At 38.5% G+C, this 576,716-nt stretch overlaps 20 protein-coding genes and 2 long non-coding RNA genes across 42 annotated transcripts in view; 11 read left to right on the top strand and 11 right to left on the bottom strand.

Moving 5' to 3' along the window:
* The first annotated feature begins 769 nt into the window (after positions 1-769).
* On the top strand, positions 770-83,910 carry LOC139949048 (uncharacterized). 3 transcript variants are annotated; one of them, XM_071947448.1, is made up of 3 exons: positions 770-1,680; positions 71,095-71,330; positions 77,355-83,910. In XM_071947448.1, exons 1-3 carry the CDS (start codon positions 1,629-1,631, stop codon positions 77,583-77,585), a joined length of 519 nt encoding a protein of 172 aa, XP_071803549.1. In that variant the 5' UTR covers positions 770-1,628; the 3' UTR covers positions 77,586-83,910. The 3 variants fall into 3 exon arrangements, 2 of the variants coding, with proteins under 2 accessions (XP_071803549.1, XP_071803548.1); XR_011787509.1 differs by lacking the exon at positions 770-1,680 and having other exon boundaries at positions 70,694-71,330; positions 77,355-78,955; positions 81,009-83,910; XM_071947447.1 differs by lacking the exon at positions 770-1,680 and having other exon boundaries at positions 70,694-71,330.
* A 15,921-nt stretch (positions 83,911-99,831) lies between these two features.
* On the bottom strand, positions 99,832-111,499 carry LOC139949096 (potassium/sodium hyperpolarization-activated cyclic nucleotide-gated channel 3-like). 2 transcript variants are annotated; one of them, XM_071947499.1, is made up of 12 exons: positions 111,097-111,499; positions 110,557-110,803; positions 109,571-109,760; positions 108,925-109,076; positions 108,352-108,427; positions 108,082-108,231; positions 107,431-107,649; positions 106,916-107,062; positions 106,140-106,380; positions 102,765-102,860; positions 102,226-102,352; positions 99,833-101,803 (listed from the first exon to the last, which is right to left on the bottom strand). In XM_071947499.1, exons 1-12 carry the CDS (start codon positions 111,236-111,238, stop codon positions 101,767-101,769), a joined length of 1,824 nt encoding a protein of 607 aa, XP_071803600.1. In that variant the 5' UTR covers positions 111,239-111,499; the 3' UTR covers positions 99,833-101,766. The 2 variants fall into 2 exon arrangements, with proteins under 2 accessions (XP_071803601.1, XP_071803600.1); XM_071947500.1 differs by lacking the exon at positions 108,082-108,231 and having other exon boundaries at positions 99,832-101,803.
* Positions 111,500-114,859: 3,360 nt separating this feature from the next.
* On the top strand, positions 114,860-123,796 carry LOC139948619 (PAT complex subunit CCDC47-like). Its single transcript, XM_071946813.1, has 13 exons — positions 114,860-114,952; positions 115,739-115,998; positions 116,154-116,267; positions 116,545-116,672; positions 117,098-117,266; positions 117,509-117,574; positions 117,863-117,964; positions 118,365-118,472; positions 119,012-119,097; positions 119,339-119,397; positions 119,997-120,106; positions 120,528-120,695; positions 120,969-123,796. Exons 2-13 carry the CDS (start codon positions 115,744-115,746, stop codon positions 121,041-121,043), a joined length of 1,440 nt encoding a protein of 479 aa, XP_071802914.1. The 5' UTR covers positions 114,860-114,952; positions 115,739-115,743; the 3' UTR covers positions 121,044-123,796.
* Positions 123,797-135,579, bottom strand: LOC139948618 (organic cation transporter protein-like). The gene is made up of 9 exons (XM_071946812.1): positions 134,736-135,579; positions 132,345-132,575; positions 131,352-131,548; positions 129,989-130,318; positions 128,884-129,018; positions 128,124-128,209; positions 127,681-127,789; positions 127,362-127,434; positions 123,797-127,020 (listed from the first exon to the last, which is right to left on the bottom strand). The coding sequence occupies exons 1-9, from the start codon at positions 135,045-135,047 to the stop codon at positions 126,844-126,846; spliced, it is 1,650 nt and encodes a 549-aa protein (XP_071802913.1). The 5' UTR covers positions 135,048-135,579; the 3' UTR covers positions 123,797-126,843.
* Positions 135,580-139,260: 3,681 nt separating this feature from the next.
* LOC139948810 (ATP-binding cassette sub-family C member 9-like) lies at positions 139,261-164,305 on the top strand. 3 transcript variants are annotated; one of them, XM_071947147.1, is made up of 32 exons: positions 139,261-140,095; positions 141,188-141,788; positions 143,164-143,403; positions 143,700-143,888; positions 144,537-144,695; positions 145,476-145,631; positions 146,649-146,783; positions 147,222-147,384; positions 147,899-147,939; positions 148,475-148,720; positions 149,229-149,357; positions 150,335-150,413; positions 150,582-150,687; positions 151,787-151,885; positions 152,292-152,457; positions 153,310-153,447; positions 154,074-154,257; positions 154,746-154,951; positions 155,377-155,540; positions 155,720-155,789; positions 156,287-156,444; positions 156,931-157,023; positions 157,391-157,493; positions 158,179-158,292; positions 158,702-158,813; positions 159,145-159,272; positions 159,696-159,774; positions 160,027-160,135; positions 160,499-160,602; positions 161,233-161,366; positions 161,724-161,786; positions 162,298-164,305. In XM_071947147.1, the coding sequence occupies exons 2-32, from the start codon at positions 141,192-141,194 to the stop codon at positions 162,430-162,432; spliced, it is 4,599 nt and encodes a 1,532-aa protein (XP_071803248.1). In that variant the 5' UTR covers positions 139,261-140,095; positions 141,188-141,191; the 3' UTR covers positions 162,433-164,305. The 3 variants fall into 3 exon arrangements, with proteins under 3 accessions (XP_071803248.1, XP_071803247.1, XP_071803249.1); XM_071947146.1 differs by having other exon boundaries at positions 139,261-140,091; positions 162,298-164,304; XM_071947148.1 differs by having other exon boundaries at positions 139,263-139,404.
* Positions 164,306-164,502: 197 nt separating this feature from the next.
* Positions 164,503-170,070, bottom strand: LOC139949273 (NACHT, LRR and PYD domains-containing protein 1-like). 2 transcript variants are annotated; one of them, XM_071947670.1, is made up of 3 exons: positions 168,685-170,070; positions 167,965-168,244; positions 164,503-167,071 (listed from the first exon to the last, which is right to left on the bottom strand). In XM_071947670.1, the coding sequence occupies exons 2-3, from the start codon at positions 168,230-168,232 to the stop codon at positions 164,781-164,783; spliced, it is 2,559 nt and encodes an 852-aa protein (XP_071803771.1). In that variant the 5' UTR covers positions 168,233-168,244; positions 168,685-170,070; the 3' UTR covers positions 164,503-164,780. The 2 variants fall into 2 exon arrangements, with proteins under 2 accessions (XP_071803771.1, XP_071803770.1); XM_071947669.1 differs by having other exon boundaries at positions 167,965-168,816; positions 169,166-169,183.
* Positions 170,071-170,969: 899 nt separating this feature from the next.
* LOC139948953 (peroxisomal carnitine O-octanoyltransferase-like) lies at positions 170,970-271,605 on the top strand. Of its 4 annotated transcripts, none has more exons than XM_071947332.1 (11): positions 170,970-171,040; positions 261,542-261,666; positions 262,861-262,985; positions 263,345-263,526; positions 264,593-264,720; positions 265,045-265,358; positions 265,842-266,027; positions 266,644-267,012; positions 267,648-267,820; positions 268,925-269,044; positions 269,740-271,601. In XM_071947332.1, the coding sequence occupies exons 2-11, from the start codon at positions 261,552-261,554 to the stop codon at positions 269,861-269,863; spliced, it is 1,836 nt and encodes a 611-aa protein (XP_071803433.1). In that variant the 5' UTR covers positions 170,970-171,040; positions 261,542-261,551; the 3' UTR covers positions 269,864-271,601. The 4 variants fall into 4 exon arrangements, with proteins under 4 accessions (XP_071803433.1, XP_071803432.1, XP_071803431.1 ...); XM_071947331.1 differs by lacking the exons at positions 170,970-171,040; positions 268,925-269,044 and adding exons at positions 257,394-257,526; positions 269,124-269,243 and having other exon boundaries at positions 269,740-271,605; XM_071947330.1 differs by lacking the exon at positions 170,970-171,040 and adding an exon at positions 257,394-257,526 and having other exon boundaries at positions 269,740-271,602.
* LOC139949080 (uncharacterized) lies at positions 222,567-229,249 on the bottom strand. The gene is made up of 3 exons (XR_011787513.1): positions 229,190-229,249; positions 224,763-224,877; positions 222,567-223,499 (listed from the first exon to the last, which is right to left on the bottom strand). It is a non-coding gene; the product is annotated as an uncharacterized lncRNA (long non-coding RNA).
* LOC139948984 (uncharacterized) lies at positions 240,230-246,904 on the top strand. Its single transcript, XR_011787503.1, has 3 exons — positions 240,230-241,020; positions 242,817-242,999; positions 244,793-246,904. It is a non-coding gene; the product is annotated as an uncharacterized lncRNA (long non-coding RNA).
* On the bottom strand, positions 247,348-251,079 carry LOC139949208 (uncharacterized). The gene has a single exon (XM_071947603.1). It carries the CDS (start codon positions 251,077-251,079, stop codon positions 247,348-247,350), a length of 3,732 nt encoding a protein of 1,243 aa, XP_071803704.1.
* A 195-nt stretch (positions 271,606-271,800) lies between the features above and the next one.
* Positions 271,801-281,557, bottom strand: LOC139948950 (uncharacterized). 2 transcript variants are annotated; one of them, XM_071947327.1, is made up of 13 exons: positions 281,320-281,557; positions 279,782-279,915; positions 279,293-279,418; positions 278,710-278,893; positions 278,037-278,235; positions 277,176-277,318; positions 276,569-276,715; positions 275,586-275,744; positions 274,927-275,030; positions 273,959-274,401; positions 273,223-273,402; positions 272,758-272,867; positions 271,801-272,493 (listed from the first exon to the last, which is right to left on the bottom strand). In XM_071947327.1, exons 1-13 carry the CDS (start codon positions 281,347-281,349, stop codon positions 272,260-272,262), a joined length of 2,193 nt encoding a protein of 730 aa, XP_071803428.1. In that variant the 5' UTR covers positions 281,350-281,557; the 3' UTR covers positions 271,801-272,259. The 2 variants fall into 2 exon arrangements, with proteins under 2 accessions (XP_071803428.1, XP_071803427.1); XM_071947326.1 differs by having other exon boundaries at positions 273,223-273,408.
* A 1,491-nt stretch (positions 281,558-283,048) lies between these two features.
* Positions 283,049-289,465, bottom strand: LOC139948954 (protein SPMIP7-like). Its single transcript, XM_071947334.1, has 8 exons — positions 288,584-289,465; positions 287,524-287,618; positions 286,815-286,885; positions 286,399-286,540; positions 285,958-286,025; positions 285,144-285,287; positions 284,618-284,725; positions 283,049-284,138 (listed from the first exon to the last, which is right to left on the bottom strand). Exons 1-8 carry the CDS (start codon positions 289,158-289,160, stop codon positions 284,003-284,005), a joined length of 1,341 nt encoding a protein of 446 aa, XP_071803435.1. The 5' UTR covers positions 289,161-289,465; the 3' UTR covers positions 283,049-284,002.
* Positions 289,100-306,012, top strand: LOC139948951 (protein C-mannosyl-transferase DPY19L1-like). Of its 2 annotated transcripts, none has more exons than XM_071947329.1 (21): positions 289,100-289,115; positions 291,815-291,839; positions 294,052-294,139; positions 294,568-294,705; positions 295,126-295,246; positions 295,830-295,981; positions 296,754-296,845; positions 297,312-297,411; positions 298,152-298,229; positions 298,761-298,847; positions 299,226-299,285; positions 299,506-299,586; positions 300,521-300,622; positions 301,394-301,465; positions 301,847-301,944; positions 302,403-302,430; positions 302,672-302,791; positions 303,504-303,678; positions 303,837-303,936; positions 304,809-304,934; positions 305,356-306,012. In XM_071947329.1, the coding sequence occupies exons 3-21, from the start codon at positions 294,053-294,055 to the stop codon at positions 305,501-305,503; spliced, it is 1,965 nt and encodes a 654-aa protein (XP_071803430.1). In that variant the 5' UTR covers positions 289,100-289,115; positions 291,815-291,839; position 294,052; the 3' UTR covers positions 305,504-306,012. The 2 variants fall into 2 exon arrangements, with proteins under 2 accessions (XP_071803430.1, XP_071803429.1); XM_071947328.1 differs by lacking the exon at positions 289,100-289,115 and adding an exon at positions 289,818-290,004.
* Positions 306,013-307,996: 1,984 nt separating this feature from the next.
* LOC139948955 (oxidoreductase NAD-binding domain-containing protein 1-like) lies at positions 307,997-317,588 on the top strand. 4 transcript variants are annotated; one of them, XM_071947335.1, is made up of 7 exons: positions 307,997-308,201; positions 309,158-309,224; positions 310,183-310,289; positions 311,607-311,748; positions 314,607-314,852; positions 315,707-315,800; positions 316,369-317,588. In XM_071947335.1, the coding sequence occupies exons 1-7, from the start codon at positions 308,089-308,091 to the stop codon at positions 316,533-316,535; spliced, it is 936 nt and encodes a 311-aa protein (XP_071803436.1). In that variant the 5' UTR covers positions 307,997-308,088; the 3' UTR covers positions 316,536-317,588. The 4 variants fall into 4 exon arrangements, with proteins under 4 accessions (XP_071803436.1, XP_071803437.1, XP_071803439.1 ...); XM_071947336.1 differs by lacking the exon at positions 311,607-311,748 and adding an exon at positions 312,341-312,482; XM_071947338.1 differs by lacking the exon at positions 311,607-311,748 and adding an exon at positions 312,341-312,482 and having other exon boundaries at positions 314,745-314,852.
* A 602-nt stretch (positions 317,589-318,190) lies between these two features.
* LOC139948957 (uncharacterized) lies at positions 318,191-322,373 on the bottom strand. The gene is made up of 5 exons (XM_071947339.1): positions 322,236-322,373; positions 321,738-321,901; positions 321,383-321,442; positions 320,862-320,913; positions 318,191-320,048 (listed from the first exon to the last, which is right to left on the bottom strand). The coding sequence occupies exons 2-5, from the start codon at positions 321,889-321,891 to the stop codon at positions 319,898-319,900; spliced, it is 417 nt and encodes a 138-aa protein (XP_071803440.1). The 5' UTR covers positions 321,892-321,901; positions 322,236-322,373; the 3' UTR covers positions 318,191-319,897.
* Positions 322,374-338,492: 16,119 nt separating this feature from the next.
* Positions 338,493-374,691, top strand: LOC139949082 (rho GTPase-activating protein 15-like). 4 transcript variants are annotated; one of them, XM_071947487.1, is made up of 16 exons: positions 338,493-338,620; positions 341,010-341,170; positions 342,858-343,443; positions 344,310-344,546; positions 356,781-356,885; positions 358,571-358,651; positions 361,449-361,514; positions 365,269-365,448; positions 366,049-366,147; positions 366,502-366,594; positions 368,128-368,233; positions 368,963-369,088; positions 371,350-371,529; positions 372,673-372,810; positions 373,388-373,493; positions 374,096-374,691. In XM_071947487.1, exons 3-16 carry the CDS (start codon positions 342,889-342,891, stop codon positions 374,265-374,267), a joined length of 2,244 nt encoding a protein of 747 aa, XP_071803588.1. In that variant the 5' UTR covers positions 338,493-338,620; positions 341,010-341,170; positions 342,858-342,888; the 3' UTR covers positions 374,268-374,691. The 4 variants fall into 4 exon arrangements, with proteins under 4 accessions (XP_071803588.1, XP_071803586.1, XP_071803587.1 ...); XM_071947485.1 differs by lacking the exon at positions 361,449-361,514 and adding an exon at positions 361,746-361,880; XM_071947486.1 differs by lacking the exon at positions 361,449-361,514 and adding an exon at positions 361,746-361,880 and having other exon boundaries at positions 342,862-343,443.
* A 6,740-nt stretch (positions 374,692-381,431) lies between these two features.
* LOC139948674 (uncharacterized) lies at positions 381,432-389,513 on the bottom strand. Its single transcript, XM_071946912.1, has 8 exons — positions 389,082-389,513; positions 388,560-388,822; positions 387,712-387,924; positions 385,772-387,363; positions 385,180-385,293; positions 384,565-384,673; positions 384,162-384,262; positions 381,432-383,406 (listed from the first exon to the last, which is right to left on the bottom strand). Exons 1-8 carry the CDS (start codon positions 389,231-389,233, stop codon positions 383,275-383,277), a joined length of 2,676 nt encoding a protein of 891 aa, XP_071803013.1. The 5' UTR covers positions 389,234-389,513; the 3' UTR covers positions 381,432-383,274.
* A 172-nt stretch (positions 389,514-389,685) lies between these two features.
* Positions 389,686-399,136, top strand: LOC139948675 (ribosome biogenesis protein WDR12-like). Its single transcript, XM_071946913.1, has 12 exons — positions 389,686-389,853; positions 390,828-390,916; positions 391,211-391,418; positions 392,127-392,242; positions 392,601-392,755; positions 394,246-394,291; positions 395,022-395,101; positions 395,845-395,985; positions 396,163-396,268; positions 396,688-396,820; positions 397,530-397,602; positions 398,053-399,136. The coding sequence occupies exons 1-12, from the start codon at positions 389,759-389,761 to the stop codon at positions 398,128-398,130; spliced, it is 1,320 nt and encodes a 439-aa protein (XP_071803014.1). The 5' UTR covers positions 389,686-389,758; the 3' UTR covers positions 398,131-399,136.
* Positions 399,137-399,166: 30 nt separating this feature from the next.
* LOC139948676 (tRNA N(3)-cytidine methyltransferase METTL6-like) lies at positions 399,167-406,209 on the bottom strand. 2 transcript variants are annotated; one of them, XM_071946915.1, is made up of 6 exons: positions 406,081-406,209; positions 405,086-405,374; positions 404,167-404,310; positions 403,449-403,619; positions 402,920-403,061; positions 399,167-402,193 (listed from the first exon to the last, which is right to left on the bottom strand). In XM_071946915.1, exons 2-6 carry the CDS (start codon positions 405,368-405,370, stop codon positions 402,051-402,053), a joined length of 885 nt encoding a protein of 294 aa, XP_071803016.1. In that variant the 5' UTR covers positions 405,371-405,374; positions 406,081-406,209; the 3' UTR covers positions 399,167-402,050. The 2 variants fall into 2 exon arrangements, with proteins under 2 accessions (XP_071803016.1, XP_071803017.1); XM_071946916.1 differs by having other exon boundaries at positions 406,077-406,200.
* Positions 406,210-407,925: 1,716 nt separating this feature from the next.
* Positions 407,926-430,267, top strand: LOC139949209 (uncharacterized). Its single transcript, XM_071947604.1, has 14 exons — positions 407,926-407,944; positions 414,705-414,982; positions 415,918-415,960; positions 416,982-417,308; positions 419,320-419,646; positions 420,698-421,024; positions 421,330-421,662; positions 422,412-422,738; positions 423,045-423,377; positions 424,127-424,453; positions 426,126-426,452; positions 427,001-427,327; positions 428,231-428,557; positions 428,837-430,267. The coding sequence occupies exons 1-14, from the start codon at positions 407,926-407,928 to the stop codon at positions 429,163-429,165; spliced, it is 3,951 nt and encodes a 1,316-aa protein (XP_071803705.1). The 3' UTR covers positions 429,166-430,267.
* A 1,385-nt stretch (positions 430,268-431,652) lies between these two features.
* LOC139948743 (uncharacterized) lies at positions 431,653-440,676 on the top strand. Of its 2 annotated transcripts, none has more exons than XM_071947042.1 (8): positions 431,653-431,791; positions 432,559-432,973; positions 433,675-433,769; positions 434,766-434,902; positions 436,271-436,437; positions 436,998-437,252; positions 437,879-437,956; positions 438,437-440,676. In XM_071947042.1, the coding sequence occupies exons 2-8, from the start codon at positions 432,862-432,864 to the stop codon at positions 438,478-438,480; spliced, it is 888 nt and encodes a 295-aa protein (XP_071803143.1). In that variant the 5' UTR covers positions 431,653-431,791; positions 432,559-432,861; the 3' UTR covers positions 438,481-440,676. The 2 variants fall into 2 exon arrangements, with proteins under 2 accessions (XP_071803143.1, XP_071803144.1); XM_071947043.1 differs by having other exon boundaries at positions 432,565-432,973.
* Positions 440,677-440,996: 320 nt separating this feature from the next.
* The window catches only part of LOC139948742 (voltage-gated inwardly rectifying potassium channel KCNH6-like), a 158,740-nt gene continuing 23,020 nt past the window's right edge, over positions 440,997-576,716 (bottom strand). The window contains exons 3-14 of one of the 2 annotated variants that reach the window (XM_071947041.1): positions 532,378-532,587; positions 530,675-531,196; positions 527,948-528,126; positions 470,902-471,082; positions 467,573-467,844; positions 465,904-466,294; positions 463,462-463,661; positions 461,933-462,185; positions 461,371-461,564; positions 460,610-460,736; positions 459,705-459,956; positions 440,997-451,814 (exon numbers count right to left, since the gene is read on the bottom strand). In XM_071947041.1, the coding sequence (XP_071803142.1) occupies positions 450,913-451,814; positions 459,705-459,956; positions 460,610-460,736; positions 461,371-461,564; positions 461,933-462,185; positions 463,462-463,661; positions 465,904-466,294; positions 467,573-467,844; positions 470,902-471,082; positions 527,948-528,126; positions 530,675-531,196; positions 532,378-532,587 (3,683 nt within the window). In that variant the 3' untranslated portion in view covers positions 440,997-450,912. Of the gene's footprint in view, positions 451,815-459,668; positions 459,957-460,609; positions 460,737-461,370; positions 461,565-461,932; positions 462,186-463,461; positions 463,662-465,903; positions 466,295-467,572; positions 467,845-470,901; positions 471,083-527,947; positions 528,127-530,674; positions 531,197-532,377; positions 532,588-576,716 lie in introns of both variants that reach the window. The other variant, XM_071947040.1, reaches the window with a different exon arrangement.

Below are 576,716 nucleotides of genomic sequence, written 5' to 3' on the forward strand. Positions count from 1 at the left end.
TGTATCTGGTGAGGTGTGATGCTCGTCACCTCGGATTTATATGAAACAAAGCATTCTACAAAAACACATCATGTTATATTATTATAAGAACAGATGGTTGGAATCAACGTGCGAAATATTAATTTAATTAAACTTGGATCGATCAGATATTAAACCGTACAAAAAATGCTGTCAATACCTCATATCGCTTATCATGCAATGATCGTACAGTGGAGCTCTTGAAAGTACAAATAATAATAATAATCATTGTTTTCTTTGTTCAACCCAAAATCATTTAAAAATGTACCCAGTTTCCCTTGTGGTTTATTATTTGACACAAAATATTATAACTTATATAGCGCCTTAAACCTAAAAGAAACCCCAAAGCGCTTTACAATTAATAAATACTGGATTAAACAAATTTTGAAAAAGAGCTAAAACGGACAAGCAATTTAAACGTTCAATAAATAGAATAAACTAGTACAGAACCAAGTGAAACCTACAACAGCGAAACAGCTTAAAAACACACCAGGTCATATAATACAAGTACTTCTTGTACCGGTTGTGCCTTTTCCTGGCAGAGGGAGACCAACTTGATTTGAACTCGTTCAATTCGGTCACACACAACCCGGAAAGATGTCTGAACAATGCATGTCACAACACTAGTCAACACAGCATAACGTCGTTGAGCTGCTAGTGAAACGTGTGTCCAGAGCCACAAGGAAAATTGCACGCTTGACAGTCACTGAACTTGCACTTGCACTACATATGCATAGTCGAAACGCCGCGAGATCTCGTCAATTGATTGTGGATGCTCTTCATATTTTTAGACAACTGATTTGTGTGACTATTAGACTCATCAGGCAGACCGTGCAATTGGATAAATGACGGGGTTCGTTCGAGGTCTCACCTCCATTGGTTTGAGTAAGTGATTGCGCCGGTCGTGTGTTGGTTTACTACACAGTTTGCATGTGGTTGACGTAGAAAGCTCCCAGGCCCGAAGCAAGTGAGAGTGGCAGGGAACTTTACAGTGTGTGAAGGGGTCAGTGTGTGTCGTTGTATACGGTACATGTTCCGCATCGTTGCTAATGACAGCAAGGAGGGACAGGTACCTGTTAATGGATCCGTACCGATTGCCACATGTAGAGTAGTGTGAGTGCAGTACCTAAACCACTCTTGTCTACCGTTGTCAAACCAGAAATATTATATTATTGTAACAAAACAGGCTTTGCAGGGGGTTTATACTGCAACGGGGTTTACAATGCAGTCTTCGCTTCGTGAACCACTACTTCCTTTTTGATGATTTTACCTCGACATAAGGATGTCATACAAATGTAGCTACTTGTTTCTAAGTACCACTGTGAAATTAATGGAACTGTCAGCTGCAAAGTGAACGGGAGAATGAACGTCGTCAGAGACCCAGCTTGCTCAACCTTGGAATAACAAGCGCACTGTTTGAATTGGATCGTCACCCACACAACTTCTAGTGCTGTTAAACTCGTGGTGGTATGTTTTGAAGTGGAAAACCCATAGAGAAAAGCCATAGAGTTCTCTACCAGGAAGTAGTATACAGTTGGAGTCAAGTTTTGATACAGGAGTTGTCCCACGTTGTTGTAAAACCACAGGGGTTGTTCGCCGTGCCTAAAAGCATGGATCCCTTTGTATGCTACTACAAGTGGTTGTCGTTGTGTATCCTTCAAGGTGAGTCTATTAATTTATTTATCATTTCCCTCTCGACCAGTCTTTGAGGAGGTCAACTGGACACGTTTGGTAATTGCCAAAGATCAGTAATATCTCACTTGGTATATCCCAACATGCATACAATAACACATTTGTGAAAATTTGGACTTCATTGGTCATCAAAGTTGCAAGAGAATATTAAAGGTTAGACAAAAAATCTGTATGATTTTTAGATTCCTGGTATAAAAGGCTTTCAGCTCAGGCCTAAAATATTGTAATACTGAGTGAAAAATTCGCATTTAAAAACTACGTTGCTTCAGTGGGAGCCGCTCACATTTACAATTTTTTTAAACAGCTCTTTATTGCTCGTTTTATACCAAGTTAGTTTTTGAGCTAATTTTGTTGTTGTTGTAATTAACAATAGTGTCCAGTGCATTTAAAGAGACAACATCTTTTAAAAAACGGCAGCACAAAACGATTTAATAAGTATATAGTATTGTATACATTATTTTCGTCAAGTTTGATTATTGAAATTGAATCAATAATTTTTTAGTGAATTTTACTTGTCATGTGTTCGGTGAATAGATTGAGCATGACTTGACAACGTAAATATTATTTCTAAACATTTTTTTCCGCCTGTTTTGTTCTCCTGAAAAAGAGTTGTAAAATGAGACAAATCATGCTGTACCGGCCTTTGTATTAATTTGTTTAGCTTATTTATATAAACCCTGTCGAGGGGATGTTTACAGGTGTGTTTTGGGGGATTTGTTTGGTTGTCATTTGAAATAGTGACCCATCACTTCCTGAAAACTATGCTTTCACTTTACATGTAGGCCCTAATCAACGTCGGGTGATTTTTATAGGTTTTACGAAACTTATGCGTGAAATGTAAGGGGAATGTAGGTAATGATTAGGGATTTTTAGTGAATTGGTTATCACGAGTTACACTTGTGCCACGATCACACTTGGGGATGTAGCGTGGTGCGTGACACTTGATGTTGCGTGAGCAGGCCATAGTGCTTGAATCACGAAGCAAACGAGTAGCCACGTTCACAATGCGTCAATGCGTGAAGCAACGCTCGCTTTGCGTGAAACTGTGCAAAGATAAGTGTACTATATTCCATGTTGTCACACTCTCCATGAGTGAAGTTTGCGTTATTTTTTTTTCGTGTTGACATAACTGGCGTGAAACTATGCGTGTCAGTTGACAAACATGTTCGGCTGCGTGTCCGAATTGTAACGATGGTACTATTATTTCACGTGTATAGATCATTTGGCTCACAGATCAGTCTTTTGAGTAACCGACGGAGTCTCCCACCTTAGACACAAACTATCAACCCCAGTAACTGTGTTGGCCTTTGGAGAACATCTTACTCGACACCAAGGAGTTGCCTTTTAAAGGCAGTGGACACTATTGGTAATTGTCAAATAATAGCCTTCACAGTTGGTGTATCTCAACATATGCATAAAATAACAAACCTGTGCAAATTTGAGCTCAATCGGTCATCGAACTTGCGAGATAATAATTAAAGAAAAAAAACACCCTTGTCACACGAAGTTGTGTGCGTTTAGTTTAGATGGTTGATTTCGAGACCTCAAGGTCTCGAAATCATATTCGTGGAAAATTTCTCCTATCTCGAAAACTATGGCACTTCAGAGGGAGCCGTTTCTCACAATGTTTAGTACCATCAACCTCTTCCCATTACTAGTCACCAAGTAAGGTTTTATGATAATAATTATTTTGAGCAATTACCAATAGTGTCCACTGCCTTTAATGATTTTGTTATTATGTCATGTTTGTAGCGCATTACATCACGAGGTTCAATCCATAATTACTTCCCCAAATGAATGTTTAAAACAATTCCTGAGGTTAGACGAGAGTGGACACGTGCTCGTACGTTTCAAACCCAAAGGGCATGAATCTTTTGTCAGATTGAAACTTTAAGTTAAAAGTTATTGTACAGGATTGGTAGAGCTGACTTAAAAAGTCGCAATTGTCTCACGAGAGAGCCGTTTTTTGTCATCGCCGCGACGGAAACGTAATTAAGGACTTGTCCACAAGGGTGGTGTTATAGGGTAACCCCCACGGCGAATCTAGGTTTGTTTTGATTTCTCCATGTTGTGCAAGGTGAAGGGGGCATCTTGTGTACTGTGGTGTTGTGTAGGGCTGCTGTGTAAACCATTTGCTAAATGGGCTGATAGTATTGCACATGTTAAAAAGAGTATTTGGTGTTCGATATTGGGGCTTAGTGGTACCCCATACTGTGTATTTATTGTGTGTGCTTCGAATTCTGTTGATGAATTATTCTTGTATTTAGTTAATTAATGATAAATATTATAATTTTGGTTATTCTATTTTTTTGGGGGGGGGGGGGGGGTGGGTGGTCGGGGGTTCTTGTTTTCAAGAGGAAACAAGTGTGTTGAAATAATATGGGATATTGATTGTAATATTATTGTGTCTTTATTATTTTACTTTTAATGCTTTATTTATTTATTGTTTTATTTATTAATTTATTTATTTGTTTGTTTTTGGTGAGAGGTATCTTCTATACGATCTAGATAAAAGTAGCTTGTCTCTGTTCTTAGAAGACAACACAAATCGAAAAAGCTACAGGCCTGCTTACTGTCATCGTACGTTGATTGAATTGATTTAAACAACAATATGATAACGTACAAAAATGGTTTCCGAAGTCATATCGAATCAATATATATAGACTCCGTTCAAGACGTCAGCACAGTGTTGTTGTGCAGTATATCATCCGTAAACGAGCACCCAAAATAATTTTCTTGTTCCACTGAGCCGTGGCTGAACAAACTCTCAAGGGAGGTTACCAGTAATGATCACAGGAGTCGCATTTCAAGACAAGCGGGAAAAAGAAGAACCAATAATTATTTCTAGATGCAAATAAAACATGGGATTTCACAGGAAGTGAAATATCATCTATTTATGAGGTTCCTGGAAGAAGTGATCAGTGGCGATCAATTTCAAGTTTTTTTGTTTACCTACTCTGTTAATTGAATTTCAAGATCGCGTGTAATATGTACGGTGAGGTATTACAGTCACGTAGTTTAAGATGAGCTGCTTTCTGCACTCTTCCGTTGCCAGTGTCTTCATCATCTTTTTAGGCGTGTCATGGCATATCGGATAAGAGCACCGGATTCAAACGCTTGTGTTTTTGGTTAGCAGAGTGTGGGTTCGAGTCCCATTCGTGACACATGTGACACCTGTGTGCAAGACACTTATAACCACGAGTATGTGTTTCGTCCTTCGGATGGGACGTAAAGCTGTTGGACCCGTGTGTTGTGTACCGCACGTAGAATAACCCAGTGCAGTTATCGAAAAGAGAACTTGAGTTCGCCTCGGTGTTCATTCTTTGATTAGCAGCATATTGCGCCACAGCATCTTGTGAACCACAACTCGCTCCTGAAGCAGCTTTATGAAATTGATCCCTGGATCTAGTGTAAACAGGGTTATATATAGAGGCAACACCTTCATGGGTTTTAAGAAATTCACTCCCTGTAAATCAGTCTCGTCAAATAAAATTTACGATTGCTTTTTCGTTTGTACCATTGAAATATTGTTGACTCTCGTCAAAAAATGCTTGTTTCGTTTATCGTTTCCTTGTAATCTAACGCACTATTTTCCATCAAGGTCATGGCACCTTTCTATACCAAATAATCCGGTTGATCATTTTGACCCTATTGTTGACATCCTCTCCAACCCGTAATCCACTTTATCGGTTCCTGTTTCACCTTTCGAATCTTAAAGGTAGTGGACACTATTGGTAATTGTCAAAGACTAGCCTTCACAGTTGGTGTATCTCAACATATGCATAAAATAACAAACCTGTGAAAATTTGAGCTCAATCAGTCATCGAACTTACGAGATAATAATGAAAGTAAAAACATCCTTGTCACATGAAGTTGTGTGCGTTTAGATGGTTGATTTCGAGACCTCAAGTTCTAAATGTGAGGTCTCGAAATCAAATTCATTGAAAATTACTTCTTTCTCGAAAACTATGGCACTTCAGAGGGAGCTGTTTCTAACAATGTTTTATACCATCAGCCTCTCCCCATTACTCGTCACCAAACAAGATTTGATGCTAATTACCAATAGTGTCCACTGCATTTAATGTACAAGCAAACACAGTTCCTGTTTCACCTTAAAATTTTACTGTACAGGAAAGCATAGTTCCTGTTTCACATTTTCAAAACCTTCTATACTACAAAAGCAAACCGTAACATAATTATACGAGCCCGAATCCTTTTGTGCAAACAAGTAATATGTTAAACCTGCATGAATTTCGCTTGTAAAATAATTTATTCCCGAACCTTGGAGTTTCTAATTGTACAACCAAACCTCTTTGGACAAATCAGACAATTATATTATTCCTTTTAAATTCCGCTTCATGTTAATGTGTTGCCCTTTTGACGTATCGATTGTATTGATCTTTCCTCGGTGCTCTTCACTCAGACACCTTGCATGTATGTCTTAAAGAAAATTAATATCTGATTTTTTCCCTCACATACGAACTACAGAGCTATGCTCCGACAAGCACATAAACGGCATACAAGAACCATAGAGCAAGGAACACGTACATGTAGGTACATGCAAACAGGTTGCAACCGTGAATAAAAGAAAGATAATTTAAAGTCAGTGTGTACTTTTTAAAGGCACTGGACACTTTGGTAGCTAATAAAAATGTTATTAGCATAAAAACTTACTTGGTAACGAGAAATGGAGAGCTGTTGGATGTTTACAACTTTTTGAGAAACGGCTCCCTCTGACGTAAACTTAGTTTTGATAAGGGGGAATTGTTCACACAAATATTAAAATACTACAGGCATGCGAAGCCTTTTATTGGGCATCCGAAAGCATAAATTTATGTGCAACAAGGATTTTTTTCTTCAATTATTCTCTTGCAACCTTGATGACCAATTCGGTTTATATTAACTTACACAGTAATGTTATATCATGCATACGTTGGGATACACCAAGTGAGGATTATTATTTAATTTTTTGTTGGTCACATGTAAAATGTAATTATACAGTGAAGTGCATTTTTGGTTTTGCGTGACTAAAAACAAGTTTAAACATTGAAATAACCACTAAAATACATAGAGAACTATAAACATATATCTATAAACAGTTGATAATTACCAAAGAAGTTCAGTGCCTGTAGAGGCAGTGTGTACTTTTAGTAATTATACTCCACAAATTAATTACCAATTAGTTATTGACCTTGGTGAAGCGCACTGGGGAGCTGCTGGTTATTTTTAGAAGCGTATAGACGATGTGACCTCTGACGTCACACGAAAACCATAACATGATTCGCGCGCATACCGCCGGGCAAAACCTTTGTGTTTTGGCAGCCAGCTAGAAAGTGTACGCAATCTTACTACGACTACGCAACTCAGTGCCCGGCGAAACATGACGTATATAGTGTTTTGTCACCAGAGGGCGGTTTAAATGTAAACATTGGTCACATCGTCTACAGCCAGTAGTAAAAATAATCACAGCTTTACCTAGTCACTTAGAACGTCTATTTTAACGTAAGAACATTTGGGATTTCATCATAAAATAATGAACAGCCAGTATATCTTGTGGTTTATAACTCGATATTAGAAATAATTATCATTTCAACACTCGCATAAAAACATACTATAGGCCTACTGACGGTAATTATAACAAGATATATAGAAAGTGCAATCATATGTGCTGCAGCTTCTTCTTTTTGATGCCATCTCAGTCAGTCGATAGTTAATATAATTCTCATGTCAACACTCAGATAAAAAGACTATACTGACGACAGTTAGGAAAACAACAATATATATAGGAAATAAAAATAAAGGTTGTAGCTTCTCCTACATGTTGGTTGACGATGTAACGAGCTGTACTAATACCTCTGTAGTGGCGACATGGTTCGCTAAAGGTCTTTTACTCGATTTCAAATGCGTCTGACGGCAACCGTTATTGTTCATTTCTTAAACAATATCCCGCCATTAAAGATGAGTTAATTATAATTATGGGAAAGAGTCATCTAAGCTTTATGCTTCGCAAGTTTTGATACCTATGAAATTGTGCGTACTTAGTAGTTCATACCTCCTACAAATTTGAATGCAATACGAAAGTTGACGTCACAAATTCGCAATAAATAATTTGCATCAGTTGACATGTGTGCTAAAGTCCTGCGAAACGTCTTCTGCAAAAAAAAAAAAACAGCAGTGGACGTCAACATTCGTATCGCATTCGTATGAAGTATGAACCGGGCTTTGCTCCTTAGTTTTTTTTTTAATTTTTTACAACGACAGTTCAATATCTTTAAATTACACTTCGGGCACTGACACACAAAGTCAAACCACCGTGAAGAACACAATAAGCGCTTCCATGACGACTGAAATACATATAGGCCTACGTGTACACTGCAAAGCTGCATCGTGCATAAGGTTTAGGTCAATTACGCTTGTTCAGAGATAAATACATTTTGACCAGCAAGGTACGTCAACAGTGTAACATATGGAGAAATACGGCAATTTTTTAAATACAGTTTTACCATAACCCGAAAACAAACACCAACAATATCACTAGACACTGTTCCAAGATTGAGTCGCCCTTTAAGGCACAGTACATCTTTGTTTTTTTGTAGTCATTCGATAATTGTAATCCCGTAAAGGTATTGATACATTCGATACAAACCTGTGAATTCATTTCAAAAGCTCGCAACTTTGAGATACAGAGTGGTAACAGAAAGCACATCCGCATTGACTCCGAAGTAGAATGGTTCTGAGCATGCTTTATGCTATCGAAAGATGTTGTACTTTAACCAAGTAAGACTATAATATTGCCATTGACTTTAGGTAAGATTACCAAACGTATACCTTCCCTTTAAACCATTGGTTCATTATAGAGCTTCTTCAGAAATGTGACTGTACTAAACAATAATATAAATTCACAGAGGTAGGCCTATACATAAAGCAACCATAAATGAGTGTTAACGTGTCGAAACGTCGAGAATAAACCGCCGTGCCCCTAACGCTTACTACGGTGCAATAACGACAAGCCACTTATGTGGTTATTACTCGGGAGTGATTAGACTATAAGTAGCAAGAATACCAGTAGAAATATTCATAATAATTGCTTGGCAAGTTTGGAAGAACCAATCTAAATGGCAGTTATGAGTGATTGCAGATCATGATTATGATAAGGCCAAGTAAAAAAAGAAACATGTTTAGCGTCCCCGTCTCAGCAAAAACAATCTGAATGTCTTGTCTGAATGCCTCGACTAAATTGTTTCAGTTATGTTTTGTGTATTTCAGCAGTAGAAAAAACAATGGATATTTGACATTTTAACAACTAAAAAATAAAAAATAAAAAGCCCCTCTTCCTCTTTTTTTTGAAAAACCCGGACGTGAAACATGTTTTTGTTTTTTACTCGGCCTAATGATGATTAGAGCTATTATTACAGTTAGGAGATTGTAAAATGTATCCCCAATTAACCATGTATTCCTGACTTGTTTTAAAGGCACATGACAACATTGGTAATTACTCAAAATAAGTGTCTCGTGATTCGCTGTTTTTTGCCTGTATATAATAGGCTGTTTTCTACAACAGCCTCATGCTGCCGATCCTTTCTTGTACTTGGTTCATTCCTAGTTGGTTATTTGTTATTTGCTTTCACACTATATCAATTGTGTATGCTATGCGCCTTAAAGGCAGTGGACACTATCGGTAATTGTCAAAGACCAGTCTTCTCACTTGGTAAATTTCAACATATGCATAAAATAACAAACCTGTGAAAATATGAGCTCAATTGGTCGTTGAAGTTGCAAGATATGAATGAGAAAAAAAAACACCCATGTCACAAGACGTTGTGTGCTTCAGATGCTTGATTTCGAGACCCCAAATTCTAATTCTGAGGTCTCAAAATCAAATTTGAGGAAAATAACTTCTCTCTCGAAAACGACGTTACTTCAGAGAGCGCTTTTTCTCACAATGTTACTCGTCACCGAGTAGGGTTTTGTGCGAGCAGTTATTTTGAGTAATTACCAATAGTGTCCACTGCCTTTAATTGATTGTGTGACTTTTTGTATGTACTGATACATTATAATATTTAATTAGTGCCCAACAAGACAAACCCAATATTTGATTAGGTATGGTGCCTATCCATAAGTGAAACATTAACAAAATGAGATGAGAGACACATTTTTGTATCATCCCATGATCGCTTATTTCCAAAAAGAGTACGGAATAAACGTCATATTAATGTATTGATTACCCTGCCTTTGGACTTCTCTGTCATGGACTGCGATTCCACGTCTATCTGACGTACCTGATGGATCACCCGGCAGCGAACGCAGACCTCGAATCATTTGTCAAGTTTGACACAATGTCAATAGTGTTCAACGGACGCAGATATTTGTCCAGAAACCCCACAACAACATCACATGTAAAATGTTTTGAAGAAAGCAAAGCCGTCGTAGTATAGCAGAACTAATAACAAGCACGCACGGGTTTTCTATTTTTTTGAAAAGCAAACATCGTTGAATCGTGATGGGGCAATAGACTTTACTCAGGGGCGGACCTGGAAAGTCATTTTGCTGCGCGGGCTTAGAGTAATTTCCTTGGGGACTGGGCGGTCACCGATCAGGTTCAACATCAACAAAATAGTAGACTATGTTTATTATATATTTTTCACGAGGCACACGTACAACTAGCTTAATCTGCCACTATTGGGCCCGTGCAAAGTCATGCACCGGGAAGAACACTTTTAATCGCAACATTGGACCCATTCAGATAACCAAAAAGTCAAATAAGGTCATGTCCTGAACTTGATCTTTAAAGGCACTGTACACTGTGGTAATTGTCGAAGACCAGTGTTCTCACTTGGTGTATCCAAACATAAGCATAAAATATCAAGCCTGTAAAAATTTGGGCTCAATCGGTCATCAAAGTTGCGAGAAAATGACGAAAGAAAAAAACACCCTTGTTTGACCAAACGTGTACCTTCCCTTTAAAAAGAACATGTGGCTTGAGATTGGCTCTGTGGTTTACCCAAACTGCCTTTCACCTAACCTCGTTTGTTGTCAAATTTTAAAAAAGAATGGTATTGTGGGGACCATTGTTCCATTTTTAAAAATATCCTACAATGGCACTGATGTAAGCTCATACATACATATATCTATTCCATTGCTACATGTAAATTATAGCAGTTCATAAATATTCATTCACATTCATTCTTGTCATGGCACAAAACTTGATATACAAAAGGTATCAAAACCCCTTAAACGAGGAGGAGTTTCCTTGTTTCCAATTTGTTCAATTGAGCGTGTATTTTTGTCAGGAGTGCACTTTATCTTGAACCGTCGTTACAGGGACGCTTCGTCTTCTAGATTGCAGACCCCTAAGTGGAACGAAGCCATCCAGTACAAACTGACATGATGTTTACTCAATCGGACATGCGAAGACACTTTAAATGAAGAAGTAACGTGTGTAAACAATATTACATTAGCGCGAAACATGTACTTTCGAAAACTGCGTCCAAATGAATCGGGACGGAATTGATGGCTTCGGCTGTGTTTATGGTTGGATGAACTGCCACCTTCTTTAACTGCAGACAACGGTCATAGCTGTATTGTTGTGACACTTATATATTTCGTGTATATGAAACCAAAGATGCCTCCTAGGAACTAAACCACTGTAGCTCACAAGCCTGGGCAAACCTGTGAGCAAAAGTGGATGCTACGTGAACCGCAAACACAGGGGTTAACCCCTACTCTTCCACAATAAGTGTTCTTGGTTCTTATTTAACATTACACATTACGGCACTTCCAATCCGGATACACGGGACCGTTATGACTTAATGTCCCATCCGAAAGACAATATAATTATGGTTAAGGATCTTGCTCAAGTATACATTTGTCACGACCGGAAATCGAACCCACACTGTGCTGATCAGAAACACAAGAGCATGTGTACGGTGCTCTTAACTGCTAGACAACGTACGTATCCGTATTATATAGTCACTTGATTTTGAAGCGCTCTACGATTTCCCTAGTGTCTGTTTCAACAACAAAATACAAATTATTAAACCTCTTTAGTTATTGTGTGCAAAGCGGCAGAGTTGTGCGAATACATAATGAACGTTCTCTGTTATTTGCCATACATCTAAACGGGGCCTATATGCAAATATCCCGGTCACAATTCCGCAATATATTGTCAAAGCTGATAATGCCTAGGGCAATTTATTTCAACAAAATGATTAATACATCTCTCCTTTTTCTGTATGAGATAAGTCGGTTAATTGTGGGTTAAATTCGAAAGGCATTGTAAAGTCCCGTGTGTCCAATCTTAGTAATTATACCGCACAATAAAACCGGTTTGTCATTTCATTTGCCGACATTATTACTTTCTAAAAATAGGTTTCCGTTCTTTTTGCTCATGTCAGCTGCAAATATTTTATTTCTATTTTTGAATCAAGATAAAGTGCGACAATAGAATGATGAGCTATTCCTATTTTAACGGTGTTCTTACTCTTTAATCTTTTACTAAATATTTTATTTCATACTCTAAAAACAAATTAACGCACTAACTATAGGCGCCGTTCTCGCTCAAGATAATATTTATTACATGTATGCATTTTTTCCTCAGATCAGCTGAATTCCTCTTATATTCTCGTTTGTGCCTTTCATGTTCAACAAAATACACTGTATAAAACCATTTGAATTTTGTAATTTCAACTTGTTGGTGAAGTTACAGTTGCATTCCTGACATCACTAAGCTAAACAACCTTTGCTATTGTTCTGGGTCACACTTGTGGCTGCCGCCCATGAAGTTTGCCCTCTCCGCTATGGCGCTGCTGAGAGGCCTTACGGTTGGCCATTAGCATTTAAGCTTGGAAGCAGCAAAAATCATCACTTCCAACTCGTTTGAGGTTGTATCGTAATCGACGCCTACTTCAACATCTTTACCCACTCGGGCAAAGTGGTCGTGTGAGACATCCCTAGAAAATACTTGTATTTGAACAAGTTGGCGGCGACTATAGTCTTATCCGATTATCTCGTTGTAGCTTCGGGCTTTGTTTCACTTGAGAATTCTTGCACTTACTCAGACGTCCATTAACGCTAGGCAACAAGACTTTTGTGGAGAAAATCTTTGGCGATCTCTTAAAGGCACTGGACACGTTTATTTAAAATATATACATTAGCATAGAAACTTACTTGGTAACGAGTAATTGGGACAGGTAGATAGTATAAAACATTAGGAGAAACGGCTACCTCTTATAAGTAACGTAGTTTTCGAGAAAGAAGTAATTTTCCACGAATTTGATTTCGAGACCTCAGAGTTAGATATCGAGGTCTCGAAATCAAGCATCTGAAAGCACACAAGTACGTGTGACAAGGGTGTTTTTTCTTTCTATATTATCCTGCAGCTTTGACTACCTTTTGAGCTCAAATGGTGGTCTTTTACAATTACCAAACGTGTCCATGGACAGTCCCTTTAAAAGATATCTGCGATGTTTAATTTTTAGACTCCATGAGGAAATGGTTTTGATTTCAAACAATGGCTTTACTTTTCGAAATATAAAATGTGGGGCTAGGGGCAATTAGTTAACTTGATTAAGTTAAACATGTTTTTTAAGAGTTTTATCGTATTTGTATAATTTAGTTGTAATTTGTTATTCTTAAGTGAAATTGCCAAATAAATAATAATAGTAAGTAAAAAAATACACACATGATTGTAATACGTCACTTAAAGGTGTTTGGATATTGAAGTAAATAATGGCTGAAGAAAATGGCCGCTGGGTCACTCGACTCGATGGCGGTCAAATGTCAAGTTCATGAAGTGAAGGAGGACAACATGTCAGTTTTGTTACCTTGTTTATCAGAGTTTTGTGTTTTATCTTAATATATCTTTCTCCGGAAAATCTATAATTGAACATCATTTCAATACGGTCCTGGAAATTAAAGGCCACCAAATTAGTTGTCAGCGTCCCTCCTTAATATAGGTCCGTTATCCAGACGCTAGGCCAAGGACAAGAGTCAACATTCTCTTCAACTGCATGCCACTGTTACACGCAAACCACCTATTGTTCACATTGCTTAAAATCACATATAGGTTAAAGCTAATGATAATAATAATAGTAGTAGTCGGTTTTACATAGCGATCTACACACCGAAGAGCGTCCCAAAGCGCTTCCCAACAGTACTACCCCTTCCAAACACTATTATCCCTCGTCACTGAGCCATTTAAAATGGCTTGCGTTTTTGAGATATCGCCAAAAATCCGCAGAAGTCCACGCAGGAAATCAACCCCCATACTAAGCCATAATGCACAGTCTAAGAACGTAAGTGAAATAAACGACTCTTAGAATCACATTTTAGGGCATAAAGACTAACATTACTATCGGAAGCTGCTGTTTGTTTCTAACCAAATGTTGTTGTTGCCATATTCCTATTTAAAAATGACTACTAAATGTTTACGTACGTAGCCTAGGCTACCTTTAAGTGCCTCGAAGGAGTGATTTATGGTTTATGTTAATGTATCGGATATGACTAAACATGACTAGTTATTCGATAGACTCAAAAACATGATCAACATCTTTGCAACACAACCGAATCATGACAACGACCCCCCCCCCCCCCCCTCCCCGTCAACTGTCATCCACTTCAATCCATATACGATTTCCCCTCAAACTCTTAAATAATGCAAACACTTAAGCGTAATATGTCATTGTCTGAGCGGAAAGATCTGCCATCAATTTATAAGGCTGTCATGTTTTGGCATGCTGCGAAAACAACCTCTTAAAGCTTGACCATTTGTGTGTTACTTGACGAGCACGCCCTTCATATTATTATAAAAACCATTTTACAAATTGGTTGGTGGGGAAAATGTTGTGATCTTTATACGAGCGTTCGTGTGGAAAGAAAAAATGTGAACCATTACCTACGATTTGCTACTCCCTCGCGAGTGTTCTGTCCTTCAGGGAGGTCGCTCCCGTGTACGGATTAATATTGCACGCGTACTCGACTTTGTTTCAGCCTGTACTGTACATGCTTAAAAACATTGGGCGGCAAAATCGTGGATTTTTTTATTTTATTTGTTAAACCACTGTCTTGAATCTCAAGTGAAATATGTAAATTTGATGTAATTTCTCCCAAGGCATGGCAGGCCGTTGTGAGCGATAAGGAAACATTATCTCAACATTTCGTCAGAGTGCTGGTTTGTGCTTTATCTTTCAGAACGCCAAGTAGGCCTATACTTTTTTTTTTTCAAGGAAAAAAGTGAGACAACCCACAAGCAAATAATAAGGGGGAATGTAGTCATCTTTATACGCGTGTGTGTGTTGGAAAGAAAATGTGAACCACTGCCTACGAATTGCTCTACTCCCTGCGATTTGCTCTATGGTAAAATCGTGGCTGGATTTTTTTTTTAACCAACTCTCTTGAGTCTCAAGTGAAATATGTAAATTTGATGTAATTTCCCCCAAGGCATGGCAGGCCGTTGTGAGGGATTAGGAAACATGATCTCAACATTTCGTCAGAGTGCTGGTTTGTGCTTTATCTTTCGGAACGCCAAGTAGGCCTATACTTTTTTTTTCAAGGAAAAAAGTGAGACAACCCACAAGCAAATAATAAGGGGGAATGTACGTAGTCATCTTTATACGCGTGTGTGTGTTGGAAAGTAAATGTGAACCACTGCCTACGAATTGCTCTACTCCCTGCGATTTGCTCTATGGTAAAATCGTGGCTGGATTTTTTTTTTAACCAACTCTCTTGAGTCTCAAGTAAAATATGTAAATTTGATGTAATTTCCCCCTAGGCATGGCAGGCCGTTGTGAGGGATTAGGAAACATGATCTCAACATTTCGTCAGAGTTCTGATTTGTGCTTTATCTTTCGGAACGCCAAGTATACTTTTTTTCCATCAAGGAAAATGAAACAACCCAAGCAAATAAGTAGGAGGGAAAAAGTGAAAAGATTCTGAGAATTTGTTTCTAGTCCATCAGGACTATCGAATGCCCAGTGGGTTTATTCTCAGTCAAGACAAATTTGACGTTTGACAAAACGTGGCGTTGAAACTTAAATCCTGTATAATGTTTCTGCAGGGTGTATAATGTTTCTGCAGGGTTATACCCTGGGGACCTTAAAAAATCGTGCATGTATTCGAAGACACTCCAAACGTATAGTTAACTTGTCTAGAGTTTCTTAGGGTCCATGCGTACTTGTCCCGCATCAGGGGAATTTCTTCCCTTGTTCTTCAATGGCGACCAGTCGGCTTGAGTTTCCAGATTCTGTCTTCTCGTCTTGCGTCCAATTCAGAAACACGAGCTGCAGATTTTTGTCTTATTATCTGCCCCGTTGTTACAAACAGACAGCTTTAGGGGATAGAAAGTACTTGTGAAATTTGTTTCAGGGCAGATGTAGGAAACATGTATAGTACCACGCCCCCGGTGCATGTATCAAAAATGCTGAATAACTTCCATCTTATACAAAATTAGGCGGTGTTCGAATTGGCGGCTACAGCTGCGGCTACGGCTATATTATTTCCGCGTCATCGTGTGTTGAAGTATAGGACTTCCTTAGCAACACCCTTAGCAACAGTCGTAGCCGTTGCTGTAGCCACCAATTCCGATACGGCTTAGTTATTATTCCCGGGAGAGAAAAGCACTAACTCCCATGCATGGTTTGATTAGCAGCATGTGCGTCAACCCACCTTGTCAACTATCACATGGCGCTACATGTAAAAAGGAGTAGGTCTCATGATCCAAACGTAGTCACACACACCGCGCAGGAAAATACAGAATGTGCGCTTAGATTTAGAAACTTAAGGGTCTAATAAATGTTGTGTTATATTGTTGACACTATTTATATAGTAACGAATAACACAAAAGGTTGCTAGGTTTGGCAAAAATCTAGTTGGTTCCATGGTGACAGTAAACACAGTATTCATGGGAAATGGCGAACGTGCTAATATTCCAAATATAACCCAAATTTCTATTGTTGGTATCGTCACGCTCTAGATATCATTTCAAAATGCATCTTTTATTCTATTTCCCCTTACAAAAAAGCCCTATCTATAGGCGAAATAGAACTCTATTGGGGGTTAAATATGATTAAGAAAGTATTGTTATAGAATTTTCGTCATTTCTTTGATTCATATAGACGATGTGACCTGTGACACACATGTTTACAAAAGAGTCACAGAGCCTGGACTTCCTGCAGGCATTATGTATACACATCCCAACGGAATAAAACAAAAACATATATTTCACGGAGAGATTACCTTGTCTAATTCATATCAACTTTTCATGTGATGAAAAGGCCATATATTATATCAAAACTTGTTCTGCTTTTACTTTCATAACTCTTGGATTTATGTGTGGAAATTATGACACAAAATGTCACTTTTCCCATAGAATCTGTGTAGTATCTTGCCTGCCAGAATACTTAAATAATGCACAAGGTCACACTTATTGTCTTTAAGATTCATATAAATTAGATACATATAATATATTTTTTTTATGTAAAGATTGTACGTATGCCTTTCTATAAAATGACCGGTGTGGGTTTTTATGTGTTTTGTTGGGTTTACGATACTAGACGACGTATTAACCTTCCCCGCCGTACCTGCAAGCTTCGTTCCTAACCTTTGCCAGTCATTGTTCAGGTTACAGACATTCATCACAATGAACGAATCCGTTGGGGGTGCCATTTTTTTCTATAACTCGTAATGGTGTCACGCAGAGTAGTTGTTGTTGATCCAATTTCTAAAGCCTATAATATCTATTCAGTATTCAGACTGGTTTATTTGTTACATGTGTGGCACGGGTATGATATTGTTCCTATGCTATTTTTGATCTGATTTCTGATTTGTTTTGCATTTGAAAAGATCTGAAAAAATTGTGGATATTAAGTAGCGTGAAAAGTCTTTAAAGCTTACATCATGTGTACTTAACGGTTAAATATCATGTCTGGTGATGTCAGTATTGATGTGTGGACACACTATACAATTAGTTTCATAAATATATTTTAACATGTCTGTGTCGTTGGTTTGACTCAGAGGGGCCCTGTTGGTTATATTTTATTTCGGAAATATGCCACCTTAGTTGGCCTATTCGAGTTTCAGGTTTCGTTTGTTTGTTTGTTTGTTTGTTTGTTTGTTTGTTTGTTTGTTTGTTTGTTTGTGTGTTTGAATGTTTGAATGTTTGTTTGTTTGTTTGTTTGTTTGTTTGTTTGTTTGTTTGTTTGTTTGAATGATCTTCCAAACAAGGGAACTCGGCAAACCCCTACAAGGGATATAAACACCAAGCTGGCAACAGCAAATCTCTCTCACAAACATTGGTTTAACGTCTATGATAGCCTTGCTCAAGGCAGTCGAATTATTCACTCCGAAAAAAGACCGCCGTTGTATAAAACCCACCCGTATTCACTCTGCGTAACATCGCACGACACGGTGCCCCCGTACACTATCCGCATGCGGAGGCCGTCAGGCCGACAGCCTTGTAGGGTCTGTGTTGAAGCCACTGACCTCATTACTATAATAAGCGAAGAGTTCCCACGGTCAGTTCATTACCATAATGCCCGCGAAAGACGAGACATGTTTACATCACACACGAGCATGATAGCGGGGTCCAAAGGTCGTGATAAGGGAAGTGCGTGATTGGACGTCAAAATGAATAATTCATTTGCCTCACATCCTGTGTTGTCTGATAGGTCTGACGAACGATATACATATTCATGAGCTGCATACTAGCATATCCGAGAGCCCCCCCCCCCCCAATTTGTTCCACTAGTGGAATTTTTTCAATACAACAAATTAAACCCGGAAGATACAGACCCGACAAGGCTGTCGGCCTGACGGCCTCCGCATGCGGTTAGTGGTACGAGTGCGATGACTTTTGTGAACAGTATTCGTACGATCTGACAGTGTGTATACGGGTGGGTCATGCGGTGTGATCGCACGCACCACGAACAGGGTATACGGGTGGGTTTACAGCGGCGTCTTTTCGGAGCAAGTAATGCGACTGCCTTGAGCAAGGCTACGTCTATGATTATGTGATTGCACAAATCAAGTAATTGTGATTCTTTAACTAGACGACAATATTTATTCTAGTCATTGTGAAATCAGCGGTTAGCTGGTGGATTCGAACCCACAACCTTGTGATTGCAAGTCCTGCAGTCTATAACCACTTGACCATGCACGTCGACTATAGGTTTCAAGTTACATTGGTCACGTTCCAAGTGCCCCAAAACCTGGGTAAATTCTGACTCTGGGATTTTTAAGTAGGCGTAGAAAAGCCAGATCCATATGCAAGGCTTTGGTCCGGGAATCGAACAGGGGTCCACGGAGGGCTCGGAGGTAAAAAGTGTTCTTTAGTACACCGTACTGAAATGTCGGTGTCCCCGTCTTCACGGAGTGTCAGTGAATTGGTCCCAGCAGCCGATTTCACCAAACGCTAGGATTAATCCTAACTCGAGTTAGGACCAATAATTCATCCTACCTTATAGGATGGGTTCAATGCGTCCTACGTATTTAGAACGGAACTGAACCCGTCCCTAAGTCCTAAGATTAATCCTAAGTTAGGAAGAGTTTGGTGAAATCGACGGCAGGTGATCCATTACGGACTGCCAGTCCTTCTCTGGATTTCACCCCCATTCATTATGTATTGACCATTGTTCATTATTTGTCTGTCTGTCTGTATGTATGTATGAATGTATGATTTTTATGGATGGAAATAAATGAAACGAACAAACTGGTTCTTGTCATGGCACATGTCCCTGCTTTGCTTCGTCCGGGACGTTATCCTGTGAGGTGTGTAATGCACTCAAAAGGACCCAAACAGCTACCGTTAAAGCCATTGGACCCTTTCGGTAAACAGTATTGTCCAAGGCCCACACTTCGTGTATCACAACTTCTATATCAAATAACAAACCTGTGGAAATCTAGGCTCAATCGGACATCGGAGTCGGGAGAAAATAACGGGAAAACTTACTCCTGTTTTCGCGCGTTTCGCCGTGTCATGACATGTGTTTATAACAAATCCGTAATTCTCGTTAACGAGAATTTATATTGTTGTACCGTTTTCTCAAAAAGTAAAGCATTTCATGGACTAATATTTCAAGAGAAGTCTTTCACCATTACCTTCTGTAAACCCTGTAAATTATTTGTAAATCTGTGAACTTTTTTTTTTTTCTGTACCGAAAGGGTCCAATGGCTTTAAAGGATCGTGCTTGCCATGGTGTTTCTGGCATGTTTAGTAACAGATTACACCATATAAGTCCATCAATCAATCATTCAATACATAAATAATTTGTATAGCGCCTAAATAAAAGGGTTGCCCAAAGGCGCTGAAGGCACAGCTGCAGAAATGAATATGTCTTTGGTGGTAGGTTTTATATAGGCCTCCCGAAACACGTTCAGAAGTATCTTGAATGTGTTGAAGGGTGTTGTGTACATCACCTTGTAAGATGCTAAATAAACAAGTCCCATAATTCAAACACTTGTATATCTGTCTGTCAAATATGGATCACTTTAAAACGCCCGTATATTATGTACATGAAAGACCCGAGTAGGCTTGTACTTACTACCTGACTAGTCGCACCTCAAATAGTCGCGACTTGGACACTAGTCGCGACTACAAGATGCATCCAGCATGTTGTTTGCCACATGCGCAAAAGAGTAACATTCTTGCCGATGCTGATTGTTTTAATTTTGTTTTTTAGAAAATAAATTATGTCATTTTACCTATGTATTTGGAACAATTTTTTAAACATTGTAAAAATAATTTATATTGGATATTAAAGTCTCAGGAATCAGGACCAATAGGACCTGCCGTCGATTTCACAAAACTCTTCGTAACTTAAGACTAATCTTAGGACTTAGGACGAGTCCCAACCCTGCACTGTAGCATGCAGACCTTAATATTAATCCTAAGTTAGGACGAGTTACTCGTCCTAATTTGAGCTAAGACGAGTTCTTAATCTTTGTGAAATCGACGGCTGGGGTATAAACGAAAAAAAAAAAATATATATATATATATATAAAAAATAAATAAAAAAAATAGCAGTCTTTCTCGTTCGAGAAAGACCCTGCCTTAGGGTCAGAACGTCAGACCAATAACTATTTTTAGGATATAAGTTTAAGTAATCAAGACGATGGAACTGTAACACGTATGTTTATATAAGTAATATTTCAATTGTAAATATTATTGTGAATATAGTTTATTCTGATCGCCATTATTGATGTACCGTGACCTTTAACTTGCGTACATGGACAAGCTTACGTTCACGGTCATGTGTTTTCTGAGGGGTGTGATCGAATTTACACGGACATATTGATCTTCCTTTGTGTGTGTTATTTTAGCAAATGATCCCTTGGTGCTTCATACTCCCTTTTAAAAAGTATAAATAGATGAGAAATGTTTAGTCTTTACTCTTTTCTGATTCCACTTTTCAAGACAGGTTTTCTAAAATGCAGTCCAGACGTCTTTAACCATCCGTTGGGACTGGCCCACATAATTATAGTTGGGACTGGCTCAAATAGTTGGGACGATTCCCAAGTTGGGAAAGCATAATGTGGTGGAGAGATTTCGGTGTGTTTAACCTTGGAATCGCACTATTATGGTTTTATGCTAATTCTCCATGGGATATTTCCAGAGAGGCTATACCCGTGGTTATCGGAAATTGATGACACTCTTACTCGGTAAGAAGCACTGCAGCTGTTCATTACATTATAAGTATATCAAAGTACATATCTTGCTTTAAAGAATCGATGATTTCAGAAGTGTTAATTATTTCATTTATTTATTACTGTAGTGATTAGATGATTCCACAAGGGTATGTATACCCCAAAAAATGTATTTGCCATCACTGCTGTCTCAAACCGTAAAGTAACCGTTTTATGGCTGGGGATAATTAATCCAGACATTATTCACGCTATTAGAGTACATTATCAGTATAGTATGCATACAAAGTATCTGAAAATTTCCATTTGACTGAAGTAATTGAGATTGGGAAGCGTGATCCTGCAACTCCGAGTTGACATTAAACGATTAGAACACTGTTGAATGACCTCAGCTTGGAGAGGTCATCCGACCGATTAGTATTTCGTGTCACGCTGACTTGGCCTCGGTAACGACTACCCATCCACTTACCCCCCTCCTGCGATTGCAAAGGGAAATGCCTGAACATTAATTAATAGATTCACCTTCGAAAAAATTATCATCGTCCAGGGCTGTCTCTTTTCCGTTTATGAAGAAAGATAAATGTTTTGTTCAAAGGATTCTGTACCTGGCAAGTAGACACACACATGGTGATACCGCAAACAAAATATAAATTGATACCTCACCATGCCTCAAATACCATATTCTGTATAGGTTACTAACCATGAAGATAATCATATTTTCGAAGGTAATAATCATTTACGCAAACAAAGGGACAAATTAACAATATGGACATGGACATGACAAATAAGGGTTTTGAGTTTCGTACTTCCAGACCACGTTTTGCCACGACTACAATCTACACCTTAACGACTATTGGTCATTATCAAAGACCAGTCTTCTCACCTAGTTTATCTCAAAATATGCATAAAATAACAAACCTGTAAAAATTCGAGCTCAATTGGTCGTCGAAGTTGCGAGATAATAATGAAAGAAAAACACCCTTGTCACACCAAGTTGTGTGCTTTCTGATGCGGTATCTAATTCGGGAAACATTACCTCTTTTCTCAAAAACTTCGTTTTTTCAGAGTGAGCCTTTTTTCTACAAAGTTTTACACTATTAACAGCTCCCAATGACTCGTTAGCAAGTAAGATTTTATGCTAATCATCATTATTTTGAGTAATTACCAATAATGTACACTGCCTTTAATAATGTTTTGTATGTATCGGATCGAGCATCTGAATCATCGGATTGGCTTTTCTTCTCACGTCTTTACTCTATGGTCAGGTCAACCACCTTCTTAATTAGCCCAGGTTTGTGGCACTGGCGTCCTACCAGGGCTACTTCTCAATCAACTCTGCTGAAGGGTCTTTGGACTGCGTAACAAGCAAGGACATCTTTTTACCCTCAGTAGGGAATAATATACACAGTATACACTGTAATTTACAAAGTATACATGTCGATGTCAGGTGTTCATATGGTGGTCGGGGTGGCACACCATTCCCGACCACCGTAGTGATACCTCTTTGCCTCCCACATCTGATGGGATACCGGTTCGTGTCCCGCTTTTGGCGCGATTTGTTAGTTTTAAGTCCCGTTTGATTGTCTTTTTTTTTCTTTAACAATTTTGCTATTGTTCCTCTTATCTTGACTGAAAATTCCTTCCCTGTCTTCTCTCCATGTTTTGGGGGCTAGTAGACAAACATTGATTAGGTTTGCTTCTTTAAAAGTCCTTGGCTTCACAGCCTGAATTAATTAATGAATTAATTAATGGAATTATTGTAAAAATTCAATATTCAACAAGGACATGTTGGAAATATCAATCCGTATGGACTGTAAAAGGGGTAACCCTGTTCCAGCCCTACGATTAGGTGGCAACGGCCTCTGGAAGAACAACAATTGTAGCCCACACCTTGAAGTGGCCGACAGGCCTTGTGTGTCTGTCGACTTGCATATAAAACATAAAAAATAAATCCAATCTATAATATTATCAAAAATTTTCAGACAATTTCATTGTCAGTCTCGCCTGTATGTTATCAAGTTTGTTTAGTTTAACTAAATGGATATATCCAATCAATTTAGAGATACAATCCCCGTCCAAAAATAGCTTTTTACAACAAACCTCAAACGCATTAATATTATTCCTTTCTATGTGTGTGAAGAATTAAACTGCTGCTGACGTATATTTCTTTTTTTGACTGACAATGATCCGTAATCGCGCATTTGGTGATTCAGTTATAACGCAGACTAAAAGCACTGATGTGATAACATAATGTCAAAATCGTTCTGACAGGTTTAAGATAATGGCTCATACAAACAGTCGAGAATTCTTGTCACTCCAAACTGTCAATTATTAAAGGACAAACCGATTTCCCTCTGTATAGTATTGCCCGCGGCTCAGGTTCGCAGAAGCTCATAGTTATAACATTAGATCTGGAAGGATTTGGGGGAATTAGGGTAAACATGAAAATAAGCTGTTGATTGGCCTTAATAAGTACAGCTTGAATATTTCAGGGTTAAACCGTGAATGCTTGAAATATTAAAATTAATACACTCGGCCTTTGACGGGAAATTTATAGAAAACAGATTATGCAATTAATGAGGATTTAAGTTTGGCTGCATTGGCTGATCAGCCATCTGGCATACAACCTCCCAACATTTCGTTTGTTGTCAATTTAAATTCCAAAACACCATCATTTTGCTCTAGCGTTTTGATACCTTTTGTAGATTTAGTTTGGCCATGACATGAATCCCTGCTAACTATGAATACAAATGTATGTAGTATATTATTTACCTCTAGAAGTCTCAGCATCTTTAGTCGTCAAGTTTTGTTGGTGGAAAACAAGTGGAAATCACAGAGCAATGTTTTCAGGAGAGTTGCTTAAATCCGTAGTACTACTAAAATAATGTTCGTGAATTTTGTTTAATCATTTCTCAAACAATACAACACCCCAACAAGTTATATATTTTAGGGGAGTTTTTTACTGTCATTATCTTTAAACTGGGTGGGCTTTATGTAAATATGTGGAAGTTTTTGTGAGCTGTTTTCTATGAGCTGAATGAGGATCGGCTCATGCTAGAAAGGTTCTTTTGTTGAGCTGTTTTCTATGAGCTGAATGAGGATCAGCTCATGCTAGAAAGGTTCTTTTGTTGTTGATTAACACTGGCTTGGTGGTCGGGGCACCATACCAACGAAAAACATCAGGCTGCCATATCAATCGAGGATGTCATCGTCAGCCAAACGCCGTGCAGCAACCATGGTGTATAATGGCTGTTTTTTCGTAACGGGGGTTTTGGACTACCGGTGGAAATCCTGACTGGACTAGCTACAATCCAGTCTCCTTTAACATTTCCAGGAAGAATATGAAATAATCTATCTATGTATACTTTTTGGGGACTGTTGCCGACAATCATAACGGGAAAATTTGTCGTGTTTTTGTGACTTGTTTTCTTTCTTTTTAATGAATTTTTTACGTAAAAATTTCTCTTTTTAAAATTTGAGTTGCACCGAATTTTTTCATACAAAACGACAGATTTGCTCTTCATTTCAATTCACTGCTACATAATTTCTGTCAATACTATTCAGAAAAGGCCAAAAAAAAAAAAAAACTGAATTTCAGAAGCCCTATGGACTATTTAAATATTCAAACCGAGGTTACGCATGAAAAACCAAACGAATACGCTGCAGATAAAACCCGGATTTTAATCTTATTAACGCACGGGCTGCCGATTGACTGCAAATCTGTAAATTTGTTTTAATCAATTTTTTACTGGTCAAAGTTGAGTATAATGAATGTAAAAACACCCTTGTTCCACAAGTGTAAGGCAAGTGTAAAGCACTTCCACAAGTGCTTTTATGCTCACAACTATTTTGAGTATTTAACAATAGTGCCTAGTTCCTTTAAAAATAGACTTGATGGCCGGAAAAACGAGATTGCAAAACATTACAAAATGCTACTGCGGTTTTACTGAGTAGATTCAATTTAATCTCCATTGTTCTCTCCCTGCATGAATTGGGTCAGTATTATCAGCACAGCCTTGTTCATGTGGGAAGCAGCCTTGTAAAGGTTAAAGGAACACGTTTCCTTGGATCGGTCGAGTTGGTCTTTGAAAATCGTTTGTATTCGTTTGTTATAAAATGCATATGGGAAGAGAGATATTGTAAGAGTGGAAAACAATGATCCACACAAACATGCCTCGAAATTGCACGGTTTTCCTTTTACCTCTTCGACTTTACAGGGTCAGCCATTTATGGAAGCCAACTTTTTGACTCCCATAAATGGCCGACCGTGTAAGTTCGCAAAGGAAAAGGAAAACCACGCAATCTCGAGGAAAATTTGTGTGGATCATTGTGTTCTACTTTTAAAACATCTTTCCAACCATTTGCATTTTATAACAAACGGTTACATAACGCTTTTTATAGAACAACTCGTCCGATCCGGGGCCACGTCACACGAGGAAATTTAGGGGCAACCAGTTCCAGGCAATCTCCAAGAAGAATAGGCATTCCTATTTGAATGTTAACATTTTTCTTTTGTGGATCGTAAGACAATGTTTTAAAATTGACTCGTGTGCTACCAAAGTGGTCCTGTAACATGCACTGCAGTTGGTTGCCTCCAGGTTGGCTGTAAAAGTTGCCTTTTCCTTTAAAACATTCGGTTCGCGATGCGAATAGTCATGTATGTTCATCTCTGTGATTGCTTACATTGGATTGTATGTATCATCCATGTAGTCGAATATCGAACCAGTATTTTGGAGGTTTTCTTTAAAGGGTTTCCCATTGGTTTGTGGTGAAATATGTGAATAAGTAATAGCGGTTTTTTTTTCACATTAGACGAGGGTATCAAAATACGCAGAGTGTTCCAATGAGAGCCAAATGCTCATCAAAGTGACTCACCAGCTTCGTTGAGCTATTTGGGCTACAAAAACTAGTCCAGCAGATAAGCTTCACTAACAGAGAGTATTGTGCATTTGATTTTTTAACACTTTTCGCTAATTAGTTTTAACAACAACCATATAGGATTTGAGGCACTGCATGGTGAGGTATCAATATATATTTGGTTTGCGGTAACACCACCGTGTGTGTATCTTCTTGCCAGGTAAAGTTTGTTCTTAGAGAACTGTCTTGCATTTATTCTGCCGCGGAGTAGATAAAAGGGGGTTCGGGAGACTTCTTAGTTCTGAAAAGAACTGTCCTGCTTTTAACTATTACCAGGGCGGATGGTATAGCAAATAGACTGGACTACTACTTAGCGTAATTAACGGTACTGCCGCGGAGTCAGTTCTGAATTGGTCTCAACGTTTCAACCATCAAAACAAATTTGATATATGATTGTACATCACGTAAAGTCGGTATGCCTCTTTAAAAACTTACATTGGAAGGGTTTACACGGCCAGTGCAGCAAATAAACTCCAATGACGGATGGAATTGGGCATTTTATAACTTACAAGCATAGTAATTGTCCATGCTATAAAGGCTCATAAGATGTGGAGCCAACTCAGCTTTGACCTCGGGGACCGGTAAAGAGTCATCAGAGGTCATGTTCAGAGTGCCTCCACATTTTGACGCGACCCTCGAGTTTTTCTCGAAGGCCAACTAACAACACAACACACATGAACATGTTTAGAGGAGTCACATGCTTCTGTACTAGTGGCGCGATGCCAACAAATAAGAGAAACCCCCTTCATTTAAAGGGACTGGACACGTTTGGTAATTGTCAAAGACAAGTATTCACAATAATTGGCGATCCCAGCATATGCCTTTAACAAAAAGATTACTTGGATGAAAGAGGGAGGCTATACTAGTAATAACCCCAAAAATTAACGACCTTAAAAAATTACTTAGTAAAAAGTAATTACTTTTTAATGTGCATTTCTGTATTTTTTGTATCATATTTTGCTGCAATGTGATTTTAGCAATAAACCAATTAAGAAATTTTTTTTTGATAAGCGATTCTCCTCAAATGAAATTGGTTGGGGTTGGGGTCGGTCGTGACTAGTCTATATGCTATGTTTGTCATTTATTCCACCCTAAAGGCCAAACATGGAATAGTAAATTGCACAATTACTACTCGAGCGTGATCGAGTCAACATAATCAAAATTGCCCCATAAAAAATGAGCTTCGTGACTTGCATTAAATCATGTTCTATATTAAGTAAATAATTGTGTTTTATCCGCAGCAATTTAGGATCGTGATATATATTTTTTTTCTGGCTCGATCGCTGTCTCTTTCTCTCTCCGAACGCTAAATGCCAGGGCTAGGAATAACTGCAAATGTTATATGAAGCTTTCGTAAATTTGTAAATGTCGTAAATTTTGATATGTTATGTATCGATACATATAATTTTTAATATGTTATTTTTAACCCCAGTCAACTTGAATTTATGTGTGTAATTCACACGGGCCTTTGATAATATATTAATTGATATGTAGTGTCTTATAACATAGATTTTTGATATATGTTTTTATCTTTTGATATATATTTTTATTCCAACTTTTTGTAATGTATTTACACAGGCTTTTGATATTAGATTATAACTACTTTAAATATAACTCGCGTTTAAAAAGTTACGATCCAAGATTTGTAGTAAATCCATGAAGCAAAACGTTTTTTGAGGTTATAGTTTTAAAGGCAGTTGACACTATTAGTAACTACTCAAAATAATTATTAACATAAAGCCTTTCTTGGGGTAACGAGTAATAGGGAGAGGTTGATGATATAAAACATTGTGAGAAACGGCACCCTCTGAACTGATGTAGTTTTCGAGAAAGAAGTTATTTTCCACGAATTTGATTTCGACACCTCAGATTTATAATTTTGAGGTCTCGAAATCAACCATCTTAACGCACACAACTTCGTGTGACAAGGGTGTTTTTTCTTTCATTATACTCTCGCAACTTCAACGACCAATTGAGCTCAAATTTTCACAGGTTTGTTATTTTATGCATATGTTGAGATACACCAAGTGAGAAGACTGGTCTTTGACAATTACCAATAGTGTCCAGTGGCTTTAAAAATGCCCTGTGCAAATAGCTGTTAGACTTTCTGCGATATTTTGTAAGCAATTTCTAACTGAAGCTCGAGATTGTTCTAGTCTGCACTGATTTTTCATCATCATACATCCAAAATATCAAATATACACTACATCCCATATGAATAAAGTGCAAAACGGACGACAGTGCTAGCCTTTTGCGGTTCGCTTCGTGGAAATCCTTGAAGTAGATTGTGGTTCAAGCCCCCATCGATCGCTTATCCATTAGCCACATGCATAACGTAATTATTAACTCCCATTTTAGTTTGTATTACATTTCACCGTACATGTTTAAAGGGACTGGACACTGTTGGTAATTACCACCAAATAGTAAGCATACAAATTTACTTGGTAACGAGCAATTAAAAGCTGTTGATATATACAACATTTTGAGAAACAGCTCCCGGTGAAGAAAAAAACGTAGTTAGAGGACTTCAGCCTTGAAGCATTTTGTTAAACATTTGAAAGCGCATGAATTTAAAACAACAATGTGTTTTTTCTTTCAATATTCTCTTGCAACTTAGATGACCAATTGTATCACAACTTTCACAGATTTGTTATTTTGTGCATAATGTTTGGATACACCTAGTGAGAAAACTGGTCTTTGACAATATTCCCGAATGTTTCTGGTGCCTTTAAAATGACAGCGGTTGCCTATGGTTCGTTCCACCCATTATTCACCCAAGTACAATCAATTCGTTGAGGATATTATTTACCTACAGATGATCTGTGTCAAACTTGCCCGAAAGACGTATCGAAAAAAATACCACTCAATGCTTTGGTATGTGTTAATTAGCAATATGATCCTGTATGAATTTGCACCCTTTAAAAAGTGCACATTTTTTGTTCTAATACAACGAAGAGAAACACAAATTCCTAGGAACATCTATCATTCAATTTCCACAATTGTTTACAGAAAATACAGGACATTGCTTGCAACAGTGAACCTAGATCTTGGGGGAAGATTGTGAGTCGAGGGCCCCTACTGCTCATGCGCACAGTGGGTTGGAAAATTTGCTCTCTCTCGTATTAAGTTCACTTGACTATTAGTAGCGTGTTCTTTGCTATAAATGATTTGAAATGATAAAGACTAAATGGAAATTTTGCTAATTTTCCTTTTTGTAAGTCAATAATTACAGAGCAATACTTGTGCCAAAGAAATGCATTTATGCTTATGGTCGAATAATGTGCATGCTTTGCAACTGCGGTGTGCCTATCAGCTGTGTACTGTACTGCCTAACTGCACACCATAGCAACACAAGTCATAAGGAAGTAATGTATGTGATGAGTTGCCCACTTTAAAAGCTCTAAATAGGTTCTTTGATGCATGAGCGGATGACCATATTGCTCTCTTGTATCTTCACCTGACTCATGATCATCATAAATGCTGCGTTCATCTAGTGTAAGACTTAGCCCTCCTCATGTAAATGACATTCATTTCTATTTCGTGCAGTTCTGGTATCATGCTGTTCCTGCATAAACATTGATGTCATCTCTACATCTTCTTCTCTGTCAACCTCTTTTCCCTTTCCCTGTCCTTGGTTGCATTATTCTAGTTGTCCATCTATTGTCATTTCTCCGGGCAGTGTCCAGCCCATCTCAATTTAGCTTGTTTATTGTCATTATGATGTCTCTTACTCCAGTTTTATTTCTTCATCTACTCCTGTCTCTATTTGTTGAGATATGTAGCACCTTTACTGTCTAAGTTCTCAGAGCACAGCTCTTGTACAAAACACTACACTCATGTGAAAGCAGAGGTATCACCTCCCTCTTAAATCAAATTTAAAAGCTTTTGAAATCGGCTTTGATCTTGCACTTATAGAAAATCTTTAAACCACCTGTTCCCCCCCCCCAAAAAAAAAAAAAAAAATCCCGGTAGTTCCATTAAAGGAACACGTTGCCTTGGATCGGACGAGTTGGTCTATAAAAAGCGTTTGTAACCCTTTTTTATAAAATGCATATGATTGGAAAGATATTTTAAAAGTAGATTACAATAATCCACACAAGTTTGCCTCGAAATTGCATGGTTTTCCTTTTACTGTGCGAACTAACACGGTCGGCCATTTATGGGAGTCAAAAATTTGACTCCCATAAATGGCTGACTGTGTTAGTCGACGAGGTAAAAGGAAAACCGTGCAATTTCGAGGCATGTTTGTGTGGATCATTGTATTCCACTTTTACAACATCTTTCTACCCATATGCATTTTATAAAAAACGATTACAAACGCTGTTCAAAGACCAACTCGACAGATCCAAGGCAACGTGTTCCTTTAATTCTATTATGGCATCGCTTTTGATGTCTCGTTAGTGACATCTAATTCGATCGCCTTATTTTTTCCCCAGTAATGTCTCCTCTCCCCCGAGGTCCTTATAGTGCCTGCTCGACCCATGACAGCTATCACATGTCCACGGGGGGTTTAATGGCAAGAGTGAAACTCGAAATCGGGAAGCCCTTTTTCGGGGACTTTACTGTCAAAAGCTTTTAACCCTGAGGTTCAAAGATTTAAAAGAGGGAACTGATGCGACAGACGAAATTGAACTATCCTCTTCATTACTTGTTTCGGGGTGGAATGGCAAGATCCATAGCAAATATAATGTAACAATCCAAATTGCACCCATCAATTGTAACTTTAATGTGTATACTTTTAGGACCTTGTTACACAGGGTAGCTTTTACAGGCGACTTGGCGTCATCAAACTCCAGTGTATGTTACAAGAACACATGAGTCATTTTCCAAACAATAAGGCATGTTAATTTCATCTTTGAAAGGACAAGGCCATTTTCATTTTACAAAGGGCACTACCACTTGGGAATCTTAAAGTCTATCGGATATTTTGGAAGGGGCACTAAGGCCAGACCGGGGACAACGGAGGCCATGTAGATGAAAAATGTCTTCATGATCCCGAAAACAAAAATTTAATATAAAAATGTGAGTGCTTTTTATTCTTGGAGATGGCCTGGTATCGGTTGCTTGTGAATTTCATCGTATAACATGGCCCTGTTATGACGATTTTACTGACAAAATCTCGATTTTTTTCATGAAGAATTTTCTGTACAGGTCTTGTTGTAGTTTCCTTTTAAAGACGCAAACAAACACACATGCCATACTGTCCGCCTATACATTGAATTCGAAAGTACCGGTACTTTCTGTACACAGAGAAAAGAGTTCACCAAACCCCCAAACTCCTCTATGCCAAATACCTTCACAGGAGACGTATGGATGGAATGACAATTGACACATTTTTACCATTCAACACACAGCAAATTGGACCGCACGAGGACTACTCCGTCCTGGCCCAGGCCCCTCTCGTTCTCCTAACCGGGCGACGCCGCTTATAGCCCCATGGCCACTTCAGCTCCACCCTTCAGTGACCACACCGTGACGCGTGTACAGGGGTGTTTTTTCACGGTCAATTACCCACACACCCCTTCCAGTCGTGAAGTCAGATTATGTTTCGTTTATTGTCCTTTCGATTGTCCCTTGATCGGTTATAATGAACATTATCTGAAATAAGTTATTTGTTTGTGCTCCCCGAAACATTCTTCATATTCCGTATCGTGGCGTACTTTTTTATTTATTTGGACGTGTCAAATGCCTCCGTAAGTAGGTAACAGGTTTCAATATTATCCTGAACTATTTAAACTATTCCTATTCACCAGTGGATTACAACCAATAATTTGGCCGAAGTTTACATTGCTGTGACTGGGCCCCATAAAAATGTTGCTAAGCAAAGAAATGAGTCAAGCAATATTATTGTCTGCTTAACAACAGCTTAATGAACTTGGCCCTGGTTATGTATGTTAACTGCCATTCATGAGGCATCGTTGGTGTAGTGTAACAGTAAGAAAGTCATCTGTAAATCAAAACCACTTAATAATTATGTGTCTAAGGAAGAGTGGTTTCCCCTTTAACACTTCACATAAATCATGTTGACATTCTAAAAAAAAAACTTGCCGAAAGAGGTAATTGACAACGTAGGGCTCCATCCAATCTTTACTACAGTCAAAAACAGTTTTGCAACTAATATCATTTGATTATTATATGAGAGAGAAATTACGCTACTTCAGAGAGAGCCGTTTCTTACAATGTTTTGTAATATCAACAGCTCCCGTTGCTCGTTACCAAGCAAGTTGTTATGCCAACAATATCCTTTTAGTAATAACCAATAGTGTCCAGGGCCTTTAATAAATACTTTATCGAAGAAAACCAATCATTTGTGCCTTAAATAATAATTATCCCCAATTTTTACGAATTTATCTTTGTTGGTTTTGGAATTACATTTCATCTGCAAAAATAAAAAGTACACGTCATACGTTACTCAATGTTGACACAGTGCATTCCCGCAGTAAGAGGGAAAATTGTTAGTCCCAGACAGTCCTCCGAGGTGAATGAACGGCAAACCGTGACGGCATTGGCCAGCCGATAGATCCCTCCTTCATCTCCGGTGTTTCACCTGCCTTAGCAGCGGCTTGTCAGGCTCCCCCGGGGGTGAGGCTGGGCTTACTGTCCGCCCGTCTTGCGTTATTAGCCTCGGTCGCGGCTGTGGCACCTCGGGCGAGGAACGGATACTGTATACTATCGTCCAACCAAGGCAAGGCGTCTTGTCTTATTTGGTAACCCAAGTCCTTGATTCTATCTTACAGGACGGTGAAGATTCCTGTAGTTGTGTAGCGTAACTCTTACAGGTACTTGGGAATCACAGCACTATTTATTGTAAGGCATAGAGGGTTTTTTCATCTTAAAGGGTTTGGGTACTTTTTGTAGAACACATCACACATGCAGTGTCCACAGATTTACATCAAACAAATGTAAACTGGAGGATAAAAATAATTAAAAAGGGATTTTCTAGAGCTTAAAGGGAAAGGGAAATGTCAAACTCAATTTGTCTTATGTAATAATTTAAAAAGAAATTAAGAGTTGGGAAAAGGTAAGTTTCTTACTACACGTTGTAATGGTATAAATTGCTCTTGCTTTCGAGTTCCCTTCAATGCATGTTTTGTCAACCTCCCAAAACATCCGAAGACATCACTCTGAGGAAAATAAGTCTGTACGTATTTATCGGGGATAATTTGGTTCATTCCTGACCTTTTACGAGCAAAACTAAAAACATGACGTCATTGGATGTGAACAAATTATGTGTCTTTACATACCAAGGAGAAATTGTTCGTAATGTGGTGTACATTACTGGAAACATGAAACAAATACAAAGAGGAAAGCTGGAGATAACTGAATTGGAAGTTTCACGCCTTACGGCATTCAGATAAGAAATAAACACGTCAGATTTCCTCCACAATTACACTAACAAGAATATTGGCAATCGACGTCGTACAAAATTGTGCAACTTTAGCATATTCAGGGGGAAGGAAGTGAATGAATGGTCAGCAATGAGCAATCGGCACGCTCGTTCGATTTTCGTAAATTCTGTCATATATTGAGATTGCGGCTCAGTTGCACTGCGCTTTGCTTCACACCGTTCCTCCTCACGGTCGATGAGGTTCAAATCACTCAGGGCATACTACACAGCACGGCCGGGCGTGAGTTTCTACCCGAGGGTGCAACGAGAGCAGACTACAGTGCCGCTACAAAATCTAACAGCCGCTGGGGGAAACAGGCTAGAAATATTAAATTTCTGTAAATGTCAATTTCAAGCGTTCAGAGCACTGTAACGAACGAACGTCCCTTTGTGGTGAGCATTTCTCTCTTTTTGCACGGAATGCGTTAATAATGGATAATAACCGTATTGTCGAGGGAAATAAATTTTGACTCAAAAACAGATTCAGTTGTAGTCGTGTACGCAGTTACGTGATCAGCTTGCCTTCTATTTCCGCATGAACAATATGACAGCTGTCACTATCACATTGAGTCTTAAACAGGTGAACACAAAATTCAATTTAATAATCATTACCGTAATATAAAGTTATCATCAGTCTGTCTAACTAAGCCATTCACGCTAATGATGCACTACTGCTTGTGCGACGGTTCGAAAACAATACAATTAACCAATAATTAATTTCAGCTTTCAATTTAGACTAGACCTATCTGCCCATATCAATATATGGTTCAATTCTTGATGGTTATCAAAGTGTACTTTTGATGAGGCGACTGTCAAAAAACTAGAAAGAGTTTTGATATATGCCTGTCTTATCGTAAAACAAATTGATGAAAATAAAATGTATAGTTTTCGAAAATTAACAAACGTTTCAAGGCGACACAAAGGATATTTCACCTTTGAACCTAAGCTATTATTTTAAAAAGATTTAAAACTCATTCGATTTAATGTACCAGACTCAAACTTCTAATTTTCGTTGTTAACAGATAAGCACAACAAATGTAGCTATATAAGCACAACCAAAATTCGCTTACCAGAATACAGAATACCAGTCAAACCCTTACTATCATGTCACATACTGTGACTACCGCTGTCAAGTTATGTTTCTTAGTAGAAACTATTTAAGCAGCATCTTCTGCAAGCAACTGTGTGAAATGTTTCTCGTTGGAAGAGTGAAATCATAACATTTACCTGTGTGCAACCAAAATCATTAGACGAGACAATGTGGCCACTAAACACATATTGATGGTATTCTAGAAAAAAATCATATATATATAGAGCTGTTTGATAATGTATAAAATGCAAAGAAATTACATAAAAAAGCTTATGCCCAGTTTTTTGTCTAGATGAAACGGCTACATTTACGATACGTTTATTTTAGTTACTACAATCGTCGACTTGGTAAACTAGGGAATAACCCAAGTCTTTATCTCATAGGAACTCTTGTTTTTTCCCCGTGGACGTCTGAGATAAGTCGATTGGAGGATGCACGATCAGGCCTTCCGCTGCTTGTTGCTTGAAGGCTGACGTACATTTATATTTGTGTTTAACTCAGTCTCAAAACGGTACTGAGGTCAGTTTGGTCAGCTTTTCTTAGTACACATTGATTATTCACCATTTAAAAAGGCACCCCAATGGGTAAATACTGAATTATCGATGTTAACCATTTACATTACGGTACCAGGAGGCAATGTTCGTTTTTTAAAGATGTAAATTGGACTTCGGCTGCGAACGGTATTCTTGTAATCCCCTCTGAAATCTGATACTGAAAAGACTCAAATTTAAAAGGAATAATTCAGAAGATGTTAACCTGCGTTTCATCATCGGTCGTATATTGGTATTAAATATCAAAAAATATGTATTGAATACTTATCCAAGGTTTGAGGCTCTTTGAAGTATGGAATACAGAAAACGCAATTAGTGTGAACAGAAGAACACTGTATATAAATCCGTGTTGTGAAGTCTATTCACCACAAGTGGCAAATGCCACACATCCCGGCAAAAAGTAACTAATTATTAAATCTGGAGTACTCGTCCCTGCCAAGGACCGTCTCTGCTGTGTCCTTCTGGCCGGAGTTAAATTGAATTTAATTTAATTTGATACATAACTCCCGTACATTCTGTGCACGATTTCCCTGTGTTCCGGAAATTGCAGATTTTGTTGTACTCAAAAGATTGGATGGAAACGGATGTAAATTTTCTGAAGACTTACATGTCGACAGATAGGGAACAAAGATAAGAGGGACAAGGTTCGTCATTTTCTTGTTTATTGTTTCGATAAAATTAAAGCGTTTTTGTTGTTGCTAGTTCAGTGCTACTGTGCACTCTAAGTCACGAAGGTATACTACTCAGGTGGGATTCGAACCCTTGACTCGCATTCTTGATTAGAAACAAATTATGTACTTTTATACCAGGAAAAGCCTTCCGACCTTCTTCCAGACGCACCCATTTTAGATGATACCCTGTAAAGGCAGACATTGTATTGTTGTTATACATTAAAGCTAGGAATAGTCACAATGGTTACGTAGTCGTCAAAGTACTGCACTGCAAAAATGTGGGCGTTATATTTACACATCTTGTGTTGTCACACACACATGCCGAAGAAAATTGAACATCGGATAGGGTGTTACAAATTACACCAATGTAAAGGTTTTGCCAGATATAAGTGTTAATTACATTCTATGTTTTGTAAATTTGTAGGTATCTTTTTACGACAACACCCATGGTATGAGTTTTAACACCCAAGTTTGTGTAGTGTTGTAGCCACGTCCCCATCGCGTGGTTCCAGTCTCTCCTGGTAAGGTATAAAACATCCCCAATGGTGTATTACAGTGCGGTCAGGAAAGCTACAGTTCTGTGTTTTTTTTTTCAACCACACGTGTATGCACGTTGTCCAAGCGGTCTAACAACCCTTACAATCTTTAATTACTGTTATTCAATTCCCCGTTGACTAGAGCCCTTTTCCTGTACCCAATTTGCATTGACAAATGACTCTGGAGAGCAAGCCACATCATCTCTTCATCATTATCTTCCATCGATTCTTCCTCGACAGAGAAACTTACCTTTAACTGATTTTGATGTAAATCGCTTAAAGACAATGAACATGATTGGCAATTATCAAGAATGATACAGAATTCATTCCATTCCATCTGATTCATTAGTAGAATAACAATATTAATGGCTTCTTAGAAAGCAATCATACCCTCACTCAGTGACGCTCAAGGTGCTTTCAACGTTCAGTATTTTACTGCAATGTATTATGGAGCTTTTGAAGTATAGGTCAATTCCCTTACATATAGAACCATGTGGTGGTGTACAAGGTGCTGTGGTGCAGTATGCTGCAAATAAAACCAAGAAAACTGGGGCAGTCATGGTGCGTCAACATTAAGTATTTTCCTGCAATGCTTTGTGGAGCTACACCATGAACTATGAGATCAATTCCATACATAGAACCGTGTTATGGTTTACACGATTATGTGGTGGTGCAATAAGCAACCAACCAAACCAGGAACACTTGAACTCCATCACTTTTCGATACGTGCACTGGGCTCTTAACGGAAATTATTGTTCAACACAATACTTCTATTGAACATGAATTATGAAGCTCGTTAATACTGAAACATTTCTGGAAACAAAACTAAGGCAACATTAATAGACCGATCCATTAAGTCCCGCCCCATTGCGTATTGACCAATCGCAACGAAGGTTCGACCAAATAATAAGGTCCGACATTGGGCGCGTATGCTTAGCGCGCGGTCGACGAGTTGCAGAAAGGCATTGGAGAGGCTCACATTTTCTTGCTCACACGTGCGTCGTGGGCGGAGCCTAATGGATCGGTCTATTGTTGTAATTAAACCAAACGAACACGCGAATGTAAGTCACTTATGTCAGACTTCTCAGTGTGGAAAAACTCGTTTTAAATAGCTTCTTTCTGAAGACGAGCAGAGTAAACTGTTCGAAAAGTCGAGACTTTAGAGCCAACACTTTCACAGGAGAGAAGCTTCTTTCCGAAAGTTGACTATTTATTTATAGACAATTTCTTGCATACATCAGCAATGAACAAAGAAATTTTCGCAATGTCCTTGTTGTCACTGCTAATGCAGATCCACTTCGTTTTAGCCATAACCATTATTGATGCCGAGATGGTTGCTATGGCAACTATTGTTCAATGATGCGGGGATTGAGCAATTCGACCTCCCTTTTTCTTGCAGATTAAACAACATTTACATTTTTCGGTTTTTTTTATTTATTTTTGGTTATACATGTTTCCATGTAGTTTATATAGAATTAACTTACCCATTACGATACAACCGTGGAAGCGGAGGGTTCACCTTCAGGTGATTTGACCTTTCTGTTTCTATTTCGAATATCAAGTAATAAACCTAAAGAGAAACTAACTGGGTAAATCTTTTTAAAGATGTTGGGTCGATCAACACAAAAATAATGTCAAATTTTAATAATAAATTTGAGTTCTTTATTTGTTTGCTACAAGCGGATTCGTGACCGTTGCTAGCATCATAATTATAAAACAACACACCGAAAAATAAAAAATCTCTTATTGTAGATTTTCAATACCTAACTGCCCAGAAGTGTATAACCATTATTAATTTAATAACAATTATAAGTAAGCAGCATTCCATTAGTCCACGGTAATAGGTTGGCCTACGGAAAGTGCACTTTGTCAAAAATATGTCGCCTACTACCTAGCCTCTCTCATGTTCGTGTGGTTCACTCTTCAGGAAAAATAAGTAGGGGTTTCAGAAAACAGTAATTGCATTGATTTGGCTATTAACCGGCGTAATTTAATGGCAGACCCAGAAGGTCGGAGCTTCCTACTATAACAAACGGGTGGGGAATCTATTGCTTGCAATATTGATGGAGTGGAGTGATTTGCACGACCGCGGCAATTACCGTGTTATTAGACGGCCGTTATTTATGTTGTACTTTATCATGATAACTAAAACGAGGGAAAACACGAATAAAAGCAAAACCGCAAAATTCAAAATGGAATGAATTTTTGTCAATGTGTTTCTGTTTTTATACGTACGTAGGTGTGACTTCCACAATGTATCACATCGTCTAGGCTAACATTGGGTATTCATTGGTTCAGGCACCACACAAAGCCACATTGACCATACAGTCATAGACTAGCATTGGGTACAGTGTTTTCTGTACACTGCACAGCACACTGTCAAAAAGCACCAACCCCGTGTACGCTACCATTTTGCCACAAGGGTGTATTTTGTATAAACAGGCACCACACACAGGACCAGGGCCCAATTTCATGGCTCTGCTTACCGTAAGCACAGAATCGGCGCTTACGGAAGCAGGGAATTCTGTTAGCGGCGAATTTGGGCTTCTGCGCGTGCGTACTCCACGTTACTAGGTATTCTACGCTTACAAGGCTAGCGCAGAAATTCGGCGCTTGCATGTAAGCGGGGAATCGCGATCGTAAGCGCAGAATTCGGCGGTAAGCAGAGCCATGAAATTTGCCCAGCTACGCTAATTATGTAACAATATAAAAGCCATGTACCAAAATTGTATTCGAAAGTCACACAAGGTAGTTTACGGGTAACCGGATTCCAGACAATCATTAGGAAGAGAAAGCCACTGTTTCATGCAGATTCTGATTCAGTATGAATTTTTACGAATAATTCTTATTACTTATAATTTAAAAGTAATGCTTCATTCCAATAAAGAAGACAGACTTCGTTCGCTTCTCTATTTGACAGACGCGAGACGTGTACGGTCTGTTGTGTGGTTAATGATGCATGGACGTTGTGTCGTTATGACTTTCAAGTTATCTATTAATTAAGAGTTCTGGGCGTATTGTGCTAAAAAAAACTGTTGCTTCGTAAAAGGATTTAAATGGCCTTGTCTAGATTGTAACGTAGAGCAATAAAGAAAGCCAAAATGGTTAAAAATAACGTATCGACCACCTTTGTATTCCGCTTGATGGTCTGCATAACAATGGTACCGTTTGGGTGAGGCTTTTGTGTACGTGTAAATCTCTTTTGAGTAGTAGTTTTTCTTAAAAGTAACACTTTCATCCATAAGAGAACACACCACCCTTTTTGTAGTATGAAGTGCTATTCACACGACAGCAACTTAACTGTGTGGTCCCTTGCTCCGTTTATGCATGATTTTAAAGTGTAGCTATTGTCTTAAAAAGATTCTACAAGAAACGTTTGACACTAAACAAAATGTCGTCCTCTCACACGAGGTACATTTTGTAAAAATTGTATTACTAGGGTAAGATTTTAATGGCTTAAATTGCTTTCGAGTGTAAGGGACTTATGACGCCTAAAAGGTTTTGTTTCAGTAAAAAAATGTTCAGACAGAAGAAATAACCCCTGTAAAATGGTTTCGGTTTTACCTTTAACTGACAAGAAACACAGTTTTAAAAACGTCATGGAGTATATTCAACTCGTTCGAATCATCATCCGCAACTTTTTTTAACCGATGAGTTCAAACATGCTTTATGCACGGTGGCCTGGCATCGTTAACAGTCGCTTCAATCAAAGTAATATGTATAGAACGATATAACCATTATTGTTATACTCAAGGGAAATTAGCAGAGGGATACAGTGAAGTCAAGTGAAAGAAAGGAACGTTTTCGAAACGGAATAGATTTACAAGCGTGTGATAATAATCAGCCAGATTAATTCCGCAACGATTCTAATGACAGTGCTGCACTATAACTGAAATTGGGTTTTTTTCTGGATAACTGGATATTTTGTGTCTCCAGTCCTAATTGTGAAATTATTTTAAGGCAATTGAAGTTTTTGCGGATTATTTGTTTTGCTGCGTCTGTTGAAGGGCTAGGGTAACACCAAAATAGACCCAATGATGGTTAACATCTGAACGTTTTTCATCATAGTGATAGTACAAACATAAAATATATTGACCATACATCCCATCTTCAATCTGCGCATAATCGAATCACAAAGCTACATATTTAAACTGCGCACAGTTGAATCTAATTACACGAATGGGGTAACATTGTTAATAAGAGGATCAAAACAGATGTGATGAAATTCACCATCAGCAAAGCAGGAATTTTCAAATCAATCAATACACGTCAACGTTAACACCTGCTTATGAAGATTGAATGTCTTTGTATGGATTTATATAGTGGGGATTGTTATGGTTCAACTCGTTTCATCTAAAGCTTTTAGATACAGTCACAGCTATGACATTTCTAGTTGAACATTAACCATTGTTTCATAACGCCATGTTACAGAGGTTAACTTGTCAGGCAACTCGTATGCAACCGACTGCACAATACACACTTCGGCAGCAAATTAGATATTCGTTTAGCTATTCCCCAGGAAAATAATGGGAAAACTGAAACGTGAATGAATTCTGTGATTGGAGATTGTCTTGAACTGATTGCCTGTAAATTGCCCTGTGTGCCAAGGTCTTTTGACAAGGATGACAACTCAGTATTGCAGCAAGATGATGTTCTTCATAATGTAATACCGATTTCTTTCTTAAAGAGGAAGGGAACTCTTTAAGAGTCCTCATGTAAGTGAGGGAAACTGCAGATTTCTAGAGCTCACTGTCAATTGAAATTCTATTTCCTGGATCAAAAGTCGCAACATTTAAAACAAAAATTGGGGAACAGGTTCATGGGGATAGTACGATGATGTTTGGGTTCTTTTCTGACACTTCGGCAGCACATGGGACAATATTCTAGCTGTTACTAACCACTCCCCCAGGAAAATGATGAGAAAATCGAAATGTGAATGAATTGTAAGATTGGAGAGTGCCTGGAACTGTTGCCTGTAAAATGCCCTGTGTGAAATGGCCTTTAGAGACAAAAATGACAACTCAGTATTGCAGCAAGATGATGTTCTTCATAAAGTAATACCGATTTTTGATCTGAAAGAGGAAGGGAAATGTCAAGATCAATGTTTTTTCCCAGTGGATAGAGTCCTCATGTAAGTGGGGGAAACTACATAATATGTTTTAGCTCATGTTAAAATCGTGTAAATTTAAATTATATTCGATACCTTTCCTATAGGCAGAAATTTGTAATATTTGAAACATTTTGAGCAACAAGTTCATGGGGATAGGTACGATAATGTTTTCTGACACTTCGGCAGCACATGAGACATTCATCTAGCTGTAACTCACCAAATGATGAGAAAATCGAAATGTGAATGAATTGTAAGATTGGAGAGTGCCTGGAACTGATTGCCTGTAAATTGCCCTGTGTGACATGGCCTTAAGAGAAGGATGAGAACCCAATATTGCAGCAAGATGATGTTCTTCTTAATGTACTACCGATTTTTGATCTGAAAGAGGTTTCTCGATGTTCTCTTTTCTCCAAAGGATAGAATCCTCATTTGATTGGGGTAAAATTACACAATTTAAATACACATTTTAAGTACCCAAACCCATTAAACAAAACAACTACCTGGATTATGAAGTCCTGATAGTATAACTTGCGATGTACGAAACCACTCATCCCCATATGCCAGTTCCGCATCACATAATGCAACGTGAGAACAACAATTGCACAACAACCTCATGAGACATTTTGACATTTTACAGGCGGCATGGTTCCTCCATTGTCTCCGTCCATTACTAACAACTCAATACATCTCTCCTCTGACCATATGAAGGACTAATCCATACAAAATGATCACAATAAGATTTATTGTTACAATTCTTTTCATTGGAAATTGCAATTGTTGTGGTACAAGGACAACCTACTTTGTTCAGTCCATTTCAATTGAGCTAATTTATAATTTTGTTTTGTGACATTTTGTGCCGCCTATACATCTCTGTAGAAGCTTCAGTTTACTCTGACCAGGGAATCTAAAGTCTATTAGGATATAGGGAATTGTTGTTTTGCATGCCATGGGGCAGTTGTATAGGAATTGTCGTAAAGAAATTGTTCAGATTTTTACATGTGTTTTAAAGACAGACTAGTCTTATACTTTTAGAAAATATCCCAAAAGGAAATTGTGTAATTTTTACCCGAAAGTACTTTTGGTAATAAATGTAGGCATCCTGCGATTTTATTTCTTCTAAAGTACATGTGTTGATTATAAATAAATTGATTATGTAAAAAAAAAAATGAATATCCAAAGATCGCTCACAGACGACTATTATTGGAAGTGTGTATTGTGGCAGTTTGAGTACTGCTCTCACCAATTTATGGCTACTCTTATATTATACAATGGTTTTTATTTTCATGTTTATGTGTAACTGCTCATTTAGTCATAAACGGCCTCTCATAGATGCCCTCCAGAGGGCGACCTTTTCGAATCTTTGCTGCTTATTCGTGCGATCGTCGGATCACGATTAGGCAGGTGTGGATCAATATAAATTACAACATTTATAGTATTAACAAAACTGCTGCAGTTTTTTAAACAACTTTGCTTCGAAAAGGAAGAAAATGTTTAAGGACCCATTCTCTCTATAGGCTCTACGGTTCAATAGAAGATGTATATTATCTTGAAGACGGTCAGAGCGCACTGACCGAAACGTCGGGCAATACAATCGGCTCTTCTCAGAGCCACCACTATTCGCTACAGAGATGTTTACATTATGTCACTGCAAACCTAAGTTACTTTAGTGCAGTTGCTTTGTTACTATCCCGTTGTCGCTGTGCCGCAGGCGAGAGAATGATTTTATCTCGCTTGCTTCTAAAAGAGAAAAAACATTATATTTTGTAGAAAACGAATAGATTATTTGGCAGCGAGAAAGCAGGTCACGATTTCAAAAGAGATATTGTGTTGAAATAATATTTGAAAGGAATAGATGTAGATGTAGATGACTTACATGCGAGACGTCTGCATTGTGCTGTTTTGAAGAGATCTTACTCTAATAAAAACATCACCAATGACTAGAGATTAAAAGGGTTGGTATCGTTTAGTATTCACCCTCAATATTAATTGCAATAAAAACGTACCTGACAATAGCACAAAGCATTTTGTGAATTATCTTACTTTAGGGAAAAGTTACTGTCAGATACGCATATGTTTGTTAGATTGTGTATTTATCAGAATATTCTTCCTGCGTGGTTATCAGTTCTCCGGAGTGCTGATATCTCAGAAACGTGAAATGAAATTTTCATGATTAGTTCTATTGTATATCAATATTGAAATAGGATTGAATTAATCGAACAGTTGAAAACAAAGTATACTTTTCCTTTAAACCTTTGGCTGTGTCCTGTGCCCAGATAAGTCAAAAGGAATTTCACTCGACTGATGATTGCTTAATATTATCTCAATTGACCAACACAGAAAGAGAAATCAACAATACCCTGGAAACCTTAGCAAACCAGACGTGCATTGATATACTGTCCACCCCCCCCCCCCCCCCCCTTTAGCGGGCAGATCTTGTTTGCGGGATCTAGTTCCCCAATTCCAAAGCTTGCACTTCCATTGATACTGAAATTAGTTACCCGATTAAAGAACCAATCTTAAAAATAAGGGGGACAGTGTATTATATAATTTTTAAACATGTTCAATTTTGCCGGGTCATTACTTCGCGTACGTGCAGATGCACGAGCACCGCGGGTTTAGCCACTAGTAGAGTTTCATTATAACGGAATACTAACTCTTATTTCGTCTTCAGCTGATCCTCAGACAATCGGTGCAATAGAGTGCGTTTTATCGCATTAGACTACCCCCCTACTTCACCCCAAGCGCCCCTGTAACCATTTTAATCAACAGGATATTTCTCTGATGCCCTTTTGTCGAGTTTGATTTCGATCACATTCGCTTTGTGGCGATGAGATATTGCTCTTTCTTCTTTATCCTACTTTCTTCCCATACTTGAATCGTATTCTCTTTAATGGCTCGACATTGGGTTGTAAAAAGGGAAAATAACAGAGGAAAGACAAAACAGCAGTGTTGATACAAAGGGGGACAATTGTATAAGCTTCTTCGAGTCGTAAGTTGCCCGTTCCCCAAGGGATGGTTTACAGCAGAATTTCAAAAGATGCCAGTTTTTTTTGTATTGTAGGAATGCCATTTAGATTCCTGGATAGGAAGTGATTGGCTCGACGCAGGATTGTAAAAGTGAAAACAATATAGGAAAGACAAAGCAACAGTGTGGATACACTAGAGGGTGACAATTGTATAAGCTACTTCGTATCGTTAGTTGCCTGTTCCCCCAGGGCTGGTTTATAGCTGAATTTAAAAAGATGCCACTGTTTTTAATTTTAGGAATTGCATTTAGATTCCTGGATAGCAAGTGAATGGCTCGCACAGGATTGTAAAAGTGAAAACAACAGAGGAAAGACAAAGCAGCGGGTGCATGTGGATACAATAGAGGGTGACAATTGTATAAGCTACTTCCAATCGTTAGTTGCCCGTTTCCCAAGGGCTGGTTTACAAACAGCAGAATTTCAAAAGACGCCAATATTTTTTATTATAGGAATGCCATTTAGATTCCTGGATAGCAAATGAATGGCTCGACATTGGGTTGTGAAAGGGGAAAACAACGGAGGAAAGACACACCAGCAGTGTGGATACATTAGAGGGTGACAATTTAATTGTATAAGCTACTTCGGATGGTTAGTTGCCTGTACCCCTGGGGCTGGTTTACAGCAGAATTTCAAAAGATGCCACTCTATACTTGTATTATAGGAATGCCATTAAGATTACTGGATAGCAAATAAATGTACTCGGCAAAAGTGAGCAGGGAAATATTAATGTACGGAGCATATAGGCCTATATGGCTGGTCCCTTGCTTTTGCTTTTAGTGTTTGTTTTATTAAGGGGGCTACAGGTATTTGGTCGGTTTCGTGACCTAATATTTGCTATTTGTTAAACCTACAGACACACTAAGCATGTGTCAGCAAAGACACGCTACGTTTTAGGCTTCCTATGTTTTTGTATTAATATTACTTTGGTTTAAACATCAATAGACGTATACAATTACCACTTTTATGGTCCAGTAACCCATCCTTTCATACTAAACATCCTTTGTCTTCGCCCCTTCACTCCCATTGGTTCATAGCCACCAATATTGTTTCTGAAATAGAAACTTTGATTGGCCGTTATTTTCCCGCTTCTTTCTGGATCCTTTCCTTAATCCCTTTACCCTCTCTTTTTCTATAAATGGATATGTATTTGTTTGTACTTGTTTTATGCCTCTAAAGAAGGTCCGGATTGGATCGAAAGCTAAGGCCATCTACCCTATTCATTATATACATGTTGTATTAATCATATTGATAACAAAGCAGAACGACGCCACTGAAAACAAAACTATAATTGTCTATTCGAATAAAACGGATACAGTTCCCCATTTTGTCCAAATGTGGAAAATGTGAAGCAATTCGAAACCCCCTCGAGATAAGCGAGCAGACAACAGACAGCTTATGTTACGCACAATGTTTTACAAACAGATACTGTGCAGAATATGTTCTTGTAACCAGAGTTGAAAGATGTGTCTAGCAAATTTAAAAGTATGCCTTGTTTTTACCGTGGTATGATTCTTTCTCATGTTTGATTCATGTTCACGTTTGCTTCTCTCAACCCTTGAGTAAAAAAATAGGGGTGAGATGTTTATGAAAACAAACACGTTTATGTCAGGAATTATAAGTAATTTGATCGCATTGGAAAAAAAATACTGTCTGCCAAAACGTGTCTAAAGAACTTCATTGTATGGCGTATTGTTCCTATTGAAATTGTCTTTTATGTGTATTAGTCCCCTTAGTTTCCCAAGTCCATACACTGTGTGGACCTATTTTGAACTCATGTCCTACTTTTTGGTCTTCTTTATGGACTTGTTTCGCAGAAAGTAAAATGGAAAAAGCCATACACTCCTCTTATCATTCATCTTGATTGAAATAAATTTAATTACCCTCTGGTGGACAGTCTAGTACTCGTAAGTATGATGCACTTCCAGACACCATTATCTCCGAAATACCACGATGCACAAAAAGGAATACAAAAGTAGCATCGATGTACTGAAAAATACAACAAAGTACCAAAGGGGCTCGCTGCTTCCACAGCACTTTACGGACCCTCAAGGAAAGCGAAGCCCCGCAGTAATGGAACTGTTTTCCAAAGCATGGGCACTCATGTAGTTGAAGTGGGTTTTATTTCTACACACATTTTATTTTGTTTTCTTCTCTTGATGAAGCTAAATTGATTGGCACTTATCAAATGTAGTAGCCGGGATGTAGATGACAGCCCCGTGTAAGTTGCTGTCTTAAAGGCGCTGGACAATAATTGGTCATTACTCAAAATAATTGTCAGCAACAAAAACTTAATTAGTAATGAGCATAGCAAGCTTTTGATAGTAAAGAACATTGTGAGAAACGACTCCCTCTGAAGTAACATAGTTTTTGAGAAAGAGGACATTTTTCACTCACAATAACAAACGACTTCAGCTGAAGCCTTTTATTATGCATCTGAAAGCACAAAAAGTAACTTGCAACGAGGGTGTTTTTTTTTTCTTCAATATTCTCTTGAAAACTCGATAACCAATTGAGCCCAGATTTTCACAGGTTTGATATTCTATGCATTTTATGTTGGGATACACAAAGTAAAATACTGGTCTTTGACAATGACCGAACGTTTCCCGTGACTTTAATGTCGCCACATGTTCAATGTTCATACCGATGCTTTTCACCGATTCACCCGTCTGTCTTCTCTTGTCAGATGAGCATCCAACGGTCTCCATTTGTCTATTATCCCCGCCGAAATTCACACTTCGCTACTCTTCGTTTCCTTCCCCCTTTCTATTTGAATCATTTTCCGACCTCGTTCACATCACCGATTGTGTTGCCATCAATCTCTTGTGTCGTATCAGGCGTCTGTGTGGCTATAGTATGTTGCTGTAGCTCTGTGGCCGAGAGGTAGGATTCATACCGTATTGCGTTAAACGTAACAGCTTTGTAAAAGTTGTTCAGTCTGCTGTTTCTTTTATACATAGCAACCTTTAATCTATATGGCTGTACCACAATGTTGCAACTTAAAAAATAACTATTGGTAATTACTAAAAAACAATTATTATAACAAAACCTTACTTGGTAATGTGTATGGGGAGAGAGGTTGATAATATAAAACATTGTGAGAAACGGCTCCCTCTGAAGTTACAGAGTTTTCGAGAAAGAAGTAATTTTCAACGAATTTGACTTCGAGACCTCAGATTTAGAAATAGAGGTCTCGAAACCAAGCATCTGAAAGCACACAATGTTGTGTGAAAAGGTGTTTTTTCCTTCATTATTATCTCGCAACTTCGACACCGATTGAGGCCAAATTTTCACAGGTTTGTTATTTTATGCATATATATGTTCAGATACACCAACTGTTAAGACTGGTCTTTTGCAATTACCAATAGTGTCCAGTGTCTTTAAAGGGATTGGTTATGTTTTGTAAACAGTCTTTAAATTAAGGGCAATTGAATTTTTTGTTCAAAGCCTATACAGCAGCTAATAATAGTAAGCATTTTGAGAAAAAAATCATTTGGAGGTAAGGTGGTTGTGTAAAAAAAAAAAAAAAAATCTGAGAAGCATTGCCGTTAGTAATAATTTGTCAGTTTGTTTACTTTTTAAGGGGGTTATTCTTACTGTGTGGAAATATTATTCACTCCGGAATTTTGGCAATAACTAAAGAAAAAACGCTACCACCGTCTGAAATGAAATTTGTACAGGTTAATTTCATTTTGTACATCTGCATTTATATGGTATTAAAAACAATCGAACGGTTTCAAAAGCCAAGGGTAAACTTTGCTTTTAACCATGCGAGCTTAATTCTATCAAATTTAATACATTACTTATATCTATAGGTACCCAGCTGTAGCCAACAGTCAAAAAAACGCTTTATTTGCACAAATCAAAAACGAATGTTATGATCTTCATTAGGCTATTTTCTCTTCCGAGGCTCTGTAAGTATTAATCAATTAAAACAAACAATGTGAATTATGTATTTCATCTTGGGAGGCTAGTTGTTTATTAGTTCGTTTAAAAATGGTATGACCCCGAGGGATTTGTAAATAATAAAAAAATCTAACTTGGCACACAATCAGAGTATGTCATGAAATATATATTTAGCTACAGGGCCATCGCACATGGACAGCTGCCCTTTGATAGGTAGAACAACAAATCCAATTAATTTCAATATCTTCAGAACGACGGCTCATGCTTGTTATTCTATCTATGATTTTTTTCCCCAAAGTATAAATATGCAACTGCCCTGTGGCTATTATCTTTCTCAAAGATCATGTGCTTTTTAAGTCCGTGCTGGTATCACCAAATGCAGACATAACCAATGTGCACAAACAAGCGCCATCTTGAAAAATATACCGCAATGCATCTTTGGGAAACCGACTAGGGTTTCAGATAAATCAAGCTGTCAAGATGGACGTCATGGTGTGTAGTTTACATGTAACTGCGCTAGGTGTTATAGTCGTGTGTTGCATTGCTTTAAAATCCCTTCACCATGATGGTTACCAGTGTTGCTTTGACTCGTATTTTACCCAGAACCTTTTGCGCGCCGATCATGCGCATTTGGGACAGGATTATGAACTGTTCCCTCAAAATGTTTAACCCTTTCTGCCCCACTTATTTTCAACCTAGCCGGCTTAATCTAAAAGCTAATTGCTATTACACCCCTATGACGGTATTCGTAACGACGCACTAATGTATTATTTTTGCTTACCCCCTTTTCACTTCAACAACACCACGGTTCATCTGTTGTTAGTCCAAGCCCGACCGAAATAACACGGGGGTAATTTTATCCAAACAAACGGCAGGTTGCTGTAAGGCCGATAAGGCGTGAATGTCTTCAGTCTCCCGTGAACATTCATTTCTCTTTCTAGGCTTGCTACACTCTATATATCTGCCTCATCTGGCCGAATGCTCATTTTGGGTATCTTTAGAGACGTGGCCACTAGGGAACTTGTGTGTTGGATTAATGTGCACGGAATTGGAACTAACGCGATGTCCTGTGTGAATTTCGAGTTTTAAGTACAAAGGGTCAAAGGCAACAATTTAAACCCGCCACTAAGTTCTGTCCTCGACATTCTCTTCGACATGTTAAACGCGCCACTTATAAGCTCTCTTCGATAGTTGAACATTTTAAGAAACTACCGCCTGTTGACCTATTTTAAGAGACGTCATACGCGTCACATTATGCAGCCAAAATGCAGTGTGGTTGATGGCGTCATGTTTGTGTCAATATTCTGTTAATAGATCTTTATTTATTGATCAATTTTAAAAACCCTCGAGTTGCAGCTGGCCACACCAATAAGCATGGCACATGTTAAATGTTTCATTTTTTTCAAAGTGCATTGCCCTAGTGCATAGTTCTTGATATCCTTGACTGGCCATAGTCATTGATACCCTAAACTGGACTATTCCAGAAAGGGGTAAGTCGGTCAGGTCCCTAATTGCTTGTTTTCACTCACTTTACTTTAAGCACATGTCATTGTACAGACACAGACCTATCCAGCTACCTCTGATAAAGAGGAGCAATACAGATGTCTTGCTGACAGCCTGTGCTAAGTTCTGTGTTTTTCAACACTCCTCCCCCAGCCAGTCAAACCTATTTGCTAACTGTTGTGCCAGTAACTATCCGACCCCCCCCCCCCTGTGTTTGTGTAATTTCTGGGGTAACTGAAGATAATTTTAAGCGAATAAATAAATAAACAATATGGCGTTTATGAGCAACGGCTAAAAAAATGAGCAATCAACTCAAACAGTATGGATACTTCAGTATAGGTAAAGCTGGCACCTAAATCCGGCGGCAGCAGGTTCACTTCCCGCTCTCCACACTGCAAAAACGTTGGTTAAATCATTTGTTGGGCAAAGTAACTTCAACAATTATTGGTCGATAATTGCCCAACAAAACAAATAATTGGTCTTGTTGGGCAAACATTTTGTTTGCCCATTCTTTGTTTAAAAAGCGGAACAAAAGTTGGGCAAGTGTTGGGAAAATATTTCGTAATCTGAATTCATCATAACTGTTGGTTACACTTTTGCTTATTTATTGGGCAACTTTTTGGTAATCTCGATTGTTGGTTAAAATTATGCACATTAGTTGGTCAAAATCGTCCGATCATGCGTACTACGATTAAAGAGTTGCCAAAAAGTTGGGCATTAAACAGTAGAACAAAGATATTTTCCAACATGGCGAGTGGAGGAGTGGCTGTGACGAGCGGGGTTGTCCAGTGGATATAGATCCAATTTGAAGGTGAGTTTTTAACTAAATATGAAGTTGTGTTTTCTATTCAGTCGTACATATAGTCGTGACAATTGCAGAGCGAGCAACACATTGACACTACTGTGATAGTTTCAGTTTTATCATGCCATTATGTGCAACGCCGGTTGTGGCATGTATGCGTGGTTGTTGTGTTGCTTTGTGTATGAAATACATGCATGGAACTATCACTGCATTGCTTGCGCTGCAACTGTCACGACTGTGTACAACAACTGAACAGGAAACGAACTGTATTTAGTTAAAAACTAAACTTCCAAAGCATCTACAAACCACTGAGCACCCTCACGATTTTGAGAGAGATGCCAAGGTCACAACTCACCACCGTTTGCCATCGTGGAAAATATATTTTATATGCCTGGTTGTATGACGTATCACAGGAGAAACTGTAAATCAAAGGGTTAAATACATTAACCATTTGTTGGATAACACCGAAAATGGTTAAACATATTGACTAGATCGCCCAATAAGTGGGTATTGATAATTATTAAATACCCAGAAAATGGGTAAACAAAAAATTACCCAACTGTTGGTTACCAAAATATACCCAACTATTGATGATGAAATATTACCCAATTATTTGGCAATCAGAGCGCCCAACTTTGATGGGTAATACTTCGCCCAAAAGTTGGAGGAGTTCACTATTCGCCCTTAAATGGGTAAAAAGTTGGGCATTTTTTTACCCAATTTTTTTACAGTGCAGCTATTATATTTATGAGCTCAACAATCATTTGTATATTATAATACAAGAGCAACGTTGACATCAGTAAACGATGTAAAGTACAAACACCTGTATAAACATATGGCTGCCGGACGCTCCACAGTTGCGAATAACAAACTGTAATCTTAAACAATTCTGCATTATTTAGCAGACAAGAGACGATCTCTTAAAGGGTTTAGCACATTTTTCAAACACAAAACACATTGCCAAAGATTCACACTAAACTTACACAGTTTTAAGATAATAATAGTGAAAACTTCCCTTAAATTATTAGTTACTGAGGTGCTGTAATTTTTTAGAAGAGTAAAACAATGTCACTTATATAATTTTTGTCTCAGTTTTAGCACGTAAAAATGTATGAACCAGTTATGACATTTTACATGCTTAAATAGTTTTCGTTTTTATTTTATGATTTGTTTTACTAATTTCTCAAAAACTATAGCACCTCAAGATGTAGTATTTGAAAGGAAGCTTCAGAATATCATTATCTTCAACTCGTTTAATGTAAATCTACGGACATTTTGCAAAAGTACCCGAATCCTTTAAACACAAAATGTACTTTCCACTTGTCGACTGGGGACTACTGCGTCTCGAATGTGGGTCACGCAGTCGTTTGCATGTAGTTTCCACATGATGCACTTTTCCGTTATATACGCAAATATACAGCTTGTATATAAAATATACAGGTGGTATACAAAGTATACAGCTGGTATATTCATGAGTGTGTGGCTGTCCCCTCCCTCTAAACACTCAAATAAGGTTTCTCGGCTAGGTTATTCGCGCATGACACAATGACACAATTCATGTGAATAATGTGAATATGACTAAGTGCAGTCTGACATCCAACATTTTTAGTTATCGTCAATACAGAGTTCTCATTTTGCAGTCAGTAGGAGAGAAATATTTTATTACCCTTTTTCTCAGAATCGTTTGGTTCGCAACCAATGTAGATAAACAAATTTAATAAATGTTGCTATTTTTGTTTTTTGGTGTCTCCAAAACTGTGTCGGCAGGTGTGCCAGGACACTCTGTCCCCTGGATTTCGGTCCCCACATATTTTCGCGAAATGTAACTCCGGCAGGCAGAACTATTTGTGACACCGGCTTTGTAGGTAAACAAAAATCATTGTTACGTTATAACAACAATATATATTTGGTTTATATAGCGCCTAATCTAAAGCATCTTCATAATAACAGATGTGGATTCAATAAGTATGGTTGATATTGTCAAAGACAGAAATAAAGAACGCCCGTTTAGAAACATAGACAGTGACCTTTTAAATGACTTTTTTATACTTCTTGGCCAATACCTGAGTATTGCCAGTAAAGGATTTGAACTTCCTGTACAGTGCACACAGCTTCCGGATACAATGCATCGAACCAGTCATGCGTGTCTTCCCATGAGGCAATTCTGATTGGCTGTCACGTATACTGATTGTGTAAAGGTCGACCGCCCTCTAGGGTTGTTCTATAATGCAAGTATAATTGGCTACCTTTATATCTTTGGAATCTTTATTTGAATGACTCAAAAACACAATTACCCTTGGAGAGTAGAACTGTTGTTTTAGGCTACGCAGGCACAGCAACTCATGCGGTAAACTGTAATAAGCAACCGACGACGACGACTTACACACACAAAAACTACAGTGATCGATTCCCACAGCATTTATATAAGAACCCCTTCCTATACACACACAACCTTGTGCATTTTTTTTTTGGTCAGATTTAATAAAAGTGTTCAGCATTTTCTGAAATATACTCTCCATTGCTAGTTATCAAATAAGTTGTTATGCTAAAAATTATTTTTAGTGACTACCATAATAGTGTCAAGTGCCTTTAACGGTCATGTGCAGCCGGTAAGGCGAGAGTTGATTCTGGTCCGAAAGAGGAAATTGGCACGTTTAATTTCCACGAACTCTGATCAGCAAGATCACGAGCAGACTTTAAATGGACTGTTTAACAGATCGCAAATAATATACCCGTTGACGGAAAAGTGATTGGAAGCTGTTTTCAATCAATCAAATTAGATGAGAACACCCTTCATTAAACGATGGTGGTCATGAGTCAATATCATTCCTTTAATAATGATGGGAAAACTGAACCAGGAGGAAAGAAACAATGTTTCAACCTTTGTTTTCGCGCTTATTGCAGGTCGCTAACCTTTTCCGTAGTATAGAATTGCCATCCTCTAAAAGTTTCCGGATTTTTTTAAGGCTACCCTTTTTAAATCGATTTAGAAGAGCAAAATAAACTTTTAAAAGGCACTACGACAGTGGCTATTCTGATGTGGGCCTACAGACAAAATTGCACCCGGCGATAGTACCGTAGAGAAGTGCCTTGACGTCTCTCATCCTTAGCAATGCTAGGGGGTTCATTAAGATTCGCCGATGGCCCTAGACATTTGATATTTCAAGTCCTGTTGACATAGCAAACCAGAGAGCAGTTTCTGATTTCAACTAAGCGTGTCGCATGAAAAGGTAGATAGTGAATACTATTAATCATGGGTTGTTTGTGGTTTCCGGTTTAGGGGCGTGGCACAATACGCCCCCAACTTATAAAAAGGATACACCAAGGAGCTTTAATTCCAGAGACCCTTAAAGATATTCCTTAACACTGGACGGTATATCGTGTGTCCATCCGCGTCCTGTCAACCCCTCCTCTCTCTCTATGGGTGATAGTTTATTCTCCTGTTGTGTGCAGAGTGCAAATATCAAGAGTTTTTAACTGTTCGCTCGTTCTTTTCGGGATGGTTCTTTCACTCTTCAGCCCTTTTGCCCCGAGCAGATATTTGATGACAGCGTAAAATTCCGTAGCTCGCGAACCAAAAGAATCATATCAAACTAAAGTAAAGCCCAATATCGACCACAACCCACCAATGTTAATCATAGAAACGGAGATATGCAGTTATCAAGACGAATTGCTAACACTTACAGACCAAATTAGAATTCACTTTACAGACCAAAATCATTTTGTGTGTCAATCGACTTCTAAAAGTCGATGAAAATATGCCCCAAAAATCGCAAAATAAGCACGCATAAGTACATGGGGGAGTGCAACACTGTTATATAGTTCATGCATGCATTGATTTTCATCGTGGGTCGTTTAAGTAGTTTTGTTTGGTTGTCCCAGATTTTAAAACCAGATTTTGACTTGTCACACATTGCTTAAACACCCGCTCATAGGAACTGTTGTGACGTATAATTTAGCACACGACCCAAGAACTGACCTAGTGGCATTTGAGTCGAAAGCTCGGTGTTATGACTGTAAAATAATCGCCAAATTCATTAGTTGACCATTTTCATGAGCGTTCATAAAACCTGGCTGAACTTTGTTTGCTTTATGATTGAATTGGCTAAAGTTGCACCCTCAAAGGAAAACTTATGCTATTGAGGTTTGGTTGAATGGAAGGAAAGAACTGTATTCATAGCTTTATTTTTGTATGCCGGAAGCATATATTTGTTTTGAGTACAGAGAGGGTTTAAGTTCACAATCGCCATAGTGTCAAACTACGAATCCATCCTTAAAGATACAAAACCAAAACACAAAGTAAAACGCAAACCTTTCGCGAAGGTTTGCGTTTTGTTAACGAATTTCATTTTATTGAAAAAGCACGTACAGTTATAGTTGAATGTATAATGACCTACTGCAGTATTGAAGGCACCAATGACAATATTGTGATTTGTTAAATGTGTTCTTGAAATTGGAGTTGAGCAAACACAAACTGATTTACAGCGGGATTTGAACCTGTGACCTCAGGCTTGACCTGGGTCCAATTTCAAAGAGCTGCTATGCACAAAAATTTGCTTAGCATGAAATGTTTGCCTTGATAAAAACAGGATTTCCCAACCAAATTTCTATGTGATTTCCAAGATAACAATACAACAGCTGAATAAAAGTAACTAGGAAATGCAACCAAATGGAAAGTCGGTTGGTAACCCTGTTTTTACCAATGACGTTTCATGCTAAGCAAATTTTCGTGCTTAGCAGCTCTATGAAATTGGGCCCTGCTGGCGCTCTACGAACCGGAGCTCGCTGTCTTTGTTGGTGTATCCACTCAAAAGCCATTCTACCTATTACTATCGCAGGGTTCACATCCCAGTTGGGAAATGACAGGAGACCCATCAACACTTGAGACTTTTTATTTAAAGACACTGGACACCTTTGGTAATTGTCAATGACAAGTGTTCTCACTAGGTGTATCTCAACATACGCATAAAATAATGAACTTTTAGTCGGGCAGCAATTGGACATGCCCGCACGCCCTCTTCCGGGCATGTGACGCACTGGTACGGAAATTCAACAACAAACCATTACATTGCACATTGTTCCTCTTATGAGTTATACTCACTAAGGAACAGTTTGTAATTAAATTGCTTAAAAGGGTATTTGCAAGATGAATTGTGTTGAGGGCTAATAAAGTAAATAATGATATGTTATGATTTTTGTTTGCAAAAAGTATAGTTGCAGAGAAAACATCGTTATCATCAAATCGCATCTCTGCCGAGTGCACTACTTCTCCGCATGGGATAATCTAAAACTTTATTTCTAGTTTGCGTTCAAACGACATGACTGATGTGGCCCTGATGCTGTCAGAACATAACTGTAGCTGAAAAAGTTAATATTTGATGAATTACCATTGATGTATTTACATTCGTTGTTTACTTTGCTTATCAAAATGGTTCTGAAGTGGTAAAAAGTACATCTGAAGTCATTTGTGAAAGTCTGTTCAACTTTAAAATCCACACTTTTGTACTACGAATCTGCCGCAATGTCGTAGTACTTTTGAATGTGATTTTTTTCCTTTCTAAATTGATTCCAAATTGTAAATCCTGAAATTAAAATTCGCAGGTAAATTGTTGAGGATGGCAAGTCTAAAGTGCAGGGGAAAATGCTACCGGGACACGGCCTAATAACAGTACCACTTGGTTTTTGTATGCCCACGTGCACTTTTGAAAGCGACTCCTGCTCCCGCCGTTGGCTTCCCGTGGGATAGAAGATAAAACCCATTGAAGCCACCTATGGAGACATTTTGCTACTCCCCAAAAGTACAACAACGAACACAAAATGAATTTGTTCTGAAATTATCTTTTGTGTATTATAGCAATGCAATATCCAGCTTCGTGGAGTGGCGATATGCCACCCCAGCATCTTCAGTGCGACAGAACATCACTATTTTATTTAGTAAGTTTAATTATGGACTAATATTGTACAGACCAAACAAAATGTAATATCAAGTGAAGATAGCATTCCATTGTGCGTTTATTTATGTGTGTTTCCACACACATTTAATATAATAATTAGATTTGTATCTTGTGTTTTAGTATTTACATTTTGTACATGTCGGTTTTGCATACAGCTCTTTTGCCCTAAGGGAAAAAAATCGAGCATATATAATGCAATTAGAACATACTTTATACATCTATATTGAAAAGCGCACGCGATATGAATTGTATACACTAAAACGTGAGGGCACAAAAACGGGTCACTTTAACCAGAAATTGTGTCAAATCTTGGCAGCATTGAGGAGCAATATCTGGGTTAATTTGTTTCAAGTTTATGCATAAATCCACCTGGGATGTAGCTGTTGATTGAGAAACAGAAATTTAGAGCCTTTTTCCAGTAAATCGTGTTCGTTTTACATTAAAACTCCCAAGTGCGCATTAGTCCATTTGGGACAATAATGAAACTCTGCCAAACTGGCAATGCTTAAACTCAATACACTAGGAATGTACCAGGGGACAAGCTGCATAGCAATCACACAGTCTTCTTAAAGAGCCAATAAAGGATGATTTCCATATGTCAACTATTACCAAATAGACATCGCAGATACCGGTTAATAACCATTTTACTTTTAAAATTTGCATTTAGTAATAAATAACTCGAGTCAAAAATGCACCCAGCCGCGCGGCTTTTTCAGCCGAGAGTCAAAAACGGCTTATCTATTATAAGGACCCTGGACGCGAGTGAAGTTTTTCCCCTATTGGTTTTGAACACAGTTCTTCAGCTTTGGCATTTCCACACCAAATAGCCGCCACTGACGTCATGATTCCTTTGTCGCGCGGGTTTGTTTGACCCCACGTTTTTCAGCAATTTGGCTTGGAGCGTTCTGGAGAAAAACCCATTTTTACCATGTTTTAACGTGAGGAAAGAGACTCGATGTATTTTTTACGTTTCCTGGATGGACTGCAGCTGTTAGACAACTGTAATATACCTATATATTTGAGATCATCCTTTATTGGCTGTTTCATGGTCTAGAAGTTGTATTTTGCCTTTCTATGGGCGGATCCAGGAATGCTGGTTCGGATGAGGTCAGGTGTTTCACACAATATTACTACACCACAGATCTAGACTCGTTTGTGTACGAGTCAATGGGGAATTGTCTTGAAACAGCGGACCAGTCTATGTTGTAGAAAATCCAGTGGGTAAGCGACCTTTCCCTGGCCTCTCAAACGTTAGAATACGCCTCACAGGCGTATTCTCTACGAGGTCAGGGAAATTAACAATCATCGAAAATTGAAAAATAATACAGACGACCTTTATTATCCACCAGTTGCTAACTGGTAATATAATTTAAAGCACCAACCGTAAAACTGCAAATGGCGATGTTGTGTATATACATTAAATGTTGTCGGCTAAAAAAGATATGCCCACTGGATCTTTGTGTTTAGGGTCTGTGAAATTTATTGACAAATGCCCCACTGAAGATCCCATAAATGTAAACATTTTGTAGTTTCAATGATTGTTTAAAAAGGGTTCATGTTTGCCAGTCGTACAAATATTTTTGACTATTTTATGTGCAAAATGTGTGAAAACTGAATTATGCAGGAAGCCTTGCATAATCAGAATCTTGGTTTCACAATGCCTAGTCGGGCCGTAGCCACATATTGTTGACTGTTTTAACAGGCATACAGAACGAGAGACGTGTTTCTTGCAAACTCTGTCTGTGTCGAGAGACTTGAGCCACTTTGCGAACCACTCAGTTTGTGTGCTCGTCCAAGCCCAACAAACATCGGAAAGACATGCAGTCGCCTGATTACTTCTCGGGAGTGGGCAGGCGTGAAGCAGCATCAAGTAGCGGTTCACTTAAAGACACTGGACACTATTGGTAATTGTCAAAGACCAGGGCCCAATTTCATGGCTCTGCTTACCGGCGAATTCTGCACTTACGATCACGATTCCCCGCCTATACGTGCAAACGCCGAATTTTTGTGCTAGCCTTGTAAGCGTACAATACGCACGCGCATAAGCCAAATTCGCCGCTAACCCGTGAAATACGCTTGCTGTAAGCACAGAATCCCCTGATTCCTTCCGTAAGCGCCGATTCTGTGCGTACGGTAAGCAAAACCATGGGTGTTGTCATATATGATACTTAAAAAGAATCGAAATTAACGTCTTATAGGTGTTAAATTACACCAATGCAATTGTTTTTCCAGATCGAATAGTGTAGTATTTAACACCCTTGGTGTGTATTTGTATTCTCTCTGCGATATCTATACGGTATGATTCTAACACCCCAGTTTGTGTGTACCCTGCTTTCGATTTCACCAAACTCTTCCTAACTTAGAATTGATTTTAAAACTTAGGATGAGTCTCAACTCTGAACTGTAGCATGTAAACCTTTAGATTATTCCTAAGTTTTATGACGAGTCACTCATCATAACTCGAGATCCTCGCGGCTGGTCATCACATTGGCAGTCAGTTGGCGCAATGTGTCTTTACTTAACTCTGCAGTGCATTATCATCCAGACAAGTAGAATGTCCGAATCAAGGTTCTTCTAGAACTTCTCGCTTAAAGCAGGCATTCTGACAAATCTACATCACGCAAGTTTCTGAAATAGACCTGTAAATGGGTTTTCAGATGTTATTAGTATTTCTCACTAATATAGGCCCGACACTTCAACGGCTTAAAAAGCAAAGTACTATATGTGACAAAAGGTAATAAAACACGTCACGTTGCTTTATTAAGAAACGTTAAATGTGACTTATTAAGTGTTCTTCAAAATGCTTACTTCGTGTTTAATTTACCTCGTGTCTTTATGACATTTTTTTCAACCCACGTGTCCCCCTTAAACTTCCTTTTTGATTTGTATATGTACAGTATAAGTGTCAACAGTAAGGCCAGCAAAAAATATTGCTCGGAGGGGTGGCTTCAGTGTAACGAAATGTGACTTAACAAGCATTTCTTAAAGAAGTTTTAGCTCATTAAGAAATGACCGATTGTTGATGTTCCTGCCTGTAAGTTACAAATTGAGAATCCAGGCTACAAGAGGGACGACAACAAACGCGATTTCCTTGTATCAGTTGGGCTGGAACAACGAACAACGGTCTTAAAAATTGTGTCCCTGAGCAAGACACTTAAACCATAATTGCTTCACTCCGCCCAGGGGGGTAAATGGGTACATGTGAGATGGTTTTTTTGATTGGTTGTCCTTTCTCTATGGTTTAGCAGAGTAGCGCATATATTTGTAGCACATGTTGTATACTCCCAATGGAGCTAAGACGGTTTAAGGAATGCATTATATGGCCCTGTGACCAGGGGTAATAATGTTGAGGTGCTTTAAGAAGCCCTTCGGATATAAAAAGTGCGAAATAAAAACAGATTATCATTTATAGTTATTGATTATTAATTCGTAATGTTGTTCTTGGATCATGTCAAAATATTTGCGTTTTTCGTTCTTAAAATGGAAAACAAAAATTGTCATTGAGGGCCCGGTCCAGACCCGCATCGCACACGAGTGACTGAAAAACATCGTTCTTTCAACTGAAAACGAACTCAAGTCGTTTTCTACACGAGTTAGCGTGTGGTTATAATTAAGATGTACAGCGTGTGTCGATGTTAATTTGCTCCCCAGCCAGCCATTCGTCATTTTTTACAAATCTTAACTCAACCGAAAAGAGCGCCGTCGTGCCGGCCATTTAACATCCCAAAGCAAATGCTTAAATTTTCTGCCGCGACGACTCTCTAATAAATTACCCAAACCTTAAAAAAGACTCGTGACTATAAATTAACTCATGGCCTGGGGAATTTTGTTTCTTTCTTTCTCTTTCGAAAAACGAGGAATTAAAAAGAGGGTTGATTTCATTTGCTCGAGCGAGGTGACGATTTTTGATAGGCTGGTCACGACCGTTGGCCGTGAGTGAATCACCGACCGTACCAACGATGTGCCTCCTCGCTCAATTTGCCCGGCAGACATCTCTTCCTTCGTGAACCACTAAGAAATCAACATGAATCAATATTCATGTGTAAGAGTCGGGACACTCTTTTTCGGCCTTAATTGAGTAACAAGTCTTGGGTTTTTTTAAATGTGCCCCTACAGTATTTTGCTGCTGAACGCCAGCATAAATTACTGCTTAGGAAATTACAGGCGTTTCCAATAACTGAGATGTAAAGCTTTGAGTTTATAAATTTAAAGTTGCCGTAGATTTAAAATATTGACGAGAATGTACACACCAGTGAGACTATACTTTTTATTGCACCAATAAATCATCTTCTTTTAAAAACTAACTAACTAACTACTAACCGTCCCCCCCCCCCCCAAAAAAAAAAAAAAAAAAAAAAAAAAACGAAAAAACTAATTCCCTCACTTTACATTGTACCGGACCCCCCCCCAAAAAAAAAATAAATAAATAAATAAATAAATAAATAAATAAATAAATAAATAAATAAATAAATAAAAATATATGTATATATACATATATATATATTTCTCTCCCTATACAAAAATAGTCCAAGAGCAAATGCTTCTTGGAAATTGACAATATTAAATATTAGTTTGTGGCATTCTCATGTTGCGTGATAACCGACCCCAATCAAAAGCCAACATGTACTAATTTGTGCATTGGGTGACGGTGGCAATGTTCTTTGGATGTATAGTGACGACTTATGTCTGCACATGCATAGACTAGCAATTAGTCGAACATTGACGTAAATCATAACTGCTCCCCCTGGATGGGAAGAGCACCACAGTGGCACCTCATAAAATATACGGTTAATAATTACCGAGGAGCCATTTCTAAGATTGAAAAACACATGCAAATATACTTGTTATATTCTTCAGCAACACAAGCTCAGACAGTTAAAGGGTGCAACCATGTATTTTTTCCTTCAAGATTTAAGGCCTATAATGTTGAAGATGTAGGCTTTTCAAGACAGGAGCCGGAGGCAGTGTTGGGAACAGAGCCGTCAACCGTAGCAATAGCCAAATCCAAAATCACAGTTTAATCCAGAACAAGAGCCAAGCCAGGAATGAGAACGAGGCATTTTTAAAGTTTTGCCGGATCAAAGGCATCATCATTAGCTTGATCAGGAGTCGGATTTATAGTGCAATAGAAACAGCATACAAATAGGGCTCTTGGTGAAAGCAATGCAGCCGTCGATTTCACAAAACTCTTCCTAACTTAAGACTAATCTTAGAACTTGGGACGAGTCCCAACCCTGCACTGTAGCATGCAGACCTTAAGATTAATCCTAAGTTAGGAAGGGTTACTCGTCCTAACTCGAGATAAGACGAGTCCTAAACTCCTTGTGAAATCGACCCCCGGAGTATAAGAGTGCAAAAGACGGAGTTGGAAACTGCACTTGAGCCAGGGTTGCCGACTCGATTGGTTGTTACCAACCGTTGTTCATATTATGTTATATAACTCATTCTTAAACGATGGTTCTCTGCCTAAGCTAATGTACACTGCCAAAAAATGTTCCGTATAAAACACGAAACACATGATTAAGGTTTGCGTCAACCGTTTGGTACCAGATCCTCATATAGCTTCTCTTCAATATCGATCGTTACTTTCACATATGTGCTGCACGATCACGACACGACGGACTAGAGACTACAGACTAGATGAACCTTCTAACTATGGGAATTGTCGTCAGAATAATCCCGAAAGGAACTCCTCGAAAATGGTTTCCAATCGCCTTCCACCCTGAAAATTCTGATTGCGCATTTCCCAAAACAAATATTGACTGGGTATCAGGGGGAATACGGTGTAAACAGCGGGGTTATTGACAACACAGCCTATCACAATCACCCAGCTTCCGGATCTGTGCTACGCTCCACAGAGTGTCTTTATCAAGCATTCCACCCACGTCTGGCTGAAGCCTCATTCCAAAGACTGCGCGAATCAGATCATCCGTATGCAATTTTTTGTCTGCACACTAGAATTGCAATCCTCACAAATGTTCCTGATGGTTGTTTTTTTAAGGATTCCCTTTCTTAAATCGTTTTAGAAAAGAAAGTTTCATTACTGAAGAGCACAACGGCAGTGGAAACTTCTTAGTGCAGTAAAAATTTGTCGGCGCATCTGATTAAACATTCCCAGTTCCGGAAATATCCTGATCCATTTGTGTGTCAGCTTGACTCAGAAATGGGTCAGCCCCTCGGAACTCAGAACCCAATATTCTGACCCGGGAGTCTTTACAGTGTACGCATACCAACATGTCCACAACACATGTTTTATGGATAACACGCGCTCTGTATATTACACCATTAAAGCTCACATCCAAACACTTCGCGGAACTCTAACGCGATCTTCTTGACACCATTTCAACTCATGCAAGTCCCCTGCTAGTCCAAACACCTCTTACCCGCTTATAAAACACTAGGCTTTGGTGCTTGGAGCGTCGATCGTTTGCCGAGCGGTTTTCCCTTTCCGTTCCATGCATTATTGAAGGAAATACTTCGCCTTGATATCGCCTACCGCCACAGGTGAGGGACACTGAATTCATCATCCTGGATCTAAGGAAGGACGAGGAGCCGGATCAAGGAATCGATCGGCCCTGAACAAACAAATTTAACGATAATAAAATGGATTTTGTTTTCTGCCGGTGCGCGTTTGTGATTAAGCGTAATGTTAAGGTTGCTCTGGACTGTACTGTGTATTAGTATGCTTCTATAACCACATTTTATTTTTCGTTCATACCTTGCACACGAACGCGCGCAGCGCTGCTCCTAGTTATTATTGACATGTGCTTATACTGGGTGCCATGTTGCCTCGTCGATAGGCTTTTTTTTGTGCAAACAAGTCTTTGCACTTTTACTCGACGAGGACATAATTCCAGTGCTTGCACATTGTCGTCAATAATTTTTATAAAAATGATCATCAAATTGGTTTTCATCAATGCTCTCGTTCAAAGCAGTCTTTACAATTTGTGTTTCTAATTATAATATAAAAAAAGGGATGATAGCTGAAGATAATTAAAAACCACTGTAAAAATTCAAGTGTATTGTACTGGGTGGTGATTAATAAAAGTGGGAAAGCAACCTATTCACTGTTCTTTTGTGAGAACAAAATTAGCTTTCGCTAACTGCTTGGAAACTTAATAGTATAAAAGCAACAGATAGTTTATAGCCTGACGGTTCAACCCTATAGCAGAGTCTTTCTCTTGTGCTAAACTGAAAAGGGGACTTTTTAGGTCGTTATGGACTCATTGGCACTTCCAAGAGCCTGGCATATTTCTGTGTCAAAATGAGTCATTCATGGGTCAAATTGACACAGAATCGAAGTTGAAACCCCACATTGAACCAGTTTCCGTGTCAGCTTGACCTGGGAGAAATGTTTCTTTTTCTGTACAGCGAAATTGCCACTGTTGTAGTACTGTTCAATGGGAATTTCATACTCTAAATCGATTAAAAAATGGAACCCTTCAACAAAAATCAGGAGACAAATTTAGAAGGGCAATTCTATACTAAAGACAAAACATAGAAAGAAATGGGGCAGAACTCATGGGAGCCACTTTTACTTTTCGAGCTGTCCCTTATATTATATGGGTCTTCAAAAAGAGTGGTGGTTATTTCATTCTTTTAGAGGGGTTTCATTCCAGGACAGAGTGAAACATCACTCAAAAAGATGCAAACTTCAATCTAAAAGAGTGGAAGACCACTCGAAAAAGAGTTGTTCTTCATATGGCTCTTCAAATAGTGATTTTTTACTCTTTTACATTAAGAGATTAATCCGGGTCAATTCTGACCCTGGAGTTATTTCTAGTGTGTACAAGTCTCGTTGTTAACAACCTCGTTAACTATTAATGCCACACATTTGATAGTTGAAGGAAACTTAATTGGTTCTCAGCATGAATAGGGCCCCAAGTACAACAAACATCTAAGGCGGTGTTCGAATTGTTTGGCTTAGGCTGTGGCTTGACAGCTATAATGATTCCATACGTTAACGCCAATGGGAGGCCCAAAGCAACACCCTTATAGCAACAGCTGCAGCCGCAAATTAGGACACAGTCGAAAATGTTCCAATAAGTCAATGTTAAAGTGCGGGTCGCAACAGGGCCAACTACACTCGGGATGGCACTTCCAGAGCTTCGTACGCTCGAGTGTGTGATTCTACAAACTTCTGCAAAGAAGATACCTTTAAGGCTGTGTGTCATGTTTGTGCAGTCATCAGCAACATTCGCCGTATACGTATCGTTTCATGAATATTCGAATGCGACAACCAAGCACATAATACAGAATCTTTACAAACAAACTTAAATGTTTGCTGTGTCCATACGCTGCAAGGTGGATTGAATAATGTGACATGGTGTCAATTTTAACCCCCAGTTTAACCACAATTTTTTTGTACCATGTATATTTCTGGCTTCGTACAATAGTGTTTTTTATATACTCATATTGGAGGATACAACATCATAACTTTTATATGTAAATTATTGTATAGGTAAGTTACTATATGTTTACCCTCATGACATACTTTCGCAAGTGTGCTGATTCCGTTCACACAGCAGAATGTCACGCGGCACGTTTTATAATTTTCCGGTTGCTGCATTCACATGGTCACAGCCTCAGGGAAGAAATGCATGGTGGGTTTTTATTCTCTTTTTGGCGGGTGCAAAATTGGGTTATGAAAGTTGGCAGGGTCAGAGAGCCGCTGGGGAAACGTGCTTAATGCATTGTGAATGTGGTTTATTTCCCCAGAAATGATTTATCTTGTTTTTGTCACTAGAATCTTATACCAAAATTCCTCGCCAGTTAGTTTCAGCCCAATCAGATTGTTCAACGTTTTGATAAAGCTGGTTACAAGATACTTGCTATGGGTTAAAGACAGTGGACACTATTGGTAATTGTCAAAGACTAGTCTTCACAGATGGTGTATCTCAACATATGCATAAAATAACAAACCTAGGTGAAAAGCTGGTTAAATTATAGATAATAGTTTCCTTTACGGTGTAGCTGGTTGAAGTATATATTGCTATATTATGTGATATTAAACATTATCAAAAAGCTAAGATTCTTCATGTATCGGTGTGACTATAGTATTTTTAGTGTAAGTTCTCTGTACGCAAAATTAAAATATTCATGTTGTTTACATAATATTATGCCAATTAGTGTTACAGTTCATTTACTTTTAATATTTTCAAATCATGCACTCGAGCAAACTTCTTAACGAAAAATATATAATATATTAATGGTAAAAACGACCTGCAGTGATGATGCTTGCGTGAAATATTGCTTACTGTAGTAGAAATTTCAAGCAATAACAGCTCAATTTATCTGTACAGGCAATAAGTCATTTCATTATATTTAGTGCTTTTTTAATCGATCGTTGAGCGTGAGAGGGCAACATGTAACGAGGTTGAAATGACAAGGCGCTATTCTCTTGACAATTTACAATGGATTGGTGTCAAAGATATCTTTTAAATTATTGAAGATGTTTAATCGACACTGTTGTTATGCATAGGGTTCGGCTACTATTCGGAAGATATTCACTGGGTTGTGTGTATACTACATTATTTTCGCAAGGGTACGTTCATTTCAACCTCAATGACTTTGATATCGAAAATATGCGCTGCCGTCTCGAGAACAAGAAAACTCAAAAAAAGTTAAACATGTGGAGAAGAAATTTCTCACTAAATCTTTGGAAACTGAGAAAGACTTTAGACATTAAGCCCTTTTAATAGTCATCTGAAAGCACACGTAAATTGTGCAACAAGGTTTTTTTTTCCCTCATTCTCTTGCAACTTCGATGACCAATTGGGTCCAAATTTTTACAGACATGTTATTTCATGCATTTGTTAATATATACACAAAGTGAGACAACCGGTCTTTGACAATTACCAAAGGTGTCCAGTGCCTTTTACAGACAGTAGTAATACAAATATTAAAACTGATTCAGAGACTAGTTTAGATTTAAAAAAAAACTCATTCTAAATTTCACAATTTCGTGTGCCCGTGATTGCTTCAAAGTGTGAAAACTGAGCGGACACCCTGAATGAAAATTGACACAAGAAACCGTCTAATAATGCTTGCGAAAAAAGTGTCCATCTAAGCAATCAAAACAATCCCGCGGCAGAGAATTCTGCAGTGACAGCAAAGCTCGGCTTTGCGTCGCTCTCCCCACATACTGAAGCGAAGCAATTTTGTCGTCACTCCACAAACCGCCCGTGGGACCTAATTCAATAATGGCCCAAAAGACGCGAAATATTATTTCACCAAACAGGTTAGTGATCGATCACGTAAGACTATCGGTGCAATTTGCCTCTGTGCGGGTCCCCCGAGGATGGGGGCGATGTGTCCACTGCCGTCCCTCGGTTCCGTCCCGGTGTTGGACCGGGTGTGATTGTTATTTCTATAAAAGTAAAAAACTTTATATAAAAAAAACCCTGCATGAACTGCTTCTCTGCTCCGAGCACAGAGACATGACATTGACGCGGGGGTTTACGGGTTGTTGTCCGGTGTGATGACTACTTTAAAGGCACCAAACACTGTTGGTAATTGCTCAAAATGACCGTGAGCATAAAAACCTACTTTGTAACGAGCAATTGAAAGCTGTTAATAATAAAATACTGTGTGGTAAATGAGAAAGAGGTAGTTTCTCACTCAGTTGATATTAAAAGACTTCAGGCCAGAGGTGCAAAAACTGATTGTTTGTGCAAATGTTCGGATACACTAAATGAGAATACTGGTCTCCATTACTTAAGGTGTATAGTGCATTAAGAGTGAATGTAATAACGTCGGTTTTTATAACTAAGTGTTTTTATAATGTATGCATATTTATTTGGTTCGGAGATCTAATTTCTTACGGGCAATGATGTAAGCCTCCTCGTTGGTATGTTCAATGAGCCCCGAATGCCTAATAAACATTAGTCAAATTTAACTAAATAAGATAACAGTTTCACAAGCAAAACCGATTCACAGTTTCTTAAAATGTTCATCAAGAACCACAATTGTAACATAAACCATAAATTGAGACCGGTCGAGCAGTTTTCAAAAGTGTTTGTATAAACAGTAGGTTTAAGACATTTAGTTAGTGTATTGTGCTTTTTTATGTTTTCGTCATTAACTCTATGATTTTACATGTACCAGTCTTAAAACTAATTGTGAAGTGAAGTGTGATATGAAAAATATTGATCTTTAAAGACCGGGACGTACCTTTGCCACAAACCAACAACGAGTTATTCCTTTAACGGAGTGATATAACTCAACCCGCCTGCGCTATGGTAACCACGCACCGCATCCAAGCTAACTGTGGGTGTTATTTCAGAACCTACGGGCTTTGGGTTTCCGAATTATTATTTGCAGAGTGTTGATTGATTTCCAGTAGTAGGGCGACTTCAGATTGATTGAATCATTGGATAGATGAGAAATAAGGAAATTCAGTTTGGTTTGGACACGTGTTTATTATTGAAAAGAAGATTCTACAGTTTTTTGTTGAAACCGCATACACTTGTTTTTCAGGGAAGCATGAATAACACAAAAAATTCGCATCAATCAGTACTTCCATGCAGTATCAGAGTCCGGCTTTCTCCAGAAGACGAGCAGAGCATACTGATCGAAACGTCGAGTTGAAATCAGCGGTTCTTTACAGAACCACCCCAACTCATTTACAGATTATCATCACACGTGGTTACCGCACACCTTTACTATTAAATTAATATACAGTGCGAACACACATCGGTGTATAGGGGGAAAATCTTACTATTCTTTATCACCGATGCAAATTTCCATCTATCAAATCGTTGCAGTACATAATCTGCCTCTAGGGGCTACCGGGCAATTTAAGCGTTCTAGTTGGTAAGACACTGCTATAGAATTCCGTCGTGGGTTCGAATCCGACCCGAGTAGTATGCCTATTTTTATCACAGAGTTAGGGATAGTATTGAGTACACAGTGCTAACACACATCGGTGTATATGTGTAAAACAAAAAAGGTAATATTCTTTATTCCGATTACAATTACGATCTATTTTGAATGTGTGTATTTCTTGTAAAGAATTCAACACAATGGAAAATATGATTGAGTTATCAGCAGAGGGGAAATTAGACATTTTAATTTGCCGAGGAAATCGTGTTAATCATTGACTGGTAATAACCTATTGCGTAAACTACCTTTAAATAATCAATCGTTTGAAGAAACAGTTGGTTACCGATTTACTTGATCACCCAAGCGCGAAGCGCATTTCTTTCACAACGGCACGCGTGTGTGTTCAGAGGCCAGTATATTACAAAATCAATTATTAACCTGTTCATTTCATGTTAGAGCAAACATACGAATGACATTTTTCTTGCATTTCATATAATGCAACAAATCGAACGAGGTCAGGCGCAGGTTCTTGATTTTACTCTGATAATTAAATAGTAAACAAGAAGGCACCACTGGACACGTTTGGTGTTGTCAAAGACCAGTATTCTCACTTGGTTTATTTATCCCAACATATACATAAAATAAAAAATCTGTGTAAATTTGGACTCAATTTGTCATCGACTCGTTGTAAGAGACATTTGGGGGGAAAAATCACAAATTTGTGTGCTTTCGGATGCTTCATAAAGGTCTTCAGGAAGTCTTTGTATATTTGAGTGAAAAGTTACCTCTTTCTAAAAACAAAACTACGTTACTTCAGTGGGAGCCGTTTCTCACAATGTTTTATACTTATCATCAGGTCTCCATTGCTTGTAAACAAAGTATGTTTGTATGCTTAAACATTATTTTCAGTAATTACCAATAGTGTACAGTGCCTTTAAAGTAAGAAACGCTTGGTCATTGAAGAGTTACATTAATTAGTGTAACAACAACTGACTATCTCTGCATCCACTGACAGTAATTAAACAGTTTACATCCAGCGCAATGGTCTGCGCGCAGTGGTCAGTTTGTGTGTGTAAACAGTCATTCGATTTGAACTGCTAGTGCGTGCACGTGCTCACAACAAACCACGTATATCCCACATTGGCAAAGCAACCGTTGATCAGGTCGGTGTGTGTAGTGGGCGGTTTGTAGACACAGTCGTGGAATGGTTTATAAAACGGCTCGCAACATGCCGCGCGTATAATTCCTTAATCACCGATTCTAGTACAATACCGCCTTGAAGAGCAAACACCGCAAAGTGCTCTGGAAATACTTGGTTTTTATACAACAGTGGCTTTATGTCTACAACGGCAGTGAACGTTGCATCTGAGCGATATTTTGCATGTAACACGACACTTAAAACCATGCTTGACCGTGGTATCTGTTTTCGCTGTTATTGCTTTCTGCAACAGTAATGCTGCTAGGCGGACTTCAGTTTATTTTTTAAATTTCCACACTCTGAAATGTGTGGTGGATGTATATTTTAGATTGTTCTGTGCTGTTTGAGGAACTCCGTATGGATTGGATGACTGTGTGTGTATACAGTCCTGACTCAAACATCATTCAACAAGCCGGTCTTGTCCCCAAGTGCAAATATTAAAGACTCTTGCTCTAGAACTCCGGAAAGCCACAGTAGTGCTGTATCTTTGGAAGTGTTTGATGAAGACAGCTGTTTCTGCTTATGGAAACGTCGTTATGTATCATTCTTCTCTCATTTTCAGGAAGTAGTGCAGAAAACAACTCGGTCGTCCAAACATCCGGCAGCAGAAATCCCCATGAAAAACAGTTGTATAACTTTGCCGTTTTATAATTTGACTGGAAAAACCCGTTGTATTACCGTTTTTCGTTTAGTGTTTTCGGTTTAGTTAAAGGGACACTTGATCTGGATCATATTGGAGCAACTCTTCAAGAAAAAGGTGCCCGAGTAATATTTATAATGTAGCGTCACGTACGACTCCTGTTCACCATTTCCATCCTAAAAGGGGAACATTGTTACTTTTGCTGAGGCCTCAGTGGAATTTGTGCGAGTGATCACTGGATGTACACTTTCCCTGGGAAGATTTTGATAACTCAGGAACATCGAAGAAAGTGTCAGTGTTGGATGTCATCTTGTTCCGTGTATCGATCTAGTCTCCAACTATCGCGCGCCCTTTATGTGCTTTTAAATTAGGACCGAGTGATATACTGTGTGTTGCACGTTCGTTTGGCGTTTCTGTGCAAACCTACAGATACTATAATTCGGAAACTCAGTATTAAGCAAACACTTCCGGGGGCTAGATTCACCCATCGCCGGAGTAAGAAGCTTTTCTTGAAACACTTTTGGCTCGAGGGGGTGAATAACGTTGCTGTACTTTTAAAGTGTTTTGGATTTGAAAAGCCGCTACGATGGATACGTCTGTGTGTCTCAAAACAATAACTTTTACTGTCGTCTTGTTTACAGCTATGGTCGTGATGCGGTCAGGCTGGGGTGCGGCTGAGGGGGGCGAGGCCCGCAGTGATACCCTGAAATGCTACACCTGCGCAGCAAACGACTTCGAGGAGGATTTCGAAGACAAGTTGTCCAACTGTGAGAACGGGAAGACGAGTAGGACAGTGGAATGCCCGTACGAGATACACAGGGCCAGGGATAAAATAGGAAAGGATTACAACGACTTCATAATGTATCCGAGCTGTACGGTAAGTACTTTTCTTTGGGTATGGCTTTATCACTACCTGGCTAAATTGTATCACTGTTGAAACATGTACACATATATTACTACCTGTGTAAGATTTCAAACTGTGGAAACTAATAAAACATGGAAGGGGAGAAGAACATCCATTTCAATTAGAGCCCAATTTCATTAAGATTAATCTTAAGCTCATTTATTTGTCCATTTTTGGCAGCATCTTTTTAAATTACAATTTCACATGTTCCATTGTGATTGGCATCCTGCTTGTTTTTATTTGATTAAATGCGAATCTTGCTGCACATTCAAGATGAAAGTACTGCGTTTTTTTTTTAAATAAATATCTGGAATACTTTCTAATCCAAAGATAACTTTCCCATAAAATGTAATTGATACCGTGTGTGATTTTTTCCTAAAAAACTAAATACTACCCCATTCGCAAGGACTCTGTACCTTCAATATCCAAAACTACAAGCACAAATCATTGAGAAAAAAAAACGGTTTCTTAAAACCAATTTTAATCAAATTTCTACCCCCCCCCCCTCCCATTTTCGCTGACCGGAGGATGAAACCATGAATGCAAGGTTTTATCCTGCAAACAAAATTGCCTTTTCCAATCTGAAGTTGTGGAAAATATATTAGCTAGTTGCATTTTGTAAATTGCCAATTTGCAAACGCCCATCAGAACATCTTGAGTTTCAATTCTTACGACAGAAATATCAAATTCCAGAAATCAATTTCATTCCGGTCGCATAAGCCAAAAGAAGAAAACAAAAATAATAAAACAAACCATCTGTTTTCACTTTGCTTATACAAATATTAATGTGTTTTCCTTAACGGCAGTGGACACTATTGGTAATTACTCAAAATAATTATTAGCATAAAAACTTTCTTGGTGACGAGTAATGGGGAGAGGTTGATGGTAAAACATTGAGAGAAACGGCTCCCTTTGAAGTGCCATAGTTTTTGAGAAAGAAGTAATTTTCCATGAATTTGATTTCGAGACCTCAGATTTAGAACTTGAGGTCTCGAAATCAACCATCTAAACGCACACAACTTCGTGTGACAAGGGTGTTTTTTTCTTTCATTATTATCTCGCAAGTTCGATGACCGATTGAGCTCAAGTTTTCACAAGTTTGTTATTTTATGCATATGTTGAGATACACCAACTGTGAAGGCTAGTCTTTGACAATTACCAATAGTGTCCACTGCCTTTAAATATGAATACGTGTCAGTCTAATTTGATCAAACGATTGATAATTCGTGGTTCGAGTAATTTGTAGTATTTGTTAAACGACGATTAACCTTCATTGGGGAATTTATATTTTACAACCACAAGTATTATAATATAATCAAAGACAACCTTCGTTTCTGTTTTACAATGTACCAGTACATGTAACCGTTAAAGAGTTTGATACCTTGTGTAGATCACGGTTTTGGCAACGACATGAATTCCTACTCACTGTGAATGAAGATGTATATAGAATAATTTACGAGAAAGCTTCAGCTTCATTTGTCGTCAATTTATTTAAGAAAAACACATTAATGATCACAAGAGAGTCGCGTTAATTCGTACGGTTGTACATTCTAAAAGAAATTCGTTCAGCTGAGACAAAATTTATGTTCGTGAAATTTGTTTTCCTAATTTCTCAAAAACTGCAGCATAACAGCAAGTTATTATCTAAGGTCTCTAAATCAAAGTCGTGGAAAATTACTTCTTTCTCGAAAACTACGTCACTTCATGGCTCCGTTTCTCACAATGTTTTATACTATCAACCTCTCCCCATTACTCGTTACCAAGTGAGGATTTATGCAAATAATTTTGATTAATTACCAATAGTGTTCACTGCCTTCAAGGCATGTAGGCCTAAAGGTCGATGTAAATGTAGGGACGTTTGTGTTTTGTTTCGTGCAAATGGTACACAAACCCTTTAATACATGCTGACCAAAATGTCACAGCTGAGCAGACAGACGTGTTTAAAAATGACACTTCAAACATTGGTACCAGCACATTAGTTAAAGTTCAAGTACTAGAGGGGAATGAAAACAAATACAAACGAATGCCAATCAAGTTCTATAAAATGACTTGATGACAATCGTTCTTTCCCTAGTGTATATTTACCCGGTCATTATTTGTCACAGGCAATAATAACGAATGCAAAACAGACCCTGAAACTACAGTCGTAGGGGCAAATTATTGGCAATAAAGGGCTTTGGTTTAGAAGCGTGCATCAGCTTTCGATAGGTTTAAAGCAGTTTGAGAAGCATTTTATTGTGACGTAGTGTGATTAACGTAAAAAGATATCAGTTCTATAACCCAACATTTGAATCAGAGAAGCGTTACTGCAGTAACTGTTCTCATACTTGTGTATTCTTGTTAAGGATAACTGCGTGGACATTATACGCTCCGGATTTTCGGCATTGTTTCAAAAGCGCGACCAAATTAAATTGAAATTTTGTCCTCTTAATATGTTTTCTGTTTGTACCTCCGCATTTAAAAAGGATCAAAACAATCAAAAGGTTCCAGAATCAAAGTTTAACTTTGCATTTAACTTTGCATAAAGAACGTCAACAACTCAGATGCACGAAAGTGAATCAATTTTAACTTTAGTGTCACCCAGTACTCCGGAACACTCACTTTGGGCCCAGAATAATATATACAAAAAGAACATTTTTGAATGCACAAAAAAAGTTGCAGACTGCGATCAACAAACATGCCCCAAGTAAAAGTAATATTCAATCCGGATTCGGGTCACTTTCGTCAAACGTATACAAATCCCCAAACCCCTCGTTCTCTGAAAAATAGTCATCTTTGACTATTCGTGAACCCCGTTTGTACAGTTATCGCTTGCTGCTCAGGATGCTGCGAATATTATTGTACATCTATACAGTATTGCCCTCAACAACTTACCGAAGTAGAAATTCAATATTGGTTCGAGGGGGAACAAAACTCTTGTCAAAACCTATACGACTCCCGAACCCCTCACCGGTGAACCCCTCGCTCTCTGAAAAAAATAGACATCTTCGACTATTTGGGAAGTCCGTCTGTACTTCTCGCTTGCCGCTCATGATGCTGCGGCTATTCTGCGGCTATTTTGCGGCTATTAATGTGGATCTATACAGTATTGGGTATCCTAGATTTATATTGTGCCTCCTATCCCTATCCATGGGTATTATCAGATCTACGACTACGCCACATCGTGTTTCTATTAGCGGTAGCTGAGGATGATATAAGATACGAGGGATTTCCACTAAGTTCCGTCTTGGCCAACGAGCTAAATCTTATTTATCTCCCCAACCTACTTTCTCCCCACAGCATAAAAGACGAAACACTATCCTCAAATTTTTGATATTTATTTATTTTCTCCTGCTGCTGCCCGTGCGCGGTCTGTCTTTAATGGTTACACTGGCTCCTCATATCCGTCTGGGTTATGAGCTATGATTGATCGGCCAGCAGGTGAGGCAGGGCTGGACTGTGAGTGATGAGGAAGACAAAACGTGACTGGATTCGTCCGGGGCTTTCCTTGTATCAATTGGGATAAAAGTCTGCATCGATGCAAATCAAATGAAGATTTCAAGAGGTGATAACCGAACGTGGGAGACAAAACTTTGATCAGCATTGTTTAGGACAGGTTGAAGACAACACGTCGTGTTAGAAACGAAACGTGTTTATCTCAGAGAACAACTCATACATGAGACGAAATAATTTAAACATGTACAATGTACAACGTATAATTGCAAGTATTGATATTTACAAACATATGCTCATATAATATTCGTCTCCCGAGACGAAAATTATTTTCGTGACATTATTTATTTCGAGTAACATGCCTGTGATATTTTTTTCACAGGACTCGGGAAAGTACTGAGTATACAGTGCTAACACACATCGGTGTATGGGTAAAAAAAAAAAAAAAAAAAAAAAAATTAATATTCTTTATCCATCTATTTAAATTGAACATCTATTATTTAACTCATTTCTCAAAAACTACAAAACTTCAGCAAGTAATAATTAAAGGGATTTTCAAACCGTGTACGTTTTATTAAAAACCTGCATGGCGTGTTGTGTCCTAAAAAAGGGGGGTACACAGACCCATCAGCGCAATACAAGCATCGTACAAGCGCTCGAAAGTTTGTTGAGCAGTCACTTCTTCAGGCCAATCATCAGTGTTGATTTTCAGTGCTCCCGTCAGGGGTTAGTGACGTGAGGTGTCAATAAGGTGCGATGCCCATGGTAACGAGGCTGGTATCTAGGGTGGATTTTAGCGATCATGACTGAAACAAGTTTCTGACTTAAAAAATCACTGACTGAAACAATTTTTGAGAGCTACACGAAAAATGGTCGGTAACAGTAACAGTTAATGACGTACATGTATGCACATTTCTATATAAATCATATTCTTGAAATATGCCTTCATTTTATTTTCAAGCAATGGAACTAAGTCTTTGTAGTTTTATCAACATTACTAACTGTTATGCTTCTGTGTATTTCATTTGCAAAAGAACTCCAAAGAAAATTTTCGATAGTTTTTAGAGTCTGCCATCTTGAAACCAAGCCTAACCAAGCCAACAAGTCGGTACTGTTTTTTCGGAACAGCCTCGTCATCACTGCGGTTCAACAATACGCGCGAAAACGTTCAGCCAATGACCAAAACATGTTTCTGGCTAGGGTCGCCAAAAAGCGCTCATGTGGTTCACAGACCTATAAAAAGTGACGTCAGAAGTTCGGGCAGCAACAATCGTGATATGAATCGCAAAGTACGAGTTTAGTTTGAAACAGAAAATATCGTGCAGAACAACCCTCACCGCGTGCCATCTTCCGAGAAGTTGAAGTTGTCTAAAGAGATAATAGCGACAGAACGTGAGCGAGCATGCCGGATTCGCATCAGGTGAATTTTGGAAAACTCGTCTCCGTCCACGGTTAGCTTTTTTTCTTGAAGGATAGTACGTGACCCCCTGACGATGGAAAGAAACGTCTCCATGGTTTGGGAGTCAGGGAGAGCATTTTGAGGCCCTTATACTCGGGTAACTCTTCACTAGATCATCACGACTCTGCAACGCGTTCACGCAAAGATCACAACCTAAAAGGTTTTGCTGTTTTTCATGAAAAGCTTGGCACTGTCCAAACAAATTATAATACAGACCGTTTCTACTTGTTGGTTTAGTTCAATAGAAGACCCGCTTTCCTCTGTTTAATACAAGTAAAAGTCTGTCAATAACCTCTCCACGTTTTCTATAACCATCGTGTTTTTTTGTTTTTTATATTCCGCCCGCATTAGTACGGCATGAATTTAAAAACAATACAAAAACGACCGCTTCGGTTTAAAAGGGGTTTGTTTATTTTCAAAGCTAAAATGACGATTTTTATACGGGTCGGCTGCTCTGTAGAAAATGGAGATCAAATATTGATAATGGTAGCAAGGCAGTGTGTATTGAAAGACGTGGAGTTGATTCTTGTATGGCTGAAGTGTAAGTCTGTGTGTTCTAAGCACGTTTTTGTACCCTCATCTCTTTGATTGCTGGGTGACTTATTGCCATGAGATGGAGTCAAGCTCAGGTCAAAAAGCGAAAACTTTGCCATAAAATGAGAGTAAGAACTTTGCTATGAGATATTCCACACGCTTAGAACGGATCAAAAGATACACCTTGTGTAAATTTTGAGGGATTTGGTGGGCTGGGCGGGTTGATTGTCAAGGTTTAGTACTTTCAAATGTACAACCCAACCTAAGCATTAACCGGTCTGTATTTTTTGCATAAAAATTTCAATTATTCAGAAAAAAATATCCTTCAAAAGGAGAGATAATTTTACAAAAGACTTCTGAACTCGCAATTGCTCATTCAGATTCATTTAGTTGGATGGTATAGCGTGATTGCAGTGTAAATTAACAAGACGGGACAAAATTCGTAGACATTTTGTCGCTCATTATTTTTTGCGAACAGCTTTATGTAATTGGGCCACGATGAAACTGTTTAAGACAAGGAATCAAGTCTTCTTTATTCATTATCTGTTGACCTTTTTGTGCATTCCATACAGGTGGTGAAACAGAAAGCTGCTGGCGTTGTCACGAGCTACACGAGGGGATGTAAACTCTTCACCAACTGCACGGAGGTCAAGGAATGCGAAGAATCCGAAGACAATTCTGGAGTTTGTAGGTCTTGCTGCGACACGGATTTATGTAACTCGGCCCCGTCACCTTTAATACACAGTGTACATTGGCTCTGGACACTAGCCGCCATCTTGATTGCTATGGTAACGAGTAGTTGAGGACATCTTGACGAGGGGATCTGTTTGCCGACTTAACTAGGATAATATGGACGAATGATTAAAGTCCAGGTAAAGTTGGAACGATGGCAGGAATTCAAGTATGAGATCTCCAACTTTCTTTTAACGTGGCACACACAGACAGTATCTGACTGCTCTGTCTGTAACGACTGCATTGAAGTGTTATAGCAGAGGGTCGAACGTCGTCCAAGAGAGATATTTTCATCTGCGATATGAAACTATTTTATCGAACTGCTGATTGACTTTCCACAGTACACAGGGTCACGACCTGACTCCGTGTTTGTGAAAGAAAGGCGGATTGAAAATGTAGGAAAGAGATAATGGAGGAAAGTGGTGAAACTAGTGACTGCAATACGGTCAGCAATCAACTAAATTTCCGTCCCTATGAGTAAAAACTGGTGAAAGAATACCTCATCAAGATAGTTAAAGCAGCTCTCACATTTCACTGTGTACTAGGAGTAAATTAATAGAACGTAACTGCACATTGTGATACGTAACTACAGACGTAACGTAAAACGTGAAACACTTGTAAGGTGAAACGTAAACAAACACGTCCCCTGAAACGTAACTGCAGTTGTAACGTAACCTGCAGGCAGTTTACCTAACAAAGTTGAATTTGATGACGTGATGGGAGGCACCGCGACTTCAATTGTTTGGTATTGTCCAAAATTGGTCAAAACTACAAACTAAGGTCATGGCCACTTCAGGTCACTGCACAAATGATGTGGACAGACAACGTACCATCTTTGAACGAACTGGGTACATAGGAAGATAAAGTTTGCTTTGGTGTCATTGCATTATGCTCGGAGTTAATTGATTTGTTGATGCACGCTGGAATTGACAAAGTCTTAGCATTGTATGCACCACCGTCTCCAGGGCCAAATCCAGGAACCCCGAAGTGTCGAACAGTTGCTTACCGTTTTGAGCCTCAAAGACACGGTGTCAAATTTAATATCCATGGGGATTATTCAGTACATCATGCATGTTTTGACATAAACGTGTTCTCTGCGATGCTCTTATAAGAGTATCTGTCAAGATCAGGGAACGGATGATGAGGCTAGCTGGCCACTGTTTCCATCCAGAGCTAGCTCCCCCTAGTTCTTTTGGAACCCATCGAATGAAACAGGAGCAAGGGCAGGAGGAGACTAACATTCATTGATCAGCTGCAGTAGTACGCAACACAACAAGAAACCACTGAGCTGAGGAAGCTGAAGCTGGACCGGGATGGGTGGAGGGCTGCCATCGGAGGTTTCCAAGATGGCGTCGGCCGGGTGAAGACAACCTCTCACGCAACTCACCCACTCAACTCAGAATGGCGTGGACTCCAGGTACGACCGGCTGTTCTCGCATCGGTAGGGAACCACTGGCATATTATTCCTCACAAACTCAATGATGAGAAGTTTGCCCAACTCCTTTGGAAAGTTGTATACATCGACAGCACCGGCGATGGTTTTTAAACTTCTAAAACGAAATGGATACAACGAAGACTGTTTGTAGGATTTGAAACTTTGCATGGTGGAAGTGGAACTCTGAGCGATTTGCAGTAACACCATGTGGACATCTCCTTTTAGGTAGTGTTGGTGAAACCTATGGTTCTTTTCAGAACCAACACTACTCAAAAAGAAATATTCACATGGTGTTGCCGGAAATCTCTCTTAGAAGACTATTTGGGTGGTATATACACTGGAATGCCAGACTAGGAGTTCGCTCACTTTCTATAGTAGCTTTCCATTCCATCAACTACTTCCAGGTCAATTTGTGCTCGTACTACCAAGTAAACTATCTGTCAAAAGTTACACAATTTCGCAATTCGGGTTTTACACTAATTATTAACTAACTCATTACTTTTAAATTGTCAGCAAGTTTCAGTACCCATCACGTAATAGTTTTGTAATTGCACTAATTAGTATGAACGGCATGTCACCAGATTTGCCATTTTTGAGTTTCAACGAGGTGAAGGGTGACATATCACGATCCGCTACTTCACGAAATGATACACAAAGCACTATAGCAGTTCAGGTGCGCGTGACTAATATTTGCGTTGGTTTGTACACAGCGCTCTACGGGTAAAACTCGTTTTTTTCATTTTCGCGAAATAACGAATGGGTTAAAAAAATTAGTTGGGAATTATGGTTGCAGTGAGTACAACCCGAAACAGCAGTTTAAAAAACGTACCAGTTCCGTTTCAATTATTGCCAAACGGGAATTTGTTTGACTCATGTGGGCAAGTTGGAACGACTAATTATTGTAAATTTCCATTCCTCAAACATTTTTTTTCAATTTAAAATTTCACATTTTGATTAAGTAAGTAATACATTTGAAATGTATGTAATGCAAGTGAAGTCTTGCCGTTAACGTAAATTCTAACGTAAGAGAAGGTCTGACTTATATCCTTCGGTTACATACGCTCGGCCTTTTCGAAACGATGATTTCTGCTTTTGCTGCGTGACACAGGCTATATCCGTTTGCGTGAAGTGCCGTACGGAAAGCACACGTTAAAATATAGGGATATAAGGATACTGAAGGAGTTTGAGCCGTAGCTTAAGTCAAATCCATAGTTTCGAAAAGGGCCTGACAGTATGCGAACCTATCAAGTCATGCACTCCCCCCCAAAAAAAAAAAAAAATAAATAAATAAATAAATAAAAAAGTTACACCGAGATTTGAAACTTTTTTGAAAAAAAAAACAACTTGAAATTGACTTAGAACAAGAAATAGCAAAATGTATACAAAACGTCATACGTGCTCACTGCACTTCTATGCATATAATGGCTTGAAACAAGTACATATTGGTTTGAACACGTAGTATTCGCTTGCCTGCACAGAGTCAACACGTCCAAACACATTAGCCCACGGACTTCTTGGCTGGAAAAAAGGGTCTCTTATTCATCTTCATCAACCACTTTACAGATTACTGTTTATTATTCAAGGCACTGGACACTATTGGTAATTACTCAAAACAACGTAAAGCATAAAAAAGTGAATTTGTAACGAGCAATTGAGGGCTGTTCATATAAAACTTTGTGTGAAACGGCTCCCTCTGAAGTAACGTAAGGTTTTGAGAGTTTATCACTCACGAATTAAAAGACTTCATAGGCCTGTGTTTTTTTTAAGACACCTGGGGTGGATTTTACAAAGAGTTAGGACTAGTCTTATCTCGATAATTACCAGAGGTGTCCAGTCCCTTTAAGACGCTGAAAAATTATGAGGCAGTCTGATCGAAGAGAATGTTGAACAAACAGGAAATTCGTGCTGTCTCAGAAAAGGAAGAGTATTTTTATATACGCCAACTGCAGTATAGGTTGTCCCGTGTATTTGCGATCAATGATTTATGAACTGAGCGGAAAGAAGACAAAAACAAGACTAATAGATCTGATATTAAATGTTTTTTTTTTTTGCTGCATAGGGAAAGGGAATGACAAATAGCAGTCAGCAGCTGTAGGTGGAGAGGCGTACGTCTCTTGTGGTACATTGTAAATAACAAGTAAGTTCTGTTCTAGGACATGTTGAATTTCCCACCGATAAGCAATACGATATTTTGTCAGGAGCCGTTGTTACATAATGTAGTACATTGTATGATTCGCTTAACTGTAAACCTGGTTGGCCAAATTTCATAAAGCTGTTTACCAGTTAGCAAATTTGTGTGCTTACTGTAGCAGACAAAATTAATGTGAGTATACGCATGAACGTATTTCACCATGGTTTCTTAAGTTATAAAAAAATGTCTAGTCGCACATCGTTCACCTTGGATTTGCTTTATGTCACTCGCTTACCGCGGGTTAGCCAGATGTACCATTGCTTACAGTAAACAGCTTCATGAAATAGAAATTCAGCTAACAAGGGACGCTCCGCAAACACAAAACAGCTGCTTACTTGTTTTATGAAATTTGGCCCTGGTGCTAAGAAGTGTAACCTCTAGACCACTGCAGTGAGATCTTTACTGCGGCCGGCCCGCATGAAAGCCCTGCACTTTTGAGACAAACATCGCGAGCAATGACAAAGTTTCGTTTAAACAGCTGCACTGAAAAGTTAAAGCAGCATTGCTTTGATATTATACATTCCTTCCAGGTATTTTCGGCTCGTTTGGTTATTTGTGATAAACAAAGCCCGTATTATATTAATTGTCATTCTTTTTTACTCATAAACGGGTCAGGGGCGAGGGGACCCTGAATCCGAGTCAATTCTGCTGATCTGTGTGTTTTCTGATCCAGCCGTTTTGAGAGTGTACATCTCGGCACGAGTTAGGACACTCGGATCGCGCGGCTTTTCTAACACACCATTGTATTGATTCGATATGTGGCAATGTATACGAGCGGAAATAAATGTAACATTGCATGAGAACAACATAATACTAAACTAATTTTGATGCATCGATCTCCTTCCTGCTTGCTTAGGCGAGAGTTATCGACAGGTTGTGATTAATCAGGCGGTAGATGAAGGAATAAACTACATCAACTATGTGATCAGCTGTCTTCATTCCACGTGCTTCGCATCTCTCGCGGTCGAAGATCCTCGGTTACTTGGCCGCGTTTCGCGGCGACCGAGGCGTGTAAAGGGGGCCAAAGCACTCGGTGTTGAAAACACAGGTGGCAAACTTGCACGTGTTTTTCGAACGTCTGCGTATATATAGTTGTTTGTATTTCAATTGCTTACTTCATTTCGTTCTTACCAGGGTCTATAAAAGAAGGGGGAACTACTTGGTGTAACTATAATATGTAAAGCACCACTGGGGACATAACTTTCAAAAGTGTTCAAGAGATCTCTTCGTTTTCTGTTTAGCCTACATAAAACTGGTTTTCTTATACAGCGTGATCAAATACAACATTTTAAGGTGGGCTTTTGAAAATGGTATAAGCTATGTGACCGATTTATGTTGCAACTATTTGGGTTTTACACGGTGCTTTGGCGCACCCAGTTGGCACTTGCAGACACACACAGCTCTGTGATGCTTACACTTTGTAAGCAACCCTGTGTCCGGTGTACTTGGTTCTAAACACTAAAAGTATAATTGGACACTGGTGAAGCACTGCGTGGACGTGTTAGTGCACGGAGTGTTTTAAGTTCCTTCGTTTTGTGGATCTATGAGATATAAAATGTTTGTTTTCTATCACTTGTAGTTTGTATGTAAAGGTACGGGATTGGTAGATCAGCAGCTGATTTCACGAAATTCTATATTCCTATCTCAAGTTAGGAAGAGAAACTCGTCCTAAAATAGCGTTTACGGAACTGAGCTCGTCCTAAAGTCCTAAGATAAATCCTTAGTTAGGAAGAGTTTGGTGAAACCGACGGCTGATAAATTAGAAGCAGACAGTATTTATGTTAAGTGATCAGCCACATGCAATATCAAACCTGTGTAACTTTGATTTGTTAACCTTTGTGGATGTGGGGCAGAAGAAAACGGGGGGAAACCATGCACAATTTTCATCATGTAAACACAGTGTCCTATTTGTGTAACAACCGAAATTGGCTGTGGAATTGTTAAAGTTATCAGATACAGTTTTCTCGAAAGTGACTTAATTTCAGAGAGATAACATTTTTTTTCACAGAAACAATGGTTCTAGTATGAATTTCCTAATCAGAAAGCTTTCGGAATATGTTAAACAATGATGGTTTGTGTCCTTACCAATCCTGTATAATACCTTTAATCAAAGATTAAATATGTCGTTTTTCTGTAAACATAAGTTTTAATGTTACTAAAAAAAGCTGCGTTTGGTTAAACAGTTTTGGTTTAATTATTATTTATATTATGTGAAGATACAACAAAATGCATTTAAGGTGGGCCAGTTTGTATATCGATGATGACGCTTAAAACAACAGCGAAACACCAAACAAGTTTTGATTAGCAGAGTTAGGTTGCCAGGCCTAACATCACATCACACATGTAAACGATTTCCTGTCTATGTTTGCTAAGCGGAAAGTCGGCAGGCAACATTTCTGCTTAATCGGGACTTCTATTTGCGACCCTGTGCGTAGCTTAGTATAAATCCAATGTGTTACACTCACTTTGAACAAAGCGCATTGTGAAGAATGGATCGATCTATTATTTTGTGTTTTTTTTTTGTTTTCTTTATGACTTACAGATTTCATGTACAGAAGGTTTTGAATTTGCCTTTCGTGTATATTTTGCAAGAATTTAAGGTCCTATTTCTATTGATTTATATATTAATTAATTGCAAATTGAATGTTGAAATTATTGTTTTTACTGTTTGTGTGGTTGTCTTAAAATTATACACACAAACGTTGAAGCCAGGTTTTGGGTCAATTGGTGAAAAGTGTCTGTGGCGCACGTCTGTGACGTATTAAACTGTTTACTTTTACAACAGGATAACGTTTACTGTGTTTATGGTATTATCGTCTAGCTTGTTACATGTTTTTTAGAGTTGGGTAATCACGGGGCGATGGGTCATTTTCGCATGCTGAACCTACTCTCTCGAATGACCTACTCTCTCGAATGACTTACCGGAAGTTTGTCATATTTCTAGTGTTGATACTTTTAAGATTAGTGTGATCATATTCTCTAAATGTAAAAGAGTGCAAACACCACTACTTACATTTTAAGTTGTCCCTCATATGGCTCTTTAAAAAGAGTGGTGGTTATTTCACTCTTTTAGAGGGGTTTCATTCCAGGACAGAGTGAAAAATCACTCAAAAGGATAAACATTAACCTAAAAGAGTGGAAGACCACTCGAAACAGAGTTGTCCCTCATATGGCTCTTCAAAGAGTGTTTTTTCTTCTTAATCTATGCAAACAAAGGTAATGCTTTTAAAATAAATCAGGAAATATTTTAAGGATGGCAATTCTGTACTACAGCGAAAAAATATCCCCCTTGATTATAGTAGACTGGCGCTCGGTGGTATGGCTTACATATACAAATATACGTTGGATTTAACTACGAATCTAATGAAAGCCACGTGAAATGAAGCGAGGTCAAAGGTGATTACACGAGCAGATCTCTGGCTTATTTCACTAGCCTCGAAGTGTGACGTCAGCTATTCAGGCTAGAAATGTGACTGATGAAAAGGTTCATATATTCCTTCCAAATAATGTAATATTCTTTGAAATGGTTTGTAATTGTGAACTTCTTTGTCAAGTGATTTCGACAGCAGTGGTTGATCCATTTTCCCCGTTTAAACCCCAAACCTACACTTAATTTGCACCGAAATTGCTGCGGGCATTCTGAAGATCGGATCCCTTTTAAATTTGTAATATTGTCCATTCATTTCCTCAAAGGGATTACCTGAATAAATTCCCTGTCAGATCTCAGCGTATCTCATTGCTTTGGACGGTGAGTCGCTCCGAGCGAATGTAATCAAATGTTGAGGTTTTAAGTTTTGTGTGTTTGTTTTAGTTATAGTCCTGAGGATTGTCTGGGATTTGGTGTCATAAGCATGATAAAAAAAATCTTTAGTTGTGCTATGATTGGCAAGGGGCGAGCAAGGTCCAAGCTCTGATTTTATTTTATTTCAAATCCTTTCCTAATGTTCGCACAGTGTTTGCCATTGCATACGGACGCCAACTTATGACTTCGGTTTACTTATAACAAATTGAACAATGATAAAACCCAGAAGTGGTACCCCACAGAGAATTTGTTCAGAAGACGTAACAATAGAGCAAAAATGGAAGTACCCCCGTTTAAAACTGTGGTATGTAAGGGTAGCTGTGCGTTAACACCGTTGAAGAAGCACATTGTGTCGTGAATTTTGAAGGTTTTTTTCCTTCAAAATAACAAAAAGATGGTTGAAGCTCTTTCTAGTGTCGACGCTCACCGGTAACCCATCAAAGAAATTTACAATAAGAAAAACAAACAAAATGTTAGGAAAAACAGTAGGAACACAGTAGGTTTTGTACTATACTTTGTTTACAGTCATGGAGGTATATTTGTTTATGTCATATTGGGAAATTACACTGTATGTCCCTGTTTGTGTGTATGTTTTGTTTTGTGTCGACAAGCGTGTTTTAAATTACAGATGTTTTCCCTCAAAACACCTCTTCCAGTTATCACTGCAGTAGAGTAAACACAATGATTAAGACTGATATTCAAACATGTATATGTTTGTATTGGCAGTGGTTGCACTTTAAAGAGGGGGCAATTATAGCTGACGCAGTTTTATATAAAGATTTTTGTAATAACCGGACGCGAGAACAATAAGTCGATGGTGATATGTTTTCATCAAAACCTCCTTTAATAGAAATGTTGATGTCTGTGCACTTTTCAGGGTGTGAACAATTTACGATATCCGGAATGAAGTTAGACCACATTCATTCATTCATTTATTTCATTCAGTTGATGCGGAGCATCTGATGATAGCCCTCCAAACACGTTGGTATTCCATTGCTGTACCTAACTTTTCCCGTTGCAGGCCAGAGTCCCGGCACAAGGTGTCTCTGCCACGGGAACAGTGTCACCGAGTAAGAGGCCCGTAAAGCTATAGCACCAGCCTGCGCGCCGCCAGCTTAGTATGCCGAAAGGCCGGTTTATAGTCGGTCGCGCGATGGAATTCTTGCGCGCAATCCTAAGACTGGGGCCTAAAAACCGTGTCTTTTTATGATCGCGCGTCAATATTTCCGACGAAAAGGCCGACTTATAGTCGGTCGCGCGATGGTCGGGCGTCGGAAATTTTGACGCGCGATCATAATAAGACACGGTTTTTAGGCCTCAGTCTTAGGAATGCGCGCAAGAATTCCGTCGCGCGACCATCGCGCGACCGACTATAAACCGGCCTTAAAGCAGTGACCTGCTAAGACCACCTACAGTTAAAGGAACACGTTGCCTTGGATCGGTCGAGTTGGTCTTTGGAAAGCGTTTGTAACCGTTCGTTATAAAATGCATTGGCCCCCCTATGGTTAGAAAGATGTTTTAAAAGTAGAAAACAGTGATCCACACAAATGTGCCTCGAAATTGCGTGGTTTTCCTTTTGCTTCGCGAACAAACACGTTCGGCCATTTATGGGAGTCAAACATTTGACTCCCATAAATGGCCGACCGTGTTAGTCGACGAGGTAAAAGGAAAACCATGCAATTTCGAGGCACATTTGTGTGGATCACTGTTTTCTACTTTTAAAAACATCTTTCTAACCATAGGGGGCCAGTATATTCCTACTTTAAAAATCACTTTATAATCATATGCATTTTATAACAAACTGTTACAAACGCTTTTCAAAGACCAACTCGACCGATCCAAGGTAACGTGTTCCTTAAAGCGTTTTAGATGGTTGCGAGGAAACTGTTGACAATTACTTTCAAGATGGCAGACAATGCAGTGAAAGTCCCGCGTGTATTCAAACTTCCGGAACGTATGGTCCCAACCATGTGCGCAATTGACTGCTACAGCTTCGGCCATGGCTAGATTTCCGTTTCATCATGCGTTGAGGTATAAGGCATCCTTAGCAGCGCTCAGAAACGTTTGTAGGTCACGCTTTAACGATATTGACTTGAGGCAGCGACGTGCTTTTTCATCTCTGACACAAAATCCCAACCGAAAAGTTGTGTTTCCAATGCACTACCGCATAGAGTTACTAACACATAATTGTTCACATAAAAAACTTACTTTGAATACGAGCATTGGAGAGCTGTTGGGAGTATAAAACATTGTGAGGAACGGCGCTCTCTGAAGGCACACAAAGCACACAAATTTTGCAACAATGGTGTTGTTTCTTTATTCTACTCTAGCAACTTCGATGATCAATTGAGTCAAAACTTTCACATACATGTATGCATATGTTGGGACACCAAGTGAGAATAATGGTCTTTGACAATGACCAAACGTGTCCAGCGCCGATAACACAAAACTCTTTCACCCCCCCCCCCCCTTCAACAATAACGCCGCTCAGTGAACGATCCCAATTACCGGTTATGATTTGTCGCGTGATTTCCTCAATTATATCCGCGTACATGTAGAAACGAAAAGTGAAGAACCATGCGTTATATTAATGAGTCAATCAACTTAACCTCATGGGGCTTGCTGGTGAATGAAATAAAAACAAACACACACTCACATCACAGACTTTGAAACGAGAGTACTACGTGTGCCCCCGTTACAGCAATTAGAGTTTGTTGTGGGTGTCTGTTCTCGCCTCGTCTGGCCTCGGGATATCCATTAGTGTGACACAAAAGAAAGTGACATCGCGTGGACTCAACAAAAAACACGGAAGAGGGAGAGGGAAAAAACATGAAGAAAGACAAACACACTTACTGAGAAAAAACACAGTCTACGGGAGACCTCCACCTTACAGGTATACGTTTGGAGAACGTATAATATACGCAATATAAGCAATATTTTCTACGTTTAGGCCTAACCGGTTCAATGAAACATGGCTCTGGTTTATCTCGTGAGGGGCGTAGGTTCGAATCCCATCCGAGTGTATCACTGTGTTTTGTTCTCTTCTTTTACAGAATTGAGAACGCACAAATATTATTGATCCCCGATGCAAATTTAACATCGAGACATGTTAAAATAATATACAACAAAATTACTTCCATGTTAGAAGATTTAAAGTCATCCGGTGGAAATAGCAATAATAAGAAAGCTTCATTACCCATAAAGGAAGGAAATTCAGCACATGAAATGGCATCCATATGCCTCACAAAATATGAAAATAATTAAAGTCGGCCTACAGGACTAATCCACAAAAGGCGCTTTAATTTCCAATAAGACTGTGGGCATTATTGTCTTAAAGTATTGCGGGCCTTACACATAGGGTCTTTGTGGGAAAAACGACTTACCAAGAATTACGGATGGATCTCATATAATACGGGGCGAAGTCAAAAGAGTTTAACGGTTTTCAAGAAATGAAAAATGTTTTTTAATATTGCCGGTTCTTTTGATGAGGGGGGGGGGGGGGGGCTGTGTTCGTTTTAGTGGACAACATTTCCTGTGTTGGTTCGGAACAAGATCCGTCGACCACGCTGGGTTGTATTATTGCGAGGGGCCGTGGGGATTTACTGAACACCACACACTCGTCGGATCTGGCGTTTAGTCCCCGCGCGGCATCGTTGGTTTATAGGACGTGTAATAACCGCTGCAATATCTCTCGCTTTCAACCTTTTTTTATTTTCTGTCAGAGTTTCCCCGGCTTTAGAAGGAGTTTGGAACTTCATTTTTCTTCATAAAAAAACCCTGACATGGAAAATGTTCTCCCGGTGTGACCATGGAAATTGACAACCTGGACCACTTCAAAGCTTCGCCCTAGACTTGCATTTAAGTAGCTCACTCTTTTGAATGTTTTTAAAATTTAATATGGCGCCAAACAAATGCTGCGAATCGTCATTATCATTATTGTATTTTTTTTTTTTTTTTTAGTGTTCGTTTCAGCATATTTTGCTTCATTTTGTTAGTAAATGATGGCCGAGATAGAGTATTTCTGAGATGCGACGTTAACGAAGGAATGTATCCCTCAAATTGTTGCTTCTTGCGACTCGGCTGAGGAGGCGGATACTCGACCAGTCTGTTAATATTATATTGCATTAATCAGCAGTATCTTTCGGCTTTCTCCCTAAGATTTCTCCATGCTACAACAGTGTCTTATAAACTGCATTATAATATTATTGAAAACATGTTTTTTTTTTACCTGAAGTTTGTTTTTTGATTGAGTTTTAAAATGTCTTGGGTTTCCGGTATAATTTTTTTTTTTTTTTTTTTTTTTTTGCTGCACTTTGAAAAATGCCATCCGCAAAAATATTGCTGATGTTTATTTTAAGGATTCCCTATTTTAAATCGATTTAGGAAAACCTATTTTCCACATTGAAAAGCTCTACGACAGTGACAATTTTGATGTACCGAAAACAAATGGTTTGCGGTACATTCACAGACAGTCTAAATCCTTTAAGTGTATGAAAGGTAATTTGCTTTCCTGCAAACGTCAGTCAAGTTGGACAAAATTAGTCAGTTGTTTTTCTCTCAGTCGTAAAGAAGGAACCAGGGATGAAAGCACAGTTTAAAATAATTATTTTAGCATTCTCTTATCAATAATATTTTAGTTTCATTCCAAGGTGGAGTATTTCAAACGGACAATCATTTTCACCATTTCTTCACGATGTCAAAGGTCACACGGGCTTATCTAGACCGGGTCCAAATATCAACACTCAGTCGATGCACATACTACTTTCCAAATCTAATCACATTCAGCCCGTATGACAATTATTATCCTCTACTGCATTTGGAGTTTGGCTTGCTGAAATAACCCTCCACTTTACTTCAGGGAACAGACTCAGTCCCTCAAGAGGCTTCGAGATGCCGGGCTAAGAAAATGTGTCAACGCTGTTGACTCTGGGTGGGGAACAACAACAGGACGCGGGCCCTTGTAGTCCGGGGCAAGATACTTGAGCACCGTACAAACTCCCAGTGCAAACCGAATTAATGTTCTATATGACATTTTGTAAGTTGTTTCAAGAGGTCCATCTTAAGAACCTAGCACCTTCGTGTGTATTTCAAAGCCAGTTCTGTGTTGTTTTCTGAAGTAGCACTTGTAGGTGCCTTTTGGTCGTACGCCGTAACCTTAGTGTTACAGGGATTGCTGCCTGTCGGCGTGTCGTGTTTACGAAACGCATCACTTAAAGGGTGATTCCATGCTTGGAATAGGAGCACCCAAAAAGATATCTTTTTTTGTACCTCAGAAGGTGCCCTACGGATATGACGTCGTCTGTATAAGAAAGATTTGTTGAAACGAATACAAGCGACCTGGGCACAATCTCATAAAGCAGTTAAAGGCAGTGGACACTATTTATATTTAATCAAACAAATTATTAGCACAAAACTTAACTTGTAACGAGTAACAAGAAGAGAGGTTGATAATATCAAACAATGTGAGAGTTGGCTCCCTCTGAAGTAGAGTAGTTTTCGAGAAAGAAGTTATTTTTGTCGAATTTGACTTCGTGACCTCAGATTTAGAATTTGAGGTCTCGAAATCAAGCATCTGAAAGCGCACAACTCAGTGTGACAAGGGTGTTTTTTCTTTCATTATTATCTCGCAACTTTGATGACCGATTGAGCTAAAATTTTCACAGGTTTGTTATTGTATGCCTATGTTGCGATACACCAAGTAAGAATACTGGTATTTGATAGTTACCGATAGCGTCTAGTGTCTTTAAGCAGAAAAAAAGCTTGACCAATTTCTTTGCTAAGCAAAAATTGAGCGGGGCACAAGTCACAACAATGAAAATTTAACGTGATGTTTGCTGGAACTCCGTTTCTGTTTAAGCCATAATTTTCTGTGTTTAAAACGTCGGTTTGCTTACTTGCATTATACAATTAAGCCATGGTTATTCAAGAGTACTCTCGTGTAGAACATCTTGACAATATTTGCATTTTGTCAAACTGCAGACTCGCATTCATGGTAACCATCTACGACGGTTTGACTGCGCTTTGAAATACGGGAATATTAACGGCCATCTAGGCTGAAAGGAGGTAATGCGGTATAAAGCAAACGAAAAGTCTAATGATGGCCCGAAGATGAGCTCGACTTGTCTCTTTTACACAACGTCATTTATCATACGAGGCGTGTGTGCCTTCGACTTCAAAGTGATACGCCGTTGCAGCTGACAAACACAGTCCAAACAAACGCCACAAGATGTTCGCCCATCCGATACTTAATGATGCATTAGTCGTCGTGGAACTCAACAACGCTCGCGCTGCAATTTCTCCTCCCCCCCCCCCCCCTCCCACCTACTCCCACTTCACCAGCACACGGAATCATGAAAGATTCGGACGCATATGTTTGTTCTGTTGTATAGAATTGCTATCCTCAAAAATTCCTGATGATTTTTTGTTCATAGGATTCCCTTCTTTGAATCGAGTTGGCAGAACAAAATGTCCTATTGAAAGTAGTCGATTTCGTGGTGCAGACAAAACATTTCCCCCAGCCCTCTCCACCATCGTTATTGCACGAGATATAGATAGACCTGGGCACAAACTGAGTCTAAATTAATTTCGGGAAAAATAATGTCATCCCACTTTTTTAGTTGATGTATACACTAGGGGGTTGATGTCGTCCCGATGTTATTGGATCGGATCTCTTAGGGTTATACACATACTCAATGATGCATTAGTCGTCCTGTAACTCAACAACGACCGCGCTGCAACCCCCCCCCCCCCCCCCCCCCTCCCTTCCCCTCCTCTCACCTTCGCCAGCGCACGGGTTGATGAAAGGTCCGGACACAACTGAGGCTTTAAATTAATTTCGGGAAAAATGATGCCGCTCCACCTTTTTTTTCTTGATGTATACATTAGAGGTTTGATGCAGTGCCGTCATGTTATTAGATCTTGTCTCTGGGGCTTTATACACAGACGCGCTGGTCGGTTTTTGATATTAATGGAAAGCTACGGTGAGGCCAGGTTATCTCAAACCATTTTTTTTTTTCTGGAGTTTGAATCGAGACAGGGAAAGAATAATAGTGTGGTTGGACTAAGAGAACCTTCTTGAGGCAAGAGGTCCCACCGTGCTCCAATACAGCCGAAGGTCCCTGGACACGTTAAATGTCAGAGCTTAAAGTCGAGCTTGACAGATCAAATAGAGAGCATATCACTCGTACTTTTTTACCTTAACCATCCCAAAAATTTGATTTTTGTATGTTTCTGTCTTTATTTATCGTTTTTTACGATTTTTTTGTCCCCATTTTATTTTTTTCATTTTTTTCCCTTCATATTTCTGTCTTAATCACTCCCATAAGTCCCAACGCATTGGTCTTTATTGGAGGAACCCAATATAAGACTCCAACATATTTTTGTTTTGCAGGTACCCAACTTTAGTCCCAAACACATTTGGTCTTTATTGCAGGCACCCGAAATAAGTTCCCAACACATTGGTCTTTATTACAGGCACCAAACATTAGTCCCTACCACATTTGGCCTTAGTACAGGCACCCAACATAATTCCCAACACATTGGTGTTTATCACAGACACCCAACATAAGTATCAAACACATTGGTCTTTATTGCAGGCCCCCAACATAAGTCCCCAACACATCGGTTTTTATTATAGGCACCCAACATAATTGTTCAGGTCTTTATTGCAGCATTGACCAAGGGCCTGGGTAATTTTAGCTTTGGGCCAAATCTAAGTCCCTATATACGTTGGTTTTAAAATGTAGGCCCTACTACAAATCCTATTGTTATATTTTGGACTGGCACTCAACATACGTCCCCATTATATTGATGTGTATAGCTCGGGACCAATATAAGTCCCTATGCCATACGATAAGCCTGGATAAATGTTGGAATTGGCATTCAAACATAAGTCATTGTACACGGTTCAATTGTTCAATTGTTCATTGTATGTTGTATTGGGTCCAATGTCTTAAACCCCACCACATTTAGTTCTTATCAAGTTGGCCTTAGCGCTTAAACACAGTCTGTTACTTTAATGGCTTTATTGTAAACTAATGGAAGTAGTGAAATGGTTTTTTTTACCTTATGGTAGGTTGAAAACCCTTATCAAAAATGAGAGGCACCAGACTCATTGGGTGTTGCTAATAATATAGTCCTATACCTCTGAAAATTGTCCATTATATTAAATAACCTCATAATTGGTCATTAGGTTTCAAGGACTAAGCTTCTGTGCGCTAAACACCGTAGAAGGTTATTCAACTGAAGAAGAAAAATCTCGTTAACAAAAGGTGGTTGTGATTTCTAAATACAGAAGCGAGGTTGAGGGTGACTGGCCTATAGGTCAGCAGGCCTGTGTGCTGACACTTTATTGCTATGTCCTTCGTATGGAACGTAAAGCTGTAGGTCCCGTGTGTTGTTTAATACAAGAACCCAGTGCACTTATCAAAAAGAGAATGGGTTCGTCCCGGTGTTCTTGGTTTGATTGGCTGCATATTGTGCCACAGCTCCTTGTAAACCATGGTGCTGTTAAGGAATAGGTCTCACACTTCAAAACAGAGTCCACATCTTGAATGAAATAATGCTGAGCGCTCTGATATGCCCTATAGGGTTGTGATAAAGCGTTATATAAGAACAGATTATTATTAACGTATACCTCCCCTTTAAAGGTGTCATCTGATCCGAGCCACATCTAGCATCAAACTCTAAGTGACGTTCATCCGAGGGAGGTTGTCAGATGCAATGATGCTGTCGACATCTCAACGGGGATAATTTACATCGTGTCAGTAGAGGTAAAAATAATCAGCGCCGAACTCGGTTTTAGAGTTCATAAACATTCGGTTTTGTTCTTCATTCATTCAATCATTCAAATTTGTTTTGCTTTAGTATTGTTTCCACCTACTCTCAAAATGGCTTTTTTGGAAGGGACTGTAGGCCTACATTGTATCCATTTTGTTTTCATTCGTGTTCAAAATGGATTAAATAATACTAATAATTAACCATTTTTTAATAATCGTGTCAGTCGAGGTAAAAATAATCAGCGCCGAACTCGATTTTTCAGAGTTCATAAACATTAGGTTTTTTTCTTTATTCATTCATTAATTCATGCATTCATTCAAATTTGTTTTGCTTTAGTATTGTCCATCTACTCTCAAAATGGCATTATTGGAAGGGACTGTAGGCATTGTAATCCATTTTGCTTTCCCTCATGTTCAAAATGGATTACATCAAACGAAGAGCGGATCCGTTAATTTTATCTTAATTATGTATCAATCTTAATATTGCCTAGCAAACTGGGGTGTCACAATACAAATCACCATGCTGGTTATATTGCAAACTAAACCCTAAATGAAGCTTGGTGCTTTGTGAAATCGCGCCTAGAGCCTTTTCGAAACATTTGTGGCTTTGTGCTCTGACTTGTTGAAAACCATCCGCCTGTTTGAAATCCTGTATCAAAAGCGCGTATTTTCACACATAAGTTCTCAGAAAAGCCGGAGGCGAAGCTCAAACCTTGGTTTCGAAGATGCCCCTAGGCCCTGAAGGGGCAGTCGTAGTCAGACCCCTTTTATCTAAGTTCCAAGTATTTAATGAGTGCTGCCGGTCAAAGGGGACACGACAACCTGTGATGACACCAAGATAAAGAGTTACAGTGGTGGGAAAAGATTGGCAGATAAATATATACAGACATCAGGGGTAGAACAGGCGAGAGATTCACTAGTCTGAATTTATCGCATACACATTTTAATCTAAATTAAAGTTGCACTCCTCACCCAAAATGAAGATTATTAAACATTGCGAGATTATGAATGTACCAGAGATTAAATTTTCGATGAAGTACAATTTGATACCGGTATGGACGCAGACTTAAATAGTTTATATAAATTAAGATATTTTTTTAAGAGGTGTGCGCTCATTATAACAACCCTTTGATCGCACGGCTCGTTACTTCACCATCGTGAAGGCAAAATAAACGCATATTATGCTTCAAATGGTAATGAAGTCACATTATTAATGCACCAGCCTTTACAATAATAACCTCGTTCATTGTGTCCAATGTAGTCGTAATGGTCATCAATAGTGCAACTCGTTAGCTGACAGTGTTGTTTTGCCTTTTGTTAATAATTAGCCCGGATCAATGCTAATTCGTTTGGACTGAGTTTGGTTCGTTCATCTTTGCTCTACGGTCAGACAATGCAGGAAATAATTTTCCATGGCAAGACAAAAGACTAAAAAATAAATTACTTGTGCCTTTACAGAGTAAAGTCTGTCCCGAACCAATTATGATGCTCATTTGGCCAGTGTTGATTCGGTTTCCTTATCAAAAAATAGACTGAGAAAATTTAAATTGTCCTTGATTAGGATGCCAATCTTTAGCAGGTTACTCATAAGCTCTCTCCGGTGTCCATTTGTACTCCTAGTTGGAGAAAAGCAATTATGATAAAGTACATTGTTTAACACAAGTGTGGCGATTACGCTATAGTCTCTTGTGCGTTTTCGAACTCTGTGAGCGACTTTGTGAGGATGCGACTTTGCTAAGTCATCCCCTTATAAGTCACCCCCTTACAAAGTCACCCCTTACAAATTCGCTCCCTGACAAAGTCACCACCTTACAAAGTCACCCCTGATAGAGTCGCCACGTATAAATCACGCCTCCCCACCCCAAGTTTGGGAAGTCCTGCACGCGAATCGGTTTCGTCAAATACTTTGGGTTAAACGTAGTTTATCACTGAAACAGAAGTTATAATAAGGGAATCAATGTGTGGTGAAGAGGTTTTCAACTAGTGGTTTAATCCCAACGAGGCCTGGTTCTGAGTTCATGCAGAAAACATTTCCACTGCAAAATGTAAGCAACTGCAGCTACAGATGCTCTTTAAAGTCTCAACGGAAAACTCCACGTCCTGCAATAACCTCTTAATGCGCGCAAACGTTGTTGCCCTAAGCACTTTAAATCGGATTAGGGGTACTAACAGAGATCCATAAGTAGACATGGTCTATGTGTCCTTCAACAAGAGACACTTACAATAATTACTTCTCTCCACCCAGGAGTAAACGGGCCGAGTACACGCGAGAGTAGAGTATGATATTGTTTTGCAACGTTGCTGTTAAAGCTTCAAGCATTTTGACAAAATTGGAGCTTCGGATACCTCGTGGGCCGATAGGTTTTTTATGGTTATAAATACTTGTTACAACTCGGGCAGTGTTGATGGTACCAGTGAGACATGACCAATGGGGCACATTGGGACACAGTCAGCAAAGCGCCCTGATTTTGTTTCTGATTAATGTTAGCGAGAGATTGGATGAAATCTGCCAGCTACAAGTTAAAGGAGTCAGTCCTATTAAAATTGGGGTTCATTGATCAATAGTGGTCCAAGTAAAAGTTTGGCAAAAAGATACATTTATTTTCTAAGTCAAATAATCATTTCTTTATTTTGATATATTTTTTTCAAATTTATTTACATTTTTCATTCAATGACCTTTTGATCATAACAAAATTCGGGAGGTAGTGCTTTCTGCTAAACTGGCCAGGCTTCAGACTGATGATACCCAAGCCTACATCCATATGGACTGTGAAAGGGGTAACCGTGTTTCAGCCCTAGGAGTAGGTGGCAACGGCCTCTGGAAAAAAATATTTGTAGCCAATACCTTGAAGCGGCCTTCAGGTCTTGTGTGTCTGGCGAATTGCATAAAATAAAATAAAATAAAAATATGAAATTGGCATAAATTTTCAGTGCCAATACCAAACGTACACAGACCCTTTATGCTGATGTAGTACACGTATTGCTCAAGCAGTATCTCTTGTCAATACAATTGTGGAGAAATATATTACCTTCTTTTATATTATTAATGAGCGCGTGGAATAAAATGACACCCGAACAATAAAATTGCTTGTTCATTATTAGCAGTACAATGCCTTCCCATCGCTGGAGACAAAGAAAGGGATGAGATACAGAATGAAATGTTCTTTAAAATTAACCAACATCTGCCTATTTATAATGAATTGTATAGTGCAGGTCAGCATAGTTGATTGTGTGCCTTTGCCTTTGATGATGCAAACAGGGAGTTTGAACCACAATACATATATTCGGCTATTAGACCATCGCAGATTTGTCCTATGAAAACCTATGGGATGAATAACAAGTAATCGGAGCCATTTTGAAAAATATTGAATATCCGAAAAATCTATTTCGTATTCTACCCAGTTATAATCACTAAAATGTGTAGAATTCTACGTTTTTGCATTCGTATAACTGTTTAGGTTGAATTTACCATTGGTTAATCACTGGGCAAAGACTGACACAGTTATTGGTTAACAAGAAAACGACAATAATGAAACAAAACAGGCCAACAAGGAAAGTGAAGCGATGGAGTACGATCGCAAATTTAGGCATACTATTATTTCCATATAATTCCATTTCCAAAACTTTTGGGGAAAAATTATCATATTTCATCCCAGTTATAAATTCAAAAGATGATGAGTTCTAAATAAACCACTTATACTGAACTCCACCGGGACAGGCCCATCATTAACCCTCAACGACACCTTTATAAACAAACAAGAAAAAGAAAAAGACTATAGAAACACACTAGGCCAATAAGCTAGGGACGGTGAAAATGCGCAAATTTTCTTTACCCCCCAAAAAGTTCATATTTTATCACAGTAATAATTTCTAAATATGTTGAGTTCTAAGTTAACCACTATGATTTTGAAATCCCATCGGGACAGGCCCACTCATCAACCCGCGACGACACCTTTATAAACAATCAAGACAGAAAAACGACAATCAAGAAACAAACTATATAGGCCAACAAGAAAGGTGATGTACAGGAAGATGGGCAGGAAGAAACATCATTAATTAAGAAACGCATATACGGTGGCCAAGCTGCCACTGATTAACACCGTGTTTATGTTCTTAAGACGAGAGACCGTGATACGAGTCTAAAACCTCGCTCCATCGGGCTTAATTAAAGTATCGCCTACTATACACAGCTCGATAGCTTCTTCCGCTTCAGTTTTTAGCGCTTTTGAGACCAGGTGGTAATAAACACTGGCTCTATTTCGTCTTTTCTTGTTATAACAATGATGTGGCCTCGTCTATATTTCATTATAAGGCTGAAGGTGTTACAGTTCCTGAAAGGTGCAAACATTTTGCCACTCTTAAGCAGAAGCTTTGTCACGATTAAAAACACCTTGTGGGATGACCGATTGCCCGCTCGAAAAGAACATTGAACCTAGCAGAAAATAATTTAAAGGTATAGCAGTAAAGTAAAAAAAAACAAAAAAAAAAAACGCAGACACGACTAGAAAATAATCTTACTCATTTTGTTTCTTGGTTTTGAAATGATATGTAGGCATTACATTATCGGTACCGGTAGTCTAATGTCAAATCCGCGTTTAACCTCTATCTTATGATAGATCTCTATTGGCGAAAATCGAGCCACATTTATTTGTTATTGCAATCTCAATTCATTTCAAACTGGGATTTTGATCAGTGTCTGTGTGTCTTTTTGTTCAGTGTTTTTTATCCTTTTATATTTAAAAATCGGAATTGAATTGAATGGGTTTGGTTACACTGATATGAAGTGAATGACGGGAAGAGCACGACGCCTGAACTGAGATGATGATACTTTATACTATTGACCAAGGCCCAATTTCATGTCTCTGCTTGCTGCGGATTTCTACGCTTATACCTTTACGGCCCGTGTGATTATTTTAATTCACAGAAGCGCAGAATGCCACGTAAGCAGAGCCATACAAATTCGATTGCTGTTGTGATCAATGTAACAAGGGAAACAAAAATGTGTTTAAATTGAGAAAATTGCTTATAAGGTACAGGAACCTGACGATATCAAGCTTTACATGTGTGGTTGGAGAGAGATATAAAGAAGGCCGCATCAGCACAATCCAGTACCAAGAAGAAGAAGAAGAAGAAGAAGAAGAAGCCTACCGTTCCCTTCATCAATTATCTGACAAACTAGATATGAAGCAAGCCTTTACACCGACACTCAGTGCACTGTACTGGTTCAAAGACCTGAATCTTGACAATTCTCAGAGGTTTCTTCCCAACAAGAAGAAGATGGAAATAGCGAGCAAGTCGATAGTGATCCGAAGACATTTCAACGAGATATGACTCCCTCCATGCTCGTGAAAGAGAACGGGTAAAAAACCCTCAGGTGACGGTATACTCGAACACTAATGCGATGGTTAGACAGGGCAGATTACAGCAATTTTAGACATCACCGCTGCTTCGAAATAAGACTGGCCCGTAGGCCAAAGACTTCATCTCCACTGACGGGTTGAACTAATTCTCTTGGTTTGTGGGTGGATTTTTCTCTTTTAAGCTCCCCGGGGCGGTTCTTTTTTTATTTCCGTCCGCGGTGACAATTCACTCGGGGATTCTTTTGATGTTTTTAATACTAAAGTTACCTAATTCTTGAGCGTACCCGGATTCCACTACTCCGGGACAAAACTGTGAATGATATTCCTTTTAAAGTTGAGCGCACATTTTTTAAGATTACAATCCGAAGCTCATCCTGGAGGGTTTTAATGAATATGTCATGTACGTCAGATGAACGGGAAGAACTTGTGCCTTTTAATTTCATCGTAATGGAATGTGGCACACAGAGAATTTCACAAGGAGATATTTGGCTGTAGTATTTACTATTAGGAGGTAAATTTTCACATTTTCAAATGGCTGCCATTGCTAGTTTTTCTATCCATAACATGGGTTGGACACCTACAGCAGCGTTTGATAGCATAGACCATTTTGAGAAACATATCACTTCGAAGTAATCTGGTTATGCACAAATATATCAGTTTTTAAGCGCAACATTTTAAAGCCGAGAAGCATTTACTAAGTGTCAGATACGTTTCTCGGATGTTTTATTAGGGATTATTTTTCCTGCGTATATGAACATAATTATTTGCTCCGGATTTTCGGCGATAATATCTCAATAACGCAACCACGTGATAGTTAAGTTTTCGAACAGTTCTAAAAACCAAAAGTTATATTTTGCATTTAAAGGGGAATGCCCAACACGGATTACATAATAATGATTTAGCATTTACTTTAAACTGATAAAATTACAATGACAGAGGAAAAGCCGTTTTTAAACGGCTTTTCAAGCGGCTTAAAAGCCGCTTGAAACAGTAGGCATTTATGGTGTAAAATGACAAGATTACTCGTTGCTAACAAAAAATGATGATGTAGTATGCAATTTAATAAAAACTTATTTTAAAGACAAGATCGCTTCCTCTTAATGAGCAAAAGAGTTCGCCATGGGTCTACTTATCATTCCCACTGGAATCAGTATTCTACTGTTAATAATACTGAAAGTGGGCTTCAACTTGTACATGTGCCAGTGTTAATAATGTTAGCAATGATGTAGTGCGTTATAAACGGAAGGCCCCATTGGCTCTTTTATTTAGATCACATCAATGGAAGGATGATAACGTTCAACGTGAATGTCAGGAGTGATTATCTTAGCTTGTGTAACAGTTGATTTTCCTTGCGTACGATCGATGGTTACATTATGTGAGCCGTACTCATTGTGATTTCAAAGTAATACTCAAAATTTATTGTATAGTAATATTTTAAAGGAAATCTGGGAATCAAATTATAAAGAAGCTGATTTCAACTGATAGTGTTAGGTATGGTTGTCTCAACAGCCCATGAACCGCTGGCACTGGCCGCCATTTTTGATAATCGTACACGCGTGGAAGGTTTTCGTTGGCCGAGAGTATACACGCGTGCACCCTTCCAGTGTTTGTCATGTCGAAGATGGTGGCCAATGACGTCAGGTGCAATCTATGTAGATTATGTTTTCATTACACTTTCTTCGTACGTTAAGAAAACCTTAACACAGTCATAGATACGTAGTTGCTATGTTTAAAACGAAATTTACGTCAACAGAAAATCATTTTGTCTGCAACTTATGCTCGTGAGCCGTATACTCATTATGATTCCCATGAGAGAAAAATTAAAATTAATATTCTTTATCCCCGATGAAAACTGTACATCTCATAAACAGACAATAATTTTGTCTGCCATCTATACTGGTGTAATACATAAATATTCCAATCAGACAGACTACCGTGTGCGAGGGTTTTTGATGCCATTTTTAATTTGGCTGTACCAGAATAATGAATGCATTGATGACGTCATGACGTGAGTAAGATAATTCCATTACCTTTCCTGCTCTGAATATTCTCTTTTGTGTTTATCTTTCAAAGACAAAATAATGAAATTACGTATAACATGTGATTCTGAAAATAGTTGAATTAATAACAAACATGCGTTTTTTCATATAAATGCATTACAAACATTGCACCACAATAGGGCAGTCTGATAGAGGATATTCTAGACCTAGATGCGCAGATGCATTTTTTTGACATAATATGCATCATATTACTATTTTTCCTACTGTAAACTGTCTTTTCATTTTGATTTTGTTTCCCAAGTATTTAAAATGATGTTAATCGTGTGTACAACCCTTGTAGGTCAGCTCTTGTACATAAAAACTTCCTAGTGTTTTCTAAGGGCCAATCTATTAATCATGTCTGTATTGCAGTTTGATTTATTGGCGAAAATAAAATCTTAGTGTACAAAAATACTGAATACAATTAAGGAGGTTTTAAGTTAGGTTTTTTTCTGGTTTTTTTTCTTCTTATTTAAATCCGGAAAGTTAAGAGAGGTGTATCTGTGCTGTTGGTTTGCCTCATCGTGCTTGGTTTCAACGGTGCAGCCATCTGGTATTCGATTATCGGGTATTCGAATATCAACTTTTCGTTTGTTCATTTTCTGTGACAGTCTTGATTTGCTCTCAGTGTGTGTGTTGAAGCTTGGATTATGGGCTCTCAAAGTTAACCCTCTGGCTAGGTTGGCTGAAAGGAAACAAGAGCCCAATTATTGTTCCATTTGTGTGACTATATATGAGAATAGACATCATCATAAAGCGTGATGAAAATTTGCACTTAAGGGATGGGCTAAGTGTAGAAGGCAATAGCTCCAAACCGCTGGTTCTTTTCATACCAAGTAGGTCACTTTAACAGTTAAACTTAATTTGTGTGTTTTTAATTCCAAATTGAATAATTACAGTTTCCAAAGCTATTTATTTTTGTTCAGCATTTGGGTTTTGGTTTCTACATGACTCCCTCTGAAAGATCCCTTGTCAAACTGACTCAAAGTCTGAATAAAAATTGGTAAAACAAAAACAATATTGAAACTAACGTATGGCCACATATCGACCACGTGAATTTCACTGGAAAGCAGAATAATTTGTAGTTGTGTTTTTTCATATTTTTACCCGACTGGGAAAAGTTCTTTTTCCTCCTCCTCCTCCTCTTCTCTTGGAACACTGGCTCCGATTTTACGGAGACGATCTTTGGCAACCTCCGACATAATACCACGCATCTCCGGGTTTTCTTCAAGAACTGTTGAGCACAAAATGATTATTCGTGACATAAAGAGGGCGCTGTAGCCTCTGCATGGCTGTGCATGGCCTGACACCAACTCCAAGCATTTCACATAGTGTTGATTATTTCTAACCTCGCTGTTACCAGTGGGCAGTGCGGCGTAACGCCCGCTAGCTTTGGGCAAGTCTATTCATTGTTGGTTCGATTTCCAGCTTTCGTTAGAATCCAAGTGCGCCCTCATCCGGGTTATCACGTTATGTTACCTTACGTTGTGTTACGAATATGCAATGTAATGTAACGTTACGTAGCATAATGCTACGTTGGGTTGCGTTTCGTTATGTTTACGTAATGTTAAGTTTACGTTAAGTTTACATTATGTTTACGTTATGTTTGCGTTACGTTTACGTAACGTCATTGCGGGAAATCTTACCGTCTTCGAAGTCGGCCTTCCCTAGCCTGTAAAGATCGCACGTGGAGTCCGCCAACACGGACGCAACTCGGCGTTCATCAATTAACAATGAAATTTCTGTAGGAAGAACAAAACACCCAAAATGGGACGAATTGTACACGATTTGTATTACAATGCCAGGGAGTTTTACTAATTGGCAACTAGCAGCCGGTGTACAATACAACACCGTTCCAAACGGTATATTTTGATTCCGACGGCTGTTCAAAGTGTTACCCGAATATAAATTAAACCTTCTATTGTCATTTATGTAATAATTTGCCCAAGGGCCCTGGGTAACTATTAATGCTTATTAACCATTTTTATTATTTCAATAAACATAATAATCAATCACATTGGAAAAATACTTAGAATCAACAATAGGAGTCCAAAGAAACCCATAACTCAGTCGTATATCCAATAGTATGGTGTTTTATAGACAAAAGGTCGCGTCGCCATCGCCGTCGGCCGTCGTCTTCGCCGTCGCCGTCGCCGTCGCCATTTCTGAACTCTTGGCGGCGCAATGGGTAATCAGACTTTGTTGCTAGATCGATTGCTGTCACGGTTTTGTTCCATCACACATGTGCCAACGCAAATAACTCAAGGTGTTCCTTCGTGAAGGGACATCATTACGTGATAACTTTTATAGGTTCTGGACAGGCTTTACTTATTGATGGTAGTTGACTCACGTCCCTTTATGGGAACTGTATGCACTTTTTTTTTTATTCCTCTTTTTATTAATATTTCTAGATTTAAATAATTGATATTTCCAGGGGGGCACAATATTAATAAGTCTGAAACAATTCATGGGTTTTCCACATGTTATGAACACTGTGTACTTCAATGGGATTAACCTTTACGGTAAACTGTCTACAGTTATACGAGGGTCAACATAATAATGTTGTATTTAGCAAGAATGCACCAATTTCAGTAAATGTTTGCTAAACCATAATGAGATTTGTTCGTATGTTATTTCATGTCTCACATATTTTATTGGTAGTTTAAACAATGTGTATTTCAGCTGAATACGTTTTTAAAGTCTACTTTTTTAGGGCCGTTGTAAGGTTTTGTAAAGCCCTTATTAGTTTTTCTTTCAAGCAGCCTTAACTAATTTCTGGTATAGGAATATACGTGCATCGTAGCACATACTAAATAGACAAATACAAATAAATAAAAGAGAAAAAGAATTATTGTTTTGAGACCCTAAACAACAATCTTAATTTATTGTTATTTTTCAAAAAATCATGACAACTAACATCATAACTGCTGCTCCAACAACCCAATGACAATTGTCGCATTGATTGGGGACATTCTCGAGTCCAGGGAAGGCACCACATGGCTGCGACCATTGTGCCATAACAAGAATCATTTGGACCAGCCGGGGAGAGATGACGTTAATTTAAAAAAGAAAACATAACAAAAGTTGACAACATCAACAAGTACTCGTTGAACACCCTGAACATGAGAAGGGATGAACAAACCTGCTAGCGTTGGGAGGGAATCGGGTTAGGTCTTCGCTTACCGTGGTTGCCTTAATGTCTTTACCTTTGACGACATATCTTCCCATAGATCCATAGACAAAACACACCACATAAGTTCTTTGTTTCTTAAGTTCATTGTCTCTTAAATTAATTGTCTCTCAAGTTCATTGTTTTATAAGTTTATAACACACACACTTGAAAGCTTGTCCACAGACTTTCTTTACCTCGAGTACATCCTTCCTTCACGTGTTAGATCCATAGACAAAAACACCAAACACACAAGTTCATTAATTGTCGATACTTCAGCAGGCCCCGTCCTTCACTCCAACAGTTGATATGTCTTGTGAAAAAAAGTCTAAAGTCATTTCATATCCAAGTCGGCAAGATTTCAAGGTAATTCCATGGAGCTCGCACACCAACGAGTGCTCAACACAATATATATCTTGAAAAGAGTCATCCTGCGTTTGAAAGTTCTCAGTCATCCGACCACTCGGTGGAGCTAACGCCGATTGCATGCTCAACATCAAAATTACTCATAACTTTCTCTTGCAATGGCTGTCAGACGTTAGCCAATAATGTTCCAAGTTTAGGTTCAAAAATAACGAAATTGTTCGTAAGTTCATCTGAAACACGAGGTCCAATCCAGTAGAGAGAAGTGGAGTCATACCATGGCCGGTTCGTTGTCGCGAACTAAAACCAAAAAGCAACTTGCAGTGCATTCACTGTCAAGTGTCTTCTTGGTTGGACTATTCTCTTGAAAAAAAGACGCCAAAACAATGCGTATTTTTCTCTAACTGTGCAGCTTATGCAAGCCCCCTTGTTCCACAAAAAGCTAGTTGTTGTCTCCCAAGAGAAAGAAATGGGGTCAGCTAGTTTGCCTTCGTACGTCCATGGAATTGAATTCGTGCACGGGTTAATCCTGTCAGAATAGTCCTTTGTTTACATTGGAACGTGTGGAATGTCCAAGTTTGTTGCTCTTTAAAAACAGTGCAATTGTGACTTGAATTTGAACCGCGCTTTTTCGAAGTGCCCAGTAGCAGCTGATCGTCTGCTCATTCATTTGACGTAACTGGAATGTAAGCCACGCCCATCTCACACAAACCGGCAGCGATAAACCGTAACCCATGATAATGGCACGCAGTACAGCAACTGCATGCGTGGATGCAATGACGACAACTTTTTCATCGCCGTCCCTGAACCGGGTTTTATGCACAAGTTAATGGGCACAATAAGACGGCGACGGCGACAGCGACTGCGACGGCGACGGCGACGCTATATGTCGTCTATAGAACACCACATAACAGTGCTATCGTTGTCATAATCACCATACTGGGACCAGCCCCATGAGCCCGCTTGTGGATAGGGTCACTTGTGCTGACCCAAGGTGCATTGACGTCACGACGAGAAGGTTCACCTGATGATGCGTTTAGGGTTTTTTTTCAGGTGGAGCGTGGGTAAACATATGGGCCCAATTTCATGGCTCTGCTTACCGCTGAATTCTGCGCTTACGATCGCGATTCCTCGCTGCCGTGCAAGCGCCGAATTTTTGCGCTAGCCTTTTAAGCGTAGAATGCCTAGAAACATGAAGTACGCACGCGCAGAAGCCCAAATTCGCTGCTAACCCGTGAAATACGCTTGCCGTAAGCACAGAATTCCCTGCTTCCGTAAGCGCCGATTCTGTGCTTACGGTAAGCAGAGCCATGAAATTGGGCCCTGCACACGTTCGTACTGGTAACAAAATAGGCGACTTTTCCAGGACGTACGTTGGGTAATTATCTGCCCACGTTCGTACTAAAAAAAAAAAACGCCATATCGGGGTCGACCCAGGGAAGCTAATCGAATGCACCCAATATTACTATGTTAACAACTTCCAACTTACCACCAAAGTGGTCTCCGTCCTGCAGGGTACCAACTACCCGATCATCAATGCAGATTTTAACGGTTCCGTGTTCGATGAAGTACATGGCATTGCCGCGGCTACCAGCCTTGATGATGACGTCACCGGCTAAATATACCTCGAAGTGGAGCTTTTCGATCAGATCAATGACGAAACTAGGGCTGCATTTACTAAGGAACTCTGCCTTTTTGACGAGTGAACGTAGGTGGTGCTGTACAATTTCCTGATAAATTAAGCAGAGTGCAAAATCTTATCAGAATAGTGCTTTAAGGTCCTCAAAAAAAACCTTCAGAACTGTTTTTTCACTTTGAAATTCCTTCGCCGAATGAGGACAACGTTTTTAAGAAGATGTTTTGCTGTGATTTGTGATTGGTTTATTATTTTGTTTCGTATGACACATACCTTACAGCTGACCCATCAAAATAAACTTGAACACTCTGCATTAAAGCACATTATAGGTTCAAATCGTCTTACGCACTCGGGATCGCCATAGGTTATGTTTTTGTGTGTGTGTTGTAAGTTTCTGTTTTGTGGTTGTTGCTGATGTTGTCGATATTGTTGTTGTTGTTGATGTTGTTGATGCTGCTGCTGTTGTTGCTTTACTGTTGTTGTTGTTGTCGTCGTCGTCGTCGTCGTCGTCGTTGCTGTTGTTGTTGTTATTGCCCTTGTTTTGTCAATGGGATCCCATTGCAAACAACCTACACGCTTGTATAAAACATAAAAACTGTGTTTTAGTTTGCTCCTGCATCAGTACGTACCCTTCGCAATGGAGTCGACTGTTGACGCAAGATGGCGGCCTCGTCAAAGTATTTTCGCTGGTAACGGTGTTCATAATAACTCAGTACACGTGCCTGGGTTTCCGCTGGTATCTTACGATACCTCATGTATTCCTTGACCTGGTTTATCTGTGTGGGCAAATTAAAACAGTCCAATCGATATGTTGTCAAAAATATGAAGTTATTTACCTTTTAAAATAAATAAAGACAGTCAAGTATTCATCGGCGTGTCGTGGCCGATTAGTTAAGAGTACTGGACTCAAGCCCTGGTGTTTCTGATCAGTAGAGAGTGCGTTCGAGTCCCAGTCGTAACACCAGTGTCCTTAAGCAAGACACTTAACCACGATGCTTCGTTCTTCGGATGGGACGTAAAGCTGTTGGTCAAGTGTGATGTTTAACGCACGTAAACTAACCCAGTGTACTATGTAACGAACATAGTATGGGTTCGCCTCGGTGTTCCTGGCTTGATTGACATAGAATTAGAAACAGACTCAAACCTTTTCGTTGTAGATGCGTCCGGAAGCGTCAATGGACAACAGGAGGGTGGACATATGACCAATGAAGAGAGCGTAGAAGGTTGCGCCTAGCATCATGCTCAAGGTTGCACACCACATCTCAGTGAGGTTATGCGGTGGATGCTGACCGAAGCCTATGCTCAACATGTGACAGATCGCCTTGAAGAAAGACCACGAGTACTGCTCCCACTTGCTGGCATTCTGATAGGACAAACAAAAATGTGATTGGGTTGGCATAGTGGAATCGTTCCTCGTCTTCCCATTCTTGGACCCCGGCTCGAATCCCACCGGGGGCACTATGTAAATTGGGTTTTTCAGACCCTATTCTTATACCTGACTGCGTGGGTTTTCCCTGAAATATTTCTCTGGGGATTTCCTCCAACATCTACAAATGATACATCTCCGTTGTTTTCTTTTTTCTGCAAGGGGATTTTTCTCAATAATTGTTTGAGAAATTCAAATCTACTAGTATAACATGTTTATGCAAGTCTTGACTTTTAATATTATTTGAAATTTTATGAAGCTTTCATTATACCTTCGTGTGTGTTACATGTTTTGTTTGTGTCTTTAAAAACAAATAGTCGGTTTGGACTCGACTGCGCTTTATCTTGTCAACCGTAGTTTCAACTCTACCTCAAGCCCGCTGATTGCGACCCAACTGTCCTTTGGGAACCCCTGGAAGAAAGGAACTAGAAACTGTACACAGCCATTCCAGTGGATCATTACCAGCACGACGAGAACGAGGTTGACAATGCGGATCACAGCGCCCTCGATGTTCAGGACCTGCCAACAAAGTGCACTTTACTGACGAAATTCATAAGCTATTCATAAGTTTATTTCTTACAGAAGTAATTGTTTAATAATAAAATTGTAATGCCAAGCTGCTCGTCTACCCAACATTACCTCTTCCAGTCGGTGAACGTATCGTAACAGACGTGTTAGGCGTAGTAGACGCAGGATGCTAAGAACCTTCGCCAACCTATAATGATAAGAATGTGACACCAATGTTGAAAATGATGCTCTTTACCAAGTAAGTTTATATGCTAAATGTTATTTGAGTACAATTACCAAAATTGAGTGCCTTAAAGGCAGTGAACCTTTCTTGATTACGAGTAATGGGGAGCTGTTGATGGTATAACACATTGTGATAAACAGCTCCCTCTGAAGTGACGTAGTTTTCGAGAAAGAAGTAATTTTCCACGTATTTGATTTCGAGACCTCAAGTATCAAGCATCAGAAAGAACAAAACTTCCAGTGACAAGGGGGCTTTGTTCTTTCATTGTTATCTCGCAAATTCGACGACCGATTGAGCTCAAATTTTCAAAGGTTTGTTATTTTATGCATTTGCTGTGATACACCAACTGTGAAGACTAGTCTTTGAGTAATTACCAATAGCGCCACTGTCTTTAACTGTCTCGGCCACAACAAGCCATTTTCAGCTTATATAATTTTATGATGACGTGTGAGATTCCTTACCGGAGTGCACGGAGTTTGAGAGCGGTCTCGTTGAACGTGGAGTCTCCGTTGAAGATGAGGTAGAAATAATCCATAGGAAACGAGGACGGTAAATCTACGAGAAACCATCCACACAGGTACTTGATAGCTATCTTCTTCCGATCCAAAATCACCTTCAAGAAGAAAAGAAAAAACATGTTATTTTCTGTAAATGTTATAACCACATGGAGGACTGGGACGTACTCTCATCACTTTTTGGACCAGGGATATAGACTAACCCCAAACACTCCTCGGTCGTTGAGTATTAGTGTAGCCCTCAACTTGAAGTGGCCGTCTCGCCTTGTGATGTTCGACGATAATTTCACTAAAACCAGTCAATAACACACCTAGTCTGTTGCCACATAGCAATCCAAAGTTCCCTATTGGCGGCTATGGCTCTTCTAAGAGCGTTGCGACCAAGCCGTAGCCACAGCTGTCATTTCTTGATGGCGTGCCTTACTCTTCTCACTCACAAATCTTTTATTTTCATCTTGACTGGTTTAATTACCTATCTCTTGATTGTATAAGATTGTTTTTGTGGCTGTGTCCAACGAGTGTTTTTTTATTCAAGGAAAACACTTTTCATGTTCTCATCATGAATAAATAAGTCTAAACTAATCTAATCTACCTCCTCGTTCTGGTGATGGACGACCCCGGTGAAGAAGTTGAGCACGATGTCCGCCATGAAGAAACTATCCGTGAAGCAGTTCATCAGGCTCCATTGAAGGGAGAACTGCTCACTGAAGAAGGCAATATTGATAGGCAGGATGACTAGGGTGATTGCCATCAGAAGAACCATCAGTAGGTCCCAGTACCACCTTCATTCCAGAAAACAATTTGGACAACAGTTAATTGATACAATAAGATGGTGTGGAACGGGTTTTGTAAGGTAGCATAACTATGCATTATTTATTTATTTATTAATTTGAAAATCTTTATACAGGATACAAAAATCAGCACAAGAGCTGTTTTACATTATGGTCCCATGTAAACAAAACAATACAAACAGTCAGAGTAAAAAGATTCAACGTTTTTAAAAACCAGACAACATGAGGATTAAAATATACTTAAAAATTGATTTGTTTATACATATTTTAAAACCACCAATAGACGATGCATTATGGGCCTCAGTTGGTAACTTATTCCATATAGCAGCACCAGAATAATTAAAAGATTGCTTAAAACGTTCCATGAATAGGGAGAACAACATTAAGAGAATTAACATAGGATTTATTATGTACTATCTGGACGTGAATGTCAATGCTAAGTTTTCGATTGAATAACATGAATTGATCCTTGCCATTCATACATCAAACATGTTCCTTCACGTTGTATTGCTACTGCGATATTACAGGTCAACCAAGCACACAGCAAACTAAACACACAGCAACTATCCGTCATACCGTCGTGGGTTCGAAACACACACCCGAGTAAAATGCCTCGAGAAAGTATTGATAGTTAAAATGGATAAACCAAATTAATATTTTTATCCCCGAGACTCCGATGCAAATGTCCATCTTTTAAAATACCGTCAAAACATACTCGTCTAGAAAACGAGTGAATGCCAAATATTGATAACTGATGAAAACAGCCACAAAAGTGTCAAAATAATACCTGAAGTTGCTGAAAGGATGGATGACGAACCGATTGATGTTTTGCTGACGTTGTTGTTCTTCCTTCAGTGCTTTGTCGCTGCGGTAGATCTTCTTGACGTATTCTTTCTCCGAGGCGTGGAAGAGATTCTCCCGTGTAAACGCTGCACCGATGGCTGCCGACATGGAAGAACGTCGTTTGTTTGGAGCGTTTGACGGCAAGTCGAGGACGGACCGAAGGACGTCCATCTCACTCCTTGCCCGGTCACCTTGAAGTTGTTACAAACAAACAAAAGTTATTTTATAGGGAAGGTAAACGTTTTTTTAGTGTCATTAGTTTGAAGAGTGACCAAACGTATAACTTCCCCCTAAGCATTGAGTTGTTAAGAGAAATCTTGTCCAGTTAGACTGTGTTTTCACTCTTTAAAAATCAAGCATGATTAGATGTGATTTGTCTTTAGCAATTCTGATTAAATAATGTTGATAACTCTGGAAAGGCAACTGGGTTTGTGAAATCAAATGGTTAACAAAAGAAAGTATCAGTGAATAATTAAAGCAATACCGGTGTTGTCTTGTTCCACTGTGAGTACTTGGTGATTCGGCTGACTACTTGCCGTCTCCCCTCCCCCTTCCCGTGGCCCGTCATCCATCGGAGACACCCGATTCATAAACATCGCCGGAGGTTTCATCTTTACAAAGGACATTTTCCCCCTTCCCGACAACTGATCCTTTGGAAAACTACTATTTATTACTTCTTAGAGTAGATGAAGTGTCTGCATGGCGTAAGAAGTTCGCCGGCACACCAGACTGCCGATTCGATGGGAGGTAATCAGGCCAGACTTTCGGCGAAACTTCTAATGGCCAGTTTCCTCCCCTTTTTTGCACTAAGGAGTGCAGCAACCGTGAAAAGGTTCAGCCAGGGTAGGTGCTTATTGCGTGTGCACTGCTGACAAAACTGCACGTTCTTGTTGACTGTAGACATACGTAGTTGCGGTAAGTTGTTGTGCGCGCGTTTGGCCGGCAGGTCGAACAGGGCGTTGCACATCAAATTATTGTGATGTCACATTGAAAATCGGCTGAGTAACGCGTACACTTACAATGAGACGCTAGTTCGACAAACTCTGTTATTGAGCATGCATGACGTAATGATTTTGTTCTTGTTATCGCGGGCACCGTCGCAATTTTTCTCTGGCAATGGTATGTGGGAACTTCTATGGAGAAACAGACTTTTGAAATGGAACTTTGCAGAGAGCATCACAGCAATTTAACACACGGCACCACAAAATAGAAGGGACATCGCATATCGCAACTTCTTGTTGCACAAATTTAGCGATAACGTCGCAAAACAATATCACGACTCCGCAAATTATAATTTGCGATGTTTCTGGGCCCAATTTCATAGAGCTGCTTAAGCAGAAAAATTTGCTTAAGCAAAAAAAAAACCTTGCTTTAGTAAAATCAGATGACCGGCCAAGAGTCCACTCAATTGTTATGCTAAGTAAACAACAGCTAAATACCAGTCACAAGCATTTTATATTGCATGAAATTTTGGCCAGTAACATGTGTAAAACAAGCGAGCTATTTTCGTGCTTTAAGCAGCTCTATGAAATTGGCCCCTGGGCCCTACACTTTGCGAAGTTGGTTTAGTGATAGTATAGTTACCGCGGGGACTTCTACCGGTACCGGTAGATGGCGCAACAACTTGGCTTGGCGCAGAGCCATAATAACAATTATAGACCTTTCTTTTGTTGATAAAATAAATAAACCACCTTGGTTGGCATGGTCGGCCGAATGTTAGTAAAACACTCAATCGTAAAAACAAATGTTTTAAAAAAATTCACCATTTTCTGCAAAATAAGATTTTCAATTAAATGAAATACCTCTCATAATAGTTGTTTTGTTTTAAACAAAATCGACAAATGTTGTTACATTGTTACCAGAAATAGCGATCTTTTCTTGATTTGCACTTATAGCTTTCCATGCATAGTTTCCAATCTGGGTTGGCAAAAACTCGGGCTGTGACGTTGCAAAAGAAAGGTCTATTGGGAGAGTTACGACAACTCGCGATTAGAAGCCATTTTGTTCCCAAAGAAACGGTGTGCTAGACTAGTCTGCCCATTGGGTTGTGCTGCATCTGGACACAACATGGCGTCCACCACAGACCTACTTAGTCTCACGCATTAGGGGCCAGACCGGTTAAAAAAAATAAAATAATAATAACGTCATGCATTGCCAAATCGCGCTCATGTGTACAAAAAAACGCAATCTACAATGTTTGCACAATCTTCAGATTGCACGCAGTTTATCAAAACCATCATTTTTTGTACAAACTTTGTACAAACAGAGCACAAATTTGCAGATTGCGAACGCTTTTGCTCTTCCAACAGGTTCAACTAAAATTCGGCAGAGCGCAAAACGCTTATTGCGCACAAGTTTTTTCCCGATTCACTTAGCAAACTCGTTTAATGCGCTCCACCCACTAGCGAAGACACAACAGGCAGAGGAAGTGACGTGAGCGGAGGATTTTGGACATCATTTTTAGTCAATTTGTTTTTAGTTTGGAAGGAAATAATCTGACACAATCGTACCTCCACATTAACCATCAACATTTTCTGTGTACCTCATGTTAGTTTTAATTATTATGAAGAGGTTTTTGATGCATTTTGGAACACTTTTTTGTCCATAATTAAATTTCTGATTTTTTTGTTATGAAAAAAAAAAGTTGGGCGGCAATTTCGAAAGGCCTTCTAAAACTGGCAATTTTTTTCGGGGGGGGGGGTTGAGCTTTGAAAAATCTCACGCATAGTTGGCCTCTGGACTTGGGATCTCTGGAATTGTGTATGGTTGTGAAGTGTCCATTGACTTGTGTATGGTTGTGTAGTTTCCCATTGACTTGTGTATGGTTGTGTCAGTTCCCATTGACTTGTGTATGGTTGTGTCAGTTCCCATTGACTTGTGTATGGTTGTGAAGTGTCTATTGACTTGTGTATAGTTGTGTAGTTTCCCCTTGACTTGTGTATGGTTGTGTAGTTTCCCATTGACTGGTGTATGGTTGTGTAGTTTCCCCACTGACTTGTGTATGGTGGTGTAGTTTCCCATTGACTTGTGTATGGTTGTGTAGTTTCCCATTGACTTGTGTATGGTTGTGTAGTTTCCCATTGACTTGTGTATGGTTGTGAAGTTTCCCATTGACTTGTGTATGGTTGTGTCAATTCCCATTGACTTGTGTATGGTTGTGAAGTGTCCATTGACTTGTGTATGGTTGTGTAGTTTCCAATTGACTTGTGTATGACTGTTTAGTTTTCCATTGACTTGTGTATGGTTGTGTAGTTTCCCATTGACTTGGGTATGGTTGTGTAGTTTCCCATTGACTTGTGTATGGTTGTATTAAGCGTCCTATTGACTTGTGTATGGTTGTGTAGTTTCCCATCGACTTGTGTATGGTTGTGTAGTTTCCCATTGACTTGTGTATGGTTGTGTAGTTTCCCATTGACTTGTGTATGGTTGTGTAGTTTCCCATTGAATAGTGTATGGTTGTGTAGTTTCCCATTGACTTGTGTAAGGTTGTGTCAGTTCCCATTGACTTGTGTATGGTTGTGAAGTGTCCATTGACTTGTGTATGGTTGTGTAGTTTCCCATTGACTTGTGTATGCTTGTGTAGTTTCCCATTGACTTGTGTATGCTTGTGTAGTTTCCCATTGACTGGTGTATGGTTGTGTAGTTTCCCATTGGCTTGAGTATGGTTGTGTAGTTTCCCATTGACTTGTGTATGGTTGTGTTGTTTCCCATTGACTTGTGTATGGTTGTGTAGGTTGTGCACAGCTCTGGCTTTGCGTACGGAGCAAGGCCACGGTGGGGCATGAGATGGCAAGGCCCTCGATCCCCTCTAAATCATCTGAAGAATTCATGAGTTAATTGCCAAGCACACAAAGGGACGCACAATGCCCCATATCTACCGAAAACCGGATTCGTCTCATCCCGTCTCAAGTTTGCCTGCCTCAAAGGAAAGCCGAACACTAAAAAATGAAAAACTAATAGCCTTTTGGTCAAGGCCCTCCGTGGCTTGAAGAGCCGCGACCAAGCGACTACACACTGACCAACGACTTGTCATCAAGTCTCCAAAAAATGACGGCTTTGGTGGTCGGGGGTGGGGGTCGCCGTAAAGACCTACCCAGATCCACTGTCACCACTGCATGCTAGCAAAGCATGCTTTGCATAAAATCCCGATAAGCCATAGTTAAATTTCATCACGAGAGGGCGCTGTTAAATAAAATTTAGACGGGTTCCAGATTGCTACACGCTTCGTAGATGGTAAAGTCGTGTGTGTGATATGGGGACCGTGCCTCAATAAAAGTGCTGGTAATGTTGGTAGATTTTTCGTCGATCGTGGAGTAATTCATGCTCTCGCTTTTGTTCTGGTAAAATATAATTTTTCATAATTCTAGTAATATATAAGATATCCGTTAATTTGTCATCGTAGGTTTTAGTTCTTACTCTTAACAGTAAGTTTTAAATAACTATTAAGGCCTCACGTTTATGATGAATAAAAGACAAGGAATTGATGCGTAGAAATTGCCGATACACACGGATGGGCACGGGACGGACACAGTGCTCTGTGTGTGTGTGTATGATTATGAATGGTAAAAGAAGGGTGGAGCATTTTTACCTCCATGGTGGGTGGAGGAAGATGCCGTGCGTTTGATCATTTTTGTTTTCACGCTATCCCAATTGGGCGTTTATTTTTGGAAAAGTTTCCGTATGGCGCCACCACTTTTTCATTCGAAATAAAATAATACACAGTATCTAATTTACCTGATTGATATATCCCTTTTTGTAAAAATGAGTGAAAAAGTGGTGGCGCCATACGGAAAGTTATCCAATGAGCTTCATAAATCATATCAATCATTCATACATGTATCATACACAACATTGTACATTGTACATTGTATGTACCTCGACCATCCCTTTATTAAGTTTAATTCAATTATAACCTGTATTTTTAATTTAAAATTAATGGGATGCTTATTTGGCAAAATTGTATTAATGAAATGTTTTACCCAAACTGAAAAAGCAATCACTCATTCGACTGTGTAAATATTTGAAATGCTATTTAATATACTTTATAACATGTGAAAAATGGCAGTCAGATATTAACAACATTAACGTAGTCTGTTTACTTTCCGTCTTTTGTTCTTACACTACAGATACCATGATTCCTCGTTCCCTTCTCCTACTCTGTGCATTTGCGCTGCTATTGGCCCCAGTGGTTCTTGCCGCAGGCAACCACCGCGGTGCCGACATCGAGGATAATGAGTTTGCCGAATTTGAGGATCTTGGAGATGAGGAAGAAGATGATGGAGTTGTAGAGACGGAGAGAGGTGACGATGACTTTGAAGATGGTAACGAAGCAGAGGCACCCTTTGAGAAGGAGTTTGATGAAGATGATGATGATGGAATTGTGGAGGTAAGAGTACATCTTTATAAGATGGCAGACTAGTGAAATGAAAAGCTGGCTGGTCCTGCTTAATATTCACTGAAAAGGACAATTACTTTTAATCTAAAATAACCATTTAACTTATTTCTTTAACTCATCTCTTAAACTATATTTTTTAACTACAGGATGAAGATGAATTTGAACACTTCCACGATACAGAAGAGTTTGAAAACTTTGAGAGAGAGAAACCCTTCAAAGGCAAGGGGCCGTCCGACACACCAGACTTGGAAATTGCAAAGGTACATTTAAACGCTTCCAGTCAGGGCCCAATTTCCTAAAGCCTGTAAGCACAAAAACTTGCTTAATACAGAATAGTATTGCTCAGCAGAAACAGGTTACTAGGCAGAATTACATTAAGTTTATTATGTGTGACTGGTGCCCTACTCAGTATTTGCTTAGCAAATAAATTTTGGGATGTTCTTACTCCTGTGGTACTTTCTCTATGGTATAAGGTAGTACATGTAGGACACACATGTTGAGAGGAATTGCTTTCATATTTCTTGTTTCTTCTGACAGCTTCCTGTACATTTGCGTAATAACTGGGACAGTTACTACATGGAAATATTGATGGTTGTGGGCATCTTGGCCTACGTACTCAACTACATCAGCGGCAAGAGTAAAAATCAGAAGCTTTCTACTGCCTGGTAAGTAACACTGTCCAAAGCAAAAGAAAACAATTGACTGAGAACATCATTGTGAGATTTTAATAAAATGGAAATTTGCACCGGGATAAAGAATATTAATTTTGGTTTAAATAAACAGTACATGGGTATTATGGGTAAAACTAAAATTAATGTTTTTTATCCCGATGCAAATTTCCATCTATTGAATAAGGGCAGTACCGGCTACAAAAATGTAGGATTCGATCTGCCTCTAGCTACAGGGCAAACTCAGTGGTCTAGTTGGTAAGACACTGCTCTAGATTTGCAAAGGTCGTGGGTTTGAATCTCACTCGAGTAATTTGCCTGTGTTTTTGTTTCACAGAGCTCAGGAAAGCACTGCACTGTGTATACAGTGCTAACACACAAACCAGAATTAATCTTGTGAGATTTGTTTTCTTTCGACACAGGTTGAGCTCGCATCTTGAGCTGTTGGAGTCCAACTTTGCATTAGTTGGTGATGATGGAGGTCAGAAGGACCCTCCTGTGACCGGCCAGCTTGTAAAAGAGAGCGAGAGTCGATACTGTCTCTGGTGCTCGGGAAGGAGTTGCTGTGAGGGCATGTTGGTCGAACTCAAGGTAGGTGTACTATACTATACTATACTAAACTATACTACCAGGGCATTTATAAAGCCCTTTATAATAGGTGGACTTTATAATAGGCCTGGGTGACTAGTGAAATTTACTACTCGACGAGTCGAACTCATAATGTATAATGGGCCTTCTTCTATTGAAGATATATGATTTGCACTATGACTTTTAAATGGCTTTTGAGTGGCTTGGTGTTTAACATATTATGTTTAAATCTCTTTACATTTCAGCTTTTAAAAAGGCAGGACCTTGTGAGTGTAGTGGCTAAACTCATGAAGCCCGGGTCGGACGAATTAGTAAGTTTATCCTTTCTCGTCATTTTGTTTGCAGTAGAGGTGGCTTCTTTTTTCTTCTTGTAATAAAAAGGTTTTGTTTTTTTAACGGTCTTAGGCAAAAGAATACATTTTGAAAAATGGACCAGCCTTGTCTTAAAAAAAAATGTGTCGGCCAGCCATTTTGAAAATGGTCTTGAGCTAGAGACCCTCTTGAGTCCTAATTCCTCAAAAGAAAATTGATGTTCATCCAAATAATTGGACTCTGATAAGATTCATTGACCGTCTTATTGTTCGTCTTGCAATATTCAGGTAATCACCGTGACAATGAACAGTGAAGACATGGACACTTTCATCTTGTTTGCGGGACGAAAGAAAATCGCTTCCAAGATGCAAAAAGAAATGCAAGATTTGGTGAGTAGGTTTTACAGGTTAGAATTACTATGTAAGAATTCAGTTGGGGGAAAAAGTAATGAGGAGCAAATATAAAGCATTAATAATAACAATAACGAAGTCTTATATGGCGCACATATCTACCAAACAAAGTACTCAAGGCACCGAGTATATACAAACTTTCAGAAAGATAGGTTATGGCAGTGATGAATTTTGAGACCCAATAAGTTAGCACCTTATAAGGGTTTACAAGGTGCTGCGACGCATACAGCAGCCACAGCCAGGAACACCTGGGCAGACCCCTTCTCTTTTCGATAAGTGCACTGGGTTCTTTTACATGCGTTACACAACACATGGGACATTCTGCTCAAGTGTTATGAATGAGATTGAAATCCATTTTCTATTTTGTTTTATTTTGCAGAGTCAGTTTTGTCAAGATAAACGGAGTGGTGATAAGTACGGGATGTCATCATCCAATGTGGTGCTAGCCGAGTCCGCAGAGGTGATCCAGGGTGTCATGGATGGCAAGGTAAACTGTACAGGCAAATTTCCCAGGTGGCTTGGTTTCGCAAAGCGGAAAAGTCTTTAGAATAAAAAAAAAAAAAAAAAAAAAGTATGTTTTTCAAACCGTAACGGTTGACAGGAAGACACAACACACACAAATAAGTATACCGGTACTGGGTACTGGTGCAACAGACGTCGAAAGAAATGAAGACAGAGACAGGCAGAGTAGCCTGAACATCTATCGTTGCACTTGGAGGCTCTAGAGTGGCCTCCAGCCTAGGTCAATCCCCATCCATAATCACCTTTCACCTAGATTCATATGCAGACGACCGAAAGTGCAGCTGCCAAATGTCACCTACACAGATATAGAAAGCTTACGTCACTTCATGTTTATCCAATGAAATCATTATATCCATTGAAATCACTGGTTCTGAAAAGCAAGTTCCTATCTTCATCCTTGCGGGCAAAGACAGGGTACCAGTCTACAGGCACAAGCCCTTGAACTGTTAATATTATTACAAAGTTTTCAGTGTGTTTTTGTTTTTACCTTCTTATTTTCTGTAGATCACCAGCTGTTTGGCCCAGTATGAGGAGCTCTTTGAGTACCTTCATTTTTCAGACCAGTTTTCAGGTCCCAAGCCCAACACAGAGTAAGTTTCAATTAATAGTACAATAGCTCACGACAACATAATTTACTTACGAAACAGCGGCAAACATTATACTGCAATGCATCTTGGAAATTACATATTAGTCGCGACTAGTGACAAAGTCACAACTATTTGAAGCGTGAATAAGTCAAGTAGTAAATTTCGTTAGTTGCCCAGGTTTAGTCATTACCCAGATGGTGCCATCCAAGTGCTTAATGTTATTATTTGTTTCTCGTTTTGCCAGTGAGGAGCAGCCAACCAAGATGCCAGAGACTAAGAAAGTTCTCATTTTCTGTTTCAAAGGTAACTTTAACCCAACATGTTTAAAGACGCCACCTATTCTACTCCGGAATCCTTTCCCCATTGCTGACCACTAAGCCAAGAAACCTACTCTGCCCACAAGCATGCAAATTTTCAGCTGATCAGCTGACTTCCTCTTTTTCTTTTCAAAACTGTGCCATAGAAAGTGTGAGTGGCCATTTCCTCTTTTTTTTTTTTTTTTTTTTTGCAATTAGAAAGTTTCCTATCTGTGACCACTAACGCGGAGGTCATGTTCTCTGTTGCCCCTGGCCTTGGTGCCCATCAAAAATTTACCATTGACTTTATGATTTGTCAATGGAAGTGTCCTTTGCAAAATGAAAATGGCCTTGTCCTTTCAACATGTTCAAAAATGAAGTTCCAGACGTCGATTTCACCGAACTCTTCCTATCTTAAGATCAATCTTAGGACTGAGTCCCAACCCTGCACTGTAGCATGCAGAACTTAAGAATAATCCTAAGTTAGGACGAGTTACTCGTTCTTACTCGAGATACGATTAATCCATGGCCTGTTTGCAACCGTCTTTACTGACTCACTAAAAAAGTGCAAAATCTCAGCTCTGACAGAAACATTATTTATTTCAGTGCCTGGAGGACCTCGCTGTTCCAAAGCAGACATGGAGGGTATGCTTCCTATGATGAAGCTCGTCATGTACTGCATCGAGAAGGTCAAGAGATACAAGCTCAGCAGAGAGGTAACTTGATTATCACAACAGTTTACTGTACCTGTAGAATGCTGCCATCAACTTTTTTTCACAAATACCAGAACTGCCAACTCTAGCTGATTTTGCAGTTCCCTGAAATTAAACCCAATCTTTCCATATTCTAAAGGACAAAATTTGAAAATCTCCCTGATTATGCAACTTGGGTAACCATACAGCGCGCTCCAAATGTTTTTCATACACAATATCAACCTCTACCCTTGCAGGCACAAGCAATTATAGTAAAGCATCTTGCTGAAGGGCACAAGTGTCACGACCTGGACCCGAACCCACACTCCGGTGACTTAACCACCAGAACTTAAAATCACGACAGAATGTTCTAGCGCTGAGTTAACGATTTGATAATTTGCATTGTTTCACCGAAAAATATACTAAAACTTCATTCTTTGACTAGGCCAAGCTGAAGGCAGACAAGGCCCGGGCTAAGGTATCTGAGTCCTTCGTCAAGCTGGCCCACGCCCAGCGCCAGGAGGCAGCCCAGCTTCGTCGAGAAGAGAAGCGTCGCGTTGAAAAGGACCGCCTGCTCAATGAAGAGGACCCTGAAAAGGCTCGAAAGCTGGAGGTAAAACACAGGGATATGATTTCTCCGTTTTTAACCAGAAACCGATTATTTTTTTTAACCCTCATCCCCCCAAAAATGATTACTGAAACAAAAAAGTTATTAATTTGCTAAAAATTATTAAGATTAATTACCAATTGTGTCCAGTGCCTTTAAGAAGTTACTCTAGCGCCCCATCTCTTAAATTCTTAGAGGCTGACACCATCCTTCGTTGTTGTTCTTTAAATGAAATAAAATTTAATAAAATGTCAACCTCAAAATCTCTTCTTTTTTCAGGAGAAGCAGTACAAGAAGGACATGCGCAAACGTCTCAACCCAGGCATGAAGCAAATGAAGGTCCGCGTCACATAAACAGCGCCCTCTTTTGATGTTACTGTGAGCATCCTCATTTTCATCAAGCGCCCTCCTTTGATGTCATCGTGAGCATCCTCTTTTTGTTATCATCAGCACCCTCTTTTGAAGTCACCTTGCACATCCTCCTCATCAACAACAATCCCTCTTTAGACCCTTATGACTCATGGTTTACATGGTAGTGCAAAGGAAGACTTTGCTTGGTGGCAGCAGACATACCAGGTCATGTTGTTTGCATAGACCGTATCTCAAATACTTGGTACGCACGCGTTTGGTCTTACAAGTAAGAAGTTTGATCGCTAGCTAGACCAGCGTGCACCTTATTCAACAGGTAGCACCTGCGCAATGGGTATTTGCGAAAAGGTCTATGTGTACATAAATTATTGAAAGTTACCTTCTGTGTCTGCTGCCACCTAGAGTTTGAAAGTCTGCCATTCAAAGCAAACTGTTGTGCTTCACCTTGAATTTGTGAATGGAGATTTTAAATACCATTCATATTGAGAGCCCCTTTTTGTTGGTTGGAATTTTGATTTCAGCGAAGCTTGGATCATACTTCCTGAATGTGAAACGAATTTTGACTCGCAACAAATAATTTGCAAAAGTTGAGTTGTGCTCAACTCCTGCAAAATATTCACAGTGAAACACAGATTTGACATCAAAATTCGCTTTGCATTCACAGGAAGTATGAACCGGGCTTGAACCTTAAAGGTAGGGTCATATGTTGGTTTTTGTCAATGTGATTAATAGGCATGATTATCAAGAAAGTTGCAATAAAAGTCACCTATGAAAATTTCAGCTGAATACAGTGTCTTCTTAGACTCTACCTTTAAGCATGCAAATTTAATACATTAATTTAAATCGCCAAATGTTTCTAAAAGATGGGCTGCCACAATTTCATTACAATTTTTATACCATTATTGTCAAATAATTTTTGAAATTTTAATTAAGTTTAGTACATTGTGTGCGTGGTTAAATACAACTTGACCCTGTACTACCTGACATACATTGTAGTTTGTTCACATTTTTATAAAATAATCATTTGAGAATGTTTTTGAATTATTTTAATCTTGTTTAATTGAGGGGAAAAAATCACAATAGACCTACCTTCACATGAAATATAAGCAAACAAAAAGGAGTGCTTATGAAGTGTGCGATTTGCTTCAACATTCTACTTACACATTGTAACGGGTTGATGTCAAAGGCATTATGACATCATGCAATTAATTACAAACTGCATCTTTGCCAGTTTAACCACATACGACAAGTATAATGATAACACCTAGTTCTTTTATAGCACAATTAACAGTAACCTCTCAATGCGCTTTTGGCCAATAACATTCCTCTAATCCCCATGGGGAGTATACAACCCTGAGCTGTTGTTCCATACGCAGTACCAACCTCCAACCTTCCAGGTACCCATTTATACCCTTGGGTGAAGAGAAGCAATTATAGTAAAGCATCTTGCTCAAGGACAGAAGCTATTTAATGTAAACACAAGTTTTGGTTAACAAAAGCCTACAAAGTTGAAAAACAAATTCCTTAGATAAATTGGTGGCGGAGGTGGGACCCAACATCAAGACTGAATTCACTCAGGCAGATTTAACATCAACCAAATTAGCTTGAAATCTTAGCTTGAAAAATGGCGTTTTTTGTCGCCATTTCTCTACCAGTGCGTAATGCAAATGTGCGCAATTATTATGCAAATTAGGTCTCCAATGTTTACCGAGTGCTTTGTGTCATAAACGTTGTTTTGGGGGGCAACATAGACTTAATCTTTCATGTTTTATTTACAATTTTTGTTTTAATTATCTTTGCAAGTTTACTGAGTGAGCTACTGAAATATGAAGGGTGCAGGCTTATAAGTTGTAGTTACCAGTTTAACTTTCTTTGGGGGGGGGGGACACTTTTGCCTGCAGGGTTACCTTGCTCTCATTTTGATTCTCTGAGGTTTAATTGCATCTAAACAAAACTGTGCCTGCCTGCAATATTATATGGTGTGGTAAATGTATTTACACATTACACGGCCAACCCTCCTACTTCCTGACCATCCATTAACGGTTAACTGTGGTTTTGAAGAACAGTTTTTCACTATGTCAGCCTGCATGGTACATAGTCAACCCTCCTACTGTGTTGTCATTCAACATCACCCACTGATGATATGTATGAGGATACCATGGTACTATGGCAGTTGTTACAGGGCGTTCAGGGCAGCAGATTTACCAGATAAAAATCCATAGACCTTTATCGCAAATACTCGTACGTGTGCTGTGGGCGTTTAATGCGGTGCATGCTGGTCTAGTTAGCAATCAAGTTTGATGGCTATAGAGACCAGCATGCACCTCATTGAACAGATAGCGCTTGCGCTATGGGTATTTGCGAAAAGGTCTATTGTTCTTGTTTGTCTGCTGCCACCTAGTATCCATACATCTCTCTTTTGAAAGTGTACCTTCTTATAATAAAGTGATAACAACTCTGGCAGCCATTTTGGCAAAATTTACGCAAGGACCATAACTGATTATAGCGGCTACATAATGCTTGGTTGGTAACGAGTGCCGTGCAATTTTGACTATTTGGTCTCCATGTGGTCCTTGTGTGAACTTCACCCCCGTTGTGATCAATGTAGGTTTAGTAGTTAAACTTCATTTAAAACGAAATTAAAATTGTACCATTTAATTTAGTCCAATACTTTTCCTGTTGAAGGAGTAATGAGATTTGACATTAAAATTGAGAATATTGACAAGATGAAGAAATAATTCGTTTTTAATCTTTTTATTCAGCATTTGGGAGGGTAGGATTTCAAACTTTGCAAGGTGGAAATAAAGTTTGTTACCTCATACATGAAAAACACTCATCATGATTTGTGGTGATTCATTAAAGGCAGTGGACACTTGGTAATTACTCAAACAAATTATCAGCATAAAATCTTTCTTGGTAACAAGTAATGGGGAGAGGTTGATAGTATAAAACATTGTGAGAAACGGCTCCCTCTGAAGTGACGTAGTTCTCGAGAAAGAAGTAATTTTCCACGAATTTGATTTCGAGACCTCAAGTTTAAAATTTGAGGTCTCGAAATCAAGAATCTGAAAGCACACAACTTCGTGTGACAAGGGTGTTTTTTATTTCATTCATATCTCGCAACTTCGACAATCAATTGAGCTCAAATTTTTCCAGGTTTGTTATTTTATGCATATGTTGAGATACACCAAGTAAGAAGACAATTACCAATAGTGTCCACTGTCTTTAAAGGCAAAGTGACTTTTGGTTTTTGAAACCGTTTGATTGTTTTAATCTTTATGTAGATGTACATTGTAGAAAACTTACCTGTAAACATTTCATTTTATAAGGTGGGCACGTCTGTGAGATATCGCCGAATATCCGGAGCGATGTCTACACAGGACGAATAAAACCTTGGGCCTACAAAATCTGAGAAGCCTTACTTAAATAAAGACCTGCTTGAACGAAAATGTCAAGTCGTGAACTTTGCTGAATTCCACTTAAAATGTTTTCGATGAATAAGGAAATCGAGTCATATGATTATAAATAGGTTTCAATTGTGTAAAAAACAATCATTTGTATGCCCTTGTCCAGAGCTTTTCTGAGAGATTTGCGAAAAGCCCCGTTACGTATAATCACTCTCAAAACGTCATAAGTAGATAAAGCCGCTTTGTTGCAGCATGGATGTATAACAAAGCAAACTCCCACAAATGACGTCAGCGGCATTGTCCTTTGACGCCCGCTTCCAACGGCAGAAGTGTTTTTAGTTTTTCAAAAAACCTTTAGGTAGGGGCCTGATTTTTTAATCGATAATTACGAAAAGTTCAGAAGTGTACACATATCAAAATTACATTAAAATGGTGAACAAGTGCATTATAAACAAGTAAAAATACAATTTCTGTTGAAAACATTCCGCTGAGGTAGCTGTTTAACATTCAACATTTGGGGGTAAAAAGTTATATCTTCTTTCCATAATCGAACCAAAAATTGATGTGTCTCAAAAGCTATTATACTTTCCAAAGCTGCTGTAGTTCTTACCACAAAGTTTGTATAGCCATTAATTTTCAGAGTCAACACGTATACAGACCCAACGTATACAGACCTATGTATAGTTATTCCAGCAATGTTGACATTAAAGTTTAATACATGTGTGTATAATACGTCGTTAAAGTTAAGGTACATGAAGTTACGTTGGGACACAGACAAGTAGTAAAGAATAATAAAAACCGTTAGTACAACTTTTAGGCATAATGAAGCAGAAGCTTTTGTCCCCGTACCTACGGACAGACAAACAAAAAACACCAAAAGAAGATTCAACACTGACTCACAAAACATGTAGGTACAAAGACAAAACATCATTCGGAAATGTTATAACTTAATGTCTTACATAACTGCGGACCAGTGGGTAGACTGCATGACTTGCAAACAAGTTGTTGGTGGTTCGAATCCTACTATAACCGCTGATTTCACAATGACTAGATTGTAAGTATAGTCGACTTGTTTACTGAAGCACAGTTCCATGACTTTATATTAATAGAATACACTGCTAAAAATGGTATTCTTTAAACAAGAACAAAACATCTTATTTTAAGAAGATATTTCTTGTGTCACTCCCTAGACAAAGTTTCTAGGGAGTGACACAAGAAAGATTTTTCTCAAAATAAGGTGTTTTTCTTATTTCAAGAATACCATTTTTAGCAGTGTAGATGTAGTAAAGACAGTGGACACTATTGGCAATTAAAAAAAAAAAACAGTCTTTCTCACTTGGTGCATCTCAACATATGCAAAAAATAACAAACCTGTGCAAATTTGAGGTCAATCGGTCGTCGAAGTTGCGAGATAATAATGAAAGAAAAAAACACCCTTCTTGTCACACGAAGTTGTGTGCTTTCAGATGCTTGATTTCGAGACCTCAAATTCTAAATCTGAGGTATTGAAATCAAATTCGTGGAAAATTACTTCTTTCTCGAAAACTACGCTACTTCAGAGGGAGCCGTTTCTCACAATGTTTTATACCATCAACAGCTCCCCATCACTTGTTACCAAGTAAGGTTTTATGTTAATAATTATTTTGAGTAATTACCAATGTGGCAGAGAACGGCTGTTTTTAGCAATACGGGTGTTTGCCGACTTCCCTTGATGGGGAGATCATCTAAACATACATAAGCAAGAATTGGGGAATTCACCTATTGCAGTACGAGAACAATTGCCGAATGTAGTATTTATGTTTCTGGATAAAAAAAAAACAATTCTTAAAAAACAATATTTATGTCGTTTAAGCTGAGTAAATATTGTTGACTAAATTATTAAATTACTGAAGCAGTTATAGCTATACATAAAAAACAATTTACGAAAAGTGTATAAAAGTAAGTTTGATATACACAAATGTTGTGTGCTATAAAGTTAGTTAAAGATTACCATCCCCTGAAATTGGCCCGCCGAATAAATACACACATACACACCTTTCAATATTACGTGGACACAATGGTTTTGGTTTTTGTACAAACAAAACCGGAGCTTCGAACTCAGATGACGCGTCACGAAAATCAAATTGAGCTGATATTCGTGAATTCAACGTCCCACAGGTGCCCCATTTCTTGAATTACAAGAGTAAAATGTTACACTTGCGCACATCTCTCAGTCAGCCAATGATAGCATTTCAAGCGTGCACGTCACATCAAAGATGGCGGCTATTAAGGCACATTGGGGTCCTAGGGTTAATTTGGCGTACGGGCATTACAAACACAGGGGCAAACCCCTCGACACTGGTACTAAGGTTTATACATGTCTGCAAATGTTTTTTCCTTCATACATTTGTGGGTTGAGCCTCCTCAGCTTCGTCTTTCTCGGCTAGTTTTGCTCCATCGTCCAAGGTTTCTGGCAGGGATCGGTTGCTAGTCTCCGGTAACGGGAAGACCAGCAACCCGGCAATGAGTGACACCACACCGAACACAATGAACGGAATGGAGCTGTGTATTACATTCTGTGTGTAAACAAAACACAAAGATTTGGAGTTGAGCATGAGTCGAGTATTGTGATGAGTTTTTATGTCATAGCCACCAATTACGTCTTATTCTAGACTACAAAACGTGTGTAAGACTGCTACAACAGTAGTCTGTGTTCAACTTCTGCGAATCAATCGCTTGCGAAAACAGCCATGTAACGTCAAAATTTGCTTCGCTCATTCCCATTCACAGGAAGTATGAACCGACCGGGCTTTATTTTATACTCCAAATCAGCCAATTTATATGCTGCACTAATTCACAGGGATTTGTTTACACATAAAACAATTCTTTCATCGTGAACAATTTTTAAGTGACTTACGAGGAAGACAATGAACGGCGCCACCATACCCCCAACACGGCCGATCAACGAGGCTGCTCCAGCTGCTGCATTTCTGCATCATAACGTAAACAACGATACATAAATAAATGAGAAATGGTATAATTATTATACACTTTCCACATAAACTGAAGAGTTATAAACGTTACATCTCAACAAGTTCCGAGATGTGCCCCTTTTTCATTTCAAGTTTGTAGTCCAAACCTTCAGAACACTTTCATATTTACTGTTTTTTGTGTAATTGTGCATGCAATCGGTCCAGCAAGCACCAGTATAAGCTCCTGTATTGACTTATGCTCACCTCAGCACGGTTGGAAACATTTCAATTGTCACCAGGTACGTCAGATCAAAGGCCGTGGATGCAAAAAACCTCCCAATCATTGCTAGTCCTAACTTCAACATGCTGAGATCTGTACCGTCACATGCAAATGAAAGGATATAAAAAATACCAGATAAGACTGGTATAAGTGTATCTGAAGACGAACATATTATACAGTCTAAAACATTGAGTCCATCGATTCATACATGAACGAGAGATTGATAACTTTTGTAGATCAAGTATGGACACGACAACAGCCGTACCTGCCATTCGTACGGACACTTGCAACGCTTTCTGCTGTGAGACATGGCCTCTTCTGATAAACTATTGGTGGCGCCCTTTATAACTGTAATTCTTTTGAACTTTTACATTGACATAATGTTACTGTCACCTTATAGCATTAAACTGATAAAGTTTATACAAACCTGACTCATCAGGTATTAGTCCCGTAATCACACACGCCACTCCACTGACGATAAAGTAAGTAATAAGGGGACGTCTACGGCCAAACCTAATTCAAAATACAACAGACGGCGAGCAGTTAAAACAGACAATTTACATTATTGAATCCATCGCGCATTATTTTTTATTAAAGATTCAAGATTAAACATGATAAAAACATGAAATTTGTCTTCCCTGTGTAAAGGAGACTATACATACAAGATAGGCATAGCAACAATAGACCACATGAATAACATTACAATTTTACAGATATTATACAAATATTAAGATATGGGAAGCATGTATCTTTCCACATACGATCTTGTTTTCGAAATCTAATTCACCCAACATGTGTAATGTATGATGCCGATGAGCCAATTAGCCAGAAACGACACCCCCTAAAGGACGTAGCTTTTGAGAAAGAAGTAATTTCTCTCTCAAATAATAAAATACTTCATGCCCGAAGCCTTTTACTATTTATTATAGGCATCCGAAAGCACACGAAATGTGTGCAACAATAGTGTTTTTTCTTTCATTATTCTTTTTCAATTTTATGATCAATTGATCTGAGTCATATTTTCCACAGGTTTGATATTTTATGCTCATGTTGGGATACACCGAGGGAGAATAAGTTCAAAAGTTCAAAGGTGACCAAATGTTCTGAAAGTCGATTTTCAGAATTTTAAAGCCAATCACCATTTCAAGTTGACACCATTTCAAGTTAACACATGAACTGTAACATACCTGATTGTGACGAAGTAGTTAGCGATGTAACAAGGAGCCTCTGTTAATGACATCAATGTGAAATTGACGTACATATTTCCAACTAGATTAGCCGATATCAGGAAGAACCCGTAGTAGACAGCGGAACACGCAAACCTATAATCATTAAATTAGGTAAAGGAGAATGAACGAGAAGGTTGTGTGCAGATTCGTAACGAATCTACAGAGCAGTGTAGATTCGTAAAATAATCTGCACTTTCATCAATAGATTGACGTCACAGAAATAATTTAAACCCAATAACTTGGGAGGTTTTGGAGGACAGTTTTCCGGTTTAACAACATCATGCATGTCAAATCATTTATCGTCTTGGGGTTTATTTATCACGTCATGTCGATCCCAAATATTTTAGTTGTGGCTGCCCGCCACAAAAATTTCAAAGCAAAACAAAATCCATGTTTACCAGACGATTACCAGCCAAAATATCATAACAAAAATTCAATTTGTGGATGGTATCCTCTGCTGATATCGGCTAAGCAGATAACTGTTCGACAATCCTGCGTGACAGTGGGCACTCTGATTGTAAGTGTGACATAATCCCACTGTATGCAATTCCGTCCAAATTCCCATGAACTGGCCTCATTGATTATAGCAGAAGCCACTGTATTGCATCGAACTAGTTTTTCCTTGGTGATTAATGAAAGAAAAAATTAACAATAATTTGACTATTTTGGATTTTGACTTTTTTTTTTTCATGCGTTCTTCAAAGACTCATATTTTTACTGAAAGACATAAGTTGTTATCATAAGGAATGCCTGTGCACGATGAAATGGGTAAACGTTGGTACATTTACACAACGTATAAATCGGTGTGGCAGGAGAATCTGTGTGTGCCCCCCCCCCCCCCCCCCCGCCTCGAGATTCGGTCCACGATAAAAATGGCAACTTGTGTCAAACTTTTTCTGACAGCGCCCTCTTTTTAATCATCCTCCTCCAACCCACGATAATTTTCTATGAGGGGACAGATCTCCGGTGGATTTCCTGGGACACCGGCACCGAGCTCGCTCCAGGGTTTTACAAAGCCGATTTTGCGAGACGTCATGGCACTTACGGAACACCGTATACTTACCAGCAATACAACACAATCAGTGTTCGTATGGCCAAAGCACGGGTCCGGAACAGATCCAACAGGGTGTACTTTTTAGCATCCTTTACGGCCGGAACGTCACTCTCCAGGCGATTATAATCTGAAGCCTTAATATCCAATGGTGGCTTTTCGTCCGAAAGTTCCGGCCTCGATGATCCGTTTGTCAGCTCATGTTCCTGTTCCTGCTGAGGAAGAACGAAGTAACCACCAACGTGGGAGATGTTCTTGGACTTGGAGATCCGCTGGAAGATCTTCTCGGCTTCGTCTACTCGACCTTTCTGAAGGAGCCATCTTACCGATTCATAAGAGTACCTTAAAGGAACATACGGAATTGGTTTTTGATAACAAAACAGTTGTTGGGGAGTGTAAACACTCAATGTAACCCACCAAATACATGTAAATTACAAACCTGTAGAAGTTTGAGATCGATCGGCCATCTGGGTCACGAGAAAAAAAAAGGTGAAACTCCGATTTGCATGACATCGATTTAAATCTTATTTCTCATCAAAATATGAAACTCCGGACAGAAACATTACAAGGGATATTTTCTACTATCATCATCATTACACCTTAAAGTTTAATGTAAATCTGTGACCTTAGAAAACAAATTGGTCTTATCATTTTTATAGTGTTCCTTTAAATGTAGGGTTTCAAAGGCATTGGACACTACTGGTAATTTCTCAAAGGTATACATTCCCTTTAAAGTTTATGGTATTATACATAATTGGTATAGAGCTGAGAACGTAGTCGCACAAAGTGTTTGATCAACCATACATGCAATAACAAACCTGTAAAAAAATGTGGCATATTCCGTTGAGGGTCAGTAGAAATAGTGAAAAAGCCAAAATGCACATTATGTTCAGCCTCTGTATCAACACATTGTTAACAACTTTGGTTGTAACAACCACAACGGGCTCTGTATTTAATGATGTTGGGTTGGTATACTGTCGCCATCTTGGGGAATACTCATTGTGCTTACGCTGCATGTTATGAAAGATTAAAGATTAAGCTTACAAACATTTATTTTCATGGTAAAAACATGAAATGATTGTGTCTTCCCTGTGTAGAGGAGACTACATTCATACAAGAAAAGCATAGCAACAATACACAACAGGGATACAAACTACTATTTATATTACAGATATAATAATACAAAATAATGTAAAGATTATAATTATTTTGTTTTATGTGAATACTCATGAAAACATAGGCCGAAAGTTCGTAAAACAAAGTCTGATGCAGTTGTTTAGTTTCTTATATGGCTTCATTTCATACAGCATGAACTCCTGGACAGTATGACCCTAACCGGGTCAAGTCGACCTTTTCGTTTTTGCAATGTACTTACCAAACCAGTAAGATGAGAGGGGCAGCCAGAAGTGACATGACTAGCTGGAGATGCCTCCAATTAGGCAAGATGTACGCCAAGGGTCCGACGAGGACCAGTCCGAGGCACCATAGCATTTCACAACCCAAATGTGACCTGACACGTAAGCTGGGAGGGAACATTTCGATGATGCGGACGTAAGGCACGAGGATTAACCCCTTTGGAGGTAATGTTTGAAGTACACGTATAAGTTATGATGTCACGTCAACCGCCGTTAACGGAACGGGGTAACTCAGTTTAACCCGTGTTAAAAAGAACGAGAAATTGAAGCATGGAACTTCTGTCTGCAAAATATATGTTTATTAATAGATATATTGAATATAGTTTCTTATCATGTCAAAGGTAAACATAATTTTCAAGATTCTCTTTAAGACAAGAACATTGATCATTGGTCTGACGTAATAGTTCTTTCCATGAAGTTTCATCATAGAAATCAAAGAGGTTTAGAAGAGCGTAATTGTGTGCTTCTCCAGGTGTTTTTATCATCACTTTCTTATATTTTCTGTTAAAAACACACCACAATCATGCCTACAGTGCCTACCAAAAAATAACCCTACAATGTGTTTTACCTTGTATGAAATCCTGCTTACAGACAGCCCATTAAAACTGTACAGACAGCCGGAATGCCAAACCAACAGACAGTCAGGCAAACATGATTTCAAGGGTCAACAAAATACACAACCTCTATGGCAGGGGTCATGTTGTGACGAATGTGAACTGAAGGATCGCGTAGTGGTTTCTTTCCCTTCTCTCACCTCTGTGGACCCCGGTTCGAATCCTAGCTCAGAACAGAGCCTTACATGTGGATTTGGGTTTAGTCCCTACATGATCCGTGGGTTTTCCCTAACTTTGGATTTTCCTCCCACATCTATATAACTGAACATTCTTCTCATTTTCTATCCATCCTGTTTTTGGCACTCAATGTGCTGTGGGGTGTAAGAAATAAATACTTACAGGAATAAAGCAACCGTGGATGAATTTCAGAAAACTCATCAGTCCGTAGTTTTGTGCGAAGCTGAATCCCGTACCAGTCACCACGATACCCACTAACGACCCTAACAGGGTGAGGCGACGACCGAAGATATCTGACATCTGCCCGGTGACGTAAGATCCAAGAAGGCAACCACCAAAATGAACTGACTGGAGAGTACTCCCAAGAATGGCCCGGTCGCAAACCAGATTCAACTACAATACGAAAGACAATAATAAACGACACGGCATTACTTTGGTTGCCCTTCTTCAGGGCACATGCCGTCACTTTCACCAAACTCTTCAAACTTTAGTATTAATCTTAGTCAAGCTTAAAACCCGTAATAGAAGTTAGGACGCATTTAACCCATCCTAATTTAGGACAAGTCACTCGTCCCAATTCGAGATATGATTAATGCTACCGTTTCGTGAAATCGGCTGCATGACACGTCGCAATCTTTAAGTTCTTTAAAATAATACAAGAGTATTAAAAGAATATCAGGCCTGAAACCTTTCATTATGAATCTATGAAAACACCCAAAGTTGTGCAACAATGATGTTTTTTTGTCTTTATTCTTGCAAACTCGTTGAACAATTGAGCCCAATTTGTCACCATGGTTTGTTATTTTATGCATGTTGGGATACAATTACTGGTCTTTGACATCCAAACGTGTCCAGTGCCTTTAACCGCGATATCTCATTGTAACAGTGAGACCTTGCTTTTACTGAGTGCTTTCTGCCGCCTCTTTTTCATTTATTACCACTTTTGACTGCTTTTGTTACACCAGTACCTCTTTAATCACGGAGGCTTATTCAACAAAGACTCTGCTACGCCCTTAGCTTATTAGTCCCTTTTGCGACGTAAACATGTTTTCTATGGCAGACAGTCCTTGGGGTGAAGTGGGCGTATTTTGTGATGGAATTAAGTAGCTACAGAATTGCATTAGTTGGCAAAACTTTTACCAGACCCAATTAATAGTATTATATGGACCTATAATGGTCCTGCAGCTTTTACGAAACGCTAGGATTAATCCCTATCTTGAGTTAAGATGAGTAACAGTAACTCGTCCTAACTTAGGATCACTTTAAGGCGTCCTAAATGATGTGGTTAAGGAACTCACCCTGTTATTTAAAGTCCTGAGATTAATATCCTAAGTTAGGTAGAGTTTGGTGAAATCGACAGCTGGCACAAACAGGCAAGCTATTTTTTTTTTTCATTCGCAAATTCTAACAAAAAGGTTCGGCGCAGGACAGTTGCTAATATACAAATATTGACTGCTTCGAGTGCTATGGTTAAAACTATGACTCCCGAGGTGATCCCCGGAGCGTTCTATTTTCCCGAGGCGAAGCCGAGGGAAAATAGAACGCTCGGGGATCACCGAGGGAGTCATAGTTTTTAACCATTGCACGAGTAAAAGCAGTCAACATTTGTTTTATAACACCCCAAACATGTCTAAATACTGTACTATTATTATTAAGTTACAGACCTGAATGCTACAATCTACGGACGACGCGAATACAGATTGCAAACACTTTTACTGTGCTGCATGTAGTGTCGTGCAATCCGAAATGGTTACAGACTATTAATTTATCATCCTCGTACACGCAACGGACGTCTGGGTACTGCACGCCGTGTGCTAGTCTTCGGACTAGCGCATGGCAAACCGACGCACTATCACACGGCCGTCGTCTAGCAAAACTAAGACATGTCATGTGACGCGCTCTAAACCAATTAGCAGGCAGAATACTTGCAAGGGGTGTTATAAAACATGTTAATGGGTCAAATATAGGTAGATAAATATATAGTCCTCAAGCAAAAAGCTAATGTATTCGTAAAGTCTAAAGAAACATTTAAATAACTTGAAAAGAGTTCTATTTGCAGCTATATCATTTTCCTGGCGTTCAAGTTGATCAACCGAGCCTGGTGGAAATATTCTATTACACCTTTGATAATTACCTTGGTGTGAATGGCTATCGATCAGAAAGCATATAATCCCCCAAGGGTTTTTTCTTTCATTATTTTTTTTTTTTTTGCAACTTCTAAGACCAATTGAGTCCAAACTTTCACAGGCTTGTAATTTATTTGATGTGCATGTTTGGATACACCAAGTGAGAACAATCATTTTTTACAAAATACCAAACGTGTCCAGTGCCTTTAAACCAACCAACTGTTCGATTTGATTCAGCAGGGTGATAAATGCTTTTTATTCATCTTTTTAACAATATACCTCTTTTTTGTAACTACGTTACTAGCTGTTTTACACTATATAAAAAGCTATCGATTGCTTGTTATCAAGTAAGTTTTATCCTGAGCAATTATTTACCCGACCTTTAAGTTACGTTGCTTAGTTAAATGGGAATTGATGATAATCTTACATCTGTGACAACACTGGTCTCGCCATGGACAGTGTCATACTCCCACCCATCCGTACATGCCATCGTCTCATTGTCGCCGTCCGTGTCATTGTCATAGTAGACAATCTGGTGACAGCCGTCATCGAGGGGAGTCGTAAAGCTCGTCTCATTCTCTGGTATTCTACACCGGTTGTTGTCCGGCTGCCCAATGGTGAATGAAACACCAGTGATATGCCAAGCAGCTACGCTGACAGCAAGGGCATACGTGAAGTAGTTGAGAGCCTGCAGACGGCCAAAACTTCCGAGCACACGAAGTGACTTGTCCACGTCCATATTCAGCTCATCAACAAAATAAGGACAGGAATAAACTGGAACGCAAGACCACCCACTTATGTACCTAGGATACTATATCAGCACACAAAATCCCTTGGTACATATTAAGGTGTGCATGTGCCACACTTGCCTCACACACGAAAAAAACCGACAACTCTAACCCAACAAATCATAAAAAAGTACGATTGTGTAGGCCCTATTACCGGGCGCTTTTAGATTTGGACCACAATATGGGTCTGAAAAGAATGTGAAGCTGAAAAGAAACTTTACAAAGTCTCAATCCGCTCCGGGAAATACTTTACGTCACATGCTGTGTATAAATCCAAGGACACTGTGAGCGCCAACGGAGTTTATCCCTTTATCATGAATTTTTGTTGTGCATTATACCTGCCGAAAAGTCCCCCTTTGACCCGGTTTGCAACTTATAGTTTAAAGTGAAAAAGACATTAACTTCGGGTTTACCCTCCTTTCTATAAATACAATATATACCTTTGTGCGTTAACACTGTAATGTTTTATTAGATGCTTTAAAGCCATTAGACACTTTCGGTAAACAGTATTGTCCAACAGCCCACACTTCTTGTACATCAACTTCTATATAAAATAACAAACCTGTGAAAATTTAGGCTCAATCGGTCATCGGAGTCGGGAAAAAATAACGGGAAAACCCACCCTTGTTTCCGCACATTTCGCCGTGTCATGACGTGTGTTTCAAATAAATCCGTAATACTCGATATCGAGTATTGATAATAATTGTTTTAACGTTCTCTCAAAAAGTAAAGCATTTCATGGAATAATATTTCAAGAGAAGTCTTTCACCATTACCTTCTGTAAACCCTGTAAGTTATTTGTAAATCTGTAAACTTGTTTTCTTTTCTGTTCCGAAAGTGCCCAATGGCTTTAAAAAGACATGAGATTTTTTATTTATTTTTTTGACGTTCGATGACGCCGGCGCCGGGGAATATCTTGGTTTCAGCATTGTTGGATCGGATCGGGTGTACTCACAAAACTGGATTTGGGTTTTTTGAGATCCTCTGCGATGGGACCTTACTGTGTCTCCCTGGATGGGTCTTTATGACTTAACTACTTTGGCTTGATCGAAACGTTGAGTTGGAAGGGAAAGCCAGCGACCGATAAGCTAAGCTTAATCATCAATGAGAACAAACTTCACACGAAATCTCATCAACTGCTTGAGCCACATCGGGAAAGTTGTTTTGCTTCCAGCGAAAGTTAGCTTGTATTATGATACTTTCCGAAGGGAATACAACCAAAATTAGATCATATTATGCGAATCACCTCTGGTTTCGCATACCAGGCTTGGTTTTATGGTTTGTATTTTAACACCCCTTCTAGGTGTTCACTCATGAGTGTGATCGCAACTTGGCAACGTGGAAGCGGTGTGGGCAAAAATGGCTCGGTGGGAATCGGGGGGTCAGTGGGGTGATGGATTTGTTTTGTCAGTGTTCTCATTTTAAGTTGCTGGTTCCCTTTGTAGCCACTTCTTCCGAGTGGGGTGGGTCAAAGAGCTTTGAATGCTGCAAAGAACCGTGCGATTATACTTTGGATTGTGAATTCTTTAAAGGCACGGTGTGGACCCCTTCAGTATTTGCCTGAGACCAGTCTCTTGTATCACAACAATATGCATCAAATGACAAAGTAATCTGAAAATGTTGACCCAATATTGGTCATCGAAGTTGCAAGATTACATGAAAAACACAATATTGTTGCACAATGTTTGTGCTTGTCTTAAAAAAAAGGAATTCAGCTAGGCCTGAAGTCTTTCAGAAATTACTTCTTTCTCAAAAACTGCAAAGGGAGCCGTTTGTCACATTATACTATCAACAGCTCTCCATTGCTCGTATAATTTATACCAAGTAAGTTGTTTTGCTAACAATTATGTTGAGTAATTACCAATGTGTCCAGTGACTTTAAAGTTGGGCCCAAGGTCAAGTACTATTTTACGTGCGGTTGGGTCGTGTAAAAAAATGTTTAGCGTCCGGGTTTCTAAAAAAAAGTGGAGGAGGAGGGGCTTCTTACTTTTTATTTTCAATGGGAAAAAAGGGAAGGAAGAGGACCCTTTATTTAATGACTGCCCGAAACAGTTTTAAAGTAAAGTACTTTCTTGATGAGACCGTTAAAATACATCCCTTTTTTCATTTATTTTACAAAAAAAATTATATAATTTTTTTTTTAAGTTCGTTACTTGAAAAAAAAAGAGGAGGCGGCCTCTGAAAAAGGAAGCGGGCGGGACGCTAAACATGTATCTTTTTTTACTTGGCCTTAAAAACTTGTAAACTTTTCATCACTTTCATAAGGACTCTTTCTGTTTGGAAAATGAGTGCAGCACAAAACCATAACTTTGACCTTAGAGACATGATAGATGATTGATGGCGGTCGGGTGAGAATGATTCAAACAGTTTATTTCATTTAATGTTAAAATTGCATCGGGGATAAAGAATATTTTGGTTTTACACCCTTGATATCCCCAATGCAAATTTCACATTCTATAAAATCGTTGCAGACCCGCTTGAATTGGATTCGAACTGCCTCATAGCTACCGGACAATCTCGGTGGTCGTAGTTGGTGAGTCACGTCTGAAACACGTCTGATTATTTTGTAAAGGTCGTTGGTTCGAGTCCCACCCGATTAATTATGCTTGTGATTTTTTCACAGAACTCGTGAAGTAGGCCCTTGTGAGTATATAGGTGTATACATTGCTAACACAAATCGCTGTATGGGCAAAACCAATTAGTGTACTTTATCCCCGCGATGCAAGTTCAATTATATAAATCGTTGCGTTGGGCCTACCCCCTGCTAATGATTCGAACTACGCAATCTCAGTTGAATTGCAAAGGTCATGGATTCGAATCACACCCGAGTAACATGCCTGTGATTTTTCACAAAAACTCGAGAATGTAGGGTCCATTGATGAGATCAGTGCTAATTACAGACACTGGACACCTTTGCCAAAGACCAGTCTTCACCTGGTGTGTCTCAAATAATAATCATTATATGCATAAAATAACAAGCGAGTGCAAATTAACTCAATTGGTCGTCGAAGTTGCGAGATATAAGTGGAAGGAAAAAACAATGCGTATTATATTTCTACCTCCGTAGTCACAGAAGTGTTGTGCTTTCAGTTGCTTGAATTCGATACCTCCTCAAAGTCAAATTCTGATGTCTCGAAATCAAATTCAAATATTTCAGTGAGAAACGACGTTACTTAATTCAGTAGGAGGTACTTCTTACTTTTTATACTATCAAAATCTCCCCATATTGATTGCTCACAAGTTACGCTAACAGTTATTTTGAGCACTGTTTTTACCATAGTGTCGATATCGTGCCTTAATTCGATCGGAGAAGGGTAAAACAAAGCATTCTGTATCCATGATTCAAATCCAACGTCTATTAAAGGAACACGTTGCCTTGGATCGGTCGAGTTGGTCTTTGAAAAGCGTTTGTAACCGTTTGTTATAAAAATGCATATGGGTAGACAGATGTTGCAAAAGTAGAATACAATGATCCACCCAAACATGCCTCTAAATTGCACGGTTATCCTTTTACCTCATCGACTAACACGGTCGGCCATTTAGTGAGTCAAATTTATAGCCGACCGTGATAGTTCGCACAGTAAAAGGAAAACCACGCAATTTTTTGGCAAATTTGTGTGGATTAATTCTACCTTTAAACATCTTTCCAACCATTTGCATTAATTTTATTTAAAAACTGTTACAAACGCTTTTTATAGACCATCCGATCCAAGGCAACGTGTTCCTCTAAACATCAGGTAAACCCATACAAGAAGTCAGTCTATTTTGTCAGTCTTTAAAGCAGCTTACTGCCAGTTCAGCAGCAGGCCAAGACATACACAAGCCGCAAGCCGCAAGCCGCAAGCCGGTGTCCGAGGGAAACCCGGTTGTCACTGTCTGAGCCGGCCGGCGGGAGAGAGTGTGGCCCTTTTCGAGGGAAGGCTTTAGAAAAGGCAAGCGAATTGGCCATGATTGTTTTGAAGAAAAAAACAAACATTTTGCGTCTGCTTTGCGTTCGTGCTCAGGGCTTCAGATTCTACCTGAGCTCCATGTTCAGACGAAAGAACGGAGCCTGAGCCGAATCCAGAGCCGAAGCCGTGATATCCGAAAGGGGTCCTTGCATGCGTTCCCTTTGTATTTTCTTTTTTTTTGCCAACATTTGCCTACAGAGGGCGCTATATAGACTTTTCTTTCGAAACAACTTCTTGTCACTCACATGCAGCTGGTCATGGATGCTGTTGATGTTGTGACAACTCAACTCGTCTTATCTTGTGAAGATCACCATTTTCTATAGCCGCCCTTGTTGCGAACTACCTCAGCAATCCAGAAGTAAGACCTTTGATTCCGATCTTATTTCTACCTCCATGCATTGATCAATCCCATAAGCATGATAAGACTGAGTCGACAGGAGACGTGTGTGTTCTCTGTAAATATAAGGCCAGTGTTATCGTTGCTCTACATCAGTCATCATGCATGGGTGATTTGCACTTGAACTTCGTACCCAAAAGTTACGTGTGCTAACTAAAATTGCAATGTTGTGGTGCAATAATATTTGCAACATTGGCCGATGTACAAAACCCATAAGCATGATAAGACTGAGTCGACAGGAGACGTGTGTGTTCTCTATAAATATAAGGCCAGTGTTATCGTTGCTCTACATCAGTCATCGTGCATGGGTGATTTGCACTTGAACTTCGTACCCAAAAGTTACGTGTGCTAACTAAAATTGCAATGTTGTGGTGCAATAATATTTGCAACATTGGCCGATGTACAAAACAGCGCACATGCTGTCTCGTCTTCATTGTCAACAGCTCAGCTAAAACAGCGCACATGCTGTCTCGTCTTCATTGTCAACAGCGCAGCTGCTCGGCTGTTCAGTGTTTAGGCGTTCGTTGTCCACCGTGAACCGCTTGTAAAGTTGTCTCTCATCAGTAGAGTCAGGATCACATTGCTTGCCTGTGCTGTGTAAGTGTTATCCCATTTCGAGTGTCTACCTACGGCTTCGCTTTTATTGAGGTAGGTGAGCAACACTGTATAGTGTATTAAAGTTTGAGGAACCCCAGGTGTATGTACGCAGTGCTTGTTACTACACAATGGATAACTTTCCGTATGGCGCCACCACTTTTTCACTTATTTTTACAAAAAGGGATATCTCATTGAGGTAAATTAGATACTATATTATTTCATATCGAATGAAAAAGTGGTGGCGCCATACGGAAACTTTTCCTACACAATTCCACAAATGTATGTATAGACGTAGAGTAGTTGTTGTAATACACTGTGCTGGCACAGTCTTCCAAACTTCACTCTGAGCGTGTAAGTAATATTTCTAAATTAAATATCACGCAATTAACGCAACCTCCGGCTACCTCCGGCTACCTCCTACCTCCGACTTTTACCAACACCCCAATTCAGAGCTAGGTCATTCTTTGGATAACTTTCGGCATCGGCATGGCGCCACCACTTCCAACCAAGTCCACGTTGTCATTTTAAACAGTGAAACTATTTCTAGAACACTGAAACTATAGATGATCTTCCTCTAATGAATAATCCCTCATAAATTCCAAATCCCACTAAATCTTCAAAAGTAGTTACATTCATAGTCTTGGCCTAAACGACAATAACAAAAAAAAAACGAATTAGACGACACTCTCCTGACCTTCTTGTTAAGTTCCCCATTGGAAGCTTCAGGAGGAAAACCTACCAAGTACCAAGTGACATGTTGTACGTATATAGTTGTGTGAATGACAAGGCCTCAAAAATGTATGAAATAAATCAAATAAATAACAATTATAATTCAATTTCTGCCTAGTACACTAGCCAAACTGCCTAGTCTGTAGTGTAAACTGTAAGGGTGAATGAGTTTTTTTCATTTGAAAAGTTTACTGAAAGACGTTTTGAGTTGTTTTGGTTGAAGTCCAATTCTTTTGAGCTCTTGGACCAAGGTTCCTTTTTAAAGATTAAAGAAATAAGCGAATTCCCCATAGTGGAGAATGTATGCTTCCGTACAATACATTCTTAATTAAGCACATTGACCTTTTACTCAAGTACCTTGAATTGCTCAAGTATCCTCTATTGTGTTTCCTAACGACTTCCTGTCTTTTATCAACAGCACTATGTCCAACCTGGAGTGGGAATGGTTCTGTGGAAAGAACAATACAGACTTGAGGAAAGACCAATCTGAATGGACCAGCAATACGTGTTTCATCAATGGGCTAACAGCACTCCCCCCTGTGACGTTTACAGTAGTCTCCTCTCTAGCCTTACTCCTGACTTTATGTTTCTCGGAATCCAAGCCTAAAACCAAGTACTTATTGCTATATCCAGGACACACCACTCGTTGGGTGGTTAGCTTGATTTCGCTCTTGGTACTGGCTGCAGCTGTCGGTGAGGGCGCCCTCACTGATGCAACGTACAGAGCGTGGCAGCATCCAACACAGCCGCATCTGTACGTTCCCGGTGCCACATCGTTGGTTGCAATGATACTGTCTCTTATCTACTACCATCACATGGAGCTATGGCAGACGCCATCAATGTCTATCCCTCTTGTATGCTACTGGGGTACAGCTGTGGCAGGAGAGGGTTTACGCCTCATTAACTTCAAACAATTAAAACTAATTGACGCTAACTTGTTGCGGTTTGATTCAGGGATTATTATGCTGGTGATCCTCTGCAGCCTGTTCCTAATTGAGGCCAATCTAATAAGAATTAAAGTAAGTCTGTTTTCAATGTTGATGTCAAAATTTGCAACGGCACCTTGTAAACCATGACCTGGTGCTACATAAAGGAATAGGTCTTATACTTCAAAAGGTAGCTCCTCATACCTTCTAAGAAAAATATTGAACGATTGTTACTGATCTCTAGGGTGGTTATAAAACCCTATAAAGAACCTATTTTATTATATTAAATAACCAATGCCAAAAGCTGACCTGGAAAACACACAGTGAGAAACAAAATATTTAGTCTGGATAAAAGCTTTTAAAGGTTGTATACATACTTTTTGTAGGACAAAAAACACAATGTCCACAGATTTACACTAAACTTACACAGTTTGAAGATAATGATAGTAGAAAGCTTCCCTGAAAATATTACGTGCTGAGGTGCTGTAGTTTTTGGGAAATGAGTAAAACAATGTCATGAAAATAATTTTAATCTCATGAGACGAAAATTATGTTAAGCATTTACAAACGTATTTTCATGACATTGTTTTACTCATTTCTCAAAAACTACAGCACCAACTACAACTTAGTAATATTTGAAGGGAAGCTTTCCACTATCATTATCTTCAAACCCTGTAAGTTTAATGTAAATCTATGGACATTTTGAAAAAGTACCCAAATCCTTGAAGCACTTTCATTAATCGTTTAAACTCCAATTCGTCCTTGTCATGTTTTCAAAAAGCTTTTCAGACATTATGCTTAATTGTAGAATAATTGAGGGTTTTCAAAACACTTGGCAAAAGTAGCCTTCATTTAGGCTCTTCACCCAAGGCTCCCTGTAGACACACCTGTCACTTGAAGCTGATTCATACTTCACCCAAATATCTTCAATTTTCAATAAAATAATCCCATAGATGCAGCACTTAAAGGCTATGGGTGTGTTAAAGAGCAGTGTCACAGCCAAAAGGTGCACAGAGAGAGTAAAGAAGAACAAAAGTGAGGAGGAGCATAACCTGGAAAAATCCAACAGGAAAACTCAGGTTGTGTTAAAAACTTGGCTTGAAGAATAAGAGCAACCTGGCAGCAAATGGTAGCTTCATCTCTTTGATTGCTGGCAGATAGACCAACAAGTTCTCAGGGTTCTTCCCAAAGTCCTTTTCACATTCACACTTTTGGGGGGGGGGGGTGGGGGCAACCCTGGGGAATAACGGTCGACCCTTTTAAACTTGGATCACTTACTCCTGATCTACCCTGGCAAATGGATATACCTCGGGAAAGAGCCACCCCTATTCTAGATATTCAGCTGGAACCTCGTTCAGGTCAAGACAGGCTTTTCCAGGTGAACATGCTGCCAGGGGATTTTGTCTTACCATTTGTATAGTCAGTGCCCAAAAACTCCTTATATTAACTAAACATTATTGTTTGACAGGTCTTTTGCAAACGGAAAGTTGGTTACAAGCACATCCACACGGACCTGACAAACCCCAACATGCACTTCCTGAGCAGCTACGTCAATCTTCCTTCGTCAGTGACCCTCTGGTGGATGAACTGGCTGTTTGCAAAGGGCTACAAGAAACCTCTTGAGATTACTGACTTGGGTGACATACCGGAGTACCACCAGGCACAACACAATCACCGGAAATTTAAGAAAGCCTTTGAAATTGAGCAGGTTAGATAAACGAGCAAGAGAAAATGTCAAATCAGGTTCAGTGATGTACGCATTTTCGAACAGAGTCCTTTTATGAGCGGGTAAAAAATTAAGTCCCTAACTTACACCCATTTCAAACACCCGTTTCAAACAGGCGCTCCAGAGTCGCGTGGATGCAATTTAGGGAAAACATGAAACTGGGCCACTCGTATAATTTAATATTCCTTGTTGATGGGGTCTGTAAAAAAAGGGTGGCTAAAGGGTGGTAATCTGAAGTGCTGACATTTAGTAACGATCATTGTATTTTGTAATTATAGGCCAGGGCAAAGAGGAAAGGTACTAGGCCATCTATGTGGAGGATCTACTTAATGGTGTATGGATTTGTGATGCTGAAGTCTGCTGTGCTGAAGATAATCCATGACATGTTGAACGTTATCGGGCCTCTATGTATAGGGGCTCTAACAGCTTATGTTGTGACACTCGCCTATCCTGATGAATCGGAGCAGGTAAGTATCTCCCATCAATAAAGCCCGGTTCATACTTCCTGTGAATGCAAATGCAAAGTGAATTATAATGTCGCAGGGCTGCTTTCTGCACCGAATAATTGATGTGAATTTGTGATGTCAAAATTTGTATTACATTCACAGGAAGTATGAACTGGCTCAAAAGTCATTTGCGAATTTGGTTTCAAAAACATCTGAAACATCTAAATTCCCTCAGACTATGAAGACAGTCCCAGCATGTTTTAACATTAACATCTTGTTGTGCAACAAAAAATGTTTTAAAGATTACCATAGCCAGTCAGCTTCCCTTGTGGTTTTATTGCATTCCCATTAGGTGATCCTTCTGCTGCCACTTCCCATGTTTTATCGTAAACTTGGGTGGGGGGGATCTCTTGTGGTTTGGCAGTTATGGTTGGATGGCTTCTAGATATTGACAAAACTGGGATACTGCCAAAATAGGAATAGATAGCTCGGTTGGTAGAGCATCGGCCTGCTATTCTGGAGGGCGCAGGTTCAAGTCTCACTCTTGTCAGTTTTTCATTGTTCAATCCAGAGTTATTCCGATCGACTGCTCCAATCCACCCGGTAAATAATGAAATTAGAAAATCTCATCAATACTTGTCTTCGTTTTGTTATTGGTTTCTTCCTCAGCTGGTGGAACCGCATTTCGTCACATTCAGAGAGTTTTTCACCAACGGCTTTGTCTTGATCGCAGTCTTATTCCTTGCACTGTTAGTGAAGTCAAGCTTCTTTACTAGATACTTTCACATCGTCTACTTGGAAAGTGCAAATGTCCGTGCTGCACTTCAGGTAGTAATAATAAAAACTAGTTCTTATGAAGCGCATTGTACATTAATGTCTCAATGCGCTTTTATACATAGGTATTGCCTTGGTCATAGGGCCAATAACAGTCCTGTAGTCTTTGCCTTGGTCATAGGGCCAATGACAGTCCTGTAGTCTTTGCCTTGGTCGTAGGGCCAATAAAAGTCATGTAGTCTTTGCCTTGGTCATAGGGCCAATAACAGTCCTGTAGTCTTTCTCAGCTCCATGGGAATAAACAGCCTGTTCACTTCTCTCACGTTTTATCTAACACCCAATTTCTAAAATCATGAATTAACGGCAGGTAAAAAACCCTGTCACAGATCCGCTGGTTGTCCTGAACTAATTTTGACAAGGTCTCTAAAGCCCTTTTCACACTGTATCCCTTATTTCCCTGGATTACAGCCCTGGGGATTCCCCCAAGAAATCATTAACCCCTCTGTTACCCCCAGACACTTTCACACTGTCGCCACCTAGGTCCCTATCCCACAGGGGGTTGGTTACAAATGTCATGTATACCCAAAGGTTCGCCACTTATCCCTACTCAAGATCAGGGGTGGCTTTTCTTCAGGGTATGCTCAAATGCCAGGGTAGATCAGGGGTAAAGTGTTGCAAGTGTGAAAGGGCTGGCCACTATTCCCAGGGGTTTCCCCAGGGAATAGAGTAGTTTGAAAGAGGCTCAAGAGAGAGGCATGTGTTTAATACTGCAATCTTTACCACATCATTATTTCTATTTGAAACTTAACCCAGTTGCCACTTTATTTTTTTTAGACTATGGTGTTTGAGAAGGCACTGAGACTGTCTACCTTTACTACCACTGGAGGCCAGATGACCATGGGTCAGATTACCAACCATATGGCCAGTGACGCAACCAACGTTATGACCTCGGTGCAGACGGTTAGCTTCTTGTGGTCTTCCCCCATCAAGGTAAGTGTAGACATTTCATACAGGCGTGCTAGAGTCGCGTTACGCGCTAGAGTCGCGCCAAACTTAATAGATTAGAAGGGACTCCAGCATTATGTGTTCTGGGCCCAATTTCGTGTAGAGCTGCTGAAGCAGGAAATATTGCTTGAAAAATTTCTTTGCTAAAGCAAAAAATGAGTGGGGCACCAGTCACAACAGTGTAAACTTAAAGACAGTGGACACTAATTGTCAAAGCCAGTCTTCTCGCTTAGTGTATCTCATCAAAGGAATAAAGTAACAAACCTGTGAAAATTTGAGCTCAATAGGTCGTCGAAGTTGCGAGATAATAATGAAAGAAGAAAACACCCTTGTCACACGGAGTTGTGTGCTTTCAAATGCTTGATTTCGAGACTTCAAATTCTAAACTTGAGGTCTCAAAATCAAATTCGTGGAAAATTACTTCTTTCTTGAAAACTACTCCACTTCAGAGGGAGCCGTTTCTCACAATGTCTTATACTACCAACCTCTCTTTATTACTCATTACCAAGTAAGGTTTTATGCTAATAATTATTTTGAGTAATTACCAATAGTGTCCACTGCCTTTAATGTCATTTTGATTGCATGGTAACTTTTTTTTGTTAAGCAATACTCTTCTGTGCTTAGCACGTTTGAACTACTCGCCACTCTTTCATTTACTATTCATAATTTTAAATGTAGTACTTGATAGTGTACAAAATGTATTTGGGGTCTTGTATGTATTTTGTCCTGTTCTTTTTAGAGTTTTGCCCTCTAGCCATGGTTTGTATTTTTATGTTTTGTTTACTTTGTAATTGTTACATTGTACTGTTTTTATAATTTTTAATATTTTTATCCGTCCTGTAATTGGCGCTTTACTCTGTTGGATGATGGATAAAATAAACTATTTTTTTATTTTATATTTACTTATAGGTTATTCATGATATTGATTGTTGTACAAAGCATGCCAAAATGGCTTCCATGCGCTCACTTTGAAACCAATTATTTCTTATCTTCATTTTTCAGATTACCTTAATCCTTGTGTTGACGTACTTCCAGATTGGTCTATCAGCACTCATTGGTGCTTCGTGTTTTCTAATAGTTATACCTTTACAGGCTAAAGTGGGAGCCATCCTTGCAAGTAGACAGAAGGCCATCTTGGTGAGTATGATGGGCTGTCATCTTTAAGACCGAGTCACACTGCAGTGACGACGAAAACAATACAATCACGACTCAAAGAGATTGCATTCTATTGGTTGAATCGCACCGTTCAGAATTCACAAACGCTCATTCAATCAATGAAATGCGTTATCTTTGCGCCGTTATCGTTATCATTATCATTATCCTTTTCGCTATTGCTGCAATGTGACTCGGCCTTTACTTAAGTAAATTTGTCAACTATTTTTCTAAAGATACAGTTCTATGTTTTCTAAAGTGGTTTTGGCATTATTGCTGTTGTCTCTGTTTGTTTGTTATATTCATCGTTCCCATAAGTGGACCTGGTTTCCCTTTTGCACCTATGTTTTTTGATGTTTGTGCAATAAAGGTAACAAACTAAACTAAACTAAATCTAAATTACTGATTATTCCTAATTGAAAGCTGTGTGCGGATCAACGTCTCAAGCAAACCAATGAAGTTCTCCAAGGAATCAAATTACTGAAGATGTACGCATGGGAGCAACTCTACTGCGAAGCTATAGAAGCTGTTAGGAAAAGAGAGCTCCGCCATCTACTTTGGATAAATACTTGCCTTATTGTTTCAGGTAAATCATCTTTTTACTTTTTTTTTTTTTTCTTTTTTCTAATTATCCCAAGAAACAAATTCATAATATTTAATAGATGGAAGTTTGCATCAGGGATAAAGAATGTTATTATGTCCGAATGCAAAATTCCATCTATTAAATCTTTGAGATACCCAATGCTAAATAAAGGATTTTGAACTGCCTCTAGCTGCCGGGCAACCTCGGTAGTCTAGTTGGTAAGACACTGCTCTAGAATTGCAAGGGTTGTGGGGTCGAATCCAACCTATATGCCTGTGATTTTTTTCTCAGAATTCGGGAAAGTACTGAGTATACATCCTGTTGCAAATTTCAATCTCTTATTTATGGTAACTCATTATAAATCACCTTTTTTCTCAGGAACGCTTTTGCAAGGAACCAGACTGAAGGGTAGAAAACAATTAATATTCTTTATCCCCAATGCAAAAATCAACATCTATTAAAACTTCAGCACACACACAATTTCCATCACTGATGTTTTTATCTTTCTTATTTGTAGTTTTCATGACGCTGGGCTTACCTTTCTTGGTAACATTTATGGTAAGTTTGTGGTTCTTTTATTTTTATTTTTTAGTATTGAAGGTACATGTGGATGGAGTTTGATGAAGGGGTGTCATGGCTGAGCGGTTAAGAGTACCGAACTCAAGCTGTTGTGTTTCTGATCAGCAGAGTGTGGGTTCGAGTATCAGTTGTGAGCAAGACACTTAGCTATAATTGCTTCTTTCCAACCAGGGGTAAATAGGTACCTGTGAGGGCATAGATGGTTCCTAATTGTGATTGACTTTTTTAGCTAAGTAGCGCATGTTTCCCGCATGGGCTACATGTGTATACTCCCCAGGGAGCTGAGATGGTTTAAAGAATGAAGTTAACGGCCTAGTGACTTGGGGCAATAATATTGGATGACCTTCTGGTGTGTAAAGCGCTATTTAAAAAAACAATTATTACTATTATTAGATTAATTTTCTTGCTGATGAAGACTGTAGTGGCGGTTGAACAAATTACAGATACGGAAATACTTCTTGTGTTGTGATCAAAAGTTAAACATTTGATTGGAATCTTTTGTTACTATTTTCAGGCATTTAGCACGTACACCCCTCTCACTGGTAAGCTTCTGACTCCTGATATAACGTTCTCTACTCTGGCACTATTCAATGAGATAGCTATACCACTGTACAACATTCCATTGTCACTGTCAGCGCTTGTTAGCGCGGTCGTCAGCTCTCGGCGCTTGATGACGTTCCTCTTGGCGCCCGAGGTACAAGGGAGGCATAAAACATCGGCGGAACATGACGACGATCTGGAGCCCAAAGTCAAGATACAGGTTGATATTATTATTGTAATTGTATATTTATTTCTGGTAATAAAACCGAAGATGACTTATAAGCGAACTTAGAGGCACAGTAGCCAATTTCATGAAACGCTTGGTAAAATCTCAAGTTATGATGGACTCATAGTTATAGAACTTATCTCGTCCTAAGTCCTAAGATAAGCCCTAAGTTAGGAAGTGTTTGATGAAAATCGACGGCTGGACAGCTTTGGTGAGTCTCAGACCAATATCATCATTTGGTGTATCCCAACATGTCTGCATAAAATAGCAAATCTGTGAAAATTTTTGACTCAATTGGTCATTGAGGTTGCAAGGGACTGATGAAAGAAAATACACCCTTGTTGCACAAATTTGTGTGCTTAATGCATTCAGGCCTGAAGTTTTCTGCTAAGACACAACAGTGTATATGGGTAAAACCAAAATTAGTATTCTATATCCCGATGCAAATTTCCATCTATTAAAGTGAATTACCAACTATTACTTTTTACACTTGACTTTGCAGGGTTCTATTGGTACGCAAACTAACAACGAAGACCTGGATGGGAATGAGCTGATAGAGATGAATGAGATTTCTAGAGCAGACTATGGTGAGACTGTGCCCCAGTGGAGTTCACACTCACCAGCAGTAAAGGTAAATTTCAGTCTATATTTAAAGGCAGTGGACACTATTGGTGATTGTCAAAGACTAGCCTTCACAGTTGGTGTATCTCAACATATACATAAAATAACAAACCTGTGAAAATTTGAGCTCAATCGGTCATCGAACTTGCGAGATAATAATGTAAGAAAAAACACCCTTGTCACACGAAGTTGTGTGCGTTTAGATGGTTGATTTCGAGACCTCAAATTCTAAATCTGGATAACTGTAGTATAAGTATAATTACTGGAGTAATTTTGAAATAAAAGTGTAGTGAAACTTCAATAAAACTACAGTTATACTGCAATTAAATTGTAGTATTTTTTATAGTAAAACTACAGTGAATTTTTATAAGGGCATATTCATGGAAAATTACTTCTTTCTCGAAAACTATCAGACTATGGCACTTCAGAGGGAGCTGTTTCTCACAATGTTTTATATCATCAACCTCTCCCCATTACTCGTCACCAAGTAAGGTTTTATGCTAATAATTATTTTGAGTAATTACCAATAGTGTCCACTGCCTTTAAAGGGAAGGTAATCCCTCTTAAAATGAATGGCAATAAAGACATTTGTGTTGTTTCTCAGATTTATATCTGGGGAATAAAAACTGAAATCTTTTCCTGAACTACATTACTTTGAAGTGAAATGAATCACAAAATGCTTTTGACAGCTGCTGTACTTCTAGCCAAAGGAAATTTTTGTTGCCATTAATTTGAAGAGTGATAAACAAACATTTACCTTTCCTTTAATAATTTTAAAAGCAGTGGTGACTAAATTTGACCTCTGCTGCTGTTTCTATCTAGAAGTTCTTTGGCGTCTTTACTCACAATCGCCAGAAAATATTACTGAATTATGAGTACAAACTTAGACTACAAATAAATTCTTCTGTGATTTCACGGTTTCGGTAATCCAAAACAGCATTGTTGAACTCCGAATTAATCCCTTGTTTTATTGTCTTTTTTGAATAGATCTCTAATGGTAATTTTTCCTGGGATCCTGACAGCGAGTCAGCACTGCTTGCCGATATTAATGTGGAGATACCTGCTGGTAAGCAGAATAAAATGATTGCTGATACACTTCAATGAGATTACAACACCTCGTTTTAAATGCACCGGACACTATTTTTAATTACTCAACATAATTACATGTATTAGCAAAATAACTGGGCCTTATATGTCCTAAATTCTGATTCCAATCTATGTTTATCTATTACAGGGAAGCTGACCATGGTGATAGGACAGGTCGGTAGTGGCAAATCATCTCTTCTGTCGGCCATCTTGGGTGAAATGGCAACACTCTCTGGCAATGTTGAAATCAACCAGTAAGTGCTTTCATCTCAGATTACACAGTGTCACAATAGATGGATTGCAAATAGCGTCATCGACCGCCATAACTGATGATAAACACTGGCGAAGTGCAAGCTGCGCAGAACTCTCAGCCAATGATAGCGTTTCACGCATGCATGTTTCATCAAAGACGGTGGTCAATGAAATCACGTGCAGTCCATCTATAGCCCTTTTGCACAAGCACCATCTATAAATACGGCCGCAGCACATCTTGGGAAACCAAGTACAGCTAACAAATAAAGCAAATTATTAAAGGATCACGTTGCCTTGGATCGGTCGAGTTGGTCTTTGAAAAGCATTTGTAACCGTTTGTTATAAAATGCATATGGTTAGAAAGACCATGCTAACTTTGCTAACACAGTCAGCTATTTATGGGAGTAGAAAATTTGACTCTCAGAAATGGCCAACCGTGTTAGTCGACGAGGTAAAAGGAAAACCACGCAATTTCGAGTGATACTTGTGTGGATCATTATCTTCTACTTTTAAAACATCTTTCTAACAATATGCATTTTTTAACACTTTTCAAAGACCAACTCGACCGATCCAAGGCTCCGTGTTCCTTTAAGATGGCCGCCTATTAAACGGAAGGTACACGTTTGGTAATTGTCAAAGACCAGTTTTCTCACTTGGTGTATCCCAACATAAGCTTAAAATAACAAGCCTGTGAAAATTTGAGCTCAATTGGTCATCAAAGTTGCGAGAAACTGATGAAAGAAAACACCCTTGATGGACAAATTTGTGTGCTTTCAGATAGGAATAAAAGACTTCTGGCTAGAAGTCTTATATTATTTTAGTGAGAAATTACCTCTTTCTCAAAATCTATGCTACTTCAGAGGGAGCCGTTTCTCACAATGTTTTATACTATCAACAGCTCTCCAATGCTCGTTACCAAGTCAGTTTTTAAGTTAATATTTGTTTTGAGTAATTACCAAACGTGTACCTTCCCTTTAAGGCAAGTTAAAGTGTGAACATCAAGTTGACCTGTGATTGACCACTGCACTGACCAACTCACCTCAGTCTAAAATATGAAATAAAAAGAAACTAGAGGTAATTACAATTATTTTTTGTCTACAGAGAAAAAGGACAGATTGCTTTTGCTGCACAAAAACCATGGTTGCTGAATGCATCTTTGCAAGAAAACATTCTATTTTCATCCAACTTTGAAAGTAAAAGGTAATTGGAGTTAAAGTTTCGGGCCTAAATAAAACGACACATTTAAATGCCAAAATAAAGTTTATTTTATTTTGGCAACTTCCGTACTGATATATAGCATCAAAACGGGGTTAAAAATGTGCCAAAATATTTTCAAAAAAAACCTTTTTCTCACCTGAATCAATGGAGGCTTTTGAGATACTGCCGGCAAGCAGACATAACAGTCCTTTTGTTGCGGTTCTGAACTGTGCGCACATGCTCAGTATTGCGCGTGTAGGTCTGAGCACGCGCACTACTGGCGAGAACTGTTACAAGGGACCCAGTCAAAAAGTCTCCCATTCACTTGACTTTTATGTCGTCATTCTCGTTAGAAGCTGACAGCCTGTATATATCACATACTTAAACTAGTTGGTGTCTGTTATCCTAGGTATAACGATATATTAGAGGCATGTGCACTCCAACCGGATATCTCTATTTTACCAGCCGGGGACGAGACTGAGATTGGAGAGAAAGGTATCAACCTAAGTGGAGGACAGAAACAGCGAGTTAGCGTCGCACGTACCATGTATGCAGACAGGGATATCATTATACTGGTAAGTGTTTCACTTGAAGGCACTGGGCTGGAGTTCACAAAGAGTTAGAACTAGATAGTCTTATCTCGAGTTAGGACGAGTTACCTAACTTACCTGAAAACCTCAAGTTTTTAATATCTCCTAGGACTAGTCCTTAGTTAGTGCTAGTCCTAAGTTCTTTGTGAAATCGACCCCTGGACACTTTTGCTAATTACTCAAAATATCTATTAGCATAACAAACTTACTTGGTAAGGAGCAATGGAGAGCTGTTATCAGTGGTTTATACAGTACCCTCATCTTAAGACTGACATCTCAAAATGACACTCGAGTTGAGTTTTTTGTTTGTTTTTAACCAGTTGCTCAAAGCACTTATTCATTGTAGTATACAGTAGTTTAGCTTTTAGGTGAAAATTGGAGAGTCAAAGTCACCAAACAAAGTGCCTGGACCTTGTGCTTTGTGTATATATAATAATAATATAATATAATTACTTTCGATTTATATAGCGCCTAAAAACTAACACTTAATTCTCTAAGCGCTTTACATTAGTGCCCTGGTCATAGGGCCAATAACATCCCTTTTTAATGTTTCTCAGCTCCCTTGGGAGTATACAACCTGGGCAACAGTTTATATCGCTCCAAAGGCTTTTTCATTCACAATATCAACCTCTACCCTCGCAGGTACCCATTTATTCCCCTGGGTGAAGAGAAGCAATTATAGTAAAGTATCTTGCTCAAGGACACAAATGTCACGACCGGGATTCAAACCCACACTATGTACAACAAAGGCAATTCAGAGTCGGAGATTGTGGGTCTTAAGAAAGCACTTGTTTTTTTCTTTTCTGAAAGAATTTACATTTCTGTCTATTTCTACAGGATGATCCATTGTCGGCACTCGACGTCCATGTTGGTCGACAACTATTTGAAGAAGGCATTATAAAGCTACTTCTGAACAGAAAGAAAACTGTGATTCTTGTTACTCATCAACTGCAGTATCTGAACAGGGCTGATCTTGTAAGTTTGGACAACCATAGGCCAATTTCATGGCTCTGCTTATACCATAAGCAAAGAATTGGCGCTTGTAGAAGCAGGGAGCGCTTGTAGAAGCAGGGAATTTTGTACTTATGTCAAGCGTATTTCAGGGGTTAGCAGGGAATTTTAGCTTGTACTCAAAGTTACTAGGCATTCTACGCTTACACAGTGGAGAATGGTGATCGTAAGTGCAGAATTTGGCGGTAAGCAGAGCCATGAAATTAGGCCCTGAACATAAGTGTCTTCAAACTCATTGAGCAATTCTCATTATTTAACTATGGTTAGTTTTGGGTTGAAGAAAGGAAAAATTACTAGAGTGGGTCTTGAACCTGCGACCTCAAAATTATGGAGCCTAGCACTCTCCCTATTTTGTCAAAATCTTTTTTGGGGGTACAAGTAAGAAGTCATACAACAGATAACTAATGTGTAGCCAGGGATCACACTAAGATTATGTTACAACTTGCAAAGCGGCAGCCAGGGGATCACCTTAAGGGGATGCGACTTTATTTCCAATATGAAGTAACAAACCAAGGGAAACTATGGGTGTGATCCTTGGCTACTCGGCAGTATTTCAAATCATGAGCCAAATAATTTGTTTCACTTATAAGATACTGGAAATGAAAGATGGTCGCATTGCCGCCATTGGGGACCTGGATGACATCATTAAAGCTGATCCTGAGATGTATGAAGAGATCAAACAAGTGGCAGCAGTGGGATGGGACGACAATCGCGCAGAAAGTGCCGAGGAAGAACGCCACATCTTGCAGCAAATGGTCTCCAAAATTTCTTTAGGTACATCGGTCGTTTGACATGACTAATGTATGGCTCAGCTGTGTTTATTAACTCATCATAGATTTTGTGAAGCATGTGTGTATGATCATAGTACTCAGAACATTCGTTCTGCTTTGTTTATTGCATTGACCCGTGTGTCTAACTATGAGAATGAATCGCTTTGGCTTTGTCATCCCAAAGTCAATAGTATTTCCTGTGTGATAATGCCTTCATGTTAAAACATGCATATTGTGAGTCGTACATGTACTATTTAAGTGACTTTTTGTGTATATAAAATAGACTGTACAAGTACGACAATGGCACTTTCAGAATACATAAAATAGATCAAACATGTTTGACATTGGCACTAAAAAACTTAATGTTAAAGAAAAGTAAATATGTGTAATAAAAAAAACGGTCCTTTATATCTATTATGTGCTTTGCAAAAATTGTTCCCTTCCTGTCATTCATTCAATAATTATGCATTTTTGTTGTTCCTCATTCCTCAGAGGATGACAAAGAGAAGGGAGACCTTGTTGAGAAGGAGGAGATTGCCCGGGGCGCCGTTTCAATCCAGAGTTATTTATACTTAGTGAGATCTACTGGATGGGGCTTGAGTGCTTTGACTATTCTTGCTTTCGTCGTCCACTCTGGTTTCGCTGTCTCAACGAACTTTTGGCTGTCCGGTTGGTCAGAAGCAGGTTTGTCCAACGAGGTGAGTTTAATAGATGGAAATTTGCATCTTATTTATCTGAACTTGTTCACCATTATTCCCCTACTCGGACTTTACAATCATCATTATAAGTCATTGCTTTCAACTACAAGAGCTTCTTGAATTTTTTTAGCCATAAATCATTTTCTTACGGCACACCATTTCTTTGGAATAGTCTTCCTTTGCATATTTGCCAGACTAGTTCTTTACAATGTGTCAAGTCTCTGGTAAAAAGTAATTTGTTTGATGTTGCTAGTTTGCAATCTGCTTCTTGGTAATTGTATGTTTCACTCATTGTATATTTTATTGGTCTCTCTATGAGTTAGATAGGGGCTTTTTGCATTAGACGCTTTACAGGTGTCTTTGTTATTATTATTATAACATTCTTTTTTTCACAAATTTCTTTTTCAATTTGTTTTAAAATACAGAGTCAGAGGTCACAAGATGCCTTCTTAGTTGGCTACGCATCGTTATCGTTAGCCTCGGCCCTCAGTCAACTACTCTCTGTAGCAGCAGTCATGATGTCTTTCTGGATTGCTGCTAAGCGTTTACATGCTAAAATGTTGAGGAATATTATACGTGTGCCTCTAAGGTAAGAACAGTTAAAGTATGCAGGAATGTGATTTCTCCATTTTTTTAATCTGAAATGCGTTGTTTTTTTTTTAGCCCCAGGTCAAGCGGTTTATAGTCAATAACCGGCATCCATTTATGTTGGATCATTCATGTTGGAACATTTTTCTTGACATTTTTTTATCATGAATTGTTTTCTAGATTTTTCGATACCACTCTTATTGGACGAGTGCTGAACCGATTTTCAAATGATGTGCAGCAAGTTGATTTTGTGAGTAAAACCTTTTCGGTGTGATATCTTGTTGTACATGTATGCAATAACACTTACCATTGAGCGTTTACTGTCTGTAGCAACCATACTAGCAGCCTGTACCAAAATGGCCATAGCAGCAGCAAATGGTGCAAGATCTTACCTAAGCGCAAAAAAATAGCTTAGCACAAGAACAATATGCCATACAGTATTTGCTACTTGAACAGCTCTACAAAATTTAGCCAGAATCTTTCAAAACCAATGTTACTGGGTCGAAAAAGAGTAGGACACCGTTACAACAATGTAAACTTTTATGGAATACGGCTGGTGACCGGTTTCGATTAAGCATTGTTTTTCTGTGCTTAGCGAGATTGTATGATTTAAGGTTTTATGAAACTTGGCCCCAAGTTGCCTTCTTGTGACAAAGCCCTAAGAATTCTTTACATTGATGGAGTGTTGATTTAAAATCTGGTTGGTGTTTATTTTTATGTGTTTCTTCTCTTGATTTTGTTTTTCAGAGATTGGCGAATAGTATGAACGGGCTTCTGATCACTATTATGCAGTGTATATCCTCGCTGGTCGTTGTTTCCATAGTGATGTACCTCTTTGTCATTTTCATCGTTCCTATAGTTGTTGTTTACTTCATCCTCCAGAAATACTTCCTTGCCTCATCCAGGTAAGAGTTCAAGATATACCTGACAATACTAGATGAAGCACTATATTTATATAAGAAGTCCTGAAAGACAGACAAATGTTCTTAAAGGCAATGGACACTATTGGGAATATCTCAAATGAAAACTTACTTGGTACTGAGCAATGGGAAACTGTTGATAGTATAAAACATTGTGAGATATGTAATATATTTTACCTGTAGAAGTTTCAGATTCATTGGTCGACAAGTTTTTAAAAGAGAAAAAGGGAAAATAACAGAGTAATGTTTTCTAGAGAGTCGTGTAAATCTGTTGTGCATGCTATAATAATTTTCATGAAGTTTGTTTTACTCATTTCTCAAAAACTACAGCGCCTCACAGCAAGCAATATTTTACATCATTATCTTTGGACAGTGTAAGGTTAATCTTAATCTGTGGACATTTGTGTTTTGTGTCATATAAAAAGTACCTAGCCCTTTTTAAGTCTGCGTTGGTTTTCACTCATCTTTCAGGGAGCTTCAACGATTAGAAAACACAAGTAAATCACCAGTGTTGGCTTACTTCTCCGAGAGTCTTGGAGGCCTGTCGACACTCCGTGCATACGGGTGAGCCCTTAGTCAAGTTAGTTATGGCATCATGGCATGTCAAGAGCACCGGACTCAAGCTCTGGTGTTTCTGATCAGCAGAGTGTAGGCTCGAGTCCCGGGCGTGACACTCTCCACCACTGAGGTGCTAACGCATCGGTGTAAGGGTAAAGGGTATTTGCAGGCCTGATACTTAACAGAGGCAACGAAGGCGCCTTTGAAATGCTCCAGTAGAAATTTACAATTTCTTCTAAGAGGGCACTTTACTAAGGAGATAAAGTCTTGGTGCCCTTTGCCCTTTCAAAAAAGGCAGACAGGCCTGTATTTTATCCTCATTTGATGACAAGATTTGTGCACTAACAACTGATGTGATTTTTTTGTCTTACAGGTATGAACAGAAGTTCTTCAGGACCATATTAAATCTGATTGATAAAAACACAGCTGCATTTGTATATGTCCACTCATCAATGCGATGGTTGGGATTCCGTCTGGTAAGGCTATGACATATAACTCATATTAGAAGTATCAGCCGTCGATTTCACAAAGAGTTAGGACTCGTCCTAACTTAGGATAAATCTTCAGGTCTGCATGCTACAGTGCAGGATTGGGACTCGTCCTAAGTCCTAAAATTAGTCGTAGGTTAGGAAGAGTTTTGTGAAATCCACGGCAGGTCTTTTTAGTCTATGGATTATTTGCTCTACATGTAGTTTATTATTTAGCCTTCAAGAAAGACTCTGCTGGGGTCGAAACATTAGGCCTTTTTTCTTATCTTTTTCTAAAATCTGCTCCACAGCAGTAGAATAAATAGCAAGGCACTGCTCTAGAATTGCAACAGTTGAAGGTTCGAATCCCACTCAAGTAATATGCCTGTGATTTTTTTTTCACAGAGCTTGAGAAAGTAATGAGTATACAGAGTACTAATAGCCCATAGCCGCCATCTTACATGTATAACGAGGAAAAACGATGACAAAACATTCAAAACGCACAGATTTGTACGCGCGGCGCTCAGGTTTGGCCAATCACCGGCCTCTGTTTGACCTCTAGGTGAGGGCGCTCTACTGATAAGACATCATACGCATAAGGTCTATACACATCAGTGAAGGGTAAAACTAAAATTAAAATCTCTGATGCAAATTTCCATCTAGTAAATTAACCACCGGTCGTTGATCTCTGCAGGACTTTTTGGGCTCTCTACTTGTTTTCTTTGCCACTCTGTCAACATTGACTGGTGCAGTGTTGTTTGGCATCGACCCGAGTCTGGTTGGACTTAGTGCAACGTATGCTCTTCAGGTATGTACTTGTTTGATAGAAGTGGTTTATAGAGCATCGAAATCAAGTTCTGGTGGTTAGGTCACTCGCGCCGTCCGATGGCTGTCTGGGATTAATTTTGACAAGATCCCTAAGCAGCATGCAGCATCAGAGTCCAGCTTTCTACAGAAGACAATCAGAGCATACTGATCAAAACGTATAATTGAAACAAATGGTTCTTTTCAGAACCACCCCAACTCACTTAGAGATTATCATTACATGGTGTTACCGCAAACCTTCACTACATTAATTTTGTCTTTCAATTTCAATTCAATTAAATTCAATTAACAGTTATTTCTACAAACACATTTCCACAAATAATACAGACTACATTGTAATGATTGGAGGAAATTATAGGCCCAACTTGAAATTATTCTTTATCTTTTCTTAGGTTTCGGTGTACCTGAATTATCTTGTGGTGAACCGCTCCTTGGTTGAGATGATGATGAATGCAGTGGAACGAATCCAGTACTTCACCGAAGTCAATACTGAAGACTATGGAGGTATAACTAAAAGCTTGCTATAAGCACAGACAAATCTTGCTTATCAGAAACTGGTTACCAGCCAAATAAAAGATCCATAAAGTTTACAACTGGTGCCCCAGTCTTTTTTTGCTTAGCTAAGAAATTTGTCAGCAGTATTTTCTGCTAAACAGCTTTATGAAATTGGGTCCTGGTAGTTTGGCTGGTAACCTTATTCTGGTAAGCATAATTTGGTTGTGCTTAGCTACTTATTGTGCTAAAGCAGCTCTATGAACTTTGACCTTGGTGTCGAAAGAGCTTGTTCCCTGGTTCTTTGTTGTAATGTTCTTGTTTTCCATAAACCATCCTGTAGGTACAAAACCACCATCCAGTTGGCCCCAAAAGGGAGACATAAGGATAGAGGATATCTCGGTCCGCTATGCCTCGGATCTTGATGCAGTCTTGACGGGAGTTTCAATTCACTGCAAGGCTGGTGAAAAGGTAACAATGAAGAGAAAAGATCCCACTTTTCATAGAGATGCTTAAAGGGTACTGATAACTTTCAATGAATCCCTACTAACTGTGGATGAAGATGTATGTAAAATCATTTACCTGTAGAAGTTTCAGCTTCATTAGTCGTCAAGCTTTTGAGGAAAAAAAATGCAAAACAGAGTCCTGAAAATCCGTTGCTCAAATAATTTTCATCTCACTGATTCGAAACGTATCTTTGAGAAAATGTTTAACTCATTTCTCAAAAACTACAGCACCTCAGTGAAAAATATTTTAAGGGAAGTTTTCTGCCGTTATTATCTTTAAACCGTGTAAGTTTAAGTTTAAATTTTTGGGGAATTTGTATTTTAAATAAAAAGATTATGTGGATCTGAGATTTAATTTTGTTATTGCTTATGTACATATTTTGTTCAGATTGGTATCTGTGGTCGAACAGGAAGTGGGAAATCATCATTGGCTCTAGCTCTTCTGAGGGTTATTGACACTTTTGAAGGTAAACCAACATTTAAATATGCTTTAAAAAAAAACTTAAATATTTAAATCATTTGTACACACTTAATACTGATTATTTTTCTAGGGCGACTTTTTTGTCTGATTTTCAATTGCTAACTTTTTTTTGCTTTTTTCTTGTTTACTTCTTTAATTATCTTCTTGTATTTTTTCCTTTGTAACTGCGTTTTGTTTGTTTTGGTCAAATAAATAATAATAATAACAATAGTTACTTTTCCTCATTATCTTCTGATAGGTTGTGTATTTATCGACGATGTCGACATTAAATCTGTACCCCTGACGACACTCCGAGGTCAAATGTCTATTATTCCACAAGACCCTGTGCTTTTTACTGGATCAATAAGGTTGGTACAGAGACCCCCTTGCACTGACGTCGCACTCGGCTAGTTATTTTAGATCTCTCAAGTTAAAAATTACGTATTTGAAACATAAGGCCATTAACAATTATAAAAACAAATACTTATAGTTTATAAAAACTATTTTTACTTGACTCTTTTAATGATAGATTAAACTAACACTTTCACTGTTTTATTATATCTATTTCCATGCATATTCTGAGTAACATGAATCACAGATAGTCTTTTTAATTGGAGATGTTATCCTGCACTTTAATATTCAGAATATTTTCCTTCTATTTTCAAAGGAAATTTTATTACCCAACAATGCCTGGTTATAAATTGTCCTGTAAAATGTTTGTTTTTTTGTAGGCACAACCTTGATCCTGAAGAGACGCTTTCTGACGATGATTTGTGGCATGCTTTGGAGATTGCACAAATGAAGCTTGTTGTATCCAATCTCGATGAAGGATTAGGTAATCAAAAAACAAATCAAGTTTGATCATTGATAAAAATAACAACTATAACCAGTTTTTATTTAGCGCTTGAAGGGCGTCTCAAAGCGCTTCCAACGTAATTACCCCTGGGTCATTGGGACATTTAATTCATTCCTTAAACCATCTCAGCTCCCTGGGGGAGTATACAGCCTGTGCAACAAATATGCGCTACTAATTGACTACAAGAACCATGTATGCACTCACAGCTACCCATTTACACCTTGGTGGAGAGAAGCAGTTATAGTTAAGTGTCTCACCCAGGGACACAAGTGTCATGACTGGGACTCACACCTGAACTCTGCTGAACAGAAACACCAGATATTGAGTCCAGTGTTTATTGCTTGGCCATGACACCCTACAATGGTTCGGTGCTTGCATTATAATAATAATAATAATAATTAGAGATTTACAAAGCGCACATATCTGCCTAAAATGGCACCCAAGGTGCACAAAAAAAAAACCACTAGAAACAGTAATTAGCGAAACTACGCGATTGCATCTGATGAAGTCGTCGTTGCTATGAAAGCTCATGTAGTTTGGCTGTAAGTGCTACCACTATCTACCTTGTTTAACTACCAAACTGCCACGACTATTTCTATCATTGTTCAGATGCCAAGGTGACTGAGGGAGGAGAAAATTTCAGCGTTGGACAACGCCAGCTTTTTTGCTTAGCTCGAGCCTTTATAAGAAAGTCTCGCATCCTTATCATGGATGAGGCAACTGCCTCAGTTGACATGGAAACGGTAAGTTAATTAAAAGAACATTTGAAAAACAGGACCTTTATTGAGTTGTCTAAGCCAAATTTCATAGACCTGCTTAAAGGCACTGGACATCAGTAGTGGATTGCCTCGTCTTCCACCTTTACGACCCTGTTCAAATCCCACGGGGGCACTATTTGGATTGGGATTTCAGTACTTGACTTCGTGAGTTTTCTCTGGAACAATTTTCTGGGGTTTTCCTCCACCATCTAAAACTGAAACTTCTTCACTCTCTTTTTGCTTCTCCTTATATCCAAATTCAAAGTTCCCTCATGTTAAATAACTATTGCACGCAAAACACTCTTCGAGTAAGTGTTACTTTATTTCTATTTTTATTTCCAGGATAAACTACTTCAAACAATTGTGGCAACTGCTTTCATTGACCGAACAGTCCTAACGATAGCAGTAAGTATTATTACCAGTTATGTACCAATTGGGTAATATTGCTTTTGTCGATTGACATTACGGGAAAGCTCAATTAAAGAATTTCTGAGTTGAGCCACGAAAACTCAGAAACTATACATCCTTTTGAGTGAGTGTGTGTGTGTGTTAACCGGAACATTCTCATTACTTGAGTATCTTTTGAGAAAGAAAACCAGAATTTACCAGGATTCCAGACTTCATATCGAGGCCATACTTCAAATCTTCAAACCACCTCAAAGAAAAAAATATATAAATGCAAACAAAATACATAAATCATGTGTTTCCCCATTCCCCCGTCCCCCAAAAATAAATAAAATAAATGGTTGTCTGATTACACCAGTGCTCTCGTGTGAAAAAAGGAAAATATCTAATTACACAACTGCTCTTGTTTGACCACAAAGATACAAAGATTCACTCACATCAAGTGTTTCATTTGTACTTGTGCCAGAGAAGTAAATCCTGTTTTCTTGTTTTTATCTCTTCTCCAAAATAGCACCGCATAGCAACTATCAGGTCATCCGACAAAATTCTCGTCTTGGACGCTGGACATGTAGCAGAATTCGGGCCTCCTGACGAACTGCTTGCAAATGAGGAGGGAATATTTTCAAGTTTAGTCAGAGATCACTGACAGCAGCCAAGTATCATATCTACTACTGCTCATTGAGAAAAGGTTCTGAAACTTGCTTAGCACAGAATTGTTTTTCTGAACACAAATGGGTAATCAGCGGAAATTACTTGACATTTACACTATTGTGATTTTAGCCCCACTCAATCTTTGCGTAGCAAAGAAATGTGTCAAGCAGTATTTTCTTGGTGAAATTTGGCCCTGGGCCGAGGAGTGTGCACATTCCTTTTATTGTTTGTTTGTTTGTTTTTTAGATTATCTTCCCATCAAGGGAACTCACACTTCCCTTAAAGGGATATAAAAACCAAGCTGGTAACAGCCAATCTCTCTCTTCTTCCTCCATGCTCATACAAACATGGGTTTAATAATATAAAATAATTATAAATTGCACAAATCAAGAAATTGTGATTCAGTAACTCGACGACACTTTGTGAAGATGTGAAATCAGCGGTTAGCTTGGGGATTCATACCTGCCGTCTAACCACTTGATCACAGTTCATTTTCAGCTGTAGGCTTAACATCATGTAGAGTTACCGATTTAAAGAGTGCTACCTACTTTATCACTAGTTTAGTTTTTGCCTGCCATGAAGTGCCTTGGAATGCTTAAGATCACTTTTTTCAAATTTTTATAATCATTACTGGAAAACTCCATTAAAGAAAAAGGCTAGAATAAAAATATCATATTTAGCTGACCCCTGACACCTGTTATCTCCATGTAAATCCTTTTTCCAAACAGTTGACTCAATTAGATCACGACAAACCAAAGAAATGACTTGTGACTTGACTGGACTGAAATGACTTGTTACAATGCAAGTCAGAAGCTACTCGAGCTGCCATAAACGTGTTGCATCTTCCGATACTCTGCTCGGCTTTGAATTCAAACTTCGGTCTGGTTTGCACCTCTTGCTCGTTTCCAGCACCTGGATGCGCACAGAAATGGTCTGAACAAGGTCTGCCCTGACCGAAATTAAATATCGGGAGTGCTGGTATTTTTTTCCCCAGGACAGATCATCGGCTACTTGGCATAAATGGGCGTGATTTGTATCGATATCAATCTTTACCAGCCCATTATGTATTTTTCCCTGTGCCTCGGTGAAAGAGAGCAACTCAGGCTGAGGACATGTTGTTATTATTTGCGTCACGACTGATAGTAATTTTGTGGGAACCATGGGAATGGCATATGTGGTTTGGTTGGACACTGTGAAAAGGGTTTTGTAAAAATAAAATGTACTTAATGAAAGGGTGGCTATATCTGATACATTTTAAAACTTTTGTGTGAGAAATTAATAACCATTTTCTCTAAAACTACAATATTTCAAAGAAGGCAATTTTAAAAGGTCATACTTGTGGAATTAATACAAAAAGTACACCCAGCATTGAAGCTATTACAGACTCAAACCAGAGGATGTTGCCAAACAGGAAAGTGACATTTGATCCACTATCGAGATCCTTCCTGTTGCCATTTCTTTATAATGAAATAATTTATGTGACACCAAAACCTTTCGTCTGGTGATAATAAGGGGAAACATCTCAAGAGAAATCCCACAATAAATAAACAAATAAAATAAATACAAACAACTTTTAGACCTTTAAATAAAATAATAAACAGGGAAATAAATAACATACTCGTAAAAAAAAATATTCGAAGTTGCAAGAGAATAATGAAAGAAAAAACCCTTGTTGCACAAGTTTGTATGCTGTCATTCGCTAAAAAGGCTTCAATTATTTTGAGTAGTCACCAGTAGTGTTAAAGGAACACGTTGCCTTGGATCGGACGAGTTGGTCAAAACAAAAGCGTTTGTAACCGTTTTTTATAAAATGCATATGGTTGGAAAGATGTTTTAAAAGTAGAATACAATGATCCACACAAGTTTGTCTCGAAATTGCGTGGTTTTCCTTCTACTGTGCGAACTAACATGGTCGGCCATTTATGGGAGTCAAAATTTTGACCCCCATAAATGGCCGACGTGTTAGTGGACGAGGTAAAAGGAAAACCACGCAATTTCGAGGCATGTTTGTGTGGATCATTGTATTCTACTTTTACAACATCTTTCTACCCATATGCATTTTATAAAAAACGGTTACAAACGCTTTTCAAAGACCAACTCGACCGATCCAAGGCAACGTGTTTCTTTAAATGCCTTTTGAACTCCTCGGCCTTGAAGACATTTACTATGTCACTTGATTAAGGGCAAGCTTTTGTGTAGTTACATATCAGACGGTGGATATCAAACAAGGGTTTGCTCATCTGGAGCTTGCTATAGAAAAGCTGGCCCCAAACCACTGGTTGAATGCCTTTATTTTAACGATGAATCTTTGTGCTTTGTGAAAGCGAGCCCTGATGTAGCAGTCTATAGTTGAAGTACCTGCACGCCAGGAGCATTTGAAGTCACAGTGTCTAGCAATCCATGCATAGTGTTCTGACTCAGTTTTAAGTATGGGAGATTGTGTGGTACTGAAAGTACACGAACTAGTGATTCGTTGTCCACGTCCCGAAGACCGCACTTGGCCATGGCGAGCTCCTTCAAGCGTGGCACAATCGGAATAAAGAAATCAAGGGTCCCGCTCAAATTGTTACCACTCAGATCTAGGACAAGGAGGTCCTTTGCATCAGAGAGGACACGGCACAGAGTCTTGATGTCCTCGAACACCAGGTAACAGTTTATCAAGCGCAGACACTGGAGGATACTGCTATGTGTTTGGAAGACATTTACCTTGCCGTGCATATCAATGTCTGATAAAAATATTGTGGACAGGTTGATCTGGTGAGAGATGAAGTTGGGTACCAATGAGCATTGACAGGGAAGAGACGATGCAAGGGGTCGGAATGACATACTCTTTAGATTTGCCAGTATTGGAAACGAACCTTCATCTTCACCCGAGTCCATTGCTCCATTGAGCCACATCAACAGGTGCTCCAATTTCGGTGTATGGTGTACAATGTTCATTACGAGTCTAGACTCTGCCGGTGATGTGCACACGACACTTAGGCTTGTAACTTTCGGAAGGGATCGCTTACATTGGACAAAATAGTGAGCTGCAATGAGGTGTTCACCTCCCAAGCTGGGAAATGAAACAATGTCTGAAAGGAGGCTTATCAATGTCTTAGACCTTGCCTCTAAGTAAAACATCAATCTCAGACGCTGAAGTTCATCTGCTTTGTACGAGACGACACACTGCTTTTGGAGCTTCTTCGCGCGTGAGAGTATCCACCGTGCAGCTTTCTTGCTCTTGCCACAACAAAAACGAAGAAGATACTCCAGGTTGATCATCGAAAATTCGGTGAGCTTGGAAACGTATCTGATAAAACGTTTTTTGTCTGTTTTGAAAAGATCTGCCAAGTACGAAGCAGCACACAGCTCTTGAAAGGTGCAATGTAAGAAGGCTACTGTGGACTGAACATCCAATCCCCTATGTGCATCTTCTGGCACCAGCAGGCCAATCTCACATCCTCTGGCTGCATCTCCTTGCTGAAAGTCTTCAACGGGAAAGACAAGTCTTTCTCCGTCCTTGCCAAGTAGTCCTTCTAAAGCTACACGTCCCAATCTATTCAGTAGTCCATCAGGTAGTTTACTCCTACTGGGCAGAGAGTCCTCCTTCTTACCCTCGTGGTGCATGAGGAGGATTTTCACTGCGTTGTCATACAGCTCCGTTAATCTCTCAGGCAGTGAATTCCTGTCTGCCCAGACCAGGCAAATCATCTGTAGCAGGAGTGGGATTTCACTTAAACCCGAAAGAGTTACAGAAGAACGTATTGCAGAGATAAGCTTCGCACCGGTCTGACTGTTCTTAAAGTACTTGTTGATGTACTCTTCCCTCCCCCGTAATCCAAGACCGGTTGTTTCAACTCTTGCGAAGAGGGGGTATATTTTAAAGAACTGGTTTGCGACGTGATGTTGGCTTGTTACGATAATGCAAGAATGTCGCAGTGCCCGACACAGAAGTACATCTTTCAAGTTGTCGGTAGCTTTGGTCTTACCCAGAACATTGGGTGGAAGCTCTTCGAAACCATCTAATAGAAAGAGCACTTTATTCTGGTGATTCTCGATGTAGTTTTTCAAATCAGGTTTCGAAACCTTGGTGTCACGCGATAGAATCTGGTCGAAGATTGCGTCGACTAGGTTAGGATTCTCACTCATCTGATTCAGCTGAAGTGTGAACAGAAGCATGAACTTCGACAACGGTGAACCTTGTTTGAGAGCGGAATCAGATACACGGCTTCCCTCTTCTGAGTTCAGTGAAGGGTCGACATCAAGTGCTGTCAAGCTACTCCAGTCGTGCGTTATCTTTTTCAGAAGGGTTGATTTGCCTGATCCGGTTTTACCTGTCAGAAGAACTCTGTACCTCCCACGGCAATCGAGTGAGACTAAACTCTGATGACTTAGATGGGTCTCCTTCGTGTTTGTTTCGCCCTCAAGTGAAGAGCAGTCTGTAGGCCTACTTCCAGACTGTTCGTACATACACGGGTGTGTTCTTCTGACCAATTGCAAATCTGTGTATATACTTCCCAAGTCTCGAACCAACGACGGGATTAATGGATGCATGCGAACCTTGCAGAGGTTGTTCAAGTAATAGTCTACCAGTTCCGCTTGGCATGCCTTCAGGTCGAAATCCGTCCGGATATCTGTACGATTCTTTGAGTCTGTTGGAACAAGAAAAACATCGTCTTAAAAGCACTAGACACTATTGGTTATTACTCAAAATACTTGTTAGCTTAAAAAGTTACTTGGTTATCGAGCAATGGAGAGCTGTTGATGGTATAAAAACATTGTGAGAAACGGCTCCCTCTGAAGTACATGTAGTATAGTTGTTTAGTTTTTTAGAAAGAAGTAGCTTCTCGTTATAACATTTGAATTTAATTTGGGACCTCAGCTGAGGTTTCGAATTCAAGCATCTGTATTCTCTCGCAACTTCGGCGACCGTTTGAGTTAAAATTTTCACAGGTTCGTTTATTATTTATGCATTGTTGAGGTACACCAAGTGAGAAGACTGGTCTGACACTGCCAGTGCCTCTAATGATAACTATAAATGGATTATTTTATGTGGATTACACATCACATAGAACCTAGAAAGACGCAATAAAAAAGTATAGTTAAGTTGCTCAAGGACACAAGTTTCAAGACCGGGACTCGAACCCATGGCTCAACTGACCCGAACACAGCGGTGTCCGGTGTACCTAAACTGTTTGGCCGCACAGCGGGTAGCGTCAGCGGGTATGGCACACCGCAACATTGCGCATTCCCATGGTGTTACCACACACGGACATGAAGGGGCGGTATTTTGTTTTTTTCTGCTAATTAGAATTGCTATCCTCAAAAATGTTCTGCTGATTTTTGCTGAAAAGATTGAGAAAAACAAAATTCCAATCGAAAAGCCGACTGAGTAACAATTTCGTAGTCCAGAAATTTTTTTGAACGAGCGGTGAACAATGCTTTTAATCGCCAAAGACCTATACTCTCTTTTTGTCCGAATAATTTCAAAGTCTCAGTCATAATAGGCTACTTTTGAGGGAGGGAATTTTAATAGACTTTTTACCAAACAATTCATTTGTCGCAACTTTCCATGCCAGGTCAGTGCGGTCAACTGCATCCAAACCTCTGACCAGAAGTTGTTTAGGATCTGCGTCTGGTCCTAACCCCCGTCGCCACGTAACAAGCATGTCCATGATCTGGCTCTTCGTATGCATTGGGTTGTCAGCCTTACTGTGCTCGATTTGTGCCCACTTTAAGCCCAGATTGACGCCAAGTGCCGGCCATTCCTGACCTAACTGACGGGCCAAGTCCTGAAGGGCGATGTCGTCCATATGGAGTCCAACCTTTATTTGTAACAAAAATAATAATAATAATAATAAACGAATGGTTTTGGTTTTGAAAACACATTTTAATTGATTTGGCTGCTTATAAAAGATAAAAGCTTGCATCGTGTTTTTATCAATAAGTTTGTTTGCTATTGAGACAAATTGTTGCACTTTGACAGTGTGCTTGTTTTAATCATTATACTCACTAAAACTTCATTTCAAAGTGGTCCATTTTTGAGATATCTCCAAAAATCCGGACTGGTATGAACATAATGTCCACACATGAGTCATACAACCTGAGAAGCGTTACGACCATGTATGATAGCATGTCCACTATGACACAGTCAAATTATAGGGAAATCGCAATTTTTATAATAGGCCTATGTACAAAATCTGCACTGGCCGCAATTCTTACAGTCGGATATAGAGTGCACAAATCTCTATGATAAAACACAAACCTGTTTTTCTTCTCTGCCTCCGATAATCCACAAAGTCACAAAACAGTTCAGCTATAAGTTTCCCGTAGAGCAGATTGAAGTTGCTCCTCCAAAACTAAATGAACAGTTAGCGAGAACCCAGCGTCCTGTCAGCTGAGCGTGACAAACCAACCAGGAAGAAAATGGAAACCGGATTATGTGGAAATTACAATCGAAAGAACCCCGAAGATTAGCACCGGACGTAATTTGTTATCAACATACATTTTGTATTACTGAACAATACTAATTTTGTTTTGTATAGGGCCTACGTGTTTTGCGCATCTTTCAACTGGCTGGGGTTGGCGGACATAGTCCATTCATCTGACGCCACACTTCGAGGCTCGTGAATTTGCATACTATTGAACATACATCCCCGTCCATCAGCATCGATCTTAGGAAAACCTCGCATTTATTGTGAGATTCTCAGTCAAATTCTACTACATGCATTTAATACAACGTGTACCTGCATGCAGCAGTCCCCCGGACCGAAACTGCAGCTGCTGCCCGACATCTCAGGACCAATCAAAACACAGATAGCAAAACGGTATCAAATTACTGGTTCTGTAAAACTGATAGGGCCTGCCATAGGGAACCGTATAAATGCTAGGAACCGTGTAGGGCAAACATGGTGGATTTGTTCCGTTCATTCATGAGGAGACCGGCCCAGAGAACTTGGCAGAGAACTTTAAAGCCAAGTCCAAAGACTGAAAGCCATCGAAAATATTGTTCTCCTCAAAGTTTTGCTGATTCATTTTCTTAATCTGATGAGCCCTTTTGGGCCGCTCTTAAACGTATCGTAGCGTCATACGTTATCGACTCTCATATTATGTTTTCCCGTTTACCGCGAGATTGTGCAAGCTGCACCGGTGACAGAAGCTATGCAGTTTACTCACAGTCTGCATGTATTTTCATCAGGCTTAATCATGCTGAGAAAAAAGTTTCCTGTCGTTGGTTATGCTCAAACATTTATAAAATGATTGATTTTGGGTACTAATCACTAGTGCATTATTATGCCAACATTCAAATGAGTCAAAGAAACATCATCCAACCTCAAAAGTTCAAAACAAATTTACTATCTGCTAGATTGAGTTTCATTCTGCTTTAGTCACTAGATGGATCACGTGAGGTAGTTACTATTTGGGATTCTAGGGTGTGCCAATTTAGGGAAAATATTAAAATATTTTAAGTGAAAATGACCAAAAACAATTTTTTATTTTTATTTACTGAATACTGTAATAAATTCCGATGAGCGTAATAAATATTGAGTCTACATTAAAGAGAAAATATCATAGATTGGTTTCTTATCTCCTGAAACCAAACATTACTGGTCTGAAATGGGGGAAAACGGATTGTTATGAAGTGTGTGTGTTTCAAGGGGGGGGGGGTGTTTTACTTTCATGCCTTATGATATCTCTGGATTCTAATATAGTAGCCAAAATGCCTTAGGACAAAATTGTAATTAAATTTGTGAAGTAGTAATTGAATAATATTTTTGATTTATTTTGCACGCCATACTAGCTTCTGAATATTCAATAAAATACCAACCAATGAAAGGTGTGAAAACATGTGACGTTGCTCCAATGTCGTGCATGCATAAGGACTGTTAATGGCGGACTGTCTCTCGCAACGTAAAACCAAAACTTGAAAAAATTCAACACACGATGAAGTGTAATTGTTATTATTAAAAAAATTGATAGATGATTTGAAAAAAAATTAATTAGTTTTTGATTGTGAACAATTTTCCTGTTATCCTACTGAAAACACATGACACCAGGATACGCATATGTTTTTATTGAACTCTACCAGGAAGTTGAAAGGGAAATTCTCCGCACATCACCGAAACAAAAATATACATCACACTATGGTACCTTTAGTTTCGGTGGTGCGTGGATGTCACAAGAGTTTGGCGGCAGCAAGTAATTTCTTTGAAAAAAAAAGTCCTTCTCAACTCGACTATCTCGATCGCGTGGGACCATTAACGACTTGTCCACAAGTCTACCAAAAGTTCGATATTATGGACGCAGAATGTGAACCTCGACCACCACTTGAGGGCGCTCTTTCATTTGGATCAGTTACATTAATTCATTAAGGGGAAAAGTTTCCGTATGGCGCCACCACTTTTTCATTCGATATGAAATAATTTAGTATTTAATTTACCTCAATGAGATATCCTTTTTTGTAAAAATGAGTGAAAAAGTGGTGGCGCCATACGGAAAGTTATCCCATTAAGGTAGTAATAACGTGTGACATTTTGGGTGTCAACATCAAAAACAAACGACTTTGGCACTGTTTGGCACGTGTTTTGAACGCAGCTCAGCAAGTTTAAAGGCACGAGGTGGTAAGGTTAAACTATGTTGTATATAATGTTGTTTTCATTCACTGTACGTAGCCGCGGGCCTAAATTTCATAAAAACAATCTTTTTCAAAATAACATCTAACTCTTAAGTCTAACTCACTCTAACTTACCATGCTTACTATATTAAGTTAGTAATTAGCCTACTACTATAATTATAAATAGACTAGAGTAACAGTTAAAGCCATTGGACCCTTTCGGTACAGGAAAAAAAAAAGTTCACAGATTTACAAATAACTTACACTTTTACAGGGTGGATAACTTTCCGTATGGCGCCACCACTTTTTCACTTATTTTTACAAAAAGGGATATCTCATTGATAATCCTTCAATGGGGAACATTTGCATAGCGGCAATATATATTAAGTAAATTGAATTCGGGCTTTCTTTCCCTCTAAAAAGAAATCCTTGAATGTGGAACATTTGCATAGCGGCAATAACCATTAAGTAAATGGGATTCGGGCTTTCTTTTCTTTTAAAAAATAATCCTTGAATAGGGAACATTTGCATAAAAGGGAATATAGAGGAACGGTGGGAAGTAGTGAGAAGAAGATGGGAGTCTGGATGACTGGGTGCGCGGATGCGCGGATGCGAAGTGGGTAGGCCAGTCCGTTGTGGCTGACTGGGCATCCACGCATGCAGCCTTGGATGCGTTGACGTACAGTGGAGTGGCCCTGGATTCTATAATTGTACCAAACTGGATGACATAAATCAACTCTATAAAACTTACTTAACAAATAACAATTGAAAATATGAAAAAAATATTATTTATTAAGCTACATTCATCATTAATAGATTCTAAAAATTTGACGAAATTCCATCGAGGTTTAAATATTATGAGGATGTGAAGGGTAGTGGGGTCTGTTCTTGCAGTCGGCGTGCCTGTAGACTATACGCTGTATTGTGTTCACGGAAATCGATGAGACCCAAACGTTTTAGTTGGGACTAGGTGAAGTTTAGCAATAACACGGGACATGGTCAATATTTCCTTCGGATACTTATTGGTGTGTACCAATGAACGCCAAACCTTTGAGAATAAGGCCGTGTCCGAAACGACGACTTCGGCTACAGCTACGTCTAGATCAGCGCGTCTATCAGTGTTGAAGAATAGCAGACGCGCGCGATCTAGCCGTAGCTGTAGCCGAAGTCGCCCGTTCGGACGTACACGGCCTAAAGTGTCCGCCTACGTCAACTGGGACGCGCCGTCTTATTCTGACTTGAAACCTGAATTTGAAGAGCGCCCTCTATTGAAATTAAATAAGTCATAGTTTCACTTAGTCTGGTTCCCTGACCAAAGATTCCTTGACGTCTCTTGTTCCTGACCAAAGATTCCTTGACGTCTCTTGTTAAAAATCTTAGGTCTGGGGCTTTTCTCAAACCTCGGCTTAGGCTCCGGCTCAGGCTCCGCGTGCTGGTACAATCAGCAATACGTGCTGAAAATGCATGTTAAAGGCCGAGCTGAGTACACAGCGCGCGGAGCCTAAGCCTGAGCCGGAGCCCAAGCCGTGGTTTGAGAAAGGCCCCAGGTATCACCCATACACGGTTAAAAATAGAGCATGACGCAACTTTTCAGGGTCGGGGGTCATCTCCAGGGAAACCATGTCTGCACGTACTACTACACTAGTTGCGATATAACCCTCCTCCAAACGGCCGCAAGGCCGGAGGGTTACGAGATTATTGATCGTCAATTAATGACAATCTGGTTCAACACGTACAATTTCGGCAGCTAGTCACCAGATTTTGCCCCAGTTTTTACCACTTCTAAAAATTATGAAACGTAATCCTCAATCAATGTCTAATGAACACTCAATTTAAAACACCTTTGAAAAAAGATTTTTGAAGAAAACAACAAAAACTTACCAGATCCCGGAGCGATTTCCCAGGTTTATATATTTTGAAGTTCAAATGAACTTGTCGCATCGCATCGCTTTGCAAACGCTTTATTTGGTCACAACGCCTGCATTGGCAATAACTGGCATAAAAACTTCTGGATCTACGGCCGACAGGACTGACATTACGAGTCCGTAACGAACATCAACGATAGTGTCCGAATGTTGACGACAACACTTTCGGAACATTTCGGATAACTTCGAAAGAGGAGGAATTCCTCCTTTTTGGTTACGTGATTTTGGGTGACACCGGACCCTAAATTCGACAGAGCCTAGTCGGAGTTTTTTGGGTCTGGGAACCAGAAGTTTCACTGAACCATTCAATTCAATTCAATTCAATTTCAATTCAAGAATTCTTCCCGTCAAGCTAACGTTTAAATCACCACAGGAACTTACAAACAAATATTTAACTTTTGTCTGTGGAAATTTCAGTTTGTTTAAACAATGATCCTCTGTCATTTTGTTTGATTGAAACACAATCTTCTCAGAAATTGTGTGGATCAAGGAACGCTGTCAAAACCCAACATTTTGTGGCTCGCCGCAATCTCAAAACACGCTAACTCCAATAATCCGCAGTGCAAAGTCTTCGTTCAACAAGCAACAGAGGGGGTAAAACACCAGCTAAATGGCTATGTAAAGCTTAATGCTATTGGTCCATATTCACCCTCTGTCTATTTGCCGATAGAACTTGAAACGGTGCTTATGATTCGTCAGTAGTTAGTTGTGCACAAACATAATATGAGACGGTTCCGACAGACAATGAACGACATAAATCGACGCTTATCTACACGTAAGTTTTAACTCCCTTTTCTCTTGAATTTTCACACAATAAAGGTGCCACTATAAAGACAATGCACTGTAGCTCAATCTGTGTCAATAAAGTTTTGATTTGTTGAAGAGAACATGAGAAAATAGCCGTTTAAAAACCGCATAAATTGTTGTTAGCCCGCCACGATTTGCTGTAGGTTCGCGTGGGTCGCTGGACCAGTTCATTCCTTGTGTGGGGATTCATGTGTACGCGGGGTACGGGTGTGTGTGTTCACTCTCCCTTTCGTGATAACCTTAAAGAACACTTAAATACAAAATTTAACGGGGGGGGGGGATAAATTGAATACACACATTTTGTCAATACTTCGAACGGATCCCTTGTTGTCACAGTTGTGATTAATTATTACAAGTTAACGAATAGCCTAGTCAATGTTTACTCATTATCTTGATTTCTTCAAAAGCCAATACTATGGCATTTGTTTAATTGTTTATGCAGAAGTTTATTGTACAGCCGTCTTAAGCCTGTGACTGGTTACAATGTAAAAAATAATTTTTAATAGTTCTTTCAAAATAATATTTGTAATTGTAAAATGTTACAAGAACCTTGCTCTATGTGTTATACAAATATTTTTAAAACTCTCATTCAACTAAAAGTTTCATTTGATTCTCATGATGTTTGATCAATTTGTTATTAATAAATGTTCAAGTGATATATATTCAGAAAATGATGGTTTTGTTTCCAATCCTTTAGGTATGGTATGGGGTATTAAATTATTAGAACCGCGGCGCCCGCTGTACAGTAGATCATGTACACATAGTTGAATATATCCCTGAACACCCCTATTACAAAACGGTTGGTCCCATCAATGTTGCCAGCAACGCGCGTGTGTGTACGAATCATGTGTTGCTGCCAATGGCATGGTGAAATTACATGTCATTACGGCTTGACACTTTTGTGCATGGTAGAGTTGATCTCATTATTTTATTTCCATACTCTCATAAAAGAATAACAAAAGTTACGTGTATTACGGAGTAAATCAAAACAATTCTTTACGTAAGAGTAAACATAAATAAGCAAACAGAGAACGGGCCGTTTTGGTAAGCAATAGCTTGTAAGAAAAAACACTGTATGAGACGAGACAGACAAGAAAACAATTGACCAACATTTAGAAATCAAGCCTTATATTTGGTCGTTATTATACAAAATTGTTCATCATGAGCAGTGAAATGTATTGCCTGCCAGGAAATAGAGTGGAATGTATTAGGCCTAATTTCATTATGCCGGTAAGCACAAAAACTTGCTATAAGCACAGAAAAGTATAGCTTAGCCGATAAGAGAAACTGGCTATACCCATGTACCCCATGTACCAAAAAAATGAATGTAAGAAGCATCACCGCGGTTATTATCTCAGATTGTGTGTCTAAAGGAATTATTCTTCTTTTTTTGACTAAGTTCTTTCCATTTGGACCGTATTCAACTCTGGAATATGTAGGCTATAAAACTTTATAAGTGCGGTAAGGAGTACAGCAGTTGGTAGGCCCTACAGTGCAATTTGATATCGTTCCCTTTTTGGTTCAAACGCTTGACCCCCCAAAATGGAATACTATAAGAGGCGTTATCGTAACGCTTTCTATATTGTATTCCGTTAGGGAAAATTCTTTCAATGTTGACTACTTCATTGTATACAAAGTGACGTTTTAATTTCTAGAATAAGAGTTGATAACCAACGATGTTCTTCAAAACAAACACTACTACTTACTGTGTAACTATCTCTTTAATAAAACTGTCACCGTGCCAAGTTTCAAAATCAAGGGAAACCGACTCGGATTTTGCCCGAGTTTTTTTAGGTGAACAAAATTAATCATAATTCACACAGGCACATTTTCATTTGACAAAAAAACAATGCAGAGTGTTTTACAGGGCAGGGTGTTTTCTATTACTTTACAATGATCATTCAACATCACACAGTTGTTTCTTGTTTCACATGATCAATGTCTTTATTTTATAAATGAGTAATGTTAACCTGGCAAATAAATTGAAATTTTTAAAACTAATTACTGTACACCTGAGGGCAGAAAAAAAAAATTGTCAGAGTAAGTGCTTGGTAATTATGATCACTACTATCACTGACATACAGAAACTGGAAATAACTAAAGTTAGAAGAAAAATGTATACCAATTTGTAAACAGGGAGTTAAGTTAATACACAGTTGAGTTATGATTATTCATTAGAGCTCATTAACTGCAAAGAAAGCTTATAAATTGACTTTTATGAAAACACACAAAACCTTTTTAACTTGTCCATTATTGGCATGGATCAGTTCATGAACTTGGTTCATGAACTGCTGTGATGAACATGTCATGAACTGTTTGATGCATGGACTGATCATGAACATTCTTAAAAGTTCATCAAGTCATTAATTCCCTTTTGGCTCAGTCAGTGCACAACTACGAGATAATGAAGCTGACGCGCAGCGTTTCTTTGCAAAATCGTGATCAGAATATAGGCGCTCCCAGACCCTTTGAGAATTCATGAGAATATCCGAGTGTTCATAAGCACGTCAGTAAAACGCTCCGCTTGGTGGGAAATATTTGAACAACACTTAAAATGAAGGAGGATTATCTTGAGATGTTTTGCTAAATGAAGGGTTGTCAAATTTGTTTAACCGTATGCACATTTTAAAGAAAAACCGTCGCAAAGTGTGTTATGAATATCACTCCTTTTTGATGAACCCTTCACGTTTGCCGTGACCCTGACTGCTTCCCATTACGTTAGAGATATTAATGCATATTTTTAGTATCTTGAAGAATTTTGCCGTTGTTAGCTTTTTACATTTTTACTGCGGGAAACATATTTTTTCGGTGTCAAAAAAATGGGCAAAATGTTTATACAATTTCGTAATTTTTTTTATGGAATTGATTATGACGTCAGGGTTACATGACATACGCGCATTCTATTCCAGCAGCGCTAACGCGCTAGGCGGGCGCTTTGTTTTGTATCTTTTACATACATACGAACGGGCTACACTAAACAGCATACATCTTCCCCAAAATGAACTTACTTAAAAACGGAGACGCCGCACGCCGCACGCCGCACGTTTGCCGTGACCCTGACTGTTTCTCGTAACATCTTACAAAATAAACAAGTGATTTGCATAAAAGAACAAACAACATTTCCACACATTTGTTCAAATCTGCTACGGGCATTTCATGAAAAGGGTATGGTTTGATGCATAGAGCTTTAAACTTGTATATTCATAGCTCTAATGTTTGATGACAATCAGTTAACAACAGGATGGACCACGTGAAGGTTGTCACCTCCCACCCCACAAATAACAGTTTAAAGAGATCGTTTAAAATCTACATCGTTAATGAGTACTCAAACCCCCTAGATAAACACCAAGGAAAATGTCATGACCTTGTAATTAAAATTTTGTTTTTGCTGCATAGAGCTAAACATGGTTATAAAGCTCTATTGTTTGATGACAATTAGTTAACAACAGGGTGGACCACGTGAAGGTTGTCATCTCCCACCCCACAATTAACAGTTAAAAGAGATCTTAATACATCGTTAATGAGTACTCAAACACACTAAATTAACACTACAACCAATGTCAACCTTAAAGAGTACTCAAACTCTCTAAATAAACACCAAAGAAAATGTCATGACATTGTCATTAAAAAATTGGTTTGGTGCATAGAGCTTTAATATAAACATGGTTATAAAGCTCTATTGTTTGATGACAATTAGTTAACAACAGGGTGGACCACGTGAAGGTTGTCATCTCCCACCCCACAATTAACAGTTAAAAGAGATCATAATACATCGTTAATGGGTACTCAAACACCCTAAATTAACACTGCAAACAATGTCAACCTTACAGCGCCAGCCACCAACCCGGTCATTCCCTGAATTAAACACCCTTAATAAAAACCCTAGAAAATGGCATGACCTTTGTAATTACAAAACCTCGTTAATGAGTACTCGAAACCGTATATAAACACCATAAACAATGTCATAACCTTGTAATCAAATAACATCGTTGAGTACTCCAAAACTGGACTGCATACCCTTAATAAATACCGTGGAAAATGTCTAGACCTTTGTAATAATAAACCTTGTTAATGAGTACTCAAACACACACAAGGTCATGACCTTTGAAAAAGAGTTACTATAAACCCCAAGTGTGTCACAATATTTACATGTCTTCCTATAGTAACCAGTAAAAAACATGGTGGCCACCATGTGAGGGTACCCCAGAACAGATACCATGTTAATAATTAGAATAATAAATAATTGAATTACAGAGTGACACAAAATAAAAGGTTACAATTTATAATTAATTAATTATTACGATACAAAACTTCATTACATAAATCACCACTTATATACAGTCCTTAACACACTTTTTTAACGTCGTTAAGAGTACTCGAAAACTGGACTGATTATCCTTAATAAATACCATGAACAATGTCTAGACCTTTGTAATAATAAACCTGGTTAATGAGTACTCAAACACACACAAGGTCATGACCTTTGACATAACAAACTTTAAAAAGAGTTCTAAACCCCAAGTGTGTCACAATATTTAGATGTCTTCATATAGTAACCAGTAAAAAAACATGGTGGCCACCATGTGAGGGTACCCCAGAAGAGATACCATGTTAATAATTAAATAATAAATAATTGAATTACAGAGTGACACAAAACAAAAGTTACAATTTATATTTAATTCATTATTACAATACAAAAGTTCATTACATAAATCGCCACTTATATACAGTCTTTAACACACTTGTTTAACGTCGTTAAGAGTACTCAAAAACTAAACTGATTATCCCTAACAAATACCATGAACAATGTCTAGACCTTTGTAATAATAAACCTGGGTAATGAGTACTCAAACACACACAAGGTCATGACCTTTGACATAACAAACTTTAAAAAGAGTTTTAAACCCCAAGTGTGTCACAATATTTACATGTCTTCTTATAGTAACCAATAAAAAACATGGTGGCCACCATGTGAGGGTACCCCAGAACAGATACCATGTAAACAATTACAATAATAAATAATTGAATTACAGAGTGACACAAAATAAAAGATACAATTTTTAATTAATTCATTATTACAATACAAAACTTCATTACATAAATCACCAATTATATACAGTCCTTAACACACTTGTTTAACGACGTTAAGAGTACTCAAAAACTGGACTGATTATCCTTAATAAATACCATGAACAATGTCTAGACCTTTGTAATAATAAACCTGGTTAATGAGTACTCAAACACACACAAGGTCATGACCTTTGACATAACAAACTTTAAAAAGAGTTCTAAACCCCAAGTGTGTCACAATATTTACATGTCTTCATATAGTAACCAGTAAAAAAACATGGTGGCCACCATGTGAGGGTACCCCAGAAGAGATACCATGTTAATAATTACAATAATAAATAATTGAATTCAGAGTGACACAAAACAAAAGTTACAATTTATATTTAATTCATTATTACAATACAAAACTTCATTACATAAATCGCCACTTATATACAGTCCTTAACACAATTGTTTAACATCGTTAAGAGTACTCAAAAACTGGACTGATTATCCTTAATAGATACCATGAACAATGTCTAGACCTTTGTAATAATAAACCTGGTTAATGAGTACTCAAACACACACACAAGGTCATGACCTTTGACTAAACAAACTTTAAAAGGAGTTTTAAACCCCAAGTGTGTCACAATATTTACATGTCTTCATATAGTAACCAGTAAAAAACATGGTGGCCACCATGTAAGGGTACCCCAGAACAGATACCATGTAAACAATTAGAATAATAACTAATTGAATTACAGAGTGACACAAAATAAAAGTTACAATTTATATTTAATTCATTATTACAATACAAAAGTTCATTACATAAATCACCACTTATATACAGTCCTTAACACACTTGTTTACTTTTTATTGGTAGTGAGTTTACTTTTACAAATAACCTTATGTTGTCTTGACTTTGTACAGAGTAAATATTTTTGTGTAAGTGGCAAAATATCTATCTAGATAATGTCGCTACATACTGCAGAAGTAAGGCCTCTTCATCACCATTCCACCTTGATCGTTCTTGCGCTTGTCGCATCGAAGTGACGCTGTCAAATTCTCTGATGTCATCCATCTAACGCCAACTTGGTCTGCCTCTTCGTCTCGTTTGTGTTCTTTGGGTTCATTCTGTTGACAATGTTCATCTGTTGTCATGATGCCTTAGATGAGGTGGTGAAGCAAGTGTTTTATTGGTGTTGCATAAGGTGGCACAGCATCTTCACGCGTCCAACTTGAAGATGTTCGAACGTGTTAATCCTGTATTAAATATGATCAAAAAAGAAAGAAAAAACTAATTAGAGCGAGATTTGGATTTAAAGGTCAAAGATGTGTGTATACTATATCAAGAATTGCTTTTTATTAAGTATGCATATCCCTCACTCAGTGACCCTCCTGGCGCACGCTTTAACATACATTTTTCAGACAAGGTCAATGGTCATCGCTCCTTCAAATATGCTTCTCCAAGACTTTGGAACTCTCTTCCCAAATATATCATAGACTGTGCCACGCTAAGAACATTTAACTCTAAACTTAAAACCCATCTTTTCAATCATAGAAGCCCTTAGAGACTTTATTTTGTAATTTGCGCTATTTAAGAACTGTTTATTATTATTATTATTAAGGTATATGGGACTATGTTTGAATAATGAAACCTAAGAAATGTCTATTGTCTGCACTTGTATGGATTTCTAAACTTTCATCTTCACTAAAACAGATCATACCTTCAAATTCCACTTAGGACCCTGGTGAGTAGCTGAGGAATAAGTCTATCTCCTCAAGCCATGATGTATCTTTCTGTACTGTGACGTCACATCTTCATGGTCCATGTTGACACGCAGTCGTCACAATCATCTACAAGAAAATTACAATGTACTCGCATCAGTACAAACCATATCAAGACTTGGATCATCAGGGCCAAATTTCATAGAGCTGCTTAAGAACAAAAAGGATCCAAGCAAATGAAATGCACTGCGAAATGAAGTTTCGAGATTAAAGAGATCATTCTCTAGCTATCTACCTATGTTTGGTGCACTTCAATGACAACTGGGATGTTGTCCGCATAGGCAGGCATCCTCTCGGCTGTTTTCATGTTGGCGCTTGTTATCAGCAGGTATCCCAAGCAGATCTGCAGACTCCTGAAATATATGTCAATTAAGACATTTCAGTATAATTATTTTCACCAAATACTTTTTACTGTAGAACAATTATAGTTCATGTTGCAAGGTTGTATTTGGCACATTTATGTAATACAATGTTATTTTTTTCACATCACTAATCCAGAAGAGGAAAACAGTTTTGCTCCAGTCAAAATCACAAAGTTTGCCAACAATCAAACTAAAATAAACTTACCCTGTCTTGTCATTTTGCTCACAGCGTGCAAAGGTCCCATTGATTACTTCATGGCCGGCATGTGCAGTTTCCACTGGACTCCCATGAGCAGATGGTTAAACATTTAACCAGTTCACCGTCGCCGTAAAAAATAAACGACAAATACAAACTATTAGCAAAATGCACTTCCCCAACAGAGTTTAGAGATTAAAGAGATCATTCTCTAGCTATCTACCTATGTTTGGTGCACTTAAATGACAGCTGGGATGCTGTCCGCATAGTCAGGCACTGTTGCATCATGGCTTTTGGTCATCGGCAGGTAGCACACCACATCCCCAGCAGAACTGCAGACTCCTGAAATATATGCCAATCAAGTTATTACAAAATCACTATTCTCATTAAATACTTTTCACCATAGAACAATATTCATGCTGCGAGGTTTAGATTTTTTTCATGAGGACTCTACCAATTGGAAAACTGGTGATTTTCAAAGCTAAATTTTAGCATGGAGCCCCTTTTAAATCTAGACATAATCTTGATTTCAGGATAAATCTCAACAACTTACGGTCCCTTAAAATAAACTTACCTTTTCCTGTCGTTTTCCTCAAAGATACACAGCTCCCATTGATGTCTTCATGGCCGCAACTGGAATGGTGCAGTTTCCATTGGTCTCCAATAGGCAGATGGATCACCGTCGCCGTAAAAAAATGTAAGAAAAAATACAGACAATGAGAAAAATGCATCTCGAAATAGAGTTTTGAGTAAAAGAGATCATTCTCTAGCTATTCTACCTAGGTTTGTTGCGCTTTAATCCCATCTTGGATATGTATTGTTTGAAGCTTTGCATGGTGTGGAGAAATAAGAATTTACGGGGACAACCATGTGTAAACCTCTTAAGGTGAGTATTGGCTCTGGAAAGAGCAGGTTTGGTCTCGATGTTTCTAACAGTATATTCTGCTCGTCTTCAGGAGAATGTTGGACTACAGGCGATGGTCGAACTTTAGAAGTGCTGGATGGATGAGCATTTGGGCAGGATGGATCAAAGCTGTTCTTGGCCGGTAATGCATGTGAGTTGATTGCTGGCTGGATGTGTGTGCATTGGAGTGTGACATTCTTGTGGTGAGCTGCTGCTGGAAGGGTTGGCTTGAGGATGTGTGACCAGATGACGTTAATGAAGAAACCGATGTCTTCTGGAACTGTATGGCGTGCTTGTATATCGATGGCCTCCCCGACTCTGCATTGGTGCCAGGACTGTACATGAGCTATGAGTTTGGCTTGATTTCACTTGATGATGCTGTCGTGTTCGTGTGAATATTTGATGATGGCTGAATTGTTAAGGTGTTCCAGTGTGCCATGTGCTTTGTGTTCCTTGATTCTTGTTGAGATATTGCGCCCTGGTTCCACGATGTATACTTCACAGTAATCGCAGGGAATGTGGTAAACGCTGGCTTTGTCTCGAGTGTCTTGCTTGTCCTTGTGTGTGTGGAGTGATGCTTGAATCTTGTTTGATGCTGTATGGAAGGTCTTGACTTGAGCTTGAATGAAGATACGTTGAAGCTTGTGAGAAGATAGGCCAATGTTTGGGAGGGAGATTGCAGCCTTGAACTCTGGTAGTTCATCTGGTGTGAGACTTGGCTTGGGCTCGCTGAGGTTGAAAGTTTTGTAGCCATTAAGTTGCCGTGATGTCTTGATGTGTTGTAGTTCCTGCTTGAAGCTGCCCTTGTCACAGGTGTCCAAGGTCCAACGGACCAAGGTGTTGGAGACAGCAGACTTGAAGCGAGGATGGTGGAATAATGAGTTGTGAGCGTATCTGTTGGTGTGCGTTGGCTTGTGATGTACCGTGTGGGCTAGAGTGCCATCAGCTTGTCTTGTTACTTCGGCACCTAGGAAGGAGATAGCATTGTTTTGTTCTTGTTCCATGTTGAATCGGATACGTAGATATTGACTGTTCAGTTGATGGAAGAACTTTTGGAGTGCTGTCTTGCCGTTGGGCCAAAACCACAAAGGTGTCGTCAATGTAGCGGAACCTGAGGTTGGGGCGAAGATTGGCGTTCTTGATACCGTCAAGTTAAAACTCCTCCATGAACAAATCCATCAGGACTGGGGATAGAGGAGATCCCATGGTGGCCCCAGAGGTTTGTTCGTAGAATTTGTCTCGCCACCTGAATCTAAAAGCGGAGAAGCAGGTGATAAGGAGGTCGTGGACTTGTTCTGGAGTGAGTCTTGTGCGGTCTGTCAGTGTAGGTTAGGCTTGAAGGCATTGTTCAGCGATGTTGCATGCTTCTTCAGTTGGTATGTTGGTGAATAGTGATATGATGTCAAAACTGACAAGGATCTCAGTTGGACGGAGATGTATGTATTTGATAATGTCGACGAACTTGCTTGAGTTGTTAATGTTATGTTCAGTGAGGCCAACTAGTGGATGAAGGGTCTTGGTGGGGTGCCTTGCAGTATTGTAGGTGGGTGACTCCGGGACGCCACGATGGGACGGAGAGGAACATCTGGCTTGTGGCTCTTAAGGTTGGCCAAAAAAGCGTGATTAGGCAGATGCGGATGGCTTGAGGTGACGGTACATGGTGTTGTCTATGACCTGCGCTTGATAGAGAGTGCAGAATTTAGCAGTGGGGGTGCGTTCGATGGTTGAACAGGAGTTACTTGGCAGGCGTCGGTAGGTATCAGTTGACAGGATGTCGGTTACCTTGTGGTCAAAATCTGTTGTGCACATGAACACGGTGGCATTACCAATGTTCGTTGACATGATGTGGATAGACTTGTCTTTGTGCAGGGCTCGGATAGCGGCGTGTTCTTACTTGCTTGTGTAGGGTCTTGGTAACTTGGTGTTTGAAGAGTTTGAAGAATCTGGATGCGGATATGGTTGACGAATGTCTTGTCTAGATGTTTGAGTGCAGGTTCGGTAGACTGAATAATATCTTTGACTGGAATCGTGCACTGTGTGGGCGCCAGCACACCTCGCATGATTCAAGTCAAAGACATCAATCAGTCCACTGAACCTGCACTCAAACATCTGGACAAGACAGTCGCCAACCAAGTCCGCATCCAAATTCTGCAAAGACTTCAAACACCAAGTAACCAAGACCCTACACAAGCAGGCGAGAAAATTCTGATATCTGAGCCCTGCACAAAGACAAGTCCATCCACATCATGTCAGCGGACAAGGGTAATGCCACTATGGTCATGTCTACAACGGATTATGACCACCAAGTAAATGAAATCCTGTCAACTAATACCTACCAATGCCTGCCAAGGAACCCCAGCCCAGTCATTGAACGCACACTCACCACCAAACTCTGTACTCTCTATCAAGCGCAAGTCATAGACAACACCACGTACCGTCACCTCAAGCCATCCGCATTCACCTGCCCACGTTTCTTCTGCCAACCCAAGATCCACAAGCCAGATGGTCCTCTCCGCCCCATCGTGGCTTCCCAGGGTTCACCTTCTTACAACATTGCAACACACCTCACCAAGAACCTCCATCGACTAGTTGGCCTCACTGAACATCACATCAACAACACAAGCAAGTTAGTCGACATCATCAAGCACATACATCTCCGTCCAACTGATATCCTTGTCAGTTTTGATGTCGTGTCACTGTTCACCAACATACCAATCGAAGAAGCATGCAACATCGCCAACCAAAGCCTTCAAGCCGAACCTACACTGACAGACTGCACAAGCCTCACTCCAGAACAAGTCCACGACCTCCTCATCACCAGCGTCTACGCTTCCAGCTTCAGGTGGTGAGACAAATTCTATGAACAAACCTCTGGGGCCGCCATGAGATATCCTCTATCCCCAGTCCTGGGAGATTTGTTAATGGAGGAATTTGAACTTGACAGCATCGAGAAGGTCAATCTTTGCCCTAACCTCTGGCTCCACTACATTAACGACACCTTTGTGGTTAGGCCTTACGACAAGACAGCACTCCAAGAGTTCTTCCATCACCTGAACAGTCAACATCCACACATCCAATTCACCATGGAACAAGAACAAAACAACACTATCTCCGTCCTAGACGTCCAAGTAACAAGACAAGCTGATGGCACTATAGCCCAAACGGTACATCGCAAGCCAACACACCCCGATAGATACCTTCACAACTCATCATTCCATCATCCTCGCTTCAAGTCTGCTGTCTGCAACACCTTGGTTTGCTGGGCCTTCAACACCTGTGACAAAGGCAGCTTGAAGCAGGAACTACACCACATCAAGACTTCACTTCAACTTAACGACTACAAGACATTCAATCTTAGCCAGCCCAAGCCAAGTCTCACAACAGATGAACAACCAGAGTTCAAGGCTGCAATCACCCTCCCATATATCGGCCACACTTCTCACAAGTTTCAAAGTATCTTCAGTCAAGCTCAAGTCAAGATCTTCCACACAGCACCAAACAAGATTCAAGCATCACTCCACACACACAAGGACAAGCGAGACACTCAAGACAAAGCAGGCGTTTACCGCATTCCCTGTGATTGCGGTAAAGTGTACTTCGCGGAAACCTGGCGCAGCATCTCAACAAGAATCAAGGACACAAAGCACATGGCAGACTGGGACACCTCGACAAATCAGCCATCATCAAACATTCACAAGAACACGACCACATCATCAATTGGAATTAAGCCGAACTCAAAGCTCCTGTACAGTCCTGACACCAATGCAGTCAGGGAGGCCATCGAGATACAAGCACATCATAAAGTTCCACGAGACATAGGTTTCTTCATTATGGACATCTGGTCACCCATCCTCGAGCCAACCCTCCCAGCAGCAGCTCACCTAAAGAATGTCACACTCCAATGCAATTCACATCCAGCCAGCAATCAACTGTCACGCATCACGGGCCAAGAACAGCTCTGATCCTTCCCTCCCAAATGCTCATCCATCCAGCGCAACTTAAGCTCCACCACCGGCGCCGCCTGCATTCCAGCATTCCCCTGAAGACGAGATTATAAAGAGATAATTCTCTAGCTATGTACCTATGTTTTGTGAGCTTCAGTCATCGACAGGTAGTACACCACATTCCCAGCAGAACTGCAGACTCCTGAAAATATGTCAATCAAGTCAAAATATCAAGTGTAAAACCTCCACCTTAAATTGGTCCATTATTACAAAGAGCATCCCAAAATTGGGTCCTTGAGTTTTTCGATGATAATTTGTTATGCTTTCTTTCTCTCAAATTTTCTTTACAGTCGAACAATTGTCATGAACTTGTTGTTTCCATTAAACCAACTTTCAAGAACTTTTTGCGAAGAAACCGACGGGACAGTTTGTGGACTAAAGGCTTAAAGACACTGGACACTATAGGTAATTATCAAAGACCAGTCTTCACTCTTGGTGACGTATGTCAACATATGCATGAAGTAAAAACTTGTGAAACTTTGAGCTCAATTGATCGTCGAAGTTGCAAGACAATAATGAAAGAAAGCACACCCACCCTTGTTACACAAACTTATGTGCTTTCAGATGCTTGATTTCGAAACCTCAAAATCAAATGCTGAGGTCTCGAAACAAAACTAATAATAATAATAATAATATTAATAATAATAATTTGTTCATTTACATTGCGCCCATTCCATAAACTGTACAAAAGCGAATAACATAATAATCCAAACAATTGAATGAACAAGAACCTTACAGGACAAATTGCAAAACATTAATACAGTAAACCCACATATTAGTAAAGGAACAATATATGCACAATTCAAAAATTTCCAAATTCATGGAAAATTACTTCTTAATTGAAAACTATGTTAATTCAGAGGGAGTTGGTTCTCGCAACGTTTTATACCATCACCCTCTCCCCATTGGTCGGTACATTAACTCAGACTTGATGTCATTTTTATGACAATTTGGAAATGAAACTGAAGAATTTCTGTCCAAAAATGTATTGCCCTTTATATTTGAATTGCAATTGAAGGGTATCAAACACGATAGCATCTTACATAATCGAGTCCCCCCCCCCCAATTTTCATCTTGACTCCAGCAAATGGAAAATTTGTGAATTACAAAGCTAAATTAGAGCGTGGAGCCCCTTTTAAATCTAAACAAAATCTTTTTTTTAGGATAAACCTTAACAAATTACGCTCCCTCATTACTTTCCAAGCTATCAATCAAACTGAAAATAAACTTACCTGGTCCTGTCGGTTTCCTCACAGCGTACATAGCTCCCAATGATGTCTTCTTGGTCGGTACTGGAATGGCATGACACCGTCTTCGAAAAAATATAAGACAAAACAAAACAAAAAATGAGAAAAGTGCACTTCGAATCAGAGTTATTCCATTTTAGTTTAAGAATGAAGGTGTAATAAATGGGGTGCGTGGTTGTTACACGATGTTTAGACAATGACGAATGGTGTGAAGTTGGAGATTAAGATGTCACACGCAAGCATGCTCGGATATGAGCTTGGTAGATTTAGGTTAGTGTGCAACGCTGACCATGCAGTAAATTGGTAGGACAAAAATCAGAGCACCAAATTCATGGAAAACTACTTCTTTATCGAAAACTCGGTTAATTCAGAGGGAGTTGGTTCTCGCAATGTTTTATACCATCACCCTCTCCCCATTCCTAGTTACCAAGTAAGGTTTGACGATAATAATTATTTTGAGTAACTAACAATAGTGTCCACTGCCTTTAAACCATAAACGTAGACTCCTGAATTACATTTCAATCAGGACACCATATATACACTCATGTCAAATACTTTTCACTGTATTTATTTTCTCATGTACCAAAGTGTTTGCTTCAAAATCCAAAATCCAAAAAAGCAAACAGTTCCGCTCCACAAATGTAAATGATGTGGATCTTGAGTTTTGAGTTTTTGTGAATTTGAGTTTTGTGATGCATTCATTTTCCAACATGTGAGTGGAGTTTGGGGACACCGCATGACTCTATGTCAAGTTAAAATGGTGCAGAAAACAAAGTGCGCTCTTTCAGAGCATGACATCATCATACAGCAAAAACAAATTGGTCTGTACATAAGCTCAGACTTGATGTCCTTTTGATTACAATTTGGAAATGAAACTGTAGAATTTCTGTCCAAAAATGTATGGCCCTTTATATTTTAATTGCAATTGAAGGGTATCAAACACAATAGCATCTTACATAATCGAGTCCCCCCCCCCAATTTTCATCTTGACTCCAGCAAATGGAAAATTTGTGAATTACAAAGCTAAATTTGAGCATGGAGCCCCTTTTAAATCTAGACATAATCTTGATTTCAGGATAAATCTCAACAACTTACGGTCCCTCATTACTTCCCAAGCTATCAATACGGTCCCTCATTACTTTCCAAACTATCAATCCACCTTAAAATAAACTTACCTTTTCCTGTCGTTTTCCTCGAAGACACACAGCTCCCATTGATGTCTTCATGGCCGCAACTGGAATGGTGAAGTTTCCATTGGTCTCCACTAGGCAGATGGATCACCGTCGCCGTAAAAAAAAATTAAAGAAAAAATACAGACAGTGAGAAAAATGCATCTGGAAATAGAGTTTTGAGTATAAAGAGATCATTCTCTAGCTATTCTACCTAGGTTTGTTGCGCTTTAATCCCATCTTGGACATGTATTGTTTGAAGCTTTGCATGGTGTGGAGAAATAAGAATTTACGGGGACAACCATGTGTAAACCTCTTAAGGTGAGTATTGGCTCTGGAAAGAGCTGGTTTGGTCTCGATGTTTCTAACAGTATATTCTGCTCGTCTTCAGGAGAATGCTGGACTACAGGCGATGGTCGAACTTTAGAAGTGCTGGATGGATGAGCATTTGGGCGGGATGGATCAAAGCTGTTCTTGGCCGGTAATGCATGTGAGTTGATTGCTGGCTGGATGTGTGTGCATTGGAGTGTGACATTCTTGTGGTGAGCTGCTGCTGGAAGGGTTGGCTTGAGGATGTGTGACCAGATGTCGTTAATGAAGAAACCGATGTCTCCTGGAACTGTATGGCGTGCTTGTATATCGATGGCCTCCTCGACTCTGCATTGGTGACAGGACTGTACATGAGCTATGAGTTTGGCTTGATTCCACTTGATGATGCTGTCGTGTTCGTGTGAATATTTGATGATGGCTGAATTGTTGAGGTGTTCCAGTGTGCCATGTGCTTTGTGTTCCTTGATTTTTGTTGAGATATTGTGCCCTGGTTCCACGATGTATACTTCACAGTAATCGCAGGGAATGTGGTAAACGCTGGCTTTGTCTCGAGTGTCTTGCTTGTCCTTGTGTGTGTGGAGTGATGCTTGAATCTTGTTTGATGCTGTATGGAAGGTCTTGACTTGAGCTTGAATGAAGATACGTTGAAGCTTGTGAGAAGATAGGCCAATGTTTCGGAGGGAGATTGCAGCCTTGAACTCTGGTAGTTCATCTGGTGTGAGACTTGGCTTGGGCTCGCTGAGGTTGAAAGTTTTGTAGCCATCAAGTTGACGTGATGTCTTGATGTGTTGTAGTTCCTGCTTCAAGCTGCCCTTGTCACAGGTGTCCAAGGTCCAACGGACCAAGGTGTTGGAGACAGCAGACTTGAAGCGAGGATGGTGGAATAATGAGTTGTGAACGTATCTGTTGGTGTGCGTTGGCTTGTGATGTACCGTGTGGGCTAGAGTGCCATCAGCTTGTCTTGTTACTTCGGCACCTAGGAAGGAGATAGCATTGTTTTGTTCTTGTTCCATGTTGAATCGGATACGTAGATATTGACTGTTCAGTTGATGGAAGAACTTTTGGAGTGCTGTCTTGCCGTTGGGCCAAAACCACAAAGGTGTCGTCAATGTAGCGGAAACTGAGGTTGGGGCGAAGATTGGCGTTCTTGATACCGTCAAGTTAAAACTCCTCCATGAACAAATCCATCAGGACTGGGGATAGAGGAGATCCCATGGTGGCCCCAGAGGTTTGTTCGTAGAATTTGTCTCGCCACCTGAATCTAAAAGCGGAGAAGCAGGTGATAAGGAGGTCGTGGACTTGTTCTGGAGTGAGTCTTGTGCGGTCTGTCAGTGTAGGTTAGGCTTGAAGGCATTGTTCAGCGATGTTGCATGCTTCTTCAGTTGGTATGTTGGTGAATAGTGACATGATGTCAAAACTGACAAGGATCTCAGTTGGACGGAGATGTATGTATTTGATAATGTCGACGAACTTGCTTGAGTTGTTAATGTTATGTTCAGTGAGGCCAACTAGTGGATGAAGGGTCTTGGTGGGGTGTCTTGCAGTATTGTAGGTGGGTGACCCCGGGTCGCCACGATGGGACGGAGAGGAACATCTGGCTTGTGGCTCTTAAGGTTGGCCAAAAAAGCGTGATTAGGCAGATGCAGATGGCTTGAGGTGACGGTACATGGTGTTGTCTATGACCTGCGCTTGATAGAGAGTGCAGAATTTAGCAGTGGGGGTGCGTTCGATGACTGAACAGGAGTTACTTGGCAGGCGTTGGTAGGTATCAGTTGACAGGATGTCGGTTACCTTGTGGTCAGAATCTGTTGTGCACATGAACACGGTGGCATTACCAATGTTCGTTGACATGATGTGGATAGACTTGTCTTTGTGCAGGGCTTGGATAGCGGCGTGTTCTTACTTGCTTGTGTAGGGTCTTGGTAACTTGGTGTTTGAAGAGTTTGAAGAATCTGGATGCGGATATGGTTGACGAATGTCTTGTCTAGATGTTTGAGTGCAGGTTCGGTAGACTGAATAATATCTTTGACTGGAATCGTGCACTGTGTGGGCGCCAGCACACCTCGCATGATTCAAGTCAAAGACATCAATCAGTCCACTGAACCTGCACTCAAACATCTGGACAAGACAGTCGCCAACCAAGTCCGCATCCAAATTCTGCAAAGACTTCAAACGCCAAGTTACCAAGACCCTACACAAGCAGGCGAGAAAATGCTGATATCTGAGCCCTGCACAAAGACAAGTCCATCCACATCATGTCAGCGGACAAGGGTAATGCCACTATGGTCATGTCTACAACGGATTATGACCACCAAGTAAATGAAATCCTGTCAACTAATACCTACCAATGCCTGCCAAGGAACCCCAGCCCAGTCATTGAACGCACACTCACCACCAAACTCTGTACTCTCTATCAAGCGCAAGTCATAGACAACACCACGTACCGTCACCTCAAGCCATCCGCATTCACCTGCCCACGTTTCTTCTGCCAACCCAAGATCCACAAGCCAGATGGTCCTCTCAGCCCCATCGTGGCTTCCCAGGGTTCACCTTCTTACAACATTGCAACACACCTCACCAAGAACCTCCATCGACTAGTTGGCCTCACTGAACATCACATCAACAACACAAGCAAGTTAGTCGACATCATCAAGCACATACATCTCCGTCCAACTGATATCCTTGTCAGTTTTGATGTCGTGTCACTGTTCACCAACATACCAATCGAAGAAGCATGCAACATCGCCAACCAAAGCCTTCAAGCCGAACCTACACTGACAGACCGCACAAGCCTCACTCCAGAACAAGTCCACGACCTCCTCATCACCAGCGTCTACGCTTCCAGCTTCAGGTGGTGAGACAAATTCTATGAACAAACCTCTGGGGCCGCCATGAGATATCCTCTATCCCCAGTCCTGGGAGATTTGTTCATGGAGGAATTTGAACTTGACAGCATCGAGAAGGTCAATCTTTGCCCTAACCTCTGGCTCCGCTACATTAACGACACCTTTGTGGTTAGGCCTTACGACAAGACAGCACTCCAAGAGTTCTTCCATCACCTGAACAGTCAACATCCACACATCCAATTCACCATGGAACAAGAACAAAACAACACTATCTCCGTCCTAGACGTCCAAGTAACAAGACAAGCTGATGGCACTATAGCCCAAACGGTACATCGCAAGCCAACAAACCCCGATAGATACCTTCACAACTCATCATTCCATCATCCTCGCTTCAAGTCTGCTGTCTGCAACACCTTGGTTTGCTGGGCCTTCAACACCTGTGACAAAGGCAGCTTGAAGCAGGAACTACACCACATCAAGACTTCACTTCAACTTAACGACTACAAGACATTCAATCTTAGCCAGCCCAAGCCAAGTCTCACAACAGATGAACAACCAGAGTTCAAGGCTGCAATCACCCTCCCAGATATCGGCCACACTTCTCACAAGTTTCAAAGTATCTTCAGTCAAGCTCAAGTCAAGATCTTCCACACAGCACCAAACAAGATTCAAGCATCACTCCACACACACAAGGACAAGCGAGACACTCAAGACAAAGCAGGCGTTTACCGCATTCCCTGTGATTGCGGTAAAGTGTACTTCGCAGAAACCTGGCGCAGCATCTCAACAAGAATCAAGGACACAAAGCACATGGCAGACTGGGACACCTCGACAAATCAGCCATCATCAAACATTCACAAGAACACGACCACATCATCAATTGGAATCAAGCCGAACTCAAAGCTCCTGTACAGTCCTGACACCAATGCAGAGTCAGGGAGGCCATCGAGATACAAGCACATCATAAAGTTCCACGAGACATAGGTTTCTTCATTATGGACATCTGGTCACCCATCCTCGAGCCAACCCTCCCAGCAGCAGCTCACCTAAAGAATGTCACACTCCAATGCAATTCACATCCAGCCAGCAATCAACTCTCACGCATCACCGGCCAAGAACAGTTCTGATCCTTCCCTCCCAAATGCTCATCCATCCAGCGCAACTTAAGCTCCACCACCGGCGCCGCCTGCATTCCAGCATTCCCCTGAAGACGAGATTATAAAGAGATAATTCTCTAGCTATGTACCTATGTTTTGTGAGCTTCAGTCATCGACAGGTAGTACACCACATTCCCAGCAGAACTGCAGACTCCTGAAAATATGTCAATCAAGTCAAAATATCAAGTGTAAAACCTCCACCTTAAATTGGTCCATTATTACAAAGAGCATCCCAAAATTGGGTCCTTGAGTTTTTCGATGATAATTTGTTATGCTTTCTTTCTCTCAAATTTTCTTTACAGTCGAACAATTGTCATGAACTTGTTGTTTCCATTAAACCAACTTTCAAGAACTTTTTGCGAAGAAACCGACGGGACAGTTTGTGGACTAAAGGCTTAAAGACACTGGACACTATAAGTAATTATCAAAGACCAGTCTTCACTCTTGGTGACGTATGTCAACATATGCATGAAGTAAAAACTTGTGAAACTTTGAGCTCAATTGATCGTCGAAGTTGCAAGACAATAATGAAAGAATAATAATAATTTGTTCATTTACATTGCGCCTATTCCATAAACTGTACAAAAGCGAATAACATAATAATCCAAACAATTGAATGAACAAGAACCTTACAGGACAAATTGCAAAACATTAATACAGTAAACCCACATATTAGCAAAGGAACAATATATGCACAATTCAAGAATTTCCAAGTCATGGAAATTACTTCTTAATCGAAAACTATGTTAATTCAGAGGGAGTTGGTTCTCGCAACGTTTTATACCATCACCCTCTCCCCATTGGTCGGTACATTAACTCAGACTTGATGTCCTTTTGATTACAATTTGGAAATGAAACTGAAGAATTTCTGTCCAAAAATGTATGGCCCTTTACTCTTGAATTGCAATTGAAGGGTATCAAACACAATAGCATCTTACATAATCGAGTCCCCCCCCCCCCCAATTTTCATCTTGACTCCAGCAAATGGAAAATTTGTGAATTACAAAGCTAAATTAGAGCATGGAGCCCTTTTAAATCTGAACAAGTTATTTATTTTAGGATAAACCTTAACAAATTACGCTCCCTCATTACTTTCCAAGCTATCAATCAAACTGAAAATAAACTTACCTGGTCCTGTCGTTTTCCTCACAGCGTACATAGCTCCCAATGATGTCTTCTTGGTCGGTACTGGAATGGCATGACACCGTCTTCGAAAAAATATAAGACAAAACAAAACAAAAAATGAGAATCAGAGTTATTCCATTTTAGTTTAAGAATGAACGTGTAGTAAATGGGGTGCGTGGTTGTTACACGACGTGTAGACAATGACGAATGGTGTTTAGTTGGAGATTAAGATGTCACACGCAAGCATGCTCGGATGAGCTTGGTAGATTTAGGTTAGTGTGCAACGCTGCGCATGCAGTAACTGGGTATAGGACTTGCAAGTTTGGTTAGTAGAGTTACATTACTGATAGTAAGGGTGATAATATACCTTTCTCGGTGGACGTGATCTCTCTGTGCGGTAATACAACTCAGTAGAATTCCATGATTTCAAGGTGTGTCCAAGTAATTGAGTACCGCTTTACCATCAACAGGATTCTAGTGGTTGCATGGCATGTGAAGATGAGAAGGACTCCATACCAGGTAACCAGACTCAGTCATTGCATGTAGGGAAAAAGGGTGACATTTCTAAATTAGACAACAAAAATCAGAGCACAGCCGGAGCACAGCATGAGCCGGTACGAGGTGCTTAAGAACAATTATTTTTGCATATATGGGAATACAATTCATCTTGTTAATAATAATGTGTTTGATTAGGCACAATAACACAGCGTCAGTGTGGAGTTGTGTTGTTGCGAGCCCCTGCAGAAAGGCATAGCTCTATGGTCAGGACACTGTTCTGTTTGGGAAAGACGTGATCTTACAGGCTTGTTGTTTTAACTGTTGCTATGCAAGGACGAAGGACGTGAACGCAGAGAGAGATAGAGTTACTTTCGCCAATAATTTATATATTTTGTAAATTCTAAATATTTTAGAACACTACATATATTTTGATAACTTTATATATATTTTTGAGCATTATATATTAGTTAACAATACTTGATATATTTTGTAAACTTAACTTTGTAAAAAAAAATTATTTCACATCAACTTCAACTTATTGTGAAATATCTAATTTCAGTTTTGTTTCATTATATGTATAATAAAAAAATTTTTTTTTTAGACGTTTGTAATTTTCGTAGTTTTTGAAATGTATATTTCATAACTGTTGTATTCATAATTTGTTTTTAATTTTATACATTTTGTTGAATTCTATATATTTTGCAAATACTGTTTTTTGTAAATATTATATATTTTTAAGCATTTAACATTGTATATTCTGTAAACTTTACTTTGTAAACTTTATATTTCATAAACTTTAAATAATTGTAAAACATAACATACATATTTTTCCTTTTTTTCATTATTTATTTTATTAATATTTTTTTTTTACGAGTATACATTTTGTAATTTTGATATATTTTTAAAACGATATATATTGTAAACTTTGTGTATTTCCAGCATTAAATGTTGCCTAGCCTATATTTAATTGTTAACTTGTAAATTTTTCTTTGTAAACCCTTTACGTTTTATAAACTTTAAATAATTGTAAAATAATCGTTAAACTGGAGGTCGTTGGTTGAAATCCCGCTCTAGTTAATTTATTTTTTTTTTTTCATCCCAAAGTCATTTTAAAAATGTACCCAGTCAATTTCCCTTGTGGTTTATTTAGGGAATAACAGTGTTCGTACCCGGTCTTCACTGCGTGGTAATGACCGGGTTGGTGGCTGGCGCTGTTAACGGACCGAGCCGAAGGGGCCATATTTTGAGCTTTTGATGGTTCCAATCTCTTTCGTGCGTTAATCACATTACTGATCTTTGAGACCAGTGACTCTTTTAATTAATGATCTGTTCAGCGCCTTCACTGGGGTCAAAGGAGGCAAATGATTGGACGATAGCTGTTCCTTGTGCATTAAAACGCGCGCATGAGCTCGGCGTCAGTTTATACGCGCGCACATGTTACTCGCGCGCACTCAAAATTGGTACATTTTCAGCGCGCGTACGCGTAAGTGCGCGAAGTCGCAATAAAACTAACAGGGATATAAGCGTGCGATACAGTGCAACGCGCAATTAGGTTTACACAATGTATGCTGGTTTAGTGGCCACTTATTCGCTATTTTCCAAAGCCGGTCTTTATACCACCGTTAACACTCTCACACGTGACTGGGTGTTGACCAATCAGAGACTTGAAACCGTCCAAGGTATATAATATATATATGTATTTTTCATTAAAAAATTTGTTTTTATATACATTTTGTTAATTTTTTTTTTGTTAAAACTTTTTTGTTTAACAATTAGTATTGTAAACTTTATATATATTTAAACTTAATATTTAAACTTAATAATAATGCTCAAATGCTTATGAATGTTCAAACAATTACATTTCCATAGAAATAGAGGAGAAACGTTTTAAAGGAAGGATCCAGAAAAAAAGGGTTAGATTCTAGTAAATCAAAATCTTTATTGGTGGCTATGAACCAATGAGAGTAAAGTGATGAGGACAAAGAATGGTCCATGAAAGGAGAGGATGATTTATTAAACATAGGTATGAGGAACCTGTGGGAATATATATTCCTATAAAAACTATGAATTTATATAGTTTAATTTATAAATTATGTATAATATGCACTATGTCCTATACAAATTTGTTTAATTTATATAATTCTTTTTTTTCCATTGCCACAGAACGGCAAGCAATGTGCCGCGTCTGTGAATTATTCCACACTTCGAGACTTATTTTTGTGAGATCCAGTTTCAAAACACTCAATACGGTCGAAAGCTTTATAAATGTTGCAGAATGAGTTTATGTTATATTGTAGTCGTTATAAATCTAGGAGTCCTAAAGAAACCTGGAAAATATCGAAGAAAAACCAGTACTCACAAAACAGGACAGCAAAGCAAAGAACAGCACAGCACATATAGGTCCACAAAGCAGCACTCCCAACCGTGGCATATCAGCGAGTCTATTGGACCATAACGGAAATTTCCACTCAATCACAAGCTTACAGAAAAACTATTGTAAATCTTTAACAACTGGGTTATTCACATTTAAAGTAGCCAAGGAGCATGCAATCACCGCACCCAAATAACAAAGAAACTGATGGATCCAAAAAGCGCTGGTCTTGCATAATCGCTGATCTCTTATAAGAGTATGACGTCACAGTATTGTCACATAATGTGAAGACAGAGAGTCTTCAGGCCGTTATACGCCAAATGGTCTAGTCTAAAAAAGCAAAAGAAAATGGCTTGACCTGTATAGACAAAATAGCAACAGAAATTTGTCTTGCAACAGTCTCTTTAAATCCTCCATAACAACACATCGAACAAATAGTTAGAAAAAAATCAAGCAGGGACAATCTTCATAATTTGCACAAATTTAAAGTTGTCATTTTCGCCTCTGTTTACACTAATGTATGTCTACATAAGCCGTGATAGTAGTAAAATTTACGTATATAATTTTCACCTAAAATCTTCAAGCAAATGTTTCTTGAAACAACCCCAAACAAAAGTGTCAATAACATAGACAAAAGGAATGACGGAGGTTTTATATGGCCTCAACATTATTACTTATTTTTCTACCTTGTAGAAATGCCGAAAATTACAAACTTTTTGCATTAACAAGTGCAAATAACCAGTGGAGCCTTACGTGTTTCTAAGTTTTGCTCTTTGCTTGGCAAATAAAACCATATTTTTTGTAATCTAGCGACTGTTTACATCGCGCACAGAGAGGTAAAAGATTTGCCACGATTTTTACGGACACCTTGAAAACAGGACCTCCTACGATATATTGCAAATTATCGCACATAATATTACAATTTATCGCACACATATTACAAATTATTGCAAAATATTACATTTTTTGCATACATAAATGAATATCGCACATTATGTGACAATACTGTGACGTCATACTCTTATAAGAGGTAAGCGATTATGCAAGACCAGCGCTTTTTGGATCCATCAGTTTCTTTATTTGGGTGTGGTGATTGCATGCTCCTTGGCTAATTTAAATGTGAATAACCCAGTTGTGAAAGAATTACAATAGTTTTTCTGTAAGCTTGTGATTGAGTGGAAATTTCCGTTATGGTCCAATAGACTCGCTGATATACCACGGTTGGGAGTGCTTCTTTGTGGACGTATCTGCTGTGCTGTTCTTTGCTTTGCTGTCCTATGTTTTGTGAGTACTGGTTTTTCTTCGATATTTTCCAGGTTTCTTTAGGACTCCTAGATTTATAACGACTACAATATAACATAAACTCATTCTGCAACATTTATAAAGCTTTCGACCGTATCGAGTGTTTTGAAACTGGATCTCGCAAAAATAAGTCTCGAAGTGTGGAATAATTCACAGACGCGGCACATTGCTTGCCATTCTGTGGCAATGGAAAAAAAAGAATTATATAAATTAAACAAATTTGTATAGGACATAGTGCATATTACACATAATTTATAAATTATACTATATAAATTTATAGTTTTTATAGGAATATATATTCCCACAGGTTCCTCATACCTATGTTTAATAAATCATCCTCTCCTTTCATGGACCATTCTTTGTCCTCATCACTTTACTCTCATTGGTTCATAGCCACCCACAAAGACTTTGATTTACTAGAATCTAACCCTTTTTTCTGGATCCTTCCTTTAAAACCTTTCTCCTCTTTTTCTATGGAAATGTAATTGTTTGAACATTCATAAAGCATAATTATTAAGTTTAAATATATATAAAGTTTACAATATTAATTATTTAAAAAAAAAGTTTAAAAAAAATTAACAAAATGTATATAAAAACAAATTTTTTAATGGAAAATACATATATATTATATTAATAAATACCTTGGACGGTTTCAAGTCTCTGATTGGTCAAAACCCGGTCACGTGTGAGAGTGTTAACGGTGGTATAAAGACCGGCTTTGGAAAATAGCGAATAAGTGGCCACTAAACCAGCATACATTGTGTAAACATTGCGCGTTGCACTGTATCGCACGCTTATTTATATCCCTGTTAGTTTTATTGCAACTTCGCGCACTTATGCGTACGCGCGCTGAAAATGTATCAATTTTGAGTGCGCGGGGCGCGTGTAACATGTGCGCGCGTATAAACTGACGCCGAGCTCATCAGTAATGTGATTAACGCACGAAAGAGATTGGAACCAGCAAAAGCTCAAAATATGGCCCCTTCGGCTCGGTCCGTTAACAGCGCCAGCCACCAACCCGGTCATTACAACGCAATGAAGACCGGGTACGAACACTGTTATTCCCTAAATAAACCACAAGGGAAATTGACTGGGTACATTTTTAAAATGACTTTGGGATGAACAAAGAAAAATTTACTAGAGCGGGATTTCAGCCAACGACCTCCGGTTTAACGATTATTTTACAGTTATTTAAAGTTTATAAAACGTAAAGGGTTTACAAAGAAAAATTTACAAAATATATAAGTTAACAATTAAATATAGTTTAGGCAACATTTAATGCTGGAAATAAACAAAGTTTACAAAATATATATCGTTTTAAAAATATATCCAAATTACAAAATGTATACTCTCGTAAAAAAAAAATATAAATAAAATAAATAATGAAAAAAAGGAAAAATATGTATGTTATGTTTTACAATTATTTAAAGTTTATGGTATATAAAGTTTACAAAGTAAAGTTTACAGAATATACAATGTTAAATGCTTAAAAATATATAAAGTTTACAAAAAAACAGTATTTGCAAAATATATAGAATTCAACAAAATGTATAAAATTTAAAACAAATTATGAATACAACAGTTATTTTTTTATTATACATATAATGAAACAAAACTGAAAATAGATATTTTACAATAAGTTGAAGTTTATGTGAAATATAAAAAGTTTACAAAGTTAAGTTTACAAAATATATCAAGTTAAAAAAATATTGTTAACGAATATTTAATGCTCAAAAATAAATATAAAGTTATCAAAATATATGTAGTTTTCAAAAATATTTAGAATTTACAAAATATATAAATTATTGGCGAAAGTAACTCAATCTCTCTCTCTCTCTCTCTGCGTTCACGTCCTTGCATAGCAACAAGCCTGTAAGATCACGTCTTTCCCAAACGGAACAATGTCCTGACCATAGAGCTATGCCTTTCTGCAGGGGCTCGCAACAACACAACTCCACACTGACGCTGTGTTGTTGTGCCAAATCAAACACATTATTAACAAAATGAATTGTATTCCCATATGCAAAAATTATTGTTCTTAAGCACCTCGTACCGGCTCATGCTGTGCTCCGGCTGTGCACTGATTTTTGTTGTCTAATTTAGAAATGTCACCTTTTTTCCCTACATGCAATGACTGAGTCTGGTTACCTGCTATGGAGTCCTTCTCATCTTCACATGCCCTGTAACCACTAGAATCCTGTTGATGGTAAATGCGGTACTCAATTACTTGGACACACCTTTAAATCATGGAATTCTACTGAGTTGTATTACTGCACAGAGGGATCACGTCCACCGAGAAAGGTATATTATCACCCTTACTATTAGTAATGTAACTCTTCTAACCAAACTTGCAAGTCCTATACCCAGTTACTGCATGCGCAGCGTTGCACACTAACCTAAATCTACTAAGCTCATATCCGAGCATGCTTGCGTGTGACATCTTAATCTCCAACTTCACACCATTCGTAGCCTTGATCAAGGCTGTTGACATACTGTTCCCCGGCCCGGTTCGCGGCACACACGCATGCAGTGCATACACGAATGTACATTACCATACATTGTACAGCGAGAACAGTATAGCGTAGTCATGAGTACGGTCGTGTCTCAACCTCGTACTTAGAAAGCACTAATTTATAACGTACAGATGGTACACACGTACGGATGGTACACATATTATACACGTACTGTATGCGCGCGTTGTGTGCTATTATATGGGGCCGGGCGGGGTGCACTGGCAGAATTCAACGTGGGAAGAGTAGCATCCTTTCTCTATGGTAGGATTTATGCCGATCGCGGCCGGCTGTAGCGCCTTGATCAAGGCTACACCATTCGTCACTGTCTACACGTCGTGTAACAACCACGCACCCCATTTACTACACGTTCATTCTTAAACTAAAATGGAATATCTCTGATTCGAAGTGCACTTTTCTCATTGAAAATTGGGGGGGGGGGGACTTGATTATGTAAGATGCTATTGTGTTTGATACCCTTCAATTGCAATTCAAGTATAAAGGGCCATACATTTTTGGACAGAAATTCTTCAGTTTCATTTCCAAATTGTAATCAAAAGGACATCAAGTCTGAGTTAATGTACCGACCAATGGGGAGAGGGTGATGGTATAAAGCGTTGCGAGAACCAACTCCCTCTGAATTAACATAGTTTTCGATTAAGAAGTAATTTCCATGAATTTGGAAATTCTTGAATTGTGCTTATTATATTGTTCATTTACTAGTTTATGTGGGTTTACTGTATTAATGTTTTGCAATTTGTAAGGTTCTTGTTCATTCAATTGATTATTTTAATGTTATTCGCTTTTGTACAGTTTATGGAGTGGGCGCAATGTAAATGAACAAATTATTATTATTATTATTATTATTATTATTATTGTTATTGTTATTGTTATTGTTATTGTTATTGTTATTGTTATTGTTATTGTTATTGTTATTGTTATTGTTATTGTTATTGTTATTGTTATTGTTATTGTTATTGTTAATTTTGTTTCGAGACCTCAGCATTTGATTTTGAGGTTTTGAAATCAAGCATCTGACAGCACATAACTCAAGGACCCAATTTTGGGATGCTCTTGTTAATAATGGACCAATTTAAGGTGAAGGTTTCATACTTGATATTTTGACTTGATTGACATATTTTCAGGAGTCTGCAGTTCTGCTGGGAATGTGGTGTACTACCTGTCGATGACTGAAGCTCACAAAACATAGGTACATAGCTAGAGAATTATCTCTTTATAATCTCGTCTTCAGGGGAATGCTGGAATGCAGGCGGCGCCGGTGGTGGAGCTTAAGTTGCGCTGGATGGATGAGCATTTGGGAGGGAAGGATCAGAGCTGTTCTTGGCCGGTGATGCGTGAGAGTTGATTGCTGGCTGGATGTGAATTGCATTGGAGTGTGACATTCTTTAGGTGAGCTGCTGCTGGGAGGGTTGGCTCGAGGATGGGTGACCAGATGTCCATAATGAAGAAACCTATGTCTCGCGGAACTTTATGATGTGCTTGTATCTCGATGGCCTCCCTGACTCTGCATTGGTGTCAGGACTGTACAGGAGCTTTGAGTTCGGCTTGATTCCAATTGATGATGTGGTCGTGTTCTTGTGAATGTTTGATGATGGCTGATTTGTCGAGGTGTCCCAGTCTGCCATGTGCTTTGTGTCCTTGATTCTTGTTGAGATGCTGCGCCAGGTTTCCGCGAAGTACACTTTACCGCAATCACAGGGAATGCGGTAAACGCCTGCTTTGTCTTGAGTGTCTCGCTTGTCCTTGTGTGTGTGGAGTGATGCTTGAATCTTGTTTGGTGCTGTGTGGAAGATCTTGACTTGAGCTTGACTGAAGATACTTTGAAACTTGTGAGAAGTGTGGCCGATATCTGGGAGGGTGATTGCAGCCTTGAACTCTGGTTGTTCATCTGTTGTGAGACTTGGCTTGGGCTGGCTAAGATTGAATGTCTTGTAGTCGTTAAGTTGAAGTGAAGTCTTGATGTGGTGTAGTTCCTGCTTCAAGCTGCTTTTGTCACAGGTGTTGAAGGCCCAGCAAACCAAGGTGTTGCAGACAGCAGACTTGAAGCGAGGATGATGGAACGATGAGTTGTGAAGGTATCTATCGGGGTGTGTTGGCTTGCATTGTACCGTTTGGGCTATAGTGCCATCAGCTTGTCTTGTTACTTGGACGTCTAGGACGGAGATAGTGTTGTTTTGTTCTTGTTCCATGGTGAATTGGATGTGTGGATGTTGACTGTTCAGGTGATGGAAGAACTCTTGGAGTGCTGTCTTGTCGTAAGGCCTAACCACAAAGGTGTCGTTAATGTAGCGGAGCCAGAGGTTAGGGCAAAGATTGACCTTCTCGATGCTGTCAAGTTCAAACTCCTCCATGAACAAATCCGCCAGGACCGGGGATAGAGGATATCTCATGGCGGCCCCAGAGGTTTGTTCATAGAATTTGTCTCACCACCTGAAGCTGGAAGCGTAGACGCTGGTGATGAGGAGGTCGTGGACTTGTTCTGGAGTGAGGCTTGTGCGGTCTGTCAGTGTAGGTTCGGCTTGAAGGCTTTGGTTGGCGATGTTGCATGCTTCTTCGATTGGTATGTTGGTGAACAGTGACACGACATCAAAACTGACAAGGATATCAGTTGGACGGAGATGTATGTGCTTGATGATGTCGACTAACTTGCTTGTGTTGTTGATGTGATGTTCAGTGAGGCCAACTAGTCGATGGAGGTTCTTGGTGAGGTGTGTTGCAATGTTGTACGAAGGTGAACCCTGGGAAGCCACGATGGGGCTGAGAGGACCATCTGGCTTGTGGATCTTGGGTTGGCAGAAGAAACGTGGGCAGGTGAATGCGGATGGCTTGAGGTGACGGTACGTGGTGTTGTCTATGACTTGCGCTTGATAGAGAGTACAGAGTTTGGTGGTGAGTGTGCGTTCAATGACTGGGCTGGGGTTCCTTGGCAGGCATTGGTAGGTATTAGTTGACAGGATTTCATTTACTTGGTGGTCATAATCCGTTGTAGACATGACCATAGTGGCATTACCCTTGTCCGCTGACATGATGTGGATGGACTTGTCTTTGTGCAGGGCTTAGATATCAGTATTTTCTCGCCTGCTTGTGTAGGGTCTTGGTAACTTGGCGTTTGAAGTCTTTGCAGAATTTGGATGCGGACTTGGTTGGCGACTGTCTTGTCCAGATGTTTGAGTGCAGGTTCAGTGGACTGATTGATGTCTTTGACTTGAATCATGCGAGGTGTGCTGGCGCCCACACATTGCACGATTCCAGTCAAAGATATTATTCAGTCTACCGAACCTGCACTCAAACATCTAGACAAGACATTCGTCAACCATGTCCGCATCCAGATTCTTCAAACTCTTCAAACACCAAGTTACCAAGACCCAACACAAGCAAGCAAGAACACGCCGCTATCCGAGCCCTGCACAAAGACAAGTCTATCCACATCATTTCAACGAACATTGGTAATGCCACCGTGTTCATGTGCACAACAGATTCTGACCACAAAGTAACCGACATCCTGTCAACTGATACCTATCGACGCCTGCCAAGTAACTCCTGTTCAGTCATCGAACGCACCCCCACTGCTAAATTCTGCACTCTCTATCAAGCGCAGGTCATAGACAACACCATGTACCGTCACCTCAAGCCATCCGCATCCGCCTAATCACGTTTTTTTGGCCAACCTTAAGAGCCACAAGCCAGATGTTCCTCTCCGTCCCATCGTGGCGTCCCGGGGTCACCCACCTACAATACTGCAAGACACCCCACCAAGACCCTTCATCCACTAGTTGGCCTCACTGAACATAACATTAACAACTCAAGCAAGTTCGTCGACATTATCAAATACATACATCTCCGTCCAACTGAGATCCTTGTCAGTTTTGACATCATTTTACTATTCAGCAACATACCAACTGAAGAAGCATGCAACATCGCCGAACAATGCCTTCAAGCCTAACCTACACTGACAGACCGCACAAGACTCACTCCAGAACAAGTCCACGACCTCCTTATCACCTGCTTCTCCGCTTTTAGATTCAGGTGGCGAGACAAATTCTACGAACAAACCTCTGGGGCCACCATGGGATCTCCTCTATCCCCAGTCCTGATGGATTTGTTCATGGAGGAGTTTTAACTTGACGGTATCAAGAACGCCAATCTTCGCCCCAACCTCAGGTTCCGCTACATTGACGACACCTTTGTGGTTTTGGCCCAACGGCAAGACAGCACTCCAAAAGTTCTTCCATCAACTGAACAGTCAATATCTATGTATCCGATTCAACATGGAACAAGAACAAAACAATGCTATCTCCTTCCTAGGTGCCGAAGTAACAAGACAAGCTGATGGCACTCTAGCCCACACGGTACATCACAAGCCAACGCACACCAACAGATACGTTCACAACTCATTATTCCACCATCCTCGCTTCAAGTCTGCTGTCTCCAACACCTTGGTCCGTTGGACCTTGGACACCTGTGACAAGGGCAGCTTATAGCAGGAACTACAACACATCAAGACATCACGTCAACTTAATGGCTACAAAACGTTCAACCTCAGCGAGCCCAAGCCAAGTCTCACACCAGATGAACTACCAGAGTTCAAGGCTGCAATCTCCCTCCCAAACATTGGCCTATCTTCTCACAAGCTTCAACGTATCTTCATTCAAGCTCAAGTCAAGACCTTCCATACAGCATCAAACAAGATTCAAGCATCACTCCACACACACAAGGACAAGCAAGACACTCGAGACAAAGCCAGCGTTTACCACATTCCCTGCGATTACTGTGAAGTATACATCGTGGAACCAGGGCGCAATATCTCAACAAGAATCAAGGAACACAAAGCACATGGCACACTGGAACACCTCAACATTTCAGCCATCATCAAATATTCACACGAACACGACAGCATCATCAAGTGGAATCAAGCCAAACTCATAGCTCATGTACAGTCCTGGCACCAATGTAGAGTCGGGGAGGCCATCGATATACAAGCACGCCATACAGTTCCAGAAGACATCGGTTTCTTCATTAACGACATCTGGTCACACATCCTCAAGCCAACCCTTCCAGCAGCAGCTCACCACAAGAATGTCACACTCCAACGCACACACATCCAGCCAGCAATCAACTCACATGCATTACCGGCCAAGAACAGCTTTGATCCATCCCGCCCAAATGCTCATCCATCCAGCACTTCTAAAGTTCGACCATCGCCTGTAGTCCAACATTCTCCTGAAGACGAGCAGAATAAACTGTTAGAAACATCGAGACCAAACCTGCTCTTTCCAGAGCCAATACTCACCTTAAGAGGTTTACACATGGTTGGCCCCGTAAATTCTTATTTCTCCACACCATGCAAAGCTTCAAACAATACATATCCAAGATGGGATTAAATCGCAACAAACCTAGGTAGAATAGCTAGAGAATGATCTCTTTATACTCAAAACTCTATTTCGAGATGCATTTTTCTCATTGTCTGTATTTTTTCTTTAATTTTTTTACGGCGACGGTGATCCATCTGCCTATTGGAGACCAATGGAAACTGCACCATTCCAGTTGCGGCCATGAAGACATCAATGGGAGCTGTGTATCTTTGAGGAAAACGACAGGAAAAGGTAAGTTTATTTTAAGGGACCGTAAGTTGTTGAGATTTATCCTGAAATCAAGATTATGTCTAGATTTAAAAGGGGCTCCATGCTAAAATTTAGCTTTGAAAATCACCAGTTTTCCAATTGCTAGAGTCCTCATGAAAAAAATCTAAACCTCGCAGCATGAATATTGTTCTATGGTGAAAAGTATTTAATGAGAATAGTGATTTTGTAATAACTTGATTGGCATATATTTCAGGAGTCTGCAGTTCTGCTGGGGATGTGGTGTGCTACCTGCCGATGACCAAAAGCCATGATGCAACAGTGCCTGACTATGCGGACAGCATCCCAGCTGTCATTTAAGTGCACCAAACATAGGTAGATAGCTAGAGAATGATCTCTTTAATCTCTAAACTCTTTTGGGGAAGTGCATTTTGCTAATAGTTTGTTAAGAGGTTTACACATGGTTGGCCCCGTAAATTCTTATTTCTCCACACCATGCAAAGCTTCAAACAATACATATCCAAGATGGGATTAAATCGCAACAAATCTAGGTAGAATAGCTAGAGAATGATTTCTTTATACTCAAAACTCTATTTCGAGATGCATTTTTCTCATTGTCTGTATTTTTTCTTTAATTTTTTTACGGCGACGGTGATCCATCTGCCTATTGGAGACCAACGGAAACTGCACCATTCCAGTTGCGGCCATGAAGACATCAATGGGAGCTGTGTATCTTCGAGGAAAACGACAGGAAAAGGTAAGTTTATTTTAAGGTGGATTGATAGCTTGGGAAGTAATGAGGGACCGTATTAATAGCTTGGGAAGTAATGAGGGACCGTAAGTTGTTGAGATTTATCCTGAAATCAAGATTATGTCTAGATTTAAAAGGGGCTCCATGCTCAAATTTAGCTTTGTAATTCACAAATTTTCCATTTGCTGGAGTCAAGATGAAAACTGGGGGGGACTCGATTATGTAAGATGCTATTGTGTTTGATACCCTTCAATTGCAATTCAAATATAAAGGGCCATACATTTTTGGACAGAAATTCTACAGTTTCATTTCCAAATTGTAATCAAAAGGACATCAAGTCTGAGCTTATGTACAGACCAATTTGTTTTTGCTGTATGATGATGTCATGCTCTGAAAGAGCGCAATTTGTTTTCTGCACCATTTTAACTTGACATAGAGTCATGCGGTGTCCCCAAACTCCACTCACATGTTGGAAAATGAATGCATCACAAAACTCAAATTCACAAAAACTCAAAACTCAAGATCCACATCATTTACATTTATGGAGCGGAACTGTTTGCTTTTTTGGATTTTGGATTTTGAAGCAAACACTTTGGTACATGAGAAAATAAATACAGTGAAAAGTATTTGACGTGAGTGTATATATGGTGTCCTGATTGAAATGTATTTCAGGAGTCTGCGTTTATGGTTTAAAGGCAGTGGACACTATTGTTAGTTACTCAAAATAATTATTATCGTCAAACCTTACTTGGTAACTAGGAATGGGGAGAGGGTGATGGTATAAAACATTGCGAGAACCAACTCCCTCTGAATTAACGTAGTTTTCGATAAAGAAGTAGTTTTCCCTGAATTTGGTGCTCTGATTTTTGTCCTACCAAATTACTGCATGCGCAGCGTTGCACACTAACCTAAATCTACCAAGCTCATATCCGAGCATGCTTGCGTGTGACATCTTAATCTCCAACTTCACACCATTCGTCATTGTCTACACGTCGTGTAACAACCACGCACCCCTTTTATAATACACCTTCATTCTAAAGCTAAAATGGAATAACTCTGATTCGAAGTGCACTTTCCTCATTTTTTGTTTTGTTTTGTCTTATATTTTTTCGAAGACGGTGTCATGCCATTCCAGTACCGACCAAGAAGACATCATTGGGAGCTATGTACGCTGTGAGGAAACCGACAGGACAGGTAAGTTTATTTTCAGTTTGATTGATAGCTTAGAAAGTAATGAGGGAGAGTAATTTGTTAAGGTTTATCTTAAAATAAACATTTTGTTCAGATTTAAAAGGGGCTCCACGCTCTAATTTAGCTTGGTTATTCACAAATTTTCCATTTGCTGGAGTCAAGATGAAAATTGGGGGGGGTGGGACTCGATTATGTAAGATGCTATCGTGTTTGATACCCTTCAATTGCAATTCAAATAAAAAGGGCCATACATTTTTGGGCAGAAATTCTTCAGTTTCATTTCCAAATTGTCATCACAAGGACATCAAGTCTGAGTTAATGTACCGACCAATGGGGAGAGAGTGATGGTATAAAACGTTGCGAGAACCAACTCCCTCTGAATTAAAATAGTTTTCGATTAAGAAGTAATTTTCCATGAATTTGGAAATTCTTGGATTGTGCATATATTGTTCCTTTACTAATATGTGGGTTTACTGTATTAATGTTTTGCAATTTGTCCTGTAAGGTTCTTGTTCATTCAATTGTTTGGATTATTATAATGTTATCCGCTTTTGTACAGTTTATGGAATGGGCGCAATGTTAATGAACAAATTATTATTATTAATATTATTATTATTATTAGTTTTGTTTCGAGACCTCAGCATTTGATTTTGAGGTTTCGAAATCAAGCATCTGAAAGCACATAAGTTTGTGTAACAAGGGTGGGTGTGCTTTCTTTCATTATTGTCTTTCAACTTCGACGATCAATTGAGCTCAAAGTTTCACAAGTTTTTACTTCATGCATATGTTGACATACGTCACCAAGAGTGAAGACTGGTCTTTGACAATTACCTATAGTGTCCAGTGTCTTTAAGCCTTTAGTCCACAAACTGTCCTGTCGGTTTCTTCGCAAAAAGTTCTTGAAAGTTGGTTTAATGGAAATAACAAGTTCATGACAATTGTTCGACTGTAAAGAAAATTTGAGAGAAAGAAAGCATAACAAATTATCATCGAAAAACTCAAGGACCCAATTTTGGGATGCTCTTTGTAATAATGGACCAATTTAAGGTGGAGGTTTTACACTTAATATTTTGACTTGATTGACATATTTTCAGGAGTCTGCAGTTCTGCTGGGAATGTGGTGTACTACCTGTCGATGACTGAAGCTCACAAAACATAGGTACATAGCTAGAGAATTATCTCTTTATAATCTCGTCTTCAGGGGAATGCTGGAATGCAGGCGGCGCCGGTGGTGGAGCTTAAGTTGCGCTGGATGGATGAGCATTTGGGAGGGAAGGATCAGAGCTGTTCTTGGCCGGTGATGCGTGATAGTTGATTGCTGGCTGGATGTGAATTGCATTGGAGTGTAACATTCTTTAGGTGAGCTGCTGCTGGGAGGGTTGGCTCGAGGATTGGTGACCAGATGTCCATAATGAAGAAACCTATGTCTCGTGGAACTTTATGATGTGCTTGTATCTCGATGGCCTCCCTGACTCTGCATTGGTGTCAGGTTGTACAGGAGCTTTGAGTTCGGCTTGATTCCAATTGATGATGTGGTCGTGTTCTTGTGAATGTTTGATGATGGCTGATTTGTCGAGGTGTCCCAGTCTGCCATGTGCTTTGTGTCCTTGATTCTTGTTGAGATGCTGCGCCAGGTTTCCGCGAAGTACACTTTACCGCAATCACAGGGAATGCGGTAAACGCCTGCTTTGTCTTGAGTGTCTCGCTTGTCCTTGTGTGTGTGGAGTGATGCTTGAATCTTGTTTGGTGCTGTGTGGAAGATCTTGACTTGAGCTTGACTGAAGATACTTTGAAACTTGTGAGAAGTGTGGCCGATATCTGGGAGGGTGATTGCAGCCTTGAACTCTGGTTGTTCATCTGTTGTGAGACTTGGCTTGGGCTGGCTAAGATTGAATATCTTGTAGTCGTTAAGTTGAAGTGAAGTCTTGATGTGGTGTAGTTCCTGCTTCAAGCTGCCTTTGTCACAGGTGTTGAAGGCCCAGCAAACCAAGGTGTTGCAGACAGCAGACTTGAAGCGAGGATGATGGAATGATGAGTTGTGAAGGTATCTATCGGGGTGTTTTGGCTTGCGATGTACCGTTTGGGCTATAGTGCCATCAGCTTGTCTTGTTACTTGGACGTCTAGGACGGAGATAGTGTTGTTTTGTTCTTGTTCCATGGTGAATTGGATGTGTGGATGTTGACTGTTCAGGTGATGGAAGAACTCTTGGAGTGCTGTCTTGTCGTAAGGCCTAACCACAAAGGTGTCGTTAATGTAGCGGAGCCAGAGGTTAGGGCAAAGATTGACCTTCTCGATCCTGTCAAGTTCAAACTCCTCCATGAACAAATCTGCCAGGACCGGGGATAGAGGATATCTCATGGCGGCCCCAGAGGTTTGTTCATAGAATTTGTCTCACCACCTGAAGCTGGAAGCGTAGACGCTGGTGATGAGGAGGTCGTGGACTTGTTCTGGAGTGAGGCTTGTGCGGTCTGTCAGTGTAGGTTCGGCTTGAAGGCTTTGGTTGGCGATGTTGCATGCTTCTTCGATTGATATGTTGGTGAACAGTGACACGACATCACAACTGACAAGGATATCAGTTGGACGGAGATGTATGTGCTTGATGATGTCGACTAACTTGCTTGTGTTGTTGATGTGATGTTCAGTGAGGCCAACTAGTCGATGGAGGTTCTTGGTGAGGTGTGTTGCAATGTTGTACGAAGGTGAACCCTGGGAAGCCACGATGGGGCGGAGAGGACCATCTGGCTTGTTGATCTTGGGTTGGCAGAAGAAACATGGGCAGGTGAATGCGGATGGCTTGAGGTGACGGTACGTGGTGTTGTCTATGACTTGCGCTTGATAGAGAGTACAGAGTTTGGTGGTGAGTGTGCGTTCAATGACTGGGCTGGGGTTCCTTGGCAGGCATTGGTAGGTATTAGTTGACAGGATTTCATTTACTTGGTGGTCATAATCCGTTGTAGACATGACCATAGTGGCATTACCCTTGTCCGCTGACATGATGTGCATGGACTTGTCTTTGTGCAGGGCTCAGATATCAGCATTTTCTCGCCTGCTTGTGTAGGGTCTTGGTAACTTGGCGTTTGAAGTCTTTACAGAATTTGGATGCGGACTTGGTTGGCGACTGTCTTGTCCAGATGTTTGAGTGCAGGTTCAGTGGACTGATTGATGTCTTTGACTTGAATCATGCGAGGTGTGCTGGCGCCCACACATTGCACGATTCCAGTCAAAGATATTATTCAGTCTACCGAACCTGCACTCAAACATCTAGACAAGACATTCGTCAACCATGTCCGCATCCAGATTCTTCAAACTCTTCAAACACCAAGTTACCAAGACCCAACACAAGCAAGCAAGAACACGCCGCTATCCGAGCCCTGCACAAAGACAAGTCTATCCACATCATTTCAACGAACATTGGTAATGCCACCGTGTTCATGTGCACAACAGATTCTGACCACAAGGTAACCGACATCCTGTCAACTGATACCTACCGACGCCTGCCAATAAACTCCTGTTCAGTCATCGAACGCACCCCCACTACTAAATTCTGCACTCTCTATCAAGCGCAGGTCATAGACAACACCATGTACCGTCACCTCAAGCCATCCGCATCCGCCTAATCACGTTTTTTTGGCCAACCTTAAGAGCCACAAGCCAGATGTTCCTCTCCGTCCCATCGTGGCGTCCCGGCGTCACCCACCTACAATACTGCAAGACACCCCACCAAGACCCTTCATCCACTAGTTGGCCTCACTGAACATAACATTAACAACTCAAGCAAGTTCGTCGACATTATCAAATACATACATCTCCGTCCAACTGAGATCCTTGTCAGTTTTGACATCATGTCACTATTCAGCAACATACCAACTGAAGAAGCATGCAACATCGCCGAACAATGCCTTCAGGCCTAACCTACACTGACAGACCGCACAAGACTAACTCCAGAACAAGTCCACGACCTCCTTATCACCTGCTTCTCCTCTTTTAGATTCAGGTGGCGAGACAAATTCTATGAACAAACCTCTGGGGCCACCATGGGATCTCCTCTATCCCCGGTCCTGATGGATTTGTTCATGGAGGAGTTTTAACTTGACGGTATCAAGAACCTCAATCTTCGCCCCAACCTCAGGTTCTGCTACATTGACGACACCTTTGTGGTTTTGGCCCAACGGCAAGACAGCACTCCAAAAGTTCTTCCATCAACTGAACAGTTAATATCTACGTATCCGATTCAACATGGAACAAGAACAAAACAATGCTATCTCCTTCCTAGGTGCCGAAGTAACAAGACAAGCTGATGGCACTCTAGCCCACACGGTACATCACAAGCCAACGCACACCAACAGATACGTTCACAACTCATTATTCCACCATCCTCGCTTCAAGTCTGCTGTCTCCAACACCTTGGTCCGTTGGACCTTGGACACCTGTGACAAGGGCAGCTTGAAGCAGGAACTACAACACATCAAGACATCACGTCAACTTAATGGCTACAAAACTTTCAACCTCAGCGAGCCCAAGCCAAGTCTCACAACAGATGAACTACCAGAGTTCAAGGCTGCAATCTCCCTCCCAAACAATGGCCTATCTTCTCACAAGCTTCAACGTATCTTCATTCAAGCTCAAGTCAAGACCTTCCATACAGCATCAAACAAGATTCAAGCATCACTCCACACACACAAGGACAAGCAAGACACTCGAGACAAAGCCAGCGTTTACCACATTCCCTGCGATTACTGTGAAGTATACATCGTGGAACCAGGGCGCAATATCTCAACAAGAATCAAGGAACACAAAGCACATGGCACACTGGAACACCTCAACAATTCAGCCATCATCAAATATTCACACGAACACGACAGCATCATCAAGTGGAATAAAGCCAAACTCATAACTCATGTACAGTCCTGGCACCAATGTAGAGTCGGAGAGGCCATCGATATACAAGCACGCCATACAGTTCCAGAAGACATCGGTTTCTTTATTAACGACATCTGGTCACACATCCTCAAGCCAACCCTTCCAGCAGCAGCTCACCACAAGAATGTCACACTCCAATGCACACACATCCAGCCAGCAATCAACTCACATGCATTACCGGCCAAGAACAGCTTTGATCCATCCCGCCCAAATGCTCATCCATCCAGCACTTCTAAAGTTCGACCATCGCCTGTAGTCCAACATTCTCCTGAAGACGAGCAGAATAAACTGTTAGAAACATCGAGACCAAACCTGCTCTTTCCAGAGCCAATACTCACCTTAAGAGGTTTACACATGGTTGGCCCCGTAAATTCTTATTTCTCCACACCATGCAAAGCTTCAAATAATACATATCCAAGATGGGATTAAATCGCAACAAACCTAGGTAGAATAGCTAGAGAATGATCTCTTTATACTCAAAACTCTATTTCGAGATGCATTTTTCTCATTGTCTGTATTTTTTCTTTAATTTTTTTACGGCGACGGTGATCCATCTGCCTATTGGAGACCAATGGAAACTGCACCATTCCAGTTGCGGCCATGAAGACATCAATGGGAGCTGTGTATCTTTGAGGAAAACGACAGGAAAAGGTAAGTTTATTTTAAGGGACCGTAAGTTGTTGAGATTTATCCTGAAATCAAGATTATGTCTAGATTTAAAAGGGGCTCCATGCTAAAATTTAGCTTTGAAAATCACCAGTTTTCCAATTGCTAGAGTCCTCATGAAAAAAATCTAAACCTCGCAGCATGAATATTGTTCTATGGTGAAAAGTATTTAATGAGAATAGTGATTTTGTAATAACTTGATTGGCATATATTTCAGGAGTCTGCAGTTCTGCTGGGGATGTGGTGTGCTACCTGCCGATGACCAAAAGCCATGATGCAACAGTGCCTGACTATGCGGACAGCATCCCAGCTGTCATTTAAGTGCACCAAACATAGGTAGATAGCTAGAGAATGATCTCTTTAATCTCTAAACTCTGTTGGGGAAGTGCATTTTGCTAATAGTTTGTATTTGTCGTTTATTTTTTACGGCAAAGGTGAACTGGTTAATTGTTTAACCATCTGCCCATGGGAGTCCAGTGGAAACTGCACATGCCGGCCATGAAGTAATCATTGGGACCTTTGTACGCTGTGAGCAAAATGACAAGACAGGGTAAGTTTATTTTTAGTTTGATTGTTGGCAAATTTTGTGATTTTGACTGGAGCATAACTGTTTTCCTCTTCTGGATTAGTGATGTGAAAAAAATAACATTGTATTACATAAATGTGCCAAATACAACCTTGCAACATGAACTATAATTGTTCTACAGTAAAAAGTATTTGGTGAAAATAATTATACTGAAATGTCTTAATTGACATATATTTCAGGAGTCTGCAGATCTGCTTGGGATACCTGCTGATAACAAGTGCCAACATGAAAACAGCCGAGAGGATGCCTGCCTATGCGGACAACATCCCAGTTGTCATTGAAGTGCACCAAACATAGGTAGATAGCTAGAGAATGATCTCTTTAATCTCGAAACTTCATTTGTAATTTTGTTGTAGATGATTGTGACGACTGCGTGTCAACATGGACCATGAAGATGTGACGTCACAGTACAGAAAGATACATCATGGCTTGAGGAGATAGACTTATTCCTCAGCTACTCACCAGGGTCCTAAGTGGAATTTGAAGGTATGATCTGTTTTAGCGAAGCTTGAGATGAAAGTTTAGAAATCCATACAAGTGCAGACAATAGACATTTCTTAGGTTTCATTATTCAAACATAGTCCCATATACCTTAATAATAATAATAATAAACAGTTCTTATATAGCGCAAATTACAAAATAAAGTCTCTAAGGGCTTCTATGATTGAAAAGATGGGTTTTAAGTTTAGATTTAAATTTTCGTAGCGTGGCACAGTCTATGATATTGTTGGGAAGAGAGTTCCAAAGTCTTGGAGAAGCATATTTGAAGGAGCGATGATCGTTGACCTTGTCTGAAAAATGTATGTTAAAGCGTGCGCCAGGAGGGTCACTGAGTGAGGGATATGCATACTTAATAAAAAGCAATTCTTGATATAGTATACACACATCTTTGACCTTTAAATCCAAATCTCGCTCTAATTATTTTTTTCTTTCTTTTTTGATCATATTTAATACAGGATTAACACGTTCGAACATCTTCAAGTTGGACGCGTGAAGATGCTGTGCCACCTTATGCAACACCAATAAAACACTTGCTTCACCACCTCATCTAAGGCATCATGACAACAGATGAACATTGTCAACAGAATGAACCCAAAGAACACAAACGAGACGAAGAGGCAGACCAAGTTGGCGTTAGATGGATGACATCAGAGAATTTGGAAGCGTCACTTGGATGCGACAAGCGCAAGAACGATCAAGGTGGAATGGTGATGAAGAGGCCTTACTTCTGCAGTATGTAACGACATTATCTAGATAGGTATTTTGCCACTTACACAAAAATATTTACTCTGTACAAAGTCAAGACAACATAAGGTTATTTGTAAAAGTAAACTCACTACCAATAAAAAGTAAACAAGTGTGTTAAGGACTGTATATAAGTGGTGATTTATGTAATGAAGTTTTGTATTGTAATAATGAATTAAATATAAATTGTAACTTTTATTTTGTGTCACTCTGTAATTCAATTAGTTATTATTCTAATTGTTTACATGGTATCTGTTCAGGGGTACCCTCACATGGTGGCCACCATGTTTTTTTACTGGTTACTATATGAAGACATGTAAACATTGTGACACACTTGGGGTTGAGAACTCTTTTTAAAGTTTGTTATGTCAAAGGTCATGACCTTGTGTGTGTTTGAGTACTCATTAACCAGGTTTATTATTACAATGGTCTAGACATATTGTTCATGGTATTTATTAAGGATAATCAGTCCAGTTTTTGAGTACTCTTAACGATGTTAAAAAAATGTGTTAAGGACTGTATATAAGTGTTGATTTATGTACTGAAGTTTTGTATTGTAATAATGAATTAAATATAAATTGTAACTTTTATTTTGTGTCACTCTGTAATTCAATTATTTATTATTTTAATTACTAACATGGTATCTCTTCTGGGGTACCCTCACATGGTGGCCACCATGTTTTTTTACTGGTTACTATCTGAAGACATGTAAATATTGTGACACACTTGGGGTTTAGAACTCTTTTTAAAGTTTGTTATGTCACAGGTCATGACCTTGTGTGTGTTTGAGTACTCATTAACCAGGTTTATTATTACAAAGGTCTAGACATTGTTCATGGTATTTATTAAGGATAATCAGTCCAGTTTTTGAGTACTCTTAACGTCGTTAAACAAGTGTGTTAAGGACTGTTTATAAGTGGTGATTTATGTAATGAAGTTTTGTATTGTAATAATGAATTAATTAAAAATTGTAACTTTTATTTTGTGTCACTCTGTAATTCAATTATTTGTTATTCTATTGTTTACATGGTATCTGTTCTGGGGTACCCTCACATGGTGGCTACCATGTTTCTTTACTGGTTACTATATGAAGACATGTCAATATTGTGACACACTTGGGGTTTAGTAACTCTTGTTAAAGTTTTTAATGTCAAAGGTCATGACCTTGTGTGTGTGTTTGAGTACTCATTAAACAGGTTTATAATTACAAAGGTCTAGACATTGTCCATGGTATTTATATGGATAATCAGTCCAGTTTTCGAGTACTCTTAAGACGTTAAATAAGTGTGTTAAGGACTGTAAGTGGTGGTATATGTAATGAAGTTTTGTATTTTGATAATGAATTAAATATAAATTGTAACTTTTATTTTGTGTCACTCTGTAATTCAATTATTTGTTTTTCTAATTGTTTACATGGTATCTGTTCTGGGGTACCCTCACATAGTGGCCAGCATGTTTCTTTACTGGTTACTATATGAAGACATGTAAATATTGTGACACACTTGGGGTTTAGTAACTCTTGTTAAAGTTTGTAAAATCAACGTTTTTGAGTACTCTTAACGAAGTTAAACAAGTGTGTTAAGGACTGTATATAAGTGGTGATTTATGTAATAAAGTTTGGTATTGTAATAATGAATTAATTATAAATTGTAACTTTTATTTTGTGTCACTCTGTAATTCAATTATTTGTTATTCTAATTGTTTACATGGTATCTATTCTGGGGTACCCTCACATGGTGGCCACCATGTTTTTTACTGGTTACTATAGGAAGACATGTAAATATTGTGACACACTTGGGGTTTGTAGTAACTCTTTTTCAAAGGTCATGACCTTGTGTGTGTTTGAGTACTCATTAACCAGGTTTATTATTACAAAGGTCTAGACATTTTCCACGGTATTTATTAAGGGTATGCAGTCCAGTTTTGGAGTACTCTTAACGACGTTATTTGATAACAAGGTTATGACATTGTTTATGGTGTTTACATGTAAATACGGTTTCGAGTACTCATTAACGAGGTTTTGTAATTACAAAGGTCATGCCATTTTCTAGGGTTTTTATTAAGGGTGTTTGATTCAGGGAATGACCGGGTTGGTGGCTGGCGCTGTAAGGTTGACATTGTTTGCAGTGTTAATTATGGGTGTTTGAGTACTCATTAACGATGTATTATGATCTCTTTTCACTGTTAATTGTGGGGTGGGAGATGACAACCTTCACGTGGTCCACCCTGTTGTTAACTAATTGTCATCAAACAATAGAGCTTTATAACCATGTTTATAAAGCTCTATGCACCAAACCAATTTGTTAATGACATTGTGATGACATTTTCTTTGGTGTTTATTTAGAGAGTTTGAGTACTCATTAATGTTGACATTGTTTGCAGTGTTAATTTAGTGTGTTTGAGTACTCATTAACGATGTATTAGGATCTCTTTTAACTGTTAATTGTGGGGTGGGAGATGACAACCTTCACGTGGTCCACCCTGTTGTTAACTAATTGTCATCAAACAATAGAGCTTTATAACCATGTTTAGCTCTATGCAGCAAAAACAAAATTTTAATTACAAGGTCATGACATTTTCCTTGGTGTTTATCTAGGGGGTTTGAGTACTCATTAACGATGTAGATTTTAAACGATCTCTTTAAACTGTTATTTGTGGGGTGGGAGGTGACAACCTTCACGTGGTCCATCCTGTTGTGAACTAATTGTCATCAAACATTAGAGCTATGAATATACAAGTTTAAAGCTCTATGCATCAAACCATACCCTTTTCATGAAATGCCCGCAGTAGATTTGAACAAATGTGTGGAAATGTTGTTTGTTCTTTTATGCAAATCACTTGTTTATTTTGTAAGATGTTACGGGAAACAGCAGGGTCACGGCAAACGTGCGGCGTGCGCCGTCTCCGTTTTTAAGTAAACTCATTTTGGGGAAGATGTATGCTGCTTAGTGTAACCCGTTCGTATGTACGCAAAAGAAACAAAACAAAGCGCCCGCCTAGCGCGTTAGCGCTGCTGGAATAGAACGCGCGTATGTCATGTAACCCTGACGTCATAATCAATTCCATAAAAAAAATTACGAAATTGTAACATTTTGCCCAATTTTTTGACACCGAAAATATATGTTTCCCGCAGTAAAAATGTAAAAAGCTAACAACGGCAAAATTCTTCAAGATACTTAAAATATGCATTCAAATCTCTAACGTAATGGGAAACAGTCAGGGTCACGGCAAACGTGAAGGGTTCATAAAAAAAGAGTAATATTCATAACACACTTTGCGACGGTTTTTCTTTAAAATGTGCATACGGTTAAACAATTTTGACAACCCTTCATTTAGCAAAACATCTCAAGATAATCCTCCTTCATTTTAAGTGTTGTTCAAATATTTCCCACCAAGCGGAGCGTTTTACTGACGTGCTTATGAACATTCGGATTTTCTCATGAATTCTCAAAGGGTCTAGGAGCGCCTATTCTGATCACGATTTTGCAAAGAAACGCTGCGCGTCAGCTTCATTATCTCGTAGTTGTGCACTGACTGAGCCAAAAGGGAATTAATGACTTGATGAACTTTTAAGAATGTTCATGATCAGTCCATGCATCAAACAGTTCATGACATGTTCATCACAGCAGTTCATGAACCAAGTTCATGAACTGATCCATTCCATTAATGGACAAGTTAGAAAAGTTTTGTGTGTTTTCATAAAAGTCAATTTATAAGCTTTCTTTGCAGTTAATGAACTCTAATGAATAATCATAACTCAACTGTGTATTAACTTAACTCCCTGTTTACAAATTGGTATACATTTTTCTTCTAAACTTAATTATTTACAGTTTCTGTATGTCAGTGATAGTAGTGATATTAGTATCATAATTACCAAGCACTTTACTCTGACAATTTCTGTTCCTGCCCTTTAGGTGTACAGTAATTAGTTTTAAAAATTTCAATTTATTTGCCAGGTTAACATTACGCATTTATAAAATAAAGACATTGATCATGTGAAACAAGAAACAACTGTGTGATGTAGAATGATCATTGTAAAGTAATAGAAAACACCCTGCCCTGTAAAACACTCTGCATTGTTTTGTTGTCAAATGAAAATGTGCCTGTGTGAATTATGATTAATTTTGTTCACCTAAAAGAACTCGGGCAAAATCCGAGTCAGTTTCCTTTGATTTTGAAACTTGGCACGGTGACAGTTTTATTAAAGAGATAGTTACACAGTAAGTAGTAATGTTTGTTTTGAAGAACATCGTTGGTTATCAACTCTTATTCTAGAAATTAAAACGTCACTTTGTGTACAACATAAATTTGTCTTGCAACAGTCTCTTTAAATCCTCCATAACAACACATCGAACAAATGGAAGAAACAAATCAAGCAGGGACAATCTTCATAATTTGCACAAATTTAAAGTTGTCATTTTTGTCACTATTTACACTAATGTATGTATACATAAGCCGTGATAGTAGTAAAATTTACGTATATAATTTTCACCTAAAATCTTCAAGCAAATGTTTCTTGAAACAACCCCAAACAAAAGTGTCAATAACATAGACAAAAGGAATGACAGGAGGTTTTATATGGCCTCAACATTATTACTTATTTTTCTACCTTGTAGAAATGCCGAAAACTACAAACTTTTTGCATTAACAAGTGCAAATAACCAGTGGAGCCTTACGTGTTTCTAAGTTTTGCTCTTTGCTTGGCAAATAAAACCATATTTGTTGTAATCTAGCGACTGTTTACATCGAGAGGTAAAAGATTTGCCACGATTTTACGGACACCTTGAAAACAGGACATCCTCCTTATCGCACATATTATTACAGTTAATCGCACACATTACAATTTATTGCAAAATATTACATTTTTTGCATACATAAATGAATATCGCACATTATGTGACAATACTGTGACGTCATACTCTTATAAGAGATCAGCGATTATGCAAGACCAGCGCTTTTTGGATCCATCAGTTTCTTTGTTATTTGGGTGCGGTGATTGCATGCTCCTTGGCTAATTTAAATGTGAATAACCCAGTTGTGAAAGATTTACAATAGTTTTTCTGTAAGCTTGTGATTGAGTGGAAATTTCCGTTATGGTCCAATAGACTCGCTGATATGCCACGGTTGGGAGTGCTTGTTTGTTGACCTATGTGCTGTGCTGTTTTGTGAGTACTGGTTTCTTCGATATTTATTTTTCCAGGTTTCTTTAGGACTCCTAGATTTATAACGACTACAATATAACCGTATTGAGTGTTTTGAAACTGGATCTCAAAAAAATAAGTCTCGAAGTGTGGAATAATTCACAGACGCGGCACATTGCTTGCCGTTCTGTGGCAATGGAAAAAAAAGAATTATATAAATTAAACAAATTTGTATAGGACATAGTGCATATTATACATAATTTATAAATTATACTATATAAATTCATAGTTTTTATAGGAATATATATTCCCACAGGTTCCTCATACCTATGTTTAATAAATCATCCTCTCCTTTCATGGACCATTCTTTGTCCTCATCACTTTACTCTCATTGGTTCATAGCCACCCACAAAGACTTTGATTTACTAGAATCTAACCCTTTTTTCTGGTTCCTTCCTTTAAAACCTTTCTCCTCTTTTTCTATGGAAATGTAATTGTTTGAACATTCATAAAGCATTGATATTAAGTTTAAATATTAAGTTTAAATATATATAAAGTTTACAATACTAATTATTAAACAAAAAAGTTTTAACAAAAAAAAATTAACAAAATGTATATAAAACAAATTTTTTAATGAAAGTCTCTGATTGGTCAAAACCCAGTCACGTGTGAGAGTGTTAACGGTGGTATAAATACCGGCTTTGGAAAATAGCGAATAAGTGGCCACTTAACCAGCATACATTGTGTAAACCTTGCGCGTTGCACTGTATCGCACGCTTATATCCCTGTTAGTTTTATTGCAACTTCGCGCACTTACGCGTACGCGCGCTGAAAATGTATCAATTTTGAGTGCGCGCGTGTAACATGTGCGCGCGTTTAAACTGACGCCGAGCTCATGCGCGCGTTTTGATGCACAAAGAACAGCTATCGTCCAATCATTTGCCTCCTTTGACCCCAGTGAAGGCGCTGAACAGATCGTTAATTAAAAGAGTCACTGGTCTCAAAGATCAGTAATGTGATTAACGCACGAAAGAGATTGGAACCATCAAAAGCTCAAAATATGGCCCATTCGGCTCGGTCCGTTAACAGCGCCAGCCACCAACCCGGTCATTACCACGCAGTGAAGACCGGGTACGAACACTGTTATTCCCTAAATAAACCACAAGGGAAGTTGACTGGGTACATTTTTAAAATGACTTTGGGATGAACACAGAAAAATTGACTAGAGCGGGATTTCAACCAACGACCTCCGGTTTAACGATTATTTTACAAATATTTAAAGTTTATAAAACGTAAAGGGTTTACAAAGAAAAATTTACAAGTTAACAATTAAATATAGTTTAGGCAACATTTAATGCTGGAAATATACAAAGTTTACAAAATATATATCGTTTTAAAAATATATAAAAATTACAAAATGTATACTCTTAAAAAAAATATAAATAAAATAAAAAAGGAAAAAAAGGAAAAATATGTATGTTATGTTTTACAATTATTTAAAGTTTATGAAATATAAAGTTTACAAAGTAAAGTTTACAGAATATACAATGTTAAATGCTTAAAAATGCATAATATTTACAAAAAACAGTATTTGCAAAATATATAGAATTCAACAAAATGTATAAAATTAAAAACAAATTATAAGTACAAAGTTATGAAATATACATTTCAAAAACTACGAAAATTACAAACGTCTAAAAAAAAATTTTTTTTTTTATTATACATTTAATGAAACAAAACTGAAAATAGATATTTTACAAATAGTTGAAGTTTATGTGAAATATAAAAAAGTTACAAAGTTAAGTTTACAAAATATATCAAGTATTGTTAACGAATATTTAATGCTCAAAAATATATATAAAGTTATCAAAATATATGTATAATATATATATATATAAATTATTGGCGAAAGCAACTTTATCTCTCTCTCTCTCTCTCTCTCTCTCTGCGTCCACGTCCTTGCATAGCAACAGTTAAAACAACAAGGCTGTAAGATCACGTCTTTCCCAAACGGAAGTGTCCTGACCATAGAGCTATGCCTTTCTGCAGAAGGGCTCGCAACAACACAACTCCACACTGACGCTGTGTTATTGTGCCAAAACAAACACATTATCATTAACAAGATGAATTGTATTCCCATATGCAAAAATAATTGTTCTTAAGCACCTCGTACCGGCTCATGCTGTGCTCCGGCTGTGCTCTGATTTTTGTTGTCTTATTTAGAAATGTCACCCTTTTTCCCTACATGCAATGACTGAGTCTGGTTACCTGGTATGGAGTCCTTCTCATCTTCACATGCCCTGCAACCACTAGAATCATGTTGATGGTAAAGCGGTACTCTATTACTTGGACACACCTTTAAATCATGGAATTCTACTGAGTTGTATTACCGCACAGAGGGATCACGTCCACCAAGAAAGGTATATTATCACCCCTACTATCAGTAATGTAACTCTACTAACCAAACTTGCAAGTCCTATACCCAGTTACTGCATGCGCAGCGTTGCACACTAACCTAAATCTACCAAGCTCATATCCGAGCACGCTTGCGTGTGACATCTTAATCTCCAACTTCACACCATTCGTCATTGTCTACACGTCGTGTAACAACCACGCACCCCACTTACTACACGTTCATTCTTAAACTAAAATGGAATAACTCCATTCGAAGTGCACTTTTCTCATTTTTTGTTTTGTTTTGTCTTATATTTTTTCGAAGACGGTGTCATGCCATTCCAGTACCGACCAAGAAGACATCATTGGGAGGTATGTACGCTGTGAGAAAAACGACAGGACCAGGTAAGTTTATTTTCAGTCTGATTAATAGCTTGGAAAGTAATGAGGGAGCGTAATTTGTTAAGGTTTATCCTAAAATAAACATTTTGTTCAGATTTAAAAGGGGCTCCATGTTCTAATTTAGCTTTGTAATTCACAAATTTTCCATTTGCTGGAGTCAAGATGAAAATTGAGGGGGGGGGGGACTCGATTATGTAAGATGCTATTGTGTTTGATATCCTTCAATTGCAATTCAAATATAAAGGGCCATACATTTTTGGACAGAAATTCTTCAGTTTCATTTCCAAATTGTAATCAAAAGGACATCAAGTCTGAGTTAATGTACCGACCAATGGGGAGAGGGTGATGGTATAAAACGTTGCGACAACCAACTCCCTCTGAATTAACATAGTTTTCGATTAAGAAGTAATTTCCATGAGTTTGGAAATTCTTGAATTGTGCGTATTATATTGTTCCTTTACTAATTTATGCGGGTTTACTGTATTAATGTTTTGCAATTTGTCCTGTAAAGTTCTTGTTCATTCAATTGATTATTATAATGTTATTCGCTGTTGTACAGTTTATGGAGTGGGCGCAATGTTAATGAACAAATTATTATTATTATTATTATTATTATTATTATTATTATTATTATTATTATTATTATTATTATTATTATTATTATTATTATTATTATTATTATTATTATTATTATTATTATTATTATTATTATTATTATTATTATTATTATTATTATTATTATTATTATTGTTGTTGTTGTTGTTGTTGTTGTTGTTGTTGTTGTTGCTGTTGCTGCTGCTGCTGCTGCTGCTGCTGCTGCTGTTGTTGCTGTTGCTGTTGCTGCTGCTGCTGCTGCTGCTGCTGCTGCTGCTGCTGCTGCTGCTGCTGCTGCTGCTGCTGCTGCTGCTGCTGCTGCTGCTGCTGCTGCTGCTGCTGCTGCTGCTGCTGCTGCTGCTGCTGCTGCTGCTGCTGCTGCTGTTTTGTTGTTGTTGTTGTTGTTGTTGTTGTTGTTGTTGTTGTTGTTGTTGGTTTTGTTTCGAGACCTCAGCATTTGATTTTGAGGTTTTTAAATCAAGCATCTGACAACACATAAGTTTGTGTAACAAGGGTGGGTGATGTGCTTTCTTTCATTATTGTCTTGCAACTTCGACGATCAATTGAGCTCAAAGTTTCACAAGTTTTTACTTCATGCATATGTTGACATATGTCACCAAGAGTGAAGACTAGTCTTTAAATAATAACCTATAGTGTCCAGTGTCTTTAAGCCTTTAGTCCACGAACTGTCCTGTCAGTTTCTTCGCAAAAAGTTCTTGAAAGTTGGTTTAATGGAAACAACAAGTTCATGACAATTGTTCGACTGTAAAGAAAATTTGAGAGAAAGAAAGCATAACAAATTATCATCGAAAAACTCAAGGACCCAATTTTGGGATGCTCTTTGTAATAATGGACCAATTTAAGGTGAAGGTTTTATAAATTGATATTTTGACTTGATTGACATATTTTCAGGAGTCTGCAGTTCTGCTGGGAATGTGGTGTACTACCTGTCGATGACTGAAGCTCACAAAACATAGGTACATAGCTAGAGAATTATCTCTTTAATCTCGTCTTCAGGGGAATGCTGGAATGCAGGCGGCGCCGGTGGTGGAGCGTAAGTTGCGCTGGATGGATGAGCATTTGGGAGGGAAGGATCAGAGCTGTTCTTGGCCGGTGATGCGTGAGAGTTGATTGCTGGCTGGATGTGAATTGCATTGGAGTGTGACATTCTTTAGGTGAGCTGCTGCTGGGAGGGTTGGCTCGAGGATGGGTGACCAGATGTCCATAATGAAGAAACCTATGTCTCGTGGAACTTTATGATGTGCTTGTTTCTCGATTGCCTCCCTGACTCTGCATTGGTGTCAGGACTGTACAGGAGCTTTGAGTTCGGCTTGATTCCAATTGATGATGTGGTCGTGTTCTTGTGAATGTTTGATGATGGCTGATTTGTCGAGGTGTCTCAGTCTGCCATGTGCTTTGTGTCCTTGATTCTTGTTGAGATGCTGCGCCAGGTTTCCGCGAAGTACACTTTACCGCAATCACAGGGAATGCGGTAAACGCCTGCTTTGTCTTGAGTGTCTCGCTTGTCCTTGTGTGTGTGGAGTGATGCTTGAATCTTGTTTGGTGCTGTGTGGAAGATCTTGACTTGGGCTTGACTGAAGATACTTTGAAACTTGTGAGAAGTGTGGCCGATATCTGGGAGGGTGATTGCAGCCTTGAACTCTGGTTGTTCTTCTGTTGTGAGACTTGGCTTGGGCTGGCTAAGATTGAATGTCTTGTAGTCGTTAAGTTGAAGTGAAGTCTTGATGTGGTGTAGTTCCTGCTTCAAGCTGCCTTTGTCACAGGTGTTGAAGGCCCAGCAAACCAAGGTGTTGCAGACAGCAGACTTGAAGCGAGGATGATGGAATGATGAGTTGTGAAGGTATCTATCGGGGTGTTTTGGCTTGCGATGTACCGTTTGGGCTATAGTGCCATCAGCTTGTCTTGTTACTTGGACGTCTAGGACGGAGATAGTGTTGTTTTGTTCTTGTTCCATGGTGAATTGGATGTGTGGATGTTGACTGTTCAGGTGATGGAAGAACTCTTGGAGTGCTGTCTTGTTGTAAGGCCTAACCACAAAGGTGTCAATAATGTAGCGGAGCCAGAGGTTAGGGCAAAGATTGACCTTCTCGATGCTGTCAAGTTCAAACTCCCCCATGAACAAATCTGCCAGGACAGAGGATAGAGGATATCTCATGGCGGCCCCAGAGGTTTGTTCCAAGAATTTGTCTCACCACCTGAAGCTGGAAGCGTAGACGCTGGTGATGAGGAGGTCGTGGACTTGTTCTGGAGTGAGGCTTGTGCGGTCTGTCAGTGTAGGTTCGGCTTGAAGGCTTTGGTTGGCGATGTTGCATGCTTCTTCGATTGGTATGTTGGTGAACAGTGACACGACATCAAAACTGACAAGGATATCAGTTGGACGGAGATGTATGTGCTTGATGATGTCGACTAACTTGCTTGTGTTTTTGATGTGATGTTCAGTGAGGCCAACTAGTCAATGGAGTTTCTTGGTGAGGTGTGTTGCAATGTTGTAAGAAGGTGAACCCTGGGAAGCCATGATGGGGCGGAGAGGACCATCTGGCTTGTGGATCTTGGGTTGGCAGAAGAAACGTGGGCAGGTGAATGCGGATGGCTTGAGGTGACGGTACGTGGTGTTGTCTATGACTTGCGCTTGATAGAGAGTACAGAGTTTTGTGGTGAGTGTGCGTTCAATGACTGGGCTGGGGTTCCTTGGCAGGCATTGGTAGGTATTAGTTGACAGGATTTCATTTACTTGGTGGTCATAATCCGTTGTAGACATGACCATAGTGGCATTATCCTTGTCCGCTGACATGATGTGGATGGACTTGTCTTTGTGCAGGGCTCAGATATCAGCATTTTCTCGCCTGCTTGTGTAGGGTCTTGGTAACTTGGCGTTTGAAGTCTTTGCAGAATTTGGATGCGGACTTGGTTGGCGACTGTCTTGTCCAGATGTTTGAGTGCAGGTTCAGTGGACTGATTGATGTCTTTGACTTGAATCATGCGAGGTGTGCTGGCGCCCACACATTGCACGATTCCAGTCAAAGATATTATTCAGTCTACCGAACCTGCACTCAAACATCTAGACAAGACATTCGTCAACCATGTCCGCATCCAGATTCTTCAAACTCTTCAAACACCAAGTTACCAAGACCCAACACAAGCAAGCAAGAACACGCCGCTATCCGAGCCCTGCACAAAGACAAGTCTATCCACATCATTTCAATGAACATTGGTAATGCCACCGTGTTCATGTGCACAACAGATTCTGACCACAAGGTAACCGACATCCTGTCAACTCATACCTATCGACGCCTGCCAAGTAACTCCTGTTCAGTCATCGAACGCACCCCCACTGCTTAATTCTGCACTCTCTATCAAGCACAGGTCATAGACAACACCATGTACCGTCACCTCAAGCCATCCGCATCCGCCTAATCACGTTTTTTTGGCCAACCTTAAGAGCCACAAGCCAGATGTTCCTTTCCGTCCCATCGTGGCGTCCCGGAGTCACCCACCTACAATACTGCAAGACACCCCACCAAGACCCTTCATCCACTAGTTGGCCTCACTGAACATAACGTTAACAACTCAAGCAAGTTCGTCGACATTATCAAATACATACATCTCCGTCCAACTGAGATCCTTGTCAGTTTTGACATCATGTCACTATTCACCAACATACCAACTGAAAAGCATGCAACATCGCCGAACAATGCCTTCAAGCCTAACCTACACTGACAGACCGCACAAGACTCACTCCAGAACAAGTCCACGACCTCCTTATCACCTGCTTCTCCGCTTTTAGATTCAGGTGGCGAGACAAATTCTACGAACAAACCTCTGGGGCCACCATGGGATCTCCTCTATCCCCAGTCCTGATGGATTTGTTCATGGAGGAGTTTTAACTTGACGGTATCAAGAACGCCAATCTTCGCCCCAACCTCAGGTTCCGCTACGTTGACGACACCTTTGTGGTTTTGGCCCAACGGCAAGACAGCACTCCAAAAGTTCTTCCATCAACTGAACAGTCAATATCTACGTATCCGATTCAACATGGAACAAGAACAAAACAATGCTATCTCCTTCCTAGGTGCCGAAGTAACAAGACAAGCTGATGGCACTCTAGCCCACACGGTACATCACAAGCCAACGCACACCAACAGATACGTTCACAACTCATTATTCCACCATCCTCGCATCAAGTCTGCTGTCTCCAACACCTTGGTCCGTTGGACCTTGGACACCTGTGACAAGGGCCGCTTGAAGCAGGAACTACAACACATCAAGACATCACGTCAACCTAATGGCTACAAAACTTTCAACCTCAGCGAGCCCAAGCCAAGTCTCACACCAGATGAACTACCAGAGTTCAAGGCTGCAATCTCCCTCCCAAACATTGGCCTATCTTCTCACAAGCTTCAAAGTATCTTCATTCAAGCTCAAGTCAAGACCTTCCATACAGCATCAAACAAGATTCAAGCATCACTCCACACACACAAGGACAAGCAAGACACTCGAGACAAAGCCAGCGTTTACCACATTCCCTGCGATTACTGTGAAGTATACATCGTGGAACCAGGGCGCAATATCTCAACAAGAATCAAGGAACACAAAGCACATGGCACACTGGAACACCTCAACAATTCAGCCATCATCAAATATTCACACGAACACGACAGCATCATCAAGTGGAATCAAGCCAAACGCATAGCTCATGTACAGTCCTGTCACCAATGCAGAGTCGGGGAGGCCATCGATATACAAGCACGCCATACAGTTCCAGAAGACATCGGTTTCTTCATTAACGACATCTGGTCACACATCCTCAAGCCAACCCTTCCAGCAGCAACTCACCACAAGAATGTCACACTCCAATGCACACACATCCAGCCAGCAATCAACTCACATGCATTACCGGCCAAGAACAGCTTTGATCCATCCCGCCCAAATGCTCATCCATCCAGCACTTCTAAAGTTCGACCATCGCCTGTAGTCCAGCATTCTCCTGAAGACGAGCAGAATATACTGTTAGAAACATCGAGACCAAACCAGCTCTTTCCAGAGCCAATACTCACCTTAAGAGGTTTACACATGGTTGTCCCCGTAAATTCTTATTTCTCCACACCATGCAAAGCTTCAAACAATACATATCCAAGATGGGATTAAATCGCAACAAACCTAGGTAGAATAGCTATAGAATGATCTCTTTATACTCAAAACTCTATTTCAAGATGCATTTTTCTCATTGTCTGTATTTTTTCTTTAATTTTTTTACGGCGACGGTGATCCATCTGCCTATTGAAGACCAACGGAAACTGCACCATTCCAGTTGCGGCCATGAAGACATCAATGGGAGCTGTGTATCTTCGACGAAAACGACAGGAAAAGGTAAGTTTATTTTAAGGTGGATTGATAGCTTGGGAAGTAATGAGGGACCGTATTGATAGCTTGGGAAGTAATGAGGGACCGTAAGTTGTTGAGATTTATCCTGAAATCAAGATTATGTCTAGATTTAAAAGGGGCTCCATGCTCAAATTTAGCTTTGTAATTCACAAATTTTCCATTTGCTGGAGTCGAGATGAAAACTGGGGGGGGGACTCGATTATATAAGATGCTATTGTGTTTGATACCCTTCAATTGCAATTCAAATATAAAGGGCCATACATTTTTGGACAGAAATTCTACAGTTTCATTTCCAAATTGTAATCAAAAGGACATCAAGTCTGAGCTTATGTACAGACCAATTTGTTTTTGCTGTATGATGATGTCATGCTCTGAAAGAGCGCAATTTGTTTTCTGCACCATTTTAACTTGACATAGAGTCATGCAGTGTCCCCAAACTCCACTCACATGTTGGAAAATGAATGCATCACAAAACTCAAATTCACAAAAACTCAAAACTCAAGATCCACATCATTTACATTTATGGAGCGGAACTGTTTGCTTTTTTGGATTTTGGATTTTGCAGCAAACACTTTGGTACATGAGAAAATAAATACAGTGAAAAGTATTTGACGTGAGTGTATATATGGTGTCCTGATTGAAATGTATTTCAGGAGTCTGCGTTTATGGTTTAAAGGCAGTGGACACTATTGTTAGTTACTCAAAATAATTATTATCGTCAAACCTTACTTGGTAACTAGGAATGGGGAGAGGGTGATGGTATAAAACATTGCGAGAACCAACTCCCTCTGAATTAACGTAGTTTTCGATAAAGAAGTAGTTTTCCATGAATTTGGTGCTCTGATTTTTGTCCTACCAATTTACTGCATGCGCAGCATTGCACACTAACCTAAATCTACCAAGCTCATATCCGAGCATGCTTGCGTGTGACATCTTAATCTCCAACTTCACACCATTCGTCATTGTCTACACGTCGTGTAACAACCACGCACCCCTTTTATTACACCTTCATTCTTAAACTAAAATGGAATAACTCTGATTCGAAGTGCACTTTTCTCATTTTTTGTTTTGTTTTGTCTTATATTTTTTCGAAGACGGTGTCATGCCATTCCAGTACCGACCAAGAAGGCATCATTGGGAGCTATGTACGCTGTGAGGAAACCGACAGGACCAGGTAAGTTTATTTTCAGTTTGATTGATAGCTTGGAAAGTAATGAGGGAGCGTAATTTGTTAAGGTTTATCTTAAAATAAACATTTTGTTCAGATTTAAAAGGGGCTCCACGCTCTAATTTAGCTTGGTTATTCACAAATTTTCCATTTGCTGGAGTCAAGATGAAAATTGGGGGGTGGGGGGACTCGATTATGTAAGATGCTATCGTGTTTGATACCCTTCAATTGCAATTCAAATATAAAGGGCCATACATTTTTGGACAGAAATTCTTCAGTTTCATTTCCAAATTGTCATCAAAAGGACATCAAGTCTGAGTTAATGTACCGACCAATGGGGAGAGGGTGATGGTATAAAACGTTGCGACAACCAACTCCCTCTGAATTAACATAGTTTTCGATTAAGAAGTAATTTTCCATGAATTTGGAAATTCTTGGATTGTGCATATATTGTTCCTTTACTAATATGTGGGTTTACTGTATTAATGTTTTGCAATTTGTCCTGTATTAAGGTTCTTGTTCATTCAATTGTTTGGACTATTGTAATGTTATTCGCTTTTGTACAGTTTATGGACTGGGCGCAATGTAATAGAACAAATTATTATTATTAATATTATTATTATTATTAGTTTTGTTTCGAGACCTCAGCATTTGATTTTGAGGTTTCGAAATCAAGCATCTGAAAGCACATAAGTTTGTGTAACAAGGGTGGGTGTGCTTTCTTTCATTATTGTCTTTCAACTTCGACGATCAATTGAGCTCACAAGTTTTTACTTCATGCATATGTTGACAAACGTCACCAAGAGTTAAGACTGGTCTTTGACAATTACCTATAGTGTCCAGTGTCTTTCAGCCTTTAGTCCACAAACTGTCCTGTCGGTTTCTTCGCAAAAAGTTCTTGAAAGTTGGTTTAATGGAAACAACAAGTTCATGACAATTGTTCGACTGTAAAGAAAATTTGAGAGAAAGAAAGCATAACAAATTATCAACGAAAAACTCAAGGACCCAATTTTGGGATGCTCTTTGTAATAATGGACCAATTTAAGGTGGAGGTTTTACACTTAATATTTTGACTTGATTGACATATTTTCAGGAGTCTGCAGTTCTGCTGGAAATGTGGTGTACTACCTGTCGATGACTGAAGCTCACAAAACATAGGTACATAGCTAGAGAATTATCTCTTTATAATCTTGTCTTCAGGGGAATGCTGGAATGCAGGCGGCGCCGGTGGTGGAGCTTAAGTTGCGCTGGATGGATGAGCATTTGGGAGGGAAGGATCAGAGCTGTTCTTGGCCGGTGATGCGTGAGAGTTGATTGCTGGCTGGATGTGAATTGCATTGGAGTGTGACATTCTTTAGGTGAGCTGCTGCTGGGAGGGTTGGCTCGAGGATGGGTGACCAGATGTCCATAATGAAGAAACCTATGTCTCTTGGAACTTTATGATGTGCTTGTATCTCGATGGCCTCCCTGACTCTGCATTGGTGTCAGGACTGTACAGGAGCTTTGAGTTCGGCTTGATTCCAATTGATGATGTGGTCGTGTTCTTGTGAATGTTTGATGATGGCTGATTTGTCGAGGTGTCCCAGTCTGCCATGTGCTTTGTGTCCTTGATTCATGTTGAGATGCTGCGCCAGGTTTCCGCGAAGTACACTTTACCGCAATCACAGGGAATGCGGTAAACGCCTGCTTTGTCTTGAGTGTCTCGCTTGTCCTTGTGTGTGTGGAGTGATGCTTGAATCTTGTTTGGTGCTGTGTGGAAGATCTTGACTTGAGCTTGACTGAAGATACTTTGAAACTTGTGAGAAGTGTGGCCGATATATGGGAGGGTGATTGCAGCCTTGAACTCTGGTTGTTCATCTGTTGTGAGACTTGGCTTGGGCTGGCTAAGATTGAATGTCTTGTAGTCGTTAAGTTGAAGTGAAGTCTTGACGTGGTGTAGTTTCTGCTTCAAGCTGCCTTTGTCACAGGTGTTGAAGGCCCAGCAAACCAAGGTGTTGCAGACAGCAGACTTGAAGCGAGGATGATGGAATGATGAGTTGTGAAGGTATCTATCGGGGTATTTTGGCTTGCGATGTACCGTTTGGGCTATAGTGCCATCAGCTTGTCTTGTTACTTGGACGTCTAGGACGGAGATAGTGTTGTTTTGTTCTTGTTCCATGGTGAATTGGATGTGTGGATGTTGACTGTTCGGGTGATGGAAGAACTCTTGGAGTGCTGTCTTGTCGTAAGGCCTAACCACAAAGGTGTCGTTAATGTAGCGGAGCCAGAGGTTAGGGCAAAGATTGACCTTCTCGATGCTGTCAAGTTCAAACTCCCCCATGAACAAATCTGCCAGGACCGAGGATAGAGGATATCTCATGGCGGTCCCAGAGGTTTGTTCATAGAATTTGTCTCACCACCTGAAGCTAGAAGCATAGACGCTGGTGATGAGGAGGTCGTGGACTTGTTCTGGAGTGAGGCTTGTACGGTCTGTCAGTGTAGGTTCGGCTTGAAGGCTTTGGTGGGCGATGTTGCATGCTTCTTCGATTGATATGTTGGTGAACAGTGACACGACATTAAAACTGACAAGGATATCAGTTGGACGGAGATGTATGTGCTTGATGATGTCGACTAACTTGCTTGTGTTGTTGATGTGATGTTCAGTGAGGCCAACTAGTCGATGGAGGTTCTTGGTGAGGTGTGTTGCAATGTTGTAAGAAGGTGAACCCTGGGATGCCACGATGGGGCGGAGAGGACCATCTGGCTTGTGGATCTTGGGTGGGCAGAAGAAACGTGGGCAGGTGAATGCGGATGGCTTGAGGTGACGGTACGTGGTGTTGTCTATGACTTGCGCTTGATAGAGAGTACAGAGTTTGGTGGTGAGTGTGCGTTCAATGACTGGGCTGGGGTTCCTTGGCAGGCATTGGTAGGTATTAGTTGACAGGATTTCATTTACTTGGTGGTCATAATCCGTTGTAGACATGACCATAGTGGCATTACCCTTGTCCACTGACATGATGTGGATGGTCTTGTCTTTGTGCAGGGCTCAGATATCAGCATTTTCTCGCCTGCTTGTGTAGGGTCTTGGTAACTTGGCATTTGAAGTCTTTGCAGAATTTGGATGCGGACTTGGTTGGCGACTGTCTTGTCCAGATGTTTGAGTGCAGGTTCAGTGGACTGATTGATGTCTTTGACTTGATTCATGCGAGGTGCGCTGGCGCCCACACATTGCACGATTCCAGTCAAAGATATTATTCAGTCTACCGAACCTGCGCTCAAACATCTAGACAAGACATTCGTCAACCATATCCGCATCCAGATTCTTCAAACTCTTCAAACACCAAGTTACCAAGACCCAACACAAGCAAGCAAGAACACGCCGCTATCCGAGCCATGCACAAAGACAAGTCTATCCACAACATTTCAACGAACATTGGTAATGCCACCGTGTTCATGTGCACAACAGATTCTGACCACAAGGTAACCGACATCCTGTCAACTGATACCTACCGACGCCTGCCAAGTAACTCCTGTTCAGTCATCGAATGCACCCCCACTACTAAATTCTGCACTCTCTATCAAGCGCAGGTCATAGACAACACCATGTACCGTCACCTCAAGCCATCCGCATCCGCCTAATCACGTTTTTTTGGCCAACCTTAAGAGCCACAAGCCAGATGTTCCTCTCCGTCCCATCGTGGCGTCTCGGGGTCACCCACCTACAATACTGCAAGACACCCCACCAAGACCCTTCATCCACTAGTTGGCCTCACTGAACATAACATTAACAACTCAAGCAAGTTCGTCGACATTATCAAATACATACATCTCCGTCCAACTGAGATCCTTGTCAGTTTTGACATCATGTCACTATTCACCAACATACCAACTGAAGAAGCATGCAACATCGCCGAACAATGCCTTCAATCCTAACCTACACTGGCAGACCGCACAAGACTCACTCCAGAACAAGTCCACGACCTCCTTATCACCTGCTTCTCCGCCTTTAGATTCAGGTGGCGAGACTAATTCTACGAACAAACCTCTGGGGCCACCATGGGATCTCCTCTATCCCCGGTCCTGATGGATTTGTTCATGGAGGAGTTTTAACTTGACGGTATCAAGAGCGCCAATCTTCGCCCCAACCTCAGGTTCCGCTACATTGACGACACCTTTGTGGTTTTGGCCCAACGGCAAGACAGCACTCCAAAAGTTCTTCCATCAACTGAACAGTCAATATCTACGTATCCGATTCAACATGGAACAAGAACAAAACAATGCTATCTCCTTCCTAGGTGCCGAAGTAACAAAACAAGCTGATGGCACTCTAGCCCACACGGTACATCACAAGCCAACGCACACCAACAGATACGTTCACAACTCATTATTCCACCATCCTCGCTTCAAGTCTGCTGTCTCCAACACCTTGGTCCGTTGGACCTTGGACACCTGTGACAAGGGCAGCTTGAAGCAGGAACTACAACACATCAAGACATCACGTCAACTTAATGGCTACAAAACTTTCAACCTCAGCGAGCCCAAGCCAAGTCTCACACCAGATGAACTACCAGCGTTCAAGGCTGCAATCTCCCTCCCAAACATTGGCCTATCTTCTCACAAGCTTCAACGTATCTTCATTCAAGCTCAAGTCAAGACCTTCCATACAGCATCAAACAAGATTCAAGCATCACTCCACACACACAAGGACAAGCAAGACACTCGAGACAAAGCCAGCGTTTACCACATTCCCTGCGATTACTGTGAAGTATACATCGTGGAACCAGGGCGCAATATCTCAACAAGAATCAAGGAACACAAAGCACATGGCACACTGGAACACCTCAACAATTCAGCCATCATCAAATATTCACACGAACACGACAGCATCATCACGTGGAATCAAGCCAAACTCATAGCTCATGTACAGTCCTGGCACCAATGCAGAGTCGGGGAGGCCATCGATATACAAGCACGCCATACAGTTCCAGAAGACATCGGTTTCTTCATTAACGACATCTGGTCACACATCCTCAAGCCAACCCTTCCAGCAGCAGCTCACCACAAGAATGTCACACTCCAATGCACACATATCCAGCCAGCAATCAACTCACATGCATTACCGGCCAAGAACAGCTTTGATCCATCCCGCCCAAATGCTCATCCATCCAGCACTTCTAAAGTTCGACCATCGCCTGTAGTCCAACATTCTCCTGAAGACGAGCAGAATAAACTGTTAGAAACACATGGTTGTCCCCGTAAATTCTTATTTCTCCACACCATGCAAAGCTTCAAACAATACATATCCAAGATGGGGTTAAATCGCAACAAACCTAGGTAGAATAGCTAGAGAATGATCTCTTTATGCTCAAAACTCTATTTCGAGATGCATTTTTCTCATTTTCTGTATTTTTTCTTTAATTTTTTTTACGGCGACGGTGATCCATCTGCCTATTGGAGACCAATGGAAACTGCACCATTCCAGTTGCGGCCATGAAGACATCAATGGGAGCTGTGTATCTTTGAGGAAAACGACAGGAAAAGGTAAGTTTATTTTAAGGGACCGTAAGTTGTTGAGATTTATCCTGAAATCAAGATTATGTCTAGATTTAAAAGGGGCAGTTCTGCTGGGGATGTGGTGTGCTACCTGCCGATGACCAAAAGCCATGATGCAACAGTGCCTGACTATGCGGACAGCATCCCAGCTGTCATTTAAGTGCACCAAACATAGGTAGATAGCTAGAGAATGATCTCTTTAATCTCTAAACTCTGTTGGGGAAGTGCATTTTGCTAATAGTTTGTATTTGTCGTTTATTTTTTACGGCGACGGTTAACTGGTTAAATGTTTAACCATCTGCCCATGGGAGTCCAGTGGAAACTGCACATGCCGGCCATGAAGTAATCATTGGGACCTTTGTACGCTGTGAGCAAAATGACAAGACAGGGTAAGTTTATTTTTAGTTTGATTGTTGGCAAATTTTGTGATTTTGACTGGAGCATAACTGTTTTCCTCTTCTGGATTAGTGATGTGAAAAAAATAACATTGTATTACATAAATGTGCCAAATACAACCTTGCAACATGAACTATAATTGTTCTACAGTAAAAAGTATTTGGTGAAAATAATTATACTGAAATGTCTTAATTGACATATATTTCAGGAGTCTGCAGATCTGCTTGGGATACCTGCTGATAACAAGCGCCAACATGAAAACAGCCGAGAGGATGCCTGCCTATGCGGACAACATCCCAGTTGTCATTGAAGTGCACCAAACATAGGTAGATAGCTAGAGAATGATCTCTTTAATCTCGAAACTTCATTTGTAATTTTGTTGTAGATGATTGTGACGACTGCGTGTCAACATGGACCATGAAGATGTGACGTCACAGTACAGAAAGATACATCATGGCTTGAGGAGATAGACTTATTCCTCAGCTACTCACCAGGGTTCTAAGTGGAATTTGAAGGTATGATCTGTTTTAGCGAAGCTTGAGATGAAAGTTTAGAAATCCATACAAGTGCAGACAATAGACATTTCTTAGGTTTCATTATTCAAACATAGTCCCATATACCTTAATAATAATAATAATAAATAGTTCTTATATAGCGCAAATTACAAAATAAAGTCTCTAAGGGCTTCTATGATTGAAAAGATGGGTTTTAAGTTTAGATTTAAATGTTCGTAGCGTGGCACAGTCTATGATATTGTTGGGAAGAGAGTTCCAAAGTCTTGGAGAAGCATATTTGAAGGAGCGATGACCGTTGACCTTGTCTGAAAAATGTATGTTAAAGCGTGCGCAGGAGGGTCACTGAGTGAGGGATATGCATACTTAATAAAAAGCAATTCTTGATATAGTATACACACATCTTTGACCTTTATATCCAAATCTCGCTCTAATTATTTTTTCTTTCTTTTTTGATCATATTTAATACAGGATTAACACGCTCGAAAATCTTCAAGTTGGACGCGTGAAGATGCTGTGCCACCTTATGCAACACCAATAAAACACTTGCTTCACCACCTCATCTAAGGCATCATGACAACAGATGAACATTGTCAACAGAATGAACCCAATGAACACAAACGAGACGAAGAGGCAGGCCAAGTTGGCGTTAGATGGATGACATCAGAGAATTTGGAAGCGTCACTTGGATGCGACAAGCGCAAGAACGATCAAGGTGGAATGGTGATGAAGAGGCCTTACTTCTGCAGTATGTAGCGACATTATCTAGATAGATATTTTGCCACTTACACAAAAATATTTACTCTGTACAAGGTCAAGACAACATAAGGTTATTTATAAAAGTAAACTCACTACCAATAAAAAGTAAACAAGTGTGTTAAGGACTGTATATAAGTGGTGATTTATGTAATGAAGTTTTGTATTGTAATAATGAATTCAATATAAATTGTAACTTTTATTTTGTGTCACTCTGTAATTCAATTAGTTATTATTCTAATTGTTTACATGGTATCTGTTCTTGGGTACCCTCACATGGTGGCCACCATGTTTTTTTACTGGTTACTATATGAAGACATGTAAACATTGTGACACACTTGGGGTTTAGAACTCTTTTTAAAGTTTGTTATGTCAAAGGTCATGACCTTGTGTGTGTTTGAGTACTCATTAACCAGGTTTATAATTACAAAGGTCTAGACATTGTTCATGGTATTTATTAAGGATAATCAGTCCAGTTTTTGAGTACTCTTAACGTCGTTAAACAAGTGTGTTAAGGACTGTTTATAAGTGGTGATTTATGTAATGAAGTTTTGTATTGTAATAATGAATTAATTAAAAATTGTAACTTTTATTTTGTGTCACTCTGTAATTCAATTATTTGTTATTCTATTGTTTACATGGTATCTGTTCTGGGGTACCCTCACATGGTGGCTACCATGTTTCTTTACTGGTTACTATATGAAGACATGTCAATATTGTGACACACTTGGGGTTTAGTAACTCTTGTTAAAGTTTGTAATATCAAAGTTTTTGAGTACTCTTAACGACGTTAAACAAGTGTGTTAAGGACTGTATATAAGTGGTGATTTATGTAATAAAGTTTGGTATTGTAATAATGAATTAATTATAAATTGTAACTTTTATTTTGTGTCACTCTGTAATTCAATTATTTGTTATTCTAATTGTTTACATGGTATCTGTTCTGGGGTACCCTCACATGGTGGCCACCATGTTTTTTTACTGGTTACTATATGAAGACATGTAAATATTGTGACACACTTGGGGTTTAGTAACGTTTGTTAAAGTTTGTTATGTCAAAGGTCATGACCTTGTGTGTGTTTGAGTACTCATTAACCAGGTTTATAATTACAAAGGTCTAGCCATTGTCCATGGTATTTATATGGATAATCAGTCCAGTTTTTGAGTACTCTAAGAGTCTTAACGACGTTAAAAAAGTGTGTTAAGGACTGTATATAAGTGTTGATTTAGGTAATGAAGTTTTGTATCGTAATAATGAATTAATTATAAATTGTAACCTTTTATTTTGTGTCACTCTGTAATTCAATTATTTATTATTCTAATTATTAACATGGTATCTGTTCTGGGGTACCCTCACATGGTGGCCACCATGTTTTTTACTGGTTACTATAGGAAGACATGTAAATATTGTGACACACTTGGGGTTTGTAGTAACTCTTTTTCAAAGGTCATGACCTTGTGTGTGTTTGAGTACTCATTAACCAGGTTTATTATTACAAAGGTCTAGACATTTTCCACGGTATTTATTAAGGGTATGCAGTCCAGTTTTGGAGTACTCTTAACGACGTTATTTGATAACAAGGTTATGACATTGTTTATGGTGTTTACATGTAAATACGGTTTCGAGTACTCATTAACGAGGTTTTGTAATTACAAAGGTCATGCCATTTTCTAGGGTTTTTATTAAGGGTGTTTGATTCAGGGAATGACCGGGTTGGTGGCTTTGCGCTGTAAGGTTGACATTGTTTGCAGTGTTAATTATGGGTGTTTGAGTACTCATTAACGATGTATTATGATCTCTTTTCACTGTTAATTGTGGGGTGGGAGATGACAACCTTCACGTGGTCCACCCTGTTGTTAACTAGTTGTCATCAAACAATAGAGCTTTATAACCATGTTTATAAAGCTCTATGCACCAAACCAATTTGTTAATGACATTGTGATGACATTTTCTTTGGTGTTTATTTAGAGAGTTTGAGTACTCATTAAGGTTGACATTGTTTGCAGTGTTAATTTAGTGTGTTTGAGTACTCCGATGTATTAGGATCTCTTTTAACTGTTAATTGTGGGGTGGGAGATGACAACTTCACGTGGTCCACCCTGTTGTTAACTAATTGTCATCAAACAATAGAGCTATATAAACAAAGCTCTATGCAGCAAAAACAAAATTTTAATTACAAGGTCATGACATTTTCCTTGGTGTTTATCTAGGGGGTTTGAGTACTCATTAACGATGTAGATTTTAAACGATCTCTTTAAACTGTTATTTGTGGGGTGGGAGGTGACAACCTTCACGTGGTCCATCCTGTTGTTAACTAATTGTCATCAAACATTAGAGCTATGAATATACAAGTTTAAAGCTCTATGCATCAAACCATACCCTTTTCATGAAATGCCCGCAGTAGATTTGAACAAATGTGTGGAAATGTTGTTTGTTCTTTTATGCAAATCACTTGTTTATTTTGTAAGATGTTACGGGAAACAGCAGGGTCACGGCAAACGTGCGGCGTGCGCCGTCTCCGTTTTTACGTAAACTCATTTTGGGGAAGATGTTAGCCCTGGCGGCCTTACACTTTCGTTTTGTACTACAGTGACGTCCTGGACATCAGGGTACATTTCTGGGGCGGAAAATTTTCACAGCTTCATAACTCAAATCTTACCTGCAAGAAAGCACCAATTTCAACAGATTCACATTCCATGGCAGCATATGTTTTTCTGCGGTGGGTTTTGATCGTCATATATTTTTCACAAATCCGTCATTTTCATGAAATATGCAGCTCCCAACGTTAAGGAATTCCCATTTTTGTTCGTACTCTCACAGTCTGCCGTGTGTACGCAAGACGCACGACGCGCAAATTTTGAATTGTGTTGTTAAACGCTGTGCAGTCAAGATACGGTGACCAAGAATTCATGCGTCTAAGCTTGCATCATGCGTCTTGCACGCGAATGTATACGCGTACGCACGACAACAGACAACACTGTGAGAAAACGATCGTAACGGGAATTTTTTAACGTTGGAAGCTGCATTATTTCACGAAAATGACGGATTTGTGAGGAATATAAGAGGACCAAAACCCACCGCTGAAAAATGTATGCCGCCATGGAATGTGAATCTGTTGAAATTAGTGGCTTGTTGCAGGTAAGATTTAAGTTATGAAGCTGTGAAATTTTTCCGCCCCAGACACGGGTTTCAATAGTTAGGACTCTGTTCCTGTGTGTACAGAGAAAGAGTCCTATATAGGGTTAGGGAAGATGTATGCTGTTTAGTGTAACCCGTTCGTATGTAAGCAAAAGAAACAAAACAAAGCGCCCGCATAGCGCGTTTGCGCTGCTGGAATAGAACGCGCGTATGTCATGTAACCCTGACGTCATAATCAATTCCATAAAAAAAATTACGAAACTGTAACATTTTGCCCATTTTTTGACACCGAAAAAATATGTTTCCCGCAGTAAAAATGTAAAAAGCTAACAACGGCAAAATTCTTCAAGATACTTAAAATATGCATTCAAATATCTAAGGTAATGGGAAACAGTCAGGGTCACGGCAAACGTGAAGGGTTCATAAAAAAAAGAGTTATATTCATAACACACTTTGCGACGGTTTTTCTTTAAAATGTGCATACGGTTAAACAAATTTGACAACCCTTCATTTAGCAAAACATCTCAAGATAATCCTCCTTCATTTTAAGTGTTGTTCAAATATTTCCCACCAAGCGGAGCGTTTTACTGACGTGCTTATGAACACTCGGATTTTCTCATGAATTCTCAAAGGGTCTGGGAGCGCCTATTCTGATCACGATTTTGCAAAGAAACGCTGCGCGTCAGCTTCATTATCTCGTAGTTGTGCACTGACTGAGCCAAAAGGGAATTAATGACTTGATGAACTTTTAAGAATGTTCATGATCAGTCCATGCATCAAACAGTTCATGACATGTTCATCACAGCAGTTCATGAACCAAGTTCATGAACTGATCCATTCCATTAATGGACAAGTTAAAAAAGTTTTGTGTGTTTTCATAAAAGTCAATTTATAAGCTTTCTTTGCAGTTAATGAACTCTAATGAATAATCATAACTCAACTGTGTATTAACTTAACTCCCTGTTTACAAATTGGTATACATTTTTCTTCTAAATTTAATTATTTACAGTTTCTGTATGTCAGTGATAGTAGTGATCATGAGTATCATAATTACCAGGCACTTTACTCTGACAATTTTTTTTCCTGCCCTTTAGGTGTACAGTAATTAGTTTTAAAAATTTCAATTTATTTGCCAGGTTAACATTACGCATTTATAAAATAAAGACATTGATCATGTGAAACAAGAAACAACTGTGTGATGTAGAATGATCATTGTAAAGTAATAGAAAACACCCTGCCCTGTAAAACACTCTGCATTGTTTTGTTGTCAAATGAAAATGTGCCTGTGTGAATTATGATTAATTTTGTTCACCTAAAAGAACTCGGGCAAAATCCGAGTCGGTTTCCTTTGATTTTGAAACTTGGCACGGTGACAGTTTTATTAAAGAGATAGTTACACAGTAAGTAGTAGTGTTTGTTTTGAAGAACATCGTTGGTTATCAACTCTTATTCTAGAAATTAAAACGTCACTTTGTATACAACATAAATTTGTCTTGCAACAGTCTCTTTAAATCCTCCATAACAACACATCGAACAAATGGAAGAAACAAATCAAGCAGGGACAATCTTCATAATTTCCACAAATTTAAAGTTGTCGTTTTTGCCACTATTTACACTAATGTATGTATACATAAGCCGTGATAGTAGTCAAATTTACGTATATAATTTTCACCTAAAATCTTCAAGCAAATGTTTCTTGAAACAACCCCAAACAAAAGTGTCAATAACATAGACAAAAGGAATGACGGGAGGTTTTATATGGCCTCAACATTATTACTTATTTTTCTATCTTGTAGAAATGCCGAAAACTACAAACTTTTTGCATTAACAAGTGCAAATAACCAGTGGAGCCTTACGTGTTTCTAAGTTTTGCTGCATGCTCTCGTCCGTCCGTCAAGCGTCGTCGTCCACAGCTAGTTTTGACGCGGATTTGGTGATTTTTGATGCCGATCCGAAACATTGATGGACATCTTTTCTCGGTAAGAAGTTGATTTTGTGCACGGTGGTCTTAACTGGTCACTCTCAAACTGTTAAATGATCAACGTCAATTATTTTAGGATTATATCAGATACTTAATTAAGATTTCCATTAAACATTATTATCAAATAACATGTTCATCCATGGAGCAATAAACTATTTATTGCTCCATGGTTCATCCTACTCCTAAATCCTAGCCCCATTATGATAATATCGATATGCCACAAACATGGCCCAATACAGTGGATTTTTTGACCGATTTATTGGGCTAGGTCATCCCTTATTGTTATTCTTATTCTTTATTTGGCCATTAAACAATAACAATATACAAACAGACAGTATGTAAAATAAATAATATAAAAACAAAACTAAAAGTAAATACAAAGCAAGACAAACAGTCTGACAGTACGGCACAGGAAATTACAAAACAACCCTAATGTGATGGCCAGCCCCCGATTTCACGAAACTCATCGCAAGTAGCGACGCATCGCAGGGTTTGCGAAGCGTCGCAGACCTAAGACACGTCGAGGCTGCGACGAGTTCCATAATCCATTTCACCAAACACGTCGTAAGTGCGACGAGTCGCAATACAAACTATTTTCATTCTTAATAAAAAACAACCTTTTGGACAAGGATGAACTGCTAAAGTTCTGCGGCTGTTTTATGTTATGTACATGTACAGCTTGGTCATGAAACGGTCGTGTATTATAGTTCATTCAATTTCAAGATGGCAGACACTCAACCTAGTGTTTAGGTTTGGGTTGTTTTGGTTGATTTATAATTATTAATTGGTTGAGTTGTTTAAGTTTGTTTGTACTTTGTTATGCGTATGTTTGTTTTCTTTAACCCGTCCTTTTTTTTTTTGGGGGGGGAGGTAAATTTCCATTTGTTGTCTAGTGTCTTCCCGATTGGTTCACAGAAGTTACGTGTGGTAATTGTTATGTCCTTTCATGCATTTTTTACGTAAACAAATGAAACAAAGCATTCTTACGACGTGTTCTTCCTCATTGTCAAAGAACTTATGATGTATCCAATGCATCGTAACTTTGATGAAACAACTTGCAACTTGATGAAACAACTTACGATGTGTAACCGGTCGCAACTTGAACTTGCGACGCGTCGCAGCGCGTGGTGAAATCGGGGGCAGGATCAACAAAAGTATAATTAAACACTGTAGCGCGAACTCCTGTTAATCCACTCACATAGGGAGGCAAACTCACTATATTATATACTCTCTTTGGAAAATAAAAACAATTAAAAGTAAATATAAATAATCTGTATACACAAAGCACAACTTGAAACAACAAAACCAAAAACAAACACCAGAAATTAGACAAGCAAATAAATAAATAAATAACCAAATTGTTAATTAAAAAATGTAAACAAAAAGTAACAATAAGTAAATGAATAAATAGTTGGAAAGGTACATGTAACAAGAAATATAGCAACAAATAAATCAAAATATGGATGGATAAACAAAAAATAGGTCAATAAATAAACAGACAAATCGATAAAATAACAATGCAAGCAACGAAAAGTTAATCAAACTATTCCTTTTCCAACATACATACCTTTACATCAATAAAAGGATAATTAAATATGAATAAAACAACCGATCAATTAATAAACAAATAATCAATAAACCAGAAATTAGATAAGCAAATAAATAGTTAGATTAATAAATAACAAAAATATTGATATTTTATTTCTGAGTTACATGCACTCATCCGTCTATCTATCCACTCATTCAATCATTCATTCGACCATATTTTTCCTTTATTATATCCAACTGCAGGTATAAATGTAGAAATCAACCTTCAAGCAGTACTGGACTACCATGAAATAATGCAACTAATCCTCCGCCCCACTAGCCTTTTGTCAAGGCCTTCGTGGCTTAGAAACTAGTTTGGTAGAGCCGTGATTCGAAGCGCCTGGAAGGGGATTTTTGCAGGCTGGTCTAACCTTCCAGTCATTTTGAATGCGGATCTATGAAGCAATGAAGGCTACAGTCCCCCTGGTGGTACACAAGAGTATCAGACCAGTTGTCAGTAAAAGTTCTCATGCACTGAACACTTAAAGGCACTGGACACCTTTGGTAACCAGTCTTCTCACTTGGTGTATGTCAACATAATGCACACAAAAACAAACCTGTGAAAATTTGAACTCAATCGGTCGTTGAAGTTGCGAGAGTATAATGGAGGAAAAAACACCCTTGTTGCTCAAGTTATGTGCTTTCAGATGCAAAATTCGAGCTTGAAGTCAATCAAATATTTGAGTGAGAAATTTTTGTTCTTCTCACAAACTACGTTATTTCAGAGGGAGCCATTTCTCACAATGTTTTATACTATCAACAGCTCACCGTTACCTGTTACCAAGTAAATTACCAATAGTGTTCAGTGTCTTTAATAAGGGAATAAAAGGGTAGCGACAGGTTGTTACGTGTGATCGGCTTGGGCGAGGGTCTTGAGCGCATGGCAATGACCCTGCAAGGTTTAAACGGACATTTAAGAATGAGTCACTACTTTTTTATTCGGAATCATAAATGCCCTTTTGTTTTAAACATTACAAAAATACAATTACATGTACAGACACTTTGACCGTTTAAAATTTGAGTTTTGAAATATTTTTTTCAAAACCTTTGTGGAGAGTCTGTTGTGCGTGGGTTGTGTGTACGCGCGCAAGCTTAGAAATAGATTACGTGCGCACTTAGAAGTAGATTAAGGGTTGTTTCTAATAGCTAGTATGAACTGCATTTTGCGTGATAATCTTGTGCAGAGGCCAGCCAGTTATAAGCACTGGTCATTATCAACCATTTAAACACCCTCACGTGACGCGCGATCCACCAATAGGAGTAGAGAAACTGTCTGGGGTATATTTTATGAATGCTTTTTAAATCTCTATTCCATACAATGCTTTTCATAGTGTCATTGTGTTATTAACATCTCAAAATCTTTTTATGCCTCTCTAGTAGAAAGTAATTAGTGAAAGAAACCTGCATTATGTGACATTCAAGAGATGTGTCCTGTAACCCTGCAGTGAACATGTGAATTAAACATGGCAGGAGATTTAAGTTTGTAGCAAGTAATGGTCTTTTGCCATTGTTCAACAGTGGCTGTCAATCTTTAGCTTCCATGGAATTGCAACAAAATGTTGTTAAACACACTTGCTTGGCAAACAAATTACTTCTCACAAACTGTTGTTTAAAATGTTCAATACATTTTCACACAAAAACGGTTTTTGGGATACATAACTTTGAGTGAGCAATGAATGCTCACCCACAATAGGACCTTGGTCAGACAATTTTCTCACAAGAAAAAGGTTTAAGTTCAAAACAATTTCAAAGTTGGAAGCACTTTCTATTATTATGACAGATTTCTGTTAAATGCATAGAGCTATATATATTGATGTGACTAGAGTGCTAACACCCCATTATACACGCAATAAAGTTTTGAAGCCGTGTGGGCGCATCAAATGTTCATGTACAAACGAATACAAAAAGCTTGATATTTTGTCCGGCAAGTGTACGGCTATTTGCATGATAGTGCATTTGTTATTTTGTATGTGTCATCGAACCAAAAGATGCAGCAAATGTAAACGCACAATCTGCTGATGAGCGTCCAAACTGCGAGCGTCATTTGCGTCATGTTTAAAAGGCATGTATACTATTTTAAGTTTTCGTAGCGCAGACAGATGTAATGGGCAGTTGCGTAGGAAAGCGCACACGGCGAATTAAAAAAAAAAGCGTCAATGTGAATTAAAATCGTGTCATAGTCATGCAACACATCAAACATGTTTGTTCCCAGGGTGGCTTCAAAACACAGAGCAAGTTAGCGCTATATTAAAGGAACACGTTGCCTTGGATCGGACGAGTTGGTCAAAACAAAAGCGTTTGTAACCGTTTTTTATAAAATGCATATGGTTGGAAAGATGTTTTAAAAGTAGAATACAATGATCCAAACAAGTTTGCCTCGAAATTGCGTGGTTTTCCTTCTACTGTGCGAACTAACATGGTCGGCCATTTATGGGAGTCACTTGAAAATTTTGACCCCCATAAATGGCCGACGTGTTAGTCGACGAGGTAAAAGGAAAACCACGCAATTTCGAGGCATGTTTGTGTGGATCATTGTATTCTACTTTTACAACATCTTTCTACCCATATGCATTTTATAAAAAACGGTTACAAACGCTTTTCAAAGACCAACTCGACCGATCCAAGGCAACGTGTTCCTTTAATGTAGATTATTATTATTATTATTATTATTATTATGAAGAAGTTTATTTTATGCTATCTACGATACATCCTACAGAGCCGGATCCAGACTATGGATCTGAGGCGCTAAAGGGGTGATGTTATTTAATGGACAGAATTCTACGTAGTATGTGAGCTGTGCCGAGGAGTGCAATCTTCTGGACTAAGTTGATGCTTATGCTGCCAGGGATACGTTCAATGAATTTCTCCAGTCCTTTCTTTACTAGTCCCAGAGCTCCGATGACCACTGGGATTGTCTCGGTCTTCATACTCCACATTCTGCTAATCTCGATCTCAAGGTCTTTGTATTTAGACAGCTTCTCGGCAACTTTAATTGAGGTGTTTCGTTCGGAAGGTATTGACACATCAATTAGTATACACCTCTGGTCTTTCTTGTCCTTGATGATGATGTCGGGTCTGTTGGCTTTAATCTCTTTGTCAGTATGGATTGGCATGTCCCAGAGGATGGTGACTACATCATTCTCTGTGACCGTTGTCGGCTGATGTTTGTACCACTCCCCTGTCGTCTCTATGTTGTAATGCCTGCAAATTTTCCAGTGAAGGTACGCCGCTGTCTTATTGTGTCGATGAATAAACTCCGTCTTCGCCAGCTCTGGACATCCAGAGATAATATGGTCTACGGTTTCTTCATATTTTCCGCATATCCTACATTGTGGGTCTATTCCATCTTTGATGATGCGATGGTGAAATGATCTGGTGGCGAGACTCTGGTCTTGGGCGGCAATGATAAGACCCTCCGTCTCTGCTTTCAGCCCGGTGTTTTTAAGCCATTGGTGTGTCTTCAGTTGGTCAACATCTGCTTCTTTCGTCCTTTTTGGATACTTCCCGTGCATTACCTTGTCTTCCCAGGTTTTCTGTAGTTGTTCATGACCCTTGGTTTTTGCTGTCTTCTTTACTCGCTTTGTATAGATAGTTGTTGCTTCATTATCTGATGGTGTGATTTCTGAGTAGTCAAGTTCTCTTTTGAATTTTACTGCTTCTTTTTTGATGGAGTAGAGCTTTTTCTTGTCATCATGTTGTTTCACTATTTGGAGGAGTGGGTCATTAGTTTTCGTCAGATAAGCATCTAGACCGATTGTGGAGGTTTTGAAGGGCAGTTCAAGCTGGATCAGGCCACGTCCTCCAGTTGATCTTGGCAGGTACATCCTGTCAATGTCTGCTTTTGGATGGTGCATCCTGTTCATGGTCATTATTTTTCGTGTCTTTGCATCCATCCTCTTAATCTCCGACAGTTTCCAGTTGATGATATTGAAACTGTACGATACTACAGGTATTGCAATGGTGTTGATAGCTTCAAATCGGTTGGCTGCATTAAGTTCACTCTTCAGTATCATCCGCACTCTTCTATAATACTCTTTCCGGACCTTCTCCTTCATGGCTGAGTGTTGTATGCCGTTACCTTCATTTATTCCAAGGTATTTGTATGTACCCTCTTGGTCCATCTCCTTGATTTTAGTGACAGTGTCAATGTCTAGGTCTGTTGTTTTGGTGAGTTTTCCCCTTATGAATGTGGCTTTGGCACACTTATCGAGTCCGAACTCCATCCTGATGTCGTCACTGAAGGTCTTCACAATGGTGAGCAGACCCTTTTGCTGGTTGTCATCCTTGGAAAATGTCTTGAGGTCATCCATGTAGACAAGATGGTTAAGTTTGCCATTTTCGGATGTGTATCCGTAACTACTGTTGTTCAGCAGGTTGCTAAGTGGTGCTAGCGCTAAACAGAAAAGTAGTGGTGATAGTGAATCTCCTTGGAAAATCCCGCATCTAATGTTAATCGGTCTTGATGTTAACGACCCTTCTGCATGGTGGAGATTCAAGGTGGTTTTCCAGTTCATCATGCTTGCTGTGATGAAGTTGACAGTAGTTGGACATATTTTGTAGATTTCAAGGCATTTTCTTATCCAGGAATGAGGTACACTATCAAATGCCTTCTTGTAGTCAATCCACGCTGTTGATAAGTTTTTTTTCTTAAATTTGGCTTCTTCCATTACGGTTTTGTTGATCAGTAGCTGGTCTTTGCAGCCATAGCTTCCTTTCCTACACCCTTTCTGTTCTACTGGTAGCAAGTTGTTTTCATCAAGGAAGCTATACGTCCTCTCTGTTAGGATGGAGGTGAGGATTTTGTACATTGTGGGCAGGCAGGTGATTGGTCTATAGTTCTTAGGGTTCCGAGTCTCTTCCGACTTTGGAAGCAGGAATGTAGTTCCTCGTGTCAGCCATTCGGGGCATTTCTCTGGGTGTTTGACTATGTCGTTGTAGGCCAATGCAAGATCTTCGTGGATGCTAGGCAAGTTTTTGATCCAGAAATTCGCAATTCCGTCTAATCCCGGTGCCTTCCAGTTATTGGTTTTATTGATAGCTGCAGTGGTCTCAATGGTGTTTATATCTGACCATTCTTGGCTCGTTACATCTGTGTATTGGTCCTGTTGCTGTTGGATCCAGGTAGCTCGGACGTTATGCATTTTGTTGTTTTCAAGGATCTTACTCCAAAACTCCTCAACTTCTTCTATAGTGGGTGGCTCGGTGACATCTATCTTCTTATTGCTAAGCTCACGGTATAATTTCTTTGCATCTTCTTTAAAGATCTTGTTTTGCCAAAAGAACTTGCTCCTTTTGTCAAATCTTCTGAGTCTATGTGCCTTTGCTTGGATCCGTTGTTTGAGTATTTCTTTGGCAGTTGATATGTTTTCCTTACATTTGATTTTAAATTTTCGTTCCAGATGTTTTCTTTTCCTGTCTTTGATGTTGGAATTCCGTTCAACTTCACTCAGGAGTGATAGTTGTCCACGTAGTTTCTTAATCTCCTTCTCTATGTTCTCCTTCCAAACAGGCTTCCTTCTCTTCCGCTTCCGTTCTTGCCTAGGTTTCTCTCCCACTGTGTCTGCAATGGTTGAGGCGGCTGCATGTATGAGTTGGTTTATCTCTGTTATGTTCAAAGGTCTCGTCATCTCACCTGTGATATTTTGGATGGCTTCATTGGCGAGTCTAAGGACTTCTATGGATAGGTTTTTCTTTATTTTTGGGATTCGTGGTCGTTGTTTGAAAGACGTTTCCTTCAGTGTTTCAAATTTCTGCTTTATGTTGTTTATCATTTCGTTTAACTTTACATTGTCTCCTTCTTGGGTAGTCTCTGTTTGGTGTTGTGTCAATGGGGGGTCAACAGTGGCATTTCCTGTTGGTTCTTCTTCCTCAGCAGCGGTAGCTATCTCATCTGGATTGTCACTAACTATATCGTTGTGGTTGATGATGCTCACCCTTATCTTTACTCTGATGTTTTCAAGTTCCATTTCTGTTAGACGTTGTTTGGATACAATGTCACGTCTAACGTTGGAGAGTTTGTTAGCATCTAGATTCAGTCGATCTGCTGGGTGTTTTTTTCGCCAGATATTGTAGGCGGCTTTGGTTGTTGATGTCTCAGTCGGGTTTAGAGAAGCGGTGTAGAATGCTTCCATAACATCTTTATACTCTTCCCGGGACCATTTGTTTCTTGTGACTTTTTTCGGGTTTCCAGTGGTTGCACATAGGGGGCCATTTTGAGGTGCGTCCTCTGCATGGGGTTCCTCTAGTACTTGGTGGGTAGAGCTTGTTCCAGCAGCATACTTTTCGATCCCAATCTGGTTCCTCAGTGGAGATCGCGGTCCACGTTGACCCGCGTGACGACCGATGCGGTTTGTTGATCTGGTAAGTTGGAGTGGCGTATTGTTACTAGCTGTCGGCAGGGCTCTTTCGGTGATTGGTATAGCTGGGTTGCCAAACATGCGTTGCCTGGTCCGCCGTGACATGGGCGAAGGGGGTTGAACTTCTGCGCTCATTATTATTTTGTAAGTTACGTCAACAAAGGCAACACTACAAATCGTTGTGCGTAGATCTTTGCTTCTGCGTCGTTGTGGGAGTTCTAAGGCGATGCGTTAAAGGCGCGGGCGTTGTGTTTTCCCGCACCGAACAAAGATGCACCACCGAATTTAAATTTGTAGTGTATATTTATCGATGAAAAACTACTTTTCTCACCTCCGTTTTGCAGAAAGTTGATGTCGTAGTAGTTCCTTACTTTCCCAGTGCTGTCTATGTCACACGAATTGTACTTACTCCAAACTTGGCGATTTTCTGTTCAGGGGATCTCCAAATTTTATGTCAAAATTACGGAGCACGATGTTCGCCCTGTTTACTGGCCAAATCTTATTCTTATTATTATTATTATTATTATTATTATTATTATTATTATTATTATTATTATTATTATTATTATTATTATTATTATTATTATTATTATTATTATTATTATTATTATTATTATTATTATTATTATTATTATTATTATTATTATTATTATTATTATTATTATTCAATATGTATAGCTCTATGGTTAAACGCAACCTTAAAATTTGTTTTTTATGTGATTATTTGACATTAATATGTGGAACTCAGTTTTGTAATTGCGATGGATTTTTTCAATAAACCTGTTTTATATTAAATTGAATTAATTTTGTCAACTTTAATTTGCATTGCATTGATTAAGGTTCTTCCTCTTTAATGCTTTATTCTGGCCCTATGCTTTAGCATTGAGTAGGATTCTGGCCCTATGCTTAAGCATTGAGTAGGATTCTGGCCCATGCTTTAGCATTGAGTAGGATTCTGGCCCTATGCTTTAGCACTGTGTAGGATTCTGTCCCTATGCTTTAGCACTGTATAGGATTCTGTCCCTATGCATTGAGTAGGATTCTGGCCCTATGCTTTAGCATTGAGTAGGATTCTGGCCCTATGCTTTAGCACTGTGTAGGATTCTTTCCCTATGCTTTAGCATTGAGTAGGATTCTGGCCCTATGCTTTAGCATTGAGTAGGATGCTGGCCCTATGCTTTAGCACTGTGTAGGATTCTGTCCCTATGCTTTAGCACTGAGTAGGATTCTGGCCCTATGCTTTAGCATTGAGTAGGATGCTGGCCCTATGCTTTAGCACTGTGTAGGATTCTGTCCCTATGCTTTAGCACTGTGTAGGATTCTGTCCCTATGCTTTAGCATTGAGTAGGATTCTGGCCCTATGCTTTAGCATTGAGTAGGATTCTGTCCCTATGCTTTAGCACTGTGTAGGATTCTTCCCCTATGCTTTAGCACTGTGTAGATTCTGTCCCTATGCTTTAGCATTGAGTAGCATTCTCTGACACTTTCGTCATAAAAACTCATGCTATTCTGCAAACACATCTATACTATTAAAAGCGTAACCTGCGCCATCTTGGATTGAAAATTAGAAGTTCCAGTGGTATGGCATCCTTGTGGAATCCAACACGGTTGTTTGTGTGGAATTCAATACGTTTGTGTGGTTTCAGACGTCGGGTTGCAAGTCTGCAAAACCCGGATCCAAACTCGCACTTACAAGTGATGTGATTGGAGGAAGTTTGGGCAGCGACCGTGCGTCAACCACTGGTCGATGTTGTTACCAGACTTCCTAGAAATCTTTCTGACAGGCGACTCATTGGACAGTGTTTCGCAGATGGTGCTCCGGATTGGTTCATTCATTGCCCCTTGCCCGCCCACCCGCCATTCGATCCGCCCTTTTTGGTCAGGTTACTTTCGTGTTGTACTAAGCATGGTTCTCCGGATTGGTTCATTCATTGCCGCGCAGGGTCGAAAGGGTCGAAGAGGCTGGGTGCCAGGACAAAACCGAAACCAATCTCACGAATTTGACCGAATTTGCATTGAATGGATGAAGTACCGTAAACTGATGTTTCGCAGGCGACCATGTGTCAACCACTGGTCGACGTTATTATCAGACTTCCTAGAAATCCTTCTGCGGGTGACTCATTTGTTGAAAAGATTAAATGGAGAATATTTATAAAAAAGCATTCACTTCCAAACGGCATGAGAATTATCATGATGAACAAGGATGGGATCAAACGGAAGCTTAATAATTTGGAAACATTGGGTAGGGCCGGCTATAGGTTGGAAGGTGTCTAAGGGAACTTTACAATTAATAACATTTTGGGAGTGGGGGGCTTACACAAAGAGCCATTCTGGTCAGTGTATTGTGAGTGGTGTGTTGTCTGGTTTGAGACAGGCCACCTGTTGCTTGGTGAAGAAGGTCGCCGTGGGACCACTTTAGGTTGACAGTGGGTGGCGACCTTGGACCCTTTGCCAGTAAACTCAAATGGGTACATGAATACCGTTTTAGAATACGGTCTGTTCATGGAGGTATAATGTTCCAGTTTCAGAGTTTAACCATGGAGGTAGAATTATGAAACCATTCCTTACTCTATGGTGAAACTTATACACACACGTCAAAGGCTGTTTTGAAGCTGTAAAAAAAGAACTTTGCTTTGCATTTGGTCAAAGTTGTTAAGCCAAACGACATTAAGTTTCCTTTTGAATAAGTCCATTCACAAAATTGGTTAGAGCAGTGTGTCGGTCAGGTCTCAGAATGTACATTTTGCCAAATCCATTTTGAAGCCTAATTTAGCCATCGGCCCGTCGGGTTGGTTACTGATGGAGATAATATTAACAAAAGAGACCTCGTGCGGCTGAATGGGGTACATTTTTAGGAGTTTGTCTATCGACCCAAACTGGACGTAACAAACCCTAAACATGACTTAAAATGCTTTCTGAAAGCGAAATAAGTTAGAGAAAATTAAGGAGTGGGGACGAGTTTATCGTTTTTATTTAGTTTGTACGATATAGGGTTCCAGAGATATGGGATGTATGGAGGTTTGTTCCTAGAGCAGCGTGAACATGAACGCGGTCAGAAATTGTGTCGTTTGTCGTTCAAATTTCGCGAGATGCAATAAGCCCAAAGTGACAATAAAACAAAACCAGACCTGCCAAGTCTCACGCATTAGGCATGAGACTCACGCATTTTGGCTCTGTCTCACGCTCACACGCACATCAACCATTATTGGGGCGAGATCGGGAAAAAAAAATTACGACATTTTTTGTACAAAATTTGTACAAACAGAGCGCAAATTTGCAGATTGCGCACGCTTTTGCTCATCCAGTAGGTTCAGCTCAAATTCGGCAGAGCGCAAAACGCTTATTGCGCACAAGTTTGTTCCGATTCTTTTAGCAAATTCGTTGAAATGCGCTCCACTAGTGAAGACACAACAGGCAGAAGAAGTGAGCGATTGTTTAGTCTATTTTTTTCAAGTTTGGAAGGATATAATCTGACACAATCGAACCTCCACATTAACCATCAACATCTCCTGTGTACCTCAAGTGAGTTTTAATTATTCTGAGGAGGTTTTTGATGCATTTTGAAACACTTTTTGTCCACAATTAAATTTCACATTGTTTTCTTTATTTATAAAAAAAAAAAAAAAAAAAAAGGTTGGGCGGTGATTTAAAAAGGCCTTCCTAAAATCTCACACATAGCTAGCTAGCCTCTGGACTTGGCATCTCTGCCTGCAAAACACTTTTTTGACGTTCACGTTAAGTGCTCCCGTTATACATGCAGCCTATTGACCAGAAAGTTTACAAGACCAATTCAGATGAGAATAAACTAAAAAGAGGCCTACGCTCTTACCGCCCCCGCCCCCCCCCCCCCCGAAAAAAAAACAGTAGATAAATTAGATTTGTGGCACACAGCATGTTCCAAAAACTCGCTTTACTTATACTATAGTGCTGTAGCAACGCTATGTATCGTGGGACGTAAAAATGTCATTTTTGACGATGTTTTTTAAAAAGGAAATGCAAGCATTATGAATGTATATTGAGTGTGTGGAGAAAGTTTTGGTAGTGTAGTACAAAAGAAACTTCAGTTATTGCTGGCTAACGGTCAGTTTCACCTATCAACGCTGATTTGAAAAACGTGTAACGTTAGGGAGGCCCAACATTAGACCCCTATAAGGATCACGGGGGAGCCTTATAGTTTCTAGATGCATAAGGTACGTCGTCTAACCCAAAACGAGGTGCGTACAGCCAGTGCAAGTAGTGGTGGACGTGCGAAATAGCTTCATTTTGGGTTAGAATTATGATGCCATGCATAAATATTGAGAGAGGCGTATAACACCCTCACCCACATTTCGAAATATTTATGTAAAGGATTTTTATATCCTAGCGTATCCCGCTAGTTATAATGATCCACGATTAACAAGGCAGAGGGCGCCCTATCTAGCCCTCCGTTGGTTTCAGCAATCATTGGTTTTGTACAGTACTATATGGAGTAGAGCAGAAAGCACAGAGGTCAATGAGTAGAGTAGAATCCTACTTCGCCTGTGTGGTAAAATTTTTGTTAACATATCTTGCAGGGTATACTATGGTGGCCCCGAAGGGACATCGCATAACGCAAAAGTGTGCGCACACGTATGCAATGTCGTGAAACAAATCGCGAATATATGCGCACACGTATACAATATCGTGAAACAATTCGCGAATATGTGCGCACACGTACGCAATGCCGTGAAACAATTCGCGAATATGTGCGCACACGTATGCAATGTCGTGAAACAAATCGCGAATATGTGCGCACACGTATGCAATATCGTGAACCAAATCGTGAATATGTGCGCACACGTATGCAATTTCGTGAACCAAATCGTGAATATGTGCGCACACGAGTGCGATTTGTTTTGCAATGTCGTGAATTTTATTGCATACCATGTTGCATACCATTAGGATGATGTCATAGTTGTGGATAATTTGTTACCGATCTAGGGAGTACTGTGGCGCTACAGCAGGCTCCCTCTGTAAATCATGTGTATACCCAGGAACTTGGCACCAGGCCAAGAACGACCACACGCCTCGCTTGCCTCACAATAAAGATTACTGCTGCAATGACTACCGCTTATCTCACTGTTGGAAAGAAACCCCCCAGATCATTAGACATTTTATTCAAAGGTATGCAACATGGTATGCAATAAAATTCACGACATCGCAAATAATATTCGCAGACGTGTGCGCACATATTCGCGAATTGTTTCACGACATTGCATACGTGTGCGCACATATTCGCGAATTGTTTCACAACATTGCATACGTGTGCGCACATATTTGCGAATTGTTTCACGACATTGCATACGTGTGCGCACATATTCGCGAATTGTTTCACGACATTGCATTCGTGTGCGCACATATTTGCGAATTGTTTCACGACATTGCATACGTATGCGCACACGTTTGCGATATGCGATGTCCCTTCAGGGCCACCATAGTATACTCATTGAGGTAAATTAGATACTATATTATTTCATATCGAATGAAAAAGTGGTGGCGCCATACGGAAACTTTTCCAACAGTAAAACAATATCAATTATCGTTAACGAGAATTACGGATTTATTTTAAACACATGTCATGACACGGCAAAACGCACGGATACAAGGGTGGGTTTTCCCGTTATTTTCTCCTGACTCCGATGACCGATTAAGCCCAAATTTTGACAGGTTTGTTATTTGATATAGAAGTTGTGATACACGAAGTGTGGGCCTTGCTTGGAAAATACTGTTTACCGAAAGGGTCCAATGGCTTTAAAGACAGTGGACACTATTGGTAATTGGGTCTGTCCACACTAATGGGTCTTTTTGGTTCCAAAAGATAACTTTTTGAACTGTGACTGGGAGGGTACACAAAATACAACATTTTCCCCTGTATTTTGTTTTGTACAACTCTCTGCTGATAGTGTGCTTACCAAACAGTATAACAAATGTCTTATTATTTAAGAAGTTACGCAGTTTTCTTTAAGACACATTGTTTGTAACGAGGACAGACATTTTGTATTGGAATTGACTAGAAATGGATGACACAAATAATTAATTAATTGATTTACTCAAAGGTTAATTAAGTTAGACCCATTGCCCCTATTTTTTGGTTATCTGTAAAAACCAAGAGTACCTTGAGGTTTTTCAGCTGGTATGAATGTTTGTTTTTAACATGGACAGACATATTGTGACAAATATCATTAATAATAAAAATGTAAAAAAATAATGGTTATAAGGTGACATACATAGAGAGTCGTTTGTGATTTTGTTGTAATTTTCCGAGGAGTAATAAAGAAATAAAATTAACCTCCGGCTGTTAGTCTAAATACACCATATTATTACTGCAGGGTTCATGCGTGGTGCGTGTATAGGCATGTACGCACCAACTACACGTTGCGTAAACACACCTCCGTTTTTTTTTGAGGGCGCTACAGTGTGACCTTGTTTACCTCAACACAAGTACTCCACACGACCAGTCGGTTCGTACCGTGGGGGCATAGTTTTCCCCCACCAAATGGGTACAGAATTGAATTTCAATCCCCGTAAACTGCATAAGAGTCTTCCAAACTTCAATCTGAGTGTGTAAGTAATCTTTTTAAATTAAATATCACGCAATTAACGCAACCTCCGGCTACCTCCGGCTACCTCCGACCTCCGACTTTTACCAACACCCAATATCTGTCCATGTTACAAACCTAATATCTTCAAGATAATTCTCTGTAGTTTCTTGAGTACCCACGCAGATGTCTTGGTTTTGCCTGGAAACATTCTTTGCAGGGACAGCATTGTAGGGGACAACATTTTTGGCAATCTGTTTATATTATTATGCCTTTCTCACCATTTATGTACGAAATGTCTGTCCAACATTCCCCTGTTACAAACATAGTCATCTTGAAGATGATCCCCAGTTATTGCTAAAATACAGATAAATGTGTCTTGCTCTTTGCAAACAAAAACCTTGAAGTGATTTGGAATGTGCATGGGAAACAAGCTTGACAAAACTCTTCTTGTTTATTTTTGTCACCCATTTATAAAAAAAAGTCACATCAAATGGTCCCATTAGTGTGGACAGACCCAATTGTCAAAGACCAGTCTTCTCACTTGGTGTATCTCAACATATGCATCAAATAACAAACCTGTGAAAATTTGAGCTCGATTGGTCGCCAAAGTTGCGAGATAACTATGAAAGAAAAAAACACCCTTGTCACACGAAGTTGTGTGCTTTCAGATGCTTGATTTCGAGACCTCAAGGTCAAGTTCTATAACTTGAGGTCTCGAAATCAAATTTGTGGAAAATTACTTCTTTCTCGAAAACTATGTTACTTCAGAGGGAGCCGTTTCTCACAATGTTTTATATCATCAACCTCTCCCCATTACTCGTTACCAAATGAGGTTTTATGCTAATAATTATTTTGAGTAATTACCAACTGCCTTTAACGTTGGTTGCAGTGGTTATTTCATTAACCTTACAATTACATATATCGTAGTGTCATACGTTATCGACCCTCATATGTTTTCAGTCCCCAACTTTGATTCCCGTTTACCGCGAGATTGTGCAAGCTGCACCGGTGACAGAAGCTATGCAGCCAGATTATTTGCAGATGACTGTATCCTGTATCGTAACATCAAGACAGAGGAGGATGCATCTATATTGCAGCAGGACCTAGACCACCTTCAGCAATGGGAGAGTGACTGGAAAATGGAGTTCCACCCAAAGAAGTGCCAGGTTATCCATGTCACCAACAGAAGGAAGTTCATCAAGCAAACATACACAATTCACAACCACACTCTGGAAGAAGTCGACTCTGCAAAATATCTTGGGGTGAACATTCACAAAACCCTAAGCTGGAATAATCACATCAACAGCATCACCAACAAAGCAAATTCCATAAGGGCTTTTCTGCAGCGCAACATACACCAGTGTCCCAGGAAAACAAAGGAGCTGTGCTACAAGACCCTAGTGCGCCCTATTGTAGAGTACTCCAGCATCATATGGGACCCCCAGACAGCTAGCTACACCCACAAGTTAGAAATGGTGCAGCGGCGCTATGCACGCTTTGTGCTTGGAGACTACCAAACAACAAGTAGTGTAACTGCCATGATCAGCCAACTTCAGTGGACCACACTTCAAGAACGGCGTGCACAGGCCAAGGCAGTTATGATGTATAAGATTGTGAACAACCTGGTTGACGTCCCACACACATTTCTAGCTCCATGCACCATTTCTCTGAGGGGTCATTCTTACAAATACATGATACCATTCACCAGGACAGGGGTCTACACACAGTCATTTTTTCCCAATAGCATTAGGATATGGAACAATCTCCCGGTAGACCTGATCAACTGTACAACTCTTGCTAGTTTTAAGCAGGGTGTACAGTCAGTCCAGCTCCGCTAGGTCAGCCTGAGCTGTTTTTTAGCTGCACGTTCACTGTTCACCCACCTGCACTGTATATATCCACACCCTCGCATGCACACAACTACCACAGTACGCAATACACCAGATGGTGGACTGTACTTTCACGGAAGAAGAAGAAGAAGTTTGCTCACGAGTCACAGTCTGTATTTTCATCAGGCTTAATCATGCTGAGAAAAAAGTTTCCTGTCGTTGGTTATGCTCAAACATTTATAAAATGATTGATTTTTGGTTAATCACTAGTGCATTATTATGCCAACATTCAAATGAGTCAAAGAAACATCCAACCTCGAAAGTTCAAAACAAAATTACTAGTGAAAATGACAAAAAAAAATGTTTTTGATTAACTGCATACTGTAATAAATTCCGATAAGCATAATAAATATAAAGTCTACATTAAAGAGAAAATATCATAGATTGGTTTCTTATCTCCTGAAACCAAACATTACTGGTCTGAAATGGGGGAAAACATATTGTTATGAAGTGTGTGTGCTTCAAGGGGGTGGGGTGTTTACTTTCATGCCTTATGATATCTCTGGATTCTAATATAGTAGCCATAATGCCTTAGGACAAAAATGTAATTAAATTTGTTTAGTAGTAATTGAATAATATTTTTGTTTTATTTTGCACGCCATACTAGCTTCTGAATATTCAATAAAATACCAACCAATGAAAGGTGTGAAAACATATGACGTTGCTCCAATGTCGTGCATGCAATAGCACTGTTAATGGCGGAGTGTCAATCGCAACGTAAAACCAAGACTTTAAAAATGTCAACACACGATGAAGTGCAAGTGTTTTTGTAAAAAAATTTGATAGATGATTTGAAAAAACATGAGTTTTTGATTGTGAACAATTTTCCTGTTATCCTACTGAAAACACATGACACCAGGATACGTCATCTATAAATAGACAACCTTGGGCAAAAAAAAACGTTGAGAATTGTGGAGAGGTGCTACAATTTTCCACAACTTTACAAAGAATTGGAAGAAGCCTGATCTGGTAAAAAAGATAACATCTGAAATGTGTCCAGTGCCCTTGAACAATGTTGAATGTATACAGGAGGCAAGAGGGTAAAGTTATTTTTATCACTGCAAATCATGGTCCTTGATTTAATGACTAGGCTTTAATAGAGATAAGCGATTCACAACAGTGCAAAGTCCACCCTCAAACCTTGGGTAAATCTGCCCTGGCACAATTGTTTCACCATCATTGAGTTGTCGGGGCCGCATGGCTCTTCTTTAACACTAGCTGGACGTACATTATCTCAGAGGTAAATAATGCCAAGGTCTACCGTCTTGTAAACAGTTCTCAAATTGCCCTTGGTGAGCTACATGTAATGTCAAATTGGTGCAATCTGATTATTGAATGTGCTCATATTTTTTTGTCATTTTAAATGTAAATAGTACTTTGATTGCATGAATGTTTTTTTTTTACCATTTCACTGGTTGTTATCGCAACTGTTTTTATCTCGAAAAGATGCATTCATAAATACCTCGGACAGTTTCGCTGTGGAGAGCGTGGGTGTGTATAAACCTTTGTTTATGACCGGTAAAAAGTGTTAACTCATGGGCGTGACACGCGACCTTGCACCTGTTCTTATAAGACAGTTTCTTCATTCCTATTGGTCGAGAGCAACAGCTGAAACAGTTGTGCCACATCACGCGATACGCGCGACGCGCACAGCATACCCTTATAAGGAGTTGTTTACCCGAAGGCCGCGGAGTGCTTTACCATTTCAGAGCTGGAGGGGTGTTGTGTTGAAAGAAATCATTTAACAATTATAATTTTTGCATTTATTTTACTTTTTGACCAAAAAGTGATGATGTTTTTGACCGAAAAGGTATTTATGAATGGGAATCAAAGTGTGTTGAATCGGTTTTCAACTAGTGGCTTAAACCCGCCGAGGCCTGGTTCTTTATAATTTACCTCGACTTTGTCTCGGTAAAATTATCAAGAACCAGGCCTCGTTGGGATTAAACTACTAGTTGAAAACCTCTTCACCACACATTGATTCCTTCATTTATGACATCATGTTTAAAAGAAATATGGGCCACTAAAATTTCTCTAGGGCAAGTTAAATGCAGCAGTGGGCTATGTATATTATAAATAAAGCTGAGCACAATGCCCGATTAAGAAACTGAAACTTATAATAGAAAGAACTTTTTCACAAATTTTCAGGAAGAAAAGAATGAGCACATCATCTGCATCTAGTCCTAGGGAGAGGACATTCCAGTATGAGGACTCCCTCCCTTCGCTGACTCTGCCCCCTCTGGAACAAACACTGCAGAAATACTTGGAATCAAGTAAGTCATCAACTCTAATAATAAATAGTGAATTCTTATATCAGGCCTGATACTTCACGGAGGCAACGGAGGCGATTGCCTTCGTTGCCCCTTGTCATTGCCTTGGTGCCCTTGAAATGTTACAGTAGAAATTTACAATATCCTCATAGGGTGCCCTTTGCCAAAGAGAAAATGCCTTGGTGCCCTTGCCCTTTCAAAAACGAAGCATACAGCCCTGTTATATAGCGCGTATCTGTCATTCAGTGAGACTCAAAGCACTGTAACATACAGTATTTTCCTGTAAATTATGTGGGACTATGTTTGAGTTGCGACCTACTCCTTTTACACAGCACCATCAAATGGTGTTCCAGGTGCTGTGACGCAATATGCTGCCAATCAAACCAGGAACACCGGGGCAGCCCCTTCTGCATTCACTGGGTTCTTTTACGTGTCTACATCACCAACAGGACCAGCTTTACATGTATAACGTCTAGTGCTGGGCGAATAGTGAAATTTTGTTATTCGGATACCACTGGCCAACTATCCAAAATAAACCAGATATTCGAAAAGTTTTTTCGCCGCTAGAGGGCACTATTAAAAAAGAAAATGATTTTTTTTTTTTTTTTTTTTTTTCGCTAGAGGGCGCTGTTCGTTTGTGAATGAGATCTTATGGGCGGATCGATATTAGTTTTAGACAGTGTCACTCGGTTCATTCATAAAAATGACCGGATCTAATTTAAAGATGGCGATTTGCTTTTTCTTTTGATCGTGATTGACTCTACGTGAAGGAAAACTTTTGAAATCTTTGAACAAATTACCTCAGAAATGTCATTGTTTTAACTCTTCACGGAGGTGAGCATAGTTTAATACTTAATTTATGCTGTTTTATGCTGTCTTAATAGAAGTTTCATAAGGATTCAGACAAATCATTCATATCAGTTGTCGCCCGACGTCCGCGGATTTTCGGATATTAAAGAATATCCGGTTACTCGGTTGTAATTACAGAACTACCCGGTTTATAAATAGCTATTCGCGCCCTATGCGGATATCCCGTTAAGAAAAAAAGGCATTCGCGGTTACGGATAGGAAAACCTATTCGCCATTACCCGGATATTCGAATAACTCGCCCAGGCCTAATAACATCTTCATTTCAATAGGGTGAAAATAATTGAACTGTCCAAAAACCAAAGTTATACAAATATTTTTATTTCATAGCCAAACCATTTCTGACTGAAGATGAGTTCAAGAAAACTGAGGAGGTCGTCAGGGCGTTTGGAGATGGAATTGGACTGAAACTGCACCGTAAACTACAGGAAAAGGCACGCACAAGCAAAAACTGGGTACGTCCAATGTTTTCAGTCATTAACCACAAGGGAAACTGGATCAAATTAGTTTAGGGTGAACCAAACTTACATGGTGAGAAACACAGCAGCCTGTTGATTATATGAACTATTTTTGAGAGAGAAAGGATTCTCTTCAAAGTAGGGCTTATGGTTTGGATAAATTTTCAAATCAAAACTTTGAATCTTAGAATCACTTCATGAATGAATCATTTCTAAGATTTCTGAGGGTTTGATGTCCATTTTTCTAAATATTTTTTAAGCACGAGAGCCAAGTGAAGTTCTATTGTACACTTGTATATAAATAGCAATAAACCAAATATAATCTAATCGAGTCTAATCATTTGATTTGAATACAGCTGGAACACTGGTGGGAAGAGCTAGCTTACATGTCCGGCCGATCCCCCCTTGCAGTGCAGTGCAACATCAATGGTCTGGGACCCTACAACGACAATATCTGGCACCCTATGGAGGGCACTCAATGTGAACGGGCAGCTATTTCCATTTGGTACCAGATGGGCATCTTTCTAACATTGAGAAGGTGATATATCGATTTGATAATGTTATTATAGGGTGTGTTCAGTTAGCTTCCCATGGTAGACCCAGGTTTGCCCCCTGGTATGTTCGAATAGCTTTGACGTCATTCCAGGGGCTCACTCGGGTCAGCCCCAAGTGCCCTGCTTGTGGAGTGGGTCACCCTGAATGAGCACCACAGGTTCGACCCAGGGAAGCTAATCGAACGCACCCATAGTCAATTTTAAACCTAATAACAAATTGGAGCACTAAAAGAGCCAGTTTGTACTGCTTCTAAGTTGTTCACGAGCCTGGAATAACAGAGGACGGTACACACACCATTAGGCCTGGGCGAATTATTTGAATATCCGGTTAATGGCAAATAGGTTTTCCTATCCATAACCGTGAACGCCTTTTTTTTCTTAACCGGATATCCGCAATGGGCGCAAATACCTATTTATTAACCGGATAGTTTTGTAATTACAACCAAGTAATCGGATATTCTTTAAATACCCGAATATCTGCGGACGTCGGGCTACAACTGATTGGAATGTTTTGTCTGAATCCTTAAGAAACTTCTATTAAGACAGCATAAAACAGCAAAAATTAAGTATTTAACTATGCTCACCTCCGTGAAGAGTTAAAACAATGACATTTCTGACGTAATTTGTTCAAAGATTACGAAAGTTTTTCTTTACGTAGAGTCAATCACGATCAAAAGAAAAAGCAATTCGCCATCTTTAAATTAGATCCGGTTATTTTTATGAATGAGCCGAGTGACACTGTCTAAAACTAATATCAATCCGCCCATAAGATCTCATTCACAAATGAACAGTGCCCTCTAGTGGCAATTTTTATTTTTATTTTCAATAGCGCCCTCTAGCGGCGAAAAATCTATTTGAATATCCGGTTAATTTCGGATAGTTGGCCAGCGGTATCCGAATACCAAAATTTCACGATTCGCCCAGCACTACACACCATGCACTCTCTCTTCGCAGAGCCGATATACCACTATTCACAAAAGATATTGAACTTCCTGGGGTGATATAGTGCTGTATACGATATTATGATCTTGTTTTCCCTTTGCCTCGCAGAGAACAGTTTCCAGTTGATAAGAGCCGCACTGGCAAGGCTTTCTCCATGAATCAAATGAGAGGGCTGTACAACTGCTCGAGAGTACCTGGTGAAGTCAGAGATAAGTTGGTGCGCTTTTTCAAAACAGGTACAGACAATAACATAAGACAAGAATCAAATTCAAAATCATGGTTATTGTTTACAAATGCTGTAAAGGACTTGGCCCATTGTCTTCCAGTCCGTCTACTTATTAGCCTGCACGTACTGGCTTTCGTTCATCAACAGATAAAACCAGACTTACTGAACACAAAGTTTTCCAGCGCACTCTACTATGGAACAGTCTCCGGACACATCTGCGCTCAGCAACATCACTTCAGATGTTCAAAAAAGGCTTCAAATTTCACCTTTTCGGTGTTTGCCATATTTTGCTTTCAACCTTTGTTTGAATTGATTTGGGTTTTTTTATACGCAGAGCGAGAGGGACCATGTCCCAACCATCTAGTTGTCTTCAGTAACGGTCACGTCTTCAGTATGAGACCCTTTGACGTTAACGGACAAGTCATTCCTGCTCAAGAGATCTACAGACAGCTGTGTTACATCAAAAAGCTGAGTCAGTCTCGTGGTCAGGCTGTAGGCGTTCTCACAGCAGATGACAGAACTTCTTTTGCCAAGGCGTATAAGCATCTTCGGTCGCTAGACCCTGTGAATGGGCAGCATCTGGATCATATTGAGCAAGCTGTTATTACTGTACAGCTGGATGATGCTTGCCCAAAGACACCATCAGAGGTAAGTCAGCGTTATAGACCGTGCAAATCTCGCCGTATTTCAACTTCTGGGACCATTGTGGTCCCAACCTTAAGTTTAAATTATTTTATGACAATGAAAGTTATATATTTTGTTGGGAGTGATAAACAATATGAAAGTCAAATCAATTTTATTTAACAATATACCTAAGAAAACAGTCAATTCTTTGTTTAACCCCAAAAAATCATTTAAATAAATTTACCCAGTCAGTTTCCATTGTGGTTTATATTGATAATTTAAATTTACCTCAGTTTCCAATTACTTTCAGAACATTTAGAATTTTTGCCCACCTCTGATCACAAAACTATGTAAATTCGATCTTTCGACTTCCAGCACATCCATTTGCTTCTAACTGTTCGAGACATCAAACTTTTCATGTATTTAAAATCAATAGTTTAGTTTGGCGCGACTCCAGAGCGCCTGTCTGAAGCGAGTGTTTTACTTTGCTTATGTTTTTCTGTACAGTTCATGGAAGCAACTATTAAGGGAGACGTGTACAGTCGATGGGGAGAAAAATCCTACAACTTGATCTGCTTCAGCAATGGAGTCATTGCTTGTAATGGAGATCATGCGCCATTTGATGGTATGGTCATTGTTACTATCAATGATGTGATATATAAGCAGCTTGTCAAGACGTCTGGGCAATGGCCGGTGAGTATGAGCAGTGGTTAACCTTTAACCTCGTAACTGTCTGATCATTTGGAATCATCTACTGAGGTTTGAATAAGGAATAAGGAAATAAAGGGTTGTGGCCGTGTGATGAAGGACCAATCAGAGTGGATGAACTGTCATGGGTGTTTATGACAAGGGAATCAAAGAGTGGTGACAAGTTCTTAAACAGCCTTCTTTGGCCTTCAAGAAAGACTGTGCTAGCGTCCAGGCCACTTACTCTTTCAGACATGCAACTCTTCCGCAGAATTCCGCTAAAAAAAAAAAAATTCTCAGCTAAAATAATATATTTTTTTTTTAGCCTAGGTATATGCTAACACTAAAGTACTGCAGTAATGTAAAATAAGCCTAGTACTTGCTAACAATGCGCCTTAGAACATTATTAACCTCGACATTTTCTAGGGTACCATTGTAAGTCTCGTGTCCCATGGCGTTTCGACTGCCTCGCTCCGCACTTGCGTTGTGCCTTCGAAAATTTTCCTCTTTTTTTTTCAGCGGGCAGTTGCATGCCTGACTATTTGTTTGCATTTATAACATTGGTTCTTTTGGTTGGTAAGCAGTTTGCATTCAGCTAATTCTTTTGTCTCATTCTTTGTAGACCAAGGACTCATCAGTGGGTATGTCATACAAATCTCCTGAGGAGCTGATCTTTACCGTTGATGATGTTATCAAGAGAGCTATGGAGAAGGCCATCAATACCTTCAATACAAATGCGTCTAACTTGTTGGTCCTGGCCAGTAAGTCTGTGGCTTTTGGTAAACGTTGGGCTAAGCTACACAAGCTACACCCTGATTCGGTGTTCCAGCTGGCATTGCTGTTTGCTTACTACGCGCTGCATGGCAAGCCTGCTGCAACATATGAAACGGCGACAACGCGACAGTTTTACCATGGACGGACAGAAACTGTGCGCTCCTGCACCATAGAGTCAGTCAAATGGTGCCAGGCCATGCTGGATTCATCCAAATCGGTTAGTAATAATAATAATAATACTTGGTTAATAGCTCTTTATCACACCCCAAGGGTCGTTTCAAAGTATTATTTCCTGCAAGGTTTGTGAAGCTACATATTGAAGTATGAGACCTATTCCTTTATAGCACCATGTAGTAGTTTACAATTTGCTGCGGGGCAATATGCTGCTGATCAAACTGAAAAACATATGGGGGAACCCCTTCTCTTTACGATAAGTGCACTGGTCTTTTTTTACATGCATTGCACATAACATGGGAGTCGGGGACCTACAGCTTTACATCCCATCCGAAGGAGGCAGCAATAATAGTTTAGTGTCTTGCTAAAGGACACAAGTGTTACAACTGGGATTCCAACCCACACTCTATCTGAACAGAAACACCAGAAATTGAGCCCAGTGGTCATACCCGCTTGGCCACGACACGGCAATAAGTGTTAAATGTAAAGCTCATTGATTATGAAAGTTCTTACCAGGACAAATTTTTCAAAAAGTGAATTCTCTCTTGGCACACTATTTTTCTTTTCATAAAGAAGTTAAGGGGAAAAAAATGAAATTCTATGAAACTGGCCGGGCCCTGCAGTCCGGTGTAAAATTTTGTTTATAATTGCGATGGATTATTCCCTCTGAATCCACAGACGTCAGAACGGCAAGCGTTGTTCCTTGCGGCCCTCACGAGGCATAATGCAAACATGGCAGATGCAGTGAACGCGCATGGTTGTGATCGGCACCTACTGGGTCTACAAGCAATAGCCATGGAGGAGGGGTTACCCATGCCTGCACTGTACACGGATCCAGCTTATACGAAAAGGTAACAAGACTCTGCTTATTGCTGATTGCCATTTATGTTTTCCATTATGTATGTTTACAATAAAGGAATGGTAATGAAAGTGTACTGCACATTTTCTTTAAAGTAAGGGGAAAAAATGATGGGAGGTGAAAGGCTGAAATAATTGCTAGACCAGACCAGCGATCCAGTGGGTTCAAGTCCCGGTCTTGACTGAAGCGAGACACTTTCGCTCTGTCCTTGGGATGTAAAGCCATAGGTCCTGCATGTTGTGTTAAAGCACATAAGAGGACCAAGTACACGTATTGTCAATTGACCCAATTCAGATTACGTCATCATCAGAATAAACCTGGATGCGCCATATTGGTAGGCAATGTCATTGTGCATTATTCAGTGAAGTGCACATTTTAGGCAATGCTGCGTTTACACGTATTGACCACCAAAATGGTGAGTGTGGCACAGTTGCCGCATGTGACGTACGTGCAAGGTGTCAATAAATGCAGATGTACACAACAATACTAACATTTAGAAATTTCAAAAGGTAGTCTTGTTTTAAGAAATCGCCGAAAAATCCGGAGTGAATAGTTATGTCCACACAGGAAGAATAGTCCTTGCTAAGAAGAAACAATTACTGCAGTAATTTGAAGAGCGGGGAAGTGTCATGGCCAAGCGCTTATTAAGAGCACCGTGTTCAAACTCTGGTGTTTCTGATCAGCCGGGTGTCGGTTCGAATCCCCAGCCATGACACTTGTGTCCTTAAGAAAGACACTTAGCCATTGCTTAGTCCTGTGGATGGGTTGTAAAGTCGTTGGTCCCATGTGTTGTGTAACGTATGTAAAAGAACACAGTGCACTTATCGAAAAGAGAAAGGGTATGCCACTGTGTCCTGGCTGTGGCTGCTAAGTGCGCCGTAGCACCTTGTAAACCCTTATAAGGTGCTACATAATTGGGTCTAAGAATCCATCACTGCATTAAACTATCATTCAGAAAGTGTGTATATACTCAGCGTCTTGGTACCTTGTTTGGTAGATACGTGCGCTAGAATATAAGACTTTGATATATTAGAAGTGTGGTTATCAGACATGGTGACAACGTACACCAATATTATTATTTTCTTATATCATGAAGTGGTGGCGGAGGACTATTCAAGTTGTCAACGAGTTGTGCTGGTTATAACAATAGTCTTGGGGCAGTGGCACCAATGTGCAAAGACGGCTACGCTCTGTTTTATAACATCTCTGACGACGAGTAAGTTCAAGAACCCATTTCTACATTATGTACATAAATAACTTTTGGATTTTTTGTTTGATTTGTTTTTTCCTAAAAGTGGAGGAGGTGGGAATTTCAAGTTATCAACGAGCTGTACGGGTTATTTCCAGACCCAGGGATTCTGTGCCCCTATGGTTAAGGATGGGTATGGGGCGTTCTATAGTATCTTGGACAACCAGTAAGAATATTTTTACTTTTTGCTCGTTTTTCATCAATTATGGACATTTTTATCTTAATGCATATTTTCATTTTTTGAGTCTAATAAAAAAAACATCAATAGTTATAAGGGAGCAAAGTAACATATGAAGTCGGAAAAAAAAGTTTTTGTTCATCTTTATGGATGACTCAATTTCTTGGAGCCTGTCACATTTATTTTGTGACACAGTTAGTAGCCCCTTGCCATAAAAAAACACTAATGACATTCATGCATGCGTACAGGCCTATTGGTTGGCAAATGTCATAGAGATGTCCATTCAGCAGACACATAATCGTGTCTGTGTCACGCAGCCATTAGCCGTGTACAAAACAGCACGTTGTTCCCTCATTTTGCCAACCAAAACATTAGTGTGGACGCGCTATGTGCAGTTGACATATTTCATGGGAGAGGTTTCTTGGTGCAGTTGCCCTAACAGCAAGTGTGTATGGATTAAATACTCACATATTTTTTGCTACAGCTACATGCCGTGTATTCTCACCTTCAAGTCCGACGAAGGGACAGACATCAAGCGTTTTTTTGTCTCTCTAAACGCCAGCTTGATGGCCATCAAAAACCTGTTCATGGACAATTCCAAGATGTAATCAAAGATGAACATGTTTGATTGAAGAAGAACTTTTGTGACCCACTACAGGTAAGCCGGTTCAGTTCGATAGAGTGGTTTAAAGACACTGGACACTATTTGTAATTGTCTAAGACCAGTCTTCTCACTTGGTGTATCTCAACATATGCATAATATAAGAGACCTGTGAAAATTTAGCTTGATTGGTCGTCGAAGTTGCAAGATAATAATGAAGGAAAAAAACACCCCTGTCACACGTAGTTGTGTGCTTTCATATGCTTGATTTCGATCATGCAAAATTTGATCATATCTGGGCATTTTGTGATGATTATTCAGAAGTGAATAGTCTCTAAAAGGGTTAAGCACAAAAAGTAGCCAAGCACAACAGAATTATGCTTACCATAATAAGGTTACCAGCCAAACTACCATGTCACATGTACAATTTGTGACTGGTATCCTGCTCAATTTTGCTGAGCAGAAATCTTTTAGCAACATTTCTTTGCTTCAGCAGCTATATGAAAGTGGGCCCAGGTCTAAAGTGATTACCGCTGCCAAGTAATGAAGGGGAGTTGAAAAATTTGATAACTAGCGTTTGTTCTTCAACACGCAAAGCACTGTATACAATACTTGGTTTGGGGATTTAAGTGGTGCAGGGTAAAAAAAAAACTTCAAGGTGTGGGCTACAATATTTTTTTTCAGAGGCCGTTGCCACCTACTCCTAGGGCTGAAACAGGGTTACCCCTTGTACAGTCCATGTAGGATTGGGTCAAATGTTTTTGTTGATTTCTCATCATCCAAGGAATTTCAGACGGAATAACTTTTGCAAGAAGCTTCCTGTCGTTACCATCTTTTCTACAAGTATTCTAATCTTTTGGATAGAAATAAAACAAATATTTTCTTGGTAATTGCCAAATGTTCACCCTTACTTTAACATTGATGAAATTGAAAATGTTGATTAATGTGACAACGCAATGCAAGCAGTACAACAGGGCACTCATGTTTTTACTCTTTTTGTTTTCTACATGTATCAGCTTTAAACATCGTGTGTAAAAAGACACCTTTCTTTGATACAGTTAACATTAACTGTTTTTCTTTGAAAATTTCATTTGAAAATGTAGATTATTGTAAAAAATAATAATAGTTGATTTTTTAGTGGTAGGTACTTTTTCATTACTTTTTACCTACTGTTTTAAATACTAGTTAATGTCATGCGCGGTTGATCATTTTGTGCAAATCATTTACCCCTTATAAATCGCAGGTTATTTTTATTACTATTACAACTCAATGCAAGGGTGCAATTTGGCGGCTGAAACCAATAACTGTTTCGGTCTTTGACCAAAGCGATTAACCAATGGCCAATTCAACTGAAAGAGTAATTGGTTTCACCACCAAAACGTACCCCAAGAAGTACATGTACATAATGCAGCATGTTGTGTGGCATGTTGAGGTTTACAACAAATGAAGCTCAATTCAATTTGTAAATCCTGAATTTTAGCTTTACACGTTGAATTTTCCTTTATAACCATGTCATTTAAGCATAAAATTTTTTTTTTGATGTCAAACAAACACCAATGCAATGTCAGCCATTATTTTGGCTTTCCTATGTTCTTAATACCTTTGCTATCTCCAATGGAAAAGGGAATCAACGAAGCACAGACAAATTATTTTGCATTTTGATATCTCTCATTGCTTTTTAATCAAACAACTTTTATACAGGTGGCTAAAAATCATATATTATACAATCTTTCCAATTATATATTAAGAATTAAATACTTATAACTTCTTTATATTTTTGTTGTTTGTATATACTTTCAAAAATAAATATCAATAAGTAATCATAAATGATTTATTGTTAAAAAAATAGAAATTTTTTATAAAACTGAAAAGGTTTAAAACAATTGAACTTTTAAATAAAACTTAGAATTGTTGCAGTAAATAAAGAACTACATGAAGAAAAAGTTAACAATATGTAATGTATTCTTTATACATACTCTGATGTTATGTGTTCTTGCAATTTTTGACAGAATTGGACGGAGAACCTAAGTATAAGCGGTACGTTAATAAACCTTACAGGTAAAAATGGTTTTCAATTATATATACTAACGGGGGACGAACACCTTTGGTTTTTTTGAACTGTTTGATTCCTTCAATCCTTTTTAAATGTAGTTGTGTTCAATCAAACTAACCTGTGAACATTTAATTTCAAGAGGTGATAGCATTTTTGAGATAGTGTTTCAGTCCCTGCAGAAAAAATAATTTGTAATTGGAATACACAATCTGAGAAACATTTCTGGTGGTTAATTTTCTCAAATTCAAATTTTGAGTATTATTATTAGAGTACCTAGTGTCCAATGCCTTTATAAGGTTTGTTTTGCAGAACTGATGCCCAAAACATTGCTACATCACAAAAGTTTATCTTCAGATATCCACAAAGTCTTCATGAAGCTCCTCGTTTAAGCGGTCAATCTCGTCTCCAACTGCATCCAAGTCAAGAAGGATGTTACTATAGGCAGCATCTTTTTGAGGCAGGAGAGACTGTTCTCCCCAGTGGTCAATCTGTTTCCTGTGGCAGTTACTGGAAGCATTGGTACTCTCCACGTTGTTAAAATGAGAACTTTCTGGAACTTGACGCAAACTGTCAATCGGTGGCCCCTGGTAAGTAAAACAAAAAGTTAACATTCAAAAACACACCCTTGTTGCACAAATGTGTGTGCTGTCAGATGCCTGTCAAATAATAAAAGGCTTCAGGGCTGAAGTCTTTTATTATTTGAGTGTGAGATATTACCTCTTTCAAAAACTATGTTTACTTCAGATGGAGCCATTTTGTTACCAAGTAAGTTTTTATGTTAACAATTATTTTGAGTAACTACCAATAGTGTCCATCAGTGCCTTAAAACGCATCTGTCCATTTCTTACCCTGCTAGTGGATTGATTAATCAGCATAAACTCCTCATCATGTGGACTGGAATAGAACTCTAGACAAACTGGCGAACTGCTTGACAGTGGACTGGGATAAGCTTGCGTCTCTGAATGAAAAAGATTGTGATATGAAAATATGAAAATATGAAGACGGTAATAGCATATTTATCAAAACGTTGAGTCGTTAACCATTTTTTCAGAACCAACTCTACTCAGAAAGAGATTTACACATGGTGCTACCTACTCTTGGCTGTGTAGTGGGGCGTGTCAGTAGACTGTGGGCTGTCGGAAGAGGAGGGTGGTAGGATGGTATGCCAAATACTGCTATTGAAATAACCAATATCTTGTGGCACAGTATCCGGTCTGTGTATTTCGGCAGCTTCCCTGAGGGTGTCCTTTTCATTTCTGCTTAGCAGACAGTTGTTGAGCAATATTCTCTATGAAATTGGGCTCTGTACTTACCATAATGAGTAGGTTGATCTAGTCCAGTAGAGGTCCTCACATGGCCAGCTGAGGTACTGTTTTTGCCGTCCTGATTATCCAGACTACTCAGCATCTCCTCCATAACCTTCAGCTCTATCAAGGCTTGATTGGACTCTTCCTGTAAATAATCTACGTCAATAAACCCTCCTGATGAACCATCTGCATCTATACAAAAATAAGGAAATAAAAGAGTGGTATGAGGTCTTGAACGTATGTTAAAGGACCAAGCTGATTGCACGGCTGCGACCCTGCAAGATTTTAAAAGAACGTTCAAGACCGAGTCACCACTTGTTGATTTTTATTCATGAATTTAAAAAATCGTACAAACTTTTGAAAATCTATCCTTAATTTGTTGTAAATTTCCAGCTTGTCATACTCATGTTCCGTTTTGTGAAGTGTCAAAATGCCTGCGGCGCTCAACCCCTGTGTGTACATGCACGCGTGCACTAATAGTTGAATAATAGTACATTGATTACAGGTGTATTTATTTTAGTTTGTGTAAATAAGCGCCTAAGTGGAAAGCTTGCGCGCCACACCTATGTTTACACATTTCTAGCCGAAGTTATATCACCAGGTGACTGCTCTCCCCACCAATAAACTGTCTTGGGCGGTTATGATTAGGGATTCAAATTGACCACAATACAAAAAGTTGTAGAATGATGCCTCTTTGAGATGTTAAAAAATATATATATGGATACGTATTTCTGTACAGTACCTTTTTTGAATTCTTGCGGTGTTGGTGCCAAGCATGGTTGGCCCTGATGAGAACCAATGTGAGCCCTTTCAGATCTGTCCTCGGCTACCATTGGGTACCAATGTTGACTCTTGGTTGTGATTGGCTGATAAAAACCACCCATTGGTTGATAGGTCACAGCTGCTTGTCCAATCACAGGCTGACATGTCCTCTCAAGCCCTACTATTGGTCTGTTATGCTGACCTGACATGGTGATTGGTCGATTGGATAGGCACTTCTGGTTAGTGGTGACTGACGGGGCTTGTTTAGACATTTGTTTGACTTGCTTCGGATACTTTGTGTGTTTCTTACTCTTAGTCTTATGGTGTTTCTTGGCATGCTTTCTGTGGTCCGTCTCAGATGATCTCAATGTTTTATCGACATCAACTGAGCGTAGTTCATGCAGTTCATAAGGAAGGAGGTATCTGAAATCAAGTTTGTCCAATAATGTGTTAAACATCCTGCTCTATGGTAGATTGTAGAGCCAATAAGTGTTATATTTGAATAATCTGGTACAATGATTTGCTTACTCACAAGTAACTGCTTAAGTTTGAATTTTTCAGACTAAAGAGACAGTTGCTATCTCACATCAGGGCTTGCCCTTTACACTAGCCCTGGCGTACATTGTCCAGTAAAAACTGCTACAGGCTAGTCAACCACATCTCAACTTGCCCTGTGGGCTACTAATAACTGTGCAACCTTGTTTAAAATGCTCTTCCAAAAAGCTTGCCCCAAATCTTGAACTTGGTCTTGTAAATAAAACTCTAGTCCAAAACCCCATGATTTAATGGATGTTCCCTCAAAATTTAAAACCATGTTTTGCTGTGTATTCATATCTTCAGGAAAATTGCTTCAATAGTAAAAATGAACGAGGGGCAGTGGTCATGGTTGTAGTTTGAGAAATCAAGATGTAAATTGGTTATTTGGTCAAAAAGTAGAGAAATCATCACCTGGTATAGTATGTTTTGACTGCGCTACTGACTGATGCATGAGGTCCCAAGCTTGTTCCACAGGCATCTTTGTAGACCTGAGCCCATGCACGGTTGGCACACACCTTGAGTTTAACACAAGTAATAAATTGGTATATTGTGATTGTACAAGTATAATCAGGCATGTGAGCGGGTCATGGAAAAAAAAGCGGAAAACCTGTCCGGATTTTGGGCCATCGGATAATTGTTGCATAAACAACTAGAGCAGGACTTGAACCTTGGCAGTCTATACCTAATTTGTAAATGTCGTTGTGCGTGGGTGTCAGTCAGAAGCCAAAAGTCTGACATCACAAAAGTAAGCAAGTGCTGCCAATCAGAGAGCTGGGCTATACATTTTGTGTGAATTGTGAGTCTGCTAGTGGCTCGTTAGATCACATGTATGCACATGTCTAATGTCACTTGAGAGAGAAGTTGTTAAAGTGGATGGGACATAATGCAGGTCTGGAATTTCATTTAAGAGAGGGCAAGACCAATTTCAATTGGCAAAAAGGGCACTTCCAAAGGAAAATCTTTGGAAAAGTCTATGGGGAAACTTTTGAATGGGCACTAAGGCCAATACTAGGGGCAACAAAGAAATTAGCCTGATAATGTAAGGGCAAAAGACTACACCTGTAGCTTACCATATTGTAACCACCTCGCTCCTGCACTGCCATGTAGACCTGGTAGGGACTGACCTGGCGCCCTTGCCAATTGGGCCTACTGTTTTTCACTGGTATCCCATGACGTTGTGAAAATCTGTGCAGCCGTCGTTCAAACTTCTCCTCTGCTTTTCTTAGAAGCTGGTGAAGAGATAAATACACAGGAAGAGGAATTAGTCTTTAAAAGCACTAAGGGAGCGTCTCAAAAGTCGGGCACGTTCCTAGCGCAAAAGAACGTTCCTGCGGGCATATGCCCGCAGGATCGCAACATCATGACAAAGTATACGCGGAGCGTTCCAAAAGACCGGTCCTGTGGAACGGACAAAAGCGGCGGGGATACTCTTGCGATCCAAAAAGAACGTTCCTACCATTCCGACTTTTGAGACGCTCCCTAAACACTATTGGTAGTTACTCATTTGTAAATGTTTTCATAAAAACTGACTTGGTAACAGCAATATTAAAAGTAATATGGAGAGCTGTCGATATTATAAAACATTGTGAGAAACGGCTCCTTCTTAAGTAACAGAGTATTTGAGATAGAGGTAATTTCTCACTCAAATATTAAAAGACTGTTTTTAGGAGAGTCGCGTAAATACTATGTACTTAGCAACTCTGTACTCTCCCGAGACAAAACTATTTTTGTGCAATTGTTTTTTCTCAATTCTCAAAAACTAAAACACATCACAAGTAATATTTTAAGGGAAGGTTTCTACTACCATTATCTTCAACCTGCGTAAATTAAATGGAAATCTGTGAACATTGTGTTTTGTATCATACAAAAAGTACCTAAACCCTGGTCAGGAAAACAATTACAAGTACAAACATTTGACAATGAATGAATTACCCATACCTTGATATCAGCTTAGAGGCGCTCCTCCTTAACTGGTTTGTGGTTGGTGATTTTGTGCTAGGGTCGAAACATCAAGCCGTTAAAATGTTTTTTTACCTGAATGAATTAGCCATACCTTGATATCAGCTTGAAGGCGCTCCTCTTTAGTGGTGATAAGCTCGGGTACTAATTGAGGATTGGAGTCATCATCTGAAGATGTCAGTGAAGGTTCATGAGATGCTTTATGCAGAAACTCTGGATGCTGAGGGAAAGATACTGTCTTCTGCAGTAGCCAAACAAAATAATGCAAACAGTTAAAAGAAAAAAAGAAAAGAAACACTGGGAATTCCTTAAATTCTAGCCTCTACAGGGCTAGTAAAGTATATTACATACATCTTCATTCACAGTGAGTAGGGTCTCATGTCGTGGCCAAAAGCCAAAAACTTTGATCTACAAACGATATCAAACCTTTAAGGGGAGATACATCTATGGTTTTAAGAAGGGTAACTTCATTTCCATCATTTTGTTTTCAATACATCCAACATGTTTACAACAAAATGTTGGCCTATTGGCCAAATTCTGTGACATCAAAAAAAAAACACGATTCTGATCTATGTTTTGCCATGAGTTTTTTTTTTCATTTCGGCTTATTTCTGTTGCGATAATTAGAATGACCAACTGTGGTTTCGAGGGTCTTCATTTACTTGACCTTGATAATTCTGCAGAAGAAAACATGTTCTTACCGGTCTCTTTGTATGTGTAGATTTGCCGGTTGTTTTGGATTCTCTGATTTCCTTAGGTTTGGACGGCGGTCTTCCTCGCTTTTTCTTCACTGCTGGGTTAACCACATCATTTTGTTGAGTTGGCCGTTTTTCTTTCTGTTCCTCTGTAGGGTCATTTGAATTAGTTCACAAAATATTCCAACAAACAAAACAATTCAAATATGCAATTCATAACATGAACAAAACAATATGCATATATCCAATAATCCAAGAGCCTTGCACTGATGTTACCCTGTGTATCCCAATTGCAGATTATTCTACCTGCATGACAACCACTCCAGATATCTCAAAAACTCTTCCACTTTTTGAAATTAAAATTTCGCAAGTTAGTTTTATTTGGTATAAAATTTCTACATGTACAACTATAAAGGACTAAAACAAACAGTGGGTTCCAATTACATACAACCCCTAAGGACACAATTAGAAGTACAACTCGAACCCAAACTCTGCCAATCAGAAGCCCCAGAGCTCGAGTCCTGTGCGCTAAACCTCTCGGCCAGCAATGACACGCTACATATAGACAATGTGACCTCTGACACCACTCAAAAATCATAACATGATTTGCACGCATACCGCCGGCTAGACAGCCAGCTAGAAAGTGTATGCAATCTTACCATGACTACGCGTTTTTTTTGCCTGGCGAAACATGACGTATACAGTGTTTTGTAAACAGAGGGCGGTTGGAATGTAAACATAGGTCACATCGTCTATATTCATGCACAGTAACTACAACTGTTGGGGTGGGTCTTAAAAAAAAAGAATTCTCTAAACAATCTGAAAAATATTGCAAAGTTTAGACGACACCATTAACATGTAGGCTACCTGTTGGCTTGTTGAGATGTTTAACTGCCTCCATCTTTGGTTTATAACAAAAGACACATTTTGTCCTCCTCTCTTCATTACTAAGAGACTTAATGAGCTCAGCTTCGTCCATAGATGCATGTAAGTTCTTGATGTATTGCTCACTCTTCTTCAAAACGTATGCCGACACGGCTACGGACTTCTTGCCTCGTTTGGTACACTTTCAATAAAAACAAACAAAATATTTGAAAACTTGATTGATGTAGGATCAGGTAAAAAGGAAGTAGAGAGGAATTTGTTCAAATACTCTTGAAAATACAAGGAGATACTAAGATATTAGGTTTGTGTATGTAACCCAGATTTAATAGATGTTAACTTTGCATCGGGATAAAGAATATAAATTTTGGTTTTACAATTTTAGTTTTAGCTGCAAGAGAATAATGAAAGAAAAAACCCTTGTTGAACAGTTGTGCTTGCAGATGCCTGAGAAAGGCGTCAGGCAGAAGTCTTTCTCAGATTCAAATATTTTGGGTGAGAAATTACCTCTTTACTGTAGAGGAAGTCATTTCTCACCATGCTTTTTTCATGCACATGTTGGGACACACCACGTAAAAATAGTGGTCTTTGAACATTACCAAAATGTGTCCAAGTGCCTATTAAGATGAACTGTTTTTTTTTTGTAAATTTCTCATACCCTTTGTGGCTTGGGGTAAGAGCATGAGGACCCGTAGACATCAACATTTCCGCTTGGCACCCAACAGTGGGAGTGTTGAGGTTGTCCAAGGAACTCAACGTGATACTCGGAAGGAGTCCCAGTCTCATTATTGATAACGGAATAGTCTCCAGTAGCAGGGTCTTCAGATAAGATTGCTGGCCATCTGTATACAGGGAAAGCCATGTTTTGATGTCAGTGTAAAGTATCGCAGAATGAGCCTGATATTTCTGGGTGCTTTGTGAAATCAAGCTCAGGAGCACATGACATTCATGCGCCTGAGCTTCATTCACAAACCACCAAGTTTATCTACTTAAGATGAATTGTTAATTTATTACCACAGAGTGCAATAAAGTTTGACACACAGTTAAGATCTATCTGAGCTCCTTGTGAAATCGGCCCCCATTCATTGACCTTACATGACTCTTAGCTCAGACTAGGGAGATTTGCTTTGAAAAGTTGTTCTCTCCTACAAAAATGTTGTCACTTCCCCTCAGTGTGGAAAAATATCATTTTGTTGGAGGATATACAGGGTTCAAAAAAGACGGTTAAGTATAGAGCTGACCTTACATGACCTGTCATCTTAGCCCAGACTAGGGAGCCTTTGGGTAGTTGACTAAAGATGTAACGGTAGCCACATTTGTTGGCTGTCTGGATCGTTCGCCTGTGATCTTCCTCTGGGTCCTCACATCTAAGATAAAAAGGAAAGATCATGGAAGTGTAATGATTGAGCAATAGACTGATGATGCAGTCAGGTTGGTGTAGGGGTGTGCCTTGCCTTCCACCGCTGGGACACTGGTTCGAATCCCATCGCGAATACTACATGTATAATGTGGATTGGGTTTTCAGTCCCTATTTGACTGCATGGATTTTCCCTGGAATAATTCTCTTGGGTTCTCCTCACACATCTAAAACTGAAATTCCTTGATTGTCTTCTTTTCTTGCTTGGCTCTAGTCTAATTTATGCATGTTGGGATACACCAAGAGAGAAAACTGGTCTAAGAAAATTACCAAATGTGTCCAATGCCTTTAGGCAAGTAAGCAACCAACTGACCTGTTGTGTTTTGGGTCACTGTTCATATGGCAGAACCAGGATTTGTTCTCAAGGCTGGTCACCTCTTCCCGGTCAATCCTTCTCCATTTCAGACAAGCTTCGTCTTCACATTGCACCCAAGATAGCTCCTTCACCTGCAACAGATGAAAAACTAATCCTTAGTACATAGGCCTATTTTTTTTTATTTATCATTGTTTTTTTTATGAAGGGTAGCGCCTATCGATCAGTGAAAAACTCACACAATAATATTGTCTATAGGCAGAGCAGTGATCTGGAATGTAAAGAGCCTTTGTTAAAAAAGCTGTTGCCATTTAGTCTTAACCTTACTTTGACTTTGAGAAACTATCTAGGCTTAAGAAGTTAAGGGGGTGCCTTCTTAGAAAATAGGAATCTTATTAATGAATCGACAAAGAAGTGACGAAAAATTTAATATTAATAAGTACCTATCCTAGCTAGGCCTTATCTTGACTTATCTATCCTACATAGATAGGCCTTATCTTGACTTAACATGCTTTTAAAGCAGTCCTTCAAGATTCTAATCAGGCATTTTTTCTCCTTAGTTTAGATAGGACTTTTTTGCAAGGAGGGATATTTGCTTGTGCCAAATAAATTGGCCCTCTGCTCTACTTTTGCCTCGCCCTGGGCCCCTCTTCCTTAGAATAAATAAAATTACCATAGGAGTATGGGGGGTCTATAATTACTACACTAGCCTGTGCTGATGTGCAGAACCGTAGCGTATTAAAGGAACACGTTGCCTTGGATCGGTCGAGTTGGTCTTTGAAAAGCGTTTGTAACCGTTGATTGATTGAGTGATTGAATGATTGATTGATTGAATGACTAATTGATTGATTGATTGAAAGTGCATATGGGTGGAAAGATATTATTAAAAGTAGAATACAATGATCCACACAAACATGCCTCGAAATTGCAGTTTTCCTTTTACCTCTTCGACTAACACGGCCGGCCATTTATTATGGGAGTCAATATTTTGACTCCCATATGGCCGACCGTGTTAGTTCGCACAGTAAAAGGAAAGGCACGCAATTTCGAGGCAAATTTGTGTGGATCATTGTATTCTACTTTTAAAACATCTTTCCAACCATTATGTTTTTTATAAAAAACGGTTACAAATAAATGCTTTTTTATAGACCAACTCGTCCAATCCAAGGCAGTGTCCTGCATGTTCTGTGACTACACTGACCGTGCTGACTGACATCTACATTGTACTTTTAGTTTAATACAAAAAAGGGAGATGGTGATTTACATTGTTAGCATGGTTAGGCCAAGGGCAGGGCTAAGCAACATCATGATCATGAATGAATGATGCCCACCATTGTGACCATCCATGCCCACAGAAAAGAAAATTAAATACCATGCAAAAATTTGCTTCAGTTCAACAATATATCAATGTCAAACATGACAAACAATAACAACTGTAGTGAACAGTGTACGCTTGTCTTGTTTTGCAGTAACACAAACCGCCACCACTGCATGCGTTGACAAAAATTAAAAGTAAATTCATTGAAAAAAATCCCTACCTCTTCTGGTGTTATTTCCATCTTGAACATGATGAAGTTCAACTCAAAAATACCGAGTGTAAACAGGAACTGTAGTCATTAAAACTGCCGGCAAATCAGCAAATGCTGTACTGTCAGTACCACCAAAGAGAAAGGACCTTGTTTCACTAACTAAAACATACCAAAGACATGAGTAGAGAGCAAAGAGCTATTTATGGTAGAGAGTTAAGAGGCAGAGCAAGTGTGTCGTCTGCTTTGGTTTTCGTGCGCGTGTGTACTTTCGTTCAGAGTGTGTGGTCGTGTATATGTAATGAATGTATGGACGCCCGATTGGAATGCACTGCATGTACTGTGTCAATGGTAAACGAACATTATAGCATTGGGCATATGCGCGTTTGTAAACCTTAGCGCGTACCAGCTAGCTGGCTTCAAAAAGTGAAAGCAGCCTAAAACTTTTCACCAATGAAAATGTAGGCTTTGATTTTTGGCGCGCTTTTTTATTTTGCAGACGACGTTTTTGAGTTGCACGTGCTAGTTAGAATATTGATTGAAATTATAAAAAAAAAAAAAAAAAATCGATGAAAACGACTCGAAGGCTGATACATCAAGAATTAACATGTGAAAAAAATTCCAATATCCCACAATTCAACATCAATTTCCATTCCGACTTGATTTAATGTTCATTCAAAATTTACATACAGTTAATTCAAACTTTAAATTCATAAATACTAACAAATTGCATAATTTTTCATTTGATTCCTTGTCTTTTTCTTTAAGTCCTAGCGTCATTTTTTAAAATAAAAAAACCCACTCAAAAACCATGACTTTAGACCCAGACTGTGGATAAAACACAGGTCAGTGTAGCGCAAAATAGAAAAATGTTCATCATACACAAGTACAAATAAATTCTATAAATTTCAAAAACCAAATGGTGTATTAATCATTTTGGCCAAGTTAGTTATGAGGGACAAATGTATCAACAAGATATTTTCCAATAACCTACTATAATTATTTTCCCCCTTTTAAAAGGTAGCCTTTTGTTAATCATCCTGCTATGTTTTGTGTTTACCAGGCGATTTGTTGGTGTTTTTTAGTGATAATATGAAAAATACTAAAATTCACAAAACCTTATGTTATCCCAAAGGCTACACATCCATTTAAAATACAGTATTGCCATAAAAACCAGCCTCGACTATAAAACTTTGAGTATTAAAGGAACACGTTGCCTTGGATCGGACGAGTTGTTCAAAACAAAAGCGTTTGTAACCGTTTTTTATAAAATGCATATGGTTGGAAAGATGTTTTAAAAGTAGAATACAATGATCCACACAAGTTTGCCTCGAAATTGCGTGGTTTTCCTTCTACTGTGCGAACTAACATGGTCGGCCATTTATGGGAGTCAAAATTTTGACCCCCAAAAATGGCCGACGTGTTAGTCGACGAGGTAAAAGGAAAACCACGCAATTTCGAGGCATGTTTGTGTGGATCATTGTATTCTACTTTTACAACATCTTTCTACCCATATGCATTTTATAAAAAACGGTTACAAACGCTTTTCAAAGACCAACTCGACCGATCCAAGGCAACGTGTTCCTTTAAGAAAATAGAAATCACAAACTCAGTTATAGCTATTATTTTTGTCACAACACTTCAAATGAATTCAACAATCCTCATGCAGCAGCGGCCACCTTTTTCTTATTTCCATAATAGGCTTATGTACCTGTTGCATTTATGATTATTTGTTTCAAAAAACCACACCACGAAATGAGATAAACAAGATGGCCGCTTAATGATGAAGGTCTTAGTTAAATCTGGTGTAAATAAAACACTGTGATTTCGTCCAATAAATTTGGAGGTAAAATATTCAAGCACACTATGATACAAAGCATCATTTATGTAAAAATATATTATTAATCCCTTTTATATTTAAAATGTTGAGTGGCTCCCATGTCAAATTATGAGCATACCTTCTTTTGTTAGCTTGATTAATTGTACATAAAAAAATTTGTTCATGATTAGTAGCAATACAAAAAAATAACTTTAGGACTTTTAAGGAAACCTTTGCTGTTTAAAAACCCAGGGATATACCAATAGCACCCATGCACAGCAAAATAAAGAAAATACCTGTCGATGGAATCTGGATTCAATGACTTCCTTCTTTAAACATTCATTTGGGTAAAAATGTCAATTCCTTTGTAATTGTTTCTCCCTTTGCTCAAATATACAAGTCTCTGTGGAATCCCACACTAAAAATCACCCATCCTTTTGAAGGCATCATGGATCCCACAGTAAATCCAATTGACCCTTTACAGATCAGACCTGGTGTTTCATCTTTAAGAGGGCATGGCCATTTTCAGTTCGCAAAAGTCACTTTTATTGGCAAATGTTGAAGTCTCATGAGAAACCTTTGAAGGGTTACCATGGCCTCCAATAGTGAAATTCCAGGCCTGAAATTTTCGAACAAATCACTTCTCATAAATTCATATTATTAAGATCTCGGAGCACGTAAAATTATTAATCTTCACAAGTCTTCAATCAATAGCTGCAGTGGAAATTTGACAAGCCTAATGACAAGACAGCATTTTCTTTACGCGCCAATGATCCAAGGCAAATTGATGACGTGCTAAGAAAGTTTCCTGGCATCCAGGTGCTGATGACTGGCTCAGACTGCCCTGATTCTTGCTTACTGTAATGGTAAACCTCTTCAGTGGTATTGCTCCAGTGTTCTCTGGTCTCTATCGATCGTGTTGAAGGGGTTTCCTGGGGGTACTAGCGTGACCATGCGCGACATTCTCGATGTACGCTTATGTGGAGACCGATTCATGCGAGAAGGTAAACTCCTGAAAAAAAAAAAATTAATTTGAGAGGTCAAAAAAACAAATCTCTGCTTTAGCTGGCACTTGGCAAGCGAACCATTGTTGAAGGAGAAAAATGATCAAGATTAAGCACTCTAAGCTATGGTGATCTACATAGTGGTAAAAGATTACATAGTCACTCTGGGTTGCATGACCATTAGCCCGGGATTAATTTTTTGCATGCATGGTGTGCACGTATGCATAGTTTTTACATCAATTTGTATAAGGAGCATCGTCATGGGTCAGATGGTGTATTTTGATGTGGCCATTGACAAAACTCCTTAACTAACTTTATGCAAAACTTTCATGCGCAGAAAGCATAATGAATAGAGGGTGGTTGGGATGGGAACAAAGGACACATGGTCATTGGACCCCTGCTTTGGTAATTCCAAGCAGACTTTTGCAACAATTATATAAAACAAATCGACAAGAATTAAAGTTGAGATGATGTTTTCAATGCTCACCTGTGTACTCTAGCTGTGGTCTGTGGTTGGGGGATGCCCACATTCATATTAGCTGGCTCATCACTGCACCAGTGAGTACATCCTGTGTAACCTGGGATATTTGAACGCCTGTGAACAGAAAACAAACCAGACATATGAGCAAAAGGGTGCGTTTCAAAAGTTCATGGTGTGGATTTTTCAAACTCAAGTTAGGACGTGATACTCGAACTAGCCTCAAGTTTTTTTTTATATAACTCATAAAGAGTCCTAGAAGTAGTCCTAAGTTAGGACTATGTTGAGCTGAAATCGACCCCTAGACTAATGTCTTCCTTGTAACTTCTTTGATTTTCACAATTCCTCCATATTTACTTTTATGCCTTATTTATCTATTATATTTGTTTACTTCTCTTGTTATTATTATGGAACTTACAACAAAAAGACCTGATTGGAATGACAAAAAGCAGATACATTGTCACCTAAGAAATGCATTAATTACTTAGATCAGTTTGGTCAAACAGTTTAATCTTGCACACTTAAAAACCCTTACCTGGCAGTCTCAGTGTACTTTGGAACCAATGTACGAAGCTCAGTCGACGGTATGAAGAATCTATGAGGATCTTCCCTCTCACCTTCCCCTCCTATACAACCAGTGTAATTTGGAATCTGGTTGTTCTTTCTATGTGGACTACAGCTGTACAAGAGAACAAGAAAATTGCACAGATCAAAAGTTTATTCAAGTAAAGACCTTTTGGTGAGCACTGGGAATTGAAGACTTTGTAATGATAGGTGGCAGCATACTTATCGGGTAAGTTTTCATTGTTCTGAGCATGTGCACAATTCTGAGAAAAAATGAATTCACCTGGTAAGTCTGCTGTCACCTAGAGCAAGTTTGAGAGTGCACACTGGTTAACTAAAGGTTGACTATTTTGACTCAAACCCAGGCTGGTTGACCATTGGTTGACTACTGTGGACGACCATTTGGAACCAGCCTCATGACCATGGTTTATTCCGTGGTCCCAATATAGCCTGTTCCATGTAACATGTGTAAAGCGCACATGGGAACCAGTGACACTATAGTGAAAACGCGGAAGGCAATGGAGTGTTGAATAACGAAGTACCAATGGTTGACCAGACTTCCAAATAAAACAAGCCATTCAAGTGAGTGCGTCACTGCGCATACATGTATAAGGCTTTGCATGTACTGAGTGTTGTCTATACAGAGATGGAAAGTTGTCTCACACACATCATTGAAGGTTGATATAGCAAGCAAATTTGGTTTTGTACCCCTGCCCCCGTACCCAAAAACCCCTGACTTAAGAAAACATTCTCTATTTTGACCATGAATGCTTGAGTTTACTTACAAATCAATGGGTCCTCTTGTATGGTGGCCATCACGTTTTTGGAACCAATCAAAAGATCTTCCTAAATTCTGTGCAAGGAAATAAAGACATTCAATATTACTCCATTGGTGATTGTTAAGCTGTGGGGTTATCTTTCATTGACCAAAATCCAAATAATAATAACAATGATTATGTTGCATAGGTTTGCCACTATCCAAGCCTACATTTGTATGGACTGTATGGACTGTGGAAAGAAATAATTGTAGCCCACACCTTGAAGTGGCCTTCAGGCCTTGTGTGTCTGGCGACTTGCAAAAAAACAAAGACTATCTAATACAGAATAATTCTGCAAATTTTTATCTTTTTAGCATGTTGATTGTTTTGCAAGTTGGTTGGCCATTTTTGTCTCCATTTCAGTTGGATCGACAGTTGGATTGCACAAGAAAAGCTTGGGGGTTTTACCTGCCATTCCCCAGCATTTGGATCGTATCTTTTGTTGACAGAAAAGCGATGGGAAACTGCATCAGCTTGTGACTCTAACGTTGAGGCCGGAGGGAGCACCTTGGGGGCCAGTTTGCTGTCCCAGCTGACATCTTCGGAGGCACTGTGTAAAGTCAATAAATTACTTGATCAAATATCCAATCAATCATTTCATTATAAAAATGCAACTTATGAATTCTTAATGAATTATTAGGAATGTCCATTAGAACTTCAGTAAAGATGTTCATTTTACCAATTCCAATATATGGATGAAAAATGGAGAACAAATCCAAAAGTTTTCAGTGACATTTCACCACTATCGTAGTGGCCTCATCAGACTGATAAAATCATCCAATAAAAAACACAATACAAGAAATGTAATGACAGTGTTAACATACCGTTGTGCAGCCGATGTGTAGACGTATCTCAAAGCTGCTTCATCTTTCCAATCAGGGGATCGATCTACGGACTAAACAATGAAAGAACAAAATGTTTAATATTAATATGTGTATTCATCCTGTAATTAGCGCTTGCGCTGTTGGATGTTGAATAAAATAGAATAAAATAAAATAAAATTAAAATAAAATAAATCAAGTATGTGGAATATCGTTATTTACTTATTCAAATTGAACGTTAGTGTCCAATAGATAAATTGCACATGGTGTCATTGACCACCATCGCTAATGAAACGTACACGTGTGAATGGCTATCATTGGCCGAGAGTTGTTTTCTATTGTTTTTTCATCAAATGTGGCCGTCGATGACGCTCCGTGCAATCCATCTATCGTCTTTATAATAATATTGACTCTATAGTTCACCCAAACAATTTCGCTGAGACATTACATTCATCTCAGCTCCCTTAGGAGTATATAGCCCGAGTTGCCAAATATGTAGCGCACTAAGCTAAATAAATCATAAGAACCATCTCTAGACTCACAGGTACCCATTTACCCTGGGTGAAGAGAAGCAGTTATAGTTGAGAGTCTTGCTTAGGGACACTAGTGTCATGACCGGGTCTCTGACAGAAAAACCAGAGCTTTATAGTTTGGTGCTCTTATTCGCTCGGCCAGAATACCCTATGACGTAGTTGTCCATCTTTCGACTTACATTAATTTGATTCTTTATATTCCGCTCATGTAGCTGTTTCCAAATTCTTGTTTGTTCAGCAGCAGCTTGCCTTGGATCTTCTTTGCTCGTCCATCCTGTTAAAACGGACAAAAGAAACATTTGAATAAAGGAAAAACTTGATTTAAACTCAATCTGCCCATAGTTCCATAAGCCTACTTGTAATGTCAGTTCTTGGTTGAGGCTTAACCCACCACCCCAACTGGTTGGGCTTTGAGAACTCCTTGTGAGCTGTTAGGTTCACCCCAACCATGGCAGAGCGAACCTCATAGTTCTAGGAGTAGGCTTTGTGAACCATTGGGGAGGAGGGTGATAATCAACCATAAAAAAAACAGCATAATGGCTTCTGCTTGAATTCCCTGTGTATCCACGCAAGTGGGATCTTCAAGTTTGAATTCAGTGTGCCACTGACGCTTTGCTAAACTCCAAGAGCTATACGCCTCTCTTAATACTTATGCATGACGTCATAATTCTTACCCAAAATGAGGCTATGGGCGCACTTTCCCCATCACTTACAGTGGCTGCACCCATCGCCTCGTTTTGAGTTAGCATTGTGACGTACCTCATTCATAAATATTAAGAGAGGCGTATGGGGTTTGTTTTGCTGTCATCGTGGAGATGATAGCAAAACAAACCTCATAGTTCTAGAAGTACATGTATTCACCAATATATATGTTGGGCGCGATCGGTCAATCTGCGCGATAAACCGATCGCACTGCGCTATTGAACGATCAAATTATGATCAATTGGTCGCGCAGCAATCGGTCGATCGCGCAACAATCGGTCGATAGCGCAGCGCGATCGGTTGATCGCGCAGATTGACTGATCGCGCCCAACATATACATTACAACAAGCACTCTTGGCTTTATGATAAAATTGTAACTCGTCATTTGGCACCCAAAAAATAGGGTCATGCCTACTACAATACAACTATAGCATGCACTCATGCGTCGTCATATATAGTTCATGTTATTCTAAGTTCAATATGGAATCCGAGTTTTAATACTTGTGACATTATAAATTCATCAAAACAAATAATAACCTCCTAATTTCGCCCTAATGAAGCCGTCACTGATCTTCCTGCCTGCCCATGTTCCAGGATCATTCAATACATGCGTCACATCTGATTCGCTTCTCACAAGTCTCATCTCTGGGTTAGACCTTGCACGAGAAAAGTGCGGTGTTACAGGTTTCTTTGCCTCAAAAGTTCCATTATCTTTTTCCTTTTCCTTCCCCCTGTGAGCTTTGGTGGTCGTCGGGCGAGGAGACTGCGGTGTGACCGTGTTTGGGGTATTGTCAACTTGCTGTAACGATGGGATACGATTGATGCCCGTGTTACGGTCGACGTCTGTGGCCGCGGAAACGAACCCAGAGACCGGGTCGATGGTCGGGACGTTGTCTCTCAACGGGGCCAGCGTGTCGTCGTGGTACTTCACCAAGTTGGGGCTGGAGTGCCACTGGAAACTGTCCACGTCCCATCGGCCGCGTAAATGTGGGAACTTCATCTGACGTTGCTGGCGATTTAAAACCACTTGTTGGATGCTGTTTGGTCCAGCATTTGTGTCGGTTTGAAGGTGAAGACGGAGATCACCGTAAGGTCGCACTGCTGTCTCCACCATGTTTTCTTTCTTTTCCAACACTAGTCGGAATAGTCACAAAATAAAATCACTACACAGTAGAAACTCCCTCCGTCCCAGTAAAATCACCCGGGCAAAATTCCTTCCGTTTCCTCCAACTTCACAACTACCTCTTTAGTACAAAGTACAAACAACACTTCGATGGCAATATTCTTATGGTTGACTTTCCTTATTGCTGACTGCTAAAAATGTCACTTGACTTTCCAGTCAGTGTTTATCTGCAGCAGTTAGCTTGCGTAGCGTACAGCCCCCACCATCAACAACATGTGTTGCCATGATCAACGTCCTCGCCGCCATGATTTATTTACACTTTGCCAAATATGGCTGTGGGTAATTTAAATAACAAAAAGGGTGAGCCCCCCCCCCCCTCATTGGACTAGTCGATTTATTTGTCAAATGTGAACTGTTATTTTTATTATCGGATTGAAACATATTTTAACGGATTTTTTTTTTCATGTATAAAAAAGGAATGTTTTTCAATTCATCTATATTGGTTTTGCATTCGTTCTATTTTATTTGAACCAAAAACCTTCTGCAGTGGGTACAATGAACATGATTACCTCCCCTCACAAACTTCGAATCGCCCAAAACGATCTCGATTGACTTTTCAACGTTTATGCGCGCACGTCACTTTCCAAGATGGCGGCTAAGAGTAGAAAGCCGAAAAAGCAGACGACAAACGATGACAGTAAAATCTATCCTCAAAGTGCCCTAAAGAGTAAATCAAAAATTACATCATCGAGGAAAGGTGGTTTCAAACCGAATGGCGTGTTGTTTGACAGTAAACTGTTACCAAGTGGTTGGCTGGTGGGTGCGTTAGCCTTGGGTAAGTTATCCAACGACGTCCAGGCTGGAAATTCGTCGTGTATCGTATGAGGTCCTGTTTTCGAGGTGTCCCTAATATCGTGGCAAATCTTTTACCTCTCTGTGCGTGATGTAAACAGTCCCAAGATAAAAATTGTGTGGTTTTATTCGCCAAGCAAAGAGTCTCCTCTTCTTTGACCAAAGAAACTTAGAAACACGTTAGGCTCCACTGGTCATTTGCACTTGTAAATGCAAAAAGTTTGGTATTTTAGGCATTTCTACAAGGTACACAATGTCATAATGTTGAGGCCATATAAAAATATTTGCCCACCGAAAAAGTTTCATCAAACGCTATTTCAATTCACAATTCATGATGATCAAAATCATGTGACTGAATGTTTTGCTGAGCATTCTTGAAAAAAAAATACCGAGGCTTAAAGAAGCCTGTGCCTTATATCATTTTCTAATATTTTTGGAGATTTTTATTTTGTAACCCTCGTATCAATACTATTATTTATATTAAAATTTAAACATCAGCTTGTTGATTCAATTATCACTGTTTATTTATACGCTTTATTATAAATATTAAGAAAAAAAATAGAAAAAAAATAAATAGAAATCAGATTTTGAAGCCAGTAATTATTCACACTTTTTATATATTTTTTTTTTTCTTTTTTTTTTTCAAGTTACCATGGTAATTTTAAAAATTTAATAAAAAAATATTTTGAATAAAATGAAGGCAACTGCTGGCTATACAGTCATACACAGAGTCTCAAAGAACACTTGTAGTCACTGCAGATGGTTCTTCCATGTATGGCTTCACCGGGAAACCATACTTTCTCGTTTGCCGTGAAAACAGGAAAAACTCAAAACAAATGGGGCCAGTTGAAGTCATCCAAGATCGGTGTGTGGTGTGAACATTTCAATGTCCATCAAGTTTTAATACATGTTTGCACACTTCGTATTAACAAATGAAGACATTTAGGGCATCGGTTGATATGGCATCAATATTTTTTTCCCAATTCAAAGAAAAAGGCATAATAGCGTGATAACTGGTTAGTAGAGGATACATCGAATGCAAACACAAATAGAAAGCCGGTTGCGCATTTATATGCTGCGCTGCCATAGCTTGTAGGTTTGACTGAGTTGACTGCCTATGTGATTGTGTTGTTGTATTCTTTGGTGTAATGTTGCCAATGGGAAATTTGAGTTTTAACCCATACTATTTTGCACGTTACAGTTGTCGATGTGTCTTTAGAAGAAAGATGCAAAATAAAATTCATTTAATTTAATCATATTCTTTAATAATTATTACTATTATTACTATTAGTATTACTTTAGGCCTGTTAGTGTTAGTATACATGTATTATTATATTTAGGAATAAGAAAAATTGATTTAAATGTTAAATAATTTATAAATACACTGCACTAGTTTACACACGACAAACTAAAGGCTACAAACATTTAACAAAGTTCTTACAAATGACTTAGTCAGCGATTTATTGTACACCAGACCAGACAATTTTCAAATCTAACTCGCAAATGGCTTATTTAGACACAGCTTTATTACCATAAATATTACTCCTATAGAACTATGATGAGGTTCGTTCCGTTGGCGACAGCGGATGGAACTTGATAGTTCTAGGAATTCAATACAATCAAATCTGGGTAAATAAGATAATATTTTTGCTTTAACTTTCAGAATTTAAGTCGTGACTTAATTTTTTTGATCAATACTATTTATTCAGTGGAACTCCATAACTAATTTCTTGATGATTGAAATTCTGATTTGGGGTTTGGTTTTTATCTCTCCTCATTTTGTCTTTCTGCAGCTTCCTTATGTGGAATTCTACACAGGTGAGCATCCACTCCATTTGATTGTTAATTAATGAGGCATTTCATGTCATGGCAAATCAGTTCAGAGCATCAGACTCTAGTTCTAGTTTCTGAGTGGTCAGGATGTGGGTTCGAATCCGGTCATGACACCTGGGTCTTTCACCAAGACACTTAACTGTATTTGCTTTTCTTCATGAAACAAAATAATGACAGAGTGGCCGGATTATAATGTTGGAGCGCCATGAGCATCACAGTGACAGATTTTAGTGCTTTATAAGAAGCCACTGTTAGTATTGTAGTTGGTTCCGCCTTTTCACATGTTCGATTGATAGGCTCATAAATCAGGCCTGATGTTTCAAGAGGGTTTGGCAATTTTCATTTGTTATTTTTTTTTTTTTTTTTTTTTTTTTTTTTTTTTTTTTTTTTTATGCAAGTCGCCTGAAACACAAGGCCTGAAGGCCACTTCAAGGTGTGGGCTACAGTTATTTTTTTTCCAGAGGCCATTGCCACCTACTCCTAGGGCTGAAACAGGGTTACCCCTTTCACAGTCCATACAGTGTCACGACCGGGATCCGAACCCACACCTTGCTGATCAAACACCAGTGCTTGAATCCGGTGCTCTTAACCGCTCGGCCATGACACTGCCACAACTGTCATGGGTATTTCCATTTTAAAAACTTTAACTCTATGGGAAACTTTTGAAAGGGCACCAAAGCTACATGTAACTCTGTCGTGTACATGGTTGGACTGCTTTCTGATAGGTTGGCCTCCTTCCTGCAAAAGTGAAAAGAAGGCCTTGACCAATTGTTAGTGTGAGGTAACAGATGTACCCAATGCTTATAAATAAAAGATAAACAGCAATACAACTCTGTGGGCTGTGTTTGTTAAGTACACATTGTGAATAATGTATACCTGTAGAGCCTCGACTCGCCAAGGCAATATGTGATTGGATTTGATTTTTGTTTCATTCCTGGAATAATTCTTTGGGGTTTTCCTTCAACATTTAAAACTGAAACTTCCTTCCTTGTCTTCTATCCATTGAGTTGTTGGCTAGTACAGTAGAGTCCTTCTCATCCAGAATATAATATATAATCAATTCAATTCAATTCAATTGTTTATTGTCACACATATAAATACATATACAGTGAAATTCACTTCGGCTTGCGAGTCTAAAAATATTAAAGGAACACGTTGCCTTGAATCGGACGAGTTGGTCGATAAATGAGCGTTTGTAACCGTTTTTTATAAAACGCATATGGTTGGATAGATGTTTTAAATGTAGAATACAATTTTCCACACAAGTTTGTCTCGAAATTGCGTGGTTTTCCTTTTACAGCGCGAACTTACTCGGTCGGCCATTTATGGGGGTAAAAAATTTGACTCCCATAAATGGCCGCCCGTGTTAGTCGACGAGGTAAAAGGAAAACCGTGCAATTTCGAGGCATGTTTGTGTGGATCATTGTATTCTACTTTTACAACATCATGTGCATTTTATAAAAAACAGTTACAAATGCTTTTTAAGACCAACTCGTCCGATCCTAGGCAACGTGTTCCTTTAACAATCAAAAATAAATTAAATGAAACTTAGATTTCATGCCTCATTTTATTGTATAATATCTGTTTGGATGATAGTTTAATTACATTACCATAACAATTCAGAGTTATACAGTGTACTTCTATTAATAACTGCTGTCCCCACTTCGAGGCTCTACACACAAATAGCTGACCGTGTTATGAGCGAATATTAGAACATAAGTGAGAATGTGTATGGAATATACAAGGTCACTCTTCTGGGTGTATAAGATTAAGAATCACATAATATTAACACTATAAATAGTAGTAATTTTAGTTCATTGATAGATTTTATTTTTGCACCCAGCATATAGAATACATTTTGTTTTTACCCTTACATGTACTAAGCACTGTAACCCACAACATTTGCATTGCTAGAGCAGATGTCTAACCACTAAGCCCACTGAGCTAGCGTGGTGGCTAGAGGCAGTTTGATTAATAATACTAAGAAAAATAATAGCGTATTATGCAGGAGCCTCTATGTGCAACCAAAAAGTAAAACAATTAAACGAACGAAGTAATTTGTTTAAAAAAATGTCTTATTCAAACTGTTGAGTCTTTATATTACTCCATAAGTGTTTGCATATGAAATCGGATGAAGAATCGGTTCATATGACCAAACTAATATCTTACTACTGTTAATCAAATTTTTTTTCTTCAGCATGCACATTTCCAGCATGTTCGAGAATGACCGCTTCTTCTCCCATCTGTCAGATCTGGAACGAGAGATGACGTTCAGAACAGAAATGGTATGTTACAGGGATATGATTTCTCAGTTTTTAACCTGAATTTTTTTATCTTTTTAACCCCCTACCCCGGAAAAAAATATATTTAAAAAAATTAACAAATAAATAAATAACTTTTTTTTATATCTACGATCAATTCATAAAAACCAGAATATGGAACATTGTGCCATTCACTCATTCAAAATTGTGTATTGATTTTTAATAAAAAAATATAATTAGTTGTTGCAAACGCAGCAAACTGCTGACCAAACAAAAGGACAACGGTATACGTAAATGCAAAACAAAGTTAATGGCCTGATGTTTCAACCCTAGCAGAGTCTTTCTCAAAGGCTAAGAAAAGACTCCGCTTGGGTCGAAATATCAGACTGTTAACCTTTTTTTGTATTAATAATGAATTCAAATTCTGTTACACCACTGCTACCAATCTGCAGGGATTGTATTACTCGTACTACAAGTCAATGGTGAATGCTCCATCCTTTCTGTCTGGACTTCAGGACATAATGAACGATAACCTCACAGAGTATCCAAACACCATCAATGTGTTGAAACGGTTCAATCTCTATCCGGAGGTAAGATTAAAAAACAATTGGGCATCTCATGCCATGATTTCACTCATCACAATTAAACCTGTTTTTGCCATAGACTGTGCAAGTCTAATGTGTGTCCAAACTTCCGGAACGGAATTGGTCCCAACTGGTCCCAACCTTATTGACTTTAATTAGCACACCATTCCTTTTCTTCAAACACTTTGTTTTGTGCGAAGCTGTGGTGGTAAAAATAAAAGCATATTGTTGAGAAAATAAAAAAATTCATCAAGTTATACAAAAGTAAAATAAATTTAACAAATCAACAATGAATTTGTCAGAAAATGTCTTACAAACGTTTTTTTTTCTTCTGTATATTACAACTTTGATGCTTAGTTTAATCATTTTGCAGGATTAAAATGTTGACAATGTTAAATTCCTTTGTAATGTCTATTGTTTTCTCAGGTAGCCCTTGCAGGAGGTTTCAGACTCTTTGACAGTATCACTCAAACGTTTGGTCTGGTCACTAAACAATGTTACAGAGTTACCAGGGGTAGAGGGCTCAGTGCTGTTCAGAATTGCGAAGGTAAGAAACAATCAGTGGCGTAAGGTCAAGGGGGAGGGTGGTTTGGCATGCTGCCCCCACCCCTCCTATGAAATCAGAGAAGAATATAAATGTGGATGAGTATGTGGATTAATTCTGAATAAAGTCATATGGCAATTATGATACTTTTATTTGAATCAGTTTATGAATTTAAGAAAAAAAATATTATTTTGTTTCCTGTGAGCGCTTAGAGACTTTCTTTTTGAGGTGTTAGGCGCTATAGAAATGCGGTTGTTATTATTATTATTATTTATTATTATTAAAAGGAAATGCTTGCACGATTGGAATGTTCAGTATTTCCTGCTACTGAGTGCTGTGAATAGACAGTGTATGCTCAGCATATAAAAACATGTTCTTCATTGTTGGTTTCAACAACTGAAATCAGCTGTTGCCGTTTGTTTAGGAATCAGATACAGTTTTCTAGATGATTTTACATCCGAGGGAAGTATTTCACATAAAAAAAGGGTTTTAGTATGAACTTCATAATCATTAATGTTTTTCGTCCTTACCATGCTTACCAATCATGTATAACACCTTTAAACTAATGTGATTTTCATTATATCAGGGATGGGGGACCTGGCTGTTTTCTACACCAATGTGATCTTTGCGGAGAATGGCTTACTAATGAGCATCTTGTTCCTGTTTGCTACTTACCTGTCTGGAAGCCTATGGGGTGGAGTCATCACTGTGGCTGCATTCTTCTATAACCATGGAGAGGTGAGTGTGTGTCATGGGGAGGGAACATTTAAATGCCCTCGCCCCACTTTCAGCTAAGCGCAACAAAATTATGCTTACTAGCCAAATATTTTTGCAATTTGTGACCAGTCTGTGACCGGTATCGTGCTCATTTCTGCTTAGCAGAAACGTGTCAAGCAATTTGTTTCTGCTTAAGCAGCTCTATAAAATTGGGCCCTGGCTCTAGAGCTGCTTAAGCAGTCAATAGTGCTTATCAAATTTCTCCATAGCAAAACTCAAATGGGACAACCCTCTTCTCCTAAAGATAAGTGTACTTGGTTCTTTTACGTGCATTTGTTAAAGGCAGTGGACACTATTGGTAATTGTCAAAGACTAGCCTTCTCACTTGGTGTATCTCAACATATGCATAAAATAAGTTGTGTGCGTTTGGATGGTTGATTTCGAGACCTCAGGTTCTAAACCTGAGGTCTCGAAATCAAATTCGTGGAAAATTACTTCTTTCTCAAAAACTATGGCACTTCAGAGGGAGCTGTTTCTCACAATGTTTTATACCACCAACCTCTCCCCATTACTCGTCACCAAGAACGGTTTTATGCTAATAATTATTTTGAATAATTACCAATAGTGTCCACTGCCTTTAACACACAGGACCTATGTTTTTTCCCCATCTGTACGACGCAGCAACGATAGTTTTAAAAGTGTCTTGCTTAAGGACACAAGTGTCAAGCAGGGCTCGACCAAGACACGCCGTGCAATTATTTATTTTTAAGACGATCTTATTTGTGCTTTATAGTCTACCAGGGTGCAGTGGACGCCACCACTAAGAGAGAGCATGGCCTACCCTGTATTAGTTCTACAGATGTTTCTTGTAACACACACCTTAAGGTATGTACAACAAATCGCAACAAATTGACTCTCTAGTAAACCAAGGTAGTTTAAGGAGTGAGCAATGCTTGCTCAAAGTTCACAAATGTATGCATGATTTTGGTTAGAATCATACAGCAGCTTTCAATAGTAAAAAGCATTTTGAGAAACATTTTACTTCAAAATCAGTTTTTATCCCCCAAAATTTGAATCTGGCGCAGTTACCCTTCTCAGATTCTGCATTCTCATTACGGATTATTCTTACTGCGTGAACAAAAATGCAACCACATTTTGAGATTAAATTTTCACAGGTTTAGTTTTATTGTATACATAAACATTTATATAGGATTAAAACATTCAAACGGTTCTAGAAACCAACGGTATACTTTGTCTTAAGAGATCTGTATCTCTCTTATAATCTTTTACAGAAACTAAAAGTTATACTTTGCCTTTAAGAGACTTGTAATTCTGCGGTTATCTGTTACAGAACTAAACATCCGGGATGGCCACATATTCTGCTCATTGCTGCTGCTACTGTTGGGTTCATGTTGCCCTGGCAGTTTGCCCAGTTTGCTCTCATGACACAGGTAACTACAGAATGCACCTCTGTAACTTAGTTTACTTTATTTATTAGAAAATATATCAGGCATACAGAAAACAAAACAAAAATACATTAAAATACAACAACAAGTAATACAATTTAGCTAAACTCTTGATCACAACACTGAAAATATTTTCATACCTGAAATTTTCGACCAACACTTCGGTCTTCATCAGCAGGAAAATATTTTCAGTGTTGTGATCAAGAGGTTAGCTAAATCTAACTACCAACACAGATGAACTTTCACGCTAACAACAAATAATGGGGAAATAAATCACAGAAAAAACCCAAAGAGAACAATCAACAACAACAGACAGCAGGAGATCGTCAAAGGTGACTGAGATTCAGTGGGCACTGCAGGAGAAGCAAACAAGAAATGGTTTAACTAGTTTTACTCCAGGAGACTCAACATGGCAAAAGATCAATAGGACGTCCTACAACAACATTTGTGGACACCCTGGAGCGGGACTCTGGTTGTGACCAAACAGCAGTCATGGAGTGAAGAGACCAGTTGAGAGCCATTGTCAGAAATGCCAGAGTTTGTTAAATTTGATGATGACGCCCTCTTTTCAAATTTGACTGGGGCTCTCTGGCTTTGACTCAATCAGTAATTTTGACAATGCTTATTTTGGGTATACAAGTATAACGGAACAGTGCAAAAAAAAAGGCTTTTAAAAACGACCTGTGTATTTTTTTAAAGTCTGAATTTTTCCTCTGTTTTATTAGACCCTGGCTGTATGTGCTTCCTATATTCTTGGCTATACAAGTCGCAGCAAGCTCAGATGTGTGGTGCAGGGACAAAGTGTAAGTGATAAAATGTATCGACAAAATGAATCAGTGTGTTGGTGTAATAGAGTCTCATCTTGGTCCAGTCAAAGTGTTGCAACTTGTCCATTTCCAGAATGATTCCCTCACAGTAAGATGCTTTCATATAATGGCTTCTCTTCATCCAGGGGTATAAATGGGTTCCTATGAGGGTAGAGGTCGATATTGTATTTGAAAAAGCCTTTAGAGAACTACTATTTCCAGGTTGTTTCTCCCCAGGGAGCTGAGAAAGATTAAAGTAATTTTACTGGCACAATGACCAGTGCAAAAATGTAAAGTGCATTGATAGGGTTATTGTAAAGTACTACTAGTAGTTATGATTAATAGGAGACTTTTGGGACGCTTGGTGGCAGCAGACTTACCAGGTAAAATCCATTGTTCTCGGTAATGTGCGCAGGCTCAGAACTACGTAAACAATGGAAATTTACCTGGTAAGTCTGCTGCCAGCTAGTGTTCAAAAGTCAGTGATCTCATTTTTAAACCATGGGTTTTGACTTTGGGTCTTTTCAGCTCGGTCTGGTAGTTAGCTATGTTCTTCTCTTTGGCAATGAGATGCTGCTGACTTCCTTTTTCACCTCTTGTCTCATTGCTGTCTGGGTAAGTTTCCATCAATAACGTCAAAGATTTTTCACATTTCAAATACCTCACCATGCAATGCCTCAAATCATATATCAAATTTGAAATTTCAGATGTTCAAATAATTGTTTATTATAAATTTTCATCTTTCTTATTTATTATTTTAAAATTTAAAGTTTCTAGTTTCAATATTTGAGTGAGAAATTACCTCTTTTTCAACAACTACAATACTTCAGAGGGAGCCATTTCTCACAATGTTTTATACTACCAACAGCTCTCCATTGCTTGTTACCAAGTAAGTTTTTATGCTAATAATTACTTTGAGTAATTACTAATAGTGTTCTAGTGCCTTTAACACAGCATCAAACTTTAACTCACTTGTGTTGTTCCTGATTATAGATAATGATGTTGATTGCTCCACTGTGGAAATATAAATCACCTCATCCTATTGTTACTATGGTAAGTCTCTTTAAGTAACTCAACCTATCTTCAAAGTCAATTCAAAACAGTCATTTGCCTGTTGATTTTGTTCTCCCGCACTCGGGAAAGTATACAGTGCTTACACAACGGTGTAAGGGTAAAAACAAATTATACTCTCTTTATCCTCATGCAACAAATTACATCTATTAAACACAGGGAAGATGATGCACTTATTGAATATTTTCTTGTGTCTGGTTAGGGTGTGGAAGGCACTCTACTTGTTGCTTTGACACTGACGAGCAAGGTTCTACTGTCCAGACTACTCAGTATGGAAGATGATGTAAGTACATTAGGGGCGGTCCTCGCCTTCGACCTCTAGGTTCCCTGTTTGAATCCCGTCGGGGGCACTCTAGTCCTGTTTATAACACCCCTTGCAAAGATTCTGCCTGCTCATTGGTTTAGAGCGCGTCACATGACATGTCTTAGTTTTGCTACACGACGGCCGTCGGTTTGCCATGCGCTAGTCCGAAGACTAGCATATGGCGCCGTGCGCTAGTCCGACAGACTAGCACACGGCGTGCAGTACCCAGACGTCCGTTGCGTGTACGAGGATCATAAATTAATAGTCTGTAACCATTTCGGATTGCACGACACTACATGCAACACAGTAAGTAAAAGTGTTTGCAATCTGTATTCGCATCGTCCGTGGATTGTAGCATTCAGGTCTGTAACTTAATAATAATAGTACAGTATTTAGAAATGTTTGGGGTGTTATAAAACAAATATTGACTGCTTTTACTCGTGCAATGGTTAAAAACTATGACTCCCTCGGTGATCCCCGTAGCGTTCTATTTTCCCTCGGCTTCGCCTCGGGAAAACAGAACGCTACGGGGATCACCTCGGGAGTCATAGTTTTAACCATAGCACTCGAAGCAGTCAATATTTGTATACTAGTATCCCTTAGAAAACATTCCGTGGATTACAGCCCCGTGAAGACCCCTACCATTATCCCCGGCCGCAATTTCACACTGTCTCCACTTAGGTCCCTATTCATTGTGTGGATTTTCCCTAAAATAATTGTCTGGGGTTTTCCTTCCACATGAAGGAAACATCCCAACTGAAATTATACTTCCTTGTTTTCTCTATATGGGGTTCTTTGCAGAATGAATAAACAAATCGAGAACTTTGTGCGTTGAATCTGGGCCCAATTTCATAAAGCTCTACAGGCAGTTATGATTGTTCAAAACTCTCCTGATTTATTCATTTCGCTTTAGGCACACATTGGGAATCTCTTCCGTTCTAAGTTCTCTGACTATAAGGACTTTCACACCATGCTCTACACCTGCGCTGCAGAGTTTAACTTCATGGAGAAGGAGGTGAGTTCACACCGTAGTAAAAGAACCCGGAGAACGCTGAGCTTGACTGCCCCATGTGTCGTCTGTGGACGCGGGTTATCGCACCACATGACACGTGTGTTACAGTTTGGCAAAATGATCATCATGTGAGCGCACATAGACAGTTTCTTCATGTTTTTAGTGTTTGTGACGCCTACTGTATGGCAAAACAATGGCGAACACGCATTGAGAAAAGTAGTCTCACAATGTCGCACAGTGTCGCACTCAGGGTTCTCCAGGTTCTATTTCTATGGTTCATATGAGCGAAATATTTTACTATAATTGCTTCTCTTCACCCAGGGGTATAAATGGGTACCTGCAAAGATAGAGGTTGAAAATGTGTTTGAAAACAACTACTGGAGTGCCACAGCAGCCTGGGGCTGTAGAGCTCCCACAGGAGCTCAGCAGGAATGTTATTGACCCAATGACCAGGGCATAAAGCGTATTGAGACGCTATAATGCTCTTTTTAAGAAGTAGTTATGATTGTTATAACTAAGCCTCAGTAAAAGAAGGTGCATGCTAAGTAAACCGTTTCACCTTACTCTGGATGTGTGATATTCATGTTGGCTCAGTATATTGTCGAACTGGTTGGTGCCTAGAAGCCCGCCCCCCAAACAACTGGAAGTACACACTGGCAACTGATTGAAAAGGTTAACATTGTGCTCAGATACGGTTAGCATTTTCATAGACTGGTGATTTCTGAATTTGGGGCAATTATACCAATTGATAATGATTTGTTATATTGTTTGCAGACACCGCTTCGATACCTGAAGACTCTCCTATTACCAACTGCCATACTGTCTGTTGTAGGAGCCATTTTTCATGTAAGTTAACGGCCATTAAATTCTTTTCTATCATCATAAAAATAACATTAAACTTTTTGAGCAACAAGAACTGTGGTCTTTGGGAATTTTCTCTCAAATTCAAGCCCTGTGATGTATTGGACTTACCAACATGATATAATAATATATGATAACAAGACTTGAAATGCGTATGTATCCACCCTGCTGGGTGTTCAAGGCTAAAGGCAATGGCCCTTTGAGACATGTGCCTTTTGGCAACAGTTGTTCTTTTCACTTGTATGCTCTCCTGGGCATCCCACTGTTTATTAACTTAAATTTCTGATATATTTTGAATGTGTGTACATGTGCTTGTGAATTTTTTGCCAGAATAGATAAATGGTATTATTATTTTTATCCTCCCAGCTTGTAAGAATTGAAATAAGAAAGCAGTGTGGACTGACTTCCTCGTCAGATGAAGAAGGAAAAGATGCTGAGAGTGATGAAGAACAACTTTCAAGCGAGTAAGTTAATCATACACTGTTGCTTATCCCTCGGTAGGCTGATCTTGATGATCATCTAGCTCCTTAGGAGTATGCAGCCCCAGCAGACAAACTTGCACACATATCTTTGCTTGATAGTTACAATATCAATATCAATCCATATCTGTCAAAATATCTACATTGGAAATTTATTATATACCAGGCCCCAACTTCAAAGAGCTACTAAGCAGACAATATTGCTCAATGATTGCTTGCTTAGCAGAAATGATTGATACCAGTCACAAATTGTACATGATTGGTTCTGTGGCTGGTAACCTTATTCTAGTAAGCATAATTTAGTTGTGCTTAGCTACTTTTTGTGTTTAAGCAGCTCTATGAATTTGGACCCTGGTGTCTTGACAGTAGACCTATAACAGTCCATATTAAGTGATTTGCTATATTATGTTAATTGCTTCTCTCTGTTTTTATTCATGTTTCAGTGATACTCAAGAAAAGCCCCATGGAGAGGTAAGATTTTATGCTAAATTTGTTCTACTGGTTTTCTTTTTCAATCAGTGATCGAGGATATTCATTATGCAATTTACTTTAGCTTGCTTCTACTTTTTGTTTTAATAATTGTTGTTTTTGTTTATTTTTTTAGTGGGGGTTGAAAAAACGGATTTCCGGTTAAAAACAAAGGATTACATTCCTGTCCCCCACGACCCTAAGATGTGTATTGACAAAATCCTTGATTATTTGTTATTTACAGCTAGTGTACCACCTGTTCCAGATGATGGCGTTTCTTGCCATGGCTCTTATCATCATGAGACTCAAACTGTTCCTCACCCCGCATCTTTGTCTGGTTTCAAGTCTTCTTGCATCTAGACAGGTTTGTTATTGCTCAACTGTTTGTAGATGATAATAATAATAGTGGCTTCTTATCTAGCTGGCATATCTGTCACTCAGTAACACACAAGGCTGTAAACATACATATACAGTATTTTCCTACAAGGTATGTTAGAATACATTTTAATTATGAGAACTCTTCCTTTTGCAAAGCACCATGTAACGATTTACAAGGTGCTGTGGCACAACATGCTGTCAAGCAAACCAGGATCACCGGGTCAAAACCCCCTCTCTTTTCAATTATGTACACTGGGTTCCTTTACATTTGATGAGAGATTTTGAGATGCTGAGACTAAAGTTGCCTATGGTAAAAAAAGAGGGGTGTGAGTGCAGTTGACTAGAGTCACCTATGGGAGTAAAGGGCTGTAAGTGTTCCAGTCTTTGGCGCTGCTTAAGCTGCCATTTTGCACATGACTTTATTTTATTGTCAGCCAAGATGTTTGATTTTGGTCAGGGTGTAGTTGTATTTTGAAAATAAACTATAAATAATAGTAAACTTGCAGGTTTAACCATGAAATAATTCTCTTTTGGAGGAGTGTTGGCTCTTCAAAGAGCCGGTTTGGTCTTGACGTTGTGAACAATACACTCTGCTCGTCTTCAGGAGAAAAATAAGTATTATATTTATAGTTTATTGTTATCCTTCACACCATTCAAAGCTTCAAACATCACTTTTTAGTTGTATTTGACTGTTGCAGATCTTCAGCTATGTTGGTGATAAGACCAGACACTCGATTCTCATCGTTATCCTCATTGCATTGATGTCTATTGGAGGGATTCGCAATCTTCAGCATCAATGGAGTATTAAAGGAGACTTCAGCAATGCCCCACAGGAAGAGATGCTGGAATGGATTAAAGCTAACACACCACAAAGTAAGACAAATTGGTTTATTCTACTCTGAAATGGTTTATTGAAGAAACAGGGTGTGCATCGGCTGTATTTTATGGGCTGTACATGGGCTCTACATGGGCTCTACATGAATTGTACTCTACATCAATTAATGTAGTCCACTTTTCATCTACTTGTCTAGATGCTGTGTTTGCTGGTCCTATGCCCACCATGGCTTCGGTCAAACTATCCACACTCAGACCAGTGGTCAACCATCCACATTATGAAGATTCCCGCTTAAGGTAAGTCAATCACACCAAAATTATTTAAATATTTTTTTGACATTCCCTATGCTCAATAGAAAATTGTTAAGCACCATTGTCCGGGTAAAGTACACCAAGCTTGTTGAACAATATAGAGCAAGTTCGAATGTGCACAATGGTTAACTAAAGGTTGACCATTTTGACTCGAACCCAGGCTAGTCGACCATTGGTTGACTACTGTGGTCGACCATTTGGAACCAGCCTCAAGCCCATGGTTTCTTCACTGGTCCCAACAGCATGTTCCATTCTAACATGTGTTAAGCGCAGAGGGGAACAAGTGATACTTTAGCGAAAAAGGTGGAAGGTTGACTAGACTACCAAACGAGTTGTTCAGGTGAGTACGTCACTGCGCATGTGTGTTGCTAGTCTGTGGTCGACCACTGGTGGACTAAATGTGCGCACTCGAACTTGCTCTTAGATTGGTCTTGGAAACCCCAAGAGCCATTTATTTTTGGACCACCGAGGTCAAAGAATCAGACAGGTTTGCAGGGCATTTGTGTCTACCAATCATGACTTTTCTCAGTTTTGGTTGTTCCCATATACACTGATGTTTGTTTTTCTGTGTACTCAGTACTTTCCCGAGCTCTGAGAAAAAATTGCAAAGGTTGTGGGTTTTGAATCCCCCCGAGTAAAATGCCTGTGATTTTTTTTCACTGAGCTCGGGAAAGTACCAAGTATAAAGTGCTAACACACATTGGTGTATACGGGTAAAACCAAAATTAGTATTCTTTATCCCTGTTGCAAATTTCATCTATTAAATAGTGTATAATGGATAAAACCAAAATGAGTATTCTTTATCCCTGTTGCACAATTTCCATCTATTAAATATTTATCTTGTTGTGTCTCTCCAGAGCTCGTACTAAGGTTGTGTACTCAATGTACAGTCGGAAACCTATTGAGGAGGTGTACAATGGTATCAGAGACCTTCAGGCTGACTATGCCGTCCTTGAAGAATCCTGGTGTGTGCGCAGATCAGGGTAAGTGAAGATCTCTTAAATCATCTACCACTCTATCTGTCTTTGTTCACAACTTAAGAGCTCAGTTCCTTTTATAACTTGTATTCATAAACTTAAGCGTGTTGTAAGTTATTCGCTTTGTCTTACACCCGCTCGTCTACTTCACACATGTCTTGTTTGGTTGTACCATGGTTGTACTAAATGTTTATCTGTCCAGCCCCCCTCACGAAGTGCTGCGACGTGTCGCAAGTGCAAGTTGCGACCGGTTACACGTCATAAGTTGCGAACTCTTCGCAGCCGTGTTGTCTTATAGCTCTGCGACGCATCGCAAACCCTACGATGCGTCGCTACTTGCGATGAGTTTCGTGAAATCGGGGACAGGAACATCTGTCCATTGTTATTTCAATTATTTATTTATTTGTTGTTGTTATTATTATTCTAGGCCCGGATGCAGCCTGCCAGAGATCTGGGATATCGAGGATAAAGTGAATGCTAAGAAGGAGCCAGCTTGCATCAAACTCCGAAGGAACCCCGCCCCATTTTTCAGAGAAGTCTTTAAAAATAGCGTTTATATCATTCTTAAACTTTGACACACTTAAGTTTTTGTCAGCCATGACTTGCCTTCATTCCACCTCTTTAGAACCAAAGAATATAGGTTCATGATTTCTTCATGCCCAAGTCTAAATTTTTGTGCAGAATTATTTAACATTATTGTTTGAAGTTATAAAGACCAGTTCGGCATTATTGGTGCCATCTTTTTACAGGTCAATTTTCTAGTGTTGGCGTAGGGTTACACATACACACTCTGCCAAGAACAAGGGAATTACCTTGTAAGTCAATGTCATTTTCCCCACTAGTGCACAAAAACTTTTGCGGTGCAAATAAAAGGTGTTTTGTGTTTACCGAGCCCGGTGTATAAAGTTCTGTAAAGAGTGCAGGTATTTGTTTGTTTAAAGCCATTATACACTTTCGGAACAGAAAACAAACAAAAAGTTCACAGATTTACAAATAACTTACAGGGTTTACAGAAGGTAATATAATGATGAAAGACTTCTCTTGAAATATTATTCCATGAAATGCTGTACTATTTGAGAAAACATTAAAACAATTATAAATTCTCAATAGCGAGAATTACGGATTTGTTTAAAACACATGTCATGACACGGCGAAACATGCGGAAACAAGGGTGGGTTTTCCCATTATTTTCTCCCGACTCCGATGACCAATTGAGCCTAAATTTTCAAAGTTTTTTATTTTATTTATAAGTTGTGATACACGAAGTGTGGGCCTTTGGACAATACTGTTTACCGAAAGTGTCCAGTGGCTTTAAGGTATGTATCACTCGTGTGTGCTGTTAAAATAAAAAACAATAATAGGCATAATTATTTAGTACTTTTAAAACATGGTATTAAAGTGCTTTTCAGTATTTACCACCCTTGTTCATTTTGCCATTCCTGAAACCTTCTCAACTCCTGTGGAGTATGCAGCATCGGCAGCCACATTGTCATGGAGAATCTGCCTCTGGTTTCAAGGCGTCTGTTACTTTAAAATGGAAGAAATTGATACAGTAAACTGTCCTTTTGGGAGTGCCAAAAATAGCATCCTTAGTGATTGTTTATTTAGTGATTTTTGATTCTGTACAATTCCTCAAACGTTTTTTTGTTTGTTTGTTTGTTTGTTTGTTTGTTTGTCTGCTTGTTTAACTAAAAGAAAAGACGGGTCACAGTAAATCACTCTCGATTAATACACTGAAAAATGAACATAGTTTCTAGAAGTTGTGAATTAAATTTGCCTAGTGTAGCCTGCTGTACTACCTATGAAGGAAGTTTGACAAGGTCATATAAATATTAACAAAACGTTTTTGTTTGATTTTATTGTATATAAACATTATGCCCTTGTTGTTGGTTTTTATTTTAATAAAGGGATGCCATGTGTTTGTAAGAATGTTGCTATTGAGCCAAAAAAGCATTATTTTAATTAACTTGTGTACTATGTAAAATACAGGGTCCATGTGTTTAAATGCCATATGTTTTATGAAAATTAACAGTACAGTATCAACATTTATTGTAAAAGTTTTGAGGGCCTAGTTTGCGTCTGGTAAACCCACAGTCGTTCTCTTGATATGGAGTGATTTATAGCATGTAAAGTTGGCAATAATTAGTATGGATAATAAATAAGTAATAATAAGTCATTTTACAGAAACAGTATGCGCTTTACATTAGTGCCCTCATCATGGAGCAATAATTGCTCCATGGAACCCTGGTCATTGGGCCAATAACATCCCTTTAATCTTTCCCATCTCCCAGCCTGCTGGGAGAGTATATACAGCACAGGTTAGGTGATAATAGGTGAAACATCTCTTTGAGAACTAGTTCTGAAAAAAACGACCCGGTAGTTGCACAACTAAACATTTCTATCAGATGCTCCGATCTTTTCCAGGAGGTCATACTGATCGAAACGTTGAGTTGTCAACCACCGATTCTTTTCACAACCAACATTTCTCAAAAGACATTTTTTACATGGTGCTTTGGCAAACCTCGCCTTATACTCCCACCATATGCAAAGGTTCAAATCCAGTAGTATGGTATTAATGTGTGAGGCTTCCACCCCCCCCCCCCCCCCCTAAACCCACAAAAAAAGCTAAATTTGATAAAAATTTGTTGAAGTATTGTTGTGTAATATTCTGTATGGATGAATTTAAGTTGAAAGCAACGCTTTTTCTTTTCCAAAGAAAACAGATATTCAGAAAGTTGGTATGTTAATTTACTTTTGACGGATCAAATAATTAAAAGCATTAAACAATCAATTATTTTGACCTAATTTTGTCCAGATTTGTCATATTGTCCTTAATTTTGCAAAACCACCTTGTTTAGACAAAGTTTAGGAACTAGTTACTAAATGTGAATCATTCAAGTTAGTTAGTAATTTTTATTGCTGTGAGACTAGTTTGAAATTCGCGGCTGCCATAAAATTATGGCCGGCCAGCCTATCGAATTAGCGGCTGGATTATTCGGCCGTAAATTGGGCGTTCGCGGCTGGGAATTCGCGGCTAGCTAGCTGTGCTTGAATTCTTCAGGCAGCTGCTTGGTGATTTTGTATCCCGATCGATGGCCGGCTCATGCTGCTGCGTGTTGTTGATGTCCTGTCGACAAACTAGATCAGAAAATTTAATAATATGTCGATACTGCACTCTATTCTACATCGGTTGAATTCATCTTGTTCACGACAAGCCACTGTTAGTGTTAATAAACTCTCTTCAAGTGCATTTGATTTTTTTACAACTAGCAGGTAAGGTCTTATTTAAAACAAAAATTCTTGGCAAGTCTTGCATCTTGTTGTTAGTTACATTTACAAATACAATTATCAGATTATTTTTTAGTTTTACACTTACAGACTTAGCTTTGAATGGTTAGTGATTTATATCAAAGCATGAAGGTAGAAATCAAAGTCTCACCATAGGTTCTACCTCCATGGTCTCCCATAGAGCAAGGAACAGACACATGCCATATTTAAAGGGGAAGCATATTTTTATAAGTTGGTCTTAAGCTGGGAGGGGTACCCGCTGGGAGACCCAGTCTTATAGTAGTAACTGGGTTTGAAAAAAGGAATACAGCGCCCCAGTTACTGTAGTTGCGATAACGTAACCCTCCTCCCGACGGCCGCTGGAGGAGGGTTACGTTATCGCAACTACAGTTACTGGGTCTAGTCTAAAGCCCGGTTCGAAGCGAACTTGACATCGCAACTATCCTTTTGCAGTGTTATTCCCAAGTGCGTTGAGCAGAGCTGAGCTGCTGCGCAATATTCATTACAGGAAGTATGAACCAGGTTTCACTCAACCACAGCAGTGGACTGTCACACTGTTGGTGGACTGAGAGTGATTTGATTATATTTTTAAAAATAATAAATAGGCCTAACAGACAAGAATTGATAATAATAGTATACGTTACGTATGGTATGATAAGTCCTAGATTGAACTAATGAGGTTCGTTCCGCTACCGTCTCCGTAGGAGTCAGTAAAAGTATGACGTGTGTACAGCAGAGTTGTGATTTTGGATATAATTTCTGCACATCGCCACCAATTTATCCGCCCCAAATTGGCTCCAATTAAGACCCAGTAACTGGGGTGCTGTAGGCCTACTCCTTTTTCCAAATGTAAAACAGGAAATTCACTCCAGTGTACAAAGAAGTTTTCCGGTTTACTTCTAAAGTAATAATAATGATAGAATTGCAATACATTTCTCCAGTAGGAAAACTTTCTGCAGAAGAATGAGTGACCATCTTGACAGAACAGCACATAATTTCAGGCAACCGGTAAGAATTGCAAATAATATTCAAAAGCTGCCTTTAATTTTTAAGATACACTAATACATGTACTGAGACATCTACCTTTACTTAAAGATGCTAAAGATTTTTGGCCGATTTGACCAAAAATTTTGATTTAAAATTCAGTGTATTTTGATGGGGGTCGAGAAAGTTACAAGCTTTCATTTGAGCCATTGCTTGAAAAAGTCCGCCAATTGTTAGTAGCAGTGAAATAAAGTGCTCAAAATTAGTTTTTGTCGGGATCCCGACAATATATCACGTGACTAATTCTTATGTGTTTTATAAGAAACATTAAATTTTTGTCATGGTTCCTGACCATTAAAAGTAAAAGTTAAACTTTTTTTCGTTAGAGCGGTTGATACTCTTTGAAATACCATTCACTCAAAACAAATCTATTTTTTAATGTTTGGGGCCAAAAATCTGACATAGCATCTTTAAGTTTCTGTATCTGTCGAATACTGCAACAAACTCCTCACAGGATGTATAAGTTGCAGGTGCAAGACCACATGACTTGTATCTCAGAATCTTTACTGGACCGGGATTTTATTTACAAGGCCAGGGATCAAAATGAAAAGGAACTAGAATACAAATGAGAACATGATTTTATCATCTACAGTAAACTGTTTCATTTGAACAAAACACTGAGGGAAGAGTTATCTCTGCAGTTTTATGGGTGATGCCTGGCAGGATTGAAAGATATTTGTGAGACCCAAAATCAACACTTGAAAATCAGTCTTTTTTAAAACGCTATTCATGCGTCATGAAGTTTAGGTGGTAGAGCACAGTAGAATTTATACCCAAGCCAGTCACTATAATTTTCCGCATGGATGCGGAATTTCAAAAACTCCAATGGAAACACTGCAAGTAATAGACATGTGCACATGAACAAATTTGCTTTTTGCAGGCGGTTCGATTGACTTCTTTTCTTGCTTTTTTTTCATTTTAGGGTATCAGCAATGCCACTGTAACTGAACTGAAAGAAGTTTCACCTTCAGTGAAATACTTGACATTGAAAGTCGCCAATCCTAATTTCCATTTCAAAGCAGGACAATGGTAACTATTTTTCTTTCTTTACTTTCTAAAAAAACCTGGTTTTTCATACTTCCTGCGAATGCTAATATTACACAAATTTTGGCGCGACGAATCCACAAAGAATTATTTGCACCAGTTGACTTGTGCTCAACTCCTGCGAAACATTAGCTGCGAAAACAGCCATGTGACTTCAAATTTTTTATCAATTCTTAGAAAGTATGAACCAGCCGTCGATTTCACAAAACTCTTCCTAACTTAAGACTAATCTTAGGACTTAGGACGAGTCCCAACCCTGCACTGTAGCATGCAGACCCTAAGATTAATCCTAAGTTAGGACGAGTTACTCGTCGTAACTTGAGATAAGACAAGTCCTAACTCTTTGTGAAATCCACCCCAGGCTTTATTAATTCTTTGTCATTTCAAATGGGGATACAGTGGTTCTACTCAGTGTATCGAACCTCATTGCATGGGGACAAGCACTTTTTGTTCTCTTTGTTAAGGTGTGCCTGAGTAGTTTGGCTGAATGCTACCCGAGAAAATTTAGGCCCTTTTCACACTCTTAAGGCCCGGTCACACAGGCCTCAATAACAAAAACGAAAACGATAAAAATGCACACCCTCGATTGGTTGAATAAGCGTGGGCGTATTCTGCGTGGAGCAATTCAACCAATAGAATACGTTCTCTTTTGCGTCATTACCATTATCGTTTTTGGTATCGCTGCAGTGTGACTTGGCCTTTATCAAGCCTTTTCACACTATGATCCCTTCATCCCCAGTCTGCCCCGGCAAGTGGGCATACACCCTAGAAGCAGGAACCCTGTAGAATCTATAGGGACAGTGAAAGTGCGTCAGGGTAAAATTGAGGTAAAAAAACTCCTGGGGCCTCCCCTGATGGGCTGCATTCACCGGGGATGACAGATAGAACGTGAAAAGGGCTCTAGCCAATAGCCAAGTGATCTTGCAGGGACTTAGCGACTGACCAAAGGTTTTCTTGTGTCAATGATGCAGAAAATGTCATCCGCTATTAAATTGTTAACCAAAATTTTACCCTTGTCAATAAACCACAAAGAAAACTTAATAGTTGCGATTGGCACGTCTATTTTGAACGGGAATGTCACCAAAGAGCTGGTTGGGTTGGCTAACTAGACATGACTATTGACTAGACCGATTGGCCTAACCACAAACAGCAGTGAGATTGACTACGGTCAACTTGAGAGCTCTGTCACAGTTTCTGGTCCCCAATATACGGTTCTGGTTAGGTCTAGTTGCTCACCCAAACTTGCTCAATGATGTAACATCTCTCTAAAAGAAGCCATTGGTGTGCTTGCCCCCTGTTTAGGGTGGACTTCTTCATACCAGGGATGGATAGTTTCACTGGCTTTTCCATGAGTACAACAATGAGAACTTTCCAAGAGGAAGGCACTTTTGATCTTGCCGTACAGAAAAGTGATCACCCTCCAACCTTATGGGTCCACACACAGGTACAGTCAAAACTTGCCCTAGTGAGACGCCTGCACTCCTCCCACTGTACACATACACTGTACATGTAGGAAGACTTTCTACGCAGTGTTGTTCCACAGTACCAAATGGTTACTCAACATACTGACTAATATTATCAGGGATGCAATTTTTCCCTTTCAAACTGAAAATCAATTTTGTTTTTACCCCCCCCCCCCTGCCCCCCAAAAAAGCTGGGATACAATGTAGTTTTTTTCTTCCTTTTTGTGATTAAGATTAATTTAGAAACATGAAGATAAAAACTATATGAAATGCCCCAGATTGCAGAGTAGAGCTTTTAAAACTAATGATTAATGTATAAAGCAGGCTTCACGCTCGCTAGCTTTTGCGCTTGCAAGCTTTCACGCTTTGCGCTTGCAAGCTTTCACGCTTTGCGCTTGCAAGCTTTCATTCTCGCAAGCTTTCATGCTTTGTGCTCAAAGTTTTTTTCAACAGCCTATCACATCCCTGACCTGATGTTGTGGGAAACAGGGGAGAGACTTTACTTAGTTACACCCATCTTTTGGAAGGTTTGGATCAAAATTCTTAATGTCTTTCTGTTTTACTTCGTTGAAGGGTTGACTTTTTCATTTCGGGCGTCCGAATAGTAGGTGGCTATTCTATGTGCACATCTCCCAAACTGTTGCGGACAGATTCCCAATTGGGGCTAGTAATCAAGTACAGTGAATACGCCCCAGCATTTTGGGTTCATACAAAGGTAGGGGAGTTGATGTGTCTGTCATGAATATAAAGCACCACCAGGAGTTTGCTTTGCTGTTTACGCAAAATGCTTTTCGTGCCAATTTGGAAATACCGTGTGTCTCAAAAGAAACTATACACTTTTGAAATGGCTGCCGAATAAAAAATACATGATTCTGTGGGAAAATGTTTAGGACGTATGGATAACTTATCGATTCAACTTTCGTATGACACAAAAAAGTCTGTAAACTAATTCATGCTTGGGTGAGCACTGCTCACTGAAGAATAAGTAGCCGACATCTTGGAGTGAATTTTGTCAGCTCCAAAGAACTAACCTCTTACAAATTGGAAGGCCGTTTACCGCGCAACCTGATTTTCATACCCTACAAAAGTGAGCAGTGCTCACCCAATTATGAAGTATTTTCAGCCTTTTTGTTGTCATATAATGTGAGTCCATATCCATACATCAAAACCTTTTCCTCCAGAATCAAATTTTTTATTCGACAGCCATTTCAAAAGTGTATAAATTTTTTTAAACACCCTTTATGTGGACTGTGATAACTGCATCTGAAAGGAAGCCTTCTCTAAACTCATGGTGCTGCTTTGTATCGTGCAGAGCCCCTGAATGTGTGTGCTGTGACAAGTTCAATAGCGTCAATCCTGAAAGTAGAGTAGGTACAAAACATTTTTGTGGGGTGGAGCTTGCCTAATGTCAGTGCCCATTTCGTAGAGCTGCTTGTTTGGTTGGTGTTCTTATTCTGGTAAGCATGATTTTATTGTGCTTAGCTGCTTTTTGTGCTTAAACAACTTTATGAAATTTGGCCCTGGGGTGTTCAGACTGATTTCTTTGGGATGCTTTTCCACTGAACCTCTGATTAGTAGGCACTCTCTCCAGCTTCATAACTAACTTGAAATTTCACTTGTTCAGTCTTGGGCTTTAAGAACCGACATTAGCAGAGTGTCTTTTTGACAAACATGGCACACTACAAATGTCAGTTATTGTAGGGAGCACAAGTGCACCCTCAGTTTTCAACTGTCAAATGAACTTTGTGATTTAAATCATTCATTATGAAAAGTTAACTTTGGGTTCGCGACCTGTAAACAGGTAAACTCACACTTTTCCTTCTGCAGCTTTGAGAACGTGAGAGCACATGAAGTTTTGTTTTGGTATTTCTTTCCATTTTGAGGGGAGCCCTGCTCCAAATACTACCGTAGTCATTAGGGAAGGAAAGTGTCCTAGTACTCTCTGTGAGTATTCCTTTTTGTAAAATCATCTTTACATTTAAGAGAAATATTGTGATGTGTAGAGCTGCATTTGGATCGGATATTTTGTAAACTTATGTATCGCCAGCCTCTGTGTGTGTAGCCAGCTATAGTGTTGACCTTGTGTGACCTTTAAATTAAGTCTTTTCATTTGCTGTGCTGTGCTTTGTGTGATGACCTCTTCTGTATTTTGTACAGTAATTTGGTAATACATGTAGACCCTTTGCTCACTGCGCAGCGAAAATACACGGGTGTCTCTTGTCAGCCATTTTGTGTTTGTCAAAATGTGCATACAATGTGAGTATACATGTTCACTCACCTCCAAGCAATGCGAGATTACCATTTCTGCCTTTTTGGGGGAGTCCATTCCTTTTGTACATGTTTTGACACACAAAATAGCGAACAGGAGATGCGTGTGTATGTGCGCTGCGCGTTGTGAGGGTCTATTGGAGGATTAAAACAAGTACAGGAAGTCACTTTATATTTTAGACATTATAATGGCTTTTTTGCATCGTTTGTATTTTGGTTTAAATGCTTGTCCGTTTTAATTAGAGACCCGAGTTCCTTCCCATGTCTCTGCATTATGATTTTTATTATTTGGCCAGTAGAGTAGAAAACTTATAATAGTTAGAGGGTCGCTATTTATTTTGCAAACAAAGTAATGCTCAGGGCCCAGTTTCGTAGAGCTGCTTTTTTAAAGCAGAAAATTTGCTTTTAAAACATTATTCTGCTAAGCAAACATGAGCAGGATACCAGTCACATGTATACTTATTTTGGTAAGCATGTTGTTGTGCTTAGCTACTTTTTGTGCTTAAGCAGCTCTATGAAGTTGGATCAAGGTCTGAACCGGACGTAAGAGTGAACGTATTTGTGTTTTCAGTGCAAAGTGGGAGACGTAGTTGGCGTTCGTGTCGGTGGCGATCAGATAAACTATGACCCCACACCTGGAGATCCTAGTTGGGATGTTCTACTCTTAGCAGGGGGTATTGGCATCAACCCAATGTACTCCATCCTTCAGCAGGTCAGAGATTTACATCAAGAGAGGATGAATGACCCAATGGCTTATAAACCAGGGAAAGTAGAGCTTCTTTATAGTGCCTCTAGTATGAAGGAACTTATCTTCAAGGTAAGTACTAGATAGACTTGTGGACAAGTCATTAAATGTCTGTCGCGGTGATAGCGTTCCGACTCTCCCCACGATTCCCGCGATATTCTTGCGAGACTGCTGACCCGCAAGACTGCTATCATGACTACGGTTCCATTTAACTAGAAGTCGGGCAACCAGCAGTTCACACGAGAGCAGTTATCTCACGAGAGCACCGCCACAACTCGACTATCTCACCGCGTGGGACCATTAACGATAGGTACTAGACAGAGTACAGGATTAATGATTATGCCCCCCCCCCTCCCGAGTCTGTTAATCATATTCATATCAGAACAAATCCTCCAGAGAAATAGTACCATCTGAGAGCTCACTTTTGTCTTTATTAAATGTCCTAGTACCATGATTCAGTGTACTGTTAAATGGGGCATGTTTAAAGGCAGTGGACACTATTGGTAATTACTCAAAATAATTGTTAGCATAAAACCTTACTTGGAAACAAGTAATGGGGAGATGTTAATAGTATAAAACATTGTGAGAAACAGCTCCCTCTGAATTGATGCAGTTTCGAGAAAGAAGCAATTTTCCTCGAATTTGATTTTAAGACCTCAAGTTTAGAACTTGAGGTCTCGAAATCATGCAAATCATGCATAACAAAGCACACAACTTCATGTGACAAGGGTGTTTTTTCTTTCATTATTATCTCGCAACTTCGATGACCGATTGAGCTAAAATGTTCACAGGTTAGTTATTTCATGGATATGATGAGATACAGCAACTGTGAAGACTGGTCTTTGACAATTACCAAAAGTGTCCACTGTCTTTAATTGCATATATAGTATTATTAAAGTACATTATTTTTTTAATGTTGTTGTCAGGAGTCAATTGAGGCCATTGCTTCCGGGGCAGAGGACATCAACTGTCACTTCTTTGTCACAAAAGAGAAGATTACACCATCTACCCACATATCAGGTAAGTTTATTTTAATCTGGGCCCAATTTCATATTAATTGATACAATTGGAGAAACTGCGTGTGAAGTAACAACTATTTTTGAAGTCACTGTTTTGGACACTGTTTGCCATTTATACTTTATATTATATTTATACTTTTTACAAACCAATGTACGAAAGTGTCTGTTTGTGAAATCTCAATTGTATCTAGCTCACACATAGTGTCTCTTTGTAAAAACTCTTAACATAGAGTTTTGTTTTGGGATTGTGCAAACGCTACATGTACATGTATGTCCTTCGGTGTAAAAAATGGCAAATTGCCATGTTAACTGTTTGTGAAAACTGAAAACTGTTTTGTGAAATTGTTTTTGTGCTAATTAGTGTAATTACTAAAATGTAACATTTTATGATTTCAGCATTGGGGAAATGTTAATGTCAATGATAACGTCTAAAACACTAATTTTTTTATGAGGTATTTCTTCAGGGAAGCAGTGATGAAACACACATTAATATTATCATTGTCTTTGTAGTTCAAGTCGAGTTCTCTTGATTTGAGCAGTACATATTTTTTCAAACTGTCTTGCCTCAGATAAACGCATCGACTCCGAAGCAATAGCAACTGCAATACAGAGACTGGACAAAGAGAACCTTCGTTGCTTCATCTGTGGGCCACCACCCATGATAGCAGACATGGAGACGCACTTAGAAGAGTGTGGCATCAGACAAGACCAAATTCATTGTGAAAAATGGTGGTGAGGTTGCTCAATTGGAGACTTTTGGACGGGCCCAATTTCATAGAGGTGCACACGTTGCCTTGGATCATGCTAGGTCTAAGAAAAGCGTTTGAAAACCAATTGTTTTACAATGCATATGGTTGGAAAGATGTTTTAAAAGTAGAATAAAATGAAGAAAATCTTGCGAAAAAATTGTCTGCTAAGCAGAAATGAGCAGGATACCAGTAATAAATTGTGCATTTTAATTTTTAGTTTGGCTGGTAACCTTATTCTGGTAAGCATAATTTTGTTGTGCTTAGCTACTTTTTGAAATGGGGGAGTTTCTCCAGAATTAGGGGGAAATTTCTTCAGAGTTAGGGAGAGTTGGACCATTATGTCTGCTGCCGCCACCAGGATCTCAAAAGTCTTCCAATGGGATAGCTTTTGGTTGGCGATCCAACTGTCTTGTTTTTCCACATGAAAATGTGATGGAAGAATAAACAGTTGTGCTGCATCTGTGTTTAGAAAGAAATTTTTAATTGGTGCAATAAATCAACTTCTTCCTAGTCATGTGACTTAGAGTGTGTATTAAAAAAGAGACTGGACACTATTGGTAATTACTCAAAAAAATGGTAAGCATAAAAACATACTTGGTAACAAGCAATGGAGAGCTGATGCATCAAGATGGTGGTATAAAACATTGTGAGAAACAGCTCCCTCTAAGTAAGGTAGTTTTTTTGAGAAATATGTAATTTCTCAATAAAATACTTCAGGCCTTATGAAGCCTTTTATTAGCACCTGACACACAAAGTTGTGCAACAAGGGGGTTCTTTCTTTCATTATTCTCTTCCAACTTTGATTTCCAATTGAGCCCAAATTTTCACAGGTTTGTTATTTTATGCATTTGTTGGGATACACCAAGTGAAAATACTGGTCTTTGACATTTACCAAATGTGTCCAGTCCCTTTAAACATCAACTTATAGGAAAGTGCTGTTGTGTCCAAAATTGTTTAGACAATCTTTAGTTTCATAAACCAAACAGTCTTAGAAAATAGTTTGGAAAAAGAAAACCAAAAAGCTTTATAAAATTGTACTATTATGTACAGTAGTTAGAGTATAGTCAATCAATCTATAAAAAAATAGTGTGTGCCTAATTATTAAAAAACTGTGCTTGTTAAACAATTTTTTAAAACTATTTTGTGAAAATTTGAAAACGGGTAACTACTGACATTTCACAATCCAACGCTATTCACACAATTATGTGATATTGTCCTGCGATCAGTTCTTGTTGGGCTTACCTGAGTGACATTAGTTGTAGGTAATTTACAGGAGTGGTAGTTTGTAGAGCTGACTAAATACATGTACATGTAGTCACAGACAGTTTTCATGTTTTGTGTGATCAACCATAAACATGAAACCTGTGAAAATTTTGGCTTTATCTGTTGGGTTAGTCGGAACAAATAGTGAAAAACCATGCCCGTTTTTCAGCATGTAAACATATCATCCTTAACTTTGGTTGTACTATCGAAATCGGGTATTGCAATTACTGTAAGTTTCAGATATAGTTTCTCGAATACGACTTAATACCAGAGGGAAATTTATCACAGAAAAATATGGTTCTCACATTAACTTCATAATCATTAAGCTTTCAGACCAAAATTAAACAAGGATCTTTTTATATTTCATCTTTATTAATAATAACAAAGAACATGTTTCTCAGGATGCCATATAAAAAAAAGACCATTAATGTGTAGTGTACAATTAAAAGAAAATTTGTGTAACTTCTTTAAGTACCTTAAAAACCAGCAGTGGCCAAATGCTAGTCAGAGCACAGAATTATTAAGGAACAGTATACAAGTATTAACTGCTTGAAGTGCTACGGTAGTCTTGATGCAAGACATTGTTGTTCATTTTCACTCAACTAGATAGTTGAGTGAAAATGATATCGCCATGTTCCGCGCAGTGCACATTACTATCGAACGATGAGGGTGCTGTTGGTTGAGTGTACATGTTTGTAGACTATGGTTTTACCAACTCAACAAAACTCTTGCACCAAGACAGGTTGGTGTAGTGGTGTCTTGCCTTGCCTTCCACCGCTGGGACCCCAGTTCGAATCACACCGGGGGTACTATGTGGATTGGGTTTTCAGCTCCTACTTTACTGCATGGGTTTTCCCTGGAATAACTCTCTGAAGTTTTCCTCCCACATCTAAAACTGAAATTTCTGCATCATCTTCCTTCTCGTTTGGCTCTAATGAGATTGTTTAGAATATTTCTACAGATACAGATCTGATTAGTGCTTTGGTTAAAACTCTGACTAAATCCTGTGTGAGTCATAGTTTTAGCCAGAGAGCGCGAGTACAAGCAGTCAATATTTGTTTTATAACATTACACTAACCATGAAAATCTTTGCATCAACAAGCTAATTTGCTACGGATATACATGTAGTACATTGGTTGCTATGTGTATAGTGCATTAGTTGCCATAGTTATAGTTCATTGGTTTCTTTAGTTACAGTACAGTGGTTTCTATGGGTATGATTGGTTGCTGTGGGAATAGTGAATTGGTTGATATCAGTAAAAGGTATATTGATTACTATTTAGAAAATTGGGTGTGTGGGTATAGACAATTGGTTGGTATGGGTATTGTGCAACGCTTGCACGGCATTCTTGTAAAATTAAGACATATCACGTGATGCACTGTAAACCAATCACAAGGCAAAACCTAGAGTTTATTAATACATTAATTTTTCCCAAGTTACATATCTAAATCATTCTTCGGTGACATTTTCTTTTATTTCCAAAGGAACTTCCAACCTCTACATTCTACTGTCTTATAAATAAATAAAGATTATTTAACTTTTTAAACAAGAGTCTGAAAATGTTTTATCAACAGAATTATAAAATACAAGTTTGTATAAACTATAAGAGGTTCGAACACTCAATAGTATTATCAAATAATGCAAGAGAATTATTTGTATTACAAAGAATAAAGAAAGAGAAACAACAATAGGTGTTTGAGTGTGAGGATTATGTGGTGGTTTGTGTGACTGTTCAAGATACATTTCAGAAAATCATAATGTGAAAATCTGCCAATAAAACAGTATTAGGTGGTCACTGAGGCGCGCAACAGTGGGGCTGAACCAAATGGGTTAGGAGTGACTCTAGGTCGGACCGATTACATTTTAGATTCAGACAGGCGAACTTAACATAACATTTTCATAAAAATATGCTCGATTCATAACAATAAAGACATTGGAAACCAAGGCGCTCCAGAGTCGTTCCAAACGACTGCAACATTTTGATTCTTGCACTTCCAGCCAGTCCTAACTGTTTCAGACGTCAATTTTTTCATGTACTTAACTCAGAATTAGAAATGAGTAGTGAGGAGATGGTTAAATGGGTCTCTAGGAGATAACCTGTAGGGTCTGAGAGAGATTTCTAAGGCGTGAGATGAGTTCCTCTTTCTGACGTAGCAGATGTTCCTCCATGGCATGCGCCTCTTGAAGCAACTTATCAACTCTGGTTGGGCAGAACAACTCAAACTGCTCACTCTCTCTTTGGTTAGGAACAATAAGAAGATTTCAGTGTTAAATGGGAAATCAAAATGGACTTCACAGTTCAATTAACTCTTTCAGTGCATACTTTTTTACCAGTTTGAACCTAAAATGCCCAGCTTTGTGAGGTTCTTTGAAATTTTGTATACATTTTGTCTGTAAGTGTTTCTCACCCGACAATATGTATCCTGAAGTTTTGTGGGTACATCCCAAAGTAAATATTATTTCTTGAGTTAGAATACCTTTTTCTGTTGTTATGTATAATGCGGATAGCTAGTTGCGATTGATGAAACTTTTTAAGTACATAAAATAGACTGTAAACAGTACTACATGGTTGAAAATGGCACTTTTGGAATACATAAACTATATCGTACATGTATTACCTCGGTACTGAAAGAGTTTTTGAAAAAACATGCCTAACGGTGCATCTCCACTATACATGCTATAGGAATGGAACCCAGCAGGCACTGAGTTTGACTGTATGAATGTACGTTATATCCTTCCTTGGGAATGTCACGTATTATTTCCATGTGAGTATCATGTTAAGCGTTGAGTGTAAGGCACAAAAGGAACCCAGTGCACTTATCAAAAAGGGAAGGAGTTTTCCCCAGTGTTCCTGGTTTGATTGGCAGCATATTGCGCCACAGCACCTTGTAAACCAATACATGAAGCTACATTATGTAATTGGTCCACTTGCAGGAAAATACTGTTTGTTAAAGCGCCTTGAGCGTCACTGAATGCCGGATATGCGTGCTATACTGAAGCCACTATTAGTATTATTATGATAAAATCCATGTCAATGTTGTCTACTTACACCATCATTTGTTCCCATTCCAGACATGCAGTTTTCATCTCTTGGCCAATTGCTAGTCATAAACCAAATAAAAACATTTGTTGAATATGCTTCTCACACAAAAGTGAAAACTTGTTTTCCCTTAAAAATCTCACACCTGCGATTTATATTGGGAAGAGTATTAATTGTAAAATTGTCAATCAGTTGTTTTGGGGCATTTTGGGATCATCACTCTCTAAATCAGGCCTGGAAATTCACTTCGAAAGGGCAAGGCCATCGTCATTTTGCAAAGGGCACTTCCAATGGAATTTCTTAAAGTCAAACGGAAACTTTTGAAGGGGCACCAAGGCCGAGCACAATGAAGGGCATGGCCTTTGTGGTTGCATGTAATTCCAGGCCTGTTATTCTTTCTTGACTTGCAGAGTAATGTTCCTCTAGAGGATTGGATCACTAATCATTGAGCTTTCAAACTGAAACTATTTTTTGTTTCTGCATCAGTCGTACTATTATCATTAAATCATAGTATCTTTATTGGGTCTCACCTTTTAATGTACCTCCCATGTGTTTATCTGTCAGTCCAACATGGCATGGTCTGTTGTCCTCTGAGAACAAAAATTAAGTTTTTTTAACTTGTTAATTTCTATTTCTTATGTTTCAATAATCTTTTATTGTTGGTAATACATGTAGGACATGAGTTCACCCTTTTTGTTTGGTTATTGATCAATAGGCCTAATACATTCTACTAAAAAATCATACTAAAAATGCATTTAAAATCAACATTCAAAAACAGGTGAACGGTTCTGAAAAGTTTCCTTTAAAAAGATGAATCTTGGTGCTTTGTGAAATCAAGACTTGTTAATAAACCTCAAACAATTATTTATCAGCTCATTTAGTTACCTTTTAAGCCGAAACTCAAGGTGCCTTGTGGGTCGGCCTTCTGTTCAATGGAACAGTTAAATATTTGTGAGTCATTTCCTCCAGAAGTTGATGCTGTGACTGAACTTTCCTCATCAATGGTTGAGCTTTCCATGACTATTGATGACTCCATCATCTCATTCAGTCTGGAAATAGTTAATAACATGAAAAAGCTCTGATAAAAAAAAGATTGCAAATTTTGAAAGTTAAAATTAGGTCAAGCAGGCCTTAGGGGAAAGTTCACATGACCAGGGCTTGTTGCTCAAAATGTTTACTTGCCCAGACTGTTTTGAAAACACCAAACGGTTTAAAGACAATGGACACTATCAGTAATTGTCAAAGACCAGTGTTCTCACTTGGGGTATCTCATAAAAAAATAACAAACCTGTCAAAACACCAGAGAGACAGGCACGTAGCCCATTTATTCCTACATTATTTGTTTATAATCATATTAAATTTGATTCTTTTAATTGTACTTACATGATCGTCTGTTGTATGAGGTCTTCGTTTTCCTGGCAATCACTCTCAAATCCACACACGAAAACAGTTTTTGCAGCTAGATATTGTGGTTAAAATTTTAGTTTTTCAGACACACTGCTGGGTTTTATTTTTTTACAAAGCGCCCTCTATCAAGCCCCAAAACTTTTTTTATGACGTCACTTGACTAAAATGGAAGGGGAGGTCCGGGTTGAGGAGGGGGGGGGGTTCTAATAATTAGAATTACCAGTTGCCACTGTTGTGCTTTTCATCAGGGAAATCTATTTTTTCGAAATCGATTAAAAAATTATTCCTTATAAAGGCAGTTGACACTATCGGTTATTACTCAAAATAATTGTTTAAAAAACTTACTCGGTAACGAGCATAGAACAGATAGTAGGCGTGGGTGGGGAGGTTTTAGCTGCACTAATTTCAATTCGAACGTTCTCTTTTTATTTAGCAAAATTTTATTCTAGACTGTCTTCCGGCTGTATTATGTTATTAGTATTTTAAAAACATGATTATTAGGCAGCAAGTTTCCTCTAAGTTTCCTAAGTACGGCCAATCCAATATAACAAGAAACGCCTCAAGAAATTCCAAGCAAGTTACTGATGGGCTATCATAGCCATGCTCAATTAGTACACAACATTGGTTACCAAACGACTTACTTGCTACTAACTTTAAAACAAGCAGGAAACCAGTTAACCCGCAAAGAGCAACGTTAGAATTGTTTTAATGTAGTTATTTATAGTTCAGCATGTGACTACGAAGATATTTGCATAACGCATTCTGAATTAGCCAATCAGTAGATGGTTTTTCACTACTGTTGACCAATGGCAAGCCCTAAAACTGGTCCCCTAAAATTTTAGCAGACGACTTTCCTTGTGGGCTGTAAAGGGGTCGGTATCCCTTCGCGCCAAGAAAAACAGGTTTATTTTTTTAGACTTCAAAATAAAATAAAATAAATAACCTAAAATGTATACTCCTTAAATCATATTGAGAATACTTTACAAGCATTTTATAAGTTTTATTGGACAAAAGGTGAAATTTGAGGGAATTTTAAGTGACTGCGGAAGGATATACATCCAGTGAACCGCCCCTTGGAAGAAAAAAGCAAAAGTGGCCTGTTGCGCTTTTTTCAGTAGCAGTGAAATTTTAATACAGAGCCGGCTTAATTGAAATTCATGAGAAAAAAATCTCACAAATTCCCTTCTATCAGGCCAAATTATGACACATTGTGTTGTTTTATTCTTATGCATTGACCGGGAAACGTTTGCTGATGGAGCTGGTGTCTTTTCATCTCAGCGAAGGGCAATTATCTGCGGAAAAATTTCACCTGGAAGTGAGGGGAGTATTTTCTCACGGGACAAGCTAACCGTGAACTTTTATATGGACGCGCCGTGCAGGCTCAAAGAACACGGCGTACAATTTCGGTGAGTTTTGAAAGCAAGTTGTAAACTGATGCGAGTGAATTACAAAAATGCCGAGAGAAACAGGATGAATGGGGTATGTTTGTCTATTTTGTACTTGAGTAAATACCAAGGCATTATTACTTCCTGACTTCTGAGAATTAATTTTAAAACTAAATCATGTAAACGTGCCTGTGTTGTGGTAATTCGGTTCAAAAAATTATAGCCTTCGATCTTCAATATTCACCCCAAAAAGATGTGCATTTTTAAACAATTCAATCCGTGTCAGTGTTATGTATCAAGCATTTGTCGTCTAGACATGTAAATAGCTTAAGTTAATCCGATTAAAAAAAACTTTAGTGCAGTAGTAGGAGGCTCACTACAATGGAAATTGTATAACTTTAACTATTGTGCGAAACACCTGCCTCGTTGACACGGAGTTCACGACCCAAGAATGTGTGAATGCGTCTCTTCAACTTCAACAAAAGTGTTGATTGGAAATTGGAAACTGTACATTCGCTAGAGGCTGGAAAGAGACACTAGAAATAATCCGCCTCCTTGTTGTTCCTCTTAACATCGCTTCATTATTCACCGGATTGAGTGGAAATTCGAATAAACTGAACTGAACTGAATTAAACTGATATATATGAAAAACAGAGACTTTTAGGTTGAAATGGTCAATGCGAGGAAGAAATGGTGCAAACATCAAAAACAAACATCAACAAGTACAGAACATCAAACATTACAGAACCAAAACAAACAACAGACCACAAACTGCTCAACAACTTAACAAAATAAATAGGTTTGAAATTAATGGTAAAACCTTTAAAAATATCATAAGTTTTTACAACAATTTAGTTTAAAATTTAGTGTAGTTTGGTTTTTTTTAGCATAGGAGTGACAGACCTAGATGGAAAAGTGAAACTGTTTGAGTGAATGGAAGTATGCATGAGTTTAATAACAATCTTGGAGTACACATGTATGGAAAGATTCTTATTATTCTGTGTGTTAATTGTTTCTGTTGTCATATTGAGGATTGGTTTAAATCCCTATCCTCTGTAATGGCTAATGTAGGACAAGTGAATGTGTTGTGGTAACACTCTATAAGATTTGTACTCTTTGTCTTGTCTCTTATTTTCTGTTGGCCTTATTGAGGAACACTTAATCCTCATAACAGTATTGGTCAATACCAATCATCTCTATGTTGTCATGTTTAAAAACTTTGTGGTCTCTCAGAAGATGTGTTTGCTAACAGCAGGTAATCTGCATGGAGTAACACAAAAACAATTCAATTGAATGTGTTATTTTGGTTTGTGGTAAAACCAAACAGGCCTACGGGGTACATTATATTCTTTTGAGAACTTGTCCTGCTTTTATGCTTTATATTCTACTCAATTAAGTTGAAATAAGGTCTAGAAATTTAATATCACTTGTGTTAGGATTCTGTTAAACTGGATATGGATATTAAGTGTGTCTAATCTCTTTTGATAATTGGCTCATCTGAGGAATTTCATAACTAGTCAATACCAAAAAAAATACCCTTTTATTTAGACCTGTTATGGTGTTGACAAACTGTTATGTGGTGTGTTTACAAAATAAGTAATGTCCTAGAGATAATAATCTCAACTGTGTTAGGGTTTTGGGAAATCATGGTTCATGAGTTGTATGTTTTAATCTTTAGGGTGCTCAGAATTCATGGTTGATGAGTTATATGTTTTAGTATTTATATCAATTGTCTGATCTTTTCCTGCTATTGGCTCATCAGAGGAATTCTTAATCCTCATATATAGTTGGTCAATACAATAAGTCTTCTCTTCATAAGGTGGAGCTGTTGTCATGGTAAACTTTGTGGTCTCCTTAGCAGATGTGTTTACTATTAATTAATAATTAAATTTAAATTAGAAGGTCATGAGATATATTCTCACTTTAATCATTGTTGACGAGTTGAAGGTTTTAATACTTGTAGTAAGTGTACGCTAATCTCTTCCTGCCTAATTGGCTCATCTGAGGAATCCCCAATCCTCATAATTGGTCAAAACAAGTAATATCCTCTTAGTTAGAGCTGTTGGTGTTTAATAACTTTGTGATCAGGTTTGTAGGATCATACAGATATATTAGGCTTGTGTTAGGGTTCTGAGCAATCATGGTTCATGAGTTGTAGGTTTTAATTTTTGTATTAAGTGTATCTGATCTCTTCATGCTATTGGCTCATCTGAGGAATCCTTAATCCTGATATGTTGGTCAATACAAATAATCTCTCAATAGATACAGCTGCTGTCATGTTACATACACTTTGTGGTATCCCGAGATTAATCAGTAGGTTAATCTTTAACAATTAAAAATTAGTAAGATCATGAGATAATACTCTCACTTGTGTTAGGGTTCTGAGAAATCGTTGTTGATGAGTTGTAAGTTTAAATCTTTGTATTTATCTGATCTCTTCCTGCCTATTATACTGGGCTATCTGAGGAATTCTTAATCCTCATAAATGGTCAAAACAACTAATCTTCTCTTAATAAATGGAGCTGTTTTAAAAAACGTTGTGGTCTCCCTAGAAGATGTGTTTACAAATTATTTAGTAATGTCACAGAAATATAAGGTTAATAAGTGTTAGGGCTGATAAATCATGGTTGATGAGTTGTATAGGTTTTGATCCCTGAGTCATGTGCATGCTGATCTCTCTGCCTATGGGCTCATCTGCTGGATTCCTAATCCTCACATCTGCATCAGGGTAAAAAGGTCACATTCTTAATACACCCTTTAAGATAACTAATTGGACCCATCCTTTTATGTTTTAAGACATATGGATCATCTTTGTTTAAGGCCAACATGTATACTAGTAATTAAGGCCTATTGGACCCGTATTTACTATGTAAAGTTCTTAAGTTCTTGTAAAGTTCAGTTCAATTTTTGTCCTTTTTTTTCTTCTTGGACTGTTATGGTTTAAAAATGTTTATTGTACATCTTGTACATAGAAGTTGTGATGACATTTTAATTGGTTTTACCCTTCATTCTTATCTGTCACTTTCTTTGGTTACCTGGGATTTCATATCCCCAGTGCTGTTGGTAGATTACCTTGGGTTTGTTTAAGGAATTCTTAGTCCTCAATGTTGGCAAGTGTCCGAGCATCCACATACCGTGCTCTTAGAAGTTCACAAGGCCCACCTGATGGTCAGTGTGGGTCCAAACCCCAGTTCCTTCTCAATAACTAAACAATTTTTGTCGTAATCGCGGTGATAGTTATGACTAGAAATTAACTTGGCGTTAGTTTTTATCCTTGTTTTTATTTTGACTGGCTTATTTTGAGGAATTCTAGTCCTCAGTGTTTCAGCCAATCATGAACCATTTCCTTAAAAGGAGGCAACTTTTTATACCATCCCTTGTGCCATCATTGGTAGGGTATACATTTTGGTAATTTCCAAAGATCAGTTACCTCAATTGGTATAAAAATTGCTGGAAGAATTTTGAAAGGATGTGAGAGATTGTTTTAAAAATAATTGATGAATTGATGGATGAAAGGGATGATGGAAGACTTACAACTTTTAAAAACTAATTAATTGTAAACAATAATGTAGGTTTAAAATTAAAACAAATCTTGCAACACTCATGAAATATTAAAACAACTTGAACAAAAACACTGCAGTCAAACATGTACAAATAAACAGACCATTCAAAGCACCATTTCTTATAGGGACTGAGACTTCTTCGATTCAAACATTTTCAAGGACTACTTCATCATTTGGATACAATCGGATCACCTGAGGAGGAAAACAACAAGTTTCTCAAGATGTGCCAGCAAATGAAATGTGTCTAAGGAAAAATGTCTATGGAAATGTCTTTGGAAAAAATGTGTCTATGGAAATGTCTATGGAAAGTCAACGCATGTCATGTTTTCAACTGTGGGAGGAATCATCGAGCTTGGCAAAATATTCCAGTGGAAAATGTTTCCGTGGATTGAGAATTAATAAACTGACAAAAATTACAGTGAAAATGTTTCTGTGGATTGACAATAAATGGACAAAGAAGTCAGGAAAAAACATTATCACTGACTTGTGCCAAGAGCAAGAAACAATAAACTTTAAGGAGAGAACAGTGGCTAACATAACACAAAACAACACACAATGCAACATTCCCTAACAACGGACACTCAGTCAAACAAAACCAAAAAAAACATGTCAACATCATTAAAATATTGCAACTAAATTTTAATTAATTGTTTAATTAACTTAGTCAAGTTTTATAACCAATCTTAAATGAAGGATGAAGAATGAAGTGATTGAAATAGTGTAGGGGTATTGGCTACCTTCCAATACAAAGTGTTTGAGCACTGTTGAAATAAGGGGTCAGCCCTCTTACTTTTGACTCGTACGTGGGTCACCTCATTTCTTCCCCCCCCCCCCGAACTTTCTTCCATTCTGGTGGGTCATCTGGGCCCTATCCCATTTTCTTTTTTGTAAACTGGTGGCCATCTCACATTTTTCTCTGTGGTTCATCCGACTCACTTTCTTCTCCATATAACTGGTAGTCATCTTGATCAACTTTGAACTGGTGGACTGGTGCATATGTGAAATTTGCCTATAAGGATCCATCTTTATGTATTAAGTCCTATGGACTCATCTTTTACAAAGGCGTATGGACCAATCTCACGTTCTTTGCTTCAAGTGATGGGCCATTTCACTCACTTTCTTCTCCATTACTGGTAGTCAACTTGATCAACTTTCAACTGGTGGACCAAGGTGCATATATGTGGAATTAACCTTAAGGACCCATCTTTTCTTTGTATTCAGGCCTACTACTGTAGGATATGGACCCATCTTTACTATTAAGGCCTTCTGTATATATGTACCCATCTCTGAAGACATACAGACCCATCTTCTTTTAATTGTATTAAATACTATGGACCCATTTTTAAGGAATATGGACCCATGAAGACTTATTACATCGTAAATATTCTTTACTGTATTAGTCCTATGGACCCATCTTTTAAGGCATGTATGGAACAATCTAGCATTCTTCGCTTCAAGTGATGGGCCGTTTTGCTCACTTTCTTCTCCATAACTGGTAGTCAACTTTATCAACTTTGAATGGGTGGACTGGTGCATATGTGGAATTGGCCAAAGGACCCATCTTTAATGTATTAAGGCCTACTGTATATATACCCACCTATGAAGGTCTGTAGTATTTTTGAAGACATATGGACCCATCTTTTTTGTACTAAATACTATGAACCCATTTTTAAGGAATATGGACCCATAAAGACTTAATACATAGTAAAGATTCTTTACTATGTTTAAGTCCTATGGACCAATCTTATAAGGCATAGGGACCAATCTCACATTCTTCGCTTCAAGTGGTGGGCCATCGCTCATTTTCTTCTTCTCCCTAACTGGAAGTCAACTTGATCAAATTTCAGTGTACTGGTTTAATGTGGCCTTAGGACCCATCTTTACTATGTATTATAAGGCCTACTCTTTGTAGACCCATGGACCCATCTTTTTTGTACTGAATACTATGGACCCATCTTTAAAGGCATAATTTGCCCATCTTAGTACTATTTATTAAGCCTTATAATATGGACCCATTTTTTGAAGGCCTGTGGACCCTTCTCTATAGATCTTTGACGGCATATTGTGGACCTGGATTTTTTGAGGCCTAAAGGCCCTCCATGTATATGGACCCACCTGTACTATCTTTTAAGGCATATTATGTAACTATCTTTTAAGGCCTATTGACTCATCTTTACTTGTATTAAGGCCTGTCGCCAAATCTTTTAAGGCCTATGGACCCATATTTACTATGTATTAAGGCCTATAATATGTACCCATCTTTTTAAGGCCTTTTGACCCATCTTTACCTGTAAAATTAAGGCAAATGGACCAATTTTTGAAGGCCATATGGACCAATCTTTACTTTGTATATAGGGCCTATAATTATAGACTCATCTTGACTAAATATTAAGGCCTATCATGGACCCATCTTTTATGGCCTGTGGACTCATCTTTTAATTGCATTTAGGCTTATAAATCACCCATATTTTAAGGCATATGGACCCCGTCTTTACTATTGATTAAAGGCCTATATGGACCCATCTTTTAATACATGGACCCATTTTTACTTGTATTAAAGCCTGTACCTATTTCTATAGGCATACAATATGGACCCATCTTTACTATGTATTAAGGCCTATGTGGACCCATCTTTCGCGGCATATTAACCCATTTTTACTTGTATTAGGGCCTGGACCTATTTTATATAGGCAAACTTTATCTTCACTGTGTATTAAGGCCTATATCATGGACCCATCTTTCAGGTCCTATTAACCCATTTTTTTCTTGTATTAAGGCCTATATGGACCTATTTTTTAAAAGGCATGCCATATGGATCCATTTTTGAAGTTTTTTTTTTATATATGTATAAGGCCTTTATAGACCCATCTTTACTAAATATTAAGGCGTATATGGACCCATCTTTTAAGGCAAATGGCCCCCATCTTATTACTATTTATTAAGCCTTGTATGGACCCATGTTTTAATGCCTGTGGACCCTTCTTTACTATATAGATCTTTGAAGGCCTATGAACCTGTATCTTTAAGGCATATGGACCCATTTTTCGAGGCCTAAGGGGCCACCATGTATATGGACTCACCTGTTCTATGTTTTAAGGCATATTATGTAACTATCTTTTAATGCCTATTGACTCATTTTACTTGTACTAAGGCCTGTCGCCCAAGCTTTTAAGGCCTATGGACCCATATTTACTCATGTATAAGGCCCATTATATGGAACCATCTTCTTAAGGTCTTAAAACCATCTTATACCTATCAGTGGGGGGACGGTTGAAAATTAAGACATATGGACCCATTTTTGAAGGTCTGTTGTTTTTTCTATGTATATATAAGGCCTAGACCGACCCATATTTACTCAATATTAAGGCATATATGGACCCATCTTTTAAGGCAAATGGCCCCATCTTAGTACTATTTATTAAGCCTTATATATGGACCCATTTTTGAAGGTCTTTGGACCCTTCTCTACTATATAGATCTTTGAATCTATGGACCTGTATCTTCACCTGTATTAAGGCATATGGAACCATTTTTCAAGGCCTAAGGGGCCTCCATGTATAAGGACCCACCTGTACTATGTTTTAAGGCATATTATGTAACAATCTTTTAAGGCCTTTTGACTCATTACTTGTATTAAGGCCTGTCGCCCAATCTTTTAGGGCCTATGGACCCATATTTACTATGTACTAAGGCTTATAATAACTTACAGACCCATCTTCTTAAGGCCTTTTGACCCATCTTTACCTGTAAAATCAAGGCATATATGGACCCATTTTTGAAGGCCATATGGACCCGCCATCTTTCCTATGTATAAATGGCCTATATAGACTCATCTTTACTTAATATTAAGGCCAATATGGACCCATCTTTTAAGGCCTATGGACCCGTCTTTTACTTGTATTTAGGCCTATTAAAGACCCATATTTTAAGGCATATATGGACCCCGTCTTTACTATGTATTAAGGCCTATATGGACCCGTCTTTTAAGACATGGACCCATTTACTTTTACGACCTATGTACCCATTTGTACTTTTAAAGCCTGGACCTATTTTTTATAGGCATACACTACGTACCCATCCTTACTATGTATTAAGGCCTATATGGACCCATCTTTCAGGGCCTATTAACCCATTTTTACTTGTATTAAGGTCTGGACCAATTTTTATAGGCAAACATTGTGGACCCATCTTTACTATGTATTGAGGCATATATGGACCCATCTTCTAAGGCTTGTGGACCCATCTTTACTATGCCTCCTTGTTTATAAATCTACAAGTTAAGGCAATTTTTTTCATCGTCATTTTTTATCAAATTTTTATGTTTTGTGTACCTATAGGCCTATAGGCCTGGTTTTAAAGCCATAGAATTAGTGGTGGCATTTTAATTGGTTTTACCATTTTGTCTTGTCTGTCACTTTCTTAGGCTTTCTTGGGATTTCTTATCCTCAGTTTTGTTGGTGGGTAGGGCCTATATTATAGATTTGATTTCATAAAATGTTTTAGTGGAGACATAGTTGAGTAAGTCAACACCAATGTTGTCTTCATGTTGCCTTTCTTACAGAGGAATTCTTGATCCTCAATGTCAGCAAAATGTCTTAAAATTCACATAGCATATATACCTTACTCTACTTTTGTTCACTTTAAAGGGTAAGGGAACTTTTAATACAGTTCACAGTAGGCCTAACGTACATAATTGTTGAAACTCATGGAGCTATTTTTATAACAAATCTCAGCCTTTCTGTCTTCTGGTGGCTCATGAAAACTTCTTAATTCTCAGTGTTGGCCGAAACTCCAACTTCTCCAACTGTTGTAGCGTCCGTTTAATCTTGATCGTCCATTTGCAACCATATTAACTTGGTGCTAGTTGCCCAAGTTCTGTCTTTCCATTGACTTGTTTTGAGGAATTCTTAGTCCTCAGTGTTTGAGCCAATATCACAAATTTCTTAAGCATCAAAAAGTCCCACTTTTTATACTCTTGTGCCAAAGGCAGAATACACTTATGGTAAATGCCAAAGACCGTCCTTACCTGGTGTAAAAATCACTATACAAGTGATTTTGAAAGGATGTGAGTGAATGTTTAAAATGATTTATTAAATGCTGAGTGATAGTGACGTTAGGGGACTTAGGCTACTACTTTTAGAAACTCAATAATGGTAAAACAAATGTAGGTTAGAAATATATTTTAAAAATCTCTCCTTATCTCGTAACAATCATCAAACATCAACAACTTGAACAAAAACATTGCAGTCATACATACCTACAAGTAAACACACCATTCAAACACAACTTCTTAGAGACTGAGACTTCTTCGATTTGAACATTTTCGAGGACTACTTCTTCAATTGACAGCGTCTTCAAAGCTAGCCATGCCAAGACTTCAGGATATTTCTTAGGAAATGGAAATCCAAGTCAGACACTTTCGAGATTTATTGGATGCAGCACTGCACACTAACAATAGTGACAGGGATTGTTCCAAATTCTTTGGAACATGTGAATCTACAATTGTACACAGGATTGTTTGAAACGCTATGGTTTTCTATGCCCATGAACAATATATGTCTGATGATTTTGGACTCTAAAAACAATGTAATAAGTACTGTGCATTCATAATTAATTAAGTATGAGTGATCTGATTCGTGTTTTATTTTTTGCCTTTCAAACAAATATCAGTACTTTGTCATTGTATTAAAATTATGAATATATATGGATTAAATAAAATCTGTTTTCAAAACCCTGTGAAGGCAAGATGCTTTCCGGGGAAAAAGTAATTTTTAGTATAAGATAATTACATTTTAAGGATAAATAGCCTCAAGTTGTCAAGATTTGTGCCAGCAACTGACATTGTTACAGTGAAAAGTCATGATCAATTATGGAACTGAGTCTATGTGAACAGAACAAACTTAAGGTAGTTTTGACAAGTGACCAACGAGGACAAAACATCATCAAGTTTATCAAGATATGTGCCAGCAAAGAAAATGTGTCTATGGAAAATGTTGTCTACGGAGATGTCTATGGAGAAAGAAGGATCCGTATTGAAAGTAAACTCACATGTATACTCATCTGCTTCATGAAAAACTGGATCACAAAGGAGGAAAGTGTATCATGAGTGCTGTTGTGCCAGCACATGACAATCATCACAATGGAAAATGTTCAGTGGATTGACAATAAATGAACAAAGAAGTCAGGATAAACATTATCACTGACACGTGCCAAAGAGCAAGAAACAATAAACTTTAAGGAGATAACAGTGACTGATGCAAAACAACACAATGCAACATTCACAAACAATGGACACTCAGTCAAACACAACAAAACATGTATTACATAATTTAAAAATAAAAACAGTTACATATTAATTTAACAACTTAGGCCTTATCTTTATTTGTAAACATTTTGAAGGATGGATGATAAATGAAGTGATAGAAATAGTGTGAAATATTTTACCTTCCAATCTCAGTGTTTTCATAACACTGCTGATGGGGCATCCCTTACTTTCTCTTCTTACCCCCCCCCCCCCCTCCCCCATCCCATAAACACACGAACCCACACTTTTTTCTCTTCTGGTGGGATCATTTGTCTGACACTCTTCTCTTTATCTGATGGGGTCATTTTGCTTATGTTCTTTTCCATTAACTGGTGATCATCTTGATCAACTTTGAACAGGTGCATTGTCCCTTCCCTTCAGCCATCTTGTTGTTTGTGGAACTAGCTTATGTTTGAACACAACCATCTCCATTAAACCTTATAAACTACATTACTTGTTCAACTTCTTAAGTGCTTAACAACTTTGATATGAAAATGGTACTTTCACAGCCTGGTCACCCCAGAGTGAAAGTACAATGAATGAGTATGAAGTGGTAAATTGAGATTAATAATAATATCGAAGTCTTATATAGCGCACGTTTCTACCAAACAAGGTACTCAAGGCGCTGAGTATATACAAACTTTCAGAAAGATAGGTTATTAACAATTAATTTAGCAAAAATAATTAGGTTAAAGAAATTAAATACAGGACAAAAAACATACATACACAAACAATAATAACACAGCAAAAATACGTTCAGACCATCAAACGCTAAACAATGTTCATGTTTGAAGAACAATTAAGATAAGTCAGTGAAAACTGATTGCCCATCAAAGCTCGTGTATTACTCAAGAAACAATATAAGGACTGCTGATGTATTCTTTAAACTCTGAACTTTGCCAATGCCAGCAAAAAAAAAATACAGTCTCATAACACAGTATCAACTCAAGAATGGGAAAGATATCTTCTCGGATCTATTCCCATGGAAATGATACACAACTGATCCTTCAAGAGGACATAAACGGTCTCAAGATATTTCTCAAAAGGATAGATTTATCATTTTTAAATGACAACCGGTGGAAAGTATCAAAATCTTGTATGTGTATTGTTTTGAATCAATAAATTTACATTGTCGTTTATTACTTGATAATAATTATATACTGTAATTCACTTGGTGAATATTTTGTACTTTAAGACAAACAGGACGTAACTGCATCATGCAGTTGTTTTCCCCTATAATCATGTCTACCTCCCTGTACTGTGTATAGTTTATAATCAATCAATTTACCTTGTGGTTAATTACTTGATAATAATCATACTGTAATACTATGGTGAATAATATTTTGTTGTTGTTTATTAGAAAAAAAAGAGGATGCTGCATAAAGCAGTTGTTTTTTCTCCTGTATTTTATTCATGTCTACCTTCATGAGATAAGCAAGTTTCAGGTTCCACTTGGTGTATTCAGGTTTACATGCACTGATAATAATTACACTGTATTTTAAGAGGAAGTATGTGACTGCATAAAGCAATATTGTTTTTCCCCATTATCATTTCAACCTCCTACTTGATGTAGCGCCCTCTATAGACACAGCACATTTTTTTAATGTTTTGGTGAGGGCAAAAGGAGTATGGAGGTGTCCATGTCATTTTGATTTGTCAAGTGTGTCTTTGATTTGTCAAGTGTGTCTTTGATTTGTCAAGTGTGTCTTTGATTTGTCAAGTGTGTCTTTGATTTGTCAAGTGTGTCTTTGATTTGTCAAGTGTGTCTTTGATTTGTCAAGTGTGTCTTTTATTTGTCAAGTGTGTCTTTGATTTGTCAAGTGTGTCTTTGATTTGTCAAGTGTGTCTTTGATTTGTCAAGTGTGTCTTTGATTTGTCAAGTGTGTCTTTGATTTGTCAAGTGTGTCTTTGATTTGTCAAGTGTGTCTTTGATTTGTCAAGTGTGTCTTTGATTTGTCAAGTGTGTCTTTGATTTGTCAAGTGTGTCTTTGATTTGTCAAGTGTGTCTTTGATTTGTCAAGTGTGTCTTTGATTTGTCAAGTGTGTCTTTTATTTTTAAACAAGAGTTTTTCAAATCAAAATTATATTGACAGTGTTAAATTTTGAAATAAAAATGTTACAATACTGGAAATAAAAACAACCAAATTCAAACAGTTCTACCTCCAAGTTGCTGAGGCTGTCATGAAGAATCACTGTTACACTCAAAGGTAATTAGACTGTTTTCCTTTTTAAAGAATACCACCATATTATCTCAATTTTTTTCTGCAGCAAACCACTTTTATTCAAGACTCAATTGCCTGTACATGTAACTTAGTTTAGCCTAGAAACCAGAATATCTTGTTTGAGGCCTAATACATAGTATTTTGCTCAGATTATAGGCATACGTCTCTATGCATGTTTTTTTGAAGTAGGTCTCAATTTACCTGTTTTAAAAAATAAAATTAGAAATTAAACAACCAAAGGCCTAAAATAAGATTATTTTCCACCAGATGATAAGCTTAACACCAATATACTGTATTCTAGTTTAAATGGTTTAGAGAGTAGACTAAAGACTATTTTTTGAAATGCCATGACTTTTTCCTTGAAGGTAGGCCTAGCCTACATTTAAATTAATGTTCTTTACCATTGCAATACAGACAAAAATGAATGCCTAAAGTTAGATGGTTTAGATGATGAGTCTTAAAAACATTTCTTCTTGGTAATATGGATTTGAAGTAGATGACAAGTCTAACTTCCCATTGCTTCAGGTATTACGAATTTAAAGTAGGCATAGTGACCCTTTTTTTTCAAAGTGCCATGCCTTTTACCTTGAAGTAGGCCTACATTTAAATTTTATTTACAATTGAAATAAAGAAATAAATGAATACAATAAATAAAATAAGATTATTGTTATCCAACAGATGATAAGTTCAATACTTTCTTTTAGTTTATATGAATTTGAAGTAGGCCTAATGACTATTTTTTATTCCATTCAATTTCTTCGTTGAAGTAGGTGTTTACGTAAATTTTAATCAGAATTTGAAAAAAAAAAAAAATGTAGGCCTAGGCCTTAAATAAGATTATTTCCGATGAATTGTTTTAATATGAAAGTGATGACAATAGTATTTAGGCCTAATAATGGGATTATTTTCCCCACAAATAAATGATCTAATACATTGAATAAAATATTTGTAGAATGGAATTACTTAGTTTACTGGTTCAGAATAATGCAAAGCAGTCAAATTAGGCCTATTAGACCTATTAATACAACTAAAACATAAAGATGACACATTTACTGAATAAAAAACTGAATAGTCCACACAGTTTCCATTATGGCTTTAATGCATGCAATTTTTTTTTTATATAGTAGATTTTAACTTTGAGGCTTAATACAAAAACAGTATTATTTCTTTGTGTAAGCAATTGAAATACATCAAATTAGGCCTAGAATTACATTACAAGATTTAGAACTAGAAAGATGACATTTTTTGAAGAAAAAATTACCACTCCACAAAGTTTTCCTGATAGTTTCAAGGCATGCATTTATTTTTTATACCAACAGTGGATTTTATAGTTGAGGCCTAAAAAATATTATTACTGTTATTTCTTTTTGTAAGCAATTGAAAGACTTCTAATACCCTACACATCTGGTTCACTTACGTACTTATAATTATCAACATTCTCAGACTAATGATAATTTAATATGCCCTCTTCAGTTACAAAAGAAAAATGTAAGTATTATATTTACAGAACTGATCAATTAACATCCTTAGAAGTACTATTTCAAAACACATTTCTGGCAATGGTGAGGAATTGGACGGCTATATGGGGAAATGGAGGAGGCCGCATAAACAAGAAAACAAAAACAGGACGAATCAGAATTTCGTTTGCTCGAAAATGTATAAAACATTTATCACATATTTTGTTTTAATGCAAAAAACTCTGCATTTGAGACATTGAATTCATAAAACAAAATTACACAAACACTTTTCAAAAAATTTAAACTCAAGTCAGTTCTGTTGATATTAAAGTCTGACATGCTTTTATTTTCACATAATGATACCCAATTTGATTCTTTTTTCTTGTATACCAATACCAACAATATTCTGTTCAGAATCTAATGTTTTGTCTTTACTTTTCAGGTTCTGAATTAATTGTGGTTCATGAAACAAAGTGGAAAGACTCAAAATAAATATAAAAAGGTGAAGTAACAGACAAACTTTCTATTCTTTTTGTGTTGTTTATTTAAACTCAGTTAATTTATCTTAATCAGGAAGACATAGGCCTACATTTAAACAAATCTGAACTCAGCTAAAATTTATCACACCTGATGTCATTATCTCATCACTTAAAGTTATCTTTTTGTTTTTGGTAGAAATGATATTTGAAATGCTAGATGAGCAAACAGTTATAGTTTTCTTGCACACTCATATTAAAGGTGACACTGAATGCTTAACCACAAGTTGTTTTCTTTCCGCAACTTCCATAAAACTATCGTATGACATCACTTTACTGAGAGTGGTTGGGTTGGCGGGGTAGGAGTATCGGGGGGGGGGGGGGTGGCAGAATAACCATGCAACACTGAAATTGTATCATTAATTAACTATTATTGATAAAGTTGTTTTTTTCCACAATTACTCTCATTAGCAAAAGTTACCCGAAATGCTGTATCAAAGCATAATTTTCTGTATAATGTTATCAAAATGTGGGATGCTCGCAGAAATCATGCTTACCACCACCCATACACCCCTGAAAAGAAGTATATAATCCAACATAACTATAGAAACGTATTGTTTGCACTGTGGTCTGCCGGGCCGGGGGGGGGGGGCTGGCCTATCCCCCAAAAGGGGACTTATGACGGGCAACCATAACCACTTGTTGACACTAGAGGGCGTTGCAAGAAGTCAGCGGACTGACTGCCGTCTGGTTTCGGACTCGATTGATTTAACCTCTACTGCACAAACACATGGAATGGTAAATTTGTAAACGAAACATACGAAACGTCGGCGATATTTTTGTCGACGAGAGTGTAATGGTGTAATAAAGTGGGCGGAAGTTTATCGCCAACTGAAAAGTTGAATGTCGTACGGAATCCTCCTCCTACCTTCGTCAAAACAATAATTGTTTCCGGTAGGTTGTAAAATTACAACATCGAATTTAGTTTTGATGGATGGCATAGTTTAGTTTGTGTGTTGTGGTGGTGGTTGCCTTGCCCTTTTTACGTAGATAAGTGAGTTGGCTATTCGGTGTGTACACTAGTTTGGCACTGGCTACTTCCAATGATGTATCCGTGTTACTGTTTGTTATTCTGAACTGTACACGGAGTAGTGTCAGCATACTCCATGGTCGGACTGTTAGTTACTTGGCGGAAGTCGTGGAATATGAACTTTAATAATGGAACTTGAAGAAGTTAATCACTTTACAGAGAACAGTATTTTAGTAACTACATCTAGTTACTAGATTATGATTGATAGGCAGATAGTGATAACTGATGAATAATTAAAAAAAAAAAAAAAATGGTTACTGTCAGTAGTGTCACTGTCCTGTGTCACATCAGGAAACTCTACTTAGTTTAGTTCCTCCATGGTTTAGGCCCCCTACTTTTTCAATTTCCAAAAGATTAAATTCAAAACAAATAATGCCAAACCCAATCGCTGGTTTTCTATCTAGGTTTAGATAATAAAGACCAGGTTGTAAAACTTTAAAAGATGTAAGGCTGAATTAGATTTATTTATCAATTCCGCTGCCCGTCTGGTCTCACGTTCTACTAAGCGCAAACACATCACTCCGGTTCTGAAAGAATTACACTGGCTTCCCATCTCTTTTAGAATTCAATACAAGCTCCTCATCACTACGTTTAAAGCAATCCATAGAACATGCCCCAGCTACCTGTCTGACCTCATCATCCCTTATGTACCAGCCTGTCCACTCCGCTCATCATCACAACATCTTCTCACCATACCACCCGTTCGAACTAAATCCTTCGGTTCAAGGACTTTCTCTAGTGCCGCCCCCCAACTTTGGAACTCTCTTCCTGGCTACATCCGCTCTCCACAGAGCATGGAACAATTCAAAACTCTGCTCAAATCCCATTTGTTTTCTATTGCCTTCTGTTCAGTTTAATCCTTTCGTTTGCATTTTGTTAGCGTATTTTTTGTTATTGGTTGCTTTATTGTTTGCCTTTTGTTTTTTGTTAAGCGCATTGGTATTTCTTTCAGTTATGAAATGCGCTATATAAGAATTAGCTATTATTATTATTATTATTATCAAGTAATACCCAACCAGCCCACAACAACAAAAATGAATATTGATCGAATATTCATTTTTTGTTTTATTATTACGAATTTACTCGATACATTTTATTTTTATTGGAAAAGTTTTTGTATGGCGCCACCACTTTTTAATTCAATATGAAATATATAGAATATATAATTTACCTCACTGAGATATCCCTTTTTGTAAAGATGAGTGAAAACATGGTGGCGCCATACGGAAAGTTATCCCTCTTTTTTTGGGACTTTGGTTCTGAAAAGAACCGATGGTTAACGATTCAACATTTTGATCAGTATATTCTCTGATCCAGCATTCACATGAAAATCCACAATACTGAACGAAATTTTAAGACGTTAACCACCAGAAAAACTCTCGATCGAACAAGAGATATAAAGGTGTTGCAAACTACACCTCATTTTATTTTGATTTATGGATCTCAGCAATGATTTTTTAAGATAGAAATAAAGTCTAAAATCGCATGTTTTTTTTTACAGCAAAATAGCACTATGCCTACGTAGCCAAAAATGGGATAACTTTTCGTATCCTGCCAGTCCTCCACTTTTTCACTCATTTTTACAAAAAGGGATATCTCATTGAGGTAAATTAGATACTATATTACAATGTATTTCATATTGAATGAAAAAGTGGTGACGTGACACAAAAACTTTTCTACAAAATGTAAAGCATGTAGGCCAGTCAGGAAATAGCGACAACAAGGAACAAAATGTTGGTGCAACCTGCCAAGTGTGGGTGTGTATTCCATACAGTGCCAAACACACATTTTGTGGACTGTTCAGACTTGGTTCCAAGTCTGTGATAATTGTATTTTGTCAAACTCACTGAAGCCCGGTTCATACTTACTGCGAATGCGATACGAGTTTTTACAGGAAACATTCGCTGCGAAAACAGCCATGTGTCAACAATATTTGCTTTGCTTTCACACTCACAGTATGAACTGGGCTAAGCTGACGATTGTGGATTAACCCCCTGAAATGAGATTTTGTGCTAGAGCATGTCTTGTAAATATTTTTTTGGAAAAACCCAAGCTCGAGTCCACAACACGACTACTCCCGGTCAAGCTGTTTGTATTGTCTGAAGTTTTAAAATGAAGTAACCAAATAAATAAAAAGTATTATAAACATTTAAATCAAAAAAAGAATAACAGAGTTAGAGATGTTTGAATGTAAACAATGCTTGAGAACTCTTACGATCTGACATTGTTCTTTTCCTTTTTTTTTTTTTTCAGAATACAGATTGCAGACACCTCTTTTTGTAAAACAAACGCAAAGCTGTAATCATAGGAGCTGATAACACTCCTCAGAGATATGGCTGTTTAGAATCAACTAGTTTGACCTCATACCAGATGTAATGTCATGACTTCACCTCCTATCGTAGCCATCAACCTCTGTAAGTATTGACCCTTTGCACGCACGTCACACGCGGCGACTGTGCCACGCTCACCATTTTTGGTGGTCAATAGGTTTACGTGTAAACGCCGCATCACTGAATGACGCACGTTGACATTGCCCACCAAAATGGCGCATCCAAGATTATTCTGATGATGACACCAGGTGAATAAGGTCAATATGGGATAATAATAATAATAATAATAATAATATAATTTAACATTTGTTGGGCCAAAATCCACTAAATTAAGGTGCTCAAGGTGACGAGAAGGAATCCTCACACAGTAAACGAAAATCAGACATACGATTAATAACATATAAGCAACATTAAATTAGGTGGCTTTAAACTTACCTTGAAAGTATTAACACTAGAAATATTACGAATTTGAACTGGCAAATCATTCCAGAATGTGTGTCCAGCATGCGAAAATGACCTATCGCCCCATAATTTCAGGCATTTCATGGTGGCATATCAATATTTGGACTGCAATAACACCATGTGTGTATCTACATGTATTGCTAGGTAGATAGATTTTCTTTTGAGAACTTGCTTTATATTCAACTATCGCGGAGTAGCTTTTTGGAATTTGGGAGACTTCTCAGTTCTGAAAAGAACTGTCCTACTTTTTAACCGTTACCTGAGCGGAAGGTAGAAAAACTACTTAAATAGCTTTAGTGGATTGTTATTAGCTTCACTAATTGGTCTCAATGTTTCGAATAGTTCTCTCTAGTTGTCGTCAGGAGACTCTCTTTTGCTTAAATTGTTTTGCTTAGCAGAAATGAACAGGTTAGCAGTCAAAAATTGTACATGTGACAAGATTCATGTAGTTTGGCTGGTAACCTGATTCTGGTATGTATGTAAGCATAATTTGGTTGTGCTTAGATACTTTTTGTTCTTTGTAAGCAGCTCTATGAGTTTGGGTCATGGTCATAAATTGAACATTCAAATTTACTTTCATATTTTAGATAAGTTGTCATGTTAAAGATCAAACTGTTGGCAGAGAAAGTACAGCTGGAAATATCATTTACAATGGTGCCCCAAACACCAACACATGGCAAAGTGTGGCCCAAGCATAAATTGAAATTCCCAAGGTGTTCTTGATAAACTTCTACATTGTAGCTGCGTTGGTTAAAGGGAGGGTATACTTTTGTTCATTAAAAAAAAAAAAAAAATGGCAATAAAAACTTACTTTGTACAGTGTTTTAGGGGAAACTTTCTGCCATCATTATCTTTAATCTGTGACAGTTTATGTTAAATAAACAGTTTAATGTAAATCTGTGGACAGTTGTGTTTTGTGTCATACAAAAAGTATCCAAACCTTTTTGAACTTCCTCTTACCTAGCCCATTAAACTCCAACTGCATGTTTTAATATTTTATTCTGCTGGTCTTCGGGCTGCACCAGTAATTAAATTCTGCTTTCACTTCGGGGGTTTAAATTGACTTGGTGGATTTATTTGCCTGCCTTTCACCTCTGTGGACCCAGCTTTAAATGCAACCTCTGACCTGTACACTGTAATGTATTTGGAGTGGGTTTTCAGTCCCTACCTGGCCTCTGTGGCATTTCTGTAATCCTTAGCCTGTTTTATTTGATATTTTGATTTTGTTGTGTATCGACTGAAAGTGTTGACTTTAAAAGATGAGTTTATTAAATGTCAGTCAACCACGATTCCTTTTTCTTTTATATAGACAGATAGAGAAGGAATAAATCTCATGCAAGATGGAGCAATCTTTCGTCAATGCAAAATACGAGTATGAATACTTGTCTGGAAATGGCCAGCCAACCAAAATGTACCCCGGTGATGTCTTCACGCTGCTGCGCAAGTCGAACTCCGATTGGTGGTATGTCAAAAGAGAAGGGGAAGAAAAACCAGTCTATCTCCCAGCTACGTATCTGGAAATACAGCCTGATAATGCACTGTTGGGGCGACCAGGGGCTAAGCAACCCCTTGAGCGTTCAGTGAATTTGATTCCTCGTACTAAATTTGTCGAACCGTCTCAAGAAACTTTCCCAAGTGGCAATCCTACAGCTTCCCCGACCAGAAATAATAACCTCGTTAGTGAGATGGCTAATCGGTTCCAACATCGGGTGACAATACCGGCTCCCGATTATGAGGAGGGAAAGGAGAAGACGACGTCTTACCAGCATCAAAAACGTCCTTCGCAGTTGAATGTCAAGGACAGTAATGGTAGACAGGGTGGCTCTGGGGTTACCACACCCATAGGAGGCACAGCGTCGCCCATGACGGACAGTGAACCTTCATCACACTCTGAGGTGAGACCATTGTCATGGCACTTGTTGCATTGAGCAAGACACTTGCATTTAACCATGTGTAGGTCCTATGTGTACATGGTGTAAACAAATCCAGTATCGTATTGTTTTAATTAAATATGCAGGGTTTTCCCTGGTGTGTTTGGTGAAGTTGGCAACAAATTGCGCCCATCACCCTGTTCAAAACCCTTCCTTGCAAGGTCTATAAATGGGGCTCAGATGTCACACACAATAAGCACTTTAAAATGTCCATTGGGTGTGATGTACATGTATCCTACGTATAAAGAATCGCAGTTTATACACGGGGGTGCATAACATGGAGAATACATAATTTTTTTAAACATTTTTTACTGTAACATTTTTTAAAAGGGGTGGATACCAGGGCAAGGATAAGGGTGATGGACTCTATTGTCTCCTTGGAGTTTAACCTATTTCAACCATGAGGGACAATAAAGTTTTTATTAAATAGTAAGGTTTGCGGTAACACCTTGTAATGATAATCTCTAATTGAGTTTGGATGGTTCTGAGAAGAACCGTATGTTTCAACTAGATGTTTTGATCAGTATGCTCTGACCGTCTTCTTGAGAAAAGTTGATATTGTTGTAATTGTTTTGTTTTGATGTTTTCTTAGATATTTTATTTTGTTACTCTACCACGTATTCTGGATTTCTTCTTACAGTACATTATTTTAGCCTTGAAGCTAACGTTTAAATTTTGGTTATATTGTACAAGTGTATTTTGCAATTTATGCCTATTGAATGTATTTAGCACCACGAGCTTCTAAGGATTTGTGCGCTTTATAAGTTTTAATTTTTTATTGTTTTTCATTATTGGATTGTTAACAAATTTACTCAATCCGTTCTTTTCAGCCTTCCAGTATCACCTCGCCCGACTTTTACTCGCCACCCACTCATGACTTTCATCAGCACTCACTCTACGCAAACCTCAACCCGATAGCACCGGTACCCACAAGCCAGGATGAATGGGAGACGCACACAGACAAGAGGGGGAGGAAGTATTACTATAAGCCGAGTACCAATGAAACATCTTGGGACCCTCCTCCCAAGAGGAGATCGCCAAGTGTCAGCCCCAAGACACCCAAGAAGGTAAGTGTTTTGTTCTACTTTTGTAAGTTATCACTCAAGCACAAGTGGAATACGGACAAATATAGCGCTTCTGCGTACCATATCCAACGAGGCCGAAGGCTGAGTTGGGTATGGGACATAGACATAACAAATGTGCAGAGGAAATTAAAAGTTACTTATGAAGCCCTAATTGCAGTTTGCACATCACTGTCACCATCACAATCGTTGCCGGGTGTACCTAGTCCAAGGGTGTCCTAAATATACCTTCATAAATACCCCAGGCAGTTTCGCTATTCCTAGAGCGTGTCACGTTGAGGTTCTACTATGAACTACATACATTCATGTACATACATATATAATAATGTGATGGTCAAGCGGATAAAACAGCCTGATCCCAAAGCGATTGCCTCCAGGGCCCAATTTCATAGCGATGCTTAACGGTAAAAAATATTTTTTGCTTACTGTAGCTGAAAAATTTGCTATGGTGCAAGCGTATTTCACAGGTTTGCAGAAAAAATGGGCGGCCATATTGCATGTTTACCATGGGTTTGCATTATGATGTCATTTATTTTCGTGGTTAGCGTGCCTTTTCGTGTGCTTACGGTTAGCAGCGCTATGAAAAAGAAATCCCACAGTAACAACAAAATCGCCCACTAAGCAGTGTTATGAGATTGGGCCCAGGTCATTGCCTTGGTGCCCTTAAAATGCTCTGCAGTAGAACATTACATTTTCCTCATACGTGAAGGATGCCCTTTATCAAGGAAAAAATTCCTTCGTTGAACGAAGCATACAGGCCTTAGTCTAGGTTTAGTATTTGGCTTTGACCCAAAAGGAAGTATTTTTAATATGAAGACCAGTAACCGTTAACTTTGTGGTTAAGGATTTAGCTTTGTCTTTCTCTGTATCTTTATATAATTAAAAAAATTTAATGGGAGTATTATATTATTGGGCGCGCATCATCCACCAACAATGTGCTCATCAAGGCGCTCAAACAAAGAGGTAGTGTAACTGTCCCCAAAGAAATTAGTAATTTTGGTGATTGACGTTAGAAATGGTCTACTCCTTCAAATGTGTCTTTATTGTGTCCTTGAAATCTCCTAGGATCTCTTTAGGAGGGGGGCGGGGGCGGTTACTTACCGTACGGAAACGAGTAGAGTAGTGTGAAAAGGACATTTTTGTGTTTTCCTAAAACTAATTCTAACCCTAGTAAATAAATCACATGAAGCATGGGGATGTCGGAATAGTTTGTAGAGCAGTCACAGATTAGACAATCCCAGCTATAGTTGGAACACAGAGAAAGGTTTTTCTCCATGGTTGGACCAGTCCCAGTTGCAAAAATTGTTCAGTTTGGACATAACAGCATCATCTGTAAACACTAAACACATCATAGCTTTGTAGTGCTATCTGTTGCCATGCTCAACCATTTTGGTTTTCAATTGGTTTTTACATACGTGTAAACGCTGCTTCGCCTTGAATACGCACTTCACTGAATAATGCACAGTGACATGGCCCACCAAAATGGGGCATCCAAGACTATTCTGAGGATGACGTCAGGGCCCAATTTCCTGAAATTCTGCGCTTACGATCACAATTCCCCACTTACGTGCAAGTGCAGAATTTCTGCACTAGCCTTGTAAGCGGAACGGGGAATACACACGCGCAGAAGCCAAAATTCACTGCTAACCTGTGATATACCTTGCCACAAGCACAGACCTCCCTGCTTCCGTAAGCGCCGATTCTGTGCTTATGGTTGCAGAGCCATGCATGATATTGGGCCAGGTGAATTGGGTCAAATTACTGTTGAAGTTGTTCACACCCCTAAATCATTCCTTGTCCTTCTGTAATGCATGCTAGAGTCATGGAGGAAGAACTCCCCATGCTAGAGTACACTACTGACACTTGTGTGTTTGTTGGTTGTAATGCTCAGTGACCCCAGTCCTAAGCCATTCTGTACACTACTTTCCATTGTAGTAACTAAAGTGAATCCCTTACTAAGCCCCAATGCCTGGCATAACTTCTTTTGTTCTGAATCAGTTAACAGTGAAACAGCAATTTTTAGTTGGACAATGTAAGCCACAAGAGAGGCAATAATTAGGCTGTGTGTACTGAACCATGTTGGGGTACATAATATAGAGGTTGTCACAGTGCCTGTTGTAGATTCAAGAAATTAATATCAGATGTATTTGAAATATTTAATTTAACAAAATATAAAAAGTGCATACCGGAGACACATGTATGGTTGTGTGTACAATACATAACACAAAGCAGGCCTGGGGTCGATTTCACAAAGAGTTAAGACTAGTCCTATCTCGAGTTAGGAAGAGTTACTATGGTGGCCCCGAAGGGACATCGCATAACGCAAACGTGTGCACACGTATGCAATGTCGTGAAACAAATCGCGAATATATGCGCACACGTATACAATATCGTGAAACAATTCGCGAATATGTGCGCACACAGATGCAATGTCGTGAAACAAATCGCGAATATGTGCGCACACGTATGCAATGTCGTGAAACAAATCGCGAATATGTGCGCACACGTATGCAATCTCGTGAACCAAATCGTGAATATGTGCGCACACGTATGCAATTTCGTGAACCAAATCGTGAATATGTGCGCACACGAGTGCGATTTGTTTTGCAATGTCGTGAATTTTATTGCATACCATGTTGCATACCTTTAGGATGATGTCATAGTTGTGGATAATTTGTTACCGATCTAGGGAGTACTGTGGCGCTACAGCAGGCTCCCTCTGTAAAGCATGTGTATACCCAGGAACTTGGCACCAAGCCAAGGACGACCACACGCCTCGCTTGCCTCACAACAAAGACTACTGCTGCAATGACTACTGCTTATCTCACTGTTGGAAAGAAACAGATCATTAGACACTTTATTCAAAGGTATGCAACATGGTATGCAATAAAATTCACGACATCGCAAATAATATTCGCAGACATGTGCGCACATATTCGCGAATTGTTTCACGACATTGCATACGTGTGCGCACATATTCGCGAATTGTTTCACGACATTGCATACGTGTGCGCACATATTTGCGAATTGTTTCACGACATTGCATACGTGTGCGCACATATTCGCGAATTGTTTCACGACATTGCATTCGTGTGCGCACATATTTGCGAATTGTTTCACGACATTGCATATGTATGCGCACACGTTTGCGATATGCGATGTCCCCTCAGGGCCACCATAAGTTACTCATCATAACTTAGGACTAGCCGTGCATTTTGTATATCTTGTAAGACTAGTCATAAGTTAGGACTAGTCCAAACTCTTTGTGAAATCGACTCCTGGTATCTTAATTTTAGGCCAAGTAAAAAAAAATACAAGTTGATCGTCTCGGTTTTTCCAAAAAGAGGAGGATGAGGGCCTTTTTATTTTTTATTTTTTATTTCTTTCAAAGGTGGCTCCAAGCGCTTTAGTTCAAACTGGCCTCCAATTCTTCAGTTTGACACTTACTTTTATTAAAATTTGTGTTTTGAAAACAAAACGTAGAATAAAACTGGTATTATTGTTATTATTATTTGTTTTGTTTTTTTTGTGGGAGGGGGATTAGAGTGCAAGGCCATAACATTTTGCAATGGGCAGTCTTCAACATTTCAAGGCAATGACTAGTAGGCATAGAGGCAATCGCCTTCGTTGCCTCCGTGAAATATCAGGCTTGCTGATTTCTTGTGACTTTGATGACCGCTTAAATTTGCACAGTTTCGTTATTTCTTATAAAGTACCGTATTACACTTTATGTGGATACTGGTCTTTGACAATAACCAATGTTGTCTGCATGCTATGAGCAGCTCTATGAAGTTGGCATCTACAAACTTTGCCGTTTCATTTATAAATTCTATGATCCATTGCTACATGTACGTAAGGGCAATAAACCATTTATCACACATTCTGTCATAGGCCGACATGTACAATTTGTAGTCCAAATAGTAGAAATTCTTTAGAGTATGCAAAGTCCTCCAAATGTCAATATTATGACATTATAGATATTTCCATGTGTAATTTAAAACCTTTCCAGATGATTGATACTGGATTGAATCTCAACTCTGTTTTTTTTTTTTTTTGGGGGGGGGGATGCAGTTGAAAAGCATGTTCTGAAATGCAGTTAATTTTTTTTTTACAATTGTACCAATACTGAAAATCTTATTGAAGGTAGATTTACAGTTTACAATTTATTTTCTTTCTCAGAAGACAAAATCAAGATAAAGGAACACGTTGCCTTGGATCGGTCGAGTTGGTCTTTGAAAAGCGTTTGTAACCATTTGTTATAAAATGCATAGGCCTATATGATTAGAAACATATTTTAAATGTAGATAAAGATCCACACAAGTATCACTCCAAATTGCGTGGTTTTCTTTTTACCTCGTCGACAAACACGGTTGGCCATTTATGGGAGTCAAATTTTGGACTCCCATAAATGGCCGACCGTGTTAGTTCGCAAAGTAAAAGCAAAACCACGCAATTATGGGGCAAATGTGTGTGGATCATTGTTTTCTACTTTTAAAACATATTTCTAACCAATGCATTTGATAACAAACGTTTACAAATACTTTTCAAAGACCAACTCGACCGATCCAATGCAACGTGTTCCTTTAAAGGCAGTGGACACTATTGGTAATTACTCAAAATATTTATTATTAGCATAAAACCTTACTTGATTAAGAGTAATGGGGAGAGGTTGATAGTATAAAACATTGTGGAAAATAGCTCCCTCTGAAGTGGAGTAGTTTTCGAGAAAGAAGTAATTTTCCACGAATTTGAATTCGAGACCTCAGATTCAGAACTTGAGGTCTCGAAATCAAGCATCTGAACGTACACAACTTTGTGTGTCAAGGGTGTTTTTTCTTTCATTATTATCTCGCAACTTCGACGACCGATTGAGCTATAATTTTCACAGGTTTGTTATTTTGTCCATATACAATGTATGTTGAGATACACCAAGTGAGGAGACCGGTCTTTGACAATTACCAATAGTGTCCAGGGTCTTTAATCTGCCATGATTTACTAGGATTTTCAAAAAATCCCTTTATTTTGATATTTTGTTGTTGGGGGGGGGGGGCACCTAGTTTCTACCTGGTGTGGTCTGGGGAGGGGGGGGGGGGGGGGAGTGGAGGGAACATGGTCAAAAGTAAATTGTAACATCAGCAATGATACTGTGTAAATTTGTTCCATGTCCCTTTTGAGTACAACCCAGCAGTGTCAAATGTGTTTAGGTGATTCCATTATGATTCGATTCACACATTTCAATTTCAAGTACAAATTTTGATTCAATGAACACCCTTTATTTTTTTCCCTGAAAGCAAAACAGCTTCTGGGTGGATGGGGTGATGAGTTTTTGTCAAATTATTAATTCATGTGAGTGACCACCTGTGACCATCGTGTTGGTCAATAGGGTGCCATGATTGATGCTTCTGCTGTCAGTGTCAGGGATCACCACAGGTCTCTGCGGTCATACTAACTCATGTTGCTTCGAGACAATTTAAATCACTTCCTTCTTGTAAACTGATACATAAATTGTAGTGTTACTGTTGAATGGTTTATCCAAATCACTTTGCGAATATTGGCCATCAGAGATAGTATGAATGTATTTCCTTGTTGAGTGGACACTTGTTTTGTTCTACAGTGTACATGTACGTGTAGTTGGTATTCTTACATACTGTCATTGTCTGTTGTGCTGTGTGGATTGATAATTTATCATGTTGGTAAGAACGTTTTTTTTTTACTTTTCTATGTAACTTTGTAACTGGCACCCCTGTAAACAAAAAAATATTGACAAAATAGATCAAGTGTACCGGGTAAAGTACGTAGCTCAGTTGGTAGAGCGCCGGCACGTTAAACCAGAGGTCGGTGGTTTATCCCCAGCTCTTGTCATTTTTTTTTTCAGTTTCCCTTGTGGTAATAGTGATACCTTAAATTATAATTTGTTAACCTGATCATTTTATGGCCAACAGTCCGCTACATTTATACGCAGGGTGTTTGAGAGTTCCGTAATAGAAGTTAAGATCGGGTTAATTTTTGTTTAGTATGTTTGGTTACAGGGAAGGTACACGTTTGGTTATTGTCAAAGACCAGCCTTCTCACTTGGTGTATCCCATCATAACCATAAAATAACAAGCCTGTGAAAATTTGGGCTCAATTGGTCTCAAAGTTGTGAGAAAATTATTAAAGAAAAAACACCCTTGTTGGATGAAACTGTGTGCTTTCACATAAGAATAAAAGACTTCTAGCTAGAAGTCTTTTATTAGTTTAGTGAGAAATTACCTAAATTTCTCCAAAAAAACACATTACTTGAGAGGGAGTCGTTTCCCACAATGTTTTATATTATCAACAGCTCTCTAATGCTCGTTACCAAGTCAGTTTTCAAGTTAATATTTGGTTTGAGTAATTACCAAACGTGTACCTTCCCTTTAATGAAGGAACACGTTGCCTTGGATCAGTCGAGTTGTTCTTTGAAAAGCGTTTGTAATTGTTTGTTATAAAATGCATGGGTAGAAAGATGTTGTAAAAGTAGAATACAATGATCCACACAAACATGCCTCAAAATGGCACGGTTTTCCTTCTACCTTGTCAACTAACACGGTCGGCCATTTATGGGAGTCCCATAAATGGCCGACCGTGTAAGTTCGCAAAGTAAAAGGAAAACCACGCAATTTCGAGGCAAGTTTATGTGGATCATTGTACTCCACTTTTAAAACATCTTTCCAACCAATTATGCATTTTATAAAAAATGGTTACAGACGCTTTTTATAGACCAACTTGTCCGATCCAAGGCAACTTGTTCCTTTAAACAATGCTGTTGTGTTCATTATGTGTTGTCTATTGGGAATTTTATCACTTTTATGAATTGTGTCTCTTACAACCAAACATGTGTACACTGTTTTGTGCACATTGTGAGTATACTAATGTCACATGTACATGTAGCACATTGTTCAAATGAATCATGTTAGAATCTTGGTGGCAACCATTGTTACATGTAGTACGTGGTACCAATAAGTGGTTTGATAGGACTGTCTATGGGAGTCCATCCATTGCTTCTGTTGTCGTCTAATTTGGCCATCTTGCCCCTTCAACAAATTTCCTGCAGACTTTTTAAGAAATTTCCAATTGAAAATTGAAACCAGCCTTGCCTTTTCAAACAAGAAATGTCAAGCCTGCAAGTCACTAAGGTTCATCTGCAAAGTACATGTACGTCCAAGTCGTGAGTTGGTACGCTTCAAAAAGTGTTTTTCTGCATTCAGCAGCAATACACCTGGTCGGCATTGCCGGAAAAAAAACGTACAAACTCACGACTTGGTCCGTACATGTACATGTACTTTACATGCAAAGTCTGCCTTGATTGACGTCACGAACAGCGCCCTCTCGGGTCGGGGTCTACTCTTAAATTTGTAAATAACATAAGAACTGATTTTTTAAAACCTTAGTTAACTGTTTATTCACATTCCACTCATCAAAACACATATATTAGTGACAAAAGCTTTATTTTGAAAAAATACCACTTCCAGGTGACTTTAACTTATGGTTACTTGTAAACTATATACAGAATGGCTTCCAATAGCAGCTTGATTATTTTTTAAAGGAACATTATGTATCCACCATACACATAAACGACAAACCTGTAGAAGTTTGAGATCGATCGGCCATCTGGGATACGAGAGAATAGTGAAAAACTGTTTACAAATTTTGCATTGCATTGATGCCAAAATAAAAATGAATAAAACGTTCACTGAGGGATAAACTCCAAACGCGAAGTTAGATTATTTATTTCTCATTAAATATAACATTTCAGACAGAAATATTTCAAGGGATGTCTTCAACTACCATCATCATTAGACCGTGTAAGTTTTATGTAAATCTGTGATCTTCACGATTTTTGTTTCTTACCAATTCTGTAACATTCCTTTAAGTGAACCGGTACCTTGTTTCCCTAGATGCGTTGCATTATTTTTTAAAGATGGCGTTTGTGCAAATGGCGAATGTAATTGTTTAGTCTATGAGCAATTGTGTGTACATTTTGTACACTGTAGTTTCATACTGTACAATGTATGAAAGAATATTTTTATTATTTTTTTATTATGTTTGAAACTTTCAGTTTCCTTACACTACTTTCATAGTCCACTTCCATTCATTGTTGTTAGGTTCAAACCCTTTAATACACACACGCATACAAAAAAGCAGGTGTAGGCCTATCGATTCTTATATTCAATGAAACATAATCTACTGTTGTAAAATACCGTAGCAAGACAATGGCTACATGTAGCAAAAACTCTATCAGGGTTTTCCCTTAACATTGATGTTTACTACAAGTAAGTAGAGTTTGAAACTTTGCATGGTGGAAATACGATATGGAAAGGTTTGCGGTAACACCCCAATGATCTCTAAATGAGTTGGGGTGATTCTGAAAAGAATCGTTGGTTTCAACTCGAAGTTTCGATCAGTACACGTATGCTCGGATCGTCTTGTGGAGAATAGGGGGACCAGTTACATGTACATAGCTTGTCATGTACTAGTCCACTAGTATTCTCACTGGTCCACATTTTGAGGTTTCCTTTCAATTTTGCATTGAAATTGTACTTATACTTTTAGGTCATATCAAGGTGATGGCTACACTTAACAGATTTGGGCAATTGAACCAAATTGATAAGAATTACGAGACTGACCCTGAGTGTTGCACGCAGTATTCAGTATTGCACGCGTAGTTTTGAGCATGTGCACTACTGGCGAAAAATGTGAAAAAAGGACCGTCCACAAGTCTCCCATTGAAGTTTTGGAAGAACTTTGTCTGGTCAGCATGGTCAGTCAGAAAAGAAGAAAAAAAAGGATATCCTTTTCCTTCTGTTTTCTAGATGCTCTGTACAATGGCAAGGTTGTAGACAATCAGACATGTCAGACATTAATAGACCTTGATCACGGTGTGGCCATCTTGATTTTACTCCTTTTCAACCTATTGTTAAACCAAACTGAGGCCGTGTCCGAAACGGCGACTTCGGCTACAGCTACGGCTAGATCGCGCGCATCTGCTATTCTTCAACACTGGTAGACGCGCTGACCTAGACGTAGCTGTAGCCGAAGTCGTCGTTTCGGACACGGCCTAAGGCTCGACGAAATAATAGTCTGGTGCCATGTTTGCACAATGAATGTTAGCATTCATTACTGTTGTGGAAGCAGGGAGCACATGACCAAGATGGTCAGTGACAGCGTGAAACAGTCTTTAGTAAGTTTCTTATAGGACGCTTTGAGTAGTGACCTGGTAATATACATTTTACACACACACTCTTTTAAAACATTGTGTCTTTAAACATGTCAAAGGTAGGGTCATACTTTGGTTATGACTCTGAAAAGAAATTACATGACACGTACTTCTTATAGGGTTGTAAACGTGTTGTGGAAACATTTCATCTGAAAGTGAAAGGGCTTGTTGATATTTAACAACATTTGAATCTGTTAAACTATTCAAGCATGAATTGGTGCTCAGATTTTTGAGGGTTGGTGTCCGTTCACGAGAACTGCGGCCAGAGATACAGTTAGTACCTGCTGTCATTTTGCTAAATGTGGCATGAATTTCATGTTCTTGTGAAAATAATTAATCATGACAGTTTTTTTTGCAGATTCTCAGCAGGTATTTCAGATGAAACTTTCACATGTATGTTTATAGCTTGTTGTTATTTCCCTAGGTATAGTAATAATAATGACAACTTATAAAATGCACAAATCCACAAAGGTGCACCAAAACATACGTATGATGTACAAAATGAAACTTGTAAAATGTTTCCTTTTATGCATATATTATATATATACTTTGTTTTTCCTGCTGTAAATGCAATCCAGACTTATATTCCCTGAAAAATGTAACAATTGTCATTATCACACCACAAATTGCTGACAATAAATAACTCTCTTTTCCTGGAAAGTTGTACTCAAAAGAACTTGATACTTTCCCAAGTTGTACCTGATATACTTACAGTGGCTTTTTTGATACATGTATTTGAATAATTAAAAAAACAATTGCCGACACAAATAAACAAAAAACACAAACATTTTAGAGACACTGGACACTTTTGGTAATTGTCAAAGGCCAGTCTTCTCACTTGGTGTACTCAAAATATGCATAAAATAACAAACCTGCGAAAATTTGAGCTCAATTGGCCGTCGTAGTTGCAAGATAATAATGAAAGAAAAAACACCCTTGTCACACGAAGTTGTGTGCTTTCCTATGCTTGATTTCGAGAACTCAAAATCTAAATCTGAGGTCTCAAAATCAAATTCGTGGAAAATTACTTCTTTCTCAAAAACTATGTTACTTCAGAGGGAGCAGTTTCTCACAATGTTTTATACCATCAACAGCTCCCCATTCCTCGATACCAAGTAAGGTTTTATTTTGAGTAATTACATTTGTACCAATAGTGTCCACTACCTTTAACTTTCTGTTTTTTTTTAACCCCCCCCACCCCCCCCCCCCCCCGAAAAATTAAAACAAAGTTTATTTTATTTTTTATTATTATATAAAAACTACATACAAATGTGTACGTATAAAATCAAATTTATTGGAAAATGAAGGTAAAATCGTCACGAGGTACACCCCAGATTGCAGAGTAGGGTTTTCAAAACCAAAGGTAGATTAAACAGACTTTGCTTTCAGCTTTGTGCTCATTGTTTTTTTTTCTTTTCGTAAACTTAAGGGACACGGTGCCTTTTTATAGGCACCTTGGGCTATAAAAGCGTTTGTTATGAAATGAATATGGTTGGAAAGAAGGTCAAATTTCCATTGCTCCGCAGTTTGGAAAAAGCCAGGGTAGTTCCCGTGAATCATATAACAATGATTATCACAACAGAGGAAAATTTTGGGTGTTTGCTTTGTTGAAAATTATTATTATAAACAAACAGGGTGAAAATGTTTATTATCCCCGATTTATATTCTGAGTGAATGGCTTCATATGTGTACACACTGTATGGTACAACAATTGATGCAGTTTAAATGCAACATGATGTACAGTACCAGGAAATGGATTCACATGATATTAATGCACGTGTAATGTATAAGTTTTTGTGTGTTTTCTTTTTTGTATCAGTCAAAGAGCACATGAAACATGAGTGTACAAATTCCCTCTTTTGTCATGCTTGTGGCACGTTGCTGCTGAGTAGTCTAGTTCACCAGACCCAAGCTGTTGTGTTATCAATAGCAGAGTGTTGGTTCGAATCCTGGTCTTGACCCTTGTGCCCTCGAGCAAGACCCATAAAGGCAGTGGACACTATGGGTAACTGTCAAAGACTAGCCTTCACAGTTGGTATTTCTCAACATATGGATAAAATAACAAACCTGTGAAAATTTGAGCTCAATCGGTCATCGAAGTTGCGAGATAATAATGAAAGAAAAATAACCCTTGTCACACAAAGTTGTGTGCGTTTAGATGGTTGATTTCGAGACCTCAAGTTCTAAATGTGAGGTCCCGAAATTAAATTCGTTAAAAATTACTTCGTTCTCGAAAATTATGACACTTCAGAGGGAGCAGTTTCTCACAACGTTTTATACCATCAACCTCTCCCCTCCCCATTACTCGTCACCAAGAAATGTTTTATGCCAATAATTATTTTGAGTAATTACCAATGGTGTCCACTGCCTTTAACCACACTTGCTTCATAAAAAAGTTGGGAAGGTAGTGCATTCTGCTTTATCAGCCAGGCTCCTAGTGGATGATACCCATGCAAAAATCCTAACAGTCTTTGAACATGTTGAAGGGGGTAACCCTGTTTCAGCACTAGGAGTATAACATGTAGTTGGCAACATGCCCCTGGTGACAGTTAATTTGGGGTCGACAGCCCAAAGCAGTTAAGTGTAGCTTACACCTTGAATTGAAAGGGTTTTAGCATTATTTATAACTTTGAATTTTTTTAAATTAAAGTTTTAAAATTAAACAAAATTCATGATTATGATAATTTGTATGTAATTTAGAAAATAGATATAGCTGATTACAAACTGCTGACCAACCAACCAAAAGGACCGATGGTATGTTAAGAAGTGTTAGGCCTGACGTTTCGATCCTAGCAGAGTCTTTCTCGAGAGAGAGACTCTGCTAGGATCTAAACTTCAGACCATTAACGTTTTGACCCTAGAGAAAGACTTGGTTGAAACTCCAAGCTATTTCCTACTTTTTGCAATAAGCAATTTTTTGACAATAATTTCAGTCTTTGACTTAATACGTTTTTTTTTATTACGTTGATATTTTGATACAGAATGCAGGTACTGAAACGTCAAAACAGGGTTTACCTCCAGGATGGCGGGAGGAGAGGACGGCCAATGGCAATGGTGTCTTCATCAACTCACAATTCAAAGAAAAGGTTAATAGCAGGGATGAAAAATGTCAGATTTGGACAATAATAAACACTTATTGCTAAGAGAAGTGGTTTAACCCCGATGTAAATGGCATGGTTGGCTGAAGATTGCGCCGCAGTACCTTGTGCTCTTAAAAGTTGCTACATAAACGGGTCTCAGAATTTAAAAAGTCTTACAAATAATAATTAAGTCCTTTCCATATGCTGGCAGTTACAAAGGCTACATTGTATTATAATGAATGTTAAGGACTGCAACCACTTTGGAAACTTTGTTTCCTCTTAATACCAAGCTTGAACTTTGTTTGAAATGACAATATTATTTGAGTCTATTATATTGGGGCGTGAGGGTGGACAAGACGATGTATACCTAACACTTATCTTAGCTCGTTAGATGTGTACAATAGACTGTTTTGGGTAAAGCAAGAGCTTTCACAACAAATAATTCTTTGTTGTGTTTGCAAAAAGCAATACGGATGTACAAGATTGGTTCAGTGGAGGATTTATTGATCTTTCATATTTAAAGCCATTATACACTTTCGGTAAACAGTATTTTCCAAGGCCCACACTTCGTGTATCACAACTTCTATATCAAATAACAAACCTGTGAAAATTTGGGCTTAATCGGTCATCGGAGTCGGGAGAAAATAACGGGAAAACCCACCCTTGTATCCGCGCGTTTCGCCGTGTCATGACATGTGTTTAAAATAAATCCGTAATTCTCGTTAACGAGAATTGATATTGTTTTACTGTTTTCTCAAAAAGTGAAGCATTTCATGGAATAATATTTCAAGAGAAGTATTTCACCACTACCTTCTGTAAACCCTGTAAGTTATTTGTAAATCTGTGAACTTTTTTCTTTTTTTCTGTACCGAAAGGGTCCAATGGCTTTAAAGGCAGAGTCATAGTACTTTGATAATGACCCTGAAAAAAAAAATGGTGTAATTTCATACAGGGTTTCATGGCCTAGTGGTTAAGAGCACAGAATTCAAACTCTGTTGTTTCTGATCAGCAGAGTGTGGGTTCGAACTCCAGTCGTGACACCTGTAAGCACCTCACTTAACCATGATGTTTTTTCCTTTGAATGGGACGTAAAGCCGTTGGTCCTGTGTGTTCAGCAGAGTGTGGGTTCGAACTCCAGTCGTGACACCTGTAAGCACGACACTTAACCATGATGTTTTTTCCTTTGGATGGGACGTAAAGCCGTTGGTCCTGTGTGTTTTGTAACGCGCGTAAAAGAACCAAGGGCACTTATCGAAAAGAGAAGGGCTTTGCCCCGGTGTTCCTAGTGTGATAGGCTGCACATTGTAAGTAATTACACGGTGCTACAAAAGGAGTAGGGGTGGATTTCACAAAGAGTTAAGACTAGTCTTATCTCGAGTTAGGACGAGTTACCCGTCCTAACTTAGGACTAGCTGTACATTTTTTATATCTCTTAGGACTAGTCCTAAGTTAGGACTAGTCCTAACTCTTTGTGAAATCGACCCCAGGTCTCATATCTCAAACATAGTCACAATGTACATATTGTGACTTGTAGGAAAATACTATTCCTGTATGTTTGTTAAAGCGCCTTGAGCGTCACTGAGTGACGGATATGAACGCTATAAGAAGCCACTATTATTATTTTACGACACTAACAGAAACCAAACCGAACCATATTTTCTTTGATGTAAAAGTCTTGATTTTTCTTCCAGTGGTATAAATCGCAGAATGATCAAGGCAAGACCTATTACTACAGCGGTGATCGTGAAGAAACGGGTTGGAATCTACCCACTGTAAGTCAATGCTAATTAAAACTATCTTCTTCTTTTTTTCCTCTCCACAATCTTTCTGAAGTAGTTGACAAATTGCTGCAAAGTTCATCTTCGATAATATATTCTCTATTTCGATTGTATCATTGACAGTACAATCTACTAACTCTGGTATCTTATTAAGTCTGGGCGAAGTCTGGGCAAAGTCATGGACGATGACGGGAAATTTTCTCCTCTTTTAAAAGAAATTGATGATGATAATAATTTATTTGTTTCTATATAGCAAGAAAATGTTAGAAAATGTTGGAAAGCGGATTTTAAACAACAGGTTAAAAGGTTGTTTATTTAAACCCTTAAAAAAGATTAAAGACCAAACACATTGTACCATTAATAATCTACACAAAACTTCTAAGAACCCTGTCAAAATAAATGGATTGTAAGCAAGTTTTTGAAGCTGTCGATATTCCTAATGGTTGAGATTACATTTGAAGTAGGCCGACATGTAAACATGAAGTGTTTAAAATTTGATTGGACATGGTCAACAAAATTTTGTAACTTTTCCCTTCCATTTTTGATGAAAATTGGTGTGTGATCTTAAAGCAATAACTAAATAAATAAATTTATATAAATTACTTTTAGTTAGCCTGCATGTTGAAACACCGTTGGGTCTTGAATTTCGTTCTTGAAGAGGCACAGAAATTTTCCTGTGGTTAGGGGCACTTATATAAGGAAAATGTAAATTTGTATTGGAACTTTCACACCAGCAAAATCACAGGGCACCACAGCAACTGGGCCCAATTTCATGGCTCTGCATACCGTAAGCACAGAATCGGCGCTAACGGAAGCAGGGAATTTTGTGCTTACAGCAAGCCTATTCCACGGGTTAGCGGCGAATTTGGCTTCTGCGCGTGCGTACTCCACGTTACTAGGCATTCTACGCTTACAAGGCTAGCGCAAAAATTTGGCGCTTGCAAGTAAGGAGGGAATCGTGTGCGTAAGCACAGAATTCGGCGGTAAGCAGAGCCATGAAATTGGGCCCTGATGTGGGTGCCGTGGGTTATTTCCGAGGCCTACAAGGGCGTGCATTTTACAGGTGCATACTCTTTTTGCTAATGGAGCATGAACATTTTAGTAATGTCCTTTGTTAAGGGGCACTTCTGTATGAGGTAAATTTGTTTTGGAACTTTGCAAAAGGCACCACAGCAAAAGCACAGGGCACTTGGGCAAATGCTTTGGGTGCTGTGGGTTATTTCCGAGGCCTGCAAGGGTGTGCATTTTACCGCCGGTGCATACTCTATTGCTTATTTATAAATAGAGCATGGACATTTTAGAAAATGCCTCTGGTAAGGGGCATTTCTATAGCTGTGTTAGCACTGGATAAACATTTTAGGTAACTTTACCATGAAGCCGGGTAAAATTCTGATGGGTAAATCTTCCCACCGTCTGCACTTGGATTTAATTGACAAAGGTAGAATTATGGAGACAATAAACCATTTACAAAAGATGCCAGTTTTAAGCCTGCGATCAACATTACATGTAGGTCGGTGAAAGGTCACTGGATTTTCTGGCTCATTTAAACCGACCTGGTCAATCTTCCTGGGCACCTTTGGTTTGGTTAAACTACCAAGGCGGCGTGGTTAAGTAACCTGTGAGGAAACTTACCCGGGCTGTTCGCACTGGACTTGAAATGGGTAAGTTACCACTGGCTCAGTTAGTTTACCCAATTTAAGTCCAGAGCGAACAGGGCTTAAGGGGAAACTGTAAATTTGTATTGAAACTTCGCAAAGCCGCACTTGCACAGCAATTGCTGTGGGTGCCTTTGGTTAATTCAAGGCCTGCAATAGGGCATTTACCAGTGCATACTCAGTTGCTAAAGTAGCATGGACATATTTATTAGAATCATTAATTTTTAAAGATGAAATCATAACGAGCATGTGCTTTATTTGGCGATGTTAATTATTGCTGCATATTGGAACATCAATCATGTCATGCCTTTATTATGTTGGCACTAGACTAACATGTCGATAAACACGATCAATTTGTGATCTTGTGATTATGTGCAATTTGGGGTGAGTATTTTAAAACATGATTCATTTGAAATGTATTGCGTAAAAATGCATTTTGACCTGCGCAGACTTGGCTTCCGAACAAGTGCCCCACAAGCGCGCAGAGCAGTTGCATTTAGCAAGCCAATCAGCATTGATTTCCAATTCTCCCCTTTCAGGGGTTAGTGATGAGAGATACATGTTATGTATCGATGCAATCAAACTGAGGTATAAAACACTTTCCCAACACATCAGAGATGAATGGGGCAGATTCAACAATGTTAACCCTCCAACTCTGCTTCTCATTTTCTCGGAACCATTCAGAATTGTTCGACTGCATTATTTGCGTACATACACTGCTAAAAATTGTATTCTTGGAACAAGAAAAACATCTTATTTTGAGAATATATTTCTTGTGTCACTCCCTAGAAACTTTGTCTAGGGAGTGACACAGAAATATTTTTTCAAAATGAGATGTTTTTCTTATTTCAAGAATACCATTTTTAGCAGTGTAGTAGGCCAACTGTTGGCAAAACTACAATTTATGCACTCGCACTGCGTCGCATTCACCACTTACTGTACTACCACTTATTGCAGGCAAGCATAGTGTATCTATCATTCAAAATCATACAGTAGGAGGGCCAAACAGTGCATAACATGTCTTGAGCTCCAGTCTGATTTACATGTACAACTGTAATATTGTTTGAATGTTAGTGAGTCTAATGTATAAGATCAACCAGCTCCATGTGTTGTGAGCTCTTAAAATGATTGTTTAGTTTACAGGATTTGACTCCCAAATATTACTGTGCAGAGGAGTGGATCTTGAAATCAGTATTCCAATGGTCAGTTGATAACAACAGCCTTTTAGTTATAATTGCGCTTGCCCTAACTCCATAAATTATTCATCTCTTTAGTTCTTTTTTGTTGTTATTGTATGATGATAGTTGTTTACTTTTGAAACACTAATCAGCATTTGGTAGCAATTAGCTTGTATTGAATGAGCATGCTTGTCGTTTTATTTTGTGCTTGAAGCATCCTTGTCAATAACGTTAAGTGCTGCAACATTTCTTTAGGATCCTCCTTCCATCCGCCGGCGACTATCTGAGGCAGAAAGCAGTGAGGTGCACAGGAGAAGAACGCTGAAAGCCGCTGAGCGATCCTCCAAAACACAGTCGGTCTTCCTTCCATCCGAAAGTCGTTTTTTGATGGTGGGTGGATGATTTGGCAAGATCATTGTACCAAGGAACAAGTTCCTTGTGTACATTTTTTTAATCCCCAGATGCTTCATTTTTTTACACCCTGTAGAAAAACAGAATTAAGGGTAACTCAGGCCTGGAATTTCATCTTTGAGAGGGCAAGTCCATTTTCGTTTTGCAAAGGGCACTTTCATTTGGGAAATCTTAAAGGGTGAAGGAAACTTTTGAGGGGGCACCAAGACAGAGGCCATGGAATTTCATCTTTGAGAGGGCAAGTAAATTTTCATTTTGCAAAGGGCACTTCCATTTAAGAAAATTTAAGAAATATTAAAGTCTCGAGGAAAAGTTTGAGGGGGCACCGAGGCAACAGAGGCATGTTATTCCAGGCCTGGTAGCTGTCGATTCTAGGCCTGGAATTTTATCTTTGAGAGGGCAAGTTCATTTTCATTTTGCAAAGGGCACTTCCATCGGAAAAACTTAAACTAAAGTCTAGAGGAAACTTTTTATGGGGCACCAAGGCCAAACCATGGGCATCAGAGACCATTGCCTCTATGGCGCCCTTCATGTTATTCCAGGCCTGGTAACTGTTGATCATGCTGCATTTGTGTCTAGCAAGGTGCCATCCAGGTAACTGGGTAACTTTGGCCATGCTTTGTAATTCCCAGTCATCACCCCTTTCACATCAACTACAAGCTGACAGCTGAAGTGTAGCGATTTCACTCCTTGCATGAATCATCTATTGTCATTGGTGGTGGGTCATGAACTTGTAACATGTAGTTGGTGTTGTTCTATGTAATTGGTGGAGGATTATGCATTACATTTATGTGTGGCATTTGAAAACTTGTAATGACTGTCTTTAACCATTTGAAGTGATGTTGTTTGATAGGGACAATAATCAAGTAGGATTTGAAACTTTGCATGGTGGAAATACGATACGGTGAGGTTTGTGGTGACAGTACACCATGTAATGACTATATCTTCTAAATGAGTTGGGGTGGTTCTGCAAAAGCTATGACTGAGATTGGCTGTTACCAGCTTTGTATTGGTATCCCCTTGTGAGAGTTTGCCAAGTTCCTTGAAGGGAAGATGATCTAAACAAACAGAGAAGCAAACAGCCCAACAAACAAACAAACAAACAAACAAACAAACAAACAAACAAACAAACTGAATATCAGCCAGGGCATGCTGGAATCTCTGATGTTTTTCCTTCTTCAAATACACAATTGTGGCAGTATCATTCTCTCTTATTCCTTGTTTGTCCAAGAGGACAAAGGTCTTAAATTTGGAAAAAGGGAGACTTAGAGCATGAAGACCAGTACCCTTTCCCTGTGTGTAGTTGGGGCAAACAAAGACAAGTACAACATCACATGTAGAGCTGCCAAGTCTCCCTGATTCTGCAGAAAGTTCCCTGAAAACAAATTTGAAAATATTCCTGATTGTAGAAACTTTTCCCCAGAAGTGGATGGAAGTAATTCTAAATATCTCCCTGTTGTAGAAAAATGATTTGTAAGTTCTTTCATATTTGTGTATCTGTTTGCTTTTAAGACTGACCGATGTTGTTGTCGTCGTCATTGCCTCAAATCCCAAATACTCATCTTTAAAGATTATTCTTGGTGCTTTGTGAAACTGTACGCTATTAAACCATTGTAGTACTTACCGACTGCTAACACTGGTTTGGAAATAGCTCTAGCAATGCAAAGGTTGTGGGTTTGAATCCCTTTCGAATGATTTGTCTGTGGATTCTTGTCACAGAACTTGGGGCAAAGTGCTTATATATATATGTGTCAATGTATGTAAGGGTTAAAATGATAATATAGTAATAATAAGATGTTCAGAGCGCATTTCAGTTCTGGGAGAACTCTCAATGCGCTTTACAAATAATAGGCCCTACGTAATAACAAAATACAAATGTGTAACCTACAAATTAATTTTAAAACAAACTAAACCATGTCTTCTATGAATTGTAGGGACTACATGTCTGTGTGGTAATGGCTTTGGCTGTTGCTATATGGACATCCTGTACTTCAATACAAGGTCATATTCATGTGACATTTAAGCCGTAGCCGTAGCTGCAACTGCCAATTCGGACATGGCCTTTGTTGGTATGAAAACATTTGAAACGAGATGTACAATTTGTACTTCCTTATCCCGGTTTTAAGAAAGGAAAACTATGATTAAAGAGTTTGTTAAATAAAAAGGTAATGTCACAGAAACCTTAATAATCAATGCCTTTTATTAATTGTTTTGATCTTATTTGTTTTTTTATTGATCCAACACCTAGCAGGCTGCTATAAATCTCTTCTACTATGTTTTAAACTTACATACCACTTTTAACTATAACCATTAATATTTCCAAATCATCAGCTTTTCCATTTCTGAACATTCTATATCTTGTGTTTGTCGCTATCACAGCAGAAACTGCTTCTGTCCTTTTGGTTGCTCTCTTCATTTCATTTGTAGCGGTAGTAACATTCCAACAAATGCATGCACATTTTGGTAATTCAGTTCTATTTTGTGAGTGGGAATATATGTATATTTTTTTTACATTTACATTTAAAACTGATTAGTTAGATGTACGTGTATTCATACACTGGTGTGGACTTACTACAAAAGTACATTGTGTGTTGTTGTTTCGTACAATCGTTTGAATTTTAATTTTTAGTTTATAAATTGTTATTTATACTTGTTACATTTTTATTTATTTATTTATTTATTATTATTTTTTCTCCTTTTTTTTATATATCATTATTATTATTATTTTTCTTTTTTTTTATTATTATTATTATTTTTTTTTGGGGGGGGGGTCTTTATGGCAATGAGGGCAGGAGATATACCGAAACTTGTACTTATCTAACGTACATGTATATCTGAACAAACAAACTTTTTCAAACATTTACAAGATGCAGTGGAAAAACCTAGGGTAGTCTGAACATAGGGTTGGGGGAACATAGGGTGTCGGAACATAATTGTGTGTAAGAACATAGGGGTTTCGGAACATAGGGGTGTTAGAACATAGGGTGTCGGAACATAATTGTGTGTCGGAACATAGGGGTTTCGGAACATAGGGGTGTCAGAACATAAGGGTGTCAGAACATAGGGTTGTTGCAACATAGAGTTGTTGGAACTTAGAGTTGTTGGAACATAGTGATGTCCTAAAATAGGGGTCTCTGAACATATGGGTGTCGGAACATAGGGGTTTTGCCATGTTGGGGTGTTGGAATATACGGGTGTCGAACATAGTTGTACAAACAGATCATGCGTGCAATATGTATTCAAGCTTTGAGTTTCCGTGTTCTTTGTTTTCATTTGTGAAGGAAATAAAACAAATAAATTTATAGTTCTGTAATAGATTTATACATGTACTTAGTAGTAACTCTGACTTGCTTTGACTTTCTTAAAGAATGTCCGTAGACACTCTGAGATCGATGCAGGTGATGTACACCCTGAGACGGCCAGTAGCGAGAGAGAAGGTGTCTTGCAATATGTACGCATCGGAGAGTCGTCGCGGAAGGTCAAATGGTTGACTGCCTACGCTGTGATGAACGGCTCAGCGTTGGCATTCTACAAAGATCAAAAACTGGTAAATATACAACATTCCCCTTAAATGGTGCGCTGGCCAAATGCCAGTTAAATCTCTAAAGGACCAGCTGGCTAGTTGATTGATTGCCATTTAAGGGTTAGGGTACTTTTTGTAAGACACCAAACACAATGTCCACAGATTTACATAAAACTTAAAGATGATCACTTGAAGATAATGATGGAGAGCTTGTATTTAAAAATAGTACTTGCTGAGGAGCAGTAGTTTTTGAGAAATAAGTAAAACATTCATGAATGATTTTAGCATTGTACAATGTTCTCAAAAACTTGACGGCTAATGAGGCTGAAACTTCAACAGGTAAATTATAATACGTACATCTTCATTCACAGTGAGTAGGAATTCAGGTCATTGCCAAAAACTAACTCTACAAAAGGTCTCAGAGCCATTTAAACATCTGATTTTTCATATTGCTTTAAATTACATATTTGTGTGTGAAATTGAATGACTGTTTCAACTGAAGAGAAAAATAGCAATATTGCAAAAGCCTGTGAGTGAAATATGTTGGGGGTTTTGCCGAAAATGTCCAGAAAATCATATATAAATAAAACACTGTTTATAATATTTGTTGTTATTTTCTTGCAGCGAGCTGGGACAGCAGATATGAGGATAGATCTATGGGGAGCAGAAGTAACCTTCAACAATGAGAAACAATCAAAACACTCTAAAAGGAATTATATTGAGGTAAAGCGAGTCCATTTACTCACCTCCCGTAACATTGCAACGGTGGCTAGTGTTTAATACACCCCCCCCCCCTACACTGACAAACGACAAACCCATTCCACCGACCCCCCTTCTGCAGTGACTGAAGGTTCTGTCACAAGCTTTAATGTAGGCGCGTGGAACGCAGGATTGCATTTATCTGTTGACTTGTGGAATGATTTGTAAATTAAAAGTAATAATATTGTGTTGATTGTGCACCACTTTTTGATATTTCTTTAGGTAGGATTTGAAAATTTGCTAGATGGAAGTATTTAAGAGAGGTTTACGGTAACACCATGTGAATATATCTTTTTTTTTTTCCTATCTTTTTGTTAGTTACATGCTGATAAAGACTACTGGCTGCAGGGTGATTCTGATGAAGAAACTCAACTATGGTACACAGTACTACACAATGCAGTACGCTCAATGGTATGTTAACATCTCGCATACATTTTATGTTCAGGTTCCTCAAACTAGCAAATATGATCATGGAACGAGCTCACTGTTTACTGTGAACTCATGCATGAGGCGGCCATCTGTGAACACTCTATTTCCTAGTAACTTTTAGTTCATGATAACGCAACAACTTTTAATTCATGATAACAAAACGATACACACACTGGGGTTGATTTCACAAAGAGTTAGGACTAGTCCTACAGGACTAGTCCTAACTTAGGACTAGTCCTAGGAGAAACACAAATAGCATGTATAGTCCTAAGTTAGGACAAGTAACTGGTCCTAACTAGAGATAAGACTAGTCCTAACTTTTTGTGAAATCCACCCTGGTACTGCAGACCATCATATCGCAAACTGTTAATTATTTATTTTATTCGTCATTTAAACAAAGCATACAGAGGGAATACATAACAAGTAAACTTGGCCCCCAAAAGCTGATTAAACTTGGCTTATTTCCTGTGGGCCCTTAAAGGGAAGGTATACGTTTGGTAATCAGTCATAAAATTATTGCCAATAAAATCTTTGGGTTGGAAGCCTACAGCAGCTTTCGGTAGAATGAAGCCAGGGTTGTATGCTTCGTTTTTGAAAGGGCAAGGGCACCAAGGCATTTTCTCTTTGGCAAAGGGCACCCTATGAGGAAATTGTAAATTTCTACTGGAGCATTTTAAGGGAACCAAGGCAATGACAAGGGGCAACAAGGGGCAATGACAAGGGGCAACAAGTATCAGGCCTGTGAAGCATTTGAGAACAATCCACTTTAAAATATGTGGGTTGTGTAAAAGAGATCGGATGATAGAAAATGAGCCAATTAAGAACACACTCTGTGGTAGTGAAGTTGAAAACGATACAATCTCGGTGGTCCAGTTGGTATGACCCTGCTCTAGAATTGCAAAGGTCGTGGGTTTGAATCCCACCCGAGTAATATGCATGTGATTGTTTTCACTGAACTCGGGTTAGTACTGAGTATACAGTGCTAACCCACATCGATGTTTATGGGTAAAAACACAAATAAACATTCTTTATCCCAGAGGTAAGTTTAGCATATATTAGATACAATGAAAGCTAAAGTAGAAGTCCTGACCGATTTTCTACCTTCTGCCCAGGTAGTACTTAAAAAGAAGGACAGTTCTTTTCAGAACTGAAAAGTCTCCCGATTTCAGAAAATCTACTCCGCGGTAGTAGAATATAAAACAAGACACAGTTCTCTAAAGAACACAAATCTACCTGGCAATTACATGCAGATATACACATAGTGTTACCGTAAGCTAAATAAATATTAATGCTAAAAATAGTTAATGGCCTGACGTCTCGAAGGATAAATGACAACACAACAAGCATGAACAGGTAACTAAGTGAAACATAAGCAGTCTAAATAAATATTGATAACCTCACCATGCAATGCCACAAATCCCATAGACGTTGTTATAAAGAACAACCATAAGTAATTGATTAGTCATTAAATGGATGTTGAATGTCAAGATGTATTTGTTTTGTTTTATGCTTTAGCCTGCTGCGGCCCAGCATCCAATGAGGAGACAGAACAGCTTAGATGGCGCCTACAGTCCTTCAAACAATGGTCCTAGTCTACGCCCTACATCACCAAGACCACCAAGTGAGTATCAATCATACAGGCATGCAGCTCTTTTGCGGATCCGTGGTTTTCCGCGTTTCATAAAACAAAAATCTGCCGTTGCGATAAAAACTGCGTTGGATGGACAAACAAACAAATCCTGCTGAAAAAGGAAAAAACACAGTCCAGACACAGACAATTATTGTGTTTAAAGGCAGTGGACACTATTGGTAATTACTCAAAATAATTATTAGCCTAAAACCTTTCTTGGTGACGAGTAATGGGGAGTGGTTGATAGTATAAAACATTGTGAGAAACGGCTCCCTCCGAAGTGCCATAGTTTTTGAGAAAGAGGTAATTTTCCACGAATTTGATTTTGAGACCTCAGATTTAGAACTTGAGGTCTCGAAATCAACCATCTAAACGCACACAACTTTGTGTGACAAGGGTGTTTTTTTCTTTCATTATTATCTCGCAACTTCGACGACCGATTGAGCTCAAATTTTCACAGGTTAGTTATTTTATGCATATGTTGAGATGCACCAACTGTGAAGGCTAGTCTTTGACAATTACCAATAGTGTCCACTGCCTTTAAGTCTGTTACAACATCAGGGCAGTGGGCTTTTTTTTGTGGGACATTATGTGACTTGTGACTTGACTTGACTTGAGCAAAAATTACTCTCAGCTTGACTTGACTTGAAAAAAATTACTTGATTATAACGCTGTTGAATATTGAATATTATTGAACTATTTCAACTCCTTCATTTACAGAGCAGGAGAATCTTATTGAGATTGCAAGATCCAAAACAGACAAGAATAAGATCAAGAATAAACTAAAGAGTTTTATCAGCAGGAGACCACCGATAGAATCTTTACAGAAACAGGGCATTATGAAAGGTATGTTACACCCCTTTCTCTCTCGTCAATACCTAAAGCAGACATGCAACTCTTTTTTTTATATATATATATTTTTTTTTAAAGCCTTGTATATGAAGGCAACAACACTGTACAATGTACAACTACAATAATGTAAAATAAGCCTAGTACATGCTTACAGTGTACCTTAGAGCATAATAAACCTCAACATTTTCTAGGGTACCATTGTGGGTCTAATGTCCCGTGGCGTTTCGGCTGCCTCGCTCGGCACTTACGCTGTCCCTTCGTAAACTTTCCTTGTTTTTTTTAACGGGCAGTTGCATGCCTGCTAAAGGCAGAGATGCCAACTCTTCTGGATTTCGCGGAAGACTCCTGTTTTTGACATCAATCTTCCGACGTCTTGCAAGCAGTCAAAATCTCCCGGATCCCAACCTGCTAATGAAAAAAGTAATACAATTGACGAATTTCCAGACGATTGAGCAAATGTCGTTCACCAAAGCGCAACGGATCTATCTATTTATTCCTCACCGAGTCATCATCGCACACGCTAGCGCAAACCTGCATCGCATATAATTTACACGGCTGTTTACAATGTATCTGACATCCCAATTTCACAAGCAACCAGTCTAACACAATCCATTTAATAACATTGGTTGTCAATGCCTAATATGGTATCGCCGGTTTAGTGAAAAATAATGGTGAATGAAATGAATCTTAGAAAATGTTTATGAAGGAATTGGCCAAAATAAAGATGTAAAAAAGAGTGCTTGAAGCGAGATAAGATGAATTTATAAATACCTCAGACAGTTTCGCTATTCCTATTGGTGGAGAGCGCGTCACGTGGGTGTGCATAAACCTTTGTTTGCACGTGGGTGTGCATAAACCTTTGTGACCGGTAAAAAGTGGTAATTCATGGGCGTGACACGCGACCTTGCACCTGTTCTTATGAGACAGTTTCTTCATTCCTATTGGTCGAGAGCAACGGCTGAAACGGTTGTGCCACATCACGCGATACGCGCGACGCCTACATCATTCCCTTATAAGGAGTTGTTTACCAGAGGGCGGCGGAGGGCTTTACCATTTCATAGCTGGAGGGGTGTTGTGTTGAAAGAAATCATTTAACAATTATAATTTTTGCATTCATTTTACTTTTTGACCAAAAAGTGATGATGTTTTTGACCGAAAAGGTATTTATGAATGGGAATCAAAGTGTGTTGAATCAGTTTTCAACTACATGTAGTGGTTTAAACCCGCCAAGGCCTGGTTCTTGATAATTTACCTCGACTTTGCCTCGGTAAAATTATCAAGAACCAGGCCTCGTTGGGATTAAACCACTAGTTGAAAACCTCTTCACCAAACATTGATTCCCTTATTTAAGAACTATGTCCCCAAATGTAAAAACTAAAAATTTTGGGATGATTTGTTGTCGACTGTCATCTTCTTTGAAATTAAAATTAACTTTCTTTTTTAGTAACTGGTCTTTTAGTAAATCGTTTACGGTTTATATATGAATAAGATATGATTTATCAATATCTTATCCATAAAAACTGTTTCATTGGGTTAACCACCAAAAGGGGAACCCCTGGCCAATTTTTTGGTTTTTAATTAACTCGTTTCATAAGGCATGCAAGGCTTGTAGGCTAATTCATGACCTGTTCGATAACTCAATTATGGCCTTCACACCGAAACATGTGCAAAAAGAATGCAAAGCATTTAAAACATTAACGCAATATTCTTTAATAAGGGAATCAATGTGTGGCGATTAGGTTTTAAACTAGTGGTTTAACCCACCGAATTCTGGTTCTTGATAATTTCACCGAGAGACCGTTGAGATGAAATTATCAAGAACCAAGATATCAAGAATGGTGAACGTAATCGCAGAATTCTGTGGTAAATTGGGCCCTGGTAGATTGATAGTAACTTTAGAAAGTGGAGTTGACTTGCACGAAAATACATTATGAATTGTTTCGTTTATATCGTTGCGGTACCCGCTGCCAAAACATAGGATTCGAACTGCCTCTAGCTCCTGGGCAATCTTGGTAGTCTAGTTGCTAAGACACTGCTCTAGAATTGCAAGGGACGTGGGATCGAATCCAACCCAAGTAATACGTGTAGGCCTATGCGTGTGATTTTTGTTTTCTTTTTTCACAGGACTCGGGGAAAGTGCTGAGTATACAGTGCTACTCACATCGGTAAATCACAACCAAAATAAATATTCTTTATCCCTGATGCGAATTTAACATATATTATAAATTATGTTTTTGTTTTGTTGATTTTTACAGAGGAGAATGTGTTTGGTCGACATATCCAAGCCCTATGCAAGCAGCAGGGTACACAAGTACCTCGCTTTGTTTCTGATTGTATAGCATTGATTGATAGCTGCGGCCTAGAGGTGGATGGAATCTATAGAGTCAGCGGGAACCTGTCACTCATTCAGAAGCTACGTTTCATGGTGGATCAGGGTACGGGTAACACTCACTTTCTTAACCCAGGGTTCTCCACACGCGGTTTTGTCTGGGCGCTGAGCAATTGCCGGTCGTGCAGGAATGGTTTGTGCAATCGACTTATCTATTGTGTATGAATAGTTTGTGCAATTTGCCGATAGTGTAGAAATAGTGTGCACAATTTGCCGATAGTGCATTAATTATTTGTGCAAATTGAGGAGAGTGCAGGAATGGTTTGCGCAATTTGACGATGGTGCAGGATCGGTTTAGCGCCCGAACAAAATTTAACCTTGTGGAGAACCCTGCTTATCCCTGCCACTGTGTGACCAGTCAATATTATGTCTATAGTCATCGTCATGTACAACTTAGAGAGAAGAAACTGGATTAGTAATTGAAACAAAATATTAATTTTGGATTTACCACTACAGTTAGCACTGTATACTCAAAACTTTCACGAGTTCTGTGAAAAAATCACAGGCATATTACTTAGGTGGCATTCGAACCCACGAATTTTGCAATTCTAGAGCAGTGTCATACCAACTAGACGACCAAGATTGCCTGGTAGGTAGAGGCAGTTCAAATCCTATGTTTTACCAGCAGGTACTGTACCGATTTTATAGATGTTAAGTTTGAAAAATATATAGGAATGATTGTTAAATGGCTGAGTGGTTTAGAGTATAAAAGTCAGGTTCTGATTGTTTAGTCACCGGAGTGTGGGTTTGCATTCCGGTCAGGACACTTGTGTCCTTGAGCAAGATGCTTTACTATAATTGCTTCTCTCCACCCAGGAGTATGAATGCGTATCTGCAAGGGTAGAGGTTGATATTGTGTTTGAAAAAGCCTTTGAATTGCTACGGTTGTCTGGGGTTGTATACTCCCCAGGGAGCTGAGAAAGATTAAAGTAACGTTTTTGGCCCAATTTTTATAATCATTAATTCTTTGTTTTGTTTTTTCTTGTTTCTTTGTATTGTTTTTGTTATTGTACAGCGCTTTGGTCTTTGTTAAAGGCGCTTTATAAATATCTATATTAGTATTATTATTACTATTATTATCATTATTGAGAAAGTCAAGAAATTTGAAAGCCAAGTGATGAGTTTTCTTTTACCGACAGAAATAGCTGAATGTAGCTCATACATTTTTATTTTTTGTCCGTGTCTACAGAGAAAAAGGTTGATTTCAACTCGTCACCATGGAAGGAAGACATTCACGTTATAGCAGGTGCTCTCAAGCTGTACTTTAGAGAACTACCAGAACCACTGCTTACATTTGATGGTTATGATAAATACATAATGGCAATGAGTAAGTTAATAATAATAATAATAATAATGATAATAATAGTATTGAAGTCTTATATTATAGCGCACGTATCTATCAACAAGGTACTCAAGGCGCTGATTATATACAAACTTTCAGAAAGATAGGTTATTGAAGTGATGAATTCTGAGACCCTATTATGTAGCACCTTATAATGGTTTAAAATGTGCTACGGCGCATTTAGCAGCCACAGCCAGGAACACCGGGGCAAACCCCTTCTTTTTTCAATAAGTGCACTCTCATGCGTTACACAACACACGGGACCAACAGTTTTAAGTCCCATCTGAAGGATGGAGCAATAGTTAAGTGTCTTGCTTAAGGACACAAGTGTCACGGCTGAGGATTCAAACCCACACTCTGCTGATCAGAAACACCAGGGGTCGATTTCTCAAAGAGTTAGGACTAGTCCTAGGAGATATACAAATTGCATGGATAGTCCTACATTGTAAGTTAGGACGAGTAACTGGTCCTAACTTAAGATAAGACTTGTCCTAACTCTTTGTGAAATCCACCCCAGAGTGTAGATATGGCAATGCTCATTGTTGTTTCTCTTCTTTGATAGAAATACCTGATCATAAGTCCAAACTACGAGCTTTCCAGGAGGTGACTTCATCTTTACCCCGGATTCATGTGGAGACGATGAAAGTCTTGTTTAGACATCTCGACAGGTTCGTCATATTTAAGTTCAGTCTCATGGGTCAAATTTCTTAGGACTGCTTAAGCAGAAAAGTGTGCTTAATAGTTTTCCCTCAGCAAAACTAAGCAGAGTACCAATCAAAGTTTAGCTGGTAACCTATTTCTGGTGAATAGTTTTGTTTGTGCTTGGCTATACTTTTTAAGCAGAAAAAATAGCTAAGAATATCAAAATTATGCTTACCAGAATAAATACCATGTCATGAGTAAAATTTGTGGATGTTATTCGGCTCACAACTGTTAAGCAATATTTTGTGCTTAAGCGGCTCTATGAAATTGGGCCCTGACGATGACTAGAGCAAGCTAGTCAAAACGTTGAGATCAATAAAGAACTCACTGCGCTGCAGTAAAGTTAAAAACCGGATAGTCCTTTCGTAGTAGTTAACAAGTAGGACAGTTCTTTTCAAAACTCAAGTATTCCCCTGAATTCTGAAATAAACTCTGTGGCAGTAGAATAAAAAGCAAGACCTAGTTGAAGGGAAGGGTGAAGCGGATTGAAATAGCAACATTTTCTCCACATCAAAAAAAGTGTGTTTCAGTTTTGTGTTTTGAGTTGGTTCTTTTTCTTGTCCTGCAGGGTCGTCCAGAACAAGGATAAAAATCGGATGCTTGCGCAGAATTTGGCCATCGTGTTTGGACCCACTCTAATGTGGCCGAGGAAAGAGAGCTTCAATGTGGCGTTGTCGATGGTCTACCAGAACCAGTGCATTGAATTCATCATAAATGAACATAAGCAACTGTTTAGATAAACAAAAGCTGTGGACTAAAAGCCGTCCCTCGTATGGAACCCAGAGTTGTAAGAGGCTATTTGTAATTGTTGCATCATAGTAACCTGACTATTTGTGTAGCCAGTATTATTGAGGTAAGGTGGTTTCTGAATTTGCGGCTTCAGCTGAGGCTGTTGCTAAGGGTGTTGCTAAGGGCAGCCTATATGCTTTAATACAGGCTCAAGCGACAATCAAGCCGCAGCCACTAATTTGGAGACGGTGATGAAGGAGAATAATGTGATGTCCCGCGTATATGGAAGGTGGTCCTTTAGTTCTTGGGTTTGATATGAATAACTTGTAAACTTTGTTATCCATTGGATCTAAAGGATTTATATTGAGTGTAAAAATTTCATTATTTTTTATTATTGGAACCTTCTTTTGAAGACTAGTTGTTTTTTGCTGGAAGGAGTGGGGATGGGGGGGGGGGGGGTGGGGTGGGTTGTATATCACTGTATGTAGATACTCTTATGATGCTATTGAGATATTTTGGCAAGCTACTACGAAGAAGGATTGAGGAGGTTACAGTTTGTATGATTTGTATATTTCAGAATTTTTCACATCTTACTGATAAATATAAATGACTCTAACAAGCCATCTTTGTACTAAAAAGAAAGTATGTATTAGGGGAGCCTACATGTATGATATGAACATGTACATGTATGGGGCCCAATTTCTTAAAGCTGCTTAATAAAAAAAAATTGCTAAGCATAACAATATTTTGCATACCACAATAAAAGAGTATGGAAATGATTGAACATGCTACAGGGGCCCAAATTCAAAAAGCTGCTTAATCACAAAAACTTGCTAAGCGTAACAATATTTGGCTAACCACAATTAGGGTTACTGATAATTTGCACTATACGTATAAGAGTCGCATATTGACCCCTTGCACGTGCGTCACATTCGGCGGCTGATGCCACGCTCACCATGTTGGTGGTCAATAGAATTAGGTGTAAACGCCGCGCACCTAAAAATGCGCACTTCACTGAATAACACACGTTGACATTGACCACCAAAATGGCGCATCAAAGACTATTCTGATGATGACGTCTGGTGAAATGGGTCAATAGATGGATTGCGCATAATGAGATTGGGGACTACCATTCTTACTGAAAACATGCATACATGAAAGGCTATCATTGGCTGAGAGTTGTGCGCAACCATACAGGCGTGCACTCTTCCATTAATCATCAAATATGGTGGTGGATGCGTACAAAATCTTTTTTTGTGAGTTGAACTGGCAAGAAAATATTCTTATGTGTAAGTACTTGATGCAATCGTCTGCATTTTGACTAAACTATATATGAAATACTCTCAGTCTTGATAAGGACTGTATCGATTTTATAACAGATAAAAGCATTTTTTTCCAGTCTCTATTTATGCAGTAAATAATAAGTATTATTTCTGACTGATATATTTCTTTCAAAAGATCGGTGAGAATTTTATTTTTTCATATGAATGTGTAATGTACAGTAGTAATGTGTATTATGTACAGGTTAATCTATATCAAGTTCGGAAGGAAACTGACTGGGTAAATTGTCATAAATGTAAGGGTTGAACGTCCTCAGGGGGATTTAGACCTGCAACCTCCGGTTTAACGGTCCAGCACTCTACCAAGTGAGCTATTTAGCCCTATATTGGCAGGCTCTCTATTTTATCAATACCTGGCACCCGAACAAAGGTGTTGACAACATTTTTAGACAGCCAACATTAGGACTTGATAGTTTGTAGAAGGCTAGCACTAAATCCTGAGGTTGCAGGTTTTAAATTTCTTTTTCTTTGTTCAACTCAAGGTTCAATAATCAAGTTGAAATCACATTGGTCTCAACAGTCATATAGCATCCAAGTTTAGAAATTATTAACACTCCACATTTTTTCCCCTTTATTATTATTTGTTTTAATTTTTTTGAATATTATTTATTATTGATATCCAACAGCGGATAGCCGCCACTTACAGGAATCATTAAAAACTATTACTTAATATTTGTATTATTTGTTTTTGAGGGTTTTTTTCGGGGGGGGGGGGGGGTGGGGGTGAGGTGTTGTTAATTTCAGTCTTCTAGAAAAAAGGACCAACTTAATTCATGGGATTTTTCTGACTTAAGTTGTATGATAATGTGTGATAATAGCTTGATTTGAATGAATTTAAACTTCAAGAAATCTGTGATGAATCATGTACACATTTCTGGACCAATTTAATGTTTGGAAATAAAAACCTTTCACCTTGTAGTTAAAATATATACTAGCTCAAACTTATATTTACAACAAACTTTGAACTTAATTATAGCTATTCTGTTATATGTATCCACAATCTGCAATTTCTAAACTATGTCTTTCCACATTTTAAATTAAAAAATAATCAAGTCATCACAATGTTCTTGGAAAATGTTTAGTTGCCATGAAGTAATAACTACGCTCTTCTCGGCTGACTTAAAATGCATCTCAACTGATTTTTCTGACTTCCCAAGTAAAATTGTCAAATAACTTCTGTGAGGATTTTGTTGCCTTTTTGTGCTCTTTTCATTTATTTTATTTCATTTAAATTTTATTGATCAAAAGGGACATTAATGAAGACGAATAATTCTGATGTCTTAAAAGTCATCTAAACTTGGTTTTGTCTTGTGTTATAAATGATAAACTGACATGAATGTTATGGAAACCTACAGATGTGTACACGGTACAGTCTTCTATCGATTATTTAAATAACTTACTTTGGGCAGTTTCTTTCTACCATAATTTTGTTCGTTATGAGGGAACTCTGCAAACTTCCACAAGGGGATATAAACACCAAGCTGGCAATAGCCAATCTCTCTCATACAAACTTGGTTTAACGTCTTTGAATAGCACAAAACAAGACACTGTGATTTAGTAAGTAGGCAACAATACTTATTCTAGTCAATGTGAAATCAGCGGTTAGCTTGGTAGGTATCAAACCCACGACCTTTTCCAATCTAGAGCAGATGTTTTGTCTTACCAATTTGTCTATTTTGGTAAGGGGTTCTGGTTCGAATCCCACCCAAGTAATATGCATGTCTTTTTTTTTAAAGAAGTCGGGAAATTACTGAGTATACAGTGCTTACACACATCGGTGTAGGGGTAAGACCAAATAATAATGTATAAAACTTTATTGATACCATATTTATGTGTTTACTTTGTATAAGTATTTTGTTTTACTATGATTTCTTTGCTTCCATGGGGGACTTTAATCCCACCGATGTACATATGAAACTGCAACAGCATTTACTTGCGAATATGCTCAAAATTGTGTTTTTAAGAAGATTATTTATTGTTTTTTTTTTTTTTGTGAAAGGATGTGCACACATTGGTATGGTTGAAAGTATAAGTGTTCACAGATTTAAACCAACATGTGCCCAATTTCATAAGCCTTTAAGCAGAAAGTTCTGCACCAGTCAGAACAATATAAACTTAATGTTGTAATTGTGACTGGTAACCCGTTTCTGCTAAGCAATATACTTTTATGTGCTTAGCAAGTTTTTGTGCTTACAGGCTTTATGAAATTGACCCCTGGCGTAAAGATGGTCATGGTGGAGAAATTTACTTGAAATATTTTTTACTTGAAACTAGTAAAAGAATTAGTTATGATCTTGTGAGACCAAAACTTGATGCTTGAAGATAGTGAAAACAGGGGGTGAAAGTTCTTGTTACTTGGATAACAGATTGAGTTTAAACTTTCAAAGGACTTTTATCAAGGATGTTTTTTTTTCCTTTTTAAAGCCATTGGACACTTTCAGTAAACAGTATTGTCCAAGGCCCACACGTTTGGCCGTGTCATGACATGTGTTTAAAATAAATCTGTAATTCTCGATAACGAGAATTGATATTGTTTTAATGTTTTCTCAAAAAGTAAAGCATTTTATGGGATTATATTTCAAGAGAAGTCTTTCACCATTACCTTCTGTAAACCTTGTAAGTTATTTGTAAATCTGTGAACTTAAACAAAAAGTTCTGTTCCGAACATGTCCAATGGCTTTAACTGGAAAAACTTTTTTTTTTTTTTTTTTTTTAATTGAGATCAAAATTATTAAAGATAAGAAAATAAAACCATGTAGAATGCCCCATATTGTAGAGTAGAGCTTCAAAACCAAAGATAAATGTTTGTAAGCAGGCTTCGCGCTCCCAAGCTTTCACGCTTTGCGCTCCCAAGTTTTCACGCTTTGCGCTCCCAAGCTTTCACGCTTTGCGCTTGTATTTCGGTTGCATTTTTCAACAGCCTATCACATCCTTGTGTTTTTTATGTATGTTGGTTTACATCAAGTTTGAACACTAGTCTTTAACCAATGTACAATTGTCATTGTACTTGAAGCTGCTGCTCATTTAGGGCATTCTCTTTGCAATAAACCTAGTACTTGGTAAAGACCCTTTTGAGTTTTTCTCTTAAAACGATCATGATGATTGTGCCACTGATTTAAGGGATGTAGTAACCACGCCTGATATTCTTCCTACTTTAGTCTGTTTTCCAATTTTGTTTTCCTTCAGAAAAATCAGTAAAACTGGTAATTGAAAACGACTTAATTTGAACATTTGGATCAGCCTTGTACTTGATAAAATGTTCCTACTTTTTTTCCAAGGACCAATTAGTATCATGCTTTGATGTAACTTCTAAATCCGATGAGAAATAATGTAAAAACAGAGAGAAAGTTTGCAGATGTTTGCAGAATTTTTCAAAATGTTTTACATGGTGTTTAGAGACTAGGGATGATGTTGCAAAGTTGGTTAAAACATTTTTTTTGTTTTCTTTAGTGCAGGGAGAAAACACCAGCGCTGAGACTAACTCCTGGAGATGAGACTAGCAAATTGTGTAGACTGATATTTTGTACATGTTGGAAATGCGAGATATTTCAACATTTGCAGGATGCAAAAACATAAGGGGGAAAAAACAAACATTACAAAGTGGTGTCTATGAAGTTGTGGCAACAGTAGGTGTGTGTTGCGAAGAGTAAAAACTAGCCTTTAGGGCCTTGTCACACAGGCAACTTTTACAGGCAACTTTGAGGCAACCAACTGCAGTGAATGCTGCAGGACCATTTGAGTAACACACAAGTAAATTTTAAAACGTCTTACGATTCACAAATACAAAAAATTAACATTACAATGGGAATGCCTTTTCTTCTTGGAGATTGCCTGGAACTGGTTGCCTGTAAATTGCCTCGTGTGACATGGCCCTGAGTCTGCAGAAAAGTACGCAGAGTGTACAGATGGTTTGTACATTCTGCAGCAAGTTTCTGCAGATCTACTGTGACCAAATTCATAGAGCTGCTTAAGCAGAGGATTATGCTTAGCAACTTCCTGCTATGCAGAAATAAGCAGGAAACCAGTCACATTTTGTACATGTGAAATGGTACTTTTTAGCTGGTAATCTGTTTCTGCTAAGCATCATTTGATTGAGCTAAGCTAGTTTTTGTGCTTTAAAAGCAGCTCTATGACATTGGGCCCAGGTCTGATGAATAGCAGGCATTTACCTTAATATTATTAAGAAACCTTGTAATATTTCAGCAGACAAATGCTGGATTTTAATACTATTCGAAAATGCCTTGTGTAATTTATGATTCTATATATTTTGTTTACAATGATGTCTTTCTTTTTTCTGTTATCATTTGGTGTATATAATGCATTTATAAGGGGATTATGATAATAAAATATAAGTCGGTGAAAGTCAAATTTAATAATGCAGTTAAAAGAGCATTTGATTTGTTCAAAACTTCCTGTGGCCAAGTTCATGAAGCTGTTAAATAGAAAATACTGTTTGAAAAATTTCTTTGTTAAGCAAAAATTGAGTTGGCACCAGTCACAACTATGTAATGTTAATGTAGTTTTGGCTGGTAGTCTATTTCTGTTAAGCAATACTTTTCTGTGCTTAGCAAGTTTTTGTGCTTACAGGCTTGAAATGAAATTGAGCCCTGAGGTTACGTAAAAAGGGATTTACATGCAGTTATTGCAAACTGCTTCATAGCCAAAAGGACCTGGGGTCGATTTCACAAAGGTAGTCCTAACTTAGGACTAGTCCTAGGCAATACTAAGTGATAGGACCAGTCCTAAGTTAGGATGAGTTACTGGTCCTAACTTAGGACTGGTCCTATCTCTTAGCATTGCCTAGGACTAGTCCTAAGTTAGGACTACCTTTGTGAAATCCACCCCTGGGCCCAACTCCATGAAGCCTGTAAGCACAAAAACTTGCTTAGCACAACAAATGGTTGCTTAGCAAAAATAGGTTTCCAGCCAGAACACCATTCAGATAACATTGCTGCAACTGGAACCCCAGTCATTTCTTGCTTAACCAAGAAATTTGTTAAGCAGAATGAAATTGGGCCCTGTCATGCCTGTGGTTAATTTTTGTTAAAGGACCACGTTGCCTTGGATCGGTCGAGTTGGTCTTTGAAAAGCGTTTTTATAAAATACATATGGGTAGAAAGATGTTGTAAAAGTAAAATACAATGATCCACACAAACATGCCTCGAAATTGCGTGGTTTTCCTAAATTCTTCCTTTTACCTCGTCGACTAACACGTCGGCCATTTATGGGGGTCAAAATTTTGACCCCCATAAATGGCCGACCATGTTAGTTCGCACAGTAGAGGGAAAACCACGCAATTTCGAGGCAAACTTGTGTGGATTATTGTATTCTACTTTTAAAACATCTTTCCAACCATATGCATTTTATAAAAAAAACGCTTTTGTTTCGACCAACTCGTCCGATCCAAGGCAACGTGTTCCTTTAATGTCCTGTGTCTTCTGCCAACGTGGCGTATCGATACCTAAATGGCGAAATGATCGTCACGTGTATGGCAAAATGGCAGCGTACACACATATGTACATAGACCATTCCTACGTGTTTGCATTGGTCATTGATCATGGCGTCAACTGTATGGCAAAAGAATGGCGTACGCACATCCATTAAAATGGTCTCACAACGAAATCACATGCACAACGACGGACTCAGCGTTCTCAGGGCGATACTTGTATGGTTTGAACACAAGCAGAGTTCAGTTCGGTGCAGACTGCTGGACCATTATAATTTTATTACAACAAAATACAAGGCGTTTAGTTAGAGAGATAACATTGGTAAATATTCTGTTACAAAAGACACCATTACAAACAGAGACTATCAAATAAGTGAATATCCTGCTCGAGCATGTTTTATTCTTTGCTGACAAATGGCTGGATGATTAATTAATTATAAATACATTATTGAAATTCTATCGCAGCATTTAACGCATTATTCAAACTAATTAAATTTTTGGTCACTCGGAACCTGTCTTGAAGACTCTTGAATAGTGGCTGGATTTTGACACTAACAGTAAATAATCACTTTCACTGCACTGCAGAATAATTATATAAATCGCAAGTTCATCGCAAATCGCAAGTTCATGTTACAATGTATATTTCACATTGTGCCTATATGGTTAAGAAAAACCCTGGTTCATATTTTTGGTGAATGCAGAGCAAATTTGACATCACACAGCTGACTTTGCAGAGAATGTTTCGCACATTTCAACTGATGCAAATTTGTGACGTCAAAATTATTGTCACATTTGCAGGAAGTATGAACCAGGCTCAAACTTCTTTATAAACATTGGTTTTCCTACCAAATATAAATCTGAAATTTTTAAAGTTTTTTCTTATGCAGATCGCCAGGCCGAGTTACATTTCATAACACTTTTGGGAGTTCCTTGGTTTCAGCACCAGAAAAGATGTGACTAAAAATAAACGGTCTGGTAGAAAACAATTAAGAAAACAGCTGAGTCGTGCTCAGTTTTTATACATGATTTTATCCATCGCACTTATGTTGGATGTATCGTTGTGTGCCACAGTGAATTGTTAGCATGGGCTGGGCTTAAAAGATTGTCTCATATACAGCTACAGTGCATTCAGGATTTGTGCTTGCAATAAATAAATTGTGTTCTTTAAATAAACTAGTTTAAGTCTAGTGCACTATTTCAACTTCCCTACAATTTCAACCTCGTTACAATTACACTTGGCCGTCGCATTAATTTTATCAATAAAAAAATTCAATATTGTACATGACAACTTCTCCAAATATGAAAACTAATATCCTGTGAAAATTTCATTCCAAAAGGAGGTTAAGCAGGTAGCAATTTAGAGATATTACAAAGAAGATTTGTTTTATGTCAAATCTTTTTCTTTCTTTTTTCTCTGAAGGATTTTTAATAGATAATGCTGTTTCAAAAAACAAAAACAAAAACATTGCCATATGCCACGGTGATTTACACACAAATTGTTTGTACAAAAAATAGTTTTTAATTAACTACAATTGATCATTGTCAGAGTTACATTCCATTAAATACGGAAACTGAATCCATAATCAGGGACATTTCCAAATGTGTTCATCCAAATATAGAAAGATTTGTTATTTTCTGGGATCTTTCTGCAAAATCATGGAGAGTTTCTTAAATGGAAGCTTAGGATAACTTCCTTAAATCTATATCAAAATTTAACTTTAAATCAGGCATGAGATTTATCAGAATATTTCCTTATTTCAGGATGTTTCTTGTCTCCCATGCACCACAAGTTTTTCTTGAAAGAGGCGAAGATGCCATCATAGAGATGGAAGCCTCTAAAAACTTCTTACACCTAAACATTCAGATCAAATTGAAATGATAGAGTCTCTTAACCTCTAAAATCTAAAGGCCCGGTCACACAGGCCCAGATAACGAGAATGACAACAAGAACGATAAAAATGCACGCCCTCGATTGGTTGAATAAGCGTGAGCATATTCAGCGTGGAGCAATTCAACCAAGCGTTCTCTTTGCGCCGTTTTCTTTATCGTTTGTCGCTGCAGTGTGACTTGGCCTTAACAACCTGTACATTCAGCGATTCATTAGTCACAAACTTACACAATAAATCCAACAGTTGAATTTGAAGGAAGATGAAATTTAGAGGACTTTATCATCATGTAATTGTTGTACAAGCACAACACCACAAATGTCTATTATTTTGTGTAATTGTTTCTTTAGAATGCCAGTTTTTCTCTTGGGGTTCGTGTCAGGCTGGATGATTTTGGTGAACCAACTTGTCTTGTTCTTAATCTCTGAGCAGGGCTATCTGTCTTCAGTACTGCCACTCGTCTTGCTTTGCTGACAGGCTGGGTGGAACAAAATTTCATAAATCTTAGTCATCGTTTACATTTGTATAGAATTGTTTTTATAATCTTTGTCGAATTGTTAGAAAGGTTTGAAATTAAATGATTCATACCCTTTGCTTACAGGTTTTATGAAATTGGGCCCAGAATACAAAACCAGAAACAGGGCCCAATTATGGCTCTACTTACCATTATAAGCAAGGAAGCAGGGAATTCCATGCTTAAATCAAGCGTATTTCACGGGTAAGGAGGGAATTTTTGCTTGTGCACGTGCGTTAATATATATATGCATTCTTCAATAAAGTTCATGATTGTATGGGAAGAATTCGCCGATGAAATTGGGCCAAGGTGTGTTATCAGTGTATTGATAGACTTTCTTATCGGGTATTTAATTTTTCTTAGAAATTGCATTTGTATTGTATTTCTATCCTCACATGTTCTACTTTTTTTTCTCACCTAAGGCTTGCGTTTTAATTTTGGTTATATGTACATTTATGTATGTTTTTGCTTGTGTTTAGCGCCATGAGCACTTTGTTGGATTTGTGCGCATTATAAGTTTTCATTGTTGTTATTTAACAGCAATCTTACTGGTTCCATACAATTTCAGGGCTTTGATTACCATGAAACTCTTGAGCTTAAAATGCCTTGTACAAGCAGAATTCCATAGTAAATTATAGTCATGAAATTCAGCCCCGATATGTAGGGGGAAACAAAATCAGAAAATCGTCATGCATGTTTAAACTACCAGTGAAACTCACCTTGGCAAGGATTGGTTTGGCGACTCTACGAGGCAGACTTGGACTTGACAACTGATGAACCTCGGTTACCAGACTTGAGTGCCATCGCAAGTGGAGAGATCCTACATCAACAAATACTACATGTTTTTATCCAACCGAGAAACAGTGGCAACATCAAACAAAATGTAACAAATATAGCAGATGTAACGTGTTTCACCCATTTAGACCCAAGTTTGCATATGCCAAACTCGGTTGGTAATGAGCAGTTTTCAACATGATCTTTCGTTTCTTTTCTTTTATCTGATGAGGTGTGAACATAAGGTTTGGAGGACCACTGCCTGTGAGTTTACTGACATAAATCAACATTCTCATTTTATATAACGCATTAAGATATGAAACTGTTACATGGTAGAATGTGACCAACCTTTATTAGATGCTACTGATGCCACTGGAGGAGGGATGCTGGATATATCTTCCTTATTGCTATTCCTGATGGTATGTAAACGAGTCACAACGTCCAACTCCTGCTCTGTCTATATCATTAAAATACAAACAAACTTGTTCATGAATCGGACATCTTGCATCTTAAGCCCTGTTCATACTTCCTGTGAATGCGAATGCAAAGTGAAATTTTTGCAGCAATTGTTCAACTCCAACACATTTGTTGTTGAGATTTTTAAGTCGTCAAAATTTGCTTCACATTCGCAGAAAGTATGAACCTGGCTTTAGTGTTTTAAGTCCCCTTCTATATGGACCTCTTTCATTCTCAGTTACGTACCACACTTTGCATGAGCGTTTAAACACAAGTTTCTTGTTATTCATTGAAATACACTCGCCTTGTACGCAGAAATAAGCAGCGTTCCTCTACTTTAGATATTAGATACTTTGCTTACTCTAAGGTCGAGTCGGAAACAGCGACTTCGGCTACAGCTACGGCTAGACCAGTGCATTGGTCAGTGTTGAAGAATAGGCAGAAGTGCATGATCTAGCCATAGCTGTAGCCAAAGTCGCTATTTCAGACAAGGCCTAAGCTTCTTACCAGGGTTAGTGATGACATGCCTTGGCAACCAATGCTCAACAGATGGACAGGAATGTTGGTCTGTAATGTGTTACTCCGTAATGCTCCTTGAATCTCCTGCTTCATTGTAAAACACTGCAGCACAAAAACACAAAGCATGGGGGAAAATACTTAAGTTTTAATAGCCCTTTTCACACTGTATCTGTAATCCTCAAGGAACACAGCCCTGGGAGTTTTGTCCCCCCCCCCCCCCCCCCCCCCCCGATTACCAGTTTCAAAATATCCCCGCTTAGGTCCCTATTCCACTGGGTTCTTATGGGGCCAATTTCATGGAAGTGCTTAAGCAGAAATATTGCTTGACGATTTTCTGCTTAGCAAAAATTAGCAGGATACCAGTCACAGATTTTTACACGTAACATGGTATTTTGTCGGGTAACCCTGTTCTGGTAAGCATACTCTTGTTGTGCTTAAGCTACTTTTTGAGCTTTTAAAGCAGCTCTATGAAATTGGGCCATGGTGTGTTGTGCAATCTTACTGAATGCATCGAACCTGGGCAAAAACAAGGAATTGATTTTTCGTAGATTTTTTGTTTATTTTAATCATACGTACGTACCAACTCATTCTCTCTTGCAAGTCTCTGTTGGATTTCAGCCTTCTGCGCTCGGATTCTGGCCAACTCTGCTTTCTTCTGCAGCAGTAGCTCCAGCTTGTGTCGTCCCGTGTCATTACTTCTGGGGCCCACTTCCGGTGATGTCACACCTCCATGTGGTGCTCTCAAGGGGTTGTCTCTCTCAGAGTTCTCCGAAGTTTTTGCTCGGCTGAGACAGGTGTCATTACTTCTGGGGGCCACAACCGGTGATGGCACACCATCATGTGGTCCTCTCAAAAAGTCGTCACTCTCGGAGTTCTCTGAAGCTGGTGCTCGGTTGGGTCTAGGTGATGATGCAATCATGGTCGGTAAATCTCTAACCATGACAACCGGAGACGCGAAAAACTGATTGCTGACAGGCTGCCGTGATGCATTCTGGAGAGTCAGATCCTTCCCTGGCGTCATCTCTAAACTCTGGTCCCTAGGTTTCTCTTTTGACCGAGGTGTAATGATGGCAATCTTTTGGGCAGACTTTCTCACACTTACGTTCGGTGACATCGGTAATTTCTGTGTGATTCTAGAGAGGGTGTTTGACACACCGCTGGGATGAGGACAAGAACCAGGCTCCGGCCCAAAGGAATTATTTACATCCAAACCAGGTGAGACTACGTCTGAGACTAAGCCATCATCTTTAAGGAATGACCTCTTCGGTGTTCCTACAAGTTCCTCTTGATGTCTGTGGCAGCTTTCCGATTTTAGAGAGTTTTGCTGAGGGAGCTTGTGAGGGGAGAAGAGAACGGCTGATGGAAGAGGCTGCATGGACTGCACTGCCTGTACGGTCAACGGAAACAGTCTTGGGCTTGAGAACACAGTAGGACTCTGTATTCCCTGATGGTAGGCTGAAGCAAAAGGAGATGGGGTACCTGTCAGGTTGAAATGTGGTAAATGACTGCTTTGGGTTCTCTTGGTTGATAATGTCAATTTACCGGCATCGCCGAAACTGTTGATTGTAGTGCAGTGAGGGGTTAAAGGGGTATAACTAAGGGAGTAAGGTTTTGACGGGATTGGGCTGCCTCCAAACGCTGCCGCTACTCTTGTACGTGCCTGGTATGGAACATTCATACTAGAAACTGTTGACGCCTTATATAAACTGGAACCCGACTGGACAAAACTCAGAGAAGTATTTAAACTTGTCGCGCCGGATGAATCAATTTTACTTAGATTTGTTCGATCTAACATAGACGGAGTATGAGCGTGGACTCTTTGTGCTGAAGTTGTTTTATACATAAACTGTGGACTTGTGTGCGTTATTTCAGTAGTGGAGAATGCCCTCGGGGTTGACTTGTTGAATAGTATCGGCGTAGGCGTGGCGTCTTCAATGGATGCGAGTCCAGGTCTAGCTGCAGACACCACCTTGGTATCTTCTTCAGTGGCATCGAAGACAATATCAGTGTCTCTCATGCCGTCCTGGGTGGGGGAACCAAACTGGAGCTGACTTGGACCGAGTGGTGGAGTGTCCTGGAGAGCTTGTTGGGGTGATGTTTCAACGAGGGAAGGCGTGTGGATAGGAATTATGACCAGGGCTGGACTCCCTCTAGCATCAAATCTTTTTGCTCCTGTAAATAATTACAAAGTAAAACAACATTGTTATTAAAATAATAGTGACTGGTTCTCGACCAATAAAAATTGACAATCTATTACAATTCAATTAATGTCAATTTCGCTTTGTTGCCATTTTCCTCACAGTAAAGGCCCTAACCAGAGAAAATTTTTGTGCCCCTTCGAGAACGAAATTCAAGGCCTTAATTGTTACAAACATAGTCGTATTGCTCCACTATACCAGGCCTGCAGGCTTCGTTTTTATAAGGGCAACAGGCCACAAAGGCATTTTCTCTATGGTAAAAGGCACCCTATGAGGAAATTGTAAATTTCTACAGAAGTATTTCAAGGGCATTTAATTTTACCTGAGTGTCCAGCAGGGCGGTCTGTGGGTGTGTTGCAGACTCTTATTCTCTCTTCTTCTTTGCGGATTTTCTGCAAGATATCATCTGTTCTGTCATCCAGTATTTGAATCTCACTCATGGCCTCTTTAAACACGCGCTCTTGACGTGAGTGACGGAACCATCTCTGGATCTTCAGGGCGGCGTGATTGGCTGGGTGGTTTGCTGGGTTGTTGGCTGTAGAGTAAATAATAATAATAGTAATAGTAATAACACATAAAACCAAAAACAAAACACCATAGAGATCCATGGACTTTGTAAACAAACACAAATTTCTTTCCTTGTGGACACCGCAGTCTTTGGAATTCTCCTATATGGAGTAATTTTGTTTTCTTTTTCTTTTTTGGTATCCATGTTTATGGGAACGATCTAACCAACAATTTTTGGTATCCATGTTTATGGGAACGATCTAACCAACAATTTCTGGTATCCATGTTTATGGGAACGATCTAACCAACAATTTTTGGTATCCATGTTTATGGGAACGATCTAACCAACAATTTTTGGTATCCATGTTTATGGGAACGATCTAACAACAAATTTAGGCTGAATTAAGACTGGAACCCAATATTGAGTAGCAAATCAGAATTTTTGAGTACATGTAGTACTTGATACAATTTGTATAGCATTTTGCTTTGCTATACAAGCAAAATCGTTCGCTGTGCCAGGTACCGAAAATGGGCACATAATTATCTACTCCTATTCCTAGAACTATGACGTATTGAAGTTCGTTCTGCTATTGTTCCACGGACAAGAAAGCCACGGACTGAACTCGCACTCATAGTTCTAGGAGTAATAATTAGTTGTACAACCTTGTGCATTGAGAGACGATGAGATTCCGTGACAAGTTGACCGAGATGTCGGAGACCGCTCTTCCGATCCAGTAGACGATCCGACCAGACTCTCATCCGAACCCTCTGACAGCATGTCTCGGAAGTTAGAAACGAAGAGCTGTGTTTTGCGCCGAAGCTTGACCATCTTGGATTTCTCTTTGGTTGTGACGATACCGAAAAAAACCTCCTCATCATCTTCTTCTTCACCGTCTGTATGACCGAAAGGTTTCTCATTTTCCTGGCTGTTGAAAGAAAACAATACTCTTTTTAACATGTTTAATCTGTACTGTACTGTAGACCGTCTTTACTATTTTAAAACATTTTTGGGGTAAGTCTTTTCCATCCTAAACTAATTTTGACGTCTCAATTTTGTAATTGTGTAATTTTAAAGTTTTGTATACAGAAATTCTGTTATTTCCCTGCAAAGAAAAAGCACAATCATTTCAATTAAACTAAATTGCTTTTTTCCCAAAGCAAGCTGTGAATAATTGGAACTGTTACCAGATGTTCGCACGAAGTTCGATGTTTTTGGAATCTCCATTCTTGACATGCTTGTTCGGTATGTTCGGCTTGTTTGCAACGTCGGTAATGTTCTTATTCGTTATGACAGATAACGGGCTCCTCGAAAACACTGAATCACTCAAGTTGGACATGTTGTTTTCTCTTTATAACGCGAATCTTTAGACGGGGATCATCAAAATGAGTAAACATTCATTTTTAAAAGTCTCGAAGTGTTGTGTTGTTTTTGTCGTTTTCAAAATTCCCAGACCATGAAAGTATGCGCATGCGCCATTAGACTTCAAGTCTAGACTTGTCTATCCCCAAAGAGGGCGCTGTGCATATTTCGTTAGATTTTTTGATCGGCCTCATTTATTTGGGGCGGGGCCGGGTGCCGTGGGGGTACATAATTTGTGACGTTTTTGGCATGGGCCATGGTATTTGCAATGTCCTCTATGGTATCTTGGAGACCCTTGAAACAGGTCAACTCGTACGCCTGCCAACCCGTACGCCAATTACTAATTAGTCAACCTCCCCCTCCCTTCCTGGCCCCTCCCACCGAAAATTTACACGCAAGCGCCTAAAGTGCGATGCGCCCTCTATTGAGCTAAAATTGCATCACAGAAAAGCAATGAAAAGCACGTGTGGCAGAAAACAGAAAACAACACGACAAATGCACGATGGAAACTGAAGTAACGACTGAACAAGTGACTGATGCCAAAATAAGCGGCTACGGTTCCCATCTGCAAGTCAGATTTATCACCAAGCAAGAATGGTAAGTACTAAGCAAACCTCTTATTTAAACGTTTTTCATGGATGGGACAGCAACGCAATGTGTGTGTTGGCGACTTGTCTTAGTTGCCCAATTTACGGACAAGACTAGCCTTAAAGGAACACGTTGCCTTGGATCGGTCGAGTTGGTCTTTGAAAAGCGTTTGTAACCGTTTTTTATAAAATGCATATGGGTAGAAAGATGTTGTAAAAGTAGAATACAATGATCCACACAAACATGCCTCGAAATTGCGTGGTTTTCCTTTTACCTCGTCGACTAACACGTCGGCCATTTATGGGGGTCAAAATTTTGACTCCCATAAATGGCCGACCATGTTAGTTCGCACAGTAGAAGGAAAACCACGCAATTTCGAGGCAAACTTGTGTGGATCATTGTATTCTACTTTTAAAACATCTTTCCAACCATATGCATTTTATAAAAAACGGTTACAAACGCTTTTGTTTTGACCAACTCGTCCGATCCAAGGCAACGTGTTCCTTTAAAACAAAAACCCCCAAACATGCTCAACACTACCTACACTGCCGTACAAAACAACAGTTCATCATACTTGTGGTTGTTCTATTTTGACATACTGGCTCAGTTACAGTGGCTGAAACTGCACACTGCTGACAAGTGACATGCTGAGCCTGGGAATACTGGATGGATGACTGTGGTGGTGTGGGGCGCTGTACTCTTTCTGTCACATTATAAATTGACAATTATGATCGCCGTACTAAAAAAGAATACAGTTTACAGGACCAGCAACTGGGTCTACTAGGAATTGGTATGTCATTGTCATGTTTCTTTTTTAATTGAAATGAAAGAGACTCGGACTGCGAGAGAGAGGAGTGCATCAATTCAAAGCATTTGGCATTTGTGGGTCATTCAAAAAATCTGGTTTAGTGTTTTGTTTTCAGGGAATTTATTAAAAAAATGAAGTTGTCATTGTCATTGATTTTGAATTTTAATATTGGCAGTTATTCAGTAGGAGACACACCCTTCTCAGTTCCAGCATCAGTGGGAGTCTCGGAGCTCAGTTCTCTCATCAACAAATTACTGGATCGAGGTAAAATTTGTTCCTTTATAAATTAAAGTCGACAGATGACGACAACTGCCGACAACAAAATTAAAAACAAACATTTGAACATAAATAAACCATTAGGATATAATTATGTAGAAGAGTCTTGCCTCTCATATCACCTTGACTTGAGTCTGTTTAAAAAAATTGTATTTTTAACATTTTGGCTACTCCATACACCATACGTTGACTCTTACCATACAACAAGGTACTACAACCTTTGATTTGGAGAAACTGAAGATAAGTCGAGCACGATAAATAAGTTATTTCTTCTTATTCTAGAATCTGACGATTCTCCAGTGATTGACTTTGACTTTCTCATCGATGGAGAGTTTCTACGAGTAGCTCTAGGCCATCACCTTGAAGAGAAATCGACTTCCACAGAATCTGTTGTTGAGATTGAATATCTGGAGAAGCACCCTGCGCCAAAGCCTGCAGGAAGCATCCTTCATGATGATTGGGTTAGCTGTGTACAAGGAGCCAATAACAGGTGGGTCTGGAAACAAACTTCAGCTTATAGAGCCAGTCTAAGTGCCAGCCTTTTTAGTCAATTTGCACTTTAAGGGGCCGGACACTATTGGTTATTGTCAAAGACCGGTATTCTTACTTGGTGTATCCCAACATATGCATAAAATAACAAATCTGTGAAAATTTGGACTCATTTGTTCATCAAAGTTGCAAGAGAAATGAAAAGAAAACCACCTTGTTGCCGAATTTGTGTGCTTTCAGATGCATAATGAAGTCTTTTATCATTTGAGTGAGAATTTACCTCTATTTCAAAAACTACGTTACTTCAGAGAGAGCAATTTCTCACAATGTTTCATACTATCAACAGCTCTCCAATGCTTGTTACCAAGTAAGTTTTTATACCGACAATTATTTTGAGTAGTAACCAATAGTGTCCAGTTAACCAGTGCCTTTGAGCTTATTAAAAGGCAATTAAACCTTTGGTTTTTGGAACCATTCGATTGTTTTAATCCTATATAAATGTTGTTGTTTTCAATAAAAATTAACCTGTGAAAATTGCATTTCAAAAGGTGGTTGCACCTTTTTTGATATCGCCAAAAAGTCTCAACTTGACTACTAACAAATTTTATTAATCCCCAAGGCTTACTTGATATACTTCGTGAATGGAAATACTTTTCAATAAGATAATTGTGTTTTAACTGTTATAACCAATATTTGTTTACATTTGCAGAATTGTGACTGGTTCATACGATAACAATGTTAGGCTATGGACAGAGGATGGAGAGAACCTCGTCATTATGCACTACCACTCCGACCCTGTCAAAACAGTCACATGGATCAAAAGAGGTAAGGAATTATGCCAAATAGAAATAAAAACATGTTTAGTGTATCCCTGTCCACTTTCGCTTTTCAATGGCTAGCTCTTTTTTTTTCCCCCTTTTGGATCTAGAGTGGTAATGAATTACAAGCTGTTGCATGTGCAATGTGGGTTGTAAAAGAACCCAGTTCACTTATCGTATAAAGAGGAGGGGTTCGCCCCAGTGTTCCTGGTTTGATTGGCAGCATATTGCGCCACAGCCACATGTGTGTACTTTTACTATCTGTTTCAAAGATTGTAGAGTGTTATTCACTATTTTTGAGCACAGACTTAGTTTGTCATTAGGAAAAACATTACCTACAGTGTGTGTTGATTTGTTGTTTTCAGATGATGCTGTGAGCCTTTTAGTGAGTGGGTCCATGGATCAGACTCTACTCATCTGGGAATGGGATGAGCAGACTAAGAAACACAAATGTCTTCATTCATGCAGAGGCCATGCTAAGAGTGTAGAAACTGTCGCTGTCGACCAATCACAAACAAAGGTCATTTTCTTTAAGTTCATGTTTGAAAAAGTTTACATAAAAACGCTTGTGAGCTTTGTATGAAAAACTGTTGGTGGACAGAAACACTTGAAACACATCCATACGGTGTTTTCATTTCATTTCAACTACATTTTTTCATGTCAACATCAATCAATACAAAGTGTGATGACATTGTTCATCTAAACCTATGAAAACTTGCTCTAGTTATTAAACAATAAATAAATAGATAGTAATGTGACATTAAAGAGAAGGTACACGTTTGGTAACTACTCAAAACAAATATTAACTTAAAAACTGACTTGGTAACAAGCATTAGAGAGCTTCTAATAGTATAAAACATTGTGAGAAACGGCTCCCTCTGAAGTAGCATAGATTTTGAGAAAGAGGTAATTTCTCAAAAAAATAATAAAATACTTCTAGCCAGAAGTCCTTTATTCCTATCTGAAAGCACACAGATTCGTCCAACAAGGGTGTTCTTTCTCTCATTATTTTCTTGCAACTTCGATGACCAATTTAGCTCAGATTTTCACAGGCTTGTTATGTTATGCTGATGTTGGGATACACCAAGTGAGAAGACTGGTCTTTGACAATTACCAAACGTGTACCTTCACTTTAACATGATTTTGGGGTTTGAACAAAGAATTGACTAGAGTGGGGTTCGAACCAACAACCTCCGGATTAACGTGCCGGCGCTCTACCAACTGAGCTATCTAGCCCTATATTGGCGGTGTCCCTATTTTGTCAATATCTTTGTTCGGGGGTGCCAGTCAGATAACTATACAACCGTTAACTGCCGTGTAGCCAGGGATCACACCCAAATTACGATACAACCTGGGAAGCGGCAGCAAGGGGATCACCTTAAGGGGATGCGACTTTTTGTTTCAGATATCAATATAAACCACAAGGGAAACTGACTGGGTAAATTTTGAAATGATTTTTGGGTTTGAACAAAGAATTGACTAGAGTGGGATTCGAACCAACGAATCATTCCCTTTAACATGTAGGTAAAAAGAGAAGCAAATGCTCTTATGACTCTTTTGCAGACATATTGACTTGAAGTGTTCTTTCATTTAAACTTCCTATCGTCTGACCATTCAGTATGATCAACAAGTCCTAAAACCCAGGTGTTGAGTCATTTGGCATTTGGGTCGAGTTTCAGTAATAAGACACAAAGTTCAAGTCTGAGTGTGAGTTACATGTATGAGTCATTTGGATTGAGTCAGAGTCCTAGTTTTGAGTCATTTGGTTTTTGTCCCAAATCTAAGTTATGAGTTTTGGTTTTTAATAGATGTTAAGTTTGCATCGGGATGAAGAATATTAATTTTGGTTTTTACCCATACACCGATGTGTGTTAGCACTGTATACTCGGTACTTTCCCGAGTCCTGTGAAAAAATATCACAGGCATGTTACTCGGGTGGGATTCGAACCCACGACCCTTGCAATCTAGAGCAGTGTCTTATCAAATTTGTTGTTTTTCATTTGATCACAGATAGCGAGTGGTTCCATGGATTCCATGTTGAAAATCTGGTCTGCAGGTAAATGCTCTGGTCATTGTGAGATATAAAGCCACAAGTTTATTGTACATGGTTGTAAATGTTGTAGTCAGAAACTATCCGCACAACTTTTATCCTGGAAGGGTATGGATTTATCCCAGTACTTCCAATTTGTTAAAGAAGAAAGATGATATTAAAGGCAGAGGACACTATTGGTAATTGTCATAGACTAGCCTTCACAGTTGGTGTATCTCAACATATGCATAAAAAACAAACCTGTGAAAAGTTGAGCTAAATCGGTCATCGAAGTTGCGAGATAATAATGAAAGAAAAAAAACCCTTGTCACACGAAGTTGTGTGCGTTTAGATGGTTGATTTCGAGACCTCAAGTTTTAAATCTGAGGTCTCGAAATCAAATTCGTGGAAAATTACTTCTTTCTCGAAAACTACTTTACTTCAGAGGGAGCCGTTTCTCACAATGTTTTATACTATCACCTTCCCCATTACTTGTTACCAAGTAAGGTTTTATGCTAATAATTATTTTGAGTAATTACCAATAGTGTCCACTGCCTTTAAGGAGAAAGATGTTCTTTAGAACATTTTTTATTATAAGTTTTAACCGTCCACCAAAACCACTTCTGTTTTTTGTCAAGATTAAAAACTTAAAAATTGTTGTTTCTGTCAGAAAGAAATTTCATTGCTTTAAAACATGAAACTGGAAAGATAGTGCAATGCAGTAATATAGAATGTTTTCTTTTCTTGTATTGACTAGTGCCAGGAGGTGATGATGAAGAAGTTGATGAGATACAACACAAGAAAGCCAGAACTGATGGGCACAAACCACTCACAAGGGTAAATACTAACGCTTGGGCCTAATTTCATAGAGCTTGTTGAATAGCAAATACTGCTTTGAAATTTTCTGCTGAGCAAAAATAAGCAGGATACAAAATACAAATGCCACATGTGGAATGTTATTTTGGCTGGTAACCTTATTTCGGTAAGCATATTTATTATGCTTAGCTATTTTTATTGCCAATGATTTTAAGAGTGATTACCAAACGTAAACCTTCCCTAATTTAGTCGTCATATTTAGGTTGGCTTTGTGTTTTCTTTAACTGCCTTTCATTAAGCAAGACACTTAACCATGATGCTTCGTCCTTCGGATGGGACGTAAAGCTTTTTGTCTCTTGTTTTGTGTAATACACGTTAAAGGTTGCCAGTGCACTTATCCAAAAAAGAGAATGGTTTGACTGGCAGCATATTTTGCCACAGCACCTTGTAAACCATTAAGCGCGGTTCATACTTCATGCGAATGCGAAGCGAATGTTGACGTCACAAATTCGCAGCAGTTGAAATCTGCTCTACTCACTTGCGAATACCGCTGCGAAAGGAGCGTTGTGACGTCAAATTAACGTCAAGCTCGCTTCGCATTTGCAGGAAGCATGAACCAGGCTCTACATGGTGCTACACATAAAAGGAGATCTCATAATTCAAATGTAGTCCCACATACCTTGTAGGCAAATACTGTATGTTAAAGCGCCTTGAGCGTCAAAGACATTATTATTATTATTTTTATTATTATTATCTAAATGCAGACACCGCTGCGAACGTTTGACGGTCACACCCAAGGAATCTCCTCTCTGGTATGGCTGGATGAGAAGAGGATATGCACTGCATCATGGGATCACACCATGAAGATATGGGACATGGAACAAGAGGAGCAAGTCACAACTCTGGTAAAGGCTACTTTATTTATTCAGTCAAAAACATGAAGATCAATTCACTTTTAATGGGTAGTTTAACCAGCCACCTTCTGCCAAGGTAAACTAACCTGGTCAAACTATTCATTTTGGTTTTAAAACTCAATCGTTGTTTCCTGTGTTATCTCTTTTGTTATACCTTTCTTTCAACAGACGGGGAATAAAGTGTTCCATAGTGTAGCATATTCTCCACTAAGTAATCTTCTAGCTACTGGGAGCTCTGATAGGCACATTAGATTGTGGGATCCAAGACAAAATGGTATGTACACATGGTTCTTGCATCTCCACACATTCTACTTCCTCCTTCTAAAATTCTTATATAGCGCTTTATCACACACTTAGGGGCGTATGAAAGCACTCAGTATTTGTCCTGCGAGGTATGTGGAGCTACATATTGAAGTGTGAGACCCATTCCTTTACAGCACCACATAATAGGTTACAAGGTGCTGTGGTGCAATATGCTGCCAATCAAACCAGGAACACCGGGCGAGCGTTTTTCTCTTTACAACGAAGCAGTGGTTAAGTCCTTGGAGTGCACAAGTGTCCTGACTGGGACTCAAACCCACACTGATCAGAAACACCAGAGTTTGAATTTGGTGCGCTTCACCCCTCGGCCATGACACCTATCATTGTTTTTAATCCTACATTCTGTCTTCTATTATATGTTTATGTTTGCAGACGGTTTGTTAGTCAAGTCCTCTTTGAGTCATCATACTGGCTGGGTTTCATCGGTAGCCTGGTCACCAGACAACGCCAACCTTCTCATATCAGGATCCTATGATAAAACACTCAAACTCTGGGACACAAGAAGGTCAGTCTAATACTAGCCTGGATGCCAGACCATGTATACATATGTTCTTTTTTGTAATGCTCAGTTTAACCACTTACTGCCGGGAAAACTTTTCAGAGACACTTCATTTTAGTATAGTCATCATACGCCCAGAAAGAATTAACTACATTGTAATATTGTTGATTTGTTTAATATTGTACATAATTTGTATTATTTTATCCAAAAAATAATATGAAACAAAAATTCTGTTGTGTGTTTATGTTAACATGGAAATTATTGGATAATGCCAATTCACGTCATGAAATTGACTTTGACCTTTTTGTTTCAGTTATTTAGGTCAGACCATGTAGTCATTTGCAGCCGCTATGGTCTGTAATAGGCTAATATAAAGACTCTATCTATTAGAAAAGTAGTGCAACAAAAGAATGGAATTTGACTTTAGTACAGGAATGTTGTTATAAGAGGACAGAAAAACAAAGAAATACAAATGTGAAAGTTAGATTAAGGACTTCAGAAAGTACTCTTTTCTGAGCGGAACCTTTTGTTAATAGTGCTCTCCACAACAAGAGCTGACTGTTAGCATTTGAAATGATTATTGTGAATATAATAATAATAATTAACTAATTAATAATTAATTAATTAATTAATAATAATTAAACATATTATGATTACATGTTATTTATATTTACTTTGTAAACGTGTTTTTTCTCTCGCTATTATGATGTTGCAGTCCAAAGGCACCCCTGTACAATATGTCTGGACTTGAAGATAAGATACTAGCAGTGGATTGGTCACAACCAGAGGTGAGAGAATGATATAGTTATCTCGAATAGGATTTCTAAAGTTTGAATTAAGAGACAAAAAATTGGCCACTAAAGAAAAAGGCCAATTGTTTTGGGAAATGTCCTCATTGCTCTCTCAAAGTAAAACACTATTATTAATAGTTCAATTTTCCCATGTTTGTGTTGTGTTGTAGTTAATGCTGTGTAGTGCTGTGTATTGGAGATGATAATTAATATTTAACAATTCTACTTCTGACACCGTTTTTCACACATTGATTCAAAATGTTTATACAGTTTTTGTATTCTGTAGACCGATTGATTAAATCCATCCCACCTCTTACCCCATTTTCTTTGTTGTCGCACTAAGTTGATGCGTAGCTGAGATTTCAAGCTTGGCATATAATTCAAGACGCACACTCTCAAACCTATCCCATTCCTGACACCATTTTTCTATGTTTTGTTTCTCATTAGTTGATGCTGTGTGGCGGAGCTGATAATGCATTGCATATATTCAAGGCTGCAGATGCTCTACAGGCTGCAGAGAGCTGATTAACATGACAAGAATGCATCTTTGCTGCACCATTCAGATGGCTCCATATAACTAGGAACAAAAAACCTCATCTGAACATGGGTTCACCGTCAGGTGGAACATAGGGCACCTCATCTACTTGTTCTGCAATGTACATCAAGGACATGATACACCCCTCATTAATATCAACTTAAATATTTGTGAAACTGTTGTGTCTCTAATCAATTGATGGACATTAGTACACAATTACAGCACTTAAGCAATGCAGTTAACAAACCATGACTGCATCAGTACAGGGCCCAATTTCATAGAATTGCTTTATTAAGCAGAAAAAGTAGCTAAGCGCAACAAAATGATGCTTACTATGATACAGATACGAGCCAACTACAACTACCATGTGACATGCACATTTGTGACTGGCATCCTACACATTTCTGCTTAGCAGGTCTATGAATTTGGGCCCTGGTCTATTCTTCACAGCGAAAAAAAAAGAATATTATCACATGGTGTTCCCACACATATTGTATTTGACTGGTCCCGAGCCACATGCCAAAAACAGGCAATTCCTGGAAATAGTGATCTCTGGACCAAGGTCAACATTGAATAAAGTCAAATGTGAGACTTTTAAATGGTCCTTTTTCACAGTATTGCGCGTGCTCAGACCTACGGGCACAAGGCCTGAAGCCTTTTATTAAAATCTGAAAGTACACATTTTTGTGCAAAAAGGGCGTTTTTCTTACATTTTTCTCTTGTAACTTCAATGGCCAAATGAGCAAAAAATTCCACAGATTTGTTATTTATGCATATCTTGGGATACACCAAGTGAGAACACTGGTCTTTGACATTTACCAAAGGTGTCCAGTGCCTTTAATCATTGTCAACAATTAGTGCAAACTGCAAAACGAATCTTTAAAAATAGTTTTCATTGTATGAAATTGGACTTTATTAGCAAAATTTGTTCAAATAGTTTTGTACACAAAATGAGAAGATCTTGAGACTACAGTGATTGTTTAATAAAAAATTATTTTATTCACAAAACACAATTCAGAAGTGTTAATTGATTTATTTCCCTGCATTTTTCTTTATTTACAAATGAAATAAGAAGACAAGTTTCTCTAAAGAACTTCATGTAATTAGTGAAACGTCTGCTTTATGAAAAAAAAAGTTACATTTTCATGAATAACATTTTACCATGAGCCCCTTATCGGCTTTTTTATTGCAGTATAACTATTCTTGAGAATACTCGACAAATAATACTTTGTCGAATCAGTTCAAAAGCGTTGTATCTCCTTAAAAAGCGCACCCTACACGCAAGTTTGAAAGCATCAAAACTTCCCATCCTGCTTAACAAAATCCAGATAGGCCCTGAGGTACATTATAAACACTGAACATTTCTGTACATTATACAAAAAGTTGCACAATCGAGAGATGATATTTTTGCACTGACGCCAACTTCTTGGGAAGATTGATTGACCAACACCATAGGTTTTAACACACTATAATTTTTCAAATATTTTCCTTGTAAAAAAAATTGTTTTTTACTTTATAGCTTATAGCTTGGCTGTTTTACTACACATTTGTACAAAAACGTCAAGAGGAAAGAGAGCTCTCTGGGTCCAAAAGGGCCGGGTCTTTTAGGAAAAGGTCCTCAAACGGTACTACCCATGCAAAGCAAAGGAGAGAAGAAGAATAAGATAATACCAGAGGTGCGTGCTATTCATACCAATGAATGGCGTGTTCACCGAGGGCAATATGCGACTTGACCCACACCTGTTGAGTCATTGTCATTTTATATTTTTGGTGTACACTATACACAAAGAGCCATGATTTGCTTCTGTAAAATAGTACTAATGGGAGTTGCTCCTGTGTAATTGCTGTTGCAAGCGCTACTGTGCAGCGGCTACCGCTACTTTGTTTTAAATAGTTTTGGACAAGTGCTCTTGCAATGCAAGTAGAAAGGCTTTGTTTGGGTCGGTCTTTTGTTCTGTGGGGCGGTGTCCCTCAAGAATGTCTGGGGAATTTCACTGGTGTGCTTGAGTGTAAAGAGTGGTAGTTGTGTATATATAGGGGAGACAGTAATTTGATGTGCAGAGTACCAGTTCTGAAGTGACTGGGGTGATGTGTGGGAAGTTGGGGCTTAGCAGTCGGAGTTCTTGCTTGCGATGCTACAGCACAGACGTTTAGATCTGGTGAGGCATGGAGGAGAACTGAGCTAAACAAATCGTAAGTTTCTTTTAATTATGTTTATGAAGGAAACCCATTGGATTGTAGTAGTGTGTTAATATAAAGCACTTTGTAAAAGCATTTTTAGTTTAAATGAATTGTTGATCCAAAAGCAGAGAAATGCAATTTGGAGAATTTTTCATTGTTTTATTGGAAAGCGTACCGATAACATCCCTTAACTTTGGCGGCCTTGTTCTTGTACAGTTCTGGTTCATTTTCAATTATTATAGATGGCCTTTATCCACCCGACTATTAATTTCCGAGAGTGAATGATTGGACGCCCTTGAAAGTTGAATTTATTGTATTTTGAGGTAGGTGTGAATTTCTTTGTCAAAGCAGTGGCCACTGAAAAGAACTCAGACAGCAGAAGAGTTGTTTTGTAAATAAATTGTACTATTTTGTAATAGGCTCGTATCGAGCAAGTGTTGCAATCCTATCAATTCATTCAATAGCATGACATGGTCGAAATTCATTTTGTTCACACGGATACAAAAGGGTGGAAAGAGCAGACTGCAAAAAGCACGATGTTGTGTAATTTCAAGACATGTTAAGGGATAAATTATCTGTCATTCAGATTAAAGGGGATTCAAACAATGATGGTCTGTGGGAAACAACGGAACCAGAACAAGAGCCGGGACAAGAGCATGCAGGAGACTCATTATCACCCTCCTTGAAATGACTCTTGGAGGGTCTTCCCGATGATGACAGAGTGAGGTTAGTGTTTCATTCCTCTTACTTGAATTATCCCATCGCTCTACCATTTTTACCGGTAAAAGAATGGACCAAACCATAATGATGGCATCAATCTTCACTAGAAATACATTTGGCTTACAATGCAGTTATTTTCAAGAGGAAAAATTACTCTAATGATTTTGTGGGGGTGTTTACCCGATGAAAGAGAGGACTTTAAAAAAGGAACCAGATGTTCCAATAGAACAAAAGGATGCCCTCGCTTTGCTTTTGTGTACAAATCCCATGGGGACGACCGCTAAAATAGTCTAGTTTGAACAATGGGAAAACAAAGCGAAGTCCTCAATTTTTCAGATTGCAAAACATGATTGCTTGAACAGCTCTACCAAATAAGGGCCCAAGGATGTAAAGATTAAAATAATATGTATGTTTTTTAGTCGCAGGTGCGACATCAACTTAAATTTGGGTTCAAAACTAAAATAACTTATTTCAAAGCTGCTATTTTGCTGCGTAGTCCATTTTTATGCGTACCGTACTGATACGAGTACAGATGAACACAGCAAAACACGCAACTTTCTAGGAGTAACAAATTAATTTTAAGGCACTGGACACTATTGGTATTTATTAAAAATAACCGTAAGCAAAAAACTTACTCGGTAAGGAGCAATGGAGAACTTTTGATAGTATAAAACATTGTGAGAAATGGCTCCCTCTGAATTAGGTAGTTTTTAGAAAGAGGTAATTTCTCCCTCAAATTTTAAAAGACTTCAGGCAAAAGACTTCAGGCCTGAAGCCCTTTTTAGGCATCTTAAAGCACACACACTTGGGCAACAAGGGTTTTTTTCTTTCATTATTCTCTTGCAACTTCGATGACCAATTGAGTAAAATAAAATCACAAATTTGTTATTTTATGCACATTGTTGGGATACAGCAAGTGAGAATACTGGTCTTTGACAATTACAAAAGGTGTCCAATGCCTTTAACTCTAATAAAATTTACCAACATGGTGCAAAGCTTTTACGTGTCGTCAAATATTCGGCTTGCTGTACTTTCCCTGCACAAATACTCGAGGAACACACAAGCCTTCCTTCTTGTTCACCGTTTCCCTCAAAACATACTCGTTCTGGCAAACTTCAAATCCTGCCTCGCTGAACAGTTTACTTAGCATCTCTGTGGAGAGAAGTAGTCAAGATTTGATCTTATAAATCTAGAATGTATTGAGGTGAGGAACATGTTACTCCCCTAACTCTTTTTGTTTGCATTTCGAAAGTTTTGTCAAAATTCTGTACAAAATCACTCACCGAACAAAAAGTATTGTGCGTTGTGTCTTGTGCTGATTTGTGTTGTAATGGTATTTCTTCCCACCCGATCAAACTTTTTGGCAGATTTAGTAGCCAGTAACCGGTAGACCGTCCCCCATTTTTGTAATTCCAGGGGTTACTCCCTCACATAACGTATCAGTTTTCACCAACGCACATGCAAGCAAAATATCAAAATGACACACATCCATAGGTAAAGGCAGCGATCTAGATTAGCCTTTGTGGTGTGTTGTGGCTGAGCGGTCTAGTTCAGCGGACCCAAGGTCTGATGTTATCAGCAGCAGTGTGTTGGCTCGAATCCCATGACACTTGTAAAACGTTAGGAAGGTACCAGCCCAACCAGGCAGGCTCCTAGTGGATGATATGCATACCAACACCCTTACAGATGGTTTCACCCCACAAGTAGGTGCAACATGCCCCTGGTGGCAGTTGATTTGGGTCGACAGCCCAATTCAGTTATCTGTAGCTGCTACCTTTATGTGGCCGTCCATAGCCTTGTGATGTCAGGCGATCTCTCGATAAAAGTTGTTGTTAAACATTAACAATTATATCGTACATGAGTTGGAATTAGTTTTACCTTCAGTGAAGTAGTAAGCTCTTGTACCATCTTGGCGTACGTAGAATTGCTCAGCTAATTTATGTCCCTTGCTGAACCTAAGCATGGCATGGTCGTATAACCCGTAATCTCTGAATAGCACACAACCACCTGGTCTGACAACCTGTATCAGAGATAACCAAAACTAACAGTCATACACATTGGCACCTAACTAATATTGTTAACGATATTAACTATTATCATTTGGATGTGATCCCTGGCTACACAGCTTTTATGGCTTCCGACTGGCACCTCCAAACAAAGATATTGACAAAATAGGGACACCCCCAACTTAGGGCTAGATAGCTCATTTGGTAGAATGCCAGCACGTTAATCTTGATGTCGTTGGTTCAAGTCCCACTCTAGTCAATTTTTCTTTGTTCAGCCCCAAATCATCTAAAATTTAATCAGTCAGTTTCCCCGGTGGTTTATATTGATAATTATTATTACATTAAATAAATGGACATTGATAAACTGTATTGGCGTGTACACTGTTTCCCTAACTACCTACCTCATAAATATTTCGGAGAGCAGCTGCCATTTTATCTGGGTGAATAGCTGACAATACAAATAACATTGTGACAATATGTACATTGCATTCTGGTATTTGAGCCACGAGTGGATCTTTGGTGATGTCACACTGGAAGGCTGATATCCTGGCTGGATCGTAAGCAGCATTTTCCTATTAAGCACACAATTAAATAAAGAGACCATAAAAAAAACCTCCTTAACCAATCTGACAAGTTTCCCATCTACAATCAAAAGCCGACTTCCCGCTGGTCTTTTTTTGGTTCGTACCGCAACTTTTTTGTAGAATGATAAAATTAAATCCAACTGTCAATTTACCGCGATCGTAAAGCACAACTAACAGCTGTTCCATCGCTGAATTTAAGTCCAGGTGGGAACGCACGGTAGAATTACACCAAAGCCTGTTAAGGTAACTTAAGCGTGGCCGTGCAGAAGAAAAATTCCAACGGCAACACAGCTTTAATAAGGCCCGGTCACACAGGCCCCGATAACGAGAACGAAAACGATAACAATAAAAATGCACGCCCTCGATTGGTTGAGCGTGGGCGTATTCTGCGTGGAGCAATTCAACCAATCACGAGCGTGCATTTTTATCGTTCTCGTTTTCGTTCTCGTTATCGGGGCCTGTGTGACCGGGCCTTTAGTGACAAGTGTAAACAAATATTGCTAGCATTTTCAAAATCCTTGAGAGTGAAATTTACCTTGACAAACTGCACAGCTCTTGGTGAGAAATCACAGGCGTGTACAAAGAGCTGTTTGTTCTCATCCAGCAGAGGAAAGACAGCGTTACCCACTCCACATCCTACCTCTAATAACACTCTCTGGCCAGCTGAGACACCATCATCCTGTATCAAAGAAATACATGTAGACCATTACCAAATATACTAAGACCTTTCAACTTATTTAACCTCCTACTGTCTGATGGTCTGACCAAATAAAAACTTTGTCAACCATAGGGCCCAATTTTATGGCTCTGCCTGCCGCCAAAATCTGCCCTGCCAATCACCATTATCCCCTTGTGCAAGCGCCGTATTTCTGCGGTAGCTGTGTAACCGAGCATAGAATGCCTGGTAAACGTGGAGTACGCTCGTGCACAAGCAAAAATTTGCCTCTAAACCCATGAATTATACTTGAAGCAAGCACAGAATTCCCTGCTTCTGCAAGAGGAGAATGCGAATGCAATGCACAATACAGTAAAATCTCCTACCTGTTTCTGGTCATTCTCAACCACTATTATTTTCTACTGATAATGTCTGACGCATTATGTAAACAGGCATTAGGAATTTACGTAGCGAGATTAGGCCTAATACTTTGTGAAAGTACAAGTTGAAAGTGGAAAAAGATAAAAGATAGTCAAAATATATTTTTAAAACATAGTTTATTTTGACAAATGAAAGTGGGGGGTCTGAAGTCCCAGCCGTCGATTTCACCAAACTCTTCCTAGACTTAGGATTAATCTTGAGACTTAGGACGAGTTATATTCCGTATCCATAGAGGTTAGGACGCATAGAATCCATCCTAAAGTTAGGACGAGTTAGATAAGATTATTCCTAGTGTTTCATATCGGCTGCTGGACTACACCCCCCGGTTCGGTGCCTATAACATCTGCATATTTTTTACCGTTGGTTCCTTCTCTGTAAGTTCCTGGAACTCTCTAGTCGTCCAGTGTCTATCCTTGAAGAAATGAGTTGAGTTTCTCTTATAGAATAAATCCCAGTTCTTTTGTGCCTCTCTCTCCAATTTGGCTTGCTTAAACTCAGCCACCAGGGTCTTATCAGAGTTCAACTTTGATTGTTCTTCGTCCGTCAACTCTCGATATTTGTGGCCTTTTTCTTGAAAAGGAGTAGATATGACTGTAGATGTTGTAGGACTAGGAGTCGATACTTGGGAATCTTCAGTCGCCATTGCTCTGCGGAAATAATATCTAATTATTTACTTTAATTCTACCTCGGATGAGATATCCCTATTTATAAATATGAGTGTAAAAGTGGTGGCGCCGTACGGAAAGTTATCCAACTCAACAATTTGTTTGGACAAATTTGTGGAAAACTTTCCGTATTGTCACATCGTGCCAACACTTTTTCACAAGTTTTTAGTAAAAAGTAAAACTGGACAACTTTTTTCAAGACCTCCCTCCCGTTACTCCTAGTCTAGAAATTTTGCTATAATTCCCCTATCGTCTCCCGTCATGCCCGCTGAACTATGAGGTTTGTTCCGCTATCATCTGAACGAACCTCCTCTTATTAGTTGTAGGTAGGAGGGAGCATGGATGGTCATGGTAGGACTCATTTAATAATAGTAGGAGTAGACCCAGAACTGGGGCGCTGTACTCCTTTTTTTCTCGAAATTTTGATTTGAAAAAAAAAGGAATCTAGCGCCCCAATCACTGGAGTTAAGGTAGGAGTATTCCTTCCTAGCTAAACAAGTTAATGAGCTGTTGGCTCTCTTTAGTTGATTAACATTGCGGATACCAACTTTTGAACTTGTTACTAATTAACTAGTAGGCCTATACAGGCCACACATCCCGTCGGTCGGGCAGTTGGTAAAAGTCGGAGGTCGGAGGTAACCGGAGGTTGCATTAATTGCGTGATAAATAATTAAACAAACTTACTTACACACTCAAAATGAAGTATGGAAGACTTCTATGCAGTTATGGTTGCGATTGAATTGAAACACAATGTTGTGCTCCCTTTAAGTGGGGGAAAAACTATGCCCCCACGTAACGGACCGACTGGTCGTGTGGAGTAGTGTTGTAAAAAATTTCTCACACTGTATGTAGCGCCCTCAAACAAACTATTCGGAGGTGTGTTGACGCACCGTATAGTTGGTGCGTACATGCTTGTACACGCACCACGCATGTATCATGCAGTGATATGGTGTATTTAGTCTATAGAAAGGTATAAAGCCGGAGGTTACTTTTTTTTCTTCATTACTAGTCGGGATATTACCTAAAAATCACAAAAGACTCTTCATGTATGTCACCTTATAATCATTTGGATTGGACTTAAATCACGCCTTTTGACAGCCCACCTTCACCAAGGCCTATTCGCAGTGTACACACATACTGTACAGTGTACACCAGATAATGAAACATTTATTATTCTTTTTGACTAGATGGTAAAACCCGGAGATAACCTTTTCGACGGAAAATTACCAAAAAATCACAAACGACTCTCTATTTATGTCACCTGATTACATTATTTTTTTACATTTTTATTATTTATGACAAAGGATTAAAGTTACGCCTTTTGATAGCCCGTGCAGTGTACACAACTCCAGTGTACACAATATACAGCAGACGTGTAAAGCAATTATCGTAAAATAGCGATGATTTTAGGTATCGCATGTTTACGCGCTTGCATTTTTTCTAAAAGAGACCTTTGCGATGATGATTAAAATTTTAAAAATCCAATGTGTAGATCGATCTATGGTTTGAAGGCACCGGACACTATTGGTAATTACTAAAAAAATTGTTAGCATAAAAACTTCTATGGTAACAAGCAATGTAGAGCTGTTGATAGTATTAAACATTGTGAGAAACGGCTCCCTCTGAAGTAACGTAGTTTCCGATAAAGAAGTAATTTCTCACTACAATATATCGAATTCGAGACCTCAGCTGAGGTCTCGAATTCAAGGCATCTGAGAGCACACAATTTTGGCGGGCAAGGCTGTTTTTTCTTCCTTTATTAGACGATCTCCCCGTTGGTCACGGCGGTTTTCTTGCTCAAAAGGCACTGGACACCTCTGGTAATTGTCAAAGAGCAGTCTTCTTATACGTGGTGTATCTCAACTAATTTGAACTCAATAAGTCGAAGTTGCGAGAGAATAATGGAAGAACAACACTCTTGTCGCAGAAGTTGTGCTTTTAGATGCCATACATTCGAGATCTCAACTGAGTAAATTCAAATATTATTTAAGTGAGATATTACTTCTTTCTCAAAAACTACGTTACTTCAGAGGGAGCCGTTTTTCATAATGTTTGATACTACCAACAGCTTCCCAATGGTAGTTTTTAATACCAAGTAAGTTTTTATGCTTTATTAATTTTGAGTAACTACCGTTATTGTTCCAGTGCCTTAAATGTTCATGACATACTCCATGGTTCTAAATTCAGATTTCACATTATTGTGAAGGAGTTTTGAACTCGAGTGAACAATAATTATAGCTACTCTGAATTTTGAACTAGCGAAATTAAAATGCAACAAGTTACTGATAATTATAATTAAGTCACGCAAAAGGTCAGTTTTGAAGGATGGCGTTTATTAAATTGCGTTTAATCATTTGGAAATTATTGGTCAGCGGACCATTATCTCAGCTCCCCCATATACTACCAGTTCACATTGAATACAGAGCTAGAGAAAGAGTGACGTTCTTGTTCAAACGCGTGACTTGGTTCTGGAAAACAAAACTTGCGAATTTTATGGACGCGGATGACTGTTTGAATGCTAGAAGATTAAACCATGGCGTTCTCTTTGAGAGGTAAGTAGCAGACGCAGATAGTCCACTTGCTATCAACGTACAAAATAGAGCAGCAGAGCCTGTAGTCCTGTAGGCAAGATTTGCATGTGATAAAATAGGCTTATGCCTACTCCAAAATTATTTGGACATGATTATATTAATTATAAACTTACTTGGTAAGAAGCACTCTAGCTGTTGATACATTATTAGCAACTATTTTGACTACAGAAGAATTTCATTCGAAGATAAATTTAGCTGTTCCGGCCTACTGTCGGAACAGGTATTGGGTTTTTTTTCGTCGAAATTTTAATTATTTTTTTAGATGTTCCGGCCTCCTGTTTGAACAGATATTATTTTCGTCGAGATTTTTTATTATTTTTGAACAGGTATTGTTTTGTCGAGATTTTTTAGTGATTTGTATTATTAGTAGTATTCTTTGTTTCGGCCTTAAAACCCCTCTGCATTTGTACACGGTTTTTTTCTTCAAGCCTAGGTTCCTTAAAAGTATAAAGTCAAAATTGTTCAATCTTATATCAATTCAAGCTTATAGAACATAAGCTTTACTCTAAATGTTAAATGTTATAAATACAAAAATTCTTAATTAATTAATCGTGTTATCTTAAATTGCATATTTAATTGGTACTTTGCAGCACCATATCTCAAGAGGTTAACAACGGCCCACTCCCATGCTTTAATAAATTCTGAAAACTAAATAATGTTTTCAAGGTGTGTTTATTGTTTGTCCTACAATAAAGTTAAACTGTTTTTCGTATGAGCGCAGCGAAGGAGCATGAAAAGACTCTTTAAGGTATAAAGCCGGAGGTTACTTTTTTTTCTTCATTAGTAGTCGGGATATTACCTAAAAATCACAAACGACTCTTCATGTAGGTCACCTTATAATCATATTTTTTATTTCTTTTTTGTTATTAATTGGATTGGACTTAAATCGCGCCTTTTGACAGCCCATCTTCACCAAGGCCTATACGCAGTGTACACACATACTGTACAGTGTACACCATACAGATGTACGTGTGAACCATTTATTATTCTTTTTGACTAGATGGTAAAAGCCGCAGGTAACCTTTTCGACGGAAAATTACCAAAAAATCACAAACGACTCTCTATTTATGTCACCTGATAACCATTATTTTTTTACATTTTTATTATTTATGAAAAAGGATTAAAATTACGTCTTTTGATAGCCCGTCTTCACGGGGCCTATGCAGTGTACACACATACGTGTACACCATACAGACGTGTAAAGCAATTATTATTCTTTTTGACTAGATGGTAAAAGACGGAGGTAACCTTTTTTTCTTTATTACTCGTCGGATGATTACCAAAAAATCACAAACGACTCTCTACATATGTCACCTTATAACCAGCCGGAGGTAACCTTTTTTTCGAGTGGATTTGGGCCCAACTTCATGGCTCTGCTTACTGACGGCCGAATTCTGCGCCGCGATCCGCCAAATTTCTGCACTATAGCCGGCCTTGTAAGCGTAGGTGGAGTACGCACGCGCACAAACCAAAGTTCCCCGCTAACCCGTGACCATGCCTGCCTTAAGCACAACATTCACAGCATCCGCAAGCGCCGATCTAGAGCTTCCGTAAGCGCCGATTATTTGCTTACGGTAAGCAGAGCCTGGGGGCCGTTTTTAGTTTAGTGAAATCGGCCCCTGTCTTTCGGTTCAAACCGGTAGATGGAGCGAATCAAACCTTGATGAACCAAAGGTTCGAGAAAATGTAAAAACGAGTAGGCCTACCGATATTTTAGTATTGTTCAATAAAAGGTGTTTCTTCATGCAAAACAAACATAAAATTGATCGGCGTTCTGACCCAGAAAAATTGCTTCTGCACAAGCCCACTAAACTATTCATACTATAATGGGTGTGACGTCACACCACTGAATCTTTGTACAGTCTGGCTATAGAGATTATGTCATCATCACAATAATATTTTGGTTGGGCTATTTTGGGAGTCAATTGACTCAAAATCATCGCTATTTTACTTCCATGTTAACATCGTAAAATAGCGATGATTTTAGGTATCGCATGTTTACGCGCTTGCATTTCTTCTAAAAGAGACCTTTGCGATGATGATTAAAATTGTAAAAATCCAATGTGTAGATCGATCTATGGTTTGAAGGCACCGGACACTATTGGTAATTACTCAAAATAATTGTGAGCATAAAAACTTCTATGGTAACAAGCAATGTAGATAGGATTAAACATTGTGAGAAACGGCTCCCTCTGAAATAACTTAGTTTCCGATAAAGAAGTAATTTCTCACTACAATTATTTGATATTTGAGTTCGAGTCCTCAGCTGAGGTCTCGAATTCAAGGCAACTGAGAGCACACAACTTGGGCGGACAATGGTGTTTTTTCTTCCTTTATTAGACGATCTCCCCGTTGGTCACGGCGGTTTTCTTGCTCAGAAAGGCACTGGACACCTCTGGTAATTGTCAAAGAGTAGTCTTCTTATACGTGGTGTATCTCAACTAATTTGAACTCAATAAGTCGAAGTTGCGAGAGAATAATGGAAGAACAACACTCTTGTCGCAGAAGTTGTGCTTTTAGATGGCATACATTCGAGATCTCAACTGAGTAAATTCAAATGTTATTTAAGTGAGATATTACTTCTTTCTCAAAAACTACGTTACTTCAGAGGGAGCCGTTTTTCATAATGTTTGATACTACCAACAGCTTCCCAATGGTAGTTTTTAATACCAAGTAAGTTTTTATGCTTTATTAATTTTGAGTAACTACCGTTATTGTTCCAGTGCCTTTAATGTTCATGACATATAGCTACTCTGAATTTTGAACAAGCAAAAGTAAAATGCTACAAGTTACTGATATAATTAAGTCACGCAAAAGGTCAGTTTTGAAGGATGGCGTTTATTAAATTGCGTTTAATCATTTGGAAATTATTGGTCAGCGGACCATTATCTCAGCTCCCCCATATACTACCAGTTCACATTGAATACAGAGCTAGAGAAAGAGTGACGTTCTTGTTCAAACGCGTGACTTAGTTCTGGAAAACAAAACTTGCGAATTTTATGGACGCGGATGACTGTTTGAATGCTAGAAGATCAAACCATGGCGTTCTCTTTGAGAGGTATAAGTAGCAGACGCAGTTAATCCACTTGCTACCAACGTACAAAATAGAGCAGCAGAGCCTGTAGTCCTGTAGGCAAGATTTGCATGTGATAAAATAGGCTTATGCCTACTCCAAAATTATTTGGACATGATTATATTAATTATAAACTTACTTGGTAAGAAGCACTCTAGCTGTTGATACATTATTAGCAACTATTTTGACTACAGAAGAATTTCATTCGAAGATAAATTTAGCTGTTCCGGCCTACTGTCGGAACAAGTATTGTTTTTTTCGTCGAGAATTTAATTATTTTTTAGATGTTCCAGCCTCCTGTTGGAACAGATTTTATTTTCGTCGAGATTTTTTATTATTTTTGAACAGGTATTGTTTTGTCGAGATTTTTTAGTGTTTTGTATTATTATTATTAGTATTCTTTGTTTCGGCCTAAAACCCCTCAGCATTTGTACACGTTTTTTTCTTCAAACCTAGATTCCTTAAAAGTATAAAGTCAAAATTGTTCAATCATATATCAAACTTAAGCTTAGAACATAAGCTTATAAATACAAAAATTCTTAATTAATTAATCGTGTTATCTTAAATTGCATATTTAATTAGTACTTTGCAGCACCATATCTCAAGAAGTACTCGGCCGATTTTGAATTTGTTTTTTGTAGTTATTGACTCCTGGGCATTGGAGATTAGCCTTTGTGTAACCGTGACCCCCAAGTTGACCTTTACTCCCGCGTCAACCGGAAGTTGGACCACATCTCAAGAACCATCAAACTGATTTTCATTTTTTATTTTTCAGTTTAAGACTCTTGGGCATTGGAGATTAATATTGAAAAACCTTAGGCATTAAATATTAACTTTGACAAACCGTGACCCCATGTTGACCTCTACATCCGGGTCAACCGGAAGTGGGACCATATCTCTAGAATTACACAACTGATTCTCAAACTTTATTTTGCAGTTGTAGACTCCTTATGAATTAAATTATTAACTTTGAAAAACCAGGACTCTACTTCTGGGTCAACCGGAAGTTTGACCATATCTCAAGATCTACACAACCAATTTCCAAGCTTTTTTTCAGTTATAGAATCCTTAGACATTGGGGATTCATTTTGGAAAATCGTGACCCCATGTTGACTTTTACTTATGGGTCAACCGGAAGTGGGACAAAATCTCAAAAAGTACACAGCCGATTAAAACAAAAATCAGTTATAGACTCATTGTGCATTGGAAATCAGCCTTGGATACCGTGACCCCAAGTTGACATTTGCTTCCGGGTCAGCCAGAAGTGGGGCCATATCTCAAGAACTGTACAACCGATTGTAAAACTTTTTTAGTAAGCTTTGAGATATTTCCTTTTACCCTATCCCCATTCTGACCGTTCTACTTCCGGGTCACCCGGAAGTGGAGAAGCGAAATATCGTGGAGATCTCTAAGAGCTAGAAATATTGATAAAAAGAGACAAAACTTATCATGCGAGAAGTGTGTGCAGCAAAGTGAAAATAACATCTAGAATTGTGAAGAGGCAAGACGAGTGATATTGATCTAGCGGGTTGTGGTTTATGTAGATGACGCAACATGTGAATCCTTTCAGTGATTCTTACTACACACTTAGTTATTTTTGTAACGACACTTAAGTTTAATATTAAAATTCACTTCATGTTATGCTTACTAAGTGTATGTGTTGAAACATTATTAAGTATAGGCGGCTTATCTTAAATGTTTTGTTTTCTTCTCAAGATTACAAACAAGTATGTAATACATGTATTTTAGGCAATTATAAAAAAACTGTACGCCAATTCAGAGGTTGATAGCTAAGATGATGTCAACCCCAATAGGCAAAGGCTCAAAATACGGTGCAGTCATGTTGTTGGTAAACTTTTTTTCGTAGAAATTATTATTTATTGTAAATCTTTTGGCTCCAGAAAACTAGGGGCTTTGTATGTAGCAACCAAGCAGTCATCAGAACTTATGCTGACGTGTAATATAAAACTTACTGAAGCGAAATATCATAGAGATCCTTGAGAGCTAGAAATATTGATCAAAAGAGACTCGAGAAGTGTGTGCTGCAGAGTGAAAATAACATCTAGTTTGAAGAGGCAAAACGAGTGATATTGATCTACAGATTGTGGTTGATGTATTTGACGCCGCATGCGAAGCTCGTCTGTGTTTAAAAAAATTATACAGCTCAATAGCTTGGATGACAGCACAGTAACTTTGTCAGCACTAAAGGCAAAGGTTCGAATCACGCTGCAGAAATGTTGTTGGTAAACTTGGTTTCTTTTCACAACTTATTTTTCAATTACTAAGTAGAAATACAATTTTAAAATGTGGAGCTTAATTTCATTTTTAACATTCCATGAACCAAGAAATTGTATACAAGGTAAAACTGACATCAAAACAGATGCTGACGTGTCATCTAAATCTACTAAGCAATTATACGAAGATCTTTGAGGTCTAGATTAATTAATGTTGATCAAAAGTGACACCAAGTTGTCACGAGCGAAGTGTGTGCTGCAAAGTGAAAGTAATATAGATTTGCGAAAAGTCCGGAAGAGTGATAATGATTTACAGGTTGTGGTCGACGTAATGTATAGCAACTAATTAGCCTTGTTTCAGCAATTTTAATTTTAAACTTTTTCTTCTTCTTCAAACTGAATGTTTATGAACAATAAAATATTTTGTTGAGTAATTGTTTGTAACGATTTATATGTTTAAAAAATAGATGCAGTTGTTTGGGGGGTGACTCCGCCTACCCATTTTGTGACGTCAATCGAGGCAGACTTTGCCTCGATCGAACATCGATTACACGTACGTGCAAGTACATGCAAGTCCTAGTCGTGAGTTTGTACGTTTCGAAAAAAGATTAATTTCTTGCATTTTTCCGGCAATGTCCTGCTGGATGCGGCAAAACAACTAAAGATGGGGTCAGTTTTGCAAATGGTCCGGTCCGACGTCGTATCCAGCGCTGTGTGCAGCAAACATTTCGAGCCGTCGTGTTTCGAGAATCCGGAATACACCACACATTTTGACATGAAAAGAAAAGTTCTTTTCTAAAACATGACGCCATTCCAACATTTTTTCCAGCTAGTGTGAAGTCGAAAAAGGTATCCGAAAGACGTGACGAACCTAAAAGAGCATTTGCCTAACGTGAGAAAAATCGGGTATTGTTTCAACTTTGAGGGCATGTTATTAGCTTGCGCCAAGCGTCACTGTCTTGTGTTGGCACTGCATGCGATTCACCGTGCTGGGTAATCCGAGTGGACCGTCCGCACAGCAGCCATACAGTGCGCCAAGACGTAGTGAACGGGGCCAGACTACTCAATTCTCTTCAAATATCGCGCCTCGATTGACCTCACGAACAGCGCTCTCTCGGGTCGAGCCTACTTTTAAATTTATAAATAAAATGGAAACTGGTTTTTTTTAACTCTTAGTTAACTGTTTATTACTATTCTACTCACCAAAACACATTATTTTAGTGACAAAAGCTTTAATTTGACAAAATACCACTTCAGGTGACTTTAATTAGCCAACGTCGTTGCACCCATACCTCAAAAAGTATTAGGCCGATTGTCAAATTTATGCTCGCTCTATTTGCTTACGTTTCAGTATTTTCAAGCTCCTGTTTAAATCTTAGGTGAATAAATAATTATTTTAATCTGATTACAACAGTCATGGTCCTCATAGCATCACTCTGCGTCACGTCATCAATAGGAGCTCGCGTCATCGCCAACTTTCGCCTGAAGCCAGGCAATGAGTTTCCCCGTCTGAACCTACCGATGTACACCTATCAAGCGTGTGCTGCTGCTTGTATGTCGGCTGATGGCTGCACATCATTCAACATCGATCCTTCGACCAAACGCTGCGTGTTGGGTGAGGCTGCGGAACAAACAGAACAGCAGCAGCAGTCAAACAGTGTAATACAGTACGACAGTAACATTTTCCAGCGAGTAAGTATAATACGAATCTATACACCCATCAATGTAAGCGTTGTGCCGTGATGGTTGTGATGATTTTTCAGAACTCCTTTTTAGCACAAACGAACAGGTTCTTCGAAATGTAATACTTTAATTTTCATCAGTTTATTGTTGCATAATAGGCTATGAGAAATAAACTCAACTAAAATTTAGAATACATAAACTAGCTCTACATCAGCGGCTGACCTTTGGGGGTTGAGCGGATTGGGGGCAAGATTAGAGGGGAGGCATGATGGAGTTCATATTTAAATCGATAGTGTTACTTTCGTTTTCTAATTAGTTTGTGAGCCCAACAGACAGAACCTGTGTGCATACCTAATAATAAATAGGATTTGCAGAACTGAGAAGTCTCCCGCAAACCCCCGAACATCTACTCCGCGGTAGAATAAAGCAAGACAGTTCTCTATGAGAACAAACTCTACCTAGCAAGTAGATACACACATGGTGTTACCGCAAACCAAATATATATTCATATACCTATTTTGTGCACAAAAATTGCCCTCCCCCACTTTTAAAAGTGTTCCGCCGCCGTTGGTGGTGCCTAATAACCGAACCCCCCCCCCCCAACCCCCTGCCCCATGGTATATGTCACTGCAGTGATAGACAGAGAGAGAATACTACTCAAACTGGGTGCGTTCGTTTAGCTTCCCTGGGTCGACCCCGGTGTGTGGCGGGTTTTTTTTTTCCAGGACGAACGTGGGTAATTATCTGCACACGTTCGTCCTGGAAAAAGAAAACGCCACACACTGGGGTCGACCCGGGGACGCTAATCGAACGCGCCCACTGATTTGTTTGTGTGTCACTGTATGCCGCCCTCCCGTAATGCGATGAGCGATTGTATTTGATTAGTTTGTGTTTACAGTACGGTTTTTTTATGGATACATTTTCACATTGATTTATTGTTACAGAAACAGTGTTCCGTTGAGGAGATCTATAGTGTACCAGTGAATGGTAAGTGACAACACACTTTTATCTTTAATTTTTATATGGGTAAAGCCGCTGTGAACACTGGTTTAAAAATATTATAAATGATTGATAAGGATTAAAAGAATAAATTCATTGTTTAATTTCTGTCTTAAAGGAACACATTGCCTTGGATCGGTCGAGTTGGTCTTTGGAAAGCGTTTGTAACCGTTTTTTATAAAATGCATATGGGTAGAAAGATGTTGTAAAAGTAGAATACAATGATCCACACAAACATGCTTCGAAATTGCGTGGTTTTCCTTTTACCTCGTCGACTAACACGTCGGCCATTTATGGGGGTCAAAATTTTGACTCCCATAAATGGCCGACCATGTTAGTTCGCACAGTAGAAGGAAAACCACGCAATTTCGAGGCAAACGTGTGTGGATCATTGTATTCTACTTTTAAAACATCTTTCCAACCATATGCATTTTATAAAAAACGGTTACAAACGCTTTTGTTTTGACCAACTCGTCCGATCCAAGGCAACGTGTTCCTTTAAATGAACTGGACACCGTCACATTATCGGCAATTGCTAAACATTATTGAAGTAAAACAAGTAACGCGTTTTTTTTAGAATTAATTTAACACTTCAGGCCTGCAGCCCCTGTGGGCAAGTGAAAGCACACAAACACTTTGGTTATCTTTTGTGAGTTATTTTAATATTCATTGATTCAATTAATTACTATGTATGTTGGGGTGGTGTTGAAGTGCGGGAGTATATGAAGGCGACCAAATTCATGTTTTTAAGACAAATTATAAATTTCCTGCCAAATCAGTATTCTTCAATGAGTTTGGGGTTATTTATTCTACTGTCACTTTGCTGCTGTTGATGTGCCCGCCTTTTGGACTCCAAGAAAAGTTGCTCCGTGCATGGAGGAATAATTCCTCCATGCTCCGTGTAAGCACTTTTCTTGGGATTCTTTAAGTGAGCAAAGCGTCTTAAATATTCTGCTTATATGAATAGTTAAAATCATATCAATCTCAAAGTTTTCCTTTGTCTCTGCAGTACTCGTTAATAACCCGGTCTTTAGAAGCCCTATTATGAGTCAAAATCACCTTGAAGCTGAGGGTACCTGCAGTCAGTGCGAGAAGCAGCTGTGCTCATTGGCTGATTTAAAAAATGCCCATGACGACGGATATCGTGATGACCAATGGGGCTTCACTAGCGAGCTTCAACATAAGGCAAAGGTGACGTCATGTGATGGTCTCCTCACAGAAGATGAATGCTACTCCTTCGTTGAAGGCAATGCTGACAAAGGTCTCATCCCATTTGCCCCCAACATCAATTTCAATGGATCAGCGTACTGTTGTCCCATTGACAACGAAGAACAGCGTGAGTATAGACCGCTTATTGTGATGGCCGCCGTCTTTGGTGAAAGCTGAACGCGTGAAATGCTATCATTGGCTGACAGTCTTGCGCAGCGCGTACACGCGTGCACCTTTTCATAGTTTTTCACCAAAGATGGCGGTCAAAGACACCATGTGCAATCCAGCAATACATAATTAGCCAAGACTGCGAAACGTGCTTATGGGAAAGCTAGGTGGCAGCAGAAACAGTAAAGTGATAATTATAGACCTTATCGCAAGTACTCAGGTTTGATCGCTAGCTAGACCAGTATGAACCTCATTCAACAGTTGGCGCTTGCGCAATTGGGTATTTTGCGAAAAGGTCCAATTGGTTGAGACTCCAAAAACAAACAATGCTAAAGTCTAAATAATCAACAATTTTCAATAATAATGTTAAAAGTCTCTCAACCTCTTGAAAACCAGTCGAATGTATTTTAAAAACACTTAACTTCAGATTCTTTCCAATTTCTGGCAGGTCAGTCATTTAAAAGGTTTGATTAATGTATTACCCAAAAAAAAAAAAAAAAAAAACCCGATAATGTGTATTTTTCTAAACCGACTTGCAGCCAGTTTAGGAGGCACACCTTTTATTGCAAAGCAAAATAGGACCAACTTTAAAGCCCAAATTTTATCAACATTCATCAAAGGTTGAAACCAAGAACTCTTGTGATTTATCTTATAATTACACAATCTACGAGCTGCATATAACCCCCAAAAGGTTATCATAAAAAAAATAAGTCGTTGGTTTACTACGGGGCATGAATATTTACGAGAAGGCATAGTACACTCAAAGCCGTTTCTTGTTATTGTTTACAAATGAAAAAAACTACAACAAAAGTAATTGCTATTATAACACCCCTTGCAAGTATTCTGCCTGCTCATTGGTTTAGAGCGCGTCACATGACATGTCTTAGTTTTGCTAGACAACGGCCGTGTGATAGTGCGTCGGTTTGCCATGCGCTAGTCCGAAGACTAGCACACGGCGTGCAGTACCCAGACGTCCGTTGCGTGTACGAGGATGATAAATTAATAGTCTGTAACCATTTCGGATTGCACGACACTACATGCAGCACAGTAAAAGTGTTTGCAATCTGTATTCGCGTCGTCCGTGGATTGCAGCATTCAGGTCTGTAACTTAATAATAATAGTACAGTATTTAGAAATATTTGGGGTGTTATAAAACAAATATTGACTGCTTGTACTCGTGCAATGGTTAAAAACTATGACTCCCTCGGTGATCCCCGTAGCGTTCTATTTCCCCTCGGCTTCGCCTCGGGAAAATAGAACGCTCCCGGAGATCACCTCGGGAGTCATAGTTTTAACCATAGCACTCATCGAAGCAGTCAATATTCGTATACTATTCCGTGGCTGATACTTACACAGCTTTGTCGTTTCTCTGTTGCCCATGAATATATATAAATCTTTCGAACACGAGGAAAGTATCCAAGTGGTCGGCCCGAATTGTGTTTCCTTTAAAGAATAATTATTTTGTTCCCTCAAAATAATAATTAGTTCCACAGGAAGGTAAATGGAGAAATAAGATAAATGAACTCCGTACTCACAATTAAAAGGATATATATAGGAGTCTTCTTGGCTATTAAAAACATGACTGTCAAATCATTCTGCATCACATCGACGTCATTTTTGGAGAAACCAAAAGTTGATAATACCCCGACTTTACTGAACAGGTTAAATTATTGATTGATTGATTTATTTATTTATTTATTTATTTTAAATCTTCGGACAAAATTCTTTGTTGGCAGGGGCCGTCCAGGGTAAGGCAAAAGTTGTTAAAACTGTCATCAAAGCGATGAGCCCTCCCAGACCTCTTGAAGAGCAAAGCAACATTTCGCGTTTTGTTACCTCGAAACAATATTTTGCTCCCTCGAAATAATATTACCTTCACCTGAAACCTAGTGCCCTCGATTAATACTACTTTTCGGTATATCATTCACATGTTTGTTCTGTTTTTAGTTCATTGTGTTTTTTTCCTACAGATTATCCAATCTTAAGATCAACCAAGAGTTATCCGAGTGACGAACAATCCCAACCCCGAGCTCGGTGTGCAGAATGTGGTCTGCAGCTATGTACACTCGCCCAGTTGAGAGCTGCTTATGAAGCCGGGTTTCGTCACAGTGGTTGGTACCTGTACGATAAAAAGGACCGAGTAGCAATGGTCAGTCAGTGTGGGGAATGGCACTACGTAAGGAATGAGTGTTATTATGAGGTGGAAGGAAGTTACACAGAGAGCTTGATTCCCAACATCCGCCGACCAGGTAGGATTGAACGTCCAATATGCTGCCAAAAGTGTCAAGTGGATACAAGTGAGTAGAACCATGTAGAACCATGCATTAAAAAATCATTCAAACCAAAGTGTTTTAAAGTATTTGATAATGTTTTAAAATTGTATAACTCGTAAATGATTTTTGGATGTGAGAATCAATGTGTGGTGAAGAGGTTTTCAACTAGTGGTTTAAATCCGCGCCGACGCCTGGACTTGATAATTTTACCGAGACGAAGTCGAGGTAAATTATCAAGAACCAGGCCTCGGCGGGTTTAAACCACTAGTTGAAAACCGATTCAACACACTTTGATTCTCATTCATAAATACCTTTTCGGTAAAAGAAAATCAACACTTTTTGGTCAAAAGGTAAAATAAACGCAAAAACTATTGTTCAATGATTTCTTTCAACACAACACCCCTCCATCTATGAAATGGTAAGGCCCTTGATCGGGTAAACAACTCCTTATAAGGAGATGCTGTGCGCGTCGCGCGTATCGCGTGGTGTGGCACAACTGTTCAGCATAGATATAGAATTAAATAACTAGATCGGCCGCGCGTACATACGCGCCATTGCCTTTGTAGAAAAAAAATTGTTCGCCATGGACGCGGTAAAAAATTCACGTTCGAAAGGCGACGCGCGAAAATGAACACGGGAGATAGGCCTTTAACGCGCTAAATGTCACGTGCTGACGGCAACAAGTCACGTGCTGACGGCAACGCACAGAAAATGTACACGGGAGATAGGCAATGGCGGCCCCCATGCCAGAACCCGCGTATGTACGCGCGGCCGATCTAGTTATTCTATTCTATATCTATGCTGTTCAGCCGTTGCTCTCGACCAATAGGAATGAAGAAACTGTCTTATAACCACAGGTGCAAGCTCGCGTGTCTCGTCCATGTTTCAACACTTTTTACTGGTGTTATATCATCCGTTCAAACAACCCCTCGTGATGCCCTCTTGACCAATCAGAATGGATAAACTGTCTTAGATATTTATGAATATCAATTATAGATGCATGCATATGGTCGCGTACGAAATTTGAGAATACAAACAATTGACAAGTTATATGTTTTCTCACAATGTTTTTCAGGATATCCCATCTTCAAAACTGCGGAGTCATATCCAGTAGCAAACCTGTCCGATGCTCAGAACCGCTGCAATCTGTGTGGCATGCGGTTATGTACTACGTCACAACTTGAAGCTGCGTACAATACAGGATATCGTGAAGACACGTGGGGTTTGATTGACACCAAAGGAAGACACGCAAAAGTTTCTTCATGTGACGAGTTCTCCAATTCACCAGACGAGTGTCACTTTATTGTAGACGGCAAATCCAGCGAAAGCCTCATCCCACATACAAATACCACAGCTACTAGTGATCCCGCGTTCTGTTGTCAAAGATGCGATATTTTCACCAGTAAGTATAGAACGGCAGGCATAAAACAACCACCAAGACAACAAATGTTGTATGCAGGTCATTTGAACAATGACACAATAATATTATAAATCTTGATAAATCACGAAGGTTATATAGCCAAAAAAGCTTTGCAGTATTCAAAATATCGGATTGACTCCTTCCACACGTGACACGCAACGACTGTGCTACGAAATTATTCGAGGTAACAAAACAACTGTGCATCAAATGTTGCATTTCCATCAATGGCTGGCTACATTATTTATTACATCTGCTCTAAAAAAAAAAAATTGTTTTTATATCGTCAGATTATCCAGTATTTAGATCTATTGCGAGTTACCCGAGTGACGAACAGTCCCAACCCCGTGCTCGGTGTGCAGAATGTGGTCTGCAGCTGTGTACACTCGCCCAGTTGAGAGCTGCTTATGAAGCCGGGTTTCGTCACAGTGGTTGGTACCTGTACGATACAAAGGACCGAATAGCAAAGGTCAGTCAGTGTGGGGAATGGCACTACGTAAGGAATGAGTGTTACTATACGGTGGAAGGAAATCGAAGTTACACAGAGAGCTTGATTCCCAACATCCGCCGACCAGGTAGAATTGAACGTCCAATATGCTGCCAAAAGTGTCAAGTGGATACAAGTAAGTAGAACTATGCATGTACAATGTTTTATTTTATAACTCGTAAATAAGGGAATCAATGTGTGGTGAAGAGGCTTTCAACTAGTGGTTTAATCCCAACGAGGCCTGGTTCTTGATAATTTTACCGAGACGAAGTCGAGGTAAATTATAAAGAACCAGGCCTCGGCGGGTTTAAACCACTAGTTGAAAACCGATTCAACACACTTTGATTCCAATTCATAAATACCTTTTCGGTCGAAAACATCATCACTTTTTGGTCAAAAAGTAAAATAAATGCAAAAATTACATTGTTAAATGATTTCTTTCAACACAACACCCCTCCAGCTATGAAATGGTAAAGCCCTCCTCCGCCCTCGGCCCCGGGTAAACAACTCCTTATAAGGGATCATGCTGTGCGCGTTGCGCGTATCGCGTGATGTGGCACAACTGTTTCAGCCGTTGCATGCTCTCGATCAATAGGAATAAAGAAACTGTCTTATAAGAACAGGTGCAAGGTCGCGTGTCACGCCCATGAATTAACACTTTTTACCGGTCATAAACATAGGTTTATACATACCCACGTGACGCGCTCTCCACCAATAGGAATAGCGAAACTGTCTGGGGTATTTATGAATGATTGTTTTTATGTGAACAAGTATATTTATTTTCATTATAGATGCATGCAAGCATTATAATGATCGCGTACGAAATTTGATAATTGACAAGTTTAATGTCTAAGAATTGCGTGTTTTCCTCACAATGTTTTTCAGGATATCCCATTTTCAAAACTGCGGAGTCATATCCAGTAGCAAACCTGTCTGATGCCCAGAACCGCTGCAACCTGTGTGGGATGCGGTTATGTACTACGTCACAACTTGAAGCTGCGTACAATACAGGATATCGTGAAGACACGTGGGGTTTGATTGACACCAAAGGAAGACACGCAAAAGTTTCTTCATGTGACGAGTTCTCCAATTCACCAGACGAGTGTCACTTTATTGTAGACGGCAAATCCAGCGAAAGCCTCATCCCACATACAAATACCACAGCTACTAGTGATCCCGCGTTCTGTTGTCAAAGATGCGATATTTTCACCAGTAAGTATAGAACGGCAGGCATAAAACAACCACCAAGACAACAAATGTTGTATGCAGGTCATTTGAACAATGACACAATAATATTATAAATCTTGATAAATCACGAAGGTTATATAGCCAAAAAAGCTTTGCAGTATTCAAAATATCGGATTGACTCCTTCCACACACGTGACACGCAACGACTGTGCTACGAAATTATTCGAGGTAACAAAACAACTGTGCATCAAATGTTGCATTTCCATCAATGGCTGGCTACATTATTTATTACATCTGCTCTAAAAAAAAAAATTGTTTTTATATCGTCAGATTATCCAGTATTTAGATCTATTGCGAGTTACCCGAGTGACGAACAGTCCCAACCCCGTGCTCGGTGTGCAGAATGTGGTCTGCAGCTGTGTACACTCGCCCAGTTGAGAGCTGCTTATGAAGCCGGGTTTCGTCACAGTGGTTGGTACCTGTACGATACAAAGGACCGAATAGCAAAGGTCAGTCAGTGTGGGGAATGGCACTACGTAAGGAATGAGTGTTACTATACGGTGGAAGGAAATCGAAGTTACACAGAGAGCTTGATTCCCAACATCCGCCGACCAGGTAGAATTGAACGTCCAATATGCTGCCAAAAGTGTCAAGTGGATACAAGTAAGTAGAACCATGCATGTACAATGTTTTATTTTATAACTCGTAAATAAGGGAATCAATGTGTGGTGAAGAGGCTTTCAACTAGTGGTTTAATCCCAACGAGGCCTGGTTCTTGATAATTTTACCGAGACGAAGTCGAGGTAAATTATAAAGAACCAGGCCTCGGCGGGTTTAAACCACTAGTTGAAAACCGATTCAACACACTTTGATTCCAATTCATAAATACCTTTTCGGTCGAAAACATCATCACTTTTTGGTCAAAAAGTAAAATAAATGCAAAAATTACATTGTTAAATGATTTCTTTCAACACAACACCCCTCCAGCTATGAAATGGTAAAGCCCTCCTCCGCCCTCGGCCCCGGGTAAACAACTCCTTATAAGGGATCATGCTGTGCGCGTTGCGCGTATCGCGTGATGTGGCACAACTGTTTCAGCCGTTGCATGCTCTCGATCAATAGGAATAAAGAAACTGTCTTATAAGAACAGGTGCAAGGTCGCGTGTCACGCCCATGAATTAACACTTTTTACTGGTCATAAACATAGGTTAATACATACCCACGTGACGCGCTCTCCACCAATAGGAATAGCGAAACTGTCTGGGGTATTTATGAATGATTGTTTTTATGTGAACAAGTATATTTATATTCATTATAGATGCATGCAAGCATTATAATGATCGCGTACGAAATTTGATAATTGACAAGTTTAATGTCTAAGAATTGCGTGTTTTCCTCGCAATGTTTTTCAGGATATCCCATCTTCAAAACTGCAGAGTCATATCCAGTAGCAAACCTGTCTGATGCCCAGAACCGCTGCAACCTGTGTGGGATGCGGTTATGTACTACGTCACAACTTGAAGCTGCGTACAATACAGGATATCGTGAAGACACGTGGGGTTTGATTGACACCAAAGGAAGACACGCAAAAGTTTCTTCATGTGACGAGTTCTCCAATTCACCAGATGAGTGTCACTTTATTGTAGACGGCAAATCGAGCGAAAGCCTCATCCCACATACAAATACCACAGCTACTAGTGATCCCGCTTTCTGTTGTCAAAGATGCGATATTTTCGCCAGTAAGTAAAGAACGGCTGGCATAAAAGAATCACCAAGACAACAAAATGTTGTATGCAGTTCATTTGAACAATGACACAATAATGTTATAAATCTTGATTAATCACGAAGGTTATAATAATAGCCAAAAAAGCTTTTTAGTATTCAAAATATTGAATTGACTCCTTGCACACACGTCACACGCAATGGGCCAGATAAATAAAAACTAGCATTTGCTTTTACTAGTCTTTTACTTAACTTCTTATAAATAAAAGAAAGCCTTAATATTGCTAGTAATTGGTCGAACTAGTAGGTAAAATCAATGCTTGAGGGACTCTTCTTATTGAGATGTAAATAAAACCGACATTTTACTATTACCTGATAGTTTCACAAGATACTGGGCCGTGTAAAGGCCAGCATTAACAAAATGTCGATAAGTTTAAGATCAGGCATGAGAATTTGCTCAAATCTCTATAAATAATCTTTTACTGGAAAAACACCATTTACTTGAACGGATTAGTAAGTGGTCGGAGAAAAGCACAATAGCGGGGTATTCAGGAGTATAACAATAGAGGCATGGACTCATAGATCAATAGCGATTAACTGAAATGCAGGCGGGGCAGTTTCCACTTAGTTAAGTTTTTGATGCCAACAGTGGCTATGAGGAAACAGCCAGCCTCTCCACGCCAGAGCTCCAGAGATTGGTTCTTTTAGAGCAAATAAAGTACACAACAAATTTATAAGTAACATTTATAGTTGGATCATTAGGCCAAGGGAAAAATAACCCTTTAATACTGACGCGATACCGAGCCATATATGCAACACTGTTGTTCAAGTAAAATCTCAAGCTCCTCATGTAGTAGCTTGTAAAAATATTAGTAATTGCTACAGTATGTTAGTAAAATGTCGTTTTTAATTTATATGTCTATAAGTGAAAGGTAATCCAGCGAGCAAAATGTTCATGCCTGATCTTTTACTTTTCAGTCTTCTTGCTAATGCTGGCCCTTTAACTTGATAAGTAATTGCTAGTTTTTATTTATCCGGCCCAATGACTGTGCCACATTCACAATTTTTAGTTAAAGGGCGTAATGATTTGCACTTTTTTAGGTTTTTAAACGAAATGGCGCATTCAGAATTAGTATGAAGATGTTGTCAGGTGTGTCGGTTTCAACTTTCCGCCGTGTTCAGTTTTCCGAATGACCAAATACGGTAACATTACGTCATGCGACGCCTGCGCACAGCAAGCGAAAGTAGTCAATTGTTATTATGCTTTACTGAGGCCCGGAAAACTGAACACGGCGGAAGACTAATACCGCCACACAAAGATGCTCAGTGTTATTCAATAACTTATCAAGTTTTCTTGGTTGTATCTCTAACTACTACACGAGTGTAGTTGTGGTTTTGTGTTTGCTTTCGTCCATTAGTATCCAATACGCCTGAAAATCAATAAATGGGAGGGCGTGCACGGTTTTCCCACTTGTTTTTGTTTAAAGACAAACTTACTCATAATGTCTTTCTACAATTAAGGTTAATATTTATTTTAAAATGACCTCATAACAGCTTGAAGATGCTTAAGAAATGCTCCGAGGTAGCAAAACAACTCTGGATGCTTGCAATGTTGCATTTATGTCATTGGCTGGCTACATTATTTTTCTACATCTGCTCTTAACAAATTATTTGTTTGTTTCCCTTCAGATTATCCAGTATTTAGATCTATTGCGCGTTACCGGAATGACGAACAGTCCCAACCCCGTGCTCGGTGTGCAGAATGTGGTCTGCAGCTGTGTACACTCGCCCAGTTGAGAGCTGCTTATGAAGCCGGGTTTCGTCACAGTGGTTGGTACCTGTACGATACAAAGGACCGAATAGCAAAGGTCAGTCAGTGTGGGGAATGGCACTACGTAAGGAATGAGTGTTATTACGAGGTGGAAGGAAGTTACACAGAGAGCTTGATTCCAAATTACCACAACCGAGGTGCGATTGGAAATCCAATATGCTGCAAGAAGTGCCGGGTTGATACAAGTAAGTGTTCTGGACATGTCTGTATATCAATTGAAAATCATCCAAAACAATTTTGCGCAGCGTTCACACATGTCAAGTTTGATTACTTTTTTTTTGCTAAAGAGTGTTTATAAACGCCTTAAATTTCGTGCTTTATAATATCTGTTGTAATTTTGTTTTTCATTTAATTACTTATCGATAAGTAGCGCGCTGCCTCGCAGTATAAAGAATTAACAATATTATAGGCCTATTGTTCATTTTTGTTGTGCGTTTTTTGTTCTTGTTTGTTATGCTTCATTAGGATATCCAATCTTCAAGACATCCCAGAGTTACCCTAGTGCTGATCTAACCGAGGCAAGAAGTATATCCATATCTGCTCTAGAATTACAAGGGTCTTGGGTTCGAATCACACCCGAGTAACATGCCTGTGATATTTTTTTCACAGGACTCGGGAAAGTACTGAGTATACTTAATAATTAATATTATCCATATCCTTTATAGATGCATGCATATAATGGTCGCGTCCGAAATGTCTAAGAATTGCGTGTTTTCCTTACAATGTTTTTCAGGATATCCCATCTTCAAAACGGCGGAGTCATATCCAGTAGCAAACCTGTCCGATGCTCAGAACCGCTGCAACCTGTGTGGCATGCGGTTATGTACTACGTCACAACTTGAAGCTGCTTACAATACAGGATATCGTGAAGACACGTGGGGTTTGATTGACACCAAAGGAAGACACGCAAAAGTTTCTTCATGTGACGAGTTCTCCAATTCACCAGATGAGTGTCACTTTATTGTAGACGGCAAATCTAGCGAAAGCCTCATCCCACATACAAATACCACAGCTACTAGTGATCCCGCATTCTGTTGTCAAAGATGCGATATTTTCGCCAGTAAGTATAGAACGACTTGCATAAAAGAATCACCAAGACAACAAATGTTGTATGCAGTTCATTTGAACAATGACACAATAATATTATGAATCTTGATTAATCTCGAAGGTTATATATAGGCAAAACATCTTTGTAGTGTTCAAAATATTGAATTGACTCCTTGCACACACGTCACACGCAACGACTGTGCCACATTCACAGTTTGTAGTTAAACGGCATAATGATTTGCACTTTTTTAGGTTTTTAAACGAAATGGCGCATTCAGAATGAGTGTGAAGATGTTGTCAGGTGTGGCGGTTTCAACATTCCGCCGTGTTTAGTTTCCGAATGACCAAATACGGTAACATTACGTCATGCGACGCCTGCGCACAGCAAGCGAAAGTAGTCAATTGTTATTATGCTTTATTGAGTCCCGGAAAACTGAACACGGCGGAAGACTAATACCGCCACACCAAGATGGTCAGTGTTATTCAATAACCTAAATGCAAAAAATAGTTAATGGCCTGACGTTTCGACCCTAGCAGAGTCTTTCTCGAAGATAACTTAAATAACTTATCAAGTTTTCTTGGTTGTATTTCTAACTACTACACGAGTGTAGTTGTGGTTGTGTGTTTGCTTTCGTCCAGTATCCAATACGCCTGAAAATCAATAAATGGGAGGGGGAGGGCGTGCACGGTTTTCCCACTTGTTTTTGTTTAAAGACAAACTTACTCATAATGTCTTTCTACAATTAAGGTTAATATTTATTTTAAAATGACCTCGTAACAGCTTGAAGATGCTTAAGAAATGCTCCGAGGTAGCAAAACAACTCTGGATGCTTGCAATGTTGCATTTTCGTGAATGGCTGGCTACATTATTTTTCTACATCTGCTCTTAACAAATTATTTGTTTGTTTCCCTTCAGATTATCCAGTATTTAGATCTATTGCGCGTTACCGGAATGACGAACAGTCCCAACCCCGTGCTCGGTGTGCAGAATGTGGTCTGCAGCTGTGTACACTCGCCCAGTTGAGAGCTGCTTATGAAGCCGGGTTTCGTCACAGTGGTAGGCACCTGTACAATACAAAGGACCGAATAGCAAAGGTCAGTCAGTGTGGGGAATGGCACTACGTAAGGAATGAGTGTTATTACGAGGTGGAAGGAAGTTACACAGAGAGCTTGATTCCAAATTACCACAACCGAGGTGCGATTGGAAATCCAATATGCTGCAAGAAGTGCCGGGTTGATACAAGTAAGTGTTCTGGACATGTCTGTATATCAATTGAAAATCATCCAAAACAATTTTGCGCAGCGTTCACACATGTCAAGTTTGATTACTTTTTTTTGCTAAAGAGTGTTTATAAACGCCTTAAATTTCGTGCTTTATAATATCTGTTGTAAATTTGTTTTTCATTAAATTACTTACCGATAAGTAGCGCGCTGCCTCGCAGTATAAAGAATTAATAATGATATAGGCCTATTGTTCATTTTTGTTGTGCGTTTTTTGTTCTTGTTTGTTATGCTTCATTAGGATATCCAATCTTCAAGACATCCCAGAGTTACCCTATTGCTGATCTAACCGAGGCAAGAGGCAGCTGTGCATTGTGTGGAATGGAACTGTGTTCACTCGCCCAGTTGAAAGCAGCCTATGATGCCGGTTATCGCAGCGGTGGCTGGGGTCTGTTTGGTGTTCAAGGCAGGCATGCTCAAGTGGCTTCGTGTGGGACTTTCTGGGAAGATCCAAATAAATGTTACTTTGTTGTGGCAGAAAATTCTACTGCTAGTGTTATCCCTAACATCCCCTCGTCCAGAGAGCGCGAAGCTGCTTTTTGTTGCGAACGTGGCGTAGACTCATACTAGAGTATACCTACACTTGACTCAAGTCCCAATCCCGTGCCGTCGCTAGGAAACTATTGTTTTGTGATGCTCTGCATTCCTCCACAATAGCTAGATTTTGACGGCGGATATGCTAAATGGGACCTCTCGTACGAGATCGGGACTTGAATCAAGTCTATAGAGTACGCTACTCGAGCACCATGGCAAGGTATACGCAAGGCGGTGAAGATGGGACAGATGGTTTAGGGTGAGGTACTGGCAACAACCTATCACCTTTAGTATTTGTTCCTGTTAATTAGTTAAGTTAATTTCGTAAAAGAGTATATCTAATTTTTTGCTCCTTGTGGTTTTGTTTAGTTTTAATAATCATCGATCAACTACATGTATTTGAAGTCATGTATTGGTAGGGCCTGGCCAGACTGAAAAATGTACTCGGGCTTGGTCTCAAGTAGCCGGTGTCAAAATACGGTTGTCTAACTATAATGTTAACTTATTAATGTAATAAGGTATGCTATTGCTATTCATATTAGAGGAAGTATAATAGGCTCTACTTTCTGGGAAAAGTAAAATAAAGTGTTTTTTGATGATAATTTTAAGTAGTTGTCACATCAAACACACAGAAATTAGTCAAAACTTCAATAAAATGCGCTCGCGTTGATATTTACAATACTCTTTGTTTGCACTTGCACTTGCACTTTTACTTGATATAGTGCGTAACTTGTCATTAATTGATCCTCGTTGTATAGGACTTTTTTAGGGCCAATGTTGAATGAATTTATCTTTAAATTTAGATGAAAGGTAATTTTTGATCGGTTGTAGCAATTATTTTGAAACCCTAAAGCCTAGTCGAACTTTTTTTGCAGTTCAACTTCTTTGAGAAACAGCGAAGTTTCTTGTGAGCTTTTCTTATATTCAAATAAGGCATGATATCAACGTGGTGTTATGTCTGAAACCATTCTAGAACTTGTTCGTTAAGAAGTACCTCTCCGGCGTTAACAACATTTCCTGGCATGATTAATTGTACTGGAGCGAAGTTTATTTTTAGAAACATAATTTCGAACAGCTATCCTCGTAATATTGCATAGAATGACCATTGCACATTTTCATTGTTGAGTTGTTTTGAGATACCCAAATAAAACGTAGCTAATACTAATTTGCTGTTTAAGTTGTGTTCGGGTGTCAACGGCAATTTGAAGTTGGGGAGCCATTAACAGAACGTGTAGTTGGGGGAGCCATGATTGAATATGTAGTTGGGGGATACCATTACTGAACGTGTAGTTGGGGGAAATTATTGAACGTATAGTTGGGAAAAAATTATTGAATGTGTAAATTTGGGTCTGATCATAACCTCCTAATGGCTAAGATACAAAACAACATGCAGACAAACAACCGGGAGAACCCGACACACACAAAAACCCCAGAAATTAAACAACGGTGGTTTGAATACGGTCAGACACCATAACAACCATAAAACGGGGTAGTATATTCATTAGTTTGTGCAGTAACCACTTTTATTTTGTTCTCGGCTACTTTTTGCGCTTATAAACACAGGACACCATTGGTAATTGTCAAAGACCGGTCTTCTCACTTGGTGTAGCTTAAAGAAACACGTTGCCTTGGATCGGTCGAGTTGGTCTTTGAAAAGCGTTTGTAATCGTTTTTTATAAAATGCATATGGGTAGAAAGATGTTGTAAAAGTAGAATACAATGATCCACACAAACATGCCTCGAAATTGCGTGGTTTTCCTTTTACCTTGTCGACTAACACGTCGGCCATTTATGGGGGTCAAAATTTTGACTCCCATAAATGGCCGACCATGTTAGTTCGCACAGTAGAAGGAAAACCACGCAATTTCGAGGCAAACTTGTGTGGATCATTGTATTCTACTTTTAAAACATCTTTCCAACCATATGCATTTTATAAAAAACGGTTACAAACGCTTTTGTTTTGACCAACTCGTCCGATCCAAGGCAACGTGTTCCTTTAACATTATGCATAAAATAACAAGCCTATTACAAATTTGAGCTCAATAATATTGGTCGTCGAAGTTGCAAGAGAAAAATGGAGGAAAAAACGCCCTTGGCTTGAACAAATTTTGAAATTTGGGTTGTCTACTTTTCGACCGCCAGTCACTGGCAAAAAGTAAATTCAAAATTTCTTCGGGTAGAAATTTGGAAATTTGCTTTGGTGCAAATGAAAAATCCAAATTTCTAATAGGAAGAACGAATTTTGAAATTTGGGTTGTCTACTTTTCGACCGCTAGTCATTTGTAAAAAGTAAATTCCAAGTTTCTGCTCGCAGAAATAGAAGATTTTGAAAAAAATAGTTTTACTTGAAATTAAATTCTCATTTTCTACTATCAAAATTGCGTTGTCCACTTTTGGTCCTCCTAGTCAGACATCTGAAGTCACACTGAGTTAACACAAGAGGGCGGACTTTCAAGATTTTGCTTGATCGTATTAGACGAACGTATGCGTATTTTGCGCAGTGCTAGTGGCTGGCGTACATGCATTCGATATTCAGTGTGTGCACACGACATACATATCCGGCCGTCCGTACACGTGCCTTCATTTTAACCCCAAAACACTGGAGCAGCAGAAACGAAGCGGGTCGAATAGTGGAAGGCTGTACTTTGGTGATAAACATACGGTGTGTATTTTCATGACTTTTCCTAAATTAAACGAATGTTTTACCCATTGTGATATTAAGTAAATGTTGGGATAACTTTCCGTATGGCGCCACCACTTTTTCACTCATTTTTACAAAAAGGGATATATCAATCAGGTAAATTAGATACTATATTATTTTATTTCGAATGAAAAAGTGGTGGCGCCATACGGAAACTTTTCCAAATGTTGTTATTTTTGCAGAAAGTATTTGTGAATATTTTTTACCAGAAACTAGTAAGAATCACAGCAGACTGTCACTGTTGTTGAGTTTCAGAGAATCATTTCAACTGTTCAAAGTCGTCGTATGTACACTGTACATGGATGCTGGTCATCTCGCCCCAGCCAGCTCGCCCCCAATAAAGTCGCCCCCGCAAAGTCGCCCCTGTAAAGTCAGGGGGAAAACTTTGATAGAGTGCGCCATTGTCATGGGGCGAGCTGGGTTGGGTGCGAGCTGGTTAGGGGGGCGAGATGATGATCGGGTGGAAAGTTGTCATTTTATTTATTTAGGTGTTGACTAGCCCACCTTGTTGAGCTGTTAATGGCTCCGCTTTTAACATCGGTCTCATCACTGTCACCATTACAGCCCACCTTCGATACATGTCTTAAACGCTAAGTTTTCAAAGACGCAAAATGCGTGGTAGTTTGATCGCTGGCTGACCCTGTCTGTTAAGAATATTTTGTGAATTTGTTGAACATTTAGTTTTCTTTATGTTTTGTAATTGTTTGCTCGTTTCTTTTTGTTTTTAGCTATAGAAAGTGGAAGGATCACTATTTAGCAATTTCCACGGTTCACAACTGATGAAAGTTCACTAGCAACATGTAGGCCTACATGTACACCCACAAGTTACAACAGCGTGTACAAGGAATATTCCATCTGGAATCATCGAACAGTAAAACAATTTGTGATTCGCAAACATAAACTAAGTATAAATCATAAACTGTTCTAACCAATGGACAGCTAGCACAAAAAAAAGCACTGTACATACACAAGTAGACGGTTGACAGTGGTTGAGCAATTCTAAACTGTTGGGTTGACGGATATTGTGTACGATGGACAAAACCAGCAGCAGTCCAACAGCGCTGTTTGGAACAGAGTCCCACCAGCTGAAACTAGGGAGAAGTTTCGACAGGGACAGACACAGGGCTTTTCATACAGTACGATGTAAGTATTACAAGGTGATGTTTTAGTTGGGAATGTGGGCAATGCGTTACTAACGAGCTGGTAAAATGATCCCTCACCCACTCCCCCCACATTCCACAACTCTTCACAAATCTGACATGCTGACGAGGGGGTGGGTGGTTCAGGTCGAGCTACAAATTATTTAAGCCTGAGCGATTGGTGAAATTTACACCTCGACTAGTCGTGCTTTGATTAGTTGGGACTTTGAAAATTACGTTGCGACTTTTTAATTTAATAGATGTTAAGTTTGCATCGGGATGAAGAGTATTCATTTTGGTTTACCCATATACACCGATGTGTGTAAAGGACTGTTAGTATACTCTGTAGTTTTTATTTCCCAAGACCTAGGCCTACCCAAGATGCATTGCGACATATTGTTTGCCAAAGGCGCAGTATAGTATAGTTAATGGTGAAAGGGTTGAAGGATTGTGTCACTGATGTCTGATTGTGTTTTTTAAGCAAATTATGTTGTCGTCTTGAGCAAAGACACAATTGGTTTACCAAGCAGGAAGTTGCGACAATACTAGTAGTCATGGCGGCATGATTAACCAAGTGTTTGAAAAACGATAGTCATGACTCGACTAAGCAAACAGCAGTCACGACTTGTGAGTATTAAAGAAGGCCTAAATTTTTGATACTCATAGGCTGTTAATAAACCGTTTTTATTTCTAATTCTAATTCAGATGATTTTAAACCAGCATCGATAGATCATACAAAAGAAGCATTACTAGAGGTCGGTGAAGGTCACGAGGTCAACATCACGTTACCAAACGTAGAGGTAAGAAAGACTGATGACAGAATAAGATCTTCTAAGTTGCTTAATTGGAGTTTACTGGGGTACCAGGGGTGGATTTCACAAAGGTAGTCCTAACTTAGGACTAGTCCTAGGCAATGCTAAGAGATAGGACCAGTCCTAAGTTAGGATGAGTTACTGGTCCTAACTTAGGACCAGTCCTATCTCTTAGCATTGCTTAGGACTAGTCCTAAGTTAGGACTACCTCTGTGAAATCCACTCCTGTTTTGTTAGATTAAACCATTTCATCTGCATTTGTTCAACTGTTTTATAACACCCTCTACCAAGTCTCCTGTTTGCAATTATGTCAAGGTCCCACTTTCACTCCACATGTACACCACATGCACATTCCTTTAGTTTTATAACCTTGCATTGCTTGGTGTGTGGTGTGTGCACACACACCCAGTTCAGTCTACACACACAGTTGTTGTAACAAATAATTACAGTTACTCTCAAATCAAGAACTGTCTCTATTTCTGTCATTGTCCGTAGCTATAAATTATAATTATAGGATCAGCAACACTTATTCGTAATTAAAGGATTTGGGTATTTTTTGTGACACAAAGCACAATGGACACAGATTTACATTAAACTTACCACGTTTGAAGATAATGATAGTAGAAAGCTTCTCTTATAATATTACATGAGAAATGAGCAAAATAATGTCATGAAAAAACGTTTTACATGTTAAAATAATTTTCTTCTCACTGAGACGTAAATTGTTTTTGTGACTTTCTTTACTCGGTTCTCAAACACTACAGCACCTTGAGTACCTTGTTTGGTAGATATGTGCGCTATGTAAGACTTCGATACTATTATTACAGCACCTCAGCAAGTATATGTATTTTTAAGGGAAGCTTTCTACCATCATTATCTTCAAACTGTGTGAGTTTAATGTAAATCTGTGGACATTGTGTTTTGTGTCGTACAAAAAGAAACCAGACCCTTTAACTAGTCGCTTCCGATTCGTTTATCTTACAGAGTAAAGGTACTGCATACACTAAGTTCAAGGGTTCTAAGAGGCCTCTACAGAAGGAGTGTGTACTGATCTATGACCACAGGACTGGGGAGTTCACATTGGAACGACTGACCTGTAATATGCAGGTCAAGAAACAAAGGTCAGCAGAATTTCTTGCAAGAAACAAGGACAGATAATTTAGGGAGAAAGAAAAAGTGTCAGAGGTCAGCAGAATTTCTTACAAGTAAAACATGGACAGATAATTCAGGGAGAAAGAAAAACTGTGTTTGTGTCCAAACCTGTAGTTTTGTGTTTCTCGCAGCACAGTGTCTGTAGACCTCCTGAGTCATTTACTGGAAATGTCCTCTTTCATCAAATCTCATTCTTGGTTGTTGTAGACCTTTCCATTGTTAAAGGCAGTGGACACTATTGGTAATTGTCAAAGACTAGCCTTCACAGTTGGTGTATCTCAACATAAGCATAACATAACAAATTTGAGCTCAATCGGTCATCGAACTTGCGAGATAATAATGAAAGAAAAAAAACACCCTTGTCACACGAAGTTGTGTGCGTTTAGATGGTTGTTTTCAAGACCTCAAGTTCTAAATCTGAGGTCTCAAAATCAAATTCGTGGTAAAATTACGTCTTTCTCTAAAGCTATGGCACTTCAGAGGGAGCCGTTTCTCACAATGTTTTATACCATCAGCCTCTCCCTATTACTCGTCACCAAGTAAGGTTTTATGCCAATAATTATTTTGAGTAATTACCAATAGTGTCCACTGCCTTTAATAAACATTAAAGTGCGCCGGTTGGCATGGCCAGCCGAATGTTAGAAAAACAATCAATCGTGTTAAACAAAAAACGTGACACGAAAATTTCACATTTTCTGTAAAGGTTCATGAGCTGAAATATCTCTTATCATTTATTGATTTGTTTCCAACAAATTCAACACATTTAAAAAAAAAATTGTCTACAAACTATGGCTATCCGTTTTTGAATTGTATTATGGCTTTCCATAGTTATCCAACCGCATTTGGTAAAAACTTGGGCTGTGACCTTGCTACAGACCCCTTGCATAACGCTAAACGTTACAGGGACGCACGTTTTTAAAAACACAAGGAACAGCTATCGTCCCATCATTTGCCTCCTTTTACCAAATTGAGAGCACTTTTTTGAGCATTTGACGTCACATGCAAGCAGCGTTTTCGCGGCAACTTCAAGTGATTTTTTTATGGTTGCGTCGTTGAAATTTTGATTCAAAAAGAAGGAGGAAATCTGGTAAAACCAAATCTAATTTTACTCACTGCTGTTTTTAAACTTTTCAACAACAAAAATAATAATAAAGTTCATTAATTTTCGCTGAAGTTATTAGACAGCACGGCTTCAACCAAGCCGTGCATCAAAATTTTGCCTGTGATTTCAGCCCAACTGGCTGTGCTAACACGGCTTGCACGGCTCGCTAGCTAACACATTGCATGCAAGGGGTCTATAGCCGTGATAGAAGAGTCTATATCATTATCTTACACAGGGAGGAAGGCACCAGTAAAGCACAGCTCTCCAGTCGGCCATTATCTAGCCTAGATCCAAGTAACCTCAGAAACTCACCTAACTTCTTGGGATCGACAAGCTCCAAAGGCAAGAAGGGTGAACTATCCACCATGAGTTCGGCACTCACAACTCCGGACACAGAGCAAGGTATTCCGTCAAAATTGTCTGCTTCTTAATCCGTGTTCCCGTTGGATTTTTTCTTCCACTGCACGTGGAAAGTTACCGTGACTGGCTTTGGTGTAATTCTACCGTGCGTTCCCACCTGGACTTTATTCTGCGGCGTTTGCATAGCAGTTTACAGCCTAGAGCTTTTCCCATTGGAATTTTAGAGGCCCTGTAAGATTACCATGGCTGCGTGAGAGTCTTTCTGCGACTTGTTTCGGCCTGATAGTTTTACATCATGGCTGCAGTTAGTTGACAGAGAGTTACTAAGTTTCAATAATCCAATTTATTGTTCAACTAATTACCTGTGACTATCGACATGTCTGTATCTTTACCCTGAGTGGAAGTATGAGTAGGTATGGACTCAAAGAGAGATGTAGAGAATGAGTATTGTTGATTCTTTTGGCAACACCAAGGCTGCTTTTAATATTATCACATCAGCCACAAGCAAGAGTGGAGGTTAAAACAACATATACCTCCACCCATAAAATATTACAACATGAGTCAGTATGAAATAAATTCTGTTGACGTTATTATTCCCACAGGAGGTGAGATCTCTCCCCTGCAGCCCTCACCCCTGGCCCCTTCCCCTCACACCCCGCCATCCCATCATGTTTCATCCAACCATGAGGACACAGACTCGTCTGGTAGCTACTTCACCGATAGCGAGAGTGAGGATAACGCTCCGAGTCAGAAGAGTAGTGGGACTGGGAGTAGCTCCAGCGATGACGAAGATGGTCAAGAAATGAGTAGTCAGATGATGAAGAATGGAACGCTCACTTCTACTCACTCCCACCATGGTGAGTACGAGATCAGGGGTCGATTTCACAAAGAGTTAGGACTCGTCTTATCTCGAGTTAGGACGAGTAACTCGTCCTAACTTAAGATTAATCTTAAGGTCTGCATGCTACAGTGCAGGGTTGGGACCCGTCCTATGTCGTAAGATTAGTCTTAAGTTAGGAAGAGTTTTGTCAAATCGACGACAGTCTCATAAAAGCTACTCAGTACTCAATAAAAAGTGTGCTCTATTGAGACAGTCTAATTCGTTGCAGAAAAACCAATTATGTTTTCAAAGTTTTTAAGATGAACCCCTGATGAATGTTAAGTGCTGTGTCCAGGACAAGGTTTTTTACCTGCATTTATTCACCTTGTTGAGTTTGGGCGTTGGGTACAAAGCATGGGGTTACATTCGTTGACAAACTGTAGAGACGTTATCTACTTGCAAACTATCTACTAGGAGATTCAACATTTTTGTTTTGATTTTGACATTTTGCACAATATAAATGAGTTAGTGTATTTATTTTATGTGCTGGTGTAGCGTTCTTTTTCCATATCATGAGTGGCCTTTGAAATTGTTCTGATAGGCAACCGTCATTAACACCGAGACTGTAACAAAAGTTTTGTTGTTGATGTTTTTTTCCCACAGGAAAGTCCAGGAGTCCACCCATGTCAAAGCTTCTCTCTGTTCATCAGGACAATGCACAGTATATCCGCAGTCAACTCAGTAAGTACATGATCTTCTTTTTCAGGGCGCAAATTTTCAGTGTCAAGCCAGTAAATGGGCGGGAAAAGATGAAATAGTTGTCCAATAAGCTTCCAATCATTATCCATATTGGACAGGCCGGTCAAATGCTAGTTAAAACACCTATATGAAAGGCAGAGACAGAAAACACTGAGCCAACACGATTGCCCTCACCTCCTATGTCACTTCAATCAAAATTGCAGATGGTTTGGGAGTCTAAGGGATGCGAACAGTTGAAGGTGATATTTTGTATAAAACAGCAGGCTTTATACTTCTTTGAGGCAACAAAGGCGATTACCTCCATGCCCCCTGGTCATTGCCTCAGCCCTTGAAATGCTCAAGTAGAAATTTACACTTTCCTTATAGGGTGTCATTTACCAAAAGGAAAACGCCTTGGCGCACATGCCCTTTCAAAAACGAAGCATACATGCATTAACTTTGTTTTGTTGTCTGTTTGGTTAGGTCGAGATCTACAGCTGAGTGAGTCGGATTCAGACAGCGACTAATGCAACAATGTGCACAAAGACCTTAGCAAGCTGAAAACTCACTTTGGATGGGTATTTATGCAGTCAGTTATGTTACTAACTCTAACATAAAATAATTTTGAGATGAACAGTGCTACAATTGAATGCCAGCGATGATTATAAACATGCGCAGATTTTCCCGAACAGTTAAACAGAGGATTTTTGGGGGTTGTGTGTGTTTGTGGGTTGTTTATACAGCAAGGTGTCAAAGTGAGAAAAGTCACCAGATGGGTGTTGCTTAACTCGGATGTATTGTTCGAAGCAGGAGCTTTGGAATTTCTAGCCACCTGGGACAAAGAAGGGTGAAAGGGGCTGGAAGCAATAAATAAATTCAAACTTCATCGGTATATTTTTTTGAAATTCCAATTCCAGACCTTCATTGCTTTTTCTTACATAATCAGAATTGCGATAGACTGAATGGCTGTTGCAATTGTTTTAAGTGTTCTCAGTACCAAAGTGAGCTTAAAGGGTTTGGGTACTTTTTGTAAGACACTAAACACAAACATCAACATATTTACATTAAAATTACATAGTTCATAGATATGACAGAAAATCTGCTTAGGTTTAGCGATGTTTAAGCTTAGCGCTGTTTAAGCTTATCATCATTGACAGTTATAAAAAAAATTCAGTTCAAATTATTGCTATGTTCAGTACTTTCCATTTTGTTTTCTTTAATACATTTCTTGTGTAAATACTCAACCTGTGAAAGTTTCAGAATACCTTTTCATGAACGAGCACAATTGTTCGCGTTTTTCAAAGATTGTTCCCCTTTTTTTTTTTTTTATACTGGGGTGAGAAACTTCAGACTTCTATCTGAACTTGACCTTGTTTATGTCTGCCTGGAGAGAAAAAAGTAGTTGATAATTTTCTTCAAATACAAATGTTTATTGATATTAAAATATATTTTAACAACCCCACAACTTTACTCTTAAAATTTATTTATTTGGTAAAATCGGCCCAAACGAGGGTAGTGCATCTTCAACAAAATACTTTGTAATACATAGGCAAATTTTCAACTTTCATCCTGTCAATGTCTCGGGAACTACTTGTCTGTTCAATCGTGCTGAGTCTTCCATGGATCAAGAAATGCCCTCCTCTTGTCATTGACTTGTAAAATTGCTTGCAAGCCGTGTTTAAATCTATGGTTGCTGCTAGTTGAGTTGTGGCCGAGTGGGTAAGAGCACCGAATTCAAGCTCTGGTGATTCTGTTCAGCAGAGTGTGGGTTTGAATCCCGGTCGTGACACTTGTGTCCCTGAGCAAGACACTTCACTATAATTGCTTCTCTCCACCCAGGGGTAAATGGGTACCTGTGAGGGCAGAGATGGTTCTTGTGATGGATTTGCTTAGTGCGTTACATATTTGGCGGCACAGGCTGTATACTCCCCAGGGAGCTGAGATGGGTTAAGGCTCAGTGACCAGGGGTAATATTGTTGAAGCGCCATGAGCGTCACTGCGTGACGGACCTGGGCGCTATATAAGAAGTCACTATTAAGAGAGATACAGGCCTGATACTTGTAATGACAGAGAAGTGTACTCTTCAGCAGACTTGTAGATTTGTACTGGAACATTTCAAGGGAACCAGGGGAGTGACCAGGGGCATGGAGGCAATAGACCTATAGACCTTTCTTTTGCAACGTCACAGCCCGAGTTTTTGCCAACCCAGATGAGAAAACTATGGAAAGCCATAGGTGCAAATCAAGAAAAGATCGCTATTTTTGGTAACAATGTAACAAATTTGTTGATTTTGTTTAAAACAAAACAACTTATTATTAGAGGTATTTTACCTAATTGAAAGTGTGCAAAAAAGGTTGAATTTTGTTAAAACATCTGTTTTTACGATTTAGTGTTTTACTAACATTCGGCCGGCCATGCCAACCAAGGCGGTTTGTTTATCAACAAAGGAAAGGTCTATATGATGCTGCCTCCCATCTTGGTCATGTTCCTCGTATCGAATAACAATAATGCAATAAATCATTTTGCAATTAGGAACCAGACTATTTTGTTCTTCCAGCGTTGGTTTGGTAACATTGATAATAAAGGTATTGCCTCTGTGAAGTATCAGGCCTGGATATTGTTTTGTTCAGGTTCGTACTTTGAAATATGTATGTTAAGTTTTAAACTCTGTGGATAATCTGGGGCTTGCCATTTCTTATAGTACGAGTACATGTAAATAATATGTGATTGTTACAATAAATGATATTGTAAAATATTTGGTATGAAGTGGTTATGATTTTGTTGTGATTGTGTTTTTGTAAGATTGTTAACTCATGCTTTAAAGTTATTTTTGGAGTGTACTCCTTAGCAGATAAAGCACTTTATCCAGGTATTCTTCAGGTTTGGGTTATTGTACAGTCACCTGGAAAGATTTTTATTAAGAGGTACCTTTTCTATACTAGGAACTGGCTAGTCATTTGTTTATGGAAAGGGTCATAATTGAGATTGTTTGGTGAAAGGCAAAGTTCACCTTTGGTTTTTAGAACCGTTCAATTGTCAAATTGTTTAAATCCTATCTAAATTGAGATGTTTAGTTCAGTGTATGTAAACATTTTTTGAGACATCGCTGATAATCCATAGCAAATATGAAAACCCAAGCCACATAGTGCCCTGGTAGGATTCGAACCGGGGTCCCAGAGGTGGAAGCCAAGGCAAGATACCACTTGTAAGACACTACCCTAACCTGTTTGTCCATACTTATGTTTAGTTAATGGCACATGGAAAGATGCAATTGAGGACACTTTCTATACCAGAACTTGTTTTTACTTCAGCGCTAATCATCACATGAAATGTACAAAGTACACAGATCACACAATATCAGGTACATTATGTGTAAAAGTTTTATTATACCGGATCAATATTTTGCTTCAAATTCTACATTTTGTTAATAAAGCTATTCAATTGCAAGAAAACCCAATATCATATATATACATAATATACAGTGTGGAATAATCATAACGTGATTGCTACATGTACAACAGGTTTTTAATAAGAATCAATTTAAAGTACGTTAGTCTCTACTAAATACCCAAACGGAAACATGCCGAGTCCATATGTACAAATAAATAACCAAAGTTAAAAATCACTTATTGATTTAAAATTTCATTGTTATATCGTTGCAAAATGCTGAATTAATTAAGACGAGGATGTTGATGTTAAAATGTCGGTCACATGTAGTACGTTTATCTGAAGTGAAAGCACAAAGGTACACTGACATAAGGCTTACATTTAAATGCAGATGCACATCAAGCTTCTCTGATTAATCAACTTTACTACGATTTTCTAGTCATTAACTACCTATAAGCCATAATAAGTATACACTCCAATAGCTCAACCAAAAATTATGAAATGTTTCACTAAAGTCTTGGAACTTTGCTTAGCGTAACTTGTTTCTTGTGATTGCACGAACCTTGACTATCAGTTAGTGTTAGAGTGTTATCAGGCAGTTCAGCAGTCAGTCTCTGTATATACAGTTGAAATGTCAGTTTACAAATATTTTGATTTTTTTGTTATTGCTTTTGATTTTTCTGCTTGAAACCAAGCCATCTTTAAAAAACAATCTAAACTAGCCTCCCTCTTGCTAGAATTTTTATAAAAAAATTACCAGCATTTTGTATCAAATTTGGGGACTAAAATTTAAAAAATGCTGGACTTTTTCTCAAATTTTGAAGAAAAAAAATTGAAAAATCACAAGGGGCAAGTCCAGCATTTTTAATCATTTTGGGTCTAAAATTGAAAAAAATCACAAGTGGCAATTCCAGCAATTTTGTCAAATTTGGTCTAAAATTGAAAAACCACAAGGGGTAAGTGCAGCATTTTTCTCAAATTTTGACCCCAAAAAATTGAAAAAATCATTTTGGGCCTAAAATTGAAAAAAATCACAAGTGGCAATTCCAGCAATTTTGTCAAATTTGGCCTAAAATTGAAAAATCACAAGGGGTAAGTCCAGCATTTTTTGTCCAGTTTAGGCCTAAAATTAAAAAAATCACTAGGGGTAAGTCCAGCATTTTTGTCCTTTTTGGGCAAAAAATTGAAAAAAATCACAAGGGGTAAGTCCAGCATTTTTATCCATTTTGGGCCTAAAATTGGAAAAATCACAAGGGGGTTAGTCCAGCATTTTTCTCAAATTTTTAGCCTAAACTTGGACAAAATCACAAGGGGGTAAGTCCAGCATTTTTATCCATTTTGAGCCTAAAACTGAAAAAAAGTCACAAGGGGTAAGTCCAGCATTTTCTGTCCAGTTTAGGCCTAAAATTAAAAAAATCACAAGGGGTAAGTCCAGCATTTTTATCCATTTTGAACCTAAAATTGAAAAAATCACAGGGTTCAGTCCAGCAATTTTGGGCAAAACTTGAACAAATCATAAGGGGTAAGTCAAGCATTTTTTGCAAATTTTGACAAAAACTTGAAAAAATCACAAGGGGTAATATCCAGCAAATTGGTCCAATTTGGCCTAAAATTGAAAAATCACAAGGGGTAAGTCCAGCATTTTTTGTCCAGTTTAGGCCTTAAATTAAAAAAATCACTAGGGGTAAGTCCAGCATTTGTATCCATTTTGAGCCTAAACTTGGAAAAATCACAAGGGGGTAAGTCCAGCATTTTTATCCATTTTTGGCCTAAAACTGAAAAAAAAATCACAAGGGGTATTTTGTCAAATTTGGGGAAAAATTGAAAAAATCACTAGGGGTAAGTCCAGCATTTTTATCCACTTTGAACCTAAAATTGAAAAAATCACAAGGGTTCAGTCCAGCAATTTTGGGCAAAACTTGAAAAAATCATAAGGGGTAAGTCAAGCATTTTTTGCAAATTTTGACAAAAACTTGAAAAAATCACAAGGGGTAATATCCAGCAAATTGGTCCAATTTGGCCTAAAATTGAAAAATCACAAGGGGTAAGTCCAGCATTTTTTGTCCAGTTTAGGCCTTAAATTAAAAAAATCACTAGGGGTAAGTCCAGCATTTGTATCCATTTTGAGCCTAAACTTGGAAAAATCACAAGGGGGTAAGTCCAGCATTTTTATCCATTTTTGGCCTAAAATTGAAAAAATCACAAGGGGTAAGTCCAGCAATTTTGGCCAATTTTGGGCAAAAATTGAAAAAATCATAAGGGGTAAGTCAAGCATTTTTTGCAAATTTTGACAAAAAATTGAAAAAATCACAAGGGGTAAGTCCAGCAAATTTGTCCAATTTTGCCTAAAATTGAAAAAATCACAAGGGGTAAGTCCAGCATTTTTTGTCCAGTTTAGACCTAAAATTGAAATTATTGCTAGGGGTAAATCCAGCATTTTTATCAAATTTGGGCCTTAAATTGAAAATCACAAGGGGTAAGTCCAGCATGTTTTGTCCAATTTATGCCTAAAATGCAAAAAATCACAAGTCCAGCATTTTGGCTAAAAATGGAAAAGTCACAAGGGGTAACTAGCACTTTTATCAAATTTCGGCCCAAAAGTGAAAAAAATCACAAGGGGTAAAGCCAGAATTTTTATCAAATATGGGCCTAAAATTGGAAAAAAAACAAGGGGTAAGTAAGTCAAGCATTTGTATCAAATTTTGGCCCAGAAATGAAAAAATCACAAGGGGTAAGTCCAGCATTTTTATCAAATTTTGGGCCTAAAATAGGAAAAAATAACAAGGGGTAAGTTCAGCAATTTTATCAAATTTGGGCCTAAAAAGAAACAAATCACAAGGGGTAAGTAAGTCAGCTTGTAGGATTGGAACTTAAAACCTTGGATTGCAAGTCCTGTCAACTACCCACTTGACCACGGTGAAAGGGTTAAAACATTCGAACCGGATTGGAACCTACAACTACCGCTTTCTAGAGCAAGTTTTTTAACCACCAGACAACTGAGCATGGCCGGTGTCCAGAGGTTAGTTTGAATTCTGCGTTTAAATCAGCAGCCTGATACTTCACAGTGTAAATGAAGCAATTGCCTCAATGCCCCTGGTCATTGCCATGGTGCCCTTGAAATACTCAACTAGAAATTTACAATTTCCTCATAGGATGCCCTTTACCAAGTAGAAAATGCCTGGGTGCCCTTACGGGCCTGGGCAGGAACTGTAAGAATTTAATTGATGCAAGAATGATTTTGAATAAGAATCTTACTCATTCCCATTCACTACTTGAATAATTCACAGAAAGATGAAAATATGAAAGAAACAAAATTGATAACTTCTTAGTTTGAATAAAAATTACCATACACTAATTACCTCGTCATATTCAGGAAATACAATCGATAAACTGTCTTGGCCAAAATGTTTTTTAAGAATTTTATAATATTTAGAAAAATCAGATGCATGAGATTAGTAAGGCTTTTACTGTACACAATGATTGGCTCTAAGAAGCACTAAGTATCTCTATACATAAGAATAACACTTGAGCTCTGGAGGACACACAATGAGGGCGCTATTTGAGTTGGGTAAAACGGTTTGTAAAAACCCAAACCAAACAGGGACTCGAATAAACCCAGCCATTAAGCACCGCCCCCTTAATGCATTGACCAATCACAACAGCAAACATGCAACCAAAAGTCTGTCATTCTTTTCGAAATTCCTCTGCAAAATGTTGACAATTTCCTACCATGTTGGTTGCTGCGTTGTGTCTTTTTGTGTCTGGCATTGGCCAGAGCCAGCATATACATGTACATGTAGATGGATTGCAGATGAAGTGTGCATGTGTAAAAGGCAATCATTGGTTCAGAATTGTGCGCAGCCCAACATGTGTGCACGCGTGCACTCGATTGTTTATCATCAAATATGGTTGTCGATGACGCTATGTGCAATCCATCTTTAGATGCAGGGCTTAATGGAGTGGTCTATCGTATAATCTTGCTCAGATTAAAACATTTTGGGGAGCTTTCGGCATACATTGCTTTAACATGCTTTAACAAATTAAGTTTTGCAAATAGGATGCCCAACAGCAGACATACAAAGTAATTAATTGAAACACAACAGGAACAGAAAACCCTTCTTCCAGGAATGACTGCAACAAATCCAAATCAATTAGAGATAATTTGAACAAACTTGAACTCGGAGATGAGTTTTTACTCTTAAGTTTTCATCAGTTAATTAATTTCAAACGTTGGGCATGCTTTTACAAAGAGCTAGATTGATCTGGGCCCAATTTCATAAAGCTGTTAAGCAGAAAAAAAAACTTTTTGACAAATTTCTTCTTGCTAAGCGACAATTGATTGGGGCACCAGTCAGAACAATGTGATTGTAATTTAATTTTGGCTGGTAAATTATTTTTTCAATACTTTTCTGTGCTTAGCAAGTTTTTGTTCTTACAGGCTTTATAAAATTGGTCCCTGAAGCTGTGCATCAATCTTAATAGCTAAGCAAAGTGTGATGTCACAAAAAAAAAATCACCCTAACAATACGCACAACTCATCTTACGAGTCTTAGTGCTTTGTGAAATTGAGCCCAGTTTATCATTATGGTGATGAAATTATCTGGCAAAATACAATTGAGGAAGGGTGTGATTTTTTGAAACTTTGTTTCATGAGACATTGCCTGACACCACAAGGCCGGATGACACCTTCAAGGTGACAGGCTATTGACCCAAATCAACTGTCACCACATTGCCACATACTCCTGAGGCTGAAACAGGCTAAAGTCCGTATGGGTATCATCAATTAGAATGCCCGACTGTTATTTTTTTAAATAACTACTAATTTTAAAGTTGACATTAAATTGGTTATTTTTTTTTTAGATACTCATAATAAAAGTGTGCAGTTATACAATCGTATATCGAATGATATTAAAAAGTTTGTGAAGAGTCCACTATCAGAAGAGTTGCAGAGTATTCATTCTAAAAGATTCCAGTAAAATCACAATAAAATTAGTATCTTACAGATCTGAAATACTGTGAATGTAAAATGACAACCGTGATGAGCTAGTTGTGATATTTGATATAATTTCTGGACAATCCATTTTTTGAATGATAATCATCAGCTATAAGAGAACTTATCTTATTAGTGACATCAATATTTTGAATTTTTTTTTTTGAAGTGGTGGTTTTTAGAAGAACTATACCCCTTTCACAAAAGACAAGTTTTCAGGGAAATTCTAGGAATTTTTTTGTTGACCTCTTCACACTTGATCTGCTAACCCTTACAAACTCCTGAAGACAATCGGAGCATGCTGGTCGAAATGTAGGGTCTATTCAGAACTACCACCACTCATAAGAAAGAGAGTTTGTGGTGTTAACATAAACCATACTTTCTATACAAATAATTCAACTCTCAGTGTTTTTTTTTTTCTTCAAACTAACAATCTGTTTGAACTGTTCTGATTTTGTTTTCAGAGTGATTTTTGTTATAAAAATGTTAAATATCTATTTGGTACCATCCATTTCAATGTATTGTACTGTGGACAGTGCATCTTACAACATATCAAATATTAAAGGAACAAACATAATGGAAGATGAATTGCATTCAGTAGTGCATCTGATCTCACTCAAATAAATAAATACTCATGCAACTATATGTAGTAATATCTAATAAAACAACCACTTCAACACTATGAGGAAGTTTTTAAAGTTTTGAAATCATCAAGAAAACAGTGACCCTGGTATCCCAGGGCCAAATTTCATCCAGCTGCTTGAGCAGAAAATATTGCTTAACAACGCTCTCCTAAGCAGAAATGAGCAGGATACCAATCACAAATGGTATGTTTGACATAGTAATAGTAAGCATAATTTTGTTGTTCTTAGCATCTTCTTTGTGCTAAAGCAGCTCCATGAAATTGGGCCCAGTTAATAGTTTTAACTTCTAAAAAGGAAATACAATACTGTTATCTTCCATGAATGAGTCGTTCAATTTATTCCTGGCAAAAAACTATAAACCAAGTAAGCTAAGCATAAGGGTCCTAAAAATAATTACATAGATGAGTTTCAAAAGTTGAGTCTAAAATTAATATCTATTTATAGTCAATGGATGTAAAAAATAAAGAGTAATCCTGAGACATTCGGGTCTACTCATCAGCAAACTAAGTGACATAATTGCTTCTCTGCACCCAGTAATACAAATAAGTACCTATGAGGGTTGACCAAATAATGTACCGCCTATAGTCACATAGAAATAGAGGTAGCTGTATCTGAGATTATAACTAGTACAACTACATGAGAGTTAGCTACTAAAGGGGCGAGTGTGATTGTACAAGAACCAGATTCTATTAACATGGGTCCAATAGACCCTTCCCATGAAACATGTAAATTGCACATAGTGCGTGCCCACTAACGTTTTGGTTGGCAAAATGAGGGGACATCGTGCTGTTTTGTACACGGCTAATGGGTGCGTGACGCAGACGCGATTGAGCGTCTGCTTAGTGCACAACTCTATGGCGTTTGCCAACCAACAGGGTCTGTACGCATGCATATTTCATTGGAAGGGTCCATTTCATAGAGCTGCTTAACGGCCGATTTTGTGCTTGCTTTTGTTAGCTCTGCTAACTGTAAGCACACGAAAAGGCATGCTAACCTTCCTGTGCTTACTGCCTGAAAGTGAATGACGTAACAATACAAATCCATGTTGAACGCGCAAGATGGCCGCCTAATTTTCCTGCAAACCTGTGAAATACATATACAGCTTAGCAAATTTTTCTGCTACAAGCACGAAAATTTGCCAACCGTTAAGCAGCCCTATGAAATTGGGCCCTGAAATGTTATGAACAAGCTGTAGGCCTATGTCTGAATCCAGTTGCACGGCTCTGCTTACTGTGGAATGTTTGTGATACCAATAGCACAATATCTTTGTGCTTACTGTAAGCATAAACATGATTGGGGCCCTGTACGGGTATGATTCTCTTTAAAAGAATGTCATAAATAATTCTTCAATCTATAACATAAACAAATTTACAAATGTTAAAAAGGTGGGATAAAAACATTCAATATGAATCTTTTACGAAGCTGAAATTTACAAAATGTGAATGATTAAAACAATTCACTTGCACAAATATAACTTCCCCCAAATGAAAGCGTTCTAAATAATGATTTAAAACCCATTTTTATTTACAATAAAATGTTCACATCACCCCCTCTGTACAGTGGAGGGGTGATGTTCATATTTAAAAAAAAAAAAATAATCTTAAGATTAAAAAGGTCAATCGAGTGACAAAAGTTCTTGCAATTGAGGGAACAATTTTGATAATTTGCTGAGGGCATAATTTAAACTCTGGTGTTTTTGATCAGCAGAGTGTGGGTTTGAATTCCCGGCTGTGACATTTGTGTCCTTAAGCAAGACACTTAACCATTGCTTCGCCCTTCGGATGGGACATAAAGCCGTTGGTCCCATGTGTTGTGTAACGCATGTAAAAGAACCCAGAGCACTTATATCAAAAATAATATCAGGTGTTCCTGGCTGTGGCTGCTAAATGCACTGTAGCACCTTGTAAACCCTTATAAGGTGCTACATAATTGGGTCTCAGAATTCATAACTTTCAATAACCTCTCTTCCTGTATAAATGTATATACTAAGCGCCTCGAGTACCTTGTGGGTTGATACGTGCGCTATATATATATATAAGACCCGATATTATTATCAAGTTCATAGAGCTGCTTAAGCACAAAAAGTAGCCAAGCACAACAAAATTATGCTTACCAAAATAAGGTAACTACCAAGTCGCATGTACAATTTGTGACTGGTATCCTGCTCATTTCTGCTTAGCAGACAATTGTTAAGCAATGTTTTCTGCTCAAGTTAAGCAGCTCTATGAAATTTGGCCCTGAATAGAATCTAACCACGCTACTCGGAAACATACACAGCCTCTGTCCAAGTGGAAAGTCAAAAGTCAAAAATAGTTGCTATGCATACATAAAAAAATAAGTTGTATGAATGCAAAAAGTTCTTCCTGGATACCCATCCAAATACTGCTTCCGATGTTGCATGATATCTCCCACTGGTAGCTGAATTATTAAGATAAAGTGATGAACCATAAGCTTGGGCGGTCAGGTTGGTGTAGCGGTGTCTTGCATCGCGTTCCACCTCTGCGACCCCAGGAACAGCTACATCTGCCAGTTCCAACGTGGCTTACACACTTTACAATCACATACCCCAGAAGGTACCAACCTAAGCTATTCTTGTGATAACAGTGTCCAAATGAACAAACTAGTTCAACACCATAGTTATATATAAGACCTAGAGTGCGCACTGGTGATGCTGCGTTCACAAATGTGACGGGATCGCAAGGAGACAAGCGCGCGATTTGTAAGATGAATGTTGTCATTGAATATGAAGTACACGTCGGTGTGTGTATGATAAATATGCGGTCTACAAAATGGCCGCACACTCAGTCGCAAAACTAGGCCAGTGCGCCCTCTATTTCTATTATACAACTCTTTGTTCAACACCTCCTTTTTCTATGTTTCGTTTTTTTGCATTAGCATGCGTTCTTATCAAATACCTCTTTTACGCATTGTCGTTTTCCACATTGTCAAAAAACAAATTGATGCCGAGTATTCAAGGTCTAAACTACTGGAAGAGGTTCATAAGCAAAATGTTTTACATATTTTGTGTCAAAATGCTCCCATATTTAGTCAGTCAATATATATTGATACTTTTGCAATATATTTTCAGCTGAAGCAGTGCATGAATGCTGTATCCTTAATAGTCTCAAATAGCTACAGTTTGCTACCTATTGATTGTGTGCTTTTTTATTACCACTCTGTGTAATATTCCTTGCAAGTTGGAACAAGTTTGGATAAATCAAGTGATGGTCCCCAAATTGTAAAATTTTCATTTAGTCTATTCACTATTCTGTCCAGAGGTCGAATGCACAGTTCTTATTATATACAGTTTAAAAATGAGCAAACTAAAGACCCCTTGCATGTGACGTCACACCCTCAAAAAGCGCCCTCACTGGGTTTAAAAAGCGCCCTCACTGGGTCAAATGAGGCAAATGATTGGTCGATAGCTGTTCTTTGTGCGTAAAAATGTGTACGTGAGCTCAGCGTCCATGTAGCGTTTCGCGTTATGCAAGGGGTCTGTCCAATTCACTGCAACATTTGAAAAACAGGGCAATGGCCTCGTTGTTTGTCTTTCCCTTATTCACAAGTCAAGCTTATATTCGTCACTGCAAATAATAGCTTACTAAGACGACCTGTATAGCAGATATCTCTTAAACGTCGGATGTGGAGTTTTTCATACTTATCCGAGGCAACATTATGTTGCAGTTCTTGCCACTGCAAAAGTCTTCAGCAATGCGTCTCCTTTGACTTACTAAAACAAGCTTGAATATGGAAGACACTCTGCCAAACATGGCAGTAACCAGTGTTTATTTTCCAACCAAGAAAAAAAAGCGGACCCTTTTTTTTTTGCCCTTCAGACGCGATTACCTAACCACATTTATTCAAATGAGCTTTCCTGATAGCTGGTCAAAAACATGAGCACAACATCTGAAAGAATATTCAAGTTTGGTGCGTTTGATTTAGACATCAGTGTTGCGCACTGACGATGGTGTCGATGGTGAATCAAGGACAGGGGACGTCCTAACTGTAGGGAATTCAGTTGTTTGTGTTCCAGCACTCTGCCACGGAGACGACAACGGCGAAGGACTTTCTGAAGTCCTGGAGAGAGAAGAGCCTTTTAGCAAAAATGGCGGCGTCTCCAGGTCGTCTATATGTAAACTAGTCTGGCTATCGATTGATATATCAGACATTGAGGATAGTAAGAGCGTGTCTGGATGCCGCCTCCTCAGAGGCATTGGCCCATCAGTTTGTACATTGGATGTATCCGAAGATGCGGTGCCGGTCATGTCTTTGGGATAACTCCCACGTCGAGATCCGTCCGCACTGCTGTTACTACGATCCAGCTCAGCCGCAGTCCTGCCGGTGGGTAAGGAAGAGTCTGTGCGGGTTGGGTTGTACGGCTCTGTGGCTGTTGGACTTTGGGCTCGGGGACCAGACCACATCCTCGGCAGCGTAGGGCGCTGCTGGCGAGGGCGGTTCATCAACAAGGGCACCGGGGCAGAGGAGTGACTGTGACTGTAGTGTTTCCGCAGGAGTTCTAAGATGGTAGCCATATCGGAGGTGACTTTACACTCTAACCGTGTCATCTGATGTTGTAAGTCGTCCAGGCGATGTTCAATGTCAGCACTCGGAATAAATGAACTGACATCCTCGACTAATATATCGGGCTGGTTTCCTGTTACCTCGGGCATAGATTGAGAGATGTTGGCCGACTGGTGGGCTGTTGTTGGAGACAGTTTCGCCCCACTATTCACCGTTGTGTAATGGCGTGCTTTTCGTTTCATGTGAGTGGAGTTTTCTGGTGTGTAGCGCCGTGTGCCTGTTACAGCGTGCACTATGCTGTTAACACCAGACAAGGCACCTAGGTGGAGAAACAAACCATGGTTTAAAACAAATGTTGGAAATACTTCAGAACTGCAAATATTTCAATATTAAGTCCCTTCAAAACTCAAAAACCACCCAAAACAAAATCTATGTGGAGAAACAAACCAGGGTTAAAACAATTGTTAAAAATGTTAATTGTTTATGTTTTTCAATTAGGTTCCTAAAAAAGTCACAAACCACTCAAAACAAAAGCTGTAACAGCCAGGGTTATTATTCATAAGCTGTTTTACAAACAAGCCATTTCCTCTTTAAACTGACCTCGATTTAAAGAGAAAAGATTTGTTTTTTTCTAAAAAAGTCTAGTCTAAAACAAGTATATAAAATAAAAAAAAGACCTCTTATAAAACAAAAAAAACATGTTTAAAGGCAGTGGACACTATTGGTAATTACTAAAAATAATTATTTCCAGTACTGGAAAATGTGGAATAAAGTGATCCCTAGCTAATAAAAAAGCTGATAATATCTACAATTCTGAACGGCACTGGACACTTTAATGTAGGCATAAAAACTTACTCGGTAACAAGCAATGGAGAGCTTTTGATAGTATAAAACATTGTGAGAAACGGCTTCCTCTGAAGTAATGAATGTAGTTTTGGAGAAAGAGGTTTTTTTATTTCTCAAACATTAAAAGACTTCAGACATCTGAAAGCACACATATTTGTGCAACAAGGGTGTTTTTTGACCAATTGAGACAAAATTTTCACGGATTTGTTATTTTTGTTGCATATGTTGAGATACACCAAGTGAGAATACTGGTCTTTGACAATTACCAAAGGTGTCCAGTGCCTTTAATACCACTGTCCCAATCCAATTCCCATCAAGATAACATTGAGATATGAAACAAAATAAAAATTCTACAAATCGATCAAATATTCATGTGTGAGTTTCACAAAAATTGTAAAATCAATAGTCAAAATAGTGTTTGTTAAAGGTATAGTCCATTCGTCATAATGTCCAAGTTTATGTTGTCAATACTTCATTCGCACACTTTCAACATGAAAAACTCTCTGCAGTCCAATTATCTAGGAACATTATTTATTTCACTTGATGGATGTAAATCAACAATGAATGACTGAATAAACTTCTCTGGAGAAGATGATCCTTTGAAGATTTTGTTAATTCCAAGGAATCAATGGGGGAGTGTTTGTCTGAAAACAAAAATAAAATTTTCATAAATACCATTAAAACAAAACAAAACAAAAATGTATACATTCCACCGTAAGATTTCAAATTCTGTCCTGAGAAACCATCAAAGTCAGTGCATCTATAGATAGTTACCGTTCTATTGTCCCCAAATGATAAAATATGTAACAGCTTGGAGGCAGAAGCATTGGGAAATAGCCATGCTTTTTCCATGCAAACTGTGCACTGCTTAATGCCTGGTTTGTATATATATCCACTATGAGCCACACGATGTCTTTGTGTCTATGGTTTATCTAATTTTGTTCAAGTTTTGAGTTTTCTTATTTTCAGATGGACTGTTGCAAAGATCTCCCTAACAAATATACTTCCGAACAGTGAAATAATTTTATCGCAACTAATTAGAAGATTATGATCAGTTTCACATGGGAAAACAAGGGTGTGTGAAAGTCTTGAGACTAAGAAATAACAGTTGAGTTATTTATCTGGATTCAAGCCCAAAACAACTAAAGGTATCTCAGATGTGAGGTTGCAAGTTCCATATTCCATAAACCACACTTCACCAAAAAATCTCAAAAAATTTGGTTTAAAGCATTTTCAAGTGCTTTTTTTTGTTGTGTGTTATCGCTTTACTTTACTTTTTTGCCATGGCTTTTCAGTAGTTTTTTAAAATTTGAATAATAAATTTCCTCTGGGGGGGAAAAACAAAAATGAAATTCATAGCACTCTCTAAAGTCAAATGCACTATTATTGTTTGAAGCTTGCATGGTGTGGATAAATAAGAGGAAATGCTCTTTTCCGAGCCAACACTCCAACAAAAGAAAAGTTGACTATTTATTTATAGTTTCCTTTTGTCAAATGGACTGTCGTAAGAAAGCAACTTATGATCTGATGGTTCCTCAGAACTTACCAATGTCTTGTTAAGGTTCAATGCAGCAAAGATTCCATTCTTGAGTTGAAAATACAACAGAAACACAATCAGCAAAAGGCAACTTCAAATATTTTGTTCTCTTCAATGACTGTCCAAATTCAAATAATCCGTATCTTGGCAGCAATGGAGGTTCGGTGACTTCATTGTGCAAAAAGCATGTATGATATTGAGCATGATGGGGAGATGGGTGAGGGAAGCATGCAAGATGTGGGGTGGGGGGGGGGGAGGCTACATGCAGACTATAGTATACACAACCCATACCTTACTATTTAAACAAATATCCCAGTTATATCCTAGCGCAGTTAGCTCAAAAGGAGCAACCATGTAAGTCCCTATTTTGAACTAGGTATGGATAGAATTGATGTTGCTTTGGAAGGGAAGTGGAGACTTTTGGACTGTCCTTTTTCACAGTTCCACCCCAAGTAGGCACAATGAGGTAACCCCAATGATCATACTAACAGTTTATAGGGTTAGCAGATGTAGGGTGTCATGTCCGAGTGAAGGGTGTCACGGCCAGGCCTGTATGCATCATTTTTTTTTCAAATGGCAAGGGCATTTTCTCCTTGGTAAAGGGCACCCAAAGAGGAAATTTTACATTTTTACTTAAGCATTTCAAGGGCACCAAGGCAATGACCTGGGGGGGGGGGGGGCATGGAGGCAATCGCCTTTGTTGCCTCTGTGAAGTATCAAGCCTGTTATATGTTTTCCATTTGAGCAATCTGTTCAAAAAAGTTTATGCATTTACTTCACAAGCTTGTGGTTTTTAAATGCATGGGTATAGTACAGATGACTCTATACATTAAAACCTCAAATGTAAATGAACCAAATAGAAATACAAGGTAGGCATAAACCAGTTCACCATTTTGAAGAAAAAAAACAAGAAAAAAATACAAACTAATAACACTTACAAATAACATTAAACAAATAAAAAGTAATTAAAAAAATGAAAATAAAAAGTGAACTTGACAATCAAACTTATATGAATGAACGCAAAGATGTCACATTTAGATAACACTGGGAGACTTTTGAGACGCTGGCGGCAGCAGACATATTGGTCCTTTCTTTGCAAACATGCTCAGTATTGCACGCGTAGGTTTGAGCATGCGCACTATTGGCAAGAACTCTTAAAAAGAACCATCCAAAAGTCTCCCATTGATGTGGAGGGCAAAATTCACACATGCCCCGGTAATTTATGCAGGCTGTTAGCAAATACAAAGGCCTTATTCTAACTGGGAATTTAAACATTACTGCCTGGGTATCTAATGGAGTTTCTCTTTAATTTGTCTTCACTTTTGCAAACTGAAACTTACTGGTGGTTTGTCGACTAAATTCATAATGAATACCTATCATTCTCAAAATGGACTTAGAATAATTGAAAATTTTAAAATAATAATAAGCGAGGTAAAAAAACAACATAGTTTTTACAAAAATAATCAGAAGATTTAAAAAGAATTGTTCAGAAACTTTTTACGCTATGGGTAAAAATCAGAACAAACTGACATAGACTTGGATCTATAAACCAAGAAAAATATGACGTTTACTTTGTTCTGAACAATCCCTAATTAGCGTCTTGAACTTGACAAGGAAAATGTGCTTTTCAACTGGCTGTTGTTGACATTTGTCCGCCTGAGAAGTGAACACGATATCTCAACTTTTGGAGAAATTATATTTTTTAACGAAAGCAAGTCCAAGGTCGTGACCCAAAAGTTAATTCCAGATATTGAGCTTAGGGTAAAGTTTCATATCTACACTATATAGTGTAAATCTTTATATAAAAAATAAAAAATATAAAAAAAGTTGGTGGAGCACCGTTACGTTAGTCCGGAGGTCGTTGGTTCAGGTCAATTTGTCTTTGTTCAAAATTCTTTTAAAAATGCTTTATATTTAACTTCAAAGTGTCATAGTTCATTGAAGGCCCTAGAGGTGGATTTCAAAGTTATTCTTATTGTGAGTGGTATGTGGTTAGTAGTGTAAGCATGATGCTGAATGCAGATATTGCAGTGTTATTAATGCTTAGATGGTAGTCTTGGACCCAGACATAATGGTTTGTGGAGGGAGCAGTCCTTATTAGAGCAGTCGTTATTGGACACCAAAACTGTGCTGGCCCACCATGGGTTCGATTCCCTATGGGTAAATTACATAAAGCTGCCACTTACAAAATGGTGGTTGAGTAAACCCGTGCTTGACCTGTGTTATATGGTGGGGGACAGCAAAATTTTCTCAATCTCAACCCAGGCCTGTATGCTTCGTTTTTGACCAAGGCATTTTTCTCCTTGGTAAGGGGAACCCAATGAGGAAATTGTAAATTTCTATTGGAGTATTTCAAGGGCACCAAGGCAATGACCAGGGGGCACAAAGGAAATCTCCTTCAGTGCCCCTGTGAAGTATCATATCAGGCCTGTCAAACAATGCTTCTTATTTGGCCGTATCACACATTTTTGTATGCCCTCTTCAAATTTGATTGGACAACTTTATAGGATATAGTATTGGGGACCATTGCAACATTTTCTCTTAGCCTGAGAAATAGAGGGCAATGCTCAAGTGTATGTGTAGGTGACATTGTCTGGGTATTCCAGGCTAGTGTCTCATAGCCTGAGAAATAGAGGGTGATTCCCTAATGTATGTGTAGGTGACATTGTCTAGGTAATCCAGGCTATGTGAATTTCTCCAACTACCATTGTGCGATTCTGGATCCAAGAGTGATAATGAAATGTACATTGTAGGAAACACAGCAATGCCCATACAAACACCACACCAAGACAATAAGCCATTTGCGTGTTAGATTTGAATATTGTTTGGTACAATGATGTGCTTGATCACAAGTTTACACTTAAATTTGAGTTCCTCAGACTATCGAGACAGTTGCTATGTCACATGATAAGGGGCAAGCTTTTGCTTGTTACGTAAGAGACGGTGAACACCCATACACAATTCTGAATGGATGTGTATAGCACAAAGGTACCAGGGTCTGCTCAACTGGAGGTTGCTATACAAAAGTTGACACGAACCATTTGACATAGCAACTGTCTCTATAGTTTGAGGAATTCAAATGTAAGCTGTACAATGTGACTAAGCAAGTCATTGTATCAGACATTATTTAAATCTAACTCGCAAATGGCTTATTTGTTAGTATCATTTGGTGTACATCAATGCATCATTCCCTTCATAATACTTTCAAGATTTTAATTTCCTGCCCATTACTTTGTTGAACCTCAAACAGAATTCTGCCATGGAACAATGAACTTTTTGAAGGCACTGGACACTATTGGTAGTTACTCAAAATATTTTGTAGCATAAAAACTTACTTGGTAACAAGCAAATGGAGAGCTGTTGTTAGTATAAAACATTGTGAGAAATGGCTCTCTCTGAAGTAACATAGTTTTTGAGAAAGAGGTAGTTTCTCACTCAAATAATAAAAAACTTCAGGCCTGAAGCCTTTTATTAGGCATCTGACACCAAACAAATTTGTGCAACAAGGTTTTTTTTCTTTCGTTATTCTCTTGCAACTTCGATGACCAATAACTAAGTCAAAATTTTCACAAATTTGTTATTTTATGAATATGCTATCAAATCACATAGTCTTTGGATCAAGGATAAGACAGAGTTTGTTTTGTAGTTCTATGCAATGGATGTTTTAAATTGCAAAAGAAAATCGTATTAACTCATTGTGCAAACACTTTACTAACTGTTTTCATAAATAAAGAGCACCTGTCTGACCTACTAATTATAAATGAAATTTCAAGATAATTTTGTATTCCACTCTAAAATGATGTCAACTTCGCGATGCACGCAGAAAAATAAAGTACCAATTTCTTCAATCAAATTATTGTAGCAGACAATCTCTGTATTACTCTTTTCAGAAATGATGCATTGTTGTTTACACACAAAACTACATGATACGTTTTTAAAGAAAAAGGTACAACAGTGGTTTCTTTATGTGATTCAAAAAATTATGTGATTCAAAATTTTATTCTGAGCCTGAAAGGTTCTCCAAGAAAATCTAATAGTTTTAACTTTTGTAGATAAAATCTTGCCAACTGTTACCAAAATTGTACCTTTTCTTTGAAGCATAAGCATTAGAAGTTGGTATTCAAAGGAATGAATGTACATGGATGGATATGGGATGTATCATCATGAATTGGGTATAGTTCATTTTACCGCGCTCACGGGCAAATGCATTTAAATGTGGCTAGATATACGCGGCCAGTTTGCATACAGCAATAGTACGCGATTGGCCACGCATTTTGTTTTTGTCGTGTGCTGGGGCATCTTAGAAGATGCAAACTTTTAGAACAAACTTTCACTTAAGTCACAGCTCAGTTTGTCGGCAGCCTAAAGTGAGTGTGACGGATGATTTATCAAAAAATATCCGCCAACTATTTTATGCTTTGGTTGTAGTATATGATTATACACAATTCATGATGTCAGGACAGAGCACTGGTTCCCACAAGTGGCATTCACAGCGATGATGATGCATGGTATGATGATATGATGATGCTGCAGTGTACCAGGCAAATAGGGTGGAAACCAACTAGTGTCATGGTTGGCAAATGATTCCAGAGAAAAGTGGCGCACAACATGAGCCACAGTTTCGGATTAAAAGATAATCTTTCAAGTAAATCGCTCAACAAAATGGTAGTTAAAACTTATTTTTTTTCATTTTCTTTTATGTTCAGCATTAATGTGAACTGAGCTTGACGTTCTTATAACTGTGTAACAATGAAACTTTTTTTGTTAACATTGCAAAATTGGAAACGCTTAAATCAATTTCCAAGATAAAGTGTTTTGCTGCGTTTTTTGGCAGGGGATGCAAAGCATACCATCAGTTTCCTTTTCCACCATATTTGCAACAAGTGAATGCTTGAACTTTCACTTTTGCCAAAGTTTTTTTTTTCAGCAACACTATTTTGATTTTCTGCAATTTATTATTAGTATTTATCTGTTCATTATGGAGGAAAGAGTGAAAAGACCAAATGAAAAATTCTACTGTGTCTCATCTCCCAAAAACACAATTTGTGCAAGATATCTTGTTGACAGATCCCATAATTGTGTCATTTCCAGCAACACTTATTTTGAACAGTGATATATTTTGTTTATAACTGCTTTTGGTTATTCTGACATTTATGCGAACAATGTCATGGGTTCAAACCCCTGGCACCCGTATAACATGCTTGTGATTTTGTTTGCACAGAGCTTGGTAAAAGTACTGAGTATACAGTGCTAACACTCGGGTGCCAGGGATTTGAACCCATGACATTGTTTGCATAAATGTCAGAATAACCAAAGCAGTTACAAACAAAATATATCACTGTTCAAAGTTTGAGTGTATGAGTAAAACCAAAATTAATATTTTATCCTGTTATATGTGAAGTTTAACAACTCCTATTTGTTTTCAATACTCGGAAGTAAATATCTTTGATTTACTAGTTTCAACAAGATAATCCTTTTGGTTGTAAATGGGCAACAGAAGTATTTCTCAGTTGAATCTTTCCCCTCTACTCTGATTATGTAGACTAAGACTTCGCTGCACGGACACCTAGCAACAAGCCAACTAGGCCAAATTTCATAGAGCTGCTTCAGCACAAAAAGGAGCTAAAAACAAAATGCTTTATCAGAATCAGAATACCAGCCAAAATACCAAGTCAACATGTACAATTTGTGACTGGTATCCTGCTAAATTTTGCTAAGCACAAACAATTTGTAAGCAAAATTGTCAGCTTATAAGCAGCTCTATGAAATTGAGCCCTGATGAAATCTTACCGTGGCTACTATACACTTCGCTCTCGCTCGAGCTACCTGCAATAGCGCTGAATGCACCGGTCCCGCCAACAACGGTGGTCCTCTTCTGGTGGTCTTCCATCTGCAGAGCGATCTCCGGTGCCGGGGTGACATCCCGACCCGCCATATCTGGTGAGAACTCAAGGATGCCTGTCCCACACTCGTCATCGCTGGAGTCCAGGGTCGCCGAGCTGCCGCCGCGAGTCTGAGAGAACTTCTTACGTCGGTTCTGAGCCACAGAGACTGAGCTGGCAGGATCCTTGGCTGCTCCTTGGGTTGTGGAAATAAATAAAAGATAAATAATAAAATAAAATAAATGAAAAAAGGGTTGGTCATAGGCCTTGAGTACAATTAAAACAACAGCTGAGAACCTAGACTTACTGGGCTATTACATCAGCTCATTCAGAGAAAACAGCTTCACTCTTCATCAGACAAATTAATTGCATTTTAAAGAAACATAAAGTGTAGTGTCAGCATTAATCATTTTGACTTATGTATGGTATCCTCTCATCTTTCTCTAACCTTGCAACACATCAAAAGGCATTTATAATACTGGAAGTAGCTTCAATGGTACATGCTTAAAACATTGATCTGTTAACATCAATCCTGCTGACCCAGAGCTGCCAACATTTACACATCGGTAACACATTGTGAATATCTCTTGTTGGGTAGTTTTCATTCTGAAAAGGTCTGATGGTTAACTATTAGAGTCGTTAACTTGATCCAACACAACTGAAAATATATATTTACATAGTGTGACCGCAAACCTCTTGTAGATCAAAGATTGCAACTTGGAGTATAGAGTGGGATAAGTTTGTTTAGGTAAATAAGTTCAGGACTGTAATGCTACATTGGAACTTGATAACATTTTGAAAAGAACCATCATCTTGAGGGATTGTAGGAGCACCTAAGGACCTTCATACCTTTCTTCTGGTAGCGACCCTTCCTCATCCGGCTCTTGTCTTGAACTGGTTTACCTGGAATTGACTTCACTTCAGCGCTTGAATTATGTTCAGTGTCATTAACTAAAGGTTTTAACGCCAGGTCATCCTAAAAAAAAAACGAATTCAGCAGGAAAATTTAATTATATGAAAACTATTCACTGTGTAATTCGTACATTGTGTTAACAAAAGTATGCTGTAGGATGTGCACCTGTGATCACTTGATTACAGGAGTAAACGATTTCCCTTGTATCTGGCAATGCAAAATGCTAAACAAAGTCTTTCAATTGCTTCTTAAAAAAACCCAGGAATTGGTTCTCAATGTCAGCATTCAGGGTGTACAAAATAAGTTTAGTGTAAGTTTCTTGCTTTTGAAAAACGCTGGACCAAATCATAAACCACATTACAAAAAGATTCTAAAAATGCTTAATACTATTGAAAGCTGCTAAACTAAGTTTTTATAACAATTAATTCGATAAGTGATTACCAAACCTATATTCCCTTTGAAATGCAAATATCTGACAAAGTTGAAAACAACAGATATGTGGTTCTACAGGTATGATATTTGGCCCTTGGGAAAAAAGTAGGAACATTTCATCAAGTACAAGGGAAGGCCTATACATGGCAACATGGTGTTGACTTTACATGTAATACACTCTTCAGGCTATTTAATCACAATTTTTCTGATTTTTTCCAGAGTAAATCCAAATAAATCAGAGTAAAGTAGGTCTGGTTCTACTTACGTCTCGAAGTATGAAAGTAATTTCAAGATTCTTGGCAAACTGATGGTAAAACTCAGGATACATGTCTAGAATTTCCAGTAAGTCTTCTCTAAGGATCTTATGGAGGTCGCAGTACGTCAGTGCTCGGACGTTACACTTGGATTTACCGACCGAGTCATATTCACAGAAGTTTTCACCAAAAACGTCATCTTTACCTGAAGAAAAAAAAACAGTCAAACAAAATAGTTTATGTTTGTCCTTTTTGTTTTTCCTCCATGTTTTTAATCTACTGTGCCTATTGGACAATCTAAACTTACTTTGTAACGAGCAATGAAGAGCTGTTGGTAGTATAAAACATTGTGAGAAACGGCTCCCTCTTAAGTAGCGTAGTTTTTGAGAAAGAGGTAACTTCTTACTAAAATATTATTCTCTAGCAACTTTGACAGATTTGTTATCTTATCCATATAATGGGACACACCAAGTGAGAAAACGGGTCTTTGATAATTACCACAAGGTGTCTAGTGCCTTTAATATTTGAGCCCAGAACACATTTCATCAAAAACTAGTCCATTGAAAAACCAACCTAATATTGCCAAGACAACGTCATCTCGTAGAATTTCAATGGAACCTCGGCAGATGAAGTACAACGCTGACAGCACATCCCCTCTGTGTATTAACGTGTCGCCTGGTGGGGCGTGCGTTGTCTTGAACTTCATGGAGAACGCTCTCAGACACCCTGGACTGGCTCCTTTGAAAGCGGCGCAGTTATTGAGAAGGTTACGGTTTAGATGAAGGCAGATGTCAGCTTGCAGGCACTCAGGGAAGCTCTTGAGAACCTAAAAATAATAATAAAAATAAAATGATTTCATATAGCTCCTAATCTATTTTCGTAAAATGCTCCAAGGCACTTCACAAAAACCTTTAAAAAAAGGAATATTAAAATCCACAGGTATATTGAAGACCCTGGACACTATTGGTAATTGTCAAAGACTAGTCTTCACAGTTGTTGTATCTCAACATATGCATAAAATAACAAACCTGAGAAAATGTGAGCTCAATCGGTCGTTGAGAAGGTGAGATAATAATGAAAGAAAAAATACCCTTCTCACACGAAGTTGTTCACTTTCAGATACTTGATTTCGAGACCTCAAATTCTAAATCTGAGGTCTCAAAATCAAATTTGTGGAAAATTGCTTCTTTCTCAAAAACTACATTACTTCAGATGGAGCCGTTTCTCATAATGTTTTATACTATCAACCTCTCTCCACAACTCGTTACCAAGAAAGGTTGTATGCTAATAATTATTTTTAGTAACTACCAATAGTGTCCACAGCCTTAAAGCATAGAAAGGTATACAGGAATAAAACATTTACAATGAAAAAAAAAGAAGAAGAATTTGTTTTATATAAACTGAACATTTTTGTTTTTAACTTCAAGACATTTCTATTTTCCAGATTAATTTTTTTTGTTTCATTTTATGAAACATTTCCATTTTCCAGATTGCATTAAAACTTTTCTTCACTGCATATGTTTTTAAGTTAGAATGCTATACTCAAAGATTTAAAAAGATGTTTGTCGTAGAATGGAACGTGTGTCTCATTCTTTCTCCAATAATTAAGAGCTCCTAGTAGAAGTTGGTACAGGATATTGCTGCTAAATGCAATGCACTTAGCTTGATATTTTGCTCGTTAAAACTTTTGGGATCCTTCAGATTAATTCATTTGAAGGAAGTGCTGTTACTGTATATCATATACCCTGCAGAGTTTTCAATAATAATAATAGTAATAATAATAATAATAATAATAATAATAATAATAATAATAATAATAATAATAATAATAATAATAATAATAATAAAAACAGGATTTCTATAGCTCAGCAACAAGAGGCAATGAAAAACAAATACATTTTATTGGCAACTGGAAACAGGTGAGTTTTAAGTTTTTTTTTAAAGACGAAACAGTATCCAGTGATCTGAGGTGAGATGGTATATTGTTCCACAGTTTCCGGCCAGCAGTTGTGACGTAAAATTCATATCGCATTCACATTCACAGGAGGTAGGATTCGGGCTTAACCCTTTTAAATTGCCCATACGAGGTCCCTATATCTCACCATGTTCATGTCGATACCATTGGTGTATGACCAGGCATGCTGAAAGTACTCTTCCAACCGTTGCCTTAGCGGGTTCGGTATCTGATGGAATCGGATAAACTCCTTGACTCTCATCATCTGGGTGTGGTATCGAGCAGTGCCTGAGTACAACCTCTGGATTATTGCTGAGACGTTACCGAAGATGCTGGCGTACATCAGAGCTGGTGGTTAAAAAAGTAGCAAACTTTTAGAATAATAATAAATAATACTTAAAAAGTATCAAAAAATACCCTCCTCCAGGGAGGGGAAAATTTTAAAAGAAATAAATTGGAAAACGCACATTATCCACCAAGGTGCTCAGGGGGCTATTACAATGAAAACTAAACAAAAATAGATTGTACTTAAAAAAAGAAACAGATCTTTCAACATGAGGTGAGTTTGAGAGATGTTTTGAAAGAGTGAATGGAAGTGGAAGTTTAGATTTGAAGAGGTAGTTGACTCAAGAGATGAGGTGCCGCAACAGAAAAAGATCTTTCCCCCAGAAGTTAAGAACTAAAACACAACTCCCTTCCAACGCATGCTGTGGCCGTGCAGTCAAGGGCACAGGGCGTCCCAATGTAATAAAGCCTGTAAGCATAGAAAACTGCTAAGCACAGACAAATCTTGCTGAACAGAAACTGGTTACAAGCCAAAATTCCTTAAAGTTTTCGCTGTTGCAACTGGTGCCCCACTCATTTCTTTGCTAAGCAGTATTTACTGCTTAACAGCTTCATGAAATTGGGCCCTGGACTCCTGAGCTCTGGGCCCAATTTCTTAGAGCTGCTTAAGCTGAAAATAATGCTTACAAATTTTCCGATATCGGTAAAATATGGTGCATATGACATAACCGGTAACAAAACTCTGGTAATCATAATTTTGTCACCTTAGCTACTTTTTGTGCATAACCAGCTATGAAATTGGACCCCAGCAGAGTATGGGTGCGAGTCCTGGTCTTTAAACTTTTGTTCTTAAGCTAGACGCTTAACCATCTTCATCCTTCAATGTTCTTTCAAGCTGAAAATTGTTTGCGTTTTTTTAGTTTTCTAATACAACAGATTAATCCCAAATTTTCACAGCCTTGTTGTGTCACACTCGCTATTTTGAGAGTCAAATTGTACAAGAAAAGTGTATGCCTGTAAATGCTGCATGACATAAAATGCGCAGTATACATTGTAGAAGACAAAGACCAAGACTATTGCTTGTGATGATGATGTAAAAGGAAGCAATACTTTGTCTTTTAGGTAGCCAGTATTACCCCAAGGATGACCTTAAGTTCAACTTTTGGTTGATTTGTTCACAAGTTCACAGCCTGCCTTTAAATGCGGAATTATTTCCACTTGACAAATATGAACAACTTGCAATAATATGGAAGGTAGTTTGTATGATTGCCCCACTGTCTGTGTGTGTGGTTTCCCATCCATCCACACAGACATACATCAGTACTGTGATTGTTGTTTTGCCCCACGGAAATCTGATCAGGTTGGCCGAGGAGTTCTAATGTAATAAAAACCGAGCCCAATTTCGTGGCGCAGCTTAAAGGAATGGTACAACATGCTGTCTGCAAAGGTACCATAATCGTCATCTTTTTAGAGGCACTGCTGGACACTTTGGTTATTACTCAATTAAATTTGTTTAGCTTACTTTGATAACGAGCAACGGAGAACTGTTGAAAGTATAAAACATTGTGAGAAATGGCTCCCTCTGAAGTAACGTAGTTTTCAAGAAAAAGGCAATTTCTCACTCAATATTAAAAGGGTGCAGGCCTGAAGTCCCTTTTTTTTTTCTTTTCTTTTTAAGCATCTGAAAGCACAAAAGTTTGTGCAACAAGCTAGTTTTTTCTTTCATTATTCTCTTGCAACTTTGATAGCAATTGAATCAAAACTTTCACAGATTTGTTATTTTATACATATATTTTTGGATACGCCAAGTGGGAATACTGGTCTTTGACAATAACCAAATATGTCCAGTGCCTTTAAACTTCATATCAGATGATTGACAAAAGTTACTGAGTTGTCTTTCTATGTCAATTAACCCTATTTTAAAATATTGGTATTTTTTGTAAAAAATATTGTAATAGAGTTGAGGCTGTGTAAACAACCATGCTCTGTTTTTCAAGCAGATTGGAAAACTATTAATTTTAAAAAAATGTGAACAACTTTCAGTACTCTTTTTGCTCCACTCTACAAAATATTGTGCTGTCTAGAGCATTACTTTTTGATCAAGCCCATAATTTTTCTTTAACCGCAGCATTTTATGGTTAGATATTGGCACCCAATGGCACTGCTAAAACCTGTGGCTACGTACAGCCCCCCCCCCCAAAAAAAGGGGAAAAAAATGGTTTTGAAAATTGGCCAATGAAACATCATCAGTACATTGCTGGATCAGTAAACCATGAATATTCATGTAGTGTTGGGAGATACTTACATCCAATCAGCATGACGCAAATTGAAAAGATTTTCTCTGAGTTAGTGTTCGGCGAGACGTTGCCGAAGCCCACACTAGTAAGACTGCTAAACGTAAAATACAACGCCGTAATATACTTAGATTCTAACGACGTCTCATTATAGGGCATGTTCGTTTTCTTGGCTAGATCGTCCAGCCAGCCAATGTTATTATGATGGGTATCGGCAGCCTTCTCAGCCTGGCCAATGGCAAACCATATACAGGCCAGCCAGTGAGCAATCATAGCAAATGTGCACATAAGCAGTAGAAGTAAGGCGGCTCCATACTCCGAGTACCGGTCTAGTTTCCGTGCGACTCTGACCAATCGTAGAAGGCGAGCCGTTTTTAGAAGACCAATAAGGGTTGTAGATTGCTGTAAGGAGAAACAATCAATTGAAAGAGCTATTAATTGAAAGAGCTACAACCAAATATCAGATTTTATAAACAAATTAAGTGTTTAGCTTCCAGAAATATTACAACAGTTAATTATGATTGGATGCATACAGTTAAAAAGACCGTTTTTCCAGAAGATCAGGAAAAAAAGACATTCACAGTTCAAATTTGTTCATAATTTTTCCAATGCCATTTAAAACAAAGTGCACACACAGTGCAGTTGTCTGCCTCGCTGTTGCCTGTGGCAAAGCAGCACAGTTGATGTGAGTAAATTGCCTACGTCCATGTACAGAATGTACTGCTATGGCTAAGTGCTGGGTGACTATTAACTTGGACTTGGATTGGAGTCTGACTTGAGTCACATTTCTGATGACTCAACCTAAGACTCACGTCATGATAGACAATGACTCCGACTTGACCATCTGGACTTGGATTTGAGACTCAACTTGATGTTTGTGACTCAAGACTTAAATGACAAAATGATAACTTAAAAGCAGTGGACACTATTGGTAATTACTCAAAATATTTATTAGCATAAAACCTTTCTTGGGGACGAGTAATGGGGAGAGGTTGACGGTATAAAACATTGTGAGAAACGGCTCCCTCTGAAGTGCCACAGTTTTCGAGAAAGAAGTAATTTTCCACGAATTTGATTTTGAGACCTCAGGTTTAGAACTTGAGGTCTCGAAATCAACCATCTAAACGAACACAACTTCATGTGACAAGGGTGTTTCTTTCTTTCATTATTATCTCGCAAGTTCGATGACCGATTGACCTCAAATTTTCACAGGTTTGTTATTTTATGCATATGTTGAGATACACCAACTGTGAAGGCTAGTCTTTGACAATTACCAATAGTGTCCACTGTCTTTAACTTAAGTTTTTTTTAAAACAGTGAAAAGTGAAATGGCCCTTTTGAATGTCTGCTACTCTATTAGAGTAGTCAGCTTCATTGTTTGTTAGCCCATTCAAGCACCATTTATTTTAGTTATAAATTGATCTTGTACACATTAATTGTTTACTTGTTTCTTTTGCAAATGGCGACCACCAAAAACAGGTCACAATAGCACCCTAAAGAGTCCTGTTTCCCATTCTGAAAAAAAAACTGTGTGGCCTTTTTTTCTTTAAAGATTTAAACCAGTCAAAAGCGACTGGTTGGCACATGAAATAGGTAACAATTCAACCAATGAATGAATGGACTGTGTGAGTAATTCAGAAAAAACTGTAAATTCAGGTTCTCAAATGACCTATGACCTACCTGATCCGTACCACCGAAAAGCAAAAGATCGAAGGGAATGGCCGCCACGGCATCAATCAGAAACCATCCTTTGAAATAGTGCACGGCTATCTTGCCTGGATTCGACACCACCTCGTCATTCTTATTGACATAGGTGGTGCGAAAGTTAATGAGAATGTCAATGATAAACATGACGTCCACCATCAGGTCAATCAACGTTAAGGGTTCTTTGTAGCGTTCCACGCCCACAGCGTTCCTAGTATTTGGGTCTTTGTCGAGTTTAGCCTCTTCATCTGAAATAGACAAGATTTAGTGAGTGAAACTGCATGAGAGATATAATATATATATTAAAGGTTTGCGGTAACACCATGTAATGATAATCTCTAAATGAGTTGGGTGGTTCTGAAAAGAACCATTGGTTTCATTTCGACGTTTCGATCAGCGTGATCTGATCGTCGAGTTGAAACTAACGGTTCTTTACAGAACCACCCCAACTCATTTAGAGATAGTCATTACATGGTGTTACCGCAAACCTTTACTATATCTTATTTTTATATCAAATTCTACTTATTTATGAGAGATGTTAATTTCAAAATGCCAGTAGAATTACCATTTATGTTAAAACAAAAAGGATTGCGAACTGAAATTGTGTAGCCCTTTCAGAATCTAGAGATAACTCATGCATGTCTTACTTTATGCCCAAATCTCAATTATTTTGTGAGAAAAAAATAAAAAATAAAAAATAAAAAGCATTTTGATAATCTCTTCAAACTAAATTCCTGCAAATGGCATGGCCGTTTTGCTTTCAGGAAAACAACAATGCATTAATTTTGACATTAGGGCCATGTCACACGAGGCACTTTACAGACAACCAGTTCCAGGCTATCTCCAAGAAGAAAAGCCATTCACATTTCAATGTTCACCTAATTTTCCCTTGGATCGTAAGACAATGTCCGAAAAATTACTCATGTGCTACCAAAGTGGTCCTGTAGCATTCACTGCAGTTGGTTGCCTCCAAGTTGCCTGTAAAAGTTGCTTCGTTAATAAGGCCTGTGTGACAAGTTTGCACAGCACACATTGCTACATTATTTCTTCTTTGTGCACCATCGAGACACAATGCAAAACAAAAAAAGTGAAGTACGCTGCCCCATGCATATTATCTCCAACTGTGTGATAACCAGCAGAAATTCTGATGTGGCTTTGATTTAAGAAAAGACCGATGATATTCTTTGTCAAGTGTCATCACTTGAACTTTTTTATTGCTCCATGCTTGAACAGACAAAGTTATCACAAGATATAGCTTAAGGCTGTGGTACTTAGCAAGGCAATAACGCTGGGTCTTTCTCTACTTTTTGTGTAATGTCCCATGCCAAAATCAGGTACTTCTCGAAAGACAACCACAACATTAGACTTGTTGACAAGCCGTTAATGGTTTGTCGGGGGGAGATGTGTCGAGTCGTGGCGGTGGCGTGGTTCAGGTCTCCGAGATCTAATACTGCTCTCGCGAGATCTCTGCTCTCGCACGAAGCTGCTGGCTGCCGACTTCTACTCCCCCATTAACTTATATGAGACTTCACAGCGCGAGGGCAGGAGTTACGGGGGCCAGCAGTCACGTGAGAATATCACCAGTGTCGCAGGAATCGCGGAGAGAGTCGGAACGCTATCACCATGACAGACATTTAACGACTTGTCCACAAGTCTACCACAAAGTCAAAGAGCCATAGAGATGTTGTGTCTCACAGTGAGAAATATTTACCTTGCAGCCCTAAGTTAGGTGTCATTTGAAAGCTCTTATTCTTGTCTATTTAATTAGTAGTTAAACAAAGACAAATTTACTAGAGTGGGATTTGAACCAGCGACCTCCGAATTATCGTGCCAAAGCTGTACCAAGCAGAGCTATCTAGCCCTATGTTGGCGGTCTCCCTATTTTTCCAATATCTTTGTTTGGAGGTGCCAGTCAGAAGCCATACAACCGTTAACTGCCGTGCAGCCAGGGATCATGCACACCCAAGTTTGCAATACAACCTGGGAAGTGACAGCCAGAGGATCACCTTAAGGGGATCCAACTTTTTATTTCAGATATCAAATTAAACCATGCGGAAAAACTGACTGGATAAAATTTAAATGATTTGGAGTTGAACAAATAAGACTGGCTCATTGTGAACTACCAGCTAAGCCGAAAACAGGGGTGGCATATATATGCATTTTAAAGAATCATGTAAATTGCAATTTATTCAAGTTATGGAATACGTGTCCAGAAAATTTGAATATTGATATATGTTTAGTTTCAGGTTTGTGTGTATCCGGTAAAAAAAAACTCCGCTTTCGTCATCAAGCCATTATTCACAATTGTCTTTTTCTTTCAATGCCACTTGACTCCACGCTATCAAAACGCCTCAGAGAACAGTATTTTTGCACAGAATGTCATCGGCATTGTTTTGACAAGAAATTATATCCAAACCTACATCGATGTATCCTGGATGTAATTTCATACTGTCATGTCTCACAGACATTATTTCGCTAAACCAAAACGGGTAATAGCTTTCTGTAATAGAACAGTTGGACAACAACAGGATGTAGAGCTACTTCGTGACCATACGGCCCCTCTGGCGTAAACAAGAACAATCATCAGATTTTTGCGCTCAAGAAATAAGAGTTTTGTTTAAAATATATAAATAAAATTTAAAAAATTTAAAAGGGGAAATCTGGCATTGAAATATCCTGATTCCTAAATCCAAAACATTAAGGCCGTGTCCGAAACAGCGACTTCGGCTGCAGCACAGCTGGATCAGTACGTCTGATTGGGCAGCTTCATAATACAAAAAGTTTTTAAAATCTACCAAGTAGGCAACGCCACAATACAAAGGAAATAATAAACAAAACTGCATATACATTTTTACACATAATTTATATCAAAGTTATGTATATGAGTGAAAGAAAACAAGGAAATGGAATGAACCTACAAGATTGGGTATATATTTATATAAAAATAAAAACAAATAAAAAAATAAATAAAAAAAATTATCCCGGATGCAAATTTAACATCTATTAAATCAGTGCGGTACCCGCTGCCAAATCATAGGATTCAAACTACCTCTAGCTACCCGGCAATCTTGGTAGTCTAGTTGGTAAGACACTGCTCTAGAATTGTAAATGGTTGTGGGTTTTGCATCTCACCCGAGTAATATGCCTGTGATATTTTTAAAAGGACTCGGGAAAGTACCGAGGATACAGTGCTAACACACATCGGTGTTTGGGTAAAAAAAAGTTAATATTCTTTATCCCCGGTGCAAATTTTTAACATCTGTTATAAAAAAATTATTATTGGTTATTTTTGGTAGTTTTCATACCTGGGTGGTTGAGAAGGAATGCTGCATTGTAAGGAGTGACAATAGCTGTATAGATAACCAGGAGTAGGATAATCCAGTCCCATACTGCCTTGAATGGTGAGTAATGAAGGATAGTCCACTTATGGATGCGCGGTGACTGCAGTTTATACTCAGGAAGCACGTCGGGTCCAAGGGAAAGCACCTATAAGGACAAATATGAGAAAAACAAAATTGTTAAACAAAACAAATAAAACTTCATATTTTGTTTTGTTTGTTGTTAGACAGCCAATCAGCATGTACATAAAAAAGATGAATTTGAATAATGAACAACAAAACAGTAGAGGCTGCATCACTAGTCTTGTTTGTAAATAAAGCCTGATTCATAGTTCCTGCAAATGCGATACAAAATGTTGATTTCACAAATTCGCAACAAATATTTTGCATCAGTTGAAATGTGCTGAACTCCTGCAAATCATTCGCAGGAAGTATGAACCCGCTATGCAAATTTGTTTAACAGCAAACCCTTTCCAGCTAAAAAGAGTAAATGGAGCATATGGGTACCAAAAGGTAAGAAGATGAAGGGATAAAATAAAGCAGACGAAAAGAGGATTGAAAAAACAAATCCATATAAAGACCTTAATATTAAAACCCTAACACCCTTATTTAATTGATTTGGATCCTTCTTCACAGGATCAAAATGGTTACCTAAGTTTTGACATCACAAATTCACCACGAATAATTCGCAACAGTTGAACTGTCAAGTACAAGGGATGACCAACATGTCAGAGGCTTTTACAGACACTTCTAGCTCTTTCACAGGCCTTGGTGCCCTGTCAAAAGTTTCTCATTGACTTTAAGATTGTCCAACAGAAGTGCCCTTTGCAAAATGAAAATGGTCTTGCCCTTTCAACATATTCACAGATAAAATTCCAGGCCTGATAAGTATAAATATCACTTGAAAGTGGCACCAGCACATTGGAATCTGAAAGCTTGATTATGTTTTCTGAAGATGACGAGCACTCTTTAATACGCCCCTTCTAGGAACATTTTCCCCTGAGAATACTACATTCACAAACACCCAGTGGCCAGAACACCAGTAGTCTACGGCAGATTACCCATGGGGACAGAACACATGTAATCAGGCCCTGTAATAACTAGGGATAGCACGCCCTTTCCACTAATTCCAATATTAATTGAGGAATTGAATAAAATTGTGGGAAAGTCTGCAGGTAGAATAATTTTTAGGTGTTCGGGCCAACAGCCCGGAACACCTCTTATTTTTGTTCGTTTTTTTTTTTTTTTTATTGATACTTCTTCTTCTTCTTCTTCTTCTTCTTCTTCTGTACGTCCCTTGTCCCCCTACAAAAACATCTTTCCAAACATCGTATGAACTTGAAACTTCACACAAAGTTAGATATTTATTAGGAGAAGAAACCGTGAGTTACATCATGATGACGTCATCAATTCTTGAGTTATGTATATTGAAAGTTTATTAATTCAAAAAATCATAACTTTTTATCTACTTGAGGGATTCTTACAATCGAAACATCATCGGAATCGTTATTGAAAACTCCGTAAACGCCCCACAGACATGACCCCATTTCGATGTTGTCTTCTGGCTCAAAAAAGAGGTTGAAAATTTCAAAATTCACCTCTAAAGAACAGAACGTAACTCCCCATTGGTATGTGCATTAAACATTGCACGTAGGCATACACACAACGTGTAGTGTATTAGCGGTGCAGCAGAGTCACGCTTCAGTGATTATCCATAGAGCGCGAAAAAGCTTCATGAAGAACAGTCTTTGTTCAAGGCGGTTAAAACATACATGCCCATTACAATCTTTTCTACAGTAGTCAATATTTCCTAAGTTCATAAATTATTTTCTAAACTACATAAGCTATTTTGACAATCTATACATGTTGGTGAAATTTCGTTGACCTTTTGACCTGTTTAAACCGGAAGTGACTGTGAAATGATTTGAAAGGGCGTTGTTTATTGCCTTTTAGGTTGAAATCATGGAGGAATAAACAAATACATCCTTTGATGCTTTACCATCACAGCATACAAGTCTGGCAAAGGTCTGGTTTAAAACAAATATTACCGACGACGTCACCAAACATCTTTTACTAGAGTAATCATGTTGTTTTGACAGTTTTTGCAATTTGAATAATTTATTACAAATCTTGAGAACAAAGCAAGGTGTAATATTTGTTTTTTAATCCAGGCTTTTACTCCCGGAAACCGAACACCTTGAGTTTGTTCACAAACTCTCAATCTCTAGTTTTTAACTGTAACTGTGTAGAGTGTGCTGAGATAGTTGTATGTGGTGCACATCAAACAATAAATGATTAGATTATTAGAGTATACAGAGAAGGGTACTTTTTGTATCATATAACTTCTATAGAATGAGTATACAAATATTTGTATATAACAAAACCTCTTATAGAATTTGTAAATAAACATCTATAGTATAGACCTTTATCATGCTGCCTCTGCCTTGGTCTCGTTCCTCGTATCGAATAACAATAACAAATGCTAATCACCATTTGGAAAATAGGAACCAGACTTTTTCTTTTCTTCCAGCCTCGGCTTGGTAACATTGATATCAATTGGGGAAGTTCAAGATGGCTGCACCGTGATAAAGGTCTATTAAAGCAGTAAATTGAAGTTTTACAGTTATTACCCACACCCTCACCCCACTTATGGATGCATTTCCCCCTCACTCAGTCATTTGTGAACTGAGACCAATTTCATATCTCTACTTATCGTCGAATTCTGCGCTTACGATCACCATTCTTCGCTTGCAGGCAAGCACCAATTTTTTTGCACTAAACCTAGTACTGTGGAATACGCACGCGTACAAGCTAAAATTCTCTGTACATACCGATTCTGCATGCGCCTATTCTATGCTTACGGGATAAGCAGAGCCATGAGTTTTATTATTACCACACACACACACACAATGAAGCTTGCCAGCAAAAAAAATACATTTAAGGTAAAACAAACACCTTTCCGCCTCCAAATATAGGGCAAGATATGGACAATTTGTGACCTGCTACGTGAAAATGAGTCAGATGTCGCCCAATGCATTATTAAGTAATGGACATTAAGTAATCTAATGTGGGGAAAAAATAAAGATTTAAAAAAACTTTTTTTTTTTTTTTTACTTTTTAAGATTTATATTTGCATGGTTAACCTTTAGAACACTTACTTTTGGGCAAAAAAGCTATGAATACAACAATCTTGTGATCATACTTATGTCTAACTTGTATCCTTTTGCACACAATGGTAGTTCAAAACATCACTTTACTTGTAATACGTTTTTCAGAAAAAATGATGCATTGGCTAATTTCAAAGGCAACGCGATACACGCCAAACCTTAGACATATATACCAAGTTACTGCTGTTGGTGTGTTCTTTCCAGCCATGCATATAACTCAATCCTTGAAAATGTCAACATCTGACTCCTTTTCACGTAGCGGGTCACATTTATTGTCAGTTGCCATGACTCCATAAACACCAAAGGTAAATTTGCCTTAAATAATGGAGTGATTTTTTTTTTAACTGAGGCCCTGAACAGCGCATTTATGGTGTTCATTCGACCAGCCTTGTCCAAAAGAATAATAGACATGTACCAGTCAACCATACAACTTACCATTTAATGCTAAACTGAGAATTGAATAACCATTGTGACATTTTTACTTGAAAAGGGGTATCCTTAAAACTTCCAAGGAAAGGTGTATATAATTCTTTCTGTTTTTACCACAAATTTGAGAAAACTTCAAAAACAAATCACATAAAATTTGGCAAGATAGGGTTCAAAGTCAAACACGATGACCAACAGATGAGACCAACATTTCAAGAAAATTTCTGGTAAGTTTCCGAATGTAAAGTCAACATTCATAGGAAATCTTTCTTCTATCATTTGGCCTTTAATAAAAGTGAGATTTGACTTTCAAGCTGACTTTAGAATAATAGTATAAGCTGTTTTAATAATCTAAGACCAACGTAATAGATAATCCTGCTGTTGTCAAAGAAAAATGAATACATCTTAATAATTTCCAACAAAAGCTGCCATTGCATTCAACAAACAAATCTCAAGGCCTTAGCAGGCATTGTAAAGTCAAATTAACAGATGACGCAAATGTTTAACCATTGTTGTGAAGATTTGTTATGCTGTGTGATAACGACCATTATGATCTTCCATATAAGCCATTTGCGTCGATCATCACAGCACAACCAAAGTAAACATCTGATATTACTGAGATTTTAAAGCCATTGGACACTTTCGAAACAGAACAAAAAAAAAAAGTTCACAGATTTACAAATAACTTACAGGGTTTACAGAAGGTAATGGTAAAAGACTTCTCTTAAAATATTATTCCATGAAATGCTTTACTTTTTGAGAAAACATTAAGACAATTATCAATTCTCGGCATCAAGAATTACGGATTTATAGTAAACAAATGTCATGACACAGCGAAGCGTGCGGAAACAAGGGTGGGTTTTCCCATTATTTTCTCCCGACTCCGATGACCGATTGAGCCTAAATCATCACAGGTTTGTTATTTTATATATAAGTTGTGATACACGAAGTGTGGGCCTTGGACAATACTGTTTACCGAAAGTGTCCAATGGCTTAAGGGTGTGTACAAATTGGTGAGATTTAAAACATAAATGCTCAAAGATTTGCATAACTTACATGGTATAAAGATGATCATGGTGGAAAACCTCCCTAGAACTAGTTTTGTTGAAATGCTATAGTTTTGGGGGAAGTAAAACAATTCTCTAACTGGCAAGTAGATACACACATGGTGTTACCGCAAACCAAATATATATTGATACCTCATCATGCAATGCCTCAAATCCTATAAAACAATTAGCTTTTATCTGGTGTGTACAACACCTGAAGTTGGAAAACATTGAAAACATATAATGGGATTTTCACTGTTTTCTCTTGGCCCTGAAGACCAATTGAGCTTAAAATTTCACAGGTTTGATATTTTAATCATGTAGAATGAGTTTCAGCTTTATTAGTGGTCACGTTTTTGAGGGGGAAGAAAAAGTGAAAATCACAGAGCAAATTTTTCAGGAGAGTCGCATAAATTCGGTGTACATGCTGAAATAATTGTTTGTCTCCTGAGACAAAAATTATTTTGTGATTTTTTTGTTTTGTTTTATTTCTCAAAAATTACAGCACCTCAGCAAGTGATCTTTTAAGGGAAGCTTTCTACCCTCATTATCTTAAACCCGTGTAAGTTCTATGTGAATATGTGGACATTTGTGTTTGGTGTCTCACAAAAAGTACCCAGACCCTTTAAGAAACAGCCTCAAATTCACTGTAATGTCCTGAAAGGGCTCTAAACACTAATGAACTCAGACTCCCTTCTTGATATCCATGAGAAACCGTCAAAAATATTCCTCAAACCTACCAATAGAAAAAGCACTGCATACAACAAGACAGCTGCATATTATGTCAAGACGGTTTTTGACGTCATTCGGAATAGTCCTTAATTTATTTCTGACTGCCGATTTCCCATAATGCCACCTGCTCCTTAAGAGTAAGATGTCGTGAAATGGTGGACACAATTGCTTGCATGCACAGATGATGTGTATAGGCCTAGCCATCAGTGTGGGCAGTTGCCAGTGGATTGTGCGTCAATTGGTTGTAATTGCTTGCGACTCTAAAAGCAGTTTAAGATTTAAATAAGGAAGTAGAAACATTAAACAGAATAATTACATATGACTGACTGTTGAAAGATTAAAGAAGAATGATGATTTGTGTCATTTTTGTACAATTGTAAATGAAGAGCTTTTTTTAGACAGAAAAAAAAGGATGGGCCAGTGTGGGCAGTGGATTGTGTGTCGATTGGTTGTAATGTCTAGTGACTCTGAGAGCCGTTTAGATACATATAAAGGAGTGAGAAACATTAAACGAGATGTTTACATATGACTGAGTGTTGAATGATTACAGAAGATTGATGATTTGCGTCATTTGTGTATAAATTACCACGGAAGAGCTTAGGCAGAATGAAGTAGTTAGAACTCAGCACTTTGTCTAATTCAATATGCACATCTGTCATCAGAATATTTTGTTAAAGGATTTGGGTACTTTTTCAAAATGTCCACAGATTTACATTAAACTTTTTACAGGGTTTGGAGATAATGATAGTGGAAAGCTTCCCTTCAAATATTACTAACTGCAGGTTCTGCAGTTTTTGAGAAATGAGTAAAACAATTAAGTCACAAAATAATTTCGTCTTAGTGAGACGAAAATTATTTTAGCATGAAAATCCCATTAACCATTTATGATACTAGACATGTCACTGGTTTATACGTTTTTACACGCTAAAACTGAGACGAAAATTATTTGTTTTACTCATTTCTCATTAACTACAGCACCGCCAGTAAAGGGAAGCTTTCTACTATTATAATCTTCGAACTGTGTTATAAGTTTAATGTAAATCTGTGGACATTGTGTCGAGGCCTATCTACCCTACTCATTTACAATGTATGTATAAAAAATATATATTTTAATTATGATTTTGTTTCATTTCAATAATACAATCCAAATGACATCAGAAAATTTAATTTGTGGAATCACAAACCCAGGTTCAGACCAGACTACACAGTGGCAACTCAATTACTGCATGTGTATGTATAAGCATGATCTGTTTACCAGACTCCAACAACACCTTATTAATAAATTTGATGGAAGGGCCCTGGTATATACAACCAGGCATCGTTCCCTTCCTAAATTGGCACAGAATTAGCCCCAGGTAAATGGCTAGCTTGAGTTACTGCATGGTGCATACAGCTGTCCAGCCTGGTTAGGCCATGTAAAAAAAAAAATACCAGTTGATCGTTTGGGTTTTTCCAACAAGAGGAGGATGAGGGCCTTTTTATTTATTTTTCTCCAAGGTTGCCGCCAAGCATTTTAATTCAAACTGGCCACCAATTCTTCAGTTTTAAGTCACCACTTACTTTATGTAGTTACAAATTCTTAAAGATTAAGAATTTTTAATGATAAATACAAAGACAAAATTTCTATTTGGGAGAGAAAAAAAAGGGATGAGGGAGGGGACGATTAACTGGTATTTTTTTCTTATTGGCCTTATTGCATGTGTATATGCTTCCAGTTACTCCCTGCGTGTAATTGCAAGGCGCTATCATCAGGTTCACTACACCTCTTATACCTGGCGGGGAACTGACTAATAATATAAATAGGCTCAGAATATATACGTTTCTAGTAATCACAAGTACTACTTATAGTTATAGCATCTTCTCTCCAGATATCAGGCAAGTTGCTCAAGATGTAAATTAGAACTGCCTGGAAAATTTATAGCATTAAAATGTTCAGGTACATCATTGGTGTATCGTAGGCAGGCTATGGTAGGCCTTTATCACCGACAATTTTTTTAATTTTATTTCTACTAATCAAAAGTACTACTTAGTGCATCTTCTTTCCAGATATCAGGCAAGTTGCTAAAGAGGAAGATTCGAATTGCCTGGAAAATGTATTACTATAACAACTATTAAATTGACAGGTATATCATTGGTGTATCACAGGAAGCCTATGTCCTAAGGTATCAATTATAGATTGGTTGGAGTTTGTACGCATACTAAATTGCGACATTGCACACTGCCACTACACAGTGTACGTGTCAGCGTCCATTTTGTTCAACAGCACCTTCAGCGTAAACAAAACACAAATATCACCGGCACATTTTTTTTCACCGCCATAAAAAAAAAAAATTGAGGCCATCTCCGGCGATATCTAATTTTTAGCAACGGTGGTCTTCATCTTAAAATACATGGCAGTCACTTCACACCGCGCACTTAAATAACAGACACATATTAAAATAACCATGAATTTAATTTCATTAGGCTCACCCACGTGCGGCGAGTGGGCATTACGGCAGAGACCCCCAGTAACCAAAAGCATTAGATACATGCAAGCGCCAGAGGGGATCTTTTTCCTCAATTTGAGGTGAAAATCTACGACATATTTTTCCCCGCTACATCAAGTCAGCATGACTAGTTATTCCAATTAAGACACAATGTAGAGTGTTCAAAGAAGGCGCGTGGATCCCTCGACTTGTTAATAAGTTTAATTAATAAGGGAAGTGTGACTATAACTTCCTGTGAGAGATTCCAGCCCAAAAATACTCCCAGTAAAGATAGCTCAAGGGATTTTTTTAATTTTTTTTTTCATATTTCATTTCTAGGAATTATGCATTGATGTTTTAAATTGGAGCCCATTCAATAATCATAATAGTTATACAGTTCATGTAAACAAAAGACATACATTCACAATAGTTTCCAATGTTCCACATATTCCTGTCTTGCAGAATGCTTACTCATAAACATAGAATAACTCAAAGAACAGCGTGTAGGCAGAATGGTAACACGCCCTAAGCATGATTTTACGCCAAGTTACATTTTTTCAACACCAAGATGTCTCATGCCACTCAAAATTACTATCAATGTAAAAATTAGTTTAATTTGATTTCCAAAGATGGAGGGTCATTGAATAAAAGAGTTATGTAGAACAACACACCGCAGATTTTATGGAACCTTTTTTCTTCTTCACATAAATAGGACGACCGTTGTGTGACAGTTCATAAGGTTGAGGACATGTTTACCTCATGGCTAGGAGTGGAACAAATTTATTTAGAAAAATACCAGAGCAGGATTCAAACCAAAGACCTCCAGATTAACTTATCTTTCCAGCCATATTCATTGCATAAAAAATGCTTTTTATAGCCCAAACCACCCAATCAAAGGCAACATGTCCCTTTAACATCTATCACCAGCACAGTAACCTCACTGGATGTGATTTTTGTTTTTTCACTTCCCTCAACCCACCCCCCTCCTTAAAATTGTTCACAGTCGCCGCATATTCACAATGTCAATATACTCCCCTCTACACTTTCTTAACACAGATTTATGCCGAGGCAATACATCCTTGTGAAATTGCAGATTTCCCGCAATATATTTCACATCACTTTCTGACCTCTCGAAGACGTATACTTCTCGAAGAGTGTACAACCCAACATTAAAGGAAATAATATCAACAAACGATTTCTGTCATCGCAAACTGGTGGAATTTGATATGTTAGCAGAAGGAAGTCAAACAATATTGACAAACAGAGAAACTTGTGGCATACTTAGAAGCCTAAATATTAAGCTAAAACCTTTTGTCAATGTCCGCTGAGAGGGACTGATCATTTATGAGGATGGTGAGGGAACTGGATCCAATGTCATGGCTCTGGTTACCGCCAAATTCTGCACTTACGATCACCATTCTCCGCTTGCTCGGCAAGCACCAAATTTCTGTGCTAGCCGTGTAAGCGTAGAATGCCTAAGTAACATGGAGTACGCACGAGCAGCAAAAATTTCCTGTTTACCCGTGAAATACGCTTGACGTATAAGCACAGAATTCTCTGTTCTCCGTAAGCGCCGATTCTTTGCTTATGATAAGCAGAGCCATGAAATTGGGCCCATCAGGAACAGACCACAGGGTCCTTAACAAGGACTTTTCAAAACTGATTTCATTCTGGATCCAAATTTTGGCCAAAGTATGCCAACTTGATGGAACATGAGCCCACACTTAGAGACAGCGCTCCTATATTGCCAATAGTTTGAGTTTAAGCACACTTTAAAATGTGAACGCCTTAAAACCTTCAGTAAATATCTTCATTTTCAATTTGAAAAAAAAAAAAACGGATAAAAAATGGAGAACTAACTCACAAATTTTTCAGTGACGCTTAACCACTACACTAGTGGCTTCATCCGACTGGCAACTCATCAAACTGAAAAGTTGCTTTCATGCATTTAAACATACGCTTTTCTTCATGAAATTGCAAAACTGAAGGATTGCACCCTCTCTTTAAATTTTCACCAGTTATGTTATTATGATCTGCAGTAACAAAATTATCTCCAGTCAAGGCCGAAATTTGAAATTGAAACAAGAAATGCTGTCTGCTAAATTGAATTTTGTTCCAAAGCCCACATCCAAAGGCGAGTATCAAATACCTCCTAAGCCTTTACTGATATGCAACTAACACTATTATATTCAGTTTATCAATTGTATGGAATCATATCATGTTAAGGTATAGCACCACTATCTACTCTGCAATGGTGGTATAACAAGACAGTTCTCGAAAGAATAAAATCTACCTGGCAAGTAGATACACACATGGTGTTACCGCAAACCAAATATACATTGATACCTCACCATGCAATGCCTCAAATCCAGTGCAACATGAAAACTATATATGCAGACACTTCAATCAAATGATAATAATTTAGCGCGGCAGGGTGTAAAGAAATTAATAATTCAAAGATTGAATTTCGAACAATTCTCCAAAGAGGACAGAACTTCAGGAGGGAAATATAGGCTTTCCCATAAGCAGTTTTGTTAGTGTGGTCGTATCTGAATTGGTGGCTATTGCTACATCTACGACTGTTGCTACGGGTGATGATGCCCTATACATGAAGGCATGATGATGCGGAAATCTAGCTGTAGTCGAAGCCATAGCTGCCATTTCAGACACGGCCTATTCTTCAAAATGAAAGGAAGCACATTTAAGTTGTGCTCACCAGAAAAGGTCTTCTACGAAATGCCATGTCTCTTAAAGACACTGGACACTATTGGTAAATGTCAAAGACCAGTCTTCTCACTTGGTGTATCTAAACATATGCATAAAATAACAAACCTGTGAAAATTTGAGCTGAATTGGTCGTCGAAGTTGCGAGATAATAATGAAAGAAAAAATATCCTTGTCACGAATAGTTGTGTGCGTTTAGATGGTTGATTTTGAGACCTCAAATTCTAAATCTGAGGTCTCAAAATCAAATTCGTGGAAACTTTCTTCTTTCTTAAAAAAACTATGTCAGCTCAGAGGGAGCCGTTCTCACAATGTTTTATACCATCAACCTCTATTAATTACTCGTCACCAAGTAAGGTTTTATGCTAATAATTATTTTGAGTAATAACCAATAGTGTTCACTGCCTTTAAACTGCTAAATGACTGGTTTATTTATCCTAAACAAAAATCCGCTCGGATATAATGTTCTGCTTAAGCACCTTTATAAAAAAGATTAGTAGTTGGTCTGTAGAACAACAAAATAATGCCTGGAGTATATGTACTGAAGGAACTCATGCAATATGTACGGCTCTCATTGCACTTTTATCAGCGTGCGAACAGAGAGAACTTCTTGCAGTTCACACCATCTGACCTTTTCCAAATCTCTTTCTGACTACTTCCCCCCTCTACACAATATAATCAAAAGTCTCCGCTTTTTATCTTTTTATTTTGGGCGACTATTGATCGGTTAGCGCAGTAATGACGGATGCTATTTTAAGAGGTGACCTTAAAGACAGGAAGATTCGTACACAAAAGTGGGCCCTGATTATGCGGGTAGCACTATAGTGTTTGCATTCAAGATGCATGTATTAATTGCCACATGGAATATTACGGAGGAAATTCATTAGATTAGAGAGCAAGTCAGACCGCTTTTGTGAGAATTGACCTCGAGAGCTTATACCGAGTTTTCACAAAAATATTGACTTCTGTGCACCTTACATAACAGCATGAATTGTGGCAATTGTTTTTTTTTAAACTACTTGTATTGAGCTGTTTTCAATCAAATCATCCATCGATTGATGGAGTAAAAAAAAAAAGTATTAAATAAAATAAAAAAATTAAAAAAATAAAAACTTGGTCTACTACAAATTGTACAAATATTTGGAAATCTTTTTTCAATTGAGGCTTTTATCTTGATTGCACTCGATTATTGTGACAATTGTGTTAGAAACTACTTGTATTGTTCTGTTTTTAATGAATTCATCCATTGAATATGCTTCGAATTAAAAAAGGATTTGGTTTACAATTGTAAATTGTACAAATATTTGCAAATCTTTTTTTAATTGACACTGTACTCTTGAGACCTTAAAAAGCCCATGCAAAAAGGCGATCGTCTTTATCCTTGACGTTTACCGAAGCAAACACAAGCAAGCTGCTACATTTAGTAGTAGCACTGCTAACATGTCAACCGAACAAAACACAACACTGATTACAAAAATGGTTTTAGAGCATAACTTGTAAGAAACAACGTCATTTCAAAAACAAAATGTTATTATGATGTAAATGGGAGACTTTTGGACTGTCCTCTTCCACAGTTCTTGCCAATAGTGCACATGCTCAGACCTTTGTGCGCAAAACTGGGCATTTGCGAGCACGCTCAGAGCCGCAAAAAAAGGACCTTTATATTTACTAATGCCAGCATCTCAAAAGTCTCCCATTGGTAAAAAAAACTCGCTTGCGCTTGAAATATCCACACAAAATGTCAAACAGCTCATTATCATGAATCGACGGACTGTACTAAATACCATTCCAAATGCCACGCACACTATGCTTTTTCAGACAGGACTGACCCAATCTAAGGGCAAGGAATGTTTATCAAATATCTTTGTGGGCTATCAATTCTTATTCATCCAAAATCTGTTTCGAGGTTGCCATCTTTATAAAAAAGAGACACAGATCTTGTGCCTACGACATGCAGTTGAACTTTCAGGTGGTGCGATAGTGCAAGCAAGTACACATGAAGCAAGTACACATGACAAAGCTGAGAAACAAACTGGGCAATAATTGAGCAAGTGAAGTGCACTGACTCGCTAAGAGATAATTGACTGGTCACCGCCTTCAGCGCATTCTGCAGAAGTCTTCCATTGACCCTTAAGATGACCCTCTTATGAATATATGTGCATTAGTCTCCCATCTGTTTCAGTAATATGAAACCTAATACATTCTTATGAAATGCATTCCCATCACCCAAATCTATGCCACACATTCTATGATGCCCAGCCCTTGAGGAGCAGTCCTGCCTTGAAGACCATTTTAATGGCTCCTGCTTACAGTAAGCAAAGAATCAATTCTTGCAGAAGCAGGAAATTCTGCGCTTGAGTCAAGCATTTTTCACAGGTTTATAAGCAGGGAATTTTGGCTCATGCATACTCCACATTACTAGGTATTCTGGGCTTACACAGCTAGCGCAAAAATTTGACTCTTGCACATTAGTGGTGATTGTGAGCACAGAGTTTGGTGGTAAGCAGAGCCATGAAATTGGGCCCAGATGGCAGCAAACATGAAGGCTATTGCCGCAAACTCTTGGCCAAACATTTGAAGAGGACTCAAAAGAAGGATTCAAAAGAAGGATTCAAAAGAAGGATTCAAGAAGGATTCAATCATGGCAGTGGGGCTTCATGAACTGACCATACAGCCAAGGCATGATAGTTGGCCCTTAGAGATAAAGCAGCACAAAATCAAATACAAGGGCTGACCTGCATGTACATAATAGTATAGGCTTGAATAGACTTTTGAGAGCATTTAATAAGGGAATCACTGGTGGTGAAGAGGTTTTCAACTAGTGGTTTAAGCCCAACGAGGCCTGGTTCTTGATGATTTTACCGAGACGAAGTCTAGGTAAATTATCAAGAACCAGGCCTTGGCGTGTTTAAATCACTAGTTGGAAACCGATTCAACACACTTTGATTCCCATTCATAAATACCTTTTTGGTCAAAAACATCAACACTTTTTTGTCAAAAAGTAAAATAAATGCAAAAACTATAATTGTACAATGATTTCTTTCAACACAACACCCCCCCCCCCCCAGCTATGAAATGGTAAGGCCCTCGGCCCGATCGGGTAAACAACTCCTTATAAGGAAATGCTGTGCGCGTCGCGCGTATCGCATGATGTGGCACAACTGTCCCGGCCGTTGCTCTCGACCAATAGGAATGAAGAAACTGTCTTATAAGCACAGGTGCAAGCTCGCGTGTCACGCCCATGTTTCAACACTTTTTACTGGTTATAAACAAAGGTTTATACACACCTGGTGACAGGCTCTCCACCATTAGCGAAACTTTTCGAGGTATTTATGAATAACAATTAAGCTGGGTTTTTTTTCCTAGGGCAAACAACATCAGAAGAATATGCCTGATGCAGTCATAACAAGTTTCGCTCAGGAATTGTCCCTTGACCCAAATTTTGAGGCGATGATCTAAATACCGGTAAAGAAACGACCACAGTCTATTGTTCCAATTAGTGTTGCCATGGCAGCATATCAGGTGGTTAAGTGCAAAGGAGTAGCCAATTTGCTCTGTGAAAGCAAAGAGGGTGGCATCTCTATTGTGACAGCAAAGCACGTAATTTTGATGTGTTAAAATTCTGCAGAACATGAATGGATTGGTTTTTCTGTTCTTCACACATTTAAGATGCGAGTTTGTAAGTGTCAAAATGTTGTATCTTGCGGGCATGCACAACACAAGTGCGTGCCACGATACAATGGTTTTGTACGAAAATAGTTGGGATCCAAACATTGTCTCAAATCCATAAGCAATGAACAGACAACTTGCATGTTACAGGTATTGTGTGCATTGTCAGTGGTGGATGCAAAAGTTTGAGAATGTTTTATTGAACAGCATAATCTGTCAAAATAAAAAAAATAAAAATTAATCGTAAATAAAAATTATTTTGTTGAAAATCGGGCGAAGAAAATTTATAACCATCACCATTCTCTGGTAACTCCAGACGCTAGCGGGTTGTAAGCAAAGAGCAAAGAGTACACAAGCAAAAACCTCCCTCAAACCTGGGGCTTTTCTCAAACCTCGGCTTAGGCTCCGGCTCAGGCTCCGCGTGCTGGTACAATCAGCAATATGCGCTGAAAATGCATGTTAAAGGCCGAGCTGAGTACACAGCGCGCGGAGCCTAAGCCTGAGCCGAAGCCCAAGCCGTGGTTATAGAGAAAGGCCCCTGTGCATCACTTTCTTCACATAAATTAAGAATTTTCTGAAATCGTCGGCATAAAAAAATGATCGATGGCCGAAAAGGCAAGTAGCATGAAACCGATATTCCAGTATATAATAAGGCCAAATAAAAATAAATAAATGTTTAGTCTCCTTTTTTTCTCTCTCTTTAAAAATTTTTTTTTTTTTAGTTTTTATTATTCTTAATTTTTTTAAACGAAAACTTACTTCTTCTTTTTAATGAAAAAAGGGATATATTTTTATTTGAAGGTCTCAGCCGTTTGTGTTAAAAGAATGTGTTGAGCAGCCATTTTCATCTTTGAAAAAAAAAAGGCCCTCCTCCTTCCTTTATTCAAAAAGGGAAGACGCTAAACATAAAATAATAACAATTGGCCTAAGGTGCTTGACAGCAGAAACCACTCAAGGTTGCAACCCATCCAGTTTAATAAAGGTACTAATTTTAGCATACATTAATTAAGTCATCTTAGATCAATAAAACATGACTCGGAAGGATGGGGGAAGGATGGGTCACTAAATATAGCTTCTACAACATGGTGTGGAATAAACTGAAACTTCACTGCTTCTCATGTGTGATTATAAAATGAAAAATCCTCAAAAACTGATGTCAGTAAAAGACTATGTGACCTGTGACATCACATGTTTACAAAGGAGCCACAGAGCCTGGACTTCCTGCAGGCACGATTTGTACACAGCTTAATGGAAAAACCTTAAATCTTATATTTTATGGAGATTGCACTGATACTATAAAAAGGGGGCACATATAAAAACTTGAACAGCTTTTACTTTCATAACACTTGGAGGGATGTGGAAATTATGACACAAAATGTCAACTTTCCCATATGCCAGAAAATCCAAAGACTGTACAGAGGTCACATGGTCTATACTCCAGGTAAAGAAAATGGTTGTCCAACAAACTTTCACTTTCAGGCTGTTACAATTCAAATGATAAGTAAGGCTAAATCATAGTACATGAGGTTTGGAGAAAAAGTGGCTATATGTGATGGGCAGTTTACAGTCTTTCAAGTACTGCCTGTGATTACTGTATGTAGATTTAGTAATTGAAATAAAATAAAAGTAGGTCATCTAGATTCTAAAATAGTGGAAATTTATGTCAAGTTTTGGCAGCCATTAATAATAAAAAAATCCAAGATGGCTGCCATTCAAGTCATTGAAAGTGGTACCATTAGGTTCCTTGCCCACAAAAATGTAGATTTAGTCATTGAAATCAAGTTGTTATGTCATATTAATTTGATTGTTATGTCATCTCTAGAAGATAGCACAACTATACAATTTTTGGTGGCCATTTTGAAAAATCCAAGATGGCCGCTATATTTACCTTTGCATTAAGCATGCTATACAAATTCCAATAATGTAAAGAATTGCTAATCCCCAAAAGACAGAACAGAGTTTAAAATCTTTACCTGACTAAAATGTTGAAGGCAAGCAAATGAAAAAGAAAAATATCCAGCAACAGAAGAAATCGCTGATGACAAATTATTACCATCTGCTTTATAGAAGATGACGGAGGTGATCAGTTTAGATGATTGTATGGCTACTACAGGGCAATCCTCCTGAATTATCTCTCCCTTTGACATAACCTCAAAGGTGCTGATTAAAGGCAGTGGACACTATTGGTAATTACTCAAAATAGTTATTGGCATAAAACCTTTCTTGGTGACGAGTAATGGTGAGAGGTTGATGGTATAAAACATTGTGAGAAACGGCTCCCTCTGAAGTGCCATAGTTTTCGCGAAAGCAGTAATTTTCCACGAATTTGATTTCGAAACCTCAGATTTAGAATTTGATGTATCGAAATCAACGATCTAAACGCACACAACTTCGTGTGACAAGGGTTATTTTTCTTTCATTATTATCTCACAACTTTGATGACCGATTGAGCTCAAATATTCACAGGTTTGTTATTTTATGCATATGTTGAGATACACCTGTGAAGGCTAGTCTTTTTCAATTACCAATAGTGTCCAGTGCCTTTAACACCTGTTTCAGTATATACATCAGAATAAAAACCACACATAAACTCTACCCAAAGAAGTATATATAACAAGAAAATCAGAAGACTGCAGCCAAAACCAAAAGGTATAGTTTTGAGTACAGTTGTGTATATATCGGCATTCTGGTTCCCTTAAGTTCTCCAATGATTTGCAACACTGGGTAACCCAAGCCCTCTTACCTGATAAGATAAATTCATTCGATAGCTTTGTCAATTTACATCAAATTCCTCTAGGACCTCTTGGCAATTACTTTGGCTCTAAAAAGAACTCATACATTTTTTAAACTGCAGAGTGGCATTTCATATAGTGCAAGACACATTAGGCACCCCCCCCCCAAAAAAGAAAAAACATGTTTAGCGTCATCCCTTTTTGAAAAAGCGAAGGAGGTCCCTTTTTTTTTAAAGGCCACCTGGCACTATTTTTTTGCTGTTTTTTTTTTCGTTTCAAAAGAAAAAAATAAATAAAATTGAGGCGGCCTCTTAAAGTAAGCGGGTGGGGACACTAAACATACTTTTATTTTTATATGTCCATTTTGATCCATGTTCATGATGTTTTGCAGCTGATGGGCCGGGTTGCCAAAAGAGAGAGAGAGAGCCCCAAATGGACTAAGACAAAATTCTGCACTAGATAATTCCTCCCAGTGAATTGAGCTATGCTGACGCATTTCTGGCCGATACCTGATATCTCTGGCCTTATCGGTGTTGGTTATGCATAGATTTTGTCGAGAGATGGTAAAGCTTGAGGAAATCCAATCATCGATTAACCTTTTTCATTGGATATTTTAATTTAACTTTATGTTTTTTTATCTTACCCTATGCAGCATATTTATCTGCTGGGCTTTCTGCGTTAAAGCACTGGATAACTTGCCAAAGACCAGTATTCTCACTTGGTGTATCCAAACTAACGCTTTAAAATAACGAATCTGTGAAAATTTTGACTCAATTAGTCATTGAAGTTGCAGTAGAAAGATTGTTCCAATCATTGGCCCAGCTACACTGAAAGCTTTTTGCCCTAGAACTTTGTTTGCTCAGGGAACAATCAAGCAAGTGATGTCAAGTGTGGATGGAAGAAGGAGGAGTTTAATGTGACAGTAAAGTGGAAATATATCAAGGTTTTGTTCAAGCCGTAAAAGAAACAAGAAGATTGTTTTGAAGAGAGTATTGATAAACAACTCTCTGAGAATGTCTAAAGAGAGTTTATAAGATAAACATGGCTGCCGCTCCATTCTGCTCCATTCTATACGTGACCTCACTGGTGTAACATGCACTTAGTGCTGTAGAGCCGACAGATGACCAAAATGACATTACTGAATGTATTCATGAGCTATCTTTATGATATCTAACATAAAGACAAAGTAATGCCCCGCTATGATTGGTTGAATCTAATCAGGGCTGGCGCCAGGCTAGGTGGCCATGCATGCTAAGGCATCAGGACTAATTGTGCATTCCATCAGACATATCTCAGTGCTATTCTATTAGTGCTACACACTAATTCTGTTAGTGTTGGTTTGTGGTTAATTCATGCAGATGATCCTGACCATCCCCCATCGCTACTATACATTCATAGATACCAATATAGCACTAGTCTATGATTAGTACCAATATTAAATGTAGTAGTCCAATCATCTCTGTTTCACCTTACTGAACAAGACAACTCAAAGTGGTCGATAACAAAGTCTTGACATCCTTTCAAATGGAAATTTACTCACTATACATTCATAGATATCTATATTATAGCACTGCTGTACTATTATTATTACCAATTTTAAATGAAGCAGTCCAATCAATCCCTGTTTCACCTTACAGAATAAGACACCTCAAAGTGGTCGATGACAAAGTCTTGACATCATTTCAAGTGGAAATTTACTCACTATACATTGATAGATATCTATATTATAGCACTAGTCTAATCATCTCTGTGTCACTTACTAAATGACAACTCAAAATGGTCTTTAAAGGCAGTGGACATTATTGGTAATTACTCAAAATAGTTGTTAGCATAAAAACTTACTTGGTAACGAGCAATGGAGAACTGTTGATAGTATTAAACATTGTGAGAAATGGCTCCCTCTGAAGTAACATAGTTTTCAAGAAAGAAGTAATTTTCAACGGATTTGATACTGACGTATACCTAGATTTTGAGGTTCCGAAATCAAGCATAAAGCACACAACTTTGTGTGACAAGTGTGCTTTTTTTCTTCCGTTATTATCTCGCAACTTCGACGACCAATTGAGTTCAAATTTTCACCGGTTTGTTATTTTGTGCCTATGTTTAGACACACAAAGTGAGAAGACTGGTATTTGACAATTACCGATAGTGTCCCGTGTCTCTAATGAAGTTTTGACATTATTATTTCAAATGAAAATCTACTTTCTGGTAATAAAACGGTTGATTCCACAAGTAACATACATTTTCAAAGTAATGCTCCAGTAAAAATACACAATTCCCTCCTTTAGGAGAAAATGCCTTAGTGCCCAATCTCGGTAGTCTAGTTGGTAAGACACTGCTCTATAATTGCAAAGGTCGTGGGTTCGAATACCACCCGGGTAATATGCCTGTAATTTTCTCACAGAGCTTGGGAAAGTACTGAGTATACAGTGCTTATACTGAATCGGTGTATATGGGTAAAACTAAAATTAGTATTTTTTATCCCTGGTGCAAATTTCCATCTATTAAATCTCTATTACAGCTATGAAGCGTTGGATCCCTTTGTGCAATAGCTATTTTTTTGTAATTAGTGAGTGAGATAGTGAAACCCCAAAGAAATTCCCTGTTATGGGCCACAGTTGAATTGATTTTAATTAATTTGAATTGATTGGATGTGATTGATTGATTGATTGATTGGATTTGATGAGGTGTTTATTAAATTCTAGCCTGATGTGGGAATTGTGTTGAAATAGATGTGGAAATTTGTTTCTCTTCATCACTTTGAAAAAGTTTAAACAATAATATTATTGTTGTTGATATTATTGTTCTCATCAGTTATCTTCATAATTTTTGTCTTTGTCCTACCTGTCTGTCCGTCTGTTTGTCTGTCAATCATGGAGTCTAACCACTAAGCCTTGGCTTCTAGATGATGCCATCATACTTAATTAATATGTACTCTGACTTGTAAAAGAGCTTTGTTTATTGGTTATTACACCTTTTCAAATTATTGTTTTGACTATGTAGGGCCTACTGTTTTCATGGAAGTATGGAAATAAATGTTAGTTTCAATTGAATCTAATTGAATGTTCTTGAAACTGCCTTACAATTTTCATGTTAAAAATATTACAGTTATAATAACATGTTGGGCTAAATATGGAATAACAAAAAAAAAAAAAAAAAAAATAGTATTGCTAACCAGCCTTGCTGACTACTGTAAGAAACTGCCACCAGCAAAATCTGATGCATTCTAAGCATCTTTTTTTCTTTCACAGGTTGATTGGATGATGTGTTTATTAAATTCTATAGAATGGATATTATTTTATATATTTATTTGGTTTCGGGTAACACCATGTGTGTAGGCCTACCTACTTGCTAGGTAGATTATGTTCATTTGAGAACTTGTCTTGCTTTATGTTCTACTACCACGGAGTATATTTATCGAAAATGATATATATAATTAATTGAGACTCATGCAGAAATCATAGAACGTAATGTAAAAATTCTGTAACTCAGCCTCTGGACATTTATTTTATACATACCATTTTATCTATCTATCTATCTATCTATCTACCTATCTGTCCATACCAATTTTCATGTGTTGACCAAATACATTTTTGCCAGACATCCAACCCCAAGTCGGCTCACGATATTAAACCCTTCAAACCATCATAATTCAACACAAAAACCCTATCGTGATACAAAAAAGAAAAACAAAATAGGAATTTGAACCATAATTCAACACAAAACCCTATCAATGAAACAAAAAGAAAAAACAAAAAAAGGAATTTCAACCACAATTCAACACAAAACCCGATCTCCATACAAACAGGAATTCAAGATGGCCGCCACATTAGAAACGGCCATGCAGTCTGCACACACACAGTGGGGAAGGTTAGTTAGTATAGTAAAGAGACATTGATTTTTAGAATAAAGAGCGCATATAGGCTCACCTGGTTGTCACATGTATTAGCAACCAAGTATTTATTATCTGTTACCGTGGATTGTCTTTGTACAAGCAGGATCAATATTGATTAGCCTCCATTACCAGCCGTTCTAACGAGACACACAGTGTGTCCTTAACTGAGGTGAAGGATATTGCTATGACAATAAATACATGACTAATATTGCAACAGCTCGCATCAATAAACGATGCACAGTGACGAGACTACTACAAAAAATTGCAAAAATACATGTCTCAAATTCACCCACGGAAAATTGTTCACCCAAAAAAATGTCAACAAAATATTAATAATTTTGTTTAAAATAAGAAGAATCGGCTATTACTATGACAATAAATACATGACTAATATTGCAGCAACTCACATAAACGGTGCACAGTCCTGAGACTTAACAAAACATAGCAAAAGTACATCTCAAACTCACCCACGGATAATTTTTCACAACAAAAATTCAACAAAATAATTCCTAAACCAAATTTCATTTGTGGATAATTTGGTTGTAAATAGGAAGAATTGGTAAACAATTTCTGGTAAAAATGTTTACTAGAGTACATCTCAATTTCACCCATGGAAAATTGTTCAAGCGATAATTTTTCACAACAAAAATTAATGAAATAATTTCTCAACCAAATATTTCAATTCTGAATAATCCGGTCATAAATAAGAAGAATCTGTAGAGAATTTCTGGTGAAAGTGTTTGCTTGCAGACTAAAGAACATAATTTACACAAGTCACTACTGTGTCAGAAGAAAGAGATTACTTTTGAATATTAAATTAAAAGGCAAGAACTGAAAATGAAATTATTCTTCTCTGTGTCACCTTTCATTAAACTCATCTGAATGGTAGCAACCTTTCAATGGAAACAGTGAGCTTGGATAAAAAAAGCATGGAGGATTCTAAATTGTCATTATTTTTACAAGAGGGGTGAACCTATCCGATCATAAATTTGCATATTTTGTTCAAACACAACACTACACTCTTAAAACTAAAGAGTTGAATCCAACACTTGCATGAGTTCGGTGAGTGACTACACTTTGAAAGTGTTGGATCTAGTGTTTTGTTTGTTAAATCTAGCATTTAAATGTTTGATCCAACGCAAAAAGGGTCAATTCAACAATTTAAGTGTTATTTCAACATTTCTCAAAAATATTCCTTGGAATTGTTGCATCAGCTTTTGAAATGTTAAAATAGCACTTAAATTGTTGAAGTGCTGGATTTAACATATATAATGCTGGATTCAACACTTTCAAAGTGTAGTCACTCACCAAACTCATGCAAGTGTTGGATTCAACTCTTTAGTTTTTAGAGTGTACATCCACTGCAGTGAACATTCCCAACATCAGGTCCTACAATGTGTTAGTTTCATAATTACGCTTATAAGTATGACCATTGACCAGCGAATCATAAGCTTTAAATACAATTTTGTATTTTTCACAGAGCGACAAAACCAGATTTATCTTTTTATACAAGTAAGTCTTCTGAAATATATAGCAGTGACACAAGGCCAAATATGTTTGATCCGATATTTGCATTTTCATGAAGTAAGAAATCACTGCAGGCAAATGTTTCATTCAGAGCACTTTCTGGGCAGGTCTCGTTATTTCAATTTACACAAAGTTACGGACAATCACAAGGTTATGGGTTTGAATCCTACCACGTTAACTACTGATTTCACAATGAGTAGAATAAGTATTGTCATCTAGTTACTGAATCACAATTTATTGATTCGTACAACTCATAATCATGGACGTTAAACCAATGTTTGTTTGAGAGATTGGCTGTTGCCAGCTTGATGTTTATATCCTCCAGTGGGAGTTTGCAGAGTTGCCTTGATGGGAAGATCATCAAAACAAACAAACAAAATGGTTGTAAACAATTATTTATCAAATTTAATTTTTAATAAGGACAAGTTGGAAAGATTGGTCAACTCTCAAATATTCTTCAGTTAATGATGTGTTTTAAGCACTGTCTATGTACTTTCCTGAGTCAAGTGAAAAATACAATACTAATAGGCATATCACTCAGGTGGGATTCAAACCTTAGACCTTTTTTAATGGAGGAAGTTTCAAATCAACCGTTAGAACAATGGAAGGTATTAGTTACCTTTAATGTTAAAAATGATAGCAATTCACTTCCAAGCACAGTTCAACGATGCTTCGCTTTTCGTAGAGCGTGCATCCGTATAGTAAACTGCCAAAAATAGATGATGCATGAAGAATTCCAGCTTCGGTCATGGTCAATCTAATCAACCCAGAGACATACCCATCAATGGACGTCCATCGAAGCGACATCACCTACCAAAATAAGGTGCTAAAATGCCAGAAACCCAACTGCTAGAGCTCAGATATTACCGCCTCAAAATATTTACCTCAATTTCCCTGCCCACTACACTTTTAAAGGGCTAAGGTACTTTTTGCACGAAACAAAACACAAATTCAACGGATTTACATTAAGTGTTGTTTGAAGCTTTGCATGGTGTGGATTCGCAGTTAAATTAATTTACATTAAACAACACAGTTTTAAGATAATGGTGGTAGAAAGCTTCCCTTATTACTTGCTGATGCAGACACAAAAATTCACAAAAATATTTTTTTGTCTCATGAAAGGAAAATTAATTTAGAATGTACAATTAACAGATTTACGTGACTCTCCTGAAAACATTGCTCTGTGATTTTCACTTTTTTTTCTCAAAAACCTGAGAACCAAAAAGCTGAAATTTCTACAGGTAATTTATACTACATGCCACATACAGGATATAAGATTTGAGGCATAGCAGGATCTTCATTCACAGTGAGAGGGATTCATGCCATGGCCAAAAACCTGATCTACAAAAGATACCAAAACCCTTTAATGTGTGTGGTTTTCTAGTCTGCTTTTTATGCATGGAGGTTTTCTAGTCTGCTTTATGCATGAAACCTGTCGGATCGCATTGATTTGCATGCATTAACAATTTCCTGCTATCCAATGCAGAGGTTATCATTTTGTTCATATTAGATTCATACCCACCTGGTTTTCCCATGGCTGTATAGAGACAATTTGGAAACGAACAAAAGCACAGGATGGGTCTCTGACAATAGGCATTATTTATAAATTCACACATTCGCTTTGCACAATGAAGCGGTTGCTACCTTTAAAGGTGTGTTGATTCTTTCCTGAATTTGGAACAATAGGCTTTGCTTAACCACTTCAGAATGATTTGATTTTTACTCTTGGCATCAATTAAGTCATCAATGTTACCTCCAGAATTGACAGCAACATGAACAGTACGGGCCAAGGTTGCTATTCAAATGCTACAAGAAAACTTGGAAGATTTGTCGTAGCATTAATGACTTCCCTAAAAATCAATACTGATGCGGCTGTGATGTATTTCAACCTTGAAATTTTCCAATCTATTTTTATAAATTTGTCCCTGAGCTCACCAGAGTTTGCATCTTTCAAATAAAAAGGTTAGGAAAATATCCTAAAACACTGCTAGAAATGGTATTCTCGAAATAAGAAAAAAATCAAGAAAAACATTCAGGGCAAAATTTATCTGCTTATCACCGATCACCATTCGCCGCTTACCTGCAAGCGCCAAATTTTTGCGCTAGCTGTGTAAGCATCGAATGACTAAAAATAAGGAGTACGCACTTGCACAAGCCAAAATTCCCCGCTAACCAGTGACATTCGCTTGGCGTTAAGCACAGAATTCCCTGCTTCCATAAGCACTGATTCTTTTCTTACAATAAGCAGAGCCATGAAATTGGGCCCTGGGGTCACTCCCTAGAGCGGACCTTTCCCTGGCCATCTTTTCCGACACTGTACTAAGCCAAAGCACACATCAGCATGAAATGAGCAGCTAAACCTAGGAGCTTCAAAATCAACTCTGATCCAATGGGAGACTTTTGGACGGTCCTTTTTCACAGTTCTGCGCATGCTCAGACCTCTCTGCGCAATACAAAGCAAGTGTGCAACTGTTATGTCTGCTGCCACCAGAGTCTCAAAAGTCTCCCATTGCAGGCCAACAAAAAATCAGCTTCAAGGATCATGAATAATGAAATTCAAGCTGGCAATTAAGTTTAACACTTCCGGGCGATCTTGTCATTTTAATTAAGTAGTCATTTTCTTCTCACATTTAAAGGCACTGGACACTATTGCTAATAACTCAACATATTTGTTAACATAAAAACTTACTTGGTAGCAATAGTCAATGGAGAGCTTTTTATAAAAACATTGTTGGAAACGGATCCCTCTATTAGAAACAACATAGTTTTTGAGAAAGAGGCCTGAAGCCTTTTTATTAGGCATCTGAAAGCACATAAATTTGTGCAAAAAGGTGGGTTTTCTTTCACTATTCCCTTGCAACTTTGATGACCAATTGAGTCAAACTGTTAACAGATTTGTTATTGTATGCATGTTGGTGAGAATACTGGTCTTTGACAATTACCAAACCTGTCTGTAATAACATCATGCCTCTAAGTACACAACAGATATAGTTACTTATTCAAGTACAAAGCAGGTATAGTTACTTATTCGTGAATTAAACCATAATTTGTATTCTCATCCTGTGAAAATAAAACAACAACAATCCAAAGTGGCAGCTCATTTTGTTCTGAGCTATGAATTGCTTGATTTACAAAATGCATACAATAAAAGACTCTGGAGGTCTTGCGTGTTAAGTCAGAGGCTGTGGCAACGTTAAGGCCACGGTAAATCTGACCATACCCGCAGGGCACCCAATACTAAATCCACGCAATGTGGTTAGGGCTTAAGTGGTAACCAGCACAGAGCTGAACTAGTAATCCATGCACTACACATCATTAACTATGTTAACATGGTTTAGCGCGAGAATTAATCCTGGTTATAAATGTCGTTCATACACATCACTGGGGACAGATTTCACACAGTTGTATTTACATGGAATGCTTATTAGGTGGGAATTAAAAAGCACTTTAATGGTCAGTATAGCAAAGCAATGTATTTTTCACAGTAATTGCCTCCTGAATAATCTTATGCTGTATAAATTCAGGGCTTAATTTCATGGCTCTGCTTATCGTAAGCAAAGAATCGGCTTGCGGAAGCAGGGAATTCTGCGCTTACGTCAAGCGTATTTCACAGGTAAGCAGGGAATTGTGGCAAGTGCAGGTATGTATTTCCTGTAACTAGGCATGCTACGTTTACACAGCTAACGCAAAAATTTAGCACTTGCACGGTAGTGGATAACTGTGATTTAACATGATGTATAAATGTTGGTCTTGTTCCCTGTATTGTGCAATACATTCACTAATTCTAACCAAACCAATATGAGGCCAGACTACACTCCCTTCCAGCCTCACTTTGACAATATCGATTGCAGGCGCTAAGAACAAAGTCCTTGACAACCATTTAAGTCCAATGTTACCAATTACAGAGAACCATTTCAGTGAAGTAGGCCTATGCAGTGCATAATTATAATAATATAAAAATATATATAAATTAAAAAAAGCGGCTGGAACACAAACCCCCCACCCCCCACAGTAGTGTGGGACGAGTCAACTTTTCTAGCGAATCAGCCTGTCGGCTAGGAAATATGCATAAGTAGTGGCTATTTGGGTAAGTGAATGAAATAGACTTGGGTATAGTTGGGTTGGCTGAGGGCTCTATGTGGATGGAATTTTCAGTCCCTACGGACTGCGTGGGTTTTCCCTGGAATAATTCTCTGGAATTTTCCTTCCAGATCTAAAACTGAAAATGTCCTTCCTTGTCTTCTCTCCATTTGGGTCTCGGCTAGTACAGTGATTAAGTTTGCTTTTCTGAGAGACCTTTAATAGATTCACAGCCAGAAATAATTGAAAAGAAACTCTTTTCATTACTTCAATTGTTTGCCAAAGACGGCAGTTATTCTTGGAAATTGCTTGTCTGTCTAAAGAAACAGGCGGTGATGCTTACTCATCTTGACATAGACCTTAAAGAATCTTGTTAAGCGAAAAACCAATACATCTACTGAAATTGCCATCAGAAAAAGAAAAGACTGGCTTCCTTATGACATTGATTAAAAGCACTAGGGTTGTGCTGTTAAAACAGGGCATCCAACCAAGATGACTGTTTCTTTTTCTCGAAGATGGTGACTGAAATATTTATGCAGAACCCAAATTTAAAGGTAAAGTATAGAGTTTGTAACGAGGAGGGAAACATGCTGGGTTTTTAAACTGAAAAGCTGTTTGTATTTTATACCGAAGTACACTCTAAAAACTGAAGAGTTGAATCCAACACTTGCATGTGTTCGGTGAGTGACTACACTTTGACAATGTTGGATCCAGCATTTTGTTTGTTAAATCTAGCATTTTAAATTTTTGATCCAACGCAAAAAGGGTTAATTCAACAATATAAGTGTTATTCCAACATTTCTCAAAAATATTCCTTGGAATAGTTGGATCAGCTTTTTAAACGTTCAACTGACACTTAAATTGTTGACTGAATACTTTAAAATGCTGGATTTAACATATAAAATGCTGGATTCAACACTTTCAAAGTGTAGTCACTCACCGAACTAATGCAAGTGTTGGATTCAACTCTTTAGTTTTTAGAGTGTACAAATCGTTCAGGAACGAGTTTTTCTATGGCAATGAACAGAACCTAAATCATTTATTAGTATCAAACTGAAACGGCACTCTTTGTAGGCCTATTAACCAAGGTAAGAATCCTTCTGAAACAAATATTTTGTCTCAAATGCTCTCAAACTCAAGGAAATAGTTTATGAAACCCCCAAATGTAGAGATGATTATTATTATTGCAGCCAATGAAATTAGCATGTATTAATGTACACAAAATCTCTCACAAATATAGGTTTATGTTGTCTTTTCCAACAAAACACGACATTGAAATTATTTGCAAAAGTTGGTGTAAAATTTGATTATTGACAGTTAGTGAAACCCCACAAACAACCTACACGTACCATGCTTTTAGGAGCATAATAGTAAATGTTCAAATCCTATACGTAAATTTTCAAAGGATCTCCTTTGAGTAAATTAAGCATGTATTTGAATGAATGTCCGCAAAATCTCTTACAAATTGTGCAAGATGTTGTTGTCATTTCCAAAGAAATCATTTGCAAAAGTTGGTTGTAAAATTTGATTATTAACAACTACGTAGAGGGAAAACAACCCAAAAAACAAACAACCATGCCTTTAGGAGCATAATATAAATGATTAGATGATGGCACTCCTTCGAATAAATTTCAATGGTTAGGTTATTATAATACCATGCCATTGATTACAAACATGTCGTCTTGTCATAACAAAACCATAATGGACCACAAAAGGTCACCTGCTTGTTATTGTGAGCTCAAAACAGGAAAATGAAAAATCAATAAACTCAACACTAATTTACTGTTAATGATAATAAATTTATCTCTATCGCACCTTGATTACCCTGTGGCTATACAGCTAAGCATTCTGAACTGTAATTTATGAGACAGAGTCTAAATAATTCATTATCAGTTCGTCAGTTTCCTGCAATACAAGCTGATCGAATTAAAGTAACATTGAACAAGAAAACACCTTTTAAAATACTGTTAAATGATAATTTAAAAAATTCTATAGCACCTAGATTATCTTGTGGCTATTCAACTAAGCGTTCTGAACTGCAGTCTAAAAAATTCATTATCCCGTTTTCTGTAATACAAGCCTGTCAGGTTTAAGTAACACTGAGCGGAAAAAAACATCTTTAAAATACACCTGTATTTATTATTTTTCCATTTATAAAAAAATTTCAGCCAATAACCTGATTTTGTAAATATTAAATTGTACATACACAATGTACTTGTATCTGTATTTGTTTAAATATTTTTTTGTCTTTGTCACCAATTTCTATACAATAGCATTTTATGCAGACTTTAATCTTGTGAAATTGATGTGTTTATTTTTGTTTTGTTGCTGGTGAATACTGTACAGCTTCAAAATAAGACAGGAAAAAGAATTATAATAATAATAATTAATAACAACAAAAACAACTTACACTATCTTTCTTTTGAGTCAGCGGAGGAGGTAGATCTTTATCTTTTGCTTTGGCCTTACGGAAGCCCAACTTTTGACGTACAAAATCCATGGTGTCAGCCTGTATAGTAGTGTGAGTGAGGTCCTATTCAATGTAGGTATGAAGCAGTCCGGCTAAAATGCTAATCCGTCAACCAGTCATGCAGCTTGTGGGTGTCATGTACATAGAGATGCCGACATATTTTCTCTAGTGGTTGGCGTGTTTTTGTTTAGTAAAGTAGTGTTTTCAGCGTCAAGGTAGTCGTCCTTGGCAGATGCTATGAATGACTGTAGTGACTAGCTCCATCATAGAGAACGGCATCTGTGAATAGTCCTAATGGTTTGTCTCCACATGGCTGATGGATGAGATGAGGATGCGGCTTACGATGAGGATGCTGAAGATGATAATGATGATGGGGAGTAGATGAGCACTGATGATGATGATGAACACAGGAAGTCTTCACTAGTTGTATCCGCTCTTATTGGCATTCCGATGGTAGCAGCCACGGTGCTGGTGAAACTGAGAATGGTGTACGCCAATAACCGCTGCATAGACTGAAGATACATGACACTCCGTCCTCATACCTTGGTAGCATCCAACGACTAGAGCTGTGGTATGTACAGTATAGACCGGCCACTGGTGAACCCAAACCTCCTCTATGATGATGCCTGGCTCACCATCTCGATTTCAAGCTCAACTCTGATCAGTATGACCCAAATGTGTATATGCCTTCCCCACTACACACGTGCCCATAGGATACACAAAAGGATAGGCTTTTGTGTACAGGGCTCAGCCAATATGAAAATCAATAATTTAATTGAAATGTTTTCATTACTGTTCTCCATATCTTGGATGTTCCATTCTGCTTTGAGGGGGGTGATTGGTTCCGTGAAGTCCACGGTTATGATGAATTTACTTGGTAGAGAGCATCTTCGGAGGGGGATTTTATTCATCGCGCGTTATGGCTGATATTATTAGACGGAAATAATCCAGGCATGGGGGATTATGAACAAGCCTAGGGTACGCTAGAGACCAGCTAAGATGGAGCTTAGTATACGACAACATCCTAAGGGACGAGGTTTACTCGTAGATTTTCCTCACCAATCTGGGCCCCAGATCAGTAAGTTCATACTCCCTCCTCCCGGGCTACCCTAGCTGCAAGTACCTTTCCAGGCATACGTCAGCATTATTTGGGAGTGAGTCCCCTTATATAATTAAAATGATTGGGTGGAGGTGGAGGGGGGGGGGGGGTAACGTTTGCAAGACTGGCCGAATATTAACTGGTCGAACCGAGGAGAAAAAAATTGTTGGTGTGGTGTTTGTTTTACACTATCAATGTATCTATTACTAGAAGAATTGGTTATGTTTTAAAGCATGGTAATTCTGGCAAAACTACCGCCAGGTTTCTTATTCACATGAATCAAGATAAGGTACAGCAATTGGTAATGCAAAAAAAAAAACTATAACAAGAACGATATTTCCCTATGAATCAAGCTAAGCAAGACCGGCAGATGGAGAGAAAAATGGTTGGGGTGGTGTTCCATACTCTTATTCTTATTGGTTATGCTGCCGAACTGCTGTATCTACTATTCTTACTCACCGTGAATTAAGATGAAGTACAGCATGGTAACTGGCAAAACTACCCATAATCAGTATAAGGTATCTTAGAAGATATTGGCAAAGCTGATTTAATAAGACAGCTTCAAACCAATCATTCAAGATGAAGTATTGCAGTTGGTCCTTAAAAAAGAAATGCAATAACAGAATGTTTTATCCCGATGAATCAAGATAAGGTATAACACCCATGTTTCAAGACAAATTACAGAAATGGTAATGTCAGTAAAGGTGCTGTAAAAAAAAACTATTTTGAGTCAGATAGCAGTTAAAGGGTCTATGTACTTTTTTCTAACACAAAACACAATATTCACAGATTTACATTAAACTTACACAGTTTGAAGATAATGATAGTAGAAAGCTTCCCTTAAAATATTACTTGCCGAGGTGCTGTAGTTTTTGGGAAATGAGTAAAACAATGTCATGAACAAATTTAGTCTCAGTTTTAGCATTTACTTTGTAAAAACGTATTAACCAGTTATGGTATGTTATGGTATAATATCATAACTGGTTAATACGTTTTTAAATTCTAAAATAATTTTCGTCTCACTGAGATGAAAATTATTTTAAGACTTTTTTTTCTCATTTCTCAAAAGTTGCAGCACCTCAGTAAGTAATATTTGAAGGGAAGCTTTCTACTATCATTATCTTCAACCCCTGTAAGTTTAATGTAAATCTGTGGACATTTTGAAAAAGTACCCGAATCCTTTAATGTTGGGAAAGCTACTTTAAAGCCATTGGACACTTTCGGTAAACAGTATTGTCCAAAGGCCCACTTCGTGTATCACAACGTATATATAAAATAACAAACCTGAGAAAATTTAGGCTAAAATGCATCGTGCATCGGAGTCGGGAGAAAATAACAGGAAAACACACCCTTGTTTCCGCACGTGTCATGACATGTGTTTAAAATAAATCCGTAATTCTCGATATCGAGAATTGATATTGTTTTAGTGTTTTCTCAAAAAGTAAAGCATTTCATGGAATAATATTTCAAGAGAAGTCATTCACCATTACCTTCTGTAAACACTGTAAATTATTTGTAAATCTGTCATTATCTTCAACCCCTGTAAGTTTAATGTAAATCTGTGGACATTTTGAAAAAGTACCCGAATCCTTTAATGTTGGGAAAGCTACTTTAAAGCCATTGGACACTTTCGGTAAACAGTATTGTCCAAAGGCCCACTTCGTGTATCACAAAAAATATATAAAATAACAAACCTGAGAAAATTTAGGCTCAAATGCATCGGAGTCGGGAGAAAATAACAGGAAAACACACCCTTGTTTCCGCACGTGTCATAACATGTGTTTAAAATAAATCCGTAATTCTCGATATCGAGAATTTATATTGTTTTAGTGTTTTCTCAAAAAGTAAAGCATTTCATGGAATAATATTTCAAGAGAAGTCATTCACCATTACCTTCTGTAAACACTGTAAATTATTTGTAAATCTGTGAACTTTTTTTTTTTTTTTTCCTGTACCGAAAGTGTCCAATGGCTTTATCAAGCTCCCTTACACGCCATGATACAAGATAAGGTACAGCATTGGTACTATCAGCAAAATTGCAATAACAAGAATATTGCCTCCTCTCAAATCAAGTTAAGGCACAGCAGTGCTATTATGCTTGGGAAACTGCACCTACTGATTATGTTTACTCAAAATGAATCAAGATAATGTGCAGCATTTATACCGTTCACAAAATCTAATTTTCAGAAGGAATATTTGTGTGTGCAGTTTTATACCCTGGAGTCTTTGTCATGGTCCTCTAATATTCCTTCATTGTAAATTAGAAACTTGTATCCAGTAGCTGTGACAATTCACTGTAAACAGATTAATTACTGCATCACATTAGCTTCATGGTTGGCTAAACTTGACCCAAAGTAAAGTGTCTGTGAAATTGTGTGGAATCAAGGGTACGTTATGGGAAAATATGTGGAAAATACGAAAATTACCTCCTGTCTGTAACAAAGTTAGCGTTTGCCTACATGTTTTTGTTTCTTTATATTCAATTTACTCTGGTGCAAATGCCTTTTCAACTACCATTATTGGTTTGTTTTTTTAAAGAAGTGTGAAAACAACAGGTTTTTTGTAGAATTCTTCATTCTTGACACGCCCCATTAAAACATAAACAACAAACAAAATTATGAGAAGTAAATACTTTATTTGGAAGTTAAAGACTAGTCTTATCTTGTCCTAACTTAGAACTAGCCTTAAGTTATTAATACTCCCAAAGAGTCCTTGGACTGTCCTAAGTGAGGACTATCTTTGTAAAATCAGCCCCTAGTCCTGTCACAAGAGGCCACTTCTATGAGCAGTTGTTTAAACTAAACAGTAGGATCAAAACCCACCAAAGGTGCCTGCAGACTTGTTTTCCTGCATGTTACTTGCAAAGCACAGATTATACCTGTACTTTATTTTTGTAATATTCATAAGACAGAACCTTTTTATACTACCCAAAATTTCCGAAATATCAGAAGTACTTAGATAGGCTAAGTTCTTATCCCTATTCTTTGTTTGGCATTAAACAATCCCATACAGAAAGTAAGTAAGTGAATACATACATTAGAAGGAAGGAAGAAAAAAAAGGAAAAGGTGAACTCTATATTCAGCATTGAATAACAAGAAGGCAAGGTGTTTCACAATAGAACGCTAATAACCCCTGCTGATTTGATTATGGAGCTTCTTCTCTTTGTATTGGTTATTTTGAGACAGCAAAGCTCACAGATGCCCGGTGTAGTAAGTATAAAAAAAAGAAGAAAAACAAAATGGGGGAACTGAACTTATAAAAGGTTCAACAACTGGCATGCAACAAAGGGAACAAAAGCAATCTTCTAAATTAATGCTTGATGTCCATTGAACAGAACAAATTAAATTCAAATTTTCAAAGATTGTTCAAGGAGTTGAGGAGGGGGAAAAACACTTTAACCTATGGGGCAAAGACGATCGTCCAATATTATGAAAAAATTTCTGTTTTTTACCTTAGTGACCAGTGCCCATTCAGGCACTAATCTATGAATTTTACAAAGTATTGATCACAAATCAAACAAACAAACAAATAGACAACCCCCCCCCCCAAAAAAAAAAAAAAAACATCAACAACAACATCATCATCAACAACAACAACATTGTCATCAACAATAACAACAACAACAACACTAACTGGAGTGCTGTTACTATTGTGTGTATGACACATGTGGGCATCAGAATACACTTGTACACATTCAATGGGAGACTTTCAGGACGCTTGGTGGCAGCAGACTTACCAGGTAAAATCCATTGTTCTCGGTAATATGCGCGTGCTCAGAACTACGTAAACAATGGAAACTTACCTGGTAAGTCTGCTGCCACCTAGCGCCTTAAAGTCTCCCATTATTGTACTTTCTAAGTGTGGTAGCTCTACATGGCAAAATGGAGTCTTGAGTCTCCAGTATAGAGTCTGACTTTAAGTCCTGAGTTATTTGGGTCAAGTCCGAGTCAGGAGTGAGTCACAAATATTGAGACAGAGTCCTCAGTGTCAAGTTCAAGTTCCAAGTCACTCGGGTTGATTTCGAGTCCACATCATAAGTTACAAAAGGTATCGGCAGAGTTGAGGCACTGCAGTTTATAAATAAAAACTAATAGGAAAAAGATTTATAATAAAAAAAAAAAAAAAAAAAAAAAAACCTGACAAGTTTAAAGTGTAATGGAAAAAAAAAAAAGGAATTTCATTTGGGTTACAAATTAAGTCCTCTGATGATAACTACAGCAGGAAGTTGAATGTTAATAAAGACCTGAAGCTTACAACTCTTAGTCAAAAGGGACGATTCACAATTAACTAATTTCACATTTTTGAAAAGACAGTAATATATGTAAAACAATTAACACTTTGTTGTTTAGTTCTGAGTCACAAACATTGATCGAATCTGAGTCATTTACCATTGTGACTCAAAAGCTGGTCATAATAATTTGTGACATGAGTCTGAGTCACACCACAATAGGTCACTATTTTTTATTTTTTTTTTTCACTTTATTGAAATACAGTATGAATATGAAAAATAATAAACACTTTTCTGTTTAGTCCTGAGTCACAAGCGTTGATAGAATCTGAGACATTTACCATTGTTACTCAATAGCTGGTCCTAAAAACTTGTGACATGAGTCTGAGTCACACTGCACCGGGGCACTATTTACTACGTCTGTACTAGGATCCTGCTTTACAGCACTAACCATTCCTTGCTTTTAAAGGGAGGGTACACGTTCGGTAATTACTCAAAATAGTTTTTGGCATAAAGCCTTACTTGGTAGGGTAATGGGAAGAGGTTCATAGTATAAATAATAATAATAATAAATGAGACTTATAAAGCGCATTTTACAAAATTCAATGCGCTGGAAGAGTGCTACGGAAAAGACGATTATGAGAATAGATGTGTTTTTAATTTACTCTTGAATGTCTGGAGTGTGTTGGTGTTCCGAATATGACTTGGTAGGGCGTTCCAGCACCGGGGACCAGCGACTGAAAAGGACCGGTCCCCTGCTATTTTGTGTGTGCGAGGGATTGTTAGATTCTGGCCGGAGCGGAGCCCACTCCGGCCAGGTTTGTTGAAAGTATAAAACACTGTGAGAAACGGCTCCCTCTGAAGTGGAGTAGTTTTGGAGAAAGAAGTAATTTTCCACAAATTTGATTTTGAGACCTCAAGTTTAGAAGTTGAGGTCTCGAAATCAAGCATCTGAAAGCACACAACTTCGTGTGACAAGGGTGTTTTTTGTTTCTTAGTTATCTTGCAACTCCGACGACCGATCGAGCTCAAATTTTCATAGGTTTGTCATTTTATGCATATGTTGAGATACACCAAGTGAGAAGACTGGTCTTTGACAATTACCAATAGTGTACACTGTCTTTAAGTCAGCCAAAATTACTCAAAAACAAGGAACTGTCAACACAAAAATAAAAGTAAGACTCAAACGAAAAGGTGAACAGTTTCAACAAGGGTTTGGGGTAAAAAATTGTCCAAACCATATTACTTAAAAGGGAATCCTTTCTCAAGTTTTTATGGTCAATATTTTTATTTTATTTGGGTTTGGGTACTTTTTGTACAACACCGATTTACATTTAACTTACACTGTTTAAAGATAATGATAGTAAAAAAACATCCCTCAAAATATAACTTGCAGATGGAGGTGCTGTCTTTTTTTAGAAAAATCATTTTAGCACGTATAATGGATTTTTGTGACTCTCAAGAAAACAATGCATGTTTCTTTTCTTTTTTTCTTAAATACTTGACGACTAAATTAGCTGAAACTTCTACAACTAAATTATATTAAATACATCTTCACTCAGTGAGTGGGGATTCATGTCACGGCCAAAAACTTGATGTGCAAAAGGTACCAAACCCCAATAAGTAAGTTAAGTAAGAAATTAATGAAAAGGTGGATTTAACATTTCTACTTCTTAACTTTGTCAGATCATGAATAAATCTATTGCATTTCAATCAAAAGGCAGGCAGGCCCTGCACGTATCACACAATAGAGAGGCAATAAAGAAACAGATCTTTTAAAACAACATCTGACATCCTTGGGTAGTTCATTTCATTGACTCTATGTCTTTACCCATCCGCCAGTATTTCTGGGTCGTCATCGTTGTGAGGCAATATAAGCAGAGTATCTGGGCCATGATTGCCAACGAGGTTCTTAATGCTACCAAACGACTGCACCACTTCTAATCAATAATGAAACACCTTGATCTAAGTATAGAGTATATACCTTTTGAAACACTTGGAAAGAAATTGTCAACGGCACGCCTCTTGTCTTTAATTCAGCAGGCTAGAAATTGGAAGCGGTGGCGTGCAGTTTGCTGCATTTGTAATTGATATAGGTGTGTAGCGTCGCTGCCTATGGGGAAATACTGCCCCAAGATCATCAGCTATGGAATAGTTCACAGCAACCCAATTCCGACCTTAGTCTAAAACAGGCAACAACGCCAAGATGCAGTCCACATGAAGCTTTCCCTCTTAATTTGTTTACAAATGTTACTTCTGGTTACTTGATAGTATAAAACGTTGTGAGAAACAGCTCCCTCTGAAGTAATGTAGTTTTCGAGAAAGAAGTAACTTTCCACAGATTTGGTTTTGAGACCTCAGATTTAGAGTTTTAGGTCTCCAAATCAAGCATCTGAAAGCACACAACTTCGTGTGATAAGGGTGTGTTTTTCTTTCATTATTATCTCACAACTTCCGACGACCCGATTGAGCTCAAATTTTCACAGGTTTGTTGTTTTATGCATGTTGAGATACACCAAGTGTCCAATGTGTTTAAATCTAAGATCTTTATGGAATGGTTCAACAGCAACCCAATTGTAACCTCAATCTAGTCGATCCGGCGGCTGTCTGCATAAAACTGCCCTCTTAATTTGTTCACAAATGTTACTTCTGCATGGTTACTCCATAAAAGGGTTTTGATACCTTTTGTAGATCAAGTCTTTGCCCAAGAAATAAATCCTTACTCACTGTGAATGAATATGTATGTAATATAATTTACCTGTAGAAGTTTCAGCTTCATTAGTTGTCAAGTTTTTGAGAAAAAAATTAAAGGGAAGCTTTCTACCACCATTATCTTTAAACCATTTAAGTTTAATGTAAATCTGTGGCATTTGTGTTTTGTGACATACAAAAAGTACCCAAACCCTTTACAGCTAAGATCTTTGGTAGTTACCCCCCCCCCCCCCCCCCCCCCCCCCCCGGCAAAAAAAAAATAATAATAAAATAAAGACTATATGTAACTATGGAAGCTCGCTCTTCCTCAGGAAAATTTACCTCCGAAATATTATAAAAATTTTTGCTTACAGGCTTTACCAGATGCAGGGCCCGTGCGAAGTCAGGCAGTCCTATATGTTAACGTGTGATGTAATCACCATAATTTCACACCCCAACAACCTTAATTACAAACAACAATTAAAAAAATCTATTTGGGCAAATGGTTTCCTTGTCCATTTTACCACTACTGGGGTTTCGTTTTCTTCCAATTTATCTATAGCCTTAAAAAATAAATACAGACATTGGCAAGATCTTGGGTGAGGGGGAGGGTAGACTCCCTTTTTATAAATCACTGCTTACCAGAATAAAGGTTACCAGCCAAACTACCGTGGCACAAGTAACCATTTCTGACTGGTATCCTGCTCATTTCTGCTCAGCAGAGAGTTGTTGAGCAATATTTTCTGCGTAAGCTGCTCTATGAAGTTGGGCCCTGGTGTTTTTATTATGGTTTATGAAAAACATTTTAATCATAGGTTTTTTCTAAAAGATTTTTAGAAAGGCCATGCTATATAAAGGATTGAAGAGCAAGGTCATAACAATAAACAAATTTTCATTCATACCACAAGTCATTTATGTCGGTAATCAGCTTCCAACTGCTAAATGCATTTGGCGTTTTCTTGTTTAATATACAAACACGTCATTCGTCAAAACTCCTTTCAGCTAATTTTCTGTTAATTTGAAAAACTCAGGCTGTGCAGTTTTAATCCAACCTGACAATTTCTTTACAAACCAATGTCCCTCTCATCCGTTTTTAATTATTTAAAAAAAATAATCTTCAATTTTCATCATGAAGAATGAGAGATGAATAAATTGTAACATTACAATCAATTTAAATTTCCATCATTTAGTCCAAAGAATGACCGAATGACGTACACCCTTTTATAAGAAAAGATCTCTTTATGCATCTTCCAAAACATCTTCAAGATACAGCAGGAGAGAGATGCGTATTTTGTGGCAGCAACCAAGCTCTGACCTTAACCTCTCTTCTTCCAGAAAGGACATGGATTTGATTAAGTGATTAAAAAATGAGTCGGCCATTACATAAATCTCGAGCTCGTCAGCAATCTGGTCGCAACTCACAGCCAGATATCACTCCCTTCTCCCTAACAGGATTCATGATTAGTGCACGTGCGTAAATCGAGGGAATTAATGCGCATTATTTAAGCCGCGTGAGTTTACGCACAACATTAAATTTATATGAACCAAACGAACCCCCCTTAAAGTACTACGAGGTATGCAAGGCATTGATTCTTTGAGTCATAATATAGTAATCTGAAACATCTTATATTTATGGCATAAAGGATTTATTTGATGGAGTAGTTTGAACCTATTAACCAAGCAGCATTGGCTAAATATTTTGTATTCGTTGCAGTCATTATTCATTTAAGAAGGATCAATCTTCAAATAGATGTTTGCAAAAATGCGAAAAACATGTTAATATAAAACTGTGACGAACAACAATTAAATAGTGTTTATTGTACTTTCATCCAAGCCCGTGTTTAAGAAGGATCAATCTTCAAATAGCCTTAAGCAAAAACGAACCATTACATCTTAAAGCACTCAAGTTTAATTTTACGATATTAACTAAGCTGTTAATTCTCTGTTAACACCAAACATGAAAACGCTCTTTGTGTTTGAAGGGAGCAGGAGCAATTAGAACAAATAAATCCTCTTTTCGTTTAGGTTCAAGTCTCTGTGAATATGTTGAAGACGCTATAATACTTATTATTATTTTTATTATTATTCTTTATCCCCGATGCAAATTTAACATCTCTTATATCGTTGCGGTCCCCGCTGCCAAACATAGGATTTGAACTGCCTCTAGCTACTGGGCAACCTCGGTAGTCTAGTTGGTAAGACACTGCTCTAGAATTGCAAGGGTCGAGGGTTTGAATTTCAAGGGTCGTGGATTCGAATCCCACCCGAGTAACATGCCTGTGATATTTCTTTTCACAGGACTCGGGAAAGTACTCGAGTATACAGTGCTAACACACATCGGTGTATGGTAAAAACCAAAATTAATATTCTTTATCCCCGATACAAATTTTACATCTCTTATATTATTATTATTATCATTATCATTATCATTATCATTATCATTATCACCATCACCATCACCATCACCATCACCATCACCATCACCATCACCATCACCATCACCATCACCATCACCATCACCATCACCATCACCATCACCATCACCATCACCATCACCATCACCATCACCATCACCATCACCATCACCATCACCATCACCATCACCATCACCATCACCATCACCATCACCATCACCATCACCATCACCATCACCATCACCATCACCATCACCATCACCATCACCATCACCATCACCATCACCATCACCATCACCATCACCATCACCATCACCATCACCATCACCATCACCATCATTATCATTATCATTATCATTATCATTATCATTATCATTATCATTATCATTATCATTATCATTATCATTATCATTATCATTATCATTATCATTATCATTATTATTATTATTATTATTATTATTATTATTATTATTATTATTATTTATTTATATTTATTATTAAACAAAGAAAGCTGTATATAAAATCCAATTTCCAAATCCAATGTATTCCACACCTATCCTTGACACTGAGGGCAGAGTACATCTCCAACTCTATCCCAAACACCCTTCTCCCAATCCTTCCAAATTAGTTACATTTCAATAATTCAAAGGTCTTTTTTCCCAGGGATATCTTGCGAGAGCGGAATACCATGGCGACTGCTCAGACGTTTAACTTTGAGCATCTGATTAGGAAGACCATAAGAGGTCTGATTAGCAGAATACCTACGTAATACCATGTAACGCTACTGACGTCACTAAACGCACAAGGAAAAAAAGTGCCGCACTCAGCAAACACAGCAGCCGACAAATATAATTAATGTCTGCGCACTCCACCGGGTAGACTGGTTGCCGGCAGCGATGTAACCGGTCAGCGACTCAGAGATTTTTCTCTTTAGTACGACGGCAGCCGGGATAAAAATAGCTCCTGGAAACTGCAGCGCCATGCTACTGAGATTGCATTTTATGCATGGACGGTATGCGAAGTGTGATGTATAACATAATAAGTGTATGGGGATTTCATATGGTGATAGGTGTATGCAGGCTAGATGAATGGGAAAATCTTAATTGTTCATAGCTCTAATACGAGTTCAATTGAATATACTTACAGTGATTAATTGCTTTTGTTTCATTTCGGGAGAAAAGTGTCTGTTTGAACAAGACAATGAAAAGTGTTGTGCATGCTGCTACTCTATAAATAGCAGTTCCAATGGCACTGTTTTCATTGAGGCAAAAAAATGCAATTAAATAGCTTAAAGGGTTTGGGTACTTTTTGTACGACACGGTTTAAAGATAATGATAGTAGAAAGCTTTCCTTAAAGGCAGTGGACATTATTGGTAATTACTAAAAATAATTATTAGCATAAAACCTTACTTGGTAACGAGTAATGGGAAGAGGTTGGTAGTATAAAACATTGTGAGAAACGGCACCCTCTGAAGTGCCATAGTTTTTGAGAAAGAAGTAATTTTCCACAAATTTGATTTTGGACCTCAGATTTAGAACGTGAGGTCTCGAAATCAACCATCTAAACGCACACAACTTCGTGTGACAAGAGTGTTTTTTCTTTGATAGTTATCTCGCAACTCCGACGACCGATCGAGCTCAAATTTTCACAGGTTTGTTATTTTATGCATATGTTGAGATACAGCAAGTGAGAAGACTGGTCTTTGACATTTACCAGTAGTGTCCACTGGCTTTAAAATGTTTCTTGCTGAGGTGCTGCAGTTTTTGTTTTTTTTTGAGAAAGAGTAAATTCACGAAAATTATTTCAGCTTGTACAACAGATTTACACGACTCTCCTGATGAAAACATTGCTCTGTGATTTTCACATGTTTGTAAAAAAAAAAAAAAAAAAAAAAGGACTGATGAAATTGGACCTTCTTACAGGTGCAATACAAACATCTTTCATTCACAGTGAGTAGGGGCTCATGTCACGGCTAAAAACTTGATCTACAAAATAGTATCAAAACCGTTTCAAACTCTGCCCATCAATCGTTGTACTGGCCGATGTAGAGATTGTAACGTCATTAGCAAACTGTGATTTGATGAACAATAGGTTGAGCAACAATGGTCAACATAGGCTCTTCATAAATTAATTGTATATATTTGCAAGAGCAACCACACTTTCTAAATTACTATCTTAGTGAAAAGATTCAGGGATGAGGTTTAAGAAATGTGAAAGTCTTCCAACCTTGGTAGGCAAAAACTCGTCTGTGATTAAATGACCTTTAACCTCATAAGACCGAAGGCCATGTTGAGATGCACAATATTCGAGGACACTTGATGCATTGTTTTGCATTGATGGCTTTCCATAGTTTTTCAACCTCGATTGGCAAAAAACTCAGGCTGCAACGTTGCAAAAGAAAGGTCTATTGGAGAAGGGTATCAAATGACCTTTAACCCTCTAACACCGGGGGCCATGTTGAGATGCACGATATTCAAGGACACTTGATCTGGGGACCCTCTAAACACACATGGGGTGTGTGTTTGTGTGGGGATGCGGTTGGCGTGGCAACTGGATCAGTACAGAGTATGACGTGTTGACTTGTTAAGAAAGGTTCTTTGTGTGGTGTTGCACCACGCATGCACTCCGGGGGTGTCACGATCAAGTTCAACTTTTGAATAAATCAAATCAGAAATGCACCTAAGATAGCGACAAATCACATAGTTCCAACCGGTACTGTACAGTGTATGATGTGTTGACTTGTTAAGAAGGTTTCTTTGTGTAGTGTTGCACCACGCATGCACTCAGAGTGTCACAATCCAGTTAAACTTTTTGAATAAATAAAATCAGAAATGCACCAAAGATGGCGACAAAACACATAATTTGTGCTCCCGCCATGTTTTTTCCCAGAATTATTTCTCCATTTATAGATGTCAAAATGTCACATAAAATCCATAACCATTTGACTATATATCCATGCCCATGAATGTGTGCAATTCATTTTTTGAAAGAGCAAGGGCACCAAGGCATTTTCTCCTCGGTAAAGGGCACCCTAAGTGGACATTGTAAATTTCTACTGTGAGCATTTCAAGGGCACCAAGGCAGTGACCAGGGGGAGTGGAGGCAATCGCCTTCGTTGCCTCTGTGAGGTTTCAGACCTACATGCTATAGAGCTGTAAAATCCCTTATGGAATTGTAATACAGTTATTCATACACTTATCGTGATTTGTTGAATCTTATTCTTTGTCTCTTCTTTTCTTTGTTTGCAATCAAAGAATTCAGCACACACTGTCCGGACAATTGATTATGTTATCTGATTAGGGCGAGTTTCCTCTTTTTACAGTAAACTCACTAAGATAGTTCCTTAATCCTATTCTCAGTCCGAAGAAATAACTTCCTTTGCTGAGAGAGACTGCTATTATGAAGTGTTTTTTTCAGCGAAAAAAAATTGACAAAAACACATCGCTAGAGTGAGAAGAATTGTAAAGAACACAATTTAATTTGTCTTCAGGTGTGTAGAGGGAGAAACATCGTATGACTTGATGAGAATAAACCGAGGTCGAAGATGTAGACACTAATTGACGGTTATTTCAGGCCCAACAGTGAAGCTACAGCAATTGATTTCTTTGCATTTAGCTTTATTTATGAAGTTACTGTTTTGGAAAATCTACGAAATCCATTATTGGGACAATTCTGTCTTTTCACATATCTTTTTTTAATTGACTATTTAAATGAGATAAATTTACATACGTGTTATTGTTTGGAACAATCATAATGTCAGTTTTCACAAAATGATGAAAATCTGTTCCACAGTCCTTAAGTTTTGAGAAAATCATGTTTAAAGTTGAAACTTCTCAAACTGCTGCCCCAAATAAGGGCAAATCTAGTGGTTCACCCAAGAGATATCATGAAACACTTTGCAGATCATGTACTTGACAAACTTTCCTCCTTATTCTTCATTAACTTTGAACTGATGGCATAATAAACGTATTTTCAATCTCCCTTTATTCGGTTTTATCCTGTGCGACAAATGTGTGAGAAGCACTACACTTCAGTCCACTTCAAGCTTTCCGGGTGTGGTGGAAGTGGATTATTCCTTACATTTAACAATTTTAGGAAACAAAATGATGGCATAGATGAACTTTCAATCTCTTTTGGTCTTATCCTTTACATAATTGTGTGACATTATCACTTTATTTAGGTCCACTCTAAGCTTTCCGAGTCTTGTGAAAGTGGTTTATTCCTATATTTTATTCAAAACAGGGACGTCAGAAGAAAAAGAGAAACAAATAGTGCGACCATGATTGCAGGTATAATAATGCAATTAACAAATTTCTACAACTCTTAATGGATTCCCTGCATGCTACACTGGCCCGGGTGACACGGGATGGACAACTTAAGCAAAAGTTAGAAACAAAATTAATCACATTAATTCTCCTGAAGACGAGCAGAGTATACTGTTTGAAACGTTGATACCCACCGGCTCTTCTCAGAGCCAACATTCCCACAAAAAAGATTTTCACATGGTTGTACCCGTAAGTTGACTATCTATTTATAGTTTCTTCCTAAACTTAATCACATTAGGGACATGAATTCTAGTTGCACTCATCATAAAAATACCAAAAATATCTCGCGATTGAAATGAGTCATGATGAAGTCACAAAGTCTAAACGACAAAAGACGAAGACCCATCCCTCCATGAATGTGACACTATTCACTCTCATTCTGACTAGCAATCATTATCACTTTCCTTCAGCGCAAAAACAAAGACCAGGCTATATCTCTGGAGTGCTCTCCCCGTATTGAATTAAACAGCCCGATGCGCACACACACGCACGCCTAGCATGGAATCCTCAACTTATTTTGCAGCCTACTACACATTGATTTCCAATATGAATGGACTCACTAGCCCTGCAGCCATCATGCGTTATTTATTGGTGGCCGCGATAAAAAAAAAAAAGGCCAGGTGACATGTGCACACGGCGTGTTGAATTTCCCTCTGTGTTGGAGGACTTTGAATAAAACAAAATTAGCAAATGTTACACATACAAGAAACATGTCCATGTATAGGATTGGGTTTTTTTGGTGACCAACCATCAATATATGCATAACACTTTATAAAGAGTGAAGGTTTTTTTTTGTTCACCCTATCTTAGAATCCCCTTCCTTCGACCTTACTGTGTGTTGCCCTTAAGCAAACATTAACATTTTGAAATTGTGCGGATAATTTAATTTGGGAGACACCATTGTCATCATTTGCAAAGCTCAAAACGGTTGGGTTGCTGTACTCCAGGGTTGGCTCAAATGTACTGTCTGCTCTCTTGCAATATAATGAGTACCATTTAGATCCTACAACTTGGGTGCTGTTTTTGAATGTTTGAAACTGAAGATTATTTAATAGCTTTAGGAATCATTCTTCCAGCTTTAAATTCAACAGAAAATTTGAAAAAAGTTCCCTCTGTTTGGAGATCAATACAATAGAACTGTAGAGGTTTACAGATTCTCTACATCATTTCAAATAGGTGGCTTAGTCGTATTAAAGGGTTATGGGACACAAAACACCAAATGTCTACAAATTTACATTAAACTGGCACGGTTTGAAGACAATTATAATAGAAAGCTTCCCTAAAAACGATATTTGCTGAGGTGATGTAGTTTTTGAGAAAAATAGTTTTAAAAAAAATCAATTTTTTTTGTCTAGCCCCTACAACAGCTCAAGTATAACAAATCAGGGGGTTAATTGGACATGCACTACAAGAGATAGCTTGATAATAAAACTTGTGGTTATTTTTAAAGGTTTACAAATAACACAAGAAGATCTTGTTAAGGAAAAAGCCACTGACCCTACTTCTCCCGACAGCTTTAAGATTCCCAAGTCATTCCTCAGACATGTTTGTACATAGTACTACCTTTATCTTAAAGACTAATTAACCATGCAGGAGCTCTCGTTAATGCAACAAGGACAATGGATGGTTGACTTCCCACCTCGTTCATATTTCAGATCTGGAATTTCCCTTGATACCTTTTTTAAATATTTAATGCTGTCATCTTGTGAACCAAATCAGACACAAGAAGCTCATCAGCAGTAAACAGCAGTAGTGCACTTTATGAGTGTCCCTACTGTTTTAATGATGTAATTTGTTGGGTTTTTTTTGGGGGGGGGGGGTAATTGTAAAAATTTCAATTAAAGGGATTGTATATAATTGGTCATTGGAGCCCACTGTTCATTACAATCTTTTTTTGTAGTTTATACCCTAAAACTACTAAATTCCATTTAAAAAGGTGGTAGCATTTTTGAGATATTGCTTGAATCTGGAGCGGTTATGTCCGAGCAGGAATAATCTCAATTGGAATACACAATCTGAGAATCGTAGTGATGTTTCTCAGATTCCAATTTTGGGAAATAAAAAGTGATATCTTTCTCCATACCTGCAGTACTTCAAAGTGAAGTAACTTTCAGAGTCATTACAAAACATATACAGACCCTACTTTAAAGGCACTGGACACCTTTGGTAATTGTCAAAGACCAGTCATCTCACTTGGTGTATCTCAACATATGCATAAAATAACAAACCTGCGAAATTTTGACTCAATTGGTCGCCAAAGTTGCGACGGTGGAAGAAAAAACGCCTTTGTCACACAAGTTGTGTTCCTTCAGATGCCTTAAATTCAAGACCTCAGCTGAGGAGTGTTATTCATTTCAAGTATTTAAATGAAAAATTACTTCTTTCTCAAAAACTATATGTTACTTCAGAGGGAGCCATTTCTAACAAAGTTTTATACTAACAACAGCTCTCCATTGCTAGTTACCAAGTAAGTTGTTCATGCTAACAGTTATTATTAGTAATTACCAAAAGTGTCCAGACCCTTTAAAGGCGGTGGACACTTGGTAATTACTCAAAATAATTTTTAGCATTAAACCTTACTTGATAACGAGTAATGGTGAGCTGTTGAGAAACAGCTCCCTCTGAAGTAATGTAGTTTTTGAGAAAGAAGTAATTTTCCACGAATTTGACTTTGAGACCTCAGATTTAGAATTTGAGGTCTCGAAATCAAGCATCTGAAGGCACACAACTTTGTGCGACAAGGGTGTTTTTTCTTTCATTATTATCTCGCAACATCAACGACCAATTGAGCTCAAATTTTCACAGGTTTGTTATTTCATGCATATGTTGAGAAACACCAAGTGAGAAGACTGGTCTTTGATAATTAACAATAGTGCCCCAGTGCCTTTAAAACAAGTTGTATGGAGTTTTCAGTAAAGGAAGAGAAACGCTCGTAAATTCTTGTCGCGTATTCCAGTCAGAGATGTATGGGCTGAAATTTGATATTCATGCCATGAAGTTTCACACCTAGATTTCATTACCTCTACTGTAGTCTAGGAAAGTTAATTAACATGAGTAATGAGCAAGAATTAATTAGTGTGAAACTAGGCTACAGTCAAGTGTGTTACTCAGTCAGCTTCATACAGCAATGACCAGTACTGTATAATCAATATATGCTTATTTTTACAACACCATGATCAAAATAATTAACATAATATGCAAAGGCACTGGACATCCTTGGCATACATAACGTAAAATATCTGTGAGATTTGGGCTCAATCAGTCATCAAAGTTGTCAGAGAATATTAATGAAAGAATAAACACTATTGTCACACAAATTTGTGTGCTTGCAGGGATGCCTATAAAAGGCTTCAGGCCTGAAGTCTTTTAATATTTGAGTGAGAAATTACCTCTTGCTCAAAAACTACGTTACTTCAGAGGGAGCTGTTTCTCACAATGTTTTATACTATCAACAGCTCTCCATTGCTCAAGTACCAAGCAAGTTTTTATGCTGACAAATATTTTAAGTATTTAACAACCATGTCCAGTGCCTTTAAAGGGAAGGTTTCTGCCTCTACGCCATGTACTAAGGTTGTCTGCAAATCTGTGACGGCTGTATTTTCAATCTTACCAATGTTGTACACCCCATTTGAAAAGTCTTTAAAAAGTGAACCTTTTCACTGTTATCTTAGCCTTTATTTTCCTCAAGCATCCATCCATATATTCAAACACAGATAGACGTCAAGGTTGGCTGAACAAAACAGCACTGCTCATTGTCACTCCTTATATGGTTAGAAATAATTAATTTACGCCTCCTCCCCACAAAGACGCGATGATGTTTCAAAAAAAAAATGTAGGATTTAACTCCAGGTGGTGCAAGTCACTAACAAGATTTGATTAAACATTCATTGGTGACCAACTTACTATCAAGGCTGGGTGCATCTGATGACGTCTGGGCGCCAGCGATGTCGAGAGACACACTCAATTAAGAAGCCGTTGCTCCAGGTACGAGATTTACAGCTGAGGTTGACGTCACGCATGCCCTAATTCCCCCAAAACTCAATATGGTAGACTACATTACCCCGGGTGTGAATAATTGACAAATTTTCATGTAGGTACAACAGGCAAATCAGAAGGTACTGCATCAATTTATCAGATTTTCTACAACTGCTGAGTAACTTTTACCAACAAGCACTGTCTGTTCATTTGGTTTTAGCAAGTTGAAACTATTACTTCTTTTGACTGCTAAGATTGCACATCTATTGAGCGCTGAAATCAGAAGTGTACTGCATCAAATTTCAATCAACTCATAAGTTTTCTACACACTGCCGAGTAAATTTACAAACACTGTCCACTTGTTTGGTTTTAGCAAACTGTAATTTCTTTTCAGTCGTTCCTAGTGCAAAGAATGCACATCCGGGCCCAATTTCATTGGTCTATGTATACTTACCGCTGAATTCCACCCTAACGATCACCATTCTTCACTTACAGGGCAAGCCCTGAGTTTCCGTGCTAGCTGTGTATGCGAAGACTGCCTAGTGGAGTACGCACGTGCACAAGCAAAAAATTCCCCCACTAACCTGTGAAATAAGCTCGACCTAAGCGCAGAATTCCCTGCTTCTGTAAGCAAAAAGCAAATTTTACCAACCGAACAAAGATATTGACGAAATAGGGACACAAAATAGGGCTAGATAGCTCAGTTGGTAGAGCGCTGGCACGTTAATCCGGGGGTCGTTGGTTCAAATCCCACTCTTGTTAATTCTTTGTTCAACCCCAAAAATCATTTCAAAAAGCAAAGCCATGAAATTGGGCTCTGCATTGCGCCTAGAAACACTGAGACATTGTGAGCACTGATCGTGAGTACTGTCGCTCATAACGAAGCCTGCATTCATGCAAATAAGAATGGTCAGTGTTTGAAAAAACAAACATTTCCTGTGAATGCTCAGCACACTCTTTGCCAAGTAGAGTGCAAAATCTTCGGCATATAGACAGAACCTACACAAGGAATCTGTCTCCTGGTTTTATTTATTCCTAAACTGTACATCAAGAAAATTCAATGCCACAGGAAACCTAACCCTTCTTAATAAATGGTTTTCTCTTAAAAGATTTTGTTTGCTATGTTATGGTTTTCGAGTGACGTCAGAGGTCACATCGTCTATAATTAATGACTTGCCTTCACTTCAGTCCACCACTCAAAGCGTCCATTGTCTAACCCTTCTCATTAGTTTTAATTAACCACATCATTGTTACCCATTAAGTCAATAATTAAGCCTACTATGGAATGGATAATGTTCCCCCTTATTCCTAAAAGGCACTGCGTACTTTTAAATTAGAAACTCTAGGCTTAAGACAACTGTACATGTATAGTGCCCAATTTCATAGAGCTACTTAAGCACAAAAAAAGTAGCTAAGCACAACAAAATTTTGCTTGCCAGAACAAGGTTACCAACCAAACCACCATGTCATATGTACAATTTGTGACTGGTATCCTGCTTATTTCTGCTTAGCAGAAAGGTGCTCAGCATAATTCTCTGCTTAAGCAGCTCTTTGAAGTAGGGCCCTGGAATGGTACAGTATAAACAAAATTGAATTCCAGTTCCCTGGTGACAAAATGAAGTCGTAAATACCGTCAAGGTATTTAGGGGGAATGGTTTCTCCCCTGCCCTCCCCTCCCCTTGAACTTTGTTAGAGTTTCTCAGTCAAATCAACTAAACTCAGGGTTTGTAGTAATCTGAGTTTGAAGACTAAAAATTCAGTGAGTTTCTTTATTATCACTCTAAACTTTAATGAAATGTTGATTTAAAAATATACCAAGTAAGAGTGTCATGGCGGAGTGGTTAAGAGCATCAAATTCAAGTTCTGGTAGTTTATTCATAGGAGTGTGGGTTGAATCCAGGTCGTGACACTTGTGTCCTTGAGCAAGTTGTTTTACTATAATTGCTTCTTTCCACCCGTGGGTATGAATGGGTACCTGCAGGGTAGAGGTTGATATTGTTTTTGAAAAAGTCTTCTGAGAACCATGGCAGCTCGGGCTGAATACTCCACAGGGAGTTGAGAAAGATTAAAGGAATGTTATTGGCCCAATGACCAGGGCACTAATGTAAAGGGTATTGATATCGTTATTGTGAAATGTGCTTTATGAGAAATAGTTATTATTATTTTATTATTAAGTTTAGGTCACAAGCTGCACACCACACATGAACAGAGGAAAAGAACAATGTCAGTTGGAAAATAGACTTCTCTCCAACAAGAACATGCCTAGACTATGCCCATGGTGTCTCTACCCCTTTCTGTATCTGAAACACTGAAGCAAGGCTTAATTTTCTTCTGTTTTATTGACGTCACAGTTTGATGACTAAGCCAATCAATTGGCGGAATGACTAGATACAGGTGTTCTGATGGCCAAATTCATCATGGCAAGAGTCATTACATGAGTAAATTGATTGCAATAATTGGAAATCAACTAATAACTGGCAAGAAATAATAACATTGTAATTGGCACTGCCGACGGTTGTGTATTGCGCATTTTATTTACATACGATATATTTGGGTCTCAGATGTAGGTACTGTACCTTGAGTGCTGAACACTTTCTTATTTTTTTTCTTCTGGGTTTTGTAGAGTGGAGTTTTTTTTTTCCTTCAATGTTAAAGTGAACATTCATTTAAAGGCAGTGGACACTATTGGTAATTACTCAAAATAATTATTATCATACAACCATTCTTGATTACGAGTAATGGAGAGAGGTTGATGGTATAAAACATTGTGAGAAACAGCTCCCTCTGAAGTGACGTAGTTTTCGAGAAAAAAGTAATTTTCCGCGAATTTGAGTTCGAGACCTCAGATTTAGAATTTGAGGTCTCAAAATCAAGCATCTGAAAGCACACAACTTCGTGTGACCATGGTGCGACAAGGGTGTTTTTTCTTTCTTTAATATCTCGCAACTTCGACGACCGATTGAGCTCAAATTTTCACAGGTTTGTTATTTTATGCATATGTTGAGATACACCAAGTGAGAAGACTGGTCTTTGACAATTAACAATAGTGTCCTGTGCCTTTAAAGGGGTAATGTTTTTTTAATATAAAGTTAATTCCCATGCTCTAGTTTCCAAATTGTTGTGGTACATTCTTTATTGGTTTAAATGCTCTAAAGCTGCATCTCAAATATATTGGTTGGTTGCCTGACGTAATAAGCCTATTCGGATTTGCAGCTGCGCATGTCTTACTGGCGACAACGTAATTTGTATATCTCCCGTGACCTTTTGACAATACCAGCGGGTTGTCAAAAGGTCATGGGAGAGCAACAAATTGTGTTGTCAGCAGTAACAGACATGCGCAGCTGCAATTCCGAATAAGCTTATATGAATTCATACTTCAAGCAGCCATTTATCTGCAGGGCAACTGGTTTTGGACGTTTTTGGTTTTATGTTTTAACACTATACAAACTAAGGCCATGAGAACAAAATATTTTTCGTCTCAATTTTAGCATGTAAAAAATATGTTACCATAACTGGTTATGTTTTTCACCCTAAAACAATTTTCGTCTCACTGGAGGAAAATTATGTTCATGACATTGTTTGACTCATTTCTCAAAAACTACAGCACCTCAGCAAGTAATATTTCAAGGGAAGCTTTCAACTATCATTATCTTCAAACCGTGTAAGTTTATTGTAAATCTGTGGACATCGTGTTTTGTGTCCTACAGAAAGTACCCAAGTCCTTTAAACCTTAATAAATAAAATAAATAAATAAATAAATAGTTTCCACTGTTACACGTCAACATCTAAATGCCGCAAAACGAATCAATTGTCTGCTGGTTTGGAGACTCCTTAAAGGTCACAGCATCCTCCTTAGAGTGAACACAGAAGAGTCTTGGGGTATAGGTACGTAATGTATCATTACTCATAGCTTCATCACACCGCTGACCTTTCTACTTGTGTGGGTAGAACTGTGCTAATTAGATTCCGCTGCCTTTATGACAAAATACACCTTAAATTGTGTTCTTTGTAAAAGGCGCTGTGACACGTTTGGTAATTGTCAAAGACCAGTATTCTCACTTAGTATAACCCAACATGCATGTGCACATTTGGGTTCAATTGGTCCTCAAATTTGAGGAGAATAATGAAAGAAAAAACACCCTTGTTGCATTACTTTGTGTGCTTCCAGATGCATAATAAAAGGCTTCAGCTGAAGTGTTTTATTGTTCGAGTTAGGAATTACCTCTTTCTTTTATTATTGGAGTGGGAAATTACCTTTCTCAAAAAGGAGCCGTTTCTCACAATGGTTTATACATCCAACAGCTCTCCTTCGCTCGTTACCAAGTTTTTATGGTAACAATTATTTTGAGTAATAACCAATAGTGTCCAGTGCATTTAAGTTTATCTTATAATTTGGGTATACAGACAATTACCTGAAATGAAACACAAATATCCCCCAGTGGCCAACAGGTGCCAGACCGAAATTATGACCTTCGTTAAATTCATCTTTCTACAAAAGTTAGACTTTATTTGTAAGACATGCGTACCAGACCACAACCTGAAATGAAAGACAAATATCCCCCAGTAGCCAATAGGTGCCAAACGGAAAGTATGATCTTCGTTAAATTTATCTTTAGACCAAAAGTAGACCTTATCTGCACAGACATTGGGTACCAGACATTAATACCTGAAATGAAACACAAATATTTACAGTGGCCAATAGGTGCCAGACCGATTCCAAAGAGCGTCTTAAGGACACTTCTACCTTTCCCAAAAGAAAAACATGTGATCCGATGCCGAGGCAACATTATCAGAACAAGACGACCGAGAACAGGACATTGACTGCAACCCGATCTTGGCCGCTAGGATTTAATGTAGCATCATCTGCCTGCAATGGGGCGGTCAGCGTACTTGGAATGAAATACTGAGTGTGATGGAGAGGCGACTACTTGAAGCATCTGGCTATACTGATCAGCATAGAGTGTTAGATGGCAAAGACTCTTCTATCAAAGTACAGTCACATAGCCACCTTTATAAGGATAAGATGGGGAATACAACTTAAAGGAACCAAAGCTTCCAAAAAGCCATTTGCGTGTTAGATTTGAACATTGTCTGGTACAATGACTTGCTTAGTCACAATGTACCGCTTACTTTTGAATTCCTCAGACTTTATGGTTCGGCAAATCTTTGAATAGCAAACTCCAGATGAGCAAACTCTGGTACCATTGTGCCAGACACATTAGTTCAGAAGTTTGTATGGGCGTTCACTGTCTCTTAAGAGACATAAAGCCGGCCTCAGGTCGACCTTGCGTCAACAACAAAAAACAGTCTGCGACTGACTTTGCAGGATCACACTGAGCTAAGAGCTAAGACCATTGAGAACTTTTCAGTCAGCAATTATTTACGACCTGAGCGTAACTGCGATGATTTTAAGACAATCTGAAACAGTAGCCACTTTAAAAAAATAAAAAATAAGTCGCAAGAGTAGAACAATTTCAACTGGTACGACGTGATCCCGACGGTCATGAACCAATCGCAGGCGCACGATTTCTCAGTTGTTGTGACCTGAGCATACTTTGTCTGCACGTTGCTGACGGTTTGTTGTGGGTGCAAGAAAATCGTAGGTTGACCTGAGGCCGACTTAAGACATACAGAAAACATAAGAAAGCTTGAAGAAATTACAATGCTCACTTAAGTTTAAAATGCACCAAAAATACCTAACTAATCACAATATAAACATGAATATAAGTCTCATATTGTCCACTTACAGAAAAAAAACATTTCCACACTCTTTCCAAAACTGGCTTAAAAACGATTCAATGAAACAAACATTGTTGGCAAAGCCATGTCTAAGAGTTTCATTTTGGATTTTAAGCCACAAAAATGACCATACGTCAAGACCAATTTGTCTTTGACTAAACTGACTGCCTCCAGCTATCTGCTATTTTTGTCCTGAGTTATGAGTTAACCTTGAATGCAAAATGTCAAAGAGTCACAGTATCCAGCCCTTAGCCTCTGCTAAAAGAGTTGATGTGACCATGCTTTAATTGACCAAAAGTGGCAAGAGTTATTCTGCATTTTAATGCAATTATGGAAATTAGCTCATTAATATTTTGTACGCATCCCCTACAAAAACAAGTCACAATGACATTCGGACAGTGACAATTTAATTAGAAGGCGTGCTGAGCGACTGGTGTACAACTTGAGTGACTGATGTTTTTATGGCAACGTATTTCAAAAACCCATGGTGTTTTTTTGTGAGCATAAAGCCTGGTTCATAATTCTTGTGAATGCAAACGTCACAATTTTGAAATGAATAATTCGCATCAGTTGACTTGTGCTCAACTCCTGCGAAACATTCACAGGGAAAACAGCCCTGTCACGTACAATGCTAATCATTTTTAAGGCCTACTGGTCAAAATGCTAAGAGTGCTAAGCAATTTTAAGGGTCCCTTAGTTTCAGTACCAGAAAGATATAAACCAATAATGAAATGAAAACAGCTATTTAGCATAATCAAGGGAAAAGTCACACACATGAGCAGAAAAAGTGAGCAAAATACACAAAACAAAACCAGATTCAGCGATGTGGCATTCTATCGCTCTTTTATGACAGAGCTACAAAATTACATTTGTTCTTTTTGCTCAAAGCTAAACTGCCACACTCGGGTCAAATTTCAATATGTTTCCCATCGGATTTTGTTTTATGTACTTTATTTTCAGCGGGGGTCGTCCTCCGGCATATATCTGGTGTGAGATAGGACTAAACACATTGGATAAACCACGGGGCTTGTTTCAAATTGGAAATTTACTTAATTTATTTACTTTATGTACTCGCCAATAATATAAGATGCTTCTCAGGCGTGAATAAATGTTTGCAGTCCCGGGAACATTGGTGAATTTGATTGGTGGGATGTCTCCTTCGCTTTGGGGCAATTTCGTGTCAGTTCAATGCGCCTTCGAGGGTAAAATATAATGGATTTTGTTTGCATTGGTTAACATTGTTTGGATATATGAGTTCATCTCAAACCTCAAATTGAATTTGTTATTCGGTCATGTCTTTTGCAGTTCAAGGCACTGAACTTTTGAACTGTCATTATAACTTTGAACTTATGAACCTCCCTTAAAGCCATTAGACACTTTCGGTAAACAGTATTGTCAAAAGGCCCACACTTTGTGTATCACAACTGATATAAAAAATAACAAACCTGTGAAAATTTAGGCTCAATCGGTCATCAGAGTCGGGAGAAAATAACGGGGAAAACCCACCCTTGTTTCCGCATGTTCGCCGTGTCATGACATGTGTTTAAAATAAATCCCTAATTCTCGACAACGAGAATTGATAATTGTTTTAATGTTTCTCGAAAAGTAAAGCATTTCATGGAATAATATTTCAAGAGAAGTCTTTCACCATTACCTTCTGTAAACCCTGTAAGTTATTTGTAAATCTGTGCCGAAAGTGTATAATGGCTTTAAAGTACACAATATTCCTCACAATGTTTTATACTATCAACAGCTCTCCGTTGCTCGTTACCAAGTAACAACTATTTTGAGTAATTACTAATAGTGTCCATGGCCTTCATGGCTAGAATTTTGTGATGCAAACAAGCAGCAGAAGCTGTTTTTCCATTGCAGATTCATATTCAAAAATTTACATAAAGTATTAACTTCATATTGACTCAGTTTTCACAAAGTGGCGAATCCTTCAATAAAATGTTAAATTTTGTAAAGTCAATTTACGTCCGTGTTAATTATGCAAGTCGATTTATGTGTATCTTGACACATTTTGGTAGTCCGAAAAGTCTTGGAAACAATTGTTTGGAAATTGTACGTTAAAGTTTTTTGGTTTTTTTTAATGAAATTTTTATCAATTTTAATCAAACCATTAATTTTTGTGTTGTTGGGCACAATTATCACTTTGTGACCATGGTGACAATGTAGCAAGTTCACTCTTCGAAGTAACATTTAACCAAGTTTTAGAGACTGTAGGTTATTCTCTCTTTCATTGGTTCAATAAGGCAATCAATTCCAAACAGTAATTTTTTACTCCCAGACGATTTCAATTGTATACCTTTTGAAATCCTCAATGGTTCAGAACAATTTAAAATCCTTCTCTCACTTGAGTCTTGAAATGAACATTCTCCAAATCAGATGTGACAGATTCACGCTGGTTCCCCTCAGTCTGACCTGCATTGCAATGAGCTACAGCAGGGAACCAATACTCAACTAATGCAAAAATGTCCCTTCACACTGCGTTGTGTCTAAATCAATTTATCAAAACTTAATCGCTTAATAGCCACACTGGTGTCTTGTTAAATATCTCACGTACGGTAATCCATACGGTTGCAGTTTGTCCTGGTCCTGGAGAGCCTTGAATACTGGGGCCAATTTCATAGAGCTGCTTAAGCAAAAAATTTGCTTAAGCATGGAAATAGCTTGCTTGTTTTACACATGTTACTGGCCAAAATTTCATGCCGTATACATTGCTTGTAACTGGTATTTAGCTGTTGTTTACTTAGCATAACAATTGAGTGGAGTCTTGGCCGGTAATCTGATTTTACTAAGCAAGGATTTTTTTGCTTAAGCAGCTCTATGAAATTGAGCCCTGACTATGTCTAAATATTAAGCCAGTTTGGCTATTGCTTTACCCATTGGCAATGACAGCAATAACGATGAAGGAAAAGTACCAAAAAGTACAACAACCTAAAGTATAGTTTCTTATATAAACGTTTTAAAATGACAAAGGAAGAGAAATGTTGGGATTTTTTTTCTTCAGGATAAAACAATGAGAAAGCTTCTCTTTTTTCACAGAAAATGGAAATCTTGTTTAAAAGTGTCAACAGAGGAGGAATTTAGAAGAATAACTACATGCTTGCGAGAATCAGAAGTTACACTCGAAATATTTTCAGGATCAAACAATGAGAAAGTTATTCAGATAAAAAGTTAGCAATCTTTGAGACAAAATGTGTGTGAGATTTTTAGACATCTGCTTGTATAATAACTGGTATTTGAGTCATACATGTATAACACAAGTAATTTTCATTTCTTGTCAACCATGGTTTCTACTTCAGGTAATGCACTCATAACTTAATCATACTTTTCTTTTGTCCAGTACTTCCTCAAGATTAATGTTTGGTAAATACTGCACATTTAGGCAAGGTGAATTTTTGTGATGCAAACAAGCAGTTGAAGCGGTTTTCTTATTGCGGATTTCTGCTCAAAATTTACATTAAGCATTAGCTTTGCTTTATATCGTCACAGTTCAGAACGAGAAAAAAAAAAACTTGTGTTGTGATCATTAGAAAACCTTTCTCTCATGCTTTATCGAATGCAGGTGCTGTCTACCGATGAAACAAAATAACGAACTTACCTGGGAGACTTTGGAGCTGACAGGAGTGAAGATATTTTGAGCCCCAGTGCTGGCTGTCGGAGATGAGTCTCGATCGTACATACTTCCACCATTCAACATGTTCACAATGTCCGCTTTATATCTGCTCAGATCCGAGTCCGACACTGCAAACTGTAAATTCCTGGCAGCGCCTGGAGATACTATACGCAGGGAAAAAAAAACAAAACAAGCTTTTGAAAAGAAAAAAAACTACATGAGTCTTTTGTCAATCTTGAATGATAACTAGCTTTGCTGCACAGAGAATTAGTAAGGAAACCCGCAGTGAATAATCTTTAATTTGTCACAATGAACCATTGCTTGTAATTTTGACACGCTATCCGTCAACAAGGTTTGTTGCGTGGCAACTTTTGTTCACTCTGAAAATTGCAAAGGGGAATGTGATGTGCAAAGGCAAAACAAGGCAACATTCATTTCATTAATACTATTTGTGAAGCCAAGGACTCTGAGAAAAACAAACTTAATCACTGTACTAGCCAAGGACACAATGGAGAGAAGACAAGGAAGGAAGTTAATTTTTTTTAGATGTGTAAGGAAAACCTGAGATTTATTCCATGGAAAACCTGCGCAGTCAGGGAGTGACTGAAAACCAAATCCACATAATGCCCTGGCGGGATTCAAACCCAGGTGGCAGACGAGAAAAGATACCACTACGCCAACCTGACCACTTAAACTTTATGCCCCTTCAGTTTCGCCAAAAATAATGGGCAGTGGTCATCTTTGGCCAGAGTTAAGAAATTACGTGAACATCAAGGATGTAACAGTAGGCCCCCCCCCCCCGCCCCCCCCCCCCCCTAATGGATTAAAGTTACTGGACACCTTTGGTAATTTTCAAAGACTAGTATTCTCAATTGGTGTATCCCAACATATGCATACCCCAAAAAACTTTGAAAATTTGGGACCAATTGGTCATCGAAGTTGCAAGAGAATAATGACATGAAAAACACCCGGGTTTTCACAGCTATGTGTGCTTTCAGATGCACAATAAAAGGCTTCAGCTGAAGTTTGTTATTATTTGAGTGAAAAATTACCTCTTTCTCAAAAACTCAGAGGAAGCCGCTTCTCACAATGTTTTATACTATCATTAGCTCTCAATTTCTTGTTACCGAGTAAGTTTTTATGCTAACAATTATTTTGGAGTAATTACCAATAGTGTCCAGGGCCTTTAACAGACTCTATAAATCATTAAACATGTCAACCTTGAAACTTGCAAAGTTTGATGTCGGAGAAGATATGTACAAAAAGATCTCACAAATTGTCGGGAATATCCTGACAGATCAAAAGCCTTTTGTGATGTATAATGGAATCAACCAGAGTAACAACTGCCAAGATCTGTCAAAAGCAAGGTTATGATGTAACAAGCATGCCAGATTTTAATGATTTTGGCCATTAATGTCAGTTAAATCTGTATTTGTGTACATCCAGTGCATTGGTAGCTTTCCCCCTGTCTTTAATAAAGGTATGTGTTTTGGAGGAATGATATCATAACCATCCATTGGTTTTCCAGAAAAGTAGGTAGCCTTTTCAAAGGAAGCGAGCTAGGATGCTAAACATGTTTTTTTTTTTTTTTTTTTTTTTTTCTTCTTTGAGGGGGGGGGGCTAAAGTAGATGAAGTTGGAGACAAGAAGTAGGGGTTGCAAGGAGTTTATATTACCTAGACAAAAAAACATATCTGGTAAAAAGGAAAACGATGGTGAGGAAGGGGACAGGGTTCAAGTTGACAGGGACAACAAGGGTCAGTGCTGAAAAAAAAAAATCCGAAATGAGGATCCAAATTACAGGAAGCAGGCTGAAATGATGGCACTTCCACCTTTTAATAACCCCTGGATCTATTGATTGTAGGTGTGTTTTTTAATACATTCTCTTCAGCACTAAAGAGGGGTAGATCATTTAGAAAATGACAGGCAGGAAAAAAATCGAAAATAATTAAGCAAAAGTCAGAAATTTCTCATCCCTTAGTTTAAAAGTAAAAAGTAAGGCAGTAAGAAAAGAGAATGCTGAATACCAATACTTATTTCATTATTTCATTTACACATCCAACAGCGCAAGTGCCAATGGGAGATTTTAGAACGCTTGATGGCAGCAGACTTACCAGGTGAACTTCCATTGCTAATGGCATACTGAGAATGCTCATATTCCCAAGAACATTGGGTTTACCTGGTAAGTCTGCTGCCACATAGTATCACAAAAGTCTCCCACAGCAGGATGTATCTAAGAGAAGATGAACAAATCTTGATGGTAGATGTGGGAATGAAAACGGTAAACCTACAAATGGGAAGGAAAAAACCAACAGAATCAAGTAGGGACTAAAAAAAATCACCAATCCGCATGCAAGGCTTCCGGTTGGGATTCGAACCCAGGTCCACAGAGGTGAAAAGCAGGGAAAAAACTACAAAGTCAACATGATTGCAATGTGAAAAATATTGATACCAATTATAAAAGTAGTGCTGAAGATCTAATTGTTTCAAAGACAGTAATTTTTTTTATTTTGGGCATCTTTGTTTTTGATTTTCTCTTCTGTGTTGAACACATCCTAGCACTTTGCAACCTCTGGGAAAAGGTGCTCTATAAATGCCAGCTTATCATTACTAGTGGATTGATATAAATACTTATAGAATGGGAGATGGAAATCTAAAATGTTATTTAATTCTAACAGATTCTTGGGAGTAATTATACAAATGTGAGACGTACATGAGTCCATTTTGGCGGCTTTGGGCCGGTCCTTCTGTTGCATGCTCTCCAGGCACTCAAGGGAAGATGCACGCCTTACGCTCCACGCACTCTGATTTGAGAACGAGGTATTTGAGGGCGACCTAATCACCGGTGTCCGACTTTGATCCAAACGCTGGTACTCTCCAACTTGTAGTTGTTGTCCGCTGCTATCCAAATGGTCGCCCCTCGGAGAGGTGTATTGGTGTAGCCTGGCCATGTCCCTGCGTATCCCAGAATCCGCCGAGCTCGTCGTAGCTTCGGTGGTTAAATGCGCAGAGTCGGACTGCATCGATCGCGTCGACATTGTTGGGGAGATCGTTGTATCGTGTTGTCCGTTCATGTCCTTTTTCGTGAGGCCCATTAGCGGAAGGGAACTGTCGGGCTCAAATTTGGGGGCTGGGTTTTCGGGATCGGCGTTTTCACCGTTGACGTCTTCAGGTGTTTGCAGCTTCGACTGTTTGTAAAGGGATGGTAAACGAAGGCGGAATGTCCGGTGGTTATCTGCCAAACAAAATAACATAAAAGTAAAACTTTGAGAAATCTACCATTCGTTTTTGAAATGTTGGTGTCCATAGTTATCAAGCATTTTTTGTATAACTGAGGACAATGCATCCATGGAAGTGGCTGCTTTTGAAACCAGATTTACAAAAGGAAACAGACAAACAAAATACACACACAAATTGTGTAAAGATAAGTTTTATGAAATTGTCTCAGATACCAACTTCCTTTAAAGATATTTATAGATGAAGCACTGCAACTATTATAAATAAAATGTGATCAATCAAATTTCAATGATTATTCACAGGTTGGCTGTATGGAAACTGTAGAATGGGAATTAATCTAATACTTAAAAACAAACAAACAAACAAAAAAACAAACAAACAGACAAACAAACAATCCAACAAACAAAATTACACTTTTTCTTTAACTTGCAGACTCTCAAAGCTAGGATAGTTCAGCTCAAGAGTGCCCTCTTGTGTCCAAAGCTGACCAGTTGAAATAAATTTATTCAAAGAGTGGAGAGCAAGTGGCAAATTCTTCACTTGGATTGATTATAGAGGAAGGATCAGTACACATTCATGGTCCGCCTGAACAGTGCCCTCTATAGGCACAACATTTTCTGGGCAAATTATAAGCTTTAACTTGGTAGCAGTAATAGCTTGTTTTTCTCCTTAAAAAGACATAATACATCATTGATTTTAAAGGCACTGGACACCTTTGGTATTTGCCACAGACCAGGGGTCGATTTCACAAAGAGTTAGGACTCGTCTTATCTCAAGTTAGGACGAGTAACTCGTCCTAACTTAGGATTAATCTTAAGGTCTGCATGCTACAGTGCAGGGTTGAGACTCGTCCTAAGTCATAAGATTAGTCTTAAGTTAGGAAGAGTTTTGTGAAATCGACGGCTGTATTCTCACTTGGTGTATTCCAACAAAAGCATAAAAAACAACTCTGTGAAAGTTTTTAACTCAATTGTTCATCCATCTTTCGAGAGAATAATGAAAGAAAAATCACCCTTGTTGCACAAATTTGTTTGCTTTTAGATGCCTAAAAAAGGCTTCAGCTTCAGGTCTGAAGTCTTTTTAATATTTGAGTGAGAAATTATTACCTCTTTCTCTAAAACTATGTTACTTCAAAGAGCCAAAGGTGTCCAGTGTCTTTAATTAGTTTATCTAACTTACTTCTGACTCTCTTCCACCTATTCATTGGTGTACTATGCCCGCAACCGGTAGAAGTCGATGTTGAGGTTGTGTCGTTAGGGTGTGACGCTGACGAAGCTGAGCTTGTTTTACTGATCTCACTTAGATCTTCAAAGTTCATGATCACCATTATCACCTCTTCATTCTCATTTCTGACTGGAGCCACGAGGACGCCACATAGAAAGCTTGTTCCTGCAAAGACACAGAGAGAAAAACATTAGAGAACAGGGTCCAATTTCATAGAGCTGCTTAAGTAGAAAATATCGCTTAACAATTGTCTGCTAAGCAGAAATGAGCAGGATACCAGTCACAAAAAGTACATGCCATGCGGTAGTTTAGCTGGTAACCTTATTCATTAGAAAAACATTAGAGAACATGCTTCCTGTTATGTAATTGTTGTCATTGCCCACAGATTTTATTTTGTAAAAGAAATATGGTGTCATGGCAGAGTGGTTAAGAGGATCAAATTCAAATTCAGGGCCATTTTTCATAGAGCTGCTAAGCACAAAAATTTGCTTAGCATGAAATTTCTTCCTTGATAAAAACAAGATTACCAACCAAATTTTCATATGTTACATATTGCTTTGTTACTGGTATTCAGCTGTTGTTTGCTTATCCTGAAAAATCAGGTGGGAATTTGGTTGAAAATCCTGTTTTTATCAAGGAAGAAATTTCATGTTAAGCAAATTTTTGTGCTTAGCAGCTCTATGAAATTGGGCCCTGGTGGTTAGGTCTTTAGAGTGTGGGTTCGAATTCCAGCCATACTGCTTGTGGCCTAAAGTCCTCTTTAGGCATCTGAAAGCACATAAATTTGTGCAGCAAGTGTGTAATTCTCTTGCAACTTTGATGACCAATTGAGTCAACATTTTCACAGGTTTATTATTTTATGCATATGTTGGGAGTGAGAATACTGATCTTTGACAAATACCAAAGGTGTTCAGTGCCTTTAAAGATATGCAGTGATCAGGGCCCAATTTCATAGAGCTGCTAAGCACAAAAATTTGCTTAGCATAAAATTTCTTGATAAAAACAGGTTTACCAACCAAATTTCCATTTGTTGCATATTGCTTGTTACTGGTATTCAGCTGATGTTTGCTCATCCCGGAAATCATGTGAAAACTTAGTTGGTAATATTGTTTTTATCGAGGCAGAAACTTCATGCTAAGCAAATTTTTGTGCTTAGCAGCTCTATGAAATTGGGCCCAGGTTGCACTCAAAATGCTTGCAATTATAGTCCAAGATACATTGCTGGTTCAATAAAAGAACTCAACATGCAGATCTACAACCTCGTGGTCAACGAGATCAATCCACATAACTGCACTTGTCAATTACAAGTTAACAAGCAGATTGGGATTGCATCTGTTCTCGTACAAAACCGGACTCCCCTTTTTTTTTCTCTTTTTTTTCGCGCTGCCGTCTTCAGCATGAACGCCGCTATTGATTTCTGGCAGTTTGGGCAATTGGATTTTCTGGCTGAGTAGAGCTGACTTGCTATTGAGTGTGGGCAAGTGTAGTATGTCCATGGTCCAAGCATGACACTAATATAAAAGATATACGTTCGTTGCGGTACCTGCTGCCAAAACATAGGATTCAAATTGCCTCTAGCTACCGGGCAACCTCGGTAGTCTAGTTGGTAAGACACTGCTCTAGAATTGCAAGGGTCGTGGGTTTGAATCCCACCCAAGTAACATGCCTGTGATATTGTTTCACAGGACTCGGGAAAGTACTGAGTATACACACATCGGTGTATGGGTAAAAAAAAAATAATTAACAAGACACTATAAGAAACTACTGATAGTTACTGCATGTCTTCAAGATAAGCGTACCAAATTCAAGTACTTTGTACTTGGGAAAATAACGTAGGCACGTGTAGTATGTCCATGGTTCAAGCATGTCACTATAAGAAACTACTGTTACTGAACGTTTAGTTTGAACTTCCCCACATTCAAGAACTTTATACTTTGGAGAAAATAAAAAGTTGTTTGAATCATTTGTACCGCGTGTACTTCATCAACCGAATATTACACAGTAAATGCAAGCAGGTAAAACAGACCAAAAAGTGCACCTGGGGAAAAAACAGTGCTGGATCTTGAGGTTTTCTATGTAATGGAAGACTTTGTATTGCTCGGTGGCAGCAGACTAAACAGTTTCTCAAAGTTCTGAGCATGCACATATTTCCGAGAACAATGGATCTTAAAGTCTGCTGCCACCAAGCGTCCAACAAGTCCCCATAGCATGTTCAAACATATTTTAGACAAATTGTAGGAAACCTATTTACATATTCTATTTTTATGTCATCGACTGTCTGTTTATAGTATCTGTCAAAGGCCTCTAAGGAGAGGAATTCTTTGACAATTGATGGAACTACCCAGCAAAACAAATTAATAATTAATAAACTAATTAATTAATTAATAAATAGTTAATTATGTTTACAGCTAAACCAGTACCATAATTATGTGTCTAACAAGATTTGTGTACTAAAAATAAAACAGACTAGTGACAACACACACTTAGGCTTCCCTTTGCACAAACTTTAAATAGCTTTGTTACTGTTCCCTAATTTCAATTTTTCGCATTCAATAAACCAAACACAGTTGGGGGATCGTGCCTTTTCTATTGCAGTACCAAGGATGTGGAATCACCTTCCTCAGAATATCAGGCAATCTACTTCATTAGCAAATTTCAAATTGTTGCTTAAAGGCAGTGGACACTATTGGTAATTACTCAAAATAATTATCAGCATAAAACCTTACTTGGTAACGAGTAATGAGGAGAGGTTGATAGTATAAAACATTGTGAGAAACGGCTCCCTCTGAAGTGATGTAGTTTTCGAGAAAGAAGTAATTTTCCACGAATTTGATTTTGAGGCCTCAAGTTTAGAACAAGGGTGTTTTTTTCTTTCATAGTTATCTAGCAACTCGGACGACCAATCAAGCTCAAATTTTCACAGGTTTGTTATTTTATGCATATGTTGAGATACAGCAAGTGAGGAGACTGGTCTTTGACAACTACCAATAGTGTCCACTGTCTTTAAATCTCACCTTTTTTTCAAACGCCTACTGTATCGCGCTATCATTAACGACTGTTGGATTGGCGCCTTATAAATTTACTGATTGATTGATTGCTTGCACATTTTTGACAACAATTATTTCGTACTGGCAGTTTAAATTAACATCTGATCTTGCCATACATGAACATCTACATACAGTGAGAATAAAATGGGTGCATCCAGTGACCTATGGTTTAGGTAGGGATGCACTTATTTCCAATTCATTTCACAAGGCCAAACGATTCGGTCAGGTGTGATACCGTCCAATCAAACCTTATCTCCAGAAAAAGGTGCAAATGATCAAATGACGAGAAACTAATGTCATCAGTTTCAACACAATGCAGGCCTAGAATTACATGCAGGCCGTGGATGGCCTCTGCTGCCCCTGGTCTTGGCCTTGGTGCCCATCAAAAGTTGCCCAATGACTTTTCTAATGGAAGTGCCATTTGCAAAATGAAAGTGGCCTTGCCCTTTCATCATTTGTTACTTACAGATTGAGAAAGAAGAAAGACAAAAACAGTACACTTTTACTGTGAAAAAAAACAAAACAATACAAGCGTCTTGAAACAAGACTAGACTAGCATCTTGAAACAAGACTAGACTAGCCCTTGATGGCATCCCCATGTGACATCACTGAACAACCAGGTCATTATGGCTCCAACAATTTACTGCACCATCATACACTGAACATACATTAAGCTGGAAATGTTATGCGGAGAATTGAAATCGTTTGGTTGCTATGGCAACAAATGGGTATGGTTTCCATCCATGACTCAATGACATTAGATCGCAACCAGTGATCAGCTTGCAAACTGCAGCACGCACACACACACAGATGTTGTTAATATTGATCTTCAAGTATAGAGCATTGTGACTATTGAAATAGTTTTTCATTGGTACATTTTTTAAATTTTGAAGCCAAGCTACTTTTAAAGTTGGCACTGGTGTCTGCTACCTAATAGCACTGAACATTTATTAGTACCTGAAAGGCTTTTTGTTTGTACTTGAATGTCATCTTTGATGTTGCAAGGCAAAACCAACTTTTTGTAGAAAACCATAAAACGCCCATATCTTACAATGCTGAAAATATTTTGCAAGAACGTGCAATTTGCAATGAAAAACTGCCCATTCTTGTACACAAAAATTCAATTTGTGGCAACACCTTTTAATATACCATTTTGTGCTGAAAGATGGAGGACTTATAAAAATTAAAAAAACTTCTGGTCAAAGAGCAAAACTCCTCCTGGGCATTTTATGCCTGACCCATCAGTTCACTGAATGTAAACAGCGCCCTCTATTAGCTCCTATCTTAAACAGGTGATTGCTAAACATGGGACTCAGCTGTTTTTTTTTTTTTTTTTTTTTTTTTAGAGTTTCCTAAATTTGAACCCACTTGCCCATTTATAGGCCACAAAAGCTTTTACCTACCTTCACTCAACCAAAAAGGTCAAAGTAAATGTCATGTTCTTAATAGACATTACCAATGTATTCTAGTGTTAACAACAAATTATTTATATAATGTAAAAACCAAACCAACATCTGTGTTTCTGATTATTCTTACCCACATTTTTCGAGTCACAAAACTATTCACAATGTCTTGGTGTTTGGCGATTATATTATGGTAACACAGAAATGGATGACTGTCCCTAGCGAGTTAATGTATAAGGACTGTGTGCACTACAGATCTAGTTTATTGACACAAATAGCGCATAGATGTACTCCCCAGATCTACATTCCCCTTTACATTTTGATGAATATATTTATGACTAAAATGCGATAAGGGGCCCTTAAAAGGTTTCACATGTTCAATGACTTGCTGATGGGAGGCATGCCTTAGGTTAAAATGTCACACAGACTCACATCAGGCTGGATATTCTTCCTATGTAAGTCTGAATTCCAATTTGAATGCCATCGGAAAAATCAGAAAACTGTGGTTATATAGCCTGCAAGGAATACTAAACGCTACACCACACGAACAAGTAGATCAGCCCTGGTATGAATCCCCCCCAAAAATCTTCTTTTTTCCAGGAACCAAATATCATGGCTGTTACATATTTGTTTTTACTCAAGGGTCAAGGCAAAGTATACCTTTGGTTCTTGAAAGGTTTGATTGTTCTAATCCTATATAAATATAAGACTAGCCTATAAAGATTTCATTTCAAATGGAGGAAGCACTTTTGAGATATTGCCGAAATCTGAAGCGGTTAATCCAAGCAGGAAAAATATTTGGAAAGTTCATAAGATCCTTAGACGAAGACCTTATCACAGCATATTTATCTTTGTCAACAGATTCATGAGGAGTGTAAATAAAATACTGGAAACAGCTTAAAGACAGTGGACACTATTGGTAATTGTCTAAGACCAGTCTCCTCACTTGGTGTATCTCAACATATGCATAAAATAACAAACCTGTGAAAATTTGAGCTGGATTGGTCGTTGGAGTTGCGAGATAACTATGAAAGAAAAACCACCCTTGTCACATGAAGTTGTGTGCTTTCAGATGCTTGATTTCGAGACCTCAAGTTCTAAACTTGAGGTCTCGAAATCAAATTCATGGAAAATTACTTCTTTCTCGAAAACTATGGCACTTAAGAGGGAGCTGTTTCTCACAATGTTTTATACCATCAACCTCTACCCATTACTCGTAATAAAGAAAGGTTTTATGATAATAATTATTTTGAGTAATTACCAATAGTGTCCACTGCCTTTAAACAGAACAGCCCTGTCAAACGTATCTTGAATACAGTCAGCGGCAACAATCTTTTTCAATCCCTTTTTCTAAAACCACATTGGTTAAGAGGGAATCGTTTCTCAAAATGTTAATAATAATAATAATAATAATAATAATAATAATAATAATAATAATAATAATAATAATAATAATAATAATAATAATAATAATAATAATAATAATAATAATAATAATAATAATAATAATAATAATAATAATAATAATAATAATAATAATAATAATAATAATAATAATAATAATAATAATAATAATAATAATAATAATAATAATAATAATAATAATAATAATAATAATAATAATAATAATAATAATAATAATAATAATAATAATAATAATAATAATAATAATAATAATAATAATAATAATAATAATAATAATGAAAACGTATAAAGAGCACAAATCCATAAAAGTGCTCATGGCTCTATAAATACAAACAATAACATTAAAATTATGTGCAATAACAAAAATTTAAATGTAAGCCTAAGTTGAGAAGAAATCGAGAACATGTGGTATATAAATTTATACAATACAAATGCAATATTTAAGAAAACATCAAAAGGTACAAAAACATACCAAAATCAAACCATTGACTAAAATGCCTGTTTGAAAAAATGTGTTTTATCAACAGCGGCAGGGCTTCAAAGAGAGTTTTTATGGTAATTCATATTTTGATTAACTACTAAATGTAAACCCTTTCTTTAATCACTGCTCCTGTTATTCATTTAGAATATTCTTTTTCAAAATTATTTTTTTTATGACAAAATGGATAATCTGTGAGTAATTGTTGGAATAAAAGGTCAATCACTCAAACTGGCTTCAAAGAGGTACGAGTTGGAAGGAGGATGAGTTATAGCAATGATCTTTTTTTCAGCGTTGCCATTAAATTAAAAAATAAATTGATCTCTAACGACTGGCCATCTCCAAAGCCGGATGAACTTCCCTTACAATATCTTCGTCTGGGCTTAGAGACATGAAAGAGACCCTGAGTAATGGTGGGGCTATTTCAACCAGGAAATGGTCCCTCGGCTAAAAGGGTCCTTGCTATCAAAAGTGCACACAAAGAAAAAGATTTAGTGATAATGGTGAGTTCATTAAAGATTTATCCCAGCATCTGGCAAGGTTTAATTTGACGTAGATTTATGGTTCAGAGGCTTGATATAAAAAAAACTGCTTGGATAAATTTTAAATTATTGTGGTTTCTATGTTTAAAAAGATTGAGACATCCTTTAAATGGTACAGTCAAACGTACTTTGATTAATCAGATTCAGAAAACGTTTTTTGTTTATCTCAACAAAAAAATATCCACAATTTGATTTCAGTTACATGTACATTTGATTTAGAGTAATCAGACAATGTAACTGACTGTTTTTCTCTGATATTTAAACCAAAAAGATAAAACAAAATAAAATACTGGGGTTTAGCAGGGCAAAATGTCTCCCTAATTGATGACAAGAATAGTTTTTTAATTGGTGACTTCAAGGCAACTTTCATTGGCCCAATTCCCCTGACGTCATCATCACAAAAATAATGGATGCGTCATTTTGGGAGTCAATGACCTATACAAAAATGGACATGTGAACACAGGGTACAAGACTAGGCTGCACTTATGCTACATTTGGACAAAAATAGCGTCCAGCAATGACGTGACAAAGGCCCAATTTCATAGCGCTGCTTAACGGCCTATTCGTGCTTACTGTGCGATTTCTATTTCAATCACTGCTAACCATAAGCACCTAAAAAGGCATGCTAACCTTCCGGTGCTAACTGCAAGAAAACGAACAACGTCACAATTCAAATCCACAGTGAATGTGCAAGATGGCCACTTAATTTTCTTGGTAACTTGTGAAAAACATATACACCAAAGCAATTTCTTTTGCTGTAGTAAGCACACCAATTTTGCTTATCGTTAAGCAGTACTATGAAATTGGGCCCAAATGAAACTCAGCCCCCGTGTCACAACTCTCAATACCCAGAACTGTCCCAAATTACTTGTCACGTATCTCTTAACAGACATAAACGGGCTAACTTATCTGAAATTATCTAATTTGACCTTCTCAAAAAGCTAATTGGCAAATGCTAATAATTAACTTGGAACCCAAGGGCATGGCTTAAGTGTACTTAACTGAGTCAATGCATAAATGATGCATAATAAATTCATCAACAGATATAGAGAGACTTTAGAAATCAGATGATCAATGTCTGCTAAGTACTTGAGTTTTTTGTTTTGTATCTATCTGATCCGTCATCCCATTGGAAACCAGTGGAACTTTATTACTCTGTTCTGATTTCTGCCCAATATAAAGGGTTTTATATTCACACACAAAAAATCATTAAAGGGAAGGTACATGTTTGGTAATTGCCACAGACCAATCTTCTCACTTGGTGTATCACATCATAACCATAAAATAACATGCCTGTGAAAATTTGGGCTCAATTGGTCATCAAAGTTGCAAGAAAATGATGAAAGAAAAAACACCCTTGTTGGACAAAATTGTGTGCTTTCAGATAAGAATAAAAGACTTCTAGCTATAGAAGTCTTTTTTATTTTAATGAGAAGTTACCTCTTTCTCAAAAACCCTGTTACTTCAGAGGGAGTCGTTTCCCACAATGTGTTATCCTATCAACAGCTCTTCAATGCTCGTTACCAAGTCAGTTTTTAAGTTAATATTTGTTTTGAGTTATTACCAATTGTGTACCTTCCCTTTAAATAAGTTTATCTGGATTATTGATAATCATGAATTCAGAGGTTCGTTTTTCAAATCCAAAGATAATGTAGATGTTACTTTAAAGGATTCGGGTACTTTTTCAAAATGTCCATAGATTTACATTAAACTTACAGGGTTTGAAGATAATGATAGTGGAAAGCTTCCCTTCAAATCTTACTTACTGAGGTGCTGTAGTTTTTGAGAAATGAGTAAAACAATGTCATGAAAATCCGTTTGTAAATGATTAAAATAATTTTCATGGGACGAAAATTATTTTCATGACATTGTTTTACTCATTTCCCCAAAACTACAGCACCTCAGCATGTAGTATTTTCAGGGAAGCTTTCTACTATCATTATCTTCAAACTGTGTAAGTTTAGTGTAAATCTATGGACATTGTGTATTTTGTCCTACATAGACCCTTTAAACACACTATTCTAGCTATTTTCCTCCTTAGCTAGGATCTTCTTCAGAAAGGTGAGCATGTCCAATGCTTCCCTTTCCTGGTGGACATAGAAGGCAATGTAGGCGTGGTTTGGACTAATTGCTCATGAATGTTCTGCAGCTTGTATGCCCCCATCATGCATAAGCAACATCTACAATATTTGTTTGATTTAGAAAATAAACCTCCTAATTCTTCTGTCCTTTTTTGTTGTTGTGTGTATTTTTATCTCCTTGTGTTATGATAATGTATATTTTAACTAAGCCTACGTGTATAGTACACAAAGTGCTATAAAACAAAGCAAAAATATGATACAAATAATGATATCTACTATTTGGTTCTGTGAAAAAATCACAGGCATTACAAGCAAGCAAACCCCCCCCCCCCAAAAAAAAAAAAAAAAAGAAAATTAATTCCAAGTAATTTTTGAGATAGAGGATAGTTATTTCATTTTTAAAAGGAGTCTGCACTTTACTTGGAAGAAGAAGAAGTAGAAGATACTGGGGAAATATTTCACACTGCGACCTTATGCGTTGACGTCATCCAGCCGCCATCTTAGATGTAAAACGGTGACGAAACAATCAAAATGCACAGATTTGTTTGCACGGCGCACAGGTTTGCCCAATGAACGGCCGCGTTTTTACCTCTAGGTGAGGGGGGCCCTATTGATATGACACCATGTGCATAAGGTCTGTTTAAATTCATACATTTGATACACTCTTCGTTTTTGTCTCAACATGGTACATTAACAAACTTGATGACATTTGGAATAGATACGTGTCGGATCTCACCATGGGATATGATGGGACATTAAAAAAAAGCTATGAATAGAAAATATGCCACCGTGAGTGAGGGCGCAGCCAGTCTTATTACAAGGTATCAATCAAAGTGTGAAATCCAGACTTTCAAAATAGTCGCCGTGGTAAAATCAATGAATACTAATGAAGGAAAGTGGAAATGCCATCAGGTAAAGGCGAATGGTTAACGGCCACAGGTACTGATGGTCAGTCTTTTTAAAGCATGGACACTATTGGTAATTACTCAAAATAGCAGACAAACCTACTTGGTAAGGAGCAATAGAGAGCTGTTGACAGTATAAAACATTGAGAGAAACGGCTCCCTCTGAAGTAACGTAGGATTTGAGAAAGAAATAATTTCTAACTAAAATATTTGAGTTGAATTCGAGACCTCAGCTGAGGTCTTAAATTCAAGGCATCTGAAAGCACACAACTTTGTGCGGCAATGGTGTTCTTTCTTCCGTTATTATCTCGCAACTTCGACGACCAATTGAGTCAAAATTTTCACAGGTTTGTTATTTTATGTATTTGTTGAGATACATGGTGAGAATACTGGTCTTTGACAATTACCAACAGTGTCCAATGGCTTTAACAGCCACAGGTACTGATGGTCAGTCTTTTTCTGTAAAATGCAATTATCATTGTCCAACAAGAAACCTGTTCTCTCTCTCTCTAAAAAAGAAATATATAATAAAATGATGCGGTTGACCTGAAGATTACTTTCCGGACCTGATTTTTAGTATAGTGGGGGGAAAAATAAGCCACTACGACTTTCTGCAGTGGATATATTATCAGATTTGCAAATTGATTTCAGCTTTGAAGTCTGGTAGACAAAACTATTTATCTGGAGGATTTGTATTAATTATTATCATGAACTTTAAATCAGAAAAAAATATTAGCTGTTGCAAACTGCTTTCCAACCAAAAGGACCCATGGTATAAATGCAAAACAAAATAGTTAATTTCCTGACATTTCGACCCTGTTGACCCAATTCACCTGACGTCATCATCAGAATAATCTTGGATGCGCCATACTGGTGGGCAATGTCACTCTGTGCGTTAGTCAGTGAAGTGTGCAAAGTTTACAAATAAACCTATTGACCACCAGTACGGTGGGCGTGGCACAGTTGCCGTGTGTGCAAGCGTGCAAGGGGTTAATAGCAGAGTCTTTCATAAAGTCTTTTAAGAACATCATAACGTTAGCTATATTTTTTTAACTTTAAATCAGTTCACCTCCTGATCGAAAAATAATTCATTGTTACTGCTGATTATCCAGCCTATACTTTGCCTTGCTACTAACTGACAGCAAGGACTTTACTGCAATTTTAGGGTTAAAATAGCTTGCCTAATGGTCCATCTAATCAATCATGCAGCCTATTCAAGGCATCTTAAAGCCCTAATCACTTTATCCTCCCACATAGATTCATTGAAGTACTTCACACTACTTAAATAGACGAAGAGTCATAATTTATTTTAAGTTTAAGACATCAAGTACGCACATAATTATCAGCACTAATGATATCACTTTTGCTTAAAACACCTGTCTGTCAGACAAACATGCCATACCACTTCCGTGATCACTGCGTCATCGACGCGCCAAACTGCACTAGTGTAGTTAGTCGCGAGTAAACATACAATTAGGACATACGGGTGCCTTAGTGAAATTTGACACGCCTGCAACAAAGGCAAGAGAGGCCACCATTAATATTGCATACTAACATGAGAATCAGTATTTCTATCAGGCATTCCCACCTGGACTTTATTCCGCAACGTTTGCATCACGTTTTACAGCGTGGTCGCGGTAGGTTTACAGCGCGGAGCTGTTCCCATTGGACTTTTAAGCGGCCCTGAAAATTTACCGTGCCTGCGCAGACAACTTTCCGTGGCCTCTTTCAGCCCATTAGTTATACATCACGGTCGTGGTAAGTTGATAGGGAGATCAGTTTACCATGCATTCCCAATGGACTTAATTTTGTCATTCTACAGAAAATTTGCGGTACTTTAACCCCCAAAACAGGCCAATGTTTGTTTCAATTTCTTTGACGCATCCCTCCTTTAAAAGAACATTACAGAATTGGTTTTGCTGACAAAACAGTCGATGGCAGTGTAAGCACTTTATGTAATCCACCATATTCATAAACTGACAAACCTGTTGTTTGAAATTGATCAGCCATCTGGGTCGCCAGAAAATAGCGATAACAAACTTTGTATGACATCAATGAAAAAGAAAAATGAATAAAACGCTCACTTAAGCAATATATAGTAAGCGATAAACAACAAACGCAAAATTATTATTATTATTTATTTCTCATCAAATATGACATTTCAAACAAAAATATTTAAAGGGATGTTTTCTACTATCATCATCATTAGACCTTGTAAGTTTTTTGTAAATCTGTGATCTTAGACAAGTTTTTCGTACCAATTTTGTAATGTTCCTTCAACCCAAAAAGTCAAATGGGAGCAAGATTTACACCTTTAATTGCTAGTGGTACAGGCCCATGATAGTTTTAATTCTTTTGACGCATCCCTCCTTTAATCAAACTATTTTTTTTTTTCAGCAAAAAAGCTCAGGTGCACTTAGAGGGGAGTATTTATTTGTATTGTCACCAGATCACACTACAGATGATCTACCATGCTTGAGTGAACACGAGTCACGGCTACACGCACCAATACACACATTCTGGCAGAGTCATGAATATTTACAGCAGTGGATATTACAGTCTCCTCAGAGACTGCAAAGTGCTGCAACATCTAGGTCAAAATAGTTTGAATGTAGGTTTTGAAAACTTGTCTCTTTTTTTTTCATTCTGAAAGTATTTTATGTACTTTTAAAATGATTGTGGTGGCTTAATTAGACATTCGACAACCCAGTACTGCAATATATAGGTCAAAATGTTTTCAATAGGTTTTCAATAAAGTTATTGATGTACAAATGAATTTCTTGGAAATGCTTATGATGTAGACAATTTTTACTATACTTTAAGTATTTCAATATCTAGGAAGAAACTATAAATAAATAGTAAACTTGCGGGTACAACCATGTGTAAATCTCTTTTATGGGAGTGTTGACTCTGAAGAGAGCCTGTGAGGTCCGATTGTTTCAAACACTAATGTCTGCTAGTCTTCAGTAGAAAACTGTTCAAACTGTTTGTTTTTTTAAAACCTCTCGAAGCCAATTTACATTTAGTTCACCTGTCTGAATAGTTTTGATTTAAAAACCTTAGCATGGATCAAATCCTAGCCTTGCTACCGAGAGCAGTGCGCCCGATCGCCCGCTAGCTCATTGGTTCAATTTCAAGCTTCCGCGTTACTACAGTCAGTTGTCAACTGAAATAAATTCAAGAAGAAAAACACACCCTCTGTCAGGTTATCACGTTACGTTTTGAGTATAAGATGGTGACTTCTTGGACCAGGACTACTGTCTGAAACAGAAACTTATTAAGGCAGACTTTAAGGCCCGGTCCCACTGCAGCGATAACGAGAACGATAACGATCACGACGCAAAGAGAACGCGTTATATTGGTTGAATTGCTCCACGCAGAACACGCACACGCTCATTCAACCAATAGGGTGCATTCTCTTGGCGTCGTTATCGTTATCGTTATCGCTGCAGTGGGACAGGGTCTTTAGACTCATTCCTAATCTATGTGGATCGGAGCGGCTCTGGATCACCTGTCTAAACGGAGTGGCACAGAACTGAGGCCCTTTACGAAACCATGGCTTTGGCTTGGGATTCAGCTTCCATCCCCTTGTCTGAAGCCATGAGCGTGCGTACGCAAAGCATGCGCAAATTGTCAAAACAACCATGGGGCCAAGGCAGCCTGAGCCAAATCAAAAGCCAAAGCTTTGGTTTCGTAAAGGGCCTTTATTTGTCAGAAGCTGCATTCGCATTGGACTTTTGGGTCTGGTGACTTGACTTGGGGACAGTGTTTATCTACATGGTTTGGAGCGACTCTGGAGCACCTGCCTAAACTGGGTGTCACAGAACTAATTTTGTCAAAAGCTGCATTTGCATTGGACTTTTGGGTCTGGTGACTTGACTTGGGGACAGTGTTAATCTACATGGTTTGGAGCGACTCAGGAGCACCTGTCTAAGCCGGGTGTCACAGAACTAATTTGGACAAAGCTGCATATTTTGCATTGGACTTGTCACTTGACTCGTGGACAGTGTTTATTTTACTGTCATGGACCATGAATGTGCATGATCCTTCAGTCACTGTGTGTAACACAAGAAACAACAGCTTGGTTCAACCTGTTAAAGGGTTGGGTACTTTTTGTAGTACACAAAACACAATGTCAACAGATTTATGTAAAACTTACACAGTTTAAAGATAATGATGGTATAAAGCTTCCCTTAAAATATTACTTGCTGCTGCTCAGGTAGTTTTTGAGAAATAAGTAAAATCAATGTACTGGTTTTTACGTGAGGTTTACGATGCTCTTTTATTCATTTATTTTTTTTTCTCAAAAACTTGACAACTAATGAAGCTGAAACTTCTACGGGTTAATTACATTACATACATCTACATTGATAGAGAGTGGGGATTCATGTCATGACACAAAACTTGATCTACAAAAGGTATCTTTTAAAACCCTTTAAATTAGCAAGCAATGCAAGGTATCACTGTAAGGAACAATGAACTTCAAGGTGCTTTTTTTTTTTTTTTTTTTTTTATGCAAGTCGCCAGACACACACACATTGTAGGCCACTTCGTGGGCTACAATTATTTTTGATGTATTTTGATGCAATCATTTTGGAGGTATTTATTTACTCATAGTTCATTTAAATTCAAAGTTATTCAGGTCATGCATTTATATAAACGCCTTCAAGTCTCTGCTTTAATGTAAATCCTAGTTCTGACTGAGCACCTACGACGATACATGCCAACTTGAGTTCGCACCCATGAGTCTGAGACCAAGCACTTTAGAGTCTGTTACACAGTTGGTCAGGGTCTTTGAGTATGTGACTGGAACTAGCAATTTGCAGTCTACATTCAACCCCCAAACTTACACTGCATATTCTTGATAGAGCAAATGTTGTATTTTGTATTAAATAAGAGAAATCCAAGAAACTGAAGTTGTGACAAGGACATTCAAACATATAATTGTGGTTAAAAAAAAAAAGATTGCCTTTGCTATTAAAAATTATAACACCCCTTACAAATATGCTGCTTCATAGGTTTAGAGCGTGTCACATGGTATGTCTTAGTTTTACTAGACGGCGGTCGTGTGATAGTGCATCATTTGCCATGTGATAGTGCATCGTTTGCCGTGTGATAGTCCGACGACTATCACACGCCGTGCAGTACCCAGACGTCTTTTTACCCACCTCGAACGCAATTAGTTGTGCATCTGTGCATCTGAAACGGGCGTACGAACGTTACGTGTACGAGGATGATAAATAGTCTGTTGGGGTGTTATACAACAAATATTGACTGCTTTAACTTGTGCTACGGTTAAAACTACGACTCCCTCGGTGATCCCCCGACCGTTCCATTTTCCCTCGGCTGCGCCTCAAGAAAATAGAACACTCCAAGGATCACCTTAAAGCTTAGCAGTCAATATTTGTATACTATTTGAACAGTGTCTGGTCAAATGACTTGCTTTGTTGCTTTGTCACAAGTGTCTGTACAAATTTGAATACAGTTGCTATGTAAAATAGTTTGAGGCAAGCTTTTGTATAGCAACCTCCAAATAAGCAAACACTGTGGTACCTTGGTGCAAAAGACATTTTCAAGTTAAGAATTGTGTCGGTATAGGCGTTTACCGTCTCTACGCAAAAAGCTTGCCCCGAATCACAGTGACATATAGCAACGGTTTGTCAAGTCTAAAGAATTCATATTTTAAGCAGGAAAGCCAGCAATAGGGTCGAAATGTCAGGCCATCAACTATTTTTATTTTTCGATCTAACATGAAAAACTTTCAGGTTTTTGTTATGTTTATTGCAATTAAGAGAAAGAACTTGTACCCTCTGCCCTTTGATAAGCTCCTCCTCACACTGAGTGCTTCACATTGTCCTGATCCTTTGGTCATTGACTTTGTAACTGTTAACAGTTGAAGTAGTTTTCAAGTATCCTTTGTGGTCAGATTAAGCACACTAGAGCTGCCTTGAGCTTATTATCTGATCACAATGGATTAGCTCATTGTAAGTGGGAGATTATAAGGGTGTCAATGGTCATTAATAGTATGGATCATTGTGTAAACACTGCAGTACTAATCCTGGGATGGAGCCTTAAAGGAACACGTTGCCTTGGATCGGACGAGTTGGTCAAAACAAAAGCGTTTGAAACCGTTTTTTATATAATGCATATGGTTGGAAAGATGTTTTAAAAGTAGAATACAATGATCCACACAAGTTTGCCTCGAAATTGCGTGGTTTTCCTTCTACTGTGCAAACTAACACGGTCGGCCATTTATGGGAGTCAAAATTTTGACCCCCATAAATGGCCGACGTGTTAGTCGACGAGGTAAAAGGAAAACCACGCAATTTCGAGGCATGTTTGTGTGGATCATTGTATTCTACTTTTGCAACATCTTTCTACCCATATGCATTTTATAAAAAACTGTTACAAACGCTTTTCAAAGACCAACTCGACCGATCCAAGGCAACGTGTTCCTTTAAGGCTTTGGATGAATAGCAAGCTGTGTGTGTGAACTTAGGAGACTAAACACCAAACTTACTGACTGATATTTGTGAATTTAACATGGCTGACCATTTTGTGAAGCCAAATATCTGAACATTTGCACTCAACTGGGCCCAATTTCATGGCTCTGCTTACCGCAGAATTCTGCGCTTACGATCGCGATTCCCCGCAAGCGCCGAATTTCTGCGCTAGCCTTGTTAGCGTAGAATGCCTAGTAACGTGAAGTACATGCGCAGAAGCCCAAATTCGCCGCTAACCTGTGAAATACGCTTGATGTAAGCACAGAATTCCCTGCTTCCGTAAGCGCCGATGGTGTACTTACGGTAAGCAGAGCCATGAAATTGGGCCCAGGTCATCAAAGCGGGAAGAGAATAAATGAAAGAAAAAAATACCCTTGTTGCACAAACTTGTGTGCTGTCAGATGCCTAAAACAGGCTTGGGGTCTTTTCATTTTTGAGTGAGAAATTACCTTTTTCTCAAAAACTACATTCCTTCAGAGGTAGCCGTTTCTCACAATGTTTTGACAGCTCTCCATTGCTTGTAACCAAGTAAGTTTTTATTCTTACAATTTTAGTGTCCAGTGCCTTTAAGTGCTCCTACATGCTAGTGCTAAACCAGCAGTGTTACTATTAGTATGCAGCAGCAACAATGAGAGAGGTCTGTCCGAACAGCTGTCATATTTTGACATCCTTCATGTAAAAAACATCCTCTGTTATCAGAAGATAGGACTTGTGTTTTAATAAATAAATTATTTACCAGTCACCTGTGAGAAGACGATGTGTTACACTTTAAAACAAATGTTTGTCTTGCACTCATACAGAGCTCATGTACGCTGCATGTTTGCAACGATGATCTTTGCAATATTCTGTTGCCATGCTATTTTGATCCAGCAACACTTACTTTCCAATTGGTAGAACTAGATTTTAGTCTGGGAAGCTATTTAAACATGGCTTTACTCTCTAGATGGACTGCACATTGTCATCGACCGCCTTATACAAAGGAACACATTGCCTGGGATCGGTCGAGTTGGTCTTTGAAAAGCGTTTGTTATAAAATGCATATGGGTAGAAAGATGCTGTGAAAGTAGACTACAATGATCCACACAAACATGCCTCGAAATTGCATGATTTTTACTTTTACCTCGTTGACTAACACGGTCGGCCATTTATTGTAGAGTCAAATTTTTGACTCCCATAAATGGCCGACCGTAATAATTTGCAAGGTAAAAGGAAAACCACGCAATTATGAAGCAGACTTGTGTGGATCATTGTATTCTACTTTTAGAACATCTTTCCAACCACATGCATTTTATAACAAACGGTTACAAACGCTTTTTTTATAGACCAACTTGTCCGATCCAAGGCAACGTGTTCCTTTAATGAGAAACAATGGAAATGTGCACTCATGTACGTACATGAATGCACAACTCTCAGCCAATGGTAGCCTTTCACACATGCAAGTTTCATCAACCATGGCTAACAATTATTTTGAGTAATTACCAATGGTGTCTAGTACCTTTAACTGTGCTGCCGTCGATTTCACAATTTTTTTCCAAACTTTAAGACTAATCTTAGGACAAGAGACGAGTCGCAACCCTGCACTGTAGCATGCAGACCTCAAGATTAATCCAAAGTTAGAATGAGTTACTCGTCCCAACTCCAGATAAGACGAGTCCTAACTCTTTGTGAAATCGACCCCTGAACAGCCAATACAAACAAGAAATCACTGAGACAACAAAAGGTGCATTACAGGGAGAGTAGAGTATCGTTAAGGTGACAAATTAATGAAGGCTGGAGAGATTGGCTTTTCCACAGACTAAAGCCTGGTTCATACTTCCTGCGAATGCGAAGGGAATTTCAACGTCACATGGATGTTTTTGCAACGAATATTTCCCATGAGGTAGCTCTACTGTTGCAAATTATTTGTTGCAAATGTGTGACGTCACCAATTGTCTTGCTCGCATTCGCAGGAAGTATGAGCTATAGGCCTTTCATTTTGTTCTTGTCTGAAGAAAAAAAAACATGTGAAAAACAGTCAATGTGAAAGAAAATGTCAAAGTAATTGTATCTCGTTCCTGTCTACATGAAGGCCTTACAGAAGTCTTACAAAAACATGGATTGTCTTTAAGTCAAATAAAATACAGTATGCAATTATAAACATTTTACTTTAATAAAAATATATATTCTGGCTCGTAATTGGCTTGCAGGGAATCTCTTCGAGCCTAAGGGCAGGTGTTTTACCAGACTTCATCAATCCTTCTCTCTCTAATTGGTTCCTGTGACTACTGACCATCCTACATACAGCCAGACAAGAGCCTGTGGTAATTTCCTCTGGATTTAGAAAAGAAAGATTCCGCAAAAGATCTTCTATGGAGTCAACCAATCCTCTTTAAATATTACTCAGAATCAAAATCTGCATATTTGTTGTGTTCAAATGCTGATTTTTCGCCATGTTTTAATAAATTATAATATCAATGTCTTATATAGACCGTACTGAATAACCCCTTTTTGCTATGAAAAGTCGCCATCTTGCGCTGAGTATATACAAACTTTCAGAAAGATATGTTAATGCAGTGATGAATTCTGAGACCCAATTATGTAGCACCTTCTTACAAGGTGCTACGGCGCACACAGCAGCCACAGCCAAGAACACTAGGGCGAACCCTTTCTCTTTTCAATAAATGCACTAGGTTCTTTTACATGTTTTACCATGTTTTCATACACTCTTAAAGTCATCTCGACAAGTCAACTTTTGGTTTCATACTACTCTTCTCAAGATATAACATACATAATATATAGATAAGCAAAATTATAAGCACAGAGGATGGAGGCAAAATAGTTTGTCCATGTCAACCAAAATAAAGAGAGTATGATGCTGTCAGACTAAGCCAAGGCTTGTAAAAGACAGACAAACTACAAACTAGGGGACAAGACAAACAGGTAACAAGAAAACATTTGCAAAAACACAGACTGGGTTGCTATGAGAGAAAAACTAGCAGGGCTTAAGTGACTTTATTTCATTCCATACCCTAATTTCTGTGATATTTCTAAACACAATTTCCTTTCCCAATTTGTGGTGACACTTAAAGGCCCTTTTCGAAACCACGGTTGTTTTGTTAATTGCGTGTGTTTTGCGTACACGCTCAGGGCTTCAGACATGCCGGGGTTTCGAAAAGAGCCATAGACTATTCAAGTTCGTTTTTGCAATTTTTTTTCCAGAATTAGTTCGTTCATCACAAAATGGACTAGAATATTAAATTTCCTGATGGACTGAGAAGACCTGGTGTGCTTTTCACTCGGACAAAAGTTTACCTGATCATTACAAAAACAAATTGTGTAACACTATAAACTTGGACCGGAAATGTATTGCATAAAAAAAACTGTAAGCTCTTTCACATGTTCTGTTGTTACTCCAATCATTGTGCAGTTAATTACATCACACCTTTAGACATTATCCGTATTAAAGGTGCACGTGTACACATTGGTAGGAAATGAAAATATGAATGTTCAGAGATTTGCACATAACTTCACAATATATAGACCAGTGAATGATTTTCCTTCCATATAGCAGAACAAAATGCTACCAATCATTTGCTCCTCAATATTACCATTCTGTTTTGTTCACAACAAGTCTGTTCTGTCAAAATACTATTGTTACATATATTTATAGCGCACCTTTTGCCAAAGGATACAAAGCGCCAGGTATTATTACTGCAAGGAGTGGGACAATTTTGAAATATAAGACCTAATCCTTAAGCACCATGTAATGGTTTACAAGGTGCTGTGGCGCAATATGCTGCCAATCCAGCCAGGAACACCGGGGCGAACCCCTTCTCTTTTCGATAAGTGCACTGGGTTCTTTTACATGCGTTTACACAACACATGGGACCAACGGCTTTACATCCCATCCGAAGGACGAAGCAATGGTTATGTGTCTTGCTTAAGGACACAAGTGTCACGGCTGGGGATTCGAACCCACACTCTGCTGATCAGAAACACCAGAGTTTGAGTTCGGTGCTCTTAACCGCTCGGCCAAGACACTCGAGTATATTCCATACATGCATTGAGTCACTTAAAGGTTTGTTATGTTAGGCATATTTTTGGATACACTCAGTGAGTATACAGGCCTTTGACTACCAATGTTGTCCATGTGCTTTTACTTACAAGCAATTAAATTTAATGGGAAACCATTATAAATAGCGCAAATATTGCATGATATTTTGGCTGGTATTCTCAGTCTGCTAAAAAAAAACCATTTGTTTGTGTTAAAGTGAAACAAAGGCAGGGGACACCTTTATTAATTGTCAAATACCAGTCTTCTCACTTGGTGTATCCAACATGCTTAAAACAACAAATCTGTGAAAATTTGGGCTCAATTGGTTATCCAAGTTGCAAGAAACAAAAACACCCATTTGTGTACTTTCAGGCCTGAAGTCTTTTAATATTTGAGTGAGAAACTACCTCTTTCTCAAATACTACGATAAATTCAGAGCGAGCCGTTTCTCACAATGTTTTATACTATCAACAGCTCCCCATTACTTGTAACAACTAAGTTTTCATGCTAACAATTATTTTTAGCAATTACCAATAGTGTCCAGTGCATTTAAAGTGTGTCAACCTATAGCCAGATAGTAAGTCTGAAAAAAACAATTAAATGTGAATTGCTGTCATTTGTTAACAGCTAAACACACAGCAATCCCACTATGCAAAGGATGCACTAGGCAGATGAATGGAAAATAAATTATGTAGAAGATTTTGTAAATGTTGACATGACTACGTCAACGTAAGGTACACATTCGCCCAACATCACAGTTTACTCATTTTAATCAGCATAAATAGAGAAAAACCAATAACGTCGTTCTGACTGCATGGATTCTGTAAAGGTGTTCTGTCGAACGTTCAATTCCTGCCACCATTTTGGTCACATTCCCTGTATACAATAACACTAATGGAAGCTATTATTTCTGCGCAATAAAAGGAGCCAGACTTTTCATCAGCCTCGGTTTGGTTATACAATGAAAAAGAAGGTCGTGTATTTTGTTGTCAAGGTTTTTTCTTATGTCCATTAGTCTGAATTCATTCGCAGAACTTCTAGATATCTGTTGTTTTTCAGGACCTTGAAAGCAATATTTTATTATTATTATTATTATTATTATTATTATTATTATTAATTGGCAATTCACATAAAAATACAAAAATACAAATAATTTATACGAAAAGGATAAAACTCTTAAAAACAATAAATATATAAATATATACATCTGAATTGGAAAACAGTAAAAAGGGGGATACATCAAGATATAAAAAAGGAGGACAGGCAGTAAAAGAGAAGACAAAGTACTACACGACTGAGGACAACAGAAAGACAACAACAATCCAGGTTTGCCAGGACTGACAAAAGTGCCTGCACTGTCACCAGTCCAACCTGGAAGGCCAAGAGACAAAAAGACAAACAATTTCACATAACAAAAAGTTTTTTTCACTTTGATAGTATTTCAGATGGATAATAAACATAAGAAGTAACTTTACATGCTAAAAAAAGGAAACCTGCGGGTACAACCATGTATAATATCACTTTTGAGGGAGTGTTTGCTCTGAAAAGAACCGGTTTGGTCTCGACGTTTTAAAACAGTATTCTCTGCTCTCTGCTCGTCTTGATAATAAACTATATAGAATGAGAAGGATTCTCACTAGGATTTTCTCAAAACTACTAGGCATTCTAAACCCTTACTTTTAGCAATCATCTTTCATTTATTCTTTCATCGTTGTGAAGCCAAGGACTCTCAGAAAAAGCAACTTAATCATCATACTAGCAAAAAAGCCAATGGAGAGAAGACAAAGGAGGAAGTTTCAGTTTAAGGTGTTGGAGGAAACTGTGATAATTATTCCAGGGAAAACCCACGCAGTCAGGTAGAGGGACGGAAAATCCAATCCAAATAGTGCCCCCGGCGGGATTCGAACCGGGGTCCCAGAGGTTGAAGGCGGGAAAAGATACCATTACGCCAACCCGATTAATGAGTCATGCAATAAAACTTGTTATATGCGCACATATCCACCCTTATGAGTGTTCAAGGCGCATTAAAACCAAAAACAAAACAAAAAAGCACAGATACAACTAAATTATTCCTTGAAAGCCAGTGGCATAAGATAACTTTTGAGAAGAGATTTTATTTTTGTGGTACAAAGACAAGATATATGTAGTTAAGTCTATCGTTTTCAATAACTACTAATAACATCTGACTGAAATTAAACCGTTTATTACCAATTCAGATCCTATCATTTGAACTCCAATTCACATTTGTATTTTCAGAATTAATTAGAAAGACCAAATCAACCATGTATTTGTGACAAATTGTCATCGCATTAAAAGCCTGGTTCATACTTCCTGCGAATATGAAGCAGATTTTGACATCACTTGGCTGTTTTCGCAGCGAATGTTTCGCAGGAGTTGAACACAGCTCAACTGTTGCAAACTATTTATTGCAAATTGTGTATCAGGCTTTCATCTCCAAACAAGCCTACACGTACACAGAATGTTAAGATGAATGTCCATTGAAAACACACCCAAGTAGCTTGACTTAAAGACACTGGACATTATTGGTAATTGTCAGAGACTACTCTTCTCACTTGCTGTATCTCAACATGTGCATAAAATAACAAACCGGTGAAAATTTGAGCTCAATTGGTCGTCGGAGTTGCGAGATAACTATGAAAGAAAAAACACCCTTGTCAAACGAAGTTGTGTGCTTTCAGATGCTTGATTTCGGGACCTCAAATTCTACATCTGAGGTTTCGAAATCAAATTCGTGGAAAATTGCTCCTTTCTCGAAAACTTTGCTACTTCAAAGGGAGCAGTTTCTCACAATGTTTTATACTACCAACAGCTCTCCATTACTCATTACCAAGTTAGGTTTTATGTTAATAATTACTTTGAGTATTTACAAATAGTGTCCACTGCCTTTAACCCAGATTTGCTTAGTTTGTATAAGACATATGGGTCATGGGATGGCCCTCCATTGGTGCTTCAACAGCTATGTAGTTTTGATGTTGCTTTCAATGTTTACTTCTGTCTGCATTTATTACTTAAAGGAACTGGACACTATTGGTAATTACTAAAAAAATAATTATTAGCATAAAAACTTATTTGGTTACAAGCAATGGGGAGCTGTTGATAGTATCAAACATTGTGAGAAACGGCTCCCTCTGAGGTAACATAGTTTTTGAGAAAGAGGTAATTTCTCACCCAAATATGTCTCACTCCTTTTAATATGCACAGCTGAAAGAACACACATTTGTGCAACGATGGTGTTTTATACCATCATTATTCTCTTGCAACTTTGACGACCAGTTGGTATTTTGTGCACAAGTGAGATGAATGAGTGAGAAACCGCTTTCTCAAAAACTACGTTACTTCAGAGGGAGCAGTTTCTCCCAATGTTTTATACTATCAACAGCTCTCCGTTGCTCCTTACCAAGTAAGCTTTTATGCTAAATTTGTTTTTAGTAATTACCAATAGCGTCCGGTGCCTAATGTGCCTTTGACCACTTTTGTTTCTAATCTACCCTGCAAAGAATAAATTTTTAGACCGACTTCCCACGGAAGTAACGGATGCACGAATGACGCGATCAATCTTTGCTTCCAATCCATAATTTATCGCCTGAAACCCGTCACTCGGGCAAGGGAAGGTGAAAGGTTTTGCAATAGGAGCAGCCTGCAGTCGTGTGTAGTTGCATTCATTAAGCACGCCGAGCTCAAGAAGAGGGGACGACACAAAGCGTCTGAATAAATAACGTTTCATCTTTGCTCTGACCCACTTCCGCTTTTTTGATAGGGACAGGAGTGACTTTTGCCCGCCCGCTACCATCATGACAACCCAACAACGAAAGTCTTTAACACCTTACTAATGTTTTACAACTACCGATATTTTTGTTGGCGAAAAGCTGCATAATTGTTGTTTTGGGCCAAAATCATTGTATACACTGCTGCTTATATGCCTAAGATTAGAGAAGTCAATTCAAAGGACACTTTGTCCTAATTATATTATGCACTTGAATTAAAGGGCTTTGATACCTTTTGTACATTAAGTTTTTAGTCATGACATGAATCCCTAGTAAAGATGAATGTAATATAATTTACCTGTAGAAGTTTCAGCTTCTTTAGTCGTTAATTTTTTGAGAAAAAAGGTGAAAATTGAGTCGCGTAAATCCGCTGACATGGTTAAATAATTTTGTCTTACTGAAACTACAGTCTCAAAAACGACAGCACCCTGGCAAGTAACATTTTAAGGGAAGCTTTCTACTATCATTATCTTTAAACCTGTAAGTTTAAAAATGAGTGCATGATGGGAGAGGGTTATCAACCTTTAAAACAAGATACAGTTTTGTCCATCATCAGGTGGAATCAAATTGATTAATATTTCAGCTGGAATGTTCCTGATTAACAAAAATATTCTGCTGGTATCAATCAATCCTCCTAACAAAACATTCCACCTAAAATTCACTAAGCAAGCCTCACACAAATTAGAAAACAAGTCAACAGTGACTCTTTCTTTGTTATATGAAATCAACAATTCGGTTTTTACTAATTTCCATTTAAATACAAACTAATCATATAATTTGTTTTACAACATACAAATTTAGTCTTTTTTTTTATGTATGCAGATGTGTCATCAACTGTAAAATTTGTTGGTGAAAAAATTTATTAGTACATTTTACCAAAGAGTTATTGGCACATTTATATGGGTTAATTTTATTTTGCCATATCACAACCAATTAAGAAAACCAGCATAAGCTGGTAGTTTCTCATTACAAATGGCATTATTTCAGACTAAAATTTGTGTGCTTCTCTGGTCATGGGTATCAAGTTTACAAAAAGTAAGCTAAACCTTTTAAACTTAATACTGCTGAGTTTGTTTTCCAATCATCATAAATAACAAGCCACCTTTCAGTTTATAAATCAGTACATCCGGCTTAATAAGTCATCCATTCAGGAAAATTCAGAGGAAAAAGGTCACATGAATGACCTCTGAGAAACGGAAAAGCTCACATTTTCTGTCTCAAACTATTGTTATGTAGGCCCATCCCGAGTATAAATATAAATAAATATTGTAGTTGTAATATGAGTTTGTATTAAATCCTCACTGACTTAGCTTTGGAATATGTAATTAATTTTTAAAAGTTGTCTAAGATACACAGTCTAATGATGATGACAGTAGAAAAAATCCCTTGAAATATTTCTGTCTGAAATGTCATAAATAAAAATATTTCCTGTTTGGAGTTAATCACTCAGTGAGCGTTTTATTCATTTTTTTTTTTAATTGATTGCAAAATGTGTAACCGTTTTTTAACTATTTTCTCTTAACCCAGATGGCCGATCTCAAACTTCTAAAGGTTTGTCAGTTTATGTATGGTGGATAAGTAATCCACCATGGTGGATTTAGTAATCCACCATATAGATAAACTGACAAACCTTTAGAAGTTACATAAGGTGTTACACTGCCAGCAACTGTTTTGTTAGCGAAAACATTTCTGTAATATTCCTTTAAAAGGACTAATAAAACGGGGCTTTAAGCTCTTATGATAAGATACGCTTCAGGTAATCAAGAAAATCAATACAAATTCAAGTTAATCAGACACCTCTGCTGCCTTTAGGTCTCAGTATTTCTGGCCCCTGCATATTGAAAAGAATCTCCAGTTTCGGAGGTTGAGTATCGGACCGGTGCATTTTATGTATGAGCATCGGATCAGGGATATTGCATCTGATAATTGCTAAATAACCATGGATGTATTGTGCCACAGGGCTGGTGTTCACTGTCAAGTGGCAGACAAAAACAAATCGCAGACAAAAATGCTCTGTTTATTTTGCCATGGAGTCATCAACCTCTTAAAAATGTTAGATGAGTACTTCTCTTTTATAACAAGTCAATTCTTATCCATATTGACCCCTTGCACGCGTGTAACACGGCGACTGATGCCACGCTTCCCATGTTGGTGGGCAAGTTAGGTTTACGTGTATTAACGCTGCGTTGCCTAAAACGCGCACTTCACTGCATAACGCACAGCATACTCAATGCATAGAGTTATATATGAAAATGCACAGCGAAATTGCCCACCAGTATGGCGCATTCAAGATTTTTCTGATGATGACGTCAGGTGAAATGGGTCAATAGGCCCTTTTCGAATCCATGGCTTTGGCTCCAGATTTGGCCCAGGCTAGCTTGGCCCTGCGGATGTCTTTACAATTGCACGCGCTTTGCGTATGCAGGGCTTCAGACAAGAGGACGGAGCCTGAAGCTGAACCCATAGCCAAAGCCGCTGTTTCACAAAGGGCCTAAATATCTGCTATTTTTTGGAGAAACCCAAGTATACATTCCATAGTGATGTAAGGATTTTCTGGTTGAGTATTCGCAGGAAAGGGTGTCATCTACAATTAATTTTTTTCTAATGGGTTTTCTCTCAAGAGGAAATTGTAAATAAATAGTAAACTTGCGGGTGCATTCATGTGAAAGTCTCTTTTGAGTGAGTGTTGGTTTTGAAAATATTGCAGTATCGTGAGAATCAGAATTGTCCAGAGCGCGATGATTAATCAGAAATGTATAAAGTATAAAATTAAAATTACTTGTACAAAATTGTGGTGTCTCTCTTGTGAAGGTTTTTTCTGTCATATCAATGTTCAGACTACTTTCTTTTCTCTCATTGAAATCAATGTTTGCCGGCAATCTTGTAGAAATAAAACAACCTCTTTTGACCAACAAGTCACAACAAAAATTAGCTTATTTTTCTACGTGACCCCCACAATCACCACCCAATAAATCAGACAAATTCTGCTTCAAATCCTTCTTACCTCAAGTCCATAAAAAAAAACCTAATCAATTCTTACTTGAACAAGAGACCGAGTGATTGATGATTGTGCTTGATATCATCGGACACAGACTCTGGCATACAGATTAAACGTTGCCCTACTTCAAAGGTAGCGCAAAATGGCGACCAATCAGTACGCCCCTACACTGATTTTCAATTCATGTCATCTGAGCAGGGAACCATGGCACTTTCATTTCAAGCAATAACGAGGGTTGGGACACGCATATTTTCATTGTGAAATTAAAATTAAAAAGTTTTGATCATTCAATATTTAAAATAATGGTGCGATTGAACAGTTACTCAGATAAAAGATATGTGACGATTTTTTGTCAAGGACAGATTTCAGATTTCAAATCACAATAACTAGGGTTGGCCAAATATAATTTTTCAAGTTATTGTGAAATTTAAATTAACAATGCTTCAATAATTTAAGGTTAAAAATGACTCTGAGGTCCACTTCCAACAGTAACTCGGACAAAAGATTATTTTGTTGCTATCATTATGAAGGACAAATTTTCAAATCGCAAAAAAGTCAGACAGAGGGGCAAATTGTTGTCCTTTTGCTGTAGGCCAAGTAAATGAAATTGAATTGCTCATGTGTGTTTAAATTAATATTTTAATCAATTAATAATAAATTCTAATACTGGAATAAACAAAATGAAATTATTGGGGTTCTGTGGTGATTCTGCAATAATTAGAAATGTATAAAATAAAAATTATATTACAGGTACATTTGATGTTGTTGTTTTTAATGGTTTATTACACTGGTGTTTTGTTATTAAATACTTTTGATACCACAAATTGGAGCTAAAACCAATAAAATCTGGTATAAACCTCAGAGTTGGTGACAATCCTACAAATATGCAAAGTGACCTTTCAAGTATAACATTGTATGCAAAAAGGATAATCTAAAAATAATAATAATAAGGGTAGCTTAACTCTTTGATCTCTTACTGTCCGATTTGAAGTGTCTATAGGTAAATCTAAGATGGGAATGAGTATCTCTCTTCCGACATCTTTTGAAAATAAACTTGAGATATGAAGAAAACACTGCTCTGATACCTTGAGATCAACCTTTCCTTTAAAGGATAGGTCTCCATTGTACTCTTTGTAGACAAAAAGTGGGGCCATGCCATGAATCTGTCAGGTTTTTGAGAAATTCAAGTAAGTAGTATTTAAAGGGAACCTTTCAACCAACATTACCTATAAGCCGTGTAAGTTTAATGTAAATCTGTGGATGTTTGTGTTTTGTACCGTTCAAATAGCACCCAAACCCCAATTATTTTCAGGATTGTTTTTTTTACTCATTTCTCATAAACTACATCACCTCAGCAAATACTATTTTAAGGGAAGCTTACTACAATCATTATCTTCAAACCATGTAAGTTTAATGTTAATCCGTGTACGTTTCTGTTTTGTGTCCTACAAGAAGTACCCAAACCCTTAAAGACATCCTGAGGGAAATCAAGAGTAATGGTGAGTGGCCATCAAGGTCCAATGACTTCCCATCATCAAACATTGATGACAGATCAAGGTGTGGAAACGCGTTCCTTGGATGTTGTTTCTCTCCGAGTGATCCACAGACAACCTCAAAGCCAATTTAGGATGAACAAATTATTTTGATGTAACCAAATTGGCACCCTGAATAATGAACTGGTTTGCAACGCAATTTGGATCTTGATAACAGCTATTTCATGTTGAGTTACACTGACGACATATATATAAAAATATGTATAGTTCTGGAATAATTTTCAAGCTTGATACTTCACGAAAGCAACGGAGGCAATTGCCATCATGCCCATCGTCATTGCCTTGGTGTCCTTGAAATGCTCCAGTACAAATTTGCAACTTCCTCAAGGAGAAAATGCCTTGGTGCCCTTGCCCTTTACAAAGCATACAGGCCTGAATTTTCATGAATGGAAGTGTTGAGGTTTGCATATTTTTGTTTAATAATAGATGGAAAAAATGTGTCAGGGATGCGCATTTTACATAAACGTATCAATACGTTTTACATTAGTGCCCTGGTCATTGTGCCAATAACATACGAGTTACATGTATCTGTCTCAGCTCCCTGGGGAGTTTGCAGCCCGGGCTGCCGTGCGCTCTGAAGGCTTATATTTCAAACACAACATCAACCTCTACCCTCACAGGTACCCGTTTATACCCTTAAGTGAAAGCAACAATACTAAAGTATCTTGCTCAAGGACACAAGTGTCAAAAACGGAATTCGAACCCACACGGCACTCCAATGACTTAATCACCAGAACTTGATACTAAATCGCACAGCCATGACAACCTACAGGGGAATAAAGCCTTATATTATACTCAGTACTTTCCCGAGTCATGTGAACAAGTATCACAGGCATGTTATTCGGGTGGGACTCGAACCCACGACCCTTGCAAGCCCAGAGCAGTGTCTTACCAACTAGACTACCAAGGTTTCCCGGTAGCTAGAGGCAGTTCGAATCCTATGTTGCATTGGAATAAGTATGAATAGTTTTGGTTTACCCTTACTGTGTGATCAGTACTCAAGTCTTAAGGAAAAACATCCACTGGCTATGTTGGTGGGATTCGAACCTAGGACCCCTGCAATCTTAAGTAGTGCATTGTACAGTTATACCATCAAGCAATCCTGGAGATTACCTGCAGGTCAGTTTGAATCTTCTAATTATCATCAGGTATCGCAAATTCAACCAGACAAGCTATTCAAATCATTTGATAGCTGGCGTTACTGTAACATAAGCAACCATGGAATTGCATTTATATTGCTGTCTGGTAGAATATGTCGGTAATGTAATAAAAACCAGTCTGGTAAAAATAAATATTAACTTTTTGGTTGGAGAAAAACGCAGGCAGGTTGTTTAGGTATCATTTCTCTGCCAACACACAAATCACACATCTGAACCTAGGCTTAGGCACTCTTCCTTCCTTTTTTGAAAAAGGAAGGACGCTCCTTCCTTTTTTGAAAAAGGAAGGACGCTAAACATGTTTGTATTTGTTTTTCCTTATTACATTTTAGAGGAATTGCAGACTCTCTACTTTATTTCAACTGGATATTTTGAAGTTGAGATCACAATAAGGGCCTACTCTGTCATCTTTTTATAATAAAATAAAAAAACCAAGCAAGCAGAGAGATCAACACGTCCTGATAATGCCTGCCACATCACGTGCCTGCCACTGGTTTTCTCAGTTGTACCAGTATCGCATTCATATTCGCAGGAAGTATGAGCCGGGCTACGGCTTCAGTAAACCAGGCAGGATCCTCAGCTAGCACTTGTAAGGATTTTACAGAAGAAAAAAACATAGCAGTGAATTAAAATCCAATTAAAGTCACTAGGTAAATGTTTACCGTACAGATATATTTCAAGAAAGGTTTCAAAAGCGGCGGCGAGTTAAAGTGGTTGAATGCATGAAGATCTGTAAAAGTTGTTTGAACTGGTCGGTCATTTCTAGGCCTATTAGACAGACTCGGCCAGTGCAAACAAGGAAGACTGTATCTCAGGCTCGTTAGGATGTTTAATTTAGACACATGAGTCCCTTTTTTATGAACAGGTATCAGGTTGATAGTTCCTGGAAAAAGACTACGTCATGTCATCATTTCACTCGGTGATTAGCATCGATAAAAGAATTGCTGTGTACGAATGCACCACACTAGACTTGTTGACAAGTCGTTAGTCAGAGTCTAAAACACACATCCCGCCGTTCATGCAACAGTCACAGTGCGATTATACTTTCATGCAACGGTCGTAGGTAGCGCGTTAATTGCGAGTGATTCACACACATTGGGATCAAAATTGTAACTACCTTCCCCGCAACTACAGTGGGAACGATACACAGAGCGTTGGGTGGGGAATAAGACGGCACAACAACTACCGACTTGATTTCAAGACTAGCACCACACAGACAACCTCTGCCTCATCAAGCACACACCCTTCACAACTACACAGAGCATTGGGTGGGGAATAAGACCGCACAACAACTAACGACTTCAACTCAAGACTAGCACCACACAGACAACCTCTGCCTCATCAGGCACACACCCTTCACAACTACACAAAGCGGCGATCAGCGAATAACATCGCACAACCACTACAGACTTGATTTTAAGACTAGAAACACACAGACAACCTCTGCCTCATCAAGCACACACCCTTCACAACTACACAGAGCGGCGGTCGGCGAATAACATCGCACAACCACTACAGACTTGAACTCAAGACTAGCACCACACAGACAACCTCTACCTCATCAAGCACACACCCTTCACAACTACACAAACCGGCGGGCGGCGAATAATACCGCACAACAACTAACAACTTGAACTCAAGACTAGCATCACACAGACAACCTCTGCCTCTTCAAGCACACACCCTTAACTACAGTGAAAACAATACACAGAGCGGCGGTCGGCGAATAACATCGCACAACCACTACCGACTTGATTTCAAGACTAGCACCACACATTCAACCTCTGCCTCATTAAGCACACAACCTTCGCAGGTGCAATATGTTCGTAGAAGCTAGATAGGGTGAGGTAATTTATAGAATTGTTAACACCTTCTAAGCTGAGAGAGCAAGCTGGCTTTTGAGGTTGGATCAATTCTTTCGTAACCACCGAAGGAGAACAAAGATTCTTAGATCTTTACACCAAGTTTACATGACTTTTGCATTTTTTGAAAAAATAGACAATACTTTGTGAATTTAAACATGTGAACTTAATTTTTCCAACCCTGTAATAAAAACTAGTAATTCCGTCTTCACGTGGCTTTGACCAAATGCAAAGAGGGCCCACAACTTTTTTTTTTTTTCCTTTTTTTTTTTTGGGGGGGGGGGGGTATGCGGGGGATGCCATGAAAGTAAATTAACTGAAGTTTAAGCCAAAGTACAAAGTTTGTCAAGGATAGTTTTTCATCCATAGATCGCTGTTTTAAATATTCAAACTATAGTTCTGGCAGCCTCGCCTTTAGTCTGTATAGCCAAGGTGTTGCCTCGTCACGCATGGGGCTATACTCACACGAGGGAGCCCTATACCCGACAGGCCATCCTTCAACCCGCTCATCAAACTAGATTCTTGCCTGGAGTCATTCTCAGTATAATGACCTAACTGTTGTATATAGTTCCAGCCCTCGCGAGAAATATTTCCAACTAAAAAATACTTTAAAAGGAAATAGCATTTGCCAACACCTCACCCATCGCTTTTGCTAATTTTAATTGTCAGAATCAAGGGAAGGTAAATGTTTGGTATATCACTATTAAAAATTAATGGCACTAAATACACTTGATTTATAGAAGCATAATGCAGTGTTTGATGTACATTTTAAAGCATTTTGAGAAACATTTCACTTTGGCTACAAAGTAATTAACCCAAAACTGTGCCACCAGTAATGCAAAGACTAAATGCAGCAAGCCTGTACCAACAGATTCTGATCTCTCCAATCCACACACCCCACACCCCTCACAGTAATTTCTGTATACATTAAATTATTTATCTAACTGAAACCTATCCATATCACAAACTGTCCTTACAAAAATACAGAATAGGGAACAGAACACGCGTTTGGTAATTGTCAAAGACCTGTCTTCTCACTTGGTGTATCTCAACATATGCTGAGAAAAATTGAGCTCTTTTGGTCATCAAAGTTGCGGGATAATAATAACAATAATAATAATAATAGTAAACATTTATATAGCGCCAAATCCATTAAAAATGCTCCCAGGCCCTAAACAACAAAAATTTTAACTACAAAAACAAAATAATTAAAAGGTCCAAAATTAAGATCCATAAAATATGATTATAAAACAATAAAGATACATGTACAAGTAAAAAGATGAATATATAATCAAACACATTGAGATAACGATGAAAGAAAAAAACACCTTGTTGTGTACTTTCAGATAGGTATAAAAGACTTCTAGCTAGAAGTCTTTTATTATTTTAGTGAGAAATTACCTCTAGCTTTCTCAAAATCTATGCTACTTCAGAGGGAGCCGTTCCTCACAATGTTTTATACTATCAACAGCTCTCCTATGGTCGTTACCAAGTCAGTTTTTAAGTTAATATTTGCTTTGAGTAATTACCAAACCTGTACCTTCCCTTTAAGTTTGTGGCTTTTAAATACCATACGATCTTTTTGCATGATGTAAGCCGAATCAATTTTATATTTCTAGAGTTTATGCCCTCAGATCATTATCTATACGAAACCTGAATATGATTTTCTATTGTTTTTAAGAAACGTTATCAAACAGAATAAGAAACAGATAACGGCGATGATGACAGTCCCTTTAAGTTTGTCACTTTATTTTCCACAATCTTTGTGTATGATGTCAGCCGAATCAATCAATTAATTACTACTAGAGTTTATGCCGTCAGACCCTTTCCTCTACAAAACCTGTGCATGGTTATTTCAGTCATTTTTTAAAGAAATCTTCATCAAACAGAATAAGGAACTTACAGATACCAGCGATGACGACAGTCCCTTTAAGCTCCTCGCTTCATTTCCCTTCGATCTTTGTGTATGATGTCAGCCAAATCAATTAATTATTCACTAGAGTTTGTGCCTTCAGACCCTTACCCATACAAAACCTGCACATGATTATAATTCTCACAGATCTCTAACATTTGATGAGTGTATCTCTAAATTGGTCATGAGCAAAGATCAAATCAATTTTTAATAACCATCTCCGATATAAGTGCACTTTTTCCATCCTCATGAACTATCTATCACACAGGAGATTGGTTTAGAGACATTTATGCACAGAAACCTAATAAGGCAAAATAAAACTAAAACATGTTTAGCGTCCCTGCCCGCTACCCTTTTTTTAGAGGCGGCCTCAATTTTTTGTTCTTTTTCTTTCGTTTTTAGCGGAAAAAAAGGAGAACAAGTTTGAAAAAAATGGTCTGCTGTCATTTTAAAACATGTCAGCCAGCTATTTTGTGAAGAAAAACAAAACAAAAACGCCTTCCTCCTCAACTTTTTTGCAAAAAAAGGCAGGACGTTAAACACATTTTTTTCTTGATTTGGCCTAACACCACCAGGATGATCCATGTAGCATTAGTAAATGATACTTCTATGTATCACTAACCTGGGTCCAATTTCAAAGAGATGCTGAAAAAGAAAATATTGCTTACAAATTTTCTGCTAAGCAAACTAAGCAGGGTACCAGTTACATTTGGTACAAATAGTATTTTAGATGGTAACCTTCTTGTAGTAAGCATAATTTGTAAGTGCTCAGCAACTTTTTGTGCTTCCTATGAAATTGGGCCCTGGGAGCAGAAGGTCTAGTAATGCAACCAAGCTCGAGTATTCAGTTGCAAAAGGAAGGCTCTATCTTGCCGGTGCGAGTCAATTTACCAGCGATAGATACTCCTCTTGAGCCACTAGACATTTCCAAGTATGATTTCATTTGACCTGTTTTAAAGGCACTGGGCATTATTGGTAACTACTCAAAATAATTAAAAGCATAAAATTGTACTCAATTTTACGAGCAATTGAGAGCTGTTGATAGTAATAGTATAAAACATTGTGAGAAACGGCTCCCTCTGAAGCAATGTAGTTTTTGAGAAAGAAGTAATTTCCCACTCAAATATTAAAGGACTTCAGGCCTGAAGCCCTTTTTAGGCATCTTAAAGCACACAAATTTGAGCAACAAGGGTGTTTTTTCTTTCATTATTCTCTTGCAACTTTGATGACCAATTGAGTCCAAATGTTTACAGATTAATTTTTTTATGCATACGTTGGGATAAACCAAGTGAGAATACTGGTCGATAATTACCAAAGGTATTCAATGGCGTTAGGTATTATTATGAGAAATGAAAGTAGCTTTTGCAACTTCAATGACCAATTCAGTCAACATTTTCACAGGTTTGTTATTTTATGCACATGTTGGGATACACAAAGTGAGAAAGCAGTCTCCAAGGCTCCGAGTAAGTCGCTCACAATCATTGTTACTCTCTAGGTTTATCCCACCATTAGGCCTACATAGCAACCCTGATTCACCACATGTACCCTTGGGAAAATATTACACATAATAAGCCATTATTACCAGCATGCACTGATTACAGTACATGACAGTCATTCTAGATCACAACGCAGTTTATCAACAGCTCAACAGCTCAAGACAAGGTCAATAATTCGAAATGGAATAAATTAAAACTTAAGTGTGCTATTAAAGTAATATTTAGTGTTACATGTTTTGTGTTCTTAAAGACAGTGGACACTATTGGTAACTGTCAAAGACTAGTCTTCACAGTTGGTGTATCTCAACATATGCATAAAATAACAAACCTGTGAAAAGTTGAGGTCAATTGGTCGTCGAAGTTGCGAGATAATAATGAAAGAAAATACACCCTTGTCTTACGAAGTTGTGTGCTTTCAGATGCTTGATTTCGAGACCTCAAACTCTAAACTTGAGGTCTCGAAATCAAATTCGTGGAAAATTACTTCTTTCTCAAAAACTAAGTCACTTCAGAGGGAGCCATTTCTCACAATGTTTTATGCCATCAACTTCTCCCCATTACTCGTCACCAAGTAAAGTTTTATGCTAATAATTATTCTGAGTAACTATTACCAATAGTGTCCACTGCCTTTAAGATAAATTATCAGCTTTTGAAAGTTCAGGGGGCTCAGCTGTCTTCAATACAAGAGGGAGCATGGTTGAGAATATATGAAAAGAAAACATCTTGAAGTTACGACTGAATAATTCATGATTAGTATGGATATAAAGCCAACAAAACTACAAAGTAAGGTCTCGACAAAGTCATAGTCTTTCATTTTTCATGATGGCAATTTTGAATTTATGTAGAAATTATGAGACAGAATGTAAAAAACTTCCAATAAGACCAGTGCAGCATCTTTGCCTACCAGGAAAGCCCTGGAATATAAAGGGAGACTCTTTGGGGTTAACAAAATGATACGTGGTCTATGAACAGCATTGTGACCAAAGTTGTTGGCAGGGCTGAGCGGGCCTGCCCAGAACTAAAACATGTTGCCCAGCACTCTGAGCAAAAATAAACTGAGGTGCCCAAGCACAGCATATCCCAAGATTTACCCGCAGTAATGATGGCCCCATATCTAAATCTGAATAACTTTGTTGATCTGCTCATTATTGGAGGATTGAGAGCCACCACTAAAATTGGTCTGGCTATAATACTGTCTATAATAGATGTTAAATTTGCATCGGGGATAAAGAATGTTAATTTTGGTTTTTACCCATACACCGATGTGTGTTAGCACTGTATACTCAGTACTTTCCTGAGTCCTATGAAAAAATATCACAGGCATGTTACTCGGGTGGGATTCGAACCCACGACCCTTGCAATTCTAGAGCAGTGTCTTACCAACTAGACTACCGAGGTTGCCCGGCAGCTAGAGGCAGTTCGAATCCTATGTCTTGGCAGCGGGTACTTGAGCCTGGAGCTTTTCTTCTCTTCTTTTAAGTCAGAGTTTGTTGTTTTTTGCAATTTTTAACAATAATGAATGTAAACACGCCAATTTAAGTTTTTTTAACTTCTGTCGTGTATTTTGTGATATTTTTAATAAACCTTTTAATAAATTAATTGAAAATGAATTGAAATGATTTTGCACTGTCCCTTTAAATCTTTTCCAGGACATTGTTTTGACACAGCAACCATTAGTGACCTCATTCAGTGGCCACTCAAGCATAACACACACCTCCTAATCAGTACTGCTTCTAAACAGAAAGCTTTCCATCAAAGGCCATTTCACAACTTCAAATCTTCACCTCGAAGATAAATAGATTACAGCAAAATAAGTAATTCTGTATTGACATTATATGTAAACACATGAACATGTACCTCAAATTTAACTGCGAATCACCAAAACTATGAGAGCCAAAGTCAAAGGTGATGATGTATGTGGCCTCAACACTAGATCTCTGGCTTAATTCACAAGCCTAGAAGTGTGACTTCAGGCTACATCATTGACAGCTTCATTTTGACCTTTAGACGCGGGCGCACTACATGTTGAAATGACTTTCGTTGTTTCCAGTAAACCTGTTTAGCGTTTCTCACTAGCAACACCAAATTTTCAAATCTTTTTACCAAGAAATTGTTTTACGGAGTGCAACCCTTCCCTTTTATTTTTCCCTCTCTAAAGTCATAGAAAACAACAGCAGGCCCAGGGAAAAAGGCGATTTGAACCCCCCCCCCCTCCTTTCCCGGCCCTACACCCAAGAACAGAGAATCAATGTGGATCTGGATAATCAGAGGCAAACAAGAAGAGAAGATGATTAAGAAATTGAAGTTTTAGATGTAGGAGGAAAAAAACCACAGAATTAATCCAGGAAATACCCACGAGTCAAGTAGGGATTGAAAACCCAATCCACATAGTGCCCTGGTGGGATTCAAACCGGGGTCCCAGAGGTGGAAGGCGAGGCAAGACACCACCATCCCTGCTGCATCCCCTCGATTGGGCCACTTTCCAACAAAAAGTTAACAGACACTACCACTCTGACCATATTTCCCTTCGAATCAATAAAACAGCACTTGTGCATACAGCCTTAACGGTACTTCATGTCACCCTTCAACATGCAAAGCGCATATCACTTGAAAATTTATTATTTCAAAAGGTTGATTTCATCGAGAAAATTCTGATTTATTTGACAATTTAGGGGAAAAACAAGTATACACAATTGTGCATTATTTTATACTCAGTATTTATGGATCATTTTTATTTATCTAAACATCCTTGTAATGTTTAAAATAAAATTTGAGGTGCCAGCTATAAAAGGAGTTGTACCACAGCTTGGGGGGCAGTACTTGGCTTTTAATGATGCTGATTATTTCAACAGTAGAGTAATCAGACTGAGGAAATAAACTAATGAAAAGTCCAAATGGCCCGCACACAGTGAGTAATGCTATCGGCAAGGTAGGGGGTCGTTGTGCACATAGACAGTAACAAAGAACTGATAGTGACATAGACACATCAGAGTCTATAGGTTTAAATCTAACGTGATACAAATTCATCACGTCAAGAAATGCTCATCGCCCAATGAAGGACTCTTAGGCCAAAATAAGAAAAAACATGTTCAGCATTGCCACATGCTTCCTTTTTAGAGGCCGCCTCCTTATTTTATTTTTCTGTTTTGATGTTTTTTTTAACCTCAACGATCTCAGACAAAGACAAATAATTACAAAAAATAGCTCAGCCGGTCACCTTAAAGGCAGTGGACACTATTGATAATTACTAAAAAATATTTACTGGCATAAAATATTACTTGGTAAAGAGTAATGGGGAGCTGTTGATAGTATAAAACATTGTAAGAAATGGCTCCCTCTGAAGTAAGGTAGTTTTCGAAAAAGAAGTAATTTTCCACGAATTTGATTTTGAGACCTCAGAATTAGGTTTTGGGGGTCTCGAAGTCAAGCATCTGAAAGCACACAACTTTGTGTTTTTTCTTTCATTATTATCTCGCAATGACTAATTGAGCTCAAATTTTCGCAGTTTTTTTTTTTATGCAAGATACAACAAGTGAGAAGACTGGTCTAAGACATTTTCAAATAGTGTTCAGTGTCTAAAAAAGAAAATGGGTATGCCGGTCATTTTGATAAACAAAAATTAAATAAATAGAACTAGCCCTCCTTCCTGTTGTCAAAAAGGCAAGACGGTAAACATTTTTTTTTTTTTTTTTTTACATCCCCACATCTTGAGGTATCTCCAACACCTCATGATAATGATTTTTGGTCCAGGCCTCCGGGTGTCACCTTCATTAGTTTGCCATTAAATCCCCAAGATCAGCAGTAAAAACCGCCCAGGCTAATTCCTTTTTATAAGGAACACCTGGGGAACTATCGCAGGACATCATGTAAGGATTGGGTATCAACATTACAAAGATGGGAAATAACGCCAGCAGATTGTTGATGTGAGACTTTGGTCAAAGACAAACATCCGAACTAGGCCATGTTTTTAAACAGCTTGAGGTTGTTTGTCTGTGTTGTACGGGTTTAGTATAAATGCCTAATGCATCTTAGTACTGAAACAACAGCGAGCCGTGGTCATTCACTTTGTAAAAGACACCAACAAACGTTCAAAGCTTCTCAAACCACCATTCTGATTATTTTTGAATTGGCCGATTTTTCATTAACAAGTTTACCATCTGATTATGGCCATGAGATTTTTTACTTTACTGATCTGTGTTGTACAAGTAAAGTAATGCCTGAATGCATCTCAGTTCTAAACCAACAGAGCTGTGGTGATTCACTGGGTAACACCATGGAGGAAACACCAACCTTTACAACTGTTCAAAGCTTTCTCAAACAAGTTAACAATTCTGATTTTGTTTTTTTACAAACAAATTTACCTTCTGATTATGCCCATGAGATTTTTTTAAAGAGGGTATTCACTTGACACAAAAAAATGTCTAGCACCTTATATTCTACTAAAACAGAGAAAGCTACCGGGCAATCTCGGTGGTCTAGATGGTAAGAATTGCAAATGTCGTGGGTTTGAATTCCAACCGAGCAATAGGCCCCCTATGCCTGTGATTGTTTTCACAGAACTCAGGAAATACTGAGTATAAAGTGCTAACACATATCGATGTAAGGGCAAAAACAAAATTAATATTCTTTATGCCCAATGCAAACTTAACATCTATAATAATAATAATTATAATAGTAAACATTTCTATGGCGCTCTACAATTAGCACACAAGAAAAACAAAACAACATAAGTTAAATTTATCATACAGTTCATAAGATTTGTTCACAAAACTCAGGAAGATAGATGCAAATTTAACATCTCTTAAATCTAATATCTTCACGATGCAAATTCAAGCTAGCATCCTCTTTAATCACAGAGTATGGAACAGATCAAGTCAAGCAGAGGTGGCTCATGACAGTAACAAGCATTGACTCAACACACAACCCCCTCAGAGCAACATGCAAGTCTTAGCTCAGTGCTTTAAACCATTATTAAGGCCATCACTCTCCATATGCCAAAAAAATCACCTTAAGATGTTCTATTCAGCCTAAGAAAGCAAAACACACATTATCTGATGTGTGTAGTAGTCACATCTACAGAGCAACATGCAATTTCTCTGCTCAGTGCTTGGAATCATTATCATGGCCATCACTCCCCATTATGTTAAAAATCATCACCTTAAGATCTCCTGTCCCCTTAAACTATAACAGAGAAAACGCAAAACCACGTTATACGATGTATGTAACATTGTGTAGTAATCACATCAACGCAAGTAACCTAACAATTAACAGACACAATCAATCACTCAGCTTACAACCCTCAATGCAACATGCAAGTCTTGGCTCACTTCCCCATATGCCAAATATCATCACCTTAAGATTTCCTTTTCAGCCTTAAACCCCAAACCGAGAAAGTGCAAAACGATGTTATAAATACGATGTAACATTATGTCGTAATCACATCAACGCAAGTAACACAACAACAGACACAATCAATCCAATGAGGTTAATATCCTGACGTTACTTTCAGTGGTTGTCCGCCGTCGGCAGACCACTGTCATTTCTTTATATTTCTAAGCCTCTATGATCCAGCCTGATTAAGCCTTTGGGCTCGGACTGATGAGAGACGATGGGCCTGACGGTGAGACTATCCAGCTATAGATGGTTCATCGACATCATCGTCTTGATGGGCTCGCTATCAATGATGCCCATTGGAGATTGCGGATACATTTCACTATCTTAGCCATGGGTAGGAAATCTTAGTATGTGTTAGTGTACTGAGAACCCAACCCAGTGGCCTCAGTTTTAAAGGTACTGGTTACTATTGGTAATTGTTAGCTACAAACTTACATTGTATCGAGCAATGAAGAGCTGTTGATAGTATAAAACATTGTGAGAAACGGCTCCCAATGAAGTAATGTTGTTTCTGAGAGAGAGGTAATAACTTCTCATTCAATATTATCAGGACTGAAGTTTTTTATAAGGCATCTAAAAGCACAAAAACTTGTGCAACATGGGTGTTTTTCTTTGCATCATTCTCTTGCAACTTCGATGACCAATTGAGTACAAATTCTCACAGATTTGCTATTTTATTCTGATGTTGGTATACCTCAAGTGAGAATACTGGTCTTTGACAATTACCAAACGTGTCCAGTGCCTTTAAACGGATAGTTCATACTAAGTATACAGTAGGTGGTTTTCATGGTGATACATTTCAACCCTAAAAGGGAGTTACATGTACTTTAAACAGTTTCTGTTGGCAAAACAGATTCCAAAGCCGAGATCTACCGAGTCATATTGAAGGTTAAAAGTATCATATCAGTAGCTAACCGGAAAAGTAAATTCATCCAATACTGCAACAGAAAGGGTTGATGTTGACTAGAGTGGGGTTACCTCTGCCTTTCACCTCTGTGAACCCCAGTTCGAAACCAGACTCTTTTTTTGGAAGCCGTGCATGTAGATTTTTTTTTTTTACTGGAAGTGTAAATTCATCCGTGTCTTCTAGTTTGGAATAAACACACTGCAACAAAAAAGGATTTATGATGTCTAGAGTCAAGTTCGCTCAGCCTTTCACCTCTGTTAACCCCAGTTCCAGTACCCTTGTTGACCCCAGTTCCGGACGGAAGCCTTGCATGTGGATTTGGGTTTTTTTCTCCAAACTCTAAAACTGACATTTCTTCCTTGTCTATATAACTCGGGCACATACATAGATTGTGGACATGCTCATGATGTATGCTAGGCCTACTATAAGCGCTCATTTTAATTGTAGCAGCAGCATTCTTCTTTAACAGTGATACCCTGGCAAATTGCTAGTAAAACACCTGCTAAGGACCAGTGAAAATCTCCTCCAAGTTGTCTGGCTGGCTTTACATGACATTATGTGGACAAGCGAAAAGGCTGGGGGACTGATGAAATGACAAGCTAACTTTTCCTGTTGGTTGGTCACTGACAACGTGTCAGGCAAACCCTAAGTAGTTATTCTTCTCCCATAATTAGTATTTTTACTTCACTTTTTTTACTCAAAGCTACTTTTGTCAAGTCTTCTAACAAATTGCTTACAAAAAACAAAAGATCAACGTCCATAAAGGCTTGGCCTTCTGTATCCCAGTGGGTTTGAAGTGCCACACATTGGGATCCATGCTTGGTTGAATTAGTTCAACCATGGAGATAGATTCAACCATGCAGAAAACATTCATCCTCGTAGATCAAGTGCGGGTGTTTTTTTTTAGACCTTGTAGACTTATTTTTAGACAATAAAATAAATTCTCAATTTTTCAGACAGTCCGCTAAATGTAGACATGATATGTGGTCCTTTAATTTAGAGCTATTTAATATTAAAACACAATTTTCCTGTTTTTTCTGAGGGCAAACAATCAAGAATCAGACTCAAATAGAAGGAACACAATTTCTGTAGGCCTATATAAAAGAGTTAAACACAAAATGCAGGCTTTGTTTTCATCAAAATAAACTAATTTTAGGTTAAATTTGAAGGCTCATTGATCACAAAGTTTTTATCAGTACCAATCCTCCACATTATAATGAAACAATCTGAAATGCTTTCAAAGTCAACGGAATAGCACTGACACGACAACCTCATTGATGCTTATTCTGGTTGCCACAACTGAAATAACCTTACACGAATAAGCATTACAGTGTAGAGAAATCATAATCATGTTCCTTTGTTCCTTTGGTTTGGCTTTTTAAGGCAGTGGACACTATTGGTAATTACTCAAAACAATTATTAGCATAAAATCTTACTTGGTAACAAGTGACGTGACGTAGTTTTCGAGAGAGAAGTAATTTTCAACTAATTTGATTTTGTGACCTCAAGTTTAGAATTTGAGGTCTCGAAATCAAGCATCTGAAAGCACACAACTTCGTGTGACAAGGGTGTTTTTTCTTTCAGTATTATCTCGCAACTTCGACAACCAATTGAGCTCAAATTTTCAAGGTTTGTTATTTTATGTTGAGATACACCAAGTGAGAAGACTGGTCTTTGATAATTACCATTATCTTCAAGTACGCGCTCATCCTCCAATCAGATTCGCAGAATGGAGTGGTGATAAAAACCTATATTGCACGGCTAATATCACTACCATGCGTCTTGTGTGTTCTTTGTCACGCGCCAAGTTTGCTTGAAGATAAATACATTATCACACGCGCGCTCGTGGAAATACGGAAAATATAGCGCTCTGCTCTCCGTATTCCACTCGCGCTTGTGTAATAACTTATAATAGTGTCCACTGTCTTTAAAACAAGATCCAACTGAACTGTCATTTTCATAGATTGGTTGTACATGCAAAGCCACAGTTATGCTATAAAGACAACAGGATGAACAACAGATTAAAATAATGAGCAACTCTTTGCAGATCTCAGAACCAACAACTTCAAGCACTTTTTATCCATCATTGATTGATATACAAATAGCTTTGAGATAACTGCATCATTGGTGGCTTTAAACTATCATTCTTACCAATGGACAAAATAAGACGTCTACCCAATGTCTACCCATGATTGTGGCTGTGCACCTACACTGTATGTATTTCAAAACGAGAGACTGGAAAGTCACTCTAAGCCATGTTACACAAGGCAATTTACTGTCAACCCGCTCCAGACAATCTCCAAAAAGAAAAGGTATTCACATAGGGAAAGTTTATGTATTTTCTCGTGGATCATTGAAGACATTGTTTCAAAAATTACTCATGTGCCACCAAAGTTGTCCTGTTGCACTCACTGCAGTTGGTTGCCTCCAAGTTGACTGCAAAAGTTGCCCAGTGTGACAAGGCCCCTTACTCTTCCAAAAGCAATGTTACAATGTACCTTAAAAATGTTTATATATATAACTCACCATAGCACTCCCAAGAAAAGGTCGACGTTGGAGATCGTTCACGAAGGCAATAAAATATTCAGGTTAACTCCTGCAAATATTCCCACACAGCAAGATTAAAAGTGTCAGTTGCAACTTTTGTGTTCAATCTCTAAAAGCGTCTTCTCTGGGCATCAGGGGAAAGGATAAGAACTCCTTCCGTCCACCTGTATTCCTCCAAGGAATTTAAAGGAAATGAAATCAATAGGGTTTCTGGCATCCTTCTCTTCGAACACACATGGATGGAAATGATGTTACCTTCAAGTTAA

The sequence above is a fragment of the Asterias amurensis genome, chromosome 16, assembly GCF_032118995.1.
Source record: "Asterias amurensis chromosome 16, ASM3211899v1".
In the NCBI taxonomy this organism is placed as follows: Eukaryota; Metazoa; Echinodermata; class Asteroidea; order Forcipulatida; family Asteriidae; genus Asterias; species Asterias amurensis.

Excerpts from the sequence above, each read along its gene's own strand:
- LOC139949209 (XM_071947604.1), top strand. Across the intron at positions 419,647-420,697 it reads AAAGTGTCAAGTGGATACAA|GATATCCCATCTTCAAAACT; the intron begins GTGAGTAGAACC and ends AATGTTTTTCAG. Across the intron at positions 427,328-428,230 it reads AAGATGCGATATTTTCGCCA|ATTATCCAGTATTTAGATCT; the intron begins GTAAGTATAGAA and ends GTTTCCCTTCAG.
- LOC139949208 (XM_071947603.1), bottom strand. The coding sequence starts at position 251,079 with ATGAGCGCAGAAGTTCAACCCCCTTCGCCCATGTCACGGCGGACCAGG.
- LOC139948957 (XM_071947339.1), bottom strand. The coding sequence starts at position 321,891 with ATGATGGAGTCATCAATAGTCATGGAAAGCTCAACCATTGATGAGGAA. Across the intron at positions 321,443-321,737 it reads CTTGAGTTTCGGCTTAAAAG|AGGACAACAGACCATGCCAT; the intron begins GTAACTAAATGA and ends TTTTGTTCTCAG. Across the intron at positions 320,049-320,861 it reads GAATGGGAACAAATGATGGT|AGAGAGTGAGCAGTTTGAGT; the intron begins GTAAGTAGACAA and ends TCCTAACCAAAG.
- LOC139949082 (XM_071947485.1), top strand. The coding sequence starts at position 342,889 with ATGGAGCAATCTTTCGTCAATGCAAAATACGAGTATGAATACTTGTCT. Across the intron at positions 356,886-358,570 it reads ACTCACAATTCAAAGAAAAG|TGGTATAAATCGCAGAATGA; the intron begins GTTAATAGCAGG and ends TTTTTCTTCCAG. Across the intron at positions 366,595-368,127 it reads ACAATGCAGTACGCTCAATG|CCTGCTGCGGCCCAGCATCC; the intron begins GTATGTTAACAT and ends TTTATGCTTTAG.
- LOC139948954 (XM_071947334.1), bottom strand. The coding sequence starts at position 289,160 with ATGGTGGAGACAGCAGTGCGACCTTACGGTGATCTCCGTCTTCACCTT. Across the intron at positions 286,886-287,523 it reads ATATAAAGAATCAAATTAAT|TCCGTAGATCGATCCCCTGA; the intron begins GTAAGTCGAAAG and ends TTCATTGTTTAG. Across the intron at positions 285,288-285,957 it reads ACAAGAGGACCCATTGATTT|CTGTAGTCCACATAGAAAGA; the intron begins GTAAGTAAACTC and ends TCTCTTGTACAG.
- LOC139948953 (XM_071947331.1), top strand. The coding sequence starts at position 257,459 with ATGGGTACAGAATTGAATTTCAATCCCCGTAAACTGCATAAGAGTCTT. Across the intron at positions 262,986-263,344 it reads CACGCACAAGCAAAAACTGG|CTGGAACACTGGTGGGAAGA; the intron begins GTACGTCCAATG and ends ATTTGAATACAG. Across the intron at positions 263,527-264,592 it reads ATCTTTCTAACATTGAGAAG|AGAACAGTTTCCAGTTGATA; the intron begins GTGATATATCGA and ends TTTGCCTCGCAG.
- LOC139948619 (XM_071946813.1), top strand. The coding sequence starts at position 115,744 with ATGATTCCTCGTTCCCTTCTCCTACTCTGTGCATTTGCGCTGCTATTG. Across the intron at positions 117,965-118,364 it reads AAAAAGAAATGCAAGATTTG|AGTCAGTTTTGTCAAGATAA; the intron begins GTGAGTAGGTTT and ends TTTATTTTGCAG. Across the intron at positions 119,098-119,338 it reads GGTCCCAAGCCCAACACAGA|TGAGGAGCAGCCAACCAAGA; the intron begins GTAAGTTTCAAT and ends TCGTTTTGCCAG.
- LOC139948955 (XM_071947335.1), top strand. The coding sequence starts at position 308,089 with ATGTCGATACTGCACTCTATTCTACATCGGTTGAATTCATCTTGTTCA. Across the intron at positions 308,202-309,157 it reads GATTTTTTTACAACTAGCAG|TAGGAAAACTTTCTGCAGAA; the intron begins GTAAGGTCTTAT and ends ACATTTCTCCAG. Across the intron at positions 309,225-310,182 it reads CACATAATTTCAGGCAACCG|GGTATCAGCAATGCCACTGT; the intron begins GTAAGAATTGCA and ends TTTTCATTTTAG.
- LOC139948810 (XM_071947147.1), top strand. The coding sequence starts at position 141,192 with ATGTCCAACCTGGAGTGGGAATGGTTCTGTGGAAAGAACAATACAGAC. Across the intron at positions 145,632-146,648 it reads TGTGGTCTTCCCCCATCAAG|ATTACCTTAATCCTTGTGTT; the intron begins GTAAGTGTAGAC and ends TTCATTTTTCAG. Across the intron at positions 150,688-151,786 it reads GGCAATGTTGAAATCAACCA|AGAAAAAGGACAGATTGCTT; the intron begins GTAAGTGCTTTC and ends TTTTGTCTACAG.
- LOC139948951 (XM_071947328.1), top strand. The coding sequence starts at position 289,818 with ATGGCGGCTAAGAGTAGAAAGCCGAAAAAGCAGACGACAAACGATGAC. Across the intron at positions 294,706-295,125 it reads GGTTCAATCTCTATCCGGAG|GTAGCCCTTGCAGGAGGTTT; the intron begins GTAAGATTAAAA and ends TTGTTTTCTCAG. Across the intron at positions 303,937-304,808 it reads TATGAAGATTCCCGCTTAAG|AGCTCGTACTAAGGTTGTGT; the intron begins GTAAGTCAATCA and ends GTGTCTCTCCAG.
- LOC139948743 (XM_071947042.1), top strand. The coding sequence starts at position 432,862 with ATGGACAAAACCAGCAGCAGTCCAACAGCGCTGTTTGGAACAGAGTCC. Across the intron at positions 437,253-437,878 it reads TTCTACTCACTCCCACCATG|GAAAGTCCAGGAGTCCACCC; the intron begins GTGAGTACGAGA and ends TTTTTCCCACAG. Across the intron at positions 437,957-438,436 it reads GTATATCCGCAGTCAACTCA|GTCGAGATCTACAGCTGAGT; the intron begins GTAAGTACATGA and ends CTGTTTGGTTAG.
- LOC139948950 (XM_071947326.1), bottom strand. The coding sequence starts at position 281,349 with ATGTTCAAGATGGAAATAACACCAGAAGAG. Across the intron at positions 276,716-277,175 it reads CTACACATACAAAGAGACCG|AAGACAGTATCTTTCCCTCA; the intron begins GTAAGAACATGT and ends TGGCTACTGCAG. Across the intron at positions 272,494-272,757 it reads TTAATCAATCCACTAGCAGG|GGGCCACCGATTGACAGTTT; the intron begins GTAAGAAATGGA and ends TTTACTTACCAG.
- LOC139949096 (XM_071947499.1), bottom strand. The coding sequence starts at position 111,238 with ATGTCCTTTGTAAAGATGAAACCTCCGGCGATGTTTATGAATCGGGTG. Across the intron at positions 107,063-107,430 it reads GACGCATCTACAACGAAAAG|ATAAACCAGGTCAAGGAATA; the intron begins GTTTGAGTCTGT and ends TTGCCCACACAG. Across the intron at positions 106,381-106,915 it reads AGTCGACTCCATTGCGAAGG|GAAATTGTACAGCACCACCT; the intron begins GTACGTACTGAT and ends TTAATTTATCAG.
- LOC139948674 (XM_071946912.1), bottom strand. The coding sequence starts at position 389,233 with ATGTCCAACTTGAGTGATTCAGTGTTTTCGAGGAGCCCGTTATCTGTC. Across the intron at positions 387,925-388,559 it reads ATCGTCTCTCAATGCACAAG|CCAACAACCCAGCAAACCAC; the intron begins GTTGTACAACTA and ends TTTACTCTACAG. Across the intron at positions 387,364-387,711 it reads CCGCCCTGCTGGACACTCAG|GAGCAAAAAGATTTGATGCT; the intron begins GTAAAATTAAAT and ends AATTATTTACAG.
- LOC139948618 (XM_071946812.1), bottom strand. The coding sequence starts at position 135,047 with ATGGACGTGGACAAGTCACTTCGTGTGCTCGGAAGTTTTGGCCGTCTG. Across the intron at positions 131,549-132,344 it reads TCCACGGTTGCTTTATTCCT|GGGTTAATCCTCGTGCCTTA; the intron begins GTAAGTATTTAT and ends TTACCTCCAAAG. Across the intron at positions 128,210-128,883 it reads AACTACTTCGTCACAATCAG|GTTTGGCCGTAGACGTCCCC; the intron begins GTATGTTACAGT and ends ATTTTGAATTAG.
- LOC139948675 (XM_071946913.1), top strand. The coding sequence starts at position 389,759 with ATGGAAACTGAAGTAACGACTGAACAAGTGACTGATGCCAAAATAAGC. Across the intron at positions 390,917-391,210 it reads CAACAAATTACTGGATCGAG|AATCTGACGATTCTCCAGTG; the intron begins GTAAAATTTGTT and ends TTCTTATTCTAG. Across the intron at positions 396,821-397,529 it reads AAACTCTGGGACACAAGAAG|TCCAAAGGCACCCCTGTACA; the intron begins GTCAGTCTAATA and ends ATGATGTTGCAG.
- LOC139949048 (XM_071947447.1), top strand. The coding sequence starts at position 71,040 with ATGGATACGTCTGTGTGTCTCAAAACAATAACTTTTACTGTCGTCTTG. Across the intron at positions 71,331-77,354 it reads TAATGTATCCGAGCTGTACG|GTGGTGAAACAGAAAGCTGC; the intron begins GTAAGTACTTTT and ends CATTCCATACAG.
- LOC139948676 (XM_071946915.1), bottom strand. The coding sequence starts at position 405,370 with ATGGCGACTGAAGATTCCCAAGTATCGACTCCTAGTCCTACAACATCT. Across the intron at positions 403,620-404,166 it reads GAGCTGTGCAGTTTGTCAAG|GAAAATGCTGCTTACGATCC; the intron begins GTAAATTTCACT and ends TGTGCTTAATAG. Across the intron at positions 403,062-403,448 it reads CTCTCCGAAATATTTATGAG|GTTGTCAGACCAGGTGGTTG; the intron begins GTAGGTAGTTAG and ends TCTCTGATACAG.
- LOC139949273 (XM_071947669.1), bottom strand. The coding sequence starts at position 168,349 with ATGCAAGCTTTTATCTTTTATAAGCAGCCAAATCAATTAAAATGTGTT. Across the intron at positions 167,072-167,964 it reads TGCGACAAATGAATTGTTTG|ACTCAAAGAATCGTACAGAT; the intron begins GTAAAAAGTCTA and ends TTGTTCCAACAG.